This window comes from Myxine glutinosa, chromosome 10, assembly GCF_964187855.1.
Source record: "Myxine glutinosa chromosome 10, kmMyxGlut1.1, whole genome shotgun sequence".
Taxonomy (NCBI): domain Eukaryota; kingdom Metazoa; phylum Chordata; class Myxini; order Myxiniformes; family Myxinidae; genus Myxine; species Myxine glutinosa.
The window spans coordinates 7,725,741-8,141,997 of NC_136270.1; the positions used below are offsets into that span (position 1 = coordinate 7,725,741).

General features: G+C 41.8%; 4 protein-coding genes across 7 annotated transcripts; 3 read left to right on the plus strand and 1 right to left on the minus strand.

The window, feature by feature from the left end:
* The first annotated feature begins 114,424 nt into the window (after positions 1 to 114,424).
* On the plus strand, positions 114,425 to 119,406 carry LOC137434256 (iroquois-class homeodomain protein irx-1-B-like). Its single transcript, XM_068127080.2, has 2 exons — positions 114,425 to 114,854; positions 118,005 to 119,406. Exons 1-2 carry the CDS (start codon positions 114,615 to 114,617, stop codon positions 119,010 to 119,012), a joined length of 1,248 nt encoding a protein of 415 aa, XP_067983181.1. The 5' UTR covers positions 114,425 to 114,614; the 3' UTR covers positions 119,013 to 119,406.
* Positions 119,407 to 158,710: 39,304 nt separating this feature from the next.
* NDUFS6 (NADH:ubiquinone oxidoreductase subunit S6) lies at positions 158,711 to 173,786 on the minus strand. Its single transcript, XM_068127079.2, has 4 exons — positions 173,520 to 173,786; positions 162,525 to 162,578; positions 159,783 to 159,905; positions 158,711 to 158,862 (listed from the first exon to the last, which is right to left on the minus strand). Exons 1-4 carry the CDS (start codon positions 173,634 to 173,636, stop codon positions 158,794 to 158,796), a joined length of 363 nt encoding a protein of 120 aa, XP_067983180.1. The 5' UTR covers positions 173,637 to 173,786; the 3' UTR covers positions 158,711 to 158,793.
* Positions 173,787 to 173,969: 183 nt separating this feature from the next.
* Positions 173,970 to 314,600, plus strand: LOC137434254 (uncharacterized). 3 transcript variants are annotated; one of them, XM_078785319.1, is made up of 3 exons: positions 173,970 to 174,059; positions 175,593 to 178,019; positions 313,786 to 314,600. In XM_078785319.1, the coding sequence occupies exon 2, from the start codon at positions 175,609 to 175,611 to the stop codon at positions 178,012 to 178,014; it is 2,406 nt and encodes an 801-aa protein (XP_078641445.1). In that variant the 5' UTR covers positions 173,970 to 174,059; positions 175,593 to 175,608; the 3' UTR covers positions 178,015 to 178,019; positions 313,786 to 314,600. The 3 variants fall into 3 exon arrangements, with proteins under 3 accessions (XP_078641445.1, XP_067983179.2, XP_067983178.2); XM_068127078.2 differs by having other exon boundaries at positions 173,984 to 174,059; positions 313,743 to 314,600; XM_068127077.2 differs by lacking the exon at positions 173,970 to 174,059 and having other exon boundaries at positions 175,156 to 178,019.
* Positions 314,601 to 324,392: 9,792 nt separating this feature from the next.
* On the plus strand, positions 324,393 to 407,531 carry LOC137434253 (rhophilin-2). Of its 2 annotated transcripts, XR_013624663.1 has the most exons (16): positions 324,393 to 324,589; positions 339,717 to 339,832; positions 354,856 to 354,987; positions 356,322 to 356,397; positions 357,493 to 357,570; positions 360,565 to 360,689; positions 362,722 to 362,888; positions 370,420 to 370,607; positions 374,056 to 374,203; positions 376,670 to 376,795; positions 376,984 to 377,181; positions 388,151 to 388,227; positions 388,345 to 388,494; positions 393,759 to 393,920; positions 405,373 to 406,093; positions 406,137 to 407,531. XR_013624663.1 is itself a non-coding variant. In XM_068127075.2 (15 exons), the coding sequence occupies exons 1-15, from the start codon at positions 324,431 to 324,433 to the stop codon at positions 405,529 to 405,531; spliced, it is 2,061 nt and encodes a 686-aa protein (XP_067983176.2). In that variant the 5' UTR covers positions 324,393 to 324,430; the 3' UTR covers positions 405,532 to 407,531. The 2 variants fall into 2 exon arrangements, 1 of the variants encoding a protein (XP_067983176.2); XM_068127075.2 differs by having other exon boundaries at positions 405,373 to 407,531.
* The last annotated feature ends 8,726 nt before the right edge of the window (positions 407,532 to 416,257 follow it).

The following is a 416,257-nucleotide window of genomic DNA, read 5'->3' on the forward strand; positions in this document are numbered from 1 at the left end:
AGTTGCATTCTCAAGTGAGAGTAGTTCAATGGTCGAAATCAATAATGTGTTTGAGTTGGTATTACAAATATGATAACATATGTAATAACTAATAAGTACCAATTGTAACTAATCTGCAAGCTCGTGCTTCAAATGACATTTTGGAAAACTTAACGGAGGACATGGAATGTTGACATCTCCAGGTGCAGTTTGCCCAGAACTCCAAAACACCTGGATCCTAATTCATTGTTACTCAAACGTGGATATTCTTGATTTTAATCACCACTTTCTGTCTGAGAGCTGTTGTTTTGTGATTGTTCAAAAATACCAATTTGTTGTTTGTTTATATCAAATGTTCTAGCGCCGGGCTACATGGAGACCAGAGGTCACTCCAAAGGTTATATGTGTTTGCCTGTTTGGCATTGAATCATTTCACAGGCAATTACTCGAGCCACGGTAGTAATAAATTGGCGATTGATGTTGGTCTTCGGGTTAAAGTTAGACGGTTAGGGTTAGGAACTAAGTTATTTCGTTGCTAATTGCACTCCTGACAGCAAACACGTGTGTGTACGGTCTTCTGATTTGACAAATCAAGTGTTCGGGGATGGGGGAAGGGAAGGGGAATCCGAATCTGGTTTCTTGACATTTCCGCAGGACGGTCATGAAGAAGCCAAAATGAAAGCCTCTTCGCCTTGGGGTAAATGACCCTTGCCCTACGATGGCGCTCGGGGGTCAGAGTGTAAATTTAAACAGCTGCCTCTTGCTGGCTGCCACGTGTGTGCAATATCTGTGCCTCGGTGGGCAGGTTGATGTCTGTGGCTTTGATCACACGGCATTTAGACCGAGGTTCCATCGCTGTCCGCTTGTCTGTCTAAATCGATGTTTTGTGACACTTTTCGCATCCTCGGCTTGTCGGGTCTCCATGACCACTTCCCTGCCTCATCCTTTGGGGTGAATATATTTATATACTTTTTATAAACAGGAATTAAATTCCTGCGTGGAGGCTAAGTGTGAAAAACTCTGACTCAACACGGGACTCGAACCAAGGACCTCCATCATTTTCGTGGTGACAGCCCACGCGCTATAGAGCCAACCGAAATCTCCTCAGAAATTTTCCACACTTAACAATGCGAGCTATATATATATATATACATATATATATATATATATATACAAATACTCTCCATGAAGGATACCATGGGATTTTTGATGTCCACCAACTTGTGCCAGCAGATGAGGTGCCCACAGTTTAACGTCCATCCGAGGGACGGCACATAGATTGATGTACCTGACCACATGTAATGCACCTGACCTCACAATAGATGGGAATAATTGGGTCCATTTAAGGAGTAATGTGTGTGTATATGTATATGTGTGGGTTTGTGTCATTTCGCCACCATGATAGCGACACAAAAACACAAGGAATAATAAAATTGTTCTTGCAATCCAGTTAGTCTGAGTGTGATTCCCGATTCGACTATAAGTTGGTGCATAGGTGCTTCACTTGCAGGTGATGCATCACAAATTTCTCTGTCCCTCATATAGTCGGTGTCCTGTATTCCAGTATAACCTGGTGGGCATTAAAGATCAGCTCGTTGTTTTTCATAAACATTAGTTGGTTATCGCCGGCACGGTACCATGAACAAATTATGAATACGGTACCTGTCCAGGTCAGCTGAAGTCGAATGTTGGGCCTGACTAGACAGTTCGTGAAGCTCTTTGACCAAAAGACTTATTCGGCCGACCACAAAAACGGGGTGGTAGGATGAATATGTACACACACCCACACAGAGACACACACACACACACACACACACACACACACACACACACACACACACACACACACACACACACACAACACATGCACACACGCACAGAGACACACACACACACACAGACACACACACACACACATATATATATATATATATATACACACACACACACACACACACACACACACACACAGACACACACACACACACACACACACACACATGCACACACACACACACACAGAGACACACAGAGACACACACACACATACACACACACACACACACACACACACACAGAGACACACACACAGACACACAGACACACACATATATACACACACACAGAGACACACACACACACACACACACACACACACACACATACACAGACACACACACACACAGACACACACACACACACACACACACACATATACACAGACACACACACACACACCTATTTGAGATAGTGAAACGTGTTTTTTGCTGTTTACTTGATAATTTATCTGTATTTTTGTTGTGCTGTATCTGGATGCGATTTTTACCTTTGCCACCGAATGTGGATGGAGGTTTTATGAGTTTTCCCCCCTGTCTGTTTGTCTGTTTGTTTACGAGTACGATATCTCAAAACGTTTAGGACGGATTATGACGAAACTATGTGGATGAGTTGGTTTGGCGACAATCGATTTTGGTTTAAGTCCGAATCCTGATCCGGCTAATCAGAAGATGTAAAATGTAAACTGTTCATCCTGATGGAGGTATGCCCTCCACCGAGTATCGTTCTACTTTCAAACTGTTTTGCTGTTCAAGGTTCTCATTCATAAAAACCTATTTTTACCTTTGCCACCAAAGGTGGATGGAGGTTATGTTTTCACCCCTGTCTGTTTGTCCATCCGTTTGTTTGTGAACAAAATATCTCAAAAAGTTGTGGACGCATTCGGAAGAAATTTGGCAGAGATGTAGCGTATGTCACAAGGACGAAATCATTCGATTTTGGTGTAGATCCGGATTCGGATCCGGCTACTAGAACTTTTTAGGTGATTCTTCACCATTGGGTGATAGGGCCAAAAACGACACATAACAGGATATCTCAAAAAGTTATGAATGGATTTGGATGAAACTTGGTGGACCAGTTGGGTGTCTGACAAGGACGATTCGATTCGATTTTGGTGAAGATCTGAATATGGATTCGGATGTGAAAATTATTTAATTTCAAGTTATTCTTCACCATTGGGAGATAGGGCCAAAAACGATACATAGCGGGATATCTGAAAAAGTTATGGACGGATTTGGACGAAACTTGTTGGACAGGTTGTGTGTGTGACAAGGACGAACCGATTAAATTTTGGTGAAGATCCGAATCCGGAGCCAGCCAGTGTAATTTTTAAAGCGATTGTTCACCATTGAAGGGTGGAAATCACTCTATTTATAACGACGAAACGTCTGATGCCCGACGTGGGGATTCGTTTCTGAGGTTTGGGACATGGAATGTAAAGACAATGACAAGGAGATCAGGAGAAGTGGTGGAAGTATTGATCAGAAGAAGAGTGGACATATGTTGTGTGCAGGAGACGAGATGGAAGGGAAGTGGTGTGAGAATGGTGAAGGGTAGGCAGGGACAGAAATACAAGTTTGTGTGGCAAGGGTGCCCGGAGGGTGTGAATGGTGTTGGTGTCCTGTTTTCTGAGGAGTTTGTAGACAGTGTGGTGAGTGTGACTCGAGTGAGTGATAGGTTGATGATGGTGAAAAGGATGATTGGAAAGCTCTTGGTGAACGTCATCTCGGGATATGCTCCACAGGTTGGTCGGAGCGATGAAGAGAAGGACAAGTTCTGGTGTGCGATAGAGAAGCTGATGGAAAACGTGAAAGATGAGGAAGTTGTTGTGGTGGGAGGAGACCTAAATGGACATGTGGGAAGGAGTATGGACGGTTTTGAGGGAGTTCATGGGGGTTACGGATATGGTGTGAGAAATGGAGAAGGTGAAAGGATTTTGGAGTTTGCTGATGGAGCTGATTTGTTGATTTGTAATACTCAGTTCCAGAAAGAGGATAATAAGCTTGTTACATACACGTCAGGTGGGTCGACGACAACCGTTGACTACCTGCTGGTGCGTAGGCGAGATAGGGGGCACCTCCGGGACACAAAGGTGATCCCGGGGGAGGAGGCTGTTTCACAGCACCACTTGGTTGTCTGCGACATAAGGGTGAAAGGTGCGAGGAGAGCTCGGCGGGTGAAGTACCAACCGAGAATGAAGGTGTGGAGGTTGAAAGAGGTGACAGTGAGGGAGGCATTAAAAGAGAGGCTGAGTATGATCGAGGATGATGTGGTTGAGCTTCAAAGTGGTTGGATGTCAATGAAAGATAGTGTGTTGGGAGCCGTTGGTGAGGTATGTGGATGGACAAAAGGACCACTGAGGCACTCGGAAACATGGTGGTGGGATGATGAAGTTGGAAAGAAGATTGATGAGAAGAGAAAGAAGTTGAAGGAGTAGCAGAAGGCGAAGGGTATGGGGGCAGAAAAGGCAGAGCATGAAAGTTATAAGGCAGCCAAGAAGGCTGCAAAGAAAGAGGTAGCAAAGGCGCAGGAGGCATGTAGGAAAATGTTCGGAGAACGCTTGGATTTGGAAGAGGGTCAGAGAGCGGTATTCAGGATTGCAAAGCAGATAGCGAAAGAGAGGTGTGATGTGATGGGGGTGAGTTGCTTGAAGGATGAAGTGGGACAAATCGTTGTGGACCCAGATGGAATTAAAGGAAGATGGAAGAGATATATGGAAATACTGTTGAATGCAGAGAATGAATGGGATGGAAACATAGAGAGTAACCCAGTTTTAGGACCGGCAGAGAAGATAACCGAGAAGGAAGTTGAGGAAGCGATAAAAGCAATGAAGAGTAGAAAAGCGGGAGGGCCGACGGGAGTTGTGGGAGACATGTTGAAGGCAGCAGGAAGTTGGGGTGTGAAGAGAATGACAGAGATCTGTAATCTGATGGTGAAAGAAGGCCGCATTCCAGTGGATTGGGAACTGAGTACCCTCGTCCCTCTATACAATGGGAAAGGTGACCCTCTGGACTGTGGCTCGTATCGAGCGATAAAGTTATTGGAGCATGGAATGAAGGTATTGGAAAGGGTGTTGGAGAGGAGGATAAGGAAGAAGGTGAAGATCGACGAAATGCAGTTTGGATTTATGCCAGGAAGAGGAACGACAGACGCGCTCTTTATTGTGAGGCAGTTGCAGGAGAAGTACATGGAGAAGAGGAATAAGTTGTTTCTTGGGTTTGTTGATCTGGAGAAAGCACTCGATAGGGTTCCACGTTAAGTATTGACATGGGCATTGAGGAAGTTAGGAGTGGAGGAATGGTTGATCAGAGTCGTGATGGCAATGTACAAAAGAGCGTGCACAGCTGTAAGGACAAAGGACGGGAACAGTGGTGAGTTTGAGGTGAAGGTGGGAGTGCATCAGGGGTCGGTACTATGGCCACTACTATTTGTAGCTGTGATGGAGGTGCTGGCTCAGAACGTACAGGAGGGTTTACCGTGGGAGTTGTTGTATGCAGATAATCTGGTGTTGATTGCAGAAAGTATGGATGGACTGAAGGAAAAGATGAACTAGTGGAAGGAATGTATGGAGACAAAAGGTCTGAAGGTGAATATCGGAAAAACGAAGGTGATGGCACGTGGTAAAGCATGTGGTGAGGTGGAAAGAACTGGGAAGTGGCCGTGTGCTGTGTGCAGGAAGGGTGTCGGAGTGAACTCCATTCAATGTTCAATGTGCGCTGAGTGGGTTCATCAAAAATGTCGTGGTCTGAGAGGGTCATTAACCAGTGTGGCAGCTACATTCAAATGTAAGGTGTGCACAGAGGGAGCTGCAGATGGAGGAAATGTTGAGTTGGATCTTGGAGATGGCGTGAAGCTGGAAGGTGTGAAAACATTTTGTTACCTACGAGACATGCTGAATGGAGAAGGTGGATCAGACTCAGCAACGGTTGCTCGAGTGAGATGTGCATGGAATAAGTTTCGGGAACTGAGTGGCGTGCTGACGAGGAGGGGAGTGTCGTTGAAACTGAAGGGAATGGTGTATGGTGCATGTGTGAGAAGTGTTATGATTTATGGGAGCGAGGCATGGGTAATGAACGTAGAGCAGCAACGAAGGCTGGAAAGGGTGGAAATGCGAATGGTTCAGTGGATGTGTGGAGTATCGTTGAGAGAGAGGAAGACAAATGATGAATTGCGAAAGATGATGGGAATAGAGCCTGTGATGGATGCTGTGAAGAGGAACAGGTTGAGATGGTTTGGTCATGTGTTGAGGAAGGATGAAAGTGACTGGTTGAGAAGAGTGATGGAAATGAATGTAGAAGGAAGTAGAGGACGGGGAAGACCGAGAAAGACTTGGCTAAAGATGGTCGAAGAAGAAATGCGGGCAAGGGGGTTAACAAGGAGAGATGCAGAAAATAGGGCAAAAATGGAGAAGATTGTCATGGGGACCGCAAAGCTAACCCCCGGTCTTGCAGGGAAAATGGCCTTAAAATGCCTGTTGTTGTTGTTGTTGTTGTTGTTGTTGACCATTGAGTGAAATGGCCAACCAGGTGGAGGTATATGCTCTCTACTGAGTGCCGTTCTCGTTCCACTTGTTACACCCGAAATTTCCAAATCTGTATCAAATGACTTTGTCATCTGACAATTTGTTTTGTGTGACATAATGAAGGCCTTAATTTAATATCAAATAGTTTCACTGTAAAATATTATTCAATAGCTGTACGTTTTGAAAATGCTGACAATTAAATCTCATGGAAATCGTTTGTTTCTTGGTAACCTTTATTGAGATAAGAGCATGAAATACTGGTTCAGTCATTCATCCATTCCGGTTTATTGAAATTATTAAGCACTGGACAAGGCAAGTCCGGAGACTGAAATTTGTTAATTTTTCAATAATAAAACAGAATTTCATAAAATGTACAAATATATGTAAATAAAAAAATAATCATATAAAATTACTATTATGTATCAAATATATATGATGTATTAGAATAAGTATATGGAATAAACAAACATACATAATAATCAAACAACAATAAAAAATATAACAAATTCTAACAACAAAATAACCTGATACCAGAAAACTTAAAAAGAACAACAAACAGATATTATGCATGTCATTAATTTTGTGCACATACATAACAGGTTTAAGCATTTCAGTCAAAAAAAGAATTGTTTAATTCTTGTGTCTAAAAAAAAAAGAAAAAAAAGATCTTCTGATTGTGACGTCACTGCAATATATGTTTCTCGGAATGGTTGAACCCACCTTGTGAATCTGTCCCATACGTAATGGTGGTTGTGGAAATGGTGCCCGTTGGTGCATGATGAGTCAAATGACCCATCACATTGGAACAGCAGGACACGGACAGGGATTGATTGGCATGTGTTCACCACAGGGGAGTTTCCTCCGCGTGCCAGGTCCCGATGATCCATTAGGAATGGGATTCTCTCCGATCAGGCAAACGGTGACACTTGTACATAATATATATACAGTCCCATAGGATGCTGTATTAGTCTAGTAGGAAGACTAGGTCCCCCTGCACCCCCCGGAGATATACTTCTAATCAGTGTTTCTAGATTGGAAAAAATGTGTAGAAAATGACTAGCTATGGCCCCAAGCTGCAAAAATGTCCCACATACCATTTTTATGCAAATTACTGCTGCCATTATCAAAAAAACGATTTTTGACATATCTCAGCCAATATTGCAGATAATTGAAAAATGAAGGTGTCTAGACCCATGTTTTGAAGGGCATAGATCATGATAGAACTATTCATAACATGATTACATGTGTCTATGGTATACTAGTATGCATATTAATGCTGTAATTACAAAATAATCAGTTTTACAAATGATAAGGATACGTTAATACTGCAGATAACTTAACATGGTACATAAGGGGTCTAAACCCAGGTATTTTCAAGGTTAAATGTCAACAAGATGCTCCTGAGTCTTGCATAGGGGCGGGACATTGGCAGTAACATTGGTACCACTCAACTTTTCTTCCCACCATTGACTTTGTATTGCGAGAGATTTTCACTTGCTTATTTAAAGGTTTCTCACCCAGCCCACGTAAAATCTACCAACTCCTGCTGTTAACTCCCAAACATATTTTTTTATGTTATCCAATCACAGTGCAGAAATGACAGACTAGAGATCCAAATTAGTGCTGCTATAGCTGCCATTTTACATTTCCATCCATGTAACATGCGCGCTCGCGCGCTCGTATCAATTGGTAATGTCGCGCGCTCGTATCAATTGGTAACGTTGATGTTATTGAATACCTCAGTTGAAAGTTCAGTCTTCCATTCCATCTGTGTGTTGTTCTTGGTATTCATCCTCCAATCTAGCCAGGTAAGATGCTAACTATAATGTTACTCACACTCTTGACTTCAGTTTCTGCATGAAATCATAAACAGGCAGAATAACAGCTGAGCCAGCTAGCACCATGTTAGCTAACGTTAAAGCTAGCCTCATCTATGTACAGTATGTTCCTAATGTCGGTGTAACTTAAACTTTTGTTAATGCCAAACATGAGACATATCTGTTGACTTCTGTATATGAATTGAACCAGAAAGAGGCACGACAGCTGAGCTAGCTACAGTAACTTAGCACAATGTTTCATTGGCCTAGATAGCTAACGTTAGTGTGGAAGAATTTAGATGTTTTAGCTATTAGCACTTTTGATGCCACTAAACATGGTTTAGTCAGCTAAAAAGTACCCTAGTGTAGAACATGACTCAGAACCTCTGTTACCTCACTGAAAACTCAGAGCCTCCTTTCACAGGCACTTTTAACATCATTCGTGATTTCTTATTTGTCATTTAACAGTGATGGTAGACATCGACAGCAAGCATGCCCAAAAGAAAACGGAGTGTAGAACCTGCAGCCCAAAGCTCTCCTCCTACATGCATCCTTCATGTACCATCCATGTCTGATCATGGGGATTTCACGCCCCTCCGTAAAATTAAAGGATCTGCTTCAGAAAAACTGCAACTGCTTCAAAAGATCCGGGATAGACGTCTCAACCAACCGCATGACTCCCCATGTCGTATGCAATCAGTATGTGATCAGATCCCGGCAACTCTTCCTGATGACCTAGAAAGAGTAGGATATCACAGCAAGTGTTATAAGCACTTTGTCCGCCACTTTCATCGTCTGGGAGATGATACAGAACCAGGGCCATCAACCTCATCATGGCATCACTCTCCTCGTAAACCAGGAGGTTCTGCTGAACCCATCTTCCCGCCAGAGTGTATATTTTGTGAGAAAGTTGAGACCAAAGATGCTCATCGCAATACTGAGAGGCCTACAACCTTCCCATCCTTTAAAAACAAAGAAAATGCATGGGAGCAAATCGAAACACGGGCTGAGAAAATGGGTCTCTATCGACTCCATCGAAAGGTGAAAAACAAAGACCTCTTTGCATGTGAGGCCAAACACCATCCGTCATGTTTTAAAGCTTTCCGCACAGCATTCTACAACTATGAGCGTGCGATTCACAGAGCCGAAGCACCAAAGGAGCAGGCTTGCATGTCAGCCGCCCATGAAAAGGCATTCAACTCAGTACTGGAACACATTCAAACCCAGGTCATCCAGCAGAATAAAGTTCTACAGCTTTCTTCCTTGCGCTTGCTCTATGTCGAGGAACTGAAACTGAATGGATATGAGAACTCAAATTATCGGTCAGAGAAACTACTGAAACGCCTACAGAATGACCCAATCAAGGAGCATATCCACTTCACGAAGGTTGATCATGACAAATGTGATGTCATTTCTTTCTGGCTTGTGCACAGCTCAAACATAACAGTTTCCAATGCTCTCGCACGAGCATTCACACTCGGAAGCACAAACAAGAACCAAAATGTTGCCCTCCAACTTCGCCAGGGTATTCTACAGGCTTTCAGAGAGTGTAAAGACCAACCATGGCCACCAACAGCTGAAGACATGGAGCTCAATCCTGAAGACATCCTACCTCCAGACCTTGTCCGCTTTCTCAGCGTGCTAATGACTGGCAAGGAGGGCATCGAGACAGAAAAGGTGAAGCGTCTGGTCTTCTCCATTGGACAAGATCTGTGCCGTGCAGTGTCAGATGGAAAATGGAAGTTACCAAAGCACATTCTCCTCTGTGTGACTGTAAGGCACCTGTTCCGAAGCAAACAGCTCACCACAATACTACACAGGCTTGGACACTCTGAGAGCTACGATTTCGCCTTGGAGTTGGAAACTGCTCTCGCCAAGGTCCTGGATGAAGTCTCAACTTATCGTACACCACAAATTGTGACAGGAGAGGGCAACCTTGTATTCCACTGTGAGTGGGACAACTTGAATAAAACCACTACCAGTGTGCACGGCAGCAACATTGTAAACAGTGCTGGAGGAATCATGGTGCAGGAGGTCAAGCCCGGGTTCGAGAGCAGCAAGGACCGAATGCTACCTACCATCAATAGGTCACAACAGCGTAGCCTGAAGGTCGACACACCAAAAACTCTCCCACCCTTGCACTTTACTCGCGTTGGCCCGAAGTTCCCTGAAGGCTCATCATTCACACCGCCAGCAGAGAATGACACAGTCTATGCCACTACGATGCAAGAGTACTACATCTGGCTCTTCATCAGATACATCGGAAGCTGTGGCCTGCAGCCTGTGCCTGGGCTAGGGGGTTTCACCTCTGCAACTGGTTCTCCCCCACCCAGCAAATCAACAGTCGACTACTGCACGCCTATCCACCAACCGATCACAGACAACGCAGTTGTTCGTGAGCTACTGAAGCGTTCCGAGGCAGCAACTGCTGAGGTGGGTCAGAGATGGGTCCTGAATACATTTGATCTGGGTGTCTGCATGAAAGCCCTTCCCATCATCTGGCGCTGGCCAAATGAATTTGCTAGTCATGTAGTAACGATTGGACCCTTCCACACATCCATGAACTACATCGGGATGCTCACTGGACACAAGATGCGTGGTTCTGGATATGCAGAGATTCTCTTTGAGGCACAACTAGTAACAAGTGGATCTCTCAAAGGTGTTCTCAGTGGAAAGGCCAGTCTGCCCTGAAGCCGCACATCCAGCGTGTGAACCACCGCGTAGCATTGTACAAAAGAGCCGATCAACCTATCATCGAAAAGCCAAAACCTTATGAGGAGCAAGGATGGATAAGGACTGATGAAGGACTGTTGAAACCAATGTGGTCCAGTGGTCCCATCCTACCAACCTCACTGGTGGATCTTCTGAACACAGGAGAGCACGAAGAGGAGGAGGAAGAGGAAGGAGAAGAAGAGTTTGACTCTGACGATTTCGATGAAAATGATGATGACTGACTCAGTGTAGAATCACTAATGCTAATGATGTTTATCTAAAACAAGCAAGAGAAGAGTGGTCACATTGAGTGCTAGGACTATTTTGACAGTTGTAATATTTAGAAAAATAAAACTTTGTGTTAACGTCTGTGTAGACGGACCTTAATATGAGTCTATTATTTCGTAAAACTGTGATTATTTTGTAAATAAAGCACTAATTAGCATACTAGTATACCATAGACACATGTAATCATGTTATGAATAGTTCTATCATGATCTATGCCCTTCAAAACATGGGTCTAGACACCTTCATTTTTCAATTATCTGCAATATTGGCTGAGATATGTCAAAAATCGTTTTTTTGATAATGGCAGCAGTAATTTGCATAAAAATGGTATGTGGGACATTATTTCAGCTTGGGGCCATAGCTAGTCATTTTCTACACATTTTTTCCAATCTAGAAACACTGATTAGAAGTATATCTCCGGGGGGTGCAGGGGGACCTAGTCTTCCTACTAGACTATATAGGTAGGTTCATACATTTCGTATGCAGCCTGTGGCTTCTGGTTGCATCATTGCTGGGAGCACACCTGTGCTGCTGATGCACTACCCCCTGTTCCCAGCAAGCTGGCACTCAATTTGCTGACCTTGGAGGGATGACAGACTGAGTCAACCCACCTCGTGTTATTTAACAGCCAATAGGGGATAGAACTCAAGACCCTAAGATATTAAGCAAGCCACCTTAACCATTAAGCCAACACCAGGTTTGGTGTATGCGAATGCATATATATATAATCATATGGTGTATATGGTGTATGTGAATGCATATTTATTGTTTTATATCTATATTATAAAACAGGAGTGTCTGTCTGTCTGTCTGTCCGTCTCCAAACTACTCCCTCAGTTTTGGGGCTAGACCCGCCAAACCTCCTGTTTGGGCATAAGGTTTCCATGAGAATGTGTCTTGATGTGTGTGTATGTGTGTCGCAGCCAATGACAACCTGTCAAATGACAACGTGGTGGTGTGTGTGTATGTGTGTCGCAACCAATGACAACCTGTCAAGGTTGTCATTGGTTGTGACACACATACACACACCAACACATATTCTCATGGAATCAGATCACGATCCTTGGCACAGGATCTTTGAGAGTGAACCGCGAGATTGTGGAGGCCTGGTACTCTGATAAAAACTCCATCAACCGACACATCGACTTACATCCCATATACATAGCACAACGCAATAAATTACAACGTCAAAAACGGCAGAGCCATTTGAATGCAGGGAAGCCCTGTGATTGGCAAGGGCTTGGACCAATCCATCACGTGAACCGTCGCCAACGGAACTTAATGGTTAACACCACACTCAACGCCTCTGGGGAAGAGAGCTAGTTTGCTCTTGAAACGTCAGGCTGTTAATAAAGATTTAAAAAAAATTATTTTACTGCTCAGTGTGCTGTCATTTACAATATGAATCCTGAGCTACCAATCTTTCGACATGTCCGTATATATATATCGACGTATATATATATATATATATATATATATATATATATATATATATATATATATACATACATATATATATATATATATATATATATATATTGTTACGTGCGTGGGGGTAAGTAATGAAATACCTTAGTCCCGATAGAATTGTGTAGGTTTAGCGTGCTCCGTATGCCACAAAACCACCTCAATGTAACTAAGTTAGGGCCGAATGTCCGTGTAAGCGTTGTGTGTCTCCATGCGAGGGATGGAGCTATGCTAATTAGGTAGGGCATAAGGATAAATTCCCAGTGTGTAAATGCCTCTGTGATTTTTCCCTTTGTTCTTATGTAACTCACTCGGCCAGCCATGCAATCACCACATAATTAAAACAACATAATCGCCGACGGTACCCAGACACTTTGACCTCACCCAGCAGAACCTTCTCGATGGGCACCAAGAATGGCCGTGAGGCCATGCCCCGAAGGACGATTGGTTGGGACAATTCGACGGCACTCGGTGATTGGAGCGAGTGTGACATCAGAGGGAACTTCCTAGAATGAGGAAGAGAAAAGGTGAAGCGTCCGCCATTTTGCTCTCTCTGTTCTGGCATTGGTGGAAGCGGACGCATATTTTCTCTCTCTGTCCTGGGTTCGTGGCAGGCGGTCACAGTTTGGCTCGTGATTGCTCTCTCTGTTCCGGTGTTCATGACAGGTGGTCACAGTTTGTTCTCTCTCTATCCCTGGGCCTTCGGTGGAGGCGGCTGCGCTTTGAACGATACGCGCTCGCATGGCGAGTGGTGGAAGCCCGGTGGATCATGGCAGTCGGAGGAGGAGGGGTTTCAACTGCCTCGCGCGGGCTGGCTGGCTGCAGTGTGACTTTGTGCCCTCGGGCATTTTCCCGTGCAGGGCCTGGTACCCAGTCGACGACCTTCAGGGTTCGTGGGTCGTTTGAGGAGACCAGAACTGAGTACGGCCAACGCATCACACAACATTTTATTTTATTTATTTCTCCCTGTGTCTGTATGTGAGTCTAAATGGAGGGTCACTCATTTTGGAATTTTAGTTTACAGTGCGTTCATTTCTTTGTTGCCTGCATTATTTTCATTAAACGCTTATTTGTTGCATTTCCAATCTCTTGTCCTGTACTTTTATTTGTTTGTGGGTTCGAGGACTAAACCCCTGTCGTGTCCGTCCAAATAATACCAGGGACCTCTGTTTCCCTCGCACGCCATAAAGAGATAACACCGCCATAGTTTTGGGTAAATGCCTCGAAGTTAAAGTTCGATCGGCCATCCATCATCCAGGGGTCTTAACCCCGGGATGCGACTATATATATATATATATATATATATACATATATATATATATCTCTCCTCCTGCCTTGACCAGCTTGTGCCTGTAAAAACCAAAACAGTTTCTTTCACCCATTCTGCTCCCTGGTTTACCCCTGAACTCCGCCTGATGAAAACTCGTGCTCGCCAACTTGAAAGACTCCGCAATAAAACGGGTCTCACAGTTCACTCCCAAGCCTACAAGGACCACCTACAACACTACAAAGATGCCCTCTCCCGCGCCTGCTCCGCCTATTACTCTCAAATTATCCACTCTGGCTCCGGAAACCCAAAAGCACTCTTCTCGACAATAAACAAACTCCTCCGCCCCCTGAACACCACCACCCAGTCATTCACAGTAGACAACTGCATCTCCTTCCTCTCTTTCTTCCAATGCAAAATTGACAACATCTACAACAGCTTGACCACCGCCGCACCCGCTCCCCCTCCAACCACCTGCCCCCCCTTGTCCTGCCATCCCCTGTCTCGGTTCTCCCCAATCTCCCCTACTGACCTCTCTGAACTCCTCATAGGAATGAAAACTGCCACCTGCACTCTTGACCCCATCCCCTCCAGCTTTGTCAAGGCCTCCCTCCCTGCTCTCTCTCCACTTATCATTGCAACAATAAACTCCTCCCTGTCTACAGGCATCGTCCCACCTTCCCTCAAAATTGCTGCTGTTACCCCCATTCTAAAAAAACCTGGTCTAAACCCTGACACCCTAAACAATTTCAGACCCATCTCCAACCTACCCTTTCTGTCAAAAGTTTTGGAACGCGCTGTAGCCACTCAACTCAAACATCATCTCTCTGCCAATAACCTGTATGAAACACTCCAATCCGGATTCCGCTCCAACCACAGTACTGAAACTGCTCTCCTCAAAATCACCAACGACCTTCTCCTCTCCTCTGACGCTGGCAACCTCAACATTCTCGTCCTCCTCGACCTCAGCGCTGCCTTTGACACCATCGATCACACCATCCTCCTCACCCGACTTGAATCCACCTTTAACGTTACCGGCACTGCCCTCTCTTGGATTAAATCACACCTCTCTGACAGACGCTAGTTCATCTCCATCAATAACTGCAAATCCCCCACTGCTCCCCTCCCCCAAGGTGTCCCCCAAGGTTCAGTTCTTGGCCCCCTCCTCTTCATCCTTTACCTGTCCCCCCTCGGTCACTTAATCCGCCGTCATGGTCTCCAATTCCACTGCTTCGCCGATGACATCCAGCTTTTCATCTCCACCAAGTCCGTCTCCACCGACACCCACTCTATCCTGACAAACTGCATCACTGAAATAAAATCCTGGCTTCAAATCAACTTCCTCAAGCTTAACTGTGATAAATCTGAAATAATCATCATTGGCCCAAAAACGCTCACAAAATCCACCCATAACTTTGCCCTCAACATCGACGGTATCCCAGTATCCACCTCCCCTCACATCCGGAATCTTGGCGTCATCTTTGACCAAACCCTTTCCTTCGACAAATACACTAAACAGATCACAAAGTCAGCCTTCTTTCAGCTGAAAAACATTGCCCGTCTCCGCTCATCCCTCTCCTCCACGGCTGCAGAAACCCTCATCCACGCCTTCATCACCTCACGTCTGGACTACTGCAATAGCCTCCTCTATGGTTCACCCTCAAAAATCACCAATAAACTCCAATACATTCAGAACTCCGCTGCCCGTCTACTCACCCATTCCCGGACCCGTGACCACATCACCCCCGTCCTTTACAAGCTTCACTGGCTCCCCATCCCCCAGAGAATCCAGTACAAAATCCTCCTCTTGACATACAAAGCCCTCCATAACCTGGCCCCATCCTACCTGGCTGACCTCCTCTCCAGACACACTCCCACCCGCAACCTCCGCTCTGCTGGTACCAACCTCCTGACCCCCTCCATCCGGACCAAATTCAGATCCTGGGGGGACAGGGCCTTCTCCATCGCTGCTCCCACCCTCTGGAACTCACTACCTCACACCATCAGAGACTCCTCCTCACTCACCACATTCAAAACATCACTAAAGACCCACCTGTTCAACACTGCATTCAACATTCAACCCACAGCATTTAACCCCTGACTATCTCTTCTCCTTCTCCCTCCTTTTGCTTTAAATATTTCCCTATTGATTCTTGTCTTTTTGCAATTGTTGTTTTCATGTATTGTTATGCATTATGTTTTCCACTCTGTCAAAGCGCCTTTGGGCTTCTGGAAAAGCGCTATACAAAATAAATGAATTATTATTATTATTATTATATATATATGTATATATATATATTGCTACGGTTTTGAGATTTGCACATATTGATCATTAAAGGTTAAAGGTTTGCCCCCCATAGTTAGTCAACGAGCAACACGTAGGCCACCTGTAGTATTAGTTATGTCATAGTATGTGTAAGTATAGGCCATTTCCCATATTGATACCTGCGTTGTGTAAAGACATGAGTTTAGGTCCCGCTCATTTTTGTGTCCACCCTCCAATTCCACCTCTATGGGCATAATTGATCCCGCGCCCCATTTGGCTGCCCGCTCAGTATTACGCTTTGGCTGCCCGCAGCATTTGCTGCCCTTTGCTCACTCACTCGTCGAGTAACACGAGGTAGGCCTGAGAATGAGGTGGAGCGCGGGGTCGGGGTGGGGGCGGCGTCAAGGCGGAGCGTCAGAGGCGATGACGGTAAGAGCCACCAGCCAACCAGGGCTCTAACGGCATGGCATGAGAGGGCGTGGAGAGGCGTGTCTGGTAAGTGCGAGAAGGTTCGCAGGCCGTGCCTATATAAGTCACTGCACAAAGCCCTTGAACAGGACTCGCGTGCACACGGCAGTGGTGAGAGGACTAGCGCTGGAGAACCCAGAGGACTGACTCACAAGTGGAGAGAGATAAAGGGCTTGAGGGGGCGAGCGCATTGTGAGCACTTGTTGAGCAAGAGGACTTTGAAGAACTTGACTCGCATCACTCACTTCGAGGCATTGAACTGTAACTCGCCGCAGTATAACGTACGCGCCGGAGGAAAGGCAGCCAGACGTGCCGGTGGCAAGTAGCGCTTACTTCAGCCACGCGAGTAAACGTGGTAATAGCCTGCCAGTGATTAGCCGCCAGAGCCCACACCCTACCGTTCGCCCCATATTAACCCTTGTGCGCCAAACGACACGCGGAGTGCTCCTGCCTCTCTACTTACCATCTGCACGGGACAAGCCGGAGACTGGAGGGAGCTGCACGGGAGCCATCCTTGGACGCGGACCATCATCCTACAGCTGTAAAACCCCGTGTGAGTGTGTGTGTGACAGGCACGTTTGTCCTGGGTATTAAGTTAAGACTGTTTTAAGGCTGCACTGTGTCCTCTTTTCTCCAAACCATTGTGAATGGTGTAAATAAAACCTGTTATTCCTTTTTCCAATTATGACCGCTTTTGTGATTTACCCATTGACTAAGTGTGGCACGAATAAGATCGCTAGAACCGGGTTCACCATCTCAACGGCACGGATCGCGTGTACGCACCGCTCAGCGTCTCAACACGCGTGGTTCGTGCGGGGCTTATTTCCTCATTTCAGGGCAGCGTGAGTAATTAGGTAATAGTGAATCCAAGTCCTAATACCCTATTTCGCACTGTCCGGGAAGGACGTCATAGGTCCCGGTCCCGCCAGGCCAGTCAAAGACAAGGGGACTAATCCCCCCTTGGTAAGGGGAGAGGGCCGGCGTCGAGATCCGCAACATTTGGTGTCAGGAGTGGGATTGGGACCCGAAGTGCGCTTTACGCACTCAAAAATTACGAGTGACCGAAATTTAGTTATGAACATCTAAATTAAATTCGTGCCATGGCTAGCCAAAGCGGTCGGATGCCGGTGGGGGTAGAAGTTGAGGATATAGAAGAATCAATAACCCAGGACCCCCGGGAAGAATTGGGAGAAATGGAGGAGGACATTAATGAGGGTGCGGCAGAAGAGGTAGCAGGGGTAGGAAATGGCGGCGCCTCGCACATGGTGGCGAGAGCCGAGCCCACGGTGCCAACGGACTGGGGCCTGTTTATGGCACAAATGGGGGCCTTTATGGTCAAGTCGGGTGAAGACAGGAAAATAGAGGGGGACAAATCAAGAGCAGAAATGAGAGAAATAAAAGACGGGTTAACTGGGTTGGAAAGCAAAATGGACGCCCAAAGTATCAAATCCACCCGGGAATTGAAAGAGGTAAAACACGAATTGGGAAACAAAATGAGTGGCCAATTAAAATAAATGGGTGACCAATTGAAAGGAATGGGGGACAAATCCACCCGGGAATTGGAAGAGGTGAAAAAGGGGCTGGAAAGCAAAATGGACACCCGAGGGGAGTTAATAAAAAACATGGGGGAGGACATAAGGCGCAGGTCGAGCGGGAAAGTCGCATTGGTACGCGACGGGGTAACGCGACGTGAGGAATGCGTGGAGAGCGGGGTAGAGCCGAGCGCAGTTAAGTTGACCGGGGTAGAAATCGCGACTCGGGGTATGGAAAAGCCGACGGCCGCCAAATTAGAAGAGAAAATTTTAAGCACGCTGGCGGTCGTTGAACTAGATAAGGAAAAAGAAATTATAATTGAAATTTGGGTTGAAGAGACGGCAGAGTTAGAAATTGAATTGCCAGAGAAAGAAATGGAATATGTGCAAAGTCCGTGTTCGCATTGTGATGCCGTGCTACCTAACCCCAACGAAAGTTTGCAGGTGCTGCTGCGGAAAAGGGTCCCGAAGGTGAGTAGGAGCGTGTATGGCATGAAAATGTTTGGCGCGAAAAGATTCTTGGCGCGCTTGGGATCCAGACGCAACCCGGGCACTCGTGGAAGGTCCGTGGTGCGATGTGTGAAAGCGAATGGCGTGCGTGTGAGGAAAAAGTGTGCACCGGAGCAAAAGTGTGAAACAGAGTGCGACACAGAGTGTGCGATGGCCGAAAATGAGAGTGGGTGCACACCAGAGCGTGTTGAGGAGAGTGTGCGAGAATGCACACCAGAGCGTGTTGAGGAGAGTGTGTGGGAGTGCACACCAGAGTGCATATTTGGGTGTGCAACAAGAGAGTGCACACCCGTGGGTAAGTGTGCACTGATTGGGTGTGTACCAGAAGAGTGCACACCTGTGGTTGTTACTGAGGATGTAACAAAAGAGTGTGCGTGAGGGTGTGTGATGGCCGAGTGTGTTACGGAGTGTGCAAGTAGTATGAGTGCACCAGGGTGTGTGCGAGGATGTGTAATAATGGAGTGTGCGAATGGCGTGAGTGCGCCTGAGTGGTGTGCACCTGAGTGTGTAAGGAAAGAGAATGCACGAGAGCATGCGGTAACCGAATGCAGGGAGTGTATGGTAGGCGCTGGAGCGCCTCGGTGTGCGAGTAAGGAGTGGGTCGCGTGTGGGTGTGCGAATGCGGCTCAAGCATCGACCCAGACCGGGGGGTTAGCGTTTAGGGCGACGTATAGCCGACGCGAGCCCTCGGTGCGTGGCGTGCTTTGTGTGCGCGGGGACCGGCGGGGATCGTTGCCGCGGCGGCGTGCACGATCCGTGCCGGGCCCCACCCTGTATGGTTGGTGCTGCGCCTTGGCGAAAGAGGCAAACAGCACGGTTCAAGGGGGGGGGGGGGTAGGAGAGGTCGGAGCTGCGCCCCCTGGTGGGCGTGGTGCTCCTACCGGGGGAGGCTGGGCCATTGTGCCGGGGACCGAAAGGCTCCGTGCAGGGATGGTGCCTGGAACCTTGGTCCAACAAAACCTCCTCCCCTGAATCGAAAATGCCGGACGGACCCAACTAACAGAAGACCAACCACCCGCATGCATTGCTCGGCTTTTCGAAGCCGAGCTGTGACGAAAATGTATTTCCGCACTGAGAGGCTCGAGTGGAGTGGACAGTTAGCCATAGTGTTGGCGAATGGTAGCTTTACCATTCACTGGGGGCACATGAGCTCTAGATTATGGGGTGGCAGTGAAAGCTCGCCGAGGGCGGGCTAGGATAATTGTTAGGGATTTAGAGATGACAAAAGGAGACATGAGATTTAAGTAGTGACATTTGTACAGGTAGAGGGGACGTAGAGAGATTGGAAGGATGATAATGACGAGGGAGTGCTTAGTGTAAGGGAAGACGGGAAAGCACGAGTTTTAGAGGGAAGTAGTTAGTTAGATGATGCTGTGTGTAGGAGCTTGAGATTGAGGCGCAAATGAGGAATTGAATGAAATTGTGTGTGTGGATGAACTTGCGCAAATGAGGCATTGGTCGGGGATGACCAGAGGTAGTGTATGAGTGGTGTATTGAGGACGAATGGGATTGTGTTGAGTGAATTGACTTGCATGGGGTGCAAGTGGAGAACAGGTGTGTGGAATAAATGGTGTGGAATGAGTGGTGTGGAATGCTTGGTGTGAAGTAAAAGGTGTGGAATGCATGGTGTGAAGGAGTGAATGGGGGAAGATGGACCCCTTCACGAATCCCCGGGGAGGGTAGGTTAAAGTTAGGTAGAGGGGTTTAGGTAAATTATTGGATATTGACACCTGTGGTGCAGGTCGTGGCAATGAAGTGCTTGGATGGGTGCACGAGTCTGTGGAAATGGCTGGGCATGTGGGCTTTGTTGGTGGTATGGTTATTGGGGCACTCCGCTACTGGTAGTCTGTCGGCCAGGTGAGGCCGCAGGTAGGCTCTGGGAGCCAGTGTGAGTAGTTGTTCAATGGGGCCCGAGGATCCAGGAGAAGGACCCGGATAGCCCAATGCCAGAGAGGGCATCAGAGGGGTGAGAGAGCCAGGAGGGGCCTTCCCCGATATAGGTTAGTCGCAAGGAGCAAGGTAAGCTCGGGTGGTGACTTCAGTGGCGGAGGTGCGCAGGTAGTTGGACCTGCTAGTGGAGCCACACGACCCAGCCCCGAAATTGTGCAAAGGCACAGTAAGAAAAATTGGGGAGTGAGACCCAAATTGGATGGCATCACAGGGTGGGTCAATGGGAATTGGTTTTTAGAACCACATAGTTTAAAGATGCCAATTGGCAGGGCATGACCCCGGGTAGTGTAGCTGAGTTAATGTTATTAGAGTATAGTTAGGATGAGGAATCTCTTCGCACCATCCACATCCACTCACCAAGGGAGAAGGAACTCCACACCAGGACTTTGTGAACGATTTGAGTGGGTGAGACGCATCTCGACGTAATGGGACATCGTGTGTAATTCCATCTCTTCCTTCTTGGGAGGGATTGGAAGACGAATTTTGTTTAGAGGGGGATGTGGGAGACAAGACGTAGTGACGGATTTGTAAATTGTAAATACAGGGAAGGCCGAGGGTAGTGTAGGCTGACATGGATGGGGGGGGGGGGTACGAACCGTTAGGGACGAGCTTGCTCTACACGCTCTCCCGCGCCCCTCATGTTGCATTGCCTTGTATTGATGTGTACCTTTGCGTCCTTTCCTTTGCTAACTGTGCTTTGTCTTCCTCTCCACCCATGGACCCATTTTGGAGGGGAGTGTGCAGGAACCCTGAACTGTGCAGCTGCAACTGGCTACACAAATGCAGCATCCCTGCTGCATTTTGCTGCACCAATACACCTTATGGACCACACGTTCTGTGGCCTGGCATCTTTGCTGAGCAGACATTTGCTGCAAACGTTACCTTGCACCTGCGGACCACTGGTTTTAAGTGGCGTCGATGTCATGCAGATGGACCATAAGATTGGCCCTGCTGGTAAATAAAAACGGACACGGTTTTGTACATTTATTCTGGTGTGTCAGGAAAGAAGACCTGTAAGTTTTTTATTATGGCACACCGAAGACGAAGCAGGAAGCAAGAAGATGCAGCCAAGCAGCAAATATAACATTTGAAATGGTGACTGTGCATTTTTGTGTATTGGTGTATTGGTGCATTGTTGTTTCTCCCCTCCAAATTTCTTTCCACAAAAGAACAGGTCCTGGGTTATAGAGATGTAAATAATTAGTTCAGTGTTGTAAATAACATGCTCCCCACCGGCTTTATGTTTAGTTTGAGAATTCATTCCGCAATTCGTTTAGCTGTGGGTGAGTCTGTTAGTTAGTACACAATGCAGTAGGTGGGACATATCTAGTGTTGTAAAACTGTCACATACAGGGTGTTAGATTAAATGTAGAGGGGAACCACATCTAAGTGTCACACATAATTTTTTAAAGAGTAGTCCCGAACCTTTCTCAAAACCGGTCGTTCTCACCTGTGTGGGTTCGACTCGGGGACGAGTCTGGCAAGGGAGGGAGACAGTGCTACGGTTTTGAGATTTGCACATATTGATCATTAAAGGTTAAAGGGTTTCCCCCCATAGTTAGTCCACGAGCAACACGTAGGCCACCTGTAGTATTAGTTATGTCATAGTATGTGTAAGTATAGGCCATTTCCCCTATTGATACCTGCGTTGTGTAAAGACATGAGTTTAGGTCCCGCTCATTTTTGAGTCCACCCTCCAATTCCACCTCTATGGACATAATTGATCCCGCGCCCCATTTGGCTGCCCGCTCAGTATTACGCTTTGGCTGCCCGCAGCATTTGCTGCCCTTTGCTCACTCACTAGTCGAGTAACACGAGGTATGCCTGAGAAGGAGGAGGAGCGCGGGGTCGGGGTGGGGGCGGCGTCAAGGCGGAGCGTCAGAGGCGATGACGGTAAGAGCCACCAGCCAACCAGGGCTCTAACGGCATGGCATGAGAGGGCGTGGAGAGGCACGTCTGGTAAGTGCGAGAAGGTTCGCAGGCCGTGCCTTGCCTATATAAGTCACTGCACAAAGCCCTTGAATAGGACTCGCGTGCACACGGCAGTGGTGAGAGGACTAGCGCTGGAGAACCCAGAGGACTGACTCGCAAGTGGAGAGAGAGATAAAGGGCTTGAGGGGGTGAGCGCATTGTGAGCACTTGTTGAGCAAGAGGTCTTTGAAGAACTTGACTCGCATCACTTGCTTCGAGGCATTGAACTGTAACTCACCGCAGTACAATGTACGCGCCGGAGGAAAGGCAGCCAGACGCGCCGGTGGCAAGTAGCGCTTACTTCAGCCACGCGAGTAAACGCTGTAATTAGAGGGGTCAATATATGGTTGAACCCCCAAAAAATTGATACAAAAGGTTTTTCAATGGATTCTGGTACCATTGGGCATGCTAAATAACATACTAAAAATCTAGTAACATCTGACTTCCGGAAAGGGGTCATTTTCAAGATGGCGTCCAAGATGGCCACCAGGAGCTTAAAATGGCCATATCTCAATTATTAACGCACAGGTTGTAAACCTGGTGCGTTATAGCGTTTGCCTGGGAATTTCTGTCGCTCCAAAAGTGAAGCACGTTTCTGTCGCTCAGATGTGTAAACATGACGTCATCAAATCTATATTTAGGCTAACCATGGGCTACCCCTTTGGCTGGTACGCGGCCGCTCGCTAGTACATAATATAGGATATATTTGTTATATGTTATGTTATAGGATATATAGGATATATGTTATATGATATAGGATATATATAGGATAGGTTATAGGATATATATGTTATAGGATAGGAATATAGGACCCAAATGACCCAGAGGACCCAAATGACCCAGAGGACCCAAATGACCCAGAGGACCCAAATGACCCAGAGGACCCAAATGACCCAAATGACCCAAATGACCCAGAGGACCCAAATGACCCAGAGGACCCAAATGACCCAGAGGACCCAAATGACCCAGAGGACCCAAATGACCCAGAGGACCCAAATGACCCAGAGGACCCAAATGACCCAGAGGACCCAAATGACCCAGAGGACCCAAATGACCCAGAGGACCCAAATGACCCAGAGGACCCAAATGACCCAGAGGACCCAAATGACCCAAATGACCCAGAGGACCCAAATGACCCAGAGGACCCAAATGACCCAGAGGACCCAAATGACCCAGAGGACCCAAATGACCCAGAGGACCCAAATGACCCAGAGGACCCAAATGACCCAGAGGACCCAAATGACCCAGAGGACCCAAATGACCCAAATGACCCAGAGGACCCAAATGACCCAGAGGACCCAAATGACCCAGAGGACCCAAATGACCCAAATGACCCAGAGGACCCAAATGACCCAGAGGACCCAAATGACCCAAATGACCCAAATGACCCAGAGGACCCAAATGACCCAGAGGACCCAAATGACCCAGAGGACCCAAATGACCCAGAGGACCCAAATGACCCAGAGGACCCAAATGACCCAGAGGACCCAAATGACCCAGAGGACCCAAATGACCCAGAGGACCCAAATGACCCAGAGGACCCAAATGACCCAGAGGACCCCAAATGACCCTCTGGGTCAATAAAAGTTGAAACTGGGCAAATGTCAATGAAAATTTGCCAGACCCAGACCAGAAAATGACCCAGAGGACCCAAATGCCCAGAGGACCCAGAGGACCCTGTGAATGTGAATGAATGTGAACATAATGTGAATACTAGTAGCAATTTTACAAAAACCATGGCATAATTTCAAATCTTGACCCGAGATGATAATTATGCTACATCATAATTTCCATGTGCCAACCTGGGCGGAATCCAAGTGGATTCACTTGACTTGTTATTCAACCTAGAAAGGTGGTTTTGGTGTCTAACCCTAAGTTTTAGGGCCCAAGGAATCCAATTGAATCAATAAAATTACCATCAGTTAATTATTTATTGACAAGTCCAAGATGGCATCCCAAGGTGACATCCTGATCCACTAAAATGGCTCTGTCGAATAGTAGTCCACCTAGAGAGATATTTTCAGTGTGTATACCTAGGTTTAAGGCACCCAGGAAATCATCAAAATTACTTAAATAAGCACAAAGTAATCAGGTAATCCAGTAAGCCAGGTTTACCAGCCCATTAGGCATTTGTTGTCTTATACAGTTAGTCGATACTACTAAATAGCCTGCCAGTGATTAACCGCCAGAGCCCACACCTACCGTTCGCCCCGTATTAACCCTTGTGCGCCAAACGACACGCGGAGTGCTCCTGCCTCTCTACTTACCATCTGCACGGGACAAGCCGGAGACTGGAGGGAGCTGCACGGGAGCCATCCTTGGACGCGGACCATCATCCTACAGCTGCAAACCCCGTGTGAGTGTGTGTGTGACGGGCCCGTTTGTCCTGGGTATTAAGTTAAGACTGTTTTAAGGCTGCACTGTGTCCTCTTTTCTCCGATCCATTGTGAATAGTGTAAATAAAACCTGTTATTCCTTTTTCCAATTCGATCGCTTTTGTGATTTATCCATTGACTAAGTGTGGCACGAATAAGATCGCTAGACCGGGTTCACCATCTCAACGGCACGGATAGTGTGTACGCACCGCTCGGCATCTCAACACGTGTGGTTCGTGCGGGGCATATTTCCTCGTTTCAGGGCAGCGCAAGTAATTAGGTAATAGCGAATCCTAGTCATAATACCCTATTTCGCGCTGTCCGGGAAGGACGTCATAGGTCCCGGGTCCCGCCAGGCCAGTCAAAGACAAGGGGACTAATCCCCCCTTGGTAAGGGGAGAGGGCCGGCGTCGAGATCTACAACAATATATATATGTATGTATAAATAAATAAAAAACAGTATATTGTATGTATGTATGTATATATATATATATATATATATATATATATATATCAACAGCACACTTAGTTTTGTGCTGCAAGAGGCAGCACATGTACGTGTACAGAGCGGCTTAATATGATCATACGTATTTGCACCGACATGAACCCAGCAGCTGTCTGGCTTTTGGGGGGGATTCGGAGACGCTAAGATGAAATGTATAGATTATAATCCATATTTTTATTTTGGAAGTTTCACACTCCTGCCCAAAAAAATCGGTTTGCTGCATTGTTGAATTGTACACAATCAAGCGTATAGTGCACGTCAAGTTCGTGCATTTAACGCTATATAGGGTTCAGACACAGTGGCATCATCATGCTGGTAACCGTGGAATGTAGTAAATCCCATTAGTACACGGCTTGCACATTGACTCTCAAATCGAACTGTACATAGGACCAATCGCCGATTGGTTAAACCAATTAAACCCTCGCCATGTGCACATTTCCTCCCCAGGATCTATTCGCCACACATTCACCCCCACTGCAACGATAATACCACCTTTACCTTGATAGACCTTGTGCAGGTGTGGCACGATCTGATTGCTTGCATGACAAGTGACAACCAATCGCAGCGTACGATATCAACACGTGACCGTTTTGTGCAGCATTTAATCTTTACCCCGTGCGCGCCTGAAGCTAAAAGCGGGTTAATCAATTGGTTCACTGTGTCTGTCCGTGTGTCTACAAGTGTCTGTTTATGATCGAGGAACAACCTAATTGCATTTGAATGTTACATTTTGAACAGAAATTGGAACATGAATCGGGCACCGAACCTGCAGTTTTGCAGTACTTTGGCTCTGAATTTGGCAAATTATACCCTCTAGTTACACATGAGATGCAATTCGATCAAGTATTTGCATTTTGTACCCAGTTCATCAAATGTTTCTATAATTCTTTTTCCAAACGATATACGGCTACTCTGATGCATTTTTATTGTTGGCTCGCCCAACAGTCTGGCTGGATATTGTCCCACATGCATTAAAAAATATGTTTTAAAAGCAATTACCATCGATGCTGTTAGTCTTCTCCTTAATTATTTTTTTTTGAAACACATTGTAAAAATTCCCCAGCAGAGCTCAAAACCTCCGCCCAGTTCTTCGAGAAAGGATTTTTCTTATTAGGGCAGACGGTACAAATAACGCCACGAGTACAGGGCACGTGCGGTGTGGCATCAGGAGGGATGCACCATCTGAATTTCCACAAATCCATTTTGTGTTACACTGTTGTACTTTAACGGCACTTCCAAATTGCCTTTGCAAACGTTCCCCTAAAACAATGTCCCAAAATGCAGTGTATGGGATGACTAAGATAGAAGAGGAGACTCTTCCTTTATACAATACCCTTCCGTGGTTTGGAAAGTAAAAATAGTCAAAATATTGCATCGGGCAAAACAGTAACTCCGTTAAGTAACGACCAATGACATCAAACTTTTGATGCGTTCCTTCTTTTGCTGCGACGAAGTCCGAACCATCTTCCACATTTGCTTCAATCTCATTCTTTCCTACATCTTCAAAACAGCTGTTCACCAACATTTCAGATCCAAAACCATGATCTTTTCTACCCCCATTATCCCCCCAACCCCAATCAAAAACCATGATATATTCTACCCCCATTAACACCAGCCCCAATCAAAAACCATGATCTTTTCTACCCCCATTATCCCCCCAACCCCAATCAAAAACCATGATATATTCTACCCCCTTTAACACCAGCCCCAATCAAAAACCCATGATATTTTCTACCCCCGTTATCCCCTAACCCAAATCAAAAACCATTATCTTTTCTATCCCCCTTATCCTCCAAGCCCAATCAAAAACCATGATCTTTTCTACCCCCTTTAACACCAGCCCCAATCAAAAACCATGATATTTTCTACCCCCGTTATCCCCCAACCCAAATCAAAAACCATTATCTTTTCTATCCCCTTTATCCTCCAAGCCCAATCAAAAACCATGATCTTTTCTACCCCCATTAACACCAGCCCCAATCAAAAACCATTATCTTTTCTACCCCCGTTATCCCCCAACCCCAATCAAAAACCATGATATATTCTACCCCCATTAACACCAGCCCAAATCAAAAACCATTATCTTTTCTACCCCGTTATCCCCCAACCCCAATCAAAAACCATGATCTTTTCTACCCCCTTTAACACCAGCCCCAATCAAAAACAATTATATTTTCTACCCCCGTTATCCCCCAACCCAAATCAACAACCATTATCTTTTCTATCCCCCTTATCCTCCAAGCCCGATCAAAAACCATGATCTTTTCTACCCCCCATTAACACCAGCCCCAATCAAAAACCCATGATATTTTCTACCCCCGTTATCCCCCAACCCAAATCAAAAACCATTATCTTTTCTATCCCCTTTATCCTCCAAGCCCAATCAAAAACCATGATCTTTTCTACCCCCATTAACACCAGCCCCAATCAAAAACCATTATCTTTTCTACCCCCGTTATCCCCCAACCCCAATCAAAAACCATGATATATTCTACCCCCATTAACACCAGCCCAAATCAAAAACCATTATCTTTTCTACCCCGTTATCCCCCAACCCCAATCAAAAACCATGATCTTTTCTACCCCCTTTAACACCAGCCCCAATCAAAAACAATTATATTTTCTACCCCCGTTATCCCCCAACCCAAATCAACAACCATTATCTTTTCTATCCCCCTTATCCTCCAAGCCCGATCAAAAACCATGATCTTTTCTACCCCCCATTAACACCAGCCCCAATCAAAAACCCATGATATTTTCTACCCCCGTTATCCCCCAACCCAAATCAAAAACCATTATCTTTTCTATCCCCTTTATCCTCCAAGCCCAATCAAAAACCATGATCTTTTCTACCCCCATTAACACCAGCCCCAATCAAAAACCATTATCTTTTCTACCCCCGTTATCCCCCAACCCCAATCAAAAACCATGATATATTCTACCCCCATTAACACCAGCCCAAATCAAAAACCATTATCTTTTCTACCCCGTTATCCCCCAACCCCAATCAAAAACCATGATCTTTTCTACCCCCTTTAACACCAGCCCCAATCAAAAACAATTATATTTTCTACCCCCGTCATCCCCCAACCCAAATCAACAACCATTATCTTTTCTATCCCCCTTATCCTCCAAGCCCGATCAAAAACCATGATCTTTTCTACCCCCCATTAACACCAGCCCCAATCAAAAACCATGATCTTTTCTACCCCCGTTATCCCCCAACCCAAATCAACAACCATTATCTTTTCTATCCCCCTTATCCTCCAAGCCCGATCAAAAACCATGATCTTTTCTACCCCCCATTAACACCAGCCCCAATCAAAAACCATTATCTTTTCTACCCCCATTATCCCCCAACCCCAATCAAAAACCATGATATATTCTACCCCCATTAACACCAGGCCCAATCAAAAACCATTATCTTTTTGCTACCCCCGTTATCCCCCAACCCCAATCAAAAACCATGATCTTCTCTACCCCCTTTTAACACCAGCCCCAATCAAAAACCATGATATTTTCTACCCCCGTTATCCCCCAACCCAAATTAAAAACCATTATCTTTTCTATCCCCCTTATCCTCCAAGCCTGATCAAAAACCATGATCTTTTCTACCCCCATTAACATCAGCCCCAATCAAAAACCATTATCTTTTCTACCCCCGTTAGCCCCCAACCCCAATCGAAAACCATGATATATTCTACCCCCTTTAACACCAGCCCAAATCAAAAACCATGATATTTTCTACCCCCATTATCCCCCAACCCAAATCAAAAACCATTATCTTTTCTATCCCCCTTATCCTCCAGGCCAATCAAAAAACCATGATATTTTCTACCCCCTTTAACACCAGCCCCAATCAAAAACCATTATATTTTATACCCCCGTTATCCTCCAACCCCAATCAAAAACCATGATATTGTTACGGTTCTCCGCCGCCCTTCTTACCCTTACCAAGGGGGGATTAATCCCCTTGTTCTTTCTGGGCTTGGCGGAACCGAGAGACTTGAAATGCCTCTTCCGGACAAACGCAAGGTAGGGTTTCGGGACCAAGTCACGCTCGTACCTAAATCCCTGCGCCGCCACGGAAGCGGGGAAGCAAGCCTCGCACGAGCCACGTGTGATTTGGGTACACCGAGCGGATTGAGTACCACGTGGTCTGTGCAGTTACCGTTAAATATTGGACCCCGATTAGAGCGGTTCTATTCGTACCACGCTTAGTCAATGAGGAAATCACGAGAACGATCGAATGGAAAGGAAGAACACAGATTTATTTATTATTCCCACATGTATGTACAATGACCGGTAGACGCAGAGACACAGAGCAGCACTTAATCAGTCTTATTCTTAACCCCCAGACTCGGGCCCATCACTTTCACACAGGGGATTGCAGGCAGGTTGATGTTCAGGCCAACAGCATCGACGTGGTCGTCCAGGAACGGCCCCGTCCGGCTCTCCACGGTCCCAGCACGTCCCGCGAAGAAGGCACGCAGGCGGTGGAAGGATCCTCGTAGCGCGTCTCCTGAACAAAAGGCAGCCGATGAGGTAGAAAGGAAAATACGTGTCTCTCAGCGCGGCTGGCGGTTACACAGCGTGTTATCACTCGCGTAACTTAATGCACTGTACGCGGCTTGGCTTCAAGCTCATCCGAGCGTTACTTTCATATGAGCGCGTATTCTGGTTTATGCGCGTCTTTCTTCACTCAATGCCATCTCAGTCCTCGTACCGCTCTCTTCAGTCCAGCTGCTTGCGAGTCCTGGCTGTGGATGCGCGAGGGATTTCTCTTCCTAACTACACTACTGACATTTACTTTTAAACTACCTGGGGTCGTACCCTGCCAAACGGCCATCTTTAAACTATGTGGTTCTAAAAACCGAATTCCCATTGCCCACTCTGCGGTGCCCATGAAATTTGGGTCTCACTCCCTCAAATTTTCACTCTGTGCCCTTGCACAATTTCGGGGCTGGGTCATGTGGCTCCACTAGCAGGTCCAACTACCTGCGCACCTCCGCCACTGAAGTCGCCACCCGAGCTTACCTGCTCCTGCGACTACCTAAACTGGGGAAGGCCCCTCCTGGCACTTCACCCCCTGATGCCCACCTTGGCATTGGGCAACCCGTGTCCTTGTCTTGGGTCCTCAGGCCCCACTCAACAACTCACAACTACCCTAACTGGCTCCCAGAGCCTACCTGTGGCCTCACCTGGCCGACAAACTAAAAGTGGCGGAGTGCCCCAATAACCATACGCACCAACTAAACCACACGCCCAGCCATGTCACTGACTCATGCACCCTCCAAAGCACTACTTTGCCACTACCTGCACCACAGGTGTCAATATCCAAACAAATTTACCTAAGCCCACTACCTGACTTTACACTACCCACCCCGGGCTTCCGTGAATGGGTCCATCTCCCCCCATCCACTCCTTCGCACCATGCATTCCACACCTTTTATGCCCACCAAGCATTCCACACCACTTACTCGCACACCACTTCTCTTGCACACCTTTTGTGCTCACACACCTTTTTCCTCACACACCTCACATATCTTGCACACTTCTTGTGCTCACACACCTGTAAACACGATTCCATTTATTTCCACACACAACCCCGTTTATTCTCAACACAATATTTCTCACACATACAGCATCATCTAACTAACTGCTTTTCCCCTAAACTCGTGCTTCCCCGTCATCCCATTAAACTAAGCACTTCCCTCGTCATTAACATCCATCTAATCTCTCTACGTCCCCACTACAGTACAAATGTCACGACTTAAATCTTGTCCCTACAGTCTTCTAATGCCCTACCAATTATCCTAGCCCTCCCTTGGCTAGCTTCAGTGCCCCATGGAGGTAACCATCGCTGCCCCCCCCCCCCCCATGTGCCAAACACTGCCATTCCCCTAAACTAATGCTCATGAGCCCGGTTCGTGTGAGGAATGGTGAAACTACCATTCCTCCACGCAGGGTACACTAGCCTCATTCGTCCAATCCACTTGAGCCTCTCCGGGTGGAAATACATCGTCACTGCTTGGCTTCGAAAGGCCGAGCGATCCATGCGGGTGGTTAGTCTACTGTAGGTTGGGCCCGTCCGGCATTTTCGATCCTGGGGAGGAGGCATGGACGGGCCGAGGTTCAGGGCCCCATCTCTGCGCAGAGCCTCGCGGTCCCACGCACGATGGCCCAACCGCCCATGGTCAGAGCACCACACCCGCCAGGGAGCGCGGCTCCGAACTCTCCTACCTCCCCTTGAACCTCGCCGATTGCCTTTCCCGCCACGGCGCGGCACCAACCATACAGGGCGGGGTCCGGCAAGAATCGTGCATGTCGGTCCTTGTGACACGGCCGTTGCATCGATCCCTGCCAGTCCCTGCCGCACACAACTCACCGAGGGCTCACGTCGGCTATCCGTCGCGCTAAACGCTACCCCGTTCGGTGTCGATGCTTGAGCCGCGTCCTCACCACTCGCGACCCACTGCACACTCGCACACCTACAGTCACGTGAAAACGTAAGTACACCCCATGTAAAGTTTTGACTTTTTAAACATATTTCAACATACAGCTATTTGATCTTCATTTCAACAATATTGATAGATAAAGGTGATATAATATAACAAGTATCATGAAACATTTACATTTTGTAGTCCATTGTATAATTTAAATAAACATAAATGCAAATTTCACGTGTGGAAAAAGTAAGTACACCCCTACATTTATCACTACTTAAAATACCTAAAATTAGAATCAGGTGCACCAGCTCAGGTGCAAATGATTAGAACATCGTTACAGTGGATCTTGGAGGAACCTGTCTTATTTAAACCTCAGACATTTCGTTTGGTTTGCTCTTTGTTGTTGAAGTGTGCGGCGTCACCATGCCTAGATCAAAAGAGCTCTCTGAGGCCTTCAGAAAGAAGGTTATAGATGCCTTCGAGTCTGGGAAGGGATTTAAAAAGATCTCCAAACAATTTGAAATCAATCATTCGACTGTCCGGAAGATCATCTACAAGTGGAGAAGATTCCAAACAACTGCCAACTTGTTCAGGCCAGGCCGCCCCAGCAAGTTCAGCCCGAGAGCAGACCGCAAGATGCTGAAAGAAGTCTCTAAGAACCCCAGAATGTCATCATGGGACCTACAGGTAGCTCTTGCCACTGTTGATGTCAAAGTGCACGAGTCTACCATTAGAAAGAGGCTGCACAAATTTGATCTACATGGGTGGTTTGCCAGGAGGAAACCTTTGCTGTCCAGAAAGAACATCAGGGCAAGACTAAAGTTTGCCAATGAACACCTTGGTAAAGACCAGCACTTCTGGAACAATGTGCTCTGGACAGATGAGTCAAAGGTAGAGCTATTTGGCCACAATACCAGAAGACATGTTTGGCGAAAACCAAAGACAGCATTTGACCACAAGAACCTGATACCAACTGTAAAGCATGGTGTAGAAACATTATGGTTTGGGGCAGCTTTGCTGCATCAGGGCCTAGGCAGCTCACCATCATATAATCCACTATGAATTCTTCATTGTACCAGAGGGTGCTTGAGGATAATGTGAGGCCATCTGTTGGAAAGTTGAAGCTCAACCGAAGGTGGACCTTTCAACATGACAATGACCCTAAACATACCAGTAAATCCACGAAGGAATGGCTGAAAAGAAAGAAATGGAGGGTTCTGGAATGGCCAAGTCAAAGCCCGGATCTAAATCCCATCGAGATGTTGTGGGGGGATTTGAAACGAGCTGTGCATGCACGAAACCCCTCAAACATCACACAGCTGAAATAATTCTGCATGGAGGAGTGGGCAAAAATTCCTCCCAGTCGATGTCAGAGACTGGTAGACAGTTATAAGAAACGCCTACTTGAGGTTGTTTCTGCCAAAGGGGGCAATACCACCTATTAGAACCAAGGGTGTACTTACTTTTCCCACACGCGAAATGTGCATTTATGTTTATTTACATTATACAATGGACTACAAAATGTAAATGTTTCATGATACTTGTTATATTATATCACCTTTATCTATCAATATTGTTGAAATGAAGATCAAATAGCTGAATGTTGAAATATGTTGAAAAAGTCAAAACTTTACATGGGGTATACTTACTTTTTCACGTGACTGTAGGTGCCCCCATACACTCCATACATTCTGTTGCAGCACACTCTCCTTCCACGTCCTCTGGTGTGCATTCCCCCTCGCACACCGTACTCGCACCTGCACACCGAGGCGCACTCACGCCCCTCACACAAACCATTACACACTTTTCGGTTACACACTCTGTAACACCCACGGGTGTGCACTCTCCTGTTGCACACCCAATCATCATCGCACACCCTCGCGCACACCCTGGCGCACAATCTTCCATTATGCACTCTTTCATTACATACTCCGTAACGCCCACGGGTGTGTACTCTCCTGGTACACACCCAATCACACGCTCTGGTGTGCACTCCTGCACACTCTCTGGAACAAACTCTCCGGTTACACACTTTTCCCGCACACATTCCGTCATACACTTTTCTCGCTCACACTCGTGCTCTGGTGCACACTTTTCTCTCTCACGCGCGCCAGTCGCCCTCGTACTCCACACAATGGACCTTCCACGACCGCCCGCGTTTCGTCTCGATCCCAAGCGCGCCAACAACCCATTCGCGCCCTTTTTGCAACTCACCTTGGGTACCTTCTTCTCCGGCAGCACCTGCAAACTTTTATTGGGCTTAGCAAGCATGTCATCACGGTGCAAATGCAGACTTTGTGCAAATCCCATTTCTTCCCTCTGTGCTATATTTTCTGACTCTGCCGTCTCTGCGGCCCCAATTGTTTCTGCAATTTCACTTATTTCTTCGACGACCGCCGGCACGCATGAAATTTCTTTGTCCAATTCGGCGACCGTCGGCTTTTCTACGCCCCGTGTCGCGATTTCCATACACTCGGTCCACTTAGCCTCGGTGCAATTGCGCTCTGCTCTACCTCGCTCTCCACGCGCTCCTCACACCGCGTTACCTCGTTGCGTCCCAATGCGACCTCTTCGCTCAGCTTGCGCCTTATGTCCTTCCCCATTTCTTTTATTTCTTTCTTCGACACCACCCTCATTTTTTCCAATTCCCGGGTGGATTTGTCCCCCATTTCCTTCATTTGGCCACCCATTTTTTTTTATTATTCACTTGATCGAAGCTTGCCGCGAGTTGAATCATAAAAAGACACCAGTCCCCTGGCACCGCGGGCTCGGCTCTCGCCGTCACGTGCGAGGTGCCGCCATTTTCTACCCCTGCTGCCGGCCCCTCATCAATTTCCTCCTCTTCTCCCAACTCTTCCCTTGGGTCCTGGGTCATTAACTCTTCCTTATCGTCTACCTCATCTTCTACCCCCACCGGCATTCGACCGTCTTGACTAACCATGGTACGAATATACAATTTTTGGATTTTAAAAACTAAATTTCGTCCACTCGTAATTTTGAGTACGTGAAGCGCGCTCCAGGTCCAATCTCACTCCCCGACACCAAATGTTATGGCCAATATGTAAATTTGGTGTCCAAAATTTTGGTGTTCAAAAATTTTGTCCAGGGTTCCAAATCCCCACTCCTGACAACCAAATGTTACGGTTCTCCACCGCCCTTCTTACCTTTACCAAGGGGGGATTAACCCCCTTGTTCTTTCTGGGCTTGGTGGAACTGAGAGACTTGAAACGCCTCTTCCGGACAAACGCAAGGTAGGGTTTCAGGACCAAGTCTCGCTCATACCTAAATCCCTGCGCCGCCACGGAAGCGGAGAAGCAAGCCTCGCACGAGCCACGTGTGATTTGGGTACACCGAGCGGATTGAGTACCACGTGGTCCGTGCAGTTACCGTTAATTATTGGACCCCGATTAGAGCGGTTCTATTCGTACCACGCTTAGTCAATGAGGAAATCACAAGAACGATCGAATGGAAAGGATGAACACAGGTTTAATTATTATTCCCACACGTATGTACAATGACCGGTAGACGCAGAGACACAGAGCAGCACTTAATCAGTCTTATTCTTAACGCCCAGACTCGGGCCCATCACACTCACACAGGGGATTGCAGGCAGGTTGATGTTCAGGCCAACCGCGTCGACGTGGTCGTCCAGGAACGGCCCCGTCCAGCTCTCCACGGTCCCAGCACGTCCCGCGAAGAAGGCACGCAGGCGGTGGAAGGATCCTCGTAGCGCGTCTCCTGAACAAAAGGCAGCCGATGAGGTAGAAAGGAAAATACGCGTCTCTCAGCGCGGCTGGCGGTTACACAGCGCGTAATCACTCGCATATCTTAATGTACTGTACGCGGCTCGGCTTCAAGCTCATCCGAGCGTTACTTTCATATGAGCGCGTATTCTGGTTTATGCGCGTCTTTCTTCACTCAATGCCAACTCAGTCCTCGTACCGCTCTCTTCAATCCAGCTGCTCGCGAGTCCTGACTCAATTGCTCACCGTGCTCCTTCAACTCGCGAGTCCTCCTCGTCAGTCCTCTCGCGTCCTCATTCGGTCCCGCCCTGACCCTCCTAGGCCTGCCTTGTGTTAATTCGCGCCAAAATGAACCAAAGGCAGCACAAAGAGGCATGAGGCTAGGGAGGCGGGATAGTCAATGAAAGTAGGAGTAGGACCTATTCTCCTTACTCTACTCAACGCAGAACTAACATAGGAAAAGGACTAAGCTCACAAATACTAAGAGATAACTACACTATCGTGAGGCTACATGTTGCTTGTGTGACTAACTATGAGGGGGAAATTTAACCTTTATTATACTGACTGTTATCAAAACTCAAAACCGCAACAATATTTTCTAACCCCATTATCCACTAACCCCAATCAAAAACCATGATCTTTTCTACCCCCTTTAACACCAGCCCCAATCAAAACCATGATCTTGTCTACCACTGTTAACCCCCATCCCTAATCAAATATGATGATCCTTTCTACCCCTTTAATTCACACCCCCAATCAAAAAACATGATCTTTTCTAGCCCAATCAACTCCAATCCCCAAGCCCACATCTTTCCAAATTTCCAGTTTTTCCTTCCTCGACAGAGTTTGTTTCTGTATCCGTCTTGTTCACCCCCTTTTGTCCTCGTTTACTCCTCATTCTTCCCCACATCCCTTATTTCTCCAAGTCTCCCTCTATTTTCCCCCTCATCCGTGCTGTTGGTGCACCCCCCTCTCTTTCTGCTTTTGCATTCTGATCTGTTTTATGTCCTTGCTCCACGAGCCTCGACTTTTGAAACGAAAAAAAACCGTCAGGTTCTCCTTTATTCCCAAGATGGGTGCCATACCTCAATCAATGTCCTGTTGATTCCATCCATTGTTCCACCTGTCCTCTGACGCAGATCCACACGAGTCATCACCAACAAGACTAGTTCTTCATTCCACATTGAGATGCGTGTTTTGGCCGACTACATTTAAAAAGTCATATTATTTGGGGTCATCAGGAAGTTGTGGTTGTGGAGAGGTTTCCAGTTGTGTTTGTTTTCTTGGGAAACATTCAAAAAGTTGTTATTGTATTGCTTGCTGAGTCCAATCTCTCTGGCTCTACTTATTCGTTGTCCTTTTCTTCCGATCTGATTACACCTCTCACTCTACTCTCTCATCTGAATTCTCTTTTTTTGAGTAAGTTTGAAATAAAGTTTTTCTCACGTGCATGTGACAAAAAAAGAATACATGTTGCTTTCATGATGCGTTGTATTGTAAAACTAGCCGAAACCCGTGGAACATCCACGGAAGGGAGGATGTGGTGTATGGATAGAGTGTACCATTATGGATGGCATAGGGGATTTGCTTGTCCGAGTAAGAGTAAGGAAGAAAGATGAGAATGAAGAGTGCGTATATGAACAACGATCGCCGACACCGGCACAAATGCATGCTCTGGATTGTCCACTTAGTGGACGGCTTGCTTTCGCCTTCGCCTGTCCAATCAGCGGACGGCTTGCTTCGCCTTCACCCAGCAGACGCCAATACGATGGCATCGTAAGATGGCGTCGTATCGGGAGTTAATCGGATGCTTTTGGGCCCCCAACGTCGGCTAATTCAGATTTTTCGAGTATGGCTGTACGTGATAAACAAAGTGTGCGGTTCGTAGATCGTAAATCCATTAGTGCCGTGGGCATCGGGTCACTGGGTGCGGCGTAAAAGGGATAACAAAGTCGAGTCCTTACGCTATTATTATATAGACTAGCCGAAACCAGTGGAACATCCACGGAAGGGAGGATGTGGTGTAGTACACCGCGATCGACGACACCGGCACAAATGCATGCTCTGGATTGTCCACTCAGTGGACGGCTTGCTTTCGCCTCCGCCTGTCCAATCAGCGGACGGCTTGCTTCGCCTTCATCCAGCCGACGCCAATACGATGGCGCGTGGAACATCCACGGAAGGGAGGATGTGGTGTATGGATAGAGTGTACCATTATGGATGGCACAGGGGATTTGCTTGTCCGAGTAAGAGTTAGGAAGAAAGATGAGAATGAAGAGTGCATACATGAACAACGATCGCCGACACCGGCACAAATGCATGCTCTGGATTGTCCACTCAGTGGACGGCTTGCTTTCGCCTTCGCCTGTCCAATCAGCGGACGGCTTGCTTCGCCTTCGCCCAGCAGACGCCAATACGATGGCGTCGTAAGATGGCGTCGTATCGGCAGTTAATCGGATGCTTTTGGGCCCCAACGTCAGCTAATTCAGATTTTTCGAGTATGGCTGTACGTGATAAACAAAGTGCGCGGTTCATAGATCGTAAATCCATTCGTGCCGTGGGCATCGGGTCACTGGTTGCGGCGTAAAAGGGATAACAAAGTCGAGTCCTTACGCTATTATTATATAGATGTTTCTTTATCGACACACACACACACATAAATATATATATATATATATATATATATATATATACATATATATATATATATATATATATATACATATATACACACATGTGTGTATATAATATATGTATATATAATATATGTGTGTGTATATAATATATGTATATATCATTTGTGTGTGTAAATAATATATGTATATATTATTTATGTGTGTGTGTATATAATATATGTATATATCATTTATTTGTGTGTATATAATATATGTATATATTATTTATGTGTGTATATAATATATGTATATATCATTTATGTGTGTATATAATATATATATATATATATATATATATATATATATATATATATATAATGTGTGTGTATATAATATATGTATATATCATTTATGTGTGTGTATATAATATATGTATACTGTATATCATTTATGTGTGTGTATGTAATATATGTATATATAATATGTGTGTATATAAATATATGTATATATAATATATGTTTGTATGTAATATATGTGTATATAATATATGTATATATAATATATGTATATATAATATATGTATATATAATATATGTATATATAATATATGTATATATAATATATATGTGTGTATATAATATGTGTGTATATAATATTTGTATATATAATATATGTATGTATGTATATGTAATATATGTGTTTATATATGTATGTATATATATATATATTATATATATATATATTATATATATATATATATATATATATATATATATATATATATATATATATATATATATGTATATATAATATATGTATATATAATATATGTATATATAATATATGTGTATAATATATGTGTATATAATATATGTTTATATAATATGTATATATATTATATATGTATATATCTGGGGGGGGGGGGGGGCGGGGGTCATTTATATATATTTATGTATATATAAATGCATATTTATGTATCTATATATATATATATAATTATATATATATCTTTACATGTATCACGGATTGACGGCCTATACGTGCCTCATCAGGAGCCATGCAATCTGCCATGTGTGGACCAGAAAGGCGTTCAAAGGCCGGGATTATCAAAGCCCCCAAGGCCCCCGGTCCGTGCGCCTCGCATCGTCACGAGTGATCTCTTGCCGATGTTTTCGCGACGGACTTCGCTATGTAAACGCGACCACAGCAAAAGGATGCGCGCACATTGTTCGTGGAGCCTTTTTCCACTTTGTGCCGTTTGATGAGACAACGAGAGAGGAAATACTCCATAATACTGTTTTCCCAAACCGCATCGGGTCCATATTCCATGGCACGCAGTGTGCCGCGGATCGCATCATGCTCTGGATCAAAGCACGCGGATTAATCGATACACCTATAGATTCATTCATAGAGTGCGGCATTGAGGACACGCTGGATCAAAGCTAGAGGATCAATCAATACACAACACACATATATATTCAATCATTAAGTGCGGAATCGAGGACACGCTGGATCAAAGCAAGAGGATCAATCGATACACATATATATTCAATCATTAAGTGCGGGATCGACGACACGCTGGATCAAAGCAAGAGGATCAATCGATACACATATAGATTAAATCTTTAAGTGCGGGATCGAGGACATCCTGGATCAAAGCAAGAGGATCAATTGATAGACATATATATTCAATCATTAAGTGCGGCATCGAGGACTCCCTGGATCAAAGCAAGAGGATCAATCAATACACACATATATGCAATCATCAAGTGTGGAATCGAGGACTCCCTGGATCAAAGCAAGAGGATCAATTGATAGACATATATATTCAATCATTAAGTGCGGCATCGAGGACTCCCTGGATCAAAGCACGAGGATCAATCAATACACACATATATGCAATCATTAAGTGTGGAATCGAGGACACGCTGGATCAAAGCAAGGGGATCAATCGATACACATATAGATTAGATCTTTAAGTGCGGGATCGAGGACATCCAGGATCAAAGCAAGAGGATCAATCAATACACATGTATATTCAATCGTTAAGTGCGGGATCGAGGACTCCCTGGATCAAAGCAAGAGGATCAATCAATACACATATATATTCAATCATTAAGTGCGGGATTGAGGACTCCCTGGATCAAAGCAAGAGGATCAATCAATACACATATATATTCAATCATTATTCAATCATGAAGTGCGGGATCTTCCACCCACGCAGTGCGTGATTATGAAATTGTCACATAAAAAGGTCTTCAACATCCCATGTTGGGATCTTCCACCATCCACGCAGTGCGTGTTTATGAAATTGTCACGTAAAATGGTCATCAACATCTAGTGTTGAGATCTTCCACCAACGCAGTGCGTGATTATGAAATTGTCATGTAAAAGGGTCATCAACATCTATTGTTGGGATCTTCCACCCATGCAGTGCGTGATTATGAAATCGTCATGTAAAAAGGTCATCAACATCTAGTGTTGAGATGTTCCACCCACGCAGTGCGTGAGTATGAAATTGTCACGTAAAAGGGTCATCAACATCTAGTGTTGGGATCTTCCACCATCCACGCAGTGCGTAATTATGAAATTGTCACATAAAAAGGTCATCAACATCTAGTGTTGGGATCTTCCACACACGCAGTGCGTGATTATGAAATTGTCACATAAACGGGTCATCAACATCTTGTGTTTGGATCTTCCACCACCCACGCAGTGCGTAATTATGAAATTGTCGCATAAAAAGGTCATCAACATCTTATGTTGGGATCTTCCATCACACACCCAGTGCGTGATTATGAAATTGTCACATAAAAGGGTCATCAACATCTAGTGTTGGGATCTTCCACCATCCACCCAGTGCGTGATTATGAAATTGTCACCTGAAAAGGTCATCAACATGTAGTGTTGGGATCTTCCACCCACGCAGTGCGTGATTGTGAAATTATCACGTAAAAGGGTCATCAACATCTAGTGTTGGGATCTTCCACCATCCACCCAGTGCGTAATTATGAAATTGTCACCTGAAAAGGTCATCAACATCTAGTGTTGGGATCTTCCACCCACGCAGTGCGTGATTGTGAAATTGTTACGTAAAAGGGTCATCAACATCTAGTGTTGGGATCTTCCACCACCCATGCAGTGCGTGATTATGAAATTGTCACCTAAAAAGGTCATCAACATCTAGTGTTGGGATCTTCCACCCACACAGTGCGTGATTATGAAATAGTCACGTATAAGGGTCATCAACGTCTAGTGTTGGGATCTTCCACCCACGCAGTGCGTGATTATGAAATTGTCACCTAAAAAGGTCATCAACGTCTAGTGTTGAGATCTTCCACCCACGCAGTGCGTAGTTATGAAATTGTCACGTAAAAGGGTCATCAACGTCTAGTGTTAGGATCTTCCACCACCCACGCAGTGCGTGATTATGAAATTGTCACCTAAAAAGGTCATCAACATCTAGTGTTGGGATCTTCCACCACCCACGCAGTGTGTGATTATGAAATTGTCACGTAAAAGGGTCATCAACGTCTGGTGTTGAGATGTTCCACCCACGCAGTGCGTAATTATGAAATTGTCACATAAAAGAGTCATCAACATCTAATGTTGGGATCTTCCACACACGCAGTGCGTGATTATGAAATTGTCACAGAAAAGGGTCATCAACATCTAGTGTTGGGATCTTCCACCCACGCAGTGCGTGATTATGAAATTGTCACGTAAAAGGGTCATCAACGTCTGGTGTTGAGATGTTCCACCCACGCAGTGCGTAATTATGAAATTGTCACATAAAAGAGTCATCAACATCTAATGTTGGGATCTTCCACACACGCAGTGCGTGATTATGAAATTGTCACAGAAAAGGGTCATCAACATCTAGTGTTGGGATCTTCCACCATCCACGCAGTGCGTAATTATGAAATTGTCACATAAAAAGGTCATCAACACATAGTGTTGGGATCTTCCACACACGCAGTGCGTGATTATGAAATTGTCACATAAAAGGGTCATAAACATCTAGTGTTGGGATCTTCCACCACCCACGCAGTGCGTAATTATGAAATTGTCACATAAAAAGGTCATCAACATCTTATGTTGGGATCTTCCACCATCCACCCAGTGCGTAATTATGAAATTATCACGTAAAAGGGTCATCAACATCTAGTGTTGGGATCTTCCACCCACGCAGTGCGTAATTATGAAATTGTCACATAAAAAGGTCATCAACATCTTATGTTGGGATCTTCCATCACCCACCCAGTGCGTAATTATGAAATTATCACGTAAAAGGGTCATCAACATCTAGTGTTGGGATCTTCCACCATCCACGCAGTGCGTAATTATGAAATTATCACGTAAAAGCGTCATCAACGTCTAGTGTTGGGATCTTCCACCACCCAGTGCGTAATTATGAAATTGTCACGTAAAAGGGTCATCAACATCTAGTGTTGAGATCTTCCACCACCCACGCAGTGCGTAATTATGAAATTATCACGTAAAAGGGTCATCAACATCTAGTGTTGAGATCTTCCACCACCCTGTGCATGATTATGAAATCGTCATGTAAAAAGGTCATCAATATCTAGTGTTGAGATCTTCCACCACCCTGTGCATGATTATGAAATCGTCATGTAAAAAGGTCATCAACATCTCGTGTTGAGATCTTCCACCACCCTGTGCATGATTATGAAATTGTCACATAAAAGGTCTTCAACATCCCATGTTGGGATCTTCCACCACCCACGCAGTGCGTGATTATCAAATTGTCACATAAAAGGGTCATCAACGTCTCGAGTGCAGACCTTCCAGGTACTCTTATTGCACCAGAAAGCCAATATCTTAGACCGGGATACCGGCCGGTTACGGTCATGCATACAGACAACTCCGCGTCCATTCCCGCTCGGCTCTCATATCCACATGGGTGGGGGAGTTGGCCAGTGCAAGCCCGTAAGACCATGTTGAGAGACCAGATTTATCCTGATGACTCGATATCCCAGCGGTAGATCTTTTGCCTTCTTACCTGTTGAAAGTGCGTGTGTTCGAAGTGATGGTTTTTTTCAGTGATGGTGGTTGTATCATTCGTACACGCATGCGCATTCAGCAAGCGCTGAAACCCACAGTGGATTTTGGTTGCGCGCTCCGTCGACCTCCAGTGTACGAACAAAGCCCCTTCGCCCCGAGACGTGCCGGGCAGATGTCGTGGCACGTGCTGAGACAAGTGCTGTGCAGATGCCGTTGGTGCGAGCGGAGTGCGCGCACGAGAACGCCTTTGTTGTGGCGGGGAGACGGTTATTGGAACCCGCTCGGTGTCAGCGGAGCACCAGCCGGGCCCGGGAGGTGCGGTTCCTCCACGGAGTACAGCGTCTACCCGACCCACAGTACCGGCCGGCCAAAGGAGCACGTGACCTCGTACAACCCTCACCTCACTAATATCAGGGCCCAAATGTATATGCATAGCATAATGCACAGACTGGTTTCCTACATCCTGTCGTGTAAAACTACATTTTCATTCACAGTTATAACTTCGTCGTTCAATGCATCAGACGGTTGAGAGGTGGATTCCACTTGACCAGCCGATTTGGGCCAGTGCAGGATGAAGTCCTCCCTCGGCATGCTCTGTTCTGGTATATTCTCAAGACTAGCATCGGTACCCTACCCGCCCTATGGGCGGGGCTTCAATTGTGAGGCCCAAATGAAAAGGCAAAATATCGGAAATTGAAGGCTTTTTTTTTTCTTTTAAACGATTTATATAAACTTCCGTTAAATCACATCACACGCAAATCATCAAAATCTAAACAGTATTTGTAGAATTTCAATAAAAGCCACATCACTGTTCATATCGGTAAATATTATTCCATCGTGTTTGAAAAAACTGGAAAATTTGAAAAATTAGAAAAATTGGAAATTGGGAAAAAATTGGGGAAAAAAATTGGAAAAACAATATAGCCTATTTTACTCCAAGGGGTCCCAGGATTACCCACCCAAAATTTCGTTGCGATCGGTTCAGCTGTTTTGGCGGTACCTGGGAACAGATAGACAGACAGACAGATAGACAGACAGACGGACAGACATTTGGTGAATATTCTCAAGATGACCGACAAAGCTAGACGGGTAGTTTTACGCTCGGGGGGCAGTTTAAGCTGGAATCTTGAGGTCCAAAGTTCGTTAGGTTGCTAGGTTAACGGTAGTGTTGTGCTGGGTTTGTGTTTGTGAGACTATGATGAGAGAAGCAAGCAAGGCGCAAAAGATGAATAAAGAAAAGGAGAAAAAGAATGCAAAGAAAAAGGAAGAGCGGAGACGTTCCCGGTGCCATGTGGTGCTCCATGAACCAAGATTATAAAAAGTGTGATGGAGTTTGATATGGGCAATGTCGGAGTTGGTGAGGATGAGGAAGGGGGAGGGGTGGAGGAGGGGAGTGAGTGCATCTTGCATGGAATGTGTAGAGCCGGCACAGCTGAGGATTGTGATTGAAAGGTTAAGGGAACGGATAATATAACGTTTTTGCAGGATATATCTGAGTGTGAAAAATGTACTGATGAAAGTTTGTCGCATTTGTAGATTGAGTCTGTGGGAGGAACGGGAAGTGTAAGGGTGAGTATGGTTAGGGAGTGGTGGGTGCAGGCAGTGTTTTGGATGTGGCGGGTGCGTGCATGGAGATGGACACGAATGAGGCCAGAGATGTTTTTTTTGGCTTCGATGAAACTTAAATATGTGGATTGTTCATTCTGCAGCAAGGATCGGCGACGCATATTTTTGTGTTTCGAAGGAGTCTTTGTGAAGGATATGATATTGAAGTGTGAGGGAAGGTTGGGTGATGTTGTGTCGGGTCATGGCAGGAAGACGTTAGTTGCAGTACATGTTGGAGCAAATGATGTAGGGAAAGTTTACTTCGAGGATTTGATAAATAGTTACAAGATGTTGGGTAGATGACTGAAAGAAAATGGTTGTGCTGTATTTTTTTTCTTCTGGTGTTATTCCGAGATTAGGAAAAGTAGAAACATTTATGGGTACAGCAATATATGTCCAACTTTTGTTGGTGCAGGGTTTAGGATCAATGGGAATGTTTTCGCGGTCAAAAGGAGTGTTTGCGCATTAATGGCCAAAGGCGAAACAGAAGAGGGGCAGCGAGGTTTGCAGTGGGAATTGTGAATGGACTTAAGACTTGTTTTTGGCCAGAGGGGAGGGAAGGAACTGAAACTGATGGTGCGATTGGTAAAGTCGAGCAGCAACAAATAATTACAGGAAGGGAAAAGCCCAGAAATCTGTTTTTTTCTATACCAATGCCAGGAGTTGAAATAATAAAATGGAAGAGTGGATTGAGATTGGAGGTTTTAAGAATAGTTTGATACTTATAGGATGCATTTATAGGGTTCCTGCCACAGGTATGAAAGAGGAGCAGGAAAGAATTCCGAAAGGCCTGTAGAAAGGGAAGAGCATTAATAATTTCTGGGGATTTTAACCTGCCGGGGATATATTGGGTACACGAACAGGGAAAAGCAGAATGGAGGAGGGGGGGTCAGGAAAACACTTGCAGAGGCAAAAATTGTAAATGGTCTCCCTCCCCCTCAGGGTGATGGAGGCGGGGGGCGGGTGGGGGGCGGGAGGATGGGAGGTTATTTGTGCCCATGACCTGACCCTGGGTACAACCAACACGTACTGTATGCAAAATAAGGTGGAGATCGGGCTAGCCCTGTTTTTTTCAATTATTTTCACATGTTCATACATGTACATAAAATTGCCTTATTTAATAACGTAGGATGATCCCAATATGGTGGAGGCGATGGAAGTGGGAGAACATTTGGAGACAAGTGGCCATAACATCGTGTGTGCATCGAGTGTTGAAAGTTGAAGTTGGAGTTTGGGATCATAATGTTAGGCCATTAGATTTCAAGAAGACAAACCTTTGAGGGTATGAGAAGAGAGTACGTTGCTGTAGATTGGGAAAAGCTAATGAGATTAGTCCTGTCCTCCTGCCTCACACATAGCTCGTCTTCACGCTGTTGAAACCAAAGCTTTCAGAATCATTGGAATCTCCTGCGATGAAGCTAACTCCGAGGGCCTTTCACTCACTCACCGCAGGCAGGTTGGTGGTCTTTCCGTCTTCTACCGACTCCTCTCCGGCCTTGCTCCCCCAGCTGTCTCTGTGCTCTGTCCCCCAAATATTCCTACAGGTCCACAAGATCTGCCTGCAACCCTCTTATGGTTAAACTGCCAAAATCAAGACTCTCTGCTCACCTTCACTCCTTCATTCCTCTTTTCTCCCGCCTCTGGAAAAAACTCCCTCACTCTCTTCAATCCCACTCCTCCCTCCAGGTCTTTAAAACAGCTGTTCACCACCATCTCTTATCTTCCCCCATCCAAAACCTTGATCTTTTCTACCCCCGCTAATTCACCCCAGATCCACTTTTTTGAAATACCGACTTCTTTCCTGGAAGTGCTTGCAGTGTCCTTGTGTTTTTTTTTTAACCTCTCCCACCCCCACCCTTTCCATTGCCTCCTCCCCCCCAAGCCCTCTCCTTCTCACAGATCTCCCGATGTCCCTGCTCTCAATCTTGTTCTCCCGCTCCCTTTATCATGTTTTATGTTTTATGTGTCAGTTTGTCTTTTTGTGATCAATGTTAGCTCTTACACGAGCCTCGATCTGTATACCAAGAAAAAAAAATTACAGTCTGCATCAAAATAAATGGGAAACCATCAAGGAGCAAATGCGTAGAGTGCAGAGTAAATATAGTGTATTCCAGTGAGGTGTAAAGGTAGAGGCAGAAAAGAGACGAAGGTGGTCGAGCAAGGAGGTAAGGGGTGCTGTTACAAGCAGAAGGTATATTCATTGAATCATTAGGTATCAAAGAGCAGGAATGGAATCTGACTCGTCCGTGTATGGGTAAACAGAGGCAAGTTAAGAAAATACCTCAGTTCAACTGAAAAGATAATGTGAAAAGGATATGGCCAATTATGTTAAACATAGGAGCAAGGCATTCTTTGAGTTCAATAGGCATAAAAAGCAGGTTATGAAAAGTGTGGGCCCATTGAGGAATAGCGCAGGTGTGGTATAATGCACATATACACATCACAGGAAGTGACGTGACATGTGGGAGGAGTCTGGCAGGCTGAGCCAGAGGGATGTATGTTGAGTCGTTAGCTCTCTGTCATAGCCTCATATCCAAGTTATGACCTGTATGCTTTATAATGTAAAAAAGAGTTTAACCTTCACTGTTGTTGAATCATTTAAAACTCCCAACTCAACTTGGTGCCAGAAGTGGGATTTGAACCCACACCTCCATGTAGAGACCAGAAAGTGCTGAAGACCAGAAGGTGGTTAGTGATGAAAGTGAGATGGCAGGATCATCAAATCGTTTTTTGGCTTCTACATTTACACAGGAACTGGCTGGAGAACTTCCGGTAGCTGAGATCATCTATATCGGAGGTGAGGAACGGCTTTTAGAGGAGATCCAAGTAAGAGTAGAGGATGTGAATTAGCAGCTAGATAGCATGCATCATTGCATCATAGTTATCGAGGGAAGTGATAGAGCAGATAAGCATGGTGTTAGTGGATATCTTTAACAGTGAATTGGAGTCTAAACAGGTACCGGAGGATGGGAGAGTAGCGACTGTAACTCTGTTATTGAGAAAGGCATCCTGAGAAGAATTGGAGAACTATAGACCTGTGAGCTTGCCTGCAGTCATGGGGAAGTTGTTAGACATGTTAATATTATCAAATTAATTTAATATCATTAACATGTATAATGTTTGAATAATATCAAATTAATTAAAGGTCCACCAAAGGGAGGTCTTGTTTAACAAATTTGTTGGAGTTGTATGAAGCAGTTACTACATAGAAGGCTGGAGAGAGACCTTGTGGAGTGGCTGGTCAGGTAGCTAAATGGATTGGAACCTGCCTTAGTGATAGTAAATAGAGTGGCTGTGAGTGGGAGGATGTAAGTTGTGGGTTGTTAGGGATCAGGGGTGTTCGTTACCAAGTTTCTTGTACAGCGCTCGCTAAGTGGATTAAGCACTCAAGCAAGCACTCCATTCAAAACCAATGATGAGGAATGGCTGGCTTAGCAAGTGCTAGATAGCTGCTTGGTAACTGAACACCCCCCCCCCCCACCCCCCACCCGGTATTAGGACCGTCACTATTCATAGGGGCAATGTTGCAACATATGACACTGAAGGAGGGTCCGGGAGAGGATGAGGGGTGGTTTTTTAAATTTTATTATATATATATTTTTTGTATACTGAATCGAGGCTCGTGAAAGAGCTAACATTTATTTCACAAACAAATCAACCAGACAAACAAAATATATAAAAAAAAGGGAGCGGAAGACAAGATGGGGAGAGAAGGGGAAGCACACAAGCACAACATTTGAGAGCAGGGAGAAGTGTGGGAGGGAGAGGGCTTGGGGGGAGGAGGCATGGGAAGGGGGGGGGGGGGGTTGGTAATAGATACGGGGGAGAGGACAGGGAGTAAGCAGAGAGTACTGTGGTACCAGGTAGCTGTATGTAAAGCTAATAAATTACAAATCGAAAAGGGGTAGTGTTAACACTGTACAGGAGTTTAATGGGACCTCATATGTAAATGTTGTGTACGTTTTTTGTCACGACATCCGAGGAAGGACATCGGTGTCAGAGAGAGGTTTCAGCGCAGAGCTACTGTATTGATCCTGGGCCAAGCTACACTAAAGCGATAAGAAGCTGTTACAAAGGGAAAATGAGAAAATGATGACGAAAGAGGCAGGACTTTATACATTAGAATGGAGGTGATTACGAAGGGATCTGATGGAGATGTTTAAGATGATGAAAGGTATCTTACTATAATTCACCAAATGTCCGTCTGTCTGTTCGACTGTACCGTAAAAACTGCTGAACTGATCGCAAAGATATTTTGGGTGGGTAATCCTGGGACCCCTGGGAGTAAAATAGGCTCTTTAGTTTTCCCAATTTCAGCTTTGGTCTCCAGCATTCTCAGGTTTGGACTCCTGCATAACATTCGCATTTGCATAACGTTCATTGTGATGATGTTCTCATTGTGACGATGTTGTGACGATGTATGTGTTCACGGTAGTGTTTGACATGACGGTGTGAACGTAATTTCGTAATGTTTTTCGTTTTGTAATCCTTTAATGAACGTTTAATCTCTAATGAACGTTTAATGCCCTTCGATGTCCGGGGCCGCACACGCGCTACACTGGACGGGCCAGCGTGTTCCTTGCCCTTTGCCGTCAGGCTCGGGTAAACCGCTGAGCCCCATCCGTGATGGGGACTGGGGCTTGAGACAGTGTCCCACGAACGAGGAATTCCCAGTAAGCGCGAGTCATCAGCTCGCGTTGATTAAGTCCCTGCCCTTTGTACACACCGCCCGTCGCCACACAAACATCACAATGAAACACAATCACAATTCACATATTCGTGCAATTCTAATAAATACGAATAAATAAATTCGAATTCGAATATTCGAATAATAATTCGAATATTTTCGTCACAATGAAAACATCGTCACAAACGGGTACAATATTGGAGAGGCCATTGCCAAAACGATTTGTTTTCTCTGGTACGTGTTTCTGGGTGGGTACCGTTTCAGATAAACCGGTAAAATGCCTCCCAAACATAAAGCCTCATTAACGAAAACGTCCAAGGAAGCTGTTGCAAGAAAGAAGGCTCGCCGAGACGAGGACTATCGGAGGCAGGAACAAGTACATAACACAGCTTCACACCAGTCTCGGAGGCAGTCCGAGGAATACAGATCTGGTGAACAAGGACGTGACACAGCTGCACACCAGTCTCGGAGGCAGTCCGAGGAATACAGATCTGGTGAACAAGGACGTGACACAGCTGCACACCAGTCTCGGAGGCAGTCCGAGGAATACAGATCTGGTGAACAAGGACGTGACACAGCTGCACACCAGTCTCGGAGGCAGTCCGCGGAATACAGATCTGGTGAACAAGGACGTGACACAGCTTCACACCAGTCTCGGAGGCAGTCCGAGGAATACAGATCTGGTGAACAAGGACGTGACACAGCTGCACACCAGTCTCGGAGGCAGTCCGCGGAATACAGATCTGGTGAACAAGGACGTGACACAGCTTCACACCAGTCTCGGAGGCAGTCCGAGGAATACAGATCTGGTGAACAAGGACGTGACACAGCTGCACACCAGTCTCGGAGGCAGTCCGAGGAATACAGATCTGGTGAACAAGGACGTGACACAGCTTCACACCAGTCTCGGAGGCAGTCCGAGGAATACAGATCTGGTGAACAAGGACGTGACACAGCTGCACACCAGTCTCGGAGGCAGTCCGAGGAATACAGATCTGGTGAACAAGGACGTGACACAGCTGCACACCAATCTTGGAGGCAGTCCGAGGAATACAGATCTGGTGAACAAGGAAGTGCCTTTTCATTTCGGCTTCCCAATTGAAGCCCCGCCCGTAGGGCGGGTACCGTTGCTAGTAGAATAAATAAGTAAATGGCACCCCAGCCGACTCCGCTCGCTCATGAGAAGGCTGAATGCTTTAGTTCTGTGTTTGCTTCCAAAATTTGTGTCCCCAACCCCTCACTATGGGAACCCACCCTTCCCTGTCTTACCTAACTGCTCCTGGACTCTGTGTCTTTTGCACCCGAGAAGGTGGAGAAGGTTCTTTCACCCTCGACTCTTGACTCTGCAACTGGACTGGATGGCATCAGCTCACTTGTCCTAAAACCTGCTCCGCTGCTCTTGCACATCCTCTCTCTGCTCTTTTCACCCTATCATTTGCTTGAGGTCATCTTCCATCTGCTTGGAGATCCGCCAACATCACTGCATTAGGTAAACCTGAATAGCACTCGGTAGAGCGCATACCTTCACCAGGCTGAACAGTTTATGGTTTCTATCCCGCTGATGGGCCGGATCTGAATTCAGACTTGAACCAAAATCTAATCGGCTTGTTCTGGTCACCAAACCATCTCATCCACCTTGTTTTGTCTGAATCTGTCCACAACATTTCAGATATCCTGTTCACAGACAGAGAGAGAGAGAGACAAACAGACTGGGGTGAAAACATAACATTTCACCTTTGGTGATGGAAGAACAAAGGTGCAAAAACTGGGTCTTTACAAACCTACCAGCCCTAACCCTAACTCCAGATCTATAAGCTTACTTCCAAACATCAGCCGGGTCATGGAATCCATCATCGCAGTTGATATGAAATTCTTTCTTTTCTCCAACAAGTCAACAAGTTTGTGTCAGGTCAATCTTTTGGAACTGCTACTGGTAACATGTAACCCAGTGCTACCTGCCACAGAGTCGGGTTGGTGGCGACTAAACTGACACCCCTCACTGCTTTGCTAGTGGGGAGGGTGACTCCCTGCCAAGACTAAACACAACACTTCACAAAGGGTGAATGAGCTCTCGAAGGGAGCCAACGGCCATCCGATAAGGAGATGGTGTCTCCTAAAAATGACTCATCTGGATTGGACCGGTTCCAGTAACACCAAAGACTTAAAAAAGGTATGTGCTGCTTTCTTGCTGACATTCAGCATTTAAAAGGATAGATCACAGACAATCCCCATCAGTTGGCATTCATGGGGAAGAGGGAATTCCTCCTGAGAAAATTCCCTGCTGAGTGCAATGAGAAAAGCAGTGCCATTGTTGTGACGTCACTGGTACCTAGAGTATCTCAGGAATCTCCAGTGATGAAGCTGAGCCGAGTCTACGGACCAATCCTTACGCCATCGCAGACTGGCCGGTGGTCTCACTGTCTTCTATCCCCTCCTTTCTGGTCTTGCACCCTCTGCTCTTTCCATGCTTTGCGTCCCTTCCCCCCAGCTTTCTGCAGGGCACACACGGTCCACCATCAGCCCCTTCTGGTGAAATGCACAAAATCGAGAATCACTGCTCACCTCCGCTCATTTCTTCTTCTTTTTTCCCCTCGCGCATGTGCAACCACCTTCCACATTTTCTTCAATCTCATTTTACCCTCCAGATCTTCAAGACAGCTGTTCACCACCATCTCCAATTGCCCCTAATCCAAAACCATGATCTTTTCTGCCCACGTTAACCATCCCACCACCACCCCCCTCCACATCTACCCCACTCCCTTCTCCTTCCAAATTTCCAGCTTTCCCTCCTGAGAGTTCCATTCTGTATCCATCTTGTATCCTTGCCCAAGCATCCTCTCCTGCACTCAATTTCCCCGCACACCCATTTTTTGTCTGTCTCCCCCGTCTTGGCCTTCTCCTATGCTGTTCCTTTTGTCCTGTTGCATCCTGATGTGTTCATTGCACTAATTATATCTCTTCCACGAGCCTCGGGTATGTATGGGAAAAAAAAAGTTCGTAAGAGTTTCTTCAGATGAATTGATAGTGATGGTACCAGGGGTCACTTTTTGAGAGTAAAGACGATGAGATTTACCATTAAGGCAGGGGTCTTTCACTCAGAGAGTAGTTACCTTTGCTACCGAAGGTGGACGGAGGTTATGTTTTCACCCCTGTCTATCTATCTGTCTGTCTGTCTGTCTGTCTGTGAGCAGTATATCTCAAAATGTTATGGACAGATTCGGACGAAATATGGTGGACTTGTGGTGGAAATATGGTGGAAAGTACTCCCCTTGGGGAATAAGATATGTTAATGATGATGTCATTGGTGCCTTCGTTATGACGTCATAATTCGACAAGTACAATACATATCCGATCATTGTGAATTTTTCTTCTCAGCAACTGTTGGTCTGATGGGCACGAAATTTTCACCATAGGAGTGCCTCCTCATGTAGAATATTTTAATGATAATCATGACGTCATAGGTCATGTGGTCCAGGCGCCATCTTGGAAAAACCGGAAAATGTTGCACCTCTATATCTCCAAAACCGCTGCATGGAAAAAATTTAAACATGGCTGATTGTAAAGACCTCCATATGGGGAATAGGTGTTGTTAATGATGACGTCATTGGTGCCATAATTATGACGTCATAATTCAACAGGGAAAACTCGGTCTGATCAGTTGGAAATGTATTCAGCATGATCTATGCACCAATTATATTAGAGAATAGAAATTTATGATGTCATCACTCACGTGGTCTGGCAGCCATATTGGATCAAAGAAAAAAAATGTTCAAAAACAGAAGAGTTCGCTCGCAACAAGTTGACTGCGCAGCGTAAGTATTCTCTGAATACCATCTAGTTTTTAAGTGACTCTTCACCATTAATATTGATAGATGGGGCCAAAAACTATATATAGCACGATATCTCAAAAAGTTGTGGACAGATTTGGACGAAACGTGGTGGACATGTTGGTTGTGTGACAAGGACGAGTTTATTCAATTTTGGTGAAGATCCGAATATGAATTCGGATAAGAGAAGTTTTTAATTTTTTATAGTGATTGTTCACCATTATTTGATGAAGCCAAAAATGATATCTCAAGAGGTTGGGGACGAGTTATGACAAAACTAGGTGGACGAGTTGGTTAGGTGACAGGAACACGACGTTTAGATTTTGGTTCAGGTTCGAATCCAGATCCGTCCTTTTTTGTGGGATAGAAGCCATCAATGTGACCGCACAATGTCGAGGAATTTTGTTTCGTGTTAGAGTTAGGGTTGTTAGGGTTAGAGACATCGGGTCAGTTCTAGTTTTAGTGGAATGCGAGGATTTTAGGCGGATGAAGTTTCTCAAGATCCCATACCTTTCACGTAAAGACTCCACATCAATAACTTCTAACCTTCCCCAAAACGTGCGCTCGTTTTCAGGCATGTTTACCCCTTCCCCTGAATTGGACATTTTCCCAGAACACGGAGGCCCCTCCACGTGTCCCGTTTATAAGCGGGATAAATGTTGATTTTGAAGGAATGTTACAATGAGCACGGGGTTAATTAACGGCCACCCATCCTAAATCAGAACGCGCGAGTAAGAGAGGGATGAAAGAGGAAGACAGAATGTGTTAAATTGAAAATGATAACGATGCAATAACAAAGTTAATGGCGCGGAAAAGTAGATTTATGGGAAGGGACTCTGTAAAGCCTGCTGTTTCCCACCCTGGACAATTAGCATATTAATTTGCATGCTAATTAACATAATCTACATCTGCCAATCAGCAGAAACCATCTGGTGGGGACATAAACAAGTCTTAAGTTTTAATTAAACGAGCTCGTTAACCCATGGATAATTGGGACTTTTAAAATAGGTGCATTTTTCACCCAAAAAAAACCTTCGGCTTCGTTTGGTGGGAACGCGCTCAGAGACTTCTGGGAAATCCACCGGGAATGCACGGACTCACCTGGGCGCGCAAAAGGGGGGGGGGGGGGGGGGGTGTCCTCGTCCTCAAAATACGGCGAACCTGCACTAGTCTCAAGGGTGGGGATGTGGGGGAAAAGGAGAGCTCGAAACAGGGAGTAGCAGCAAGCAGCTTCCGCTTTCATTCTTCCAACTTCCCACCGAACAACTCGAACGCTTTATAAGAAAGATCAATCTTCATACATGGCGGATTACACTTAATTGTTTATATTGATCGTGGTGCTTGCTGTTGCCATCGCTCCGTGCAATTTGTGGTGGGTCTACACGGCGACACTACACACGTATACGGTGGGTGAGACCCGCAACCTTAACCACTGAAGGACTCTCACGTTTGACCTTTTATTTTATTTAAAAAAAAAAAAATTTACACCTCCAGCTGTGACTGTTCCCTCGCGGCAATATTGGCAGTTCCCTCGAGGCAATACAGCTCCCTCGAGGCAATACAGCTCCCTCGAGGCAATACAGCTCCCTCGCGGCAATATTGGCAGTTCCCTCGAGGCAATACAGTTCCCTCGAGAAAATACAGCTCCCTCGAGGCGATACAGCTCCCTCGAGGCAATACAGCTCCCTCGAGGCAATACAGCTCCCTCGAGAAAATACAGCTCCCTCGAGGCGATACAGCTCCCTCGAGGCAATACTGGCAGTTCCCTCGAGGCAATACAGCTCCCTCACGGCAATATTGGCAGTTCCCTCGAGGCAATACAGTTCCCTCGAGAAAATACAGCTCCCTCGAGGCGATACAGCTCCCTCGCGGCAATATTGGCAGTTCCCTCGAGGCAATACAGCTCCCTCGAGAAAATACAGCTCCCTCGAGGCGATACAGCTCCCTCGAGGCAATACAGCTCCCTCGAGGCAATACAGCTCCCTCGAGGCAATACAGCTCCCTCGAGGCAATACAGCTCCCTCGAGGCAATACTGGCAGTTCCCTCGAGGCAATACAGCTCCCTCAAGGCAATACTGGCAGTTTCCTCGAGGCAATACTGGCAGTTCCCTCGAGGCAATACAGTTCCCTCGAGGCAATACTGGCAGCTCCCTCGAGGCAATATGGGCAGTTCCCTTGAGGCAATACGGGCAGTTCCCTTGAGGCAATACGGGCAGCTCCCTCGAGGCAATATGGGCAGCTCCGTCGAGGCAATATGGGCAGGTCCCTCGAGGCAATACGGGCAGCTCCCTCGAGGCAATACGCGGAGCTCCCTCGAGGCAATACGGGGAGCTCCCCTGAGGCAATATGGGCAGTTTCCCTTGAGGCAATACTGGCAGCTCCCTCGAGGCAATACTGGCAGTTCCCTCGAGGCAATACAGTTCCCTCGAGGCAATACTGGCAGTTCCCTCGAGGCAATACTGGCAGTTCCCTCGAGGCAATACTGGCAGTTCCCTCGAGGCAATACAGCTCTCTCGAGGCAATACTGGCAGTTCCCTCGACGAAATATAGCTCCCTCGGGGCAATACTGGCAGCTCCATCGAGGCAATACTGGCAGTTCCCTCGAGGCAATACAGCTCCCTCGAGGCAATACTGGCAGTTTCCTCGAGGCAATACAGTTTCCTCGAGGCAATACTGGCAGTTCCCTCGAGGCAATACAGTTCCCTTGAGGCAATACAGCTCCCTCGAGGCAATACAGCTCCCTCGAGGCAATACTGGCAGTTCCGTCGAGGCAATACAGCTCCCTCGAGGCAATACTGGCAGTTCCCTCGAGGCAATACTGGCAGCTCCCTCGAGGCAATACAGCTCCCTCGAGGCAATACTGTCAGTTCCCTCGAGGCAATACAGCTCCCTCGAGGCAACACAGCTCCCTCGAGGCAATACAGTTCCCTTGAGGCAATACAGCTCCCTCGAGGCAATACAGCTCCCTCGAGGCAATACAGCTCCCTCGAGGCAATACTGGCAGTTCCCTCGAGGCAATACAGCTCCCTCGAGGCAATACTGGCAGTTCCCTCGAGGCAATACTGGCAGTTCCCTCGAGGCAATACAGCTACCTCGAGGCAATACTGGCAGTTCCCTCGAGGCAATACTGGCAGTTCCCTTGAGGCAATACAGCTCCCTCGAGGCAATACTGGCAGTTCCCTCGAGGCAATATAGCTCCCTCGAGGCAATACTGGCAGCTCCAGAGGCAATACGAGCAGCTCCCTCGAGGCAATACGGGCTGCTCCCTTGAGGTAATTCGGGCAGTTCCCTTGAGGCAATACGGGCAGTTCCCTTGAGGCAATACGGGCAGGTCCCTTGAGGCAATACGGGCAGTTCTCTTGAGGCAATATGGGCAGCTCCCTTGAGGCAATATGGGCAGCTTCCTTGAGGCAATATGGGCAGCCCCCTTGAGGCAATATGGGCAGGTCCCTTGAGGCAATATGGGCAGGTCCCTCGAGGCAATACGGGCAGCTCCCTTGAGGCAATATGGGCAGCTCCCTCGAGGCAATATGGGCAGCTCCCTCGAGGCAATACGGGGAGCTCCCTCGAGGGAATATGGGCAGCACCCTCGAGGCAATATGGGCAGCTCCCTTGAGGCAATACGGGCAGGTCCCTCGAGGCAATATGGGCAGGTCCCTTGAGGCAATACGGGCAGCTCCCTTGAGGCAATATGGGCAGCACCCTCGAGGCAATATGGGCAGCTCCCTCGAGGCAATATGGGCAGCTCCCTCAAGGCAATACGGGGAGCTCCCTCGAGGGAATATGGGCAGCACCCTCGAGGCAATATGGGCAGCTCCCTTGAGGCAATATGGGCAGGTCCCTCGAGGCAATATGGGCAGCTCCCTCGAAGTTTCTTCTGCACATGTAGACCTTGGGTCCGTGTTCGTGCTATCCTTGAGGTCTATTTTATTTTTCTCGTTTTCCCGGCTCGATACGCTTTGGGTCATCTTTCACCGCTTCTTTGTGAAAATGTATTTATTTGGAGGGAGGTGGGGGGGGGGGCGGGGTTCCCTGGGAGGATCGATGTGTTCTTTTGGTTGGTCCACGTCCTCCTTCCTCGTGTCCATTTTAAGGCATGGTCTTCATACGCCCATGCTTTTTGCACTCGTGGCGACCCTGTATACCTATCGGTTCAGGTTTTCCTGATGATCCACAAATATTGTAGCCCATCATTTTTCCTCTGTACCTATTTATCGCTCGGTCGTGTTCCCTCTGAAGCACTACACCCGTTCTCTCTCCAGACCTGCGTTGGCCATGGGTCCACAGACGGCACATGTTGGGTCCCTCCATACACAGACTTTCATGTTCTTTCCGAACGACGGATGGTCTCCGTGGTTCTCGACGTTCTCCCGACACCTCCATCAGATTCAGACCCGGTCTCCGGTGACCCGTCCCAGGGCCCCGTTTTCTGCTTCACCGGCCGTTTCCGTTTAACGCCAGTTTCAGCGAGAGTCGTCGCACCATGCTTTATTGCTTTCTGATTATACTTCAGCACGACAGACGCCCGTCCTGTGGCATAATTAGCTGCGTAATGACTGGAGACAAAAGTTAATTAAGTAGCTTTCGGGATTCTTAATGGAGTTGCGCGGCATACTTGGTGACGCTTGAGCGCACGCGGAAAATTATCTTCACTAAACACACCAGCTTGCTGGTTTAATGTTCCGAAAGATATTATAACAGTCGACATTGAACAGTATCATTTTACAAGTCTGAAGAGAAAATTTGCATTTACGACGCTGTAATATATTCTCATTACTTCATTAAAGGGACTTTGAATGTTAAGCAGAAAGGTAATTTTATGTTTCTTTGCCTTCATAAGTGCAACCTTCAAAAGCACCATCAGCGATGAAAGCTCATACTGTAATTCTTTTGTTTGCTTTATATCCCTTATTAAGCGACCGCAAAGCATGGTGCGAAGGCGTTCGGGAGTGCTGAGGGTGTTAGGCGGTGTATGTATATATATATATATATATATATATATATATATATATATATATATATATATATATATATATATATATATATATATATATATATATATATATATATATATACATATATATATATATATATATTTATATATATATATACTGTATATATATATATTTATATATATATAGATGTATATTTTTTCCCTCAAGTTAAATAAATAAAGCAGCGACGTTTCGGTTTTCAACGTGCGAGGCGTGCGCCCGCCTAGAGTCACGTGACGGCGGTCGGAGTGCGCTCCCATCGACTCACGTGACCGCGGCGAGGCGCACGCGGGGTGTGCGGTCACGTGACGATGACCGCCGCCACGTCGGATTTGCTTCCCTTATTGTCGTCGCTTTAATTCGATCCCCGAGGGACGGAACTTGGTTCAGGAGGGATCCTGACACCCCGCCCTCCACGTCACCTCCACCGCATCCTCTGTACCTTCCTTCCTCGGTTCCCTGAGCCCAACCCGTCCGTCCCACCCTTACCCTCACCATGTTATCCTGCGCGTTAATATAAGCGCAGGTTCTGCACGTTGTTGTTGCTTTAATTCACATTTTACCATTACGACTTGTCCCACAGGAAGTGAACGCTTCTCTTGCACGATATGAAGTCAGTGCGATGACCATGAGATGTTTCTCAGGGTAATTTGGAGGTTCTTCATAAGTATAGTCTGCACAGTTGGTTTAGTGCATCAATTTACAACTTCACAAAGGTGCAGCCTTCGGAAGGTGGGTTAGGGGGTTTCACGTCCACGATCAAGTGCAAGTAGATAGCACGGCCGAGTTTCTAAATACAAGGGCAGTCTCCAGTCTGAATGGGGCTCGTGCGGGTTTAGGAAAGACGGACTCGACCCGTCTCGGCATCTTACTATTGTTACGTGTTACCTCCCCAAACCCCGGTTACGGTGCACCTCTGAGTTTGGAGCGGGAACGCGGCAGAAAGATTTGTTATTTTGAGTGTTCTAATAAACCATGGTAAAACCACACCAATGCGATTGTAGAACAAAACAAGTAATTGTATTCACACCAATGCACTTCACATACACAATAATAACACTATTAAAGAAAGTACAATGAGAATATCACTTGCATCAAATGAACAATACATATGATGGTACCATCATTCCCCAATGCTCTCAAAGCAATAAACTCACGATACGCCAAGCGTGAGTGGGATGTAACATTCCCCAAAGTCCGTGCACGAATCTCCACGCGAGGTCGAGGTCGTGCAGAATGGCAAATCAACAGGCAGGTATAGGCGCGGCTGTGGATGAGGAGTTACGAGGTGAGAGGTCGATATGGGAATTGAGCCGATAGGTAAACCAACGGCAATCAACACGATGAGGTCGATACGGAAATCCCAACGGCAAAACAGGATGCACCGAGCGGACAGCCTCTTCTTCTTCGAGGACAAAATGGCGTATGGGCCCGTAATGGAGGCGCTTGATTTCTCCAATGATGATACCTGGTGATAAAACCTGAGACGCAGGTTTAATTGCACTTGCAATATATGACAATGTCACGCAATCCCTTTCACTGGAAACCTCAATCATTCGCGACCAATATATATAAAAACAAGTCCGCTCGCAGCCTCAACGTGACACAGCTCTCTCCTCCTCTTTCTGCCCATATCGATCCCTCTTCTTCCGATCTCTTTGCCACGTTTTCCTTTACAAACACTTATTTTTACCTTTTACTCAAATCATCTCCATTTCACACAAAAATCTTAGCAACTACATTACGTGAAACTAAAAATCCTACAAGCATATAATAACAACAAAGGCGGAAGTGACGGATCCGTAATACTATATTAAATAAGGCAAATGTGTGTATGTATGTATGTATCTGTATGTATATGTGTGTACGTATGCATATGTGTGTACGTATGCATATGTGTGTACGTATGCATGTGTGTGTATGTATGCATGTGTATGCATATGTATGTACATATTCATGTGTATGTACGTATGTATATGTGTATGTATGTATGTATGTATGTATGTATGTATGTATGTATATGTGTGTACATATGTATATGTGTGTACGTATGCAAATGTGTGTACGTATGCATGTGTATGTATGTATATATGTGTACGTATGCATATATGTGTGCACATGCATGCGTATGCATGTATGTATGTATGTATGTATGTATGTATGTATATGTGTGTACGAATGTATATGTGTGTACGTATGTATATGTGTATGTATGTATATGTGTGTACGAATGTATATGTGTGTACGTATGTATGTATGTATGTATATGTGTGTACGAATGTATATATGTGTAGTGTGTACGTATGTATATGTGTGTACGTATGCATCTGTGTGTACGTATGCATATGTGTGTACGTATGCATGTGTATGTATGTATGTATATGTGTGTACGTCTGTATATGTGTCAATTGCAGATTATAATGGGGCAAATGGGGCATTTACTTCGGGCCCCAGATCTTGACCAGCCCACAAAAATTCAGTGAATAAAATGTTTTTTATGCAGTTTCTCATTTTACAAATAAAAATAGCTGTCTGGACGTGGTCCAAACTTGCAATCTGTTATGTTCTTAGTAAATGTCTCTCCGAAAAGACCGACTGGAAAACCCTCCCATCTACTTTCTCAACAATCCTCTCCAAGAAGTTCTGTTGCTCAAGCTTTTTGGTCTCACTATCTGCCATGATCTTTCCTGGAAAAACCACATTTCCAAGCTGGCCTCCAAAGCCAGTCGCCGACTGGGCATCCTCCGTCGTGCGAAGTCCTTCCTTGGCACACCTGAGCTCCTCACCACATACAAGGCTTTCATCCGCAGCTCAATGGAATACTGTTCTCCCCTATGGGCCGGTGCTCCTGCCTCACACCTAGCTCGGCTTCACGCTGTCGAAACCAAAGCATTCAGAATCATTGGAATGTCCCGCGAAGAAGCTACTCCGAGGGCCTTTCACTCACTCACCGCAGGCAGGTTGGTGGTCTTTCCGCCTTCTACCGACACCTCCCCGGCCTTGCCCCCCCAGCTCTCTCTGGGCTCTGTCCCCCCAATGTTCCTTCAGGTCGCACAAGATCTGCCAGCAACCCTCTTATGGTTAAACTGCCAAAATCTAGGCTCTCTGCTCACCTTCACTCTTTCATTCCCCTTTTCTCCCGCCTCTGGAACAAACTCCCCCACTCCCTTCAATCCCACTCCACCCTCCAGGTCTTTAAAACAGCTGTTCACCACCATCTCTTATCTTCCCCCATCCAAAACCTTGATCTTTTCTACCCCCCGCTAATTCACCCCAGATACACTTTTTTTTTTTTTTTTGGAAATTCCAACTTCTTTCCTGGAAGTCCTTGCAGTGTTCATATGTTTTATACCTCTCCCACCTCCCCCCAAGCCCTCCCCCTCCCACATTTTTCCTGATGTCCCTGCTCTCAAATGTTGTGTTTGTGTCCTTCCCCCTCTCTCCCCATCTTGTCTACCGCTCCTCTTATTTTTAGTGTTTTATGTGTCGGTTTGACTTTTTGTGTGATTAATGTTAGCTCTTTCACGAGCCTCGATCTTGTATACAAAAAAAAGAAAAAGAAAAAAAAAGCATGGTATGAGGGAGCGATCAAGGAAAATTGTGGAGTAAATCGTGAGAGTGAGTGGTGTGTGGGTTGTGTGTGAGTGGTGTGATGTTCTGTGTGAGTGAACGGTGTAAGGAGGGCCGTGAGATGTTCTGTGTGAGTGAACGGTGTAAGGAGGGCCGTGAGATGTTCTGTGTGAGTGAACGGTGTAAGGAGGGCTGTGAGATGCTCTGTGTAAGTGAGCGGTGTAAGGAGGGCCGTTAGATGTTCTGTGTGAGTGAACAGTGTAAGGAGGGTCGTGAGATGTTCTGTGTGATTAAACGGTGTAAGGAGGGCCGTGAGATGTTCTGTGTGAGTTAATGGTGTAAGGAGGGCCATGAGTTCTGTGTGAGTGAAGGGTGTAAGGAGGGCCGTGAGTTCTATGTGAGTGAACGGTGTAAGGAAGGCTGTGAGTTTTTCGTGTGAGTAAATGGTGTAAGGAGGGCCGTGAGATGTTCTGTGTGAGTGAACGGTGTAAGGAGGGCCGTGATATGTTCTGTGTGAGTGAACGGTGTAAGGAGGGCCGTGAGATGTTCTGTGTGAGTGAACGGTGTAAGGAGGGCCGTGAGATGTTCCGTGTGAGTGAACGGTGTAAGGAGGGCCTGAGATGTTCTGTGTGAGTGAACGGTGCAAGGAGGGCCGTGAGTTCTGTATTTTTTTTATGTGCGTGGGCAATTATCAAATGAGGAAAATGCAATGCCTTCAGAAAATATTCACACCCCTTGACTTTTTTCACATTTTGTTGTTACAGCCTGAATTTAAAATGGATTAAATTAACATTTTTTGTCACTGATCTACACATAATACCCTGTAATGTAAAAGTGGATTTTTTTTCTTCCCTTCCACTGTTAAACTCTGTAACTCTTTACCTTCTCATGCATTTCCAAACACTTACGACCTTCCCCCTTTCAAAAAGCAGATTTTTTACTTCCTCAAAAACACTCAGAATATTCTCTCGTTCTTCACTTTTCTATCAATGCAGCTCTTTTATTTTAGGCCTGGCCTCGATCAGGACGATATAGTCCGTGACTGGAGCCTTCAACATAACACAAAAAAAAAATACAGGGACCTTACGTGCACCTACCGGAAGTAAAAATGATTACAATCAATCCTTTTCGGTCACGTCATGGCCGACTTGTGGTGACATTCATGATCAGATTTCTCCAAACATCCCTATCGTGCACTGCCTCTGGAATCTCCTGCAGAGACAGACTTGGTTGCAACTTTTACTCCATCAATGAAACAAGTAGAAGGTACGCCTCTTCTTCTTCCCACTAACGTACCCAACATGCAGGGTCGGCGACATGGGGGGGCATTCGCGGGCCATGCCCCCCCAAATGAGTTGTTGTGCCCCCCCCCCCCACCCGCAGGCCAAGCCTTTGGCGCCAAACTTTGCGTTTTATTAATTAATTTATATTTATCATATTAAAAGTGAAAATCTTTTCGCTAAATGAAATGAAATAAAAACAAAAATAAGAAAAGAAAAAAACACACCCTGTTGGTCATATTTGCATCAGGTCACATTTGAGGAAGTGGTGTGCTCATTGCTCATTGACGAGGAGTTTAATAAGGTGTGGGACATGGCCACGGCTGCCAGCGCATCACTGAGACCCGCGATCCCCAAACGGAGACGCAAAGCGAACACGAATATGGATGAGTATGGCGTTATGGGAACTACAGGACACAGGGATGATGACGAAAAAACAGAACTTCAGAGACTGCACCACAACACTATTGATTCAGTGCTTGGAGAGATGGATCACAGATTCAGCGAGCGGAACTCACACTTGGCCAGTCCAGAAAGTGATACATTTCTTGATGTAAAGGCTGTGAAGCATATTATGGACCTGTCACTGTCACTGTCCTGACTGTCCTGTATTATGGACCTATTATAGCCTGGCGTTGGCTTAGCGGTTAGGGCGCCGGCTTGGGATCCTAGGATCTTGGGTTTGAATCCCGATCGATCGCTGAATTAACGCCAGGGGGGTTGACTCAGCCTGTCATCCTTCCGAGGTCGGCAAATTGAGTACCAGCTTGCTGGGATGAATGACCACGGTGTGCACCCGGTTTAGAAAAGGTACACCGTATCCCTGCGCATCGTAAGAGGCGACCAAGGGTTGGCGTTAGGAAGGGTATCCGGCCATAAAAACATTGCCTCAAACAGGGAACCATGATTGTCATGGGGCCCGCAAGGCTAACCCCCGCTCTAGCAGGGAAAATGGCCTTAAAACGATCATTCATTCATATTCACGATCGCCTATAATTGAGACAGAGTACGAAGTTCCTAGACAGTTTTTCAGCTCACAAAAACAATCACAGCCAATCGAGGGGGATTGGACTACACAGCACATCCTCTCAGAGTACCACACACATCTGATCGGGATGCCCAGTGTACTGACTGCTTTCAAACATGCCTCAACATTTGGCGTCTCCACAGCAATGTGCGAGAATTCATTCTCCACACTGAGAAACGTATTGTTGCGGAAATGAGGACTGTATTTTTTTTATTGTGTTGTATTGTGGTAAATTGCTGTGTAACATTGTTTGATTCTGGCCCCTCCTGCCTCCAGTGTTGTGTAAAGGTTAAAAGGGCGTCCCGGTAGTTAATTCCATAAAGCACACATTGAAGGACACGATAAAACCCTTGTTCAGTAGTTTATATCTTTATTATGTGTTTTAGGGTAAGGCCTTGTCTTCCATTAACATGACACTCCATTGCACCAAGTGAAAAAGATAGATTCCCTTCATTCCCATTCCCCAAAAACCTCCATTTCCCCTTTCGTCAATTGCCATTCACATTGCCAACCAACAATTGCCGCCATTGACCACGAGGCAGGGTTGGGAAAGAAAGGCGGGTCCCCACCTCGTCATAGAGGGGAGGAGTGAGTCAGCCCCACTCAACCAACCACGAACAAGGGGTTGGACTTGGAGAGGGTGTGGAGAGAAACATCAAGGAGGTTCGCGAAGATTGAGGGGCGGGGCCTATATAACCCGCCGCGGGACGTTCCCCAAGGAGATGAGCTATGACAAGAGCTGAGTTGTGAGGTCCAAAAGCTGAGCTGAGCTGCGTGGTGAGGTGCAAAGGAAAGAGCTGGGTCGTCAGAGGAGAGCTGAGTTGAAAGGGTCCAAGGCAGAGCTGGGTTGTGAGGTCCAAGAGAAGAGATCATCCAGGGAAGCACAAAGCCTGCTATTCGTCGCCTTGCTCGCCAGCAGCAGCGTCCACAGCAGCAACAACACTCGACAGCCGCTTGGGGCCTGGACGGCGGTTTTGAGCAGGGCCGCGAAGGAACGGCGGCTGCTAATCGTGCTGCCGGACCCATTGGACTTTCCTCTCCTTCCAGCCATTCCTGCCTACAAGTTCCCCATTTGTGTACGTGAGTTTGTTCTGTTTGTTCTGTCCTGGGTATTCAATTAAGTCTGTATAAGCTAGTATTTTCACTGTCTCTAAAAAGCTTCTGTATATTATTTTATTATCTTTCCTTCTCCTTGGTTTCTTTGAGCCTGTAAATAGTAATAAATAGTAATCGTATTTTCAACCTTTTTTTCGTCTTCTTATTCCTTTTCTTCACATCCGTCGTCTTTGTGTTTTCCCACATTGAATATCTGTGGCGTGATACGGCCAACGTTTGGGTGAATCGGGGAAACTGTTAAGTCGCGGGGCCTCCGCTCGGCAAACATAACATCCTTAACCGCGAACCGTAACAGTATTTTCGGACCACAGACACGCAATGCTCCACAAAAGAAAGGCCCAGTTGGTTCAGCCAGCGTTTGAGAGGGACTTAACCCGAAAATGCACAACTGAGTGGAAGGACACCATTCTTAGGAGGTTCAGCACCAACACTCGCCACCTGCAACTCTTCTGAAGGTAAGCCATGCGTTTAATTCACTTTATGCTGCCAGCCTTGGCTTTCATGATTATTACGCAAAATGTTGAATGATTTTTGGGTCTGTCTGCATATATTCGGTAAGAGTGGAGAAAAATAGTCTATTTCAAATGATGGTCCAATGACGCGCACAGTGCAGTGAGTGAAAGAGTGAAAGAGTGAAAGAGTGAAAGACAGAGACGTGGCTTGCACGTAGGCTATATTTTGTGCAGTGTGGGGGCACAGTGCAGTGTGTGTGTGTGTGTGTGTGTGTGTGTGTGTGTGTGTGTGTGTGTGTGTGTGTGTGTGTGTGTGAGAGAGACTTTGCAGCATGTTTTTAAACAATTGTAACTGGGTTGGTGTGTTGATTGTTGACGGCAAACTCTTATTATCAAGCATTTACATCATAGATTGAGTTCTCGAACGGCAGTTTGTGCCCCCCCGCGGTTACCCTAATGCCCCCCGATTAGATTTGTTCTGACGCCGACTCTGCCAACATGGTTGATATCTCCAGACTTTGTTTTCTGCATGCATGATGTGTCCAATGAAAGTATGAGAGTTTCTGTTTTAGCATCAGAGCTTCTAATGTACATGGTGGTCTAATTCCTTCAAGCACTGATTTGATTGTTCTTCTTGCAGTCCATAGCGTTTTTAACATTCGTCTCCAATTTCACAATTCAAAACTGTCAATCTAACTCCTTTTTTTTTTTTTCATTGTCCGTGACTCACATCCATACATTACAAATGGAAATGCCAGAGCATTCACCAGCCTCCTCTTAGTTTGAATTGTCACACATTTGTCTTTGCAGAACTTTGTCAATCCTGACATTGCTCTTCTCCCGAACGCTAACCATCTAATAATTTATCCTCTCCACTCATAGAACCCAGGAAGATGAAACCTTCCTCTGGAATGTTGAAGAACACATTTTAATGTGATCGCCTCCCAATGTGAACACGTCGATCTTCTCGGTTGACAAGATTTTAGTCTTTTTTTAGGTTTAAATAAAAACGAGCTTTTTCACTTTCCTTCTTCACTGTTTGCAGCAGTTTCATCAAGACCTCTCCACTTTCTGCTAAAAAAAAAAAAGAAGTAGTGCCATCAGCATAACTTAGATTGTTGACACATCCTCCTCCAATCCCGAATGATCCAGCCAGCCTCCATGTCATCGAAGTTAGATTTTTTTTTCTTCAAAATGATTATAACAACAAACTAATCGATCAATTCCGTCTGATGATGATAATAATATTAACATGGAGAGTGGGCGAGCTATCACCGAAACCATGAGCAAATTACTCATTCTGCCATAACCTCAGTCGAACGGCAGGCCTGGCCAGCCGGTTCGTGAAATACTTGGGCCAAGCTTCTCCCGGCCAACCGCACAAGAACGAGGGAAAAATGGCGGCCGTTAAAGAAGAAGAATATGAACACAGCACCATCAACAGTTTCAAATGGATCTTCGCCACTATTAGAGGATTTAAATTGAATCAGATGTGGCAATAAATGCGAATTGTTGCTCCCAGCTACCGGCTCGATGACAGAAGGCGCCATTTACATTTCCCTGTGTGCGGACACGGGCAACTAGCTCGTGATAACAATACAAGATCCGGTCAGTGCATTGGGATAAATATAGTGCATGAGCGCTTTTGAAAGCCCTCTTGAGAAAGTGAATGCTGCACGAGCCCTTACTCCATCCTTCTTGCTTGCTTACGATCCTGTGATGCCTGACGGCATATAAAGCTTCTCGAGGAATGTGGGTCACTTTTGTCTGTCCTGAGACAACTGACTGATTGACGTTCAGGTGGCTTAATTCTTGCTCAAAAAGATTAGATGGAGATGGATTTGGCATTTACTGCGTATGGAAAACAACAACATCACCACAAGAGCGATACACCGGAAGCCTGAAGGTGGAAAGAGAGTTGGACGACCTACAGAGACCTGATGGTATTTGAAGGAGCAAGAAACCACCTGGAGGGTGGTAGATCAGTCAGTGGGTCCAGGACAGACAAAAGTGATGAGTTTCTCAAGCAGCTTCATATGCCATCAGGTGTTACATAGTCGTAAGCAAGCAGGAAGTATAGAGTAGGGACTTGTGTGGCTTCACTTTCTCGAGATAGCTTTTAAAAGCACTCATGTCATGTTTAGTAAGCCTGGTGTTGGCTTAGCGGTTAGGGTGCCGGCTTGGGATCCTCGGATCCTGAGTTCAAATCCCGGTCGATTGCTGAATTAACGCCATGGGGGGGAGGGGGAGGGAGGTCGACTCAGCCTGTTCATCCTTCTGAGGTCGGCAAATTGAGTACCAGCTTGCTGGGATGAATGATCCCGGTGTGTACCCCGATTTAGAAAAGGTACACCGTATCCCTGCGTGTCGTAGGAGGCGACTAAGGGTTGGCGTCAGGAAGGGCATCCGGCCATAAAAACATTGCCTCAAACAGGGAACCATGATTGTCATGGGGCAATCATGGAGAGGCAAGGACTAACCCCTGCCCGAGCAGGGAAAAATGGCCTTAAAACGAGCATTCATATTCATTTTTGTCTAGTCCATGCTATTAATCATTATTCAAAGTTTTAAAAAGTGAATTCAGAAACAGCTAGTTTGGTAATTAGACACAAATAAGTGGTTATGTATATATTGTAGCAGCCATCAGACTGTTCCATTTGCCGGATCAAATCTAACAGGCCGGTTCAAATCCGCATTAAAGTGGGCATATCAGTCAGGTGAGTCCGCAGTTCTATGTCGGATCGCAGCCATTGATCTCCACTACCATGACCATTGGAAGTGCCAAGCCTGCCAAGAGCTATGCCGAAAGACAATCACGTGACTGATATAATGAGGCCGAGCAAGCCTGAGTCATGTGATGTACTAGCCCAAGTTAATTTTTTATTTTTTAAAAAGAAATGGCATAGGGAAGAGGGTAGTAACAAGAGAAGCAATCACAATAACAAGTATGTAATGCATAAACGCTTTACCCTCTAACTAATATGTGCCCACGAACCAACAAATGATTGAGAATCATAATTGCTTATATCTTAAGGCCCCATGCATACACGATAGACAGACAGAGGGAAATGACAGGACAGAAAGAAAGTTGCTGCAAAACCCATTCAAGTCTGGCAGACTGGTTGGTCCTGTCGACTATCACTCCAGCAGGGTGAACATCCCATGGCCATGGAGAGAGAGGGAGACAGAGAGATAGAGGTGTGGCTCTGGCCGTGGGAGGAGTGGGACTGGGACATCTCAGCCAACAGTCTGGCAAACTTCCGTCTTTGTCAAAGTCAAGGCAATCCCCTCCCACTTCCTTTTTGCCCCCCACCTTTTGGCCCTTAGGCAGTTGCATCACCAACTAGAACGACACTCAGTGGAGAGCAGACCTCCACCTGGTTGGCTATATCACTCAATGGTGAAGAATCACTTAAAAAATTATACTAGCTGGATCCGGATCCGGATCTTCACCAAAATGGAATCGATTCTTCCTTGTCACACACACAACCTGTCCAACAAGTTTTGTCCAAATACATCCGTAACATTTTCAGATATCCTGCTATGTATCGTTTTTGGCCCTATCTCCCAATGGTGAAGAATCGCTTAAAGATTAAATAACTCTCATATCCGAATCCATATTCAGATCTTCACCAAAATCGAATCGTCCTTGTCAGACACCCAAACCTGTCCACCAAGTTTCGTCCAAATCCATCCACAACTTTTTGAGATATCCTGCTATGTATTGGTTTTAGCCCTATCTCCCAATGGTGAAGAATCATTTTAAAAATTATACTAGCCGGATCCGAATCCGGATCTTCACCAAAATCTAAATATTTGGTCGGTGTCACATTCGCTACATCTCTACCAAATTTCGACTGAATCCGTCCACAACGTTTTGAGATATTTTGTTCACAAACGGACAGACAAACAGACAGACAGGGGTTAAAACATACAGTCACGTGAAAAAGTAAGTACACCCCGTGTAAAGTTTTGACTTTTTCAACATATTTCAACATACAGCTATTTGATCTTCATTTCAACAATATTGATAGATAAAGGTGATATAATATAACAAATATCATGAAACATTTACATTTTGTAGTCCATTGTATAATTTAAATAAACATAAATGCTAATTTCGCATGTGGAAAAAGTAAGTACACCCTTGGCTCTAATAGGTGGTATTGCCCCCTTTGGCAGAAACAACCTCAAGTAGGCGTTTCTTATAACTGTCTACCAGTCTCTGACATCGACTGGGAGAAATTTTTGCCCACTCCTCCATGCAGAATTCTTTCAGCTGCGCGATGTTTGACGTGTTTCTTGCATGCACAGCTCGTTTCAAATCCCCCCACAACATCTCGATGGGATTTAGATCCGGGCTTTGCCTTGGCCATTCCAGAACCCTCCATTTCTTTCTTTTCAGCCATTCCTTGGTGGATTTACTGGTATGTTTAGGGTCATTGTCATGTTGCAAGGTCCACCTTCGGTTGAGCTTCAACTTTCCCACAGATGGCCTCACATTATCCTCAAGCACCCTCTGGTTCAATGAAGAATTCATAGTGGATTCTATGATGGTGAGCTGCCCAGGCCCTGATGCAGCAAAGCTGCCCCAAACAATAATATTTCCACCACCATGCTTTACAGTTGGTATCAGGTTCTTGTGGTCAAATGCTGTCTTTGGTTTTCACCAAACATGTCTTCTGGTACTGTGGCCAAATAGCTCTACCTTTGACTCATCTGTCCAGGGCACATTGTTCCAGAAGTGCTGGTCTTTGCCTCGGTGTTCAGTGGCAAACTTTAATCTTGCCCTGATGTTCTTTCTGGACAGCAAAGGTTTCCTCCTGGCACACCTTCCATGTAGATCAAATTTGTGCAGCCTCTTTCAATTGGTAGACTCGTGCACTTTGACATCAACAGTGGCAAGAGCTACCTGTTGGTCCCGTGATGACATTCTGGGGTTCTTCGAGACTTCTTTCAGCATCTTGCGGTCTGCTCTCGGGCTGAACTTACTGGGGCGGCCTGGCCTGAACAAGTTGGCAGTTGTTTGGAATCTTCTCCACTTGTAGATGATCTTCCGGACAGTCGAATGATTGATTTCAAATTGTTTGGAGATCTTTTTTAATCCCTTCCCAGACTCGTAGGCATCTATAACCTTCTTTATGAAGGCCTCAGAGAGCTCTTTTGATCTCGGCATGGTGATGCCATACACTTCAACAAGAAAGAGCAAACCAAACTAAATGTCTCAGGTTTAAACAAGACAGGTTCCTCCAAGATCCTCTCTAACGATGTTCTAATCATTTGCACCTGAGCTGGTGCACCTGATTCTAATTTTAGGTATTTGAAGTAGTGATAAATGTAGGGGTGTACTTACTTGTTCCACATGCGAAATTTGCATTCATGTTTATTTAAATTATACAATGGACTACAAAATGTAAATGTTTCATGATATTTGTTATATTATATCACCTTTATCTATCAATATTGTTGAAATGAAGATCAAATAGCTGTATGTTGAAATATGTTGAAAAAGTCAAAACTTTACATGGGGTGTACTTACTTTTTCACGTGACTGTAACCTCCATTCACCGTTGGTGGCGGAGGTAATAACGCGCCACGCCCATTCCTTCTCACTTAGCATTGGAGGTGCTCGGCATGGTGGGCAGGATTATTCCATTGCGAACTTTCACCCTGAGCCCTGAGGTGATTCGGGCCCTGCAGGCACCTAGGCCATTTTCCAGCCAAAACTGCTGTGTCAAGTCCGATAAAACACGAAAAAGAACATTTAAGACACATAACAAACGATAAAAACCATAATTTTTCGGCTTTCGTAGATGAGGATGATTCCTGGCATATAAATCTCCATCGCAAATGTGATCAGCTGAAATACCCCTCCTCTTTTATCAGTGGAAGGGGAAAATGCATTGCGATTTTAGTTAGAACTATCCCCTTTGTGCTCTTCCTCATTCGCAAACACTCACTCCCCAACTTTGTGCTCTTCCTCCATGCTCAAAGGCTCACTCCCCAACTTTGTGCTCTTCCTCCATGCTCAAAGGCTCACTCCCCAACTTTGTGCTCTTCCTCCATGCTCAAAGGTTCACTCCCCAACTTTGTGCTCTTCCTCCATGCTCATAGGCTCACTCCCCAACTTTGTGCTCTTCCTCCATGCTCAAAGGGTCACTCCCAACTTTGTGTTCTTCCTCCATGCTCAAACGCTCACTCCCAACTTTGTGCTCTTCCTCCATGCTCAAAGGGTCACTCCCAACTTTGTGTTCTTCCTCCATGCTCAAAGGTTCACTCCCCAACTTTGTGCTCTTCCTCCATGCTCATAGGCTCACTCCCCAACTTTGTGCTCTTCCTCCATGCTCAAAGGGTCACTCCCAACTTTGTGTTCTTCCTCCATGCTCAATCGCTCACTCCCAACTTTGTGCTCTTCCTCCATGTTCAAAGGCTCACTCCCTAACTTTGTGCTCTTCCTCCATGCTCAAAGGGTCGCTCCCAACTTTGTGTTCTTCCTCCATGCTCAAACGCTCACTCCCAACTTTGTGCTCTTCCTCCATGCTCAAAGGGTCACTCCCAACTTTGTGCTCTTCCTCCATGCTCAAAGGTTCACTCCCCAACTTTGTGCTCTTCCTCCATGCTCATAGGCTCACTCCCCAACTTTGTGCTCTTCCTCCATGCTCAAAGGGTCACTCCCAACTTTGTGTTCTTCCTCCATGCTCAAACGCTCACTCCCAACTTTGTGCTCTTCCTCCATGCTCAAAGGGTCACTCCCAACTTTGTGTTCTTCCTCCATGCTCAAAGGTTCACTCCCCAACTTTGTGCTCTTCCTCCATGCTCATAGGCTCACTCCCCAACTTTGTGCTCTTCCTCCATGCTCAAAGGGTCACTCCCAACTTTGTGTTCTTCCTCCATGCTCAATCGCTCACTCCCAACTTTGTGCTCTTCCTCCATGTTCAAAGGCTCACTCCCTAACTTTGTGCTCTTCCTCCATGCTCAAAGGGTCGCTCCCAACTTTGTGTTCTTCCTCCATGCTCAAACGCTCACTCCCAACTTTGTGCTCTTCCTCCATGCTCAAAGGGTCACTCCCAACTTTGTGTTCTTCCTCCATGCTCAAACGCTCACTCCCAACTTTGTGCTCTTCCTCCATGTTCAAAAGCTCACTCCCCAACTTTGTGCTCTTCCCCAACACCATATTTCCATATTCACATCTCACTCATTAACCCTCATTCCCCACTCCGTACTTGAACCCTGTTCTCGAACATTCACAGCTCTGTACTCAAACCACATTCTAACACCGCAATTCTTAAACACCAATTCTCATGCTTCACTTCAAAACCACTTCATTGCAACAGTACTTTGACCAAGTAATTGCCATTTCAGCGCTGCCATTGCTGCACCGCCAGCCATTTCAGCGCGACAAGCTGCCTCCACATTACTCCATTCACCCAGCGCTACAAGCTTCCTCCACATTGCTCCGTGCACCCAGCGCTACAAGCTTCCTCCACTTGCTCCATTTCAGCGCTACAAGCTTCCTCCACATTGCTCCATTTCAGCGCTGCCATCATCGCCCCGCCAGCCATTTCAGTGCCACGAGCATCCTCCACACTGCGCCATGGAAGGTTCTCGCGGCTCCCTGTGCTCGGGAGATGTATCAACATCACTGGATCACAGTGCGCCAACAAATCAGAGTGGCACATAAATATTAAAGTCAGTCATTTCCTTATTATTAGTCCCCTACCGGTGTACACCGGAGGGGACTATAGGTTTGCACTCTGTCCCTCCGTCTGTCAGTCTGTCCGTCTGTCCGTCTGTCAGTCTGTCAGTCCGTCACGCAAAGAACAGTTTTCCGGACTTTTTTTCTAAACTCTTAATGCTAATGATTTCAAACTTGGTACATGGTTTTCTCATGATAAGTTACAGATGAAGTTCGAACTTCACGACGTTTAGATCATTTTTGACAAAGTTATGGCACTTTGAACTTTGGTAATTTCCCCAACAGTTTTCCGGACTACAATTTGGAGTGCGGTAAGTCAAAGCTGTTAATATTCCACGTTTTAACTCCAATTTACATTCTGTTTCCACTTTTAGTGAGAAGTAGGGGTCTGTGCAACCATTCATAAACTTTATTTGGTGCAAATTGGATAATTCTTAGCCGAGTTACCTCATATAGTGAGTTGGTAATTATATAATTCACACATAGTGCAATACGTGCAGGCTGCTCCAGTGAGAGGTAGGGGTCTGTGCAACCATTCATAAACTTTATTTGGTGCAAATTGGATAATTTTTAGCCGAGTTACCTCATATAGTGAGTTGGTAATTATATAATTCACACATAGTGCAATACGTGCAGGCTGCTCCACGGAGCGACCTTGCGGGCTTATTAGTCCCCTACCGGTGTACACCGGAGGGGACTATAGCTTTGCACTCCGTCCCTCCGTCTGTCAGTCTGTCAGTCCGTCACGCAAAGAACAGTTTTCCGGACTTTTTTTCTAAACTCTTAATGCTAATGATTTCAAACTTGGTACATGGTTTCCTCATGATAAGTTACAGATCGAGTTCGAACTTCGCGACGTTTCGATCATTTTTGACAAAGTTATGGCACTTTGAACTTTGGTAATTCCCCCAACAGTTTTCCGGACGACAGACTGTCGGTAGGGGACATGTATTGCAGCGCAATACTCAGAATGCTTGTTATGTTTAGAAGTTTGGGAAATCATGTTTGTGCCAAATATGCGTTGCGCATGTGAGAACATCGGGTTTTGTCCCCTTTTTCGATTTCCCTATTTCTCTATTTTCCTTTCACTTCTTTCTATCTATTTTTCTTTCTCTTTATTTCTAACATTCTCTTACACCGCATCATTCTCTGGTGCAAATTCGGAAATCATGGCTCTGGGTTTGACACTAGCAGCATCGGAGAGGAAACCAAGTTGACGCTGGGGTTCCATAACTAGCTTTGAGGTCTGTTTACATGTTTTTTTACGTGGACCACAACAAAGAATATGAATGAATATGAATACATAAATATGGAGCCCACCGTTAATGGAGTTTTTTTTATAAACAATACAGTACTACTGCGACTGTATAGATATACAGTGCCTTCAGAAAGTATTCACATCCCTTGACTTTTAAAAATATTTTGTTGTGTTATAGCCTGAATTTAAAATGGATTAAATCGAGACTTTTTTGTCATTGATCTGCACATTATACCCCATAATGTCAAAGTGGAAGTTTTTTTTCCAAATTTTTACAAGTTAATGAAAAATGAAAAGCTGTATTGTCTTGAGTCAATAAGTATTCAACAGCTTTGTTATGAATACTCCAAATTGAGCTCAGGAGCATCCAATTTCTTTTAATCATCCTCGAGATGTCTCCACAACTTGATTGGAGTTTATCTGTGGCCAATTCAATAATTGATTGCACATGATTTAGAGAGAAACACACATTTCTATATAAGGTCCCACAGTTCACAGTGCACGTCAGAGCAGAAACTCTACCATGAAGTCCAAGGAACTGTCCGTGGAACTCCACGATATAATTGTGAGGAGGCATAGATCTGGGGAAAGGTATAAAATATTTTCTAGATTGTTGAAAGTTCCCAAGAGCACAGTGAGCTCCATCATTAGGAAATGGACAGAATATGGAATTACGCAGACTCTTCCTCGAGCTGGCTGACTGACCAAACTGAACAACCGGGCAAGAAGGACCACGGTCAGGCAAGGAGGACCTAAGAACCCAATGACTACTCTGACAGAACTAGAGTTCCTTTGCTGAGATGGGAGAACCTGCTGGAAGGACAACAGTCTCTGCAGCCCTTCACAAATCGAGGCTTTATGGTAGTGTGGCCAGACGGAAGCCACTCCTGATGAAAGGCACATGACAGCAAGCCTGGAGTTTGCAAAAGGGCATGTGAAGACTCTTGAGACATGAGGCAAAAGACTCTGTGGTCTGATGAGACGTAAATTGAACTATTTGGCCTGAATCCAATGCGCTACGTCTGGCAGAAACCAAGCACAGCTCATCACCCATCTACCACCATCCCTAACGTGAAGCGTGGTGGTGGCAGCCTCATGCTTTAGGGATGCTTTTCAGTGCAGGGACTCAGAGTCGTGTAAGGATAAAGGGAACAATGAATGGAGCTAAATAGAGGCAAATCCATGAGGAGAACCTGCTTCAGAGTGCAAAAGACCTTAGACTGTGGTGAAGATTTACGTTCCAACAGGACAATGACCCCAAGCATACAGCCAAAGCAACACTGGAATGGCTTCAGAACTAGAACGTGGAAGTCCTTGAGTGGCCCAGCCAAGGCCCAAACTTCAATCCCATTGAGAATATGTGAAAAGACTTGAAGATTGCTGTTCACCGACGCTCCCCATCCAACATGACAGGGCTTGAGCAAATCCGCAACGAAGAATGGGAGGAACTCCCCAAATCCAGATGTGCAAAGCTGATACAGACATACCCAAGAAGACTCAAAGCTGTAATCGCTGCCAAAGGTGCTTCTACTAAGTATTGACTTTGGGTGTTGAATACTTATGTAAATTACATATTTCTGTATTACATGTTGAATTATTTTGTGAAAGATTCGAAAAAAAACAAAAAACATTCCACTTTGACATTTTGGGTATTATGTGTAGATCAGAGACGAAATAATTCTCAATTTAATCCACTTTAAATTCTGGCTGTAACAACAAAATGTGAAAAAGTCAAGGGGTGTGAATACTTTATGACGGCATTGTCGTCGGTTGTGTGTCATTCGATCGTCCTTTATTCTGATGTATGGAGATTGGTTTCGGTGATTGCTGCTAAAATGGAGTGTTGTGTTGATAGTTAAAGGGTAAGAAGAGGAGAACGGGGGTAATTATAAACCTCTTAAGGAATTTCCTAAGTAATGATAATATTATAATTGTTTAAATGAAAACACATGGGGAAATCATTTGCTCTGTGTTCATTCTTTGACAGCAGTATTCCCTTTGAGTAAACTTTTAATTATGTTGTGCAGTAGGAGTGTTTTAATCGCATGCAACACATGATGTACAAGACGTTTTTTTGAAGTTGCATTCAAAACTCAAGAAATATCCGTTACGTCCGGAAAGAGTTTAAAATTTACGAATGGAGTTTAAAAGTTAATTCCCAGTTACAAAATTGTGAAGTTTGACGTCTCCTGTATGTGCGGAATTCCCATTGCAGGAATCCTGCATTCACCAAGCTGTGCCTCATGAAAAGGAACAGAATGGACAAAAGAAATGCAAACAGACAAAGACCCCCCCCCCCCCCCCAAAAAAGCAGACATTGCAGGGACTTAGGATGCTCACAATTTCTATTAGGATCGATAAACACCGTAAAGGTCAGTGATCGGTGGTCACGTAGGTTTGCAAAAGTTTACATCAACACTTGGAAGCAATAGGACTCATCGAGGGTGGGTTTGCGCACTGTGTGCTTGCAAACACGTCCGAGTAAATGGATGATGGGACACCGGCACGCGACGCACACTCACGAGGCGTTCTGACCCCCTGGGTTTTAGCCCCGCCCCACACTTATTCCATTTCCGAACCCGAGGATGCGTGGGCGGCGGCAGAGACTGATGGGTCTCCTGGCACGACCCCCTGCAGTTGGTTAGTTCGTGGCGGGGCGTTCCGCCCGGGTAGCGGATCCGACGCTATTTGGACAGCGGGTGAAGGAAGACCTACGGCGTTGTCCTGGTCTTCATGAAGCAACCCACGTGCGTTTGCTTTCGTATGCAGCTGCGGATGTTTGTGTACCTTTCTTCATTCTGTCTCTACGTGTTGAGATGAACAGGAAATAATGTTGAGCACCGAAGGACTAGCTAGCCTGGGTTTGAATCTCGACCTAGCTGTAAACTGCCTTTCTGGTGTTTCACGGGCAGAGCGATTCATCAATGTGTGTGCCAACCTTCGGATGGGCGAAAAACTTGGCGTCCCAACTGCTGGCATCATTGGTGGATGTTAAAGACCCTACGGTATTGTTCGCGAAGACAAGGAGAGCTATTTCCGGTACTCTGAACAAATAACACATTCCTGCTCTAACCTACAGGGGGCACTGCATCAGTGGGACAGCTGCATCCTCAGGAAATAGTGCTACCTGCAGCGATGTGCTCCTTTCTAAAGGAAGCACAAGTTTCAGGCAGGAATTTTTATGGTGTAGTCCGTAGGGCAATGGCGTCTGGAACAGTGTTTGTCTGTCCGTATGTATGTCCCTCACAAACGCCCACCAATCAGAGCTGAGGATATGGTCACCGTTTATGAACCATTACATTTGCATATTTTACTAAAATAAAATATAATAACGTCCTGTGGAATGTTTTGGGGTCCCAGCAGGTGTCATATGGTAGGTAAGAGGTTTCAGAAATTCCTCAATACGATTATGACTTTGAAATGAATCGACACGGACCTTGCTCCCAAATCCGGAAGTGAATGGATGGCGACGGTTCGCTGGTTTGAGAATATTTCAATACAACCGTGATTTAAATTATATTTTGATATAATATGACCCTACTGCAAAGCCGCAATGAGCCGGCAAAGCCAAAGCCAAAGGATCCAGCAAAATCTGGCTTTTCAACATAATACGTACGTGTTCATTCACAACACCGGCTTTGCCGGCTACAAGTACCCGACTACAAAGCCACAATGAGCCGGCAAAGCCAAAGGATCCAGCAAAATCTGGCTTTTCAACATAATACGTACGCGTTCATTCACAACACCGGCTTCGCCGGCGACTAGTACCCGACTGCAAAGCCGCAATGAGCCGGTGAAGCCAAAGCCAAAGGATCCAGCAAAATCTGGCTTTTCAACATAATACGTACGTGCTCATTCACAACACCGGCTTCGCCGGCTACAAGTACCCGACTGCAAAGCCGCAATGAGCCGGCGAAACCAAAGCCAAAGGATCCAGCAAAATCTGGCTTTTCAACATAATACGTACGTGTTCATTCACAACACCGGCTTTGCCGGCTACAAGTACCCGACTACAAAGCCACAATGAGCCGGCAAAGCCAAAGGATCCAGCAAAATCTGGCTTTTCAACATAATACGTACGCGTTCATTCACAACACCGGCTTCGCCGGCGACTAGTACCCGACTGCAAAGCCGCAATGAGCCGGTGAAGCCAAAGCCAAAGGATCCAGCAAAATCTGGCTTTTCAACATAATACGTACGTGTTCATTCACAACACCGGCTTCGCCGGCTACAAGTACCCGACTGCAAAGCCGCAATGAGCCGGCGAAACCAAAGCCAAAGGATCCAGCAAAATCTGGCTTTTCAACATAATACGTACGTGTTCATTCACAACACCGGCTTTGCCGGCTACAAGTACCCGACTACAAAGCCACAATGAGCCGGCAAAGCCAAAGGATCCAGCAAAATCTGGCTTTTCAACATAATACGTACGCGTTCATTCACAACACCGGCTTCGCCGGCGACTAGTACCCGACTGCAAAGCCGCAATGAGCCGGTGAAGCCAAAGCCAAAGGATCCAGCAAAATCTGGCTTTTCAACATAATACGTACGTGTTCATTCACAACACCGGCTTCGCCGGCTACAAGTACCCGACTGCAAAGCCGCAATGAGCCGGCAAAGCCAAAGCCAAAGGATCCAGCAAAATCTGGCTTTTCAACATAATACGTACGTGTTCATTCACAACACCGGCTTCGCCGGCTACAAGTACCCGACTGCAAAGCCGCAATGAGCCGGCGAAGCCAAAGCCTCTTGCCACTATTTTACCCATCACTATGGCATCAGTAGGTTAGGTAGTTAGTAGTAGGTAGGTGTAGTAGGTACCGTACCTAGTTCAAAATGACACCATTTGCATTCTGGATGAGATTAAAATTTACAAAATTTCCTTCTTGATTAATTCGGTGAATTCCGTCTCAATTTCGGATATTTCCGGCCGTGAAAAAATATCCCCTATGGCCGCGAGATTTCTAAAAAATAATTCTTCGTCAATTTTAGAATATTTGACGCCGTTTTCAGCCTCCGAAACGCGTAATAAGCTTTTTTGAAATATTTTTTCAAATGCTCGAATCTCATTGGTTCCGGTGTTTGGTGATGATTTTCGTTGAAGATAACCAGGGCCCATGCGGGCCCGGGGAACGAGGTTGGTCTTAAAGTATTTTAATTACAAATTAGAGGTGCATAAGATTGTGAATCAAACAAAGACGAGTGAAACAAACTCCTGTTGAACTTTTTCTCAAATTTTTATGCGTACTTCCGCATCCGCAAGATTGCGGCCTCCATGGAGCGATTTGGTTTTTGAAATATTTTTTCAAATGCTCGAATGTCATTGGTTCCGGTGTTTGGTGACGATTTTCGTTGAAGATAACCAGGGCCCATGCGGGCCCGGGGAACAAGGTTGGTCTTAAAGTATTTTAATTACAAATTATATAGGTGCATAAGATTGTGAATCAAACAAAGACGAGTGAAACAAACTCCTATTGAACTTTTTCTCAATTTTTATGCGTACTTCCGCATCTGCAAGATGGCGGCTTCCATGAAGCGATTTGGTGCGTCAAAGCTTCGAAATTCTCAACGGATCCAGCAAAATCTGGCTTTTCAACATAATACGTACGCGTTCATTCACAACACCGGCTTCGCCGGCTATTAATACGATGGTATTTGTGACTTGTGGTTGAAATGATGAATGATGCTGTTTGGAATGAAAATATAGAGATATTGAGTTTAAAGCAGAATGAGGAAATGATGTAAGGATTTCCATCCGTGACATTCATGGATTCCCCATTTGCAGTTTCGCCATTGACTGGATATAGCAACATTCAGACTGGGTACATTTTTTTTGTCCAAGTCCTTCACGAACCTGCTGTCAATGCCTGACGTTCAACTGAAGGTGGCACAGGAATATGGAATTTATTGGTTCATTGTTTTCCATTCGCCGTTTTTTTTTTTACTCAAGTCATTCACGAACCGGCTGTTCATGCCTGAAGTCCAAATTTTTTAATACTTACATTATTTGCAAACTTCTAACTGCTATCCCCACACAGGTCATGCTAACTTCAACTGAAGTATCAAACAAGCCTGGCTACGCTGTTGTTAGACTATTGGTCTTGTAATTCGTTCATGGTTTTATTTTTGGTATGTTTTCAAAGAGAAAATATCGGCATCACCTGGTCATCTGGTATTGCAAGCAGCACGTGAAATCCAAGGTGGTGGATCGATCTCAAGATTTTTTTTTTCCCGCCCGAATTCCTTGCGGTAAATATATCGCGACCTCAATAAGAGATAGGTCCCTTGTCTATTAATAACACTGATGTCTCTGCTCTTGTCCAACCCAGTGTGTGCAACTTTGCAATAACGTTCAGTTGGACAACATGCAATAACTTAATAATGAATGTTCTCACGGATTTGGAGCTAGTATATTGGTGGTGCTTTTTGGTGCTTTTAGAAGAGGTGGTCAACTATCTTTCGTAGTCCTTCATGCAGCACAACCACCATGAGATTTATAACAGTCATGATATAAATATTTGGTATTGTCACAAATTTGTTCTAAACGCGACCAGACAATTGCTGCAACCCTGTTGGAAGAATAATTGTATAAACGATAAAAAGAATGAACTCTCACTCCCGGATGCTGAGCAATCGAAAGCTCTCGCCATTATTTCCACCTGCCGGAATTGTTTCTCTCATTGCAGACAGATTGGGAAAATCATCTCGTTTCTGCAACTCCCTTGTGGTCTTGCTCCTCTTGCTCTTCAGGTCCTCAGTCCCTTTCTATTCCTTCGAGGATGCACACATTCTTCCTGCATCACTCTCCTTGTTAATCCTCCAACATACAGACTTTCCGATCACCTCTGTCTTGCTCCTTTCTTCTTCCTTTCTCCCACCTCTGAATCAGCCTCCCTAAGTGAGTACATCCCATCTTCCCTCAAGGGAATGAAACTGTCAGCACATCACCATCTCATGTCATCTTACATCCTGACCCATGACCCTTTCTACTGCTCCTAACCCTCGCCACATCCACCCCTTTCACCTGCAAGTTGTTATCTTGCTTTCTCTCTCCTCTTTTCCGTTTGGTTTATCCACCTGCTTGTTTGTATCCGTTTGTTCCCCCAGCCCCCACCACCTCACTATCAGTGTACTTCCCTTTTATCATCCATCACCTTGTCCTTCCACCAGTCCAGATTTTCTATTCAAAATTGGTGGTGCTGGCAATGAGCATGGTATACAGTCACGTGAAAAAGTAAGTACACCCCATGTAAAGATTTGACTTTTTCAACATATTTCAACATACAGCCATTTGATCTTAATTTCAACAATATTGATAGATAAAGGTGATATAATATAACAAATATCATGAAACATTTACATTTTGTAGTCCATTGTATAATTTAAATAAACATAAATGCAAATTTCGCATGTGGAAAAAGTAAGTACACCCTTGGCTCTAATAGGTGGTATTGCCCCCTTTTGGCAGAAACAACCTCAAGTAGGCGTTTCTTATAACTGTTTAACAGTCTCTGACATCGACTGGGAGAAATTTTTGCCCACTCCTCCATGCAGAATTCTTTCAGCTTTGCGATGTTTGAGGGGTTTCTTGCATGCACAGCTCGTTTCAAATCCCCCCACAACATCTTGATGGGATTTAGATCCGTGCTTTGACTTGGCCATACCAGAACCCTCCATTTCTTTCTTTTCAGCCATTCCTTGGTGGATTTACTGGTATGTTTAGGGTCTTTGTCATGTTGCAAGGTCCACCTTCGGTTGAGCTTCAACTTTCCAACAGATGGCCTCACATTATCCTCAAGCACCCTCTGGTACAATGAAGAATTCATAGTGGATTCTATGATGGTGAGCTGCCCCGGCCCTGATGCAGCAAAGCTGCCCCAAACCATAATATTTCCACCACCATGCTTTACAGTTGGTATCAGGTTCTTGTGGTCAAATGCTGTGTTTGGTTTTCGCCAAACATGTCTTCTGGTACTGTGGCCAAATAGCTCTACCTTTGACTCATCTGTCCAGAGCACATTGTTCCAAAAGTGCTGGTCTTTGCCGAGGTGTTCATTGGCAAAGTTTAGTCTTGCCCTGATGTTCTTTCTGGACAGCAAAGGTTTCCTCCTGGCACACCTCCCATGTAGATCAAATTTGTGCAGCCTCTTTCTAATGGTAGACTCGTGCACTTTGACATCAACAGCGGCAAGAGCTACCTGTAGGTCCCGTGATGACATTCTGGGGTTCTTCGAGACTTCTTTCAGCATCTTGCGGTCTGCTCTCGGGCTGAACTTGCTGGGGCGGCCTGGCCTGAACAAGTTGGCAGTTGTTTGGAATCTTCTCCACTTGTAGATGATCTCCCGGACAGTCGAATTATTGATTTCAAATTGTTTGGAGATCTTTTTAAATCCCTTCCCAGACTCGTAGGCATTTATAACCTTCTTTCTGAAGGCCTCAGAGAGCTCTTTTGATCTAGGCATGGTGACGCCGCACACTTCAACCACAAAGAGCAAACCTAACTAAATGTCTGAGGTTTAAATACGACAGGTTCCTCCAAGATCCTCTCTAACGATGTTCTAATCATTTGCACCTGAGCTGGTGCACCTGATTCTAATTTTAGGTATTTGAAGTAGTGATAAATGTAGGGGTGTACTTACTTTTTCCACATGCGAAATTTGCATTTATGTTTATTTAAATTATACAATGGACTACAACATGTAAATGTTTCATGATATTTGTTATATTATATCACCTTTATCTATCAATATTGTTGAAATTAAGATCAAATAGCTGTATGTTGAATTATGTTGAAAAAGTCAAAACTTTACATGGGGTGTACTTACTTTTTCACGTGACTGTATGTATGTATGTATGTATGTATGTATGAGGGATGATCTGGAAATCCGTGGCCAGATGTATGAAGTCAACGAACCCAACATATAATTTAACCCTTTCATTGAACGTCTTCTTTGTCTTTGTCTTATTTTTCTCCCCCAACATTAGACCAACGGCAAGGACTTACTACTCAACCTGCCGAGAGTGGAACTTCTACTCCGAGTCTGTCATTCTGCATTTGGAGCATCTTCACCGTTGATATCAAATCATGAAGTGCGTGAAATATTCTTCGTTTCTCGATTCAATTTTGTCCACATTATACTCATTCCATTCGTTTGCTTTGCACAAGTCATTAGTTTAAATGACGCGCATCAAATCAGTTTGACGCTTTTATGAAAACACATGATGCAAGTGATTAGGATTTGTGTGAATAAACCTCACAGTGGTAATAACGCAACAGAAGGAGATGTACACGTCACAAAACGTTCCTATACCATCCGGAGAGGTCATTTAAAGAATTTACAATACACGCATGTGTGTACGTATGTATATATACATATATATATATATATATATATATATATATATATATATATATATATACATATATATATATATATATATATATATATATATATATATATATATATATACATATATATATATATACATATATATATATATATATATATATATATATATATATTTAACCAAAGAAGCACACTGACCCGATGACATGATGCTGACGTCATGGACATAAATTATACCAACACATCACCTCCACTCTTGGAGGCATCCGTGTGGTACTCAAGACTTTGCAGACTGAGATTAAAGCTCTATGGTCACAAATAGACAAAGGCAGAGATGTCGATGTAGATGTCGCTCTTGTTATGGGCCTTACGAGGCCTGCCTTTTTTATCATAAAAAAGGTAAACAATCAAACATTTAAACAGCCTTGGACGTGCACCTTGACCGCACTGCCAAGGCGCACCATCTATCAAAACTGTCCCAATAACATTACACATGCACCTCAACCCAAAGGTTGAAGCACATGGTCATTCAAACACATGCATCCTGACCCCGAAGGGACACAATGCATTGTCAGACAATTGGACCCCCCCTCTAAATAAAAGGAGTAAGTCCCCACGACTTCAACACCATGCCGTCCCGACGAGGGCTTATTTTTTTTCCCTCATCAGGACAACATACTGGAAATTGTTTATTTGCGACCAATGTAAGCCGTTAATATACACAGGTTGAACCCCCTAACTTGACTAGGAAGTAAGGCACAGATTTAGTCTCACCCCAACAATTGCTGCACAACCTGTTAGCAACAAGTGCAGCCTACCACGCGAACACATTGTCTCCGCCCTGCTCATCAACAATTCGGAGGTTTGCAGTCAGGAATATTAAATTTAACCAAAGAAGCAAACTAACCCTGTGACATGACGCTGACATCATGTGCATAAAAACAAGTTGTGCAGCAATTGCTGGGGTGGTACTCAATCCGTGCCTTGCTTCCTCGTCAAGTTCGGGGGTTCGATATCTGTGTGTGTGTGTGTGTGTGTGTGTGTGTGTGTGTGTGTGTGTGTGTGTGTGTGTATATATACAGTCACGTGAAAAAGTAAGTACATCCTATGTAAAGTTTTGACTTTTTCAACATACTTAAACATTCAGCTATTTGATCTTCATTTCAACAATATTGATAGATAAAGGTGATATAATATAACAAATATCATGAAACATTTCCATTTTGTCGTCCATCGTATAATTTAAATAAACATAAATGCAAATTTCGCATGTGGAAAAAGTAAGTACACCCCTACATTTATCACTACTTCAAATACCTAAAATTAGAATCAGGTGCACCACCTCAGGTGCAAATGATTAGAACATCGTTAGAGAGGATCTTGGAGGAACCTGTCTTATTTAAACCTCAGACATTTCGTTTGGTTTGCTCTTTGTTGTTGAAGTGTGCGGCGTCACCATGCCTAGATCAAAAGAGCTCTCTGAGGCCTTCAGAAAGAAGGTTATAGATGCCGACGAGTCTGGGAATGGATTTAAAAAGATCTCCAAACAATTTGAAATCAATCATTCGAGTGTCCGGAAGATCATCTACAAGTGGAGAAGATTCCAAACAACTGCCAACTTGTTCAGGTCAGGCCACCCCAGCAAGTTCAGCCCGAGAGCAGACCGCAAGATGCTGAAAGAAGTCTCTAAGAACCCCAGAATGTCATCACGGGACTCACAGGTAGCTCTTGCCACTGTTGATGTCAAAGTGCACGAGTCTACCATTAGAAAGGGGCTGCACAAATTTGATCTACAGACTTGGCATTTAATATGGAATATTTTTTTGTGGGGGTGAACTTACTTTTCAAGATGACTTAGAACCAAAAGTTCATTGGAATTATGTTGAAATTATTCTAGATTTTGTTAATGTGACCTTTAAAAGAAACAAAAACCACATTTGACATTTCGAAGCAAATAAATTGATCCTTGAAAGTGATGTAAACTGATATCGAACTCAATTCACGGACAGTACTGTGTTAAACTTCTGTACGTTTTCCAGAAGTATCTCTTTATTTTGCACATTAGCCAAAAAAAAATTCAACAAAAGCTAAATTATGACTGGGATTACGGACAGTAAAATTACAGTTCAGTACTTCGTGTAACCCCCACGAGCATTCAGGAGAGCACGTACACGTCGAGGCATGCTGTTCACGAGATTTGCCAAGGTTTGGACAGGAATCGCTTGCCATGCAGTGACAATAGTCTGCTGCAATTCACACATAGAGGTAGGCTGCTGGTGCAAGTTGTCGATTTGACACGTTAATTCTGCCCACAAGTTCTCTATCGGATTCATATCCGGGGACATGTCAGGCCACGCCATATGCTCTACACCACGGTCAGCAAGAAAGTGTTGGATCATGCGAGCACGATGAGGCCGTGCATTGTCATCTTGGAAGACAAAGTTTCCTCGAAAGGCTGCACGAGCAAATGGAAGCAATGTTTCTTCCAGAATGACCCTGTACTTGAACTGGTTCAGGCTTCCATTCAGAAGAACCAGGTCAGTTTTGCCCCCTGCATGAAAAGCAGCCCAAACGGTCACCCCACCACCTCCAGCTTGGACTCTTGGCACTATACAATCTTCGTTGTGGGCTTCATGCACTTGTCTGCGCACTCGGACGCGGCCATCTTGACGATAGATCAGAAATCTAGACTCGTCACTGAAGGTCACGTGATTCCAGTGTCCTGGCTGCCATTGACGGTGCTCTCTGGCCCACTGCAATCGGCGCTGGCTGTGTTGTCTGGTCAGGCGTGGCTTTCTCAGGGGACGCCTGGCACGATAGCCTGCTTGAACCAGTCGTTGGTTGACTAGCCTTCTGGATACAGGTACATTTGTCAGTTGCTGCCACTCAGCCCTAAGCCGATTAGCTGACTTGGTACGGCCATTGCAGACTAACCGGTGCAGCTGGCAATCATCTCTCCTTGTGGTTCTGCGTGGACGTCCTGGCCTCGGTATTGGAGTAGGGACACCCCTCTGAGCATTTCGTTTCAGGATCTTTGCACCTGACCTTGAGTGATGCCATACTGCGGAGCAATAGCATGCTGTTTCATGCCAGAATTTCGTAAAGCCACCACTCCATGACAAACAGCATTGTCAAGTTGACGGACCATCTCCAGAGGAAGCGGCAATAACTTTTGTAGACGTGCAGCAGTTGTTTTCCACTAATACAGAATGCAACAACCCTTATATACCCGATTGTGAAGCCAATCGTCAAATGTACCTGTCCTTACATTTTGTCACGCCACCTGTGATATAATCCTGTTATTGACCTCTTGCTGCGAAAGACAATCAGTGACATGGTTCTTTCAACAAAGACATCACCGAAGCGTAAAAGAAACTCACCAGATTGATATCCTGAGTTCAGAAAGTGAACCCAAGTCAAGAAAAAAAAAAATTCCATATTAAATGCCAAGTCTGTACATGGGAGGTGTGCCAGGAGGAAACCCTTGCTGTCCAGAAAGAACATCAGGGCAAGACTAAAGTTTGCCAATGAACACCTAGGCAAAGACCAGCACTTCTAGAACAATGTGCTCTGGACAGATGAGTCAAAGGTAGAGCTATTTGGCCACAGTACCAGAAGACATGTTTGGCGAAAACCAAAGACAGCATTTGACCACAAGAACCTGATACCAACTGTAAAAAATGGTGGTGGAAATATTATGGTTTGGGGCAGCTTTGCGCTGCATCAGGGCCTGGGCAGCTCACCATCACAGAATCCACTATGAATTCTTCATTGTTCCAGAGGGTGCTTGAGGATAATGTGAGGCCATCTGTCGGAAAGTTGAAGCTCAACCGAAGGTGGACCTTGCAACATGACAATGACCCTAAACATACCAGTAAATCCACCAAGGAATGGCTGAAAAGAAAGAAATGGAGGGTTCTGGAATGGCCAAGTCAAAGCCCGGATCTAAATCCCATCGAAATGTTGTGGAGGGGATTTGAAACGAGCTGTGTTTGCAAGAAACCCCTCAAACATCGCAAAGCTGAAAGAATTCTGCATGGAGGAGTGGGCAAAAATTTCTCCCAGTCGATGTCAGAGACTGGTAGACAGTTATAAGAGACGCCTACTTGAGGTTGTTACTGCCAAAGGGTGCAATACCACATATTAGAGCCAAGGGTGTACTTACTTTTTCCACATGCGAAATTTGCATTTATGTGTATTTAAATTATACAATGGACTACAAAATGTAAATGTTTCATGATATTTGTTATATTATATCACCTTTATCTATCAATATTGTTGAAATGAAGATCAAATAGCTGTATGTTGAAATATGTTGAAAAAGTCAAAACTTTACAAGGAGTGTACTTACTTTTTCACATGACTGTATATACATACTCAGACTGGCAGGATGGCCTAGAGTTGTGCATGCTCACCTTTGCATGCTGACCCACCTATAAAGTGCCATCCTGATGCATGTGCCTTCCCTCAGATTGACGTTGAACTGGGCATCCCGTCTGCCGGCATTAGCTGGTCCTTCAAGACCCCACAGTGACCTTCATGAAGAGTAAGCGAGCTGGCGTGGGCATGAATGAATTTCTAATTCTTGCCCACTCATCGAGGATCTTGCATCGGTGTGGCGACTTGTCCAGGATCATAACCTCTGCCAAGGACATAGCACGGTACATCATGATAGAGATGACATGGTCAGGCCAATGTTATATACAAGTATATTATCATGGCATACTAATAATGATCCATGAACCTGTTTGTTTCAGGCAATTATGGAATACCTATTGTACACCGTTCCTTTCCTGTTCGATATCCAGGCGCTGCATGACGTCATCGCCGGGCACCGAGGAGAGCCCAGCAATGACACACGCTGAAAGTGAGTACTCAGCTTTCACTCCGTTTGTTTTCTTGGTTTCTTGTTTGTTACTTGCGGAAATCGAAGGTTTTTCAATCACAAAATGGTCTTTTGCATTATTCAGTCTGTCTGTCTTTCTGTCTGTTTGTGTATTTGTCTGTATGTCAGTCGCCTACAGGTCACAATTTCCAACCGATCTTCATGAAACTTCACCAAATGGTAGAGTTGGGCATAAGCAAGAAGCCTATTGTTTTTGGAGTCAAAAGGTCAATAGGTCAACATAGGCCAAAGGTCACCAACTTTGTCTAATTTCTAAAATCCTCAATTTTCATCCGATTGACTTGGAAATTGAACAGCATTTTCACATTGAGTCACTAAATAGGGAAACCAACTATGTTTGAGGTCAAAAGGTCAAAGGTAAATTCCAGTTAAAACTTCCAAAATCCTCAATTTTCATCCGATTGACTTGGAAATTGAACAGCATTTGTATATCGATTGGTAAACCAGCTGTTTTTGATGTCCAAAGGTCAACTGAAGGTCAAATCTCCAAAATCATCAATTTTCATCTGAAAAACCGTAAATTTTCATCGGATTGACTTGGAAATACAGACTTGGCATTTAATATGGAATATTTTTTTTGTGGGGGTGAATTTACTTTTCAAGATGACTTAGAACCAAAAGTTCATTGGAATTATGTTGAAATTATTCTAGATTTTGTTAATGTGACCTTTAAAAGAAACAAAAACCACATTTGACATTTCGAAACAAATAAATTGATCCTTGAAAGTGATGTAAACTGATATCGAACTCAATTCACGGACAGTACTGTGTTAAACTTCTGTACGTTTTCCAGAAGTATCTCTTTATTTTGCACATTAGCCAAATTTTTTTTCAACAAAAACAAAAGTTAAATTACGACTGGGATTACGGACAGTAAAATTACAGTTCAGTACTTCGTGTAACCCTCACGAGCATTCAGGAGAGCACGTACACGTTGAGGCATGCTGTTCACGAGATTTGCCAAGGTTTGGACAGGAACCGCTTGCTATGCAGTGACAATAGCCTGCTGCAATTCACGCACAGAGGCAGGCTGCTGGTCCAAGTTGTCGATTTGACGTGTTAATTCTGCCCACAAGTTCTCTATCGGATTCATATCCGGGGACATGGCAGGCCACTCCATATGCTCTACACCACGGTCAGCAAGAAAGTGTTGGATCATGCGAGCACGATGAGGCCGTGCATTGTCATCTTGGAAGACAAAGTTTCCTCGAAAGGCTGCACGAACAAATGGAAGCAATGTTTCTTCCAGAATGGCCCTGTGCTTGAACTGGTTCAGGTTTCCATTCAGAACAACCAGGTCAGTTTTGCCCCCTGCATGAAAAGCAGCCCAAACGGTCACCCCACCACCTCCAGCTTGGACTCTTGGCACTATACAATCTTCGTTGTAGGCTTCATGCACTTGTCTGCACACTCGGACGCGGCCATCTTGACGATAGACCAGAAATCTAGACTCGTCACTGAAGATCACGTGATTCCAGTGTCCTGGCTGCCATTGACGCTGCTCTCTGGCCCACTGCAATCGGCGCTGGCGGTGTTGTCTGGTCAGACGTGGCTTTCTCAGGGGACGCCTGGCACGATAGCCTGCTTGAACCAGTCGTTGGTCGACTAGCCTTCTGGATACAGGCACATTTGTCAGTTGCTGCCACTCAGCCCTAAGCCGATTAGCTGACTTTGTACGGCCATTGCGGACTAGCTTGTCCCTCCTTGTGGTTCTGCGGGGACGTCCTGGCCTCGGTATTGGAGTAGGGACACCTCTCTGAGCATTTCGTTTCAGGATCTTTGACACCTGACCTTGAGTGATGCCATACTGCCAAGCAATAGCACGCTGTTTCATGCCGGAATTTCGTAAAGCCACCACTAAATGACAAACAGCATTGTCGAGTTGACGGACCATCTCCAGGGGAAGCGGCAATAACTTTTGTAGACGTGCAGCAGTTGTTTTCCACTAATACAGAACGCAACAACCCTTATATACCCGATTGTGAAGCCAATCGTCAAATGTACCTGTCCGTACATTTTGTCACGCCACCTGTGATATAATCCTGTTATTGACTTCTTGCTGCGATAGACAATCAGTGACATGGTTCTTTTAACAATGAAATCACCGAAGCGTAAAATAAACTCACCAGATTGATATACCAAGTTCAGAAATTAAACCCAAGTCAAGAAAAAAAATAATTCCATATTAAATGCCAAGTTTGTAGAACAGCATTTGCACATTGAGTCACTAAATAGGGAAACCAACTTTTTTTGAGGTCGAAAGGTCAAAGGTCAACTCCAGTTAAAACTTCCAAAATCATCAATTTTCATCTGATTGACTTGAAAATTTAACCGCATTTGCATAGTGCCTCACTGAATTGGGAAACCAACTATTTTTGAGGTCAAAGGTCAACTCTAGGTCAAACTTATAAAATCATCAATTTTCATCTGAAAAATGGTCACTTTTCATCCTATTGACCCGAGCTTTGATGAAGATCGTCAATTTTAATCTTTATGAAATGGACAATTCGATGGATCAATGGCAATCCTTTTGGGGGGGGAGGGGTGGGGGATGGATTTTTCAAGTATCGTGTTCTGCATGACGTCTTCTTGTTTGTTTGTTTGTTTGTTTGTCTGGTTGTATATCTCAGCCATCCTTTGAGTTAGGAAGCTGCATTTTGGGCACAATAGTGAGCATCTGCTTTGGCAAAAACTGTATATTTTTTGATTAATCAATCAATTTATTAAGTACTTATTTATTTTCTTTCTCCTTTGGGGAATATCTCAGGCACCTTTTGAGCTAGGAAGCTGATATTTGGACATGATAGTGACCAAGTGATTTGGCTGTAAAGGGTATTTTTGATTTATTGATTAATCAATTAATTTATTAATTATTTACTCATTCGATTACTTAAACAGTTAATTTAAAAAAAATACAGATTCGGATAAATGGTGGTGGTTTAGGTATACGATTAGCCAATTGATTAGGAAATTAATTATTTTACCAATTTATTTATTTATTTTAATTTTGCAGTTAATAAATAAATTATTTATTTTCTTTCTCGTCTGGGCAATATTTTAGGCACCTTTTGGGCTACGAAGCTGATATTTGGACACGAAAGTGACTAAGTGATTGGCTATAAAGGATATTTTTGATTTGTTGGTTAATCAATTAATTGAATAAGTATTTATTGATGAATCAATTAATCGATTATTCATTTTATTTCTTTGATTAATTAGATATTTAATGAATTTTCAAAAAGTTACAGCTTCAGATGAAGATATTTCTTCAGATATTTATTTATTTTAATTTTGCAATTAATCAATCAATTTATTGTAGACCACTCCCTCCCAATACCGTCTCCATCCCGAAGGCGCCCCGGCCATGCCGCAAGGTGGAGGATATGTTATTTATTTATTTGGCATGGGAGAGGTGTACTTTGAATGTATACTACATGGCCAAAATGTCTTGTGTTAATGATGTTAAGCCTAGTGTCATGTCTGCTAGCGCACCTGGTGGACATCAAAGATCCCATGGCTCGTGTCGCTCATGAAGAGTAGGCGAGTTTTTTTTTTTTGGTGAATGTCAGGTGCAAGTCTTTTGACCCAGGAGATACCACCTACACCCTGACCATATAGCAAATTCCTGCCCAAATCAGCTCCAGTGGAACGTCAGGCCTGACCAGCCGGTTTGTGAAAGACTATCGACAGAAAAGTATAATCGTGGTGTCTTGCAGTTATGAAACTCGTATGTAACACAAACGGGTTTCAAAAAACACATGAAATGAATATCCCATCCTACTTCCTATCCTACCTAGTGGATATAAAAGAAGGTAATGTCTGTATACCTGTTCCTTATGGAATGGAAAACTGCTTGACCGACCATCACCAAATTTGGCATTCGGGTCTGGCCAGGGTACCCAGGGTCAGGAAAGAGGATTTAAATCCAGGTATTGAATATTTAAAATTGGTGATGCCTGGTGTTGGGCTAGCGGCTAGGGTGCCAGCTTAGGATCCTGGGTTCGAATCCCGGTCGATCGCTGAATTAACGCCAGGGGGGTTGACTCAGCCTGTCATCCTTCCGAGGTCGGCTAATTGAGTACCAGTTCACTGGTAATTCCCTGTTTGTCGTAAAAAGGCGACAAAAAGGGTTGGCGGCAGGAAGGGCATCCGGCCGTAAAACATTGCTTCAAAAAGTAGACCAAACAACAACAACCACGGTCCCCGAAAAAGGCCAACCCCCGCTTGCGGGGAATTTTTTTATTTTATTTTATTGAATATTTAAAAGTTAATATATTAAACAGAAACTGTGCAGTGGTACATGGTATATAATTATGTGTGCTGTCGTTATGCTTATTATGCAGGTTATATCATTTATTATTTTCTGGACGGACGTTTTAAGGTGTCCTGCATAATACTAGTCTATATGTTGCGGCGTACACAACATGGGTCCGATATGTAAGAGATATGCGCGGGTTCTCGTACAAGCACCAGAATGTGTACAAAAGACACGACGTGCACGTGACCAGCGCGCACCCACAGAGGGCCTCGTGGAGGCCACGCGCGCCCAGTCACCGCAGACTGTCCGTGATGGATGCCCAAGTGCGAAAAACCACATCAGTGTCGGCACCTGATCAGGTTTGTTTGCCATGCACGGTCCAGCAGGAGGTGCCTCCCTCAAGGTAAACACCTCAATAAACGGCTGCAAACACACCGTCTATGGAAGGGTCGAATGGCCTTCCCTCAGCACTCTATCACATGATTGTGGACCCATTCAACTGGGCTTAGAGAGTCTGTCCAACGAGATTACTGACTCGTCAGCACTAATTACTTGATCCGTCCAGTCAAAGGTAAATGGAATGATTGTCCAGTGGGGTTTGCCACATAACCATGGAGCATGAATTAGTGCAATAACTAGATTACTAGACAATAGCTGGTATATAATAATTATATACCAGCAGCGTTTACTAGACAAACGGAGTTTATTGAATGCATGGAATGTGGTGAACAAGACCTGTCACCTCAAATTTTGTGTAGCGGAATTTCAGCAGAGTTTACTGGACATACCCAGCAAGGTTTACTGGACATACCGAGCAGGGTTTACTGGACATACCGAGCAGGGTTTACTGGACATACCCAGCAAGGTTTACTGGACATACCCAGCAGGGTTTACTGGACATACCCAGAAAGGTCTACTGGACATACCCAGCAGGGTTTACTGGACATACCCAGCAAGGTTTACTGGACATCCCCAGCAGGGTTTACTGGACATACCCAGCAAGATTTACTGGACATACCCAGCAGGGTTTACTGCACATACCCAGCAAGGTTTACTGGACATACCCAGCAGGGTTTACTGGACATACCCAGCAAGGTTTACTGGACATACCCCGCAGGGTTTACTGGACATACCCAGCAAGGTTTACTGGGCATGCCCAGCAGGGTTTACTGGACATACCCAGCAAGGTTTACTGGACATACCCAGCAGGGTTTACTGGACATACCCAGCAAGATTTACTGGACATACCCAGCAGGGTTTACTGCACATACCCAGCAAGGTTTACTGGACATACCCAGCAAGGTTTACTGGACATACCCAGCAGGGTTTACTGGACATACCCAGCAAGGTTTACTGGACATACCCAGCAAGGTTTACTGGACATACCCAGCAGGGTTTACTGGACATACCCAGCAGGGTTTACTGGACATACCCAGCAAGATTTACTGGACATACCCAGCAGGGTTTACTGCACATACCCAGCAAGGTTTACTGGACATACCCAGCAGGGTTTACTAGACATACCCAGCAGGGTTTACTGGACATGCCCAGCAGGGTTTACTAGACATACCCAGCAGGGTTTACTGCACATACCCAGCAAGGTTTACTAGACATACCCAGCAGGATTTACTGGACATACCCAGCAGGGTTTACTAGACATACCCAGCAGGGTTTAACTCGACATGCCCAGCAGGGTTTAACTAGACATACCCAACAGGGTTTAACTAGACATGCCCAGCGGGATTTACGAGACATGCCCAGCAGGATTTACTAGACATTCCCAGCAGGGTTTAACTAGACATGCCCAGCAGGGTTTAACTAGACATGCCCAGCAGGATTTACTAGACATGCCCAGGAGGATTTAACTGGACATACCCAGCAGGATTTACTGGACATGCCCAACATGATTTACTCGACATGCCCAGCAGGATTTACTGGACATGCCCAGCAGGGTTTACTAGACATACCCAGCAGGGTTTAACTCGACATGCCCAGCAGGGTTTACTTGACATACCCAGCAGGGTTTAACTAGACATGCCCAGCAGGATTTACTAGACATTCCCAGCAGGGTTTAACTAGACATGCCCAGCAGGGTTTAACTAGACATGCCCAGCAGGATTTACTAGACATGCCCAGGAGGATTTAACTGGACATACCCAGCAGGATTTACTCGACATGCCCAGCAGGATTTACTGGACATGCCCAGCAGGGTTTACTAGACATACCCAGCAGGGTTTACTGGACATGCCCAGCAGGGTTTACTGGACATACCCAGCAGGGTTTACTGGACATGCCCAGCAGGGTTTACTTGACATACCCAGCAGGGTTTACTGGACATGCCCAGCATGATTTACTCGACATGCCCAGCAGGATTTACTGGACATGCCCAGCAGGGTTTACTAGACATACCCAGCAGGGTTTACTGGACATGCCCAGCAGGGTTTACTTGACATACCCAGCAGGGTTTACTGGACATGCCCAGCATGATTTACTCGACATGCCCAGCAGGATTTACTGGACATGCCCAGCAGGGTTTACTAGACATACCCAGCAGAGTTTACTGGACATGCCCAGCAGGGTTTACTTGACATACCCAGCAGGGTTTACTGGACATGCCCAACATGATTTACTCGACATGCCCAGCAGGATTTACTGGACATGCCCAGCAGGGTTTACTGGACATACCCAGCAGGGTTTACTGGACATGCCCAGCAGGGTTTACTTGACATACCCAGCAGGGTTTACTGGACATGCCCAGCATGATTTACTCGACATGCCCAGCATGATTTACTCGACATGCCCAGCATGATTTACTCGACATGCCCAGCATGATTTACTCGACATGCCCAGCAGGGTTTACTGGACATGCCCAGCATGATTTACTCGACATGCCCAGCATGATTTACTGGACATGCCCAGCATGATTTACTCGACATGCCCAGCAGGATTTACTGGACATGCCCAGCAGGGTTTACTTGACATACCCAGCAGGGTTTACTGGACATGCCCAGCATGATTTACTCGACATGCCCAGCATGATTTACTCGACATGCCCAGCATGATTTACTCGACATGCCCAGCAGGATTTACTGGACATGCCCAGCATGATTTACTCGACATGCCCAGCATGATTTACTCGACATGCCCAGCAGGGTTTACTCGAGATACCCAGCAGGGTTTACTAGACATATCCAGCAGGATTTACTAGACATACCCAGCAGGGTTTACTGGACATGCCCAGCAGGGTTTACTAGACCCGTGCAGTCAAGATTGGTGTTTAACCCGTCCCTTCAAGGTTAGTGGGCTTACTAGACCACTCGGTCCTTTTAAGGTTTGTGAGCTTACTAGACCAGCCCCTTCAAGGTTAATGGGATTACTAGACTGGTTGCTTCAAGCTTAGTTGGCTTACTAGACCACTCGGTCCCTTCAACGTTAGTGGGATTACTAGACCGGTTGCTTCAAGCTTAGTCGGCTTACTAGATCACTCGGTCCCCTTTAGGTGAGTGGGCTTACGAGAGCACCTGGTCCATTTAAGCTTAGTGGGCTTACTAGACCACTCGGTCTCTTCAAGGTTTGTGGGCTAATGAGACTACATGGTCCCTTTAAGGTTAGTTGGCTTACGAGACCACGTGGGCCCTTCGGCCTTCACGTTTAGTGGGCTTACTTGACCACACAGTCCCTTTAAGGTTAGTTGGCATACTGGACCACAAAGTCCCTTTAAGGTTTGTGGCCTCACTAGACCACTTGGTCCCCTTAAGGTAAGTGAAACTGATCAGCTGAGTTTATGCCAGGGACGTTGGTGGAACTTCTCGTGACGTTCACCATAAAGCCACTGAGGTATTGGAAGGTAGATTTATCGTTCTTATTAATGAGCAAGATTTCCTTAACCATGTCTGGTGAGTGCATCATTGTGGTGATGCAGATCAACATGTCGTCGACTTTATTGATGAAAAACAAAAAAGTATCCAGCAATTTTTTTTATACATTCAGCGTGTTTTTTGGATGAAACGCCATGATTTTACATCTTTATTATAATAGAGCAAACGTATATGGTTATGTCGTTATGTATGTTTATATGCGACGAAAACGTCTTCTTCTTCTTCAAATAAAAATGAACATCCTCTTAATTAACCCTCTCAATTACGTTTAGACTGCTGAGACCCCTCAGACTTTTGACGACCCTTTAAATTCCCCAACCCCTGAAGACCCAAATACCCTTAAAGACCCAAAAGACCCCGAAGACCCAAAAGACCCAAAACACTCCAAAAACACTCCAAAGATCTAAAATACCCTAAAAAGCACAGAGGATCCAAAAGATCCTGAAGACCCCGAAGACTGCAAAGACCCATAAATACCCCGAAGATCCAAAATACCCTGAAGACCCCGAAGACCCCAAAAACCCAAAACACTCCAAAGATCTAAAATACCCTAAAAGGCACAGAGGATACAAAAGATCCTGAAGACCCCGAAGACCGCAAAGACCCAAAACACCCTGAAGACCCAAAACACCCTGAAGACCACAAAGACCCATAAATACCCCGAAGATCCAAAATACCCGGAAGACCCCGAAGTCCCCAAAAACCCAAAACATCCCAAAGACCTAAAATACCCTTAAAGGCCCAGAGGATCCAAAAGACCCTGAAGACCCAAATGGCACCGAAAACACAAAAGACCCAAAACACCCCGAAGACCCAAAAGACCCCGAAGACCCAAAAGACACAAAAGACCCAAAGACTCAACACACACTGAAGACCCAAAAGACCCTTAAAGACCCAGAGGAACCAAAAGACCCTTAAGACCCTAAAGCCCCTGAAGACACCAAAGACCGTGATGACCCCAAAGATCTTGAAGACCCCAAAGACCCAAAACACCCCAAGGACCCAAAACACCCCAAAGACCCAAAAGACCCCGAACACCCAACAAGACCCCGAATACCCAAAACACCCCAAATACCCAAAACACCCCAAAGACCCAAAACACCCCAAAGACCCGGAAGACTCAAAAGACCCAGAAGACCCCAAAAAACCCTGAAGACCCAAAACACCCTGAAGACCCTTAAAGACCCTTTAGACCCAAAATACCCTTAAATATCCCGAATAACCAAAATACCCCAAAGACTCTTAAAGACCCAGAGGAAACAAAAGACCCTGAAGACCCAAAAGCCCCCGAAGACACCGAAGACCCAAAATACCCCGAAGACCCAAAACACCCCAAAGACCCAAAATACCCTTAAAGGTCCAGAGGATCCAAAAGACCCTGAAGACCCAAATAGCCCTGAAGACCCAAACCACCATGAAAACTCAAAAGACCCAAACGACACAGAAATGGTCAAAGATGCCTATCCCTCTGAAACGACGTGTGGTGAGGCGCGCAGAACGCGCTGAGTCACGCTAGTATTTATAATTCACGAATCATCGATCATGCAAAAATCGAAATGGGACCACTATATAATTGGTCTTCAACTTTGAAAGTTGGGAAAAGTTAGAGACAACATATGCATACAGATACAGTTGTGGCCAAAAATACTGTCACTCTTGCACTTTTTTCAAATAATGCACCATTTCTTCCAGAAAATTGTTGAAAAAAAAATAATAATTTGGTATCCACATATATATGTCTTTCGTTTGTAGTGGAACAAAACAAAAAAAGCTGAAAAAATTACTAAATCTTAGCTTATTCCACACAGAAATCCTAAAAAGGCCCAGACAATATTGTTACGGATCCGGGGGATGGCACTCCCATTAGCAAGGGGGGGTTAATCCCCTTGTCCTGTTAAGCTGGCCGTCCAACCGGTCCTGGGGGTATGACGTCACTTCCGGTCGATGGTAAGTAGGATTGTAAGCCCAATTTGTCTTAATACCTAAGTACTACCACCGGCCGTAAGCGAGGAAATACTCCCACCGGGGCCGCAGCGTGAATGGATTGCGCCGAGCGAAGCGAGCTGCGACTCGGGCCGTTACCAAGAGACTAAACCCGATTATAAAGCGTTTGGCCAAAATCGCGCCACCGGTACTCAATTGAAAGAAAAGACTAAAGCGATCGGGGAAGAATGAAACCAAAGGTAGGAAATAACAGGTATTTATTAATTATTTACAACAAACCAAAGGAAGAGACCCGAAAGTAATATACAGGACGAGGAAGAAGAAGAAGATACACAGGGCAGCCTTAAACAGTCGTAAGTATTGAACCCCAGACAACAAAAAGGACAGACAAAGGACTTACACGACAAAGGGAATTGCAGGCAGGAATCACTGGACGAAGGAGAAAGGCCCGTGCAGGACAGCAGGGCTGGAAGGTTCGGGGGGGGGGGGGGGGGGGGGAAGGCACAGCAAAGAGGTCTGCTCTAGGTTCACGCTCCACGCAGCCAACGCAGCTCCACGTATTCGGTTTCACATGGCAGGGGCTTTCTGAAGCAGCTCCGCGCAGCTCGTCTCTCATGCCTTCTCACCGGCTCTCGTACCTTGTTCGTCCCACTCACTCAACTCTCTTCGGAACCTCTCACTCCAACTCCCTCACTCAACTCCCCAAACAGTCCCTTGCAGTTGCTTTTATTGCTATCGGCCGTATCAAGCCGCCAGCTCTGAGAACACGCCTACCGGTTGGCTCACCGCGGTGCTGGTTGGCTGGTTAGGGCTTACCGACCACGCCCCTGGCAGGTTGATGACAGGGCCAAGCCTCTTCCTTGGCGTTCCGCCCCCTTTTTCCTGTCCTTGGCCTCATGCGTAATGGAGTTCTGGCTTGCTGGTAAAAGAACCCTTACTGCCATCGAGGATAGAAAACCATTCGCACTGGTGGTGTAGAAAACCATTCGCACTGGTGTTGAAGGGAACGAAAGGGACCTATCTTATTTGATTAATGCAACGTAGATTCAACTATTGGAAACACAGCCTTACCTGAAACACATAATAATGAAATAACTACGAAGAGGGCCTATGGTTCGCTACGTGTTGTTCATGGACTAACTAGGGGACGACCTTTGATCTTAACAATGAAATGGAGGTATTTACAAAGGGTATATTTACAACAATTTACTAAGTGCAGGGTTCTCAAAACCCCAACACAGCACCCTCATTCCTCCAGGCACGTCCCGGGCCGAAAAAACTTTAACTTAATGTGACACTCAGATGTAGTTACCCTCTACTATTAACCTTACCCTTAGTGCGACAGTTTTAAACACAAGGTATGTCCCCCTGCTACGTTGCATCCTACCTAACAGATTCACACCCACAGGATAACCGAATTGCGGAATTATTTTCAAGCTAAACATTAAGCCGGTGGGGAGCATTATTTACAAGACACTATTTTGTATTTACACTCAACCCAGGAGCTGTCTTTCTTGGGAGACAAAAAGAATCCTGCGGGAGGTAGGAAAAGCATGCACTGCACTGCACCGATACACCACCCTCACATGCCCGGAGATGCAGAATTGATATTGCAATGCATCCCCGAGCATGCAAGCACCAAAAACACCAAAAAGCACCAAAGCACCATCCAGTGCACATTGCACACACGTTTCAAATAAAAACAAACAAACGGTTGTCTGGTTCTTCTTATTTCTGCTCCCTCTGCTGGCCGATGTTCCTTGTTGTTCTCTTTATGTTGACTCTTGTGGCTTGCTGCCTATTTGATGGCTAATAAAACAAAAAGCACAAAATGTGTCCGTTTTTAAAAAAATTATGGCCAGCAGGGGCCAACTATGGTGGTCCACCTGCATGGCTTAGTGCCACCTCACCGAGGTCCGCAAGCCAACTCTTCCCTGGCCATCATGGCCGGTCCCCAACACGTGGGGTCCATATGGGTGTGGTGCTTAGCCACAAACGTGTGGTCCATAAGGTGGTGCTAGGCCGCAAGTCGTGCGGTCCATAAGGTGGTGTACCGATCCAGGCAGGCTGTGCAGCGGCGGCTCAGGCACACAGATGCGGCTCCCGCACGCTTTCCCCTCAGTGCCCAGAGAGCACGGTCCATAGGTGGGGAAGGAGGACAAAGCAAAGTTAGCGGGGTGCAAGGGCGCAAGGGTACACATCAACACAAGGCAATGCAGAGGTGAGGTGCGCATGGAGAGCGAGCGGAGAAAGCTCGTCCCTATCGTACGTCATCCCCCCCCCCCCCCGTCACCTAATCTACCCTTGCCCCTTACCCCATATTTACACCAATTTACAATTCGTCTCTACGTCCTGTCTTCCCCATATCTCCCCTAATTCCAAATTCGTTACCAATCCCAATTTCTCAAATTTGCCATCAACCAATCTCTCATCAATTCCTCATAAGGAGGAAGAGATGGAACAACCAGCACAATGTCACCCCCACGTCATGATGCGTCTTACCATTCCAAAACATTTGCACAAAAAAACAACATGGTGTGGAGTCATATCATCTCCTCAGGTGAGTGGCTGCAGATGGTGCGAAGGGATTTCCATCCTGACTATCCTCTACATGACTTTAACGTTCTTACTCTACCCGGGGTCTTTCCCTGCAAAACCATTGGCCATCTTACTCTATGCGGTTCTAAAAACCAAACTCCCATTGACCAAACTGTGGTGCTCATCAATTTGGGGTCTCACTCCCCCGATTCAACTCCCTGTGCCTTTGCACAATTTCAGGACTGGGTCGTGTGGCGCTCCCAGCAGGTCCGCTCACCTGCACACCTCCGCCACTGCAGTTGCCTCCGAGCTTACCTGCTCCTTACCCTAACCTATCTTCCTGGGGAAGGCCCTCTGGCGCTCTCCCCACTCGGTGCCCTCTCTGGCACTGGGCTACCCGGGTCCGTCCTCCGGATCCTCGGGCCCCACTGAACAACTCTACCGGCTCCCAGGGCCCACCTGCGGCCTCACCTGGCCGACATCCTCACAGTGGCGGAGTGCCCATTTAACCATTCACACTAACAGGCCACACGCCCAGCCATTTCCACTTCACTAATGCACCCATCCAAACACCATTCTACCACACGCACCACAGATGCCAATATCCACCACAATTTACCTATACCCACTACCTACTTTTAAACTACCCTGCCTAGGTACTCGTGAAAGGGGTCCATCTTCCCCATCCACTTCTTTCGCACCAACCACTCAACTCCACATATTCCACACTACTCACTCCACACCATCCATTCCATACTCCATGTATTCCAGACCATTCATTTCATCCAACCATTCTCCATACACCTGTTCACTTGCACACCTGTTCACTTGCACACCTGTTTCATCACACCTGGTGCTCCCTGCACCCTCCTTCCTCCGGGACCATTCACTCCATACAATGCACAATCACACCCTTTCGCAATACTCTGCACAATACGCTCTCTACACACACACACACATCTCTCACGAGCAATTCCTCATTTCATAACCAGCACTACCGTGCACTTTCATACCAATTCCTCATTTCATCACTCTCACCACAAACACAACTGCATCATCTAAACTACCTGGTGCCCTTCTAACTTAGTGCATCCCCCGTCATCCCTTACACTATTGCACATACCACGTCATTAACAACCATCTAACCTCTCTACGTCCCCTCTTACCTGTATGATGTCGCTACTTAACTCTCAGTCACCTATGGTCATCTCTAGGTCCCTAATCCATTATCCTAAACCTCCCTGGCTTGGTTTGCACCACCATAACCCCATAATCTATAGCTCATGTGCCCGGGGGATGTGAGGGATGGTGGATTTACCATCCCTCCACATCAGGCATCCCTCACTATTAATTTTGCCCATCCAATTTTCTTTTTGCCAATCAAATTTGCCAATCATCTTCCCTATTCCCAATTTCGAATCCAAACACTTTTAATTTCACTGCTACCATCAATCGTCCATTGAACTACGAGCCTCTCGGTACGTCAATGCATTTTCAAAGCTCGGCTTCACAAAACCTCGCAATGCATACGGGTGGTTTGGTCTCCTGCAGGTTGGGTCCGTCCGGCATTCGGTTCAGGGGAGGAGGTTTGGTTGGGCCGAGATTCAAAGCACCATCCCGGCGCGGGGCCTTTCGCTCCCAAGCGCGATGGGCCAACCTTGCCCGGGTGGAACGCCGCCACCACGGGGGGGGGGGCGCCGTTCCGATCCCTCCTACCTTCCCTCGAACCGGACCGGTCGCCTTGCCCGGCAAAGCCCGGACTCGACCGTGCGGGGCGGGGCCCGGCCCGGATCGTGCACGATGCTCCGAACAGAAGCGACGCTGCACCGATCCCCGCCGGCTCCCGCAATACCCACAGCCCGGCACTGACCGAGAGCTCGCGTCGGTTAAACGTCGGTCTAACCGCTATCCCGTTTAACGTCGACGCTTTACTCGCATGCTCACACGCATACGCGACCCCTTTTACACTCACACATCCAGGTGTCTCAGCGCCTCCCGTACATCCCACGCATTCTACCACTGTACTCGCTCGTGCGTTCTCTTTCGCTCCATACTCCGGTCTACTCATAACGCTCACCACACACTCTCACGCACATTCTTGCACATCCATTCCACCATTCGCACACCCTGTTACACACCACTCCTCTTGCACACACTCATCGTTCACACACTTCGTTCCACACCTTTCTTCCCCCGTTACGTCCTCCGTAACACTCACCACGGGTGTGCACTCTTCTGCACACCCACTCACACGCTCCGATGTGCCCTCCCACACACACGCCACCACCAACTCAGGTGTGCGTTCTCGCACACTCTCTCCGTCCATCCCAAGCATGCATCCTAGCACCCGCTCCTCATCCATCTCACTCTCCGTGTCACACTCACCACACATACACTCTGACGTGCATTCTCGCTCGCACTCGGTATCACTCCCACACTTTGTAACACACTCACTCTTCGACGCACACTTTTTTCTCGCAAGCGCACCATTTCCACGCACACCACTCACAAGGGACCCTCCACCAACGCCCGGGTGCTTTCTCGATCCCAAGCGCGCGAAAAACCCTCTCGCGCCAAACATTCTCCTGCAAAATCTCCCCGCACAATATACAGGCTGCCTCACCTGGGCGCTTCTTCTTCTTCGCTCCAACACCTGCAAACTTTCATTTGGGTTAAGCACAGCATCGTGATGTGAACATGGACTTTGTACAGTCTCCATTTCTCACTTCTGCTGGTGCTTTTCTAATTCTGCCGTCTCTACAAGCCCAATTTCCACTATTGCTTCGGTCGTTTCTTTCAACCTAATGTCCACTATTGCTTCTTTTTTCTCGACGACCGCGGGCGCTAATAAAATTTTCTCTACTTTGGCGGTCGCCGGCTCCCCCATACCCCGGGTCGCGATTTCTACCCCGGTCCAGTTACCTGTGCTTTGCTCCACCTCGCTTTTCCCGCACTTCTCACACCGCGCAACCTCGTCGCGTACCCTTGGGACCTTCTCACCCAACCCGCGCCCAATGTCCTTCTCTATTCTTTTCATCGTGGCGTTTATTTGCTCCTTAAATCCATCCGGGTTGTACCTTGCTTCGTGCCTCATTTTTCCCATGTCAATCCCCTGGGTAGCCATCATTGCATCCAATCCCTTACTGTCGCCCTTCATAGATGCACTGAAATGCATCATAAAAAGGCCCGTCCATTGGCACTGCGGGCCCGGCTATCGCCGTCATGTACGGGAGGCCGCCATTTTGTGTGCCTGCAACCCCCGCTACCGCACATTCTTTGCTTTCCTCCTCCATTATTCCCACTGCTTCCCTGGGGTCCTGGGTTGCCTCTAACCCCTCTTTTGCCTCCCCTACCGGCATCCGATTGCCTTGATCATCTATGGCACGACTTTAATTTGGGATGTTTTAATAAAAATTTTGGCGGCTCGTAATTTTGGACCAAATTTTCCAGATGGATAGAAATTTGGTTCAGGTCCAATCCCACTCCTGACACCAATTGTTACGGTTCCGGGGGACGGCATTCCCGTTAGCAAGGGGGGGGGGTTAATCCCCTTGTCATGTTAAGCTGGCCGTCCGACCGGTCCTGGGGGTATGACGTCACTTCCGGTCGATGGTAAGTAGGGTTGTAAGCCCAATTTGTCTTAATACCTAAGTACTACCACCGGCCGTAAGCGAGGAAATACTCCCACCCAGGCCGCAGCGTGATTGGATTGCGCCGAGCGAAGCGAGCTGCGCCTCAGGCCGTTACCAAGAGACTAAACCCGATTATAAATCGTTTGGCCAAAATCGCGCCACCGGTACTCAATTTGAAAGAAAGACTAAAGCGATCGGGGAAGAATGAAACCAAAGGTAGGAAATAACAGGTATTTATTAATTATTTACAACAAACCAAAGGAAGAGACCCGAAAGTAATATACAGGACGAAGAAGAAGAAGAAGATACACAGGGCAGCCTTAAACAGTCGTAATTATTGAACCCCAGACAACAAAAAGGACAGACAACGGACTTACACGACAAAGGGAATTGCAGGCAGGAATCACTGGACGAAGGAGAAGGGTCCGTGCAGGACAGCAGGGCTGGAAGGTTCGGGGGGGGGGGGGGGGGGGGGTGGAAGGCACAGCAAAGAGGTCCGCTCCAGGTTCATGCTCCAGGCTCGAGCGAGCAGCCAACGCAGCTCCACGTATTCGGTTTCACACGGCAGGGGCTTTCTGAAGCAGCTCCGCGCAGCTCGTCTCTCATGCCTTCTCACCAGATCTCGTACCTTGTTCGTCCCACTCACTCAACTCTCTTCGGAACCTCTCACTCCAACTCCCTCGCTCAACTTCCCAAGCAGTCCCTTGCAGTTGCTTTTATTGCTGTCGGCCGTATCAAGCCGCCAGCTCTGAGAACACGCCTACCGGTTGGCTCACTGCGGTGCTGGTTGGCTGGTTAGGGCTTACCGACCACGCCCCTGGCGGGTTGATGACAGCGCCACGCCTCTTCCTCGGCATTTCGCCCCCTTTTTCCTGTCCTTGGCCTCGTGCGTAATGGAGTTCTGGCTTGCTGGTAAAAGAACCCTTACTGCCATCGAGGATAGAAAACCATTCACACTGGTGTTGTAGAAAACCATTCGCACTGGTGTTGAAGAGAACGAAAGGGACCTATCTTATTTGATTAATGCAACGTAGATTCAACTATTGGAAACACAGCCTTACCTGAAACACAAAATATTGAAATAACTACGAAGAGGGCCTATGGTTCGCTACGTGTTGTTCATGGACTAACTAGGGGACGACCTTTGATCTTAACAATGAAATGGAGGTATTTACAAAGGGTATATTTACAACAATTTACTAAGTGCAGGGTTCTCAAAACCCCAACAATATTATTGGCACCTTTTCAAAGTTGTTAGAAATAATGAGAATTCAACCAGTTTGAATAGCGAAAAGGAGTCATTTTGCTGTTTTGTGCCACTGCGTGTTCCACAATGAGCATGGAGATAAGAAAGAAAACCAGAGAATTGTCTGAGGAGGTCAGACACAAGATTGTAGCCAAACATGGACAATCTCAAGGCCACAAGTCCACCTCCAGAGACCTTGATGTAGTTATGTCCACAGTACACAATGTTATCAGGAAGTTTAAGACCCATGGCACTATAGCCAACCTCCCTGGACATGGCCGCAAGAGAAAAGTTGATCGAAGATTGCAGCGAAGGATTGTTTGAATGGTGGAGAAAGCACCTCGATCAACTGCCAAACAGATTCAAGCTGACCTTCAGACACAAGGTACGACAGTTTTAACTCGCACCATCCGTCGCCAACTCAATGAAAGGGGGTTTTATCGTAGGATACCGAGGAGGATCCCACTGCTAAGAAAGCCTGACTGGAGTTTGACAAAACACACCTGAACAAGCCAAAATCCTTCTGGGAGAATGTCCTGTGGACAGATGAGACCAAATTGAAGCTTTTTGCTAAAGCACATCATCTCTATGTTTACAGAAAACAAAATGAAGCCTTCAAAGAAAAGAACACCTCCCCTACAGTCAAACATGGAGGAGTTTCAGTGATGTTTTGGGGTTGTTGTGCTGCCTCTGGCACTGAGTACCTTGAATGTGTGCATGGCATCATGAAATCAGGAGATTACCAAGGCAGTTTGGAGTGCAATGTTCAACCCAGTGTCAGAAAGCTGGGTCTCCGTCGAAGGTCATGGGTCTTGCAGCAGGACAATGACCCCAAACACACTTCAAAAAGCACCCAGGAATGGTTCATGACAAAACGCTGGACTGTTCTGAAGTGGCCAGCAATGAGTCCAGATCTAAATCCCATTGAACACCTGTGGGAATATCTGAAAACAGCAGTTGGGAGAAGGCACCTGTAAAATCTGGGAGAACTGGAGCAGTTTGCACAAGAAGAGTCGGGCCATATTGCCTGTGGAGAGGTGTAGGAAGATCATTCATGGCTATAGAAAGCGCTTGACTGCAGTTATTTTGTCCAAAGGCTCTGTACTATTAACAGTGAAATAAAGAATCGTGGAGACCAAATACTTTTGTCAATTTCAACTTACTAGCAACGGTACCCGTCCTATGGGTGGGGCTTCAATTGGGAAGCCCAAATGAAAAGGAAAAATATCAGAAATTGAAGGCTTTTTTTATTTTAAAAGATTCATATAAACATCCGTTGAATCATATCACACGCAAATCATCAAAATCTAAACAGTATCTTTAGAATTTCAATAAAAGCCATATCACTGTTCATATCGGTAAATATTATTCCATCGTGTTTCAAATCGTGATCGATACACTTTGATCGTGATGATCGTGATCGTGAATCGTGATCGATAATCGTGTTCACAATCGCTATGTCGTATGTACTCCCGATACGTGTACCAAATTCCCGATATGTGTAACTGTACCAAATCAACAGTTAAAAGGATTTTGAGCCGATAGGTGTTATGGCCTTGGCAAGATCGATGGAGACAGTGATCTGTTAGTGTATTCACCGCCCAAATATCTATGTGGAATTCTCTCATTTAGATATTAAATGTCGTTTGAACTTTGGCCGAGGTCATTATTTACTTTTAATGATGTTTATATACGAATGATGTTTAATGATGTTTATATTGGTTTTGGGTCGTCCTTTCCGCATATCTCGTTGGATTGTAAGTTGGAGAGATGGCCGTGATGGCGGGGAGCGAGGGAGTTGGAATTCTCTCAAGTAGGGATTCAACCCGTGTCCTTATAAAAGGTCGTTGTTCACCAAGTTCGGTGACCTTATATAAAGGTCACCGAGTTCGATCGGTGCAGCCGTGCAGCGATCGGTGCAGCCGTTTGTGCGGCACCCGGGAAAACAACATTGTCACAATGAAAACATCGTCACAATGAAAACATCGTCACAATGAACGTTATGCGAACGCAAATTTTATGCGGGAGTCCAAACCTGAGAATGCTGGAGACTAAAGCTGAAATTTGGAAAACCAAATAGTCTATTTTACTCCTGGAGATCCCAGGATTATCCACCCAAAATATCGTTGCGATCAGTTCAGCAGTTTTTACGGTACCTTCGAACGGACAGACAGACAGACAGACGGACATTTGGTGAATTATAGTAAGATTTTTAGAGAAAGTTGTGGGTTATTTGAAAAAAGTGTAAGGATGCCAATATTTTGGCCACGACTGTAGATACGTGCTGTGCTTTATCAAAATGGTAGTCAGATCGAACCTATTCTTACGAGAAACTAAACTTGAATCCGTATCGTATTGCCACTTTTATTTTTCTCATTGATGCTTCGTTATTAATAAATGTGTAAAATCTTGGAACTTCATCTTGCACACACTGTACGTGAAAATTTGCTATTATGCTATCTATATACACCAATGTATTAAAATGTATAAAAATGTATATCTGCTACATATATAAAAATGTATAAAAATGTACAATGTATAAAAATGTATCTAAAATGTATAAAATGTATAAAAACTACAAATGTACATCTACAATGTATAAAAATGTATCGAAAAAAATGTATGTATAATGTATTTTAAAAAATTATGCTATCTATATACGACAATGTACCTTTACATCATTGGGCGTTTTTTAAACTATTAACGTTGAAAACGCTTGGGAAAAAAAAACTATCGATATGCGCAGTGTCCGTGTTGTGTCGTCACTGAACAACTCCTTCAAGTTTTTGTGAAATCGTAACAAACTTCTGGTATGCACCTATCTCTCCCATGTGTACGGTACTGCCTACCATTAACAGCCCTGCTCAATTTTTTTTTTTTCTGGATGCAAGATCGAGGCTCGTGTAAGAGCTAACATTGATCACAAAAAGACAAACTGACACATAAAACATAAAACATGATAAAGGGAGGGGGAGAACAAGATGGAGAGCAGGGACATCGGGAGATCTGTGGGAGGGAGAGGGCTTGTGGGAGGAGGCATGGGAAGGAGGGGTGGGGTGGTGTGGGAGAGATAAAAAAAAAAAACACATGGACACTGCTAGGACTTCCAGGAATGAAGTCGGTATTTCAAAAAAGTGGATCTGGGGTGAATTAACGGGGGTAGAAAAGATCAAAGTTTTGGATGGGGGAAGATAAGAGAAGGTGGTGAACAGCTGTTTTAAAGACCTGGAGGGAGGAGTGCGATTGAAGAGAGTGAGGCAGTTTGTTCCAGAGGCGGGAGAAAAGAGGAATGAAAGAGTGAAGGTGAATAGAGAGTCTTGATTTTGGCAGTTTAACCAAAAGAGGAATATTTGTAGGAATATTTGGAGGACAGAGCACAGAGAGAGCTGGGGGAGCAAGGCCAGAGAGGAGTCGGTAGAAGACAGAAAGACCACCAACCTGCCTGCAGTGAGTGAGTGAAAGGCCCTCGGAGTTAGGCCCACATTTTCAAAAAAAATTGAAAAGAAAAATGTAAAAAAAAAATTGCCAACTTAAATCTTCACTTCTTCACTGTATACATATATATGCATATATGCATATATATGTATATATTGTCCTGTCCGTAGCTAGTGAAGACCAGCATAGGACGACTAGCCGGATGGTCTTTACTCCCGAGATGGCTGCCCGAAAAATGACGGTTAGTTTGTCACGCGCGAGGTGAAGGAAACAAAGCATTTATCTGACGAAAGCACGCGGGTTTAATCCAGAACCCAGAACGAACAGACGCGACAAGGAAATTCAACAATAATGATTTAATGAAAATATATGTATTAAATACGAAAGTGTCTAAATAAAAGTTCAAGTAAGAACTAAAATTCCAACTAAGCTACCTCACACACAGACTCAAATTCGGACAAGGGGAAAGATAAAATAAATGTTCCTTTTTTTTATACAGTAGTGCACTTATCTGGTCCCAAATGATATTTTTGTAAGGCCAGCGGCGGTGGCAAAGCCCAGAGCGTCCCCCGCCTCCGAAGAGACAAGATGGCATCGACCAACGAAAGCAAAGACACCCAGGGCCGTGGGGCGAGCAGTGAAGACAGCCCCTTTTTCCTCATTCTTGGCCTCCTCCGCCTCCCAGAAGCACCACAGCCAAGCCCTCGACACTCCGGTACTCAGCTTTGGCCTCAACGAGGACTTTTAGGAGCTTGGTGGCTGTTGAAACTGGTGAGGTCGGTCATTGAAAGCCGCGGAAAGACCGTGCATTGAAGCACACCAAAATGGCGCCGGTCAATCACGCGTGCGCACCGAGCCGTGAAGCGACAGCCAAAAACGTCCTTCTCTCAATTCCTTGCCAGCAAGCACAACGCGGCCCCCAGCTCACCACCAGCCCAGTAGAGTCCGAAACCCCATCAAAATCTGGCCGACTCGGCAACAGCGTTGCTCCCAGGCTCGCACACAAAAGATAAAGCAGCTCCTCCACCAACGCCCGTTTCTCTCTCTCTTCTCAAAGCCCTTGCTCTGATGCCACCCTGACCAATCACCGAGCTCTGTTGAATCACCCCATGTCCTCTTGACCAATGACGAACTTTGGGGGCGTGGCCTGCCGGCTCCGCTCTTTTGGAGGCGGGGCTTTGTCCATCGGCTATGTTCTGGGTTCTGTCGGCATGCAGTGGACGGTTATTGTTGTTTAGTGGAGGCTTTGCATGGCATGAGTGTTCATTAAGGCGTGGCTTACTTGCCGATCAGCAATGTCCGGGTACTGTCAGCGGTTGTGGTGGTTTAATGGAGGTTTTGCATGGCCGGTCTTGTAAATGTAAAACGTAAGGAAAGGTCACAAAGGGAATATCACGTACTGGGGAAAACTAATCTTAATCCCTACCTAGTTAGCACAGCTTCACCCCTCGTGTGAAGACACATAAACAATCTTAAGTTACAGTTTCTCTACTTAAATACATCAATATGTCTCCTATGCGTCAATGCTATAACTATACAATCCTATCTTTATTATGGGACTCCTCCATCTACCCCCACAAATGTAACAATATATACACATGTATATATATAATTATATATATATACAGTCATGTGAAAAAGTAAGTACACCCCACGTAAAGTTTTGACTTTTTCAACATATTTCAACATACAGCTATTTGATCTTCATTTCAACAATATTGATAGATAAAGGTGATATAATATAACAAATATCATAAAACATTGACATTTTGTAGTCCATTGTATAATTTAAATAAACATAAATGAAAATTTCGCATGTGGAAAAAGTAAGTACACCCCTACATTTATCACTACTTCAAACACCTAAAATTAGAATCAGGTGCACCAGCTCAGGTGCAAATGATTAGAACATCGTTAGAGAGGATCTTGGAGGAACCTGTCTTATTTAAACCTCAGATATTTCGTTTGGTTTGCTCTTTGTTGTTGAAGTGTGCGGCGTCACCAAGCCTAGACCAAAAGAGCTCTCTGAGGCCTTCAGAAAGAAGGTTATAGATGCCTACGAGTCTGGAAAGGGATTTAAAAAGATCTCCAAACAATTTGAAATCAATCATTCGACTGTCCGGAAGATCATCTACAAGTGGAGAAGATTCCAAACAACTGCCAACTTGTTCAGGCCAGGCCGCCCCAGCAAGTTCAGCCCGAGAGCAGACCGCAAGATGCTGAAAGAAGTCTCGAAGAACCCCAGAACGTCATCACGGGACCTACAGGTAGCTCTTGCCACTGTTGATGTCAAAGTGCACAAGTCTACCATGAGAAAGAGGCTGCACAAATTTGATCTACATGGGAGGTGTGCCAGGTGAAAACCTTTGCTGTCCAGAAAGAACATCAGGGCAAGACTAAAGTTTGCCAAAGAACACCTAGGCAAAGACCAGCACTTCTGAAACAATGTACTCTGGACAGATGAGTCAAAGGGAGAGCTATTTGGCCACAGTACCAGAAGACATGTTTGGCGAAAACCAAAGAGAGCATTTCACCACAAGAACCTGATACCAACTGAAAAGCATGGTGGTGGAAATATTATGGTTTGGGGCAGATTTGCTGCATCAGGGCCTGGGCAGCTCACCATCATAGAATCCACTATGAATTCTTCATTGTACCAGAGGGTGCTTGAGGATAATGTGAGGCCATCTGTTGGAAAGTTAAAGCTCAACCGAAGGTGGACCTTGCTACATGACAATGACCTGAAACATATCAGTAAATGCACCAAGGAATGGCTGAAAAGAAAGAAATGGAGGGTTCTGGAATGGCCAAGTCAAAGCCCGGATCTAAATCCCATCGAGATGTTGTGGGGGGATTTGAAACGAGCTGTGCATGCAAGAAACCCCTCAAACATTGCACAGCTGAAAGAATTCTGCATGGAGGAGTGGGCAAAAATTTCTCCCAGTCGATGTCAGAGACTGGTAGATAGTTATAAGAAACGCCTACTTGAGGATGTTTCTGCTAAAGGGGGCAATACCACCTATTAGAGCCAAGGGTGTACTTACTTTTTCCACATGCGAAATTTGCATTTATGTTTATTTAAATTATACAATGGACTACAAAATGTAAATGTTTCATGATATTTGTTATATTATATCACCTTTGTCTATCAATATTGTTGAAACTAGGGCATGCCCGTACTATATATATATCTAAAAGTATATCCCCCCCCCTCTATTTACATGCAATGGTTTGGTCCAAAGCGAACGGCTTGCGAGTACGGTGACACTGACAATCCCGCCCCTCTATTTACATGAAATGGTTTGGTCCAAAGCGAACGGCTTGCGAGTACGGTGACAATCCCCCCCCTCTATTTACATGAAATGGTTTGGTCCAAAGCTAACGGCTTGCGCCTTGCGGACGCGGAGTTTGGTAAAGAAATCGCCATCGCGTGCACAAATGCGCAGGAAAGCGAATGAATCGCAAATTAGTTTAAAAACATAGTTTAACGCCCGAGCGAGTTTAACGCAATCGCAAATCGCATCGCAAAGCGAAAGAATCGCAAATTAGTTGTAATTAGTTTTAAAACATAGTTTAATGCCAACATAGCGCCAACATAGTTTGCCGACGGGAAATAAATGAATACGCTCTCAAATGTGCCATCCGAGGCAGAGTGTGTTCGCCACGTTCGGCACACGCGATAGCTCGCTGCTCTCTGATTGGTTGAATCGTTTTTTGGACATAGCTCGGTAAGTAATTGTCCGATTAATATGAAACCTTGAAAAGGCACATCCTCGGGTCCCCAGCAATATACCTGGCAAGTTTCAAGTATATCGGACCGGTAGTTGTCGAGAAACAGCGGTCGCATACACACACACACACACACACACACACACACACACACACACACACACACACAGACAGAGATTAGTGGAATTATAGATAGATGAAGATCAAATAGCTGTATGTTGAAATATGTTGAAAAAGTCAAAACTACATGGGGTGTACTTACTTTTTCACGTGACTGTGTATATATATATATATATATATATCGCGCATGATGCATGTTGGCGTAATGCTGTAATTCCAGAAACATTGACCAAATACTCACGGACGTTTACTGTAAATACTTGCATTAACATAATTTTATTACTAGGAACCGTAAATAATTGCATTAGCAACCGTTTCCGATGACGTATAGACCACAAACTGGTGCCTTTTGCAGCAACATGTAAAGCAATGTGATGCAACCAATGTTTGCGGCGATGGTCTGCCAAAGCAGGTTTTATTGACTGCGTTATAATGACATCCTGTAACACATACACGTCTTCTGTCCTCAGTTCTCAAACTGAAGGTACAAAGTGAGGAGGAGGAGGAGACTCCAATGAGGAGGGTCGTTTTGGCTCCGCCCCTTAGCGACCCCTTTATAGACCCCACGGGCCGCGGAGCTGCGCCGTTTGTTCGCGGCGCTCATTCCGTACGGAGCGCTTTTAGTTTTGATCAATACATTAGCTCATCAATTTATTTATACATTCATTTAACGATCTATCCATTCATTCATTCATCCACCAGTCCACTTTTCCCTCCAACCCCTCCCCCTCCCCTGTCCCTCTCCGACTGAGTTTCATCAGCAGGTCCGGTCATGGCGTTTCTCCAATTGGGACACCCTTACCTGTCCGGGTCTCCTCCAGCCTTTGGCTCGTCCGAGTCGAACGGCTCGATGACTCCCACACGCCTAGCACCGGACGGGTCTGGTCCAGCCGCGACTTCGCTCCTCGGACTATATGGCTCCTCGTACGCCGGCCTCAGCTACGCTGCTCTGGTGCCGTACTCTGCGGCTGAGCTGGCTCTCTACGCACACGTGCAGCAGCCTTCTGTCAGAGTGGAGTAACGGGGAAGGGGAGGGGGGAGGGAGGGGAGGTAACAATCCGGATGCTTCATCGACCCAGACGTTGTCAAACCCGCTTTTTACGGCCAGTTCTGCGGACGGCCTGCCAGCATGTCTGGACAAAATGTGTCCAATCTGGAAACTCCGGGTCCAATGTGGAATGTCTCGCGGAAGCGGAACTTCTGATGGTCCAAATTATCTGATGATCGTTTGGCACATGTACCTGTAACGTGCGCTGTAACAGCGTAACCTGTGCTGATGTGCGGTCAACATGTTTGGATTTTCGTGCTGTGTGAACGAGAAGTGCGCACGATACGTCATTTCGGAACCTTTTCGTTTACTTTAACGTCGGTTTAAGATTGACGGTAACGAACTTGGAGAGATGTGAAACTTCTTGGGTTGTCCACGTGGCACCGTTATATGTCAAAGCCATGGTTATTAAATACATCTTTAAACCAATACCTATTGTATACATAGTTGTATAGCTAAATCATACGTGTTTTATACATTAGATAAATATAGCTGGTTAAACCAATATGTGGTAAATAGTAATACATGATTAAATAGATACCGGAGTTTAACCAATATGTGTTATATAAACATGGTGAAATATATGGATATACAGCATGTGATTATATATATATATACTGTATATATATTTTTTAGTTTTATATATATATATATATTATATATATTTATATATATATATTTTAAACATATTTATCGATATATATATATATATATTTATAGATTATGTATTTATATATATTTATTTTTATATATTTATATATATTTATAGATGTATGTATTTATACATTTATATTTATATATTTATAGAGGTATGTATGTATGTATGTATGTATGTATGTATATATATATATATATATATATATATATATATATATATATATATATATATATATATATATATATATATATTGATAGATATATGTATTTATATATATTTACATATTTATATACATGGTTAAATCTATATATGGTTAAATAGATGGACATTTACACTAATACATGTTGTATACATGGTTAAATAGATGGATATTTAAACTAATACGTGTTATACACATGGTTACATAGATGGATATTTAAACGAATACGTGTTATATTCATGGTTAAATAGATAGACCAATAGTTGTTGTATACATGGTTAAATAGATGGACATTTACACTAATACATGTTGTATACATGGTTAAATAGCTGGATATTTAAACTAATACGTGTTATACACATGGTTACATAGATGGATATTTAAACTAACACGTGTTATATTCATGGTTAGATAGATAGACCAATAGTTGTTGTATACATGGTTAAATAGATGGATATTTAAACTAATACGTGTTTTACACATTGTTAAAGAGATAGATATTTAGACTAATACGTGTTGTACACATGGTTAAATAGATAGAGCAATACGTGGAATATACTTGGTTAAAGAGATGAATATTTAAACCAATATGTGTTGTATGCATAATTAAATAGATGGATATTTAAACTAATACGTGTTGTATGCATGGTTAAATAGATAGACCAATACGTGTTATATACTTGGTTAAATAGATGGATATTTAAACTAATACGTGTTTTTCACATTGTTAAAGAGATGGATATTTAGACTAATACGTGTTGTATGCATGGTTAAATAGATAGACCAATACGTGTTATATACTTGGTTAAATAGATGGATATTTAAACTAATACGTGTTTTACACATTGTTAAAGAGATGGATATTTAGACTAATACGTGTTGTATGCATGGTTAAATAGATAGACCAATACGTGTTATATACTTGGTTAAATAGATGGATATTTAAACTAATACGTGTTTTACACATTGTTAAAGAGATGGATATTTAGACTAATACGTGTTGTATGCATGGTTAAATAGATAGACCAATACGTGTTATATACTTGGTTAAATAGATGGATATTTAAACTAATACGTGTTGTATGCATGGTTAAATAGATAGACCAATAAGTGTTATATACTTGGTTAAATAGATGGATATTTAAACCAATATGTGTTATATACATGGTTAAATAGATAGACCAATACGTGTTATATACTTGGTTAAATAGATGAATATTTAAACCAATATGTGTTATATACATGGTTAAATAGATAGTTAAACTAATGTATATTATATGCATGGATAAATACATTTTCGCGTGTACGTCGATTGTAGAACTTTCTGAACAATATACGTTTACGTATTTAAACAGAATGGGCCACACAAATGTGACAAGTTTGAAGTGGTAATTAAAAAACACCATTGTGGCCCACCATGTACACATAACAGCCATTAGTTAGGTGGATTAGTGAAGATTCGTTTTTTCACTTCACATGTGTGAATTCAGATGGACAATTGAAGAGGTGAAGTAGGTTTCATTAACACTAAACAATAACCAAAACCCCGAAATGAGATGCGAGATTGTTAGTTGACGTGTGGTTGATTTAAAGAGAGTGAACTACCTTTCTGTGCATTGGATTGTTTATATTTATTTTTTATCAAGGCATGAAATTGCGAGAGATTATAATATGGAGAGTTAATATACCCTAAATCCACCTTTTTAAAATTCCGTTCTCTTTCCTGAAATTCCTAGTAGTGTCCGTTTGTATTATATCGTGTACCCCCTTCTTCGCCCCAGCCCTCTCCCTTCCACAAATCTACCGACGTCCCTGTTCGCTATTGTTGGTTGTGTACTTCCCTCTCCCCCCCCCCCCCCCCCCCTCTTGTCTCCCGCTCCCTTTATTACGTTTCTATGTGTGTTTCTGTTTCCATGTGTTTTATGTGTTAGCACTTATACGAGCCTCGACTTTGTATACAGAAAAGACATCAGCACGGATTTGTGTAGTGGGTGCAGGATGCTCGCTACCAAGTTTATAGAAAGTTTGTTGGCAATGACCAAGCATCTGCGAATGGATCCTATGAAGTCACTTTGAAAGCAAAAGTCATGAACAGGCGCTTTATTATCATCTTTCTCCTTTAAAGGATGAATGTTGCACCATCACAGAATGTATGCTCAATTTGCCTTGATTGCATGTGAGTCAGATTTGTATAATTGAGCATTGCGAGGAGCTCGGTGTAACGTGATCCTTTTCCCTCACCCTTCGGATTGTGCAGGGTACACAATACGAATTGAAGGATGTGCCGGGATCTCCGCACGCTCATGCCTACCTCACCCAACATGGCTCGCACGCAGCGCTCGCCGCCTACTACAACCCGTATGGGCCGCATGCCGCCGGGCTGGGGTCACACCTGACTGCAGGAGCCGAACCTGGAAGGGTGAGCAAGACTGCGAGCAGAGAGAGCACGAGCATGCTCAAGGCTTGGCTCAATGAGCATCGCAAGAACCCGTATCCCACCAAAGGCGAGAAGATAATGCTCGCCCTGGTCACAAAGATGACCCTCACGCAGGTCTCCACGTGGTTTGCGAACGCCCGGAGACGACTCAAGAAGGAGAACAAGAGCAGTACATGCTGGGGCTCTGGACCCGAAGAGCGAGGGGTCGAGGCACCTCCCAACACCAGGAGGAGCGATTCTGAATCGGAGGAGATCGATTTGGAGAGTGTGGATATCGATCCACTCGAGTCACTTCGAGGGTCTGAGATGACCCTCTGCGGGGCCGGAGCTGAAGTTTTGGAGACGGACAGCATTGAAACGGCTCAGGAAACAGATGAAAGGCTTCCCTTGGACTTAGCCCTCACTCATCGTCATGGACCAGGAGGCGAAGAAGTGCCCACTGAGAGGGTCGCTAGAAATGGAAGCGACCTGGAGACAATTGCGGAGTGGGATGGAGCAGCAAGGGAAATGCGCAAAAAGGAGACCGACACGGAGTGTGCCGAAGCTCAGAGATCCCCCTGTCCATCGTCACCTCCGCTGCAGCACCCTCCGGTCTTGAGAGCTGATCAGAGACTTCTGGTGGAGGTGAAACCCAAAATATGGTCGCTAGTCGAGACGGCTACCAAGCCAGACCGTGCAGTGCGATCGGTTGTGGGAGAAACCACCACAGGGGGCTGCATTGTTGAGGACTGTGGTGCGAGGATAGACCCCCAAGTTCCCGCTCGGGTCCAGCTCCCGCGTTTGTACAAATTCAACGACGCCGTCACGTTTGTTCCGAAATGTATGTGATTCAAGCTCATTGATGCTTCCCCTTGCCCCCTGGACATTAAGAGGTCATGCCTCCCTGTCCACTCATTGGCGACAGTAATATGTGGGCAGAGCGGCGGGTCGTTACTGGTCGTTGGAATGATGATGGCGGTGACAGCAATTGGGATGTATAGCGACGAATGAGAAAGCATTATTTTTGTGAGTGAAGTTGAAAACCCGACATTAAAATTTTACTTCCGGGTACTCATGCTCCCGATGATGGAAATCGAGTTGTGATCCAGTGGACAACGGTCCATCAGCAAGTGTGTGGCTTAACATCGAGGTGTATGTATAATAGTGATGGTGGTTGTTCAGTTAAAATGGCCGTAAAACGGCAATGTTGAAATATAAATAATATCGTTCTATTGACTTTGCATATCAGGCCACATACTTACTGATCAACTCATTATTGATACACACGCACCATTATTGAGTATATTTGATCAATATACGAGTCTTAAGAGATTGGTGTTTCTCGGGTAGGGCACCGTCCTTCAAAAGGGGCCTTTATAAGCCGGCTATCCCGTGTACCAGCACCCGCTGCAGGTGGACGTGAAAGACCTCAGGGTGCCTTTCCAAACTTCTCAAAGAGCAGGCCTTTGCACGCTGGTAGCCTGGAGACATTCCAAAATTACAGCCCCAATCTTTCCACGGATGTCAATCCTTGCCAGCCGGTTTGTGAAGGGTTGTGTTGATTCCACACGGTCTATGGGTCTTCGACCTCAGAGAGCACCCAACAACTGGAGATGAAGAACCCAACAAACGGAATGTGGCGAAAGGTGACGATGATTGGATGATTAATATAAAGCATATATATATGCTATATTATACTCTAGTATAGTTATAGTATACTCCAGTATAATTATAGTATACTCCAGTATAATTATAGTATACTCCAGTATAATTATAGTATACTCTAGTATAATTATAGTACACTCTAGTATAGTTATAATGTACTCCAGTATAGTAATAGTACACTCTAGTATAGTTAAAGTATACTCTCGTATAATCATAGTACACTCGAGTTTAGTTATAGTGTTTTCCAGTATAATTATAGTATACTCCAGCATAGTTATAGTGTATTCCAGTGTAATTATAGTATACTCCAGTATAGTTATAATGTACTCTAGTATAGTTATAGTATACTCTAGTATAGTTATAGTGTATTCCAGTATAATTATAATATACTCCAGTATAGTTATAGTATAGTATTCTCTAGTATAGTTATAGTGTACTCCAGTATAGTTATAGTATACTCCAGTATAGTTATAATGTACTCTAGTATAGTTATAGTATACACTAGTATAATTATAGTATACTCTAGTATAGTTATAGTATACTCTAGTATAGTTAAAGTGTACTCTGGTATAATCATAGTATACTCTAGTATAGTTATAGTGTATTCCAGTATAATTATAGTGTACTCCAGTATAGTTATAATGCACTCTAGTATAGTTATTGTGTACTCTCGTATAATTATAGTATACTCTAGTATAGTTATAGTGTAATCTAGTATAGTTATAGTATACTCAAGTATAGGTATGGTGTACTCCAGTATAATCATAGTATAGTATTCTCTAGTATAGTTATAGTGTACTCCAGTATAGTTATAGTATACTCTAGTATAGTTATAGTATACTCTAGTATAGTTATAGTATACTCAGTCTTGGTATAGTGTACTCGAGTATAGTTATAGTGTACTCCAGTATAATCATAGTATAGTATTCTCTAGCATAGTTATAGTGTACTCCAGTATAGTTATAGTATACTCCAGTATAGTTATAGTATACTCTAGTATAGTTATAGTATACTCTAGTATAGTTATAGTGTACTCTAGTATAGTTATAGTGTCCTCCAGTATAATTATAGTATACTCCAGTATAGTTATAGTATACTCTATAGTTATAGTACACTCTGGCATAGTTATAGTGTACTCCAGTATAATTATAGTATAGTATACTGTCGTATAATTATAGTATACTCTCGTATAGTTATGGTATACTTTAGTATTGCTGCACTTTATTATTGTGCAAGACGGATTTTTCCCAAGCGTTCCTGTCTTGCACGGTTCCATGATTTACATCAAGAAAGGCCTTTCTCAACGGACACGAGTGAGGCCTACTTGCGAAAAAAAAAATGTCATCAACACAAGTTCCTTAATTAGTGGGAAACTAAAGTTAATTAGCGATTAGGAAAGCAGCAAATATCATTGAGCAATAACGCAATTGGCATATAGAGTGTAATATTATACACGAGCTTGCTTCGTCTCTATTACTGAGGTTAGTTTTCGCGTGGTGGACTTTCCAAACAATCTTCATTTTCAAAAGACACCGAACGAAACTTTCACGACTTCGTGTATTTGCACAGTTAGGAAATACAACCTGTCGGGAAAAAAAATTCCTGGATGGATTCCTCCTATAATAACATGAGGCTGTTAGGAGTGCCAAAAAAGGTTCACTGGAAAGGAAATAGTGCAGGGTATGGTTTGCCATTGCCTTGCCAGCGGTAGTTGTTATGGTAAGAATTTGTAATTTGTTCAGGGTGCCTGCGATAACTCACCTACTCTTCGCGAAAGACTCCCTGGCATCTTTAGCCTTGCCAGCGGTAGTGGTTATGGTAAGAAATTGTAATTTGTTCAGGGTGCCTGCGATAACTCACCTACTCTTCGCGAAAGACTCCCTGGCATCTTTAGCCTTACCAGCGGTAGTGGTTATGGTAAGAAATTGTAATTTGTTCAGGGTGCCTGCGATAACTCACCTACTCTTCGCGAAAGACTCCCTGGGATCTTTAACATCCATCAACTAATACTAGCAGACAGGACACCCGGCTTAACGTCCATCCGAGGGACGGCGCTCTTTGTGAACCGAGGCCGGCGGACTGTGGCCGCGCTTTGCATCCGATGCAGTGCCGCGGATGCAGTGCCCCCCGTTTCCAGTAAGCTGGCACTCGGTTTTTCCGACCTCGGAAGGATGACAGACCGAGTCAACCCACCTGATGTTATTTAACGGTGCGACTTGGCCTCAAGCTCAAGACCCTGAGATCTCAAGCGAGCCACCTTAACCGTTAAGGCAACATTTACAAACGGTAATGCCAAGCGAATGAACTTTTCGCAGCACAGCCATGAAATATATTCCAAATGAAGTTAATAATTTAAGGAATTTCGCTACAGAGATAAATAAATAAATAAATAAATTTCATGCACGACGAATTATCGAATTTTGTAAATAAAAAAAAGAAAACTTTCCTCGGTGTTTCACATTCGCCGTTATTTCTAATTCGCTAAACCTTCATAACGCGTGGTGCGAGTTCGAGACATAAATTAAAATGAAACAAACTTTAAAAACACAAATCGCACATCCCAGGACGATCGTGTATAATTTAAATCGCATTTCCTTTGTTCCTCCGACAATCAAACTTCTCGAATTTAGTAACATTTCAAATTGCATGAAACGACTTCAGAAAACATTCAATTCGTCTCACTATCTATACTATGAGAAATGTTTGTGTGTCTGTCTGTGTGTGTTTGTCTGTGTGTGTGTGTGTGTGTCTATCTGCCTGTCTGTGTGTCTGTGTGTGTGTGTGTGTCTATCTGCCTGTCTCTGTCTGTGTGTGTTTCTCTATCTGTGTGTCTGCGTTTGTTTCTCTATCTGTGTGTGTTTGTCTGTTTGTCTGCCTGTGTGTGTGTGAGAGTGTGTGTATGTGTCTATCTGCCTGTCTCTGTGTGTCTGTCTGTGTGTGTTTCTCTATCTGTGTGTCTGCGTTTGTTTCTCTATCTGTGTGTGTTTGTCTGCCTGTGTGTGTGTGTGTGTGTGTCTATCTGCCTGTCTCTGTGTGTCTGTCTGCGTGTGTTTGTCTGTCTATCTGTGTGTGTTGTCATTTTTCTCAGAGATAGCTAAAAGGATCCTCGCCAAACTTTTAGATGTTCATCAGTAAGTGTCGGGGAGAATGTTTTTTTGAATTTTTTTGACAAAAAGAAGTTGGATTTTTTTTCTCCAAATCGCTCCATAAGCTTGTGTAGGTAGCTATGTGAAAGGGGATATTAAATGATCCCCAACCCCATTCCTTAGTGGGTGTATGAAGGTGTTTAGCCCCTACAAAAATAGGAAAAAAAATCCCAAATGTGATTTCTTCAAAATGTCAACAGGATTGGAACACCGGGCAACACCAGGTACCCCTGCTGGTACCCTATAGTCCAACGGATGAAGCGAGTAAACCTCAGGACCATATTTATCATCACCAGCCATCGTTATATGTTGTCAATAGGATTTGCTGAAGTACATCAACGGCCATATCAGTCTCCAGGAGAAAGCACAAGATGAATCAATCTAGCACGTTGCTGCTTGTTGGCTACATCATCGATCTGGCTGCTGCAGATCCAAAAACTCACCTAGGGAGGTACTTACCAATGTATTTAGCGATCAAAACGTCGGGTCAATAATGGAACAGGTAAAATGCACTTACATTTGAGATGTCTAGTCTCGGTTCGATTCCCAACTTCATCACAAATTGTCGGATTGGTGTTTCACAGGTGGAGCGTTACGTCACAAAGTGCGCTGTCCCTCCAAGGGGACGTTAAGCTCGGTGTCCCGTGTCTGCTAGCATTAGCTGTTGGACCTGAAGGATCCCACAGTGTCTTGCGCAGATTGTAGGTAAGTTATCTCCGGCACCCTGAACAAACTCATGAAAATTCATCTCGTTTGGCCAAACCTCCCTCTCTACCGACCTTCCAAGAAGGTAGGATTCATTATGGCCAGAACAGAGGTAGGTGGAGTAGAGACTTCAATCTTCCCAATTTGCGACACAGGTGGAATTCGTGCAATCTTTGTGCCTCCCGAATCATCTCTATTATTACTCGCATGCAACAGGTCGATGGAATAGCCGGCTTAAAATTGAGCTCTGATCCGCAGAACTCCCATATGCTGCGCCCCCGTGTGCGCAATATCATACCAGGACAGCAGTTTGCATCATGTATAACCAAAAACCTTTGTGGTTGGAATTCTGGAACTAGTTGGATGACATCTTGAAGACATAAGAAATCTGGAGTCGGATTCCATAATCCAAGGAACACTTGGGCTTTGTTTGAGGATGTTGCAGGGCCTGAACCACTCTCATAGCAAGTAAATTGCTTTAATTAATTATCATCCAAAATTGTGTCTAATTTTGCGATTAATTATCACACCCGCCATTTATGATCCCCATATATTGCAAGACGACACATTAAAAAGTGTCATTTTTTAAAAAACGACATGGTGCCCAGAAAAGTGTGACATTGCTGCGTAACTTTGGAGGCAGATCCGGGCATTTCCAAGAGGGTTGCAGACATGGCGCCATTTTATAACGTCCACCGAATGACGACAAACACCATGGATGCTTCTCTCTGCCTGCGACACACCAGGACGGCAGTTTGTAGCTGACCTGAGATTTGAAGTGTGGCGAGACAGCTCAGAGGCGAGTATGTGTTGTGTGGTGTTTCAGGTTCTGGGGTTGTAGTTCACCTGGGAGAGAGGTAGGAGGGGCAGGATAATTAAGTGACCGGGAGAAGGTAGCTTTATAGGAGGGGATGCATGCGCTGCTGTAATTGGGCTTGGGAAATTGAAGGGAGGAATGCAGGACAGATTGATTTACCCCTCTCCCCTTCCCACGCCTCCTCCCCCCAAGCCCTCTCCCTCCCACAGATCTCCCGATGTCCCTGTTCTCTGTTGTTGTACTTGTGTGCTTCCCCCTCCCTCCCCATCTTGTTTACTGCTCCCCTTATTATATGTTGTTTTATGTGCCCGTTTTTTTTGTGATTAATGTTAGCTCTTACACGAGCCTCGATCTTGTATCCCCCCCCCCAAAAAAAAAATTGAGGAAGATTCACCTATTTCGTGTGCAGCCTGTGGCTGCTGGTTTGCGCAGTTGCTGGGAGCTGTGCCGCTGATGCAGTGCCCCCTGCTGGTTAGGGCAGGATTTTTTCAAGCAAATACGCGCCTACTCTTCATAAAGGACATCGCGGGATCTTTAACGCCTATCCGAGGGACGGCACACACCTTGATGAATCACCGTACCTGTGAAACCATTAAGGGAGGATGAATGAGATTGTGTTTGAGTGTGCTTGTGAAACGTTTGGAGTGAAACAGTAGTTTGAGTGTCGTAAAGAGGCGAGAGAAGCGTTTATTAAACAGAAGGCAAAGGGACACCCAATAGTTGAGGAAGGATTTGTGGGCTTTGCAAATGAGGTGTGGAAGAGTGGAAGAACTGAGGATGCAGGGGCTCACGAGGTTGAGAGGTTGGGAAGGGCAATAAGGATGAGGAGGAAAAAGGAGAGTTGGAGAAGGAGAGGAGAAGGAAAATCTTTGAAAATAGATTTGGATTCCCAAAGGTTTTGTTGGACAAGAAAAGATCTTGAATGTTGCAGATATCAAAGGAGGAATTATCGAGAGTCAACTTCACGATACTTACTTGAATGCAAGGAGGGAGGAGGTCGTGGAATGGGGTAGAAGGTATGGTGACGTTGATAGAGCCAGGTGTCCGATTTGATATAACTAGGGCATGCCCGTACTATATATATATCTAAAAGTATATCCCCCCCCTCTATTTACATGCAATGGTTTGGTCCAAAGCTAACGGCTTGCGAGTACGGTGACAATCCCCCCCCTCTATTTACATGAAATGGTTTGGTCCAAAGCTAACGGCTAGCGGAGTTTGGTAAAGAAATCGCCATAGCGTGCACAAATGCGCAGGAAAGCGAAAGAATCGCAAATTAGTTTTAATTAGTTTTAAAACATAGTTTAACGGCAACATAGCGGCAACATAGTTTGCCAACGTGAAATAAATGAATACGCTCTCAAATGTGCCAAAAAAAAAAAAAAAACGCTACCCGTACGCTCTACCCCGCCCGTACGCCCGTAAACAAAAAAAACAACGCTCTTCGCTTCCGCCCTTCGCTCTGACTGAATTGGGAGAAATAATGCGCATAAGAAATCGAGAAATTATTATTTTCTCCGGAAGAAATCGAATTACGTACCGTAATGGCGCACGCGCTGGGCTCGGCTCGCTGCTCGCTCTCACATCGGCCACGCCTACGCAATAACGCGTTCTGTGATTGGATGCCGGAAGTGCAGTCCTCACTGTCCGGAAGTTCGCAAATCGCAGTTACGATGAATCGCAAATTAGTTTTAATTAGTTTTATAATTAGTTTTAAAACATAGTTTAACGGCAACATAGTTTGCCGACGGGAAATAAATGAATACGCTCTCAAATGTGCCATCCGAGGCAGAGTGTGTTCGCCACGTTCGGCACACGTGATAGCTCGCTGCTCTCTGATTGGTTGAATCGTTTTTTGGACATAGCTCGGTAACTACTTCTGCGATTAATTTAAAACCTTGAAAAGGCACATCCTCGGGTCCCCAGCAATATACCTGGCAAGTTTCAAGTATATCGGACCGGTAGTTGTCGAGAAACAGCGGTCACAGACATACAAACAAACAAACAAACGTACAAACAAACATACACACAGAGATTAGTGGAATTATAGATAGATGGAGCTGAGGTTGTCAGAAGTACAGAGTGGCCACAAAGTCCCGATGCACAAGAGTGTCCTCCGTTACTTATTTGTTTTCCAGGTACGGCTTCAGCATGACGGACACCAGTGAGTACACGATAGAAGAGAGACCGATTACTTGTGTTTGGTTTCACGACCGCGTGCGAGAAGGAGCAACTTTTGAAGACATAAGAAGAAGAAGATTTTCGCAAAGGTGCGATAAACCAGCTCCTGCAGACACGATGCTGGAATGGGAGAAGAAGGCTTTTTCAACAGGGAGTGTCCTTGATTTGAAGCGTTCTGATCATCCAGCATCACGTAAACGCCATGTGGACATTATTGAAGAGTCCTGCTCAAGGTCACCACTGAAATCATCTCGAAAAAGATCTGAGTTAGGCATTCCACTCGCAACCAAAAAATAATGAAGGATCTGGGATTGAAGCCATTTAAGCCTGAATATGTTCATGAGCTTTCTGATAGAGACTTGAAGAAAAATTCAACAAATACAGAAGAACATGGAGAAAAATTCCAATTTGTGCAGAGAATGGAGGGGAGCATACAGATCAATTCTAACTGCGTTCATAGGGACTTTGTGGCCACTCTGTAGAGCCAATTATGAAGAAGGTATGAGTTGGGGTTTTTTTCCAAGACTGAGCGATGTTCCATATAAAGTGAAGAAGTATGTGGTGAGATTAGATGTTACTTATGTAGGGGATTGAAAGTGGTGTGGAGACAGGGACAGGCACCTGGTCAACGGAGAGTGTAAGATCATATACGAGTGTATATATATATATATATTTGTGGTCTTTAAAGACTCGCCATCCTTTTGGGGTTATCCAGAGGTGACAACCATAAGTAACATATATTGTCGTGTTCCTTGTAATTAAAATCTTTCCAAAGAACGAATAGCCAAACAAGCTGTTACTCTGATATGAGGCATTCAATCAAAAATACAGCGGAGAATATGCGTGGGGGGGGGGGGGGGGCAAGAGGGAGGGGAGGGGGAAACCAGAGCTTACCTTCACGATCCCACCGGCAGTCTTCAAACCTGCAATAAACTCAAACGAAAACGGGTTTAAAATGTACTAAAGAATTAACAGGTTTAATGAAAGAAATGCTGGTACAAAGATAACACACGATAAAACTAAATTCCTAAATTGGGACATCCCCACAACAGACTTGAAAACATACAAAGGATAAAAATAATGATGTAAAAATAAAAGGTGTAATTTTATGGCACTTAACTCAACTCGATCGGTGCGTCCCGCCAGGAACCCCCAAAGACCGTCCGAGGCCTTGGCGTCGTTGCGCACGAAACGCGCTCATTGACGCGAAGCAGGCCTCGCTGGGCGTCTCGCTCACCCCTGGCCTCGTCACACTGCAGCGACAAGCAGCGCTCATCCACTCGTCGTTCTTTCCTGGAAAACTGCAGCTCTCTGTCCGTGGCTGTTCCGCCTTTTCATGACCACCAGCAAGTCTCGGGACGTGGCCGTTCACAATGAAGCTTCCCCATACAGAGAGCAAGCACAACCGTCCACTTTTACATCCAGTACGAGAAGGAAAAATGTCTGCCACTCCATCTATTTTGTACACGCTGCTCTGACGTCATCCGTGCCTGCTTCACCAATCACCATCTGCCACCTCTTTTTAGTCCATCTCTCCGATCAGCAAGTCCCATCTTACCCGGGCTTGTGCCAATCAACCCCCCCTGCCCAATCACCGCTCTTCTGGTCATGGCTCTAGGCCTGCCTGTCCTTGTGGTGATGTAGCGGCTACGGCGCCAGTGGTATTGTTCGATTTGAGTTTTCGGTGGGTTTTATTATTAATTTGTGTAGTTTAATGGGCAATTTTGGCTCATGTCTAATGCTGTGTCATAAGGAGCAAAGGTATAAATTACAGAGGCATCGGCACACAGGGGATTAATTAACATAATTCCTAAACGAATTAACAAGCCCCACTCCTCTGATGGGGACGAATATACAAACTTAACCCGACAGTCCGGTCTAATACAAATTCCCGACTTATTACATGGGTTGGTTCCTCTTCTTCACGATAATCGGAGCACACTAATCTATACATTCTACCTGGTTCTAAGGTATTCATTGTCTACCCCCTACAAACGTAAGTTCAATATATATATATATATATATATATATATATATATATATATATACATATATACTATATATATATATATCTTTATATACAGGGGGCTGCAAAAGTAGGTATACAGTAAAGAAAAACAAAACGTGCGCACAAAACGTATTTTATTGATTATACAAGCATATCAATAATAACATATCAATAATAAACATATCAATAATAAACATATGTTCAAACTGTTTGCCCCCGGCATTCACACACTCCACTAGTCGAGTGTGGACACCCATGCACACTCTGGCACAAAGGTCTTTATCAGCATCAATTTCCTGGCAAGCCTCCCGTATGAACTGAATCATGGCATCAACAGAACGTGGCTTGCGTGCGAAAACCCTGTCTTTTACACATCCCCAGAAAAAGAAGTCCATAGGGGTGAGATCCGGCGAACGTGGTGGCCAGTCAACGGCTCCCCGACGTCCAATCCACCTGTTGGGAAATTCTTTGTCAAGTAGCGCACGCACAGTGAGTGCGAAGTGCGGTGGCACCCATCCTGCTGAAAGTAGAAGTCGTCCTGCTGCTGTTGTTCGCGTACCTGTGGTATGATTGTATCTGTCAGCATGTTCAGATACACGTGTTGATCGACAGTCCTGTGCAGAATGATAGGTCCAACCACACCTTTGCAGGACAGGCCAGCCCACACTGTCACCCCAGGTTGATTGAGCTGTTGCTCAATCGTGACTTTAGGGTTTTCAGTTGCGTAGTACACACAATTGTGCCGATTAACGACACCCGATAGCTTAAAGTTTGCTTCATCGGACCACACGATTTTGCGCAGAATGCTGTCACCCTGTCACCCTCTCAATATATATATTAGCTTGGTGAGGCGAGCGCGTCGATACTGGGGAAAGGGCTTGTTTTAGCTGAGGATAATGACTGTACCTGAGTTGCAGTGTTGTCATGATTTACACCAATCATATTACCAACAATTATTTTGCACAAATTTATTTGTGATATTACATTTTTATAAACAATTTAGGTTGAAGATTTAGGTTGAAAAAAAAAATATAATTCAAAAAAGAACCCCTCAGCACATACATACGGGAGGGAGGGGTAGGTGCAGACTGGAAGTTTGGGACGATTACACCTCACCACCACGTAACTCAAAACACCTCACCACCAAGTAATTCAAAACACCTCACCACCAAGTAATTTAAAACACCTCACAGCCATAAAACACGTAACAAAAACACCTCACCACCACGAAATTAAAAACACCTCACCATCACGAAATTGAAAACACCTCACAGCCATAAAACACGTAATAAAAACACCTCACAGCCATAAAACACCGAATAAAAACACCTCACCACCACGAAATTAAAAACACCTCACAGCCACGAAATTAAAAACACCTCACCACCACGTCATTTAAAAACACCTCACCACCAATTAATTCAAAACAGCTCACCACCACGTAATTCAAAACACCTCATCACCAACTAATTCAAAACACCTCACCACCACATAATTGAAAACACCTCACCACCACATAATTATAAATACCTCACCACCACGTAATTCAAAACACCTCACCACCATGTGATTTAAAAATACCTCACCACCATGTGATTTGAAAACACGTCACCACCACATAATTCAAAATACCTCCAAATGTATTAGTAATATACGTGATATCACATTTTATAAACAATTGAAGTTGAAAACTTAAGTTGAAAAAATTTTTTTTCCTGAAAAAATTCCCAAAAAAAAAATAATAATTTGCAAAAAAAAATAAATAATAATACCCTTAGGACATACCAACGGGAGAGATATGTGCATACCAGAAGTTTGGTACGATTTCACAAAAGTTGGAGAAAGTAGTTCAGTGACAACACAGGACAAGACAGGACAACACAACACAGGACAGGACAGACACTGCACTGCATATATATTTATATTTCACGTGACTGTATATATCATATATACAGTCACGTGAAAAAGTAAGGACACCCCATGTAAAGTTTTGACTTTTTCAACATATTTCCACATGAATCATTGGAATCTCCAATTATCATTTTCAGAATCATTGGAATCTCCCGCGATGACGCTATCTCCGAGGGCCTTTCACTTACTCACCGCAGGCAGGTTGGTGGTCTTTCCGTCTTCTACCGACTCCTCTCCGGCCTAGCCCCCCCCCCCAGCCCTGTCTGTGCTCTGTCCCCCAAATATTCCTACAGGTCGCACAAGATCTGCCTGCAACCCTCTTATGGTTAAACTGCCAAAATCAAGACTCTCTGCTCACCTTCACTCCTTCATTCCTCTTTTCTCCTGCCTCTGGAACAAACTCCCTCACTCTCTTCAATCCCACTCCTCCATCCAGGTCTTTAAAACAGCTGTTCACCACCATCTCTTATCTTCCCCAAGCAAAACCTTGATCTTTTCTACCCCCGCTAATTTCACCCCAAATCCACCTTTTTGAAATACCAACTGCTTTCCTGGAAGTCCTTAGTGTCCTTGCGTTTTATACCTATCCTGCCTCCCCCCAAGCCCTCTCCCTCCCACACATCTCCCGATGTCCCCGCTCTCAAATGTTGTGTTTGTGTGCTTCCTCCCCTTCTCTCCCCATCTTGTCTGCCGCTCCCCTTTTTATATACTTTGTTTGCTTGTTTGTTTGATAAATGTTAGCTCTTTCACAACCCTCGATTCTGTAAAAAACAACAACAACAACAACAACAACAATGCAACTATTTGATCTTCATTTCAACAATATTGATAGATAAAGGTGATATAATACAACAAATATCATGAACATTTACATTTGGTAGTCCATTGTATAATTTAAATAAACATAAATGCAAATTTCGCATGTGGAAAAAGTAAGTACACCCCTATATTTATCACGACTTCAAATACCTAAAATTAGAATCAGGTGCACCAGCTAAGGTGAAAATGATTGGAATATCGTTAGAGAGGATCTTGGAGGAACCTGTCTTATTTAAAGCTCGGACATTTCGTTTGGTTTGCTCTTTGTTGTTGAAGTGTGTGGCATCACCATGCCTAGATCAAAAGAGCTCTCTGCGGCCTTCAGAAAGAAGGCTATTGATGCCTACGACTGGGAAAGGATTAAAAAAGCTCTCCAAACAATTTCAAATCAATCATTCGACTGTCCAGAAGATCATCTATAAGTGGAGAAGTTTCCAAACAACTGCCAAGTTGTTCAGGCCAGGCCACCCCAGCAAGTTCAGCCCGATAGCAGACCGCAAGATGCTGAAAGAAGTCTCTAAGAACCCCAGAATGTCATCACGGGACCTACAGGTAGCTCTTGCCACTGTTGATGTCAAGGTGCATGGGTCTACCATTAGAAAGAGGCTGCAGATATTTGATCTACATGGGAGGTGTGCCAGGAGGAAACCTTTGCTGTCCAGAAAGAACATCAGGGCAAGACTAAAGTTTGCCAATGAACACCTAGGCAAAGACCAGCACTTCTGGAAGAATGTGCTCTGGACAGATGACTCAAAGGTAGAGCTATTTGACCACAGTACCAGAAGACATGTTTGGCGAAAACCAAAGACAGCAATTGACCACAAGAACCTGATACCAACTGTAAAGCATGGTGGTGGAAATATTATGGTTTGGGGCTGCTTTGCTGCATCAGGGCCTGGGCAGCTCACCATCATATAATCCACTATGAATTCTTCATTGTACCAGAGGGTGCTTGAGGATAATGTGAGGCCATCTGTCGGAAAGTTGAAGCTCAACCGAAGGTGGACCTTGCAACATGACAATGACCCTAAACATACCAGTAAATCCACCAAGGATTGGCTGAAAAGAAAGAAATGGAGGGTTCTGGAATGGCCAAGTCAAAGCCCGGATCTAAATCCCATCGAGATGTTGTGGGGGGATTTGAAACGAGCTGTGCATGCAAGAAACCACTCAAACATCGCACAGCTGAAAGAATTTTGCATGGAGGAGTGGGCAAAAATTTCTCCCAGTCGAGGTCAGAGACTGGTAGACAGTTATAAGAAACGCCTACTTGAGGTTGTTTCTGCCAAAGGGGGCAATACCACCTATTAGAGCCAAGGGTGTACTTACTTTTCCACATGCAAAATTTGCATTAATGTTTATTTCAATTGTACAATGGACTACAAAATGTAAATGTTTCATGATATTTGTTATATTATATCACCTTTATCTGTCAATATTGTTGAAATGAAGATCAAATAGCTGTATGTTGAAATATGTTGAAAAAGTCAAAACTTTACATGGGGTGTACTTACTTTTTCACGTGACTATGTAATGAATCCATTTTTAGTTCTCCAACCTTTAATGAGCAAATAAAGAACTGCTCGACGTTTCGATCAGCAACACAGATAAACGTGCATCCACTGACCTTTCTCAAGAGTAAAGCAAAACAACTCTATACCCTCCCTTATATAAGGGAAAAAGGGGGTGAGGACACCAAACCACCAATCAATGCCATTCTGGAACAACTCGTGCCATTTAAATTTAAACTGGAAATCAAAACCGTTGGAACAACTGAAACCACACCTTGGGATGTTACATCAAAACAACCGTTAAATCATCCGTTGAATCAAAACAAAACGTAGCATCATTCAAATAAATCGATGAAAAATAAACAACATGATTAATTGCTTCAAGTGATGGTGGTAACTTAAACAAATTAAGCTAAACGGATACATTGCAAACCTAAAGTGAGAATATATACCCAAGTGACAGCAACAGAGGTAATAATTTATATGCTTGGTGATGCAGTTTGTCTGGTACGTTTCTGCATGAGAGGGCCAAAAGCTACTGGTAAGTCCAATACTTCCTCTGTGAGTGACACAACAGACTCCTCCACATGCCATGCCTCCAAAATCCTCCTTCTTCGTTTACTGGGGGTTGCACCCAAAATGCTAGCATTATCCCAACGGGAACATGGCCAACTTTCAGACCATGTTTGGCAATGGCAGATCTCTTTGGAAAGTTGCACTCGAAGGCCTTGCGGTGCTCATTGACCCGTTGTCTTAATGTTAGGGAGAACATTGCACTGGGGTGCAACCCCCAGTAAACGAAGAAGTAGGATTTTGGAGGCATGGCATGTGGAGGAGTCTGTTGTGTCGCTCACAGAGGAAGTATTGGACTTACCAGTAACGGGTCCCACCGGACGTCCTCGAACCTGCCATAATTAATTCCAACCGACACGGATTTAAAATGTACAATAAAAAAGGTTTAATAAAATAAATGCCGGCAAACAACAAAATGCACGATAAAATTAAGATTCCTAATCGAGGGACCCTCCATACGGACGCGTATACAGACAAGGGAATGATAAAGAAATAAAATAATGTTCCTTGTATTTGTATCGGCCGGCACTCAGCTGTAGTCGACGAGGCTTTTAGGAGTTTGATGGTCATATCCGCGGCATAACCACCCCACGTGGGAAGCACACAAGATGGCGCAAATTCGTGCCTGTAGCCAGCCGCCGGCATGAGGCAAGCAGACAGAATAGCCTCCTTTTGTTTGCTCGCTATCTCCTCCGTCTCCGAAGAGTACCACCGTCAACCAACACCCCCTCCTCCGATGTTGCAAAGGTTTCCCGAGCTCCACAAGTTCTCCTCATGAGCACACCCGAGGCAAAGTGTGACTGCCCACGACCAGAGCCAGGACCAAGAGAGAAAATGTCGGCCCTCTAACTCCTATGTACTCAAGGCACTGACGTCATCCAACACTGCCCGTGCCTGTTCCTATCAGCCAGTCCCTCTCTTTGTTGCTCAACCATCCTAACCAATCACTGCTCTTCGGGGCGTGGCCTCACGGACCTCCTGTGGCTTTGTGATCACCAGGTCATCAGTATCATTGGTGGTTGAATATCCCGTTTCCGGTTAGCTTTTATTTAGTGTGATAATGCATGCCGATTGTCTGGCTATGTGTGTGTGCTGCATTGTCATAAGGAACAGAGGAAAAATAACAGAGGCCATTTACATACAGGGAATAATTACCCATAAATCCCTAACTAATTAACATAACCCCACCCCTCTCATGGGGACATTTATACGTGCTTACACAACATCTGGTCTAAACGAATTTCCCACTAATGATACATGGGGATTCTTCTTCTTCATCGCGACATACGGAGGATGGTATACCATGCAATTCTACCTGGACTAAGGTAATCATTGCCTACCCCCTACAAACGTAACACAGCCCCCCCCCCCCCCAAAACCATAGCTCCCGCAAGGTGCTACCGTTCCAGCCTTAACACTTACCGACTCACACTTAATTAGCCTATGAAATAAATTTGGAGGGCTGTGGGAAGCGAGCCATAGCTAACTTACCTATTCTCATTAACATTCTACAGTCTACACCCTTTAAGCAACAACATTTCAAATATTTACAAAACTTGAGCCCTCGCTCCTAACTCCTGGGGCAGGAAGAAAAATGTCAACAACACACAAAAAACTACCTTGACCATAAGACTTAATCGAAAATGCAAAACCTCAAAAATTCGTAAACATTTGTACAACCCCAATCTATAGACCACGTCCCCCGGTGGATGCCACAATACCCAACATTACCTGCGGAGCCATCCCAATTTTCCAAAATTTCCGCAGACCCTGTCCTGGTGTTATAGGTGAGTGACATGGCTCGGTGGATTTCTCCCCCATTCATTCACACAAATCCCATAACCATTCACACACATCGCAATAATCATAAAAAAACACATACTTCACCCCCCTGCAAGACCATGGCATAGATGTCATAACACATGTGTGTGTGATCCTCAACTAGGCAGCGGGGAAGTATCGTACAAGCAAAATGGTGGGGCGCTTCAGGCTGTGGTGCCCGCAGTCCAAAAACAAGTCGCCCAACTTACGACTTCTCCACCCCCCCCCCCCTTTAATTATTGGCCCCGTGACAGCCAAACAGCTCCTTTAGCTGTCATCCCGCCGGGAAGGTCTCCACACCAGGCTCCTTTGCCTCAGGCTCTCACATAGCCTCAAGGGTTGCCAGAGGTCTCCATACCGCAGGACGCCCAACCAGACTTCCCTACCAACGGGCTCCCAATTTCCATACACCACTGGCTGTCAGGGGCAAATTACATCAGGGGGGCCGTAGTCACCGCTCCTCCAGAGCTTGATCTGTACCTGCGAACAGACACACCTTCCCCACCCACAAAATCCACAATACCATTTCCTCCCCAACTGCCATTCAATTATCTACCACATATTTCAATAAGAAGATGTCATAAAAATTCACATTTCCAAACACATTTCAAGAATCACAATTCCATCTCCATCCTCACGACCACGTAAAAACACAAAAACCTTGACACGTAAACAAACGCCATCCACAAGACACTTTGTGGCACACATTCCAATCCCCTCACCGGCCATGCCATCAGTCTCACCCGCCCCCCATTCCAAATTCCTCATGTCCCAATTTATGAGCAAGTACTAAACACCTGGGACAGTAAACCTCAAGGCACTTACCTCATGTGCAGGTAGTTGCTGGTGGGTCAGGTCCAAGAGTGCCATCCACCACCGAATTCCAAATTTATCCCATGGGGCCTATCAATTTTTCCTAAATTTGCTTTTTATCTGACTGTACTGGCAAGTATGTGGATCTGCCTCCTCCGGTGACCTTTACTATACTACTAACCTTGGCTACAACAGCTCCGCCCCCGCTACCATGCAAGGGCCATCGGGCAAGCTGAGCAGCCGAAACACCAGCAAGGCCCATGAGTGTCCATAAGGGTGCAACCCACCTTCCATCCCCCTGACCCCTGCGAGGAACACGGCTCCACCAGCCCCAGCCGGCCAACGTGGCGAGCACCTGCCGCTAACCCCACCATGCCCAAGGCCTCGGACCTGGGGGGCATGGTCGCAGCGCGTGGCATCCACACCACGCCCCCTGCACCTCCCACCTCCCCCAGTCCGACCACATGCAGCCCCCAGTGCCCACTCACACTTGACCATACCCAAGGTCTAGCCGACAGCCATGCTCCACCAGGAGACTCAATCCCAGAAGACACGGTCCACACACCTCGGACACCCACAACACCACATTGGCCTCCAGACTACCCGACTACATCACCACAACCCCACATCCCAAATATTGGCGTCGTCGCACCCAGTAGCCAGTTCAGGTGGTGGTTACCGGCGATTCAGGTGGTGGTTACCGGCGATTCAAGGTGGTGGTTACCGACGATTCAGGTGGTGGTTACCAGCGATTCAGGTGGTGGTTACCGGTGATTCAGGTGGTGGTTACCAGCGATTCAGGTGGTGGTTACCGGTGATTCAGGTGGTGGTTACCAGCGATTCAGGTGGTGGTTACCGGAGATTCAGGTGGTGGTTACCAGCGATTCAGGTGGTGGTTACCGGCAATTCAGGTGGTGGTTACTGGCGATTCAGGTGGTGGTTACCGATGATTCAGGTGGTGGTTACCGATGATTCAGGTGGTGGTTACCGATGATTCAGGTGGTGGTTACCGGCGATTTAGGTGGTGGTTACTGGCAATTCAGGTGGTGGTTACCGGCAATTCAGGTGGTAGTTACCACCAATTCAGGTAGTAGTTACCGGCAATTCAGGTGGTAGTTATCAGCAATTACCGCTGTTGTGTTTGTGAAAATCATATTCATAGGAGGAAACAAGATCATTTCACTATCATCATCCTCTCACAAATGTATGACCAAACTGCTTTCCAAACTTCGAATTGGGATTAGAAGAACAGAAATTTAGCAGTGTTGTGGAACCAGATTCCAGCCCGATTCGTGTTGCTTCTTATCCTAAAATACCCTATTCACAGATCACAGATGGTGATGATCACAGAGATCACAGGGGTCATCAAAAGTTAACACGAACTGTTTTTTCTGGAAACTACAAATGAGTGATGACATCACTTCTGCAATTGGCCCAGACAAGTCGAGCAGAAAAAGGAGAAAAAAAATCTGCATGGGTGACATTGGATGTGTGTGCCAATCCGTCAGATGTCTTCACTAATCTCAGCTAATATCCACCAATAGTTGGAGATAAGACCTTCAGATTCTGGATTCAGATTCTTCAGATTTGTCATCACAATGTATGATAGGTCCAGTACAACTACTAATGTTAATGATGCATGACTGAACTTATTTGTCAGAAAGCAGAGGTCTGATGATTCAATCCAACCGAATCATTCTGTCCTGCTGCAGTATACCAAGCATGCTGCCTACCAGGAAGAATGCATATGGTGTCAGTCAACAGTGTGCCAGGCAGAAGGTGAGAGCCCTGCCAACTAGGGATAGCTTCAACAAAATGACATGTGGCAGATTTGTTGGACTACACTCCCCCCTACTGCAGAATGTTGCCATGAACTCACAAAATGTGGATGCAAGACAGAATGCCATGGAAGGCGCAAATGTTATTGCTTTGGCTTCATCCGCACATCACTATGTAGTTGTACATGTCATGATGTCAAGACTAATTTTGAACAATAAGCATAGACATGAAGCAGGTTTTAGAAAGAAGAATTGCTTTTGGATAGTAGAATCGGTTTGGGTCCACTCCGTAGTCGTGCTATTATTTCACAAGACAAATATTTTGGTTACTGTTACGTGCTCCTCCCCGACCTCCTGGTCACGGTGTACCTCCGAGCCCCGAGAGGAGTCACAGCAGAAAAATGTGTTATTCTGTATGTCAAAAATCAATGGAGAAGCCACCCCAATTGTTACTCACAAACAAATATTGTATTAAGATCACAAAAGAATAACAGTACAACAATAATAGTATTCAAAAGTACAATCAATATGTCCTATGATGGTACCATCAGTTTTGTAATATAGAACTCACTGTGCTCCAAGTGAGTGAAACAAGAACATTCCCCAATGTCTCTTATTCCCAGCTTCAAGCCAACGTTGCTTCGCTCCAGCGATCGCCAGAACGATGTCCAATCGAGACCAGAATCCCGTGCGGATGGAAATACAGTCACACAGCCGAAGCTGAACAAAGGCGCCCTCAAGGCGACTGGGAAATTCAAAGGCGCCCTACAGGCGACTGAGAGATCACACCCTCAGGTATGGACGAAGTAACCTTCAAAAAGCCATGTCACACACATGCCCCAGATCGACGTCTGAATGCGGTGAAAATTGTCGAAAAGAGACGAAACCGCGAGCGAAACACAAGTCCTGCGCGAGTCAAAATGGCCAACGACCCGCTCTTGAGACGGGACGGCCCGGCGATAATTCTCTTCGGAATCCACCGCCAAAAACCTGACACGCAGGTTGATTGGTCACAGCGATGACAACTCTGTCGTAGGAATCCCTTTTCCGGAAACCCGAAAGTTCGCTAGTGACTCTTGTTCGCCAACGTTCGCTTCAGAACTCGGCGCGACTCGGCTTTCTTGTCCGACTCACTCACTGCGCCATTTTTTCCTCCCTCTTCTTCCTCTTCGTCGTCCGGTTCTCGATCCGGTTTCCTGTTTCTTTTAACATTAACTTTTTTACCTTTTGAAACAGTTCATGGACAATAAACTGTTTGAAAACAATAATAGTACATGGAATCAGAAATATTTACAGTGGATGCAAACCACCACAACGGAAGTGACGAATCCGTAACAGTTACACCATAGTTCCATACATGTACAGTGGCCTACAAAAGTATTCAACCCCGACCAATAATGCCACATTTAGATGAATTACAAATTATATGGAAACAATTTTTCCAAATTAACTTTTTTATTCATAACTGATGTGATCAAACTAAACTCTGTTATAGTTGTAGGAGGTTAGATGTCAGGAATACCTGGAAAAACATGTATAAATCAAAATTCACTGTTTACAAAAGTATTCAATCCTTTAGCTCAGTACTTGGTGGAAGCACATTTTGCAGCAATGACTGCTCCAAGTTTTTTTGGGTAGTACGTCTCTACCAGCTTTGTACAATGGGATGGTGAAATCTTTGCCCATTCTTCAAATGAAAATTTCTCTACTTCTGCCAAGTTTGATGGGGACTGTCGATGGACTGCAATCTTCAAGTCTCGCCATAAATGTTAAATTGGGTTCACGTGAAGACTTTGACTGGGCCACTCAATAACATTTATTACTTGCAAAATCGAAGATTTTTCAAGTATATTGGTCGGTTGCGTTTGTGGTTCTGTCTGTTTGTTTGTCACCAGCCTACAGGTCACAATTCTAAACCGATCGTCACGAAACTTCACCAAGTTGTCTAGGTCGTTCCAATTGAAAAGCCTATTGATTTTGAGGTCAAAGGTCAAAGGTCATCTGGAGGTCAAATTTCTAAAATCGCCATTTAAAATCCGATTGACTTGAAAATTGAATAGCATTTGTATATTGTGTCACTAAATAGGAAAACCAACTATTTTTGAGGTCAAAAGATCGAAGGTCAAATTTTAAAAGTCATCAATTTTCATTGAAAAAGCCGTCAATTCTCAACCGATTGAGTTGAAAATTGAACAGCATTTACATATCGAGTCACTAAATTGGCAAAATCATTCATTTTCATCTGAAAACCCATCAATTTTCATCTGATTGACTTGAAAATAGAACAGCATTTGTGTATTGCCTCACTGAATTGGGAAACCACCGATTTAGGAGGTGAAAAGGTCAAATGTCATCTCAAGGTCAAACTTCTAAAATCATCATTTTTCATCTAAAAAATCCTCACTTTTCATCCTGTTGACCCGAGCTTTGATCAAGATCGTAAATTTTAATCTTCATGAAATGGACAATTTGCTGTATCAATGGAAAACTTTGAGGGTGGGGGAGGAGGGGCGGATTTTGCAAGTATCGTGCTACGCATGACGTCTTCTTGTTTTCTTCTTCTTCAGCCAATCCAGTGTGGCTTTAGCTTTGTGCTTCGGATCAGATTTAGCTTTGTAAATCATGAATCATTATCCTGCTGAAATTCGGCCCAAGATTCATGGCTGACTCTAGCAGGTTTTCATCAATGATTCTCTCTTACTTTGCACCATCCATTGTCCCTTCTACCCTGACAAACTTGCCAGTCCCTGCTGATGAAAAACAGCCCCATAACATGATACTGCCACCACCATGCTTGACAGTAGGGATGGTGTTGATTGGGTGATGTGGAGTGTTAGGCTTCTGCCAGAAGTAACACTTTGAATTTAGACTAACAAGTTCAATTTTTGTCTCAACTGACCACAAAACGTTTTTCCACATGCCTACAATATCATCAAGATGCTTTTTCGCAAACTCCATTCGAGCTTTTAGATGCGTATTTTCAGTAATGGCTTCTTTATTGCCACCTGTCCATCAAAGGCTGCTCTGTGAAGGGAAATGAACACTGACCCCCATGTCGGACAGAGCCTTGCAGATCTTTCAAAGTTCTGATTTATGAGTACACGAAAGGACAAACAACTTTGTCAATTCCTATGTGGAAAACCATAACCCAAGGCCATCATTGGTAGCCATCTTGGAAGTTTAGGAAGTTCCAAAAAAAACTTCCACCCCACTACTCCTTTTTTTTTTTCAAAAAAAAAAGTGACCGAAGAACACATGCAACATTTGGTGCTTGTAACACCATTTGAAGGATCGTTTGTAATCTGCTGGGCTGTACTGTACTCAATGAAGCATATAATCTACTATGTCGGTATTCCCGATCCACAATATATTTGTGGTGTATAATATGCCCCAAGGGTAAATATTAACCCCCTTTATCCCCTCCAATCAAGTTGTACCAGAGAGTTGGGGTGAGATATTTTCTACTACCCCATCCTTCGTGGTTCATCCCCCCTTCCAACCCCACTTCTCCTTTCGCTCCTTTTCCCTCTTGTATTTCAACAACAGTAAGGCATGGCTAAAGGTTCTGATGACAGTTTCCACCAGGGCTTCCATGTGTACACATCCCTCTCTCCTCCCCAGCCCATTCGTCTGCCATGTTTGGAAACTGTCTGATTGGAAAGAGATCTGCGCACTCACCTCTGTTCAAAAGCATGACCCCTTAAGGTCATCAGGTCAACTATAAAGTGAAACTACAACATAATAAACTGCCATTTTCCCCTCAGCTATAACTTGGAAAATGTCATAAAAGAGAAATAGGTATCCAGAGGGAGACAAAATAAAAAGGTGTAAATGTTTGAAGCATGTAGGAACTTTCAATCATTACTCACGGTGTTTGTGTGTGTGAGTGAGTGGGAATATTATCGAAATACTCTTCACAACCTGTCCCTGTGCCAACCCTCCCCACTCCTCACGAAAGTAGCACAAAGTGGGCCTTTGTGGGATGACCAACGAAAATTCTGTGCCACACCAGCACTTTCTGCAAGGGTCCAGACCAACAGTGGGTGCCTGCCATGCTTCCACCCTGCTTGGGTATCCATTCTATGGTTAACAAGATTCCTATAAATTATATCCAGGACTAAAGATGTCCAAGTGAAATTCACATTATGGCTGAGTTATTGTCTTGCAGGAAGTGCTGGTGTGATAAAGGGATTTCTTCTCCAATTGACTTTCAAAATCCCCCCAATGGTCACAATTTCAATTGAGAAGTGCTTTTTGTAGATACGGTACTCCCCCAAGAGAGGCCTATCACCTAATCCCCTGCGTGGACACCACTCTGTGCAGTGATCGTTCTCAAGTTATGGAGTGACCAATGACCATTCATTCTGGCCTTGTGACCTGGGAAGTACGCGTTTGTTTGACCGTGTGCTTTGGCTTTCGGGATGAAGTGCATGTGTACATTATTTTGACAAGCTTTGTTGGACTGTGTACCTTGGCCTTAAGGCCAAAGTGCATGTCCTGAGCTTTGTGACAATGTTTGACTTTTAACTTTTTTGCTGTAGAAAAGGCGGAATCACAAGATCCCTCACTGATAAAGTTGTGGAATGACCATTCATTCTGGCCCTGTGGACTGGGTGGGATGTGCGTTTGTTTGACTATGTATTTTGATCCTGTGGACTGGGATGTACAGTCACGTGAAAAAGTAAGTACACCCCATGTAGAGTTTTGACTTTTTCAACATATTTCAACATACAGCTATTTGATCTTCATTTCAACAATATTGATAGATAAAGGTGATATAATATAACAAATATCATGAAACATTTACATTTTGTAGTCCATTGTATAATTTAAATAAACATAAATGCAAATTTCGCATGTGGAAAAAGTAAGTACACCCTTACATTTATCACTACTTCAAAATACCTAAAATTGGAATCAGGTGCACCAGCTCAGGTGCAAATGATTAGAACATCGTCAGAGAGGATCTTGGAGGAACCTGTCTTATTTAAAACTCAGACATTTCGTTTAGTTTGCTCTTTGTTGATGACGTGTGCGGCGTCACAATGCCGAGATCAAAAGAGCTCTCTGAGGCCTTCAGAAAGAAGGTTATAGATGCCTACGAGTCTAGAAAGGGATTTAAAAAGATCTCCAAATAATTTGAAATCAATCATTTGACTGTCCGGAAGATCATCTACAAGTGAAGAAGATTCAAAACAACTGCCAACTTGTTCAGGCCAGGCCGCCCCAGCAAGTTCAGCCCGAGAGCAGACCGGAAGATGCTGAAAGAAGTCTCTAAGAACCCCAGAGTGTCATCAGGGGATCTACAGGTAGTTCTTGCCACTGTTGATGTCAAAGTGCACAAGTCTACCATTAGAAAGAGGCTGCACAAATTTGATCTGCATGGTAGGTGTGCCAGGAGGAAACCTTTGCTGTCCAGAAAGAGCATCAGGGCAAGACTAAAGTTTGCCAATGAACACCCAGGCAAAGACCAGCACTTCTGGAACAATGTGCTCTGGACAGATGAGTCAAGGTAGAGCTATTTGGCCACAGTACCAGAAGACATGTTTGGCGAAAACCAAAGACAGCATTTGACCACAATAACCTGACACCAACTGTAAGGAATGGTGGTGGAAATATTATGGTTTGGGGCAGCTTTGCTGCATCAGGGCCTGGGCAGCTCACCATCACAGAATCCACTATGAATTCTTCATTGTACCAGAGGGTGCTTGAGGATAATGTGAGGCCATCTGTCGGAAAGTTGAAGATCAACCGAAGGTGGACCTTGCAACATGACAATGACCCGAAACATACCAGTAAATCCACCAAGGAATGGCTGAAAAGAAAGAAATGGAGGGTTCTGGAATCGCCAAGTCAAAGCCCGGATCTAAATCCCATCGAGATGTTGTGGGGGGATTTGAAACGAGCTGTGCATGCAAGAAACCCCTCAAACATCGCACAGCTGAAAGAATTCCGCATGGAGGCGTGGGCAAAAATTTCTCCCAGTCGATGTCAGTGACTGGTAGACAGTTATAAGAAACGCCTACTTGAGGTTGTTTCTGCCAAAGGGGGCAATACCACCGATTAGAGCCAAGGGTGTACTTACTTTTTCCACATGTGAAATTTGCATTTATGTTTATTTAAATTATACAATGGACGACAAAATGTAAATGTTTCATGATATTTGTTGTATTATATCACCTTTATCTATCAATATTGTTGAAATGAAGATCAAATAGCTGTATGTTGAAAAAGTCAAAACTTTACATGGGGTGTACTTACTTTTTCATGTGACTGTATATAACTCACTCGGCCAGCCATGCAATCGCCGCATAATTAAAACAACATAATCGCTGACGGTACCCAGACACTATGACCTCGCCCAGCAGAACCTTGTCGATGGGCACCAAGAATGGCCGTGAGGCCATTTTCTTGAGACCTTTTGGGTCTCACTATCTGCCATGATCTTTCTTGGGAAAACCACATTTCCAAGCTGGCCTCCAAAGCCAGTCGCCGACTGGGCATCCTCCGTCGTGCGAAGTCCTTCCTCGGCACACCTGAGCTCCTAACCATATACAAGGCTTTCATCCTCAGCTCAATGGAATACTGTTCTCCCCTGTGGGCCGGTGCTCCTGCCTCACACCTAGCTCGGCTTCACGCTGTTGAAACCAAAGCTTTCAGAATCATTGGAATCTCCCGCGATGAAGCTATCTCCGAGGCCTTTCACCCACTCACCGCAGGCAGGTAGGTGGTCTTTCTGTCTTCTACTGACTCCTCTCCGACCTTGCTCCCCCAGCTCTCTCTGTGCTTTGTCCCCCAAATATTCCTACAGGTCGCACAAGATCTGCCAGCAACCCTCTGATGGTTAAACTGCCGAAATCTCGGCTCTCTGCTCACCTTCACTCTTTCATTCCTCTTTTCTCCCGCATCTGGAACAAACTCCCACACTCACTTCAATCCCTCTCCTCCCTCCAGGTCTTTAAAACAGCTGTTCACCACCATCTCTTATCTTCCCCCATCCAAAACCTTGATCTTTTCTACCCCCGCGAATGCATCCAGATCCACTTTGTTTGAAATTCCAACTTCTTTCCTGGAAGTCCTGGCAGTGTCCATATGTTTTATACCTCTCCCACTCCCCCCCCCCCCTTCCCATGCACCCCCCAAAGCCGTCTCCCTCCCACAGATCTCTCGATGTCCCTGCTCTCAAATGTTGTGTTTTGTGTCCTTCTCCCTCTCTCCCCATCTTGTCTACCTCTCCCCATGTTATATGTTTTATGTGTCGGTTTGTCTTTCTGTGTGATTAATGTTCGCTGTTTCACGAGCCTCGATTTTGTATACAAAAAAAAAAAAAAAAAAAAGGCCACGCCCCGAAGGACGATTGGTTGGGACAATTCGACGGCACTCGGTGATTGGAGCGAGGGTGACGTCAGAGGGAACTTTCTAGAATGAGGAAGAGAAAAGGTGAAGCGTCCGCCATTTGCTCTCTCTGTTCTGGCGTTGGTTGAAGCGGACGCATATTTTCCCTCTCTGTCCTGGGTTCGGGGCAGGCGGTCACAGTTTGGCTCGTGATTGCTCTCTCTGTTCCGGTGTTCATGACAGGTGGTCACAGTTTGTTCTCTCTCTATCCCTGGGCCTTCGGTGGAGGCGGCTGCGCTTTGAACGATACGCGCTCGCATGGCGAGTGGTGGAAGCCCGGTGGATCGTAGCAGTCGGAGGAGGAGGGGTTTCAGCTGCCTCGCGCGGGCTGGCTGGCTGCAGTTTGACTTCGTGCCCTCGGGCATTTTCCCGTGCAGGGCCTGGTACCCAGTCGACGACCTTCAGGGTTCGAGGGTCGTTTGAGGAGACCTGAGCTGAGTACCGGCCAATGCATCACACAACATTTTATTTTATTTATTTCTCCCTGTGTCTGTATATGAGTCGAAGTGGAGGGTCCCTCATTTTGGAGTTTTAGTTTACCGTGCGTTCATTTCTTTGTTGCCTGCATTATTTTCATTAGACCCTTATTTGTTGCATTTCCAACTCTTGTCCTGTACATTTATTTGTTTGTGGGTTTGAGGACTAAACCCCTGTCGCGTCCGTCCAAATAATACCAGGGACCTCTGTTTCCCTGCTTGCCATAAAGAGATAACACCGCCATAGTTTTGGGTAAATGCCTCGTAGTTAAAGTTCGGTCGGACATCCGTCATCCAGGGGTCTTAACCCCGGGATGCGACTATATATATATAATATATATATATATATATTGTTATGAATTTGGGTAGAGGAATATCTAGAGTCAGATAGATTTGTGTAGGTAGGTATTCGACTGTCGCGATAGGGAATCAACCCTGTAATAAGTTCTGTGTTTTTAGGCGGTTTGTCGGGATAAGAGTATACCTGTGAACATACCAGGATGTTCGGGTGTTAAATAGTGTGGGGAATAAGATAACACCCCTTGTGTGTCAGACCTGTGTTACGGGGTCCACCCCTATCCCCTGGCCTCAGTAAACCTCCGAACCCCGAGAGGGTCCCCGGCAGAAAGATATGTTATCCTTGGTTGAAATTAATCAATAATGAAACCACACCCAGGGTGATTAACAAACAATAATATTTATAAATCACACAAAAAGAGCCATACAACAATGGGGGCAATCAACCCTACAATCAAATCTTAAGATGGTAACCTTATCTATCCCTTTAACCCAAACTCACAGCACTCCCCCAATGTCTCTGTGCCCCTCCAAGGCGAAGTCGATTTGCTCCAGCGATCGTTGGATCAATGTCCGATCACAATCAATTGAGGCATGGACGATCGAAGCAACCCATAGGTCACGTGGTCCAACACCCCGCGCAATAGCGGTGGATGGGGAAACCTCCCAAAGACGCGCTCCGACGTACACGTTTGCGGTTCAATCAGCGAGTCTCCTTATAATCCTCAAAAGCCACTTTCTTGCACAGCCGTCCCCGGCAACCCACCGGGGAATAATGCCCGGCCGACGCGACAAAAACCTGTTCACTGCAGGTTGCGCGCGTGGCGAAGATGGCGGACGGCTTTCACTCGAACCGGGGCTTTGAGGCAAGGATACTCCGGAACCTCAAAGAGGATACCCGACTACGCAGGCTCCACAGCAATCCGGCGATATCCCCTATCGCACGAACTTCCCTTCAAGGACACAAAGTTCACTCGCACTGTACATCCGACCGCTCGATCCGGAGCTTCAACCAAAACGTCTTTTCACGATCTCCTCACGCTTCTTCTTCCTCGCTCCCTTTTCTTCCGGGTCACAATCCGAATTTCCAGCCACATTTTACCAGGAGCGCTTTTAAACCTTTTAACCACAATAACCCTTACTGAGAACCAACAATAATAATAATACCAACAATAATTAGGGCCGAATCCGTAACACCTGGTAATCATTCCTTTGTCCCTTATGGCAACGCATTCCTATAAACACTTAGATTGGCCCTTTAGTGCACACAGTAATTAATTCTCTTCCCTGACAATGACTTTGGAAGAAAACAGGCAAGAAGCCAGATCGGGGCACCGCCGGGTGGCTGCCGCCGGCCGCACCATCACCATGTGCTTTAGCCTTTGCCCGGAGTGCATGTGCACAGTGGTTTGATTATCCTTGTTGGACTGATTACGCACATCCTCCACTTTGTTATCATGCAGAACTGACTTTTGATACCTTTTTAATGAAAAATGTAGACTCACAAGTCCAAATGGTTGTGGTATGACCATGCATTATGACCGTCGCGTCGCCCACCCCCCCCCACCCCCACCCCCCTAAAAGGATGGTTCCTCAGTGTGTGACACCAACTGTCAAACATGGAGGAGGAAGCGTGATGGTCTGGGGCTCTTTTGCTGGATCCAGAGTCGGCGACTTGCACAGAGTGACTGGCACCCTGAACCAAAAAGGCTACCACAGCATTTTGCAGTGCCATGCAATACCCTCTGGTGTGCGCCGAGTTGGGGTTTATCCTATAGAAAGATAATGACCCTAATTACCTCCAGGCGATGTCAAAACTACCTTGGAGGAAAAGAACAAGATGGTAGGCTTCAAATCATGGAATGGCCAGCACTGTCTCCAGACTTAAACCCCATCGAGCTGGTTTGGTATGAACTGGACAGAAGGGTGAAAGCAAAGCAACCTACAAGTGCAACACATTTGTGGGAACTTCTGCAACAGTGTTGGGAAGAACTTCCCGAACAATATTTGATTTCCATTGTAGAAAGAATGCCACGATTGTGTTCGGCGGTTATATCTGCAAAAGGTGGTTACTTTGCCGAGTCAAAAATTGAAATTAAATTTTTTTTTTTTTTTGTATACAGAATCGAGGCTCGTGAAAGAGCTAAAATTTATCACAAAAAAAAATTAAATCAAACAAACAAACAAAATTTATAAAAAGAGGGAGCGGTAGACAAGATGGGGAAAGAAGGGGAAGCACACAAACACAACATTTGAGAGCAGGGACATCGGGAGATGTGTGGGAGGGAGAGGGCTTGGGGGGAGGAGGCGTGGGAAGGAGGAGGGGGGTGGGAGAAGTATAAAACACAAGGCCACCAAGGACTTCCAGGAAAGAAGTTGGTATTTCAAAAAAGTGGATTTGGGGTGAAATTAGCAGGAGTAGAAAAGATCAAGGTTTTGGATGGGGGAAGATAAGAGATGGTGGTGAACAGCTGTTTTAAAGACCTGGAGGGAGGAGTGGGATTGAAGAGAGTGAGGGAGTTTGTTCCAGAGGTGGGAGAAAAGAGGAATGAAGGAGTGAAGGTGAGCAGAGAATCTTGATTTTAGCAGTTTAACCATAAGAGGGTTGCAGGCAGATCTTGTGCGACCTGTAGGAATATTTGGGGGACAGAGCCCAGAGAGAGCTGGGGGAGCAAGGCCGGAGATGAGTCGGTAGAAGACGGAAAGACCACCACCCTGCCTGCGGTGAGTAAGTGAAAGGCCCTCGGAGATAGCTTCATCGCGGGAGATTCCAATGATTCTGAACGCTTTGGTTTCAACAGCGTGAAGACGAGCTAGGTGTGAGGCAGGAGCACCAGCCCAGAGGGGAGAGCAGTACTCCATTGAGCTGCGGATGAAAGCCTTGTATGTGGTGAGGAGCTCAGGTGTGCCAAGGAAGGACTTCGCACGATGGATGCCCAGTCGTCGACTGGCTTTGGAGGCCAGCTTGGAAATGTGGTTTTCCCAGGAAAGATCATGGCAGATAGTGAGACCCAAAAGCTTGAGTGACAGAACTTCTTGGAGAGGATTATTCAGAAAGTGGATGGGAGGATTGTCCAGTCAGTCTTTTCGGAGAGACACCGTAAGAGTGTGAGATTTGTCAGGATTGAAAGACATGTTCCACTTGTTTGCCCAGTCTGATTTTGTCCAGGTCTGCAGAGAGTGAGGAGGCTGCAGACTGCCGATCTGAGGGATGAGAAATGGAGCGGCAGAGAGTGGAGTCATCAGCAAAGAGATAGAGAGGATTTTCAAGAGAGTCAGAGAGATCATTGATGAAGACCAGAAAAAGCACAGGGCCCAGAACACTGCCTTGGGGAACTCCAGCCTGAACAGGAAGAGGAGATGAGAGAAACCCATTCAGGGCCACACGTTGACTGCGACTAGAGAGGAAGTCCGCCAGCCATGCGTGGAGATTTCCATGGATACCAAAGGAGGAGAGTTTGGTGAGCAGAGCGGGGTGCCAGACCATATCGAAGGCACGTGATATGTCGAGGGAGACAGCTCTAATTTCCTGTTTGGCATTGAGGATCTCCATCCATTGTTGAGACAGCAGAAGCAGCATGTCCAGAGTAGAGTGACCTGGTCTGAAGCCAAATTGATGATCAGAGATAAAGCCATTGGAGAGGAGGAAAAAACGCCCAGTGGCATGCGAGCTGCCCAGTGGGCCACTTATGGAAAGCAAAACTGGCGCTGCGGGATGAACCAAACGCCGGGTTAAGGCACCGAACGCGAATGCTCATCGGAGCCTTGGCAAAAGGTGTTGGTTGGTCGAGACAGCAGGGCGGTGCCCATGGAAATAGGAATCCACTAAGGAGTGTGTAACGACTCACCTGCCGAATCAACTGGCCCTGAAAATGGATGGCGCTCGAGCGTCGGGCCTATACCCGGCCGTCGTAGGGCGATGTGCACGAGGCCGATAGCCGACAAGTACCGTGAGGGAAAGTTGAAAAGAACTCTGAAGAGAGAGTTCAAGAAACCGTTGCGAGGTAAACGGGTGGGATCCGCACGGTCCGCCCGGAGGAGTCAGCCGTGGTGTCGGTCGCCCGTCGCGGGTGTCGCGGTACCCGCCCCATGCCACGATTGTGTTCGGCGGTGATACCTGCAAAAGGTGGTTACTTTGCCGAGTCAAAATTTTAGATTAAATTTTGTTAAACAAAATGATTCTATGATTTATTATTTATCTCCAATTGTTTATTTGTTCTATGCTCAATTTCAGAGTACATTGAGACATGAAACTGTGTAAATTTCAATAAAACTTGAAAAATTGAGGTGTTCTAAAAATATGACTGGTAGTGTACATATATATATATATATATATATATATATATATATATATATATATATATATATATATATATATATATATATATATATATATACATACATACATACAGTATATATATATATATACATACATATATATACAAACATACATACAGTATATATATATATATATATACATCCATACATACAGTATATATATATATATATATATATATATATATATATATATATATATATATATATATATATATATATATATATATATATATAAAATATATATAAAAATATAAATATATATATATAAAAATATAAATATATATACATAAATATAAATATTATATACATAAATATAAATATACATAAATATACATAAATATAAATATATACATAAATATAAATAGAAATATATAAATACATAAATATAAATAGAAATATATATATACATAAATATAAATAGAAATATATATATACATAAATATAAATATATACATAAATAGAAATATAAACATAAATAGAAATATAAATATATATATATATATATATATATACATAAATATAAATATAAATATATATATATACATAAATATAAATATAAATATATATATACATAAATATAAATAGAAATATATACATATATATATATTTTTAAAAACCACCTTTAGAGGCCATTTTTCCCCGCAAGCGGGGGTTGGCCTTTTTCGGGCACCGTGGTTGTTGTTGTTTTTCGGTCCCCTTTTTGAAGCAATGTTTTACGGCCGGATGCCCTTCCTGCCGCCAACCCTGTTTGTCGCCTTTTACGACAAACAGGGAATTACCAGTGAACTGGTACTCAATTAGCCGACCTCGGAAGGATGACAGGCTGAGTTAACCCCCTGGCGTTAATTCAGTGATCGACCGGGATTCAAACCCAGGATCCTAGGATCCCAAGCTGGCACCCTAGCCGCTAAGCCAACGCCAGGCTGAAATATATACATATATATACATAAATTTAAATAGAAATACGTATATACATAAATAGAAATAGAAATATATATATACATAAATATAAATATATATATACATAAATATAAATATATACATAAATATAAATATAAATATATATATATATATATATAAATAGAAATATATATATACATAAATATAAATAGAAATATATATATATACATATATACATAAATAGAAATAGAAATATATATATACATAAATATAAAGAGAAATATATATATATACATAAATAGAAGTAGAAATATATATATACATCATACATACATACATATATGCATACATGCATATGCATATATACATACATACATGCATACATAAATATAAATAGAAATATATACATACATAAATAGAAATATATATATACAACAACAACATGCATTTTAAGGCCATTTTCCTTGCTGGAGCGGGGGTTAGCGTTGCGGTCCCCATGACAATCCTCTCCATTTTGCCCTATTTTCTGCATCTCCCCTTGTTAACCCCCTTTGCCCCTTTGCCCAAATATTCCTACAGGTTCACCCCCTTCCACCATCTTTAGCCAAGTCTTTCTCGGTCTTCCCCGTCCTCTACTTCCTTCTACATGCATTTCCATCACTCTTCTCAACCAGTCACTTTCACCCTTCCTCAACACATGACCAAACCATCTCAACCTGTTTCTCTTCACAGCATCCATCACAGGCTCTATCCCCATCATCTTTCGCAATTCATCATTTGTCTTCCACTCTCTCATCGATACTCCGCACATTCACCGAACCATTCGCATTTCCACCCTTTCCAGCCTTCGTTGCTGCTTTACGTTCATTACCCATGTCTCGTTCCCATAAATCATAACACTTCTCACACATGCAGCATACACCTTTCCCTTCAGCTTCAATGACACTCCCCTCCTCATCAGCACGCCACTCAGTTCCTGAAACTTCTTCCATTCACATCTCACTCTAGCAACCGTTGCCGAGTCTGATCCACCTTCTCCATTCAGCATGTCTCCGAGGTAGCAAAATGTTTTCACACCTTCCAGCCTCACGCCGTCTCCAAGATCCAACTCAACATTTCCTCCATCTGCAGCTCCCTCTGTGCACAACTTACATTTGAATGTAGCTGCCACACTGGTTAATGACCCTCTCAGACCACTACATTTTTGATGAACCCACTCAGCGCACATTGTACATTGAATGGAGTTCACTCAGACACCCTTCCTGCACACAGCACATGGCCACTTCCCAGTTCTTTCCACCTCACCACATGCTTTACCACTTGCCATCACCTTCGTCTTTCCTATATTCACCTTCAGACTTTTTGCCATCATTGCTGGAAGCGCGACTGTGCCGCTGTTGCAACTCCCCCTGCAGGTTAGGGCAAGAATTGGGAATTTGTTTGGGGCACCGGTGATAGCTGGCCTACTTTTCACGAAAGTCACCGGGGATCTTTAACGGCCACCACCTAATGCTGGCAGACTGGGCACACACATTGATGCCTCACCCTACCTGTGAGCCACCAGGATGACAGTTTATAGATGGGCCGAGATTCAATCCCAGGCTAGACAGCGAGTGCGAGTACGGCTCGGCCATCCTGCCAGCCAGTATTTTAATAATGTAATCGGTATTTCATGCCTTCAGCTTGCTCCTAAATCACACCAACGAGTCTAGTACGACTGTCAGGCGTGTTTTGTTATCGAGCTCAACCATTCCCATTCCATGAATGAATTAAAGTCTTCACTTTACGCACAGTCGCATGCGACGCTTCAAAATGGCGGTTTTCAGCTATCGTGCAAGGTGATGAACCATGGAAAGGCTCAGACCAGCCATCAGGCGTTATCAGGGCTGCTCGGGAGCGTCCGGGCTTGCGTGGGGATGGGCCCCGCTGCTGAATGGCGCGCCAATGCTAGCAGAGATAAGGGCTGGCGACCATTGTGAGTAAAAGCTGTGAGTAAAGAGCTGCCTGTCAGTGAAGTGTGGACTGACCTAATTACTGCTGGTAATTGATCAATTAGGCATTGTTGGTCCCCAGCGTGTTTGCTTTGCACCGATGGGCACCATTGTTCCGTTCACATTTTCCTTTCCGGGTGAACGAGAGGCCTAGCTTTCAGTCCGCAAGGTAGGTCTGCAGCCTTGACGAGACCAGAAATCACAAGGATAATGCAACAACATGGTGTCCCTGATTCGTTTGCTGAGAAAAATTCAATCATTGGGGTCAACCCGTGTACCAAGCAAAAGGGACCCACCCGTCCCCAAGAAAAATCCCGTTGTGAGTCTGAGTCAATTATACAAGTTTTAACGTTTTATTTGTAAACTTCATTTGGAATGAGTAGCCTGGTGTTGTCTTAACGGTTAAGAGGCGAGCTTAAGATCTTAGTTTTGAGTTTGGGCCCCTGTCACACCCGTTGAATTAACACCAGGTGGGTCGATTCAGCCCGTCATCCTTCTGAGGTGTGCAAAGTGAGTACCAGCTTACCGGTAAAAGTGTCACGGCATCACCGGCCCAGCCGCGCTCCCAGCAATGATGCAACCAGCCGGCACAGGCTGCACACAAACTTTGGAACAATCACAGCGGCACAACCTCTACCAAGCAGGAAGCGCACGGGTCTGTAACTACCTCTACCCGATTAGACGAAATGAAAAGTAAAAGTTTCTAAAGAACCACCTTTAGAGGCCATTTCCCCCCCGAAGAGCAGGGAGTTGGCTTATTACGGGCACCTTGGTCCCCTTTTTGAAGCAATTCGCGCTGTTGAAACCAAAACTTTCAGAATCATTGGAATCTCCTGCGATGAAGCTAACTCCGAGGGCCTTTCACTCACTCACCGCAAGCAGGTTGGTGATCTTTCTGTCTTCTACCGATTCCTCTCCGGCCTTGCTCCCCCAGCTCTCTCTGGGCTCTGTCCCACAAATATTCCTACAGGTCGCACAAGATCTGCCAGCAACCCTCTTATGATTAAACTGCCAAAATCAACACTCTGCTCACCTTCACTCCTCTTTTCTCCCACCTTTGGAACAAACTCCCACACTCTCTTCAATCCCACTCCCCCCTCCAGGTCTTGAAAAACAGCTGTTCACCACCATCTCTTATCCTCCCCCATCCAAAACCTTGATCTTTTATACCCCCGCTAATTCACCCCAGATACACTTTTTTTGAAATTCCAACTTCTTTCCTGGAAATCCTTGCAGTGTCCATATGTTTTATACCTCTCCCACCTCCCCCCAAGCCCTCTCCCTCCCACAGATCTCTCGATGTCCCTGCTCTCAAATGTTGTGTTTGTGTCCTTCCCCCTCTCTCCCCATCTTGTCTACCACTCCCCTTATTTTGTGTTTTCTGTGTAGGTTTGACTTTTTGTGTGATTAATTTTCGCTCTTTCACAAGCCTCGATCTTGTATCCAAAAAAAAATATATATATATGTTTTATGGCCGGATGCCCTTCCTGCCACCAACCCTGTTAATCACCTTTTGCGACACACAGGGAATTACCAGTGAACTGGTACTCGATTTGCGGACCTCAGAAGGATGACAGGCTGAGGGACCTCAGAAGGATGACAGGCTGAGTCAACCCCCCTGGCATTTATTCAGCGATCGACCGGGATTCGAACCCAGGATCCTAGGATCCCAAGCCAGCACCCTAACCGCTAAGCCAACACCAGGCTAAAAAGTTTCTGAAGCCGCAAATAAAATACCTTTGGCTCCCTTGGCAATTCCATCTCTAACCACCAAATCCGCACTCACTCTTCAGATCGAGGAGAGTTTTGATAAGGGCCTGGAATAATTTTGAACAAATAGCGAGCATGCACGTCGGTGCTGGGATCTATGCAAAGTGTCACATCGTTGTCCCACAGGCCGGCAGGATATTCAAATAGGCGGAATGTTTTGGCTGCCGAGTTACAATGCTCCGCAGTAATGAATACATTAGCCTCTCGCCTGACATTTTCCTAATCGCGTTTCCCTTTGTCAGGTGCTGTGCTGTGGAACAGAAGGGCAGTCCCAAAGGTGCATGCTCAAAGAGCACCACGGTGCCTTCAAGAGCCGCGGGCCCGGCTATGTGTCGGTCTTAGGTGTGTTGCGGTCACAGAGCGCACGCGGCGTCATCAGTCATTGTTTGACAGCCCGTGTGCACCTTTATGATATTCACAAACGGAAGGTCCTTTTCTCCACGAACGCCTAATGTTCAGACGGTAAATGTCAATGGCTGCATAATTTATCTTCCTCCTCGGCCATGTTCTTACAGCTAATAAAGCGGCGTGCCGGAGCTCCACTATGCACTTTGGGTTAAGCAGATGGAGTGGGTTGTTTAGTAAGTCGAGCACCCACCTTACGTGGGTCCTCAGGGGTGTATATCTGTGACACCGGTTTGCAACACCGTCCGTCCGCCTCCTCCCTCAGCACAACCAATTCCGGCCTTTCCGAGGGGGGGGGGGGGGGGTGGGGGGGGGCATTGCGGACTCTTCCTTTTTAACGCCCCTTCCATATCTTTGATGGGGCTGCCAACGAATTGTCTGCTGATAAAGAGATCCGATGGTCATTCACTTCACAAGTTATCACAGTTCATTCTTAACTGGCTCTTAAGAAAATTATCAGCGGGAGATTAAAAAATAATGTTTCTTATCTTCTTGTAATAATTGTAGCAATAACAATTAGCAAGGATTCATTCGCTGCAATCGAGTGTGTCTTTGTTGCAACAGTCAGAATAGAACAGAGCAAGGGTTTGTGGGTATCGACCAATTATTGCACTGCTGCATGGCAGCCATTATTGTCCAGGTAAATCTCTAACAGCCACTAATTTGCTGGAAAATGGTGGTTTTATTATCCCCAGGCATGTTGAAAAAAAAAAACGGGGCGATATTGTCATCGGCTCCATCTGTCTGTCTGTCTGTCTGTCTGTCCATCCGTCATGCTATCTCAACCTAAACGGTTGGGCAGAAATTCACCAAACTTTGAAGTTATGATCACAAGGAAAGAAGGTGTGAGACCAGTATCATTTTTGGCCTCAAACCCTAGGGTCAAATACCAAAAAGGTCAAATACAAATTATATTAGGTCAAATAAATTAATAGGTCTTTCTGTCTTCTACTGACTCCTATCCAGCCTAGCTCCCCCAGCTCTATTTGTGCTCTGTCCCCTAAATATTCCTACAGGTCGCACAAGATCTGCCTGCAACCCTCTTCTGGTGAAACTGCCAAATTCAAAACTCTCTGCTCACCTTCACTCCTTCATTCCTCTTTTTTCCCACCTCTGGAATAAACTCCCTCACTCTCTTCAATCCCACTCATCCCTCCAGGTCTTTAAAACGGCTGTTCACCACCATCTCTTATCTTCCCCCATCCAAAACCTTGATCTTTTCGACCCCCGTTAATTCACTCCAGATCCACTCTTTTGAAATACCGACTTTTTCCTGGCAGTCCTAGCAGTGTCCATGTGTTTTATACCTCCCCCCCCCCACCCCACCGCCTTCCTATGCCTCCTCCCCCCAAGCCCTCTCCCTCCCACAGATCTTCCGTTGTCCCTGTTCTCTGCTGTTGTTTGGTGTGCTTCCCTCTCTCTCACCATCGTGTCTCCCGCTCCCTTTATTGTATGTTTTGTGTGTCCGTTGTTTTTTGTGATTGATGCTCTTACACGAGCTTCGATCTTGTATACAAAAAAAAAAAAAGTCAGGAGACGACGATGGTTCACGAGCGAGCGGTATTCAATGACAAAGGATGGACTATAAGCGAAACAGGCCCGGACAGGCCAGGCCCAGAAATATCAAAACGAAGGTTACTGACCTTGAAATGAGATAGAAAATAATGTATAATCAGTTATGAGGTTAGTTAGCTACACAATACCGAAAATTCGGTTCGATTCCGACAACTTTGAAACTTTGACCTTTGTGACCTTCAAAGGTCAAAGGTCGAAGATTCTGAAATTTGTTGGAAAACTTGTATTTCATCATGTATGTGATAATATAAGATCATGTACGACATTTCACCCTATCAGGAAGCAAACAATGTAATAAAACCATCAAAAATCGACTTTTCTAAATTTCGTGACCTTGTGACCTTGACCTTGGGGCGAAAATGAAAAATCGAGCTCCGTGGGGCTAGACACATGATATTGGCCTAACCAAATACCGAAACCCCTGTCAGATTCCACCAACTCCCTCAGAGAAGATGTAGCTTGAACTTGATTACCCCCTAAAAAGACATCTTTTTCGGGCGTGGCTCCGCCCACAATGGGCGCAATACGCCCACTCTCGGCAGGACACAACTAGATCCTGATATCAACCTCCCACCCAAGTTTCATCAAGATCGGATGATATCATCGGGTAGTTATGCTGCGGACAGACAGACAGACAGATACACAGACAGACACACACCCATGACGAATATAGTGGTCACTCTGTTTGATAACTCGTGAACCAAAAAAAAAAGGTCAAATAACAAAAAAAGGAATTATGGGCACATTTTAAAGCATATTCTTTAATGGCAACTTTGTATATGCAATCAGCATTGGGTGACGCATTAAATGTGTAACGTTTTTTGGGGATTTGACCCCCGGTTCATGCACCAGGGGGTGGGGACTTAGGGTCACAGAGGTCAGAATGGGTTTTTATTTATTTATTTAACTCAAAAGTTTGATATTGGGCCATTAATAGTGGAGCCTTTTTGCCATTTTCAACTTTTCTTTAGGTGGGAAGTGTGGAGATTTGCAATGGTGCACCATCGACTTCACTCTACTTTAATTTGATTATTATTTAACCACCAGGTCCGTGCTGCCCCCAATTCCTGCGCAGTGCAGATTCCGAGGTATGCTGTGAGCTTTCGGAGTGACGATGATTCATTCATTCATTCATTGGCTGTGCCATGGTTACAGTGCCCTGTTAGGGCAGGAATTTGGAATTTCTTCAGGGTGCTGGTGATACCTCTACTACTCTTCGCGAAGAACACACGCAAAAAACCCCATAAGTTAAAAGCGGTGCCCTGTGTCGAATTTCAACTTCCCCTGTTAAACCTCACCTCGTCGAGAACCATACCCGGCCTGGATCCTTTCCACATCATCAAAAGCACAAAGCTCTTGGGATCAAGCAGGTTTGGCATCTGCGGAATCCGTATTCGTGCGCTTGACATGTCATTTCAGATATTTTTCACCCGATTATGAGAACACCAATAGCAGTCCAAAATGCTAATGTGTAATAAGCATTTGAAGTGCGCTTATCAGAGGGCTGTCACCATCAATAAACATCACCAACTATTTCAATCTCCTGAAGTCACTTTGGAACAGTCAAATGATTGCTCCTGACAGGCAAAAACCGCACAGGAAACGATCGGAATAGCGCTCGTAAGACCTCAAAGAACGATGGGACATAATGACAGGGTCCACAGTGAGCATGGCAAATTGACCAATTTCACGTTTATTTTGAAGTGATAAATTACAAACATTTTAGGCACCGTTTTCAGTGATGCTGATGTTTCTGTCGGAAGCGCAGGCCACAATACCCACAAACAGCATTTTCATCCTTGTCCTACAGGAGGGAAAACAATGTCAGCTCAGAACATTCACAAATGGCATCATAGTATTCATCTTTGGCCTGATAGGCGTATAAGCCATGAAGACTGGCTTTTTTTTTTTTTTGCATACAAGTTCGAGGCTCGTGAAAAAGCTAACATTAACGACAAAAAAACAAAAGGAAATAATAAGACAAAACAAAGGGAGCGGGAGACAAGATGGGGAGAGAGGGGGAAGCACACAAGTACAACAGCAGAGAACAGGGACATGGGGAGATCTGTGGGAGGGAGAGGGCTTGGGGGGAAGAGACATGGGAAGGGAGGGGGGGGGGGGGGGGAGGACAATCGTGACCCAGCCCAGCTATAAATCCCAGCTTGAATCGTGACCCAGCTGTAAACGATCATCCCGGTGTTTCACAGGTGGCGTGATTCATCGATGTGTGTGTGCCGTCCCTCGGATGGATGTTAAAGTCCGCCGGCATTAAATATCCCAATGTGTCCTTCGTCAAGACTAGGCGAACTATCGCCGGCACCATGGAACAAATGACAAATTCCTGCACTAACTACTACCGGGAGAGGGATGGCAAACCGCCCACCATGACCGAGGAACCTCTTCGGCAGAACCAATGCTCTAACACAGTGTGGGTAGACAATGGCCATGTCAACACGTCACTGAAAATCATTAGTTAACCGGCTGGGTTTTAAAATCGCCGATCTAGTGGCAACATGAGAACACTTTTGAGACCCGTTCTAAGTGTCCACGGTGCCTTGGGCTGGAAGGAACAGACAACCACTGGGATGTAAGGTAACTGTGCCAGCATACTTCTATGTACATTTACACCAGCGTACAATGAATGGACACTATTGGACATCTGAGACTAGTCCGGTTTTAAATCACGGTAAAAAGCTGCCCTCCACTCCCCCGACCCCCACAAACCAGATTGAGGTACACTCGTGGATGACCCAGAGCACCATTACCACCGTCGCACCAGGTTGTTCTGCCTTCCACCTCCTGCACAGGTTCTTCCGCAACTAGGTTGATGGCAAACTGCTCATTCACCTGCAAAGAGGAAGCAAAATGAAGGCATGGAAGAGCAAGGTTGAAGTTACATCGGTGGTAACTGGACAGCAATCAGTCTTCCATTATTACTCCCGTTACTACAACGAAAATTACTTCTTCAAAAGCTTCAATTATTCCCACCTTATTGTGGGGTCAGCCAGGAAATGTTTGTGGATGAAGCCTTTCATGAACTGACAGGCCAGGCCTGACATTTGACTGATGATGGAAGGAATTTGTGATTTGTTCAAAGTACCGGAAACAACTCGCCTACTCTTCATGGAAGATACTGTGGGATCTTTAGAATCCACCAATTAATGCAAGCGGAGAGGACATCCTGCTTAACGTCCATTGAAGACGGCACGCACATTGATGCCTCACCCTGGTTCTGAAGCACTAGGATGACAGTTTATAGATGACATACACATTTGGATGACAGCTTACAGATTGCTAGGCAGCTCAGAAACAGGTGGATATACCTATACCATATGCTACCTGTCCTTACAACAGCCCTCATGAGTAAACAACCAGGAAATGACCATGACATACACATTAAACCTCATCAAAAAGATTAACCAGATGATTCAAGGGGTTTGGTGAAAATAAGTAATGTTATCTTTTGTATAAAATAGACTTCTACCATTTACATAAAAGTTACCTGTCAAATTAATAATACAGACTTGGCATTTAATATGGAATTTTTTTTTTGTGGGGGTGAACTTACTTTTCAAGATGTCTTAGAACTAAAAGTTCATTGGAATTATGTTGAAATTATTCTAGATTTTGTTAATGTGACCTTTAAAAGAAACAAAAACCACATTTGACATTTCGAAACAAATAAATTGATCCTTGAAAGTGATGTAAACTGATATCGAACTCAATTCATGGACAGTACTGTGTTAAACTTCTGTACGTTTTCCAGAAGTATCTCTTTATTTTGCACATTAGGCAAAATTTTTTTTAACAAAAACAAAAGTTAAATTACGACTGGGATTACGGACAGTAAAATTACAGTTCAGTACTTCGTGTAACCCCCACGAGCATTCAGGAGAGCACGTACACGTTGAGGCATGCTGTTCACGAGATTTGCCAAGGTTTGGACAGGAATCGCTTGCCATGCAGTGACAATAGCCTGCTGCAATTCACGCACAGAGGTCGGCTGCTGGTCCAAGTGGTCGATTTGACACGTTAATTCTGCCCACAAGTTCTCTATCGGATTCATATCCGGGGACATGGCAGGCCACTCCATATGCTCTACACCATGGTCAGCAAGAAAGTGTTGGATCATGTGAGCACGATGAGGCCATGCATTGTCATCTTGGAAGACAAAGTTTCCTCGAAAGGCTGCATGAGCAAATGGAAGCAATGTTTCTTCCAGAATGGCCCTGTACTTGAACTGGTTCAGGTTTCCATTCAGAACAACCAGGTCAGTTTTGCCCCCTGCATGAAAAGCAGCCCAAACGGTCACCCCACCACCTCCAGCTTGGACTCTTGGCACGATACAATCTTTGTTGTAGGCTTCATGCACTTATCTGCACACTCGGACGCGGCCATCTTGACGATAGACCAGAAATCTAGACTTGTCACTGAAGATCACGTGATTCCAGTGTCCTGGCTGCCATTGACGGTGCTCTCTGGCCCACTGCAATCGGCGCTGGCGGTGTTGTCTGGTCAGGCATGGCTTTCTCAGGGGACGCCTGGCACGATAGCCTGCTTTAACCAGTCGTTGGTTGAATAGCCTTCTGGATACAGGCACATTTGCCAGTTGCTGCCACTCAGCCCCAAGCCGATTAGCTGACTTGGTACGGCCATTGCGGACTAATCGGTGCAGCTGGCGATCATCCCTCCTTGTGGTTCTGCGGGGACGTCCTGGCCTCGGTATTGGAGTAGGGACACCCCTCTGAGCATTTCGTTTCAGGATCTTTGACACCTGACCTTGAGTGATGCCATACTGCCGAGCAATAGCATGCTGTTTCATGCCGTAATTTCGTAAAGCCACCACTCCATGACAAATAGCATTGTCGAGTTGACGGACCATCTCGAGGAAGCGGAAATAACCTTTGGAGACGTGCAGCAGTTGTTTTCCACGAATACAGAACGCAACAACTCTTGTATACCTGACTGTGAAGCCAATCATCAAATGCACCTGTCCGTACATTTTACCACGCCACCTGTGATATAATCCTGTTGTTGACTTCTTGCTGCGACAGACAATCAGTGACATGGTTCTTTTAACAAATAAATCACCAAAGTGTAAAAGAAACTCACCAGATTGATATACTGAGTTAAGAAAGTAAACCCAAGTCAAGAAAAAAAAATATATTCCATATTAAATGCCAAGTCTGTATGAAGGCCAATGGACCAATGTTTGCTCTGCAAGGTCAGAATGATATATATATATATGTATATATATATATATATATATATATATATATATATATATATATATATATATATATATATATATATATATATATATATGAGATGAGAAAGCCATTATGGCAATGACAATTCAACGAGCCTAAATAAATTATTTTGCTTCTGACCTAAAAGATTGGATGCATAAATTATGAAAAAATAAAATAAAGAAATATATTTCCGAATAATTGTACGAATGCTCACCTCTTTAACACGGCCCACGAAACGCAATCGACGGTAATCATTCTCATCGTAAGCCTGCAGAGATAAACCAAGCACAGTTTGTCATTTTTTTTTTTTTTTTTTTTTTTTGTATACTGAATCGAGGCTCGTGAAAGAGCTAACATTTACTTCACAAACAAATCAACCAGACAAACAAAACACACAAAAAGAGGGAGCGGAAAACAAGATGGGGAGAGAAGGGGAAGCACACAAACACAACATTTGAGAGCAGGGAGATGTGTGGAAGGGAGAGGGCTTGGGGGGAGGAGGCGTGGGAAGGGGGGGGGGGGGGGGGAGGGTGGAGGGAGAAGTATAAAACACAAGGACACCAAGGACTTCCAGGACAGAAGTTGGTATTTCAAAAAAGTGGAATTGGGGTGAAATTAGCGGGGGTAGAAAAGATCAAGGTTTTGGATGGGGGAAGATAAGAGATGGTGGTGAACAGCAGTTTTAAAGACCTGGAGGGTGGAGTGGGATTGAAGAGAGTGAGGGAGTTTGTTCCAGAGGCGGGAGAAGAGAGGAATGAAGGAGTGATTTGAAGACAATTGTTGTCGCTGTTGCAAAAGGAACCATCTACATATTAGGTACATGTTAATTCTGAGCAGTCTCCTTTCCTTTAATTCTTCTTCTTCAATTCCTGACCTACTTTCACAAACTCATCATCTACCCTCATTTTTCATTGGAACATTTTTTTTTACAGATGCCTGATGTTAGCATTATTACAGCACACATGCGAAGCGAAAAGCGGGGTAAAGCAATTGGTTCATGTATGTCCGTCTCTGTGTCTGTGTTTCCACAAACGTCTGTTTATGATCGAGGAGCAGCTTATTTAGATTGAATGTTGAACACAAATTGGAACATGAATCGGAAAACAAACCTGCCGTTTAACAATACTTTGTCTCTGAATTAGTCCTGATAACACATTTGCAAAGAGGAGAGATTAACTTTTCAGGGGTAAAGCCACTTCAACATTTCGCAATTAGTCAGGTTCACTATGTTAACAAATATAATTTCGTTCAAAATTTTGGTAGATTAGCAAAACTATACATTTTTGGAATATTCAGCGCATGAGGAATCCAAAAATTAATGTTTACATTTGCATAGACACCTTTGCGAAAATGACACTCAGGACAGTGATGAAGATAGTCAGGTTCACTGTGTTAACAAATATAATTTCGTTCAAAATTTTGGGATTAGCAAACCTGTACATTTTTGGAATCATCAGAGCATGGAGAATCTGAAAATCAATGTTGGCATTTGCACAGACACCTGCATGGCCGCCATTTTGGATTTTGAAAATGGCCGCCAAAAATACATATTTTGCGCGATGTCGGCTTCTAGTCAACCTAGAGACTTAATTAAATATGCTAATCCTATGTTTTCTGGGTCAAGGAATCCAATAAAGGCCTCAAAATAGTGCTCAGGATTATAGAAAAGCAACAAACAAAGGTAATTGAAAACCATTGTCTTTATATTTGTGATATAACTGTATTACATAATACATGATATTGCAAGTCCTTTGAAGTTATAGGTTGTTATAGGAAGTTATAGGTAGTATCAGATTGAACTACAAGTCCTACACACAGGATCTACGAGGTCTATACCATTCAGGAATATGCTTTTACAGATCTTCATCACTGTCCTGAGTGTCATTTTCGCAAAGGTGTCTACGCAAATGTAAACATTAATTTTTGGATTCCTCATGCTCTGAATATTCCAAAAATGTATAGTTTTGCTAATCTACCAAAATTTTGAACGAAAAAACATAGTGAACCTGACTAAATGTCCTTCCTTCCATCCATCCATAAAAATAAAGAAGAAGAACCTTTATTTCCCACCGTGTTTAATTCCAAAGATTTCTAAAGTGTAATTCTGGAGGATTCTAAAGGGTAATTGTAAAGGGTTTTAAAGGCTAATTCTAATGGGTTCTAAACGGTAATTGAAAAGGGTAATTCTAAAGGGTCATAAAGGGTATTTCTAGAGGGTAATTCTAAAAGGTTATAAAGGGTAATTCTAATGGGTTCTAAAGGGGTTATAAAGGGTAATTCTAAAGAGTCATAAAGGGTAATTCTAAAGGGTAATTCTAAAGGGTCATAAAGGGTAATTCTAAAGGGTAATTCTAAAAGGTTATAAAGGGTAATAAGAAAGGGTAATTCTAAAAGGTTATAAAGGGTAATTCTAAAAGGTTATAAAGGGTAATTCTAATGGGTTCTAAAGGCGTTATAAAGGGTAATTCTAAAGGGTTATATAGGGTAATTCTAAAAGGTTCTAAAGGGTAATTCTAAAAGGTTCTAAAGGGTAATTCTAAAAGGTTCCAAAGGGTAATTGTAAAGGGTTCTAAAGGGTAATTGTAAAGGGTTCTAAAGGGTAATTGTAAAGGGTTCTAACGGGTAATTCTAATGGGTTCTAAAGGGCAATTGTAAAGGGTTCTAAAGGGTAATTCCAATGGGTTCCAAAGGGAAATTCTAAGCGTTTCTAAAGGGTTATTCTAGTGGGTTGTAGAGGGTAATTATAAAAGGTAATTCTAAAGGGTTCCAAAGGGTAATTTTCATGGGTTATAAAGGGTAATTATAAAGGGCTATTCTAGTGGGTTCTAAAGGGCAATTCTAATAGGTTCTAAAGGGTTATTCTAGTAGGTTCTAAAGGGTAATTCTAAAGGGTTCCAAAGGGTAATTCTCATGGGTTATAAAGGGTAATTATAAAGGGTTATTCTAGTGGGTTATAAAGGGTAATTACCATGGGTTATAAAGGGTAATTCTGAAGGATTTCATTCATTTCTAGGTTTTGCCTATTTCATATTTAAAATGCCAACAGAACCACTTCTTTCGGACATGGGTTCGATTTGTTTTTACTGTGTCTGCCTAATCGCTTTCCAAGCCAGCAAACTTTGACTCGACAGTCAAACAAAATGGAGAATAATTTGAAACAGGAAATGTACTGTTTTTAAGGATGTCATCATGGCCACAAACAACAGGCCCGAATTAAATAATGTAATATATGAGATAAGGTGGTGTAATAGACACTGCGTCAACAATGGTTGCATTGACACTCGGCAATATATATGACTTTTACAAACTTTATTTTATTGAAATTGAATTATATACTTGAACATTGGAGAACACAAATTGCCTTCTTTGCACTTTCAAAATCCTTCCGTTTAGCTCACTTTAATGCCGGCACACTTTAACCAGTCTACTCCATGCCGGCACACTTTAACCCATCTACTCTATGCCGGCACACTTTAACCCGTCCACTCCATGCCGGCACACTTTGACTCGTCCACTCCATGCCGGCACACTTTGACTCGTCTACTGCATGTCGGCACACTTTGACTCGTCTACTCCATGCCGGCACACTTTAACTCGTCTACTCCATACTGGCACACTTTGACTCGTCTACTGCATGTCGGCAAACTTTGACTCGTCTACTCCATGCCGGCACACTTTGACTCGTCTACTCCATGCCAGCACACTTTGACTCGTCCACTCCTCTGTTTGTCCGCACAGAATAAACATGATTTTCTCTGCAACCGTTTGTCCGATCGACAGGAAATTTTCACCATAGGTGAAACTCCACCTGTATAATTTTTTAATGATAAATATGACGTCATAGGTCACGCGGTTCGGCCGCCATCTTGGAAAAACCGAAAACCTTTGCACCTCTATATCTCCGAAAGCGCTGAATAGAAAAAATGGAAACATGGCTCATTGTAAAGAACTCTCCATGTGGAATAACATATGTTAATGATGATGTCATAGGTGCCTCCATTATGACGTCATAATTTGACAAGTACAAAACTTCATCCGATCAAGATGAAATTTCTTGAGCATAATCTCGGAATAAATTAGTAGAGAAAAAAAAATAATGATAACGTCATCGGTCACGTGGTTCGGCCGCCATATTTGTTTCAACACAAAAGCCTTAACAACCACTGAAAATACATCCTGGCGAGGGTTTGCAATCTCCGATTGCTCTTTTTCTTGTTTAATTTGTAATTAGAATGCCATGCCGTGGAAGGACCTATTCAGCCGTTCTATACACCTTAACATGGTACACGTTTAAAACATAGGAATTCTTCTGGATTCTTTGAAGTTCATTACCCGAATCAACTCAGGAGATCATGACGATCATTTTGGTGCATCACATTCCACATCAGAGAGCTCCAGTAGAACTCCACAAAAACTAGAGCTTCCAGGGAAGCAGAATTCAACTGAACTGACTGGACAACTTTAAAATAGGTCAGTTGTCTGTACTAGATTTGACTTAAATGAAGTTAAAAAGATTTTTGTCAATTTCTATATACACATTTCACTTCCGTAAATGTTGTGTTCACTTCTTTCTCAGTTTCAGCATCCTAAATTATTGTGCTTTTCTTAAGAGCTGAAAAGAATATGCCGGTCTATGGCGGCCATTTTGTGACAGATCGGGTTGACGTGCGATAGCAACCGACATTGTGTGGTAAGAGTCTCACACACCAAGTTTGATCAAAATCCATAAATAGTCAGGTTCACTATGTTTTTTCGTTCAAAATCATGGTAGATTAGCAAACCTATACATTTTTGGAAACGTTATTACATGGAAAATCTGAAAATCAATGTTTACATTTGCCAATTCCGACCAATTCGATTCGACCAATTCGACCAATCGACCAATTCCATTCGACCAATTCGACCATTCGACCAATCGTTTCGATCGACCATTCGACAAATTTGATCGATTCGATTCGATTCGATCGACCATTCGACCAATTCGATTTGCCAATCAATTTGACCGACTTTGACCAGAATTGGTCTGGTCGACCAGGAATTGACCAGAAGACCGACCAGACCAAGAATTGAATTTGACCAGATCCCTGGTGTTGGGCTAGCGGCTCGGGTGCCGGCTTAGGATACCTAGGATCCTGGGTTCGAATCTCGGTTGATCGCCGAATTAACGCCAGGGGGGTTGACTCAGCCTGTCATCCTTCCGAGGTCGGCTAATTGAGTACCAGTTCACTGGTAATTCCCTGTTTGTCGTTGAAGGCGGCAAAAAGGGTTGGCGTCAGGAAGGGCATCCGGCCGTAAAACATTGCTTCAAAAAGGGGACCAAAAAACAACAACTACCACGGTCCCCGAAAAGGCCAACCCCCGCTTTGCGGGGAAAAATGGCCTCTAAACGGTGGTTTTAATCAATTTGACCGACCTTTGCTTGTGTGGAACGGACTGTGAAAACGATGCGGACTATATTGTCGGATACGACACACAGGACAGTGATGACGAACTCTAAATGGCATATTCTGTAATCGTGTATGTTTGATGCCATTGACTGCCTGTGTATATTTTGTCATTGACTGCCTGTGTAGATGTGAAGTTATACTGACTGCATGTGTATATATGATTTTGCTGACTGCCTGTGTATGTTTGGTGATATGAATTATTGTGACACATCTTGATGTTATTAACTGCCTGTACAAAATGATAACATGTATTTGATTATGCAACCTATCGCGAATATAAAGACAGTATTTTGCAATTCAAAACCTTTGATTCGTGTCTTACCATTCCCCATAGCACTAATTTGATACTTTCATTGGATTCCTTGTCCCTGAAAATATAGGTTTAGTATATTTTAAAAAGTTTTTAGGGTAATTAGAGGCAGAAATAGAACAAAATATGTATTTTACAGTGGCCATTTTGAAAATCCAAAAAGGCCGCCATACAGGTATCTCTCCAAATGTAAACATTGATTTTTAGTTTCCTTATGCAGTTTCCTTATGCTTATGAGTTTTTAGTTTTAGTTTCCTTTCCAAAAATGTATAGGTTTGCTAATCTACCATGATTTTGAACGAAATATAATTTATTGACATGTAGTCAGGTTCACTATGTTAACAAATATAATTTCGTTCAAAATTTTGGTAGATTAGCAAAACTATACATTTTTGGAATATTCAGAGCATGAGGAATCCAAAAATTAATGTTTACATTTGCGTAGACACTGTAGTGAAATCGTATTCGTACTGAACCCGGGGGTGATGCTCGCTGCTCGTTGACACCGCTAGGGGCGTGACTATAAGACCCGCTGCTGCGGACGGTGCTCCGAGACTTCTCCTGTGACACGTTACATCTGGTAGACTCGCTAACGGTACGCCAGCATAGAATATCCAGCTTGCTTGCATTGAATGTTATGAATGGTCCCATGTGATGCCACATCGTATACTTATTGCATTTCCTGCATTACAGGATGATGTCATGATCTAAATGGAATTAAACCACAAGTTGGACTAAAGTTGTGTGGACCTGATTGGTTTTCCACAACAGACACCTTTGCGAAAATGACACTCAGGACAGTGATGAAGATAGTCAGGTTCACTATGTTAACAAATATAATTTCTTTCAAAATTTTGGGATGAGCAAACCTGTACATTTATGGAATCTTCAGAGCATGGAGAATCTGAAAATCAATGTTGGCATTTGCACAGACACCTGCATGGCCGCCATTTTGGATTTTGAAAATGGCCGCCATAAAATACATATTTTGCGCGATCTCGGCTTCTAGTCAACCTAGAGCCTTAATTAAATATGCTAATCCTATGTTTTCTGGGTCAAGGAATCCAATAAAGGCCTCAAAATAGTGCTCAGGAATATAGAAAAGCAACAAACAAAGGTAATTGAAAACCATTGTCTTTATATTTGTGATATAACTGTATTACATAATACATGATATTACAAGTCCTTTGAAGTTATAGGTTGTTATAGGAAGTTATAGGTAGTATCAGATTGAACTATAAGTCTTATACACAGGATCTACGAGGTCTATACCGTTCAGGAATATGCTTTTACAGATCTTCATCACTGTCCTGAGTGTCATTTTCGCAAAGGTGTCTACGCAAATGTAAACATTAATTTTTGGATTCCTCATGCTCTGAATATTCCAAAAATGTATAGTTTTGCTAATCTACCAAAATTCTGAACGAAAAAACATAGTGAACCTGCCTGACTCATAGTGAACCTGACTAAAATATTTGTGGACGTTAAAGTCTTAACGTCGTTTCAGAGCTGAAAACAATATGGCGGCCTATGGCGGCCATTTTGTGACGGATCGGGTTGGAATGCCAAAGCAACCTACCTTGTGTGGTAAGGGTTAAACTTTCTAAGTTTGATCAAAATCTGTTATAGTGGGGCGGCTTAGCCCAAATATTCAAAAGAATTGTGCATTTTGTGATACAAGCACCAAATTTGGCACAAATGTACATTAATATGTTGCGAACATTTTCAGATATTGGGCCACTTGAAATTCTCTCTTTATGTCCGCCATATTGGATTTCAAAATGGCCGCCACTTGAAATCTACATTTGCTGGGGGACTGGCTGAAAGGGAGTGGTTGGGTGCAAGCACTTGTGCAAGCCGAGATTGCGACAGCAGGGACAGCAGACTCATTCCTGCGAGCATCCCATGTCTTGCGCACAAGAAGAGCACATCAAGTGACTGCAGCAGCACTGTACATCCTGCAACACCGTGCCTACAACCACTACTGTCTGGCTAGGTGGATACCAGTGCACCTGAAGGACATGGCCGAACTCACCATCAAACACCCAGATGTAGCCAGGAAATTCAGGGAAAGCCACTTCACCGTTCAGAAAACACAGAGGGTGTTCTCTTCAATCCCGATTGACCAGGCACATGAGCAGAATAATGCCTGCATCAAAGGAGACGGTGGAGCAGTTGGGCTCACTGACAACCCTAGTGCCCTACGTCGCTGGATGGTTGCGGGACCAGAAGTTGCCAGGGTGATCGAAGAATTCCAGGATGGGAACCAACACTGGAGACGGCAAACAGCAGACACACGTCATCATGATCAGACGCCAAGTGTACAGGCCTCATTTGTGAAAGATGTTCGCTCTCTCGTCGGTGTCTTAGAGGAGATGGGCAACCCATTCGAGGAGGAGAGTCAGGATGTAGTCAAACTGGACACAAAGGAGATCGCAGATCCTGCTGCTGTGGAGACCGTGATGAATGCCAAGAGGATTGGCCAAGAGCAGTTCGAGGCTTTCACCAGAGAGTGTCTGTTGGACAGAACAAAGGCAGTGGACGCACCCATTCCTCGTAACAAGCTGAAGGTGTTCAGCACTTCCACTCCAAGAAGCCAGAGCAAAGGTCAGCAACAGCTCGCCTCCATCAAGAATGACCGTGAACTTTTCGCACGCCTGTACATTGGCTGCCAGACGAGGGATGGAAACCTTGAGGAGTTCTTTTGTCACGAGAATCAGGCATGTCCTCCTGCATTGTCTGATGGTGGAAGCCTCTGCACTGGTACCAAGAGTGATCTCCTCACATGCTTGGAAGAAGTCTCCGACGCAAAGACAGAGACTCCTGTCACGACCTGTATTGTGCTTGATGGAGCAGCCATCATCCAGATGCTGAAGCCGGCTGCATCAAAGACCTTTGAAGAGTATGCACAACAGATCTTCATCCCATATATGTCCACGAAGCTGCAAACAGTGTCACGCCTGGATCTGGTCTGGGATACTTACCTTGCTGATTCACTGAAAGGTAGTACACGTGCAAAGCGGGGACAAGGTGTGCGGAGACGTGTGGTGGCTGCCGCAGCCATACCAGGAAACTGGCAGAACTTCCTACGAGTGGACAGCAACAAGACCGAGCTGTTCAGGTTCCTCTCAGCAGCTCTCATGGAATGGTTTGACCAGGAGGACAAGCAACTCGTCATTACTGATGGAGAGGCAGTGCTCAGCAAGCCACTACTGCCAGATCTGACCTCACTCGCCCCATGTAACCATGAAGAGGCTGACAGTCGGATGTTGCTGCATGCATCTCACGCAGTCCAGCATGGACACCATGCAATACTCATCCGGACTGTAGACACCGATGTTGTGGTGCTGGCAGTGTCCCTGGCACAGGAGTTGCAACCAGAAGACAAACTGTGGCTGGCATTCGGAACAGGCCAGAGTTTCCGATACCTAGCAGCACACGAAATAGCAGCTGGATTGGGACGAGAGAAGGCTCGTGCACTGCCAATGTTCCACGCTCTAACTGGATGCGACACTGTGTCTAGTTTTCATAGACATGGCAAGAACACTGCGTGGGCAGTCTGGACGGTACTGCCAGAACTCACTGAGGCGCTGCTGCTGCTGTCCTCTGCACCTCGTGACATACCAGACGATGCAATGCGCATCATCGAGAGGTTCGTGATCCTGTTGTATGATCGAACCAGCAAATGCACAGACATTGACAAGGCCAGGAGGAAACTCTTCGCAAGGAAGAACAATGTGCAGCTCATCCCTCCAACGAAGGCAGCTCTGGAGGAACATGTCAAGAGGGCAGTGTATCAAGGTGGACATGTGTGGGGTCAGATACTGCTGCCAGCACCAGAGCTCCCTCCACCAACCAACTGGGGTTGGTCAAGGACTGGAGAAGGACAGTACACACCTTACTGGACCAGGCTAACTGAGGCAGCTCACAGCTGCATTGAGCTGGTTTCTTGCAAGTGCAAGAAAGGGTGTGTGAGGCGCTGCAAGTGCAAAAAGGCTGCCCTTCAGTGCACAGCCCTCTGTGTGTGTGAAGGGGACTGCACATGACGATGAGTCAACAACATACATGTACTTGTGGCAATGCTGAACTTGTTAACATGACACTGTTTATGTACACGTATCTTCAGTACCGGTATATACCTAGCCTCAGATACCAGTACACCTAGCCTCAAATACTAGACCATGTAGCATGTCAGTATTATACCTAAGACATTTACAGAACTAAGACATTCTTTTCAAAGTATTGTGTTGAATCCAATATTTGCCTAGATAATTTCCAAATAAAATTATATAACAGACTGTGATAGATAATATTAAGTTGAAATTGGTACCATTGGATTCCTTGCCCCCAAAAACATACATTTAGATACCAGAATCAAGTCAATAGCTGCATTACGTCCAGAGATAATAGCAAATGTAGATTTCAAGTGGCGGCCATTTTGAAATCCAATATGGCGGACATAAAGAGAGAATTTCAAGTGGCCCAATATCTGAAAATGTTCGCAACATATTAATGTACATTTGTGCCAAATTTGGTGCTTGTATCACAAAATGCACAACAGGTTTGCTATGCTGCTACACTATAATATTTGTGGACGCTAGAGTGTTAACGTCATTTTCATGACCAAAAACAAAATGGTCGCCTAAGTCCGCCATTTTTCAACGGATCGGGCTGAAATGTAATACATACCTGGTCCTTGGGGTAAAGATGCTGCAGGTCAAGTTTGATCAGAATCGGTCGATATTTGTGGACGCTGGAGTGTTAACGTCGAAAAGTTAACGGACGATAGACAACGACGACGACGACGACGACGACGACGGACGCCGGAGGGTTCAGTATGTGATGAACTCAACTGGGCAGTAGTCCAGTTTAGTTAAAGAAAAAACACGCGCACACACACACACACACACACACACACACACACACACACACACACACACACACACACACACACACACACACACACACACACACACACACACACACACACACACACAATAGTAGATATGACACGTACAAACAACGCTGGGAATGCAGTGGCAAACCACCCAGTATAACCCTTGCCAATAAACTGCTCGGGCAGCACCGAAGCTCTTGAGTCTGTATAAACAAAATAGTAGGGTCTCCATAAATAATCAAATCCAAATTATTTAAAAGGTAAAGGTTTGGTGTGCATGCAGAACTTGATAGATCTCGGAAACGTCCGTAGAGTTACCGCTTCGAAAGAGCAAAAGTTTGGGTCTTTACTCTGGCGTACGGAATACATAACATGAGATACCTCTTCTTAGTTCCTTCGGAGGAGCTAACAGAGTGGCATATCTAGATTATAGGTAAACGTCATACGTTGTGAAGAGCCAAAAAGGAAGGAGTACGGTAAAATGAACTCTGACTGGGTGTTTTGATTTGGTAATGGACCGTTGTCCACGGGACGACGGATTGCCGAGTGCCGTACCTGTCCAGTGTGGGTGACCTTTTCACCGTCACGGACGACCCCGCTGCACTGCCTGGACCCGGTGAGGGCTCGGATCAGGACTGGCATCGACCGAAGGATTCGGATTCGGGATTCCATTAAAACGATCTGCACAGGCAGGATGTACAGGAGACAAACGTTAAATCTTTAAACAAACCCCAAAATCCCAAGCAGGCCCACAATAACCAGGATATAAATATATGACAACCGCCAGAGGGCCCCAGAAAACTTTCATTCTTTTGCGTTTCATTCGTGAAATTCTTTCGTCTCTTCTTCTTCTTCTTCATTTATTTTATTCATATTCTGCATGACATCAGATATTTCAGGTTGGTAAATCCTGTTTCGTTATTTGTACTTTTTCAGATTTTTTTCACTTGAATTAATTTTTTTCTTATTGTTTTGGTGTTTCGTGTCGTTTGAGTTTTAAACTGGAGTGAAGGTCGCGCTGTACCACGTGATGTTTTAATGTGTCAGGCTGCGCAAAGGCCTTGATTCTCGTGCCTTTGTATAGTGTCCAGACGGGTAAGTGATTTTAATGTTGTAACGCATTTAATGTATTGTTATTACGTATTACTTGGTTAACAACTGCATGTATAACGTGCCATTCTGTGTATTAATATTATGGTCCTCACTGTGTTGTAAGACTGCACTGTCCGCGATTTATTTGACCTCGTCTCATGAGCCATGACGTGAATATCTTTTAGAGCGTGAGGGACTTCCCCCCGAATCTTTTAGTGGTGTAAATATTTTATAATGTACATTTTGATTATTTTCATTGCTTGCTAAGGAAATCCGATGCTTATTGTGCATGTTTTTATGACGATGTCAGACGTAATTACTGATATGTTGCGATTGAACGTTGAAAGAAGGAATTTGAGTTTTCGTAATGAACTTCAACATGTGAGGCCCATGAATACCTGCACAATCTTTCCAATATCCATACTTGTGTAATCTTCCCAATATCAATACCTGTGTAATCTTCCCAATATCAATACCTGTGTAATCTTCCCAATATCAATACTTGTGTAATCTTCCCAATATCAACAGTTTGTGTAATCTTCCCAATATCAATACCTGTGTAATCTTCCCAATATCAATACTTGTGTAATCTTCCCAATATCAACACTTGTGTAATCTTCCCAATATCAATACTTGTGTAATCTTCCCAATATCAATACCTGTGTAATCTTCCCAATATCAATACTTGTGTAATCTTCCCAATATCAATACTTGTGTAATCTTCCCAATATCAACACTTGTGTAATCTTCCCAATATCAATACTTGTGTAATCTTCCCAATATCAATACCTGCACAATCTTCCCAATATCAATACTTGTGTAATCTTCCCAATATCAACATTTGTGTAATCTTCCCAATATCAATACCTGCGCAATCTTCCCAATATCAACACTTGTGTAATCTTCCCAATATCAATACCTGCATAATCTTCCCAATATCAACACTTGTGTAATCTTCCCAATATCAATACCTGTGTAATCTTCCCAATATCAACACCTGTGTAATCTTCCCAATATCAACACCTGTGTAATCTTCCCAATATCAATACCTGTGTAATCCTCCCAATATCAACACTTGTGTAATCTTCCCAATGGGTCATTCCATGTCAAATCATCAAAGAATCTGCCGTCATCTCTCAGATTTTTGTAAAACTTTGGGAACCAATTGGGACCCATGAAAAACAGCTAGAACTCAAATATTTTTGCTAACAGCCTCTTAATTAGTGAGATACAGGTTAACGAACTTTGGACTAATTAGCGCGATGTCGCGAATTCAAATGGCCATATCTCTAAAAGTATAACACCTAGAGAGCTGGTTTTGGTGTCATTCTAAAGGTATTTTCATGCCCTATAAATTTGTCTGGGCAACATTTTCCTACCTCCAATCACAAAAAAGTTATCACAAAATATAAACTTCAATCGTGAATCCCAAAAAAATGTATCCTTCAAATTTCCTCAAATTCATCCCAGATGTACCTTATGATGTCAAGAAGCTTCCACATAAGTTTTGTGATGGGCACTCCTCCCTGTCTACAGGCATCCTCCCTGTCAAATGACGACTGCCAAGGAAAAGTTCATCTTGAAGCAGAAATCCTGCTGCAATCCCTTTGGAGCTCATGAAAAACCAAAGTCGTCTGGCTTGAGAGCTGTTAGCCAAAAAGCCATAGCCGCTCATCCAAGCCTCAAACTGCAAAGTGCACAGAAAATCTGTACCCAGTGTCGTAAGAAACTGGCAAAAAGACAACCAGGTGTGGTAGAGACTCAGAGTGAAATACCATTACCAGTGACCAGCAGCGCTATTAGCAGTAGTGAGGACAATGATGGTGGAGGTGAATCACCAATACCAGGCAGTTCAGGGGAGTTTGAATTTCATTCTCCTGAAATGGAACAGAATACACTGAATGAGTCTTTGGGATTGATTGGAGAATCACCTATTCCAAAAAAGAGACTTGCTGCAGATAAATATGTGAAATCCAAAACCAAGAAAATCGGTGACACTGTGAAGAAAAAATTGGAAATCGCGACAGGATTGCCATCTAACAAACTCCAGGATGCAGGACAGGAGATGATAGAACAACTCAAGCACAAGTTTGAATCAACGACCAAGAAAAGTGAACAAGTGCAGGTGCTGACTGTTCTGCCAAAAAGCTGGACAATTGCTGAGATCACAGAGGAGTTTGATGTGTCAAGCTACATGGCTAGGAAAGCAAAGGCATTGGTCAGCGAACAAGGAATTCTCACCATGCCTAACCCAAAGACGGGAAAAGCGATTTCAAAGGAAATTGAGGAAAAGGTCAGGGAATTCTACTTGTCAGAGACCATAAGCAGACAAATGCCTGGCATGAAAGACTTTGTTTCTGTTCTAGTCAATGGGAAAAAGCAACATATGCAAAAACATTTAGTGCTATGTAATCTGAAGGAAGTATATGAGCTTTTCAAGGAGGCCCATCCGAATGTAAAGATTGGATTTTCAAAATTTGCTGAACTCCGTCCAAGGCAGTATGTTCTAGCAGGATCAAGTGGAACACACTCAGTCTGTGTTTGCACAACACATCAAAATGTAAAGCTCATGTTCACTGGAGCAAAACTGGATTCTGTGACTGGTGGTGAGTTTAAAGACTACAGTCACTGTCTTGCAGCTATTCAGTGCAACCCACCTCGCATTGAGTGTTTTTTTGGCAAGTGTTCAGAGTGTCCCGGAATGGCGGGTCTTCAAGATAAGCTTGAAACATATATGCAAGACAACATGATCGACCAGGTGCAGTATAAACAGTGGACATCAACTGATCGGTCGAACCTTGAGACGAAAGTTCAGACAGTTGCTGACTTTCTGGATTCTTTCCAAAGCAGCCTTCAGAAACTGTTACCACACAGTTTCATTGCCAAACAGCAGTCGCGTTACCTACAGAATCTGAAGAATACACTTGAGCCTGGTGTGTTCCTGGTCATTGCAGACTTTGCGGAGAACTATAGTTTTGTAGTTCAGGATGCATCTCAGTCATTCCATTGGAACAACCTGCAGGCCACAATCCACCCGTTTGTGTGCTACTATCGGCAAAGCATGCAAGATAAAACTCCTGAACACATAAATTTTGCCATCATATCAGAATGTAACATTCATGATACCGTGGCAGTTCATCTGTTCCAAAAACTGTTCCTTCAATTCCTAACCACCAAATTTGGACAGCGCCCTAAAAAGGTTTGCTACTTCTCCGACGGATGTGCAGCCCAGTACAAGAATCGGAACAACTTCAGCAATTTATGCCTCCATGAAGAGGATTTTGGTGTCCCAGCTGAATGGCACTTTTTTGCTACGTCGCATGGGAAGGGACCATCTGATGGAGTTGGCGGGACAATTAAGCGGTTAGCAGGTAAAGCCAGTCTCCAACGACCATATGATCAACAGATCATCACTCCTCGCCAACTTTTTGAATTTGCTGATTCAGAGATTGCAAATGTCAACTGCCAGTTTGCAACAGCAGAACAGTATGAACAAGAATCAAAACTACTCAAAGAAAGATTCGAAGAGACCCGCACAATCCCAGGTACACTAAAGCTACATTGCTTTGTTCCTGTGTCTAAGGAAAAAGTCACAGTTCGAGCCTTTTCGTTCTCAGCCGAAGAACGAAAGGAACATGTGAAACTTACACCTGGGATGATCGATCACAATGTCTCAGCCATAACTGGTTATGTTACAGTGGATTATGATGGTCACTGGTGGGTTGCATGTGTCATGGAACATACCCCAGAGAGGCATGAGGTGGATGTTAAGTTCCTCCATCCACATGGACCATCCCCAGCATATACATTTCCGGAACCATCAGACCCTCTCACTATTGACTACCAGGATGTGCTTACTACTGTTGAACCAACCACTGCAACTGGAAGGACATATTGTATTTCCAAGAAAGAAACAAGTGCTGCTGTTGCTGCATTGAAGAGGAAATTGAAAGCCTAAGTCAGGTTAGTGAACACTGTGTACTTGAACTCACTTATTGATTGTATAATACATTACAAATGCTGATTTTCGAACCTATATGCCATACGTACATGTACATTATTGCTCATATCTCAGAAACTATTGGAGTGCCCATCACAAAATTTATGTGGAAGCTTCTTGACATCATAAGGTACCTCTGGGATGAATTTGAGGAAATTTGAAGGATACATTTTTTGGGGATTCACAATTGAAGTTTATATTTTGTGATAACTTTTTTGTGGTTGGAGGTAGGAAAATGTTGCCCAGACAAATTCATAGGGCATGAAAATACCTTTAAAATGACACCAAAACCAGCTCTCTAGGTGTTATACTTTTAGAGATATGGCCATTTGAATTCGGGACGTCGCCTAATTAGTCCAAAGTTCGTTAGTCTGTATCTCACTAATTAAGAGGCTGTTAGCAAAAATATTTGAGTTCTTGCCGTTTTTCATGGGTCCCAATTGGTTCCCAAAGTTTTACAAAAATCTGAGAGATGACGGCAGATTCTTTGATGATTTGACATGGAATGACCCCAATATCAACACTTGTGTAATCTTCCCAATATCAACACTTGTGTAATCTTCCCAATATCAATACCTGTGTAATCTTCCCAATATCAACACCTGTGTAATCTTCCCAATATCAACACCTGTGTAATCTTCTCCATCGCTGCGCCCACACTCTGGAACTCACTACTGCAAGCCATCAGAGACTCCTCCTCACTCACCACATTCAAATCATCACTCAAGACCCACCTGTTCAACACCGCATTCAACCCCTGACCGTCTCTTCTCCTTCCTTTCTGTTTAGTTTTTTAATTATGTATTTTTGTCTCTTTTGTCTTTGTTTTATGTACCATGTTAAAGCGTCTTTGGGTTTCTTGAAAAGCGCGATACAAAATAAATGTATTATTATTATTATTATTAATATCAATACCTGTGTAATCTTCCCAATATCAATGCCTGTGTAATCTTCCCAATATCAACACTTGTGTAATCTTCCCAATATCAACACTTGTGTAATCTTCCCAATATCAACACTTGTGTAATCTTCCCAATATCAACACTTGTGTAATCTTCCCAATATCAATACCTGCACAATCTTCCCAATATCAACACTTGTGTAATCTTCCCAATATCAATACCTGCATAATCTTCCCAATATCAACACTTGTGTAATCTTCCCAATATCAATACCTGCACAATCTTCCCAATATCAACACTTGTGTAATCTTCCCAATATCAATACTTGTGTAATCTTCCCAATATCAATACCTGTGTAATCTTCCCAATATCAATACTTGTGTAATCTTCCCAATATCAAAACTTGTGCAATCTTCCCAATATCAACACTTGTGTAATCTTCCCAATATCAACACTTGTGTAATCTTCCCAATATCAACACTTGTGTAATCTTCCCAATATCAATACCTGCACAATCTTCCCAATATCAACACCTGTGTAATCTTCCCAATATCAACACCTGTGTAATCTTCCCAATATCAATACCTGTGTAATCCTCCCAATATCAACACTTGTGTAATCTTCCCAATATCAACACTTGTGTAATCTTCCCAATATCAACACTTGTGTAATCTTCCCAATATCAACACTTGTGTAATCTTCCCAATATCAATACCTGTGTAATCTTCCCAATATCAACACCTGTGTAATCTTCCCAATATCAACACCTGTGTAATCTTCTCCATCGCTGCGCCCACACTCTGGAACTCACTACCGCAAACCATCAGAGACTCCTCCTCACTCACCACATTCAAATCATCACTCAAGACCCACCTGTTCAACACCGCATTCAACCCCTGACCGTCTCTTCTCCTTCCTTTCTGTTTGGTTTTTTAATTATGTATTTTTGTCTCTTTTGTCTTTGTTTTATGTACCATGTAAAAGCGTCTTTGGGTTTCTTGAAAAGCGCTATACAAAATAAATGTATTATTATTATTATTATTAATATCAATACCTGTGTAATCTTCCCAATATCAATGCCTGTGTAATCTTCCCAATATCAACACTTGTGTAATCTTCCCAATATCAACACTTGTGCAATCTTCCCAATATCAACACTTGTGTAATCTTCCCAATATCAACACTTGTGTAATCTTCCCAATATCAACACTTGTGTAATCTTCCCAATATCAACACTTGTGTAATCTTCCCAATATCAACACTTGTGTAATCTTCCCAATATCAATACCTGCACAATCTTCCCAATATCAACACCTGTGTAATCTTCCCAATATCAACACTTGTGTAATCTTCCCAATATCAATACTTGTGTAATCTTCCCAATATCAACACTTGTGTAATCTTACCAACATCAATACCTGTGTAATCTTCCCAATATCAATACCTGCACAATCTTCCCAATATCAACACTTGTGTAATCCTCCCAATATCAATACCTGTGTAATCTTCCCAATATCAATACCTGCACAATCTTCCCAATATCAATACTTGTGTAATCTTCCCAATATCAATACCTGTGTAATCTTCCCAATATCAATACCTGCACAATCTTCCCAATATCAATACTTGTGTAATCTTCCCAATATCAATACTTGTGTAATTTTCCCAATATCAACACTTGTGTAATCTTCCCAATATCAATACCTGTGTAATCTTCCCAATATCAACACCTGCACAATCTTCCCAATATCAACACTTGTGTAATCTTCCCAATATCAATACCTGTGTAATCTTCCCAATATCAACACTTGTGTAATCTTCCCAATATCAATACCTGCACAATCTTCCCAATACCAACACTTGTGTAATCTTCCCAATATCAACACTTGTGTAATCTTCCCAATATCAATACCTGTGTAATCTTCCCAATATCAATACCTGCACAATCTTCTCAATATCAATACCTGTGTAATCTTCCCAATATCAACACCTGCACAATCTTCCCAATATCAACACTTGTGTAATCTTCCCAATATCAATACCCGTGTAATCTTCCCAATATCAACACTAGTGTAATCTTCCCAATATCAATACCTGTGTAATCTTCCCAATATCAATACCTGCACAATCTTCTCAATATCAACACTTGTGTAATCTTCCCAATATCAATACCTGTGTAATCTTCCCAATATCAATACCTGCACAATCTTCCCAATATCAACACTTGTGTAATCTTCCGAATATCAACACTTGTGTAATCTTCGCAATTTCAATACTTGTGTAATCTTCCCAATATCAATACTTGTGTAATATTCCCAATATCAACACTTGTGTAATCTTCCCAATATCAATACTTGTGTAATCTTCCCAATATCAATACTTGTGTAATCTTCCCAATATCAATACTTGTGTAATCTTCCCAATATCAATACTTGTGTAATCTTCCCAATGTCAATACTTGTGTAATCTTCCCAATGTCAATACTTGTGTAATCTTCCCAATATCAATACCTGTGTAATCTTCCCAATATCAATACCTGTGTAATCTTCCCAATATCAATACCTGTGTAATCTTCCCAATATCAATACCTGCACAATCTTCCCAATATCAACACTTGTGTAATCTTCCGAATATCAACACTTGTGTAATCTTCGCAATTTCAATACTTGTGTAATCTTCCCAATATCAATACTTGTGTAATCTTCCCAATATCAACACTTGTGTAATCTTCCCAATATCAATACTTGTGTAATCTTCCCAATATCAATACCTGCACAATCTTCCCAATATCAACACTTGTGTAATCTTCCCAATATCAATACCTGTGTAATCTTCCCAATACCAACACCTGCACAATCTTCCCAATATCAACACTTGTGTAATCTTCCCAATATCAATACCTGTGTAATCTTCCCAATATCAACACTTGTGTAATCTTCCCAATATCAATACCTGCACAATATTCCCAATACCAACACTTGTGTATTCTTCCCAATATCAACACTTGTGTAATCTTCCCAATATCAATACCTGTGTAATCTTCCCAATATCAACACCTGCACAATCTTCCCAATATCAATACGTGTGTAATCTTCCCAATATCAACACTTGTGTAATCTTCCCAATATCAATACCTGCACAATCTTCCCAATACCAACACTTGTGTAATCTTCCCAATATCAACACTTGTGTAATCTTCCCAATATCAATACCTGTGTAATCTTCCCAATATCAATACCTTGTTACGTGGTCCTCCCGGTGACTACCTGGTCTCGGTGACCCCCGGACCGTGAGAGGAACTCCGCCAGAAAGATCTATTATTTCTGCGCTTTCGTAACGCAATCAATATGAAACCCCACACCAAGGATCCGGAATAATCAATGATATATTCCCCGAGCTATCAACAACCATCCACAATCAGCAATCAATAGTACAAAGATGTAAACTCATCTATAATAACTCTAAGATGGCCATCTTATACATTCCTCACGTGAGCCCCACTCCCGACTCCCTCCATGGTCAATGTCTCTCTCAATGTCTCCGTACGCCTGTAGTTCGATCTCCGCACGTGGGCGGTTGAACGGACCCTTCCTGACGTGCTTTCACCGGGCACGTCCCGTACCGGGAACAACGGCTGCAGCGCGCACCTCCTGGCCAAGCCAAGCGGGTAAAGCAAAGCAGGCAAAGCGACACGCGGCTTGCGCAGCGCGCGCGGCCCAAGGTGCGACCCGTACACGGCCTTATAGACAGGGAGGCGAACTGTGCCAGCTGCTTGGTTCCGTGCACGAACCCACAGTTACTTGACGTGTCAAAGGGTAGTTACACGTCCCGGTAACTCCTCTCGCCAGACGGGCTTTTAAACGCCGATTCTCTTACGTTGCTCAATCGATACCGCTCGCGTCCGAGCTCGGCGAGGAAGAAGAAGAATTGTCGCGTCTCCAGGACCTCGTGTCTTTTCTCTCTCTCCGTTTCCGGTCTCCTTTTTCTCAGAAGGGCTCCTGACCCTTTAATCACAACAACCTTTAATCGACTACACATTGATAAGCAAAGCCCTGAATAGTAATTCACATACATTCACATAAATATGTAACACTCCCCCCCTTCAAGAAAGAAAGTTTGAACCCAGCGAAAACTTTCTTTGCCGGCCAACTTGGATAAACAAACCAGATAACTCACCCCCCCCCAACTCATCAGTTCCCCCCGGGCACAGTCATCACTTAAAAATAAAGCAACAAAATTTCACACAATCCCCTAGATTAATTCCCTCTGGACCAAGCGTCAACCCCTTCTAATTTCTCTTGAATGACGGTTAAGAGGTGGTGACCCAAAGCCCCCAAATTTAAACCTCTCTATAGCACTTTTTCGGGAGGCCCAGCGGAGTATTCCTACATGGACGCCTTAAGGAATGTGGAGTTCACGGTTAGTCCGGGGAGGAAAGTTCATTACATGGACGCCTTTAAGAACGTGGCGTTCACGGTTAGTCCGTGTAGGAGCCTCGGCTCGGCGGCTCCCCCGTATATAGTGCTTCAACTTCTCCAGACTCCTAACAGTTACGGTGGGACCCCTTGTCCCAGCCGTTACCTGACTGGCGGTCTCCTTCTCGGCCAGTGCTCTGACATTCATTCTTTTGGGAGGTGCCGTAACTCTGGGAGCCTCCATAGTAATATCGGCTGCTGCCAACCCCAAAACTCCTGCCAAGTGGTCCTCTTCTGTAGACCTCTCGACGCCTACGAAATGCCTTCCCTTACTGTTATGGTCCGACCCTCCAAATCCTTACCATTCCAATTCTTCTCTGCCTCTCTGGCGTCTCTTGTGCTTGCAAACGTGACAAAGCCGAACCCTCTTGACCGTTGCATTTCCCTGTCTTTTACAACCCGCACTTCCACCAGCGGCCCATATCTGTTGAAGACAGAGGTCAGAACTTCTTCCTCTGTGTTGAAGTTCAGTCCCCCTACAAATAACTTGGAACTTTTGTCGCCATCCCGAGCTGGTGGGGTGTTATTTTCCCTGCTGTGCTCTTTACCAACCCTCGGGTTACCATAAATTTGCCCCCCGGCCAAATCATTTCCGATAATCACAGATACTCCCTCTACAGGAAGCGTGGCTTGTAAACCGACGGTGACCGGTCCTGACACCAAATCGGATTCCAAATGGATGACATGAAGTGGGGCACTAACACAGCCACCGATCCCTTGTAACCGAACACTATCACCAGTTGCGGTACTCTTTGACAATGGCAAAATGCCTTCAAGCATTAAGGATTGATGGGCTCCTGTGTCCCTCAAAACCCTAACCGGTCTTGGGTTAGTCAAGTCTCCCTTGAGTGAGACAAACCCCTCATAAATAAATGGTTGGTAACTCTTCTGTGGGCGATTTCTTATGTTTGCCATCGCATTCGGAGTTGTACTAGTCGGACTCCGCTCTGGGTCTTCCCTTTTCATGAGGTAACAACTGGACATCAAGTGTCCAGGTTTCTTGCAAAAAGCGCAAGTAGGCCCGGAGGAAAAACTCGTGGTCTGCCTCGGGCCCCCCGAAAAATAAGTTTGTCTTGGGCCCACAGCCCTCTGATTTCGAACAGGTGGGGTATCCGCGTTGTCCCCATAATCCTCTCGAGGCCGCCGCCATGTATTGTCGTTCTCCGCACCTGTTGTTCCCCACCTCCCCTGCGGAGATCTAGGCGAGGAGTTAGGTTCGTGGACCCCTATCCGGTGTGTTAAGGCATAATCATCTGCCAGGGTGGCTGCGTCCCACAACTTCGGTACTTTATTTTCCTGCAGGTACACTTTGATGTCCTCGTGGACACACTGTTGAAATTCCTCCACCAGCATCAGGTCACGCAATGCTTCGAAGTCGTTCCCGACTCCTTTTGACTCACACCACCGATCAAACATATTTTCTTTCACTCTGGCAAACTCCACATGGGTCTCACTCTCCCTCTTCCTGGCATTCCTGAATTTTTGCCGGTAAGCTTCCGGAACCAACTCATAGGCTTTGAGGATGTGCTTCTTAAATACCTCATAATCTGCACATTGGTCCATTGGTAGCGCCGAATAAATCTCTTGAGCTTTTCCCACCAGCACACTTTGTACTAGTATGGTCCAGGCCTCCTCCGGCCAGTTTAACTGTCGAGCCACTTTCTCAAAGTGTGGAAAAAATTTAGCGACTTCCTTTTCACTGAAGGGTGGAACCAGCCTCACATGTCTGCCCACATCCCAGGTGTTCTGGCTAGGTGTCGACCCCGTCAGCAAGGGTGGTACCTCTCCCCGTTCTCTCATTAAATCCAGCTCGTTGAATTTAATCTCTTGCTGAAGCGCCAGATCACGTTCCTTCAACTCCCTTTCGGCTTTTCTCTCCTCTGCTTCGAGTTCCCTGGCAGCTCTCCTCTCCTCTGCTTTTCTCCCTTCTAACCTTTCCTGGAGTTCTCTTTCCACTCTCCTTTCCTCTGCTTGTTTCTCTTCTCTCCTCTCTTCTGCTTTCCTTTCTTCTTCTGCTCTTTCCTTTTCTGCTTTCCTTTCTTCTTCTGCTCTTTCCTTTTCTGCTTTCCTTTCTTCTTCTGCTCTTTCCTTTTCTGCTTTCCTTTCTTCTTCTGCTCTTTCCTTTTCTGCTTTCCTTTCTTCTTCTTTTAACCTTTCCTGGAGTTCTTGTTCCACTCTCCTTTCCTCTGCTTGTTTCTCTTCTTTCCTCTCTTCTGCTTTCCTTTCCTCTTCTTTGATCCGTTCCTGGCTCCGTAATTGCAACTCCAGTTTCCGGAGCTCAACGTCTTCTGGTTCTTCGGGTAGCCACTCCCAGGCTAACTCGTCCCATGTTCCTAATCCCACCATAGACTGTATCACCGTGGTCTGCAACTCTGCCTTCCTCAAATTAGTTCGGACCTCCAAGTTAAAATGTTTGGCCAATTTCAAGAGGTCCGACTTTAGTAACGCTCGGAACTGTGCCTCACTCGGGGTTACCGCAAAGTTCTGTGCCACAAACGCCATGGTGCCTATCGTTAACACCTGCTAACCTTCACCCAAGACTTTACCCCCAATTTCCCCAAAAATTTACCAATTAATACTTAATTAATAAATTTTAATTAATAAAAATATTATTTTATTATTTTATACAATTTTAGATCCCGGACGAGCCCCCAATTCTGTTACGTGGTCCTCCCGGTGACTACCTGGTCTCGGTGACCCCCGGACCGTGAGAGGAACTCCGCCAGAAAGATCTATTATTTCTGCGCTTTCGTAACGCAATCAATATGAAACCCCACACCAAGGATCCGGAATAAATCAATGATATATTCCCCGAGCAATCAACAACCATCCACAATCAGCAATCAATAGTACAAAGATGTAAACTCATCTATAATAACTCTAAGATGGCCATCTTATACATTCCTCACGTGAGCCCCACTCCCGACTCCCTCCATGGTCAATGTCCCTCTCAATGTCTCCGTATGCCTGTAGTTCGATCTCTGCACGTGGGTGGTTGAACGGACCCTTCCTGACGTGCTTTCACCGGGCACGTCCCGTACCGGGAACAACGGCTGCAGCGCGCACCTCCTGGCCAAGCCAAGCGGGTAAAGCAAAGCAGGCAAAGCGACACGCGGCTTTGTAAGCGCGCGCGGCCCAAGGTGCGACCCGTACGCGGCCTTGTAGACGGGGAGGCGAACTGTGCCAGCTGCTTGGTTCCGTGCAAGAACCCACAGTGACTTGACGTGTCAAAGGGTAGTTACACGTCCCGGTAACTCCTCTCGCCAGACGGGCTTTTAAACGCCGATTCTCTTACGTTGCTCAATCGATACCGCTCGCGTCCGAGCTCGGCGAGGAAGAAGAAGAATCGTCGCGTCTCCAGGACCTCGTGTCTTTTCTTCTTCCGTTTCCGGTCTCCTTTTTCTCAGAAGGGCTCCTGACCCTTTAATCACAACAACCTTTAATCGACTACACATTGATAAGCAAAGCCCTGAATAGTAATTCACATACATTCACATAAATATGTAACAACCTGCACAATCTTCTCAATATCAACACTTGTGTAATCTTCCCAATATCAATACCTGCACAATCTTCCCAATATCAACACTTGTGTAATCTTCCCAATATCAACACTTGTGTAATCTTCGCAATATCAATACTTGTGTAATCTTCCCAATATCAATACTTGTGTAATCTTCCCAATATCAACACTTGTGTAATCTTCCCAATATCAATACTTGTGTAATCTTTCAATACTTGTGTAATCTTGGTACCTCGGTACCTCGGTCCCTGCTCTCAAATGTTGTGTTTGTGTCCTTCCCCCTCTCTCCCCATCTTGTCTACCGCTCCCGATGTTATTTGTTTTATGTGTCTGTTTGTCTTTCTGTGTGATTAATGTTCGCTCTTTCACGAGCCTCGATCTTGTATACAAAAAAAAAAAAAAAAAAAAAGAAAAAAAAAAAAAAAAAATCTTCCCAATATAAATACTTGTGTAATCTTCCCAATATCAATACTTGTGTAATCTTCCCAATGTCAATACTTGTGTAATCTTCCCAATATCAATACCTGTGTAATCTTCCCAATATCAATACCTGTGTAATCTTCCCAATATCAATACCTGTGTAATCTTCCCAATATCAATACCTGTGTAATCTTCCCAATATCAATACTTGTGTAATCTTCCCAATATCAATACTTGTGTAATCTTCCCAATATCAATACTTGTGTAATCTTCCCAATATCAACACTTGTGTAATCTTCCCAATATCAATACTTGTGTAATCTTCCCAATATGAATACTTGTGTAATCTTCCCAATATCAATACTTGCGTAATCTTCCCAATATCAACACTTGTGTAATCTTCCCAATATCAACACTTGTGTAATCTTCCCAATATCAATACTTGTGTAATTTTCCCAATATCAACACTTGTGTAATCTTCCCAATATCAATACTTGTGTAATCTTCCCAATATCAACACTTGTGCAATCTTCCCAATATCAATACCTGCGCAATCTTCCCAATATCAACACCTGTGTAATCTTCCCAATATCAACACCCGTGTAATCTTCCCAATATCAACACTTGTGTAATCTTCCCAATATCAATACCCGTGTAACCTTCCCAATATCAATACCTGTGTAATCTTCCCAATTGCAATAATTGTGTAATCTTCCTAATATCAATAATTGTGTAATCTTCCCAATATCAATACTTGTGTAATCTTCCCAATATCAACACTTGTGTAATCTTCCCAATATCAATACTTGTGTAATCTTCCCAATATCAACACTTGTGTAATCTTCCCAATTTCAATACTTGTGTAATTTTCCCAATATCAACACTTGTGTAATCTTCCCAATATCAATACTTGTGTAATTTTCCCAATATCAACACTTGTGTAATCTTCCCAATATCAATACCTGCACAATCTTCCCAATATCAATACCTGCACAATCTTCCCAATATCAACACTTGTGTAATCTTCCCAATATCAATACCTGTGTAATCTTCCCAATATCAACACTTGTGTAATCTTCCCAATATCAATACCTGTGTAATCTTCCCAATATCAACACCTGCACAATCTTCCCAATATCAACACCTGCACAATCTTCCCAATATCAACACTTGTGTAATCTTCCCAATATCAATACCTGTGTAATCTTCCCAATATCAACACCTGCACAATCTTCCCAATATCAACACTTGTGTAATCTTCCCAATATCAATACATGTGTAATCTTCCCAATATCAACACTTGTGTAATCTTCCCAATACCAACACTTGTGTAATCTTCCCAATATCAATACCTGTGTAATCTTCCCAATATCAATACCTGCACAATCTTCTCAATATCAATACCTGTGTAATCTTCCCAATATCAACACCTGCACAATCTTCCCAATATCAACACTTGTGTAATCTTCCCAATATCAATACCCGTGTAATCTTCCCAATATCAACACTTGTGTAATCTTCCCAATATCAATACCCGTGTAATCTTCCCAATATCAACACTTGTGTAATCTTCCCAATATCAATACCCGTGTAATCTTCCCAATATCAACACTAGTGTAATCTTCCCAATATCAATACCTGTGTAATCTTCCCAATATCAATACCTGCACAATCTTCTCAATATCAACACTTGTGTAATCTTCCCAATATCAATACCTGTGTAATCTTCCCAATATCAATACCTGTGTAATCTTCCCAATATCAATACCTGCACAATCTTCCCAATTTCAATACTTGTGTAATCTTCCCAATATCAATACTTGTGTAATCTTCCCAATATCAACACTTGTGTAATCTTCCCAATATCAATACTTGTGTAATCTTCCCAATATCAATACTTGTGTAATCTTCCCAATATCAATACTTGTGTAATCTTCCCAATATCAATACTTGTGTAATCTTCCCAATGTCAATACTTGTGTAATCTTCCCAATATCAATACCTGTGTAATCTTCCCAATATCAATACCTGTGTAATCTTCCCAATATCAATACCTGTGTAATCTTCCCAATATCAATACTTGTGTAATCTTCCCAATATCAACACTTGTGTAATCTTCCCAATATCAACACTTGTGTAATCTTCCCAATATCAATACTTGTGTAATTTTCCCAATATCAACACTTGTGTAATCTTCCCAATATCAATACTTGCGTAATCTTCCCAACATCAATACTTGTGTAATCTTCCCAATATCAACACTTGTGTAATCTTCCCAATATCAACACTTGTGTAATCTTCCCAATATCAACACTTGTGTAATCTTCCCAAGATCAATACCTGTGTAATCTTCCCAATATCAATACCTGCACAATCTTTCCAATATCAACACTTGTGTAATCTTCCCAATATCAATACCGGTGTAATCTTCCCAATATCAACACTTGTGTAATCTTCCCAATATCAATACCGGTGTAATCTTTCCAATATCAATACCTGCACAATCTTCCCAATATCAATACTTGTGTAATCTTCCCAATATCAATACCTGTGTAATCTTCCCAATATCAATACCTGTGTAATCTTCCCAATCTCAATACCTGCACAATCTTCCCAATATCAATACTTGTGTAATCTTCCCAATATCAATACTTGTGTGATTTTCCCAATATCAACACTTGTGTAATCTTCCCAATACCAACACTTGTGTAATCTTCCCAATATCAATACCTGTGTAATCTTCCCAATATCAATACCTGCACAATCTTCTCAATATCAATACCTGTGTAATCTTCCCAATATCAACACCTGCACAATCTTCCCAATATCAACACTTGTGTAATCTTCCCAATATCAATACCCGTGTAATCTTCCCAATATCAACACTTGTGTAATCTTCCCAATATCAATACCCGTGTAATCTTCCCAATATCAACACTTGTGTAATCTTCCCAATATCAATACCCGTGTAATCTTCCCAATATCAACACTAGTGTAATCTTCCCAATATCAATACCTGTGTAATCTTCCCAATATCAATACCTGCACAATCTTCTCAATATCAACACTTGTGTAATCTTCCCAATATCAATACCTGTGTAATCTTCCCAATATCAATACCTGTGTAATCTTCCCAATATCAATACCTGCACAATCTTCCCAATTTCAATACTTGTGTAATCTTCCCAATATCAATACTTGTGTAATCTTCCCAATATCAACACTTGTGTAATCTTCCCAATATCAATACTTGTGTAATCTTCCCAATATCAATACTTGTGTAATCTTCCCAATATCAATACTTGTGTAATCTTCCCAATATCAATACTTGTGTAATCTTCCCAATGTCAATACTTGTGTAATCTTCCCAATATCAATACCTGTGTAATCTTCCCAATATCAATACCTGTGTAATCTTCCCAATATCAATACCTGTGTAATCTTCCCAATATCAATACTTGTGTAATCTTCCCAATATCAATACTTGTGTAATCTTCCCAATATCAATACCTGCACAATCTTCCCAATATCAACACTTGTGTAATCTTCCCAATATCAATACCTGTGTAATCTTCCCAATATCAACACCTGCACAATCTTCCCAATATCAATACCTGTGTAATCTTCCCAATATCAACACCTGCACAAACTTCCCAATATCAACACTTGTGTAATCTTCCCAATATCAACACTTGTGTAATCTTCCCAATATCAATACCTGTGTTATCTTCCCAATATCAACACTTGTGTAATCTTCCCAATATCAACACCTGCACAATCTTCCCAATATCAATTACCTGCACAATCTTCCCAATATCAATACCTGTGTAATCTTCCCAATATCAACACCTGAACAATCTTCCCAATATCAATACCTGTGTAATCTTCCCAATATCAACACTTGTGTAATCTTCCCAATATCAACACTTGTGTAATCTTCCCAATATCAATACTTGTGTAATCTTTCAATACTTGTGTAATCTTCCCAATATCAATACTTGTGTAATCTTCCCAATATCAATACTTGTGTAATCTTCCCAATATCAATACTTGTGTAATCTGCCCAATGTCAATACTTGTGTAATCTTCCCAATATCAATACCTGTGTAATCTTCCCAATATCAATACCTGTATAATCTTCCCAATATCAATACCTGTGTAATCTTCCCAATATCAATACTTGTGTAATCTTCCCAATATCAATACTTGTGTAATCTTCCCAATATCAATACTTGTGTAATCTTCCCAATATCAATACTTGTGTAATCTTCCCAATATCAACACTTGTGTAATCTTCCCAATATCAATACTTGTGTAATCTTCCCAATATGAATACTTGTGTAATCTTCCCAATATCAATACTTGCGTAATCTTCCCAACATCAATACTTGTGTAATCTTCCCAATATCAACACTTGTGTAATCTTCCCAATATCAACACTTGTGTAATCTTCCCAATATCAATACTTGTGTAATTTTCCCAATATCAACACTTGTGTAATCTTCCCAATATCAATACTTGTGTAATCTTCCCAATATCAACACTTGTGCAATCTTCCCAATATCAATACCTGCACAATCTTCCCAATATCAACACCTGTGTAATCTTCCCAATATCAACACCCGTGTAATCTTCCCAATATCAACACTTGTGTAATCTTCCCAATATCAATACCTGTGTAACCTTCCCAATATCAATAATTGTGTAATCTTCCCAATATCAACACTTGTGTAATCTTCCCAATATCAATACTTGTGGAATCTTCCCAATATCAACACTTGTGTAATCTTCCCAATTTCAATACTTGTGTAATTTTCCCAATATCAACACTTGTGTAATCTTCCCAATATCAATACCTGTGTGATCTTCCCAATATCAATACCTGCACGATCTTCCCAATATCAACACTTGTGTAATCTTCCCAATATCAATACCTGTGTAATCTTCCCAATATCAATACCTGCACAATCTTCCCAATATCAACACTTGTTTAATCTTCCTAATATCAAAACTTGTGTAATCTTCCCAATATCAATACCTGTGTAATCTTCCCAATATCAATACCTATGTAATCTTCCCAATATCAATACCTGTGTAATCTTCCCAATATCAATACTTGTGTAATCTTCCCAATATCAATAATTGTGTAATCTTCCAAATATCAACACTTGTGTAATCTTCCCAATATCAATACTTGTGTAATTTCCCCAATACCAACACTTGTGTAATCTTCCCAATATCAATACCTGTGTGATCTTCCCAATATCAATACCTGCACAATCTTCCCAATATCATCACTTGTGTAATCTTCCCAATATCAATACCTGTGTAATCTTTCCAATATCAATACCTGTGTAATCTTTCCAATATCAATACCTGCACAATCTTCCCAATATCAATACTTGTGTAATCTTCCCAATATCAATACCTGTGTAATCTTCCCAATATCAATACCTGTGTAATCTTCCCAATCTCAATACCTGCACAATCTTCCCAATATCAATACTTGTGTAATCTTCCCAATATCAATACTTGTGTGATTTTCCCAATATCAACACTTGTGTAATCTTCCCAATATCAACACTTGTGTAATCTTCCCAATATCAATACCTGTGTAATCTTCCCAATATCAATACCTGCACAATCTTCCCAATATCAATACTTGTGTAATCTTCCCAATATCAATACCTGTGTAATCTTCCCAATATCAATACCTGTGTAATCTTCCCAATATCAATACCTGCACAATCTTCCCAATATCAATACTTGTGTAATCTTCCCAATATCAATACTTGTGTAATCTTCCCAATATCAATACCTGTGTAATCTTCGCAATATCAATACTTGTGTAATCTTCCCAATATCAATACTTGTGTAATCTTCCCAATATCAATACCTGTGTAATCTTCGCAATATCAATACTTGTGTAATCTTCCCAATATCAACACCTGCACAATCTTCCCAATATCAATACCTGTGTAATCTTCCCAATATCAACACCTGCACAATCTTCCCAATATCAACACTTGTGTAATCTTCCCAATATCAACACTTGTGTAATCTTCCCAATATCAACACCTGTGTAATCTTCCCAATATCAATACTTGTGTAATCTTCCCAATATCAATACCTGCACAATCTTCCCAATATCAACACTTGTGTAATATTCCCAATATCAATACTTGTGTAATCTTCCCAATATCAACACTTGTGTAATCTTCCCAATATCAATACTTGTGTAATCTTCCCAATGTCAATACCTGTGTAATCTTCCCAATATCAATACCTGCACAATCTTCTCAATATCAACACTTGTGTAATCTTCCCAATATCAATACCTGTGTAATCTTCCCAATATCAATACTTGTGTAATCTTCCCAATATCAATACCTGCACAATCTTCTCAATATCAACACTTGTGTAATCTTCCCAATATCAATACCTGTGTAATCTTTCCAATATCAATACTTGTGTAATCTTCCCAATATCAACACCTGTGTAATCTTCCCAATATCAACACTTGTGTAATCTTCCCAATATCAACACTTGTGTAATCTTCCCAATTTCAATACTTGTGTAATCTTCCCAATATCAACACTTGTGTAATCTTCCCAATATCAATACCTGCACAATCTTCCCAATATCAACACCTGTGTAATCTTCCCAATATCAATACCTGCACAATCTTCCCAATATCAACACCTGTGTAATCTTCCCAATATCAATACTTGTGTAATCTTCCCAATATCAACACCTGTGTAATCTTCCCAATATCAATACTTGTGTAATCTTCCCAATATCAACACCCGTGTAATCTTCCCAATATCAATACTTGTGTAATCTTCCCAATATCAACACCTGTGTAATCTTCCCAATATCAATACCTGCACAATCTTCCCAATATCAACACCTGTGTAATCTTCCCAATATCAATACTTGTGTAATCTTCCCAATATCAACACCCGTGTAATCTTCCCAATATCAATACTTGTGTAATCTTCCCAATATCAACACCTGTGTAATCTTCCCAATATCAATACCTGCACAATCTTCCCAATATCAACACTTGTGTAATCTTCCCAAAATCAATACTTGTGTAATCTTCCCAATATCAATACTTGTGTAATCTTCCAAACATCAACACGTGTAATTTTCCCAATATCAACACTTGTGTAATCTTCCCAATATCAATACCTGCACAATCTTCCCAATATCAACACTTGTGTAATCTTCCCAATATCAATACCTGTGTAATCTTCCCAATATCAATACCTGCACAATCTTCCCAATATCAATACTTGTGTAATCTTCCCAATATCAATACCTGTGTAATCTTCCCAATATCAATACCTGTGTAATCTTCCCAATATCAATACCTGCACAATCTTCCCAATATCAATACTTGTGTAATCTTCCCAATATCAATACTTGTGTAATCTTCCCAATATCAATACCTGTGTAATCTTCGCAATATCAATACTTGTGTAATCTTCCCAATATCAATACCTGTGTAATCTTCGCAATATCAATACTTGTGTAATCTTCCCAATATCAATACTTGTGTAATCTTCCCAATATCAATACTTGTGTAATCTTCCCAATATCAATACTTGTGTAATCTTCCCAATGTCAATACTTGTGTAATCTTCGCAATATCAATACTTGTGTAATCTTCCCAATATCAATACTTGTGTAATCTTCCCAATATCAATACCTGTGTAATCTTCCCAATATCAATACCTGTGTAATCTTCGCAATATCAATACTTGTGTAATCTTCCCAATATCAATACTTGTGTAATCTTCCCAGTATCAATACTTGTGTAATCTTCCCAATATCAATACTTGTGTCATCGTCCCAATATCAATACTTGTGTAATCTTCCCAATATCAAAACCTGTGTAATCTTCCCAATATCAATACCTGTGTAATCTTCCCAATATCAATACCTGTGTAATCTTCCCAATATCAATACTTGTGTAATCTTCCCAATATCAATACTTGTGTAATCTTCCCAATATCAATACTTGTGTAATCTTCCCAATATCAACACTTGTGTAATCTTCCCAATATCAACACTTGTGTAATCTTCCCAATATCAACACTTGTGTAATCTTCCCAATATCAATACTTTTGTAATTTTCCCAATATCAACACTTCTGTCATCTTCCCAATATCAACACTTGTGTAATCTTCCCAATATCAACACTTGTGTAATATTCCCAATATCAATACTTGTGTGATCTTCCCAATATCAATACTTGTGTAATCTTCCCAATATCAACACCTGTGTAATCTTCCCAATATCAATAATTGTGTAATATTCCCAATATCAATACTTGTGTGATCTTCCCAATATCAATACTTGTGTAATCTTCCCAATATCAATACTTGTGTAATCTTCCCAATACCAACACTTGTGTAATCTTCCCAATATCAACACTTGTGTAATCTTCCCAATATCAATACCTGCACAATCTTCCCAATATCAACACTTGTGTAATCTTACCAATATCAATACTTGTGTAATGTTCCCAATATCAATACTTGTGTAATGTTCCCAATATCAACACTTGTGTAATCTTCCCAATATCAACACTTGTGTAATCTTTCCAACATCAATACTTGTGTAATTTTCCCAATATCAACACTTCTGTAATCTTCCCAATATCAACACTTGTGTAATCTTTCCAACATCAATACTTGTGTGATCTTCCCAATATCAATACTTGTGTAATCTTCCCAATATCAATACTTGTGTAATCTTCCCAATATCAACACTTGTGTAATCTTCCCAATATCAACACTTGTGTAATCTTCCCAATATCAACACTTGTGTAATCTTCCCAATATCAATACCTGTGTAATCTTCCCAATATCAATACCTGCACAATCTTCCCAATACCAACACTTGTGTAATCTTCCCAATATCAACACTTGTGTAATCTTCCCAATGTCAATACCTGTGTAATCTTCCCAATATCAATACCTGCACAATCTTCCCAATACTAACACTTGTGTAATCTTCCCAATATCAACACTTGTGTCATCTTCCCAATATCAACACTTGTGTCATCTTCCCAATATCAATACCTGTGTAATCTTCCCAATATCAATACCTGTGTAATCTTCCCAATATCAATACCTGCACAATCTTCCCAATACCAACACTTGTGTAATCTTCCCAATATCAACACTTGTGTAATCTTCCCAATGTCAATACCTGTGTAATCTTCCCAATATCAATACCTGCACAATCTTCCCAATATCAACACTTGTGTAATCTTACCAATATCAATACTTGTGTAATCTTCCCAATATCAATACTTGTGTAATGTTCCCAATATCAACACTTGTGTAATCTTCCCAATATCAACACTTGTGTAATCTTCCCAATATCAATACTTGTGTAATTTTCCCAATATCAACACTTCTGTAATCTTCCCAATATCAACACTTGTGTAATCTTTCCAACATCAATACTTGTGTGATCTTCCCAATATCAATACTTGTGTAATCTTCCCAATATCAATACTTGTGTAATCTTCCCAATATCAACACTTGTGTAATCTTCCCAATATCAACACTTGTGTAATCTTCCCAAGATCAATACCTGTGTAATCTTCCCAATATCAATACCTGCACAATCTTTCCAATATCAACACTTGTGTAATCTTCCCAATATCAATACCGGTGTAATCTTCCCAATATCAATACCTGCACAATCTTCCCAATACCAACACTTGTGTAATCTTCCCAATATCAACACTTGTGTCATCTTCCCAATATCAACACTTGTGTCATCTTCCCAATATCAATACCTGTGTAATCTTCCCAATATCAATACCTGCACAATCTTCCCAATATCAATACCTGTGTAATCTTCCCAATATCAATACCTGCACAATCTTCCCAATATCAATACCTGTGTAATCTTCCCAATATCAATACCTGCACAATCTTCCCAATATCAACACTTGTGTAATCTTCCCAATATCAACACTTGTGTAATCTTCCCAATATCAATACCTGTGTAATCTTCGCAATATCAATATTTGTGTAATCTTCCCAATATCAATACTTGTGTAATCTTCCCAATATCAACACTTGTGTAATCTTCCCAATATCAATACTTGTGTAATCTTCCCAATATCAATACTTGTGTAATCTTCCCAATATCAATACTTGTGTAATCTTCCCAATATCAATACCTGCACAATCTTCCCAATATCAACACTTGTGTAATCTTCCCAATATCCATACCTGCACAATCTTCCCAATACCAACACTTGTGTAATCTTCCCAATATCAACACTTGTGTAATCTTCCCAATATCAATACTTGTGTAATCTTGCAATACTTGTGTAATCTTCCCAATATCAATACTTGTGTAATCTTTCAATACTTGTGTAATCTTCCCAATATCAATACTTGTGTAATCTTCCCAATATCAATACTTGTGTAATCTTCCCAATGTCAATACTTGTGTAATCTTCCCAATATCAATACCCATGTAATCTTCCCAATATCAATACCTGTGTAATCTTCCCAATATCAATACCTGTGTAATCTTCCCAATATCAATACTTGTGTAATCTTCCCAATATCAATACTTGTGTAATCTTCCCAATATCAATACTTGTGTAATCTTCCCAATATCAATACTTGTGTAATCTTCCCAATATCAACACTTGTGTAATCTTCCCAATATCAATACTTGTGTAATCTTCCCAATATGAATACTTGTGTAATCTTCCCAATATCAATACTTGCGTAATCTTCCCAACATCAATACTTGTGTAATCTTCCCAATATCAACACTTGTGTAATCTTCCCAATATCAACACTTGTGTAATCTTCCCAATATCAACACTTGTGTAATCTTCCCAATATCAATACTTGTGTAATTTTCCCAATATCAACACTTGTGTAATCTTCCCAATATCAATACTTGTGTAATCTTCCCAATATCAACACTTGTGCAATCTTCCCAATCTCAATACCTGCACAATCTTCCCAATATCAACACCTGTGTAATCTTCCCAATATCAACACCCGTGTAATCTTCCCAATATCAATACTTGTGTAATCTTCCCAATATCAACACTTGTGTAATCTTCCCAATATCAATACTTGTGTAATCTTCCCAATATCAATACTTGTGTAATCTTCCCAATATCAATACTTGTGTAATCTTCCCAATATCAATACCTGCACAATCTTCCCAATATCAACACTTGTGTAATCTTCCCAATATCCATACCTGCACAATCTTCCCAATACCAACACTTGTGTAATCTTCCCAATATCAACACTTGTGTAATCTTCCCAATATCAATACTTGTGTAATCTTGCAATACTTGTGTAATCTTCCCAATATCAATACTTGTGTAATCTTTCAATACTTGTGTAATCTTCCCAATATCAATACTTGTGTAATCTTCCCAATATCAATACTTGTGTAATCTTCCCAATGTCAATACTTGTGTAATCTTCCCAATATCAATACCCATGTAATCTTCCCAATATCAATACCTGTGTAATCTTCCCAATATCAATACCTGTGTAATCTTCCCAATATCAATACTTGTGTAATCTTCCCAATATCAATACTTGTGTAATCTTCCCAATATCAATACTTGTGTAATCTTCCCAATATCAATACTTGTGTAATCTTCCCAATATCAACACTTGTGTAATCTTCCCAATATCAATACTTGTGTAATCTTCCCAATATGAATACTTGTGTAATCTTCCCAATATCAATACTTGCGTAATCTTCCCAACATCAATACTTGTGTAATCTTCCCAATATCAACACTTGTGTAATCTTCCCAATATCAACACTTGTGTAATCTTCCCAATATCAATACTTGTGTAATTTTCCCAATATCAACACTTGTGTAATCTTCCCAATATCAATACTTGTGTAATCTTCCCAATATCAACACTTGTGCAATCTTCCCAATCTCAATACCTGCACAATCTATCTATAATTCCAGTAATCTCTGTGTGTCTGTCTGTGTGTCTGTGTGTCTGTGTGTCTGTGTGTCTGTGTGTTTGTCTGTGACCGCTGTTTCTCGACAACCACGGGTCCGATATACTTGAAACTTGCCAGGTATATTGCTGGGGACCCGAGGATGTGCCTTTTCAAGGTTTGAAATTAATCGGACAAGTACCTACCGAGCTATGTCCAAAAAACGCTTCAACCAATCAGAGAGCAGCGAGCTATCACGTGTGCCGAACCGTTAATGCAATGCAAGCGTTAATGCGTTAATGCAAGGCTTTTCTTTTTTCCCCTCTTCTCTTTCTACTTTTCCTTGCGATTAAATTGCAAACAGCCAAAATACGTTGGCGCTAATTGAATAATTGGCCATTAACACTAAAATAATCGTAACTGCGATATGCCAACTTCCGGACAGTGCAGCCTTCCCTGTTGTTGTTGTTTGCAGCAGATGTTTGCAGCAAGGCAAGGCTTTTCTTTTTTTCCCTCTTCTCTTTCTACTTTGCCTTGCGATTAAATTGCAAACAGCCAAAATACGTTGGCGCTAATTGAATAATTGGGCATTATGTTTTACAACTAATAAAAACGAATTTGCGATTCATTCGCTTTCCTGCGCGTTTGTGTACGCGATGGCGATTTCTTTACCAAACTCCGGAAGCCGTTCGCTTTGGACCGAACCATTGCATGTAAATAGAGGGGGGGGGGATTGTCACCACTCGCAAGCCGTTCGCTTTGGACCAAACCATTTCATGTAAATAGGGGGGGGGATATAATTTTAGATATATATATAGTACGGGCATGCCCTAGTCTTCCCAATATGAACACCTGTGTAATCTTCCCAATATCAACACCCGTGTAATCTTCCCAATATCAACACTTGTGTAATCTTCCCAATATCAATACCTGTGTAACCTTCCCAATATCAATAATTGTGTAATCTTCCCAATATCAATACTTGTGTAATCTTCCCAATATCAATACTTGTGTAATCTTCCCAATATCAACACTTGTGTAATCTTCCCAATTTCAATACTTGTGTAATTTTCCCAATATCAACACTTGTGTAATCTTCCCAATATCAATACCTGTGTGATCTTCCCAATATCAATACCTGCACGATCTTCCCAATATAAACACTTGTGTAATCTTCCCAATATCAATACCTGTGTAATCTTCCCAATATCAATACCTGCACAATCTTCCCAATATCAACACTTGTTTAATCTTCCTAATATCAAAACTTGTGTAATCTTCCCAATATCAATACCTGTGTAATCTTCCCAATATCAATACCTGTGTAATCTTCCCAATATCAATACCTGTGTAATCTTCCCAATATCAATACTTGTGTAATCTTCCCAATATCAATACCTGTGTAATCTTCCCAATATCAATACTTGTGTAATTTCCCCAATACCAACACTTGTGTAATCTTCCCAATATCAATACCTGTGTGATCTTCCCAATATCAACACTTGTGTAATCTTCCCAATTTCAATACTTGTGTAATTTTCCCAATATCAACACTTGTGTAATCTTCCCAATATCAATACCTGTGTGATCTTCCCAATATCAATACCTGCACGATCTTCCCAATATCAACACTTGTGTAATCTTCCCAATATCAATACCTGTGTAATCTTCCCAATATCAATACCTGCACAATCTTCCCAATATCAACACTTGTTTAATCTTCCTAATATCAAAACTTGTGTAATCTTCCCAATATCAATACCTGTGTAATCTTCCCAATATCAATACCTATGTAATCTTCCCAATATCAATACCTGTGTAATCTTCCCAATATCAATACTTGTGTAATCTTCCCAATATCAATAATTGTGTAATCTTCCAAATATCAACACTTGTGTAATCTTCCCAATATCAACACTTGTGTAATCTTCCCAATATCAATACCTGTGTAATTTTCCAATATCAATACCTGTGTAATCTTTCCAATATCAATACCTGCACAATCTTCCCAATATCAATACTTGTGTAATCTTCCCAATATCAATACCTGTGTAATCTTCCCAATATCAATACCTGTGTAATCTTCCCAATCTCAATACCTGCACAATCTTCCCAATATCAATACTTGTGTAATCTTCCCAATATCAATACTTGTGTGATTTTCCCAATATCAACACTTGTGTAATCTTCCCAATATCAATACCTGTGTAATCTTCCCAATATCAATACTTGTGTAATCTCCCCAATATCAAAACTTGTGTAATCTTCCCAATATCAATACCTGCACAATCTTCCCAATATCAACACTTGTGTAATCTTCCCAATATCAATACTTGTGTAATCTTCCCAATATCAACACTTGTGTAATCTTCCCAATATCAACACTTGTGTAATCTTCCCAATATCAACACCTGTGTAATCTTCCCAATATCAACACTTGTGTAATCTTCCCAATATCAATACCTGCACAATCTTCCCAATATCAACACTTGTGTAATATTCCCAATATCAATACTTGTGTAATCTTCCCAATATCAACACTTGTGTAATCTTCCCAATATCAATACTTGTGTAATCTTCCCAATATCAATACCTGCACAATCTTCTCAATATCAACACTTGTGTAATCTTCCCAATATCAATACCTGTGTAATCTTCCCAATATCAATACTTGTGTAATCTTCCCAATATCAATACCTGCACAATCTTCTCAATATCAACACTTGTGTAATCTTCCCAATATCAATACCTGTGTAATCTTCCCAATATCAATACTTGTGTAATCTTCCCAATATCAACACCTGTGTAATCTTCCCAATATCAATACTTGTGTAATCTTCCCAATATCAATACCTGCACAATCTTCTCAATATCAACACTTGTGTAATCTTCCCAATATCAATACCTGTGTAATCTTCCCAATATCAATACTTGTGTAATCTTCCCAATATCAACACCTGTGTAATCTTCCCAATATCAACACTTGTGTAATCTTCCCAATATCAACACTTGTGTAATCTTCCCAATTTCAATACTTGTGTAATCTTCCCAATATCAACACTTGTGTAATCTTCCCAATATCAATACCTGCACAATCTTCCCAATATCAACACCTGTGTAATCTTCCCAATATCAATACCTGCACAATCTTCCCAATATCAACACCTGTGTAATCTTCCCAATATCAACACCTGTGTAATCTTCCCAATATCAATACTTGTGTAATCTTCCCAATATCAACACCCATGTAATCTTCCCAATATCAATACTTGTGTAATCTTCCCAATATCAACACCTGTGTAATCTTCCCAATATCAATACCTGCACAATCTTCCCAATATCAACACCTGTGTAATCTTCCCAATATCAATACTTGTGTAATCTTCCCAATATCAACACCCGTGTAATCTTCCCAATATCAATACTTGTGTAATCTTCCCAATATCAACACCTGTGTAATCTTCCCAATATCAATACCTGCACAATCTTCCCAATATCAACACTTGTGTAATCTTCCCAAAATCAATACTTGTGTTATCTTCCCAATATCAATACTTGTGTAATCTTCCAAACATCAACACGTGTAATTTTCCCAATATCAACACTTGTGTAATCTTCCCAATATCAATACCTGCACAATCTTCCCAATATCAACACTTGTGTAATCTTCCCAATATCAATACCTGTGTAATCTTCCCAATATCAATACCTGCACAATCTTCCCAATATCAATACTTGTGTAATCTTCCCAATATCAATACCTGTGTAATCTTCCCAATATCAATACCTGTGTAATCTTCCCAATATCAATACTTGTGTAATCTTCCCAATATCAATACTTGTGTAATCTTCCCAATATCAATACCTGTGTAATCTTCGCAATATCAATACTTGTGTAATCTTCCCAATATCAATACTTGTGTAATCTTCCCAATATCAATACCTGTGTAATCTTCGCAATATCAATACTTGTGTAATCTTCCCAATATCAATACTTGTGTAATCTTCCCAATATCAATACTTGTGTAATCTTCCCAATATCAATACTTGTGTAATCTTCCCAATGTCAATACTTGTGTAATCTTCGCAATATCAATACTTGTGTAATCTTCCCAATATCAATACTTGTGTAATCTTCCCAATATCAATACCTGTGTAATCTTCCCAATATCAATACCTGTGTAATCTTCGCAATATCAATACTTGTGTAATCTTCCCAATATCAATACTTGTGTAATCTTCCCAGTATCAATACTTGTGTAATCTTCCCAATATCAATACTTGTGTAATCGTCCCAATATCAATACTTGTGTAATCTTCCCAATATCAAAACCTGTGTAATCTTCCCAATATCAATACCTGTGTAATCTTCCCAATATCAATACCTGTGTAATCTTCCCAATATCAATACTTGTGTAATCTTCCCAATATCAATACTTGTGTAATCTTCCCAATATCAATACTTGTGTAATCTTCCCAATATCAACACTTGTGTAATCTTCCCAATATCAACACTTGTGTAATCTTCCCAATATCAACACTTGTGTAATCTTCCCAATATCAATACTTTTGTAATTTTCCCAATATCAACACTTCTGTCATCTTCCCAATATCAACACTTGTGTAATCTTCCCAATATCAACACTTGTGTAATATTCCCAATATCAATACTTGTGTGATCTTCCCAATATCAATACTTGTGTAATATTCCCAATATCAATACTTGTGTAATCTTCCCAATTTCAATACTTGTGTAATCTTCCCAATATCAATACCTGTGTAATCTTCCCAATATCAATACCTGCACAATCTTCCCAATACCAACACTTGTGTAATCTTCCCAATATCAATACCTGTGTAATCTTCCCAATATCAATACCTGTGTAATCTTCCCAATATCAATACCTGTGTAATCTTCCCAATATCAATACCTGCACAATCTTCCCAATACCAACACTTGTGTAATCTTCCCAATATCAACACTTGTGTAATCTTCCCAATATCAATACCTGCACAATCTTCCCAATATCAACACTTGTGTAATCTTACCAATATCAATACTTGTGTAATGTTCCCAATATCAATACTTGTGTAATGTTCCCAATATCAACACTTGTGTAATCTTCCCAATATCAACACTTGTGTAATCTTTCCAACATCAATACTTGTGTAATTTTCCCAATATCAACACTTCTGTAATCTTCCCAATATCAACACTTGTGTAATCTTTCCAACATCAATACTTGTGTGATCTTCCCAATATCAATACTTGTGTAATCTTCCCAATATCAATACTTGTGTAATCTTCCCAATATCAACACTTGTGTAATCTTCCCAATATCAACACTTGTGTAATCTTCCCAATATCAACACTTGTGTAATCTTCCCAATATCAATACCTGTGTAATCTTCCCAATATCAATACTTGTGTAATCTTCCCAATATCAATACTTGTGTAATCTTCCCAATATCAATACCTGTGTAATCTTCGCAATATCAATACTTGTGTAATCTTCCCAATATCAATACTTGTGTAATCTTCCCAATATCAATACCTGTGTAATCTTCGCAATATCAATACTTGTGTAATCTTCCCAATATCAATACTTGTGTAATCTTCCCAATATCAATACTTGTGTAATCTTCCCAATATCAATACTTGTGTAATCTTCCCAATGTCAATACTTGTGTAATCTTCGCAATATCAATACTTGTGTAATCTTCCCAATATCAATACTTGTGTAATCTTCCCAATATCAATACCTGTGTAATCTTCCCAATATCAATACCTGTGTAATCTTCGCAATATCAATACTTGTGTAATCTTCCCAATATCAATACTTGTGTAATCTTCCCAGTATCAATACCTGTGTAATCTTCCCAATATCAATACCTGTGTAATCTTCCCAATATCAATACTTGTGTAATCTTCCCAATATCAATACTTGTGTAATCTTCCCAATATCAATACTTGTGTAATCTTCCCAATATCAACACTTGTGTAATCTTCCCAATATCAATACTTGTGTAATCTTCCCAATATCAATACTTGTGTAATCTTCCCAATATCAATACTTGTGTAATCTTCCCAATATCAACACTTGTGTAATCTTCCCAATATCAACACTTGTGTAATCTTCCCAATATCAACACTTGTGTAATCTTCCCAATATCAATACTTTTGTAATTTTCCCAATATCAACACTTCTGTCATCTTCCCAATATCAACACTTGTGTAATCTTCCCAATATCAACACTTGTGTAATATTCCCAATATCAATACTTGTGTGATCTTCCCAATATCAATACTTGTGTAATATTCCCAATATCAATACTTGTGTAATCTTCCCAATTTCAATACTTGTGTAATCTTCCCAATATCAATACCTGTGTAATCTTCCCAATATCAATACCTGCACAATCTTCCCAATACCAACACTTGTGTAATCTTCCCAATATCAATACCTGTGTAATCTTCCCAATATCAATACCTGTGTAATCTTCCCAATATCAATACCTGTGTAATCTTCCCAATATCAATACCTGCACAATCTTCCCAATACCAACACTTGTGTAATCTTCCCAATATCAACACTTGTGTAATCTTCCCAATATCAATACCTGCACAATCTTCCCAATATCAACACTTGTGTAATCTTACCAATATCAATACTTGTGTAATGTTCCCAATATCAATACTTGTGTAATGTTCCCAATATCAACACTTGTGTAATCTTCCCAATATCAACACTTGTGTAATCTTTCCAACATCAATACTTGTGTAATTTTCCCAATATCAACACTTCTGTAATCTTCCCAATATCAACACTTGTGTAATCTTTCCAACATCAATACTTGTGTGATCTTCCCAATATCAATACTTGTGTAATCTTCCCAATATCAATACTTGTGTAATCTTCCCAATATCAACACTTGTGTAATCTTCCCAATATCAACACTTGTGTAATCTTCCCAATATCAACACTTGTGTAATCTTCCCAATGTCAATACCTGTGTAATCTTCCCAATATCAATACCTGCACAATCTTCCCAATATCAACACTTGTGTAATCTTACCAATATCAATACTTGTGTAATCTTCCCAATATCAATACTTGTGTAATGTTCCCAATATCAACACTTGTGTAATCTTCCCAATATCAACACTTGTGTAATCTTCCCAATATCAATACTTGTGTAATTTTCCCAATATCAACACTTCTGTAATCTTCCCAATATCAACACTTGTGTAATCTTTCCAACATCAATACTTGTGTGATCTTCCCAATATCAATACTTGTGTAATCTTCCCAATATCAATACTTGTGTAATCTTCCCAATATCAACACTTGTGTAATCTTCCCAATATCAACACTTGTGTAATCTTCCCAATATTAATACCTGTGTAATCTTCCCAATATCAATACCTGCACAATCTTTCCAATATCAACACTTGTGTAATCTTCCCAATATCAATACCGGTGTAATCTTCCCAATATCAATACCTGCACAATCTTCCCAATACCAACACTTGTGTAATCTTCCCAATATCAACACTTGTGTCATCTTCCCAATATCAATACCTGTGTAATCTTCCCAATATCAATACCTGCACAATCTTCCCAATATCAATACCTGTGTAATCTTCCCAATATCAATACCTGCACAATCTTCCCAATATCAATACCTGTGTAATCTTCCCAATATCAATACCTGCACAATCTTCCCAATATCAACACTTGTGTAATCTTCCCAATATCAACACTTGTGTAATCTTCCCAATATCAATACCTGTGTAATCTTCCCAATATCCATACCTGCACAATCTTCCCAATATCAACACTTATGTAATCTTACCAATATCAATACTTGTGTAATCTTCCCAATATCAATACCTGTGTAATCTTCGCAATATCAATATTTGTGTAATCTTCCCAATATCAATACTTGTGTAATCTTCCCAATATCAACACTTGTGTAATCTTCCCAATATCAATACTTGTGTAATCTTCCCAATATCAATACTTGTGTAATCTTCCCAATATCAATACTTGTGTAATCTTCCCAATATCAATACTTGTGTAATCTTCCCAATATCAATACTTGTGTAATCTTCCCAATATCAATACCTGCACAATCTTCCCAATATCAATACCTGCACAATCTTCCCAATATCAACACTTGTGTAATCTTCCCAATATCAATACCTGTGTAATCTTCCCAATATCAATACCTGCACAATCTTCCCAATATCAATACTTGTTTAATCTTCCCAATATCAATACTTGTGTAATCTTCCCAATATCAATACCTGTGTAATCTTCCCAATATCAACACTTGTGTAATCTTCCCAATATCAATACTTGTGTAATCTTCCCAATATCAACACTTGTGTAATCTTCCCAATATCAACACTTGTGCAATCTTCCCAATATCAACACTTGTGTAATCTTCCCAATATCAATACTTGTGTAATCTTCCCAATATCAACACTTGTGTAATCTTCCCAATATCAACACTTGTGCAATCTTCCCAATATCAATACCTGCACAATCTTCCCAATATCAACACCTGTGTAATCTTCCCAATATCAACACCTATGTAATCTTCCCAATATCAACACTTGTGTAATCTTCCCAATATCAATACTTGTGTAATCTTCCCAATATCAACACTTGTGTAATCTTCCCAATATCAATACTTGTGTAATTTTCCCAATATCAACACTTGTGTAATCTTCCAAATATCAATACCTGCACAATCTTCCCAATATCAACACTTGTGTAATCCTCCCAATATCAATACCTGTGTAATCTTCCCAATATCAATACCTGCACAATCTTCCCAATATCAATACTTGTGTAATCTTCCCAATATCAATACCTGTGTAATCTTCCCAATATCAATACCTGCACAATCTTCCCAATATCAATACTTGTGTAATCTTCCCAATATCAATACTTGTGTAATTTTCCCAATATCAACACTTGTGTAATCTTCCCAATATCAATACCTGTGTAATCTTCCCAATATCAACACCTGCACAATCTTCCCAATATCAACACTTGTGTAATCTTCCCAATATCAATACCTGTGTAATCTTCCCAATATCAACACTTGTGTAATCTTCCCAATACCAACACTTGTGTAATCTTCCCAATATCAATACCTGTGTAATCTTCCCAATATCAATACCTGCACAATCTTCTCAATATCAATACCTGTGTAATCTTCCCAATATCAACACCTGCACAATCTTCCCAATATCAACACTTGTGTAATCTTCCCAATATCAATACCCGTGTAATCTTCCCAATATCAACACTTGTGTAATCTTCCCAATATCAATACCCGTGTAATCTTCCCAATATCAACACTTGTGTAATCTTCCCAATATCAATACCCGTGTAATCTTCCCAATATCAACACTAGTGTAATCTTCCCAATATCAATACCTGTGTAATCTTCCCAATATCAATACCTGCACAATCTTCTCAATATCAACACTTGTGTAATCTTCCCAATATCAATACCTGTGTAATCTTCCCAATATCAATACCTGTGTAATCTTCCCAATATCAATACCTGCACAATCTTCCCAATTTCAATACTTGTGTAATCTTCCCAATATCAATACTTGTGTAATCTTCCCAATATCAACACTTGTGTAATCTTCCCAATATCAATACTTGTGTAATCTTCCCAATATCAATACTTGTGTAATCTTCCCAATATCAATACTTGTGTAATCTTCCCAATATCAATACTTGTGTAATCTTCCCAATGTCAATACTTGTGTAATCTTCCCAATATCAATACCTGTGTAATCTTCCCAATATCAATACCTGTGTAATCTTCCCAATATCAATACCTGTGTAATCTTCCCAATATCAATACTTGTGTAATCTTCCCAATATCAATACTTGTGTAATCTTCCCAATATCAATACCTGCACAATCTTCCCAATATCAACACTTGTGTAATCTTCCCAATATCAATACCTGTGTAATCTTCCCAATATCAACACCTGCACAATCTTCCCAATATCAATACCTGTGTAATCTTCCCAATATCAACACCTGCACAATCTTCCCAATATCAACACTTGTGTAATCTTCCCAATATCAACACTTGTGTAATCTTCCCAATATCAATACCTGTGTAATCTTCCCAATATCAACACTTGTGTAATCTTCCCAATATCAACACCTGCACAATCTTCCCAATATCAATACCTGCACAATCTTCCCAATATCAATACCTGTGTAATCTTCCCAATATCAACACCTGCACAATCTTCCCAATATCAATACCTGTGTAATCTTCCCAATATCAACACTTGTGTAATCTTCCCAATATCAACACTTGTGTAATCTTCCCAATATCAATACTTGTGTAATCTTCCTAATATCAATACTTGTGTAATCTGCCCAATGTCAATACTTGTGTAATCTTCCCAATATCAATACCTGTGTAATCTTCCCAATATCAATACCTGTGTAATCTTCCCAATATCAATACCTGTGTAATCTTCCCAATATCAATACTTGTGTAATCTTCCCAATATCAATACTTGTGTAATCTTCCCAATATCAATACTTGTGTAATCTTCCCAATATCAATACTTGTGTAATCTTCCCAATATCAACACTTGTGTAATCTTCCCAATATCAATACTTGTGTAATCTTCCCAATATGAATACTTGTGTAATCTTCCCAATATCAATACTTGCGTAATCTTCCCAACATCAATACTTGTGTAATCTTCCCAATATCAACACTTGTGTAATCTTCCCAATATCAACACTTGTGTAATCTTCCCAATATCAACACTTGTGTAATCTTCCCAATATCAATACTTGTGCAATCTTCCCAATATCAATACCTGCACAATCTTCCCAATATCAACACCTGTGTAATCTTCCCAATATCAACACCCGTGTAATCTTCCCAACATCAATACTTGTGTAATCTTCCCAATATCAACACTTGTGTAATCTTCCCAATATCAATACTTGTGTAATCTTCCCAATATCAACACTTGTGCAATCTTCCCAATATCAATACCTGCACAATCTTCCCAATATCAACACCTGTGTAATCTTCCCAATATCAACACCCGTGTAATCTTCCCAATATCAACACTTGTGTAATCTTCCCAATATCAATAACTGTGTAACCTTCCCAATATCAATAATTGTGTAATCTTCCCAATATCAACACTTGTGTAATCTTCCCAATATCAATACTTGTGTAATCTTCCCAATATCAACACTTGTGTAATCTTCCCAATTTCAATACTTGTGTAATTTTCCCAATATCAACACTTGTGTAATCTTCCCAATATCAATACCTGTGTGATCTTCCCAATATCAATACCTGCACGATCTTCCCAATATCAACACTTGTGTAATCTTCCCAATATCAATACCTGTGTAATCTTCCCAATATCAATACCTGCACAATCTTCCCAATATCAACACTTGTTTAATCTTCCTAATATCAAAACTTGTGTAATCTTCCCAATATCAATACCTGTGTAATCTTCCCAATATCAATACCTATGTAATCTTCCCAATATCAATACCTGTGTAATCTTCCCAATATCAATACTTGTGTAATCTTCCCAATATCAATAATTGTGTAATCTTCCAAATATCAACACTTGTGTAATCTTCCCAATATCAATACTTGTGTAATTTCCCCAATACCAACACTTGTGTAATCTTCCCAATATCAATACCTGTGTGATCTTCCCAATATCAATACCTGCACAATCTTCCCAATATCATCACTTGTGTAATCTTCCCAATATCAATACCTGTGTAATCTTTCCAATATCAATACCTGTGTAATCTTTCCAATATCAATACCTGCACAATCTTCCCAATATCAATACTTGTGTAATCTTCCCAATATCAATACCTGTGTAATCTTCCCAATATCAATACCTGTGTAATCTTCCCAATCTCAATACCTGCACAATCTTCCCAATATCAATACTTGTGTAATCTTCCCAATATCAATACTTGTGTGATTTTCCCAATATCAACACTTGTGTAATCTTCCCAATATCAATACCTGTGTAATCTTCCCAATATCAATACCTGCACAATCTTCCCAATATCAACACTTGTGTAATCTTCCCAATATCAAGACTTGTGTAATCTCCCCAATATCAAAACTTGTGTAATCTTCCCAATATCAATACCTGCACAATCTTCCCAATATCAATACCTGCACAATCTTCCCAATATCAACACTTGTGTAATCTTCCCAATATCAAGACTTGTGTAATCTTCCCAATATCAATACTTGTGTAATCTTCCCAATATCAACACTTGTGTAATCTTCCCAATATCAACACCTGTGTAATCTTCCCAATATCAACACTTGTGTAATCTTCCCAATATCAATACCTGCACAATCTTCCCAATATCAACACTTGTGTAATATTCCCAATATCAATACTTGTGTAATCTTCCCAATATCAACACTTGTGTAATCTTCCCAATATCAATACTTGTGTAATCTTCCCAATGTCAATACCTGTGTAATCTTCCCAATATCAATACCTGCACAATCTTCTCAATATCAACACTTGTGTAATCTTCCCAATATCAATACCTGTGTAATCTTCCCAATATCAATACTTGTGTAATCTTCCCAATATCAATACCTGCACAATCTTCTCAATATCAACACTTGTGTAATCTTCCTAATATCAATACCTGTGTAATCTTCCCAATATCAATACTTGTGTAATCTTCCCAATATCAACACCTGTGTAATCTTCCCAATATCAACACTTGTGTAATCTTCCCAACATCAACACTTGTGTAATCTTCCCAATTTCAATACTTGTGTAATCTTCCCAATATCAACACTTGTGTAATCTTCCCAATATCAATACCTGCACAATCTTCCCAATATCAACACCTGTGTAATCTTCCCAATATCAATACCTGCACAATCTTCCCAATATCAACACCTGTGTAATCTTCCCAATATCAATACTTGTGTAATCTTCCCAATATCAACACCTGTGTAATCTTCCCAATATCAATACTTGTGTAATCTTCCCAATATCAACACCCGTGTAATCTTCCCAATATCAATACTTGTGTAATCTTCCCAATATCAACACCTGTGTAATCTTCCCAATATCAATACCTGCACAATCTTCCCAATATCAACACCTGTGTAATCTTCCCAATATCAATACTTGTGTAATCTTCCCAATATCAACACCCGTGTAATCTTCCCAATATCAATACTTGTGTAATCTTCCCAATATCAACACCTGTGTAATCTTCCCAATATCAATACCTGCACAATCTTCCCAATATCAATACTTGTGTAATCTTCCCAAAATCAATACTTGTGTAATCTTCCCAATATCAATACTTGTGTAATCTTCCAAACATCAACACGTGTAATTTTCCCAATATCAACACTTGTGTAATCTTCCCAATATCAATACCTGCACAATCTTCCCAATATCAACAGTTGTGTAATCTTCCCAATATCAATACCTGTGTAATCTTCCCAATATCAATACCTGCACAATCTTCCCAATATCAATACTTGTGTAATCTTCCCAATATCAATACCTGTGTAATCTTCCCAATATCAATACCTGTGTAATCTTCCCAATATCAATACCTGCACAATCTTCCCAATATCAATACTTGTGTAATCTTCCCAATATCAATACTTGTGTAATCTTCCCAATATCAATACCTGTGTAATCTTCGCAATATCAATACTTGTGTAATCTTCCCAATATCAATACTTGTGTAATCTTCCCAATATCAACACTTGTGTAATCTTCCCAATATCAATACCTGTGTAATCTTCCCAATATCAACACTTGTGTAATCTTCCCAATATCAACACCTGCACAATCTTCCCAATATCAATACCTGCACAATCTTCCCAATATCAATACCTGTGTAATCTTCCCAATATCAACACCTGCACAATCTTCCCAATATCAATACCTGTGTAATCTTCCCAATATCAACACTTGTGTAATCTTCCCAATATCAACACTTGTGTAATCTTCCCAATATCAATACTTGTGTAATCTTCCTAATATCAATACTTGTGTAATCTGCCCAATGTCAATACTTGTGTAATCTTCCCAATATCAATACCTGTGTAATCTTCCCAATATCAATACCTGTGTAATCTTCCCAATATCAATACCTGTGTAATCTTCCCAATATCAATACTTGTGTAATCTTCCCAATATCAATACTTGTGTAATCTTCCCAATATCAATACTTGTGTAATCTTCCCAATATCAATACTTGTGTAATCTTCCCAATATCAACACTTGTGTAATCTTCCCAATATCAATACTTGTGTAATCTTCCCAATATGAATACTTGTGTAATCTTCCCAATATCAATACTTGCGTAATCTTCCCAATATCAATACTTGTGTAATCTTCCCAATATCAATACTTGTGTAATCTTCCCAATATCAACACTTGTGTAATCTTCCCAATATCAACACTTGTGTAATCTTCCCAATATCAACACTTGTGTAATCTTCCCAATATCAATACTTTTGTAATTTTCCCAATATCAACACTTCTGTCATCTTCCCAATATCAACACTTGTGTAATCTTCCCAATATCAACACTTGTGTAATATTCCCAATATCAATACTTGTGTGATCTTCCCAATATCAATACTTGTGTAATCTTCCCAATATCAACACTTGTGCAATCTTCCCAATATCAATACCTGCACAATCTTCCCAATATCAACACCTGTGTAATCTTCCCAATATCAACACCCGTGTAATCTTCCCAATATCAACACTTGTGTAATCTTCCCAATATCAATAACTGTGTAACCTTCCCAATATCAATAATTGTGTAATCTTCCCAATATCAACACTTGTGTAATCTTCCCAATATCAATACTTGTGTAATCTTCCCAATATCAACACTTGTGTAATCTTCCCAATTTCAATACTTGTGTAATTTTCCCAATATCAACACTTGTGTAATCTTCCCAATATCAATACCTGTGTGATCTTCCCAATATCAATACCTGCACGATCTTCCCAATATCAACACTTGTGTAATCTTCCCAATATCAATACCTGTGTAATCTTCCCAATATCAATACCTGCACAATCTTCCCAATATCAACACTTGTTTAATCTTCCTAATATCAAAACTTGTGTAATCTTCCCAATATCAATACCTGTGTAATCTTCCCAATATCAATACCTATGTAATCTTCCCAATATCAATACCTGTGTAATCTTCCCAATATCAATACTTGTGTAATCTTCCCAATATCAATAATTGTGTAATCTTCCAAATATCAACACTTGTGTAATCTTCCCAATATCAATACTTGTGTAATTTCCCCAATACCAACACTTGTGTAATCTTCCCAATATCAATACCTGTGTGATCTTCCCAATATCAATACCTGCACAATCTTCCCAATATCATCACTTGTGTAATCTTCCCAATATCAATACCTGTGTAATCTTTCCAATATCAATACCTGTGTAATCTTTCCAATATCAATACCTGCACAATCTTCCCAATATCAATACTTGTGTAATCTTCCCAATATCAATACCTGTGTAATCTTCCCAATATCAATACCTGTGTAATCTTCCCAATCTCAATACCTGCACAATCTTCCCAATATCAATACTTGTGTAATCTTCCCAATATCAATACTTGTGTGATTTTCCCAATATCAACACTTGTGTAATCTTCCCAATATCAATACCTGTGTAATCTTCCCAATATCAATACCTGCACAATCTTCCCAATATCAACACTTGTGTAATCTTCCCAATATCAAGACTTGTGTAATCTCCCCAATATCAAAACTTGTGTAATCTTCCCAATATCAATACCTGCACAATCTTCCCAATATCAATACCTGCACAATCTTCCCAATATCAACACTTGTGTAATCTTCCCAATATCAAGACTTGTGTAATCTTCCCAATATCAATACTTGTGTAATCTTCCCAATATCAACACTTGTGTAATCTTCCCAATATCAACACCTGTGTAATCTTCCCAATATCAACACTTGTGTAATCTTCCCAATATCAATACCTGCACAATCTTCCCAATATCAACACTTGTGTAATATTCCCAATATCAATACTTGTGTAATCTTCCCAATATCAACACTTGTGTAATCTTCCCAATATCAATACTTGTGTAATCTTCCCAATGTCAATACCTGTGTAATCTTCCCAATATCAATACCTGCACAATCTTCTCAATATCAACACTTGTGTAATCTTCCCAATATCAATACCTGTGTAATCTTCCCAATATCAATACTTGTGTAATCTTCCCAATATCAATACCTGCACAATCTTCTCAATATCAACACTTGTGTAATCTTCCTAATATCAATACCTGTGTAATCTTCCCAATATCAATACTTGTGTAATCTTCCCAATATCAACACCTGTGTAATCTTCCCAATATCAACACTTGTGTAATCTTCCCAACATCAACACTTGTGTAATCTTCCCAATTTCAATACTTGTGTAATCTTCCCAATATCAACACTTGTGTAATCTTCCCAATATCAATACCTGCACAATCTTCCCAATATCAACACCTGTGTAATCTTCCCAATATCAATACCTGCACAATCTTCCCAATATCAACACCTGTGTAATCTTCCCAATATCAATACTTGTGTAATCTTCCCAATATCAACACCTGTGTAATCTTCCCAATATCAATACTTGTGTAATCTTCCCAATATCAACACCCGTGTAATCTTCCCAATATCAATACTTGTGTAATCTTCCCAATATCAACACCTGTGTAATCTTCCCAATATCAATACCTGCACAATCTTCCCAATATCAACACCTGTGTAATCTTCCCAATATCAATACTTGTGTAATCTTCCCAATATCAACACCCGTGTAATCTTCCCAATATCAATACTTGTGTAATCTTCCCAATATCAACACCTGTGTAATCTTCCCAATATCAATACCTGCACAATCTTCCCAATATCAATACTTGTGTAATCTTCCCAAAATCAATACTTGTGTAATCTTCCCAATATCAATACTTGTGTAATCTTCCAAACATCAACACGTGTAATTTTCCCAATATCAACACTTGTGTAATCTTCCCAATATCAATACCTGCACAATCTTCCCAATATCAACAGTTGTGTAATCTTCCCAATATCAATACCTGTGTAATCTTCCCAATATCAATACCTGCACAATCTTCCCAATATCAATACTTGTGTAATCTTCCCAATATCAATACCTGTGTAATCTTCCCAATATCAATACCTGTGTAATCTTCCCAATATCAATACCTGCACAATCTTCCCAATATCAATACTTGTGTAATCTTCCCAATATCAATACTTGTGTAATCTTCCCAATATCAACACTTGTGTAATCTTCCCAATATCAACACCTGCACAATCTTCCCAATATCAATACCTGCACAATCTTCCCAATATCAATACCTGTGTAATCTTCCCAATATCAACACCTGCACAATCTTCCCAATATCAATACCTGTGTAATCTTCCCAATATCAACACTTGTGTAATCTTCCCAATATCAACACTTGTGTAATCTTCCCAATATCAATACTTGTGTAATCTTCCTAATATCAATACTTGTGTAATCTGCCCAATGTCAATACTTGTGTAATCTTCCCAATATCAATACCTGTGTAATCTTCCCAATATCAATACCTGTGTAATCTTCGCAATATCAATACTTGTGTAATCTTCCCAATATCAATACTTGTGTAATCTTCCCAGTATCAATACTTGTGTAATCTTCCCAATATCAATACTTGTGTAATCGTCCCAATATCAATACTTGTGTAATCTTCCCAATATCAAAACCTGTGTAATCTTCCCAATATCAATACCTGTGTAATCTTCCCAATATCAATACCTGTGTAATCTTCCCAATATCAATACTTGTGTAATCTTCCCAATATCAATACTTGTGTAATCTTCCCAATATCAACACTTGTGTAATCTTCCCAATATCAACACTTGTGTAATCTTCCCAATATCAACACTTGTGTAATCTTCCCAATATCAATACTTGTGCAATCTTCCCAATATCAATACCTGCACAATCTTCCCAATATCAACACCTGTGTAATCTTCCCAATATCAACACCCGTGTAATCTTCCCAACATCAACACTTGTGTAATATTCCCAATATCAATACTTGTGTAATCTTCCCAATATCAATACTTGTGTAATCTTCCCAATATCAATACTTGTGTAATCTTCCCAATATCAACACTTGTGTAATATTCCCAATATCAATACTTGTGTAATCTTCCCAATATCAACACTTGTGTAATCTTCCCAATTTCAATACTTGTGTAATCTTCCCAATATCAATACCTGTGTAATCTTCCCAATATCAATACCTGCACAATCTTCCCAATACCAACACTTGTGTAATCTTCCCAATATCAATACCTGTGTAATCTTCCCAATATCAATACCTGTGTAATCTTCCCAATATCAATACCTGTGTAATCTCCCAATATCAATACCTGCACAATCTTCCCAATACCAACACTTGTGTAATCTTCCCAATATCAACACTTGTGTAATCTTCCCAATATCAATACCTGCACAATCTTCCCAATATCAACACTTGTGTAATCTTACCAATATCAATACTTGTGTAATGTTCCCAATATCAATACTTGTGTAATGTTCCCAATATCAACACTTGTGTAATCTTCCCAATATCAACACTTGTGTAATCTTTCCAACATCAATACTTGTGTAATTTTCCCAATATCAACACTTCTGTAATCTTCCCAATATCAACACTTGTGTAATCTTTCCAACATCAATACTTGTGTGATCTTCCCAATATCAATACTTGTGTAATCTTCCCAATATCAATACTTGTGTAATCTTCCCAATATCAACACTTGTGTAATCTTCCCAATATCAACACTTGTGTAATCTTCCCAATATCAACACTTGTGTAATCTTCCCAATATCAATACCTGTGTAATCTTCCCAATATCAATACCTGCACAATCTTTCCAATATCAACACTTGTGTAATCTTCCCAATATCAATACCTGCACAATCTTCCCAATACTAACACTTGTGTAATCTTCCCAATATCAACACTTGTGTCATCTTCCCAATATCAATACCTGTGTAATCTTCCCAATATCAATACCTGTGTAATCTTCCCAATATCAATACCTGTGTAATCTTCCCAATATCAATACCTGCACAATCTTCCCAATACCAACACTTGTGTAATCTTCCCAATATCAACACTTGTGTAATCTTCCCAATGTCAATACCTGTGTAATCTTCCCAATATCAATACCTGCACAATCTTCCCAATATCAACACTTGTGTAATCTTACCAATATCAATACTTGTGTAATCTTCCCAATATCAATACTTGTGTAATGTTCCCAATATCAACACTTGTGTAATCTTCCCAATATCAACACTTGTGTAATCTTCCCAATATCAATACTTGTGTAATTTTCCCAATATCAACACTTCTGTAATCTTCCCAATATCAACACTTGTGTAATCTTTCCAACATCAATACTTGTGTGATCTTCCCAATATCAATACTTGTGTAATCTTCCCAATATCAATACTTGTGTAATCTTCCCAATATCAACACTTGTGTAATCTTCCCAATATCAACACTTGTGTAATCTTCCCAATATCAATACCTGTGTAATCTTCCCAATATCAATACCTGCACAATCTTTCCAATATCAACACTTGTGTAATCTTCCCAATATCAATACCGGTGTAATCTTCCCAATATCAATACCTGCACAATCTTCCCAATACCAACACTTGTGTAATCTTCCCAATATCAACACTTGTGTCATCTTCCCAATATCAATACCTGTGTAATCTTCCCAATATCAATACCTGCACAATCTTCCCAATATCAATACCTGTGTAATCTTCCCAATATCAATACCTGCACAATCTTCCCAATATCAATACCTGTGTAATCTTCCCAATATCAATACCTGCACAATCTTCCCAATATCAACACTTGTGTAATCTTCCCAATATCAACACTTGTGTAATCTTCCCAATATCAATACCTGTGTAATCTTCCCAATATCCATACCTGCACAATCTTCCCAATATCAACACTTGTGTAATCTTACCAATATCAATACTTGTGTAATCTTCCCAATATCAATACCTGTGTAATCTTCGCAATATCAATATTTGTGTAATCTTCCCAATATCAATACTTGTGTAATCTTCCCAATATCAACACTTGTGTAATCTTCCCAATATCAATACTTGTGTAATCTTCCCAATATCAATACTTGTGTAATCTTCCCAATATCAATACTTGTGTAATCTTCCCAATATCAATACCTGCACAATCTTCCCAATATCAACACTTGTGTAATCTTCCCAATATCCATACCTGCACAATCTTCCCAATACCAACACTTGTGTAATCTTCCCAATATCAACACTTGTGTAAACTTCCCAATATCAATACTTGTGTAATCTTGCAATACTTGTGTAATCTTCCCAATATCAATACTTGTGTAATCTTTCAATACTTGTGTAATCTTCCCAATATCAATACTTGTGTAATCTTCCCAATATCAATACTTGTGTAATCTTCCCAATGTCAATACTTGTGTAATCTTCCCAATATCAATACCCATGTAATCTTCCCAATATCAATACCTGTGTAATCTTCCCAATATCAATACCTGTGTAATCTTCCCAATCTCAATACTTGTGTAATCTTCCCAATATCAATACTTGTGTAATCTTCCCAATATCAATACTTGTGTAATCTTCCCAATATCAATACTTGTGTAATCTTCCCAATATCAACACTTGTGTAATCTTCCCAATATCAATACTTGTGTAATCTTCCCAATATCAATACTTGCGTAATCTTCCCAACATCAATACTTGTGTAATCTTCCCAATATCAACACTTGTGTAATCTTCCCAATATCAACACTTGTGTAATCTTCCCAATATCAATACTTGTGTAATTTTCCCAAAATCAACACTTGTGTAATCTTCCCAATATCAATACTTGTGTAATCTTCCCAATATCAACACTTGTGCAATCTTCCCAATATCAATACCTGCACAATCTTCCCAATATCAACACCTGTGTAATCTTCCCAATATCAACACCCATGTAATCTTCCCAATATCAACACTTGTGTAATCTTCCCAATATCAATACCTGTGTAACCTTCCCAATATCAATAATTGTGTAATCTTCCCAATATCAATACTTGTGTAATCTTCCCAATATCAATACTTGTGTAATCTTCCCAATATCAACACTTTTTTTTTTTTTTTTTTTTTTTTTTTTTTTGTATACAAGATCGAGGCTCGTGAAAGAGCGAACATTAATCACACAGAAAGACAAACCGACACATAAAACATATAACATAGGGAGCGGTAGACAAGATGGGGAGAGAGGGGGAAGGACACAAACACAACATTTGAGAGCAGGGACCGAGAGACATGGAGACATCGAGAGATCTGAGAGAGGGCGAGGGCTTTGGGGGAGGGGGCGTGGGAAGGGGGCAGTGGGAGAGGTATAAAACATATGGACACTGCCAGGACTTCCAGGAAAGAAGTTGGAATTTCAAACAAGGTGGATCTGGGGTGAATTAGCGGGGGTAGAAAAGATCAAGGTTTTGGATGGGGGAAGATAAGAGATGGTGGTGAACAGCTGTTTTAAAGACCTGGAGGGAGGAGTGGGATTGAAGGGAGTGAGGGAGTTTGTTCCAGAGGCGGGAGAAAAGAGGAATGAAAGAGTGAAGGTGAGCGGAGAGCCGAGATTTCGGCAGTTTAACCATCAGAGGGTTGCTGGCAGATCTTGTGCGACCTGTAGGAATATTTGGGGGACAGAGCACAGAGAGAGCTGGGGGTGCAAGGCCGGAGAGGAGTCGGTAGAAGACAGAAAGACCACCTACCTGCCTGCGGTGAGTGAGTGAAAGGCCCTCAGAGATAGCTTCATCGCGGGAGATTCCAATAATTCTGAAAGCTTTGGTTTCAACAGCGTGAAGCCGAGCTAGGTGTGAGGCAGGAGCACCGGCCCATAGGGGAGAACAGTATTCCATTGAGCTGCGGATGAAAGCCTTGTATGTGGTGAGGAGCTCAGGTGTGCCGAGGAAGGACTTCGCACGACGGAGGATGCCCAGTCGGCGACTGGCTTTGGAGGCCAGCTTGGAAATGTGGTTTTCCCAAGAAAGATCATGGCAGATAGTGAGACCCAAAATCTTGAGCGACAGAACTTCTTGGAGAGGATTGTTGAGAAAGTAGATGGGAGGGTTTTCCAGTCAGTCTTTTCGGAGAGACATAGTAAGAGTGTGAGATTTGTCAGGATTGAAAGACATGTTCCACTTGTTTGACCAGTCTGTGATTTTGTCCAGGTCTGCAGAGAGTGAGGAGGCTGCAGACTGCCGATCTGAGGGAAGAGGAATGGAGCGGCAGAGAGTGGAGTCATCAGCAAAGAGATAGAGAGGATTTTCGAGAGAGTCAGAGAGATCATTGATGAAGATCAGAAAAAGCACGGGGCCCAGAACACTGCCTTGGGGAACTCCAGCCTGAACAGGAAGAGGAGATGAGAGAAACCCATTCAGGGCCACACGTTGACGACGACTAGAGAGGAAGTCCGCCAGCCATGCGTGGAGATTTCCATGGATACCAAAGGAGGAGAGTTTGGTGAGCAGAGCAGGGTGCCAGACCGTGTCGAAGGCACGTGATATGTCGAGGGAGACAGCTCTAATTTCCTGTTTGGCATTGAGGACCTCCATCCATTGTTGAGACAGCAGAAGCAGCATGTCCAGAGTAGAGTGACCTGGTCTGAAACCAAATTGATGATCAGAGATCAAGCCATTGGAGAAGAGGAAAGATTTCATATCAGAAGCAATGATGGATTCCATGACTTTGCTGATAATTGGGAGAAGGCTGATTGGTCTGTAGTTGCTCGGATCTGTTTTTGCACCTTTTTTGTGCAAAGCGGTGATGTTGGCTGATTTCCAAGCAGATGGCAGTTGACCTTGAGCAAAAGAGAGGGTGAAGAGAACAGAGAGAGGGTGAGATAGAGCAGCAGAGCAGGATTTTAGGACCCGTGGGCTGATGCCGTCGGGTCCAGTTGCAGAATCAGAGTCGAGGGTTGACAGAAACTTTTCCACCTTGTCAGGAGGAAAGGACACGGAGTCCAGGAGCAGCAGGGTACGACTGGGTATGGTGGGTACAGAGAGGGATGGGTTTGGGACACAAGATTTAGAGGCAAACACAGAGTTGAGGCATTCAGCTTTTTCACGTGCGGAGTCAGCTGTGTAGCCGTTTGAGGTAAGGGAGGGGATGGAGGGGGAACAAACACCAGAAACGGATTTGACCAGACGCCACCAGGATTTGGAAGAGGGAGACAGATAAGAGAGTTCGGTCTTGAGAACGGAGAGATATTGTTTCCTGGCTCTCCTGAGGGTGGACACACACTTGTTTCGGGCTTTGTGAAAGGAAATGAGATTTCCTTCCGTTGGATTTGCTTTCCAGGAGACGAAGGCAAGTTGTTTCTGGGCAACAGCCTCACCACAAGATTCCGTGTACCATGGACGGGAGGAAGGGTATGACAACTGAAGACGAGATGGGATAAATCTGTGCATGAGAGAGAGCAATTTACTTTGGAAGAATTCCCAGGATGAGTTGATGTCAGAGGTGGTAGAGATGGGAGACCAGTCCAGATGATTGATGGCTGCTTGAAGACCGTGCCAGTTGGCCTGAGTGAAATGCCAGAATCGTCGACGCTGAGCAGGCTCCCTGAGGATGGTCAGCGAGATGTCCACTTTAACAAGGACATGATCAGATGATCCGATCGGAGCAGAAGAAGAGATTACACTTGTGTAATCTTCCCAATTTCAATACTTGTGTAATTTTCCCAATATCAACACTTGTGTAATCTTCCCAATATCAATACCTGTGTGATCTTCCCAATATCAATACCTGCACGATCTTCCCAATATCAACACTTGTGTAATCTTCCCAATATCAATACCTGTGTAATCTTCCCAATATCAATACCTGCACAATCTTCCCAATATCAACACTTGTTTAATCTTCCTAATATCAAAACTTGTGTAATCTTCCCAATATCAATACCTGTGTAATCTTCCCAATATCAATACCTGTGTAATCTTCCCAATATCAATACCTGTGTAATCTTCCCAATATCAATACTTGTGTAATCTTCCCAATATCAATACCTGTGTAATCTTCCCAATATCAATACTTGTGTAATTTCCCCAATACCAACACTTGTGTAATCTTCCCAATATCAATACCTGTGTGATCTTCCCAATATCAATACCTGCACAATCTTCCCAATATCAACACTTGTGTAATCTTCCCAATATCAATACCTGTGTAATCTTTCCAATATCAATACCTGTGTAATCTTTCCAATATCAATACCTGCACAATCTTCCCAATATCAATACTTGTGTAATCTTCCCAATATCAATACCTGTGTAATCTTCCCAATATCAATACCTGTGTAATCTTCCCAAACTCAATACCTGCACAATCTTCCCAATATCAATACTTGTGTAATCTTCCCAATATCAATACTTGTGTGATTTTCCCAATATCAACACTTGTGTAATCTTCCCAATATCAATACCTGTGTAATCTTCCCAATATCAATACCTGCACAATCTTCCCAATATCAACACTTGTGTAATCTTCCCAATATCAATACCTGTGTAATCTTCCCAATATCAAAACTTGTGTAATCTTCCCAATATCAATACCTGCACAATCTTCCCAATATCAACACTTGTGTAATCTTCCCAATATCAATACTTGTGTAATCTTCCCAATATCAACACTTGTGTAATCTTCCCAATATCAACACCTGTGTAATCTTCCCAATATCAACACTTGTGTAATCTTCCCAATATCAATACCTGCACAATCTTCCCAATATCAACACTTGTGTAATCTTCCCAATATCAATACCTGCACAAACTTCTCAATATCAACACTTGTGTAATCTTCCCAATATCAATACCTGTGTAATCTTCCCAATATCAATACTTGTGTAATCTTCCCAATATCAATACCTGCACAATCTTCTCAATATCAACACTTGTGTAATCTTCCCAATATCAATACCTGTGTAATCTTCCCAATATAAATACTTGTGTAATCTTCCCAATATCAACACCTGTGTAATCTTCCCAATATCAACACTTGTGTAATCTTCCCAATATCAACACTTGTGTAATCTTCCCAATTTCAATACTTGTGTAATCTTCCCAATATCAACACTTGTGTAATCTTCCCAATATCAATACCTGCACAATCTTCCCAATATCAACACCTGTGTAATCTTCCCAATATCAATACCTGCACAATCTTCCCAATATCAACACCTGTGTAATCTTCCCAATATCAACACCTGTGTAATCTTCCTAATATCAATACTTGTGTAATCTTCCCAATATCAACACCCGTCTAATCTTCCCAATATCAATACTTGTGTAATCTTCCCAATATCAACACCTGTGTAATCTTCCCAATATCAATACCTGCACAATCTTCCCAATATCAACACCTGTGTAATCTTCCCAATATCAATACTTGTGTAATCTTCCCAATATCAACACCCGTGTAATCTTCCCAATATCAATACTTGTGTAATCTTCCCAATATCAACACCTGTGTAATCTTCCCAATATCAATACCTGCACAATCTTCCCAATATCAACACTTGTGTAATCTTCCCAATATCAACACTTGTGTAATCTTCCCAATATCAATACCTGTGTAATCTTCCCAATATCAATACCTGCACAATCTTCCCAATATCAATACTTGTGTAATCTTCCCAATATCAATACCTGTGTAATCTTCCCAATATCAATACCTGTGTAATCTTCCCAATATCAATACCTGCACAATCTTCCCAATATCAATACTTGTGTAATCTTCCCAATATCAATACTTGTGTAATTTTCCCAATATCAACACTTGTGTAATCTTCCCAATATCAATACCTGTGTAATCTTCCCAATATCAATACCTGCACAATCTTCCCAATATCAACACTTGTGTAATCTTCCCAATATCCATACCTGCACAATCTTCCCAATACCAACACATGTGTAATCTTCCCAATATCAACACTTGTGTAATCTTCCCAATATCAATACCTGTGTAATCTTCGCAATATCAATACCTGTGTAATCTTCCCAATATCAATACCTGCACAATCTTCCCAATATCAACACTTGTATAATCTTACCAATATCAATACTTGTGTAATCTTCCCAATATCAATACCTGTGTAATCTTCGCAATATCAATACTTGTGTAATCTTCCCAATATCAATACTTGTGTAATCTTCCCAATGTCAATACTTGTGTAATCTTCGCAATATCAATACTTGTGTAATCTTCCCAATATCAACACTTGTGTAATCTTCCCAATATCAATACCTGTGTAATCTTCGCAATATCAATACTTGTGTAATCTTCCCAATATCAATACTTGTGTAATCTTCCCAATATCAATACCTGTGTAATCTTCGCAATATCAATACTTGTGTAATCTTCCCAATATCAATACTTGTGTAATCTTCCCAATATCAATACTTGTGTAATCTTCCCAATATCAATACTTGTGTAATCTTCCCAATGTCAATACTTGTGTAATCTTTGCAATATCAATACTTGTGTAATCTTCCCATTATCAATACTTGTGTAATCTTCCCAATATCAAAACCTGTGTAATCTTCCCAATATCAATACCTGTGTAATCTTCCCAATATCAATACCTGTGTAATCTTCCCAATATCAATACTTGTGTAATCTTCCCAATATCAATACTTGTGTAATCTTCCCAATATCAACACTTGTGCAATCTTCCCAATATCAATACCTGCACAATCTTCCCAATATCAACACCTGTGTAATCTTCCCAATATCAACACCCGTGTAATCTTCCCAATATCAACACTTGTGTAATCTTCCCAATATCAATACCTGTGTAACCTTCCCAATATCAATAATTGTGTAATCTTCCCAATATCAACACTTGTGTAATCTTCCCAATATCAATACTTGTGTAATCTTCCCAATATCAACACTTGTGTAATCTTCCCAATTTCAATACTTGTGTAATTTTCCCAATATCAACACTTGTGTAATCTTCCCAATATCAATACCTGTGTGATCTTCCCAATATCAATACCTGCACGATCTTCCCAATATCAACACTTGTGTAATCTTCCCAATATCAATACCTGTGTAATCTTCCCAATATCAATACCTGCACAATCTTCCCAATATCAACACTTGTTTAATCTTCCTAATATCAAAACTTGTGTAATCTTCCCAATATCAATACCTGTGTAATCTTCCCAATATCAATACCTATGTAATCTTCCCAATATCAATACCTGTGTAATCTTCCCAATATCAATACTTGTGTAATCTTCCCAATATCAATAATTGTGTAATCTTCCAAATATCAACACTTGTGTAATCTTCCCAATATCAATACTTTTGTAATTTCCCCAATACCAACACTTGTGTAATCTTCCCAATATCAATACCTGTGTGATCTTCCCAATATCAATACCTGCACAATCTTCCCAATATCAACACTTGTGTAATCTTCCCAATATCAATACCTGTGTAATTTTCCAATATCAATACCTGTGTAATCTTTCCAATATCAATACCTGCACAATCTTCCCAATATCAATACTTGTGTAATCTTCCCAATATCAATACCTGTGTAATCTTCCCAATATCAATACCTGTGTAATCTTCCCAATCTCAATACCTGCACAATCTTCCCAATATCAATACTTGTGTAATCTTCCCAATATCAATACTTGTGTGATTTTCCCAATATCAACACTTGTGTAATCTTCCCAATATCAATACCTGTGTAATCTTCCCAATATCAATACCTGCACAATCTTCCCAATATCAACACTTGTGTAATCTTCCCAATATCAAGACTTGTGTAATCTCCCCAATATCAAAACTTGTGTAATCTTCCCAATATCAATACCTGCACAATCTTCCCAATATCAACACTTGTGTAATCTTCCCAATATCAATACTTGTGTAATCTTCCCAATATCAACACTTGTGTAATTTTCCCAATATCAACACTTGTGTAATCTTCCCAATATCAACACCTGTGTAATCTTCCCAATATCAACACTTGTGTAATCTTCCCAATATCAATACCTGCACAATCTTCCCAATATCAACACTTGTGTAATATTCCCAATATCAATACTTGTGTAATCTTCCCAATATCAACACTTGTGTAATCTTCCCAATATCAATACTTGTGTAATCTTCCCAATATCAATACCTGCACAATCTTCTCAATATCAACACTTGTGTAATCTTCCCAATATCAATACCTGTGTAATCTTCCCAATATCAATACTTGTGTAATCTTCCCAATATCAATACCTGCACAATCTTCTCAATATCAACACTTGTGTAATCTTCCCAATATCAATACCTGTGTAATCTTCCCAATATCAATACTTGTGTAATCTTCCCAATATCAACACCTGTGTAATCTTCCCAATATCAATACTTGTGTAATCTTCCCAATATCAATACCTGCACAATCTTCTCAATATCAACACTTGTGTAATCTTCCCAATATCAATACCTGTGTAATCTTCCCAATATCAATACTTGTGTAATCTTCCCAATATCAACACCTGTGTAATCTTCCCAATATCAACACTTGTGTAATCTTCCCAATATCAACACTTGTGTAATCTTCCCAATTTCAATACTTGTGTAATCTTCCCAATATCAACACTTGTGTAATCTTCCCAATATCAATACCTGCACAATCTTCCCAATATCAACACCTGTGTAATCTTCCCAATATCAATACCTGCACAATCTTCCCAATATCAACACCTGTGTAATCTTCCCAATATCAACACCTGTGTAATCTTCCCAATATCAATACTTGTGTAATCTTCCCAATATCAACACCCATGTAATCTTCCCAATATCAATACTTGTGTAATCTTCCCAATATCAACACCTGTGTAATCTTCCCAATATCAATACTTGTGTAATCTTCCCAATATCAACACTTGTGTAATCTTCCCAATATCAATACTTGTGTAATCTTCCCAATATCAATACTTGTGTAATCTTCCCAGTATCAATACTTGTGTAATCTTCCCAATATCAATACTTGTGTAATCGTCCCAATATCAATACTTGTGTAATCTTCCCAATATCAAAACCTGTGTAATCTTCCCAATATCAATACCTGTGTAATCTTCCCAATATCAATACCTGTGTAATCTTCCCAATATCAATACTTGTGTAATCTTCCCAATATCAATACTTGTGTAATCTTCCCAATATCAATACTTGTGTAATCTTCCCAATATCAACACTTGTGTAATCTTCCCAATATCAACACTTGTGTAATCTTCCCAATATCAACACTTGTGTAATCTTCCCAATATCAATACTTTTGTAATTTTCCCAATATCAACACTTCTGTCATCTTCCCAATATCAACACTTGTGTAATCTTCCCAATATCAACACTTGTGTAATATTCCCAATATCAATACTTGTGTGATCTTCCCAATATCAATACTTGTGTAATATTCCCAATATCAATACTTGTGTAATCTTCCCAATTTCAATACTTGTGTAATCTTCCCAATATCAATACCTGTGTAATCTTCCCAATATCAATACCTGCACAATCTTCCCAATACCAACACTTGTGTAATCTTCCCAATATCAATACCTGTGTAATCTTCCCAATATCAATAGCTGTGTAATCTTCCCAATATCAATACCTGTGTAATCTTCCCAATATCAATACCTGCACAATCTTCCCAATACCAACACTTGTGTAATCTTCCCAATATCAACACTTGTGTAATCTTCCCAATATCAATACCTGCACAATCTTCCCAATATCAACACTTGTGTAATCTTACCAATATCAATACTTGTGTAATGTTCCCAATATCAATACTTGTGTAATGTTCCCAATATCAACACTTGTGTAATCTTCCCAATATCAACACTTGTGTAATCTTTCCAACATCAATACTTGTGTAATTTTCCCAATATCAACACTTCTGTAATCTTCCCAATATCAACACTTGTGTAATCTTTCCAACATCAATACTTGTGTGATCTTCCCAATATCAATACTTGTGTAATCTTCCCAATATCAATACTTGTGTAATCTTCCCAATATCAACACTTGTGTAATCTTCCCAATATCAACACTTGTGTAATCTTCCCAATATCAACACTTGTGTAATCTTCCCAATATCAATACCTGTGTAATCTTCCCAATATCAATACCTGCACAATCTTTCCAATATCAACACTTGTGTAATCTTCCCAATATAAATACCTGCACAATCTTCCCAATACCAACACTTGTGTAATCTTCCCAATATCAACACTTGTGTCATCTATCTATAATTCCAGTAATCTCTGTGTGTCTGTGTGTTTGTCTGTGACCGCTGTTTCTCGACAACCACGGGTCCGATATACTTGAAACTTGCCAGGTATATTGCTGGGGACCCGAGGATGTGCCTTTTCAAGGTTTCATATTAATCGGACAAGTAGTTACCGAGCTATGGCGATTTCTTTACCAAACTCCGCAAGCCGTTCGCTTTGGACCAAACCATTTCATGTAAATAGAGGGGGGGGGGGGGGGTTCTGTGGTCGTTGCGAATGGACCAAACCATTCATGTAAATAGAGGGGGGGGGGGGGTTCTGTGGTCGTTACTGCCACGTGGTTTCAAAGTTTTTTTTTGTTGTTGTTTGCACGCATGTTTTTTTGCACCCACGTACGGGCACGCTCTAGGATGTTTACACACACACACCCCTACACAAATTTTTTTTTTTTTTTTTTTTTGGCAAGGAACGGGCACCCACGTACGGGCACGTCCTAGTCTTCCCAATATCAATACCTGTGTAATCTTCCCAATATCAATACCTGTGTAATCTTCCCAATATCAATACCTGTGTAATCTTCCCAATATCAATACCTGCACAATCTTCCCAATACTAACACTTGTGTAATCTTCCCAATATCAACACTTGTGTCATCTTCCCAATATCAATACCTGTGTAATCTTCCCAATATCAATACCTGTGTAATCTTCCCAATATCAATACCTGTGTAATCTTCCCAATATCAATACCTGCACAATCTTCCCAATACCAACACTTGTGTAATCTTCCCAATATCAACACTTGTGTAATCTTCCCAATGTCAATACCTGTGTAATCTTCCCAATATCAATACCTGCACAATCTTCCCAATATCAACACTTGTGTAATCTTACCAATATCAATACTTGTGTAATCTTCCCAATATCAATACTTGTGTAATGTTCCCAATATCAACACTTGTGTAATCTTCCCAATATCAACACTTGTGTAATCTTCCCAATATCAATACTTGTGTAATTTTCCCAATATCAACACTTCTGTAATCTTCCCAATATCAACACTTGTGTAATCTTTCCAACATCAATACTTGTGTGATCTTCCCAATATCAATACTTGTGTAATCTTCCCAATATCAATACTTGTGTAATCTTCCCAATATCAACACTTGTGTAATCTTCCCAATATCAACACTTGTGTAATCTTCCCAATATCAATACCTGTGTAATCTTCCCAATATCAATACCTGCACAATCTTTCCAATATCAACACTTGTGTAATCTTCCCAATATCAATACCGGTGTAATCTTCCCAATATCAATACCTGCACAATCTTCCCAATACCAACACTTGTGTAATCTTCCCAATATCAACACTTGTGTCATCTTCCCAATATCAATACCTGTGTAATCTTCCCAATATCAATACCTGCACAATCTTCCCAATATCAATACCTGTGTAATCTTCCCAATATCAATACCTGCACAATCTTCCCAATATCAATACCTGTGTAATCTTCCCAATATCAATACCTGCACAATCTTCCCAATATCAACACTTGTGTAATCTTCTCAATATCAACACTTGTGTAATCTTCCCAATATCAATACCTGTGTAATCTTCCCAATATCCATACCTGCACAATCTTCCCAATATCAACACTTGTGTAATCTTACCAATATCAATACTTGTGTAATCTTCCCAATATCAATACCTGTGTAATCTTCGCAATATCAATATTTGTGTAATCTTCCCAATATCAATACTTGTGTAATCTTCCCAATATCAACACTTGTGTAATCTTCCCAATATCAATACTTGTGTAATCTTCCCAATATCAATACTTGTGTAATCTTCCCAATATCAATACTTGTGTAATCTTCCCAATATCAATACCTGCACAATCTTCCCAATATCAACACTTGTGTAATCTTCCCAATATCCATACCTGCACAATCTTCCCAATACCAACACTTGTGTAATCTTCCCAATATCAACACTTGTGTAATCTTCCCAATATCAATACTTGTGTAATCTTGCAATACTTGTGTAATCTTCCCAATATCAATACTTGTGTAATCTTTCAATACTTGTGTAATCTTCCCAATATCAATACTTGTGTAATCTTCCCAATATCAATACTTGTGTAATCTTCCCAATGTCAATACTTGTGTAATCTTCCCAATATCAATACCCATGTAATCTTCCCAATATCAATACCTGTGTAATCTTCCCAATATCAATACCTGTGTAATCTTCCCAATATCAATACTTGTGTAATCTTCCCAATATCAATACTTGTGTAATCTTCCCAATATCAATACTTGTGTAATCTTCCCAATATCAATACTTGTGTAATCTTCCCAATATCAACACTTGTGTAATCTTCCCAATATCAATACTTGTGTAATCTTCCCAATATCAATACTTGCGTAATCTTCCCAACATCAATACTTGTGTAATCTTCCCAATATCAACACTTGTGTAATCTTCCCAATATCAACACTTGTGTAATCTTCCCAATATCAATACTTGTGTAATTTTCCCAATATCAACACTTGTGTAATCTTCCCAATATCAATACTTGTGTAATCTTCCCAATATCAACACTTGTGCAATCTTCCCAATATCAATACCTGCACAATCTTCCCAATATCAACACCTGTGTAATCTTCCCAATATCAACACCCATGTAATCTTCCCAATATCAACACTTGTGTAATCTTCCCAATATCAATACCTGTGTAACCTTCCCAATATCAATAATTGTGTAATCTTCCCAATATCAATACTTGTGTAATCTTCCCAATATCAATACTTGTGTAATCTTCCCAATATCAACACTTGTGTAATCTTCCCAATTTCAATACTTGTGTAATTTTCCCAATATCAACACTTGTGTAATCTTCCCAATATCAATACCTGTGTGATCTTCCCAATATCAATACCTGCACGATCTTCCCAATATCAACACTTGTGTAATCTTCCCAATATCAATACCTGTGTAATCTTCCCAATATCAATACCTGCACAATCTTCCCAATATCAACACTTGTTTAATCTTCCTAATATCAAAACTTGTGTAATCTTCCCAATATCAATACCTGTGTAATCTTCCCAATATCAATACCTGTGTAATCTTCCCAATATCAATACCTGTGTAATCTTCCCAATATCAATACTTGTGTAATCTTCCCAATATCAATACCTGTGTAATCTTCCCAATATCAATACTTGTGTAATTTCCCCAATACCAACACTTGTGTAATCTTCCCAATATCAATACCTGTGTGATCTTCCCAATATCAATACCTGCACAATCTTCCCAATATCAACACTTGTGTAATCTTCCCAATATCAATACCTGTGTAATCTTTCCAATATCAATACCTGTGTAATCTTTCCAATATCAATACCTGCACAATCTTCCCAATATCAATACTTGTGTAATCTTCCCAATATCAATACCTGTGTAATCTTCCCAATATCAATACCTGTGTAATCTTCCCAAACTCAATACCTGCACAATCTTCCCAATATCAATACTTGTGTAATCTTCCCAATATCAATACTTGTGTGATTTTCCCAATATCAACACTTGTGTAATCTTCCCAATATCAATACCTGTGTAATCTTCCCAATATCAATACCTGCACAATCTTCCCAATATCAACACTTGTGTAATCTTCCCAATATCAATACCTGTGTAATCTTCCCAATATCAAAACTTGTGTAATCTTCCCAATATCAATACCTGCACAATCTTCCCAATATCAACACTTGTGTAATCTTCCCAATATCAATACTTGTGTAATCTTCCCAATATCAACACTTGTGTAATCTTCCCAATATCAACACCTGTGTAATCTTCCCAATATCAACACTTGTGTAATCTTCCCAATATCAATACCTGCACAATCTTCCCAATATCAACACTTGTGTAATCTTCCCAATATCAATACCTGCACAAACTTCTCAATATCAACACTTGTGTAATCTTCCCAATATCAATACCTGTGTAATCTTCCCATTATCAATACTTGTGTAATCTTCCCAATATCAATACCTGCACAATCTTCTCAATATCAACACTTGTGTAATCTTCCCAATATCAATACCTGTGTAATCTTCCCAATATAAATACTTGTGTAATCTTCCCAATATCAACACCTGAGTAATCTTCCCAATATCAACACTTGTGTAATCTTCCCAATATCAACACTTGTGTAATCTTCCCAATTTCAATACTTGTGTAATCTTCCCAATATCAACACTTGTGTAATCTTCCCAATATCAATACCTGCACAATCTTCCCAATATCAACACCTGTGTAATCTTCCCAATATCAATACCTGCACAATCTTCCCAATATCAACACCTGTGTAATCTTCCCAATATCAATACTTGTGTAATCTTCCCAATATCAACACCTGTGTAATCTTCCTAATATCAATACTTGTGTAATCTTCCCAATATCAACACCCGTGTAATCTTCCCAATATCAATACTTGTGTAATCTTCCCAATATCAACACCTGTGTAATCTTCCCAATATCAATACCTGCACAATCTTCCCAATATCAACACCTGTGTAATCTTCCCAATATCAATACTTGTGTAATCTTCCCAATATCAACACCCGTGTAATCTTCCCAATATCAATACTTGTGTAATCTTCCCAATATCAACACCTGTGTAATCTTCCCAATATCAATACCTGCACAATCTTCCCAATATCAACACTTGTGTAATCTTCCCAATATCAACACTTGTGTAATCTTCCCAATATCAATACCTGTGTAATCTTCCCAATATCAATACCTGCACAATCTTCCCAATATCAATACTTGTGTAATCTTCCCAATATCAATACCTGTGTAATCTTCCCAATATCAATACCTGTGTAATCTTCCCAATATCAATACCTGCACAATCTTCCCAATATCAATACTTGTGTAATCTTCCCAATATCAATACTTGTGTAATTTTCCCAATATCAACACTTGTGTAATCTTCCCAATATCAATACCTGTGGAATCTTCCCAATATCAATACCTGCACAATCTTCCCAATATCAACACTTGTGTAATCTTCCCAATATCCATACCTGCACAATCTTCCCAATACCAACACATGTGTAATCTTCCCAATATCAACACTTGTGTAATCTTCCCAATATCAATACCTGTGTAATCTTCCCAATATCAATACCTGTGTAATCTTCCCAATATCAATACCTGCACAATCTTCCCAATATCAACACTTGTATAATCTTACCAATATCAATACTTGTGTAATCTTCCCAATATCAATACCTGTGTAATCTTCGCAATATCAATACTTGTGTAATCTTCCCAATATCAATACTTGTGTAATCTTCCCAATGTCAATACTTGTGTAATCTTCGCAATATCAATACTTGTGTAATCTTCCCAATATCAACACTTGTGTAATCTTCCCAATATCAATACCTGTGTAATCTTCCCAATATCAAAACTTGTGTAATCTTCCCAATATCAATACCTGCACAATCTTCCCAATATCAACACTTGTGTAATCTTCCCAATATCAATACTTGTGTAATCTTCCCAATATCAACACTTGTGTAATCTTCCCAATATCAACACCTGTGTAATCTTCCCAATATCAACACTTGTGTAATCTTCCCAATATCAATACCTGCACAATCTTCCCAATATCAACACTTGTGTAATCTTCCCAATATCAATACCTGCACAAACTTCTCAATATCAACACTTGTGTAATCTTCCCAATATCAATACCTGTGTAATCTTCCCATTATCAATACTTGTGTAATCTTCCCAATATCAATACCTGCACAATCTTCTCAATATCAACACTTGTGTAATCTTCCCAATATCAATACCTGTGTAATCTTCCCAATATAAATACTTGTGTAATCTTCCCAATATCAACACCTGAGTAATCTTCCCAATATCAACACTTGTGTAATCTTCCCAATATCAACACTTGTGTAATCTTCCCAATTTCAATACTTGTGTAATCTTCCCAATATCAACACTTGTGTAATCTTCCCAATATCAATACCTGCACAATCTTCCCAATATCAACACCTGTGTAATCTTCCCAATATCAATACCTGCACAATCTTCCCAATATCAACACCTGTGTAATCTTCCCAATATCAATACTTGTGTAATCTTCCCAATATCAACACCTGTGTAATCTTCCTAATATCAATACTTGTGTAATCTTCCCAATATCAACACCCGTGTAATCTTCCCAATATCAATACTTGTGTAATCTTCCCAATATCAACACCTGTGTAATCTTCCCAATATCAATACCTGCACAATCTTCCCAATATCAACACCTGTGTAATCTTCCCAATATCAATACTTGTGTAATCTTCCCAATATCAACACCCGTGTAATCTTCCCAATATCAATACTTGTGTAATCTTCCCAATATCAACACCTGTGTAATCTTCCCAATATCAATACCTGCACAATCTTCCCAATATCAACACTTGTGTAATCTTCCCAATATCAACACTTGTGTAATCTTCCCAATATCAATACCTGTGTAATCTTCCCAATATCAATACCTGCACAATCTTCCCAATATCAATACTTGTGTAATCTTCCCAATATCAATACCTGTGTAATCTTCCCAATATCAATACCTGTGTAATCTTCCCAATATCAATACCTGCACAATCTTCCCAATATCAATACTTGTGTAATCTTCCCAATATCAATACTTGTGTAATTTTCCCAATATCAACACTTGTGTAATCTTCCCAATATCAATACCTGTGGAATCTTCCCAATATCAATACCTGCACAATCTTCCCAATATCAACACTTGTGTAATCTTCCCAATATCCATACCTGCACAATCTTCCCAATACCAACACATGTGTAATCTTCCCAATATCAACACTTGTGTAATCTTCCCAATATCAATACCTGTGTAATCTTCCCAATATCAATACCTGTGTAATCTTCCCAATATCAATACCTGCACAATCTTCCCAATATCAACACTTGTATAATCTTACCAATATCAATACTTGTGTAATCTTCCCAATATCAATACCTGTGTAATCTTCGCAATATCAATACTTGTGTAATCTTCCCAATATCAATACTTGTGTAATCTTCCCAATGTCAATACTTGTGTAATCTTCGCAATATCAATACTTGTGTAATCTTCCCAATATCAACACTTGTGTAATCTTCCCAATATCAATACCTGTGTAATCTTCGCAATATCAATACTTGTGTAATCTTCCCAATATCAATACTTGTGTAATCTTCCCAATATCAATACCTGTGTAATCTTCGCAATATCAATACTTGTGTAATCTTCCCAATATCAATACTTGTGTAATCTTCCCAATATCAATACTTGTGTAATCTTCCCAATATCAATACTTGTGTAATCTTCCCAATGTCAATACTTGTGTAATCTTTGCAATATCAATACTTGTGTAATCTTCCCAATATCAATACTTGTGTAATCTTCCCAATATCAAAACCTGTGTAATCTTCCCAATATCAATACCTGTGTAATCTTCCCAATATCAATACCTGTGTAATCTTCCCAATATCAATACTTGTGTAATCTTCCCAATATCAATACTTGTGTAATCTTCCCAATATCAACACTTGTGCAATCTTCCCAATATCAATACCTGCACAATCTTCCCAATATCAACACCTGTGTAATCTTCCCAATATCAACACCCGTGTAATCTTCCCAATATCAACACTTGTGTAATCTTCCCAATATCAATACCTGTGTAACCTTCCCAATATCAATAATTGTGTAATCTTCCCAATATCAACACTTGTGTAATCTTCCCAATATCAATACTTGTGTAATCTTCCCAATATCAACACTTGTGTAATCTTCCCAATTTCAATACTTGTGTAATTTTCCCAATATCAACACTTGTGTAATCTTCCCAATATCAATACCTGTGTGATCTTCCCAATATCAATACCTGCACGATCTTCCCAATATCAACACTTGTGTAATCTTCCCAATATCAATACCTGTGTAATCTTCCCAATATCAATACCTGCACAATCTTCCCAATATCAACACTTGTTTAATCTTCCTAATATCAAAACTTGTGTAATCTTCGCAATATCAATACCTGTGTAATCTTCCCAATATCAATACCTATGTAATCTTCCCAATATCAATACCTGTGTAATCTTCCCAATATCAATACTTGTGTAATCTTCCCAATATCAATAATTGTGTAATCTTCCAAATATCAACACTTGTGTAATCTTCCCAATATCAATACTTTTGTAATTTCCCCAATACCAACACTTGTGTAATCTTCCCAATATCAATACCTGTGTGATCTTCCCAATATCAATACCTGCACAATCTTCCCAATATCAACACTTGTGTAATCTTCCCAATATCAATACCTGTGTAATTTTCCAATATCAATACCTGTGTAATCTTTCCAATATCAATACCTGCACAATCTTCCCAATATCAATACTTGTGTAATCTTCCCAATATCAATACCTGTGTAATCTTCCCAATATCAATACCTGTGTAATCTTCCCAATCTCAATACCTGCACAATCTTCCCAATATCAATACTTGTGTAATCTTCCCAATATCAATACTTGTGTGATTTTCCCAATATCAACACTTGTGTAATCTTCCCAATATCAATACCTGTGTAATCTTCCCAATATCAATACCTGCACAATCTTCCCAATATCAACACTTGTGTAATCTTCCCAATATCAAGACTTGTGTAATCTCCCCAATATCAAAACTTGTGTAATCTTCCCAATATCAATACCTGCACAATCTTCCCAATATCAACACTTGTGTAATCTTCCCAATATCAATACTTGTGTAATCTTCCCAATATCAACACTTGTGTAATCTTCCCAATATCAACACTTGTGTAATCTTCCCAATATCAACACCTGTGTAATCTTCCCAATATCAACACCTGTGTAATCTTCCCAATATCAACACTTGTGTAATCTTCCCAATATCAATACCTGCACAATCTTCCCAATATCAACACTTGTGTAATATTCCCAATATCAATACTTGTGTAATCTTCCCAATATCAACACTTGTGTAATCTTCCCAATATCAATACTTGTGTAATCTTCCCAATATCAATACCTGCACAATCTTCTCAATATCAACACTTGTGTAATCTTCCCAATATCAATACCTGTGTAATCTTCCCAATATAAATACTTGTGTAATCTTCCCAATATCAATACCTGCACAATCTTCTCAATATCAACACTTGTGTAATCTTCCCAATATCAATACCTGTGTAATCTTCCCAATATCAATACTTGTGTAATCTTCCCAATATCAACACCTGTGTAATCTTCCCAATATCAATACTTGTGTAATCTTCCCAATATCAATACCTGCACAATCTTCTCAATATCAACACTTGTGTAATCTTCCCAATATCAATACCTGTGTAATCTTCCCAATATCAATACTTGTGTAATCTTCCCAATATCAACACCTGTGTAATCTTCCCAATATCAACACTTGTGTAATCTTCCCAATATCAACACTTGTGTAATCTTCCCAATTTCAATACTTGTGTAATCTTCCCAATATCAACACTTGTGTAATCTTCCCAATATCAATACCTGCACAATCTTCCCAATATCAACACCTGTGTAATCTTCCCAATATCAATACCTGCACAATCTTCCCAATATCAACACCTGTGTAATCTTCCCAATATCAACACCTGTGTAATCTTCCCAATATCAATACTTGTGTAATCTTCCCAATATCAACACCCATGTAATCTTCCCAATATCAATACTTGTGTAATCTTCCCAATATCAACACCTGTGTAATCTTCCCAATATCAATACTTGTGTAATCTTCCCAATATCAACACTTGTGTAATCTTCCCAATATCAATACTTGTGTAATCTTCCCAATATCAATACTTGTGTAATCTTCCCAATATCAATACCTGTGTAATCTTCCCAATATCAATACCTGTGTAATCTTCGCAATATCAATACTTGTGTAATCTTCCCAATATCAATACTTGTGTAATCTTCCCAGTATCAATACTTGTGTAATCTTCCCAATATCAATACTTGTGTAATCGTCCCAATATCAATACTTGTGTAATCTTCCCAATATCAAAACCTGTGTAATCTTCCCAATATCAATACCTGTGTAATCTTCCCAATATCAATACCTGTGTAATCTTCCCAATATCAATACTTGTGTAATCTTCCCAATATCAATACTTGTGTAATCTTCCCAATATCAATACTTGTGTAATCTTCCCAATATCAACACTTGTGTAATCTTCCCAATATCAACACTTGTGTAATCTTCCCAATATCAACACTTGTGTAATCTTCCCAATATCAATACTTTTGTAATTTTCCCAATATCAACACTTCTGTCATCTTCCCAATATCAACACTTGTGTAATCTTCCCAATATCAACACTTGTGTAATATTCCCAATATCAATACTTGTGTGATCTTCCCAATATCAATACTTGTGTAATATTCCCAATATCAATACTTGTGTAATCTTCCCAATTTCAATACTTGTGTAATCTTCCCAATATCAATACCTGTGTAATCTTCCCAATATCAATACCTGCACAATCTTCCCAATACCAACACTTGTGTAATCTTCCCAATATCAATACCTGTGTAATCTTCCCAATATCAATACCTGTGTAATCTTCCCAATATCAATACCTGTGTAATCTTCCCAATATCAATACCTGCACAATCTTCCCAATACCAACACTTGTGTAATCTTCCCAATATCAACACTTGTGTAATCTTCCCAATATCAATACCTGCACAATCTTCCCAATATCAACACTTGTGTTATCTTACCAATATCAATACTTGTGTAATGTTCCCAATATCAATACTTGTGTAATGTTCCCAATATCAACACTTGTGTAATCTTCCCAATATCAACACTTGTGTAATCTTTCCAACATCAATACTTGTGTAATTTTCCCAATATCAACACTTCTGTAATCTTCCCAATATCAACACTTGTGTAATCTTTCCAACATCAATACTTGTGTGATCTTCCCAATATCAATACTTGTGTAATCTTCCCAATATCAATACTTGTGTAATCTTCCCAATATCAACACTTGTGTAATCTTCCCAATATCAACACTTGTGTAATCTTCCCAATATCAACACTTGTGTAATCTTCCCAATATCAATACCTGTGTAATCTTCCCAATATCAATACCTGCACAATCTTTCCAATATCAACACTTGTGTAATCTTCCCAATATAAATACCTGCACAATCTTCTCAATATCAACACTTGTGTAATCTTCCCAATATCAATACCTGTGTAATCTTCCCAATATCAATACTTGTGTAATCTTCCCAATATCAACACCTGTGTAATCTTCCCAATATCAATACTTGTGTAATCTTCCCAATATCAATACCTGCACAATCTTCTCAATATCAACACTTGTGTAATCTTCCCAATATCAATACCTGTGTAATCTTCCCAATATCAATACTTGTGTAATCTTCCCAATATCAACACCTGTGTAATCTTCCCAATATCAACACTTGTGTAATCTTCCCAATATCAACACTTGTGTAATCTTCCCAATTTCAATACTTGTGTAATCTTCCCAATATCAACACTTGTGTAATCTTCCCAATATCAATACCTGCACAATCTTCCCAATATCAACACCTGTGTAATCTTCCCAATATCAATACCTGCACAATCTTCCCAATATCAACACCTGTGTAATCTTCCCAATATCAACACCTGTGTAATCTTCCCAATATCAATACTTGTGTAATCTTCCCAATATCAACACCCATGTAATCTTCCCAATATCAATACTTGTGTAATCTTCCCAATATCAACACCTGTGTAATCTTCCCAATATCAATACTTGTGTAATCTTCCCAATATCAACACTTGTGTAATCTTCCCAATATCAATACTTGTGTAATCTTCCCAATATCAATACTTGTGTAATCTTCCCAATATCAATACCTGTGTAATCTTCCCAATATCAATACCTGTGTAATCTTCGCAATATCAATACTTGTGTAATCTTCCCAATATCAATACTTGTGTAATCTTCCCAGTATCAATACTTGTGTAATCTTCCCAATATCAATACTTGTGTAATCGTCCCAATATCAATACTTGTGTAATCTTCCCAATATCAAAACCTGTGTAATCTTCCCAATATCAATACCTGTGTAATCTTCCCAATATCAATACCTGTGTAATCTTCCCAATATCAATACTTGTGTAATCTTCCCAATATCAATACTTGTGTAATCTTCCCAATATCAATACTTGTGTAATCTTCCCAATATCAACACTTGTGTAATCTTCCCAATATCAACACTTGTGTAATCTTCCCAATATCAACACTTGTGTAATCTTCCCAATATCAATACTTTTGTAATTTTCCCAATATCAACACTTCTGTCATCTTCCCAATATCAACACTTGTGTAATCTTCCCAATATCAACACTTGTGTAATATTCCCAATATCAATACTTGTGTGATCTTCCCAATATCAATACTTGTGTAATATTCCCAATATCAATACTTGTGTAATCTTCCCAATTTCAATACTTGTGTAATCTTCCCAATATCAATACCTGTGTAATCTTCCCAATATCAATACCTGCACAATCTTCCCAATACCAACACTTGTGTAATCTTCCCAATATCAATACCTGTGTAATCTTCCCAATATCAATACCTGTGTAATCTTCCCAATATCAATACCTGTGTAATCTTCCCAATATCAATACCTGCACAATCTTCCCAATACCAACACTTGTGTAATCTTCCCAATATCAACACTTGTGTAATCTTCCCAATATCAATACCTGCACAATCTTCCCAATATCAACACTTGTGTTATCTTACCAATATTAATACTTGTGTAATGTTCCCAATATCAATACTTGTGTAATGTTCCCAATATCAACACTTGTGTAATCTTCCCAATATCAACACTTGTGTAATCTTTCCAACATCAATACTTGTGTAATTTTCCCAATATCAACACTTCTGTAATCTTCCCAATATCAACACTTGTGTAATCTTTCCAACATCAATACTTGTGTGATCTTCCCAATATCAATACTTGTGTAATCTTCCCAATATCAATACTTGTGTAATCTTCCCAATATCAACACTTGTGTAATCTTCCCAATATCAACACTTGTGTAATCTTCCCAATATCAACACTTGTGTAATCTTCCCAATATCAATACCTGTGTAATCTTCCCAATATCAATACCTGCACAATCTTTCCAATATCAACACTTGTGTAATCTTCCCAATATAAATACCTGCACAATCTTCCCAATACCAACACTTGTGTAATCTTCCCAATATCAACACTTGTGTCATCTATCTATAATTCCAGTAATCTCTGTGTGTCTGTGTGTCTGTGTGTTTGTCTGTGACCGCTGTTTCTCGACAACCACGGGTCCGATATACTTGAAACTTGCCAGGTATATTGCTGGGGACCCGAGGATGTGCCTTTTCAAGGTTTCATATTAATCGGACAAGTAGTTACCGAGCTATGGCGATTTCTTTACCAAACTCCGCAAGCCGTTCGCTTTGGACCAAACCATTTCATGTAAATAGAGGGGGGGGGGGGGGGTTCTGTGGTCGTTGCGAATGGACCAAACCATTCATGTAAATAGAGGGGGGGGGGGGGGGTTCTGTGGTCGTTACTGCCACGTGGTTTCAAAGTTTTTTTTTGTTGTTGTTTGCACGCATGTTTTTTTGCACCCACGTACGGGCACGCTCTAGGATGTTTACACACACACACCCCTACACAAATTTTTTTTTTTTTTTTTTTTTGGCAAGGAACGGGCACCCACGTACGGGCACGTCCTAGTCTTCCCAATATCAATACCTGTGTAATCTTCCCAATATCAATACCTGTGTAATCTTCCCAATATCAATACCTGTGTAATCTTCCCAATATCAATACCTGCACAATCTTCCCAATACCAACACTTGTGTAATCTTCCCAATATCAACACTTGTGTAATCTTCCCAATGTCAATACCTGTGTAATCTTCCCAATATCAATACCTGCACAATCTTCCCAATATCAACACTTGTGTAATCTTACCAATATCAATACTTGTGTAATCTTCCCAATATCAATACTTGTGTAATGTTCCCAATATCAACACTTGTGTAATCTTCCCAATATCAACACTTGTGTAATCTTCCCAATATCAATACTTGTGTAATTTTCCCAATATCAACACTTCTGTAATCTTCCCAATATCAACACTTGTGTAATCTTTCCAACATCAATACTTGTGTGATCTTCCCAATATCAATACTTGTGTAATCTTCCCAATATCAATACTTGTGTAATCTTCCCAATATCAATACTTGTGTAATCTTCCCAATATCAATACCTGCACAATCTTCCCAATATCAACACTTGTGTAATCTTCCCAATATCCATACCTGCACAATCTTCCCAATACCAACACTTGTGTAATCTTCCCAATATCAACACTTGTGTAATCTTCCCAATATCAATACTTGTGTAATCTTGCAATACTTGTGTAATCTTCCCAATATCAATACTTGTGTAATCTTTCAATACTTGTGTAATCTTCCCAATATCAATACTTGTGTAATCTTCCCAATATCAATACTTGTGTAATCTTCCCAATGTCAATACTTGTGTAATCTTCCCAATATCAATACCCATGTAATCTTCCCAATATCAATACCTGTGTAATCTTCCCAATATCAATACCTGTGTAATCTTCCCAATATCAATACTTGTGTAATCTTCCCAATATCAATACTTGTGTAATCTTCCCAATATCAATACTTGTGTAATCTTCCCAATATCAATACTTGTGTAATCTTCCCAATATCAACACTTGTGTAATCTTCCCAATATCAATACTTGTGTAATCTTCCCAATATCAATACTTGCGTAATCTTCCCAACATCAATACTTGTGTAATCTTCCCAATATCAACACTTGTGTAATCTTCCCAATATCAACACTTGTGTAATCTTCCCAATATCAATACTTGTGTAATTTTCCCAATATCAACACTTGTGTAATCTTCCCAATATCAATACTTGTGTAATCTTCCCAATATCAACACTTGTGCAATCTTCCCAATATCAATACCTGCACAATCTTCCCAATATCAACACCTGTGTAATCTTCCCAATATCAACACCCATGTAATCTTCCCAATATCAACACTTGTGTAATCTTCCCAATATCAATACCTGTGTAACCTTCCCAATATCAATAATTGTGTAATCTTCCCAATATCAATACTTGTGTAATCTTCCCAATATCAATACTTGTGTAATCTTCCCAATATCAACACTTGTGTAATCTTCCCAATTTCAATACTTGTGTAATTTTCCCAATATCAACACTTGTGTAATCTTCCCAATATCAATACCTGTGTGATCTTCCCAATATCAATACCTGCACGATCTTCCCAATATCAACACTTGTGTAATCTTCCCAATATCAATACCTGTGTAATCTTCCCAATATCAATACCTGCACAATCTTCCCAATATCAACACTTGTTTAATCTTCCTAATATCAAAACTTGTGTAATCTTCCCAATATCAATACCTGTGTAATCTTCCCAATATCAATACCTGTGTAATCTTCCCAATATCAATACCTGTGTAATCTTCGCAATATCAATACTTGTGTAATCTTCCCAATATCAATACCTGTGTAATCTTCCCAATATCAATACTTGTGTAATTTCCCCAATACCAACACTTGTGTAATCTTCCCAATATCAATACCTGTGTGATCTTCCCAATATCAATACCTGCACAATCTTCCCAATATCAACACTTGTGTAATCTTCCCAATATCAATACCTGTGTAATCTTTCCAATATCAATACCTGTGTAATCTTTCCAATATCAATACCTGCACAATCTTCCCAATATCAATACTTGTGTAATCTTCCCAATATCAATACCTGTGTAATCTTCCCAATATCAATACCTGTGTAATCTTCCCAAACTCAATACCTGCACAATCTTCCCAATATCAATACTTGTGTAATCTTCCCAATATCAATACTTGTGTGATTTTCCCAATATCAACACTTGTGTAATCTTCCCAATATCAATACCTGTGTAATCTTCCCAATATCAATACCTGCACAATCTTCCCAATATCAACACTTGTGTAATCTTCCCAATATCAATACCTGTGTAATCTTCCCAATATCAAAACTTGTGTAATCTTCCCAATATCAATACCTGCACAATCTTCCCAATATCAACACTTGTGTAATCTTCCCAATATCAATACTTGTGTAATCTTCCCAATATCAACACTTGTGTAATCTTCCCAATATCAACACCTGTGTAATCTTCCCAATATCAACACTTGTGTAATCTTCCCAATATCAATACCTGCACAATCTTCCCAATATCAACACTTGTGTAATCTTCCCAATATCAATACCTGCACAAACTTCTCAATATCAACACTTGTGTAATCTTCCCAATATCAATACCTGTGTAATCTTCCCATTATCAATACTTGTGTAATCTTCCCAATATCAATACCTGCACAATCTTCTCAATATCAACACTTGTGTAATCTTCCCAATATCAATACCTGTGTAATCTTCCCAATATAAATACTTGTGTAATCTTCCCAATATCAACACCTGAGTAATCTTCCCAATATCAACACTTGTGTAATCTTCCCAATATCAACACTTGTGTAATCTTCCCAATTTCAATACTTGTGTAATCTTCCCAATATCAACACTTGTGTAATCTTCCCAATATCAATACCTGCACAATCTTCCCAATATCAACACCTGTGTAATCTTCCCAATATCAATACCTGCACAATCTTCCCAATATCAACACCTGTGTAATCTTCCCAATATCAATACTTGTGTAATCTTCCCAATATCAACACCTGTGTAATCTTCCTAATATCAATACTTGTGTAATCTTCCCAATATCAACACCCGTGTAATCTTCCCAATATCAATACTTGTGTAATCTTCCCAATATCAACACCTGTGTAATCTTCCCAATATCAATACCTGCACAATCTTCCCAATATCAACACCTGTGTAATCTTCCCAATATCAATACTTGTGTAATCTTCCCAATATCAACACCCGTGTAATCTTCCCAATATCAATACTTGTGTAATCTTCCCAATATCAACACCTGTGTAATCTTCCCAATATCAATACCTGCACAATCTTCCCAATATCAACACTTGTGTAATCTTCCCAATATCAACACTTGTGTAATCTTCCCAATATCAATACCTGTGTAATCTTCCCAATATCAATACCTGCACAATCTTCCCAATATCAATACTTGTGTAATCTTCCCAATATCAATACCTGTGTAATCTTCCCAATATCAATACCTGTGTAATCTTCCCAATATCAATACCTGCACAATCTTCCCAATATCAATACTTGTGTAATCTTCCCAATATCAATACTTGTGTAATTTTCCCAATATCAACACTTGTGTAATCTTCCCAATATCAATACCTGTGGAATCTTCCCAATATCAATACCTGCACAATCTTCCCAATATCAACACTTGTGTAATCTTCCCAATATCCATACCTGCACAATCTTCCCAATACCAACACATGTGTAATCTTCCCAATATCAACACTTGTGTAATCTTCCCAATATCAATACCTGTGTAATCTTCCCAATATCAATACCTGTGTAATCTTCCCAATATCAATACCTGCACAATCTTCCCAATATCAACACTTGTATAATCTTACCAATATCAATACTTGTGTAATCTTCCCAATATCAATACCTGTGTAATCTTCGCAATATCAATACTTGTGTAATCTTCCCAATATCAATACTTGTGTAATCTTCCCAATGTCAATACTTGTGTAATCTTCGCAATATCAATACTTGTGTAATCTTCCCAATATCAACACTTGTGTAATCTTCCCAATATCAATACCTGTGTAATCTTCGCAATATCAATACTTGTGTAATCTTCCCAATATCAATACTTGTGTAATCTTCCCAATATCAATACCTGTGTAATCTTCGCAATATCAATACTTGTGTAATCTTCCCAATATCAATACTTGTGTAATCTTCCCAATATCAATACTTGTGTAATCTTCCCAATGTCAATACTTGTGTAATCTTTGCAATATCAATACTTGTGTAATCTTCCCAATATCAATACTTGTGTAATCTTCCCAATATCAAAACCTGTGTAATCTTCCCAATATCAATACCTGTGTAATCTTCCCAATATCAATACCTGTGTAATCTTCCCAATATCAATACTTGTGTAATCTTCCCAATATCAATACTTGTGTAATCTTCCCAATATCAACACTTGTGCAATCTTCCCAATATCAATACCTGCACAATCTTCCCAATATCAACACCTGTGTAATCTTCCCAATATCAACACCCGTGTAATCTTCCCAATATCAACACTTGTGTAATCTTCCCAATATCAATACCTGTGTAACCTTCCCAATATCAATAATTGTGTAATCTTCCCAATATCAACACTTGTGTAATCTTCCCAATATCAATACTTGTGTAATCTTCCCAATATCAACACTTGTGTAATCTTCCCAATTTCAATACTTGTGTAATTTTCCCAATATCAACACTTGTGTAATCTTCCCAATATCAATACCTGTGTGATCTTCCCAATATCAATACCTGCACGATCTTCCCAATATCAACACTTGTGTAATCTTCCCAATATCAATACCTGTGTAATCTTCCCAATATCAATACCTGCACAATCTTCCCAATATCAACACTTGTTTAATCTTCCTAATATCAAAACTTGTGTAATCTTCCCAATATCAATACCTGTGTAATCTTCCCAATATCAATACCTATGTAATCTTCCCAATATCAATACCTGTGTAATCTTCCCAATATCAATACTTGTGTAATCTTCCCAATATCAATAATTGTGTAATCTTCCAAATATCAACACTTGTGTAATCTTCCCAATATCAATACTTTTGTAATTTCCCCAATACCAACACTTGTGTAATCTTCCCAATATCAATACCTGTGTGATCTTCCCAATATCAATACCTGCACAATCTTCCCAATATCAACACTTGTGTAATCTTCCCAATATCAATACCTGTGTAATTTTCCAATATCAATACCTGTGTAATCTTTCCAATATCAATACCTGCACAATCTTCCCAATATCAATACTTGTGTAATCTTCCCAATATCAATACCTGTGTAATCTTCCCAATATCAATACCTGTGTAATCTTCCCAATCTCAATACCTGCACAATCTTCCCAATATCAATACTTGTGTAATCTTCCCAATATCAATACTTGTGTGATTTTCCCAATATCAACACTTGTGTAATCTTCCCAATATCAATACCTGTGTAATCTTCCCAATATCAATACCTGCACAATCTTCCCAATATCAACACTTGTGTAATCTTCCCAATATCAAGACTTGTGTAATCTCCCCAATATCAAAACTTGTGTAATCTTCCCAATATCAATACCTGCACAATCTTCCCAATATCAACACTTGTGTAATCTTCCCAATATCAATACTTGTGTAATCTTCCCAATATCAACACTTGTGTAATCTTCCCAATATCAACACTTGTGTAATCTTCCCAATATCAACACCTGTGTAATCTTCCCAATATCAACACTTGTGTAATCTTCCCAATATCAATACCTGCACAATCTTCCCAATATCAACACTTGTGTAATATTCCCAATATCAATACTTGTGTAATCTTCCCAATATCAACACTTGTGTAATCTTCCCAATATCAATACTTGTGTAATCTTCCCAATATCAATACCTGCACAATCTTCTCAATATCAACACTTGTGTAATCTTCCCAATATCAATACCTGTGTAATCTTCCCAATATCAATACTTGTGTAATCTTCCCAATATCAATACCTGCACAATCTTCTCAATATCAACACTTGTGTAATCTTCCCAATATCAATACCTGTGTAATCTTCCCAATATCAATACTTGTGTAATCTTCCCAATATCAACACCTGTGTAATCTTCCCAATATCAATACTTGTGTAATCTTCCCAATATCAATACCTGCACAATCTTCTCAATATCAACACTTGTGTAATCTTCCCAATATCAATACCTGTGTAATCTTCCCAATATCAATACTTGTGTAATCTTCCCAATATCAACACCTGTGTAATCTTCCCAATATCAACACTTGTGTAATCTTCCCAATATCAACACTTGTGTAATCTTCCCAATTTCAATACTTGTGTAATCTTCCCAATATCAACACTTGTGTAATCTTCCCAATATCAATACCTGCACAATCTTCCCAATATCAACACCTGTGTAATCTTCCCAATATCAATACCTGCACAATCTTCCCAATATCAACACCTGTGTAATCTTCCCAATATCAACACCTGTGTAATCTTCCCAATATCAATACTTGTGTAATCTTCCCAATATCAACACCCATGTAATCTTCCCAATATCAATACTTGTGTAATCTTCCCAATATCAACACCTGTGTAATCTTCCCAATATCAATACTTGTGTAATCTTCCCAATATCAACACTTGTGTAATCTTCCCAATATCAATACTTGTGTAATCTTCCCAATATCAATACTTGTGTAATCTTCCCAATATCAATACCTGTGTAATCTTCCCAATATCAATACCTGTGTAATCTTCGCAATATCAATACTTGTGTAATCTTCCCAATATCAATACTTGTGTAATCTTCCCAGTATCAATACTTGTGTAATCTTCCCAATATCAATACTTGTGTAATCGTCCCAATATCAATACTTGTGTAATCTTCCCAATATCAAAACCTGTGTAATCTTCCCAATATCAATACCTGTGTAATCTTCCCAATATCAATACCTGTGTAATCTTCCCAATATCAATACTTGTGTAATCTTCCCAATATCAATACTTGTGTAATCTTCCCAATATCAATACTTGTGTAATCTTCCCAATATCAACACTTGTGTAATCTTCCCAATATCAACACTTGTGTAATCTTCCCAATATCAACACTTGTGTAATCTTCCCAATATCAATACTTTTGTAATTTTCCCAATATCAACACTTCTGTCATCTTCCCAATATCAACACTTGTGTAATCTTCCCAATATCAACACTTGTGTAATATTCCCAATATCAATACTTGTGTGATCTTCCCAATATCAATACTTGTGTAATATTCCCAATATCAATACTTGTGTAATCTTCCCAATTTCAATACTTGTGTAATCTTCCCAATATCAATACCTGTGTAATCTTCCCAATATCAATACCTGCACAATCTTCCCAATACCAACACTTGTGTAATCTTCCCAATATCAATACCTGTGTAATCTTCCCAATATCAATACCTGTGTAATCTTCCCAATATCAATACCTGTGTAATCTTCCCAATATCAATACCTGCACAATCTTCCCAATACCAACACTTGTGTAATCTTCCCAATATCAACACTTGTGTAATCTTCCCAATATCAATACCTGCACAATCTTCCCAATATCAACACTTGTGTAATCTTACCAATATCAATACTTGTGTAATGTTCCCAATATCAATACTTGTGTAATGTTCCCAATATCAACACTTGTGTAATCTTCCCAATATCAACACTTGTGTAATCTTTCCAACATCAATACTTGTGTAATTTTCCCAATATCAACACTTCTGTAATCTTCCCAATATCAACACTTGTGTAATCTTTCCAACATCAATACTTGTGTGATCTTCCCAATATCAATACTTGTGTAATCTTCCCAATATCAATACTTGTGTAATCTTCCCAATATCAACACTTGTGTAATCTTCCCAATATCAACACTTGTGTAATCTTCCCAATATCAACACTTGTGTAATCTTCCCAATATCAATACCTGTGTAATCTTCCCAATATCAATACCTGCACAATCTTTCCAATATCAACACTTGTGTAATCTTCCCAATATAAATACCTGCACAATCTTCCCAATACCAACACTTGTGTAATCTTCCCAATATCAACACTTGTGTCATCTATCTATAATTCCAGTAATCTCTGTGTGTCTGTGTGTCTGTGTGTTTGTCTGTGACCGCTGTTTCTCGACAACCACGGGTCCGATATACTTGAAACTTGCCAGGTATATTGCTGGGGACCCGAGGATGTGCCTTTTCAAGGTTTCATATTAATCGGACAAGTAGTTACCGAGCTATGGCGATTTCTTTACCAAACTCCGCAAGCCGTTCGCTTTGGACCAAACCATTTCATGTAAATAGAGGGGGGGGGGGGGTTCTGTGGTCGTTGCGAATGGACCAAACCATTCATGTAAATAGAGGGGGGGGGGGGGTTCTGTGGTCGTTACTGCCACGTGGTTTCAAAGTTTTTTTTTGTTGTTGTTTGCACGCATGTTTTTTTGCACCCACGTACGGGCACGCTCTAGGATGTTTACACACACACACCCCTACACAAATTTTTTTTTTTTTTTTTTTTTGGCAAGGAACGGGCACCCACGTACGGGCACGTCCTAGTCTTCCCAATATCAATACCTGTGTAATCTTCCCAATATCAATACCTGTGTAATCTTCCCAATATCAATACCTGTGTAATCTTCCCAATATCAATACCTGCACAATCTTCCCAATACCAACACTTGTGTAATCTTCCCAATATCAACACTTGTGTAATCTTCCCAATGTCAATACCTGTGTAATCTTCCCAATATCAATACCTGCACAATCTTCCCAATATCAACACTTGTGTAATCTTACCAATATCAATACTTGTGTAATCTTCCCAATATCAATACTTGTGTAATGTTCCCAATATCAACACTTGTGTAATCTTCCCAATATCAACACTTGTGTAATCTTCCCAATATCAATACTTGTGTAATTTTCCCAATATCAACACTTCTGTAATCTTCCCAATATCAACACTTGTGTAATCTTTCCAACATCAATACTTGTGTGATCTTCCCAATATCAATACTTGTGTAATCTTCCCAATATCAATACTTGTGTAATCTTCCCAATATCAACACTTGTGTAATCTTCCCAATATCAACACTTGTGTAATCTTCCCAATATTAATACCTGTGTAATCTTCCCAATATCAATACCTGCACAATATTTCCAATATCAACACTTGTGTAATCTTCCCAATATCAATACCGGTGTAATCTTCCCAATATCAATACCTGCACAATCTTCCCAATACCAACACTTGTGTAATCTTCCCAATATCAACACTTGTGTCATCTTCCCAATATCAATACCTGTGTAATCTTCCCAATATCAATACCTGCACAATCTTCCCAATATCAATACCTGTGTAATCTTCCCAATATCAATACCTGCACAATCTTCCCAATATCAATACCTGTGTAATCTTCCCAATCTCAATACCTGCACAATCTTCCCAATATCAACACTTGTGTAATCTTCCCAATATCAACACTTGTGTAATCTTCCCAATATCAATACCTGTGTAATCTTCCCAATATCCATACCTGCACAATCTTCCCAATATCAACACTTATGTAATCTTACCAATATCAATACTTGTGTAATCTTCCCAATATCAATACCTGTGTAATCTTCGCAATATCAATATTTGTGTAATCTTCCCAATATCAATACTTGTGTAATCTTCCCAATATCAACACTTGTGTAATCTTCCCAATATCAATACTTGTGTAATCTTCCCAATATCAATACTTGTGTAATCTTCCCAATATCAATACTTGTGTAATCTTCCCAATATCAATACCTGCACAATCTTCCCAATATCAACACTTGTGTAATCTTCCCAATATCCATACCTGCACAATCTTCCCAATACCAACACTTGTGTAATCTTCCCAATATCAACACTTGTGTAATCTTCCCAATATCAATACTTGTGTAATCTTTCAATACTTGTGTAATCTTCCCAATATCAATACTTGTGTAATCTTCCCAATATCAATACTTGTGTAATCTTCCCAATGTCAATACTTGTGTAATCTTCCCAATATCAATACCCGTGTAATCTTCCCAATATCAATACCTGTGTAATCTTCCCAATATCAATACCTGTGTAATCTTCCCAATATCAATACTTGTGTAATCTTCCCAATTTCAATACTTGTGTAATTTTCCCAATATCAACACTTGTGTAATCTTCCCAATATCAACACTTGTGTAATCTTCCCAATATCAACACTTGTGTAATCTTCCCAATATCAATACTTTTGTAATTTTCCCAATATCAACACTTCTGTCATCTTCCCAATATCAACACTTGTGTAATCTTCCCAATATCAACACTTGTGTAATATTCCCAATATCAATACTTGTGTGATCTTCCCAATATCAATACTTGTGTAATATTCCCAATATCAATACTTGTGTAATCTTCCCAATTTCAATACTTGTGTAATCTTCCCAATATCAATACCTGTGTAATCTTCCCAATATCAATACCTGCACAATCTTCCCAATACCAACACTTGTGTAATCTTCCCAATATCAATACCTGTGTAATCTTCCCAATATCAATACCTGTGTAATCTTCCCAATATCAATACCTGTGTAATCTTCCCAATATCAATACCTGCACAATCTTCCCAATACCAACACTTGTGTAATCTTCCCAATATCAACACTTGTGTAATCTTCCCAATATCAATACCTGCACAATCTTCCCAATATCAACACTTGTGTAATCTTACCAATATCAATACTTGTGTAATGTTCCCAATATCAATACTTGTGTAATGTTCCCAATATCAACACTTGTGTAATCTTCCCAATATCAACACTTGTGTAATCTTTCCAACATCAATACTTGTGTAATTTTCCCAATATCAACACTTCTGTAATCTTCCCAATATCAACACTTGTGTAATCTTTCCAACATCAATACTTGTGTGATCTTCCCAATATCAATACTTGTGTAATCTTCCCAATATCAATACTTGTGTAATCTTCCCAATATCAACACTTGTGTAATCTTCCCAATATCAACACTTGTGTAATCTTCCCAATATCAACACTTGTGTAATCTTCCCAATATCAACACTTGTGTAATCTTCCCAATATCAATACCTGTGTAATCTTCCCAATATCAATACCTGCACAATCTTTCCAATATCAACACTTGTGTAATCTTCCCAATATAAATACCTGCACAATCTTCCCAATACCAACACTTGTGTAATCTTCCCAATATCAACACTTGTGTCATCTTCCCAATATCAATACCTGTGTAATCTTCCCAATATCAATACCTGTGTAATCTTCCCAATATCAATACCTGTGTAATCTTCCCAATATCAATACCTGCACAATCTTCCCAATACCAACACTTGTGTAATCTTCCCAATATCAACACTTGTGTAATCTTCCCAATGTCAATACCTGTGTAATCTTCCCAATATCAATACCTGCACAATCTTCCCAATATCAACACTTGTGTAATCTTACCAATATCAATACTTGTGTAATCTTCCCAATATCAATACTTGTGTAATGTTCCCAATATCAACACTTGTGTAATCTTCCCAATATCAACACTTGTGTAATCTTCCCAATATCAATACTTGTGTAATTTTCCCAATATCAACACTTCTGTAATCTTCCCAATATCAACACTTGTGTAATCTTTCCAACATCAATACTTGTGTGATCTTCCCAATATCAATACTTGTGTAATCTTCCCAATATCAATACTTGTGTAATCTTCCCAATATCAACACTTGTGTAATCTTCCCAATATCAACACTTGTGTAATCTTCCCAATATTAATACCTGTGTAATCTTCCCAATATCAATACCTGCACAATCTTTCCAATATCAACACTTGTGTAATCTTCCCAATATCAATACCGGTGTAATCTTCCCAATATCAATACCTGCACAATCTTCCCAATACCAACACTTGTGTAATCTTCCCAATATCAACACTTGTGTCATCTTCCCAATATCAATACCTGTGTAATCTTCCCAATATCAATACCTGCACAATCTTCCCAATATCAATACCTGTGTAATCTTCCCAATATCAATACCTGCACAATCTTCCCAATATCAATACCTGTGTAATCTTCCCAATATCAATACCTGCACAATCTTCCCAATATCAACACTTGTGTAATCTTCCCAATATCAACACTTGTGTAATCTTCCCAATATCAATACCTGTGTAATCTTCCCAATATCCATACCTGCACAATCTTCCCAATATCAACACTTATGTAATCTTACCAATATCAATACTTGTGTAATCTTCCCAATATCAATACCTGTGTAATCTTCGCAATATCAATATTTGTGTAATCTTCCCAATATCAATACTTGTGTAATCTTCCCAATATCAACACTTGTGTAATCTTCCCAATATCAATACTTGTGTAATCTTCCCAATATCAATACTTGTGTAATCTTCCCAATATCAATACTTGTGTAATCTTCCCAATATCAATACCTGCACAATCTTCCCAATATCAATACCTGCACAATCTTCCCAATATCAACACTTGTGTAATCTTCCCAATATCAATACCTGTGTAATCTTCCCAATATCAATACCTGCACAATCTTCCCAATATCAATACTTGTTTAATCTTCCCAATATCAATACTTGTGTAATCTTCCCAATATCAATACCTGGGTAATCTTCCCAATATCAATACCTGTGTAATCTTCCCAATATCAACACTTGTGTAATCTTCCCAATATCAATACTTGTGTAATCTTCCCAATATCAACACTTGTGTAATCTTCCCAATATCAACACTTGTGCAATCTTCCCAATATCAACACTTGTGTAATCTTCCCAATATCAACACTTGTGTAATCTTCCCAATATCAACACTTGTGTAATCTTCCCAATATCAACACTTGTGTAATCTTCCCAATATCAATACCTGCACAATCTTCCCAATATCAACACCTGTGTAATCTTCCCAATATCAACACCTATGTAATCTTCCCAATATCAACACTTGTGTAATCTTCCCAATATCAATACTTGTGTAATCTTCCCAATATCAACACTTGTGTAATCTTCCCAATATCAATACTTGTGTAATTTTCCCAATATCAACACTTGTGTAATCTTCCAAATATCAATACCTGCACAATCTTCCCAATATCAACACTTGTGTAATCCTCCCAATATCAATACCTGTGTAATCTTCCCAATATCAATACCTGCACAATCTTCCCAATATCAATACTTGTGTAATCTTCCCAATATCAATACCTGTGTAATCTTCCCAATATCAATACCTGCACAATCTTCCCAATATCAATACTTGTGTAATCTTCCCAATATCAATACTTGTGTAATTTTCCCAATATCAACACTTGTGTAATCTTCCCAATATCAATACCTGTGTAATCTTCCCAATATCAACACCTGCACAATCTTCCCAATATCAACACTTGTGTAATCTTCCCAATATCAATACCTGTGTAATCTTCCCAATATCAACACTTGTATAATCTTCCCAATACCAACACTTGTGTAATCTTCCCAATATCAATACCTGTGTAATCTTCCCAATATCAATACCTGCACAATCTTCTCAATATCAATACCTGTGTAATCTTCCCAATATCAACACCTGCACAATCTTCCCAATATCAACACTTGTGTAATCTTCCCAATATCAATACCCGTGTAATCTTCCCAATATCAACACTTGTGTAATCTTCCCAATATCAATACCCGTGTAATCTTCCCAATATCAACACTAGTGTAATCTTCCCAATATCAATACCTGTGTAATCTTCCCAATATCAATACCTGCACAATCTTCTCAATATCAACACTTGTGTAATCTTCCCAATATCAATACCTGTGTAATCTTCCCAATATCAATACCTGTGTAATCTTCCCAATATCAATACCTGCACAATCTTCCCAATTTCAATACTTGTGTAATCTTCCCAATATCAATACTTGTGTAATCTTCCCAATATCAACACTTGTGTAATCTTCCCAATATCAATACTTGTGTAATCTTCCCAATATCAATACTTGTGTAATCTTCCCAATATCAATACTTGTGTAATCTTCCCAATATCAATACTTGTGTAATCTTCCCAATGTCAATACTTGTGTAATCTTCCCAATATCAATACCTGTGTAATCTTCCCAATATCAATACCTGTGTAATCTTCCCAATATCAATACCTGTGTAATCTTCCCAATATCAATACTTGTGTAATCTTCCCAATATCAATACTTGTGTAATCTTCCCAATATCAATACCTGCACAATCTTCCCAATATCAACACTTGTGTAATCTTCCCAATATCAATACCTGTGTAATCTTCCCAATATCAACACCTGCACAATCTTCCCAATATCAATACCTGTGTAATCTTCCCAATATCAACACCTGCACAATCTTCCCAATATCAACACTTGTGTAATCTTCCCAATATCAACACTTGTGTAATCTTCCCAATATCAATACCTGTGTAATCTTCCCAATATCAACACTTGTGTAATCTTCCCAATATCAACACCTGCACAATCTTCCCAATATCAATACCTGCACAATCTTCCCAATATCAATACCTGTGTAATCTTCCCAATATCAACACCTGCACAATCTTCCCAATATCAATACCTGTGTAATCTTCCCAATATCAACACTTGTGTAATCTTCCCAATATCAACACTTGTGTAATCTTCCCAATATCAATACTTGTGTAATCTTCCTAATATCAATACTTGTGTAATCTGCCCAATGTCAATACTTGTGTAACCTTCCCAATATCAATACCTGTGTAATCTTCCCAATATCAATACCTGTGTAATCTTCCCAATATCAATACCTGTGTAATCTTCCCAATATCAATACTTGTGTAATCTTCCCAATATCAATACTTGTGTAATCTTCCCAATATCAATACTTGTGTAATCTTCCCAATATCAATACTTGTGTAATCTTCCCAATATCAACACTTGTGTAATCTTCCCAATATCAATACTTGTGTAATCTTCCCAATATGAATACTTGTGTAATCTTCCCAATATCAATACTTGCGTAATCTTCCCAACATCAATACTTGTGTAATCTTCCCAATATCAACACTTGTGTAATCTTCCCAATATCAACACTTGTGTAATCTTCCCAATATCAATACTTGTGCAATCTTCCCAATATCAATACCTGCACAATCTTCCCAATATCAACACCTGTGTAATCTTCCCAATATCAACACCCGTGTAATCTTCCCAACATCAATACTTGTGTAATCTTCCCAATATCAACACTTGTGTAATCTTCCCAATATCAATACTTGTGTAATCTTCCCAATATCAACACTTGTGCAATCTTCCCAATATCAATACCTGCACAATCTTCCCAATATCAACACCTGTGTAATCTTCCCAATATCAATAACTGTGTAACCTTCCCAATATCAATAATTGTGTAATCTTCCCAATATCAACACTTGTGTAATCTTCCCAATATCAATACTTGTGTAATCTTCCCAATATCAACACTTGTGTAATCTTCCCAATTTCAATACTTGTGTAATTTTCCCAATATCAACACTTGTGTAATCTTCCCAATATCAATACCTGTGTGATCTTCCCAATATCAATACCTGCACGATCTTCCCAATATCAACACTTGTGCAATCTTCCCAATATCAATACCTGCACAATCTTCCCAATATCAACACTTGTGTAATCTTCCCAATATCAATAACTGTGTAACCTTCCCAATATCAATAATTGTGTAATCTTCCCAATATCAACACTTGTGTAATCTTCCCAATATCAATACTTGTGTAATCTTCCCAATATCAACACTTGTGTAATCTTCCCAATTTCAATACTTGTGTAATTTTCCCAATATCAACACTTGTGTAATCTTCCCAATATCAATACCTGTGTGATCTTCCCAATATCAATACCTGCACGATCTTCCCAATATCAACACTTGTTTAATCTTCCTAATATCAAAACTTGTGTAATCTTCCCAATATCAATACCTGTGTAATCTTCCCAATATCAATACCTATGTAATCTTCCCAATATCAATACCTGTGTAATCTTCCCAATATCAATACTTGTGTAATCTTCCCAATATCAATAATTGTGTAATCTTCCAAATATCAACACTTGTGTAATCTTCCCAATATCAATACTTGTGTAATTTCCCCAATACCAACACTTGTGTAATCTTCCCAATATCAATACCTGTGTGATCTTCCCAATATCAATACCTGCACAATCTTCCCAATATCATCACTTGTGTAATCTTCCCAATATCAATACCTGTGTAATCTTTCCAATATCAATACCTGTGTAATCTTTCCAATATCAATACCTGCACAATCTTCCCAATATCAATACTTGTGTAATCTTCCCAATATCAATACCTGTGTAATCTTCCCAATATCAATACCTGTGTAATCTTCCCAATCTCAATACCTGCACAATCTTCCCAATATCAATACTTGTGTAATCTTCCCAATATCAATACTTGTGTGATTTTCCCAATATCAACACTTGTGTAATCTTCCCAATATCAATACCTGTGTAATCTTCCCAATATCAATACCTGCACAATCTTCCCAATATCAACACTTGTGTAATCTTCCCAATATCAAGACTTGTGTAATCTCCCCAATATCAAAACTTGTGTAATCTTCCCAATATCAATACCTGCACAATCTTCCCAATATCAATACCTGCACAATCTTCCCAATATCAACACTTGTGTAATCTTCCCAATATCAAGACTTGTGTAATCTTCCCAATATCAATACTTGTGTAATCTTCCCAATATCAACACTTGTGTAATCTTCCCAATATCAACACCTGTGTAATCTTCCCAATATCAACACTTGTGTAATCTTCCCAATATCAATACCTGCACAATCTTCCCAATATCAACACTTGTGTAATATTCCCAATATCAATACTTGTGTAATCTTCCCAATATCAACACTTGTGTAATCTTCCCAATATCAATACTTGTGTAATCTTCCCAATGTCAATACCTGTGTAATCTTCCCAATATCAATACCTGCACAATCTTCTCAATATCAACACTTGTGTAATCTTCCCAATATCAATACCTGTGTAATCTTCCCAATATCAATACTTGTGTAATCTTCCCAATATCAATACCTGCACAATCTTCTCAATATCAACACTTGTGTAATCTTCCTAATATCAATACCTGTGTAATCTTCCCAATATCAATACTTGTGTAATCTTCCCAATATCAACACCTGTGTAATCTTCCCAATATCAACACTTGTGTAATCTTCCCAATATCAACACTTGTGTAATCTTCCCAATTTCAATACTTGTGTAATCTTCCCAATATCAACACTTGTGTAATCTTCCCAATATCAATACCTGCACAATCTTCCCAATATCAACACCTGTGTAATCTTCCCAATATCAATACCTGCACAATCTTCCCAATATCAACACCTGTGTAATCTTCCCAATATCAATACTTGTGTAATCTTCCCAATATCAACACCTGTGTAATCTTCCCAATATCAATACTTGTGTAATCTTCCCAATATCAACACCCGTGTAATCTTCCCAATATCAATACTTGTGTAATCTTCCCAATATCAACACCTGTGTAATCTTCCCAATATCAATACCTGCACAATCTTCCCAATATCAACACCTGTGTAATCTTCCCAATATCAATACTTGTGTAATCTTCCCAATATCAACACCCGTGTAATCTTCCCAATATCAATACTTGTGTAATCTTCCCAATATCAACACCTGTGTAATCTTCCCAATATCAATACCTGCACAATCTTCCCAATATCAATACTTGTGTAATCTTCCCAAAATTAATACTTGTGTAATCTTCCCAATATCAATACTTGTGTAATCTTCCAAACATCAACACGTGTAATTTTCCCAATATCAACACTTGTGTAATCTTCCCAATATCAATACCTGCACAATCTTCCCAATATCAACACTTGTGTAATCTTCCCAATATCAATACCTGTGTAATCTTCCCAATATCAATACCTGCACAATCTTCCCAATATCAAAACTTGTGTAATCTTCCCAATATCAATACCTGTGTAATCTTCCCAATATCAATACCTGTGTAATCTTCCCAATATCAATACCTGCACAATCTTCCCAATATCAATACTTGTGTAATCTTCCCAATATCAATACTTGTGTAATCTTCCCAATATCAATACCTGTGTAATCTTCGCAATATCAATACTTGTGTAATCTTCCCAATATCAATACTTGTGTAATCTTCCCAATATCAATACCTGTGTAATCTTCGCAATATCAATACTTGTGTAATCTTCCCAATATCAATACTTGTGTAATCTTCCCAATATCAATACTTGTGTAATCTTCCCAATATCAATACTTGTGTAATCTTCCCAATGTCAATACTTGTGTAATCTTCGCAATATCAATACTTGTGTAATCTTCCCAATATCAATACTTGTGTAATCTTCCCAATATCAATACCTGTGTAATCTTCCCAATATCAATACCTGTGTAATCTTCGCAATATCAATACTTGTGTAATCTTCCCAATATCAATACTTGTGTAATCTTCCCAGTATCAATACTTGTGTAATCTTCCCAATATCAATACTTGTGTAATCGTCCCAATATCAATACTTGTGTAATCTTCCCAATATCAAAACCTGTGTAATCTTCCCAATATCAATACCTGTGTAATCTTCCCAATATCAATACCTGTGTAATCTTCCCAATATCAATACTTGTGTAATCTTCCCAATATCAATACTTGTGTAATCTTCCCAATATCAATACTTGTGTAATCTTCCCAATATCAACACTTGTGTAATCTTCCCAATATCAACACTTGTGTAATCTTCCCAATATCAACACTTGTGTAATCTTCCCAATATCAATACTTTTGTAATTTTCCCAATATCAACACTTCTGTCATCTTCCCAATATCAACACTTGTGTAATCTTCCCAATATCAACACTTGTGTAATATTCCCAATATCAATACTTGTGTGATCTTCCCAATATCAATACTTGTGTAATCTTCCCAATATCAATACTTGTGTAATCTTCCCAATATCAACACTTGTGTAATATTCCCAATATCAATACTTGTGTAATCTTCCCAATATCAACACTTGTGTAATCTTCCCAATTTCAATACTTGTGTAATCTTCCCAATATCAATACCTGTGTAATCTTCCCAATATCAATACCTGCACAATCTTCCCAATACCAACACTTGTGTAATCTTCCCAATATCAATACCTGTGTAATCTTCCCAATATCAATACCTGTGTAATCTTCCCAATATCAATACCTGTGTAATCTTCCCAATATCAATACCTGCACAATCTTCCCAATACCAACACTTGTGTAATCTTCCCAATATCAACACTTGTGTAATCTTCCCAATATCAATACCTGCACAATCTTCCCAATATCAACACTTGTGTAATCTTACCAATATCAATACTTGTGAAATGTTCCCAATATCAATACTTGTGTAATGTTCCCAATATCAACACTTGTGTAATCTTCCCAATATCAACACTTGTGTAATCTTTCCAACATCAATACTTGTGTAATTTTCCCAATATCAACACTTCTGTAATCTTCCCAATATCAACACTTGTGTAATCTTTCCAACATCAATACTTGTGTGATCTTCCCAATATCAATACTTGTGTAATCTTCCCAATATCAATACTTGTGTAATCTTCCCAATATCAACACTTGTGTAATCTTCCCAATATCAACACTTGTGTAATCTTCCCAATATCAACACTTGTGTAATCTTCCCAATATCAATACCTGTGTAATCTTCCCAATATCAATACCTGCACAATCTTTCCAATATCAACACTTGTGTAATCTTCCCAATATCAATACCTGCACAATCTTCCCAATACTAACACTTGTGTAATCTTCCCAATATCAACACTTGTGTCATCTTCCCAATATCAATACCTGTGTAATCTTCCCAATATCAATACCTGTGTAATCTTCCCAATATCAATACCTGTGTAATCTTCCCAATATCAATACCTGCACAATCTTCCCAATACCAACACTTGTGTAATCTTCCCAATATCAACACTTGTGTAATCTTCCCAATGTCAATACCTGTGTAATCTTCCCAATATCAATACCTGCACAATCTTCCCAATATCAACACTTGTGTAATCTTACCAATATCAATACTTGTGTAATCTTCCCAATATCAATACTTGTGTAATGTTCCCAATATCAACACTTGTGTAATCTTCCCAATATCAACACTTGTGTAATCTTCCCAATATCAATACTTGTGTAATTTTCCCAATATCAACACTTCTGTAATCTTCCCAATATCAACACTTGTGTAATCTTTCCAACATCAATACTTGTGTGATCTTCCCAATATCAATACTTGTGTAATCTTCCCAATATCAATACTTGTGTAATCTTCCCAATATCAACACTTGTGTAATCTTCCCAATATCAACACTTGTGTAATCTTCCCAATATCAATACCTGTGTAATCTTCCCAATATCAATACCTGCACAATCTTTCCAATATCAACACTTGTGTAATCTTCCCAATATCAATACCGGTGTAATCTTCCCAATATCAATACCTGCACAATCTTCCCAATACCAACACTTGTGTAATCTTCCCAATATCAACACTTGTGTCATCTTCCCAATATCAATACCTGTGTAATCTTCCCAATATCAATACCTGCACAATCTTCCCAATATCAATACCTGTGTAATCTTCCCAATATCAATACCTGCACAATCTTCCCAATATCAATACCTGTGTAATCTTCCCAATATCAATACCTGCACAATCTTCCCAATATCAACACTTGTGTAATCTTCCCAATATCAACACTTGTGTAATCTTCCCAATATCAATACCTGTGTAATCTTCCCAATATCCATACCTGCACAATCTTCCCAATATCAACACTTGTGTAATCTTACCAATATCAATACTTGTGTAATCTTCCCAATATCAATACCTGTGTAATCTTCGCAATATCAATATTTGTGTAATCTTCCCAATATCAATACTTGTGTAATCTTCCCAATATCAACACTTGTGTAATCTTCCCAATATCAATACTTGTGTAATCTTCCCAATATCAATACTTGTGTAATCTTCCCAATATCAATACTTGTGTAATCTTCCCAATATCAATACCTGCACAATCTTCCCAATATCAACACTTGTGTAATCTTCCCAATATCCATACCTGCACAATCTTCCCAATACCAACACTTGTGTAATCTTCCCAATATCAACACTTGTGTAATCTTCCCAATATCAATACTTGTGTAATCTTGCAATACTTGTGTAATCTTCCCAATATCAATACTTGTGTAATCTTTCAATACTTGTGTAATCTTCCCAATATCAATACTTGTGTAATCTTCCCAATATCAATACTTGTGTAATCTTCCCAATGTCAATACTTGTGTAATCTTCCCAATATCAATACCCATGTAATCTTCCCAATATCAATACCTGTGTAATCTTCCCAATATCAATACCTGTGTAATCTTCCCAATATCAATACTTGTGTAATCTTCCCAATATCAATACTTGTGTAATCTTCCCAATATCAATACTTGTGTAATCTTCCCAATATCAATACTTGTGTAATCTTCCCAATATCAACACTTGTGTAATCTTCCCAATATCAATACTTGTGTAATCTTCCCAATATCAATACTTGCGTAATCTTCCCAACATCAATACTTGTGTAATCTTCCCAATATCAACACTTGTGTAATCTTCCCAATATCAACACTTGTGTAATCTTCCCAATATCAATACTTGTGTAATTTTCCCAATATCAACACTTGTGTAATCTTCCCAATATCAATACTTGTGTAATCTTCCCAATATCAACACTTGTGCAATCTTCCCAATATCAATACCTGCACAATCTTCCCAATATCAACACCTGTGTAATCTTCCCAATATCAACACCCATGTAATCTTCCCAATATCAACACTTGTGTAATCTTCCCAATATCAATACCTGTGTAACCTTCCCAATATCAATAATTGTGTAATCTTCCCAATATCAATACTTGTGTAATCTTCCCAATATCAATACTTGTGTAATCTTCCCAATATCAACACTTGTGTAATCTTCCCAATTTCAATACTTGTGTAATTTTCCCAATATCAACACTTGTGTAATCTTCCCAATATCAATACCTGTGTGATCTTCCCAATATCAATACCTGCACGATCTTCCCAATATCAACACTTGTGTAATCTTCCCAATATCAATACCTGTGTAATCTTCCCAATATCAATACCTGCACAATCTTCCCAATATCAACACTTGTTTAATCTTCCTAATATCAAAACTTGTGTAATCTTCCCAATATCAATACCCGTGTAATCTTCCCAATATCAATACCTGTGTAATCTTCCCAATATCAATACCTGTGTAATCTTCCCAATATCAATACTTGTGTAATCTTCCCAATATCAATACCTGTGTAATCTTCCCAATATCAATACTTGTGTAATTTCCCCAATACCAACACTTGTGTAATCTTCCCAATATCAATACCTGTGTGATCTTCCCAATATCAATACCTGCACAATCTTCCCAATATCAACACTTGTGTAATCTTCCCAATATCAATACCTGTGTAATCTTTCCAATATCAATACCTGTGTAATCTTTCCAATATCAATACCTGCACAATCTTCCCAATATCAATACTTGTGTAATCTTCCCAATATCAATACCTGTGTAATCTTCCCAATATCAATACCTGTGTAATCTTCCCAAACTCAATACCTGCACAATCTTCCCAATATCAATACTTGTGTAATCTTCCCAATATCAATACTTGTGTGATTTTCCCAATATCAACACTTGTGTAATCTTCCCAATATCAATACCTGTGTAATCTTCCCAATATCAATACCTGCACAATCTTCCCAATATCAACACCTGTGTAATCTTCCCAATATCAATACCTGTGTAATCTTCCCAATATCAAAACTTGTGTAATCTTCCCAATATCAATACCTGCACAATCTTCCCAATATCAACACTTGTGTAATCTTCCCAATATCAATACTTGTGTAATCTTCCCAATATCAACACTTGTGTAATCTTCCCAATATCAACACCTGTGTAATCTTCCCAATATCAACACTTGTGTAATCTTCCCAATATCAATACCTGCACAATCTTCCCAATATCAACACTTGTGTAATCTTCCCAATATCAATACCTGCACAAACTTCTCAATATCAACACTTGTGTAATCTTCCCAATATCAATACCTGTGTAATCTTCCCAATATCAATACTTGTGTAATCTTCCCAATATCAATACCTGCACAATCTTCTCAATATCAACACTTGTGTAATCTTCCCAATATCAATACCTGTGTAATCTTCCCAATATAAATACTTGTGTAATCTTCCCAATATCAACACCTGTGTAATCTTCCCAATATCAACACTTGTGTAATCTTCCCAATATCAACACTTGTGTAATCTTCCCAATTTCAATACTTGTGTAATCTTCCCAATATCAACACTTGTGTAATCTTCCCAATATCAATACCTGCACAATCTTCCCAATATCAACACCTGTGTAATCTTCCCAATATCAATACCTGCACAATCTTCCCAATATCAACACCTGTGTAATCTTCCCAATATCAATACTTGTGTAATCTTCCCAATATCAACACCTGTGTAATCTTCCTAATATCAATACTTGTGTAATCTTCCCAATATCAACACCCGTGTAATCTTCCCAATATCAATACTTGTGTAATCTTCCCAATATCAACACCTGTGTAATCTTCCCAATATCAATACCTGCACAATCTTCCCAATATCAACACCTGTGTAATCTTCCCAATATCAATACTTGTGTAATCTTCCCAATATCAACACCCGTGTAATCTTCCCAATATCAATACTTGTGTAATCTTCCCAATATCAACACCTGTGTAATCTTCCCAATATCAATACCTGCACAATCTTCCCAATATCAACACTTGTGTAATCTTCCCAATATCAACACTTGTGTAATCTTCCCAATATCAATACCTGTGTAATCTTCCCAATATCAATACCTGCACAATCTTCCCAATATCAATACTTGTGTAATCTTCCCAATATCAATACCTGTGTAATCTTCCCAATATCAATACCTGTGTAATCTTCCCAATATCAATACCTGCACAATCTTCCCAATATCAATACTTGTGTAATCTTCCCAATATCAATACTTGTGTAATTTTCCCAATATCAACACTTGTGTAATCTTCCCAATATCAATACCTGTGTAATCTTCCCAATATCAATACCTGCACAATCTTCCCAATATCAACACTTGTGTAATCTTCCCAATATCCATACCTGCACAATCTTCCCAATACCAACACATGTGTAATCTTCCCAATATCAACACTTGTGTAATCTTCCCAATATCAATACCTGTGTAATCTTCCCAATATCAATACCTGTGTAATCTTCCCAAGATCAATACCTGCACAATCTTCCCAATATCAACACTTGTATAATCTTACCAATATCAATACTTGTGTAATCTTCCCAATATCAATACCTGTGTAATCTTCGCAATATCAATACTTGTGTAATCTTCCCAATATCAATACTTGTGTAATCTTCCCAATGTCAATACTTGTGTAATCTTCGCAATATCAATACTTGTGTAATCTTCCCAATATCAACACTTGTGTAATCTTCCCAATATCAATACCTGTGTAATCTTCGCAATATCAATACTTGTGTAATCTTCCCAATATCAATACTTGTGTAATCTTCCCAATATCAATACCTGTGTAATCTTCGCAATATCAATACTTGTGTAATCTTCCCAATATCAATACTTGTGTAATCTTCCCAATATCAATACTTGTGTAATCTTCCCAATATCAATACTTGTGTAATCTTCCCAATGTCAATACTTGTGTAATCTTTGCAATATCAATACTTGTGTAATCTTCCCAATATCAATACTTGTGTAATCTTCCCAATATCAAAACCTGTGTAATCTTCCCAATATCAATACCTGTGTAATCTTCCCAATATCAATACCTGTGTAATCTTCCCAATATCAATACTTGTGTAATCTTCCCAATATCAATACTTGTGTAATCTTCCCAATATCAACACTTGTGCAATCTTCCCAATATCAATACCTGCACAATCTTCCCAATATCAACACCTGTGTAATCTTCCCAATATCAACACCCGTGTAATCTTCCCAATATCAACACTTGTGTAATCTTCCCAATATCAATACCTGTGTAACCTTCCCAATATCAATAATTGTGTAATCTTCCCAATATCAACACTTGTGTAATCTTCCCAATATCAATACTTGTGTAATCTTCCCAATATCAACCCTTGTGTAATCTTCCCAATTTCAATACTTGTGTAATTTTCCCAATATCAACACTTGTGTAATCTTCCCAATATCAATACCTGTGTGATCTTCCCAATATCAATACCTGCACGATCTTCCCAATATCAACACTTGTGTAATCTTCCCAATATCAATACCTGTGTAATCTTCCCAATATCAATACCTGCACAATCTTCCCAATATCAACACTTGTTTAATCTTCCTAATATCAAAACTTGTGTAATCTTCCCAATATCAATACCTGTGTAATCTTCCCAATATCAATACCTATGTAATCTTCCCAATATCAATACCTGTGTAATCTTCCCAATATCAATACTTGTGTAATCTTCCCAATATCAATAATTGTGTAATCTTCCAAATATCAACACTTGTGTAATCTTCCCAATATCAATACTTTTGTAATTTCCCCAATACCAACACTTGTGTAATCTTCCCAATATCAATACCTATGTGATCTTCCCAATATCAATACCTGCACAATCTTCCCAATATCAACACTTGTGTAATCTTCCCAATATCAATACCTGTGTAATTTTCCAATATCAATACCTGTGTAATCTTTCCAATATCAATACCTGCACAATCTTCCCAATATCAATACTTGTGTAATCTTCCCAATATCAATACCTGTGTAATCTTCCCAATATCAATACCTGTGTAATCTTCCCAATCTCAATACCTGCACAATCTTCCCAATATCAATACTTGTGTAATCTTCCCAATATCAATACTTGTGTGATTTTCCCAATATCAACACTTGTGTAATCTTCCCAATATCAATACCTGTGTAATCTTCCCAATATCAATACCTGCACAATCTTCCCAATATCAACACTTGTGTAATCTTCCCAATATCAAGACTTGTGTAATCTCCCCAATATCAAAACTTGTGTAATCTTCCCAATATCAATACCTGCACAATCTTCCCAATATCAACACTTGTGTAATCTTCCCAATATCAATACTTGTGTAATCTTCCCAATATCAACACTTGTGTAATCTTCCCAATATCAACACTTGTGTAATCTTCCCAATATCAACACCTGTGTAATCTTCCCAATATCAACACTTGTGTAATCTTCCCAATATCAATACCTGCACAATCTTCCCAATATCAACACTTGTGTAATATTCCCAATATCAATACTTGTGTAATCTTCCCAATATCAACACTTGTGTAATCTTCCCAATATCAATACTTGTGTAATCTTCCCAATATCAATACCTGCACAATCTTCTCAATATCAACACTTGTGTAATCTTCCCAATATCAATACCTGTGTAATCTTCCCAATATCAATACTTGTGTAATCTTCCCAATATCAACACCTGTGTAATCTTCCCAATATCAATACTTGTGTAATCTTCCCAATATCAATACCTGCACAATCTTCTCAATATCAACACTTGTGTAATCTTCCCAATATCAATACCTGTGTAATCTTCCCAATATCAATACTTGTGTAATCTTCCCAATATCAACACCTGTGTAATCTTCCCAATATCAACACTTGTGTAATCTTCCCAATATCAACACTTGTGTAATCTTCCCAATTTCAATACTTGTGTAATCTTCCCAATATCAACACTTGTGTAATCTTCCCAATATCAATACCTGCACAATCTTCCCAATATCAACACCTGTGTAATCTTCCCAATATCAATACCTGCACAATCTTCCCAATATCAACACCTGTGTAATCTTCCCAATATCAACACCTGTGTAATCTTCCCAATATCAATACTTGTGTAATCTTCCCAATATCAACACCCATGTAATCTTCCCAATATCAATACTTGTGTAATCTTCCCAATATCAACACCTGTGTAATCTTCCCAATATCAATACTTGTGTAATCTTCCCAATATCAACACTTGTGTAATCTTCCCAATATCAATACTTGTGTAATCTTCCCAATATCAATACTTGTGTAATCTTCCCAATATCAATACCTGTGTAATCTTCCCAATATCAATACCTGTGTAATCTTCGCAATATCAATACTTGTGTAATCTTCCCAATATCAATACTTGTGTAATCTTCCCAGTATCAATACTTGTGTAATCTTCCCAATATCAATACTTGTGTAATCGTCCCAATATCAATACTTGTGTAATCTTCCCAATATCAAAACCTGTGTAATCTTCCCAATATCAATACCTGTGTAATCTTCCCAATATCAATACCTGTGTAATCTTCCCAATATCAATACTTGTGTAATCTTCCCAATATCAATACTTGTGTAATCTTCCCAATATCAATACTTGTGTAATCTTCCCAATATCAACACTTGTGTAATCTTCCCAATATCAACACTTGTGTAATCTTCCCAATATCAACACTTGTGTAATCTTCCCAATATCAATACTTTTGTAATTTTCCCAATATCAACACTTCTGTCATCTTCCCAATATCAACACTTGTGTAATCTTCCCAATATCAACACTTGTGTAATATTCCCAATATCAATACTTGTGTGATCTTCCCAATATCAATACTTGTGTAATATTCCCAATATCAATACTTGTGTAATCTTCCCAATTTCAATACTTGTGTAATCTTCCCAATATCAATACCTGTGTAATCTTCCCAATATCAATACCTGCACAATCTTCCCAATACCAACACTTGTGTAATCTTCCCAATATCAATACCTGTGTAATCTTCCCAATATCAATACCTGTGTAATCTTCCCAATATCAATACCTGTGTAATCTTCCCAATATCAATACCTGCACAATCTTCCCAATACCAACACTTGTGTAATCTTCCCAATATCAACACTTGTGTAATCTTCCCAATATCAATACCTGCACAATCTTCCCAATATCAACACTTGTGTAATCTTACCAATATCAATACTTGTGTAATGTTCCCAATATCAATACTTGTGTAATGTTCCCAATATCAACACTTGTGTAATCTTCCCAATATCAACACTTGTGTAATCTTTCCAACATCAATACTTGTGTAATTTTCCCAATATCAACACTTCTGTAATCTTCCCAATATCAACACTTGTGTAATCTTTCCAACATCAATACTTGTGTGATCTTCCCAATATCAATACTTGTGTAATCTTCCCAATATCAACACTTGTGTAATCTTCCCAATATCAACACTTGTGTAATCTTCCCAATATCAACACTTGTGTAATCTTCCCAATATCAATACCTGTGTAATCTTCCCAATATCAATACCTGCACAATCTTTCCAATATCAACACTTGTGTAATCTTCCCAATATAAATACCTGCACAATCTTCCCAATACCAACACTTGTGTAATCTTCCCAATATCAACACTTGTGTCATCTTCCCAATATCAATACCTGTGTAATCTTCCCAATATCAATACCTGTGTAATCTTCCCAATATCAATACCTGTGTAATCTTCCCAATATCAATACCTGCACAATCTTCCCAATACCAACACTTGTGTAATCTTCCCAATATCAACACTTGTGTAATCTTCCCAATGTCAATACCTGTGTAATCTTCCCAATATCAATACCTGCACAATCTTCCCAATATCAACACTTGTGTAATCTTACCAATATCAATACTTGTGTAATCTTCCCAATATCAATACTTGTGTAATGTTCCCAATATCAACACTTGTGTAATCTTCCCAATATCAACACTTGTGTAATCTTCCCAATATCAATACTTGTGTAATTTTCCCAATATCAACACTTCTGTAATCTTCCCAATATCAACACTTGTGTAATCTTTCCAACATCAATACTTGTGTGATCTTCCCAATATCAATACTTGTGTAATCTTCCCAATATCAATACTTGTGTAATCTTCCCAATATCAACACTTGTGTAATCTTCCCAATATCAACACTTGTGTAATCTTCCCAATATTAATACCTGTGTAATCTTCCCAATATCAATACCTGCACAATCTTTCCAATATCAACACTTGTGTAATCTTCCCAATATCAATACCGGTGTAATCTTCCCAATATCAATACCTGCACAATCTTCCCAATACCAACACTTGTGTAATCTTCCCAATATCAACACTTGTGTCATCTTCCCAATATCAATACCTGTGTAATCTTCCCAATATCAATACCTGCACAATCTTCCCAATATCAATACCTGTGTAATCTTCCCAATATCAATACCTGTGTAATCTTCCCAATATCAATACCTGCACAATCTTCCCAATATCAATACCTGTGTAATCTTCCCAATATCAATACCTGCACAATCTTCCCAATATCAACACTTGTGTAATCTTCCCAATATCAACACTTGTGTAATCTTCCCAATATCAATACCTGTGTAATCTTCCCAATATCCATACCTGCACAATCTTCCCAATATCAACACTTATGTAATCTTACCAATATCAATACTTGTGTAATCTTCCCAATATCAATACCTGTGTAATCTTCGCAATATCAATATTTGTGTAATCTTCCCAATATCAATACTTGTGTAATCTTCCCAATATCAACACTTGTGTAATCTTCCAAATATCAATACTTGTGTAATCTTCCCAATATCAATACTTGTGTAATCTTCCCAATATCAATACTTGTGTAATCTTCCCAATATCAATACCTGCACAATCTTCCCAATATCAACACTTGTGTAATCTTCCCAATATCCATACCTGCACAATCTTCCCAATACCAACACTTGTGTAATCTTCCCAATATCAACACTTGTGTAATCTTCCCAATATCAATACTTGTGTAATCTTTCAATACTTGTGTAATCTTCCCAATATCAATACTTGTGTAATCTTTCAATACTTGTGTAATCTTCCCAATATCAATACTTGTGTAATCTTCCCAATATCAATACTTGTGTAATCTTCCCAATGTCAATACTTGTGTAATCTTCCCAATATCAATACCCGTGTAATCTTCCCAATATCAATACCTGTGTAATCTTCCCAATATCAATACCTGTGTAATCTTCCCAATATCAATACTTGTGTAATCTTCCCAATATCAATACTTGTGTAATCTTCCCAATATCAATACTTGTGTAATCTTCCCAATATCAATACTTGTGTAATCTTCCCAATATCAACACTTGTGTAATCTTCCCAATATCAATACTTGTGTAATCTTCCCAATATGAATATTTGTGTAATCTTCCCAATATCAATACTTGCGTAATCTTCCCAACATCAATACTTGTGTAATCTTCCCAATATCAACACTTGTGTAATCTTCCCAATATCAACACTTGTGTAATCTTCCCAATATCAATACTTGTGTAATTTTCCCAATATCAACACTTGTGTAATCTTCCCAATATCAATACTTGTGTAATCTTCCCAATATCAACACTTGTGCAATCTTCCCAATATCAATACCTGCACAATCTTCCCAATATCAACACCTGTGTAATCTTCCCAATATCAACACCCGTGTAATCTTCCCAATATCAACACTTGTGTAATCTTCCCAATATCAATACCTGTGTAACCTTCCCAATATCAATAATTGTGTAATCTTCCCAATATCAATACTTGTGTAATCTTCCCAATATCAATACTTGTGTAATCTTCCCAATATCAACACTTGTGTAATCTTCCCAATTTCAATACTTGTGTAATTTTCCCAATATCAATACCTGTGTAACCTTCCCAATATCAATAATTGTGTAATCTTCCCAATATCAACACTTGTGTAATCTTCCCAATATCAATACCCGTGTGATCTTCCCAATATCAATACCTGCACGATCTTCCCAATATCAACACTTGTGTAATCTTCCCAATATCAATACCTGTGTAATCTTCCCAATATCAATACCTGCACAATCTTCCCAATATCAACACTTGTTTAATCTTCCTAATATCAAAACTTGTGTAATCTTCCCAATATCAATACCTGTGTAATCTTCCCAATATCAATACCTGTGTAATCTTCCCAATATCAATACCTGTGTAATCTTCCCAATATCAATACTTGTGTAATCTTCCCAATATCAATACCTGTGTAATCTTCCCAATATCAATACTTGTGTAATTTCCCCAATACCAACACTTGTGTAATCTTCCCAATATCAATACCTGTGTGATCTTCCCAATATCAATACCTGCACAATCTTCCCAATATCAACACTTGTGTAATCTTCCCAATATCAATACCTGTGTAATCTTTCCAATATCAATACCTGCGTAATCTTTCCAATATCAATACCTGCACAATCTTCCCAATATCAATACTTGTGTAATCTTCCCAATATCAATACCTGTGTAATCTTCCCAATATCAATACCTGTGTAATCTTCCCAAACTCAATACCTGCACAATCTTCCCAATATCAATACTTGTGTAATCTTCCCAATATCAATACTTGTGTGATTTTCCCAATATCAACACTTGTGTAATCTTCCCAATATCAATACCTGTGTAATCTTCCCAATATCAATACCTGCACAATCTTCCCAATATCAACACTTGTGTAATCTTCCCAATATCAATACCTGTGTAATCTTCCCAATATCAAAACTTGTGTAATCTTCCCAATATCAATACCTGCACAATCTTCCCAATATCAACACTTGTGTAATCTTCCCAATATCAATACTTGTGTAATCTTCCCAATATCAACACTTGTGTAATCTTCCCAATATCAACACCTGTGTAATCTTCCCAATATCAACACTTGTGTAATCTTCCCAATATCAATACCTGCACAATCTTCCCAATATCAACACTTGTGTAATCTTCCCAATATCAATACCTGCACAATCTTCTCAATATCAACACTTGTGTAATCTTCCCAATATCAATACCTGTGTAATCTTCCCAATATCAATACTTGTGTAATCTTCCCAATATCAATACCTGCACAATCTTCTCAATATCAACACTTGTGTAATCTTCCCAATATCAATACCTGTGTAATCTTCCCAATATCAATACTTGTGTAATCTTCCCAATATCAACACCTGTGTAATCTTCCCAATATCAACACTTGTGTAATCTTCCCAATATCAACACTTGTGTAATCTTCCCAATTTCAATACTTGTGTAATCTTCCCAATATCAACACCTGTGTAATCTTCCCAATATCAATACCTGCACAATCTTCCCAATATCAACACTTGTGTAATCTTCCCAATATCAATACCTGCACAATCTTCCCAATATCAACACTTGTGTAATCTTCCCAATATCAAGACTTGTGTAATCTCCCCAATATCAAAACTTGTGTAATCTTCCCAATATCAATACCTGCACAATCTTCCCAATATCAACACTTGTGTAATCTTCCCAATATCAATACTTGTGTAATCTTCCCAATATCAACACTTGTGTAATCTTCCCAATATCAACACTTGTGTAATCTTCCCAATATCAATACTTGTGTAATCTTCCCAATATCAACACTTGTGTAATCTTCCCAATATCAACACCTGTGTAATCTTCCCAATATCAACACTTGTGTAATCTTCCCAATATCAATACCTGCACAATCTTCCCAATATCAACACTTGTGTAATCTTCCCAATATCAATACCTGCACAATCTTCTCAATATCAACACTTGTGTAATCTTCCCAATATCAATACCTGTGTAATCTTCCCAATATCAATACTTGTGTAATCTTCCCAATATCAATACCTGCACAATCTTCTCAATATCAACACTTGTGTAATCTTCCCAATATCAATACCTGTGTAATCTTCCCAATATCAATACTTGTGTAATCTTCCCAATATCAACACCTGTGTAATCTTCCCAATATCAACACTTGTGTAATCTTCCCAATATCAACACTTGTGTAATCTTCCCAATTTCAATACTTGTGTAATCTTCCCAATATCAACACCTGTGTAATCTTCCCAATATCAATACCTGCACAATCTTCCCAATATCAACACTTGTGTAATCTTCCCAATATCAATACCTGCACAATCTTCCCAATATCAACACTTGTGTAATCTTCCCAATATCAAGACTTGTGTAATCTCCCCAATATCAAAACTTGTGTAATCTTCCCAATATCAATACCTGCACAATCTTCCCAATATCAACACTTGTGTAATCTTCCCAATATCAATACTTGTGTAATCTTCCCAATATCAACACTTGTGTAATCTTCCCAATATCAACACTTGTGTAATCTTCCCAATATCAACACCTGTGTAATCTTCCCAATATCAACACTTGTGTAATCTTCCCAATATCAATACCTGCACAATCTTCCCAATATCAACACTTGTGTAATATTCCCAATATCAATACTTGTGTAATCTTCCCAATATCAACACTTGTGTAATCTTCCCAATATCAATACTTGTGTAATCTTCCCAATATCAATACCTGCACAATCTTCTCAATATCAACACTTGTGTAATCTTCCCAATATCAATACCTGTGTAATCTTCCCAATATCAATACTTGTGTAATCTTCCCAATATCAATACCTGCACAATCTTCTCAATATCAACACTTGTGTAATCTTCCCAATATCAATACCTGTGTAATCTTCCCAATATCAATACTTGTGTAATCTTCCCAATATCAACACCTGTGTAATCTTCCCAATATCAATACTTGTGTAATCTTCCCAATATCAATACCTGCACAATCTTCTCAATATCAACACTTGTGTAATCTTCCCAATATCAACACTTGTGTAATCTTCCCAATATCAATACCTGCACAATCTTCCCAATATCAACACTTGTGTAATCTTCCCAATATCAAGACTTGTGTAATCTCCCCAATATCAAAACTTGTGTAATCTTCCCAATATCAATACCTGCACAATCTTCCCAATATCAACACTTGTGTAATCTTCCCAATATCAACACCTGTGTAATCTTCCCAATATCAACACTTGTGTAATCTTCCCAATATCAATACCTGCACAATCTTCCCAATATCAACACTTGTGTAATATTCCCAATATCAATACTTGTGTAATCTTCCCAATATCAACACTTGTGTAATCTTCCCAATATCAATACTTGTGTAATCTTCCCAATATCAATACCTGCACAATCTTCTCAATATCAACACTTGTGTAATCTTCCCAATATCAATACCTGTGTAATCTTCCCAATATCAATACTTGTGTAATCTTCCCAATATCAATACCTGCACAATCTTCTCAATATCAACACTTGTGTAATCTTCCCAATATCAATACCTGTGTAATCTTCCCAATATCAAAACTTGTGTAATCTTCCCAATATCAACACCTGTGTAATCTTCCCAATATCAATACTTGTGTAATCTTCCCAATATCAATACCTGCACAATCTTCTCAATATCAACACTTGTGTAATCTTCCCAATATCAATACCTGTGTAATCTTCCCAATATCAATACTTGTGTAATCTTCCCAATATCAACACCTGTGTAATCTTCCCAATATCAACACTTGTGTAATCTTCCCAATATCAACACTTGTGTAATCTTCCCAATTTCAATACTTGTGTAATCTTCCCAATATCAACACTTGTGTAATCTTCCCAATATCAATACCTGCACAATCTTCCCAATATCAACACCTGTGTAATCTTCCCAATATCAATACCTGTGTAATCTTCCCAATATCAATACTTGTGTAATCTTCCCAATATCAACACCTGTGTAATCTTCCCAATATCAACACTTGTGTAATCTTCCCAATATCAACACTTGTGTAATCTTCCCAATTTCAATACTTGTGTAATCTTCCCAATATCAACACTTGTGTAATCTTCCCAATATCAATACCTGCACAATCTTCCCAATATCAACACCTGTGTAATCTTCCCAATATCAATACCTGTGTAATCTTCCCAATATCAATACTTGTGTAATCTTCCCAATATCAACACCTGTGTAATCTTCCCAATATCAACACTTGTGTAATCTTCCCAATATCAACACTTGTGTAATCTTCCCAATTTCAATACTTGTGTAATCTTCCCAATATCAACACTTGTGTAATCTTCCCAATATCAATACCTGCACAATCTTCCCAATATCAACACGTGTGTAATCTTCCCAATATCAACACTTGTGTAATCTTCCCAATATCAACACTTGTGTAATCTTCCCAATTTCAATACTTGTGTAATCTTCCCAATATCAACACTTGTGTAATCTTCCCAATATCAATACCTGCACAATCTTCCCAATATCAACACGTGTGTAATCTTCCCAATATCAACACTTGTGTAATCTTCCCAATATCAACACTTGTGTAATCTTCCCAATATCAATACTTGTGTAATCTTCCCAATATCAATACCTGCACAATCTTCTCAATATCAACACTTGTGTAATCTTCCCAATATCAATACCTGTGTAATCTTCCCAATATCAATACTTGTGTAATCTTCCCAATATCAATACCTGCACAATCTTCTCAATATCAACACTTGTGTAATCTTCCCAATATCAATACCTGTGTAATCTTCCCAATATCAAAACTTGTGTAATCTTCCCAATATCAACACCTGTGTAATCTTCCCAATATCAATACTTGTGTAATCTTCCCAATATCAATACCTGCACAATCTTCTCAATATCAACACTTGTGTAATCTTCCCAATATCAATACCTGTGTAATCTTCCCAATATCAATACTTGTGTAATCTTCCCAATATCAACACCTGTGTAATCTTCCCAATATCAACACTTGTGTAATCTTCCCAATATCAACACTTGTGTAATCTTCCCAATTTCAATACTTGTGTAATCTTCCCAATTTCAATACTTGTGTAATCTTCCCAATATCAACACTTGTGTAATCTTCCCAATATCAATACCTGCACAATCTTCCCAATATCAACACCTGTGTAATCTTCCCAATATCAATACCTGTGTAATCTTCCCAATATCAATACTTGTGTAATCTTCCCAATATCAACACCTGTGTAATCTTCCCAATATCAACACTTGTGTAATCTTCCCAATATCAACACTTGTGTAATCTTCCCAATTTCAATACTTGTGTAATCTTCCCAATATCAACACTTGTGTAATCTTCCCAATATCAATACCTGCACAATCTTCCCAATATCAACACGTGTGTAATCTTCCCAATATCAACACTTGTGTAATCTTCCCAATATCAACACTTGTGTAATCTTCCCAATTTCAACACCTGTGTAATCTTCCCAATATCAATACCTGTGTAATCTTCCCAATATCAATACTTGTGTAATCTTCCCAATATCAACACCTGTGTAATCTTCCCAATATCAACACTTGTGTAATCTTCCCAATATCAACACTTGTGTAATCTTCCCAATTTCAATACTTGTGTAATCTTCCCAATATCAACACTTGTGTAATCTTCCCAATATCAATACCTGCACAATCTTCCCAATATCAACACGTGTGTAATCTTCCCAATATCAATACCTGTGTAATCTTCCCAATATCAATACTTGTGTAATCTTCCCAATATCAACACTTGTGTAATCTTCCCAATATCAACACTTGTGCAATCTTCCCAATATCAATACCTGCACAATCTTCCCAATATCAACACCTGTGTAATCTTCCCAATATCAACACCCGTGTAATCTTCCCAATATCAACACTTGTGTAATCTTCCCAATATCAATACCTGTGTCACCTTCCCAATATCAACACCCGTGTAATCTTCCCAATATCAACACTTGTGTAATCTTCCCAATATCAATACCTGTGTAACCTTCCCAATATCAATACCTGTGTAATCTTCCCAATATCAACACCTGTGTAATCTTCCCAATATCAACACCCGTGTAATCTTCCCAATATCAACACTTGTGTAATCTTCCCAATATCAACACCTGTGTAATCTTCCCAATATCAACACTTGTGTAATCTTCCCAATATCAACACTTGTGTAATCTTCCCAATATCAATACCTGTGTAATCTTCCCAATATCAATAATTGTGTAATCTTCCCAATATCAATACTTGTGTAATATTCCCAATATCAATACCTGTGTAATCTTCCCAATATCAATAATTGTGTAATCTTCCCAATATCAATACTTGTGTAATCTTCCCAATATCAACACCCGTGTAATCTTCCCAATATCAACACCTGTGTAATCTTCCCAATATCAATACCTGTGTAACCTTCCCAATATCAATACCTGTGTAATCTTCCCAATATCAATACTTGTGTAATCTTCCCAATATCAACACTTGTGTAATCTTCCCAATGTCAATACCTGTGTAATCTTCCCAATATCAATACCTGCACAATCTTCTCAATATCAACACTTGTGTAATCTTCCCAATATCAATACCTGTGTAATCTTCCCAATATCAACACCTGTGTAATCTTCCCAATATCAACACTTGTGTAATCTTCCCAATATCAATACCTGCACAATCTTCCCAATATCAACACCTGTGTAATCTTCCCAATATCAACACCTGTGTAATCTTCCCAATATCAACACTTGTGTAATCTTCCCAATATCAACACTTGTGTAATCTTCCCAATATCAATACTTGTGTAATCTTCCCAATATCAATACCTGCACAATCTTCCCAATATCAACACCTGTGTAATCTTCCCAATATCAATACCTGCACAATCTTTCCAATATCAACACTTGTGTAATCTTCCCAAAATCAATACTTGTGTAATCTTCCCAATATCAATACTTGTGTAATCTGCCAAATATCAACACGTGTAATTTTCCCAATATCAACACTTGTGTAATCTTCCCAATATCAATACTTGTGTGATCTTCCCAATATCAATACTTGTGTAATCTTCCCAATATCAATACTTGTGTAATCTTCCCAATATCAACACTTGTGTAATATTCCCAATATCAATACTTGTGTAATCTTCCCAATATCAAAACCTGTGTAATCTTCCCAATATCAACACCTGTGTAATCTTCCCAATATCAATACTTGTGTAATCTTCCCAATATCAACACCCGTGTAATCTTCCCAATATCAACACCCGTGTAATCTTCCCAATATCAATACTTGTGTAATCTTCCCAATATCAACACCTGTGTAATCTTCCCAATATCAATACCTGCACAATCTTCCCAATATCAACACTTGTGTAATCTTCCCAAAATCAATACTTGTGTAACCTTCCCAATATCAATACTTGTGTAATCTTCCAAATATCAACACGTGTAATTTTCCCAATATCAACACTTGTGTAATCTTCCCAATATCAATACCTGTGTAATCTTCCCAATATCAATACCTGCACAATCTTTCAAATATCAACACTTGTGTAATCTTCCCAATATCAATACCGGTGTAATCTTCCCAATATCAATACCTGCACAATCTTCCCAATACCAACACTTGTGTAATCTTCCCAATATCAATACCTGCACAATCTTCCCAATATCAATACCTGTGTAATCTTCCCAATATCAATACCTGCACAATCTTCCCAATATCAATACCTGTGTAATCTTCCCAATATCAATACCTGCACAATCTTCCCAATATCAATACCTGTGTAATCTTCCCAATATCAATACCTGCACAATCTTCCCAATATCAATACTTGTGTAATCGTCCCAATATCAATACTTGTGTAATCTTCCCAATATCAAAACCTGTGTAATCTTCCCAATATCAATACCTGTGTAATCTTCCCAATATCAATGCCTGTGTAATCTTCCCAATATCAACACTTGTGTAATCTTCCCAATATCAACACTTGTGCAATCTTCCCAATATCAACACTTGTGTAATCTTCCCAATGTCAACACTTGTGTAATCTTCCCAATATCAACACTTGTGTAATCTTCCCAATATCAACACTTGTGTAATCTTCCCAATATCAACACTTGTGTAATCTTCCCAATATCAACACTTGTGTAATCTTCCCAATATCAACACTTCTGTAATCTTCCCAATATCAACACCTGTGTAATCTTCCCAATATCAATACTTGTGTGATCTTCCCAATATCAATACTTGTGTAATCTTCCCAATATCAATACTTGTGTAATCTTCCCAATATCAACACTTGTGTAATATTCCCAATATCAATACTTGTGTAATCTTCCCAATATCAACACTTGTGTAATCTTCCCAATATCAATACTTGTGTAATCTTCCCAATATCAATACTTGTGTAATCTTCCCAATATCAATACTTGTGTAATCTTCCCAATATCAACACTTGTGTAATCTTCCCAATTTCAATACTTGTGCAATCTTCCCAATATGAATACTTGTGTAATCTTCCCAATATCAATACCTGTGTAATCTTCCCAATATCAATACCTGCACAATCTTTCCAATATCAACACTTGTGTAATCTTCCCAATATCAATACCTGTGTAATCTTCCCAATATCAACACTTCTGTAATCTTCCCAATATCAATACCTGCACAATCTTCCCAATACCAACACTTGTGTAATCTTCCCAATGTCAATACCTGTGTAATCTTCCCAATATCAATACCTGCACAATCTTCCCAATATCAACACTTGTGTAATCTTACCAATATCAATACTTGTGTAATCTTCCCAATATCAATACTTGTGTAATGTTCCCAATATCAACACTTGTGTAATCTTCCCAATATCAACACTTGTGTAATCTTCCCAATATCAATACTTGTGTAATTTTCTCAATATCAACACTTCTGTAATCTTCCCAATATCAACACTTGTGTAATCTTTCCAACATCAATACTTGTGTGATTTCCCAATATCAATACTTGTGTAATCTTCCCAATATCAATACTTGTGTAATCTTCCCAATATCAACACTTGTGTAATCTTCCCAATATCAATATTTGTGTAATCTTCCCAATATCAACACTTGTGTAATCTTCCCAATATCAATACCTGTGTAATCTTCCCAATATCAATACCTGCACAATCTTTCCAATATCAACACTTGTGTAATCTCCCCAATATCAATACCGGTGTAATCTTCCCAATATCAATACCTGCACAATCTTCCCAATACCAACACTTGTGTAATTTTCCCAATATCAACACTTGTGTCATCTTCCCAATATCAATACCTGTGTAATCTTTCCAATATCAATACCTGCACAATCTTTCCAATATCAATACCTGTGTAATCTTCCCAATATCAATACCTGCACAATCTTCCCAATATCAACACGTGTGTAATCTTCCCAATATCAACACTTGTGTAATCTTCCCAATATCAATACCTGTGTAATCTTCCCAATATCGATACCTGCACAATCTTCCCAATATCAACACTTGTGTAATCTTACCAATATCAATACTTGTGTAATCTTCCCAATATCAATACCTGTGTAATCTTCACAATATCAATATTTGTGTAATCTTCCCAATATCAATACTTGTGTAATCTTCCCAATATCAATACTTGTGTAATCTTCCCAATATCAATACTTGTGTAATCTTCCCAATGTCAATACTTGTGTAATCTTCCCAATATCAATACCTGTGTATTCTTCCCAATATCAATACCTGTGTAATCTTCCCAATATCAATACCTGTGTAATCTTCCCAATATCAATACTTGTGTAATTTTCCCAATATCAACACTTGTGTAATCTTCCCAATATCAATACCTGTGTAATCTTCCCAATATCAATACCTGCACAATCTTCCCAATATCAACACTTGTGTAATCTTCCCAATATCAATACCTGCACAATCTTCCCGATATCAATACCTGCACAATCTTCTCAATATCAATACCTGTGTAATCTTCCCAATATCAACACCTGCACAATCTTCCCAATATCAACACTTGTGTAATCTTCCCAATATCAATACCTGCACAATCTTCCCGATATCAATACCTGCACAATCTTCTCAATATCAATACCTGTGTAATCTTCCCAATATCAACACCTGCACAATCTTCCCAATATCAACACTTGTGTAATCTTCCCAATATCAATACCTGCACAATCTTCCCAATACTAACACTTGTGTAATCTTCCCAATATCAACACTTGTGTAATCTTCCCAATATCAACACTTGTGTAATCTTCCCAATATCAATACCTGCACAATCTTCCCAATATCAACACTTGTGTAATCTTCCCAAAATCAATACTTGTGTAATCTTCCCAATATCAATACTTGTGTAATCTTCCAAATATCAACACGTGTAATTTTCCCAATATCAACACTTGTGTAATCTTCCCAATATCAATACCTGTGTAATCTTCCCAATATCAATACCTGCACAATCTTCCCAATATCAACACTTGTGTAATCTTCCCAATATCAACACTTGTGTAATCTTCCCAATATCAACACTTGTGTAATCTTCCCAATATCAACACTTGTGTAATCTTCCCAATATCAACACTTGTGTAATCTTCCCAATATCAATACCTGCACAATCTTCCCAATATCAACACTTGTGTAATCTTCCCAAAATCAATACTTGTGTAATCTTCCCAATATCAATACTTGTGTAATCTTCCAAATATCAACACGTGTAATTTTCCCAATATCAACACTTGTGTAATCTTCCCAATATCAATACCTGTGTAATCTTCCCAATATCAATACCTGCACAATCTTCCCAATATCAACACTTGTGTAATCTTCCCAATATCAATACCTGTGTAATCTTCCCAATATCAATACCTGCACAATCTTCCCAATATCAATACTTGCGTAATCTTCCCAAAATCAATACTTGTGTAATCTTCCCAATATCAATACTTGTGTAATCTTCCAAATATCAACACGTGTAATTTTCCCAATATCAACACTTGTGTAATCTTCCCAATATCAATACCTGTGTAATCTTCCCAATATCAATACCTGCACAATCTTCCCAATATCAACACGTGTGTAATCTTCCCAATATCAATACCTGTGTAATCTTCCCAATATCAATACTTGTGTAATCTTCCCAATATCAACACTTGTGTCATCTTCCCAATATCAACACTTGTGCAATCTTCCCAATATCAATACCTGCACAATCTTCCCAATATCAACACCTGTGTAATCTTCCCAATATCAACACCCGTGTAATCTTCCCAATATCAACACTTGTGTAATCTTCCCAATATCAATACCTGTGTCACCTTCCCAATATCAACACCCGTGTAATCTTCCCAATATCAACACTTGTGTAATCTTCCCAATATCAATACCTGTGTAACCTTCCCAATATCAATACCTGTGTAATCTTCCCAATATCAACACCTGTGTAATCTTCCCAATATCAACACCCGTGTAATCTTCCCAATATCAACACTTGTGTAATCTTCCCAATATCAACACCTGTGTAATCTTCCCAATATCAACACTTGTGTAATCTTCCCAATATCAACACTTGTGTAATCTTCCCAATATCAATACCTGTGTAATCTTCCCAATATCAATAATTGTGTAATCTTCCCAATATCAATACTTGTGTAATATTCCCAATATCAATACCTGTGTAATCTTCCCAATATCAATAATTGTGTAATCTTCCCAATATCAATACTTGTGTAATCTTTCCAATATCAACACCCGTGTAATCTTCCCAATATCAACACCTGTGTAATCTTCCCAATATCAATACCTGTGTAACCTTCCCAATATCAATACCTGTGTAATCTTCCCAATATCAATACTTGTGTAATCTTCCCAATATCAACACTTGTGTAATCTTCCCAATGTCAATACCTGTGTAATCTTCCCAATATCAATACCTGCACAATCTTCTCGATATCAACACTTGTGTAATCTTCCCAATATCAATACCTGTGTAATCTTCCCAATATCAACACCTGTGTAATCTTCCCAATATCAACACTTGTGTAATCTTCCCAATATCAATACCTGCACAATCTTCCCAATATCAACACCTGTGTAATCTTCCCAATATCAACACCTGTGTAATCTTCCCAATATCAACACTTGTGTAATCTTCCCAATATCAACACTTGTGTAATCTTCCCAATATCAATACTTGTGTAATCTTCCCAATATCAATACCTGCACAATCTTCCCAATATCAACACCTGTGTAATCTTCCCAATATCAATACCTGCACAATCTTTCCAATATCAACACTTGTGTAATCTTCCCAAAATCAATACTTGTGTAATCTTCCCAATATCAATACTTGTGTAATCTGCCAAATATCAACACGTGTAATTTTCCCAATATCAACACTTGTGTAATCTTCCCAATATCAATACTTGTGTGATCTTCCCAATATCAATACTTGTGTAATCTTCCCAATATCAATACTTGTGTAATCTTCCCAATATCAACACTTGTGTAATATTCCCAATATCAATACTTGTGTAATCTTCCCAATATCAAAACCTGTGTAATCTTCCCAATATCAACACCTGTGTAATCTTCCCAATATCAATACTTGTGTAATCTTCCCAATATCAACACCCGTGTAATCTTCCCAATATCAACACCCGTGTAATCTTCCCAATATCAATACTTGTGTAATCTTCCCAATATCAACACCTGTGTAATCTTCCCAATATCAATACCTGCACAATCTTCCCAATATCAACACTTGTGTAATCTTCCCAAAATCAATACTTGTGTAACCTTCCCAATATCAATACTTGTGTAATCTTCCAAATATCAACACGTGTAATTTTCCCAATATCAACACTTGTGTAATCTTCCCAATATCAATACCTGTGTAATCTTCCCAATATCAATACCTGCACAATCTTTCAAATATCAACACTTGTGTAATCTTCCCAATATCAATACCGGTGTAATCTTCCCAATATCAATACCTGCACAATCTTCCCAATACCAACACTTGTGTAATCTTCCCAATATCAATACCTGCACAATCTTCCCAATATCAATACCTGTGTAATCTTCCCAATATCAATACCTGCACAATCTTCCCAATATCAATACCTGTGTAATCTTCCCAATATCAATACCTGCACAATCTTCCCAATATCAATACCTGTGTAATCTTCCCAATATCAATACCTGCACAATCTTCCCAATATCAACACTTGTGTAAGCTTCCCAATATCAACACTTGTGTAATCTTCCCAATATCAATACCTGTGTAATCTTCCCAATATCGATACCTGCACAATCTTCCCAATATCAACACTTGTGTAATCTTACCAATATCAATACTTGTGTAATCTTCCCAATATCAATACCTGTGTAATCTTTGCAATATCAATATTTGTGTAATCTTCCCAATATCAATACTTGTGTAATCTTCCCAATATCAACACTTGTGTAATCTTCCCAATATCAATACTTGTGTAATCTTCCCAATATCAATACTTGTGTAATCTTCCCAATATCAATACCTGCACAATCTTCCCAATATCAACACTTGTGTAATCTTCCCAATATCCATACCTGCACAATCTTCCCAATACCAACACTTGTGTAATCTTCCCAATATCAACACTTGTGTAATCTTCCCAATATCAATACCTGTGTAATCTTCCCAATATCAATACCTGTGTAATCTTCCCAATATCAATACCTGCACAATCTTCCCAATATCAACACTTGTGTAATCTTACGAATATCAATACTTGTGTAATCTTCCCAATATCAATACCTGTGTAATCTTCGCAATATCAATACTTGTGTAATCTTCCCAATATCAATACTTGTGTAATCTTCCCAATATCAATACTTGTGTAATCTTCCCAATATCAATACTTGTGTAATCTTCCCAATGTCAATACTTGTGTAATCTTCGCAATATCAATACTTGTGTAATCTTCCCAATATCAATACTTGTGTAATCTTCCCAATATCAATACCTGTGTAATCTTCGCAATATCAATACTTGTGTAATCTTCCCAATATCAATACTTGTGTAATCTTCCCAATATCAATACTTGTGTAATCTTCCCAATATCAATACTTGTGTAATCGTCCCAATATCAATACTTGTGTAATCTTCCCAATATCAAAACCTGTGTAATCTTCCCAATATCAATACCTGTGTAATCTTCCCAATATCAATACCTGTGTAATCTTCCCAATATCAATACTTGTGTAATCTTCCCAATATCAATACTTGTGTAATCTTCCCAATATCAATACTTGTGTAATCTTCCCAATATCAACACTTGTGTAATCTTCCCAATATCAATACTTGTGTAATTTTCCCAATATCAACACTTCTGTAATCTTCCCAATGTCAACACTTGTGTAATCTTCCCAATATCAACACTTGTGTAATCTTCCCAATATCAACACTTGTGTAATCTTCCCAATATCAACACTTGTGTGATCTTCCCAATATCAACACTTGTGTAATCTTCCCAATATCAATACTTGTGTAATCTTCCCAATATCAACACTTGTGTAATCTTCCCAATATCAACACTTGTGTAATATTCCCAATATCAATACTTGTGTGATCTTCCCAATATCAATACTTGTGTAATCTTCCCAATATCAATACTTGTGTAATCTTCCCAATATCAACACTTGTGTAATATTCCCAATATCAATACTTGTGTAATCTTCCCAATATCAACACTTGTGTAATCTTCCCAATTTCAATACTTGTGTAATCTTCCCAATATCAATACTTGTGTAATCTTCCCAATATCAATACTTGTGTAATCTTCCCAATATCAATACTTGTGTAATCTTCCCAATATCAACAGTTGTGTAATCTTCCCAATATCAACACTTGTGTAATCTTCCCAATATCAATACTTGTGTAATCTTCCCAATATCAACACTTGTGTAATCTTCCCAATATCAATACCTGTGTAATCTTCCCAATATCAACACTTGTGTAATCTTCCCAATATCAATACCTGCACAATCTTCCCAATACCAACACTTGTGTAATCTTCCCAAGATCAATACTTGTGTAATCTTCCCAATATCAATACTTGTGTAATCTTCCCAATATCAATACTTGTGTAATCTTCCCAATGTCAATACTTGTGTAATCTTCCCAATATCAATACCTGTGTATTCTTCCCAATATCAATACCTGTGTAATCTTCCCAATATCAATACCTGTGTAATCTTCCCAATATCAATACCTGTGTAATCTTCCCAATATCAATACTTGTGTAATTTTCCCAATATCAACACTTGTGTAATCTTCCCAATATCAATACCTGTGTAATCTTCCCAATATCAATACCTGCACAATCTTCCCAATATCAACACTTGTGTAATCTTCCCAATATCAATACTTGTGTAATCTTCCCAATATCAATACTTGTGTAATCTTCCCAATATCAATACCTGCACAATCTTCCCAATATCAACACTTGTGTAATCTTCCCAATATCAACACTTGTGTAATCTTCCCAATATCAACACTTGTGTAATCTTCCCAATATAAATACCTGCACAATCTTCCCAATATCAATACCTGCACAATCTTCTCAATATCAATACCTGTGTAATCTTCCCAATATCAACACCTGCACAATCTTCCCAATATCAATACGTGTGTAATCTTCCCAATATCAACACTTGTGTAATCTTCCCAATATCAATACCTGCACAATCTTCCCAATACCAACACTTGTGTAATCTTCCCAATATCAACACTTGTGTAATCTTCCCAATATCAATACCTGTGTAATCTTCCCAATATCAATACCTGCACAATCTTCCCAATATCAACACTTGTGTAATCTTCCCAATATCAACACTTGTGTAATCTTCGCAATATCAATACTTGTGTAATCTTCCCAATATCAATACTTGTGTAATCTTCCCAATATCAACACTTGTGTAATCTTCCCAATATCAATACTTGTGTAATCTTCCCAATATCAACACTTGTGTAATCTTCCCAATATCAACACTTGTGCAATCTTCCCAATATCAATACCTGCACAATCTTCCCAATATCAACACCTGTGTAATCTTCCCAATATCAACACCCGTGTAATCTTCCCAATATCAACACTTGTGTAATCTTCCCAATATCAATACCTGTGTAACCTTCCCAATATCAACACCCGTGTAATCTTCCCAATATCAACACTTGTGTAATCTTCCCAATATCAATACCTGTGTAACCTTCCCAATATCAACACCTGTGTAATCTTCCCAATATCAACACCCGTGTAATCTTCCCAATATCAATAATTGTGTAATCTTCCCAATGTCAATACCTGTGTAATCTTCCCAATATCAATACCTGCACAATCTTCTCAATATCAACACTTGTGTAATCTTCCCAATATCAATACCTGTGTAATCTTCCCAATGTCAACACCTGTGTAATCTTCCCAATATCAACACATGTGTAATCTTCCCAATATCAATACCTGCACAATCTTCCCAATATCAACACCTGTGTAATCTTCCCAATATCAACACCTGTGTAATCTTCCCAATATCAACACTTGTGTAATCTTCCCAATATCAACACTTGTGTAATCTTCCCAATATCAATACTTGTGTAATCTTCCTAATATCAATACCTGCACAATCTTCCCAATATCAACACCTGTGTAATCTTCCCAATATCAATACCTGCACAATCTTTCCAATATCAACACTTGTGTAATCTTCCCAAAATCAATACTTGTGTAATCTTCCCAATATCAATACTTGTGTAATCTTCCAAATATCAACACGTGTAATTTTCCCAATATCAACACTTGTGTAATCTTCCCAATATCAATACTTGTGTGATCTTCCCAATATCAATACTTGTGTAATCTTCCCAATATCAATACTTGTGTAATCTTCCCAATATCAACACTTGTGTAATATTCCCAATATCAATACTTGTGTAATCTTCCCAATATCAACACTTGTGTAATCTTCCCAATTTCAATACTTGTGTAATCTTCCCAATATCAATACCTGCACAATCTTCCCAATATCAACACCTGTGTAATCTTCCCAATATCAACACCTGTGTAATCTTCCCAATATCAATACTTGTGTAATCTTCCCAATATCAACACCCGTGTAATCTTCCCAATATCAACACCCGTGTAATCTTCCCAATATCAATACTTGTGTAATCTTCCCAATATCAACACCTGTGTAATCTTCCCAATATCAATACCTGCACAATCTTCCCAATATCAACACTTGTGTAATCTTCCCAAAATCAATACTTGTGTAATCTTCCCAATATCAATACTTGTGTAATCTTCCAAATATCAACACGTGTAATTTTCCCAATATCAACACTTGTGTAATCTTCCCAATATCAATACCTGTGTAATCTTCCCAATATCAATACCTGCACAATCTTTCAAATATCAACACTTGTGTAATCTTCCCAATATCAATGCCGGTGTAATCTTCCCAATATCAATACCTGCACAATCTTCCCAATACCAACACTTGTGTAATCTTCCCAATATCAATACCTGCACAATCTTCCCAATATCAACACTTGTGTAATCTTCCCAATATCAACACTTGTGTAATCTTCCCAATATCAATACCTGTGTAATCTTCCCAATATCGATACCTGCACAATCTTCCCAATATCAACACTTGTGTAATCTTACCAATATCAATACTTGTGTAATCTTCCCAATATCAATACCTGTGTAATCTTTGCAATATCAATATTTGTGTAATCTTCCCAATATCAATACTTGTGTAATCTTCCCAATATCAACACTTGTGTAATCTTCCCAATATCAATACTTGTGTAATCTTCCCAATATCAATACTTGTGTAATCTTCCCAATATCAATACCTGCACAATCTTCCCAATATCAACACTTGTGTAATCTTCCCAATATCCATACCTGCACAATCTTCCCAATACCAACACTTGTGTAATCTTCCCAATATCAACACTTGTGTAATCTTCCCAATATCAATACCTGTGTAATCTTCCCAATATCAATACCTGTGTAATCTTCCCAATATCAATACCTGCACAATCTTCCCAATATCAACACTTGTGTAATCTTACGAATATCAATACTTGTGTAATCTTCCCAATATCAATACCTGTGTAATCTTCGCAATATCAATACTTGTGTAATCTTCCCAATATCAATACTTGTGTAATCTTCCCAATATCAATACTTGTGTAATCTTCCCAATATCAATACTTGTGTAATCTTCCCAATGTCAATACTTGTGTAATCTTCGCAATATCAATACTTGTGTAATCTTCCCAATATCAATACTTGTGTAATCTTCCCAATATCAATACCTGTGTAATCTTCGCAATATCAATACTTGTGTAATCTTCCCAATATCAATACTTGTGTAATCTTCCCAATATCAATACTTGTGTAATCTTCCCAATATCAATACTTGTGTAATCGTCCCAATATCAATACTTGTGTAATCTTCCCAATATCAAAACCTGTGTAATCTTCCCAATATCAATACCTGTGTAATCTTCCCAATATCAATACCTGTGTAATCTTCCCAATATCAATACTTGTGTAATCTTCCCAATATCAATACTTGTGTAATCTTCCCAATATCAATACTTGTGTAATCTTCCCAATATCAACACTTGTGTAATCTTCCCAATATCAACACTTGTGTAATCTTCCCAATATCAATACTTGTGTAATCTTCCCAATATCAACACTTGTGTAATCTTCCCAATATCAACACTTGTGTAATCTTCCCAATATCAATACTTGTGTGATCTTCCCAATATCAATACTTGTGTAATCTTCCCAATATCAATACTTGTGTAATCTTCCCAATATCAACACTTGTGTAATATTCCCAATATCAATACTTGTGTAATCTTCCCAATATCAACACTTGTGTAATCTTCCCAATGTCAACACTTGTGTAATCTTCCCAATATCAACACTTGTGTAATCTTCCCAATATCAACACTTGTGTAATCTTCCCAATATCAACACTTGTGTGATCTTCCCAATATCAACACTTGTGTAATCTTCCCAATATCAATACTTGTGTAATCTTCCCAATATCAACACTTGTGTAATCTTCCCAATATCAACACTTGTGTAATATTCCCAATATCAATACTTGTGTGATCTTCCCAATATCAATACTTGTGTAATCTTCCCAATATCAATACTTGTGTAATCTTCCCAATATCAACACTTGTGTAATATTCCCAATATCAATACTTGTGTAATCTTCCCAATATCAACACTTGTGTAATCTTCCCAATTTCAATACTTGTGTAATCTTCCCAATATCAATACTTGTGTAATCTTCCCAATATCAATACTTGTGTAATCTTCCCAATATCAATACTTGTGTAATCTTCCCAATATCAACACTTGTGTAATCTTCCCAATATCAACACTTGTGTAATCTTCCCAATATCAACACTTGTGTAATATTCCCAATATCAATACTTGTGTAATCTTCCCAATATCAACACTTGTGTAATCTTCCCAATATCAACACTTGTGTAATCTTCCCAATATCAACACTTGTGTAATCTTCCCAATATCAATACCTGCACAATCTTCCCAATATCAACACTTGTGTAATCTTCCCAATATCAATACCTGTGTAATCTTCCCAATATCAATACCTGCACAATCTTCCCAATATCAATACTTGTGTAATCTTCCCAAAATCAATACTTGTGTAATCTTCCCAATATCAATACTTGTGTAATCTTCCAAATATCAACACGTGTAATTTTCCCAATATCAACACTTGTGTAATCTTCCCAATATCAATACCTGTGTAATCTTCCCAATATCAATACCTGCACAATCTTCCCAATATCAACACGTGTGTAATCTTCCCAATATCAATACCTGTGTAATCTTCCCAATATCAATACTTGTGTAATCTTCCCAATATCAACACTCGTGTAATCTTCCCAATATCAACACTTGTGCAATCTTCCCAATATCAATACCTGCACAATCTTCCCAATATCAACACCTGTGTAATCTTCCCAATATCAACACCCGTGTAATCTTCCCAATATCAACACTTGTGTAATCTTCCCAATATCAATACCTGTGTAACCTTCCCAATATCAACACCCGTGTAATCTTCCCAATATCAACACTTGTGTAATCTTCCCAATATCAATACCTGTGTAACCTTCCCAATATCAATACCTGTGTAATCTTCCCAATATCAACACCTGTGTAATCTTCCCAATATCAACACCCGTGTAATCTTCCCAATATCAACACTTGTGTAATCTTCCCAATATCAACACCTGTGTAATCTTCCCAATATCAACACTTGTGTAATCTTCCCAATATCAACACTTGTGTAATCTTCCCAATATCAATAATTGTGTAATCTTCCCAATATCAATACTTGTGTAATCTATCTATAATTCCAGCAATCTCTGTGTGTATGTTTGTATGTTTGTATGTTTGTATGTTTGTATGTATGTTTGTCTGTGACCGCTGTTTCTCGACAACTACCGGTCCGATATACTTGAAACTTGCCAGGTATATTGCTGGGGACCCGAGGATGTGCCTTTTCAAGGTTTGAAATTAATCGGACAAGCAGTTACCGAGCTATGTCCAAAAAACGATTCAACCAATCAGAGAGCAGCGAGCTATCACGTGTGCCGAACGTGGCGAACAGACTCTGCCTCGGACGGCACATTTGAGAGCGTATTCATTTATTTCACGTTTGCAAACTATGTTGGCGCTATGTTGGCGTTAAACTATGTTTTACAACTAATAAAAACTAATTTGCGATTCATCGTAACTGCGATATACGACCTTCCGGAGCTCCCGTGAGAGCGTGCGCCATTACGGATAGTAATTCAATTAAAAACATAAAAACATTGTCCCAATTCAGTCAGAGCGAAGGGCGTTGTTTTAAGCGAAGAGCGTTTTATTTTTCCCCTTAAATTCAGTCGCCGGACGGTGAAAGCTTTTTTTGGGGGGCAGCTACTGGCAGCGACGTACGGCCAATCACAGGACACGTTGTTGTGTCGACGTGCCGTGTTGTTTTCCCTCGCGGTTTGGAATGTTTTTCCTTTTCATTTCTTTTCTCTTCCTTACGGAAGTACGGGCATTTCCTTAAATTTGCGATTCTTTCGCTTTCCTGCGCGTTTGGGCACGCTATGGCGATTTCTTTACCAAACTCCGAAGCCGTTCGCTTTGGACCAAACCATTTCATGTAAATAGAGGGGGGGGGATTGTCACCGTACTCGCAAGCCGTTCGCTTTGGACCAAACCATTTCATGTAAATAGAGGGGGGGGGATATAATTTTAGATATAGTACGGGCATGCCCTAGTATTCCCAATATCAATACCTGTGTAATCTTCCCAATATCAATAATTGTGTAATCTTCCCAATATCAATACTTGTGTAATCTTCCCAATATCAACACCCGTGTAATCTTCCCAATATCAACACCTGTGTAATCTTCCCAATATCAATACCTGTGTAACCTTCCCAATATCAATACCTGTGTAATCTTCCCAATATCAATACTTGTGTAATCTTCCCAATATCAACACTTGTGTAATCTTCCCAATGTCAATACCTGTGTAATCTTCCCAATATCAATACCTGCACAATCTTCTCAATATCAACACTTGTGTAATCTTCCCAATATCAATACCTGTGTAATCTTCCCAATATCAACACCTGTGTAATCTTCCCAATATCAACACTTGTGTAATCTTCCCAATATCAATACCTGCACAATCTTCCCAATATCAACACCTGTGTAATCTTCCCAATATCAACACCTGTGTAATCTTCCCAATATCAACACTTGTGTAATCTTCCCATTATCAACACTTGTGTAATCTTCCCAATATCAATACTTGTGTAATCTTCCCAATATCAATACCTGCACAATCTTCCCAATATCAACACCTGTGTAATCTTCCCAATATCAATACCTGCACAATCTTTCCAATATCAACACTTGTGTAATCTTCCCAAAATCAATACTTGTGTAATCTTCCCAATATCAATACTTGTGTAATCTGCCAAATATCAACACGTGTAATTTTCCCAATATCAACACTTGTGTAATCTTCCCAATATCAATACTTGTGTGATCTTCCCAATATCAATACTTGTGTAATCTTCCCAATATCAATACTTGTGTAATCTTCCCAATATCAACACTTGTGTAATATTCCCAATATCAATACTTGTGTAATCTTCCCAATATCAACACTTGTGTAATCTTCCCAATTTCAATACTTGTGTAATCTTCCCAATATCAATACCTGCACAATCTTCCCAATATCAACACTTGTGTAATCTTCCCAATATCAATACCTGTGTAATCTTCCCAATATCAATACCTGCACAATCTTCCCAATATCAATACTTGTGTAATCTTCCCAAAATCAATACTTGTGTAATCTTCCCAATATCAATACTTGTGTAATCTTCCAAATATCAACACGTGTAATTTTCCCAATATCAACACTTGTGTAATCTTCCCAATATCAATACCTGTGTAATCTTCCCAATATCAATACCTGCACAATCTTCCCAATATCAACACGTGTGTAATCTTCCCAATATCAATACCTGTGTAATCTTCCCAATATCAATACTTGTGTAATCTTCCCAATATCAACACTTGTGTAATCTTCCCAATATCAACACTTGTGCAATCTTCCCAATATCAATACCTGCACAATCTTCCCAATATCAACACCTGTGTAATCTTCCCAATATCAACACCCGTGTAATCTTCCCAATATCAACACTTGTGTAATCTTCCCAATATCAATACCTGTGTAACCTTCCCAATATCAACACCCGTGTAATCTTCCCAATATCAACACTTGTGTAATCTTCCCAATATCAATACCTGTGTAACCTTCCCAATATCAATACCTGTGTAATCTTCCCAATATCAACACCTGTGTAATCTTCCCAATATCAACACCCGTGTAATCTTCCCAATATCAACACTTGTGTAATCTTCCCAATATCAACACCTGTGTAATCTTCCCAATATCAACACTTGTGTAATCTTCCCAATATCAACACTTGTGTAATCTTCCCAATATCAATACCTGTGTAATCTTCCCAATATCAATAATTGTGTAATCTTCCCAATATCAATACTTGTGTAATCTATCTATAATTCCAGCAATCTCTGTGTGTATGTTTGTATGTTTGTATGTTTGTATGTTTGTATGTATGTTTGTCTGTGACCGCTGTTTCTCGACAACTACCGGTCCGATATACTTGAAACTTGCCAGGTATATTGCTGGGGACCCGAGGATGTGCCTTTTCAAGGTTTGAAATTAATCGGACAAGCAGTTACCGAGCTATGTCCAAAAAACGATTCAACCAATCAGAGAGCAGCGAGCTATCACGTGTGCCGAACGTGGCGAACAGACTCTGCCTCGGACGGCACATTTGAGAGCGTATTCATTTATTTCACGTTTGCAAACTATGTTGGCGCTATGTTGGCGTTAAACTATGTTTTAAAACTAATAAAAACTAATTTGCGATTCATCGTAACTGCGATATACGACCTTCCGGAGCTCCCGTGAGAGCGTGCGCCATTACGGATAGTAATTCAATTAAAAACATAAAAACATTGTCCCAATTCAGTCAGAGCGAAGGGCGTTGTTTTAAGCGAAGAGCGTTTTATTTTTCCCCTTAAATTCAGTCGCCGGACGGTGAAAGCTTTTTTTTGGGGGCAGCTACTGGCAGCGACGTACGGCCAATCACAGGACACGTTGTTGTGTCGACGTGCCGTGTTGTTTTCCCTCGCGGTTTGGAATGTTTTTCCTTTTCATTTCTTTTCTCTTCCTTACGGAAGTACGGGCATTTCCTTAAATTTGCGATTCTTTCGCTTTCCTGCGCGTTTGGGCACGCTATGGCGATTTCTTTACCAAACTCCGAAGCCGTTCGCTTTGGACCAAACCATTTCATGTAAATAGAGGGGGGGGATTGTCACCGTACTCGCAAGCCGTTCGCTTTGGACCAAACCATTTCATGTAAATAGAGGGGGGGGATATAATTTTAGATATAGATATAGTACGGGCATGCCCTAGTATTCCCAATATCAATACCTGTGTAATCTTCCCAATATCAATAATTGTGTAATCTTCCCAATATCAATACTTGTGTAATCTTCCCAATATCAACACCCGTGTAATCTTCCCAATATCAACACCTGTGTAATCTTCCCAATATCAATACCTGTGTAACCTTCCCAATATCAATACCTGTGTAATCTTCCCAATATCAATACTTGTGTAATCTTCCCAATATCAACACTTGTGTAATCTTCCCAATGTCAATACCTGTGTAATCTTCCCAATATCAATACCTGCACAATCTTCTCAATATCAACACTTGTGTAATCTTCCCAATATCAATACCTGTGTAATCTTCCCAATATCAACACCTGTGTAATCTTCCCAATATCAACACTTGTGTAATCTTCCCAATATCAATACCTGCACAATCTTCCCAATATCAACACCTGTGTAATCTTCCCAATATCAACACCTGTGTAATCTTCCCAATATCAACACTTGTGTAATCTTCCCAATATCAACACTTGTGTAATCTTCCCAATATCAATACTTGTGTAATCTTCCCAATATCAATACCTGCACAATCTTCCCAATATCAACACCTGTGTAATCTTCCCAATATCAATACCTGCACAATCTTTCCAATATCAACACTTGTGTAATCTTCCCAAAATCAATACTTGTGTAATCTTCCCAATATCAATACTTGTGTAATCTGCCAAATATCAACACGTGTAATTTTCCCAATATCAACACTTGTGTAATCTTCCCAATATCAATACTTGTGTGATCTTCCCAATATCAATACTTGTGTAATCCTCCCAATATCAATACTTGTGTAATCTTCCCAATATCAACACTTGTGTAATATTCCCAATATCAATACTTGTGTAATCTTCCCAATATCAACACTTGTGTAATCTTCCCAATTTCAATACTTGTGTAATCTTCCCAATATCAATACCTGCACAATTAACCCTGGCTAAATCACCTGAATTCATCCCTGCTGTTCAAAACAACATCAAGCTCACCCTGTTCAACACCCGGTCCCTCAACAATAAATGCCTCATCCTGAACGAATACATCCTGGATAACAAACTGGACTTTCTCTGTCTCACCGAAACCTGGCAACAACCTCTGGACTACTACACACTCAACCTCACCACACCCAATGGATATTCCTACGTCAATAAACCACGCTCGGAGGGCCGAGGTGGTGGAATTGCCGTTATCCACCGTCAAGACATCAAGACCAACCTCATCTCCATCTCATCTGCTCCATCATTTGAACACCTGGCTTTAAAACTCTCTGGTCACACGCAGTCAGTCATGGCTGTCGTCTACCGCCCTCCCAAACCACACCCATCATTCCTGTCTGACTTCTCCTACTTTCTGACCCAGCTATGTTCCCTCTCCCCCTCAATCCTCCTCCTTGGTGATTTCAATATCCACATGGACTCCACTGACTCCACAATAACCACTGACTTCACTGATTTACTCACCTGCTTTAACCTCACTCAACATGTCGACTTTCCTACCCATATCCGTGGTCACATTTTGGACCTTGTCTGCTCCACTGGATTAAATTTGCACCATCTCTATGGCTCCGACCTCACCCTCTCTGACCACTTAGCCATCACTCTGACCATCAACATCCCCGCCCCAACACCAAGGCATTATCGCACAATCAACTTCCGTAAGCTAAACGCTCTTTCACCTACCTCATTCTCATCCACCCTCTCTGAAAAAATGTCCACTTCTCCCTTCATTGACCTCCACACCCCTTCCGACCTCACTGACTACTACAACCACACTCTCTCCTCCTGCCTTGACCAGCTTGCGCCTGTAAAAACCAAAACAGTTTCTTTCACCCATTCTGCTCCCTGGTTTACCCCTGAACTCCACCTGATGAAAACTCGTGCTCGCCAACTTGAAAGACTCCGCAATAAAACGGGTCTCACAGTTCACTCCCAAGCCTACAAGGACCACATACAACACTACAAAGATGCCCTCTCCCGCGCCCGCTCTGCCTACTACTCTCAAATTATCCACTCTGGCTCCGGAAACCCAAAAGCACTCTTCTCGACAATAAACAAACTCCTCCGCCCCCTGAACACCACCACCCAGTCATTCACAGTAGACAACTGCATCTCCTTCCTCTCTTTCTTCCAACGCAAAATTGACAACATCTACAACAGCTTGACCACCGCCGCACCCGCTCCCCCTCCAACCACCTGCCCCCCCTTGTCCTGCCATCCCCTGTCTCGGTTCTCCCCAATCTCTCCTACTGACCTCTCTGAACTCCTCATAGGAATGAAAACTGCCACCTGCACTCTTGACCCCATCCCCTCCAGCTTTGTCAAAGCCTCCCTCCCTGCTCTCTCTCCACTTATCATTGCAACAATAAACTCCTCCCTGTCTACAGGCATCGTCCCACCTTCCCTCAAAATTGCTGCTGTTACCCCCATTCTAAAAAAACCTGGTCTAAACCCTGACACCCTAAACAACTTCAGACCCATCTCCAACCTACCCTTTCTGTCAAAAGTTTTGGAACGCGCTGTAGCCACTCAACTCAAACATCATCTCTCTGCCAATAACTTGTATGAAACATTCCAATCCGGATTCCGCTCCAACCACAGTACTGAAACTGCTCTCCTCAAAATCACCAACGACCTTCTCCTCTCCTCTGACGCTGGCAACCTCAACATTCTCGTCCTCCTCGACCTCAGCGCTGCCTTTGACACCATCGATCACACTATCCTCCTCACCCGACTTGAATCCACCTTTAACGTCACCGGCACTGCCCTCTCTTGGATTAAATCATACCTCTCTGACAGATGCCAGTTCATCTCCATCAATAACTGCAAATCCCCCACTGCTCCCCTCCCCCAAGGTGTCCCCCAAGGTTCAGTTCTTGGCCCCCTCCTCTTCATCCTTTACCTGTCCCCGCTCGGTCACTTAATCCGCCGTCATGGTCTCCAATTCCACTGCTTCGCCGATGACATCCAGCTTTTCATCTCCACCAAGTCCGTCTCCACCGACACCCACTCTATCCTGACAAACTGCATCACTGAAATAAAATCCTGGCTTCAAATCAACTTCCTCAAGCTTAACTGTGATAAATCTGAAATAATCATCATTGGCCCAAAAACGCTCACAAAATCCACCCATAACTTTGCCCTCAACATCGACGGTATCCCAGTATCCACCTCCCCTCACATCCGGAATCTTGGCGTCATCTTTGACCAAACCCTTTCCTTCGACAAATACACTAAACAGATCACAAAGTCAGCCTTCTTTCACCTGAAAAACATTGCCCGTCTCCGCTCATCCCTCTCCTCCACGGCTGCAGAAACCCTCATCCACGCCTTCATCACCTCCCGTCTGGACTACTGCAATAGCCTCCTCTATGGTTCACCCTCAAAAATCACCAATAAACTCCAATACATTCAGAACTCCGCTGCCCGTCTACTCACTCATTCCCGGACCCGTGACCACATCACCCCCGTCCTTTACAAGCTTCACTGGCTCCCCATCCCCCAGAGAATCCAGTACAAAATCCTCCTCTTGACATACAAAGCCCTCCATAACCTGGCCCCATCCTACCTGGCTGACCTCCTCTCCAGACACACTCCCACCCGCAACCTCCGCTCTGCTGGTACCAACCTCCTGACCCCCTCCATCCGGACCAAATTCAGATCCTGGGGGGACAGGGCCTTCTCCATCGCTGCTCCCACCCTCTGGAACTCACTACCTCACACCATCAGAGACTCCTCCTCACTCACCACATTCAAAACATCACTAAAGACCCACCTGTTCAACGCTGCATTCAACATTCAACCCACAGCATTTAACCCCTGACTATCTCTTCTCCTTCTCCCTCCTTTTGCTTTAAATATTTCCCTATTGATTCTTGTCTTGTCTTTTTGATTCTTGTCTTATATATATGCCGTATATCGCTGCTGTTTGTTTTCTTGATTCTTGTCTTTTTGCAATTGTTGTTTTCATGTATTGTTATGCATTATGTTTTCCACTCTGTCAAAGCGCCTTTGGGCTTCTGGAAAAGCGCTATACAAAATAAATGAATTATTATTATTATTATTAATCTTCCCAATATCAACACCTGTGTAATCTTCCCAATATCAACACCTGTGTAATCTTCCCAATATCAATACTTGTGTAATCTTCCCAATATCAACACCCGTGTAATCTTCCCAATATCAACACCCGTGTAATCTTCCCAATATCAATACTTGTGTAATCTTCCCAATATCAACACCTGTGTAATCTTCCCAATATCAATACCTGCACAATCTTCCCAATATCAACACTTGTGTAATCTTCCCAAAATCAATACTTGTGTAATCTTCCCAATATCAATACTTGTGTAATCTTCCAAATATCAACACGTGTAATTTTCCCAATATCAACACTTGTGTAATCTTCCCAATATCAATACCTGTGTAATCTTCCCAATATCAATACCTGCACAATCTTTCAAATATCAACACTTGTGTAATCTTCCCAATATCAATACCGGTGTAATCTTCCCAATATCAATACCTGCACAATCTTCCCAATACCAACACTTGTGTAATCTTCCCAATATCAATACCTGCACAATCTTCCCAATATCAATACCTGTGTAATCTTCCCAATATCAATACCTGCACAATCTTCCCAATATCAATACCTGTGTAATCTTCCCAATATCAATACCTGCACAATCTTCCCAATATCAATACCTGTGTAATCTTCCCAATATCAATACCTGCACAATCTTCCCAATATCAACACTTGTGTAATCTTCCCAATATCAACACTTGTGTAATCTTCCCAATATCAATACCTGTGTAATCTTCCCAATATCGATACCTGCACAATCTTCCCAATATCAACACTTGTGTAATCTTACCAATATCAATACTTGTGTAATCTTCCCAATATCAATACCTGTGTAATCTTTGCAATATCAATATTTGTGTAATCTTCCCAATATCAATACTTGTGTAATCTTCCCAATATCAACACTTGTGTAATCTTCCCAATATCAATACTTGTGTAATCTTCCCAATATCAATACTTGTGTAATCTTCCCAATATCAATACCTGCACAATCTTCCCAATATCAACACTTGTGTAATCTTCCCAATATCCATACCTGCACAATCTTCCCAATACCAACACTTGTGTAATCTTCCCAATATCAACACTTGTGTAATCTTCCCAATATCAATACCTGTGTAATCTTCCCAATATCAATACCTGTGTAATCTTCCCAATATCAATACCTGCACAATCTTCCCAATATCAACACTTGTGTAATCTTACGAATATCAATACTTGTGTAATCTTCCCAATATCAATACCTGTGTAATCTTCCCAATATCAATACTTGTGTAATCTTCCCAATATCAATACTTGTGTAATCTTCCCAATATCAATACTTGTGTAATCTTCCCAATATCAATACTTGTGTAATCTTCCCAATGTCAATACTTGTGTAATCTTCGCAATATCAATACTTGTGTAATCTTCCCAATATCAATACTTGTGTAATCTTCCCAATATCAATACCTGTGTAATCTTCGCAATATCAATACTTATGTAATCTTCCCAATATCAATACTTGTGTAATCTTCCCAATATCAATACTTGTGTAATCTTCCCAATATCAATACTTGTGTAATCGTCCCAATATCAATACTTGTGTAATCTTCCCAATATCAAAACCTGTGTAATCTTCCCAATATCAATACCTGTGTAATCTTCCCAATATCAATACCTGTATAATCTTCCCAATATCAATACTTGTGTAATCTTCCCAATATCAATACTTGTGTAATCTTCCCAATATCAATACTTGTGTAATCTTCCCAATATCAACACTTGTGTAATCTTCCCAATATCAACACTTGTGTAATCTTCCCAATATCAATACTTGTGTAATTTTCCCAATATCAACACTTCTGTAATCTTCCCAATGTCAACACTTGTGTAATCTTCCCAATATCAACACTTGTGTAATCTTCCCAATATCAACACTTGTGTAATCTTCCCAATATCAACACTTGTGTGATCTTCCCAATATCAACACTTGTGTAATCTTCCCAATATCAATACTTGTGTAATCTTCCCAATATCAACACTTGTGTAATCTTCCCAATATCAATACTTGTGTGATCTTCCCAATATCAATACTTGTGTAATCTTCCCAATATCAATACTTGTGTAATCTTCCCAATATCAACACTTGTGTAATATTCCCAATATCAATACTTGTGTAATCTTCCCAATATCAACACTTGTGTAATCTTCCCAATTTCAATACTTGTGTAATCTTCCCAATATCAATACTTGTGTAATCTTCCCAATATCAATACTTGTGTAATCTTCCCAATATCAATACTTGTGTAATCTTCCCAATATCAACACTTGTGTAATCTTCCCAATATCAACACTTGTGTAATCTTCCCAATATCAATACTTGTGTAATCTTCCCAATATCAACACTTGTGTAATCTTCCCAATATCAATACCTGTGTAATCTTCCCAATATCAACACTTGTGTAATCTTCCCAATATCAATACCTGCACAATCTTCCCAATACCAACACTTGTGTAATCTTCCCAATATCAATACTTGTGTAATCTTCCCAATATCAATACTTGTGTAATCTTCCCAATATCAATACTTGTGTAATCTTCCCAATGTCAATACTTGTGTAATCTTACCAATATCAATACCTGTGTATTCTTCCCAATATCAATACCTGTGTAATCTTCCCAATATCAATACCTGTGTAATCTTCCCAATATCAATACCTGTGTAATCTTCCCAATATCAATACTTGTGTAATTTTCCCAATATCAACACTTGTGTAATCTTCCCAATATCAATACCTGTGTAATCTTCCCAATATCAATACCTGCACAATCTTCCCAATATCAACACTTGTGTAATCTTCCCAATATCAATACTTGTGTAATCTTCCCAATATCAATACTTGTGTAATCTTCCCAATATCAATACCTGCACAATCTTCCCAATATCAACACTTGTGTAATCTTCCCAATATCAACACTTGTGTAATCTTCCCAATATCAACACTTGTGTAATCTTCCCAATATCAATACCTGCACAATCTTCCCAATATCAATACCTGCACAATCTTCTCAATATCAATACCTGTGTAATCTTCCCAATATCAACACCTGCACAATCTTCCCAATATCAACACTTGTGTAATCTTCCCAATATCAATACGTGTGTAATCTTCCCAATATCAACACTTGTGTAATCTTCCCAATATCAATACCTGCACAATCTTCCCAATACCAACACTTGTGTAATCTTCCCAATATCAACACTTGTGTAATCTTCCCAATATCAATACCTGTGTAATCTTCCCAATATCAATACCTGTGTAATCTTCCCAATATCAATACCTGCACAATCTTCCCAATATCAACACTTGTGTAATCTTCCCAATATCAACACTTGTGTAATCTTCGCAATATCAATACTTGTGTAATCTTCCCAATATCAATACTTGTGTAATCTTCCCAATATCAACACTTGTGTAATCTTCCCAATATCAATACTTGTGTAATCTTCCCAATATCAACACTTGTGTAATCTTCCCAATATCAACACTTGTGCAATCTTCCCAATATCAATACCTGCACAATCTTCCCAATATCAACACCTGTGTAATCTTCCCAATATCAACACCCGTGTAATCTTCCCAATATCAACACTTGTGTAATCTTCCCAATATCAATACCTGTGTAACCTTCCCAATATCAACACCCGTGTAATCTTCCCAATATCAACACTTGTGTAATCTTCCCAATATCAATACCTGTGTAACCTTCCCAATATCAACACCTGTGTAATCTTCCCAATATCAACACCCGTGTAATCTTCCCAATATCAACACTTGTGTAATCTTCCCAATATCAATACCTGTGTAACCTTCCCAATATCAATACCTGTGTAATCTTCCCAATATCAATACTTGTGTAATCTTCCCAATATCAACACTTGTGTAATCTTCCCAATATCAATACTTGTGTAATCTTCCCAATATCAACACTTGTGTAATCTTCCCAATATCAATACTTGTGTAATTTTCCCAATATCAACACTTGTGTAATCTTCCCAATATCAATACCTGTGTGATCTTCCCAATATCAATACCTGCACAATCTTCCCAATATCAACACTTGTGTAATCTTCCCAATATCAATACCTGTGTAATCTTCCCAATATCAATACCTGTGTAATCTTCCCAATATCAATACTTGTGTAATCTTCCCAATATCAATAATTGTGTAATCTTCCCAATATCAACACTTGTGTAATCTTCCCAATATCAATACTTGTGTAATTTTCCCAATACCAACACTTTTGTAATCTTCCCAATATCAATACCTGTGTGATCTTCCCAATATCAATACCTGCACAATCTTCCCAATATCAACACTTGTGTAATCTTCCCAATATCAATACCTGTGTAATCTTCCCAATATCAATACCTGCACAATCTTCCCAATATCAATACTTGTGTAATCTTCCCAATATCAATACCTGTGTAATCTTCCCAATATCAATACCTGTGTAATCTTCCCAATATCAATACTTGTGTAATCTTCCCAATATCAATACTTGTGTAATCTTCCCAATATCAACACTTGTGTAATCTTCCCAATTTCAATACTTGTGTAATCTTCCCAATATCAATACTTGTGTAATCTTCCCAATATCAATACTTGTGTAATCTTCCCAATATCAATACTTGTGTAATCTTCCCAATATCAATACTTGTGTAATCTTCCCAATATCAACACTTGTGTAATCTTCCCAATATCAATACTTGTGTAATCTTCCCAATATCAATACCTGTGTAATCTTCCCAATATCCGGAGCCGAAGGGCATCCTGAGGAATTCGAAGAGGCCGAAAGGTGTAATAACAGCCGTCTTCGGGATGTCGGCCGGGCGGACGGGCACCTGGTGGTACCCCCGAATCAGGTCCACTTTTGAAAAAATGGTCCGCCCCGCCAACCGGGTGGAAAAATCCTGGATGTGCGGGACGGGGTACCTGTCGGGGGTAGTGGCGTCGTTGAGGCGGTGGTAGTCGCCGCATGGCCGCCATCCGCCCCCCGGCTTCGGTACGATGTGCAGCGGCGAGGCCCAGGCACTGTCGGAGCGCCGCACGATGCCGAGGCACTCCAGCGCGGCGAACTCGGCCTTGGTGACGGCGAGTTTGGCTGGGTCGAGACGGCGAGCTCGGGCGTACACCGGCGGGCCCGTAGTGGGAATGTGATGCTCGATGCCGTGACGCACTGCGACGGCCAAAAACGTCGGTCACGTGAGGGCCGGGAACTCTGCGAGGACACGCGCGAAGTCGTCTGCCAACGGGAGGACGCAGGAAAGCTCGGTGGGCGCGGAACGGCTCAAGGCGCACGCCAGCGAGCTGAAAGTTTCGGCGTTGACGAGACGCCGACGTTTAACGTCGACCAGCAGCCCATGGGCGCAAAGGAAATCGGCCCCGAGCAAAGCCATGGGGACGTCCGCCGTCACGAACTCCCAGCGAAAGAGCTGGCTGCCGAAGCGGAGGGCGACGGTGCGTGGGCCGAAGGTGCGGATGGCGGAGCCATTGGCCGCGATTAAGGAGGGGCCGCAAATGGCGGCCCGCCTGTCCTCCGCCGAAGCGGGAATGACGCTCAGCTGAGCGCCGGTGTCGCAGAGAAAACGCCGCCCCGACGCTTGGTCCGCGATGAATAGCAGGTTTCCGGAACGGCCGGCGCTCATGGCTGGTAGTGAGCGCCGGCCCGACCGTTTCCCGACTTGCCGAACGTGCACGGGGGTCGACATGATCGGGCCTGCCGCCCGAACCTGGCGTGGAAATAACACCAGGCCGAGTCTGGCGGGGGCTCTGGTCGACGCGTCGGGACCGGGCGACGCGGCGTCGCCGCTGCCAGTCGCGCCGGCCCGGCGGCCTCCGGGAAGGAAGCTGTGTCGCGGGCGGGTGGGCGGGAAACTGCGCCGCGGGCGCCGACTGGGCGGCGGGTGGGCTCCGGGCAGCCACCCCGACGAGCTGGCTCGCCGCTCCGACGAGCTGGCTTGCCGAATCGATCTTGTCGGCCTCCCTGGCGAGGTCGCGGGGGTTCGTGATGGTTGTGCTTGCCAGGGCGACCCGGACCTGGGCCGGGAGCTGGCGGAGAAAAAGCTCTTGGAAAAGGAAATCCGAGGGATGCTCGCCGAGCAACGCGAGCATGTAGTCCATATGTTCGGACAGGCGCGTATCGCCGAGCTCAGGAAGGTCGAGCAGGCGTCGTGCGCGTTCAGCCGGGGAGAGGGCGAAAGCGCCCAGAAGAAGTGCCTTGATGGCGTCGTACTTGCCGTCAGCGGGCGGGCTCTGGAGGAGGCTCAGGCAGCGGGTGGTGGTCACGGAGCCGAGCGCGGCGACCACGTAATGGTATTTCGTGGTGTCCTCCGTAATGCCACGCAAGGCGAACTGGGAGTCCGCCTGAGCGAACCAGACGGCGGCATGTGCTTCCCAGAAAGTGGGCAGTTTGAGGGACACTGCCGTGTCCATCGCGTGTCGTAAACTCGGGGTCACCAGTGAAGGAGCAGCGCTCCTGCATGAGACGGACGAAGTGACGGACAAGACACAAACTCGTCCAAGAAGATGTTTATTGTATAATCATCTCGGGAACTCTGAAAGCCCGTTTATCGGGTTCACATATATATATATCCAAACCAAAAAGCATACATCAGAACCAAAGCCCCGCCTCTCAGGCGAGGCACGCTTTGGTGGTCATGTGACCGACAGGTGCAAAGGATTATAACCTCGGCGCCGCGGTTTGGCCGCCGGTTACGTCACCGGCTTGGGCCAGGAGATTCTGTTGCTGGTCTCGAGCTTTGGGGGACCCATGGGTCGCTACAATATGTTGTGTGCAGGAGACGAGATGGAAGGGAAGTGGTGTGAGAATGGTGAAGGGTAGGCAGGGACAGAAATACAAGTTTGTGTTGCAAGGGTGTCCGGAAGGCGTGCATGGTGTTGGTGTCCTGTTTTCTGGGGAGTTTGTAGACAGTGTGGTGAGTGTGATTAGAGTGAGTGAAAGGTTGATGATGGTGAAAATGATGATTGGAAAGCTCTTGGTGAACGTCATCTCGGGATATGCTCCGCAGGTCGGTCGGAGCGATGAACAGAGGGACAAGTTCTGGTGTGCGATAGAGAAGCTGATGGAAAACGTGAAAGATGAGGAAGTTGTTGTGGTAGGAGGAGACCTAAATGGACATGTACGATGGAGCATGGATGGTTTTGAGGGAGTTCATGGGGGTTACGGATATGGTGTGAGAAATGGAGAAGGTGAAAGGATTTTGGAGTTTGCTGATGGAGCTGGTTTGTTGATTTGTAATACTCAGTTCCAGAAAGAGGATAATAAGCTTGTTACATACACGTCAGGTGGGTCGACGACAACCGTTGACTACCTGATGGTGCGTAGGCGAGATAGGGGGCACCTCCGGGACACAAAGGTGATCCCGGGGGAGGAGGCTGTTTCACAGCACCACTTGGTTGTCTGCGACATAAGGGTGAAAGGTGCGAGGAGAGCTCGGCGGGTGAAGTACAAACCGAGAATGAAGGTGTGGAGGTTGAAAGAGGTGACTGTGAGGGAGGCATTAAAAGAGAGGCTGAGTATGGCAGAGGCTGATGTGGTTGAGCTTGAAAGTGGTTGAATGGCAATGAAAGATAGTCTGTTGGGAACCGTTGGTGAGGTATGTGGATGGACTAAAGGACCACCGAGGCACTCAGAAACATGGTGGTGGGATGATGAAGTTGGAAAGAGGATTGACGAAAAGAGGAAGAAGTTCAAGGAGTGGCAAAAGGCGAAGGGTACAGGGGCAGAAGAGGCAGAGCATGAAAGTTATAAGGCAGCCAAGAAGGCTGCAAAGACAGAGGTGGCAAAGGCGCAGGAGGCATTTAGGAAAATGTTCGGAGAACGCTTGGATTCGGAAGAGGGTCAGAGAGCGGTATTCAGGATTGCAAAGCAGATAGCGAAAGAGAGGTGTGATGTGATGGGGGTGAGTTGCGTGAAGGATGAAGTGGGACAAATCGTTGTGGACCCAGATCGAATTAAAGGAAGATGGAAGAGATATATGAAAATGCTGTTGAATGCAGAGAATGAATGGGACGGCAACATCGAGAGTAACCCAGTGTTAGGACCGACAGAGAAGATAACTGAGAAGGAAGTTGAGGAAGCGATAAAAGCAATGCGGCTCGTATCGAGCGATAAAGTTATTGGAGCAATGGAGCATGGAATGAAGGTATTGGAAAGGGTGTTGGAGAGGAGGATAAGGAAGAAAGTGAAGATCGATGAAATGCAGTTTGGATTTATGCCAGGAAGAGGAACGACAGACGTGCTTTTTATTGTAAGGCAGTTGCAGGAGAAGTACATGGAGAAGAGGAAGAAGTTGTTTCTTCGGTTTGTTGATCTGGAGAAAGCATTCGATGGGGTTCCACGCAAAGAAGTGACATGGGCATTGAGGTAGTTAGGAGTGGAGGAATGGTTGATCAGAGTAGTGTTGGCAATGTACAAAAGCACGCACAGCTGTAAGGACGAAGGACGGGAACAGTGGTGAGTTTGAGGTGAAGGTGGGAGTGCATCAGGTGTCGGTACTAAGTCCACTACTATTTGAAGCTGTGATGGAGGTGCTGGCTCGGAGCGTAAAGGAGGGTTTACCGTGGGAGTTGTTGTATGCAGATGATCTGGTGTTGATTGCAGCAAGTATGGATGGACTGAAGGAGAAGATGAACAAGTGGAAGGAATGTATGGAGACAAAAGGTCTGAAGGTGAATATCGGAAAAACGAAGGTGATGGCAAGTGGTAAAGCGTGTGGTGAGGTGGAAAGAACTGGGAAGTGGCCGTGTCCTGTGTGCAGGAAGGGTGTCGGAGTGAATTCCATTCAATGTGCAATGTGCGCTGAGTGGGTTCATCAAAAATGTAGTGGTTTGAGAGGGTCATTAACCAGTGTGGCAGCTATATTCAAGTGTAAGGTGTGCACAGAGGGGGCTGCAGATGGAGGAAATGTTGAGTTGGATCTTGGAGACGGCGTGTAGCTGGAAGGTGTGAAAACATTTTGTTGCCTGGGAGACATGCTGAATGGAGAAGGTGGATCAGACTCGGCAACGGTTGCTGGAGTGAGATGTGCATGGAAGAAGTTTCGGGAACTGAGTGGCGTGCTGACGAGGAGGGGAGTGTCGTTGAAGCTGAAGGGAAAGGTGTATGCTGCAAGTGTGAGAAGTGTTATGATTTATGGGAGCGAGACATCGGTAATGAACGTAGAGCAGCAACGAAGGCTGGAAAGGGTGGAAATGCGAATGGTTCGGTGGATGTGTGGAGTATCGTTGAGAGAGAGGAAGACAAATGATGAATTGCGAAAGATGATGGGAATAGAGCCTGTGATGGATGCTGTGAAGAGAAACAGTTTGAGATGGTTTGGTCATGTGTTGAGGAAGGATAAAAGTGACTGGTTAAGAAGAGTGATGGAAATGAATGTAGAAGGAAGTAGAGGACGGGGAAGACCGAGAAAGACTTGGCTAAAGATGGTCGAAGAAGAAATGTGGGCAAGGGGGTTAACAAGGGGAGATGCAGAAAATAGGGCAAAATGGAGAAGATTGTCATGGGGACCGCAAGGCCACCCCTGCTCTTGCAGGGAAAATGGCCTTAAAATGCCTGTTGTTGTTGTTTTGTATTTTTTTTCGGAATAAATGAGAATCTAATTGCTCAATTTATATTTGCATTTCATGCACTGAGTTAAAATCTAATTTGTTTTGTTCAATTTGTTCACCCACAGTATTGTATGTGGTTCAATTTGTGGTTCAAAAATTTGAGCTCTTCATCTTCAAATGTGATATTACTTTTGTCGGGGGTGCGAACATTAATCAAATATTTCCTAGGGGTGTGGGGCATAGAAAAGGTTGGGAACCACTGAATTCTAACACCACTGTTGCATGTAGTTTGAAAATTATGATGTACGTCACGTGTTTTGGCAGCCATCTTGGATAGAAAAATGAACCTTAGCTGATCAACACGAAACTTCACAAACGTGACCCCATACCCATTACCCATACATATGCAGAGTGTACATTTTTACGGTCCTATGTCATTTTGATGGGATTTAAATCAAACTTGTTTATTTTTAGGACAGTGAACGAGGGCATATACCCATTGTAGGACTATAAGGAGGCATCTTGGCGACACAGTCGCATTGCTCTAGTTTTCTTTCCTGGTTATTGCGTACATTTTATTTGTTTGCCATTTATTTTTACCCTCTTCATTTGTTTATTTTTCTCGACAATGTGCTTTGAAATATTCATTCTCTGATGTTTTTACTGGATTTAAAATTGCAGAATGCAGTGTAATTATCCCCTTTGGGAATCTCATATTGCATCCCGTGTCTTACACCTTCATCCTGTGGTTAAAGTTAAGGATCTTTGCAGGTTGTTAGAGAATAATAGATCCTGCATTGTGCTGGAAGTGCAGGTCATTCCTATGGCTCTCCGGGCCTTTGGACTTACTGCAGCTCGCCTGCTCAAACCCTTCACTCCAGCAGCTACGGTCATTGTTCCCGTCCGCCCTGCAAGCTCCGTTATTTTGTCCTCCCGCTGTGCTGTGAACAACAATGGTGGACATGGAGCCATCCAGACTAACTGGACCCTGCAAGTCCTGGGATCACAGCCCCGGGCGTTCTATAAAGATCGAGTAGTCCTTCATCGCCGCTGCAAAGACTGCAAATTTGTACGCCGTAAAGGGCGACAGTACATTATGTGCAAAACACACCCACGTCACAAGCAGAGGAAGATTTGAGGAATTAGGAGCCAAACCTGCTTAGACCCTCCGACCTTCGAGGAAAAATTGTGAAGCATCTTCCTTAAAGCAGGGTTTCGTGAAACGGACGTATTTCAAAAGGTAAAAGTACTGTGCAATTAAGCAGGAACTTTAACTCTGGGGGCTTTCCTGTACGTTCTGTGGAGGCAGCCATGTCTTGGCCTTGACTGGCTGAAATGTATATGTGACATCATAAATTGTATGGTTGCATACCTACCACAATGACTTTCATTCTTGTGACATTGTTTACCATGCAGGTATCTTTCTTTTGTTGCCCTCTCCCCCCCCTCAAACTAACCAGGCTTTGTTAATATACAATAATGAGATTGTGTATGCATACTTTGTCTCGGGTAAAAACAATCAAGTTATCAAAGTTGCAATGTTGAACCAGAATGTTCTGTTTTGAAGGCTTTGAGTAATCGTTCATGTTTTACAATGAATCCCCACAATAAAAACTCATTAATTTGGGATTTTGCCTTTTTGAAGCATGTTCAACTTTTGTGTCTTGAGAAGCATTTATTGAGGCTATTGAATAGTTCGCCTTCCAAAAACTTCCAATGTTGGTGCTATCATACAACTAACTAACCTTTTAAGTTTTCACCAAGGAAACCTCCAAGATCCATGTAGAGTGATGAATCATTGTGGAGAGTGCTGTTTATAGACAGCATTGTGTCTATCCCACAAGTGTCGAAGGTGGTCCGGCGATGACGCGCCAAAAGGGAGTATTCAGTTTTCACCCCTTTTGTTTGTTTTCTTTTTCATTCTTTCTTGTTTGTCCGGGCGATATCTCAGCCATCCTTTGAGCTACAGTGCCTTCAGAAAGTATTCACACCCCTGGACCTTTTCACATTTTGTTGTCTTACAGCATGAATTAAAAATTTATTTAACTGAGTTTTTTTTTTGTCACATCTACACACAATACTACGAGGTACAAAATTTAAAAGTGAAATTTTTGTTTAAAATTTTTTTTTTACAAAATAATTAAAAATGAAATACAGAAATATATCTACCACATGAAATACAATGTCAGTTTGTGTGTTTGTACTGAAGTCTATCCGCCTTCATAAGGACAATTTGAGTCGGGTTTTAAAAACCAATCTTTTAATACGAATGTGTGTTCACTATGGTCTATTTTTGAGGATAAAACTAACTCGAAAAACATTTTCTATAAGAGTAATTATGTCTCTTATATTGGAATTGTAGATGGTGGCTTGCAAACCAAGCCTCAAGGGTGGTGTACAGAAGCATTAAAAAAACAATAAATAAAAAGCGCAGGGATGAGGGAAGTGAAATTCGCTGCACGTGACATGATGTGCAACGCTCGCAGAGTAAAACGAGTGTTAATTTACGTCCGTATGATCTACTATATAAGAGAGCCGTTGGTCTGTGTCGCCATTTTTCTCAGAGATGGCTGAAAGGATCTTCGTCAAACTTTCAGGGTTTATCAGTGAGTGCCTGGGAGTGTTTTAGGCAAAAAAAAAAAAATTTTTGAAAACAAAATTCTTTTTTTGGTATTTAACCCTCTGGAGTCTACAAGCCGATTCTATCGGCTTCACGCATGCGCCGAAATGTTTAAAAGCCAAATTTATTGGCTCTAACCGCATTCAAATTTGAGATTAGAGACATTATTAGATTTGAGGCATGAGAGACAAGATTAGAGACAAGCCGATATAATCGGCTTGTAGACTCCAGAGGGTTAAAATAAAAGAAATCGCTCAATAGTGCCTAAGCCTTTTTTCATTAATGACAGTTATAGATACAAGTACACATTCGCATAAATAAATACAAAACAATCGCCAGGCATTTGAACACAAATAAATCAAACGATTCCGAAAGCGTATGAAGTTGGTAGTAAGGCTTCTTCTTCTTCTTCCTGATCGGCATCACACTTAACTCAGAAACGTGATGAACGGCACATTCAGCAGCAGGTATTCAACGAAAAGGTGATGAATCCCCTTCCACTCCCTTTCTCACCCCTCCCTCTCCTGCCTCCCTCCTCCCCCACGCCCCCTCCCTGCCCGGCAACGCCGGGTACTCCTAGTATCTAATAAAGAAGGTATAAGCACCGCTGACAATAGGCCGAGGCTTCAGACTTTGGCATGTGCTCACGAGGCTGCACCATCGAATGGACTGTTCCAACCCACCAATTTTGACGTGCTTTATACTAGTAATCGAGGGAGGCGTTAAGCGCCGCTCCCTTTGTATGGAACTGTTTCTGTGTATGCAACTTTACCATGGGGACTGAAAATTAGTTTCTCGGCTTCTACTGGTCGAAATCGGCTGCGAATTTCAGAAGTAAATGCTTTGTACATCGAGGTAACATGTTCCAAATTTCACCATTTTGTTTCCACATTCTTGAGTTTTATTAAGAAAACCCTCGAATTCACGTTGGTGTCTGTCTGTCCGGCCGCCCAGTTGGCGCTCATATCTCAAGGGCTATACTTTGTCAAGGGCTATTAAGGGTCAAGGGCTATCAAGGTCAAGGGCTATCAAGGTCTATGAAGGACTATCAAGGTCTATCAAGGGCGATCAAGGGCCCTATCAAGGGCTATCGGCCTATCAAGGGCCCTATCAAGGGCTATCGGCCTATCAAGGGCCCTATCAAGGGCTATCAAGGGTCAAGGGCTATACTTTGAAACTAGCTGAAACTTGGAATATACATTGGCCAATAGGTCTAGTTAATGGGTATTTTTTAGTTTTTTTTTTTTTTTAATAGGTTTTTTTTTTGTTTGTTTTTTTTAATAGGTATTTTAATAGGTAATAGGTATTTAATAGGTATTTTAATAGGTAATAGGTATTTAATAGGTATTAAAATAGTTTTATTTTTATTTTTATAATGGCTTTGAAAATAAATTCAAAAGCTGCGCTCAGTGAAGGAGTCTACAGGAGTTGGGAGGGGGGGTGGGGATCTTTAACCACCCCTCCCCCCCTCCACCGCCCCCTCCCTCACCCCTCCCCCCACGCCGAAATAGGTATTTCCTTTCTTCGAAACTACACACGATTTCAATGAAACTTGACCACAACTATCGTCATCCATGATGGACTAAGGTTTATTCACGGCATTAAATAACTCAGGGGTTTGCCCCCAAAATAGGTATTTTCTTTCTCCGTTACATATTCTGTGGGTCATGCACACCTACAAGTGATTACCTGGTTCTGCCAGGTGAGCCCAGGGTCATTGCCCCTATTTTTGTTATAAATGGGGTCAAGTTTCATCGATGACCCAAAATTGTCCCCTACAAATTTGTTACCACACCGATACCTGCATAGTTTACTCCTCTAATCTTCGTTTATAAAGTGAGAACATTCAGGTAGTGAAAACGATGGCAGTTTTTTTTAAACATGACAAATATAAAAATGGACATGTATAGGGCGGCCACAATGTCTTGACACCCATTGTAAAAATTGTGACATTGCCTTTTATCAAATTATCTGACAACACTGAAGGCTTAGCGGTGGCTAGCCGAGGATCCTAGGATCCTGGGTTCGAATCCCGGTCGATCGCTGAATTAACACCAGGGGGGTTGACTCAGCCTGTCATCCTTCCGAGGTCGGCAAATTGAGTACCAGCTTGCTGGGATGAATGATCACGGTGTGTACCCCGGTTTAGAATAGGTACACCGTATCCCTGCGCATCGTAAGAGCGTGACCAAGGGTTGGCGTCAGGAAGGGCATCCGGCCATAAAAACATTGCCTCAAACAGGGAACCATGATTGTCATGGGGCCCGCAAGGCTAACCCCCGCTCGAGCGGGGAAAATGGCCTTAAAACGATCATTCATTCATTCACTGAAGGGTTATAAAAGTTATACCACATAATTTTCACGACTCTTTTACTTTATTACTCGTTTTGCAGAACATGAAACAAGCCTCAAGTGTCCAGTGGATCCGTTTGTGCTCCATCACTGTCATTACAGAGAATAATTTTGCGCCATGTACATTTTCCAGAGCATTTGTGGGGTGACACCAAAGGCAGTATCACTCGCTGTTTAAGGTCATCGGTGGTCTAGTAGGGCTGTTCTACAACAATCTCTTTTACGAAGGCTTGAAGGGAATTGCTACGTGTCGATAGATCTGGGCTTTGAGGCCGTGGTCAGACCTGGCAACAAGTCTCTTCGACCAATTCGCACTGCTGACCTCTGGTTGATGGCCTACCAGTTCTTGGCATATCTTTTTATGTTGCCCGTTGCAAAGAGTTCATGTTCCCAATGTGGAAGTGTCTTTTTATAGGGGGTTTCTTGGCAGAATCTTTGCTGGAAGTCGACGGGCACAAGTCTTGGTACCATTTGGATTGTGTCTCTATTGATCATTATTAATTTTAATTATTATTTATTTCTCAGGTTTTGTTCGAGCAATTTGGAAAATTCTCTCCATCGAGCTTAATAAGCCTTGGTGGAGACAATTTCACCACATATACAGTACGACACCGAAGTAAAATGGTAGAATTGTACCATGAGATAAAGTCTGTGATCAAGACTCAGTGGATTTACCACAAATATTTCAAAGTGAGAGACCCACCAGCAAGAACTGTATTCTTCACAATATCAGAAGTTCCAGAAAGAAGGCACTGTTCACGATCTCAATAAATTGGGTAGAAAGACTGGGTGTTCACAAGAGAACATTGCGGCGTTGAGACAATCTGTCACTCAAAATCCAAGAAGACCTTCTCGTCGGCACTCACAAGAACTTGGTCTTTCGCACACAACTGTCTTTCGGATCCTGAAGCAGGACAACAAACTTTATCCATACGAAGTACAGGTCAAACACACTCTCACTGACACTGACGAGGCAGCTTGAGTAACCATGTGTCAGTGGTTCAATGAGATGATGGAGCTGAATTGTGACCAGGTATGGTTTTCCAGGTGTGACCCCAATGGCGGAGTGAGCAAGCAAAACTGTACCGCTTCTGGTGGAGTGAATGCCCTGATAAAGCATGCTCTTCAAAAGCCCCTGCACTGTGTGAAGTTCACTGCATGGGTTGCCATGAGCTCGTATGGCATCATTGGACCCTTTTGATTTGAAGATGTTGACGATAAGAATGCAGCGACTGTAAACCAGAATGATCGCGATGTCTTGCGCAAATTTGCAACTTATGTCGGTTGACAGCAGGATGATGCCACTCCGCATACTGCTGTGGAGATGGGAAATCTATTCTGAGAGGATCTCAGGGTAATTCTAATGGGTTCTAAAGGGTAATTCGAAAGTGCTCTACATATTTCTAAAGGATACTTCAACAGGGTTCTAAAGGGTAATTCTAATGGGTTCTAAAAGGTAATTATAATGGGTTCTAATGGGTAAATCGAAAGTGTTCTAAATATTTCTAAAGGGCTATAAAGGGTAATTATAGTGGATCCTAGGGGGTTCTAAAGGGTAATTCTAAAGGTTTCTCAGAGGTTCTAAAGGGTAATTCTAATGGGTTCTAAAGGGTAATTCTTAAGGTTCATTTGAAAGGGTAATTATATAGGGTCATTCTAAAGTGTAATTACCTTCGCAAAAGCGGAAGGTTATGTTTTGATCGCTGTGTATTTATTTGTATGTCTGTGTGTGTGTGTGTATGTTATTCGCATAACTCAAAAAGTATTCAACCGATTCGCATGAAATTTGGTGGGATGATAGGTTATTATCCGGGAACCATTTGATTAGATTTTGGAATCGATCGGGTCAAAGGTCAAGGTCAAGGTCATGAAAAGGTCAAAATCGTCTTTTTACCATAGCGCGGTCAATTTGTGTCCAATTTGTATGAAACTAATGCCAAAATGTTCAGAATTCAACGTAGGTGTGGCTTTGCTACACAGATCTTGTAGTCTTTTATTTTGGCAACAAAAGTAGCTGCGGCGAAGGTATGCGCTCTACCGAGTGCCCGTTCTAGTTCTAAAGTGTAATTCTATAGGGTCATTCTAAAGTGTAATTCTAAATGGTAATTCTAAAGTGTAATTCTAAAGTTTAATTCTAAAGGGTTATTCTGAAGTGTAATTCTAAAGTGTAATTCGAAAGTGTAATTCGAAAGTGTAATTATAAAGGGTTATTCTAAAGTGTTATTCTAAAGTGTAATTATAAAGGGTTATTCTGAAGTGTAATTCTAAAGTGTAATTCGAAAGTGTAATTATAAAGGGTTATTCTAAAGTGTTATTCTAAAGTGTAATTATAAAGGGTTATTCTAAAGTGTTATTCTAAAGTGTAATTATAAAGGGTTATTCTGAAGTGTAATTCTAAAGTGTAATTCGAAAGTGTAATTCGAAAGTGTAATTATAAAGGGTTATTCTAAAGTGTTATTCTAAAGTGTAATTATAAAGAGTAATTCTAAAGTGTAATTATAAAGGGTTATTCTAAAGTGTTATTCTAAAGTGTAATTATAAAGGGTTATTCTGAAGTGTAATTATAAAGGGTTATTCTAAAGTGTTATTTTAAAGTGTAATTATAAAGGGTTATTCTAAAGTGTAATTCTAAAGTGTAATTCGAAAGTGTAATTATAAAGGGTTATTCTAAAGTGTTATTCTAAAGTGTAATTATAAAGTGTTATTCTGAAGTGTAATTATAAAGGGTAATTCTGAAGTGTAATTCTAAAGGGTTATTCTAAAGTGTAATTATAAAGGGTTATTCTAAAGGGTTATTCTAAAGTGTAATTATAAAGGGTTATTCTAAAGTGTAATTATAAAGGGTTATTCTAAAGTGTTATTTTAAAGTGTAATTATAAAGGGTTATTCTAAAGTGTAATTATAAAGTGTAATTCGAAAGTGTAATTATAAAGGGTTATTCTAAAGTGTTATTCTAAAGTGTAATTATAAAGTGTTATTCTGAAGTGTAATTATAAAGGGTAATTCTGAAGTGTAATTCTAAAGGGTTATTCTAAAGTGTAATTATAAAGGGTTATTCTAAAGGGTTATTCTAAAGTGTAATTATAAAGGGTTATTCTAAAGTGTAATTCTAAAGTGTAATTCGAAAGTGTAATTCTAAAGTGTAATTATAAAGGGTAATTCTGAAGTGTAATTATAAAGGGTAATTCTGAAGTGTAATTCTAAAGGGTTATTCTAAAGTGTAATTATAAAGGGTTATTCTAAAGGGTTATTCTAAAGTGTAATTCTAAAGTGTAATTCGAAAGTGTAATTCTAAAGTGTAATTCTAAAGTGTAATTCTAAAGTGTAATTCTAAAGTGTAATTCGAAAGTGTAATTCTAAAGTGTAATTCTAAAGTGTAATTCGAAAGTGTAATTATAAAGGGTTATTACCTTCGCACAAGCGGAAGGTTATGTTTTGATCGCTGTGTATTTATTTGTATGTCTGTGTGTGTGTATGTTAATCGCATAACTCAAAAAGTATTCAACCGAATTGCATGAAATTTGGTGGGATGATTGGTTATTATACGGGACACATTTGATTAGATTTTGGGAAACAGATTTGCTCAAATTCTGACTATTTTTAACTCGATCGTATTTCACTCAAAGTTATGAGCGACTGAAGAAGAAGATGTCCATCCAGGACGTCATCACTATAACGCGATCTCCCGCGATCATTTCAACCTCAAAAAAAATTATAATTGCAGATTTGACAATAGATGAGGCATATTAACAAACGAATGAAACAGATTTGCTCAAATTCTGACTATTTTTAACTCGATCGTATTTCACTCAAAGTTATGCGCGACTGAAGAAGAAGATGTCCATCCAGGACGTCATCACTATAACGCAATCTCCCGCGATCATTTCAACCTCAAAAATTTTATTTTGGCAACAAAAGTAGCTGCGGCGAAGGTATGCGCTCTACCGAGTGCCCGTTCTAGTTCTAAAGTGTTATTCTAAAGTGTAATTATAAAGGGTAATTCTGAAGTGTAATTCTAAAGGGTTATTCTAAAGTGTAATTATAAAGGGTTATTCTAAAGGGTTATTACCTTCGCAAAAGCGGAAGGTTATGTTTTGATCGCTGTGTATTTATTTGTATGTCTGTGTGTGTGTGTGTATGTTATTCGCATAACTCAAAAAGTATTCAACCGATTCGCATGAAATTTGGTGGGATGATAGGTTATTATCCGGGAACCATTTGATTAGATTTTGGAATCGATCGGGTCAAAGGTCAAGGTCAAGGTCATGAAAAGGTCAAAATCGTCTTTTTACCATAGCGCAGTCAATTTGTGTCCAATTTGTATGAAACTAATGCCAAAATGCTTTGCTACACAGATCTTGTAGTCTTTTATTTTGGCAACAAAAGTAGCTGCGGCGAAGGTATGCGCTCTACCGAGTGCCCGTTCTAGTTCTAAAGTGTAATTATAAAGGGTTATTCTAAAGTGTAATTATAAAGGGTTATTCTAAAGTGTAATTATAAAGGGTTATTCTAAAGTGTTATTCTAAAGTGTAATTATAAAGGGTTATTCTAAAGTGTAATTCGAAAGTGTAATTATAAAGGGTTATTCTAAAGTGTTATTCTAAAGTGTAATTATAAAGTGTTATTCTGAAGTGTAATTATAAAGGGTAATTCTGAAGTGTAATTATAAAGGGTAATTCTGAAGTGTAATTCTAAAGGGTAATTACCTTCGCAAAAGCGGAAGGTTATGTTTTGATCGCTGTGTATTTATTTGTATGTCTGTGTGTGTGTGTGTGTGTGTATGTTATTCGCATAACTCAAAAAGTATTCAACCGAATTGCATGAAATTTGGTGGGATGATTGGTTATTATACGGGACACATTTGATTAGATTTTGGGAGCAATCGGGTCAAAGGTCAGGGGGGTCACGACCTTGCAAAATGTGCGTTTTTTGTCATAACTCGGTCAATTCTTATCCGATTTGCATGAAATCAGCACCAAACTGTTCACTGTTCTGTTCCCTACACTCCCATGCCAAGTACAGAACAGTAGCTGCGGCGAAGGTATGCGCTCTACCGAGTGCCCGTTCTAGTTCTAAAGTGTAATTATAAAGGGTTATTCTAAAGTGTAATTATAAAGGGTGATTCTAAAGTGTAATTATAAAGGGTGATTCTAAAGTGTAATTATAAAGGGTGATTCTAAAGTGTGATTCTGAAGTGTCATTGCCTCCGCCCCCAAAGGCCCTGTCTGCCTGTCTGTCTGTCTGTCTGTCAGTTTGTGAACAAGATATCTCAAAAGGTTGTGGACGGATTCGGACGAAATTTGGCAGAGATGTAGCATATGTCACAAGGAGGAAATGATTAGATTTTGTTGACGATCCGGATCCGGATCCGGCTACTAGAATTTTAAAAGTGTTTTCTTCACTATTGGGAGATAGGGCCAAAAACTATACATTAATACATAGCAGGATATCTCTAAAGGTTGTGGATGGATTTGGACAAAACTTGGTGGACAGGTTGTGGGTGTGACAAGGAAGAATCGTTTCGATTTTGGTGAAGATCCGGATACGGATCCAGTGAGTAGAATTTTTTAAAGTGATTCTTCACCATTGAGTGATATGGCCAAAAATTATATATCGCAGGATATCTCAAAGTTGTGGACGGATTTGGACGAAACTTGGTGGACATGTTGTGTGTGTGTGAAAAGGACTAATCCTTTCGATTTTGGTGAAGATCTGAATCTGGATTGGTCTGCAAGAATTATTTAATTTTTAAGTGATTCTTCACCATCGAGAGATCGGGTGAAAAGCGATATACTGTATAACATGATATTTAAAAAAAGTTATGGACGAGTTATGAATAAACTTGGTGGATGAGTTGGTTAGGTGACAAGAACAAGCCGATTAGATTTTGGTTCAGGCCCCAATCCAGATCCGGCCTATCAGTGGGATACAAAACAAACTGTTCAGCCTGGTTGAGGTATGTGCCCTACCGAGTGACGTTCTATAGTTGCTTCTACAACACAAACTATGTAACTTAACTTGAAAATACTTGTTTGCTTCTCAACGGAGCATTTTCATACACATACGTACCTGATACGGCCTACACTAGCCTACACGTGGAGCCTGCACTTGACATAACTTCAAAATCATGGATAACATACATGTGTATCCACATTCCAATATGAAGTCACTAAGCAGAAAGATATTCAATGGCATTGATGACAAGTAGGCTACATTAATGGAATGTAAAAATATAAATATAAATCGTAACTCAGTTACTCGGACTGAAATAGTTCGGTAATGACGCTTCTAATCGAAACTCGCAATAGTTTGCCCAAAATAGAAATAGGCGTTGACCTTTTTCTTCGCAACTAAGTAGGCCTAATAAAAGCAAAAGCGTGTTTGGTAGGGGGCGTGGCCTTATGTCCGTGACGTAATCAGGCCGTACTTGTGTCCTATTCGACAGCGTTTGAAGCGAAGTTGGCTGTCTGGGCGGGGCTCCCACCACATGGGCGGAGCTCCCACGACATGGGCGGAGATCATCTTGTTCTGGTGCTATGAGTGTGCGTATTCCAACGAATGTCTCATTCCATTGCGCATCGTGAGCATGACCGACATTGAATCAAGAACGACCGATGGCCTTGACGATGATCATCCATTTAGGAAGGTGGGTCTTTTTGTAGTTTAGTTTTTGTAGTTTAGTAGCTTTGCCTTTAGTTTCCAAGGCTACAGTGGGAGACCATAATTTATTCCATAATGCACGTGGATGTTTAAATCACGAAAATGAAAAGTAGGCAGATGATGACGAGAGAGAATTTAAAGGAATGAGAGCACTGGGGAGAGAAAGAGAACAGGTTTGTGAAGATATGTGGTAAAAGGAGGAAAGCGAAACGGAAGAGGAATTTATATCGGGGTATCGGGGTCAATTATTAATTTCCCCAATATTTGGTTACGTAATAAGTATATGGCTGATGCATAATATTTGCTTCATGTCTGCAGTGCATTGATAACAGTGTGGCGATGTTAAAGACTGATGATTGAATTATATACATTAGATATAATATATGTATATATATATATATATATATATATATATTATATTTGTTTTAGAGAGGCACGAAGCGGATAGAGATTGGTCGATGCGTTGCGTGCACCTGGAGACTCGAAGTCGAAGGTGTTAGAACGCGAGGTCTGAGCCAGTGGTCCCTCCTACGTCACTCCGCCTCCTCCCACCTAACGTCTCCCTTGACCACGCCTTCTCTGGAGTAGATGGAACACTTTTCCCGTTCTTGATCTTGAGAACTTGCCGTTCTTGTCCCTCACTGAACAGTGCTTTCCATTGGCTTGCCGATCGGGGTCGTGTAAACAGTGTAAACTGGGACAATGACTCCACTGGATTGTCTGTTTTGACTTCAGGTTGAAGTTTCCCAAAGGAAATATGGTTGTTTGTTTATTTCGAGATAAGTGCTGCTTGCTGTGTAGTACATTCCGTTTGCGGGAAAAAGTTATATCTTAGATTGTGGCGGACACAAAAGCCCACTGGTGACACAAGATGATATATATATATATATATATATATATATATATATATATATATATATATATATATATATATATATATATATATGTATGCCAATGGGAGCGTACGCTGGATCAGCACGTCACTGCATCCTTGGCCGACTCCTCAGCACCATCCCAACACACACCATTGTGTGTGCTACAGAACGAGGTGTGTTTACGCAAATCCTGCCACCAACCTCCTTGAGAGAGAACCCAGTACCCTGGTACTTCATTTTGCCGACCTCAGAAGGATGACAGGCTGAGTCAACCCCACCTGGTATTGATGCAACAGCTGAACGGGATTCAAACTCAGGAACTTACAATCCCAAGCCCACCACCCTAACCATCAGGCCCACATCAGCTATGCTACATGTACAACTTTGGGGGGGTGGGGCGGTGGCTTTGACAGGCCCCTCCGTTTTGGGGGAAGGGAGGCGAGTGAAAGAGGAAAAACTTTCCCGTGCAAAGAGTGCTTCAACCTCAGTGTTGCCCAGGGAAAAAAGGAAATTGTAATACCCTATGCCACCAACACCAGGTGGCGCTACACGGTACACATTTACATGGAGAATTTATGCCCCTCTCCCAGTCCCCCACACCTTGCATGAGGCCGCGGCCACATAGACTATGTTACCCCCCAGACAAAGTTGTATTTGTATTTGTACCTCGAGTAAAGTATATAAGTGTTTATAGCTGGAATACCCAGGGTTGCTCAAGTGAAAAAGAAACATTAACAAATTTGAAATGAGGGCAAATATAATGGAAAAGCAATCACATCCAAATCAGAATCCATCACAAATGTCAAATCATCATTTTACCTTTCTGTTGAACATATGCTGGTGAATGTGCCGTTGATCACATTTCTGAGTTAAGTATGATGATGTTCAGGAAGTAGAAGAAGCCTTACCACCAACGTTGGCCACTTCCGGTATTGTTTGATTATTTGTTGACCACTTCCGGTATTGTTTGATTATTTGTGTTCAAATGCCTGGTAATTGTTTTGTATTTATTTATGCGAAAGTGTACTTGTATATAAGTGTCATTAATCAACAAGGCTTGGGCACAACAAAGCGATTTAAAAAAAAAAACTTTTTCTATTTTTTTTTTTGATGTTTTGCCTAAAATACTCCCAATCAGTCACTGATGAACCTCTGAAAGTTTGACGAAATCTGTTCAGCCATCTATGAGAAAAATGGCGACACACAGACACACAGACCAACGGCTCTTATATAGTAGACTAGCCGAAAGCACCCGGTGTTGCCCGGGTTCTTTTTGAATGAATTTACTACTATAATTCAGCTTTTACTCGCGGTCGTAGAAGATTGACTACTATAATTCAGCCCAGCTTTTAATTGCAAAATGGGCCCAGCCCGGCCGAAGCGGCCTCGACCGGCCTCGCCACCGATCCTTTAACCTTCCCGGGGACTGTCTCGACATTTTTAGTTCTTTTTGAATGCATTTACTACTATAATTCAGCTTTTACTCACGGCCGTAGAAGATTGACTACTATAATTCAGCTCAGCTTTTAATTGCGAAATGGGCCCAGCCCGGCCGAGGTGGGCCTCGACCGGCCTCGCCACCTAGCCTATAACCTTCACGGGGCTCGTCCCCACATTTTTTGTATTGGAGGTTTCCTCCTATCTTTCACTGTTCAGGAGATTAGCTTGCGCAGACAAACAAACAAACAAACAAAAACTTTCTTTTATATATATAATATATAGAATATAGATATAGATATATATAAATGGTCGTAGCCAAAAATATTGCCACCCTTGCACTTTTTTCAAATAATGCACCATTTCTTCCAGAAAATTGTTGAAATTAAAAACCCTTTTGGTATCCACATTTGTATTTCTTTGGTTTGCAGTGAAACAAAACAAAAAAGCTGAAAAAATTACTAAATCTTAACTTATTCCACACAGAAATTCTAAAATGGCCTGGATAATATTATTGGTACCTTTTAGAAGTTGTTAGAAATAATTAGATTTCAAGCAGGTGATTCTCTTTTACTTTGGAATTGAACTCACCTGTGTTGAGTTGCAGGTGCCTGCAAAATAAAAATCACTCATTCAACCAGTTTGAATAGAGAAAAGGAGTCATTCTGCTGTTTTGTGTCACTGTGTGTACCACAAAGATCATAGAGAAAAGAAAGAAAACCAGAGAAATTTCTGAGGAGGTCAGACGAACAATTGTAGCCAAGCATGGACAATCTCAAGGCTACAATTCCATCTCCATAGACTTTGATATTCCTGTGTCCACCGTACGCAATGTCATCAGGAAGGCACTGTAGCCAACCTCTTTGGACGTGGCCGCAAGAGAAAAGTTGATCGAAGATTGCAGCGAAGGATTGTTCGAATGGTGGATAAAGCACCTCAACCAACTGCCAAACAGATTCAAGCTGACCTTCAGACACAAGGTACGACAGTTTCAACTCGCACCATCCGTCGCCAACTCAATGAAAGGGGGTTCTATGGTAGGAGACCCAGGAGGACCCCATTGCTGAGAGAGACATAAGAAAGCCCGACTGTAGTTTGCCAAAAAACACATGAACAAGCCAAAATCCTTCTGGGAGAATGTCTTGTGGACAGATGAGACCAAATTAGAGCTTTTTGGTGAAGCACATCATCTCTATGTTTACAGAAAACAAAATGAAGCCTTCAAAGAAAAGAACACCTTCCATACAGTTAAACATGGAGGAGGTTTAGTGATGTTTTGGGGTTGCTGTGCTGCCTCTGGCACTGGGTGCCTTGAATGTGTGCATGGCATCATGAAATCTGGAGATTACCAAGGCATTTTGGAGCGCAATGTTCAACCCAGTGTCAGAAAGCTGGGTCTCCATCGAAGGTCATGGGTCTTGCAGCAGGACAATGACCCCAAACACACTTCAAAAAGCACCCAGGAATGGTTCAAGACAAAACGCTGGACTGTTATGAAGTGGCCAGCAATGAGTCCAGATCTAAATCCCATTGAACAACTATGGGGAGATCTGAAAACATCAGTTGGGAGAAGGCACCCATAAAATCTGGGAGAACTGGAGCAGTTTGCACAAGAAGGGTGGGCCAAACTGCCAGTGGAGAGGTGTAGAAAGGTCATTCATGGCTACAGGAAGCGCTTGACTGCAGTTATTTTGTCCAAAGGCCGTGATACCAAATATGAAGTCTAGGGTGTCAATAATTTTGTCAATGCCATTTTATTTTATTTTATGATTTAAAAGGATATATTATGTTCTGAATCAAAAACAAAGGTTCTGTAACATTAACAGTGAAATAAAGAATTGGGGAGACCAAATACTTTTGTCAATTTCAACTTATTTTTAGAGAAAGTTGTGAGTTATTTGAAAAAGTGGAAGGGTACCAATATTTTCAGCCACAACTGTATATATATATATATTGTTATGAATTTGGTAGAGTAACATCTAGAGCTAGGTAGATCTGAATAGGTAGGTATTCGGCTGTCGTGACAGGGACTCTACATGTAATAAGTTATTGATGTTTAGGCGTTTGTCGGGGTAAGATGTATGATTGTGGATCTACCTGGAGGTCCGAGTGTTAAATAGTGAGGGATTAAAGGTAACGCCCCTGTGAGTCTCACCTGGTAGTCAAACCTTTGTCCATTATGGCACTGCAAACCACATAAACATTAGTTAGGTCCTTAGCGCAACATTAAATAATTCCCTTTCCCTGACATTGACTTCGTAATAAATGGACAGGAAACCAGGCCAAAAACACCGCCACGGTTGGCCGCCGCCGTTCGCACCTCCAAGGCCTACAAACCTCGCCTGGCACGTGTTACACAAGGACCGCGGGGTCGCGGACGGGAGATGTCAGGAGTAGCATGCCGCAGAGGGCGTGACCTGGGCGAGCCGGCAAGTTGGGAGGCTATGATTGGCTGAGGAGTGCGCCAATGTGACGTCATTGGCCACCAATATATGCGACGGTTGGACGCCATTTTCAGGACACACGGGGACACACGTCGATGAGCGATCAAAAGCGGCAGTTGGTGGAGAGTCGGAGTCGGCAGTTGGTGGAGAGTTCGTTCGCACACCGAGCACACCGAGCACACAGAGCACACGCAGTTCGTTGCAAGTCGAGTTTCGTTCGTCGCAGTTCGTTGAACAGTTGGCACTGAACAGTTGGCACTTGGCTGCCAGCACTCCCGCAGAGAGTCTGGTCAAGTGGAGTTCAAAGGAGTCCTTCCTGTCCCTGGTCAAGTGGAGTTTGTGCCCGCGTTGGAGGTCGTCGACGCATGGTGCTTTTTGGTGCGTGGTGCTCGGCCTTGTGGGACTCGGAGCGAGGGACCTCGTGGTGTGCGATCGGGCCGAAAGGAGCGGTGTTGGACGGCCGCCACCAAGACGACGAAAGACAGATAAGCCGCATCCGCGTACATTTTGAACGACGTGACGTGTTATTTTCGTATTCATAATCTCCCTCGTATCGTGTTTGCTGTCAGTCGTGTGGGGACGTCCCGATTTAGAGTTATTAGATTTACCGGCGCGGGCTTTTTCACTGTCTTTACTTTAAAATAATAAATCCTTGTATTATTTTCTGTATATATTTGAACGCAGTTTCCTGGGTGTTTGATTTTAATAGGTAAGGTTGCGGAGCCTTCGCTGTGTCCCGCCATTCCGCGCGTTTGTGTTGAGTTTGAATCCGCCATTGAGTTTTCGCCTCGGGAGTTAAAGTCTCGCAAATCGGCCATCCGTAACTGTGGTGTTAATCACAGTTGCGTAACAATATATATATATAGACTTTGTTGTTTGCTGCAGGTATCGTTCTTCAAAATGTGCCCAGGGTTTCTGGACCACCAGGTGTGTTTACGCAAATCCTGCCACCAACCTCCTTGAGAGAGGACCCGGTCCAGAAACCCTGGGCACATTTTGAAGAACGATCCTGCAGCAAGCAACTAAGTTTATTATTGTTCTTTGGTGCAAAACAAAACATGATTACTCGTAACCGCGGCACGTGATAGGTTTTCGTTACCACGATAACTTGAGAACAGCTGGAGGGATCTTTGTCAAACTTGGTGCAGGTATGTATAATGAGGTAAAGAGGAACTGATTAGATTTTGGGGTCAAGAGGTCAAAGGTCGAAGTCTGTAATAGGTGTATAACTTGAGAATGGGAGAAGTGATCTAATTCAAACTTGGTACAGGTATGGAAATTATGTAAAGGTTAACTGATTAGATTTTGGGATCCCGAGGTGAAAAGCCAAAGGTCATGTCAGGTAAAAATGTGATAACTTGAGAACAGCTGAATGGATTTAAATCAAACTTGGTACAAGTATTATAATGATGTAATAATGTGGGCGGAGGCATATCGGTTGATGTCGTGACGCTGAAGAGTTGGATTTTAAACTTCCTTGTTGTTGGAGGTTGGGGTTGGAGGTTGACTTTGTGACGCTGAAACCTGGAATTTAAACCTCCTCTAGTTATTTTTATTTTTTATTTTTGTGGATTGTCTAGCATGTAGTTGAGGATTACACATTAAGAGAGTGGTCCTGGGTGTGGGTGGGTTTGGGTGGGCGTGCGTGCGTTTAAGATATAGCACAATGCACTTCACAAAACTATTAGCATTCCATATGCAAGGTATTCTCTTGATGTAGAACATGTATTCTTACATAAATACCTTACTCCATTGAATGAAAGATAGAAAATTTGTCAATATTTAATTTTTTGGGGGATGATTTGAGGTATTGTAGAAAGAAGTAAGGGTGCAATAGAACGAGGAATTTATTGATAAAATGGGTTTAAAATGTCACATATACTTCCTGAATAACAACAGCAGAAAAGAACACGGCAATGAAGACAGTATTCCATTTTACCCTTGCAACATGCCCCCACCAATTTTGCCGGTATGAGTACCACACAGGCCCATCTTGTAAACTGTCGGATTGGTGGTCTATCCGTCTGAGGCCTGTCTGCTTGCGTTATTTGGTCATCGACATTAAAGATCCCACTGTGTCTTTCGATGAAGAGTTAGGTGAGTTACCCTGAACAAATTCCAAATTCCTGCCCTAACCTGCAGGTGGTGCAGCCTCGTCCCATAGCAACGATGCAACCAACACCCATGTGACACATATCGGGGAAGAATAAGAAGTCATAGTATCACAAAGAATAAATGTAAGCATGATGTAAGGATAGCCAGCATCTCTTGAAATGAGATATGGCTCTTGGAGTATTCACCAGATCATTTGATCCTAAATTTGCTAAGTTTCAACCTTTTATGGTTTTCTTGTAATAAATGCTTTTCTGGTGAATAAAATGTGATTTTTGGTGAATGGATGTTGCCAAAAGCACATGATGTGGTTTTTTGAGGGCCTCTAACAGTTTTTTTTGAGGCTGGGTCTAAACATGGTAATGTTGGGCACATCGTATTCCTCACTCAGGATGGTGATTTAAGGGTGTGGGCAACATGGTTGGCTTTTCCAAAGTTGTTTTTAGTACCATGTAGGTTTCACAGGAAATTGCACGCTTTTACCTCTTGCTCAAGCTGAAATGAAGTTCTCTTTGAAGCATTCTTTTTGACATCCTCAAACTAGGGCGTTTAATGGATGTATGGTATTTGCATTGGCGAAATTTCCACGAGCATGTGGCTTTTATAATCGTTCATCGTCTTTGCAAGAACAAGTGCACAACGGTAATCTTCATTAACGGTCTCTATGACTCTCTTGACAACCCTCTTTATATACTGGCTGATGACTGCATCCTCTGCCTTGACATTCCTCATGCAGCCTCTTCCCTCTTCAGACCTTGACAAAATCACCAGCTTGTCAAACACTTGGAAAATCCTGACAAATCTCACACTCTCACTCTCTCTCCGAAAGAACTGTCTGGGAAACCCTCCTATCTACTTTCTTAACAATCCTCGTGAGGAAGTTCAGTCATTCAAACTCCTGAGTTTCACTATCGGCCATGATCTCTATTGGGCAAACCACATTTCAAAATTGTCCTCCAATGCCAGTTGCCGATTGGGCATCCTGCATCGTACAATGTCTTTCCTTGGCACACCTAAGCTCTTATCCACCGACAAGGCCTTCATCCACAGCTTGATGGAGTACTGCTCTCCCCTCTGGGCTGGCTCCACTGCCTCACATCTTGCTCAGCTTGATGCCATGGAAACCAAGGCCTTTAATATTATTAGAATCTTCTGTGATGACGCCGAGTCTATAGGCCTATCACTTCACCATCACAGACAGGTCGGGGAACTCTGTCTTCTCCCCCCTCCTTTCTGGTCTTGCACCACTTTCCCTCTCCATACTTTGTCCCCCCTCCAGGTTTCCATAGGGTGCATTTGGTCTACTAGCAACCCCTTTCTCATGAAACTCCCAAAATCCACCTACACTCATTCATTCCTCTTTTCTCCTGCCTGTGGAACCAACTTCCACATTCTATTCAATCTCATTCCTCCCTCCAGGTCTTCAAGATAACTGTTCACCACCATCTCATCGTCTCCCATCCAAAACATGATATTTTCTCCCTTTGTTAGCCTCCTCGCCCCTTTCCAAGCTCACCTCTTTCCAAATTCCAGTTTTTCATTGAGTTTGTTTCTGTATCCATCTTGTGCAACCTCTTTGTTTTCCCCTACCCCTCATTCTTTCCTACATCCTTTATTTGTCCACGTCTCCCTCTAGTTTGTCCTTCAACCCTACTATTGGTGCCCATCCCCCCCCCCCCCCAACCTTTCTACTCTTCATTTTGTTCTGTTGCATCATGATCTATTCTGTGTTATAGCTCTTCCCTGAGACTTGACTTTGTGTACAAAAAACAGTTGTAACTCTACTCGTCAGAATATGCTTAATAGTGGGTGAGAGCACTTTTAGCACAGATAAATAGTTCGGCGAGCTTATTTTGCATTATGCTCCAAGATATCCTCGGGTATTTTGCGTGTTTAAAAAAGAAATAGTAATATATACAGCTGATGCACAATCTATGAACAGTAGTTTTCCAAAATATGATTGGATTTTCCAGATGAAAGTGATTTTTAATGTTTTTCAAGCCAGTCAGGTGATACCCCCAAGTCCTCTAATGCTCCTAATTGATGAAACTGCCTCATGGCAGATAGTATGCTGACAATTATGATACCATCTCCAGGGGCTTGCTTTGTAATAATGATGCCTGGGAGGAATATTAGTTCAAGAAGTCTTTTTTTTTATCACCTGAGTCCTTATATCCTCGTTACTCATATAACCCCCCTGGGTGGGGGATTGCGACGTCCGGGGTTTCAGGGTGGGGGACCGGGTGGACCGTTTCAGGGTGGACCGCAAATTCTCTCTTCGTAAATGTGTATGGCATAGATCTCCCAGTGTGGGAGTGGGGGTTTATTGGGGAAGTGTGTGTTATAACTTATAAGTCACACCTGCTGGGTGAATTATCCTGTTCGTAAGGACAGGTTCTTCCTTCGTTGTTTAATTTTTTTCGGATTTAAGGTTCTTCCACATTTGCACCTTTGCTATCATTTGTTAGGTATTTTTTTTCAACATTAATTAAATAAGCATGTATTAAAAAGGACGACAGCCGACAAGTCATTCATTTTTGAAAGCTTATTTATATTTCTGACAAAAAAATAGCTAATTAAGTTGACAAAGGGAGTCTGTATATCAAATTGCGATTTATATGCTTTTGTTATATTGAAAAAGAGGGGGTGGGGGGAAACAGAAATCTGGGCTCAACGTGGATGAGCTAAATGATAGGGGGAGCAGGTTTGCAGATTGACAGGGGATCAAAAGAGAACAAGAGGATAAAGACATCACGCATGAGTGGCAGAAAGGAAAGGGGTTGAGGTAGGGGAGGGTGTCGGCACGAGTGGAAGGAAGCATGAGGTGACTATGGGCAGCACTTATTGAAGGATCGGATAGAGGGGCATGAGACAACAAACACAATTAGTCAATTCTACAGACAGAAGAATAGAGTGATAGTAGTGAATACTGGATTGTCTGCACAAAGGGTCAAGTGGGTTTAAAGAATTACAGATAAGCTCCATATCTGCCTTTGCAACTGCATGTTTAACTTCTGACTAAAGAGATTATTTCGTCACAGAAATGTTAAAGAATGCTGTCTGACAACACAGGGACATGGTTTACACACAATTACAATGCCAAGGATAGTGAAGCCGAGCGAGAAGTTAATACCCATAAATCAGTAGTAAGCAAACGAAATGGCAGTGATCCATGAGGTACGAGGTCATGCAATGACTCCAGCAAATAATGTCAACAAATATGTCTGGCGCCCCAACATCACACATTTCTCTCCAGGATTCTGCGGAATCTAAAGATTGGCATTCCCGTGACAAGGGCGTAGCACAAGGCATGTTTCTCTCACTTTACAGACAGATTGAGTTTCTGTTTTTTATTTTTGTTTGTTTGTCTAGTTATCTAGTTCTATCAAGTTGTGTTCGACTTCTGGTGACATTCAGGATCAGATTTCTTCAAACATCCCTGCCATGCACTGCTTCCCGAAGCTCTGACCGAGACAGCTTGGTTGCAGCCTTCACCTCGTACATCTAGCATAGATAGCACAGATTCCTCTTCTTCCCTCACACACACCCTACTTGGCTGATTTCTCCAGACTTTCGTTTTCTGCACACACAATTTGTCCAAAAAACAGATGTGACAGTTTTTGTTTTAGCATCAACGCTTCTAATGTACATGGTGGTCTAATTCCTTCAATCACTGATTTGTTTGTTCTTCTTGCACTGGAAAGGATTTTTTTTTTTAACATTAGTCTCAAATTCTACATTTCAAAGCTGTCAATCTTCTTCTTTCCTTTCCATTTACTTTTCACTGTTCATGACTCACATCCATATTTTGCAACTGGAAATTCCAGAGCATTCACGAGCCTCCTCTTGGTTTGAGTTGTCATCTTTGAATGAATTGTTTGTCTTTCCAGATCTTTGTAAATCCTGGCATTGCTCTTCTTCCCAACGCTAACCTTCTGTTCGTTTCTCCTCCACATTCTCCACGCACTTCAATCTTAGAACCAAGGAAGATGAAATTTTCCCTATTTCCACATGGTCGTCTCCCAATCTGAACACATCGATATTCAACAAGATTTGTCCTTTTTTAGGTTTAAATAAAGAGCAGATTTTTCACTTCCCTTCTTCACTGTTCACGGCAGTTTCATCACGTGCTCTTCACTTCCTGCTCGTATCTTCAGCATACCTTAAATTTTGATATATCTTCCTCTAATCCTGACTCCAGCCACTATGTCATCCAAGTTGATTTATTTATCCAAAGGGGTTGTGAGACAATTGGTACATCTGTGTGAATCGTTGCTTGCCACCTCCATATGCAGGTTGCAGAAGGTGGAAAGGGGCCCTCCCAGGTGTGTGTGTGTGTGTGTGTGTGTGTGTGTGTGTGTGTGTGTGTGTGTGTGTGTGTGTGTGTGTGTGTGTGTGTGTGTGTGTGTGTGTGTGTGTGTGTGTGTGTGTGTTGGTTGTTATTTTTTGCTTTAAATTTTTTTCCTCTGCAACCACTTGTCCGATCGATGTTGAGATTGATTTGTGATAAGGTGATTTTAATCACCTTTGGTGATAAGGTGATTATCGACCGGGTCTGAACAGCAACTATTATCAAATGTGGTTATGCATGCATGCTTGCAGATGATGCAGAGCTTTGCCGGGGTATATAGATTACAGTATATCTCAGTGAACAATGAGTATTAAAGCAGATCTGTGTGCGCAGATCTGCGTGGACATGAAATGCACCTGGCCTTTTGGGAATGGTCAAAGCTTATCCACAAACCTCGATACCTGCGCATTAAATAACAACGTTCAGCTCAAAAACTGAGCGATTCCTACAAACTTAACCAATCGTGCATTTCTCTTACCTGCAGGACTATTGCTTATTGCCATCCATCCACATTGTCATCTCACTTTACAACAAACCTTGATTATGTTTAGAAAAGACAATTATTCACCTCATTTGTTCAATGTACTTCCCACCCCTCAATTCTGGATTCAGCCTTCCAAAAAAAAAAAACTAGAGCAATGCGACTGTGTCGCCAATATGCCTCCGCATAGTCCCACAATAGGTAGATGTCGTCGTTCACTGTCCTAAAAATAAACAAGTTTGATTTAAATTCCTTTAGCTGTTTTCAAGTATCACATTTTCACCAGCCATGACAGGTTTCACATTGACCGGTGAAGCGGTTTCAGAGAAAGGAATTTTACGGCGTAGCCCATAGGGCAAAGCCATCTAGAACAGTGTTTGTCCGTCTGTATGTATGTATGTATGTATGTATGTATGTATGTATGTATGTATGTCCTTCACAAACGTACACCAATCAGAGCTGAGGATCTGGTCACATGACAGGGTGATGTGATTATGTCTTATGTCATTACGGCGGCACGGTGGCTGACTCTCCACACACCGCCATTTTGATTTATATGCCGTTCATGCCGAACATATCGTCGAACCTGTCATATGTCACAATCGCCATGCTCTACTTTAACGTTTTTCACTCAGTGTAAAACACAAACAAACCGATTGTTAAAATGATCATCAAATATTGAAAGCATCGGCGTTATGTCTCTTCCAACAATACGGTACGTATAGGCCTTGGGCATTATGCCTCATCTTCGGACCGCTTCGGACAAATTAAGTCCAGGTTTCTTAATACAGTAGTGTATCGTTTCAGTAGTATCGTTTTTGTAATAATAATAATAATAATAATATAGTAAATATAACCATAATACTTAAAGCCCAATGTCTTGAATGGAAGGTTAATTAATTGAAGCGGTGTATGGTTCATGAATCAATGATAAACGGTGTTCGGCACTAATATTAATAATTGCAGAAGTAAGGAATTCGTCTCGGTTTTTTGATAGTACGATCATTTTCGTAATAATGATAACGTAACGTTAATATTATAGTAAATCTAATCGTAACACTAATCCCTTTGTAGTGACTGCAAAGTTACTGGAGGATAAAATATATCATCCTCTATCTATATATAAAAGTAGCGGCAGTTTTGTGTCCGGCCGTCACGCTACGTCATTATGTCTATGATGGCATTACGACGGCTCACTCCACCGACCGACATTTTAATTATATAAATTTTATTTTTTAATTAAATAATGCTAAATATTTAATGACACTATAATTAAATAAATAAATTTAATTAAATAAATAAATAAACTGTGTGATTGCCCATGCAGCTGATTGTTAGGAGTCAACCACCATTGACAGGATATTTAGTCACCAGCCTATTTATGTTGGAAGGTGTGAGGTTATTAACGCACAGGTTGTAAACCTGGTGCGTTATAGCGTTTGCCTGGGAATTTCTGTCGCTCCAAAAGTGAAGCACGTTTCTGTCGCTCCAAAAGTGAAGCACGTTTCTGTCGCTCAGATGTGTAAACATGACGTCATCAAATCTATATTTAGGCTAACCATGGGCTACCCCTTTGGCTGGTACGCGGCCGCTCGCTAGTACATAATATAGGATATATTTGTTATATGTTATGTTATAGGATATATAGGATATATGTTATATGATATAGGATATATATAGGATAGGTTATAGGATATATATGTTATAGGATAGGAATATAGGACCCAAATGACCCAGAGGACCCAAATGACCCAGAGGACCCAAATGACCCAGAGGACCCAAATGACCCAGAGGACCCAAATGACCCAAATGACCCAGAGGACCCAAATGACCCAGAGGACCCAAATGACCCAGAGGACCCAAATGACCCAGAGGACCCAAATGACCCAGAGGACCCAAATGACCCAGAGGACCCAAATGACCCAGAGGACCCAACTGACCCAGAGGACCCAAATGACCCAGAGGACCCAAATGACCCAGAGGACCCAAATGACCCAAATGACCCAGAGGACCCAAATGACCCAAATGACCCAGAGGACCCAAATGACCCAGAGGACCCAAATGACCCAGAGGACCCAAATGACCCAGAGGATCCAAATGACCCAGAGGACCCAAATGACCCAGAGGACCCAAATGACCCAGAGGACCCAAATGACCCAGAGGACCCAAATGACCCAGAGGACCCAAATGACCCAGAGGACCCAAATGACCCAGAGGACCCAAATGACCCAAATGACCCAGAGGACCCAAATGACCCAGAGGACCCAGAGGACCCAAATGACCCAGAGGACCCAAATGACCCAGAGGACCCAAATGACCCAGAGGACCCAAATGACCCAGAGGACCCAAATGACCCAGAGGACCCAAATGACCCTCTGGGTCAATAAAAGTTGAAACTGGGCAAATGTCAATGAAAATTTGCCAGACCCAGACCAGAAAATGACCCAGAGGACCCAAATGCCCAGAGGACCCAGAGGACCCTGTGAATGTGAATGAATGTGAACATAATGTGAATACTAGTAGCAATTTTACAAAAACCATGGCATAATTTCAAATCTTGACCCGAGATGATAATTATGCTACATCATAATTTCCATGTGCCAACCTGGGCGGAATCCAAGTGGATTCACTTGACTTGTTGTATTTGCTTGGATCTAGAAGCCACTGAGCAGCTCTTCTCGTCGATAGAATTTCATCCACCAAAAGGAGTTCAATTACGAATATATTGCAACTGACAACTTTCTCATAGTTGTTTTGTACCTTTATAATTCAGGCCAAATGTTTTTTGTTTTTTTTTGGTTCTTTTCCCTCCACACCCTCACCCGATCCCTACGACTACAGTGGGAAAGATTTGAATAAAATTTTCGTCCTGATGAGGAAAACTATTCCTTGTATAGTCTTCTTCATGAATTTTAAGGCGTTCTCAAAATATGATGTGAAAATGTCAATAATTTATGAAGTTGGCTCATTTGCGTTCCCATCGGAACCCCTGGATCTATGAAGTGGTGAACGCAGATTTGATGGGGGAGATTATGTCGAATTATGAATTATGTCGAATTATTATGAATAATAATAATTACGTCGATTATGTCGAAGTTATGGTGTATATTAATATTTGTGTTCCTTTGTTTGTGGCCTCTTTAAAAAACATCACTTTCGTCAAAAAAATTGATGTCTGTAATGATGCTAATTGGTAGTGAAAAATCGTAAAACCAAAATAAAAAAATACACCAATATATTATGTGTATGGATAAAAATGTGTCAACTTCAGCTGTCACCTATAGCCGCAGCGTGAGTACTGCTATTAATAAATAAATCAAATCGTTTGTTTTGACAACTGTGGGTGTATTTATTATGCTCTGAAACGATTTCTGTCAATTCCCTCTTCCCCATTCTCAACGACTGCTTTACAGGGATGTGATCCTTTCTACAATACACGGCGTGGAAAGCTTCAGAACCAGCGAATGAAGCTCAACCATAAAATTGGCAAAGCGGCTAGGATGCAAGCTGGCGCTCACAACTTGCTCAGGTGAACTTCTATGACTTAATGAAATACCCTACAGGTGAATTTCAGGTATGGAGCCAGTGATTTTCTGTTTAAAGAAAGCGCTTTTTGTTACCAAAAAAAACCAAAAAAACTAAATTACGTTTTGGAAAATCAAGATGTTTTGTGTTATCAATGGAAAATGAAGCATTTCTTTATCCAATTGCATTGAAAATTAGAACCGCACTTAGTAGAGCGCATACATCTGCCAGGCTGAACAGTTTATGTTTTGTATCCAACTGATAGGCCGGAACTGAAATCGAATTTGGAATTTGGAAAAAAAGGCCGGATCTGGAATCTGTAATTGAATGAAAAATTCCGGACTTGAACCAAAACCTAATCGGCTTGTTCTTGTCACCTACCCATCTCATCCACCAAGTTTTGCCATAACTCGTCCAGACCTTTTTGAAATATCGTGCTATATATCGGTTTAGGTCCCATCTATCAATGGTGAAGAATCACTAAAAAAAACAAAGAAAAAACTTGTATCCGGATTCGGATCTTCACTAAAATCAAATTGATTCGTCCCTTGAACACACCAACCTACCCACCAAGTAGTGTCCGAACCCGTCCACAACATTTTGAGATATCATGCACACAAACAAACAGACAAGGGTGATTATACTTTTTTTCTCACACCCTCTGCACTATATATATATTTATTTGCATATATATTTATTCTCTGCACTGCACCTGGGTGGTGTTCTTTGCCCCCAGGGTGAGGCAGAAATGCGGGGAATAATAATAATGACAAATATAATTATAAATGGTATTTGGGAAAAGATGAAAGACAAAAAAAAACGATGCCATGTATGGTCATCTACAAATGACGTATGCAGATGTGGCAGTATGTGCATTGACGTAAATACACTAGTGGGGTTGCTCTCACATCCCACAGACATTTCAATATGATTTATTTTATGAGTGGTTGAAGATGGTCACCTTTAATTCGTTAAATATTTTTCATTGACAAAGTAATATTTCTATTGATTTTAAAAAATCTTGTTTCAGGTGTTTGTTTTGACGTTTTTGATTATTTTTGGCAATCACTTCTGTATTTTGACAATTTTTCACACTGAAAGTTTCTCCAAAGTTGCATGGATGCGCCAGTCATGTCCAACATTTTGCTTGTGCTGGCAATTGTATTTTCTGGGAATAATTTTGAAGAAGGTGGAGCGACTTGCAAAAGGAATTTCACTTTGAATCTGCTCTCCAGATTGTTGGATGGAACTTTAACTCGTATCCATAACTTTTTAAAATATCATGTTATATATCGCTTTTTGCCCAATCCCTCAATGGTGAAGAATCACTTAACTAATAAATAATTCTCATATCCGAATCCATATTCAGATCTTCACCAAAATCGAATAGATTAGTTATTGTCACAGTGTCACACACCCCCAACCTGTCCAAGTTTCATGCAAATCTGTCCACAACGTTTTGAGATATCCTGATATGTATCGTTTTTGGCCCTATCTCTCAATGTTGAAGAATCACTTAAAAAAATTCTACTAGCCGGATCCGAATCCAGATCTTCACCAAAATCTAATCATTTCGTCCATGTCACATACACTACCTCTTTCGTCCGAATCCATCCACAACTTTTTGAGATATCTTGGTCACAGACAGACAAACAGACAGAACGGGTGAAAACATAACCTCCATCCACCTTGGGTGGCAGAGGTAATATCATATAATTTTTGTTTGTATCCATAATTGAGGTTTGTGGAATAGCTAACACTGGTACACTGAATGGATCTGAGCACAAGTGTAAACTTACGCTCAACTGGTAGAATAAACAGGATACGGCACTGGCTAAAGGTATACTGACCAATTTCAATGGTTGCTAGAAGACAGACAGCGCAGCATGTGGAATCATACACCCATAATCACAAGACTTTAAACAAACAAATAAGAAAATACCTATTTTGGGGGGAAACCTCCCCGTAGACCACCAAAGGAGTAGATTTTTTTTAATGCCGTGAACAAACTTTGCTACATCATGGGTGATGAAGGTTGTGGTGAAGTTTCATCGAAATAGTGTGTGTAATTTCTGAGAAAAAAGCAAATATCTATTTTGGGGGGTCAAACCTGGATCCACTTTGACCCCCGGTAAAACCCCTTAGACCCCGATTTTTTTTTGATTTTTTTTTTTTTGAAATGCCATGAACAAACTTTAGTTGCAACACAACAAATATAATTTGTGCCAAGTTTGGTCACAATCCCTCCAGCGGTTTCAGAGAAGAAGTTGCAAGTGTTTATGGACTGATTGACGGACAACGCGCCATCGCATAAGCTCCCTGGAACTTTGTTCCAGGTGAGCTAAAAAAGGAACACCTTTTTAAAAAAGGAAAGGAGAAGTGTGAAAAACGAACTGCAGAGTTGAAGGCCTAGATAGAGGAGGCAGACAAATGATGTGTGTGGGGAGAAATTGGGGGCAGGAGAGGATGCATGGGGTGGACAACATGGATACAGATGGAAACTCTCAGGAGGGAAAACTGGACATTTGGAATGAGGAGAGACTGGGGTGGTATTGGGCAGGGCAGGGGAGGGGTTGGGGGTGGACGAGGGTAAAAAAAGATCATGGTTTTAGATTGGGGATGATCCGAGATGTTGGTGAATATCTGTATTGAAGACTTGAGATTGGGAAGAATGACATTTAAGGGAATGTGGAACTTGGTTCCACAGGCAGGAAAAAATGAGGAGCAAATGAGTGGAGGTGTGCAGTGATCCTGGATTTAGGTCGTGTCACCAGAAGGGGGTTGATGGTGGACCGTGTGTCCTGCAGAAACCTGGGATGGTGTGGAGGGGGGACAAAACCAGAAAGTAGATGGTAGAAGACAGAGAGACCACTGACCTGTCCAATATGGCGAAGTGATAGCCCATAGACGCCGCTTCATCGTGAGAGATTCCAATAATCTTGAAGGCCTTGGTTTCCACAGTGTCAAGCTGAGCAAGATGTGAGACGGGGAGAGAGCCCAGAGGGGAGAGCAGTACTCCATCAAGTTGAAAGCCCTGTAGACGGATATGAGAGCTGCTATTGACATGAGCAGAGCATTTTTGGTGTTTGCACTCTGGGTATACACTGTATCCCTTGTGCATTGAATTGCAAACCTTGTTTTTTCTTTTTTTTTACTACCTTTTGTATATACGCTGTAAATCTATCGAAAATCACACACATTAAATCGGACAGTTTGGTGAATATTTTATTTGTAATTCAACCTAATCTTCACTTGTTTTTCTGCAATTTACTACATTTCCTCTTTTCCATGTCAGATTCAGTTTTCCGTTTCAAGTCATGGCTTCTGTGAATTCCATCCATATTTCCGCAATCGCGGCAAGTCACCGGCTCTTCACCTATAATTGTATAACCTAATCGATTTTGGATGAATTGCAAAAACATCTCGCTTCACCAAACATTACAGTCACATATTAAAAAAACAATTCGCTCCAGAAAGGATCATAAGTAAACTTGTGTTAATTTCGCACACAACACAATACAACGCCTAACTCGCACTCATATAGGATTTGTTACGAGGTATGTAATGTGATAGCATGCTGAGGTGATTTGTGCATTGACCTCTTGACTACATCTTCTATATTTTCAAAATCCTCTTTTGAGAAAAGAATTCTTCCTTTCATTTTACATGGAAAGCATTCCCAAAGTTTTTGTGATGGTCTTAATTGTTGAACCTTGTGTGACATAGTTAATGAATGAATGGAGATTGTGTTCTTCAGAGATTTAACCAAAGCAATGCAGTCGTGCAAGTTTGCGAAGTGTTTGCAGTTGATCGTATCATGCGGCTTATAAATACATAACACAGTGATTCATTGCGAAAACACTCCACATAAATCCTGTATTTGGCCGAAAACAAATACGACGATCTGAAAATATACTCGTGACAGCCAAGATCGAACAAATCGTTTGACGTGTTTGCAATGTAATGACGTGTTTGTTTTGACGTGCGGAACTTCTTGATCAATGACGACATGGAAATCCAGTCAATGTAAACTTGTTGAGTTACGCTTTGTGCAGAACTGACAAAATGAATAATCAAAACATTACACCTCTCTGCCAACCCACGTGCATTACAATAGGGCCTTTTCAGGAGGCTTTTCCGCGCAAGTTAAAAGACTTTGAAAAGGCTGTCAAAGCATTGCCCATTAACAATGAGTTAGGCACCACAGCACCCGTTTCTTCTTTCACTCACATGCCCTGGGTGTGCTCTTTACAAGATGCATGGCTCTTTGAGCATTGTATGCGTGAAGGAATGTAGTTTTTCGGTGGCATAATTCAATCGGCCATGGCATTCTTGAAATGTTGCTCCTATCTCCTGAATCTTGTGGTTCCGGTTTAACCTGAATGAGTGTGTGAGTCTGTGTGTACGTGTGCATTTTTGCTGTGGTCCTGCACATGAAGCACGCAGTGATGTTTAACTTATCTGTAGATATTATTGTATGATTGGTGCAGAATGTTGTCGATTTGCACGTGTTAAAGTGACAATAAACGTTTTTCGGCTTAGTCCATCTGTGGCCATCTCGGATGATTTTGAGTAGTTAATGGTCGACCTTGAGATTGCAAGTGCTGAAATTGTCAGTAATAACATCTTCCTCCTTACAATACACCATGAAACATGTTTCTCCACTCATATAATGTTTTAATTTATTTATATATTTTAAACCATTTGTCACATCGACTCCTCATCTGGATTGGCATCTTGCCTGCTTTTATCAAATTCCAATGGGATTACGAGTTTGGTTTAATTAAATAGATGCTGCTGGACATTTGTGACCCTGGTGGAGGAGACGTGTTTGTCATGGGACTACTTGTGGATGAGGAAGACCCCAATAATGCAAACCTCCTCCAACTTTCCCAGTCTTCGAACTACGGTCCCATTGGCTGGCCTGAATGGCCACTCTCCTGTCCCTACTCGCACTCCACCCACTGGGGGGAAAAAAAACTTTTACCCTTTTCTTCCATTCAATCTCTGGGGGAATCCAGTCGGAGTAGCCAACTTCCTCGAGGATGTGGGCTTCCAGTGATGATGCCCAGGGCTACTGATGATGGTGTATTATTATGATCGAATGATTATTATTATTATTATTATTATTATAAACATCAGTCAATTAGCAGATTTCTTTATAATATTCCATATTCATTTTTTTATTACTATTGAGATATCAATCCTGCATTGGTTTACTAACGTTAAGATTTCATTATTGATATAAGAAACAGAAATCAGTCACGTATTAAAAAGCAGTATCAACTTCTCAGCATTCCAGCATTTGGTGCTTTACTGCACATGTGACCAGCAACGATATGTTACACATCAGAAAGGTGTGTGACATGACTACACATGTATGCTATTAACATGCATGACTCGATAGTCAATATTTATCATTTTGTGAGCAGTGAAGCAATGATTCTGATCTGTCAAATCATATCTGCCAACTGCCACAATCAAGAATCACTGCTCACCTTCACTCTTTCATTCCTCTTTTTTCCTGCCTCTGGAACAAACTCCGACTCCTATCCGGCCTAGCTCCCCCAGCTCTATCTGTGCTTTGTCCCCCAAATATTCCTACAGGTCGCACAACATCTGCCCGCAACCCTCTGCTGGTGAAACTGCCAAAATCAAGACACTCTGCTCACCTTCACTCCTTCATTCCTCTTTTCTCCCGCCTCTGGAACAAACTCCCCCACTCCCTTCAATCCCACTCCTCCCTCCAAGTCTTTAAAACAGCTGTTCACCACCATCTCTTATCTTCCCCTATTCAAAAGCTTGATCTTTTCTATCCCCGTTAATCCACCCCAAATCCACCTCCTTCAAATTCCGGTTTCTTTCCTGAAATCCCCTGTAGTCTCCATCTTGTTTATCCTGTGTATCCCACTCCAGCCCTCTCCCTTCCACAGATCTCCCAATGTCCCTGTTCTCTATTGTTGTTGTGCTTCCCTCTCCCTACCCCTCTTGTCTCCCCTCCCTTTATTATGTCCTATGTGTTAGCTGTTATACAAGCTTTGACAACGTATCCCAAAAAAGAATCTACCAGCTTTAATTAAATTCCCAATGGAAAGTTTACTATTTCATTGACTTTGTCAAAAGTGATGTGATGAGTAAACCATCAGATGTATTATGCAATTTGCATCCAATGAGGAGATGAGAACCAGTAAGATTTGTTTTCAAAGTGCCTTTTTGTGCAGGTCGAGGCTCTTACAAAATTATTAATGCTGAAGGATGTAGATCGATCATTTATGAATGAGTGAAAAGGAACGTCTAAGAGGGAATTTTTTTTAACATTATGGATCTCAACAGCTGTCTGTCTTGTCCGTTTGTTTGTTTGTGAACAAGATATCTCAAAACGTTGTGGACGGATTCGGACGAAATTCGGCAGAGATGTAGCGTATGTGACAAGGACGAAATTATTAGATTTTGATGAAGATCTGGATTCGGATCCGGCTACTAGAATGTTTCAAGTGATTCTTCACCATTGGGAGATTGGGCCAAAAACGATACATAGCAGGATATCTCAAAAAGTTGTGGACGGATGATTTTGATTAAATATGATTCCGTATTGTGATTTTTTGGTCTACTCTGGGATACAAAACGTAAACTGTTCACCTGGCGGAGGTATGCTCTCTACTGAGTGCCGCTCTAGTTATTAATTGAACGCTAATCATCGAGCTCAATTCAAAGTTTATCGTTTTAAAATTTCTAGCTCTCGAATTTGATATGCTGGTTTATTAATTTAGGATATCTCTGCAAATGCTTTGGTGCTGTTCAGGGTCTGAATTTAACAACATAGTGGTGGAAGTCAAATCACATGTGCACTCTAAGTGTAGCTGTGTGTGTCAGACAGAGCACGCATATGCATAATTGTCTATACTTTGTTGTGGAGCTATCTACGTATTATGTACACACAAGGGTTTGAGGTGGGGTAAAATTCTACAATTCTGTATGTAGAAGGGATCCTGGTGTTGGCTTAGCGGTTAGGGTGCCAGCTTGGGATCCTAGGATCCTGGGTTCGAATCCCGGTCGATCGCTGAATTAACACCAGGGGGGTTGACTCAGCCTGTCATCCTTCCGAGGTCGGCAAATTGAGTACCAGCTTTCTGGTATGAATGATCACGGTGTGTACCCCGGTTTAGAATAGGTACACCGCATCCCTGTGCATCGTAAGAGGCGACCAAGGGTTGGCGTCAGGAAGGGCATCCAGCCATAAAAACATTGCCTCAAACAGGGAACCATGATTGTCATGGGGCCCGCAAGGCTAACCCCGGCTCTAGTGGGGAAAATGGCCTTAAAACGATCATTCATTCATTCATTCATTCTGTATGTAGAAGACCTTATGAAAGTTTTCCAAAACTTTTCCAGGAATATCTTGCTCTAGAATTAGCATTGTATTGCATAGATGTAGCAAGGAATCTTTCATTGATGCAAGGGGGTGAACTCTCACTTCTTCTTCTTTAACTGCCACAATTATTCCCACATTGTTGTTGGTTTGGCTGGGGGAAGTTTTGGCCCAAGTCTTTCATGAACTGGCTGACCAGGCTTGACGTTTGAATAATGTTGCGGCCTACTCTTTGCGAAGGACACCTTGGGATATTTAAAGTCGACCAGCTAATTCCCGGCAAATAGGGTACCAAGTTTAACTTCAAACTGAGGGACAGCACACACATTGATGAATCACCCTGCTTGAGAAATACCGAGATGCCAGTTTATAGCTGAGTCGGGATTCAAACCCAGGCCATACAGCTTCGAGATGAGAGTGTGAACGTCTCGGCCATCCTGTCAGCCAAGGGGGTCAACTCTCAAAACCTTAGCTGATTTTGCTTTTAGCCATGGTACCTCATTCACAAATAAGAATCCTTATTAATTTCCCAAACTTTCAATTGCATGAAAAATGTATCATTTTTGATGGGGGCGCATTTGGGAAGATGGGTGGTGGATGCAGCCTTTTGAAGCACATTTAGTCTTCTTTTTCTTAAATCTTTATTTTTTTGTGAGTGAATATTGTCGTGTCAGTGGCCCTGCTAACGCTGAACTGCCAACGCTGGAAATTATTTGACTTCCATGGATAGGCAGAATCACACGAGGGACCCGAGTGGAATTACCCCTCATATGCCCTGGTCGGAAATGCTAATGCCGTAGGTCTTTGAAAGTGAATGTTGCAATTTCAACCTCCCCCAGGTATGTCATGAAAATTGCGCCGAAATGTTTTTTTCACGTGAGAGGTTTGTAATGCTGGACCACCACACAAAACGTGTTCTTATGGAATAACAGGTTTATTTAAAGAATGCAGAGGAGGACGAAAACTGAGAACCCCATGATCAAAGAAGATGGACAGGAATGCAGGCAAATAAATAATGATTGCATCATTTATTTACTCCATGAGCTCCAATCCTCAAATCAGAACACAGATTTTGATTACAGTCGGATCCCATCATCTGTGATATTTTCCTGGAAAATGCCGCAAATGTTGAATCCGTGAATGTGGGGGCATTGTTTGAATGGGATTGGGGGGGATTTTTTTTTTTTTTTTTTTTTTTTTTTTTTTTTGTATACAAGATACTACATACTACATACTACATGGTCCAGGCTCGTGAAAGAGCTATGACACAGTGAGTCCACAGAACAAATTTTTTTGTATGCTAAGTCAAGGCTCGTATATATTGACACAGCATCAGAAAGGTGACAGCAGGAGGGAGGGGAAACTTCAACAGCAGAGTGGAGGGCAAAATAGATGAAGATGGACAAACGAGGGATGCAGGTAACAATGAGGGATGAGGGAGAATGCAAAAGGTGGACAACATGGCAACATAAGCAACATGTTTGGGAGGTTGAGAGTGGTTTAACATGTGTAGAAAAGATCATAATGTTGGATGGAGAATGACTTGAGATGGTGGTGAACAGCTGTGTTGAAGACCTGGAGGGAAGAATTAGATTGAAGAGAGTATGGAAGGTGGTTCCACAGGCAGGGGGGAAAAAATAAATTAATGAGTGGTGAGCAGTGGTTCTGGATTTAGGCAGTTTCACAAGGAGGAGGTTGCTGCTGGACTATGTGTGTCCTGCAGATACCTAAGGGGGACAAAGCATGGAGAGGGCAGAGGGTGTAAGACTTGACAAGGCGCCACCAGGTTTTAGAGGATGGAGACAAGTTTTAAAACTCATTATTGAGATTGGACAGATGTTGATTTCTGGCTCTCCAGAGAGTACGCAAACTAGTTGCGAGCTTTGTGGAATGATCTGAGGTTATGATAAGTTGGATTTGCCGTCCAGGAGGAGAATGCAAGTTGTATTAAAGCAACTGCCTCACCACATGATTCAGAGCACCAAGAGCAGGAGGATGGGTAACATAATTGAAGAGATGTGATAAATCTGTGCATAAGAGGGAGCAGGCTTCTCTGGAAGAATTCCCAGGATGAATTGATATCATTGGCGATGGATATATCAGTCCTCATGTGTTAAAAAGAAAAAAATGAACTGCGAATACGCAAAGTGTGAATGTAGAAGCAGGTCACATGATTTGAACTGTGAATACATGGGGACCGCGAATGTCGAGTTCCGACTGTATATGCAGTACTTTAGTTAGTCCGTGATAGGTCATTGTGGTTCCAAGGCGAGCAATTTTTGAGCAGGCCTTAACAAAATGGCGGCTTAAGACCCCTGTGAGATGCATGTGGGCTGACCAAGGGTAATCAAAATAACGACCAATTACTGCATTGCAGTCGTGTGTGTGTGTGTGTGTGTTATATATATATATATATATATATATATATATATATATATATATATATATATATATATATATATATATATATATATATATATATATATATATATATTGTTGCGGACGCGGTTAAAGATGTTATTTTACCGAGCGGTTGGTATTACCGCGACCGAACAGTTATTCCCCGATTAGAACCCGATTCCACCCAAACGTTGGCCGGATCGCACCGCGGCTGCTCAATGAGGGAAAAGACTAAAACGACGAATGCAAAGAGGAAGACGAAGGCAAAGAAAGGTTTGGAAATACTACTAAATTTATTTACTATTTACACACATAAGCAAAAAGAAAGCAGTCACGTTTATTTACAGCACATAAGACGCAGGTGACACAGTGAAAATACTAGCTTACCTACAGTCTTAATTAACCCAGGACAGAACAAACAAAAGACAGACTCACGCGGGGAATGATGACAGGAATCGCAGGAGGTGGATGGCTGGAGGTGAACGCTCGGTGGAGCCAACGCGGAGCTTGGTGGAGCTTTGGTGGAGGTGAACGCTTGGTGGAGCCAATGCGGAGCTTGGTGGAGCCTTGGTGGAGGTGAACGCTTGGTGGAGCCAACGCGGAGCTTTGTGGAGCCTTGGTGGAGGTGAACGCTTGGTGGAGCCAACGCGGAGCTTGGTGGAGCCTTGGTGGAGGTGAACGCTTGGTGGAGCCAACGCGGAGCTTGGTGGAGCCTTGGTGGAGGTGAACGCTTGGTGGAGCCAACGCGGAGCTTGGTGGAGCCTTGGTGGAGGTGAACGCTTGGTGGAGCCAACGCGGCTGGTGGGGGGTTGGTGTGACGGGTTCTCTCTCCTTCCCTCACAAGCTTCAGGACTCTTTCTCTCTCTTTCTTAGTCCCACCCAGTCCAACAACTTCCTCTCTTGCTTAGTCCAACTCAAGGCCTTTCTGTCTTCTGATCTCCTCCCTCCTCGACTCTCTCCGGGGGCCTCTGCCTCGGGTTATATAAGCCCCACCCTTGACCCTTTTGCGAACCTCCCCAAAACGTTCTCTCTCCGCCCTCTAAAGCCAACCCCTCGTTCTGGGTTGGTCGGCAAGGGCTGGTTCACTCCTCCCCTCTATGACGAGGTGGGGACCCGCCTTTCTTCCCCAACCCTGCCTCGTGGCCAATGGTGGATAAAGAGAAAACCACCCAAAATGCAGTTGGCAATGCGAATGGCAATTGATGAAAAGGGGGAATGGAAGTTTTGGGAGTGGGAATGAAGGGAATCTATCTCTTTCACTTGGTGCAATGGAGTACTTCTATTAATGGGAGACACAGCCTTACCCTAAAACACAGAATAAGATATAACTATCGAACAGGGGTATTCTATGATTGGCTGACGTGTATGCTTGTGGACTAATTATGGGACGCCCTTTGACCTTTACACAGCTCCGGAGGCAGGAGGCGCAGAATAACAATAATAATAATAATAAAGCACACAATCAAAAAAAAAATACAGTCCTCATATCCGCAACACTATATATATATATATTGTTACGGATTCGTCACTTCCGTTGTGGTGGCTTTCATCCACTTGAGACATTTCTGGTTCCATGTATTATTATTATTGTGGTTTGAGGGAAATAGCAATTATTATTGTCAAAAGGTAAAAGGAATGTTTTAAAATGAAACAGGAACTGGACGGCGAGGAAGAGAAGAGGAGGTGAGAGAAAAGAAAGGAGTGAAAAGTCGGACAAGAAGCTGGTTGCTTTGCATTCGGGATCGAACGTTGTCGAGCAAGAGTCACGCGTGAACGCTGAATTTCCTGGATAGGAATTCCTGCGATAGGGGTTATCGCTGTGACTGATCAACCTGGGTGTCAGGTTTGGCGTTGGAATTCTGAAGAATCATCGCCGGGTCGTTGCGACTTGAGAACGAGCCGGCGGCCATTTTGATTCGTGCGCTTCACGCATCAAGCAAGGCATTTGCTTCGTCAGCCATTTCCACCGCTTTCAGATGTATCTGATGTGTGTGTGTGCACCGTGGCTTTTGGAAGATTAATTTGCGGTTCGCCGACTGAGCCATGAAAGTTTAGACCTGGAGGGCGCCTTTGGATTTCCCATTCGCCTTGAGTTTGCCTTACGCAGTGGCGCCTTTGGATTTCCCATTCGCCTTGAGTTTGCTTTATGCAGTTTTGGACCACGTGACTCTTTGCGCCGCTTCGGCCGCATACGCCTTTCTGCTGTTTTGGCGGAGTGACAGGGCCCGTCATCTGAGCGGGGTTCGGGTTTCGATTCGACATCGCTCTAAAGATCACTGGAGGGGATCAACTTTGAGCTATAGAGACATTGGGGAATGTTCTTTTTTCACTCACTTGGAGCACAGTGAGTTATCCTATACTAGCTGATGGTACCATCATAAGATGTGTTGATTGTACTTTTGATTGCTATTATTGTTGTATCGTTATTCTTGTGTGATTTTTAACACAATATTTGTTTGTTGGTAACCATTGGTGTGGTTTCCCTATTGATTTTTGACACAGAATAACATGTTTTTCTACCGTGGCTCCTCTCGGGGCTCGGAGGTACACCGTGACCAGGGGGTTGGGGAAGAGCACGTAACAATATATATACAGACTTGGCATTTAATATGGAATTTTTTTTTTTTCTTGACTTGGGTTTACTTTCTTCACCCAGTATATCAATCTGGTGAGTTTCTTTTACACTTTGGTGATTTATTTGTTAAAAGAACCATGTCACTGATTGTCTGTCGCAGCAAGAAGTCAACAACAGGATTATATCACAGGTGGCGTGGCAAAATGTACGGACAGGTGCATTTGACGATTGGCATCACAGTCGGGTATACAAGGGTTGTTGCGTTCTGTATTAGTGGAAAACAACTGCTGCACGTCTCCAAAAGTTATTGCCGCTTCCTCTGGAGATGGTCCGTCAACTCGACAATGCTGTTTGTCATGGAGTGGTGGCTTTACGAAATTACAGCATGAAAGAGCATGCTATTGCTCGGCAGTATGGCATCACTCAAGGTCAGGTGTCAAAGATCCTGAAATGAAATGCTCAGAGGGGTGTCCCTACTCCAATACCGAGGCCAGGACGTCCCCGCAGAACCACAAGGAGGGATGATCGCCAGCTGCACCGGTTAGTCCGCAATGGCCGTACCAAGTCAGCTAATCGGCTTAGGGCTGAGTGGCAGCAACTGACAAATGTACCTGTATCCAGAAGGCTAGTCGACCAACGACTGGTTCAAGCAGGCTATCGTGCCAGGCATCCCCTGAGCAAGCCACGCCTGACCAGACAACACTGTCAGCGCCGATTGCAATGGGCCAGAGAGCACCATCAATGGCAGCCAGGACACTGGAATCATGTGATCTTCAGTGACGAGTCTAGATTTCTGGTCTCGTCAAGATGGCCGCGTCCGAGTGCGCAGACAAGTGCATGAACCCTACAACAAAGATTGTATAGTGCCAAGAGTCCAAGCTGGAGGTGGTGGGGTGACCGTTTGGGCTGCTTTTCATGCAGGGGGCAAAACAGACCTGGTTGTTCTGAATGGAAACCTGAACCAGTTCAAGTACAGGGCCATTCTGGAAGAAACATTGCTTCCATTTGCTCGTGCAGCCTTTCAAGGAAACTTTGTCTTCCAAGATGACAATGCACGGCCTCATCGTGCTCGCATGATCCAACACTTTCTTGCTGACCGTGGTGTAGAGCATATGGAGTGGCCTGCCATGTCCCCGGATATGAATCCGATAGAGAACTTGTGGGCATAATTGACGTGTCAAATTAACCACTTGGACCAGCAGCCTGCCTCTGTGTGTGAATTGCAGCAGGCTATTGTCACTGCATGGCAAGCGATTCCTGTCCAAACCTTGGCAAATCTCGTGAACAGCATGCCTCAACGTGTATGTGCTCCCCTGAATGCTCGTGGGGGTTACACGAAGTACTGAATTGTAATTTTACTGTCGTAATTTAACTTTTGTTTTTGTTAAAAAAAAATTTGGCTAATGTGCAAAATAAAGAGATACTTCTGGAAAACGTACAGAAGTTTAACACAGTACTGTCCATGAATTGAGTTCGATATCAGTTTACATCACTTTCAAGGATCAATTTATTTGTTTCGAAATGTCAAATGTGGTTTTTGTTTCTTTTAAAGGTCACATTAACAAAATCTAGAATAATTTCAACATAATTCCATGAACTTTTGGTTCTAAGACATCTTGAAAAGTAAGTTCACCCCCACAAAAAAAATATTCCATATTAAATGCCAAGTCTGTATATATGTATATATACACATACATACATAGTATCCACTCATTATATGGATTCGCCTAGATGCGGTTGGGAGCAACCAATCATAATCTATAATTTCCGTTTTCCAACCTAATGAGCGCACGCTGTGACGTCACCACCACGTACGTCACCAGAACGGAAATGATGGTATGGAATTGCATAATAACTGGTTTATAACCGAAAGGTTTTCAGATTCACAAGTGTATGCAAGACTCGCTGCATTGCCATGATGAAGCCCCAACAAGGGCGAAACCAGGTCGATAACTGTGAGTTTTGCATACACTTGTGATAGTTTCTGAACGAAGATCTAAATTACGCACTGTCAGATGGCTCTTCCGGAGCTTGGCAGGCAAGGCGCACGTACGTGGCGGTGACGTCACGGCATGCGCTCATTGGGTTGGAGAACGGAAATTATAGATTGTTACATATATATATATATATATATATATATATATATATATATATATATATATACACATACATACATACATACTATGAGAAAGGGTAGGAGAGGGACTATGAACCATCAGGTGTAAGACTTTCCTCATTCAAGCTTTTTTAAAGGCAGATAGGATCTGATTGTCATCTTTTAGTAATAATGAATGACATGGGCATACCCATTTTGTGAAAGTTAATAATATTTTGGTTTAGTTCATCATTTTGTGCTTCTTGTGTCGAGAAGTAGCATAGCCCTTCTTATTTATTTATTTATTTATTTTTTCCTTCATCAATTTGCTCTTAATTTTATGTTTTGTGTACTTTCAGCAATAAGGATTCTTCTTTTTGCTAACTATTTTTCAAAAGGTTAAAACCATCTTTTCTCTGCTATATCTAACTCAATAATTATTTGTGCCGACATGTGTTTTGCCTTTTTTCAGTGGTGCGTAGATGTGTGACTACTTGTTAGCTGCATTAGCATGGTTATATTCTGATTGCAATATTGCGTGCATTGAACACACCTAATTGTGGTATTCTGCCTACCTGTCCTTAACAGGGCGACCACCAATTCAAAAGTGCGTAATGCCGTGGAGCTTGAGCTGAGCTACACTAAAGCAAACTTGCTTGTCCTACAGGATGAGCTTGCCGTGGTGAATAGTTCAGTTCAGACCTATCAGGACAGCAGCAGGTAACTGGGGTTTGCTTTGTGTGGCGTTTGTGGCTTATCAAGGAGGTGATTGCCATTGGTGTGTAGAACCTCCAAGTGTTATAAGATACAAGTGTTATAAGGTGTGGTGGTGGCCTTGTGGTGAATACACTGAACTAGTATCACAGATGATTGTGCTGCTGCTGCTGTGACTACTGCTGTAATAGCATTACACACTATTACTTCATTACCCAAATCATTCCCATCTTCTTCTGGTGTCAGTGTTTGGCCCAACTCTTTCACAAACCAGCAGCTTAGGAATTTGTAATTTGGACAGGATGTCGCTGACAAGTCACATATTCTTTGCAAGTGACATGGTGGGAACTTAATGTCCACCACGTAATACGAGCAAACACCAGGTAATACCAGGTAATACCAGGTAATTGCCAGCTTACCGTCCGTCAGAGGGACGGCACACTTTGTAATGCAATGCCCTGCCCGTGACACACCAATCCCATAGTTTATTATCTGGAATTGAGCCTAGACTTGACAGCTCAATGGTAAGTGCACTAGGTCTCCACCATATTGTTTGATAAGGTATCCGGTAACCTAAGTGTGGGTTCATATCGGGCTGAAGGCGACCGTAGTAAAGGGTTTGGATTCTACGCTTCAATAAATTCAACTATTTTCAGGTGAATTACCATGTCGCTAGCAGATTGCCAATTTGACTCATTAATGGCAGAATGGCCTGCACGACCTGTCTGGTTAACGCATGATACAGGTCCACATTTTGTAGTTTGACACTTCATGCCCTCAAGGCACCTTGGAATGGGCACGAAAATGTTCATTATGCAAAGGCAGCATCACTCACTGTCACTTTATCCAAATATATAAAACAGTGACTAAATACTTTCTAAGCACACAGACAAAAGTGTTCAAAATGGCATGTTTTCTCCATATTCTCATTGGAAGTTATTATTCAATAGGGAAGTGTTCTCAGGCCAGTTTTGTTCTGGATTTGCTTAAATGATTTATACATAACCTTGAAAGCGCTCATTTAACCATTGTGTCAATGATATTCTCTGCCGGACAATGCCACAAAGTCCCAGCTGATGATATGCCTTTTCTTGCCTGGAATGGTCTACATCCAACAGCTGTCCACACATTGTGGCCGACCTTTGATGCACAATCCTTGTGACAAATCTAGGAGTCCCTAATGACTATCGTGCATCTATGTGGCAGCTCAGATACAATTGCAACTTGTATTAATTATATCATATGCTACTTTTATTGTGTTATGATATTGTTGGAAAGCTTGTCTGACTCGTGCACGTTGTTGGATTTGGTTGACATCTTTCATCCCCCTCCCAATTCAGTGCTGCTGTGGCCTTACCCCTAATTCCCCTCGGTCTCAAAGAAACAGTTGATGTGGACTTTGGAGCAGTCATTGGGGTAAGCTGATGCTGGAGAGTCATTGACACCATGGTTTTTTTTTGTGGTAATTATTGGCCATCTCTTTATTAAGTATGCATGAATCATAGTACTTTTGACCCTGAACTTCCTTGCGTTCTTTCCCAATACTCTGATCTCTTCCCAACCTTTTTTTTCTATTTTTTTTGACCTGGATCAACCTACGATGAGGAACAATCTGCTGAATCATCTCCAACAATTGTCCGTGGCACTTTGATTCTTTGCAAGTGCATCATTTCAATTTGATGTTGGAGATATGGGCAGTGTTTGACAGGCTAATCGGCTATTTATACGCGCACAACTATTGTGGATGTTGAGCTCCTTTCGTAAATTGCTATTTAAACGCGTAATTAGCTGTGCGCCTACAATTACGTTTTTGTCAGCGTTTAAGGGTTAGGCATGTGTTAGTAAGACGCTCGCTTAAATACCTTTTGTAAAATTTGGCTCTAGTAATCTCAAGAGCAGTGTTAAGGAATCTAATCTGCTTTTAGTGAGGAAGAGTTAACTTTCAAGTGTAGTTTTTCGCATCATAACCTGATTCATGTCATCTGTATTTGTAAATCTACATTTCCGTTTTTAAAAATCATTAAATTCTATTGACGACTGCTTAACTTATCGGCCTTTTTTGTGCTGTGGCTCAGGACGTGGGAACAATAAAAGAACAAGCGTCCATGGTTCATTACGTTCCTGCACTTGCCACCTGGCAGCTCGAGCAGTCGATTTCGCGCTTGAGTTCACGCCTCTGTTCATTCATTTGCTTATCTCGCTTTTGCAGTTAGACGTGTGTTTTGATGCAGCTTGGCTGCATTACAATTTGTGGCAGCACATGCCTGCAAGCATTGAGAGATACGGGAGTTTGCAATGTTGCCATCGATTGCTGGTGTAACGGGAAGATCGTGACGATTGCATTTAAAAAGAATCTTAAAAAAATTGAAAATCCCCTTTGTTGGGGTTCTGATGTGTTTTCAATTGAGGGTTTGTAATTTAAAACATAAACTGCTAGATGGCTGCTTGATAGGAGATGGCTGCTCACCATCCTGTTGGATCGCATCACCAATCACATGTTTCCACCTCCAGGATTTTCTGGAGGAGCACTATGGAGAAAACCGTTTGAAGTACAGTGATGAGATTGACGAGTTTATAAAACTACGTCTGGTAAGTCGATCCAATCCCACCGGCCTCTCCATGCGAGGAGTTTGCTAAGCATCCTTGAGGAAATTATTATTTCATTTTGTTTCCAAAGGTAGTCTATTACTTTGGAAGAGGAAAAATGGAGAATGACTTGAAAGCTTGCCAACATCCATCATAATCGTTTTCTGTTAATTTCTGCAGCAAATCTCAAATGTAACAAAATATACTTCTTCTTTTTTTTGTGTATACAAGATTGAGGCTCGTGTAAAAGCTAACATTAATCACAAAAGGACAAACTGATACGTAAAACAGAAGATAAAGGGAGCAGGAGACAAGATGGGGAGAGAGAGGGAAGCACACAAGTACAACATTTGAGGGCAGGGACATCTGGAGATCTGTGGGAGGGAGAGGGCTTGGGGGGAGCAGGTATGGGATGGGGGGGAGGAGGTACGGGAAGGGGGGGGGGGGTGGGAGAGGTATAAATCACATGGACACTGCTAGGACTTCCAGGAAAGAAGTCGGAATTTCAAAAAAGTGGATCTGGGGTGAATTCACGGGGGTAGAAAAGATCAAGGTTTTGGATGGGGGAAGATAAGAGATGGTGGTGAACAGCTGTTTTAAAGACCTGGAGGGAGGAGTGGGATTGAAGAGAGTGAGGGAGTTTGTTCCAGAGGCGGGAGAAAAGAGGAATGAAAGAGTGAAGGTGAGCAGAGTGTCTTGATTTTTGGCAGTTTAACCATAAGAGGGTTGCATGCAGATCTTGTGCGACCTGCAGGAATATTTGGGGGACAGAGCACAGACAGAGCTGGGGGAGCTAGGCCGGAGAGGAGTCGATAGAAGACACAAAGACCACCAACCTGCCTGTGGTGAGTGAGTGAAAGGCCCTCGGAGTTAGCTTCATCGCGGGAGATTCCAATGATTCTGAAAGCTTTGGTTTCAACAGCGTGAAGCCGAGCTAGGTGTGAGGCAGGAGCAGCAGCCCAGAGGGGAGAACAGTATTCCATTGAGCTGTGGATGGAAGCCTTGAATGTGGTGAGGAGCTCAGGTGTGCCAAGGAAGGACTTCGCACGACGGATGATGCCCAGTCGGCGATTGGCTTTGGAGGCCAGCTTGGAAATGTGGTTTTCCCAGGAAAGATCATGGCAGATAGTGAGACCCAAAAGCTTGAGTGACAGAACTTCTTGGAGAGGATTGTTCAGAAAGTAGATGGGAGGGTTTTCCAGACAATCTTTTCGGAGAGACATCGTGGGAGTGTGAGATTTGTCAGGATTAAAAGACATGTTCCACTTGTTTGACCGGTCTGTGATTTTGTCCAGGTCTGCAGAGAGTGAGGAGGCTGCGGACTGCCGATCTGAGGGATGAAGTATGGAGCGGCAGAAAGTGGAGTCATCAGCAAAGAGATAGAGAGGATTTTCCAGAGAGTCGGAGAGATCATTGATGAAGACCAGAAAAAGCACAGGGCCCAGAACACTGCCTTGGGGAACACCAGCCTGAACAGGAAGGGGAGATGAGAGAAATCCATTCAGGGCCACACGTTGACCGACCAGAGAGGAAGTCCGCAAGCCATGCATGGAGATTTCCATGGATACCATAGGAGGAGAGTTTGGAGAGCAGAGCGGGGTGCCAGACCGTATCGAAGGCACATGATATGTCAAGGGAGACAGCTTTGATTTCCTGTTTGGCATTGAGGACCTCCATGCATTGTTGAGACAGCAGAAGCAGCATTTCCAGAGTAGAATGACCTGGTCTGAATCCAAATTGATGATCCGAGATCAAGCGATTGGAGAAGAGGAAGGATTTGATGTCAGAAGCAATGATGGAGTCCATGACTTTGCTGAATATTGGGAGCAAGCTGATTGGTCTGTAGTTGCAAGGATCTGTTTTTGCACCTTTTTGTGTAAAGCGGTAATGTTTGCTGATTTCCAAGCTGATGGCAGATGGCCTTGAGCAAAAGAGAGGGTGAAGAGAATGGAGAGAGGGTGTGAAAGAGCGGCAGAGCAGGATTTTAGGACCCGTGGGCTGATGCCTTCTGGTCCAGTTGCAGAATACTTCAGGGTTTCTCTGTGTCTTGTAAAGTAAACTCCGTGTGCACAACACTTGCAAAAATATACTTGAATCAGTTGGACGCCGATAAGCAATGGAAATCATTCTAAATTGATAAATAGTGAGAAAATTGCATCAATTTATGCAATCGGTAAATTTGAGGCAGGAAGCTGTGTCGGCGTGCACCCAAAATAACCCCTCCTCCCCTCTTGTGGCAACAGATGTGGGAATCCTTTATAATCCCTTTTCAATCTTCACTGTGAGCTTTATGAAAAAATCTTCTGTCCTCTGCCATGTAGATATAAGGACTGTGTCACTATCTCTCATTTCCCATCTCCTCTCTGCCTCACACCGAATCATCAAACTTCGTCTGCATAATTACCAATGTCATACAATTCTGCTGATGGCATCTAGATTTGCTTGCACCTCTTTCATTTATTCCATTTGGCCCAGGTTAATGTAGCTTTTTCTCAGAGCGTTCGCCATGTCTTGATTGTATCAGGGCATTCCGATTGATGGCGATTCCAGTGTCACCACCTTATTGATGGCACCTACCAATAATATGCCAATGTGACATCCTAACGTTTCCAACTACCTGTACTGTACTTGTTTATGTAGGTCGTAGTCGATCGAAGAAAGGCCTGAAAATTGAAAAAGAAAAACCATTACATTATTCACAATAACTGCCTTCTGGGTTTAATTCACCTGCCAAAGCTGTGGCAGGAATATTTCCTAAACATAAATGTTTCCCTTGGAATGAAACACAATTATTATTAGAAATTGTTGTCAAGTTTGCTTCATTATTGAGTAGATTCGATAACTTTTCTTTCATTGACAGTTTTATACATTGGATTATATGAAAGATAAATAAATATTGACAACCCTGGACTTCAGCGTCTCTGGCATGGGCGGGATGCTCAGATCATGATGTCATAAACCTCGCTTGACTTGAGGTTCTTCCTTTGTGGTCCGCAGGCAGCTCGGACCCCAAAACGGTGTGATGCAGGGCTGGACCTTCTCAGAGAGTACTACACCGAGCTTCTGACTATGAAGGAGCACTTCATGCCTTCATTTTGCAGACCCAATATGCTTTTCATTTGGTATGGACCGCAAATCCTTGTTTAAGGGAAGGAAAATTTATTCCAGCTTTTGACCTCCTCCACCGAAGGTGGATGGAGGTTATGTTTTCACCCCTGACCCTTGTCTGTCTGTTTGTCTGCTTGTTACTTGCGAAAATCGAAGATTTTTCAAGTATATTGGTTGGTCTTGTGCATCATTCTGTCTGTCTATCTATCTATCTGTCTGTTTGTCTGTATGTCAGTCTTCTACAGGTCACAATTTTCAACTGATCTTCACGAAACTTCACCAAATGGTAGAGTTGGTCATAAGCAAGAAGCCTATTGTTTATTGGGTCAAAAGATCAATAGGTCAACATATGCCAAAGGTCACCAACTTTGTCAAATTTCTAAAATCCTCAATTGTCATCCGATTGACTTGAAATTTTAAGCGGATTTGCGTACCAGATCAATGAATTCAACCACCAAATATTTTGAGGTCATCATAGGCCAACAACTTATTTTGGGGATTTCGCAAGTATCGTGCCATGCACGACATTTTTTTTGTTTGTTTGTCTGTCTGTCTGTCTGTCTGTGAGCAAGATATCTCAAAAGGTCGAGGACGGATTAGGACGAAATTTGGCAGAGCGGTAGTGTATGTGACCAGGACGAAATGATTTGATTTTGGTGAAGATATGGATTCGGATCCGGCTACTATAATTTTTAAAATTGATTCTTCACCATTGGAGGATAGGGCCAACAACGATATATAGCAGGATATCTCAAAATGTTATGGACAGATTTGAACGAAACTTGGTGGAGAGGTTGTGTGTGTGACAAGGACGAATCGATTCGATTTTGGTGAATATTTGAGGCTGGATTTGTATACGAGAATTTTTAATTTTTTTTTGTGATTATTCACCATTGAGTGATTGGGCCAAAAGTGATATAAACATGATGTTAAAAAAGTTATGGATGAGTTATGACTAAACTTGGTGGACGAGTTGGATAGGTGACAAGAACAAGCCGATTAGATTTTGATTCAGGTCCGAATCCAGATCCGGCCCATCATCGGGATAGAAACCATAAACTGTTCAGCTTGGTGGAAGTATGCGCTCTACCGAGTGCCGTTCTAGTTAGCACATGTGATGTCAATGTCATGGAGAGCCAAGGAATCTGTTTGCGAGGTTAATGAATGCATCTCTACAAAATTTGTGTTTAAGTTGCCGATTGGGAGAAAAATGTGCCAATGCATGTCATTACCTCTGCCAACGAAGGTGGGACGAGGTTATGTTTTCATCCCTGTTTGTTAATCTGTGAGCAGGATATCTCAAAAAGTTATGGATGGATTTGGACGAAACTTGGTGGACAGTTTGGGTGTGTGACAAGGAGGAAATTATTAGATTTTGGTGAAGATCCGGATACAATAATTTTTTAAGTGAATCTTAACCATTGAGAGATGGGGCCAAAAAAAATATATAGCAGGATATTTCAAAAAGTTGTGGCCGAGTTATGACAAAACTTGGTGGATGACTTGGTTATGCAACAGGAACAAGCCGATTTGATTTTGGTTCAAGTCCGGATCCAGATCTGGCCTAGCAGGTGGATACAAAACATAAACTGCTCAGCCTGGTGGAGGTATGCGCTCTACTGTGTCGTTCTAGTTTTTTTATTGAATCGTCTTTTAATGTAAACGAGGAGTTTCATAATTGTGCTACTCTAAAGTCAAAATGTATTTTGTAGTTATGACCAACCATACATTTATTTTGGCGAAGCATCATCCTTACTTTATTATGTTGTATCCAGGAAAACGTACAAACCCATAGTCATTCGGAATGACCTCCTGTAACAAGGGAAGGAAATAGGAGTCAAACGCTGAGTGGATTTGCGGTGCATGTAGACCAGACTAGTCAGGGTCAAGCAGATGATCCCACCCTGAAGATCGTTAATGAGCCACAGAGCTGCTAACATTTATAAACCATGTCACCTGCGTGAATGTAAAACTCCAAATTGAAGGTCGGAAAAGTGCAGTTTTTTTATTTCACTTGAACTAGCATCAGTGTTTTTTCTGTTACAGGTATGACTCGCTTACAGGCCTGCCCTGCTATGGAAACTCCCTGGAATTTGAGCAGGCCTCTATTCTCTTCAACATGGCTGCACTCTACACACAGCTGGGGACTTGCCAAGATCGCTCTACACCAGAAGGCTTGAACAGTGCTTTGCAGGCTTTTTGTCAGGCTGCAGGTATGCTACCTGTATATGGGTGGGATGCTGCTGCAGATTTGAAGAGATTATTCGTCTTGCTTTAAACTAAACACTTTTATTGATCACTATGTGGAAGTTTGCTTGGATGCACTTAATATTCCATTTTTATACAAAAGGTCTATGTGGATATCTGTCTTGCAACTGGTCCAAACGCCTACTTTTGTGAAAGATACGGTACCTTTGAATATCACCTATGTTTAATAACTGTGGATGCACCATCTTGTGACATTCTGGAAGGGTGGTGGTTTGCTTTATGATGCAGCGACCTCTGCTGGCTCCGCAATGGAACAGCAGTTTAAATTCGACGTAAACAGAAAGTTCAAGCATTGAAAAATAATTAAATTATTTTTGTTAAAAATTGAAATTAAAAATTGAAATTAAATTAAAAATTAAAATTAAAAATTAAAAAAACATATTTTTTTTGTTAAATTATTAAATTATTTTGCATAACTGCTGTGTCAATATAGTTGATTCAAGAATTCTTCCTGGCCCGATGCATCACATAAAATAATGTATCATACTACAATTCGAGAAGTGTTTGTATCTTTGTTTCTTTGACTTCTATGCACTCCTGAACTGCCAAATGGAATGAGTTGAAAATTGGTGGTTGTACTTGAAGGCGGTGGAGAGGAGTGTGGTGCTGAGGAAGGTTTAAGATGGTTAAAATGAATAGTCCCAAGGGTTGAGGGTGGGGGAGGGCACCACAATTCTCTTTATTACCCCCACACACCCAAAGCAAAAAGTGAGGTTAAGCAATTGGTTCATGGCTGTCTGTCTATAATCATCACTTTATGATCTGGAAACGAATTATTTCAGTTGAATGTTGTATTTTGAACATGAATCGGAATGTGCAGTGTTTGTCTGTCCTGTCTGTATATCCCCACAAACGTGCACCAATCAGAGCTGAGGGTCTGGTTACATGACGGGGACATGCGTAGTAACCATTACAGTTGCATATTTTACTAAAGGGTAATATAATAACCTTCTGTGGAATGTTTTGGGGTCCCAGTGGGTGTCCTAACGTTGGTAGGAGGTTTTATAAATTCCTCAATCTAAATTATGATTTTGAAATGTGATCGACACGGACCTTTCTCCCAAATCCATTAGTGAACAGATGACAATGGTTCGCTGGTTTGATACATTATCTCAATACAATTGTGATTTACAATATAAATACTACAGTGTAGTGTGGTGCTGGGCACACACGTTAAATAAAGGTAGGCCACAACGCTTTGAGTTAGGTAGAGCTCTTTATTGCACGCTCACTCGTCAGCACTCCGTGCTCGGGGCTGCGAGCCGCGTGTATATCTGGAGGCCACGCCTCACCTGGGGCGTGGCCGCCACCCACTGGTGCTCGGAATTATGTCACTGCGCCAGCGGGTTATCATGTCCGCCACACGCGCCCCCCCAGAATTCCCGCGCACCTGAAGGGTCAGTTTGCGGGGCAAACGGATGACCCGGCCGAAGCGCCCTCTGGCGGCTGGCGGCGTCTGGGATGCCGGGATGCCATCTGGGATGCCTCTGGCGGCATCTGGGATGGGTGCAGGGCAGGGGGGTGGCGTGACGGCGGGGTTGGGCGGTGCCGGGGGTCCGCCCGCCGGGGGGCGGCCCCGACGCGGGGGCAGAGCCGCTGGCGGGGGATGGGCCAAGTCGAGGTGGGCCGGCTTGAGGCGGTCCACGGAGACGCGGTCAGGAGTACCGCCGATGTCCAGGGTGAAATGCTTCGCCCCGGTCTCCAGCACGCGGAAGGGCCTGTCGTACGGGGGCCGCAGCGGTGTCCGGTGGGCGTCGTGGCGGACGAACACGTACTCCGCCGTGCGAAGCTCCGGGGGGACATGCATTGGCGGGCAACCGTGGTGCGCCGTCGGCACCGGGGCGAACCTCCGGGCGGTCTCCTGCAGGGCGGAGCGCTGCTGCACCGCGGACCATGGTGCCGTGGAGTCGGGGAGGAACTCGCCTGGCACCCGCAGCGGTTGTCCGAAGACCAACTCCACCGCGGATGCGTGCAGGTCGTCCTTGGGCGCCGTCCTGAGGCCCAGCAGGACCCAGGGGAGCCTGTCGACCCAGCCGCCGTCGCGGAGGCTGGCCCGGAGCGCGGCCTTCATGGCGCGATGGAAGCGCTCGCACAGGCCGTTGGCCTGTGGGTGGTAGGCCGTGGTGCGGTGTAGCTGGACGCCAAGCCCCCGCGCTACCGCCCCCCAGAGCTCCGAGGTGAACTGGGGGCCGTGGTCGGACGAGATGTCCGAGGGGGCGCCGAACCGGGCAACCCAAGTGGCGATGAACGCCTGCGCGACGTCCGCCGCCGTCGTTGCTGCCAAAGGCATGGCCTCCGGCCACCGGGTGGTGCGGTCCACCATTGTGAGGACGTGGGTGAAACCCCGCGAGGGGGGCAGAGGTCCCACCAAGTCCACGTGAACGTGGTCGAACCGACGTTCGGGCACCGTAAACGGGGCCAGCGAGACATGGATGTGGCGGTGAACCTTCACGCGCTGGCATGCAAGGCACGTCCTGGCCCAATCGCGGACGGCCTTCCGGAGGCCATGCCAGACGAACTTGTCGGCGACCAGCTTTTGGGAGGCCTTCGTGCCCGGGTGGGACAGGCCGTGGATGGCGTCAAAAACCCAGCCGGCGGGCACGATGGGGCGAGGCCGGCCGAGGGAGACGTCGCACAAGAGGGCCGCGCCCGTGCCGTCGAACGGTACCTCGGTGACGCGGAGGCCCGTGACGGCGGTCCGAAAAGCCTGGACGGCGGGGTCGGCGGACTGGTCCGCCGCCATCCGGGCATAGTCGATCCCGAGGTGGACCGCGTGGGCGACGGACCGGGAAAGGCAATCCGCCACTGGGTTGTCCTTCCCCGCGACGTGCCGGATGTCCGTCGTGTACTCGGACACGGCTGAGAGGTGACGCTGCTGCCGGGCCGACCACGGCTCGGCGACCTTGGCCATCGCGAAAACCAGGAGCTTGTGGTCGACGAAGGCCGTGAACGGGCGGCCCTCGAGCAGATGGCGGAAGTGCCGGACCGCCAGGTGGAGCCCGAGCAGCTCGCGGTCGAAGGTACTGTACCGCCGTTCGTGCGGGCGGAGCTGCCGGCTAAAAAACGCCAGCGGCTGCCAAGCTCCCTTCACCCATTGCTCGTGCACCACGCCCACCGCGTAGTCCGACGCGTCGGTGGTGAGGGCGGTCGGTGCATCGGGCGCCGGGTGCGCGAGCATGGTGGCGTTAGCCAAGGTGAGCTTCGCGCCCGCGAACGCCGCGTCCATCGGCTCGGTCCAGGCAACTTCGCCTTTGCCCTGCTTCCCCCGGAGGGCCTCGTGCAGGGGGCGCAGGAGCTGGGCGATGCGGGGCAGAAAACGGTGATAAAAGTTCACCATGCCCAGGAACTCCTGGAGCCCCTTGATCGTGCGGGGGAGCGGAAAACCCCTGACCGCCTCCACCTTGGCCGGTAAGGGGATGGCCCCGTGCCTGGTGACGCGGTGCCCCAAAAAGTCGATTTCGGTGACGCCGAACCGGCACTTGGCGGGGTTGATGATCAGGCCATGTCGGCCCAGGCGTTCGAAGAGCGTGCGGAGATGGCGGAGGTGCTCCTCACGGGACGCGCTTGCGACGAGGATGTCGTCCAGTTAGACGTACACGAAGTCCAAGTCGCGCAAGACACTGTCCATAAGCCGCTGGAACGCCTGGGCCGCATTCTTCAACCCGAAGGGCATCCGCAGGAACTCGAAGAGGCCGAATGGTGTGATGACGGCCGTCTTCGGTATGTCCTCCGGCCTGATGGGGACCTGGTGGTATCCGCGGATGAGGTCCACCTTGGAGAAGAGGGACATTTTCACCAACCGGGCGGAAAAGTCCTGGATGTGAGGGACCGGGTAGCGGTCGGGGGTGGTGGCATCGTTGAGGCGGCGGTAGTCTCCGCACGGCCGCCACCCACCGCCGGGCTTGGGCACAATGTGCAGCGGCGATGCCCATGCGCTGTTGGAGCGCCAGACGATGCCCAGTCACTCCAGCGTGGCAAACTCCCCCTGTGCCACGGCGAGCTTCGCCGGGTCGAGGCGGCGCACCCGGGCGTAGACCGGTGGCCCGACGGTGGGGATGTGATGCTCCACCCCATGCTTGACAGCCACCGCTGAGAAAGTGGGCCGCGTGAGGGCCGGGAAACTGGCGAGGAGGCGGGTGAACTCGTCCGCTGCCGGAAGCGTGCAGACCAACTTCGCCGGGACCGAACCGCTCAGCAAGCCGCTTGGCGAGCCGCTCGGTGAGCAGCTCCCTCCGAACTGCTCAGCGCGCAAGCAAGTGAGCTGAAGGTTTCGGCTTGGACAAGGTGTCTGTGCCTCACGTCCACCAGCAGCCCATGCGCACAGAGGAAGTCCGCTCCGAGTAGGCCCATGGGGACACTAGCGGTAACGAACGACCACTGAAAGCGCTGCCCCCCGAACCGCAGCGAGAGACAACGCTTTCCGAACATGCGGATGGGCGTGCCGTTGGCGGCAAGCAAAGCGGGGCCCCGGCCCTCAGCTTGCTTGTCGGACGCGGAGGCAGGGAGGATGCTCACCTGCGCTCCCGTGTCGCACAGGAAGCGACGACCCGAGGAGGTGTCCGTTATGAACAGCAGGCTGCCAATATGGACGACGCTCATGGCAGGAAGCGAGCGCCGGCCTGGCCGTTTCCCGACCTGCCAAAAGTACAAGGCGGGCGGCAGGACCTGGCCTTGTGGCCAAACCTGGTATAGAACTGGCACCAGGTCTGGCCCGGTGGTGGTTGTCGCGCCGGTCGTGACGACGGTGGTGGGCGGGGCGTGGCGGCGGCCACGCGCGGATCCGCCCAACCTGCGCCGTGTTCGGGAGGATCCGAACACAAACGCGGATCCGCCAAACCTGCGCCGTGTTCGGGAGGATCCGAACGCAAACGCGGATCCGCCAAACCTGCGCCGTGCGCGGCGCCGGGATCCACGACGGCCGTGCTATATGCCGGCCATGCGTCGTGGGCTGCGAAAAACCTGTCCACCTCCCTGGCCAGGGCGCGCGGTTCCGTAATGGTCGTACCGGCCAGCGCGAGCCGTACCGGTACAGGCAGCTGGCGGAGTAACAGAGCACGGAAGAGGAAATCCGCGTGGCCGTCGCCGAGCAGGGACAGCATGTAATCCATGCGGGCGGAGGGTCATGTGTCGCCGAGTACGGGAAGGTCCAAAAGACGTTCAGCGCGATCGGCCTCTGTGAGGCCAAACGTGTCGAGGAGAAGCCGCTTGAGCGCCGCGTACTTGCTCTCGTCCGGCGGGTGCCGGAGGAAAGACACGACTCAGGCGGCCGTGCCGGATCCAAGGGCCGCGACCACGTAAAAGTACCTTGTATCGTCCGCCGTGACGCCCCGGAGCTGGAATTGGGCCTCGGCCTGTAGAAACCAGGTGTCGGCCTGCGCTTCCCAGAACTCCGGTAGCTTGATCGCGGCAACGTTGATGGCCATAGCGCGTTCGGGGAACAGCAACGGCTGAACCAGTCGGAGGTCACCAGTGTAGTGTGGTGCTGGGCACACACGTTAAATAAAGGTAGGCCACAATGCTTTGAATTAGGTCGAGCTCTTTATTGCACGCTCACTCGTCAGCACTCCGTGCTCGGGGCTGCGAGCCGCGTGTATATCTGGAGGCCACGCCTCATCTGGGGCGTGGCCGCCACCCACTGGTGCTCGGAATTATGTCACTGCGCCAGCGGGTTATTGTGTCCGCCACAACAGTATTACATATTTGACCTCGTATTTTGATATATTAATACGATAGTATTATTTTGTGATTGGAATGATGGTGTTTGGAATGAAAATATAGAGAACCTGCTGGCAATGCCTGACGTTTGACTGGAGGTGGCACAGGAATGTGGAATTTATTGGTTCATCATTTGCCATTCGCCATTTTCTTACCCAAGTCATTCACTAATCAGCTGTTCATGCCTGAAGTCAAAAATTTTTTTAACCATACTTACATTATTTTCTAACTGCTGATTAGAAAATCTAACCACCCACATCAGACTATCCTCTTAAACTAAAGTACCAAACGAGCCTGGCTACGCTGTTAGAACTATCGATCTTGTTTGTACTGCCTGCCTGCCTGGCAGTCCAAAAAAAAAACCAGCACCAGTGTCCCAAAGGAAGCAGTTCAGTTTAACATTTTAAATATGAAACAGGCAAAGCCTAGAAATGAATGAAACCCTTTATAATTATCCTTTGGAATTATCCTTTAGATTATCCTTTAGAATTATCCTTTAGAATTATCCTTTAGAATTCTCCGTTAGAATTATCCTTTAGAATTATCCTTTAGAATTACCCTTTAGAATAACCCTTCAGAATAACCTTTTAGAATTACACTTTAGAATTAACCTTTATAATTACCCTTTAGAATTACACTTTATAATTATCCTTTAGAATTACCCTTTAGAATCACCCTTTAGAATCACCCTTTAGAATCACCCTTTAGAATCACCCTTTAGAATCACCCTTTAGAATCACCCTTTAGAATCACCCTTTAGAATCACCCTTTAGAATCGCCCTTTAAAACACCCTTTAGAATCACCCTTTAGAATCACCCTTTAGAATTACCCTTTAGAATTACCCTCTAGAATTACCCTTTAGAATTACCCTTTAGAATTACCCTTTAGAATTACCCTTTAGAATTACCCTTTAGAATTACCCTTTAGAATTACCCTTTAGAATTACCCTTTAGAATTAATCTTTAGAATTAACCTTTAAAACCCATTATTATTACCTTTTAGAACTCTTTAGAATTACCCTTTACAATTACCTTTTACAATCACCCCTTAGAACTCTAGAATTACACTTCAGAACCCTTTAGAATTAAACACGGCGGGTTAGAAAGGTCCTTCTGCTTCATTTTGGACGGACAGATGGAAGCGGCTTAATAATTTAAAATCACTCCAAACAGGAAACCTACTTTTTGTAAGGGTGCCATAATGGACACAAACAACAGGCATGAATAACTAATATAACATGTTAGATAGGATGGTGTAATAGACGCTGCGGAAAATGGCGGTAAATTCCAGAGTTAATTAATTTTTTCCAATCTTTATTTTATTTCAATTATACACTTGTTAATTATAATTATACACTTCCAAGAACCTCCAGTGTAGCAATACTTGTACATGTTAGATTGGGTTGTGTATATAATAAGAGTGGTGCATAAGCCTGCTTCAAAAGCATTTTTTTCAATAGCTTCAATAGCTGCAGAATTTTTTTAAAATGATCTTTAATATCATTATATTGTTTAAATTGAAGCACTGTAAATACTTGAACACTGTGTGGGGTGTCGTGTTTTATGAACCCTCTAGTTTAAATATGTACGGCTTAGCGCCATTCCCAAATGGAGGGGGTGGTACAAGTCATACTAAAATATGCCACTTAAATTGACCCATCTGTAATTGTGGGGGAATTAATTCCTTCGCAGGTATATAAAATTCGATTATCCAAACTGTCCACTTTTCCAAAGTTTGTACCACTTTTGCTGCTCACACAGGAATCTTGAATGTCATAGCTGAGCAGATGCCGCAGGGTGAAACGCCAGATTTGACGCAGGAAATGCTGCACCTGCTGGTAAACCTACTCCTCTGTCAAGCTGAAGAGGTGACGCTGGAGAAACACATCATGCAAGAACAATCACAGGATTTCAACTTCTGCATCACAATTGCCCGGAAGGCAACACAGGTCTATCAATCTTCATTCTGATGTTTTATTTTTCATTTTCAAAGTGCTTTTGTTTTTATCACTTTGCTGTTGCAAAGTTTAAGCTAATACGGTTAGGCTGGGGATACTGGGTGTTTTTCACTGCAGTACCTTACTCCACCCGGAGAGAGAGAGAGAGAGAGAGAGAGAGAGAGAGAGAGAGAGAGAGAGAGAGAGAGAGAGAGAGAGAGAGAGAGAGAGAGAGAGAGAGAGAGAGAGAGAGAGAGAGAGAGAGAGAGAGAGAGTGAGTGAGTGTGAGTGTGTGTGTGTGTGTGTGTGTGTGATCACACTGTTCCCTCGGTCATAAAATAGCCTGACTGATATAAAAACCCTTTTTTTTTTATTTTCTATGAATCGTCCGAGCTAATTAGGGATAAAATCAATCTCGCTCTTTTCTTCAGCTAGAGATAATTTGGCCAATCTCTATATAATGGAGCAAGTGTTTGTATGTATGTCCGTTCTATACTCTTTGGTAGGGCAGCTGGCCTGACACCATCCACATTTAATTGCAATCTGAAAAAAACATGCGTCCGCCATTTTGGTGCTATGGTAAGCCTAGGATGTCCTTCGGAAGTGTCATATTCACCGTCGTCACACCCTCCCTTTCAGCTTTCCGTTCAGTGTAAAACAACCGAAGTGACTGTTAAAAGGATCATCAAATATCGCAAAGTTGCAGCCAATATAAATTGAGCTCACAATCAAACCGAAGTTGGAGCCAATAAAAGGACCACAGACGGCATCAGCCCACGGGTCCTAAAATCCTGCTCTGCCGCTCTATCTCACCCTCTCTCTGTTCTCTTCACCCTCTCTTTTGCTCAAGGTCATCTGCCATCAGCTTGGAAATCAGCCAACATTAGAGCTTTACACAAAAAATGTGCAAAAACAGATCCTTGCAACAACAGACCAACCAGCCTGCTCCCAATAATCAGCAAGGTCATGGAATCAATCATCGCTTCTGACATCAAATCCTTCCTCTTCTCCAATGGCTTGATCTCGGATCATCAATTTGGATTGAGACAAGGTCATTCTACTCTTGACATGCTGCTTCTGCTGTCTCAACAATGGATGGAGGTCCTTAATGCCAAACAGGAAATCAGAGCTGTCTCCCTTGACATATCACGTGCCTTCGATACGGTCTGGCACCCAACTCTGCTCACCAAACTCTCCTCCTATGGTATCCATGGAAATCTCCACACATGGCTTGCGGACTTCTTCTCTGGTCATAGTCAACGTGTGGCCCTGAATGAATTTCTCTCATCTCCCCTTCCTGTTCAGGCTGGAGTTCCCCAAGGCAGTGTTCTGGGCCCTGTGCTTTTTCTGGTCTTCATCAATGAGCTCTCCGACTCTCTGGAAAATCCTCTCTATGACTCCACTCTATGCCGCTCCATACCTCATCCCTCAGATCGGCAGTCTGCAGCCTCCTCACTCTCTGCAGAGCTGGACAAAATCACAGACTGGTCAAACAAGTGGAACATGTCTTTCAATCCTGACAAATCTCACAAGCTTACTATGTCTCTCCGAAAGGACCGACTGGACAACCCTCCCATCTACTTTCTCAACAATCCTCCAAGAAGTTCTGTCACTCAAGCTTTTGGGTCTCACTATCTGCCATGATCTTTCCTGGGAAAACCACATTTCCAAGCTGTCCTCCAAAGCCAGTCGCCAACTTGGCATCATCCGTCGTGCGAAGTCCTTCCTTGGCACACCTGAGCTCCTCACCACATACAAGGCTTTTATCTGCAGCTCAATGGAATACTGTTCTCCCCTATGGGCCGGTGCTCCTGCCTCACACCTAGCTCGGCTTCACGCTGTTGAAACCAAAGCTTTCAGAATCATTGGAATCTCCCGCGATGAAGCTAACTCCGAGTACCTTTCACTTACTCACCGCAGGCAGGTTGGTGGTCCTTCTGTCTTCTACCGACTCCTCTCCGGCCTAGCTCCCCCAGCTCTGTCTGTGCTCTGTTCCTCAAATATTCCTACAGGTCGCACAAGATCTGCCGGCAACCCTCTTATGGTGAAACTGCCAAAATCAAGACTGTCTATTCACCTTCACTCTTTCATTTCTCTTTTCTCCCGCCTCTGGAACAAACTCCCTCACTCTGTTCAATCCCACTCCTCCCTCCAGGTCTTTAAAACAGCTGTTCACCACCATCTCTTGTCTTCCCCCATCCAAAACCTTAATCTTTTCTACGCCCGTTAATTCACCCCAGATCCACTTTTTTGAAATTCCGACTTCTTTCCTGGAAGTCGTAGCAATGTCCATGTGTTTTATCCCTCTCCCCCCACCCCCCTTCCCATGCCTACTTCCCCCAAGCCCTCTCCCTCCTACAGATCTCCCGATGTCCCTGCTCTCAAATGGTGTACTTGTGTGCTTCCCTCTCTCTCCCCATCTTGTCTCCCGCTCTGTTTATCTTATGTTTTATGTGTCAGTTTGTCTTTTTGTGATTAATGTTAGCTCTTACACGAGCCTCGATCTTGTATTCAAAAAAAATTATAAAAAAATATGCATCATGGGCTTTGTGTAGGTGGCAGTGCATTTCGGCCTCAGGATTCAGGCCTCTGATGTCAGCCTATGTGCCAATGCAGTTTGATTTATATGAGCTATAAAACCACAATGCATTACATATGCACATAAGCAGTAGGCATGTTTTCGCTTCATGTACATAACCCGGGTTATTTTTATTTTATTTTCGGGAGTGTTTGAGGCAGCGGTCTATTGCCTCTACACTGCCCAAATAAAGGGATGTGTCAGAAGAACGTGCTGCACGCTTGGAACAAGATCTCCCACAGGGTGGCTGTTGCCAATACCCCGTCCAAATGAAGGGATGTGTCAGAACATGTTGCACACTTAGAACAAGACTCTCCAAGTGAGATCAATGATGCAAATCTCATGATATTCAATTGATGAAAACAGCTGCATTGTGGCATGTGCCATCTGACTTGACAACAAACGGGGACCAACTTGTGCTGAGAAGAGAGGGGAAGAAAAGAAAAGAAAAAAATTTCTTTTTATTTTATTTTCAGAGATTGTAGAATTGAAAAGCTATTGCCTCATTTGCTGTTTAATCTTAGGTTGCCTTCCAGTCTCTGATACTACCATGCACGCGAAGCGAAACGCGGGGTGAAACAATATTGGTTCATTGTGTTGTTTGCTTACTCATTACTGTTAAATGAAAGTGATGTAGGTAGAAAGAGGAAATGGGCATTTCAAAAGTCTTTTGCTGTCATAGTTAAATTGCTGTGTGAAGACAGAGACGATGATGTTGTTTTGATCACGCTTATCAAGAAAATGTCTTTACCCGGATTATAATGCGAATCGAGTAAAACGTGATGTTTAGGCCATCCGTTCTCTTCTTGTCATCTTGTTTTGGTTAACTTTTGCACCAGGTGTTGTTAGGATTGATTTTACTAGCCGAGTGACTTCTCACAGGTGATGGAGAGTTACGCCCATTTGACGAAACTGGCAGAAACAGACAAAGTGCTTCCTCTATGCTGGAAAATCCTACTGCAAATAAAGAAGATGCACTTTCAAGCAGTGGCCTACTTCTTTATGGGTCTTGCTCTGCTGGATCACCGGTGTAAGTAATGTACTGTTTCTTTGTGTGGGTGGATAATATGTAAATAATGTGGGTGGGAAAGTAGGGAGGCGAATAGTGTCAGTAGGGTGGAAAGAATGTGTAAGAATCGGTGGTGGAAAGTTTGGGGATCGGAATAGGGATAACAATTTTTGAAATAGGGAGGTTGGAATTGTAGTAATGGAAGATGGAGAAAGGCATAGTTCCTCATGGTAGTTTTTTTTTTAAATTTATATATATATACACACACAGTGCATTCAGAAAGTATTCAGACCCCTTCACTTTTTTCACATTTTGTTATTTTGCAGCCTTATGCTGAAATCGTTTAAATTCATTTTTTCCCTCATCAATCTACACTCAATACCCCATAATGACAAAGAGAAAACAGGATTTTAGAAAGTTTTGCAAATTTATTAAAAAGAAAAAACTGAAATATCACATTGACATAAGTATTCAGACCCTTAACTCAGTACTTAGTTGAAGCACCTTTGGCAGCGATTACAGCCTCGAGTCTTCTTGGGTATGACGCGACAAGCTTTGCACACCTGGATTTGTGGATTTTCTGCCATTCTTCTCTGCAGATCCTCTCAAGCTCTGTCAGGTTGGATGGGGACCGTCGGTGGACAGCCATTTTCAGGTCTCTCCAGAGATGTTCGATTGGGTTCAAGTCAAGGCTCTGGCTGGGCCACTCAAGGACCTTCACAGTGTTGTCCCTAAGCCACTCCTGTGTTGTCTTGGCTGTGTGCTTCGGGTCATTGTCCTGTTGGAAGGTGAACCTTCGGCCCAGTCTGAGGTCCTGAGCGCTCTGTTTCAGATTTTCATTAAAGATATCTCTGTACTTTGCTCCGTTCATTGTTCCCTCAACCCTGACCAGTCCCCCAGTCCATGCTGCTGAAAAACACCCCCACAGCATGATGCTGCCACCACCATGCTTCACCGTTGGGATGGTATTGGGCAGGTGATGAGCGGTGCCTGGTTTCCTCCAGACATGACACTTAGAATTGAGGCCAAACAGTTCAATCTTTGTTTCATCAGACCACAGAATCTTGTTTCTCACAGTCTGAGAGTCCTTCAGGTGCTTTTTTGCAAACTCCAAGTGGGCTTTCATGTGTCTTTCACTGAGGAGAGGCTTCCGTCTGGCCACTCTGCCATAAAGCCCAGATCGGTGGAGTGTTGCAGTGACGGTTGTCCTTCTGGAAGTTTCTCCCATCTCCACACAGGATCTCTGGAGCTCAGCCAGAGTGACCATCGGGTTCTTGGTCACTTCTCTTACCAAGGCCCTTTTCTCCCCCGATTGCTCAGTTTGGCTGGGCAGCCAGCTCTAGGAAGAGTCCTGGTTGTTCCAAACTTCTTCCATTTAAGAATTATGGAGGCCACTGTGCTCTTGGGAACCTTCAATGCAGCAGAGATTTTTGTTGTAGGCTTCCCCAGATCTGTGCCTCGACACAATCCTGTCTCTGAGCTCTGCAGGCAGTTCCTTCGACCTCATGGCTTGGTTTTTGCTCTGATATGCATCGTCAGCTGTGAGACCTTATATAGATAGACAGGTGTGTGCCTTTCCAAATCATGTCCAATCAATTGAATTTACCGCAGGTGGACTCCAATCAAGGTGTATAAACATCTCAAAGATGATCAAGAGAAATGGGAGGCACCTGAGCTAAATTTCAAGTGTCATAGCAAAGGGTCTGAATACTTATATCAATGTGATATTTCAGTTTTTTCTTTTTAATAAATTTGCAAAACTTTCTAAAATCCTGTTTTCTCTTTGTCATTATGGGGTATTGAGTGCGGATTGATGAGGGAAAAAATGAATTTAAACGATTTCAGCACAAGGCTGCAACATAACAAAATGTGAAAAAAGTGAAGGGGTCTGAATACTTTCTGAATGCACTATATGTATATATATATATATATATTTTTTTTTTGTCCTGCTTTGCACTGAATGGACCAAGCAATGGTACATGAATGCATTCCTTCAATCATGGACTGAATGAATATTTTTCTCCAATCTGTAGCCAAGATTTGTAGCTTGTTAATTCAGTTCAGAAAGTCATTTAGCCTTCCAAATGTATTTTATTTACGGGTTTTTTGGGGTTTTTTGCTTACAGTAAATTAATTTTGATCTTATAAATTTAGTGCAGGCTGTGAATGATGATCATATGATGGAAATCTACTGTGAAATAACATGACCGGCTCTGATGTTAATGGCTCGTCCAGAGCAACACCCTTGGGCAATCGATTGCCCCAGTGTGGTTTGTTTGATCGTGCTTGATAAAAAGGCTACACTGTATAAAAAGAATGTTTGTAAAAAGTTTTTATAAATGGGATATTTGTTTAATTTTGTGGTTAAGAAAGCAATCACCATTTAAACTAGTGGAGGTTATATAATCTTGGGTCCTTGTAATTTTTGTAATTTGATGTGGTTTGATGGTGGACATATGTGTAAGGGTTTGTATGTTATGGAACCAGATGGTGCTGAGGAAAGCAATTGTGCTGCAAAGCAAGAGCAAGTCCTATTAGCTGCTTGTGCAACGGTGCCTGATGGACTTTCCTTCAGCAGGCGAGTGCACAGAGACGATGAACGAACCCGTTTTGGTAGGTGAAATCAGTTCCTGTTTTTCCGACATTACGCATCTTTGTTTAATTTCCCTTATGTTGATGAAGAAGGTCTCGCACAAAAATCATTGTAACTGCAAATCTTGGTTTATTTTTAACCTCAATATGCTTTTACAAAACATCTGCCACAGAATACAAGTGAAGCCATGTCTCGCTGTCTTGTGCAGGTATGCGTTACCTGGATAGTGCACTGGCCGCACACAATATGGCTTTATGTCTTCATGGTACTTGCCCTGAGCTGAGTGCATGCGTCTCGCTGAAGACCGTTCTGGCAGTAGCACTCAATCGCACACTCTGTCTCCATGAGAAGGCCTCCCCTGATGATGATGATTATTATGACGTTCCCATCATACTCCACATCTTGCGTAAGTCTCTCATTTGCCTTGAGGCACATATTCATCGAGGGTGTAGTTGTGGAATGTTGACATTTTAAGCATCTTTTTTTATGTCTTCGCTGAGGAAATTGCCAGAAGCATTATGTTTTTGGGTTGTCATTCCATCTATACGTGATAGGTTATCGTTACCGTGCCAACTTAAGAATGGAAAAAGGTATCCAAGTCAAACTTGGCAGAGGTATACTACCGGTCAAAAGTTTTAGAACACCTCAATTTTTCCAGTTTTTATTGAAATTTATGCAGTTTAATGTCCAGTAAATAACCTGAAATGGTACAAAGGTAAGCAGTAAACTGCTCGAGGTTAAAAAAAAAGTTTAGGTTTGCAAAAACGGGAAAATAATGTAAATTGCACAGTTATGTTGTAAAAAAAAAGGCCTTCTTCAGGGAACAAGTAATGGGTCAACAACTTACAGCTGTTCTGCAGCAATGTAAGTAAATTAAGCCTTGAAAGTTGATGCAAACAATTCCTACAGGTGTCCCAACCTCTGCTGATTACTTGATTACAAACCGCCTGTCTGTATAAAAGCAGTATTGTAACAGACTGTTATTACACCCTCTGAAGCATTATTTGGACAATATTGCACTGCAGGAAGTAGTATATTGTAAACTGGAGGAAACTCTGACAGGAAGAGGTCTGGCAGACCCAAAGCCGCAACAGAATCAGAAGACAAGTTTCTGAGAGTCAACAGCTTGCGTGATAGGCGGCTCACAGGACAACAGCTTCAAGCACAGCTTAACACTGGTTGAAGTAAGCAAGTCTCAGTTTCAACTGTGAAGAGAAGACTTCGAGCTGCAGGTTTGACAGGTCGAGTGGCAGTAAGAAAGCCATTGCTAAGATGGCAAAATAAGAAAAAGAGGCTTGCCTGGGCCGTGAAGCACCGCCAGTGGACTACTGAAGACTGGAAGAAGGTCTTATGTACCGATGAATCAAAATTTGAAATCTTTGGTTCATCGCGCAGGGTTTTAGTACGCTGTCGAGTAGGCGAAAGGATGGTTCCTCAGTGTATGACACAAACTGTCAAACATGGAAGAGGAAGCATGATGGTCTGGGGCTCTTTTTCTGGATCTTGCACAGAGTGGAGATAGTCGGAGATAGTCGGCGACTTGCACAGAGTGACTAGCACCCTGAACCAAATGGGCTACCACAGCATTTTGCAGCGCGATGCAATACCCTCTGGTATACGCCGAGTTGGTCAGGGGTTCATCCTACAGCAAGATAATGACCCTAAGCACACCTCCAGGCTATGTCAAAACTACCTTTGAGGAAAAGAACAAGATGGTAGGCTTCAAATCATGGAATGGCTAGCACAGTCTCCAGACTTAAACCCCATCGAGCTGGTTTGGGATGAACTGGACAGAAGGGTGAAAGCAAAGCAACCTCCAAGTGCAACACATTTGTGGGAACTTCTACAACAGTGTTGGGAAGAACTTACCGAACAATATTTGATTTCCATTGTCGAAAGAATGCCACGAGTGTGTTCGGCGGTTATATCTGCAAAAGGTGGCTACTTTAATGAGTTAAAAATTTAAATTAAATTTTGTTAAACAAAATTATTCCATGATTTTTTTTTATCTCCAATTGTTTATTTGTTCTATGCTTAATTTCAGAGTACATTGAGACATTAAACTGTGTAAATTTCAATAAAAACTGGAAAAATTGAGGTGTTCTAAAACTTTTGACCGGTAGTGTATTTATAACGATGCAAATATGAACTGTTTTGATTGTGGTCAAGAGGTCGGAGGTCCCATTAGTTAACAATTCTGTTACCGTGCTAACTTGTGAATCAGTAATGGGATTTTGACCAAATTTGGTGCACGTATGTATAATGATGCAAAGATAAACTGTTTAGATTTTGGTATCAAAGGTCAGAGGTCATGACAGGCAAAAATGTGAAAAAACCTAAGAACAGATGAAGGGGTTTAAATCAAACTTGGTACAAGTATTATAATGATGTAATAATGTGGGCGGAGGCATATCAGTTGACGCTGTGACGTCGAAGAGTGCCTTTCTAGTTCTTCTTAGTAATACTTTGTGATGCCTTTTAAGTCTAAAACTTAAAAAAAAAAGAGTCTTTTCAGTGTTCTCCACACTATGCAAATTCAATGCTACAAGTAATCTCCACACTGCGCCAATTTATTATTGTGTGAATAGTGGGACATCCGATGGAGCTCGCTTATAGTGCGGCTAAATTTTTTTATGTGGCCGCAAAAATCCGTGAAAACGCGAAGCATGCGGCTGTAAATGTAGAAGCAAGTCATGCTCGCGTCTCGCGGAAAATGATTTTTCGTATGTCCAACTGCTTTGTGCATGGCTGGTGGAAGATATGTTTACCTCCATCACCAAAGGAGGTTATGTTTTCACCCCCGTCTGTCTGTTTGTTGTCTGTTTGTGAACAAGATATGTCGAAAAGTTGTGGACAGATTCAGACGAATTTGGCAGAGATGTAGCGTATGTGACAAGGACGAAATGATTAGATTTTGGTGAAGATCCGGATTCGGATCCAGCTACTAGAATTTTTAAAGTGATTCTCCACCATTGGGAGATAGGGCCAAAAACTATACACAGCAGGATATCTCAAAAAGTTGTGGACGGATTTGGACGAAACTTGTTGGACCGGTTGGGTGTCTGACAAGGAAGAATCGATTCAATTCTGGCGGAGATCTGAATATGGATTCGGATATGAGAATTATTTAATTTTTTAAGTGATTCTTCGCCATTGAGTGATAGGGCTAAAACCGAAATAAAGCAGGATATACCTTACAGCGCATAGAGACGGTATTGGGAGGGAGAGGTGTACAATAATTGGTTGATTAATTGTGAAATTAAAATAAATATATAATAATCATAAAATTAATTTCTTAATCAATTGGCTAATAGCATACATTAACCACCAGTGTGTTTCATCTGAATCTGTAAATTTTTGAAAAATAATTATTTATCTATTAATTGGTTAATCAATAAATGAAAAATAACCTTTCGAGCCACATCACTTTGTCACTGTTGTGTCCAAATATCAGCTTCCTAGCTCAAAAGGTACCTGAGATATTTGCCCAGATGAGAAATAAGATTAATAAACTATTAATAATGAAAATAAATAAATAATATTCATTAAATAAGGCCATTTTCCCTGCTAGAGCGGGGGTTAGCCTTGCGGTCCCCATGACAATCTTCTCCATTTTGCCCTATTTCCTGCATCTCTCCTTGTTAACCCCCTTGCCCGCATTTCTTCTTCCACCATCTTTAGCCAAGTCTTTCTCGGTCTTCCCCGTCCTCGACTTCCTTCTACATTCATTTCCATCACTCTTCTCAACCAGTCACTTTCATCCTTCCTCAACACATGACCAAACCATCTCAACCTGTTCCTCTTCACAGCATCCATCACAGGCTCTATTCCCATCATCTTTCGCAATTCATCATTTGTCTTCCTCTCTCTCAATGATACTCCGCACATCCACCGAACCATTTGCATTTCCACCCTTTCCAGCCTTCGTTGCTGCTCTACGTTCATTACCCATGTCTCGCTCCCATAAATCAAAACACTTCTCACACATGCAGCAGACACCTTTCCCTTCAGCTTCAACGACACTCCCCTCCTCATCAGCACGCCACTCCGTTCCCGAAACTTCTTCCATGCACATCTCACTCTAGCAACCGTTGCCGAGTCTGATCCACCTTCTCCATTCAGCATGTCTCCGAGGTAGCAAAATGTTTTCACACCTTCCAGCTTCACGCCGTCTCCAAGATCCATCTCAACATTTCCTCCATCTGCAGCTCCCTCTGTGCACACCTTACATTTGAATGTAGCTGCCACACTGGTTAATGACCCTCTCAGACCACTACATTTTTGATGAACCCACTCAGCGCACATTGTACATTGAATGGAGTTCACTCCGACACCCTTCCTGCACACAGCACATGGTCACTTCCCAGTTCTTTCCACCTCACCACATGCTTTACCACTTGCCATCACCTTCGTCTATCCGATATTCACCTTGAGACCTTTTGTCTCCATACATTCCTTCCACTTGTTCATCTTTTCCTTCAGTCGATCCATACTTTCCGTAATCAACACCAGATCATCTGCATACAACAACTCCCACGGTAAACCCTCCTTTACGTTCTGAGCCAGCACCTCCATCATAGCTACAAATAGTAGTGGACTTAGTACCGACACCTGATGCACTCCCACCTTCACCTCAAACTCATCACTGTTCCCGTCCTTCGTCCTTACAGCTGTGCACGCTCTTTTGTACATTGCCGTCACTACTCTGATCAACCATTCCTCCACTCCTAACTTCCTCAATGCCCATGTCAATACTTCGTGTGGAACCCTATTGAATGCTTTCTCCAGATCAACAAACCCCAAAAAACAACTTCTTCCACTTCTCCATGTACTTCTCCTGCAACTGCCTCACAATAAAGAGCGCGTCTGTCGTTCCTCTTCCTGGCATAAATCCAAACTGCATTTCGTCGATCTTCACCTTCTTCCTTATCCTCCTCTCCAACACCCTTTCCAATACCTTCATCCCATGCTCCAATAACTTTATCGCTCGGTACGAGCCACACTCCAGAGGGTCACCTTTCCCCTTTTATAGAGGGACGAGGGTACTCAGTTCGCAATCCACTGGAATGCGGCCTTCTTTCACCAGCAGATTACAGATCTCTGTCATTCTCTTCACACCCCAACTTCCTGCTGCCTTCTACATATCTCCCACAACTCCCGTCGGCCCTCCCGCTTTTCCACTCTTCATTGCTTTTATCACTTCCTCAACTTCCTTCTCAGTTGTCTTCTCTGCCGGTCCTAAAACTGGGTTACTCTCTATGTTGCTATCCCATTCATTCTCTGTATTCAACAGCATTTCCATATATCTTTTCCATCTTCCTTTAATTCCATCTGGGTCCACAACGATTTGTCCCACTTCATCCTTCAAGCAACTCACCCCCATCACATCACACCTCTCTTTCGCTATCTGCTTTGCAATCCTGAATACCGCTCTTTGACCCTCTTCCGAATCCAAGCGTTCTCCGAACATTTTCCTACATGCCTCCTGTGCCTTTGCTACCTCTTTCTTTGCAGCCTTCTTGGCTACCTTATAACTGTCATGCTCTGCTTTTTCTGCTCCCGTACCCTTCGCCTTCTGCCACTCCTTGAACATCTTCCTCTTCTCGTCAATCCTCTTTCCAACTTCATCATCCCACCACCATGTTTCCGAGTGCCTCGGTGGTCCTTTTGTCCATCCACATACCTCACCAACGGCTCCCAACAGACTATCTTTCATTGACATCCAACCACTCTCAAGCTCAACCACATTATCCTCTACCCTACTCAGCCTCTTTTTTAATGCCTCCCTTACTGTCACCTCTTTCAACCTCCACACCTTCATTCTCGGTTGGTACTTCACCCGCCGAGCTCTCCTCGCACCTTTCACCCTTATGTCGCAGACAACCAAGTGCTGCTGTGACACAGCCTCCTCCCCCGGGATCACCTTTGTGTCCTGGAGGTGCCCCCTATCTCACCTACACACCATCAGGTAGTCAACAGTTGTCGTCGACCCACCTGACGTGTATGTAACAAGCTTATTATCCTCTTTCTGGAACTGAGTATTACAAATCAACAAATCAGCTCCTTCAGCAAACTCCAAAATCCTTTCACCTTCTCCATTTCTTACACCATATCCGTAACCCCCATAAACTCCCTCAAAACCGTCCATACTCCTTCCCACATGTCCATTTAGGTCTCCTCCTTCCACAACAACTTCCTCGTCTTTCACGTTTTCCATCAGCTTCTCTATCGCACACCAGAACTTGTCCTTCTCTTCATCGCTCCGACCAAGCTGCAGAGCATATCCCGAGATGACGTTCACCAAGAGCTTTCCAATCATCATTTTCACCATCATCAACCTATCACTCACTCTGGTCACACTCACCACACTGTCTACAAACTCCTCAGAAAACAGGACACCAACACCATTCACGCCCTCTGGGCACCCTTGCCACACAAACTTGTATTTCTGTCCCTGCCTACCCTTCACCATTCTCACACCCTTCTCACACCATTCTCACACCCTTCTCACACCCTTCACATTCATTCCCTTCCATCTCGTCTCTTGCACACAACATACGTCCACTCTTCTTCTGATCAATACTTCCACCACTTCTCCGAATCTCCCTGTCATTGTCCCTACATTCCATGTCCCAAACCTCAGAAACCGATCTCCACTTCGGGCTGTACCCTGCCGATATGTAGCTGTAATTGTCATGGTTCTCTTTCTGAGGCAATGTTTTATGGCCGGATGCCCTTCCTGACGCCAACCCTCTTAGTCGCCTCTTACGACACGCAGGGATATGGTGTACCTATTCTAAACCAGGGTACACACCAGGAAACGTTTAAAACATGGAAATTCTGGGGGGGGGGGGGGGGGGGGACGTTTAAAACATGGAAATTCTGGGGGAGGGGGGGAGGGGGGGGCGTTAGCACCACGTCTGCGGGGCCCGGTCAGCACCACACGACGTCGGCCCGGTCAGCACCACACGACGTCGGCCCGGTCAGCACCACACGACGTCGGCCCGGTCAGCACCACACGACGTCGGCCCGGTCAGCACCACACGACGTCGGCCCGGTCAGCACCACACGCCGTCGGCCCGGTCAGCACCACACGACGTCGGCCCGGTCAGCACCACACGACGTCGGCCCGGTCAGCACCACACGACGTCGGCCCGGTCAGCACCACATGACGTCGGCCCGGTCAGCACCACACCACGTCGGCCCGGTCAGCACCACACCACGTAGGCCCGGTCAGCACCACACCACATCGGCCCGGTCAGCACCACACCACGTCGGCCCGGTCAGCACCACACCACGTCGGCCCGGTCAGCACCCCACCACGTCGGCCCGGTCAGCACCACATCACGTCGGCCCGGTCAGCACCACACCACGTCGGCCCGGTCAGCACCACACCACGTCGGCCCGGTCAGCACCACACCACGTCGGCCCGGTCAGCACCACACCACGTCGGCCCGGTCAGCACCACACCACGTCGGCCCGGTCAGCACCACACCACGTCGGCCCGGTCAGCACCACACCACGTCGGCCGGGTCAGCACCACACCACGTCGGCCCGGTCAGCTCCACACCACGTCGGCCCGGTCAGCACCACACCACGTCGGCCCGGTCAGCACCACACCACGGCGGCCCGGTCAGCACCACACCACGGCGGCCCGGTCAGCACCACACCACGGCGGCCCGGTCAGCACGACACCACGGCGGCCCGGTCAGCACCACACCACGGCGGCCCGGTCAGCACCACACCACGGCGACCTGGTCAGCACCACACCACGGCGACCTGGTCAGCACCACACCACGGTGGCCCGGTCAGCACCACACCACGTCGGCATGTCTTCGGTTCATGAAGATGAACAAGGGGAATGATAAAATAAAATAAATTGTTTTGTTGAGTCGGCCGGTACCCAGCTCTGTTCTAAAATGCGTCGAGGGGCTTGTTGGTTGTCACTGCTGGTGTAGCCACTTGCTCGGGAAGCGCTACAAAAATGGTGCCGAAACCCCGCGTCAAAAACGCCCAGGCACGAAGCGAACAGTCAAATGGCCCTTCCTTGCTTCCACAGCCAAACGGAACGTGGCTCCAGCTCCCCCGAAAAGCACCACAGTCCAACAACACCCCCTCCTCCAACATTTCAAAGGTTCCACAAAGCTCCAAAACATCTCCTCAAAGCGCACACACGAGACAAAAACAACCGCCAGAGACAAAAGTCAGACCGAGCTGAGATAATGCCCAGAAGAGAAAGGAAATAAATAAGTACTTAATTAATCTATAATAATCAAGTAACTAATCAATTAATTGATGTCCAAATATCAGCTTCCTAACTCAAAAGGTGCCCGAGATAATGCCCTGAAGAGAAAGGAAATAAATAAGTACTTAATTAATCTATAATAATTAAGTAACTAATCAATTAATTGATTAATCAAAAAACCAAAAATACTGTTTTTGACAAAATACTTACTCACTATTGTGCCCAAATTTCAGCTTCCTAGCTCAAAGGATGGCTGGGTTATCACCCGGATAAACAAGAAAACAAGAAACCGGAGTGAAAATTGAGTACTCCCGTTCAGCACACATCATTGCCTTGCCCTTCAGTGCCCAGCAATGACGTCATGCAGGGCCTGGAGATGGCATAGGAAAGGAGCGGTGTACAATACACAAACAAACAAGAAAACAAACAAATAATTAGACGTCATGCAGAGCACGATACTTGCAAAATCCGCCCCCCCCCCCCCCCCCGAAAAAGATTTCCATTGATACGGCAAATTGTCCATTTCATCAAGATTATAATTGACGATCTTCATCAAGGTTCAGGTCAAGAGGATGAAAATTGATGATTTTTCAGATGAAAAATTATGATTTTAGAAGTTTGACCTTGAGTTGACCTTTGACCTTTTGACCTTAAAAATAGTTGGTTTCCCAATTCAGTGAGGCAATATGCAAATGCTGTTATATTTTCAAGTCAATCGGATGAACATTGACGGTTTCCAGATGAAAATTGATGATTTTGGAAGTTTGACCTTGAGTTGACCTTTGACCATTTGACGTCAAAAATGGTTTGTTTTCCTATTTAGTGACTCAATGTGCAAATGCTGTTCAATTTTCAAGTCAATCGGATGAAAAATGGCGATTTTAGAAATTTGACCTCCAGATGACCTTTGACCTCAAAATCAATAGGCTTCTCATTTGTGACGACCTCTGCAGCTTGGTGAAGTTTCATGACGATTGGTTTGGAATTGTGATCTGTAGGCCAGTGACAAACAGACAGACAAACAGACAGAATAAACGCAACCGACAATATACTTGAAAAATCTTCGATTTTGCAAGTAACAAGAAACCTGAGTGAAAACCGAGTACTCCCTTTCAGCGGGTGTCATTGCCGAGCCTCCTTCGATGCCCGTCAATGAAGTTATACAGTGCCTGGAGATGGCATAGGAAAGGAGCGGTGTACAATATAGAAGTTTCTGAGACAAGTCAGGATTGAAGCTGATCAATTTGAATATTTTGGGCAATTATTTTGAAGGCAGTTGATAAAACCTGAAGTATTGAGATCATCGCTTGTACTTTATCTGCTTTGTGCCACCTGCAGCCTTCAGGAGAACAGTCTCAGGGCTTTGTCAATATTTGAACCCAGACTGCAAAGGTTCCTAAAAGGAAATGCTGGCACAGGTATTCAGGAAGCTGATTTAAACTGCAGCACATTCCAGGATATTGGAAGGGAATGGTAATAGAGCAACAGTGTGATATTTGTTTGCATGTTTGCATCTATTGACGGTTTATTACCCTCACCAGAGGAGAGGGTATTGCATTCGAGTCCGTTTGATTGTCTGCCTTTTTGTTTGCATGTTTGTTTGTTTGTCCGCACAGAATAAATATGATTTTCTCTGCAACCGTTGGTCCGATTGTCAGGAAATTTTCACCGTAGGTGAAATCTGTAGAATTAAAAAAAAATGATAATTATGACGTCATAGGTCACGTGGTACGGGCACTATCTTGGAAAAACCGAAAAACCTTGCACCTCTATATCTCCGAAAGCGCTGCATTCATCGAAAAAATTTAGATATGGCTCATTGTAAAGAACTCTCCATGGGGAATAACATATGTTAATGATGATGTCATAGGTTCCTCCATTAGGACGTCATAATTCGACAAGTATAAAACTTCACACGATCAAGATGAAATTTATTGAGCATCATCTATGGATAAATTGGTGGAGAAAAAAATAAGATGACGTACGTAATCGGTCACGTGGTTTGGACGCCATATTTGTTTTTACACAAAAGCCGTAAAAAAAAACACTAAAAACACGTCCTGGCGAGGGTCTGCAATCTTTGATTGCTCTTTCTTGTTCAATATGGAAATTGTCCTGGTTTATTTGAATGAACATTGGACTATAGGTAATGAAATAATTTTGTTAATACTTGTATCTATAAATTGTTTTCTTGAAGGTCCTAATGCATGAATTGAGTTTCTTGGCTGATCAGTAAAGAGTGATTTACATAAAAGGAGCTATTAAAACAAGAAAAAGAAACTGCGTGATCCTGACCATGTGTTTTGCCTGGTGTATTATGGATATCTCCCCATCCCCACCCCTTCACTATTATTTAACAATTGATTAATTGTTTATGGCAGGAACAGAGCCTTAAGCATTCTAGAAAATGGTCTCAAGTGGCCAAGGTTAAATTAATAGATCTTATAAGTGACTTGATGTTATTTACTATGACTGTTTTAAAGGTCAATGGCCCATTGTTGATTGAGACTTGCGTTTCTACTAAAATTGATGGTGTATAAATTTGTATTCGTCGTTGATTAATCATAGAGTGCGTGTTGTTTGTGGTATCAGCACAAGGGCTTGCACTTGCTTTTGTATTCAAGTATATTTTCTATTGTTTATATCCACACATGTAAGTACTGTAAATGGGAAAGCATGATTAATGCCAACCCAAAATTTGGGCACTCCCTGTGATGCAGTGCCACCTGCAGGCATTACACCAGAATACCAAGGAATTCCAATTGTATCAGAATATACAAAGGATTAAATTTGGAACTGGAACTAGAGAGCAAAGAAACGAGAATATAACATCAGAGATATTGATTCTGGATTTATTTAATTTTGTTCTTTTATTTTGATATGGGTGTACACAAATTTGGAATTTGGCCAGGGTGTTGGCAATGGCTGGCCTTCTCATCATGGAGGACACCATGAGATTGGATATTCTTGTGGTTAATTCGTTGTATAACTTGGGCTCGTGACAGCATCTTGACTATACTGTACATGATGTGAACTTTTTCGCATTAGAGGAATATTGAGTGGATCTTCATGAACAAAATGGTGTGACTGCTCAATGTGTGTGTGCATTTGTGTGTGCATGTACATGCAGCCCAAGCATTTCAAGAAGTGGTACCTCAAACTCCAGCCCTCCATAATTCAGAAAAACGGGATATCTTCCAAAGGCTGGTAAGTAACACACCTGATCTTTTGTGAATGATACAATTTGGAATCCTTGCCAAGAATCGGAATGACTCTTAATAAAAATATAACTTTAAAAGTTTTTTTAAAATTGTTATTTATCAGGGACCTCCAGCAGTGTTTTGTGCCAGGCGGTGCGTGAGCACTCCGCGAAAGGCATATCTCGTGAAATCACCATCAGAAGGCTACGGGATGCGACTCGGGAGTGACTCTCCAGTGGTCGTGACATTGGTCCAGCCGGGCGGGATTGCTATGGTAATTGCATCAAACCAACGCTATTCATTTGCCAGCCAAAATGTATTGTGTTGGCGGAATGACAAATGAAAAGTGATACATGATGCAGATGTTAAAATGTAGGTGACATCAATTGTCGATATCAAAATGAACACAAGCAGTGAAGTATGTGTATGGCATTGAAACGTTGTTATTGCTTAAATATTCGTCATCAAAGCTTGATTTGATTAAATGTATTTATTCATGGTAGTTGTCAAGGAGCACTGTTTGCATGAAATCAGTGCTGAAGTGGCTGGAGGAGTGTTTGAGGTGGAAGGGAGAGGGCGTCAGTGAGTAGGGACATTTTGCTGGTAGTGTATTTCATCCGGGAAGTACTGCAGATGTGGACTTGCTTCAGGAACAACAAGCACACCGGTTTTGAAAACTCAAATCGCTAAAGCCAGGCCATAAGATTGTTTTTTAGTGGTGCAGCAATGCAAAGCTTATATATCGGCAAAAAACCTGACCTTAGATATATCGGACAAGAATATAAAAGACAGACTGTCGATGTTTTGCATGTTGTATGTGAAGAGTTTTATTCCAAAACGTGATAAATGCCAATTCCATGTTTTGCGAGTTACAGACAGTGGCGTCAGAGACCAACGTATCTTTCTTCAAAATGCTATAAACGCCAGACGGAATAACTGGCTTTGTTTCAAAACTTAGTATCCAACATTGCAGCAGTTTCTGACCACAATGGATATATCTTGTTTTGGTATGAAACTCTTCATACACACTGAGCAAACAGTAAAAGTTTAACAAACCACAGAACACCTTGTTCCAGTACTATCCCTGTGAATGTTATACAGTAATGAGCAAGATTATGAGACACGTTTGAATCAAATTGTCAAATGAAGCACTTTGAAGTGGCTTTTTTTTTTTTTTTTTTTTTTTGTGTACAGAGTCGAGGCTCGTGAAAGAGCTAACATTTATCAAACAAACAAATCAAACAAACAAGCAAACAAAGTATATAAAAAGGGGAGCGGTCGACAAGATGGGGAGAGAAGGGGAGGAAGCACACAAACACAACATTTGAGAGCAGGGACATCGGGAGATGTTTTTGGAGGGAGAGGGCCTGGGGGGGGATCAGGATAGGTATAAAACGCAAGGACACCAAGGACTTCCAGGAAAGAAGTCAAAAGTCACCTCAAAAAAGTGGATTTGGGGTGAAATTAGCGGGGGCAGAAAAGATAAAGGTGTTGGATTGGGGAAGATAAGAGATGGTGGTGAACAGCCGTTTTAAAGACCTGGAGGGAGGAGTGGGATTGAAGAGAGTGAGGGAGTTTGTTCCAGAGGCGGGAGAAAAGAGGAATGAAGGAGTGAAGGTGAGCAAAGAGTCTTGATTTTGGCAGTTTAACCATAAGAGGGTTGCAGGCAGATCTTGTGCGACCTGCAGGAATATTTGGGGGACAGAGCCCAGAGAGAGCTGGGGGAGCAAGGCCGGAGAGGAGTCGGTAGAAGACGGAAAGACCACCAACCTGCCTGCGGTGATTAAGTGAAAGGCCCTCGGAGATAGCGTCATCGCGGGAGATTCCAATGATTTTGAACGCTTTGGAATGTATTTTTGGAATGTAAAACACCACCAACAGCGTGAAGACGAGCTAGGTGTGAGGCAGGAGCACCAGCCCAGAGGGGAGAGCAGTACTCCATTGAGCTGCGGATGAAAGCCTTGTATGTGGTGAGGAGCTCAGGTGTGCCAAGGAAGGCCTTCGCACGACGGAGGATGCCCAGTCGGCGACTGGCTTTGGAGGCCAGCTTGGAAATGTGGTTTTCCCAGGAAAGATCATGGCAGATAGTGAGACCCAAAAGCTTGAGTGACAGAACTTCTTGGAGAGGATTATTCAGAAAGTAGATGGGAGGGTTGTCCAGTCGGTCTTTTCGGAGAGACATCGTAAGAGTGTGAGATTGTCAGGATTGAAAGACATGTTCCACTTGTTTGCCCAGTCTGTGATTTTGTCCAGGTCTGCAGAGAGTGAGGAGGCTGCAGACTGCCGATCTGAGGGATGAGGAATGGAGCGGCAGAGAGTGGAGTCATCAGCAAAGAGATAGAGAGGATTTTCAAGAGAGTCGGAGGGATCATTGATGAAGACCAGAAAAAGCACAGGGCCCAGAACACTGCCTTGGGGAACTCCAGCCTGAACAGGAAGAGGAGATGAGAGAAACCCATTCAGGGCCACACGTTGATGACGACTAGAGAGGAAGTCCGCCAGCCATGCGTGGAGATTTCCATGGATACCAAAGGAGGAGAGTTTGGTGAGCAGAGCGGGGTGCCAGACCGTATCGAAGGCACATGATATATCGAGGGAGACAGCTCTAATTTCCTGTTTGGCATTGAGGACCTCCATCCATTGTTGAGACAGCAGAAGCAGCATGTCCAGAGTAGAGTGACCTGGTCTGAAACCAAATTGATGATCAGAGATCAAGCCATTGGAGAAGAGGAAAGATTTCATATCCGAAGCAATGATGGATTCCATGACTTTGCTGATAATTGGGAGAAGGCTGATTGGTCTGTAGTTGCTAGGATCTGTTTTTGCACCTTTTTTGTGCAAAGCGGTGATGTTGGCTGATTTCCAAGCAGATGGCAGTTGACCTTGAGCAAAAGAGAGGGTGAAGAGAACAGAGAGAGGGAGTGAAAGAGCGGAAGAACAGGATTTTAGGACCCGTGGGCTGATGCCATCAGGTCCAGTTGCAGAATCAGAGTCGAGGGTTGACAGAAACTTATCCACCTTGTCAGGAGGAAAGGACACGGAGTCCAGGAGCAGCTGGGTACGACTGGGTATGGTGGGTACAGAGAGGGATGGGTTTGGGACACAAGATTTAGAGGCAATCACAGAGTTGAGGCATTCAGCTTTTTCACGTGCGGAGTCAGCTGTGTAGCCGTTTGAGGTAAGGGAGGGGATGGAGGGGGAACAAACACCAGAAACAGATTTGACCAGACGCCACCAGGATTTGGAAGAGGGAGACAGATAAGAGAGTTCGGTCTTGAGAATGGAGAGATATTGTTTCCTGGCTCTCCTGAGGGTGGACACACACTTGTTTCGGGCTTTGTGAAAGGAAATGAGATTTCCTTCCGTTGGATTTGCTTTCCAGGAGACGAAGGCAAGTTGTTTCTGGGCAACAGCCTCACCACAAGATTCCGTGTACCATGGACGGGAGGAAGGGTATGACAACTGAAGACGAGATGGGATAAATCTGTGCATGAGAGAGAGCAATTTACTTTGGAAGAATTCCCAGGATGAGTTGATGTCAGAGGTGGTAGAGATGGGAGACCAGTCCAGATGATTGATGGCTGCTTGAAGACCGTGCCAGTTGGCCTGAGTGAAATGCCAGACTCTGCCAGATCCAGTTTTACTCTGGATCACTCGATAAGACAGAGTGGTATGCACCTTTTTAAGGTGTTTACAATTGAGTGGCTAAATAATCTTTAACAAACATAAAATATCATTCCTTTTGATGCACAGATCTGGAACAAGAATATGTTTCTGAGCAATTTGGGTCAAACATCATTGATATTGCTTCATTGATAAGCTGATCCTTGGCCCAGTTGTGAAATATGTTTTTTTATGCCTCCGCCCCCGAAGGTGGCTGGAGCTATTATGTTTTCAGGTCGTCCGTCCATCTGTACGTACGTCCGTCCGTACATTCTTCCGTCCGTCCATACGGGCCTAACCTCGTTTTTCTTAGCAACAACATGTCCAATTGAAACAAAACTTTCAGGGTAGGAGTGACACCCATGCAGAATGTTTTTACGATAATGGCGACATCATAGGTCACGTAGTATGGCAGGCGTCTTGGATTAAACGCAAATAATAAAAAATGTATTTTTATTTACTGTTACACTCTCCATGTTACACTCTCTGTGTCAGGATTGCTGGTCTTACTTACTGTCTCACTCAAACTACAGGTACTGGGTGGCTAGCTTCAATCTCAATTTCTCACAAACAAACACCATGCACTTTTCATCATACACTTTTCTTCTCTTTTATTTAAGGCCTGGCCAAGATGAGGGCTATACAGTCTGTGCCTGGAGCATCCAACATAAAAAAAAAATTATAAAATGCTTACCAAATCCAGAATTTGTTCTTTGAGAGGAAAATAATGAAGATTAAGAAGTGCTTTATATACAGTATGGACTTTAATGTCTGAGAGTTGGTGGACATTGTAGATCCAATGATGTCATTTGCAAGCAGTAGGCGAGCTAGCACACTGAACAGATTACAAGTTCCTGCCCTAACTGACTCCTGGGAAGGCAATGGCAAAGCACCAAGTATAACCCTTTCCCAGGAAGCGCTTCACTTGCATCAACAACAACAACATGCATTTTAAAGGCCATTTTCCCTGCTAGAGCGGGGGTTAGCCTTGCGGTCCCCATGACAATCTTCTCCATTTTGCCCTATTTTCTGCATCTCCCCTTGTTAACCCCCTTGCCCGCATTTCTTCTTCCACCATCTTTGGCCAAGTCTTTCTCGGTCTTCCCCATCCTCTACTTCCTTCGACATTCATTTCCATCACTCTTCTCAACCAGTCACTTTCATCCTTCCTCAACACATGCCCAAACCATCTCAACCTGTTCCTCTTCACAGCATCAATCACAGGCTCTATTCCCATCATCTTTCGCAATTCATCATTTGTCTTACTCTCTCTCTCAACAATACTCCGCACATCCATCGAACCATTCGCATTTCCACCCTTTCCAACCTTCGTTGCTGCTCTACGTTCATTACCCATGTCTCGCTCCCATAAATCATAACACTTCTCACACATGCAGCATACACCTTTCCCTTCAGCTTCAACGACCCTCCCCTCCTCATCAGCATGCCACTCAGTTCCTGAAACTTCTTCCATGCACATCTCACTCTAGCAACCGTTGCCGAGTCTGATCCACCTTCTCCATTCAGCATATCTCCGAGGTAACAAAATGTTTTCACACCTTCCAGCTTCATGCCGTCTCCAAGATCCAACTCAACATTTCCTCCATCTGCAGCTACGTCTGTGCACACCTTACACTTGAATGGAGGTGTGCACAATCTGTGCACACCTTACACTCCCTTAATAAAACATTTCCCACTTGCATCGATGCTTTGTAAAGATTATGGTACATTGATGATGATGAAGATGATGACAGAAGCGTTTCAATGTTTTGTGTAACTGTTTTGGTTTGCATGCTTATTGGTTGTTCTTCAAATGTTCGCATTTTAATTGGGATGAAGGGGGACTACTTACTAACATGTGGTTACCACCTGCAGCATGCTGGGATAAATGAAGGTGATTATATTGTGGCCGTGTGTGGGACGGAGTGCCGTTGGGCCACGCAAGCGGGGGTGGCCGAGCTTATGAAATGTGCACCGGGGAACAGGCTGGAGCTTGAAGTGGTTACACCTGGGAGGAATTCTCATTCACATTTTGTGGTAAGCATACTTGTGCACACTTCAATTTTCTAAAGAATACCGTAATTGGAGTCTTATCATTTCCTGTAGTTGAGAACTTACAATGACACTACATCTATCATACGATGCCTTTATTGAATTCATTTTGTGTCAGATATATTTTGGACGAAATTTTGGACCCGGCACTGGCCAGGGCGGGGTGAGGGGCCATCCTGGCGCTGTCCGGGGAGGGGGGGGGGGGGGATACCCGGCGCTGCCCGGGTGGGTGAGCGTTTCCCAGCAGGGGATTTGGGATGTGTTGGACATTGAAAAGCTATGGATTTATTGACCTCATGATGGTTACCTTTTGCTTGTGGGATGGCGGCAGCATTGCCTGACCACACATCCTAATATACACTTTATAGCGGCCTTCGGTGGCCTCAAAACGGACATCAAGGCCAATGTGTACCAGCTTAAAACATTTCCCAGATTCTGAAGTACCTACACCAAAAATTTGCAGCCTCTAGGTGCTACATTTTGGCCATGAAAGTATAACGTACAAACAAACGTACAAATACACAATTGGACTCAAGAAAAAAACAATAGAATTTATGTGTATATATATATATATATATCAGTCACTATGCGGGTTCGATCGGGTTAGAAAGCATTCGATCGGGTTCCACGCAAAGTATTGACATGGGCATTGAGGAAGTTAGGAGTGGAGGAATGGTTGATCAGAGTAGTGATGGCAATGTACAAAAGAGCACGCACAGCTGTAAGGACGAAGGACGGGAACAGTGGTGAGTTTGAGGTGAAGGTGGGAGTGCATCAGGGGTCGGTACTAAGTCCACTACTATTTGTAGCTGTGATGGAGGTGCTGGCTCAGAACGTAAAGGAGGGTTTACCGTGGGAGTTGTTGTATGCAGATGATCTGGTGTTGATTGCGGAAAGTATGGATGGACTGAAGGAAAAGATGAACACGTGGAAGGAATGTATGGAGACAAAAGGTCTGAAGGTGAATATCGGAAAGACGAAGGTGATGGCAAGTGGTAAAGCATGTGGTGAGGTGGAAAGAACTGGGAAGTGGCCCTGTGCTGTGTGTAGGAAGGGTGTCGGAGTGAACTCCATTCAGTGTACAATGTGCGCTGAGTGGGTTCATCAAAAATGTAGTGGTCTGAGAGGGTCATTAACCAGTGTGGCAGCTACATTCAAATGTAAGGTGTGCACAGAGGGAGCTGCAGATGGAGGAAATGTTGAGTTGGATCTTGGAGATGGCGTGAAGCTGGAAGGTGTGAAAACATTTTGCTACCTCGGAGACATGCTGAATGGAGAAGGTGGATCAGACTCGGCAACGGTTGCTCGAGTGAGATGTGCATGGAAGAAGTTTCGGGAATTGAGTGGCGTGCTGATGATGAGGGGAGTGTCGTTGAAGCTGAAGGGAAAGGTGTATGCTGCATGTGTGAGAAGTGTTATGATTTATGGGAGCGAGACATGGGTAATGAACGTAGAGCAGCAACGAAGGTTGGAAAGGGTGGAAATGCGAATGGTTCGACGGATGTGCGGAGTATCGTTGAGAGAGAGGAAGACAAATGATAAATTGCGAAAGATGATGGGAATAGAGCCTGTGATTGATGCTGTGAAGAGGAACAGGTTGAGATGGTTTGGTCATGTGTTGAGGAAGGATGAAAGTGACTGGTTGAGAAGAGTGATGGAAATGAATGTAGAAGGAAGTAGGGGACGGGGAAGACCGAGAAAGACTTGGCTAAAGATGGTGGAAGAAGAAATGCGGGCAAGGGGGTTAACAAGGAGAGATGCAGAAAATAGGGCAAAATGGAGAAGATTGTCATGGGGACCGCAAGGCTAACCCCCGCTCTAGCAGGGAAAATGGCCTTTAAAATGCATGTTGTTGTTGTTGTAGTCACTATGCGGGTTATATATTGTTGGGGATCATATATATATATAGTCATATATATATATATATATATATATTGTTGGGGATCTGGGGTCGGCGCTCCCCTTAGCAAAGGGGGGTTAAACCCCTTGTCCTTTAAGCTGGCCGTCCCCCGTTCCTGGAAACTATAACGCTCCTTTGCGGGGTTGAGATTGGCCAGGGTGATTGGTCAAGATGGACTCCAAAATACCTGCTTACCAATCTCTCCGCAAAGCAGGGAGATAATTTCCGCTCGAACCACGGACAGATGGAAATTGCCGAGCGGTTTAGCAATCCGCGATTCGAGCCGTTAGCAATAAGACTAACCCGATTCTGAGCGGTTCCAATCGTGCCACCGGTACTCAATTGAGGAAATCACGAAAGCGATCGGATGAGAGGAAACCAGAGTAAAGGGAAGAACAAATATGATTTATTAACTATACTACTAAAAGAGGAAACGAAAGAAGGGCATATACAATAAGAAGAGCAAAAGGACACAGGGCAAGCTTACACAGTCTTAAATATCACGCCCAGGACAATACAGACAGACTTACACGAAAGGGGAATAGCAGGAAGGAGGAGAAGGTCCAGGCAGATGGCAGGGGTGGAAGGTCCAGGCAGATGGTTCAGGCGTTGAGGTCCGGCTCTAGGTTCACGCTCCACTCCGGTCCACGCTTTGGTTCCGCGGCAAAACCCGGCAGGCAGCGCGGTTGGTATTGTCGCGGTAGCGGATTGACTCTCTCACTCAACTTCGTGTCTGGTCTCGTTCTTGACCCAACTCTCAACTCTCTCAACTCGACTCTCTCACCGTCTCTCCCTCTCTCTGCTCTGCCTCGCAACCTCTTGACTCACCGTGGCTCTCTGGCTCTCCTTTCTGCTCTGCTCTGCTCTCTGCTCTGTTGAAGTAGTCCCACGCGGGCGCTTTTATCACGCGCTCGCGTATCAAGCCGCATGCTTTTTAGGTCCGCCTACTGGTGAACACGCCTCAGCCCTGATTGGTCGCGAGGGTTCACCGGCTCCTCCCTTCGTGACACCTTGATGGGGCCACGCCTCGCTCCGACGACTCCTCCCCCTTTTTCTCCAGCTTGACCGCGTGATTAATGGCGTTTGAGCCAGGCAGCGAACGCTGCTGGCAAGCAAGGGAACACAATTTATAACTCCTCCCCCTTCTTCTCCAGCTTGACCGCGTGGTTAATGGCGTTTGGAGCCAGCGCTGCGGCTGGCAGAGACGCGCAATCCAATTTGGAGGGAGGCTAAGCCGCAAAATGAACAGAATTGAAAAGGGTCCTAGGTTAGTTGATTAATGCAACGCAGAGTCAAACTATTGGAAACAGAGCCTTACCTGAAACACATACTAATGAAATAACTGAAGAAGGTCCAATGGTGTCCGACGTGTTGCAAAATGGATTAGTTAGGGTGCGACCTTTGACCTTTGGAAGATGGGGATATTTACAGGGAATTATTTACAAGAATTATTATTTACAAGTGAGGGGATCTCAAAACCGCAACAATATATATATATATATATATATATATATATATATATATATATATATATATACATATATATATATATATATATATATATATGTATATATATATATATATACATACACACAGACTTGGCATTTAATATAGAATTTTTTTTTTTTCTTGACTTGGGTTTACTTTCTTAACTCAGTATATCAATCTGGTGAGTTTTTTTTACACTTTGGTGATTTATTTATTAAAAGAACCATGTCACTGATTGTCTGTCGCAGCAAGAAGTCAACAACAGGATTATATCACAGGTGGCATGGCAAAATGTGCGGACAGGTGCATTTGATGATTGGCTTCACAGTCGGGTATACAATGGTTGTTGCGTTCTGTATAAGTGGAAAACAACTGCTGCACGTCTCCAAAATTATTGCCACTTCCTCTGGAGATTGTCCCTCAACTCGACAATGCTGTTTGTCATGGAGTGGTGGCTTTACGAAATTATGGCATGAAACAGCGTGCTATTGCTTGGCAGTATGGCATCACTCAAGGTCAGGTGTCAAAGATCCTGAAACGAAATGCTCAGAGGGGTGTCCCTACTCCAATACCGAGGCCAGGACGTCCCCGCAGAACCACAAGGAGGGATGATCGCCAGCTGCACCGGTTAGTCCGCAATGGCCGTACCAAGTCAGCTAATCGGCTTAGGGCTGAGTGGCAGCAACTGACAAATGTGCCTGTATCCAGAAGGCTAGTCAACCAACGACTGGTTCAAGCAGGCTATCGTGCCAGGCGTCCCCTGAGAAAGCCACGCCTGACCAGACAACACCGCCAGCGCTGATTGCAGTGGGCCAGAGAGCACCGTCAATGGCAGCCAGGACACTGGAATCACGTGATCTTCAGTGACGAGTCTAGATTTCTGGTCTATCGTCAAGATGGCCACGTCTGAGTGCGCAGACAAGTGCATGAAGCCTACAACAAAGATTGTATAGTGCCTAGAGTCCAAGCTGGAGGTGGTGGGGTGACCGTTTGGGCTGCTTTTCATGCAGGGGGCAAAACTGACCTGGTTGTTCTGAATGGAAACCTGAACCAGTTCAAGTACAGGGCCATTCTGGAAGAAACATTGCTTCCATTTGCTCGTGCAGCCTTTCGAGGAAACTTTGTCTTCCAAGATGACAATGCACGGCCTCATCGTGCTTGCATGATCCAACACTTTCTTGCTGACCGTGGTGTAGAGCATATGGAGTTGCCTGCCATGTCCCCGGATATGAATCCAATAGAGAACTTGTGGGCAGAATTAACGCGTCAAATCGACCACTTGGACCAGCAGCCGACCTCTGTGCGTGAATTCCAGCAGGCTATTGTCACTGCATGGCAAGCGATTCCTGTCCAAACCTTGGCAAATCTCGTGAACAGCATGCCTCAACGTGTACGTGCTCTCCTGAATGCCCGTGGGGGTTACACGAAGTACTGAACTGTAATTTTACTGTTCGTAATCCCAGTCGTAATTTAACTTTTGTTTTTGTTAAAAAAAAAATTGGCTAATGTGCAAAATAAAGAGATACTTCTGGAAAACGCACAGAGGTTTAACACAGTACTGTCCATGAATTGAGTTCGATATCAGTTTACATCACTTTCAAGGATCAATTTATTTGTTTCGAAATGTCAAATGTGGTTTTTGTTTCTTTTAAAGGTCACATTAACAAAATCTAGAATAATTTCAACATAATTCCAATGAACTTTAGGTTCTAAGACATCTTGGAAAGTAAGTTCACCCCCACAAAAAAAATATTCCATATTAAATGCCAAGTCTGTATATATATATACTGTATACACACACACACCTCAGATCCACATGTGGAGATGGAGGCCAACAACAGCAACTTGCATACAAACACAAATGGATACTTTGAGACCTGAGAGGATTCACCTTCTGAAACCCACATATGGAGATAAACAACCAAGGACACACTTGAAAATATTCACAAGATATCATGTCGAGCCTATTGTGTATTCAGACCATGTGATGCGATTTGTTGATTATTGTGTTGTTTAGGCAAAACAAAGTCGTGAAGGCAACAGTCCTTTCTTTTTTTACCTTCGCAAAAGCGGAAGGTTATGTTTTGATCGCTGTGTATTTATTTGTATGTCTGTGTGTGTGTGTGTGTGTATGTTATTCGCATAACTCAAAAAGTATTCAACCGAATTGCATGAAATTTGGTGGGATGATTGGTTATTATACGGGACACATTTGATTAGATTTTGGGAGCAATCGGGTCAAAGGTCAAGGTCAAGGTCACGAAAAGGTCAAAATCGTATTTTTACCATAGCGCGGTCAATTTTTATCCAATTGGCATGCAACTAATGCCAAAATGTTCAGAATTCAATGCCCGATCTTGTTTGTCATAACTCGGTCAATTCTTATCCGATTTGCATGAAATCAGCACCAAACTGTTCACTGTTCTGTTCCCTACACTCCCATGCCAAGTACAGAACAGTAGCTGCGGCGAAGGTATGCGCTCTACCGAGTGCCCGTTCTAGTTTTGTCTGTTTTTGTTTTCCAATACATATTTTTTAAGGGATCGAGATCACCAGGATCACAATAAAGACATTTTGACATTTCCATGATGTAAATGTCAGCTAAATGTAAGGCCTAATTAGAAATAAAAACAGAACACTCGTATATATAAGGACTATAGTACGTCTGCATCAGTGGTAAAATAAGGACAACACATTTTCTGAACCAAATGTAGAGAGAGGTTCTTAACCAAACTCCCATGAGAAAGGAGGTGAAGCAGCGTTCTGGGTGTGAGCCCTCCTTCAAAGCAAGATACCCGCTTGGCCTTTGTTTTTACACAAATATTTGCATAAAAGACTAATTATAATATGAAGTTAAATTGGCATATTAACTACAGTAAACTGCACTTGTTTTGAATACGGGACTCTCAAAATGGATGGTAACAAGGCCTTTTGTATATGCCCTATGTGCATTTTCATCAACTCACTTCTACCACTGTGGGTACTTTTAACCTGCTGTTGCAATTAGCGCGAAATCTGTAATTCACATAGTCATTTGACATCATTTTCAGCACTAAAACGAAAGAGTTGCAATTTCAAAATGGTTAAACCATAATTGTGTTCCTCGATGCAAATCAGACTCATGGAAATCTTACTATAATTCACCAAATGTCTGTCCGTTGCTTGTGTAGGAAATACGAGAAATATCCATGGATGAGAGGTGTCTAGTTCCTATAATTTCCGATTTATACAAGCAAACGGCAGCAGTGGAGAGATAAAACATGCACACACAAACAAACGCTTCTCCCTTTAGCAATACTAGCAACGGTACCCGCCCTATGGGCGGGGCTTCAATTAGTAGGCCCAAATGAAAAGGCAAAATATCAGAAATTTAAGGTTTTTTTTATTTTAAAAGATTCATATAAACATCCGTTGAATCATATCACACGCAAATCATCAAAATCTAAACAGTATCTTTAGAATTTCAATAAAAGCCACATCACTGTTCATATCGGTAAATATTATTCCATCATGTTTCAAATCGCGATCGATACACTATGATCGTGATGATCATGATCGTGAATCGTGATCGATAATCGTGTTCACAATCGCTATGTCGTATGTACTCCCGATACGTGTAACTGTACCAAATCAACAGTTAAAAGGATTTTGAGCCGATAGCTGTTACGGCCTTGGCAAGATCGATGGAGACAGCGATCTGTTTGTGATCGATGGAGACATGTTGCTTTCCTGGGTGCCGCACAAACGGCTGCACCGATCGCGCGGCACCCGGGAAAGCAACATCGTCACAATGAGAACCATGAACGTTATGCGAACGCGAATGTTATGCGGGAGTCCAAACCTGAGAATGCTGGAGACTAAAGCTGAAATTGGGAAAACGAAATAGCCTATTTTACTCCTGGAGATCCCAGGATTATCCACCCAAAATATCTTTGCGATCGGTTCAGCAGTTTTTACGGTACCTTCGAACAGACAGACAGACAAACAGACAGACGGACATTTGGTGAATTATAGTAAGATATGCAAAAATGTATAATATTACGGGTTCAGGGGTCATGCAGTTACGAGGGGAGTACTCAGACCCACTTCCCAGCCCGTCACCCTGAAGCCGATGGGTTGCAGATAACTCTGTGACACGATGGGTTACTAGGCAACCACAGATGCCATCTAGGACGTTTAATTCAGGCAGGATCCAGCATCTAAGTCCGCTTTACCTCTCTGGCGAATTAAATTCCCCAGATGGTGAACTGTGCTCTCAACGCCCCACTGCTGTCAATCAAAACTGCCGAGCGATACCATAAGTGGGACGTTTGCTAATAAGTAATAACTAACCCGAAAGGAGCAGTGGGGCAGAACATCCTAGCACTAGAACGCACTATAGGCTAACCAATGTTGAAAAGCTGATGGGGCAGTTTGGAGACAGTTTATAAAGATCAAAAGGACTTGTGCTTACAAGCAGACGGTTCACAAGGGAAAGATCTTACCCCTTAAGCACCTCAGCACACTTAGTCAGTCATCTTGGCACATTTCGACACACGTAGGTGCCTCATTCATTCTGGGAAATTAGATAAGGAAGGTTAATAGACTGAATGAAGAAGGTGGGGCTTGATTGTAACCCCTTGCTCATCCAATGCAAGCCTGCAGGCTTATGCTGGTCCCATGAAATGGAGGGGGATAGAGAAGATGGGGGTAATGATGTGGTGTGCCGTGTGGCAAGAAGTGCGGGTGAATGTTCGTGGTGTGACAGAGGAAATCGATGCGAGTGACAGAGGAATACGAGTCAGTAACCTAGTCCCGAACGGGTTGAGGGTGTAATTGTTGAATACTTTGTGTGTTCCACTTTGATAAATTCGAAATAGGGAGAGCCAGAGAAGGGGTGTGTGACAGTGCGTTTCCCAGCACGTCCAGGAAATTTATAGGGCTTATCAACACACTGCAATGTGGCACAAGCCCATTGGTTCTCGCAACGACTCGTTCTCGCAGAGGCTTGCTCCCACAGGTTCATCCTTGGTTCCTAGATTTTCCCCAGATGTATACCAGTCATGAGTCCTGGAATTCTCATGCATAAATTTCCTCATGAAGCATGGTTCTGGTATCCATGGGCTTGGTATCCATCCTTCGAGCGCGGCTGTCGCCATATGGCGTTTGCTGAGCCCATGGTTCAGCAAAGGAGCTCACGACCAAGCCCGCTTATCTGTCCTGAAGACCCAAAATATCCTGAGGACCAAAAAGGCCCAGAGGACCCAATTGACCAAAAAGGCCCAGAGGACCCAATGGACCAAAAAGACCCAGAGGACCCAATGGACCAAAAAGGCCCAGAGGACCCAATGGACCAAAAAGGCCCAGAGGACCCAATGGACCAAAAAGGCCCAGAGGACCCAATGGACCAAAAAGGCCCAGAGGACCCAATGGACCAAAAAGGCCCAGAGGACCCAATGGACCAAAAAGGCCCAGAGGACCCAATGGACCAAAAAGGCCCAGAGGACCCAATGGACCAAAAAGGCCCAGAGGACCCAATGGACCAAAAAGGCCCAGAGGACCCAATGGACCAAAAAGGCCCAGAGGACCCAATGGACCAAAAAGGCCCAGAGGACCCAATGGACCAAAAAGGCCCAGAGGACCCAATGGACCAAAAAGGCCCAGAGGACCCAATGGACCAAAAAGGCCCAGAGGACCCAATTGACCAAAAAGGCCCAGAGGACCCAATGGACCAAAAAGGCCCAGAGGACCCAATGGACCAAAAAGGCCCAGAGGACCCAATGGACCAAAAAGGCCCAGAGGACCCAATGGACCAAAAAGGCCCAGAGGACCCAATGGACCAAAAAGGCCCAGAGGACCCAATGGACCAAAAAGGCCCAGAGGACCCAATGGACCAAAAAGGCCCAGAGGACCCAATGGACCAAAAAGGCCCAGAGGACCCAATGGACCAAAAAGGCCCAGAGGACCCAATGGACCAAAAAGGCCCAGAGGACCCAATGGACCAAAAAGGCCCAGAGGACCCAATGGACCAAAAAGGCCCAGAGGACCCAATGGACCAAAAAGGCCCAGAGGACCCAATGGACCAAAAAGGCCCAGAGGACCCAATGGACCAAAAAGGCCCAGAGGACCCAATGGACCAAAAAGGCCCAGAGGACCCAATGGACCAAAAAGGCCCAGAGGACCCAATGGACCAAAAAGGCCCAGAGGACCCAATGGACCAAAAAGGCCCAGAGGACCCAATGGACCAAAAAGGCCCAGAGGACCCAATGGACCAAAAAGGCCCAGAGGACCCAATGGACCAAAAAGGCCCAGAGGACCCAATGGACCAAAAAGGCCCAGAGGACCCAATGGACCAAAAAGGCCCAGAGGACCCAATGGACCAAAAAGGCCCAGAGGACCCAATGGACCAAAAAGGCCCAGAGGACCCAATGGACCAAAAAGGCCCAGAGGACCCAATGGACCAAAAAGGCCCAGAGGACGCAATGGACCAAAAAGGCCCAGAGGACCCAATGGACCAAAAAGGCCCAGAGGACCCAATGGACCAAAAAGGCCCAGAGGACCCAATGGACCAAAAAGGCCCAGAGGACCCAATGGACCAAAAAGGCCCAGAGGACCCAATGGACCAAAAAGGCCCAGAGGACCCAATGGACCAAAAAGGCCCAGAGGACCCAATGGACCAAAAAGGCCCAGGGGACCCAATGGACCAAAAAGGCCCAGGGGACCCAATGGACCAAAAAGGCCCAGGGGACCCAATGGACCAAAAAGGCCCAGGGGACCCAATGGACCAAAAAGGCCCAGGGGACCCAATGGACCAAAAAGGCCCAGGGGACCCAATGGACCAAAAAGGCCCAGGGGACCCAATGGACCAAAAAGGCCCAGGGGACCCAATGGACCAAAAAGGCCCAGGGGACCCAATGGACCAAAAAGGCCCAGGGGACCCAATGGACCAAAAAGGCCCAGGGGACCCAATGGACCAAAAAGGCCCAGGGGACCCAATGGACCAAAAAGGCCCAGGGGACCCAATGGACCAAAAAGGCCCAGGGGACCCAATGGACCAAAAAGGCCCAGGGGACCCAATGGACCTAAAAGGCCCAGGGGACCCAATGGACCTAAAAGGCCCAGGGGACGCAATGGACCTAAAAGGCCCAGGGGACCCAATGGACCTAAAAGGCCCAGGGGACCCAATGGACCTAAAAGGCCCAGGGGACCCAATGGACCTAAAAGGCCCAGGGGACCCAATGGACCTAAAAGGCCCAGGGGACCCAATGGACCTAAAAGGCCCAGTGGACCCAATGGACCTAAAAGGCCCAGTGGACCCAATGGACCTAAAAGGCCCAGGGGACCCAATGGACCTAAAAGGCCCAGGGGACCCAATGGACCTAAAAGGCCCAGGGGACCCAATGGACCTAAAAGGCCCAGGGGACCCAATGGACCTAAAAGGCCCAGGGGACCCAATGGACCTAAAAGGCCCAGGGGACCCAATGGACCTAAAAGGCCCAGGGGACCCAATGGACCTAAAAGGCCCAGGGGACCCAATGGACCTAAAAGGCCCAGGGGACCCAATGGACCTAAAAGGCCCAGGGGACCCAATGGACCTAAAAGGCCCAGGGGACCCAATGGACCTAAAAGGCCCAGAGGACCCAATGGACAAAACCACACATATCCTGGTGAGGGTCTGCAATCTCTGATTGCTCTTTCTTGTCTGAAATGTATACAGTATTCCTTTTAATTATGTAAACATGTATACAGTCCATTGCTAGGATGTGTCCGTGTCAGTTTTGCTATAGATCCCACAATGTTTTTGACAAGAGTAAGTGTTCGGGCTGGTACCTTGGAAAAATGACATGTGATATTAAAGATGTCAAGGTATCTCATATATATTGATCCTGCAAATAGGTACATTCTGGCTTGATGAGTTCCATCTTTTCACAAGTATTACAAACTTCGTTTCAAGGGTCACATAGGTGGTGATGGTTGTTGTTGTTGTTTCCACTTTATGCATTCAACGAAACTGCTGTTTAACACTTCCTTCGGTACTCTCAGCAAACTTATTCCCTTGTATTTCTTCAGGATGGTGGCTTAAAGCGGCCGATCTACAACATGGGGACAATGCCCAACACAATGCCGTCCAGTGAGATGCCGGAGGAGTTTAACAGCAGGGCAGAGCTGAAAGGACGCGCCAGGCGATCTGTTCTTAGAAGGCTCTCCCAGTTCTTTGGGCGCAACTAGACCCGTTCAATCAGCATGCTGCAGGCAAGATCATGATGATGATCATGGTATCTAATTTGACTGTCTTTCAGCTGTAACATCAAACAGTTCAGAAAGTTCCTTTCAATCTCTTTCCTATTCCTTCCTTTTTGAAATTTCTTCATGCTCTACTCCTTCCGCCCACCTACCCTTCCTCAATTATCTTTGGTGGTCATGATTAAGATCTGTGTACATCAGATTCTCATATTAAATCACAAGGTGATTATTTGCTCGTGAGACAAGAGGCAATAGGATAAATTGATTTCAATCCATTGGCAAAGATGTTGCCACAAACTACTAAACTACTGCTCCAAAAAACATAAATTACCAACCAAAGTCGAAAATGTTTCGTCTTGCTGTTGTGGATTATCCCCGGTCAGTTCTGTTCAAACAGGCTTGTGGCATGGAGATAGCCAATCGATCTCCGGGGAGCTACCCAGAGATCCCTCACAACTTACATGTTAAAGTCGTGTTGTTTTAGCCGCAAGAGATTGAATCAAACTTGTATATTTGAAGGCATTGAAGAGTAATTTTAAATATGGAGGTAACTATTGAAGAATAAAATGAAAACAATTTTAAATATGGAGGTAACTGTTGAAGAATAAAATGAAAACAATTTTAAATATGGAGGTAACTGTTGAAGAATAAAATGAAAACAATTTTAAATATGGAGGTAACTGTTGAAGAATAAAATGAAAACAATTTTAAATATGGAGGTAACTGTTGAAGAATAAAATGAAAACAATTTTAACTAGAACGGGCACTCGGTAGAGCGCATACCTTCGCCGCAGCTACTGTTCTGTACTTGGCATGGGAGTGTAGGGAACAGAACAGTGAACAGTTTGGTGCTGATTTCATGCAAATCGGATAAGAATTGACCGAGTTATGACAAACAAGATCGGGCATTGAATTCTGAACATTTTGGCATTAGTTGCATGCCAATTGGATAAAAATTGACCGCGCTATGGTAAAAATACGATTTTGACCTTTTCGTGACCTTGACCTTGACCTTTGACCCGATTGCTCCCAACATCTAATCAAATGTGTCCCGTATAATAACCAATCATCCCACCAAATTTCATGCAATTCGGTTGAATACTTTTTGAGTTATGCGAATAACATACACACACACACACACACACAGACATACAAATAAATACACAGCGATCAAAACATAACCTTCCGCTTTTGCGAAGGTAAATATGGAGGTAACTGTTGAAGAATAAAATGTAAACAAAATTTGAGTGAAGAAACAAAAATAAGACTGTAAAATGATTTTAAAAACTAAAGTGGGCTTCATGTATGCATTTGTTCCTTTTGTGGAAACATCATTTCACTTGAAGATGAGTCATCATTCCAGAGGTCTACATAGGCCAGTGTTCCTAACCACGGTTCAAATCGACGAGCAGACGCAGATGTGTGCAATGGACATGTGGGATCAGATTAGCTTGTTCAGAGAGATCGAAAGACTATTCACTGTTTCATACCTATTTACAATTTATTTTGTTATCAGTTTTTGTACATTTTCAAACTTTATATTTATTAATTTTCAAATGTGAAAATAATTGTGATTCTATATCGGTGGCTTTGCTTTGAGTTGCAAAGCAAGTAATGCATTGCTTTGTGCTGCTGGTTTTGTTTTGATCCCAAATTTATTTTGGGGTTGGGTGGGGCGAAGGGTCTATATTCACCATTTGAAAAATACAGTATTTCATCTTCTTGTGATTATCACTTATTAATGGCTGTTGTTTTGACACATTGATATCGCTCTTTTGTTGTTGTTGTTGTTGTTTCTTTATCTGCATACATTGTTTTGACAAAGCACATTGAGAGAGCAGGATTAAACACAAACTATCAAAATATCCTTGTGTCAATTGGCAAATTATAAATTACATAAATACTATTATTGCTTTTCTTATTATTATTAAAAATAAATGTTTGGTTTTGTAATTTATTTTGTCAATAAATTGCTTTTGTGATTATTTTTATTTGATTTATTTATCTATTATTAAGAATAAATGTACACCACACCGGAAATCGGCTTGGAGTTCAATGACAAAGGCAGACGATGGAATATTTTAAAGTACTAGTGGGGTCACCCATGGGAATCCCACGGGCATGGACGTGTGTGACATTTGGACATCTTGAGTTTGATGCTGCACGGTGTTGCGAGTGAGTTGGTGGTGTGTTGGGTAAATCCTTGTTGCATGGTACTCATTGGTGTCTGCTTCATTCATGCCTTCATCCATGCCTGCCAAGTAGAGATTCCTGCACTCTACAATGGAGCACTGACATTCCCAGGATTATTTCTCATCTTGGAAATGTTCACAATGTCATACCTTCCCCATGTTCCATCATATGTGGAGTTTATAGGGGCCCACCACCGCAACAGTGCAGCTATTCGAGCGGTTCACTTAAAAAGGGTCTATACCCATTTTTCATCACTTTTAAAATCTGGCCTTTTCCTTGGCTTTTGCTTTGCCAGAATCACAAAGGTTTTGCTTTTTGACACGAACGACACCTTTTATTTATTTGTCGTCTAACCTTCCTACTGCTTTGAGGCCATTTAAACATCCTCACATTGGACCCTTGTGAATTTCAGTGACAGTTTGAACCTTTGTCATGAACACCCATCCGGGTAAGAGTGAGGGTGTTGGGGGTATCATGACATTGACCTCTTTAGGCCTCTGACTCTCTATGCCAAGTTTGTTAGAGATTGGCCAAAACTGGAGGAAGAGTTGCCAAACAAACATACTTGCAGCTTGGTATCGATTAACATTTTAATTATTATTATACAAGTTGGGTCACATGATCAAGATCGGGTTACTTAGACTTAAGTAAACCATCGAGAAGATTGATGTTTAAAGCATAAGGGAAAACTAAAACGGCACTCAGTAGAGAGCACACCTCCGCCTGGTCGGCCATATCACTCAATGGTGAAGAATCACTTAAAAATTCTACTAGCTGGATCCGGATACGGATTTTCACCAAAATTGAATCAATTCTTCCTTGTCACATACACAACCTGTCCAACAAGTTTCGTCCAAGTCCATTCATAACTTTTTCAGATATCCTGCTATGTATCGTTTTTGGTCCTATCTCCCAATGGTGAAAAATCACTTTGAAAAATTAAATAATTCTCATATCCGAATCCATATTCAGATCTTCACCAAAATCGAATCGATTCTTCCTTGTCTCACTCACAACCTGTCCACCATGTTTCGTCCAAATCCGTCTATAACTTTTTGAGATATCCTGCTACGTATCATTTGTGGCCATATCTCCCAATGGTGAAGAATCACTTTAAAAATTCTCGTAGCCGGATCCGAATCCGGATCTTCACCAAAATCTAATCATTTCGTTTTTGTCACATACGCTACATCTCTGCCAAATTTCGTCCGAATCCGTCCACAACTTTTTGAGATATTTTGTTCACAGATAAACAGACAGACAAACAGACAGGGGTGAAAATAGAACCCCCATCCACCTTTGGTGGCCGTGGTAATTATCCTGAGAGTACACCACGGCAATGATGGACCTATTGGCCTCATTTTCTTATTTTAGGACAGTTTCTCCTCAGTCTCACGTTGTCGTTTTATTACTCTCGCCTGAGAAGCGAAAAGCGAAGTTAAGCATTCAGTTACGTACGTGTGCCGTGTCTGCATTTTAAAAATTCATTTTCTCAGCAACCGATGGTCCGATTGACATGAAATTTTACTGTAGGAGCGCCTCTGCCTGTACATTGTTTTTGCTGATAATTATGACTCATAGATCATGTGGTACGGACGCCATCTTGGAAAAACGTTACATCTCTATATCTCTCAAACCGCTTAATGGAAAAAATTGAAACATGGCTCATTGTCAAGTACACCCCATGGGGAATAAGATATGTCAATGATGATGTCATAGGTGCATCCATTATGACGTCATAATCTGACAAGTACAAAGCTTGATCTGATCAGTATGAAAAAAAAAATTCGTCTGCAACTGTTAGTCCGATGAACACAAAATTTTCAGAATATGTGCGGCTCCTCCTGTATAATTTTTTAATGATAATTATAATGTCATAGGTCACGTGGTACAAACGCCATCTTGGAAAAAATCGAAACAAGTTGCACCTCTCTATCTCTGAAACCACTCCATGGAAAAAAAATGAAACATGGCTCGTTGTCAAGTACTCCCCTTGGGGAATAAGGAATGTTAATGATGATGTCATAGGTGCCTCTGTTATGACGTCATAATTCGACAAGTACAACACATCCGATCATTGTGAATTTTTTTTCTCAGCAACTGTTGGTCTGATGAGCACAAAATTTTCACCATAGGAGCGCCTCCTCCTGTAGAATATTTTAATGATAATCATGACGTCATAGGTCATGTGGTACAGGCGCCATCTTGGAAAAACCAAAAAACTTTGCACCTCTATATCTCCAAAACCGCTGCATGAGAAAAATTGAAACATGGCTCATTGTAAAAACTCCATATGGGGAATAGGTGTTAACGATGATGTCATTGGTGCCATAATTATGATGTCGTAATTCGACAGGGACAATGCTTAGTCTGATCAGTTTGAAATGTATTGAGCGTGATCTATGCAACAATTATATTAGAGAATATAAATTTATGATGTCATCACTCACGTTGTCTGGCAGCCATATTGGATCAAAGAAAAAAAAAATGTTCAAAAACAGAAGAGTTGGCTCGCAAAAAGTTGACTGCACAGGGTAAGTATTGTCGTGTTTCTGCTCTCAGTTAACACCGGGAGAGTCATGGAAGGCAATCGAGCATTACTCCGAGGCGTTCAGTTCAAATTTGGACTTTGTATATACGCGGGAGGAAGAACTCAGGTAGAAATTGTACTGTGGATTTGTACTCAGGTACAAAAATGAAAATAAAGCATTGCTAATAATTGAGGTTTCAGTACCCAGTGATTTTGGCCTAAATAACACAGAAATCAAGAAAATGACCAAATATCAAGACCACAAGAATAAAGTGAAAATATCCTGGAAGCTGAGACCCCCTTTACACAGGATGGCGACCTTTGTGCCTCCCTTGTGCGACCATAAAATTTGCCAGATCGCCGTTTGAGGCTCAAAGGAGGCAGAATGGTTGCCTAGGTCGTTCAAAGGTGGTACACAGGAGGGTCAGACATCGCCATGGACGCCATGGTCGCCGTAAATTTTTGAACATGTTCAAGACAGTCGCACAAAGGTCGCCGAGGAGGTTGGTTGTTCAAAGGTGGCTCAAAGGAGGCAGAAGGGAGGCACAAGCTTTGCCGTGGTTGCAGAATGGAGGCACAGTGGTCGCCCAATGGTCGCCAGGTAATAGATGCGTTCTGCTGCAAATTTTCCTGTCAATCTGGGCGATGCTTCTGCCTCCCTTGTGCCTCCTTTGGGTGACCAATAGCGTGCATTAAACGATGACTGTGGCGACCGCTGTGCCTCCATTCGGCGACCACGGCAACCCTTGAGCCACCATGGCAAAGCTTTTGCCTCTCTTCTGCCTCCTTTCAGCCACCTGTAGTGCCTCCTCAGCCTGCCTATAAATAGAGGGCTGGTACCTGCAGTGGTTCATTGTGTTTGCAGTGAATGGTGAACAACTCGACTCAAGAAAGTCTCCAGACTCAACAGGCACAAGACATCATGCCTCCCAAGAAGTGCACAAGACCAAGGGCAAAGAACCGCAGAGGTGCCAGGACTACTGAAGAAGAAGGTCCTGCTGGCCATGGTGATCGCCAAGAAGAAGTCCCTGCTGTCCCTTCATCTTCTAGCCGCAGTTCTTGCATCAGTTGGCTGTAGTCCCCGAATTGTAACCTTCTCTGTTGTGTCAGCCAGGAGCAGACCCACCAGGTTCGTGGTCTCCTTCTTCTGTGCCTGTTCATCCTTCTTCTAAGGACAGCAATGGCCATCTGGTTCACCAGCAGTGCTTGGTGACCTTGTAAGATGGCAGTATGCAAGAGGAGTTGGTTGTTCATCCCAAAAGCTTTATCTTCTAGAGATGTTCTCACTTTGGCAGCTGGGATGAAACTGATGGAAAAGCGCCAGAATCAGGGCATATATATATACACAAAGAATTAAGTTAAGCACCCCCCCCCGTTTTTTTACAACCTCGCACATTACAAGTTTGTTGTCGTCAAAACAGTGTAATATACCCATGATATTGCTATATTTTCTGGAGAAGTGATATTATGGTCACATAAAAACATAACAATCATGCCGTTTTCAATATTTTATTCTGAATAATTTAAGGTGAAATTTTTTGGGAATTTTAGGCATATTTTCACCTCAATTTAAGTATGGAGCTATAGGTCCATCACGGACAGTGTGGATGACGTTTATGTTTTCTAACGTACAGTCATTGTTCTGAGAAGACCTCTAGCGATCTTTGCGTCAATAACGTGTGTAGGACCCACGTGATCGGATCACTGACTCAACCCTACGTCTCATAGACCCTGTAAGCCGTCGTATGCGTTGCTGTGGCAGGTTGTTCCATTCCCGATGTAATGCACGTTCCAATTCATCCAGATTGGCTATTGGAGGGACCATCTTCGCAATTTGTCGTCCCAACATGTCCCAAACGTGCTCGAGGGGGTTCAACCTGCCACAGCAACGCATACGACGGCTTACAGGGTCTATGAGACGTAGGGTTGAGTCAGTGATCCGATCACGTGGGTCCTACACACGTTATTGACGCAAAGATCGCTAGAGGTCTTCTCAGAACAATGACTGTACGTTAGAAAACATAAACGTCATCCACACTGTCCGTGATGGACCTATAGCTCCATACTTAAATTGAGGTGAAAATATGCCTAAAATTCCCAAAAAATTTCACCTTAAATTATTCAGAATAAAATATTGAAAACGGCATGATTGTTATGTTTTTATGTGACCATAATATCACTTCTCCAGAAAATATAGCAATATCATGGGTATATTACACTGTTTTGACGACAACAAACTTGTAATGTGCGAGGTTGTAAAAAAACGGGGGGGGTGCTTAACTTAATTCTTTGTGTATATATACCCAGGCACTCCAGGTTGCCCAGCAGTCGCCAGGGGTCGCCCAAACAATGCTCAAGGGTCGCCTAGGAGGCAGAAGCATGGCTGAATGGTCGCCGTTAGTTGCCGTTGGTCGCCGATGATGGCACAGAGGAGGCACAGAGGAGGCTCAATGGTTGCCCAAACATTGCTCGGGGGTCGCCTATGTAGCTTCTAATCGCGTTGGTTGCCGTTGGTCGCCGATGATGGCACAGAGGAGGCTCAATGGTTGCCCAAACATTGCTCGGGGGTCGCCTATGTAGCTTCTAATCGCGTTGGTTGCCGTAGGTTGCACAGGGGAAGCAGGCAGGTGGCGCAGTGGACGCACAGGTCGCTCGTAGATCGCCATGAAAATGCCCGAAAATTGCATTTTTGGTGGTTCAAGGGAGGCACAAGGATCGCTGGAGCAGTTACATAGAAACAGGATTTTCTGGGTTTAGGCGACCATTGAGCGTCCTGGCCATTTTTTGGTCGTTCAAAGGTGGCACAAAGGTCGCAGCCCTGTGTAATGGGGGTCTGAAGGAAGAGCGGCAAAATTGGAACAAAAGGACTGATAAAGAAGAACCTTACAGGGATCTTAAAAACCATCCCTGGGAATATTACGACAAACGATCTGTAGTTGGAAGCTGTCTCAGGCTCGGTGACGATCCTCTAAAGATCCCTCGGAACAAAACTTTGAGAATCTTACGATAATTCACCAAATGTCCATCCGTCCTTTCGAAGGTACCGCAAAAACGGCTCAACCGATCACAACGATATTTTGGGTGGGTATTCCTGGGACCCCTGGGAGTAAAATAGGCTATGTTGTTTTTCCAATTTTTCCAAGTTTTCCAATTTTCCAGTTTTTCCAAACACGATGGAATAATATTTACCGATATGAACAGTGATGTGGCTTTTGTTGAAATTCTACAAATACTGTTTATTCTACGTACCAGGAGAGAGTAGATCGACTCCTGACGAACTCTTCCTATATAAACGTGCGGGTCCGAAGTAACATGGCAGCGTGTGCAAAGCGACTGAGAAACAGGTGTAGCGGCCACTTTTTCAAAATGGGCGCCATGTACTGTTTAGATTTTGATGATTTGCGTGTGATATGATTCAACGGATGTTTATATGAATCGTTTAAAATAAAAAAGCCTTCAATTTCTGATATTCTGCCTTTTCATTTGGGCTTCCCAATTGAAGCCCCGCCCGTAGGGCAGGTACCGTTGCTAGTAAGAAAAATTCACAAACTGGTGCATGAATCATGATCCCTTACTGAAACGGCGGTGGATACTTCTCTGTTACACCTTCTAAAACCTGCGTATGGAGATAACAACCAACAACACACAATTTTGAAAACTGTACATTGAACCAATTTAAAAAAAAAAAAAAAAAAACTCCTTTTTCTCCTCTTACCCCCATATGTCCTCCCATGTTTTAACGGGGGATGTATACACAGTAGTGGCCAAAAATATTGGCACGCTTGCACTTTTTAAAAAAAACTCACAATTTTCTCACAATCACAAGTATTTGGTCTCCACAATTCTTTATTTCACTGTTAATATTACAGAACCTTTGTTTTTGATTCAGAACTTAACATATCCTTTCAAATCAGAAAATAAAAAGAAATGGCATTGACAAAATTATTGACACCCAAGACTTAATATTTGGTATCACAGCCTTTGGACAAAATGCAGTCTAGCGCCATGAATGAGCTTCCTACACCTCTCTACTGGCAGTTTGGCCCACCCTTTATGTGCAAACTGCTCCAGTTCTCCCAGATTTTATGGGTGTCTTCTCCCAACTGCTGTTTTCAGATCTCCCAACAGGTGTTCAATTGGATTTAGATCTGAACTCATTGCTGGCCACTTCAGAACAGTCCAGCGTTTTGTCTTGAACCATTCCTGGGTGCTTTTTGAAGTTTGTTTGGGGTCATTGTCCTGCTGCAAGACCCATGACCTTCGACGGAGACCCAACTTTCTGACACTGGGTTGAACATTGCGCTCCAAAATGCCTTGGTAATCTCCTGATTTCATGATGCCATGCGCACATTCAAGGTACTCAGTGCCAGAGTCAGCACAGCAACCCCAAAACATCACTGAACCTCCTCCATGTTTGACTGTAGGGACGGTGTTCTTTTCTTTGAAGGCTTCATTTTGTTTTCTGTAAACATAGAGATGATGTACTTTATCAAAAAGCTCTAATTTGGTCTCATCTGTACACAGGACATTCTCCCAGAAGGATTTTGGCTTGTTCGGGTGTGTTTTGGAAAACCCAGTCGGGCTTTCTAAGCAGTGGGGTCCTCCTGGGTCTCCTATCACAGAACCCTCTTTCATTGAGTTGGTGACGGATTGTGCGAGTTGAAACTGTCGCACCTTGTGTCTGAGCATCAGCTTGAATCAGTTTGACAGTTGATTGAGGTGCTTTCTCCACCAGTCGAACAATCCTTCGTTGCAATCTTCAATCAAGTTTTCTCTTGCGGCCATGTCCAGGGAGGTTGGCTGCAGTGCCATGGGTCTTAAACTTCCTGATAACATTGCGTTCGGTGGACACAGGAACATCAAGGTCTCTGGAGATGGACTTGTAGCCTTGAGATTGTCCGTGCTTGGCTACAATCTTGTGTCTGTCCTCCTCAGCCAATTCTCTGGTTTTCTTTCTTTTCTCCATGCTCATTGCTCACACACAGTGACACAAAACAGCCGAATGATTCCTTTTCTCCATTTAAACTGGTTGAATGAGTGATTTTTATTTTGCAGGCACCTGCAACTCACCATGGGTGAGTTCAATTCCAAAGTAAAGGAGAATCACCTGCTTGAAATCTAATTATTTCTAACAACTTCTAAAAGGTGCCAATAATACTGTCCGGGCCATTTTAGGATTTCTGTGTGGAATAAGTTAAGATTTAGTAATTTTTTCAGCTTTTTTGTTTTGTTTCACTGCAAACCAAAGAAATACAAATGCGGATACCAAAAGGTTTTTTAATTTCAACAATTTTCTGGAAGAAATGGTGCACTATTCGAAAAAAGTCAAGGGTGCCAATATTTTTGTTCACAACTGTATATTGCTGTTTGTTTTGTACCTCAGCCCTTCTCGTTTGGTTTGCGTACTATTACCATTCCCAAGCTTTCTCAATTAGGTGGTTTGCCTTTGCCTTCTCAGCCGGAGGCAGGACGACAATTTGGAATGAGTTTCGGGTACTGACTCTAACTGGTCTACTCTTCATGAAAGACCCCTGGGGAACTTTATGTACACCGAACCAATGCTAGCAGACGAGTCCATCTTAGGGACAGCGGACACATTGATGGATCATCGTGCCTTTGAAACACCAGGACGGTGGTTTATAGCTGGGTCAGGATTCGAACCCAGCCTTGACAGCTTCGAGACGAGTGTGCATTTAACAATCAGGTGAATGAAACTTTTCCAGTCTTGTTGCTTACCTGAAAGATCTACAGACTCGTTCAAAACGCATTTGTCGGTTGCAAAGTTGTTTTTAAATTCGCTGTGATTGTGTGTGACACCATTTTGAGCTGATGTCGTTGAATCGGCCCATTTGTGCTAATTTCCCAAAGCGGATTTTGGGACGCTGGAGGTGTTAATTAGGAGAGAAACGAAAGCATATTTTGGGACCTTGGAGGTGTTAATTAGGAGAGAAACGAAAGCATATTTTGGGACCTTGGAGGTGTTAATTA

Bases quoted from the DNA above. Each gene is read 5' to 3' on its own strand.
- LOC137434253 (XM_068127075.2), top strand. From the start codon at position 324,431: ATGGGCGGAGCTCCCACGACATGGGCGGAGATCATCTTGTTCTGGTGC. The intron at 357,571-360,564 runs GTAAGTCGATCC...TGTGGTCCGCAG, and splicing joins AGTTTATAAAACTACGTCTG to GCAGCTCGGACCCCAAAACG. The intron at 376,796-376,983 runs GTAGGTGAAATC...TGTCTTGTGCAG, and splicing joins CGATGAACGAACCCGTTTTG to GTATGCGTTACCTGGATAGT.
- LOC137434254 (XM_078785319.1), top strand. From the start codon at position 175,609: ATGACGACTGCCAAGGAAAAGTTCATCTTGAAGCAGAAATCCTGCTGC.
- NDUFS6 (XM_068127079.2), bottom strand. From the start codon at position 173,636: ATGGAATCCCGAATCCGAATCCTTCGGTCGATGCCAGTCCTGATCCGA. The intron at 159,906-162,524 runs GTGAGCATTCGT...TCCTCTTTGCAG, and splicing joins TCGTGGGCCGTGTTAAAGAG to GTGAATGAGCAGTTTGCCAT. The intron at 158,863-159,782 runs GTTTGTGGGGGT...TCCCTCCTGTAG, and splicing joins CACGAGTGTACCTCAATCTG to GACAAGGATGAAAATGCTGT.
- LOC137434256 (XM_068127080.2), top strand. From the start codon at position 114,615: ATGGCGTTTCTCCAATTGGGACACCCTTACCTGTCCGGGTCTCCTCCA. The intron at 114,855-118,004 runs GTGGAGTAACGG...CGGATTGTGCAG, and splicing joins TGCAGCAGCCTTCTGTCAGA to GGTACACAATACGAATTGAA.